Source organism: Bubalus bubalis, chromosome 15 (assembly GCF_019923935.1).
Source record: "Bubalus bubalis isolate 160015118507 breed Murrah chromosome 15, NDDB_SH_1, whole genome shotgun sequence".
NCBI lineage: Eukaryota > Metazoa > Chordata > Mammalia > Artiodactyla > Bovidae > Bubalus > Bubalus bubalis.
Genome location: NC_059171.1, coordinates 72,841,660 through 73,366,697, shown reverse-complemented (window position 1 = coordinate 73,366,697; position 525,038 = coordinate 72,841,660). Strand labels below are relative to the sequence as shown.

General features: G+C 45.1%; 4 protein-coding genes, 3 long non-coding RNA genes and 1 other non-coding gene across 14 annotated transcripts; 6 read left to right on the top strand and 2 right to left on the bottom strand.

The window, feature by feature from the left end:
* Window positions 1-26,194: 26,194 nt before the first annotated feature.
* LOC123329402 lies at window positions 26,195-37,378 on the top strand. Of its 2 annotated transcripts, XR_006544790.2 has the most exons (4): window positions 26,195-26,297; window positions 32,163-32,233; window positions 32,455-32,739; window positions 37,323-37,378. It is a non-coding gene; the product is annotated as an uncharacterized LOC123329402 (long non-coding RNA). The 2 variants fall into 2 exon arrangements; XR_006544789.2 differs by having other exon boundaries at window positions 32,163-32,739.
* Window positions 37,379-37,654: 276 nt separating this feature from the next.
* On the top strand, window positions 37,655-41,984 carry LOC123329401. The gene is made up of 2 exons (XR_006544788.2): window positions 37,655-37,704; window positions 41,649-41,984. It is a non-coding gene; the product is annotated as an uncharacterized LOC123329401 (long non-coding RNA).
* Window positions 41,985-63,400: 21,416 nt separating this feature from the next.
* KCNQ3 (potassium voltage-gated channel subfamily Q member 3) lies at window positions 63,401-361,801 on the top strand. 2 transcript variants are annotated; one of them, XM_025265519.3, is made up of 15 exons: window positions 63,401-64,112; window positions 310,987-311,077; window positions 312,692-312,818; window positions 317,729-317,901; window positions 323,443-323,598; window positions 324,848-324,958; window positions 326,791-326,886; window positions 328,304-328,398; window positions 334,585-334,611; window positions 343,388-343,590; window positions 344,404-344,506; window positions 347,116-347,247; window positions 348,886-348,984; window positions 350,764-350,848; window positions 352,923-361,801. In XM_025265519.3, exons 1-15 carry the CDS (start codon window positions 63,727-63,729, stop codon window positions 353,637-353,639), a joined length of 2,601 nt encoding a protein of 866 aa, XP_025121304.1. In that variant the 5' UTR covers window positions 63,401-63,726; the 3' UTR covers window positions 353,640-361,801. The 2 variants fall into 2 exon arrangements, with proteins under 2 accessions (XP_025121304.1, XP_044784780.1); XM_044928845.2 differs by lacking the exons at window positions 350,764-350,848; window positions 352,923-361,801 and adding an exon at window positions 349,461-349,963.
* On the bottom strand, window positions 83,451-83,522 carry TRNAE-CUC. The gene has a single exon. It is a non-coding gene; the product is annotated as a tRNA-Glu (tRNA).
* On the top strand, window positions 162,706-164,957 carry LOC123464951. The gene is made up of 2 exons (XR_006640054.1): window positions 162,706-162,781; window positions 164,664-164,957. It is a non-coding gene; the product is annotated as an uncharacterized LOC123464951 (long non-coding RNA).
* Window positions 361,802-379,308: 17,507 nt separating the features above from the next.
* Window positions 379,309-399,196, top strand: HHLA1 (HERV-H LTR-associating 1). Its single transcript, XM_044928844.2, has 12 exons — window positions 379,309-379,923; window positions 380,308-380,391; window positions 383,651-383,734; window positions 383,943-383,999; window positions 384,108-384,194; window positions 387,126-387,389; window positions 389,273-389,518; window positions 390,651-390,719; window positions 391,045-391,119; window positions 394,204-394,360; window positions 396,554-396,636; window positions 397,827-399,196. Exons 1-12 carry the CDS (start codon window positions 379,713-379,715, stop codon window positions 397,868-397,870), a joined length of 1,461 nt encoding a protein of 486 aa, XP_044784779.1. The 5' UTR covers window positions 379,309-379,712; the 3' UTR covers window positions 397,871-399,196.
* Window positions 399,197-410,790: 11,594 nt separating this feature from the next.
* On the top strand, window positions 410,791-434,570 carry OC90 (otoconin 90). Its single transcript, XM_006079359.4, has 14 exons — window positions 410,791-410,836; window positions 412,816-412,881; window positions 414,393-414,449; window positions 416,851-417,025; window positions 419,103-419,215; window positions 421,336-421,464; window positions 421,616-421,657; window positions 423,004-423,054; window positions 425,187-425,234; window positions 425,977-426,030; window positions 428,741-428,857; window positions 429,548-429,719; window positions 431,402-431,508; window positions 434,199-434,570. Exons 1-14 carry the CDS (start codon window positions 410,791-410,793, stop codon window positions 434,489-434,491), a joined length of 1,470 nt encoding a protein of 489 aa, XP_006079421.2. The 3' UTR covers window positions 434,492-434,570.
* Window positions 434,571-436,788: 2,218 nt separating this feature from the next.
* Window positions 436,789-524,578, bottom strand: EFR3A (EFR3 homolog A). Of its 5 annotated transcripts, XR_006545085.2 has the most exons (24): window positions 524,374-524,577; window positions 492,354-492,430; window positions 489,882-490,009; window positions 488,477-488,627; window positions 485,765-485,886; window positions 482,090-482,239; window positions 480,305-480,442; window positions 475,465-475,543; window positions 473,054-473,189; window positions 471,245-471,412; window positions 469,056-469,170; window positions 468,259-468,310; window positions 466,759-466,931; window positions 466,154-466,229; window positions 464,768-464,929; window positions 463,985-464,116; window positions 462,794-462,861; window positions 461,715-461,842; window positions 453,614-453,705; window positions 448,688-448,736; window positions 444,602-444,705; window positions 444,036-444,085; window positions 442,109-442,163; window positions 436,789-439,562 (listed from the first exon to the last, which is right to left on the bottom strand). XR_006545085.2 is itself a non-coding variant. In XM_006079360.4 (23 exons), exons 1-23 carry the CDS (start codon window positions 524,381-524,383, stop codon window positions 439,457-439,459), a joined length of 2,466 nt encoding a protein of 821 aa, XP_006079422.1. In that variant the 5' UTR covers window positions 524,384-524,575; the 3' UTR covers window positions 436,789-439,456. The 5 variants fall into 5 exon arrangements, 4 of the variants coding, with proteins under 4 accessions (XP_006079422.1, XP_044784778.1, XP_006079424.1 ...); XM_006079360.4 differs by lacking the exon at window positions 442,109-442,163 and having other exon boundaries at window positions 524,374-524,575; XM_044928843.2 differs by lacking the exons at window positions 442,109-442,163; window positions 463,985-464,116.
* Between the last annotated feature and the right edge of the window lie 460 nt (window positions 524,579-525,038).

The window sequence follows — 525,038 nt, the reverse complement described above, 5'->3', positions numbered from 1 at the left end:
TGCAGGGAAGCCAGGGAGAGGGAGGTGGCCAGAGCTGGAGAGCTGGAGTAGGTCCTGAAGGTGCTGCAGCTGGAGGCTGCGGGCTCTTTGCCCTCCACGTGGCTGATTCTCTCTAGGAAGAGCTGAGCAGCACCCCTCTGTGGCCGATGACAGAAACTCACTTCCAGGTGGCTGTCAGTGGAAAGAGGAAAATGCTCTTTGGTGCTCGAACAAAGGAGACCTTCCTTCTGTAGAGAAAGTTTAGCAAAACTGTTGCCTGGGGGTAACATGGAAAAATGTCCCTGATGACTTACTGGGGTTAGTGACAGAGATTTCCAAGTAGAATGCCAAAAGTATCATCAGCTCGTGCCTTTTAGCTGCAAAATCTAAAGGCACACAAAGTCCATTTTCAAGCAGAATTTAGAGGAAATACGAAGGAACTGAATGGGCTTCGTTCAAAAATAACGAAACCTCGTGCAAACCAAAGTGGTGTAAGGCGAAGAAGCAATGGCCTGACGTCGAGATAAAGCACAGATGCTCACAGACACGGTTCACAGCCCTGGCGGCTGGATGCAGAGATGCTGAGTGTGGTTCCTGGGGAAGAAGCTTGGCGGCAGGGCTTCTCTCACTGCCACTCTACATGGCAGATCACTGGAAGAGAGACGCTGAACACAGTGGTTGCTCTTCACCTTTTCTCGTGAAAGCCAAAATCATCCTGATTTCTTTCATTTAGAGAAAACATACTACCATAGGTCTTTCATAAAAGAAACTGGCATAAAAACGAGGGACATCTGTGTATTAGGAGACTGAATGAACACCTTGGCACTCACTCTCATGTTTTACAGGGTTGTTTTTTTTTTTAATTTATTTATTTTGGTTGCGCTGGGTCTTTGTTGCTGTGTGCAGGCTTCCTCTAGTTGCAGAGTGGGAGCTACTGCTCGTTGTGGTGTGTGGGCTTCTAGGGGTGGCTTCTCATGGGTGGCTTCTCTTGTTGTGGAGCCCAGGCTCTCGGGCGCGTGGACTACATAGTCATGGCTCACAGAGCTCGGATGTAGTAGTTACGGTGTACGAGCTTAGTTGCTTCCCAGCATGTGGAATCTTCCCAGACCAGGGGTCGAACCTGTGTGCTCTGCATTGGCAGGCAGACTCTCATCCACTGCGCCACCAGGAAGTCCCCATTTTACAGTATTACCAACTGAGACTCCCAAAGGTCAAGGAACTGGCCCTAAAATAGTGTAGCAAGTTGTTAAAATAGGATTCTTTTAAAATCATTTTTGACAAAATTTCCAATTTGAGTTTTTTTTTTCTACCAAAGTGAATGAAACAATTCACATGACAATATTTTCCAAGGAAATAGTCACAAACCTACTTTCTCCAGTCTTAAAACTGCTCCCTTCCTTTGGGAATGTGAAAAGGGGATCTCAGAGTAGAGGGGCTTTGTGGAGGGTTATATCTTTGGGGATAAAGCTGGAAGATTCTTGGGGTGGTGTTGTGTTCTCGCTTCATCCTACTGGATGAGGGGCTTTCAAGGGACTTTGAAGGTGAGGGTAGATGAACACATGTCTTTGGAGAGCACCGTTGCCTTTTACGTCCGCTTTAGGGTCCTTCCTTGTAGTCCAGGCTTAGTGAGAAGTTCTCCAGGGAACCTCACTGGAGAGCTTCGAGAAGGGTTTCCCGAAGCTGGGGGCACACAGCTGGTACCTGACTCGTGCCTGAGAAACCCGAGGCTGGGGGAGGCGCTGTACACGCCTTTCCTAAGGACCGGAAGTGGGAAATGACGGCAGCTCGCACTGCTGTCCATCGGGGCTCCCTAGGGGGTGAGAAGCCCCCGGCAGAGGCTCAGGGTGTGCTGTTGCGTGCAGGGGGTTGAGGAGGAGGACCCCGAGGCCAGGGCTGGGGCATGCAGGGGATGGACGAACTGAGAACCTCTCCGGAGTTGATGAAAAGGCCTCCAGGGGAAGAAAAGTCAGTTTCAACCCTCCTCCCGGCCGACAGAGCAGGAAGCCTGACCGAGCTGTAAGGACTTATCTGCAGCCGTCAAGGTCCTGGCCACTTGGAGTTTGGGGCTCGAGTGGGAAGAGGAGGGAATGGTCACCAGGACCAGAGAGGGTAGCAGACAAGTGACAGGAGCCCCACCTTCTTCCCAGGGAGGGAGCAGGGAATAAACATCTGGACCTTCCTTACTCCCTGGCTACAACTCCCCAATGGCCAAACTCAACTGAAGGCCAGGGCCTGGGGAGCCTGCTGGTGGGGACCCCAGGGTCAAGCTCCAGGACACTCAGCGTGGTGGTGGGGCCACACTCCCCTCCGCCTGGCTTCCCTCACCCTGTCCCCCCAACCCGTCCAGGATGGGGCTAGAGATCCTGGTGTCTGGGAGGGGGGTGGCGGGAGCAGGGGAGCAGGATGAGAGAACAGCCCTCCGCCAGTTGCTGGTTTCCATCCTGATCAGCCTGAGAAGGCGGCAGGGGAGGGAGAGGAGTTGATGTCATACGAGGGTTTGGACCTTGATGGGGACAATCTCATTACTGAGTGGAGACTGAGGATAGGATTCAAATGGCTGAAGGGTCACCTAGAAATACAAGGAAGTATCACTGGATCTGCTTAAATTTTCATCCAGGGGCAGGGAAAGACCACCCACATTGAAGAAAGGGCAACCTAGAGCATGTGTTGGTCACAGCTGCAAGGTGAGCACTCAGTGTTAAGTGTACACTAATCAGGGACTTCCCTGGTGGTCCAGTGGTCAAGAATCTGCCTTCCAATGCAGGGGAACAAAGATCCCACATGTCCCAGGGTAGCTAAACCCAAGTGCCACAACCAAGACTCAGTACAGTAAAAAAAAAAAAAAGTGTATAATAACAGTAACCCATGATACCAGAATCGCTGCCCTGGCTGTTTTTCCAAATTCTCTTTTCATCACCCTCCTCTCCCTCTGCCTGTGCTCATCTCTCTCTTCGAGAAGGCTCACTACTTCAGCCTTACATCAGCTCCCCCCGGGGACAGCGGAGGGCGTTTTTCCTCCTCAGTCCCCAGGAGAAAGGACACTGCATGGCGTGTGATGTCATCCTCTGTCCCCAGGACCCAAACACGCCAGTCCCTGCATTTTTTTTCTCCCGCTTTTTTTTTTTTTTCCTCTTGAGCAGCACAAACCAGTCCTTCTGTATCACTGGCCGTCCCACCGGCACCAGCACAGCGGTCATGTCTCTGCATCCGCGCCCAGCTACCGTGACAAGCACTGCGGCAGGAGCCCCTTGCATGTGAATAGCCTGCCAATGTCAAGAGGAGGCCAGCAACCGTGACTCTGATGGGAGGTGTGTGAGCCATGAGAGACCCAGGTGTGGTGCCCTGGTGCTCGCCCCTTCCCAGAAGGCTGCCCTCTGCCTGGCAGCTGGGGCTCCACGCACAGCGCGCACCAGCCACCTTTCACGGTCTGTCGCAGCTTGCCTGACACATCGGAGGGAAAGTGTCACCCCGTCTACAGCTGATGCATGTCAGGCTGATGCATCTGCACTCTCACAGCAGACCTCAGCTCAGCGACATGCCTGTTGCCTGTTGTTGCTCCTTCCCTTGGGTCTGGTGTCTTCTTTGAGCCTCAGTTGGATATGCTCATGGGTCTCTTTAATGTACACATGTTTCCTGAGCACCTACTAAGTGCAAGGAACACATCAGGTGCCAGAGAAGGTTCTCCCCTGAGAAACTTGTCTCCCGGTTCTCATTCCCCTCCTGCTAGTGACCCATGGCTCCTCCTCCTTCATCACATCAGGCCGGTACCCACGTGACCCCTTTGGCACGTCATCTCCACGAGCACACCCTGCCTCTCTGGGACATGTGGGCACATCCCTGTGGCTTGTGCTGGCTTGCCAGTGCTCTGCCCCTGGAATCCCCATCTCAGGCCTCAGGTACGCTCCTCTAATTCAACCGACTCATCTGGGCTATCCAGAATCTTCTCTGGCATTGTCTTCTCTTGTCTTTCCTGCCACTTTATTTATTCTGCTTCTTGTGTTCTGGCTTTTGTTTCATGGATTTACTTTCCAATCATCCAGTTGAGAAAACACCATCACTGCTTCCTATGTTCAACCTTCTTGAGAGTCCCTTGGACTGAAAAGAAATCAAACCAGTCCATCCTCAAGGAAATCAGTCCTGATTCTTCACTGGAAGGACTGATGCTGAAGCTGAAGCTGAAACTCCAATTCTTTGGCCACCTCATGTGAAGAAATGATTCATTGGAAAAGACCCTTATGCTGGCAAAGATTTAAGGCAGGAGGAAAAGGGGATGACAGAGAATGAAATGGTTGGATGGCATCACCAACTCAATGGACATGAGTTTGAGCAAGCTCTGGGAGTTGGTGATGGACAGGGAAGCCTGGCATGCTGCAGTCCATGGGGTCACAAAGAGTCTGACACAACTGAGTGACTGAAGTGAACTGATGTTCAGCCTTCAGTTGGTAACTCAATCCCGTCAATTCTTCTGCAAAAAGAGCTCCTCTAGTCTTCTCCAAAACCACTCTCAGCATCTGTATGCCATCTCTCATCATCTGCTGTGTTGGTGTGACCATCCCCCCACAGCCCATGACTGTTGCCTAGAGAACAAGTCTGAGCCCATCAGATGCAGGCCCCTACCTGCTATGAGGCCACATCTCACACCATGTCCCCCCAGGCATCCAATCTGCCCTCCACACTGAAGTGGTCACCATTCCTGAGAGTTACATGCATGCTAAATCCCTTCAGTCATGTCTAGCTCTTTGCAACCCCAGAACTGTAGCCCACCAGGCTCTTCTGTCCATGGGATTTTCCAGGCAAGAATACTGGAGTGGGTTGCCATGACCTCGTCCAGGGAATCTTTCCAACCCAGGGATTGAACCTGTATCTCTGGGGTCTCCTGCATTGGCAGGCAGGTTCTCTACCACTAGCGCCACCTGGGAAGCCTCCTGAGAGTCACATGAGGCTTATATGCACACTGACCCTCTGTCTGTGTCATCACTGACCTGAGGTGGGTGATGTGCTGGGTCCCAGGGTCCAGGTGAGCCCTCTCAGGGTTGGATGGGAGCAGGGTGATGTAACCAAGGCCCAGAGACAGAGTGGAGGCCCTTCTGGTGAAGGGGAAAGCAGGACCAAGTGCACAAAGCCCCTATTCCTGGCTAAGACCATCAATTGTTGGGATCATTGTAAGCACACAGAGACTCTTCAGAGGGAAATTAAATCCAACATGAAGGGCCGTTGTTTTGCATTGTCTGCGCTGGGAAAGTGGATCTGTCCATGGTCCTGCAGGGACCACTGACCGTGGTGAGCCACAGGCTCTGCCTCAGCACTCTGGGTGGTGGAACACTGTTACTGAGTCTGCTGACTTCTGCCATCAAAGGAGAAAAGAACGCCTGCCCTAGTTATTACACAACATTACCAACCATGCTTAGAGCCATAAGACAACCACTTTAGCGCGCTCACAGTTTCTGCAGGCCAGAAACACACACCAACACACTGGGGACAACACGTTTTTTCTCCTTTGTGTCTGGAGCCTCAACTTAAGACCCAAAGCTGTGGATAGCTTGAGATCTGGAGGCTGGATGACCCCGGAGATGACTTCACTCACACCTTTGGCAGCTGAGGCTGGCTCTTGGCCAGGACCTGAGCTGGCTGAAAGCCAGGACACCCACATGTGTCTATGAGGTCTGGGCTTCCTTAGCAGTGGCCGTGAGGGTCCAAGACTGAGCTTCCAAGGAGAAGGGTGACCAAGTGCCTGGTATTTCCATGGCCTAGTTTCAGAAGTGACTCAGCTCTCTTCTGCCACATGCTACTGATCAGGGCCACCCCAGAGGCCTGTCCAGGTCCAGGAAGAGAGGATTTGGTCTCCCCATCTCACTGGAGGAGTGGCTGGCTTCTACAAGAGTGTGTGAGATGACAGATATTGTTAGGACCTTGGGAAAATATGCTCTACCACCTGCCCTTCCTCCTCAGTGAAACTCAAGTTCTTTTAGGCAACATTTCCTGCCCCTGAAGGAAAGAGGAGGTGGTTCTTCCCCATTTGTTGTATGAATAAAAGATGTGGGCAACGGTGGCAGGGGGTGGGGAGGCATACTTAATTTTACCGCAGGATCATTTTTATAACATATATCACTGCCTGCCTTGCCTCCTCTCCTTTTCTTGGAGGTTTCTATAAATGAAAATATTTACAAATCGATACAAGGCCAAATAAAGATCGTTGGAGGTGATCTACGAGGCCTGTTCAGAGTTATGAATTGAAGTCCACTTAATGTTCCTTAGGTTATGCAGATAAAAATAGAAGAGAATTTTTTTTTAATTTCCTTTGGCCATATTTCTTTGAGACCAGCACTGACACTATTTGCCTATCTATGAGTTAATGTTTTTTTCTGGTATTATCTCTGCATTCTATCCTTGGGTCTCAGTAGGTGGGTTCACAGGCTGAAATCGCTGGCTCCTGCTCCACCTACTGAGGACAGAGCTGCAGCTTTTGTTCCAGGTGTTTCTGGGGATCATTCACGGTGCCAGGGCTCCTTTTCCCAGTGAGACAGAACCTTCTGGGGACCTCCTCTCTGCCGAGCTCCCATCTCTGTTGCTTTCCTGGGGTCACCGCCCATGCCCCAGGGCCCTGACCCCACCAGCACCCCTAATAGCTGCCTGTGACCCTTTATTAGAAGGGGACCCAGAGCTGTTCCTACTGGACTCCAGGACTGTACAGTCTTTTATTTTTCATTGGAGGATAATTACTTTAATGTTGTGTTAGTTTCTGCCATACATCAATATGAATCAACCGTAAGTATACATAGAACCCCTCCTTCTTAAAACTCCCTCCCATCTCCCCCTCCATCCCACCCCTCTAGGTTGTCACAGAGCACTGCCTTTGGCTGAACCCCAAGACTTTAAATAATAAACTCTAGGCACTTTCTGTCTTATTGTATTGTATTTTATTGTACTTCACAGATACTGCCTTTCTTTCTTTTTAATGTTTTTTTACAAATTCAGGTTGATGACAACTCTGTGTCAACGTTTATCAGCAGCATCTTCCAACCATCGTTGTTCATTTAGTGTCCCTCAGTCACATTTTAATGCTTCTTGCACTATTTCAAGTGTTCTCATTACCGTTCATTACGGTGATCTGTGATCAGTGATCTTTGATGTTGCTGTTGTAACTGTTGTGGGGCACCAGTGTGCCCATATAAACAAACTTAATCGGTAAACAGTGCATGTTCTAATTGCGCCCTTTCCCTCTCTTCAGGCCTCCCCATTCCCTAAGACGCAACAATATTGAAATTAGGCCAGTTAATAACCCTACAACGGCCTCTAAGTATTTAAGTGAAAGGGAGCATCTTACCTCTCTTTCTTTAAATCAAAAGCTAAAAGTGATTAAGTTTACTGAGGAAGGCATGTTGAAAGTCAGGGTGGGTTGAAGACCAGGTGTCTTGAGCCAGTCAACCAAGTGTGAATGCAAAAGTACAGTTCATGAAGGTCATTCAAAGAGCTGCTCCAGTGAACCCAGGAACGACAAGAAAGCAAAACCACCTTATTGCTGGTCCGTGTGTGCTAAGTCACTTCAGTCATGTCCAACTCTGTGCGACCCTATGGACTGTAGCCCACCAGGCTCCTCTGTCCATGGGGATTCTCCAGGCAAGAATACTGAAGTGGGTTGCCATGCCTTCTTCCAGGGGATCTTCCCCACTCAGGGATCGGACCCAAGTCTCTTAAATCTCCTTAATTGGTGGGCAGGTTCTTGACCACTCGTGCCACCTTGGAAGCCTGTATTGCTGATAAGAAGATTTGAGTGTCTAGATAAAACACCAAAGCAGCCACAACATTCCCTTAAGCCAAAGTTTAAGCCCTTCACTCTCTTCAGTTCTCTGAGAGAGGTGAGGAGGTGGCTGAAGAAATGTTTGAAATCAGAAGAGACTCGTTCCTGAGGTTGAAGAAAGAAGCCATTTCCGTAAGATAAAAGTGCAAGGTGAAGCAGGCAGTGCTTTCACAGAAGCTGCATAAAATTACCCAGGAAATCTGGTATAAGGTAAATAATGAATGAAGGTGGTTATGCCAAACAACAGAGTTTTCAATGTAGACAAAAGGGACTTCTATTGGAAGAAACTGACATCTAGGACTTCCATAGCTAGAGAGGAGAAGTCAATGCCTGACTTCAAAGCTTCAAAGGACAAGCTGGCTTTCTTGTTATGGGCTAATGCAGCTGGTGACTTTAAGTTGCAGCAAACGCTCACTTACCACTCTGAAATCCTAGGGTCCTTCAGAGTTATGCTGAAGCTACTCTGCTTGTGCTTATAAATGGAACAACACAGCTGGATGGCAGCACATGTTTACACCATGATTCAATGAATGTTTTATGTTGAGACTCACTGCTCAAACAAAGGGCTTTCCAGGCGACGCTAGTGGTAAAGAACCCACCTGCTACTGCAGGAGACACAAGAGACTCAGTTTCGATCCCAGGGTCAGGAAGATCCCCTGGAGGAGGGCACAACAACCCACTCCAGTATCCTTGCCTGGGAAATCCCATGTAATAGGGCCCACATGGGGTCTCATTGATAAGATGGCTCGATATGTCAACCTCACAAACAATAAATCACAGTGATCTGTGAGACTGACCAAATTGCCCAAATGGCGTCCTGTTATCTCACTGGCGCCTATCTTCTCAAAGCTGCAAGACCACCAGATTCCAGACCTCCGGCTACATGACCATCCCTTCAGAGAATTTTTCATTGGTGGGGCATAAGAAGGACTCCATCAGAAAGGGAGAATGCTGGTTCTTAAGAGCCAGTCACCCTCTCTTTTCCATCTAATAAATTTCCTTTTTCTTGCCTGACTGCCTGGCTTGCTCTCTTTCTCTCTGCACTCACTTACACCATGTACAGAGGAGTCTGGCAGGCTCTAGTCTGTAGGGTCACAAAGAGTCAGACACAACTGAAGCGACTTAGCACAGCACAGTAAGTCAAATGTTTCTCTGAGTTCTGTAAGCTGCTCTAGCAAATTAATCAAACCTAGGGAGAAGGCAGTGGCAACCCACTCCAGTACTTTTGCCTGGAAAATCCCATGGATGGAGGAGCCTGGTGGGCTGCAGTCCATGGGGTCGCTAGAGTTGGACATGACTGAGCGACTTCACTTTCACTTTTCACTTTCCTGCATTGGAGAAGGAAATGGCAACCCACTCCAGTGTTCTTGCCTGGAGAATCCCAGGGACGGCAGAGCCTGGTAGGCTGCCATCTATGGGGTCGTACAGAGTCGGACATGACTGAAGTGACTTAGCAGCAGCAGCAACAGAAGGAGGGGACCACTGGAAATTCCAGTTTATAGCCAGTTGGAAGTGGATTGGCGGAGTTGAGAAGGTAGGCATTGTTGCAAGACTGGCTTGGTGGAGGGGTGGGCTGTGAATGGGAAGTCATCCTTTGAGGACTAGACATGGTTTGTACATCGATGTCCAGATGGGAAGCATCATTTTTTGCAACCCTAAAGTAATCATGTCTTGGCCTTTCCCAGATGGCTGCCAGCGGTCCCAAAGCCTTGGGTGGGAGAAGCCAAGTGGACTAGCCCGTCTCCCATCTTAGCATGTCCACCTTGGGCTCCCAAGGGTGCACAGCGCTTGGACCTCTCTGAACCCAGCTGTGGCCCACCTGCCCCACCGAGCTCCCCGTTAGCTGGGCGCACAGCAACTCAGTCCTGTTCCCTGGGGTGGCTCCAGTGTTTCCTCACTGGCTTAACTTATGGAATACGACGCTGTCTCCAGGTAGACAGTATCAGAATCGGGTTGATATGAAGGACAGCTGGTGCCAGAGAACTGTTTGGTCATGTGGGGACAAACCTCTCCACACGTTGTCACTGTTGGCCAGAACCATTTTATCCAGCGCGGCCTCAACTGCCCATTTCCTTGGAAGTACCAGACCTCTCTATTGAAATGATCAAATTCCAAACCTCTTCTATCTTAATTGTGTCACCTCCACTGACCAGGGAGCCTTGGAGGAAAGGGTAAGCTCCATATCACTGTAAAATGATTCTGTGAGGCTTGATTGGCTCCCTAAGAGGAAGCTCCACCTCTTAGGCCAAGGCAGGGGGTAGTCTTCCACTTCCACTCTTCCACTCTTCCACTCAGACATGCAAAATGAAATCCACCATGAGAAGTCTTCCCCCAAACCCTCATTTGGACTCCTTGCGATGATCATACTCTTTCTGGTAACATAACTCTGGCCTCATTTCTTGTAAACAACCCTGGTCTTCTTTTGTTTAAAGATTGTTGACTGAAAAGAAAATGCACAACCTAAAGGTTGAGAATCATGTTTTGTTTTATTTAGCTGACTTTCTGAGGACTTCAAGCCTGGAAGACAATTTCTCATTTAGCTCTGAGGGACTGCTTATAGATAAGGTGTTTTGCAACAAAAACCAGGTAGTCAGAACATCAAAAGATTACCATTAAAGAAGCAATCTCAAGTTAATGGGAATATGTAAGAGTCTGGGCTCATTGAAATCATTCCTTTGATGTGTGTCTTAGCTATCTGGGGCCAGTGCCCTGTTCTTTTCCATCCTGAGTCCCCTCAGGGTGCACTGTTGGCATGGCTGCAGTGGCTGAGGGTTTTAGCAGTCTCAGGGCTGGCTGTAGTGACTTGATAGCTGTAGCATCCTTGTTTACAGATATGGCAGCAACATTTTTCATTCACAAGACTGTTCACATAATCTCGCCTCTGGTAACCAACAGAGCTGCCCTCCTTCATCAGGCAAAGCTCTGCCCAAACCTCTTCTCCTGAATTCCGCTGCTGCTGCTAAGTCGTTTCAGTCATGTCCAACTCTGTGTGACCCCATAGACGGCAGCCCACCAGGCTCCTCTGTCCCTGGGATTCTCAAGGCAAGAATACTGGAGTGGGTTGCCATTTCCTTCTCCCCTGAATTCCTAGGCTTTTTATTTAAGTAGGCTGCATTGTGCAAAGCCCTTTCTCTCCTTAGAACTAATCTGGTTTCCCAAGGCTCTGCTAAAGACAGAATTGGCAACAGTCACCATGTTATACTCTATACCCACCCTCCCTCCTCGAAAGGTTAGTCTATTTCTGGGACAGCCCATCAAGCAAATCCCTCCTACTCTCAGGACAAATTCCCTCCCAAGAGGCTCCTTGTGAGAAAAGAGTTAACACAGAAGACCTGAGACTGTTATCCTTAGATTATAAGATTGGCTGTTGCCTGGCGTCTAGGTCCTTGGATTTTGAGAGGGTTCCACCATCCCCTAACTGATAAGAGAGCTCCCAGAGGTTAAATGGTTCCTGCAGACAGTGTGGTGGGTACTGAACACTGCTTTCCTTCAGGGAGTCTGGAATTTTGGTACATGCCAGGCAGAGGCAGACAAGAAGACCTTGAGTCCTAAGTCTCTAATGAGCATCCCTGGTGGACAACGTTGCACAACCTGTCACAACTTGCTGCTGGAGGAATTAAGTGCATCCTGTGTGGTTCCACTGGGAGAGGTTCTGGAAGCTGCAGCTGAGCTCCAGGCTCCGCCCCGTGTGCCTCTTCCCTTTCCTGACTTTGTTTTGTATCCTTTGGCTGTAATAAATCACAGCCATGACTGTGACCATATGCCAAGTCTTGTGAGACTTCCAAAGTGTGTTAGTCGCCCAGTCATGTCCAACTCTTTGCAACCCCACAAACTGTAGGTCCCAGGCTCCTCTGTCCATGTGATTCTCCAGGCAAGAATACTGAAGACGGTTGCCAGGCCCTTCTCCAGGGGATCTTCCCCAACTCAGGGATCAAACCCGGGTCCCCTGCATTGCAGGCAGTTTCTTTATCGTCTGAGCCACAAGCCACAAGCAAGTTGCCAAACTTAGTGGCTTACAGGGATGGCCACCACACTGCTCCATCCTATTTTCTTCCCCACCCCATGATAAGACCTTTTAAAACCACTAACCACTTTCCTAAACATGCCCAGATATGTTGGGATACCCAGAACACTGGAGTGGGTTGCCATTTCCTTCTCCAATGCAGGAAAGTGAAAAGTGAAAGTGAAGTCGCTCAGTCGAGTCCGACTCCTAGCGACCCCATGGACTGCAGCCTACCAGGCTCCTCCTTCCATGGGATTTTCCAGGCAAGAGTACTGGAGTGGGGTGCCATTGCCTTCTCCTAATACAAACCTAAATACACACTAAGATCTGCTTTATAATGTGCTTTCCCATGATTAATGCTTTCCCATTTACATATTTATATTGTATTACACTTCATATGCCTTTATACTGTTTAATTTTATATAAATATAATAAGATTACATATATACAATAAAATTCTCTCAAATTCAGCAATGGTGAATTCAACTAATGTTGACTGAGCCCCTGTGAAACTAAACTAGGTCTTTTTATACTGAGCATCTTCTTATTCCTCATAACAGCATTTAATGAGGTAAAAATAACATACAATCTCCGTTCCACAGATGAATGAACTGAGGCTCAGAGTGGGTGGGAGGCTTGCACAAAGCCACACAGCTAATGTGAGCTTGGTCAGCCGCTGGATTTAGGCTTGACTCCAAGCCCAGACGGGGCTTCCCCAGTGGCTCAGTGAGTAAAGAATCTTCCTACAGTGCCATAGACACAGGAGACGTGGGCTCAATCTCTGGGTCAGGAAGGTCCCCTGGAGAAGGAAATAACAACCCACTCCAGGGTTCTTGCCTGAAAAATCCCATGGACAGTGGATCCTGGTGGGCTACAATCCATGGCGTCGCAGAGTCAGACAAGATTGAGCAAATAAGCGCACATACATAGTGCCTGATAAGGATTCTGGAGGTCCAACCATCACATCCATGGTCTAGCTGGACAAAGGAAAAAAATACGTTTTCACAATTAGCTGTCTTTAAGAAACTTTCCTGGAGTTCCTACCTGCATCAACTTCTCACTGGCCAAGACTTAGTTAATGGTGACTCTGAGATCCAAGGCAAACCAGAAATGGAGTCTTTGTTCTGCGTGACAATCTTCCAGCTAAAATCAGAGTTCTTCTATAAAATAAAGACTAGAAGTCTCCACCAAATCTGGCAGATGGCACCAATCCCTAGGGGACCAAGCTGAACCACAGCTGGCTAACTTTCTCCACGGCTGTAGTCCAACAGCTTGAACTCAGTCAGTTATTAGGGACTCTGAACCCTGGTTTCCTTCTTTAAAAAATGAAGATAACTCCATCTTTTTCATTCAGAAGTCCTGAGGGTAAAATGAGTTAATAGCTGCAAAGGGTCATCTTTGTTCAGCCACATTCTTGGGCAGGCTGCCCGATCTTGCTGTACAGACATGGTCTGCCCAGGTCCAGGGGGCAAGTCACGTATGGAATTTTCTTCTGCCAGGTTAGCTGTCTTTAAGAAGCCTTGTAGGTTTGTAGGAGTTCCTACACACTTCTACGTACTTCATGGCCCCATTTTACAGAGAAGAAAATTGAGTCTGGGTTGGTTAAGGAATGCACTCAAGAACGTGACAGTAAGCAGCATAGCTCAGGTTTGAATCACTGCATTCTGTCCCCCTCCTCATTCCTCAAAGGATTGAATGTGCTCATAGGTTTTCATTCTTTCAGATTCCATGAGGTTTCAAACACTCTCTCTTCCAGTCAGATCATTTGTCCAAACTTGTGTCTCCACCTTTGTTTTGAAAATGGTCACTGCCTCTGAGTCCGGTTTGAAACTCAGATCTAATGTTTCAAATCCATGCACTTGCCACTATACACATTCCTTTTGTACTATGCTGCACTGATTTATAATGAAAACAGACGAAACTCTGTATGTGTGTAGTGACAAGCTCATAGCTTTACCTCCATTGACATAAAAACAATCCCAAATCCTCTCCTTGTATCCAAACATTTGCAGTGAGCACTGTTTCATTACCATGTCTCTTTAAATCAGCCCCTTATGCTTTTTTCCCCTGTTAATTAGCCAGGTTGCTAAGCTGGCACAATGAAGTGGTGTGAAAGTGTCCCCAGACTAATAGTGCCTCATCAGTGCCCAGGCCAGGCGTGAAATTACCTTCGGAAATGTTACCTGAATGCAGTTAGCACCCCCTCGGCTCCTGACTTCAGACAAGAATGGGAACTCAGCAGAAATATCAGCAGGGCTGCATTAGGCATCAGCAGAATCCTGGGGTCAGGGAAGGTGAAGTCCTCCTGGTCCCCAGTGCCCTTCCATCACTCTGCTCCCCTCAGCTGTACTATCCTTCAGGCCCTACTGCCTCTCAACTCTCATGGCTCCAGGCTTCTGGAGCCAGTTGTTCCTAACTGGCATTGCTCTGTCTCCAGGTCACCCCTTGCACAGAGCCTGTGGCATCTCCAGGAACTGAATAGATCAACTGTGAGTTCTGCTAATGGGATAGGATCAAGGCAACTCCCTGGCACCATGGAAACACTGCCCTGTGTAAAATGCTGGGTCTAACCTGCCATGAACCCACCCCACCCACCATGCTGGATGGGAGAGGAACTGGGGGTGAGGCAGAAAACGGGGAAGCTCAGTGAGAACCTCTATATAGAGCTTCTATATAGGTCTTCTGGAGTAGGCAATGGCACCCCACTCCAGTACTCTTGCCTGGAAAATCCCATGGATGGAGGAGCCTGGTAGGCTGTAGTCCATGGGGTCATTGCTAAGAGTCAGACACGACTGAGCGAGTTCACTTTCACTCTTCACTTTCATGCATTGGAGAAGGAAATGGCAACCCACTCCAGTGTTCTTGCCTGGAGAATCCCAGGGACGGGGGAGCCTGGTGGGCTTCCGTCTATGGGGTCGCACAGAGTCGGACATGACTGATGCGACTTAGCATAGCATAGCATATAGGTCTTCAAGCAGCTCAATCATTGGTTATCCTCACCTGGATTGTGAACTCCTCCCCAGGCCAATCTGTCTTTGGAAAGCTATGACAAACCTAGACAGTGTATTAAAAATCAAAGACATCACTTGGCTGACAAAGGTCCGAAGAGTCAAAGGTATGGTTTTTCCAGTAGTCATGTACAGACGTAAGAGCTGGACCATAAAGAAGGCTGAGCACGGAAAAACAGATGCTTTTGAATTGTGGTGTTGGAGAAGACTCTTGAGAGTTCCTAGGACTGCAAGGAGATCCAACCAGTCCATCCTAAAGGAAATAAACCCTCAATATTCATTGGAAGACCTGATGCTGAAGCTCCAATACTTCAGCCATCTAATGCAAAGAGCCGACTCATTGGAAAAAACCCTGATGCTGGGAAAAATGGAAGGCAAAAGGAGAAGGGGACAACAGATGATGAGATGGTTGGATAGTGTCACCAACTCAATGGACATGAATTTGAGCCAGCTCCAGGAGATAATGAAGGACAGAGGAGTCTGGCATTCTGCAGTCCATGGGGTTGCTAAGAGTCGGACATGACTTAGTGACCAAACAACAAAAATTCTATAAGAGTTTAAAATCCCATTTGAGATGAAATTGACTTATTCAGCTGTTAATCAACTGGAGCAAACTCAGGTCAGTTCCATCTGTCCCATGACCTGAAACAGCCATCTCTAGGATACAGAGGAGGCTTATAATTGATAGGAAAATTGTATTGATAGCTGAGGGAAGCACTCTGGGGAAATAGAGAGCCCTGGTAGACTAGGGTTCCCATGAAGATGGGACCAATTCCTGCTCAGCCACTTACTAGATGTGAAATGTTGGGAATGGTACCCACCCACTTCAAACCTCCATTTCTTCATCTGTAAAATAAGGTTTATAATCATGCAGATCACATAGAGCTGCTGTGAGGATTAAATGCATGTGAAGCTACGGCACGTAGTAAGCACTCCAGTAACAGTGATCAAGATGATGAAAATGATGATGATGGCGATGGTAATTGTGTTGATGATGTTAATGATGATGGTGATGGTGGTGGTGGGATAATGGAGGTGGTGATTATTTTGATGATAGAGAAGAGCAATGTATGTGAAATATTTAATAATTAAAACAGTGCAGTATTGGAACTGAATAGAGTCCAGGGACAGGGCTACCGCATATGGACACTTGATCTCCAACAAAAGAAGAGACAGAGCAATAGGAAAAGGATGGCTTCTTCAATAAATGGCACTGGATCAAGCACACATCTGTATGGAAAAAAGTGAAACTGACTCCCACTTCACACAAAACTCAACAGCTAAGGTTATTTTTATATTGAAATGTGAGAAGTAATATAAAAAGTCTTCTAAAACCGTGTCACCTTGCTTGGAACTTCCTGACTGATTAATCAGTCAGGCTGAGCAGGCCATTCACTGAGACACATTTTAATAGTAAATGAGCTAGTTCTTCCTCTTTCATTTCCCTCAATCATGCAGCAGAAACCTGCTTTTCTGTTGTCACAGCAGGGAACTGGCCTGAGAAAAGTTTGGGGTGAGTCTGGACAGGAAAACCTTTCTGCTTGTCCCATCTGTGGCCAGGTCTGTGCGGCAGGCCTGTGATCTGAGTCCTTGCCTCCAGGTGGGTGAAGAGTTTCTTAATCTGTCCTTCAGGACCATTCACATCCCTCCAGACACCACCAACATCCCGGTCTCAGAGTCTAGATTCCCAGGACAGTCCTTTTCGAGATGGTCCTGCTTTGAGAGATGAGAAATTTGCAGAGAGAGAGATGGAGCCGATTCTTATCTCCTATATGGTGCCATCCACCCCTCGTAGCACAGGGGATAAATGAGGGACTCTGCTGGTCCAAAAGTCTGTTTGAATTGTTGTTTAATTCCTAAGTCATGTCCAACTCTTTGTGACTCCCATGGACTGTGGCGCACCAGGCTCCTCTGTCCATGGAATTTCCCAGGCCAGAATACAGGAGTGGGTTGCTATTTCCTTCTCCAGGGAATCTTCCCACATCAGGGATGGAACCCACATCTCCTGCTTCACAGGTGAATTCTTTACCACTGAGCCACTTGGGAAGCCCCCCAAAAGATTGTGGCTAACAATCTCCCGAGGGCCAGCTACCCGCTAAGCATTGGCAAGGAGTTTTCAAACCTCGCCTTTAACCTGTGGATCTATTCTACAAGGTCCTATTCTACAGATAAACAGACTGGGCAGAGAGTCATGTTACATAACTGGGAACCCACAGCTAATGGGCAGAAGAGCCAGGATTCAGACTGGGCATGGATACCTCCTCAGTACACGGGCTCCGCCATGAACACAATTGGAGAGGAGGCCGACCATCACAGCACAAACAGGAACACTGCCAGCTCCTGCCTGTATCAAAAGGCAGAAGTGAGACTTTTCAGAAGGCCAGTGAGCAGTGCTCTTTCATTTTCTTCCTCATTATTCTGTCTTTCCATAAAATTTTGCTGGAACTCCAGAGAGGAGAGAGGCAGAGTTATGCTTGCAGACAAAGGTTGCCACTGTTTGCTCATCAGAACTGATGAAGGCCATCCATCAGCTATGAGTGGTTGTTTTTTTTTTAATTTTTAAAAAACTTTTATATTTTGTATTGGGGTATAGCTGATTAACAGACCAGTGTTGTGATAGTTTCAGGTGAACAGCAAAGGGACTCAACCTTACATATACATGTACCCATAATATTTTTATTTTGTATTATAATATGGTTGATTAACAATGTTGTGGTAGTTTCAGGCATATGGCAGTGATTCGGTTATACATATCCATGTATTTATTCTTTTTCAAATTCTTTTCCCATGTAGGTCATTACAGAATATGGAGAAAAGTTCCCTGTGCTGTACAATAGGTTTTGGTTGGTTACCTGTTTTATATGTAGTAGTATGTGTATGACCCACTCCAGTGTTCTTGCCTGGAGAATCCCAGGGGCAGGGGAGCCTGGTGGGCTGCCGTCTATGGGGTCGCACAGAGTCGGACACGACTGAAGTGACTTAGCAGCAGTATGTGTATGTTAATCCCCAGCCTCCTAATTTATCCCTTCCCTCCACCGCCCCAGCCCCCCAGTTTTTCCCCTTTGGTAATGATAAATGTGTTGTTTCTGTCTGTGAGTCTGTTTCTGTTTTGGGAATAATTTCATCTGTATCACTTTTTTTTAGATTCCACATATAAGTGATATCATATATTTGTCTTTGTCTAACTTCATTTAGTCAGACAAATTAGGATGGACCTAATCTCTAGGTCCATCCATGTTGCTGCAGATAGCATTATTTCATTCTTTTCTATGGCTGAGTAAAGCTTTGAGTGTTAAGTAAGCAAGTAAGAACCATTTTAATCAATCCTTACTTTTAGGAAAAGATTATTCTTAAAAATGCAATGTAAAATGTACTGTTTCATCAAAAATGACTTAATTCACAATAAACCAGAAAATTAAGCTCACCAGCATATCCTTTTCAAGACATATTTGGTTAAGTAAGGCTAACATGATACTGTAAAGATGAAAATAATAATAAATAACCTTAGTGAAGCATCTTGTATGCCTTTCATTTTATTGTAGCAAATATCAGTTGAGCATGTGCTACGTTCTGGGTTGAGGATACAGTAATAAACAAAAGGGACAGAAATCTCCATCCTTATAGAGTTTACATTCTACTGAAGGGAGATAGAAAAAAATTAACAGACAAATAAATGAGGAGGCCAAAAATATGGTGTAAGAGGCATGGAGAGAAACCAACAGGAGAGAAGGACAGAGTTCCGCACAGACTGAGATGTTAAATGGTGAGGTCATTTAAGCATATAGCTCGCTGAGTTGTCAGACTCAGAATGGACTTCTTAGTGGAAGAGGGTACCAAGTCGATTTAGCAAAAAACATGAAGGCTCCGTGGTGGGAAAGAGCTGAACTCCTTGGAAGGGTGACCTGGAGGTCACGTGTCTGGAGAGAGTGATGGACGTGCAGGCAGGGGTCAGTGGACCCGGGTGATACAGCAGCTCCAGGGCTCTGTCCACTGTGTTTTCATCCCCAGTGAGACCGGGGTGGATGGGCAAGAACACGGAACGGTGGGTGCTCTGTGTCAGATTTTCCAGAGCCCCACTCTGGCTGCTTGTGGGGGCAACAGGTGAAGCCAGGGACCTGCTAGAAGTGGTGGTGACAAGGCAGAGAGAGATGGTGCTGGCTGGGATTAGGGGCTGGTGGTGAAAGTGGGGAGAAGTAAACGGGGTTCAGCATATATGTTGAGGGCTTGCAGAAGGAGTGTGTGCTTTTTGAAAGAGAGAGGCATCAAGGGTGGTTCTGAAGTGTTTGTCTGAGAAATTGCAAGGACAAGTGGACTTGTACAGAGGTCTGGCAGACTGGGAGGAAGTTGTCCTCATCTGGGGGCGGTGGAGGACTGGGGAGTCAGCCTTGAACATGCTAAGCTGCAAAAGCCTATTGGTTACCCAAGGTGGGGGGTGTTGCATAGGCAGATGGGGTCTGGAACTCAGGGCGGGTGGGGAAGAATTGGGTGGAAGATATTGTTACTAAAGCTTTGGCAACACCTAGAGGTGGGCGATATTTACCTCACTGTACAAGAAAGGAAGGGGCTTCCCAGGTGGCCCAATGGTAAAAATTTGCCTGCTAACGCAGGAGACACAAGACATTCGGGTTCGATCCCTGGGTTGGGAAGATCCCCAGAGGAGAGCATGGCAACCCCCTCCAGTATTCTTGCCTGGAAAACTCTATAGACAAAGGAGCCTGGTGGGCTACAGTCCATGGGATTGCAAAGGGTCAGACATGACCGAGCGACTAACACACACACACACACACACACACACACGGAAGGAAACAATCACAGAAGTGAAATAACATTCTGGATCATCCAGCTAACAAGTCAGGATATGAATCCAGTTCAGAAACCACCCTTAGTGCTATTAATAAATGCATTCCTGGTTTGATTGAAGATTTTAGATGTAAAGAGAAAACCCTCATGTGTCTTTCTCGTGTTTTTTTTTTTTTTTTAATTTTTCAAAAAAAGAAATAAAACCTTTGTAGCTCAGCGCAAGCCTTCCTCCATCTAAGCTCAGATCCAGAGCCAGCTGGCCTCCCACTCACTTGAAAAAAATGTAAAATCCCACTTTCGGAGAGCTTTTTGTTGGCTTGGAAAGCAGTCACGATTCACAGTCCATCCAACAGTGGCTTGTTTTTGGCAGAGACCCGGAGGAATGATGTCATTCTCCCAGGACAGGGAAAGCCCGGCACGCCTTTGATTTCCCCTTCAAAACCCATCACCCTGCCGCTTCCCTGCTGCCAGTAGCCGTGTAAACATGTTTGGAGGGGACATTTTCAAGATGTGGCAAGAATATAAATGTGTTTCTGCCCTATGACCTCAAGGTTCTAATTCTGACCATTTAATCACCCTAGGAAATAATCAGAAGCACATAAAGACGTCTCAGACAACACATAAAGATGTCCATCACAGCCCTATTTATAACACTGGCATTTTTTTTAAGGCATCTCATATCCAACAGAGAAATGACAATAAATGATAGATGTCAAACTTAGTTTTAGAAAGAATTTGAAAAGTCATGGAAAATGGTTCTTTTTAAATGTTAGGGTTTAAAGGCAGGATGCAACACTGTCCAGTCTTCATCTATATTAATGTGATTTTTAAAAAGCAATGGATGGGGGTCTTCCCTGGTGGTCCAGTGGCTATGATTCCATGCTCCCAATGCAGGGGGTCCAAGTTCAATCCCTGGTTGGGGAAGTAAATCCCATAGTGCTCAAGTGCTCAGTCGTGTCAGGCTCTTGACGGCCCCGTGGACTGTAGTTCAGCAGGCTCCTCTGACTATTGGATTTTCCAAGAAAGAATACTGGAGAGGATTGTGATTTCCTGCTCCAGAAGATCCTTCCAACCCAGGGCTTGAACCGACATCTCTTGTGTCTTGTATATTGGCAGGTGGATTCTTCACCCCTAGCGCCACCTGGGAAGCCTGATGAAAGACATTAAGCTGGAGATTTAAGAATCCTTATAAACCTCAAGCAGCATAAATAAAAGGAAAATTACACCTAAGCACATCACAGTAAAACTACCAAAAACCAAAGAGAAAAAAACAACCCTCTTAAAAACAACTAGAGGAGGGATTCTGTGGCTTCCCAGCTGTTAAGATTTTGCCTTCCAGCATAGGCATGTAAGTTCGATCCTGTTCAGGAAGCTAAGATCCTACGTACCTGGTGGCCAAAAAATCAAAACATAAAAACAGAAGCGATATTTTTAAAAATTGATAAAGATTTAAAAATGATCCGTATAAAAAAAATCTTTAAAAAAAAAAGTAGAAGAAACAACAGATAGGAAGGGGAGTTACTCTAAGAAGGGCAGCAAGTCAGGGAAGAATTTGATTTCACCTAGGTGATGACACTTAAGTGGAACCCCGAAAAATGGTATGATTTTAGGGACAGTGTCTTCAAGGTAGTGGGAATGATCAACAAGGCTCAGGCACTTGAAAGTTTAGGACGTACTGTTTTGTGGGCTGCCGTCTATGGGGTCGCACAGAGTTGGACACGACTGAAGTGACTTAGCAGCAGCAGCAGCAGCAGTGCATTCAATCCTGGGAAAGTAGCTCGGGAACAGATCAGAAATCACCTTGAATTCCTCTTCAGAGTTTGAACTTCCTCCTGAAGAAGGTGGGGGCCATTGACAGTTGAAAATCAGGATACTGACTACAGAAGCCACATCTTTTCTAAAGTAAGAGGTAGACATTGGGGAAAAGAGAGCCAGGTCGCCTTACACAACACGCATATAGAGAATATAAATATATTCCTCATCTTTGACCTCGAAAAATAACACAGAGTTGCACATGTGAAGAGAGACATGGGAACAATTATTTGTGTGTGCTTGCTTTGTGCCATCAATAATAAAAATAAGTACTTATAATAAGACACCACAGGGCTATCTTTCACCCTCATCTCTTGGGGAGGCCATTTGTTTACTCCATCTCTTTTTCTTTTTAAGCTTTTATCCTGCTTCCTAACCTTTCGCACACTCCTCCAAACAGTCTACTCCTACTTTTTAGCCTGGATTATATTTATCCTTCCAGTGTTAGTTTAAATATAACTTTCCCCATGAACTTTTCAGACAAAGGTAGGGTCTTAGTCCCACCTCCTTACGTTAGTTTTACAATATTTTCATGATGGAGATGATTTCATTTTTGTCATAGTAACCTATATCCTAGCCCTACTAATGCACTAACACCAGCACTAGCCACTTTGCACTAGGCCATTAGTATTGCAGTATTTTCGGAGGGCTTCCCAGCTGGCATTAGTGATAAAGAGCCCACCTGCCAATTCAGGAGACAAGAGATGCGGATTTGATCCCTGGGTCGGGAAGATTCCCCTGGAGGACAGCATGGCAACCCACTCCAATTTTCTTGTCTGGAGAATCCCATGGACAGAGGAGCCTGGTGGGCTACAGTCCACGGAGTCGCAAAGAGTCGGACACGGCTGAAGCGACTTAACGCACATTAGTATCGGGAAGGCTGAACCAACTCTTACCAGTCTTGAAGCATCAACACCTAGCAGGAAATCCAGGCTTTATGGGACTTCCCTGGTGGTCCAGTGGTTAAGACTCTGTGCTCTGCAGTGGGTAGGAGTTCATTACATCCTGCATGCCACTCAATGTGGCCAAATAAATAAATAAGTCCCAGGCTGTTAGAATAGCTACAACTTCAAATATCACCATTTGATACGCTAAAGAGAAAAAGAGAGTGGCAAGCTGAATCTTGGTTTTTCAAGCTTTAGCTCAGAAATCACCTCCCAGTTTTGCTTTCTTGGCCAAAGCAAGTCACATGGTTGCACTGAACGCCACAAGGGCAGGGAAGTCCAGCGATATTATGGCCAAGAGAAGAAGTGGGAGTTTTGAATGGATAATGCTCGTGACTGCCACTGTAAGTAAGTCTTGCAACAACTAATAAAATAATGTCATAAGTTGTAAGGATTAAACAATGTGTGTATAAAGTGCTTAGAAAGCTGTGAAATGCTACACAAATATTATTTCTTAGTTACTATAGATGCCTAATGTTATGGATGTCATTTAAAGGAACTGCTTAACCAGGACATGGGAGATGGGTGGAAGACTTCATGGGGATAATAACAATCGTAATTAGAGCTAGACCTAGGGCTTCCCAGGCGGCACAATGGTAAAGAATCCACCTGACAATGCAGGAGACTCGAGAGACCTGGTTTCTATCTCTATGTTGGGAAGACCCCCTGGAGAAGGAAATAGCAACCGACTCGAGTATTCTTGATTGGGAAATCCCAGGGACAGAGGAACCTGGTGGGCTATAGTCCGTGGGGCCGCAAAGAGTTGGACACGACTGAGCGCACACAGAATTTGCATATGTAGAAACAGGCATTCCAGGTGAAGGGAAGAGTTAAAAGTCTAAGAGACAGTTGAGTGAAGGGCACATTTGAAGGATGACAAATCAGTGGAGCTTAAGACGAAGGCATCTACTCAAATAGCTTACCACAGGGAGGAGCTTCCAATGGCCAGCTGGAAAATAAATGCCAGCTGTGCCATTTTCAGAAGCAAAGGTGTCCATATGCAAGAACCCAGATGCCATGGGGACACAGAAGGCAGCCCAAGCCCGAGACCCCAGTCATGCTAGCAATCTGATGAGCTCATCGTCCTCTTGAGAGCTCATTACACATCCTGGCATGGGCAACATCTCTGCCACTCATACCCACCCAGACAGAACCACCACGATGAGATCATCATCTTTTTTTTTTTTTTTTAATCACCATTTCAACAGCAGACATGCTTGGCCTCATGCTGTCAGGAAAGCTGTCACCATGGCAAAGAAAAAGAGAAAGTCCCCAAATTAGTGTTGAATCTCTTCCAAGAACTGTCAATATTTTTGGAAGCCCCCGGAGAACAAATGCTTTCTGGAGGCTGGCAGAATCTGCAGTGTTGAAAAGAGGGTGACTCCAGGCTGACTGATGAGGGCCGGTCAGTGCCACGTTCAGTGGATAACATCTAAGACAGGCAGTCAGCAGCTTGGAGTGAGAACGAAACACCCCATCTATGGGCTGATGAAGACATGCAAAAACCTCCCAGAAAACTCCAAGCAGGATCCATATTACGCGTCTGTTTCTGTTTGTAATCTGAGTATTACTGGTTTTATGCTGACTTGTTAAATAGGGCAGAACCTTCAAATGTGCCTGCTGCTCCCAAATCATTTATTTAGGGGTGTCTCCAGGGGTATGGGCTTCCCAGGTGGTGCACTGGTAAAGAATCTGTCTGCCAATGCAAGAGAGGCAAGAGACGCAGATTTGATCCCTATGTCGGGAAGATCCCTTGGAGTAAGAATGGCAACCCGCTCCAGTATTTTTGCCTGGGAGATCCCATGGACAGAGGAGCCTGGTGGGCTACAGTCCATGGGTTCGCAAAGAGTCAGACACAACTGAGCATGCACGCATGCCATGGATGTTCCCGTGTTGCTGATCATTGGACAAGTAGAGTCAAGTCTCAAGATAGTACAATGAGGTTTTCTTAAGGGGACTATGAAGGTGTGGGGAAGCTTTAGAGGAATCACAAGGACTGGTAATAATGGGATTGTTTCCTTCAAACTTGCACCAGGAAAGGCACAGGTGAGACATCGCAGTCAAATACTGTGTGCTAAATCACTTCAGTCATGTCCAACTCTTTGCTACCCTATGGACTGTAGCCCGCCAGGCTCCTCTGTCCATGGGATTTTCCAGGCAAGAATACTGGAGTAGGCTGCCATGCCCTCCCCCAGGGGAATCTTCCTGACCCAGGTCTCTTACGTCTCCTGCATTGGCAGGTGGGTTCTTTACCACTAGTGCCACCTGGGAATACTACAGGAGCCAAATACTGGGGTTGTATGCTAACCACACTCCCTGTAACTGACAGCAAGTTCTTATTGGGAAAAGCACCTGGATGCTGCGTCTGCATGTCTACTACAGCCCCCTCCTTGCCCTGTTCAGATCCACTTCTCCATATGTGTTTGGGGAAATCGATCCTCCAGGATCCTGATGGGCTTCTCATCCTTAGGGGCAACCAGGAGGAGGAAGTCAGTAGGACAAACTACTCATCCTCGGGCAGCATGATGGTGGTCACTCATCCTTGATTTCTCCTGCTGGTACCAGCTGAGTATTACCCTCATCCCCTACTCATCTGCTTTGCCTGTAAGGATGCTGTGTTGAATTAAGCATCTCCATAGTTCTTGTGTGTCAGCCCGACAGTCACAGTACTTGCACCCCCCTGGTTTCTGGCAGTTAAGTTCTTCCCCCAGCTTCCATTGGTGTAGGGTCCTACCACCCCTGTTGCTATACCTGCAAGCCAAGCTCTTTCACTGCCTCTTCTGCATGAACCCTGGCCCACAGGGGAGATCCAACACTTTACATGATGCTGGTGCTGACTCAACAGAGCACCCCTTATGTCTGCAGTAAATGGTTTGGCCTCTGAGCCTTCCTGAGAAGCATTTGATGGCTCTGCTCCTGTGTAGAAATGGTGAATCAGTTGCAGCCTGCCCACTTCCCTGAACCTTTCTATCCCTCCTTTTACTACCTGTCAAGGCAAGTGTAGTATTTCAACTCCACTCACATTGTGTGCATGCGTGCTAAGTCACTTCGGTCATGTTCTACTCTGTGTGACCCTATGGACTGCAGCTTGCTAGGCTCCTCTATCCATGGGATTCTCCAGGCCAGAATACTGGAGTGGGTTGCCATGCCCTCCTCCGGGGGATCTTCCTGACCCAGAAATGGAACCCATGTCTCTTCTGTCTCCTGCATTGGTAGGTGGGTTCTTTCCCACTAGTGCCACCTGGGAAGGCCCCTGCTCAGCTTAAGACACTGCTTTTCCTACGCTTCCAGGATCACAAATTCACACCATCTCCTTGAATCCTTGGTGGAATGTTAACTTCTGTAGCTCAGGGGAGTGAATCGGAGTCATCCAACCCTATCCAGTTTTATGTATTGTCCCCCTTGAAACACCCTTACGTTCAAGCACCCTTAGAATCTGCTTTCGTGTGTACACCTGAGCTTCAGGAGGGAAGTAATGGCTCCGTGTACCCCACGTCTTCAAATCGTAAGGCAACCCATCAGGGTCTCTAGTCATATTTTGTTATACTGACTGTGCTACAAAACGATTAATATTATTGCTACTAATAAAACAAATGATCCTAGGATAAGGCAGGATTTTGTATGATCTTAGAGCTTTCTCTTTCCTGAGAAGCAAGGAAGGTCCAAGGGACCCTTACCTGTAGGCATTATCAAGGGAGGGTAATTTGGGGAGAACCTATAGGACAGAGAGTAGGGTGGGGCTGGAGTCAGGAAACACTGAAGAAAGACCAGCTTCCTGCGGGCGGGGGCGGAGGCGGAGGCGGGGGCGGGGGCGGGGGCATCACGTGACGGTGACCACGAAGATGAGAATCAGGAAAGGCTCTGGGGCGGGGCAAGGAGGAGGTTGGTGGTAGCCTGAACAAGAGCTGATGGAACAAGCAGGACGGTCGGGGCGGCTTGAGGCCTTCCTATGGGTAAACCTGTGTTTTTCTCCTCCTTGTGCCATTGGGACTGAGCACAGGTGGGGTTAATGCTGGTCACAGACGATTAGGACCACTGGGTGACGACATGGAAGCAATCTCTCCCTTTCTCTGAACACCATGTGAGCACCACCATTTTTCTATCTCTCTGGATCACTTTCAATATTAGATTTGGTGGATGTTTGCCTGCAGGTTTTAATTTCCCTCCTTTCCTAAACTGTAAGCTTCATGAAAATACAATCTTTTATTTACCCTAAGGGCCCAGTGCAGTCTTGTCCCTGTGTTCAATAGCATCTGTTTAATGAATGAATGACATAGAGTAAATGAATGAATGAAAGGTCAATGATATTTCTTTATCTGATAGGCTTTTGTTTTAAGTATTTTTCTTTATGTGGACCATTTTTAAAATCTTTATTGAGTTTGTCACAATGTTGCTTTGGTTTTATGTTTTTGGTTTTCTGGCTGTCGAGGCATGTGGGATATTAATTGTCTAACCTGGGATCGGACCCATACTCCCTGCCGTAGAAGGTGAAGTCTTAACCGGGGACCACCAGGAAAGTCCCTGATAGGCTTTTGTTTTTACTAAATATACTGTATTGAATGTATTTTTAAATCAACATGAATGTATGTAGGGAGTTAAAAGGACATTCTGCATATTGAATATCAAGAACAAGCTCTGCAAATGGATTTCTTAAGAAATGGACTTTTTATGGTGGTAGCCTGAGAAAGGTTGGAAAAGGAAGCCCAGAAAAGGAAAACTTTTTTTCCACCTCTAGTTCTCATTTATTCATTAATTACCCCAAATTTCTGTTTAAATGCTATTAATGTGTCTCCTAAAATTATCTAGTGATTGACATAATAAGGTAACATATCAGACCTCATGCTGCCAAACCAGCAAACGAGCTTCTTTCACACTTCACAGCTAATTTCAGAGGTGAGACTAAGTACCCAGGCCTGTGAATGTGTGAGATTTTAAAATTACCCCCATTCTCAAACAGCATTCACCCAGTAGTTCACACAGAATCCACGTGGATATGGGCTTAGATGGCATATCTTGTATCCATGTGGCATGGTCTTCCCAAGACCTGATGAGCTACTCTTTCTGTTTGTTCTTGGACATCCAAGCCCTTACTATTTCACCTTGGAAAGTAAGGAATAATCCTTCCATTTGAGAAATTCCGGAGCCACTAAATCAACTAACACAACTTCTGTCCTGTGACAATAATAGAAGGAAAATGGTGCTCACTTGCAGAGTGGTTGTGAATATGGGAAGTACTCAAAAAATATTAGTTATCCTTTTTCTTTAAAACTGGAAAATTTTCTCTAGTGGTATTTTTGGTGCTGCCCTCACATACCCTGGGAAGCCCCAGCCTGTTACTAGGAGCCCCTCCCCTTGATTCCTGCATCCATCGTGCTTTTGCTTCTATTGGCCTGCACCCACAGCTCGCAGCCCTGGGGCTGCTGGAGCTCACTGCCTGCAGATATAGACCTGAGAATTGCATCTCCCTTCGGTGGGTTTTAGCCCAAGACTGACTGATGTAAGACATCGAAGCCAGCTCCTTTAGTTGAGTTGGGACAAGCTCTGGAGCATCCCTCATACTCCAGTTTCCTGCAAGATCAGGTTGAAGACTTGACCTGACTTGCACCCCTCTTGTCTTCTTTCCTCTTGCTCTTCTGTTTTCCTGGTTCTTTTACCAGTTTCTCCTGGGAACATGTTCTTGCAAGTTATCTGCATGGGAATCCTCCTGTCAGTGTCTGCTTCTGGGGAAACCAATCTAAGTTGATTTCATCAGATGGAAGATGCATTTAACAAAACAAAAGGGTTGGTCATTAAATAGCCTCTCCCTGGATGCGATGAGGCCAGGGATGCTGCTGCCAAGGGCTGAGTGGTAGCCATGTGGACCTGAGCAAGAAGAGTGCCAGAGGAATAGAGGCGAGGGGATGGGCGCAGAAAGGAACACATTGTACAATCCACAGAATCAGAGGACTGCAGGCGAAGGCAGAAGGGAAAGGGCAGGTAGGATCCAAGGATCGCTGCACAGCCAGGGCTCGAGAGACTGGATGGATGGTGAGCTTTGGGAAGCAAGTAGCAGGAGATGGAGAGGAAGGCGAGCTCAGGTGTGAGTCTGTCACGCTTGTGGGACATCCAGGTGGAAATCCTTGTCACGGACACAGAGCAGGGAAGTTCCAGGCAGAGGCAGTGTGTGAAGCTCAGGGTGCTAAGTATATGTATCTGGGCTACGGAACTGTTAAAGCAGCAAATATAAAAATCCAAGGGAAAGGAAACACAAGAACAGCAACATAAGACAAAAACTAGTCCTAACCAAAATAGAACTCTGAATCCCACGAACTAAATGTCCTTCCCAGTAATTTCTGATCCCCTCTGCTCCACTCATTAATTCAAAGTATCTTTCCCTAGTTCATCTGATGGTCTCTTTAACCTTAACATTATTTTCATTGTTTGTATCTGCCTGGTGTTGTTGTTGTTCAGTCTATACATCGTGGTGGACTCTTTGTGACCCCATGGGCTGCAGCACGCCAGGCTTCCCTGTCCTTCACGATCTCCCAGAGTTTGCTCAGACTCATGTCCACTGAGTCCGTGATGCCATCCAACCATCTCATCCTCTCATCCCCTTCTTCTCCTGCTCCTCAGACTTTCCCAGCATCAGGGTCTTTTCCAATGAGTCAGCTCTTTGCAACAGATGGCCAAAGTATTTAAGCTTCGGTTTCAGCATCAGTTCTTCCAATGAATATTCAGGGTTGATCTCCTTGCAGTCCAAGGGACTCTCAAGAGTCTTTTCTAACACCACAGTTCAAAACCATCAATTCTGGTACATACATTTTCCTTATTGCCATTTCACCTCTATGAACCTCATTTCTCACATCTCCAAAATTAGGGGGCTATGTTATAGGGCCATTATGAGGATCCGTGGAATCCATTTTTTGAGTTGACTAACATATCCACATGATACAAGCCCAGAAAATGTCACTGGCTCATCTTCCCATCCACTGGTGCACTTGCTGTCACATGCTCACACACATACGACGCTTTGCAATGAAAAAATATATACAGGACTTTTAGGGAAAAAACAAACAAACAAACAAACAAAAATGAGGGTTATAACCATGATTCAAGTCTGAAAATTTAATTTAATCAAGCTGGTTTTCACCCCAAATGACTTTGCTGATGAAATATGGGATTGGCAAAGGATCAGGTGGCTGGAGGAAGTAAAAGGGATTTCAGAAGATAGATCACCCCTCAGAAAGGGACACTGAAATACAATTAGACTGTGAGGTTTTGTAAAAGATGCTGAAAAGAAGGAGGAGGGCCAGGAAGAAGCCACATATCACTTTTTTTATAATTTTTAAATAGAAGGTCAAGACATTTTTTCCACTTTCTGTGCATATGAGACCATTTGTGTGGTCATTCTTTTAGGACAAGTTGACAATTACAACATTTTTTTTTAGTTCCACTCTCTCCCTCTCTCTTTCCCTCCCATGTTTGTTGAAAGGAATAGTTCCCTGGCCTACATGTGGAAATCACATGGTGGGGTTGGGGCACCCTATTTATCTTTGCATCCTTGGTGCTTAGAAAGTGCCTGGTAAATAGACATTTTGAGTCAATAAATGTCTGTTGAATGGTTGGATGATTGATTGAATGAATGAATGAATAGACAATAGCATTCATTATCCTCCAGAAGATTACAATACGTTGCATAGAAAAAAGCGTATCCTTGGAGAGAAAGTTAGACAGCCCAGGCAGATCGAGGACACAGGTTTTAGAAGAGCAGTCTGTACTTCATGTGGGAATGATGATGAGGTGGGTCGTTAGTCTGCCAGGGCTTCAAATACTGTGCTAAATACGACATCTGCATTTTATATTTATTCCGGGGTGTGTTTTGCTTCCTAGACAATGCTGGCAATATCTGGAAAATTCTTAATATTAAATTTGAACTCCAGCATGTTTGAGCTGGAAAGCCCTGCATTTCTTGGAGATGTTGCGAATAGTCTCAGAAAGCACTTTCATCAAAGTGAATAACTTTGCAATTGAAGGGAATTTAGAGAGCTATTCACTGATCCTCTGTATGAAAGGTGAGGAAACTGAATCCCAGAAAGAGGAAATGATTTGTTCAAGACCTGAGTATATAGTCCTATACATGCGATCTTGACTTAGTTTTGAAGCCTCAGCTAGAGGCTGGTTAATTCTGTGTCCTGAGCAATGAGTGGGTTAAGTCCATACCCGCAGCCATCTTTCTTACAGGCATCCCACACTCTCCATCACAATATCCACCCTAATCGCCCCAAGGTCTGGTCCAACAATCAGGGACAGCCCCGATGCCCAAGAGCCCACTGAAATTATTCAAATGAGCCAGTCCTAACCACGTTCCCCCTGCCTCACCTGTACTTTCCCGAGGAACTTACAGTCAGGGTTCTTGCCTTCAGATCCCTCCGTCTCTCTTTCTGGTGACTGACTCCACCCTACAAGGATAATGCATTTATTATTATTGCAATAACGGAGGTGTTGCATCTAGATGGGGAACTCATAGGAAGCAGAGGGGAGCAGCAGGGAAAGCTACATAAAGGAGGGTGCATGTCATCCGGGACAAAGGACTGACAAGAAAGAGAAAACGAGACAGGAAAGAAACCCTCCGTGTGGGGGTAGGTTATGTGCTCCACATTACAAATTCAAGTCAAGCCCCAGCAACTTTGCAACTGCAGACGTTTTCTTCCCTTTCTTTCCAGGAAGAAAAATAGCCCTTCTATTTTCATCTTTGGAATCGCCATTTGTCATTCTCAAGGTGCCTCGGTGCCTTTGTCTCTGGCGTCAGCTGGCAGCAGTGTTGCTAAAAATAGCTGGCAGAGGGAACCGCTCTACACACTGAACATTAAAAATAGAAAGGGAAGCACTGGTGTGAATAATGCATGAGAGAGAATCCCGCTTGCGCTGGCCTCCAGGGTCTCCAGGGGACTGGTTGCTGGGCAGGGCACCACCGGGCAGGGGGGATCAAGGCATTTGTTTTGCTCCTGCTTCAGAGAACAGGCTGCCTGCAAATTACAGGTCGCCCCTCGGGCTGCCTGGGGGCAGGGAGGGATGAAAAGAGATGAAGGCTCAGACCAGCATTCTGGAATGCAAATCTGGTGTCTGATTGGTAAGCACAAATTTAAATGCCATCCACAGCCAGGACAAAGGAGGACAGGGATCTGTGAGTGGCAGAGAGGGCATGCCCTATCTAAAGCCATGGAGTTCCTTTTAAAAATACACTGCTAGGGACTTCCCTGGTGGTCCAGTTGTTAAGACTCTGCGCTCCCAGTGAAGGGGGCCTGGGTTTGATCCCTGGTGAGGAAACTAGATTTCACATGCCACAATTAAGATCCAGTGCAGACAAATACATTGGGGGGAAAAAAAAAATATATATATATATATATATATATATATATACTGCCAGCCAACCAGAATTGGTCTGCAAGGGGAGTTTGTTTCTGAAATCCCCAGATTAGAATTTCTGCAAAAATCTAACAGCTGCTCAAAGTCAAGACCCTATTGCATCAGCCAGAGGGGAGCTCTCCCCACCTCCAAGAACATGGTAAATTCCTCATCAATATTGATGAATAACCAAATACTCTTAGAACCATACACAAAACCTCCCTTTCCTCCCTTTACACTGACTCATTTGCCACCACCAGACACTGGTTTTATTTCTGGCAGTCCCAGGCTGTCGGCACGGAAATAACTCAGCGATTGGTCAGTCCAGGGCAGGGTGCTGAAGTCCAGAGACGGGAAGAGGGTATCTCAGGTCAGGGTAGGCTGACTTGCCCCCTCACTGCTTCTGATCTGCCTTCCCCACCATCTTCTTGCAGGGTCTTCGGGGTCTTCAGATCCTTCTGCAATAAGAATTTTGTTCCCAAATGCCAAACAAGCCTTGGTGCAGGTAGAATTCTTCGTGTCTGACCCAGCATATACCTCGGAATGGGGAGCAGGCCCTTTGTGGCCCTGAGCTGTGGGACAAGAGCAATCTGTGGGCACCCGGGGCAAAGGGTCTCTGTTGCATTGGTCCAGGAAGCTGGGTTTTGATTTGATCCAATGGAGTCTCCCTAGCTTTCCTAAAGAAAGGTCCCTCTGCTATTAGAGAGATTGCCTCTCCTTTCTCAGGGCAGGACCCTCATTCTCAAATCAGCATCCTCACCAAATGGCGAAGATCACAACGTTGGAACCAGCTTGGGCTCAGATCCGGTCTGCTCTTGATTGTCTGGTGTATCTAATATCTCTGGGCTCCTGTTTCCTGCTCCTAAAGTGGAACCAACAACACTGCTTGACCAGGGCTGTTAGAAGGCCAAGACCACGAATGAGAAATGTTGACCACACTGACCACACACAACTGGCGCTGTGCAGCCGGGAGTGCCTCCCTTCTCAGAGCTCTGCCTTCCCCTCTGCAAGGTAAGCCTCCCTGACTCTCAACCCAAGTCTGTGACATACTGTCTCAGTGGCCCTGGGTACTGGGCATCCATTCACTTGTAAATGAAGACGGTCAAACCTCCCTTGGGAGTTGTGGAGGTCAGTGAGATAGCCAGATCAAGGACAGTTGTGGTTTCACTGATCCTTCAAGCCTCCAGGATGGGAAAACTTCTCCTTGTAGGGGATAGAGGACCAGCATGGAATATGCTAAAGTTGGTGGCAAGTCATCTTTTATTGTCCTGTCCTTTCCCCATTGTTCACTTATTCAGGTATTCTTTTACTCACTCACTCATTCTTGGATTTATTTATTAATTCATTTGTCAAAGCCCGAAACTGATAGTCTAGGCTGGTCCTCTGTAGCTCAGTGTATCACCAGAGCAGAATGGGACACGCTCCTGACTTTGATGGGGACCCCTAGGAAGTAAGGCCACACTGACAAGTGTCCATCAAGAACCCTGAAGATTCCATGGGCTTCCCCTGTCCTTTTCCTGTTTAGATTCCGCCGCCACCCCCACCATCCAGTAAAGTGACTGCGATAGACGTACTACTGCTTGCAAAGACATGTGTACATGCTTGCTCAGTCGTGTCCGGCTCTTTGGAACTCTATGGGCTGTAACCCACCAGGCTCCTCTGTCCATGGGATTCTCCAGGCAAGAATACTGGAGTGGGATGCCATGCCCTCCTCCAGGGTATCTTCCTGACCCAGGGATAGAACCCTGGTCTCCTGCATTGCAGGCAGAGTTTTTTTTTTTGTTTGTTTGTTTTTTACTGCTGAGCCACCAGGGGAAATCCGCTTGCAAAGATGACCGTGACCTGATCCTTGGAATATGTGGATGTCACCTTCTATAGCAAGAGGGGCTCTGTGGGTGAGATTAAGTTAAGCATCTCGATAGGGAGACAACCCTGAATAACTGGGGTGGGCCTTCAGTGTAAGGACAAGAATGCTTATCAGAAGTCAGAGAAGGACAAGGCGACATTGGAAGGCAGAGGTTGGAACCGATTGGAGCCATATGGCCAGGGAACGCTGGTAGCCTGAGAAACATGGAAACATGTTTGTGTTGACTGAAAAATATAGTCACAACCTGAAAGCAGAGAGTTATTTTATTTGGTGGGAATATTTAGGACTTCGAGCCGGGGAGACAGCATCTCAGTAGCTCCGAGAAAATTGCTCCAAGGAGACAGGGAGGGAAGTCAGGCTGTATACAAGTTTGCAACAAAAGGAGCAGGCAGTCTGAACATCAAAGAGCAGGTAACAGGTTAAGGAATTTAGCATTCTGTGTATGGGAAGCTGCAAGCCTCTGGGCTCACTGCACTCATCCCCTTCACATGCACTTCAGCTCTCTGGGGCCAATCCTCTTTCCTTGTCCACCTTAAGGAGTGGCAGGTGGCTGCTTCCTGCATGCTTCCTGCTTCTCAGTGATCACCATGGGGTTGGTGGGTGGTAACATCCACTGGATCTCAGTTTGGGGAGTCTTCACATTTGGAGGCCAGAAATTGCAGATGGCTGTGATTTCTTGTTTATTGGTGTGGCAGGAGATATTTTCATTTCACATTTGAAAACAGAGAGAGAACCAAACACCCCTTCCTTATTCATACTGCACCTTAGAAGACAAATTAACTGGATTCAGATACAGTGAGAAGAGACTCAATGAATCAGCCCCATAGGATTGGAGCAAATAGAACTGCCTGGAGCTACCTAGGCAGGGACCCGATGGAAATAAATGACACAGCTGATCTCGGATGGACTTGGCCTGCAACAGCTTGGAGAGGGGCTTTGGTTCCCAGCCACAGTCTGGGGCTGAGTCGAGGCTGTGAGAGCACAAGGTCCTAGCCACTAGACCAGCCGTCAGTGACAAGGGCCCTGACCCTTCGGCTTTGCAGAAAAGAATTTCCACAAAGACAGAGAGTAATAAAGCAAGCAGAGTATTTATTAAGAGGAAAAAGAGTACAGTGGAAATACACACAGGTGGACTGGGGAGAGAGAGAGTCACTGAGTCTTGCCCTCATGGCAGTTTGAATTACTTCTATGGGACATTTCTTCCCGGTTCCCTTTGGTCAATCCTTTCGAATTGCCTGGTTCACAGTCCATGTTTGGTATATCTCAGGATCCTCCAACGTGTGCGCACGCATGCATCTCTTAGCCGAGATGGATTCTACCGCAAAGGCCTGTGGGTAGCCTGGCGTCAGTTAGCGTCACTCCCCTTTGACCTCCAGGGAGCTTTTCTGTGCATGTGGGGTCGGGGAGGTCTCCTGAGTTCAGGAATGAGAAGTCTGTGGTCTGCGCAGGGCCCAGCCCCCTTCCTTAATCGTCCTGCTAGTCTCATCTTGGAGTTTTGCTTCACAGCGAATGAATCTCCAATCATTTTACCCTGATGGGCCCCATCTACCGCCTGCCTCACAATGACTGCTGCTGCTGCTAAGTCGCTTCAGTCGTGTCCGACTCTGTGCAACCCCATAGACGGCAGCCCACCAGGCTCCCCCGTCCCTGGGATTCTCCAGGCAAGAACACTGGAGTGGGTTGCCATTTCCTTCTCCAATGCATGAAAGTGAAAGTGAAGTCGCTCAGTCGTGTCCGACTCTTAGCGACCCCATGGACTGCAGCCCACCAGGCTCTTCCGTCCATGGGATTTTCCAGGCAAGAGTACTGGAGTGGGGTGCCATTGCCTTCTCTGTCACAATGACTAAACAAAAACAATACAGAAGAAAAAAATACACTCACGAAACAAACACAGCATGCAGAATCAAAGATCTCGATCTATGAGAAAACATAACGCAGAAAAAGGAAGGGAATGTGTCATCAGGGTTTCATGCTATAGAATGACTTGATAAGAATATGAATTTAAAATGTAAAAGTTCAAACAAAAAATAATAAAACAACAGCAGGAGATGAACAAAGAAAATTTGGACATAGGGTCCCAGTAGGAAACAGAAGCTCACTGATGGGATTTTGAAGATAATTTAATCTGGGGTCCAATTACAGGGAGAGGGATGGCACTCAAGCGCTGGTGACAGTAGGGAGCTGTGCCCAGCCCCAGGCCCGCAAGGGCAGGGGAAGAGCCGGTGTCATCAGGAGCGTGAAAGGAGGGCCCCACCCGCTGCAGAGGACGCTGAGAAAGATGGATTGTGAGCTGGGTGCTGGCTGCATTGAATGAAATTGAGGTTTTACAGCTGAGCGTGAAGAGGAGGATGTGAACTGGGTAAACACAATAATCTCTGCCACAAATAGACAACCTTTCTTCACTCTGCAAGTGCTGAGCACATTGTGAAGGATGAGAGGAAGGAGAAGAAAAGAAAGACGAAAGTGATGTAGATGCCAATATTCAAAGATTTACAGTCTGATATGGAGACAAATATGTAATCGATGGGTTTCTTAGGGTCTCTGCTGCCCTCATTAAAGTGTGTCTAAGAATTGATGTACACACAGTATTGTATTTACAACAGATAACCAACAAAGACCTGCTGTAGAGCACAGGGAACTCTGCTCAGTATTCTGTAATAACCTAAAGGGGGAAAGAATTTGAAAAAGAATAGATATATGTATATATAGATATAGATGTATGTATATCTATATATAGATATATGTAGATGTAGATATATATGTATATATAGATATATGTGTGTGTATATATACATATATATAGAAAAGACTGAATCATTTTACTGTACACCTGAAACTAACACAGCATTGTAAATCAACTATGCTCCAATATAAAATAAAAGTTTAGGAGGAAAATTATTTTGAGGTTAGTAAGCTCCAAAATCACTGCAGATGGTGATTGCAGCCATGAAATTAAAAGACACTTACTCCTTGGAAGGAAAGTTATGACCAACCTAGATAGCGTATTCAAAAGAAGAGACATTATTTTGCCAACAAAGGTCCGTCTAGTCAAGGCTATGGTTTTTCCTGTGGTCATGTATGGATGTGAGAGTTGGACTGTGAAGAAAGCTGAGCACCGAGGAATTGATGCTTTTGAACTGTGGTGTTGGAGAAGACTCTTGAGAGTCCCTTGGACTGCAAGGAGATCCAACCAGTCCATTCTGAAGGAGATCAGTCCCGGGTGTTCTTTGGAAAGATTGATACTAAAGCTGAAACTCTAGTACTTTGGCCACCTCATGCGAAGAGTTGACTCATTGGAAAAGACTCTGATGCTGGGACGGATTGGGGGCAGGAGGAAAAGGGGATGACAGAGGATGAGATGGCTGGATAGCATCACCGACTCGATGGACATGAGTTTGAGTGAACTCCGGGAGTTGGTGATGGACAGGGAGGCCTGGCATGCTGTGATTCATGGGGTTGCAAAGAGTCGGACACAACAGAGTGACTGAACTGAACTGAACTGAAGCATAAAGAAAATGAATGATTGATAACTGGATATATATCATGTTGTCTTGAAACCAAATGTTGAATCCTTTTTTAAATCAGGATAGGATGCAATTTAGCAGGTATTTTTCAAATGTTTTTATAGCTGTTCTAGTCAATCATGTTATATGTTTTTGCCTTTTCATACTGTTCATGGGGTTCTCAAAGCAAGAATACTGAAGTGGTTTGCCCTTCCCTTTTCCAGGGATTTTGATGCTTTTGAACTGTGGTGTTGGAGAAGACTCTTGAAAGTCCCTTGGACTGCAAGGAGATCAAACTAGTCAATGCTAAAAGAAATCAATCCTGAATAGTCATTGGAAGGACTGATGCTGAAACTCCAATACTTTGGCCACATGATGCGAAGAACTGACTCATTGGAAAAGACCCTGATGCTGGGAAAGATTGAAGGCAGGAGAAGGGGACAACAGAGGATGAGATGGTTGGATGGCACCACCGACTCGATGGACATGAGTTTGAGCAAGCTCTGGGAGTTGGTGATGGACAAGGAAGCCTGGCATGCTGCAGTCCGTGGAGTTGCAAAGAGTCAAACACAGCTGAGTGACTGAACTGAACTGAGTCAATCACGTGTAAGTACATCCTATTAAACCCAAACTGATTTAAGTTTTTTTTTTTTTTTTTAAAAGCATGTCTAAGAACACAGGGCTTGACAAAGAGGGCCGTTGTCTGCTGAGCCTGGGGTTTGGTGGACACACATGTCTTGAGGGGAGCGGCCTTGTAAACATGGAGATTTTCTCCAGGAAGCCTGGAGTGGTAGAGGGAATAATAAAGAAGGGGAGAGAAGGTGGGTCATGTCTGGGCAGCAGCAGGTCTAGAGTTTGGCAGGAATAGAGGAGGGGAGATAGGATAGCAGAGATGGGCCTGAGATGCCCATGAAGGGCTTGTAGGCTGCACTTCCGTTAAAGTCTCTAATAGACGGAAGGGGCCAGCGGAGCCGAGGCACCGCGGGCAGCCACTGTCACCTCCTGACCAGCAGGCAGCCTCCTCTCCAGAAATAGCACCAGGATTCCCTTTTAGGAAACACCTCTCGTTCCACTCAAGTGGGTTAGGAGCCATGGCCCCCTACCTATCCCGTGGCTCACTGGGAGTCGCAAGGTCCAGGCCTGTTCGGCCAATATAGTCGTCTTTACCCTGGTCACAGGGATGTGAGCTAAGTCAGTCCAACAGAATTCATTCTTCCAGCTTTACTGGGACTCAGTGTGTTGAGGCGGTGGGGGATGATCTCTGCGGGGGTCGCCAGGCTGGGGGGAATAGAAGCCTAGCCAAGCTCAAGTGAAAGTCATCTCGGAAAAAAGCTGAGGCGAGAGGAAGGAGGAGCCAGTGCTTGTTAACTCCTTGTGAGCCCTGGGCGCGGCTGGACCGGGATCCCTGAACTTGGCAGCCTTATGAACCCAGGACCCCTGAACTTGGCAGCCTTATGAACCCAGGACCCCTGAACTTGACAGCCTCATGAACCCAGGACTCCTGAACTTGGCAGCCTTATGAACCCAGGACTCCTGAACTTGGCAGCCTCATGAATCCATAAAGCATTCTCTGCTTAAGACAGTTGAGGTGCAGTCTCTGAGCTTGCCATAAGAGTTTTGATCGATACGGTTGTTGTGTAGAACAAACCTTGTAGAGAAAAAAAAAAAAGAACAAAAGCAATCTATGCATCAGAGAGCAGTATTAGGGACTTGCTGGTGGTCCAGTGGTTGAGAACCCACCCTGCTATGCAGGGGATGCAGGTTCAATCCCTGGTTGAGGAACTAAGATCCTACAACGACTGAGCTCGTGCACTTTGGATCATGCACACCACATCTAGAGAGCCTGCACGCCGCAAGGAAAGATTCTCTATGTGATGTGATGAAGACCCTGCATGCCGCAAGACACAACGCAGTCAAATAAAGAAAGAAATTAAAAAAAAAAAAAGAGAGAGAGAGAAAGCACTATTAGCAAGCACTGGGAAGTAGGGTGTTCACACCAGTGTACTTGCTTTGCCTTGTTTTAGCATCAAGATTCCTGCCTCCCAGGATCCCCTCTGTCCCTGACAAATCCAGGTGGTTAGTTCCCATCAGGTGGTACACTATCCATATTCACTGTGAAAAAGGGACCTACTTTCAAATATCTGAAGGATTCTCACATGGAAGAGAAGAATAAATAGTTCCGTGTGGCTTCAAAGAGTGGAGACAGAATAACTTGGTAGAGGTGAGAAGAGTAAAAGGCAGATTGCAGATTCTTTACCATCTGAATTACCAGGGAAGCCCATTATAAAGACCACTTTTTTAAAATATTCAGATGGTCCTAGGGTGGAATGAGCTTGCCTTGGAAGGGGAATCCAGTGGAGTGGTCATGTCTGGCCCTCCATAGGTCAAGCTGAGTGTGAACCTTGGCTCTGACCCTCAACCACTGCGTGGTTTGGGGCAAGTTGGTTAATCTCTAAATCTGCTTCTGCAAATTGGTGGTAACAATAGTATCTTTCCAGGTGGCTCCTCAGGTGGTGCAGTGGTAAAGAATCTGCCTGCCAATGCAGGAGACTCAAGAGATGAGGGTTCAATCCCTGGATCAGGCAGATCCCCTGAAGGAGGAAATGGCAACCTATTCCAGTATTCTTGCCTGGAAAATTGCATAGACAGAGGAGCCCGGTGGGCTACAGTCCATGTGGCAAAGGGTCAGACCCCACTGAGCACGGCACAGATTCTACTAGCATCCACTTCACTGGGCTGTTGCAAGGAGTCAGTGGATTGAAGCCAAATGAGTCCCAGCAAGTTCTAGTTTTAAATACTGAGAGGTTAGGAGGTCTCTAATCATTAACAAAGTCTGGACCACCCCCCTTAGTGGAGTGACCCAGGGCGAGTCAAGGACAACAGATGCCTGCAAATGAGAGGGTCTTTTAAGACTTTCTTGAAATTTTCTTTCTAGGCAGAAATTTTGTTTTGATTTGATTTTTGTAAAAGATGTTGCTGATATGGCCACTTCAGAGATGGATGCTTGTGATAATTTTTGACAGACTTTCCTTGAAAAGCTCTTGAGGGCTTCCTTAAAATACATTTTGCTGAGATTGAAAATGAGTAGCATCTATCTGCTCCCAGCTGTCTGGACCTGGGGTTGTTTCTGCCTCAGACACTCTATGAAATGACTGTTGCGGGGACAAAGTGTGTCACTTACTGGCCGTGGCTCTGGAGGAGGAGGCTCGGGTCAGGGAGCTGCTCCTCAGCAGGCAATGGGGGCGTCCAGCTCCCTCACCTCCCACAGGAAGCAGCTCCTGGGTGGGGGTTGGAGGCAGTTCAGTTATCATAGTGTTTCAGGCCAACACCATGGCTGAGAAGATAAAGAACCACCCTTAATTTCTTTTCAAAGTTTGGTATTTTAAAAAATTAGGTGTCACTTTCATACAGAAATGTGAGCACACCATTAATGTCCATCCCTGTGTGACCACTGCTAAGGTCAAGATGTAGACATTTTCATCACCTCGGAGGTCCCCTCATCCTCTTCCCCAGACCTTACATCCATCCACCAGTTGTTGTTTTTAGTTGCTAAGTTGTGTTCTAGTCTTTGTGACCCCATGGACTGTAGCCCGCCAGGCTCCTCTGTCCATGGGATTTTCCCAGGCAAGAATACAGGAGTCAGTTGACATTTGCTTCTCCAGGGGATCTTCCCGACCCAGGGATTGAACCCACATCTCCTGCATTGGCAGGTGGATTCTTTGCCCAGGGAAGCCCACCCACCAGAGGTAAACACTATTCTGACCTCTGAAACCATCCATTAATTTTGCCCATCAGTGTTCCCTGTATCAGTGGATTTGTACCATGTATGGTCTTTTGCATTTGATTCTTCTAATGCACCCAAACATGTGGGATTCTCCTGTGTTTAATGCATATCTGATGTTTGCTCTTTTACATCACTGTGTAATGGCCAACTCTACATCTGGATGATCAATTTCCAAGATTAAAATCTTAACTCTTACACAAATGTAAATTTTCCATTTATTCATTCAACTCATGAATTAATGAGTGAATCAGTACAACATTAAAAACAGGTTCCAATGAGGATTTGATTTTTTGACATTTATATTCAATACCAGATAGAATTTGTTGGTATTGCTGTAAACAGGAATCATTTTAATTCCTATGAACAGGAAGCACTTGTATTGTCATCAGTTTTCCATAATCACTACCCTTTCAGAGTTGTAAAGTCACAGAGTTAATAGAAAAAAGTTATTAATATATTCCCTATACACTCAGAAAGCCTCTGGACCACAAGCAGCACTGAGCTAGAAGGTTACCCAGGGCTCTCTTTGGCTCTTTTCCAAGTCTAGGAAAATATTTCCTGACAGTAAGAACAGACTTTAATTTATTTATCCATTTGCTCGTTGATGAGCATTTGAGTTATTCGCAGTTTGGCGGTGTTATGAATAAAGCCACCAGGAGCAATTTTTGAATGTTCTTTTTTTGTGGCCATATGCATCACTTCTCTTGAGTGCACCTAGGGGAGGAATTGCTAGTTCATAGAAAAACTGCACATTTATCTTTTTCAGATACTCCCAGTTTTCTGAAGTCATTGTGCTGTTTTAAACTCTCGCCTGCCTCCCAGATGTGTCTGATAGTTCCTGTTGCTCTGCTTCCTTGACAGCCTTTGGTGATGTCAGTATTCTTCATTTGAGCCATTCATGGGTTGTACAGACACCATCAGTTTTTATCCCTTAAGTCAGGAGTTTTTCTACTTCCATGTGTATGAGAATTTTGTGGTTGAGGGGAGAATGGATCCATGTATATGCATGGCTAAGTCCCTTCACTGTTCACCTGAAATTATCGCATCATTGTTAGTTGGCTATACCCCAATTCAAAATAAAAAGTTTTTTTTTTTTTAAGAATTACCTGGGCTGTTCATTTAAAATGTAGATGCAGAGGTCCCAGCCCCTGTCCACAAGTTTCGATCTAGTAGTTCTGGGTGGAGCTTAGAAATGTGCATTATGAACAAGTACTTTATTACTACGGATGTATTATGAGAAATACTGACTGTAGTGAAGCTTTCCTGTGTAATTTATGAGTTGCTGTTATTGTTTAGCATTTTTCAGAGTTCATCCTGCTGGGAGAGAGGCTGAGAGCACAGGTTAGTTCACAGATTTTTGAACATGAAATAACAATAGCCACTACCATTTATCTCACTTTTCAAAACAATCCTCCGAAATGAAGCTCAGTTTTTCCATCTTGCAAATGGGAACACTGAGGTTTGAGGATGGGTAAGAGAGAGGTAAGGAAATTTGCCCAAGAATTCAACATAGAGAATCAAGGATTAAATCCAAGGATTGCCCTATCCCTGATCAGTAAATTTTCTAATATTAATGATTTTGGCAACTTTTTGTTTATTTTTGCTAGCAGAGGATCTTTTTCTACAAGATAAAGTCTCTTTTTAAAATTTTTAACTTTTAAAAATTTATTTAAAATTTTTATTTACCTCTTGCATTAAAAAATTGTAGTTGATTATAGTATAGTGTTTCAGGTGTACAGAAAAGTGATTTAGTTATACACATACACATATTCTTTTTCAGAGTCTTTTCCATTATAAGCTATTATAAGATGTTGGATATAGTTTCATGTTATACAGTAGGTTCTTGTTTATCTAGCTTACGTATAGTACTGTATGTCTGTTAATCTCAAATTCTTAATTTATCCCTCCCTCCCTGCTCTTTCCCCTTTGATAGCCATAAGTTTGTTTTCTATGCCTATGAGTCTATTTCTGTTTTGCAAATGTGTTCATTCATATCATTTTTCTATATTCCACATATAGGTGATACAGTATGAGTCAAGATAAAGTCTCAAGCAAAATCCCAAGGTTTGAAACAGATCATAATCAAGCTCCAAGGGTAGAAGCGAGGGCTAGGAGCACAGCACCCTGCCTGTGTGACCTCTCTGAACCCTGGTTTCTTATTTCTACCTGCTGTTGGCCTTCAACCTCCCCCAGGTCCCAGGAGAAGGGCTTGTGAACCACAGGCCCCCAGCCCTGTCCCTAAGAGGCCCTGAGCACAGACACGTCATTTATGCAAGATTCCATTTTTATTTATTTAAGAAAATATCCACCCCTGAAATCAGGATTCTCTTTTCTTTAAACATAAGTATAACCTGAGAGTAAAATGTAACTTGGGGTGGGGTGAGGGAGGGCAAGTAGATGACGCAGGAGGTAGGAACTGGGAGTCACGGTGATAGTGAACCGAAGGCAGAAAAAGCAGGTGGCAAAGTGCAAAAATATCCAGCAGGGTGTTGCCTCCAAAGCCCAAATAAACCATTCTCTCCTCCTCAGATGGCAAGCTGAGTAAAGTTAGAGAACACCTTTAGCATCCTTCACCAGGCTCATGGCCTTTCACTGTCCAGCTGTGTGACCATAGGCCCATCATGTCATCTCTCTCATCCTTGGTTTTAACATCTGTGCCATTGTATCAAGAGCGCCGATCCCAGCTGGAAGAACGAGGATCAGGGGAGGTGCACGGCGCCCGCGAGTATTCTTGACCATGGGGGATGCTCAGTCCAAAATGTCTCCTCCCCTGGACTACCCCCTCTACCCGCTGGATCAAGTGAACGCCCTGCAGACCCACCAGCCCTTTCAAAGCTGTTCTGGTGACTGTGGTGTGACCTTCCTCTCTGCTCTCCCGCTGGGAGCGGGATGAGCCATCCCAGGCTCTGCACAGGCAAAGGAGGGGGGGGGGGCAGGATGACATCAGTAGGAGGGCCTGGAGAGAAACACATGAGTGCGTGCAGCAAATTCTATAAACACGGGAGGATGAGATCATCGTAGCATCTATTTCAGGAGCAGAAGCAGCACTCCAGCCAGACACAGGGCAGGTACGTGGAAGGCCGCAGTTTCAGCCGACTTGTAATAACGCCGATCACTCAAATGCATTGATCTCTTAGTGAGTGTGTGCCAAGCACTGGGATAATCAGTGTGCACACATGGTCTCATTTATCCCCATGACAACCCCATGGTGTAGGTGTGTGCCCTGGTGTGTGCCTGGCTTCCAGATGAGGGAATTGAGACACTGGGGGCTTATGGACCTTCTCCAAGGTCACTCAGTTACAAACAATGTGGTCGTGCTCACCTGGCTTCACACGGCAATACCAGGTGGGCTGTAGGCTTGGTGGCTGTCACAGAGGTTCACAGGCAGTGGCCTAAACCAGCCAGAAGTGAATTTTTCTTATGCGTCAGTCTTAATGGAAGCTGTGACGGACCAGGCCTCTTTGACCTCATCTCAGCCCTCTCTAGAGGTGTGGCCCCATGTGTGTGGTCCCTGAAAACTCACTATCATTCTTCCTCCCAGATGACAGGTAAGGAGCAATGGGGAGAGGCACCTTGCCTCCATCTTCTCTGCTCTCACATCACTGGCCTGTACCAGCTTAGCAGGTCTTATTGAGTACCGAGAGGGCTGTGTGAATGTTTGTCTTAAGTTGAAACTGACTATTGCTATTATTCATCTAACAGTAAAGGAGGCAGCATTAGCCCATGGCCAGTCTGCTCCTCTCATATTCAGAGGTACTGGGCAGAATATGACCAGGACTTTCACATCTGAGACAAAACATAAGCTGCAGCATAAACATTTTTCAGGCACCTACTATGTACAAGAAAACATGTCAAGCCCTGAATACAAGACTTAACAGCTGTAACCCTGCAGACAAAGAGGACAGCGTTAATGGAGTACCTTAGTACCTGGAACTGGTCTGGCCCAGGATGTCATGTCCTACACTTGTTTCAGTGCAGCTGTTGACAAGTGAGAGTATTGAGGCTCAAACAGAGAAAATGACTTGCTGAAGTTCATGTGTCTAGCAAGCAGTCAAGGTTCAAAATTCCCTTGTTACCCTGGGCAGGTTATTTAACTTCTTTGTGCCTATAACTTCCTCATCTCTAAAATGGTAAAAATGGCACCCACCCCACAGAATTGCTGAAGATGCTGAATACTCTAATGTACTTAAGATGCTGGGTAGAAGGTTTGGCTGGTAGCAAACTGCAGGCAAACAGTTAGATGTTATTGTTGTTATTAACATTATGGTTAATATCGTTGTACCTGCTGAATCGCTTCAGTCGTGTCTGACCCTTTGCGACCGTATGGACAGCAGTCAGCCAGGCTCCTCTGTCCATGGGATTCTCCAGGCAAGAATACTGGAGTGGGTTGCCATGTCCTCTTCCAGGGGGATCTTCCTGACCCAGGGATCAAACCGATGTCTCTTTTGTCTCCTGCATTGGCAGGCAGGCTCTTTACCACGAGTGCCACCTGGGAAGCCCATTGTTAATATTAGTACTAGTGTTAACTTTCCATTCTGCCCAGCCTGCATCCAGTCCTAAACGAGTATGATAAATGCTATACTAGGCTGAGTATGTCCATGATGACAGTAGAATTCTTTTGACTCTAAAACATGAAAAAGATTTATAAAGGAAAAAGAATTTGCGGAACTTTGAAAGAAGGGTAGGATTTTAACAAGCAGAGATGAACAAGGCATTCCATAGAAAGAGGTGAGCTTGGCAAAGGCATTTAGAACAGCATTGGCAAGGATGTGCTGGGATAGTGAAGCGGGACAGGTGAGACAGCTGGGTGGGAGACTAGGTAGGATGGGGAGTGGTGCTGGGGAATCACGGAGCTAATTTAAGGAGGTTGGCCTTTTACCTGAAGGCAATGGGGAGCCCCAGAGGGTTTTGATCAGCTCCGGGCCAGAAGAAGATTGTCATGGCAACAGCTCTGGGGAAAGACGAGCGGGTGGAGAGGCCAGCTCAGCAACTAGTGCCATGGTTTAGGTAAGAGGTAATGAGGATCCAAATTAGATCTACGGCTTTGGGAAAGGCTAGGAGGGAAACATGAGTACAGTGCGTGGAGGGGGAATTAAAGGATCACAGTGGCTTTGCGTGTAGATGGTAAGGCCAGCAGAGCAGTGAAGCTGGAACACCTAAGCCCACTATCTAAAGCACAGGGTCCTAAGCTTCAGAGCATACAATGGGATCTGCCTACTGTGACAAATGATAAAATGACTTTTTTTTTTTCTAGCTGCTTCTGGTTAGACCTGAAACTATTCATTCACTTGTTCACTTGTTCGTTGGTTAAGTCATGTGCTCAGGGTTTCTGTTAAGCAAGTCCAATCAGTAAAGAGATCAAATGTGCTTTAGACAACCATTTCTATGAGCAAGGTACAGGGTAGGCTCCTGTAACAAAGAAGTCCTGTTGGAAACCGGACATTGATATTCCCCCCAAAGTCATATATTGAAGTCTATTCCCCCAGTGGGATGGCATTAGGGGTGGGGCCATGATGTGATTTAGGTCATGAGGGTGGAGCCCTCATGAATGAGATTTGCTATTCAGTCGTTCAGTCATGTCCAACTCTTTGCGCTCCATGGCAGCATGCCAGGCTTTGCTGTCCTTCACTGTCTCCCAGAGTTTGCTCAAACCCATGTCCACTGAGTCAGTGATGCCATCCAACCACCTCAGCCTCTGTCACCCTCTTCTCCTCCTGTCTTCAATCTTTTCCAGCATCAGGGTCTCTCTCAATGAGTCGGCTCTTCGCATCAGGTGGCCAAAGTGTTGGAGCTTCAGCTTCAGCATCAGTCCTTCCAGTGAATAGGGTTGATTTTCTTTAGGGTTGACTGGTTTGATCTCCTTGCTGTCCAAGGGACTCTCAGGAGTCTCCTCCAGCACCACAGTTGGAGAGCATCAATTCTTCAGCACTCAGCCTTCTTTATGGCGCAACTCTCATATCCATACATGACTACTAAAGAAACCGTAGCTTTGACTATATGGACCTTTGTTGGCAAAGTGATATCTCTGCATTTTAAAACACCGTCTAGGTTTCTCATAGCTTTTCTTCCAAGGAGCAAATGTCTTTTAATTTCATGTCTGCAGTCACCATCTGCAGTGATTCTGGAGGCCAAGATTATTAGAGTAAAAGAGACCTCAGGGAATTCCCCTGCCCCTTCTTCCATGTGAAGACGCAGCCAGGAGATGGCTGTCTATGAACCAGGGAGACGGCTCCCACCACACATCGAATCTGCTGGTGCCTTGTCTTGAATTCCCCAGTCTCCAGAACTGTTAGAAATAGATGTCTGCTGTTTATAAGTCACCCAGTCGATGGTATGCTTTTACTGCAGCCCCAGTGAACTAAGTGAAAGTGAAAGTCGCTCAGTCATGTCCGACTCTGTGACCCCGTGGACTATGCAGTCCATGGAATTCTCCAGGCCAGAATACTGGAGTGGGTAGCCTTTCCCTTCTCCAGGGGATCTTCCCAACCCACAGGCCCCCAAATACATTGGTTTGAACAAGCCACAGTTAATTTATCTTCCTCAAAAAAGTTTAGAGTCATTTCAGGGAGAGTGTGAGGGCCTGATGGTGAAGGGAGACGAGCCTGCCTCTAACTCATTCTGCTATCCTCAACAGGTAGCTTCTATCTCAGGATCCAAAATCGATGCTCCAGCAGCCACTGTTGTGTCTACACTCAAACCAGCGAGAAAAGGGGAGAGAAAAGGGAGGGCTCCTTTTCCCTTAAAGATCACGAGGCAGAAGGTGAATGCATCGCTTACATTCACATCCTGTAGTTGGAACTTGTTCCCATGACCGCATAACTGCAAGGGAGGCCGACAAATGTACTCTTGAGTTGGGTGTCCATGTACAGGGATACAAAACCTACCAGCATGGAAGAAGGGGAAGCTGACCAACAGATACAGTCTCTGCTACTCTCCTACATCCTAAACGCAGGGAACTTAGAAGGGGCTTAATCCACTGGTATTGTAAGTTAATGAAAAGATTCTGGGACTATCAAGATGAAATAATATACTTCCTGTTTTGAAGGAGCTCTTAGTCTATAGAGGGGGCCAGACAAGTAAAGAAATAAAAGACATTGAATTGTTGTATTGAGGGGGATTGCCACCTACATGGGGCCTGGTTTAAAGAGTCACAAAGGAGAAAGACACATTCATCTGGGACAAGAGAGGTCAGAAGAGACTCCACAGAGAAGGTGATGCTCAGCTGAGTCTGGAAAAATGAGTCGATGTTTGTCTGGGGAGCCAGGTGAGGAGAGCTGTTCAAGGACACAAAAGTAGAACCTCAGCAAAGACAAAAGGATTTAGAAACATCCTGGTGTGTTCAGAGATGAGCAAGAAGGATGTGAGGGAAATGGCAAGAGAAGAGGATGGAGGAGGCAGGTAGAGGCCAGCTCTGGGAACCCTAGTCTTTATTCCATAGGGAAAAGTGACCCGTTGGAGTTTTATGCAGAGATGTTTAAGGTATCAGGGTTGTGTGTGCACAATTATATTTACAGTTTTGGAAAATTGCTTTGGGTACTCTTTGTGGGAGACGGACAAACAGTGAGGATAAGACTGGTAGAAGGGAGGAAAATTATTGCAGAAGCTTTGCTTTTCTTGCTAAGCCTTAAAGCCTGATGCAAATCCAACTTAGTCTAATATACCTCATAATTCGTACATAAAGCTAGAAATATATTATTTGAAATCAATTAAGGTTGCAATTGGCTATTTTAAGACCAAGTCTAATTGATATATATATATTTTTTTTCTGTCATCAGTTTTATTTCCAGGGCTCAAATTTTCACTTCCTTTGTTTGTGTCTTCACCTCCTTGCTGAAGATTGTAAAGACGATGAAGATATTTAGAGAGGAGATGTATACGCTTGGGGAGGTCTCTTGCCTTCCACATATTAGCTGAACTAGGAGTGGGCTGGAAAGGATGAACCCCAAGGCTCCTTCTGTGCTCTAGGAAGAGTCTGTAGCATTCCAATCATGGAAACCCTGAGAAGTAAGGAATCCAAGGGATTATCCCCCATCTCATTTAACTGTGAAGAAACCGGGCTCAGAGAGGTTCGGTGATATGTCCAAAGTCACCCAGTTAATTGGCAGTGACAGAACCAGGGGCCAGGGTGTGGGTCCTTCTCAAGTCTTTGCCCATGAGTAAGGATCAAAACGCACAGCCTAGACAAGGGCCTCCCTGGCACCAGCTGAAATGACGCCACCACCACCTGCAAGGCTTCTTCCCCTCCTAAATTTCCATGATTTATGGAGTTTACCGTAAGAGCATTTTGCAGATATCCTTCTACGAGTGCTTATCACACCATGCAGTAAATGCTCACCCAGTTATTCATGTGTTTATTTAATGAGAATTTTCTGGCCTCATTATAATCTTCACAAGGAGCACTTTCAAGGATAACACTAGACACTCTGGTGCTCTCCAGTTTTTGACTTAAAATAACACAGTGAAAAACTTCACTGAATCTAGGTAGCATCTCTGGTCATTTCCTTAGAAGAGATTCTAGATGGAAATTCTCTACCTGGATGTCTGATCTATGTTTCACAATTAACAAGGTCAAGCTGTAATCTTGACTTACTGCCCTTGCTCTGATACCACATACACACACACGTGTGTACACACACACATTCCTTCTGCTTCTTCCATAATCTTACTCATCAGTAAATGGCACCACATTGCACCCAATTACTTAAACCAAAAACCAGCTAGTTATCTTCAGTATCTTTCCTCCATTTAGCCTCTTGTTCAGCCCATCGCCACATCCTGTCAGTTCTGCCTGCCATCTACATCCTAAATCTATCTCACATCATCCCCCCGTCACCACCTTGGTACAAGACCCCAGCATCACTCATGACATCTGACATAGCCCCTAACCCATCTCCTTCCATCTAACCCAGACTTCTTATATTCCATCTTCCATATGGCAGCCAGACTAATATAAAAATGTAAAGCAGTTCATGTCATACATCCACACAAAATTCTACAATGGTTCGCATAGAGATTTAAGGGAAAAAATACAAACTCTTAACTGCAGCTCACAAAGCCCCCTGCCCACACTGCTGATCCCATCTCCTTCTATGCCCTCTCCCAAAACATTCATTTATTCCATTACATGAAAGTTATCCATGCAAGAAAGGCAAAAAACAATACATGGAGACATTACAGACAGTGTGAGAGGTGGTAAGTGCTATGGGGGAAAGAAAGGCAGGACAGAATAAGAGGGGAAAGACAGGGGTTTCAGGAAGATTGTAGAACACAAGTTTAAGTAGGATACAACATCTCAGCAGCTCTTCTAACAGGTGGAGTTAGCCACCCAGATATGAGGGGGAGAACTTTCTAAGCAGAGAGTATCCATTTCCTATACAGTAGCCATAATAAAAAAGTGCATCTTACATTCCAGACAGTAAGTAAGAAAACACACAAGAAACCTGGGGAAAGTTCAGAGAATGAGCCATGGTTTTTACAGACTTAAAATAGGATCATATGGAAAGGCTGTCTGAGGACTACTTTGGGCTCCTTACTGCATCTAATGCTTCTATCACCCTGATGAGTTAGGTCCTGGCAGCCTCATTGTACAAAGGAAGAAACTAAGAGCAGAAGGATTTTAAATAGCATGACCACACAGACCCAGCTAGTCTTTCCTTCTGTGTATCTCCCTGGTGCTCTGTAGCTCTCATCACGGCACTTGGTCAAATGGTCAAATGGTCTTATGGTCCCTTGGTCAAACGGTCTTAACGATGGCTCGTTTAGTCACCTGACTTTCCTGCAAGGCTGTGAGCCCTCTGAGGGGAAAGCTCAATCTTTCTCATTTAGCCCAGAGCTGGAAGCACCTAGCACGGTGGTTCACACCCCTCAGAATCCAATAACACGTGCTAAATGAATGCATACATGCCTGACCCCAAGTTCAGACCCTGCTCTGATTGGCCCTAAGTCTGAAGTCCTGCACCATAAATTATAGTATTGGCCCCATCGGAGTGTGTTGATTTGAAAAACAGTCACAAATTCTTTGACACTCTTTCCATTGAGTTGTTGTCCAAATCTGAGGGGCTTTTAACTCCTCCAGCCAATGGAGTATGTCGTGACGCTGTGTGACCCTGAGGCTGGGTCACAAAAGGTTCATAAAGCTTCCACCTCACTCTGGAACCCTTGCTGCCTGTTGTCCCAAGGGGACCACGTGAAGGCAGTCTGGCCAACAGTCCTACTGGGGTCCCCAGTGAAGAGGCTGTCCTGGAGGTGGATCCTCTCACCCCAGATGACCCAAACCCACTCATTGAGTCTTCCCAGCCGAGGCTCAAACATGGCACAGTAACAGGCCAGCCATGCCATGTTGGTTCCATAGCCAGAAACACCTGGAACATGAAAGAAAATCTTACGCTCATGTTGACTTAAGTGCTATGTTGACAGTTTATCTGCCTTACCTGAATGTAAGCTTTCTGAGTGCAGGAAGTTTTGCTTCCTTCGTTCAAAGCTGTATTTCTGGCACCTAGGAGAGGACATGGCATATAGTAGCTGCTCAATGGCTGTTTATGAAATGAATCAAGTTTTAAACATAGAAATAGAGGAGCAGGGAAAAAAAAAACAAACCCACAGCTCTTAGCTTCTGGCCAAAGCTAGGAGGGAAGCATGAAGCTTGTAAGATCCCCAACGATGGCATGATAAAACCATATGGATGCTTCAGGAAAGCCTGGATCTTTCTGAAACAATTGACTGCAATCATTTTTACTCTTGTCTTACCCTTCTCCGTCATCTTCCTAGAGAGTGAGAGATTTTTCCATGATTTAGTTTATGTCTTACCTCATTCCTTGCCAAGCCTGGAAGATCCTAGAAACTCTTTGTTGCTCCAGAAATATTTAGTGAATGAGATCTCATGCATCCCAAACCACAGAGCCAAGTTTTATATCCGTGAGTGTAATACAAAACTGAGCTCTTAATTTGGAAAGGAAAGAATCAGCTACTTAATATGCAACGTCAGCAGCCTTGTAGATTTTATGGTTCCAAACAGAACTGTGCGTCCCAAAGCCCAGTCGATTTCCTGTTTGTTATCACATTAGACCTATTTCAAGGCAGATGGAAAATTTGAAGGACATCTCCAGCTATTAAGACTGGCATAAATCTTTCAGGACTGCATATAAATACATAATGCTTCCTATTAGCATTTTTTTTGAAATTAGGGTCCCTGTAATTTCTTGATTAAGCAGGAGCTCTTTTCTTATGTAATTCTGCCCCTTTCAGTTGATAATTGGGCTCCCCAAATCTATAGGGCTTGGCAGGAACCCCTGTTGATGTCAATCCTGCTTTTAAGACAGGCTTTGTTTAAAATTCCATACAAAGATCTTTGTTGGTCCCCTTTTTGACCTTCACTCTGCCTGCATGCCTTTTTTTTTTTTTTTTAACATTCTTCTTCTATTTTTTAAGTTTATTTTTTCTTCTGGTTGAGCTTGCAGCATGCAGGATCTTAGTTCCTTGACTACAGCTCGAACTCATGCCTCCTGCATCGAAAGTGGGGAGTCCTCACCCCTGGACTCCCAGGGAGGTCCCTGCCTGAATTTTTTTTAACGTTTTATTTTTTATTAGGGTATAGCTGATGTGACTTAGCAGCAGCAGCATACTTTCAGGTGAACAGAGAAGGGACTGTCATATCTATACATGTATCCATTCTCCCCTAAACTCCCCTCCCATCCTGGCTGCCACATAACATTGAGCAGAGTTTCCTGTGCTCTACAGTAGGTCTTTGTTGGTTATCCATTTTAAATATAGCAACGGGTACCTGTCCATCCCAAACTCCCTGACCGTCCCTTTCTCCCACTTCCCACCCCTCCACTGGCAACCATAAGTTTGGAGAACTATTTTGAATTAAAAGAAGATAACAGCTATCACATAAGTATACAACATACCAACAACGAAAGGTATATGACATTTGATGGATTGTTTCCATGTATTTTTTAAGAAGGAGAGTTTCCAGTCTGACAACCACTCCGGGTGACACTCACAGAGAAAGCTTGAGACCAGGGAGGGAAGTACAGACCCGGAGAACAGAGATCCTCCCACTAGAGTAGGGCTGTGTCCAAGCGTGGCCTGTATGAGGTCTAGGAGATGGGAAACAGATTGGACAGCACTGATCCCCCAGAAGTGGGAGCCCGAGAGTCTCTTCCCCATTCTCTTAGTGCTTTTTGTCCTTCCTCTCCTTTTATCCATCACCATTATCGCAATCCGACTTGCCGCTACCATTATGAACTGCGCCCTCTTGCGATAGGTGCCACGCACTACACTTCGCATAAGCGCCACAGCTTTCTGTGACCCGCCTGGTCCCCGACACAGGGAATTTATGCAAACCGGGCCAGGACTTCCACTGACAAAGCCTGTTTGGTGTGGTCTCAGAAATTGTACAAATTAGCACCCATTTAAAAGGGAGTCTGAAGTCAAGATTTTTAAAACAGTGGCTGTTCTTCTGTTGAGGAACAAAGATATTCTTTTCATATTTTTTCCCAAATTGACTTTTCTAAAGAAAAATCAAGACACCACTGAGTTCTCTTAATAAATAATGCAATGTCTTACTTGTGCTAGATTATCTAGTCTTTCAGTAGTCTTCTTAGGGAGCTTTTAGTACAGATATAATGTTTCATATAAAATATGGGAATGATAATAATAATAAAATTAGGCTCAAAGAAATTAATAATGAGTCAAATGGCAATAAGAATGTGGCCCAACAATCATCTTCAAGGGAACAAGTATTTCTTTGGCTCCCTGTAGACAACCTTGGACTTCATCACAACCACACGAGATAGACGTTATTAACAACTCCACTCTCCTGAAGAGGAAAGTGAACACGAGGGAGCGTTTATAGCCTCCCCAAGTCCACTTAGCCAGAAAGCGCCAAGGCTGGGACTGAAGCCCACGTCTTCAAACACTGAAACTGGTGCTATCACTGCCCTCCTGGGAAACAGCTGAATTTTAGCACCCATGTTATAGTCACATCACCCGGGGAATACCTTCTCTCATCATGAAGAAGAAATTTCTGGTTATGGAAACTCCATCTTCTGAGATTTGGAGAAAAATCTGAATCTTGGCTCAGCCATTGTTCTCTGCCTTTGGGCAACCCATATCCATCCGTGTAAAGCTGACCTCAGTGGGCAGTGGTGACAATCAAATGAGGTAAAGAAGGAAAGGTGCCTAATAGCAGAGGGCTTCCCAAAGAACATGCACGAAGTGATTATTCAGCATTGAGATTCCTTAGAAGGCTACGTGCTGGAGATATTCAAGTAGAGACCAAAGGATTTGGCTATAGATTGAACTGGATTCACAATTTATTAGCCAGGTTCATGACCTTTCAGTGGAAGGTAGAATATCTGTAGTGGGCTCATGTTATGAGCTGAATTGTATGCCCCCCAACAAGAATTCGAATGTTGGCACCCTAACCTGCAGGACCTCGGATGTGACAGTATCGGGAGACGGGGCCTTTAAAGAGGTGATTAAGTTAAACGAAGCTCTTAGGATGGGCCCTAATCCGCTATGACCGGTGTCCTCATAAAAAGAGGAAATTTGGACACATAAAGAGACACCAGGAGTCGGCACACACAGGCAAGAGAACATGTGAAGCCGCAGAGAGTGGCACCAGAAGAAATCAACCCTGCCAACAAGTTGGTCTTGGACTTCTGCTCCAGGACTATGAAACAACAAATTTCTGTCCTTTAAGCCAGCCAATCTGTGGCGTTTTGTTTCGGCACTGCTGGCAGACAAGTACAGCTTGCAATCAGCATATTTATAAGCTATAGAATAGCAGATATCAGAAGGTACATTCAGTCAGACTAGCACTGTTTCAAGAACTGTCCATTTCAGTGGATTACGTGTATATTACATTACCTAGTTGTAATGTAATGTTAGTCACTAGGTCGTGTCCAGGGAGAAGGCAATGGCACCCCACTCCAGTACTCTTGCCTGGAAAATCCCATGGACGGAGGAGCCTGGTAGGCTGCAGTCCATGGGATTGCTAAGAGTCGGACACAACTGAGCGTCTTCACTTTCACTTTCACTTTCATGCATTGGAGAAGGAAATGGCAACCCACTCCAGTGTTCTCTCCTGGAGAATCCCAGGGACGGCGGGGCCTGGTGGGCTGTCGTCTATGGGGTTGCACAGAGTCGGACACGACTGAAGCGACTTAGCAGCAGCAGCAGCAGGTCGTGTCCGACTCTTTGCAACCCTATAGACTGTAGCCTGCCAGGCTCTCCTCTGACCATGGGATTCTCCAAGCAAGAATGCTGGTGTGGGTTGCCATTTCCTTTTTCCAGGGGATCTTCCTGACCCAGGGATCAAACTTGGATCTCCTGCATTGCAGGCAGATTCTTTACTGTCTGAGCCACCAGGGAAGTAGTATATTACGTGGACTGGGTTGTAATATAAACGTGGATCACTATCACCAAAGACTGAGTAAGACTGAACTTAACACCAGAAGTTCTCTTCTAATTCAGATATCATAATAATTGCTACTATCATAATTAATATGGTAATATTCATAGTGTATCAGTTAATATGGATTAATTGCCTCTAAGTACCAAAGGTTTGCAAATGTTAACTCCCTTACTCCTGAAACATCCCTTTAAGGTAATCATTATTCCTATTTTACAGATGAAGTTGAGACATTGATTATTTAACCGGTGCAGGGTCAAACACTTAGCATTTTTCAGAGAAAGGATTCCTGCCCAGAGAAGTCTGTTTCAAAAGCCTGCATTCACCGTAGGCAGCATCACTGGGCAGCTACCCATAATCCTCTGTCCAGTTACTTAGCACCCAAGCATCAGCTTCCCCTCTGCAAAGTGTTCAGGGATGGAAATTCAGAAGACCTTGGACTTAATAGGCTCCGCGCACGTGACTGACTGAGGGTACAATGGACCTTTTATGACGGCAGTAAGGACCGGGAGCGCTCCTCCAGTTGGCATGGAGCTTTTCTGTCAACTAGTAAACGGAGTATCGTGATGTCTGTGGGGGTGGATAATGAAGCACAATGGTCTATTCCATCAGGAGTAGAAGGAGGTGAGAAAATGGCCCCAGAACTCCTTGTCTGAAGACCCTGTGAATAGTGCTCTGCCCTCCTGCGCAAACGGGCTCCAGGCCAGACACTCTTGAACGCAGGTACATGGGCTCATTAGCAGGGAAATGGCAGCGGGTAATTGGAATATGTAAATGGCATGGGCAAACAGGGTGCTTTAACAATCAAGACCCGAAGAGAAAGAGCTTAATTTGATGGAGAGGAAGGAACAGACTGCCCAGGGAGCCAATTACTGGAGCCAGAGGATGGATGCTCAGCTTAGCAGGGGACCCACAGTCAGGAGGGAGGGCAGCTGGGACATTGGGTGGATCTGCTTCTGCCTCTAAAATGCCAAGTGACCCAGTGACGCAGCCCTGCCTTTTTCCAGACGCCAATTCTTGAGAACTCTTTACACCAATTCTTGAGAACTCTTTTTGCTAAATACCTCTTGCCGTCACCCCCCCTCCTCTCCAGGGCCTGCCACTTCTTTTCTTCTGGACCTCAGCATCTATCCGATGGGCTCCACCAACAGTCTTCTTACTGCTCCTGGAGAATTAATTCCTCCCACTCCCAACCTTTCTTCCACAGAGTCGTCACAAAGCCGTTTGTGCAATCACCTGGGGTCACGTGAGCCTATGCTTAAAGCACCTCTTGGTCCGCAGGTTTATAAGCCTGGTGCACAGGCGAGAGAACCTGCTCCATTTATGCTCGCTTCCAGCCCTCTGAACCTCTTGCCCTAGAAACTCCCCACCATGTCTTGATGGAGCCTTTACATATGCTGGGCCTTTCACTTGGCACAGAATTCTCAGCAAGTAATACAACTTAGGGGTTGAAAGTATAAACTCTAGATAACCTGAACTTGAATTTTGGGACCGACATTTTTTGCTGTGTAACTTTGAACAGAGTACTTAACTTCTCTGTCATTTCATCGTGGTTATCTCTCATAACTTTGTTGCTGGGATTAAATAAGATAAACCCAATGCCAGGCATACAGCAAGCAGTCAATAAATGTAAATAATGATGATGATGGCAACGACTGTCTATCGTGAACCAGGTTATTGAAATGCCATGATAATACAGAGATGAGTGAATTGTTTTGCATAGCTTGTCTCATCTTTTCATCTAAACATGGAATTCATTACTCAACTTTCGTTTCTTTTTTCCTCCTGTTTCCCACAGGTAGAGAGCAATACATGAAACAGTCAATCAATAAATGCTCACTGGAAAGATGAATGAATGAATTCATTAGATGGATGAATTGACTATTTTACCCAATATAATTCAGTTCAGTTCAGTCGCTCAGTTGTGTCCAACTTTTTGCGACCCTGTGGACTGCAGCACGCCAGGCTTCCCTGTCCATCACCAACTTCTGGAGCTTACTCAAACTCGCGTCCATTGAGTCAGTGATGCCATCCAACCATCTCATCCTTTGTCATCCCCTTTTCCTTCTGCCTTCAATCTTTCCCAGCATCAGGATCTTTTCCAATGAGTCAGTTCTTCGCATCAGGTGGCCAAAGTATGGGAGTTTCAGCTTCAGCATCAGTCCTTTCAATGAATATTCAGGACTGGTCTCCTCTAGGATGGTCTGGTTGGATTTCCTTATAGTCCAACGGCTCACAAGAGTCTTCTCCAACACCACAGTTCAAAAGCATCAATTCTTCGGCACTCAGCTTTCTTTATAGTCCAACTCTCACATCCATACATGACTAAGGGAAAATTATATACAATTATTTAAAAGAAAAAGTCAAAATGACATGAAGAAACATGCAAAGTAAGTTTAAAGGTTAATGTAAGAATGGCAAAGGCCAGGCAGGAAAAAGAAATATGCTTTCTCCCTGAGAACAACCAAAACTAAACCCTTTGGTTCTTGCCATCTGGGTTGAAGCTGAGTACCTTTTGGCTCAAAGCTCATTCATTCCTCATCCCTCCTGATTTGAGTTGCCTTCTACAGACATGTGTCCAAATACCTTTGAGTAATGTGAACAGTTACTCAAACTGGCTTCCCTGATAGCTCAGTTGGTAAAGAATCCACATGCAATGTAGGAGACCCTGGTTTGATTCCTGACTCAGGATGATCCACTGGAGAAGAGATAGACTACCCACTCCATATTCTTGGGCTTCCCTTATTGCTTAGCTGGTAAAGATTCCACCTGCAATGCGGAAGACCTGGGTTCAATCCCTGGGATGGGAAGATCCCCTGGAGAAAGGAAAGGCTACCTATTCCAATATTATGGCCTGGAGAATACCATGGACCACAGTCCATGGGATTGCAAAGAGTTGGACACAGCTGAGTGACTTACACTTTCAACGTGAGCAGTACATCACAGGCTACAAAGTTCTGCCTTATCACGGGTCCCTGAATGGTGTTCAGACCATTTTGCGGATGAGGAAAATGAGACCTGATGAGTTCAGCAACCAGCCCAAGGTCACTAAGCTCAGAGTCAGAGTCGGGACTGGAATTTGAGTCCAGGTCTAAGATCCGTACTTTAAGCTGCCCTCGGCCTCTGGGTGAAGGTGCAATGGTGTCCTTTCGCCACTCCCATCTTATTCATTCCCAGGAAGTCTTCTCACTTGCAAGGAAGCCCTCATGTAGAGTGGTCTGAAGTTTAGGGGAAGGAAAACAAACACATGGAAGAAGGGAAGAGGGCAGCACATTTGAAGATTTGCTGTAGCTGGGTTTTCAAGAACAAAAATACATATAGGGAAGGCATGGGATCTTTCCTTTTCAAACACATTTCCTCTTGGCCTGAGGTTGTTAAAAGACCTAAAATTGGAGCTTGTCCTGTCTCTTCCAAAAAAAGCAGCGTCTCCTTAGCTGCCAAGACCTGTCTCACTGGCTCCTCCCAGAGGTAGAGTTGTAACAAGCAAGGGGCCGGGGGCGGAGGGGGTGGGGCATGCAGGATCTGATCAGAAGTAGCTTTATGAGGGATTCTGTGAGAGTGAAGAATGTGTGCTCAGTCCATGGAAGGTGATGTCAACAGAAACATAATGGGCATGGGAGGCAATTCCATATCCAGGAGATGTGTCTGTTCCATTGAGGTTACATCGTCCCACCCACAATTAGAAGGTCCAGTGCAATCGACCCGCCATCAGGTGGCTGGATGGGGGAGGGGGGAAAGGGGAGGAGGGAAAGGGGAGAGGGGAAAGGGGAGGGGGAAGGTGCCCTATTGGGGGCTGTTGGGGGCTGAGCTTTGGTCTTCGATGCAGTAGTGCTAGTCACCGCCAGAATATTAACAAAGGGTACTTCTGGGTACAAGACAACAAACTATTATCATTGCCTTTTTGTTGATCTATATTTAATAATTTATCTACAACTATATGTACTTCTTGTGCAATAAGGAAAAGTAATAATATAAATAAAAGTAATAAAAAATAAAGTAAATTTTAACGTGGTCTAAAACACAAGGTGTTTTGGGAGCTGTGTGAGAAGGGAGGCAGAGGCTCCCATTTGCCCATTCCTGTGAACCTGAGATCCTGCCCTGCTCATTGGATCAGTCATGGACTTCCTTGGTGGCTCAGTGGGTAAAAAAATCTGCCTGCAATGCAGAAGATTGCCTATAATGCAGGAGATCAGGGTTTGATCCCTGATCAGCAAGATTCCCTGGAGAAGGAACTGGCAACCCACTCTAGTACCCTTGCCTGGGAAATCCCATGTACAGAGGAGCCTGGCAGGTTACAGTCCATGCAGTTGCAAGAGTTAGACACTAAGAGCGATAAACCACCACCACCACGATGGTAACCATCACTGGAAGTGTTGTCATCTCCTACAAGCACATTTCTGTTCATTTTGTTACCACATGCTTAACCCTGGGAAGTAGGATTTACAGAGGCAGAAACTGAGGTTCAGAGAAGGTCTCTTAATCTCTCTCCCTCTTTCTCCTTATTTATTCTCAGCAAGGCTACCTGTCTGCAAAGGGGAAAGAGTTCACTGGCCATATAGAACAGTGACAGGAAGACCAGGAGAGGTGAAAACAAAAGCAAAGGAATGGAGTGGGGATACAGAGAGGAAAATGTAAGAACTAGCAAGTGACTGGGTTTTCAAGGTGACAAATCACGCAAAACCAGGAGGGGGCGCCCTGTCGTCAACACCTCGGCCAGTCCAACCCTTGAGGACGGACGCTCTATCACCGAACTACCAGCATCCAGCTGATACCTGAGGCTCTTGGGACTTCAGGGTTCAAAAACAATTCCGTCCAGTGGGATGTAGGATGCTTGCTTTCCATTAGCGGGAATCTGTGCTATTGAGGGTTGAGATTACACAGTTTCCCAAATAGCACTCAGAGCGCACCCAGATTTTTTGTGATATTTCCAAACTCCCTATCTTCATTGAATTAGAAAACCATTGAAGCAAATCAGTTTCCAAACTCCCTTGCAGTTTCCCTATAGTTAGATTTAATTGGATCAAAATTATGCATTTAATATTGACTTTACTTCACCCTTTTGGGGCAGCATGAACGTAGTCCTTGCACTTGATCTTAAAACATTAATATTTGACAGTCTGCAGCTCTTATCAAAACAGGAGTCTTTCAAGTGCCTGAGGTTCGAACTATCATTTTGGAAATCTAAACTTTTGATTAATTGCACAGTAATGAATTCTGACATCTTTTTCCTATGTGGTTCTTGACTACTCTATTATGCTTATCTAGGGAGGCTTTTTAAGTGTTGACAAAATTTTTTTTGTTACTATGTTACTAAAGTTGCAAGAGAACTAACATTTCCTAAGATTAAAGACTCCCATAATGGTAAAAGACAAAAACAAAAATCTCAGACCCAGACATACAGTGAATGCTTCATTAGGTGCCAGCCATTGTTCTGGGGTCTTTGCATTCTGCATTCATTTATTCATTGTTATCTCACGCTGGCAATAAGTATTGAGAGGTTACTATTATAAATAACAGGCGTTCTTCTAGGATGCTGAGCCCTTGCATTTGTTTAGAGACAGAATAGTAAACAAAATGCAAATATGACCATTTCAGACAGTGATAAATGTAATGAGTAAATAAAACAGAAAGGGATTGGGGGAGAAGGGTAACTTTATACAAGGTGTTCAAATACAGAGGGCAGAATTTTTCTAGGTAGTTGGGATTGGGCTGGGGCAGAAAGTACAGGCATGTGTTGGTATTTGGGGGGTGGAGGGTAACAGATGTCAGGGAGCCCACTTCAGGTGTTCCCCCTTCTGTTTGGGACTTTTCTCACTGGAGGCGATTCCCTTTCTGCATACTGTTCCTCCTTCCCAGGGTTTGCACTGACTGGTTACTTACATGTTCCAACTCATTGTTGACCATTCATCTATTCGTGAACTTTTATGGGGGTTTTGCCATCCATAGAGTCCCGTTTCCATCTACCAGTTCATGTAATCTTCACAAAACTCACCCCACAGCCCACTGACCAAGGAACAATTTTTGTTCACTGGGTTTTCATGACTTCTTTTATATAAAGTTCTCATATTAGAGACACTTTCTGGACAAACTATTCTGTTGCACCAAGCAGTATATTTTTGTGCCTGTACAACACCATTTTAAGGGCTTCAGCCTTGCAGTACAGTTTAACTCCCCTTTTTCTAAACTCCCTTCTTGAAACTTCAGCCTTCTTGGTTCTGAGAATTCTGAGGCTGTTCCCTATGACAGTCATTCATACAGGTCCCCCCCTCCCCTTCCTCACCCCATACATCCACTCCGTTTTCTTGCTGCCCCTCCCCCATCCCTTCTCCCTTCCCTCATCCTTTCTCCTTTTCCCCATGCTCTCTCTCCTCCAGGCCCCTGCCCTCCTCTCCCTTTCACTCTCCTTTCCTCCAAGCGAATCCTGAGCCCCAGTTCACATGCAGGCCTTCCGGTCACTCCATTCTATACCCTAGGGGTAGATCCTAGGCTTGGCCTTGCTACACAGCCCCTCCCCTCCACCCAAGCCAGCTTATATGAGGGAAAGAGGGAAAAACAAAGGAGGCGCCAGGTACTTCCCAGGGGGCGCTAGTGGTAAGGAACTCGCCTGCCAAGGCAGGAGACTCAACAGACACTGGTTGGATCCCTGGGTCAGGAAGATCCCCTGGAAGAGGGCATGGCAACCCACTCCAGGATTCTTGCCTGGAGAATCCCATGGACAGAGGAGCCTGATGGGCTACAGTCCATCGGGTCACAAAGAGTCGGACACGACTGAACTCACTTAGCACGCAGCACAAGGTACCAGGGCAGCTGGAATGAAGGGTTTCCTCTAATGGTGGTGGGCACGGTGGGAGGGAGGGAGGGAGTCAGGTTCAAAGAGCAAGACCCTAGTGAATTAACAAGATATAGTCCACCCCCACCCTCCCTCCCCCTCCTCCTCCTCAACTGAGGCCTCACCTTCCTCTTGTCTCCCTGAAGCTCAAGAAGCTCAAGCCGTCCTTCACCTTTGCACTTACTGTTCTGCTGCCTGGAAGGCGCTTCTGGACATTTAACGTAGTTGCTCCAGCTTGCCATTTCATCTCGCCTCCAAAATATCACCTCCACGGTGAGGCCTCCCAGGGACAGACAATTTAAAGAAATTCCCCGCTTCTAGCCCTGCACGCCTATTTTCTTTCCTCCTTGAATTACCCACGGAGGAAATTATGCCGTTCCCGTGTGTTTCGCCGTTATTGTTTTCTACCTTTCGAGAAGGCAAGCTCTCTGAGCACAAGGACCTCACGTGGGTTTAGTCACTGAATGAATGAGCAGAAACTCAGAGAGGGAAGGACCTGCCAAGAGCACAAGTTAGGAGCGAAACCGATTCCCCGTGTCCTATTTCTTCGCCCTCTGCTCACGCTAGCTGGTGGAGGTGCCATTCAAGGGCCAGGGGCGTGAGGTCGGAACGAACCACGAATGGGAGCCATGAGCATCGCTGCCCCCGAGCGGGTGGGTCCCCGGTGCGCTCCGCCTTGGCCACCCCAGCAACTTGGATTTTACTTCCCAAGCCAAGAAGCAGGGTTGGGGGGTGACTAGAAAAATCTGAAGATGCAAGAACGGGAAAAAGAGACCATGACCCCCCTCCCACCCACCCCGTCCCTCCTGCTCTTTTCGTCTTTTCCCTCTACTCCCAGCCCGGGGAAAGCCCCAACGCCCACGGGAGCGCGGGGAGTCCCGCACCGCGGCCGCAGCCGCGCGCACGGGCGATCCCGGGCCGTGGGGCGCGCGGGGTAGGGGCGCGGAGAGGGGCGGGGCGCCGCCGTGGGCCTCCGGCCGCGACGGGGCGGGACAATGGGGCCCCACCCCGGCGAGGGCGGGAGGGAGGCGGCGTGCGCTCGGCCCTCGGCGCGCTCGCTCGCCGCTGCTGCCGCCGCCGGAGCGAGGCTGAGGCTGGAGCGGGCGGGGAGGGGCGCGGGGGGGAGCGCGGAGGCGGGAGGAGGCGGTGGCGGCGGCGGCGCGTGTGGCGGGCGGGAGGGAGGGAGGGCGGCTGGCCCCGGGCTTGTAAATAAACTGAGATGCTGTCTCGGGCTCGCCGGCCCGGGTGCCGCCGCCGCCGCCGCCGCCCGGGAGCGCCGGTGCCGGGCCCCAGCCGCCGCGCGCCCTAGCGCCTCCGCGCCAGCCTCGCGCGCCCTCGCCCGCTTCCCGCAGCCTCCGGCCCGCGCCCCTCGGGGTCCCGCGGCGGAACCGCGCGGGATGTGACCCTTTCCCCCTGCCCCCCGGGGCCCCGCCTTAGCCTGCTTTTGGGAGGGGGGGCTGGTGGGGAGGGGCGCGCGGATCATGGCATTGGAGTTCCCGGGCTTGCAGCCGCCGCCGCCGCCTCTTCCACGCAGCCCGAGCGCCCCTTCTTCCCCGAGCAGCAGCGGAGAAGGCGAAGCGGCCGGCGGGGGCGAGGCAGATGGGGCTCAAGGCGCGCAGGCCGGCGGGGGCGGCTGGCGGCGGCGGCGACGGGGGCGGCGGAGGCGGCGGGGCCGCTAACCCGGCCGGAGGGGACGCGGCGGCGGTCGGCGACGAAGAGCGGAAAGTGGGGCTAGCGCCGGGCGACGTGGAGCAAGTCACCTTGGCGCTGGGAGCCGGAGCTGACAAAGACGGGACCCTGCTGCTGGAGGGCGGCGGCCGCGACGAGGGGCAGCGGAGGACCCCGCAGGGCATCGGGCTCCTGGCCAAGACGCCCCTGAGCCGCCCAGTCAAGAGGAACAACGCCAAGTACAGACGCATCCAAACTTTGATCTACGACGCCCTCGAGAGACCGCGGGGCTGGGCGCTGCTCTACCACGCGCTCGTGTGAGTACCGGGCCTCTCCGGGCGCCCCTCGGAGGCGGTGCGTGAGGTGGAGGGGTTCGGGGTGCGGGTAGGAGCCGAGGACGGCTCTGGGGCTTCCAAGTCCAGGGGCGCCCGTCCACCGAATTGGAGAGCAGCCTGCCCTCTGCTGTGTATGCCTGTGTGTCTATGGACCACTCTCAGGGTGTTGGACACCTGGGAGTTGAACCCCAAGGCTTAAAAAAAAAATCCACGCGTGGCTCCTCTGCAGATTTGGAGATCGAATTGGTACCTCTGTGTGCGCGCGCGGGTGCGCGTTTGTGGCACCATCTCCGGATGTTGGTAGCCAAGCTTAAAAGAATTCTGTGGTTTTTCTTAATTAACGAGGAGGTTGAACGGGATAAAGCGGATCCTCCCATGCGCTCTGTGTTTCTGCTTGGGGTGGGTCCCTTCTACTTGGGATCGCTGTTGAGTTTAGATGATACATCCTGCAGTTGGGGATGGGAGTGGTACACTGCCCACAGTGGGGTGTGTGTGTGAGTGTGAGCGCGGCTATCGATTGCTTGCTTGTGCTGCCCTTTTTCGGGCTCCATTCTGGTGTGGAAAGGAACGTGGTTTGCTCCATTTGGGGACTGGGGCTGGCCAACATGCATCTTTGGGGGTTCTTTTTAGGGAAGTTAATGAGAGAGAGGGATGAAGGGGGAACTGTGATTCTCCGGCTCTAAGCCTGGAATGAGGGGTGGGGGCTTCACCTTGCCAGTCGATGAGGGCCAGGGATAATTTTGGCTGAAACATCTCCATAATTTGGTCTTATCATCCCCTCCACCTCAACTCCTTCCCGTCTCTTGCTGTGGCCGGGCCAGGGCAGAGGGCGTGTGAAGGGGCCTGGGCTGAAGCTTTGCCCCCAAGCACCCTTCCCCTGGAAAGAGTCTGTTTCAAGCCAGAATGTAAATGCGTGATGGGCAGGAAGATGGAACTTCTTTTGCGCCCAATGCTCTGGATAAAATATCCTGCTGTGTTTGGGGAGGGTAGGATGACAGTGGTGGCTACTTTCCCAGGAGGGGAAGTCAGGGTTGTTAACATGCACCCCCCGCCCGACTCCACCCCCCACCCTCGCCCCACCCTCGCCGGGCTGGCAGGGCACTTCCAGGTACCCCTTGCTTCCTGTCTGTGGCTTAGTCATTCTGATGGCTGCTCCTTAGGAAGCTGTACCATTACTAGGGTTTTGACGGGGAAGTGACCAAGACCTTGACCCTTCTGCTTGTGCTTTTAGCAGTGAATATTCCTCCCTGTCCTTCTCCAATTGACCGACGACTAATGGGTGGAAAGGAGTTCAGGGAGCCTTGGAGTTAAACACTACCTGCCAATCTTCCTTGGTTGGAAAGGCAGTTCCAGATTTGACCACCAGGTGGGGGCCTCCGCACAGAACCTCAGGCTTGGCAACAGGTTTCATCCGAGAGGTTCCTGAAGCCTGCCTGAAACTGAGGCACGAAAGGCATCCAACCAGGAATATGGGTTGTTTTTTTTTTTTTTTTTTTTTGAGGGTGGGGGCTGGGGGGACGGAATCTAGCCTTTGGCATCCAGGTCTGCGTGTATTTGCAGGTGTTAGTGGCTGGAGAGAAGGGTTAGCAATTGCTCTTCTGTTGGCTTTCATCAGTTGATAAAAAGGGATTAAAATATATTCATCTCTGTCTCTAGTGCTGTATTTAGTCAAATTGAACTGATGATAATACTGGAATATGCGATAATAAGGCATACAAATTACTTGAGTGCACACAAGCATGCACGGCCTTACACGTCCTTTTGACATAAATGGCGTTCTGTGCATACTGGCTGCCTTCTGAACCTGGGGTCCCACTGGAGTTTGTGGGCTCCCTCTTCCTTCACCTTTCCCAGCCAGCACTCTTGCCCCATCTTGGACATTCTGGGGAGAGGATAGCTAAGGCCCGATTTTATCCTTCTCTAGAATTATTCCATCACTTGGAAGCAGGTTTGGGAATACCTGTATGTAACCTCAGTTTCCCAGAGAGGATCCAGGAAAATTTTACATTGTGGAAGAAAGAAGAATTGCATACCTAGCGAGGTACTTTTGTACATGCAAATTATTTATTTCATTTAGTTCTTGCTGCAGTTTCATGATGTGGGAATTGTTACCTGTATTTGATGGATGAGAATATGGAAACCAAAACAGGTAGAACCATTTGTCCAGGGTCACATGGTTGAGATTCTGGAGCTCACATTTGAATGCTGGGGGTCATCTCTTGTTTCTAAGCTGGGATCCCAGTTATGACCCTCTGCCAACAATTTCAGGACTCTGGGTATTTCACGAGGCATCCCTGGTGCCCCTTGCCCCCTCGGTAACAGATGACTCTGTCATGTCTCTGCCTCCCCTTCCTAGCTCATGGTTGGCAAATGGCTGGAAATGGATCTGGAATCGAAGGAGGGGCTGCTCAAAGCCCAGGGAATTGCAGTGTTGGGGAGACAGAACGTGGCCTGCGTGGTGCCAGGGTTGGAATTCTGATTAATCGGGCATTCCACAGGAAAACCCTGTTGGGTCGGGTTTGGGCCCCTGACACTTGAATTTCAACTCATTAGCGGAAGCACTGTACACTTTCCCTCCCGCTGAGGAGCAAGCCTAGTCAAGTGAACAAAACCTAACCTTTCATTGATGATTCAGGATTTTGCAAGGCCCTGAAATTTGTGCTTTAAAGCAACCATTATCTTATTCTGGGCTGTGGTTAATGGCACAAGAGAGCCAGGATATTGGGCTGATCGTGGTCTCACAGACTAGTGCATGCTTAAAAAAAGCAAACAAACTAAAAAATGAACCAGACCCATGAGATGTTATTTCTTGCTTCTATCCTAAAGGCAGAGAATATAGAAAATGTGAACATCGAAGACCCTCCACCCCCATCCCACCGCCCCTGCTCCCCTTGTCTTAAATGCCCATCCCTTGCTTTCTCCTGGCTACTCGCTTTCACCCTGGCTGAGTTCTTGGGTCACCTCCTCCAGGGAAGTTTCTCCCTGACCTGCCAGCTGGTTAGAATGGCCCATCCTTGGCAGCATCCTAACTGTAAGATTCTGCACTGGACTGATCTGCTTGCTCATCTCCCCCACACGGACTGAGAGCTCCTTTGAGGAGGAACCGCGTTGTTCCTTAGCAACCTCAGTCCCCTGCAGGCTTGCTGGGCTCCTGGTGGATACCCAGTAAGCATTTGCTGAGTGGACGAGTGAGAGAATCCTATCAGGTTCACCGAGACTTTATTCTGCATGGTGTGTGTTACTGTCTTCACAACAATAATAAGTGGTCAGCATTGTGGAAGGTCAATGATGAGAACTGTGCTCAGAAGTTCTAAGGTGGACAAGGGGTAAAGGAAAAGGTCAGAGACCACACTCTGAGCTCAGCAAGGCTGATCTCTTTTCTGTATCTTAAGCTGCATGGCTGAAAAGGATTCCAATATTGTAGAAAATGGGCTGGACTTGAAGTTCATCTCTGGACTCTGCCTTCAGTCTCTGAGCGAAGAGACCCGCATGAGCATGCGCCTGCAGGAGCAGGTTGTGCAAGACCCGTAAATTGGGGATGATCACACTGCCCCATCACCAGGTTGGTTTTTAGGCTAAAGAAAGTAGGGTCTATGAATGAAATGAGCCTACTAGTAGGCATGAAGCATTTATTAGTTGATTCTGAACTAGAATCTCCTTATAAGTCATACCCTTCTGCCACTGTGGCTGTCTGGGGACTCCCGCTTCTGGGCCTGTTAGTGGGAAGTTGCTGGTTTCATCTTGGCATATTGCTGGATTGGCACCATACAGTCATCCTGTCCTGACTGCCTCTCCTGGACCAGTAGGGGTGATCAGTCGCCTACCTGTTGATAGACCGAGGGGAAGTGCTCATAAGAGAGGCACACTGATTGCATTCTGAGGTGGATTGGCCCCAAGGCTGAGAGGTGGGGCTCTCGGACCCGGCAGCTGCTCTGAAAGGTAAAAAAGGGCCTGGCGGTGGACTTAGTGTATTGACTAAAGGGTCTGCAGTCCTCAAGGCGGAGGAGAGATGCTGGCCTCTCACCGAGACCCCTCATTAGTAAGGCAGAGTCTTCGCAAGTCTTTGAAGTAAGAGAAACTTAATTTCCCAAACTGGCTTTGCCTCTTACAGCTGGTATGGTCTTGGGAAAGTTGCTGGATCTCCAAGTTTCAATTTCTTCATCTAAAAAATGTGATCAGTATAGACTTTATGGAGCTAAGAGCACCTTACATAGAAGAAATGCTCAATAATAGATAGTCATTTGTGTTATTAATGTTACTCATTCAATATAAATGCCTTCTCTGTGTCTGGTATTCTTCTAGATTATAGCAGTAAACAAAATCCAGCAAAACAAAACAGTCTAATCTCTGCCCCTATAGAACATACAGTCTAATAATATGTTAGTGATATTTTAATATAATTTAATAATAATGTTAGTATTAGCAGCCATCTCAGAGCTTGGCCATCTGGTCAACCTTCCATCCCAGGCAGAAGGAGTCCCTTCAACAGCAATTCCCCCAATGCTACAGCTTACTAATTGATTACTGATGGGACATTGTTTTTCTTTTCTAGACAATGCTGGATTCAGTTCTCTCAACTATTGTGTTTCTCTGGCTCTGTTCATCCCATTCTCCTCTTTTTCTGCCTCATGTAGCTCATTCTTTCTCTTTTCCTACAAGGTGTTGGTCTTCTTAACCACCTCAGTTCATCCTCACTTTTTTCCTTACCCTACTAATTTCCCCTTTGCATTTTCTTCTTCAGTTTTGTCAGTTTCCTTCTCATTATTGAGAACCAAGGATTTTGAGTTCTCATTCTTTCTTAAAATTTTTATTTTACTGTGATAAGAACACTTAACACGAAATCTACCCTCTTAACAAATATTTAAGTGTACAGCATGCTGTTGTTGACTGTAGGTACAGGGTTGTACAGCTGATCGCTCCCCTTGCTTAACTGACACTTAATGCCTGTTGGCTGCTGCTGCTGCTGCTAAGTCACTTCAGTTGTGTCTGACTCTGTGTGACTCCATACACGGCAGCCCACCAAGCTCCCCGGTCCCTGGGATTCTCCAGGCAAGAATACTGGAGTGGGTTGCCTGTTGGCTGGTCACCCTCTATTCCTCCCTCCCTCCAGCTCCTAGCAACCACCGTATCACCCTTTCACTCCAGGAATTTGTTTTAGATCCTCATATAAGTAGACTCATGCGGCGTTTGTCATTCTGTGAATGTCTTATTTCACTTAGCATAATGCCCTCAAAGTCCATCTGTGTTGTCACATACTGCAGAATTCCCTTAAGACTGAGTGCTATCCATTCTCTTTATTCATTCATCTGTGGATGGACATTTAGCATGTTTCCACATCTTGGCTAATGTGAATAGTATTTCAATAAGCGTAGAAGTGCTAATATCTCTTTGAGATCCTGATAATAATATTTTGAGTAAATTCTCAGAAGTGGGGCTACTGAATCACATGGTAGTTCTACTTTTTAATTTTTGAGACACTTCCATGCTGCTTTCCAGCCGCACCATTTGCTTTTCCACCAGCACTGTTTGTCGTTGTTCCATCACTAAGTCATATTTGACTCTTTGTGAACCCATGGACCCCATGGACTGCAGCAATCAAGGCTTGCCTGTGCTTCACTATCTCCAGGGGTTTGCTCAAACTCACAACCCTGAGTTTGCTCAAACTCATGCTTTCCAGGTGGCTCAGATGGTAAAGAATCTGCCTGCAATGCAGGAGACCCAGGTTTGATCCCTGGGTCAGGAAATCCTCAGAGAAGGGAATGGCTACCCATTCCAGTATTCTTTCCTGGAGAATCCCATGGACAGAGGAGCCCGTCACAGAGTCAGACCCGACTGAGTGACTAACACTTTCACTTTCCAACAATATGTAAGGCTTGCTGTTTCTCCACATCTTCACTAATACTTTCTGTGTCATGTTTTTTGTGATAATAGTCATCCTGACAGGTTTGAGGTGTTCTATATTGTATCATTCTTTCTCATTGGTAAGAGCATGGTCTTTGGAGTCAGACATGCGTTTGCTATTTCCTTGCTTTGTGACCTAGAGCAATGTGCTCAACTTTCTTGGGTTTCAGTTTCTTTATTTCTGATATGTAGATAATAATGCCTGCCCCTCAGGGTTGCTGTGAAATTTAATCAAGGTGATGATGTTAAACCCCTAAACATTGCGTTGTGTTGATTTGCAACCTCAGGTGAAATCTGAAATTGGTCGAGTACATGGATGGCAAGGAGAGACCCAAGAAAGAAGCAAGCCACTCTGGATGAGTAGGTGTTGGGCTTAAGAATCAGAGAACTTGTATATGGGGCTTGTCATGGGCAGCAAGAGAGGTAGATATTTACACTGCCTTCCAGCATCTTAAAGGTTTATATAGAGGCCTTTGTGGGATACAGTAACATACACCATCCAGATGGTTTCAACAACACATGCTCACTCAAGACTGCACCCTTCAACGTGGCTCCCACTGTGGCAACAGTGGGCAGAGGATAGAGGCCCAGCACTAGAGGGATAAGGAGCCAGCTCATGGGTCACATCCTCTCCATGACCCCCACCAGCACCATGGTTCAGTTCAGTTCAGTTCAGTTGCTCAGTCGTGTCCGACTCCTTGCGACCCCATGAATCACAGCATGCCAGGCCTCCCTGTCCATCACCAACTCCCGGAGTTCACCCAGACTCACGTCCATCAAGTCAGTGATGCCATCCAGCCATCTCATCCTCTGTCGTCCCCTTCTCCTCCTGCCCCCAATCCCTCCCAGTGTCAGAGTCTTTTCTAATGAGTCAACTCACCATGGTAGACTTCAGTAAATGTTTCTTTCTTGCTTTTCCTCTCAACTGTATTTAATCGGCCTTCTTCTTGTCCCCCCGCCCCCCACCAAAATCCACAGCCCCCTTCCCTTTCTAATAATCTCATTTGATTTTTTATTTTATGAACTCCTTGATTTCTTCCTTTCTCTTTTTTATGACACTGTCAAACTGTTCAAGCAGAATGAAGAAGCCGAGGGGTGGACACAGCAACCCACAGCATCAGGTCTCTGGGAAGCCATGAGACTGTATGCTGGGAACAACAAGGACCACAGGTACACCAGGTTCACTTTCTAGGAAATAGGCTAACATCAAGTGGCCGTTCTTGCTTGAAGAGAAGGTGCCCAGTATCTCCCTTTCATAAATGCATGACAGATGATAAGAAGTTATGTGACTGAAACTAAGGTGGTGGAGTTGGGATCACACAGGAGTCCTCCACCCACTAGGTGGCGCTCTCTTTGCCACGTTACCATTCTCCTCTGTGGAAGGAAGGCGGTGCACCAGAAGAGTAATGGAAAGGTATCCACACTCTCGCTTTCAGAGTGAGGCACTTTAGAGCTGCATTTCTGGAAAGTTCCCACGGGAAACCAGTGCAGCTGGTCTATAGCCCACACTTTGAGTAACAAGGCTTCTCAGACTTTGATATAAGTGTGCATCAATGAGGCATGAAGGTGGGTGGTGGTGGTTTAGTCCTGAAGTCGTGTCCGATTCTTGGGACCGCACGGACTGTAGCCCACCAGGCTCCTCTGTCCGTGGAATTTCCCAGGCAAGAATACTGGAGTAGGTTGCCATTTCCTTCTACAGGGGACCTTAAGAGAAATCTGGCAGATTCCACCTGAACCAAAACCATTCAACTTGTATGTAATGAGGGCAACTGACCCTACCCTTCTCCTGAATAATTCAGTGGAAATTTACAACATACCTGCAATCATGCCTAAACTGACTTGAAACTAATCATGAAGAAATAACAGACAAAGTCAAATGGTGGGACACCCTGCAAGATATCTGGCATGGTCTCTTCCAAAGGGTCTGTGTGATGAGAACAAACAAAAATGAGGAAAACTTTCTGTTTAAGGAGGCTGAACGCACATGACAGCCAGGTGCAATGCTTGAAAATCAACAAGTGGACTACATCAGACTTCACCGCAAAAGAAGGGATCAAATGAAAAGGCAACTATGATAAGGGAGAAAATATTTGCAACCATGTATTTGATAAGAGGATAAAATCCAAAATATATAAAGAATTTGTACAACTCTGTAGCAAGAAAGCAAATACTCTGATTTTAAAAATGGGCAGAGAATCTGAATAAATATTTTTCCAAGAAGATACACAGATGGCACATGAAAAGGTGCTCAGCATCATTGAGCATCAGGGGAATGCAAATTAAAAATGCAGTGAGATACCACCTCGCACCTGTCAGAATGGTTATCATCAAAAAGACAAGAAATAGCAAGTGTTGGTGAGGATGTGGAGAAAAGGGATCCCTTATGCACTGTTGGTGGGAATGTAAACTGGTGCAGCCACTATGGAGAACAGCATGGAGATTCCTCAAAAACTTAAAAATAGAGCTACCATATGCTCCAGCAATCCCACTTCTGGATATATATATCCAAAGGAGATGAAATCAGTATCTTGAAGAGCTATTTGCAGCCCCATGTGCACTGCAGTATTATTTACAATAGGCAAGATACGGAAACAGCTTGAGTGTCCATTGATGGATGAATGGATAAAGAAAATGTGATATATACATGAGATGGAATATTTTCCAGCCGTAAAAAGAAGGAAATCTTGCTATTTGCAGCAACATGGATGAATCATTAGGGCATTATGCTAAGAGACATACGTCAGAGAAAAGTACTGTATTAGCTCACTTATAAATGCAATCTAAAAAAATTGAACTGAGCACTGGAGATCAGATTGGTGGTTGTTGGGGGCAACCAATTGGTGGTGGTACAGGAAATAGATTAAGATGGTTAAGGGGTAAAGACTTTTACTTATAAGATGATAGGTTCTGGGTTCTAATGAACAGTGTGGTGACTGTATTTAAAAATAACTCTGTTGTATAGTTGAAAGTTGCTAAAGAGAACAGATCCTAACACTTCTCACCAAAATAATGAGTAAATAAACTGTGTAAGGTGTTGGTTGTGTTTATGTGTTTGTTGTAGTTATCATTTCATAAGATACATGTGTATTTAATCATCATATTGTGTACCTTAAATGTACACCATCGTGTTACATGTCCATTGTATGTGAATAAAGCTGGAAAAAACATAAGCCAATGCAATTCATGACTCTTGATTGGACCGTGAATTAAAAAAATGAATAACAATAAAATATTATAGGGACAATTAAGCAAACTTGAACATGGAGTCCATATTCGATGATATTTTATCAGTTCAGTTCAGTCACTCAGTCATGTCTGACTCTTTGCGACCCCATGGACTGCATCACGCCAGGCTTCCTTCTGCATCACCAACTCCCGGAGCTTGATCAAACTCATGTCTATTGAGTTGGTGATGCCATCCAACCATCTCATCCTCTGTCATCCCCTTCTCTCCCTGCCTTCAATCTTTCCCAGCATCAGGGTCTTTTCCAGTGAGTCAGTTCTTCCCATCAGGTGGCCAAAGTATTGGAGCTTCAGCTTCAGCATCAGTCCTTCCAATGAAGAATCAGAGTTGATTTCCTTGAGGATTGACTGGTTGGATCTCCTTGCAGTCTAAGGGACTCTCAAGAGTCTTCTCCAGCACCACAGTTCAAAAGCATCAATTCTTCGGTGCTCAGTTTTCTTTATAGTCCAACTCTCACATCCATACATGACTACTGGAAAAACCATAGCTTTGACTAGACAGACTTTTGTTGGCAAAGTAATATCTCTGCTTTTTAATATGCTGTCTAGGTTGGTCTTAGCTTTCCTTCCAAGGAGCAAGCATCTTTTAATTTCATGGCTGCTGTCAGCATCTGTAGTGATTTTGGAGCCCCCCAAAATAAAGTCTCTCACTGTTTCTATTGTTTCCCCATCTGTTTGCCATGAAGTGATGGACCGGATGCCATGATCTTAGTTTTCTGAATGTTGAGTTTTAAGCCAACTTTTTCACTCTCCTTTTTCACTTTCGTCAAGAGACTCTTTAGTTCTTCTTCACTTTCTGCCATAAGGGTGGTGTTGTCTGCATATCTGAGGTTATTTATATTTCTCTCAGCAATCTTGATTCCAGCTTGTGCTTCATCCAGGTCGGCATTTCACATGATGTACTCTCCATACAAGTTAAATAAGCAGGGTGACAAAATACAGCCTTGATGTACTCTTTTCCCAATTTGGAACCAGTCTGTTGTTCCATGTCTGTTTCTAATTGTTGTTTCTTGACCTACACACAGATTTCTCAGGAGGCAGGTCAGGTGATCTGGTATTCCTATCTCTTTAAGAATTTTCCAGTTTGTTGTGATCCACATAGTCAAAGGCTTTGATGTAGTCAATAAAGCAGACTTAAATGTATTTCTGGAGCTCTCTTGCTTTTTCGATGATCCAATAGATGTTTGCAGTTTGATCTCTGGTTCTTTGCCTTTTCTAAATCCAGTTTGGGAGCTCTTGGTTCGTGTATTGTTGAAGTCTCAATTGGAGACATTTGAGAAGACTGTTGGAGACTGTTGGAGAATTTTGAGCATTACTTTGCTAGCATGTGAGATGACTGCAATTGTGTGGTGGTTTGAACATTCTTTGGCATTGCCTTTCTTTGGGATTGGAATGAAAACTGACCTTTTCCAGTCTTTGACCACTGCTGATTTTTCCAAATTTTCTGGCATATTGAGTGCAGAACATTCACAGCATCATATTTTAGGATTTGAAATAGCTCAAGTGGAATTCCATCACCTCCACTGGGTTTGTTCATAGTGATGCTTCCTAAGGCCCACTTGATTTTGAATTTCAGGATGTCTGGCTCTAGGTGAGTGATCACACCATCATGGTTATCTGGGTTATGAAGATCTTTTTGATCTAGTTCTTCTGTGTATTCTTGGCACCTGTTCTTAATATCTTCTGCTTCTGTTAGGTCCATACCATTTCCGTCCTTTATTGTGCCCATCTTTGCATGAAATGTTCCCTTGGTATCTCTAATTTTCTTGAAGTGATCTCTAGTCTTTCCCATTCTATTGTTTTCCTCTATTTCTTTGCACTGATCACTGAGGAAGGCTTTCTTGTCTCTCCTTGCTATTTTTTGGCACTCTGCATTCAAATGTGTATATCTTTCCTTTTCTCCTGTGCCTTTAGCATCTCTTTTTTTCTCAGCTATTTGTAAGGCATCCTCAGAAAACTGTTTTGCCTTTCTGCAGTTCTTTTTCTTGGGAATGGTCTTGATCCCTGCCTCCTGTACAATGTCATTAACCTCTGCCCATAGTTCTTCAGGTACTCTATCAGATCTAATCCCTTGAATCTATTTCTCACTTCCACTGTATAATTGTAAGTGATTTGATTTAGGTCATACCTGAATGGTCTAGTGGTTTTCCCTACCTTCTTTAATTTTAGTCTGAATTTGGCAATCAGGAGTTCATAATCTGAGTCACAGTCAGCCCCAGTCTTGTTTTTGCTGAATGTGTACAGCTGCTCCATTTTTGGCTGCAAAGAATATAATCAGTCTGATTTTGGTATTGATCATCTGGTGATGTCCATGTGTGGAGTCTTCTCTTGTGTTGTTGGAAGAGGGTGTATGCTATGACCAGTGCGTTCTCTTGGCAAAACTCTGTTAGCCTTTGCCCTGCTTCATTTTGTATGCCAAGGCCAAATTTGCCTGTTACTCCAGGTATCTCTTGACATCCTACTTTTGCATTCCAGTCCCCTATAATGAAAAGGACATCTTTTGAGGGTGTTAGTTCTAGAAGGTCTTGTAGGTCTTCATAGAACTGTTCCACTTCAGCTTCTTCAGCATTACTGGACAGGGCATAGACTTGAATTACCATGATATTGAATGGTTTGCCTTGGAAATGAACAGAGATCATTCTGTCATTTTTGAGACTGCACCCAAGTACTGCCTTTCAGACTTTTTTGTTGACTAGGAAGGCTACTCCATTTCTTCTAAGGGATTCTTGCCCACAGTAGTAGATATAATGGTCATCTGAATTAAATTTGCTGATTCTAGTCTATTTTAGTTCACTGATTCCTAAAATGTTGATGTTCACTCTTGCCATCTCCAGTTTGGCCACTTCCAGTTCACCTTGCTTCATGGACATAACATTCCAGGACATCAAATTTGGACATTATATATCCAAATTTAATTTCGTGAGTGTGATAATTTCTTTGTGGTTATGCAGATGAATTTTTTTTTAAGAGGTGCCTGCTGTAATATTTAGTGGTGAAGTGTCTTGGTATCTGCAACTTGCTTTCAGGTGGTTCAGCACACATGTAGACTATGTAAATGTGTGTGTGTGTGCACAGTTCATGTGCACACACGGGAAGAGAGAGAAGGAGACCAACAGGATGAAGATAATTAACATTGGAAAATCTAGGAAATATATACATATATATATATATACACATATATATGGGTTGTATTTCCTTCCTAATTAAAAATTTTTGATAAAAAGTGAAAAATACTTCTATTTTTAAAACAAAAGACCAAACACCCACAGATGGCACAAAGCATGTACACAAATCCAGATGAAGGTTCCACCCCAGAAAGTGATACCATTGTTCTGAAGGCATCAGACATCATTGTTAAGTGATTCTATTATGGAGTCAGGCCTGAAAACCTTTAACTGAGCTGAACAGGCTTTCCCAGATTCATAGATTCTGTATAGACAGTTCCTCAAATTTCCTCTCCACTTTGGGCTTTTTAAAAAAAATAATATTTTTTTTAATTAAGAAATGTTTATTGAATATAGTTGATTTATAGTATTGTGTTAGCTTCAGATGTGCAGCAAAGTGGTTTGATTATATATGTGTTGTGCTGTGCTTAGTCACTCAGTCGTGTCCAACTCTTTGCAACCCCGCCAAGTGCCTCTGTCCATGGGGATTCTCCAGGCAAGAATACTGGAGTGGGTTGCCATACCCTCCTCCAGGGGATCTTCCCTACACAGGGATAGAACCTAGGTCTCCTGCATTGCAGATAGATTCTTTACCCTCTGAGCCACTAGGGAAGCCCAGGAATATTGGAGTGGGTAGCCTATCCCTTCTCCAGTGGATCTTCCTGACCCAGGAATTGAACTGGGATCTCCTGCATTGCAGGCAGATTCTTTACCAACTGAGCTACCAGGGAAGCCCTTATTACATACATACTCAGATTCTTCTCCCTTATAGGTTATTACAAAATATTGAGTATAGTTCCATGTCTTTGTCTAGGTGATGGGAAGCATCCAGTAGAAAGGAGCAGATTAGCGTGCTATGGCCATTCATTTCAAGGCCACACGTACCTACTAAAGTGCCAAGCTTTGTAAAAGCCGAAACACTGAGGGAGATGAGCCATGTATAATTCTTTCCCACCGGAGATAGAGACTGGAAACAACTCACTGTAAATAGTCCAGCAAATGCAGTAATGGAATGCAGATGAGGAATCCAGGCGTGCAGAATGGGGAAAGGACTGTGGTCTCTTGTGTTCAGGGAGACTTCTCCAAAGGAGGTATAAACAGCAGGGAGAAGACGAAAGAACCTATTCATAGTCCTGTTGACTAATCTCCCCCTTCTGCTTGGAGGACAGAAGGTTACCTTCAGTTAAATCGAATACTGAATTACTATTCTTGCATTATTTGGAGGCTCCCTCTTTCATCTGTAGTCATTAAAAATATTCCATTGATGTTTAAAATGTTCATAAATCAAGTGTGACTCTATGGTATTTTGTCGAGAATCAAAGTACTGCTCTCTTTCTCTTTTTAGCTTGGGTTTTGAAGTTTTGACAGAATGAAAGTAAAATTTGTCACATCTTGAACCACAGAGCAGTGTGAAGAAAAGCAAGGAAAATATCTTCAAAGGTGGATTGAATAAAAACCTATTTTAGACACTGTGACATGCAGTTTTGGTGTGGGGTGGCCAGAGATGACTGAGTTTGTTAGAAGTGTGTTGGACAAGTTGTTTGAAGAGCTGCATTAACTGTGTGATTCAGATGCCTCCCTTATCTCATACTCTGAAGATACTTTCTGTATAGGATTGATGCAGACCCCCATGAGGCAGTGTATGAGGAAGCACTTTGGAAAGTACAGGGGGTGTGGCATTCTGAGGTAGCATCTTCCTAAAGCTGCAGGAGGAGCAGACAGGTCCTGCAGTTGGGTTTGGAGCCTTTGCCCCGGGACAGATTTCCCATGTTTCTGTCTGTGTTGCATCACCTGAACATTGCTGCGTATGTTAATCAGGAACCCATCAATGGTATGACTTAGCATGTGTACTGTGGGGATGTTGGCTTCCCTAGGATGACCACCTTTTAGGAGAATGAAGAGGATGCGGTTTGGAGATGATAAGACTGAAGTCGAAAATGACAAGACAGCAGTCAGTACCAATTTGGCAGGTGTCATAGGACCTAAAACAGACCCAATCCAATTGTACCCTGTTGGGTGGGACTTTTCATTCAAACCATAGAGACGTTTGTCTGAGATGTTTTCTTGAGAGAATAAAATGGGTTGTAACTTGGGAACAAGGTTGCTTCTTGAATACAGTTCATGAAAAATGAGAGTCAGTACCGATGGAGTTGGCTCATGGGACTTCCTGTACATAAGCCCTGCTTGGCTTCCTCCTGACGTGGGCTTCTGTCCAGGCTGATGTCCTCAGGTGGGGATCTCCTCTTCCTCCTCTCCATCCTCCTCTCCTTCAAAAGACATAACATCATCTGGACCCTGTAAGAGTATAACAGTCTAGTTTGTTATTGTTGTTCAGCCACTCTGTGTGTGTGTATGTGTGAAAGTCACTCAGTCATGTCCAACTCTTTGAAACCCCATGGACTATACACTTCTCAGAATTCTCCAGGCCAGAATACTGGAGTGGGTAGCCTCTCCCTTCTCCAGGGGATCTTCCCAACCCAGGGATCGAACCCAGTTCTCCCACATTGCAGGCAGAATCTTTACCAGCTGCACCACACTAAGTCATGTCTAACTCCTCACGATCCCATGGACCGCAGCACTCCAGGCTCCCCTGTCCTTCACTGTCTCCCAGAGTTTGCTCAGGTTCATGTCCACTGAGTTGGTGATGCTGTCTAACCATTTCATCCTCTGCCGCCCTCTTCTTTTGCCTTCATTCTTTCCCAGCATCAGAGTCTTTTCCACTGAGCTCTTTGCAACAGTTGGCTGAAGTACTGGAGCTTCAGCAATATTCCTTACAATGAACACTTGCGGTTGATTTCCTTGGGGCATATTAAACTAATATATTGATAATAAGCATCTACGTCATGTAGTTTATTGTATTCCCTCTTGGACAATCCTACCAGGACACTTGCTTTAGAAGTGGCTATTAGCAGGGCCCTTCTTACAAATTTGCCAAATCTGCTTTTCCTAAGCCAGTGTTATATCTGGAGTTTCTTTCTTTTTTTTTTTTAAGTTTTTATGTGGACCATTTTTAAAGTTTTTTTTTTTTTTAATTTGTTACAATATTGTTTCTGTTTTGGCTTTTCGGCATGAGGCATGTGGGATCTTAGCTTCCCAACTAGGACTCGAACCCACATCCTCTGCACTGGAAGGTGAACTCTTAACCACTGGAGCACCATGGAAGGCCCCCTGGAGTTTCTTTGCCATTAGATTCTTTGTGAACCTGCCATAGCAGTTCAAGCCCAGTTCTGTCTTTATGGATGTCTTTTGTGGGGGATGGGGTGAAATATTATCTAACATGACTTGAAAATATTGAGCCATTCCAGGCCTTCTGTACTAATGGGAAATCACTCAGCACTATCACTCTATATATCTCCCCACTCCTTCCCGTTCCTAAAACCCCAGCTTCCACTTTATCTCACCCCATGCGTATCAGTTTCAGATGCTTCTCCACCTATGGTGAGGTCAGTCCAGGAAATGAAACCTTAGAAGTCAGCAAGTCTAATCAAATTAATCAGTAGGTAGTTACTTAAGGGAAGTTTGTGAGATGTTTGGACCTGGAGACAGGCACTTGGCAGATGACACAAATCAGAGGCGATCAGAATTGTAGAGAGGTGCAGGGCAGCGAGAAACGTGCCTAAGGCCACTTTGATGGCAAAGGGAGAACTTGAACTCAGATCTTCTTCTTTCAAGGCTGGCTTCCACTCAGCCACATCAGCTTCCCTCGTGGTCCTCCGGTGGCTGTGTAGTGACAGAGAGGTGTTACCCACAGTGTGATTTCTTTTGGTTGCATTGTCTTGTGATCTGGATCAAATACAGTAAGTCCCCTACATACCGGTTCCGTTCTGAGGGTGTTTGTAAGTCCAGTTTGTTTATAAGCCCAACTAAGTTAGTCTAGCTACCTATATAGTTACCTAATTACCTAATTAGCCTATATGACCAACTACCACAATTGGGTATATAGTACTGTATTATAATAGGTGTATAATACTTTTCACACAAGTAATACATAAAAAAATCAACATTTTTAATCTTACAGTGCAGTATCTTGAAAAGTACAGTAGTACAACACAACAGCTGGCATACAGGGGCATGTTTGCATCTTTGGAAGATCGCAACTTGAAGGTTTATATGTAGGGGTCTTACTGTAAGCAGGAGAAAGAATAAAGCCAAGTGCAGACTAATGAGGCGTTCATTCACAGGCCTCTTGCCAAGGAAGGCTTCTCTTCCCATTGAAATTCCCAATGCCTCCTTCCCCTTTATTCCACCCCCACCCACCCCGCCAAATCCAGCCCTTTCCCAAGAGTCATAGAAAATACTCTCTGATCTCCCTTGAGCCCAGCATTGAACTGGGGCATTCAAAACCCATCATATTAATCATAACTAATGTTTTTATCCACCTGGGTTGTTATACTGTCACCTGTTGGGGCCATTCATGGAAACCTGATCTATTGTCATTAATAATAGTCACTGACGTTTATAGGCTTATTTCCCTGTGCTGTGTTGGGTTAAGCGCTCTTGATGGCTTTTCTGAGGTGTGCCTGAGAGCCCAGTCCCCAGGACACCAAAGCTCTCACCCTGAGCCCTGGGTTAATTTGCTCTGTGGTCTCCAACAAGTCCTTGTATTTCTAATAGCCTCAGTGATTCATCTGATGAATGGCCCTCAAATTCCCAGCCCTACACGTGATTGAAAGGATTAAATGAATGAGTTCATGGATGTACTCAGCAAAGGCTAACACTGCATCTTACTCTGTGTCCTTCCAGAAACTCCCTGAGGCAAGGTGCTCAGCAGTCTTGTTTTTATTATCTCCCCTTTGAAGAGTCTTCTTGGACATTTTTCCCCCCCAATTGTCCCACCCATGATGTTTTAATTACAGGTACACTGTGTATCTCTTTATGTACTTTATGAATTTCTGGGCTCCATATATAAAAAGAGTATGATTTTTATCCCCAACCCCACTTTCTAGGAATCAATTTTTCCCCCTTAGAGGCACTACCACCTCTATTGAGAATGCATGATTTAGGAGATATTCCAAGAAAAATTGGAAAAATTTTGGGCTGGCCAAGAAGTTTGTTTGGATTTTTCTGTAAGATGTTACAGAATAAACTTAGAATGAACTTTTTGGGCAACCCAGTAAGTAAAATTGGAGCACGTTGGGGAAATAAGACAGGAAAGAGAAAGGAGACTGTAAAGATGCATTTATCATCAAGCAGGTTACCATGGGGGTTAATTAAAGCTGGTCCTCCTGGGGAACCCTGGAATGCAGCATAGAACAGTGGAGAATTATCAGCAGACTCCATCCATCATTGGCTCAGGGCTTATCCCAGGGGTATTACCTCTCAGAAAAAGCCCTGAGACAAAAATGGGAGTGTTTGCCAAAGGTATTTGTTTGCAGAAGGTCACCTTTGGCAGGTGCTGGGAACCGGTGCTGAGGAGGGGGTGGGAGGGGCCTCGACAGTAATTACTGTACACTGTCTAGTTCTTAAGTGAAGAAAATATTGGAACTTGAGGCTCACAAATGTTTCTGTGTTTTTTGCATTGGTTCTTAAGTAAAGGAAGTCTTGTGGCCTAAGGGTCATGGTAATTCTGTAGTGTTTTTCCCCCTCATTAATTTTTCATTTAAGAAAGTCAGGAAAAAAGAATGGGAATAAAAGTATTTGTAGATGTGTTGATTCGTCTGTGCTCAGTCGTGTCTGACTCTTTGCGACCCCAGGGACTGTAGCCCGCCAGGCTCCTCTGTCCATGGACGTTTCCAGGCAAGAATACTGGAGTGGCTTACCATTTCCTTCTTCAGGGGATCTTCCCAATTCAGGGACAGAACCTGTGTCTCCTGCATAAAGCAGATTCTTTATCGCCGAATCACCTGGGAAACCCACATTGATTCAGTGCTTGGTATCTGATGATAGCTAAGCTTTTTGACCTCCTGCTGTGTGTAGGATTGTAGAGTTCTCACCATGAAACCCGATTTCCCAGGTGGTGCAGTGGTGAAGAATCCACCTGCCCATGCAGCAGACACAGGTTCTACCCTTGGGTTGGGAAGATCCCCTAGAGAATGAAATGGCAACCCACTCCAGTATTCTTGCCTGGAGAATTCCATGGACAGAGGAGCCTGGCAGGCTAATGGGGTTGCGAAGAGTCAGACACAACTGCGTGACCAAACACACACCATGAAACTAGGCACTTATCCTTTGGGGGATGGGACTGCATCCTTGTTGAAATTCTAGTGTGTTCACGTTTTAGTAATTCTCCCCAAATAAAATGGAGCGTTATTTTAAATAAGCACAGAGAACTTTAGTCCTGCTGACACTATCATTTGGAGTGACTTTTTAATACTTTCAAAGAATGAAGAGTCTTACTAATATATAACGTGAGAAACATTAGCACTTTCAAAACAAGATTAAAATAGGTATTCTGGTTGCTCTTGCATACACATCTTTTGTTGAGAAGATGGCAGGGTCTTGGTTGTGAAGGGCGGTGCTGTGACTTCCACCGTTTGCTTCAGTTCTGGTTTCCTGGGAAAGTAATTAGCATCCACCTTCAGGATTCCAGAATGTTAATAGGAATGTTGAGATTTCGTCTTGAATTCCTGTAGGAGTTAGGTGCCTTGGTTTCAATACCTTATTTGGTTGGGAAGAAATCTCATTGGAAAATCTTCATCCTTTTTGTTTAACATGCTGTTCCTCAGTTTTGTCTGACTCTTTTGTGACCCCATGGACTGCAGCCCACCAGGCTGCTCTGTCCATGGGATTTCCCAGGCAAGCATATTGGAGTGGGTTGCCATTTCCTTCTCCAGGAGATCTTCCTGACCCAGGGATTGAACCTGAGTCTCCTGCATTGCAGGTGGATTTTTTACCATGAGCCACCAGGGAAGCCCTTTGTTGAACATATTTGCCTCCAAATATCCATCTGCTCAGCAAATTCAATGTATTCTTTTTCATTTAATATGTATTTGGCTTCACCAGGTCTTGGTTGCAGCAGGCAGGATCTTCAGTGGTGGCCTGTGAACTCTTACTTGCAATATATAGGATCCAGTTCCCTGACCAGGTATCAAACCCAGGCCCCTGCATTGAGAGTGCAGAGTCTTAGCCACTGGACCACCAGGGAAGTTCCTAAATCAAGGTATTCTGACTCATCATTCAGCTGACATTGACTTCAGACCTGGAAGATGCCAGACCTTGGACTAAGAATAGGGGATACAGGGGTGAATAAATTAGTTTCTGTCCTTTCTGTCCATGGTCAAGTAGGTAAATAAATAAGCGCAGAGTGGTGTTAACACTTTAATATATGCGTATGCTGAGTCTATGTGAAGCTCAAGTAAAATTGTCAGCCTTGTTTAAATGAGTCAGGGCAAATTTCCATCAAGAAGTAGATTTCATTATACATACAGGGTTGAAGATGGTGTTTTCCTCTGATGTGCAACCCTGATCATAACTGTGTCACATGTTTAGAAATCAGAGGTCTAATTTATTCTCATACTAAAAGAAAGATAGCCTTCTGGGTAGCTCAGTGGTAAAGAATCTGCCTGCCAGTACAGCGGGTTTGATTCCTAGGTTGGAAAGATCCCCTGCAGGAGGAAATGGCAACCCACTCCAGTATTCTTACGTGGGAAATCCCATGGACAGAGGAGCCTGCTGAGCTACAGTCCATGGGGTTGCAAGAATCGGACACGACTGAGCGACTGAGCACATGCTGCAGCATGTGCTAAAGGAAAGGTGTTGAAATTGATCAAGAGAGAGTGGGATGGTAGGGCCTAGCACTGAACGAACCTGGAGTTGAGCCATTTAAAGAGGCTGAAGACTTGTTTTCTAGCTGTACTTTTCCTATGTGCAGATAGTCATTCTTTGCAGCCCAGGGCCTCACACAATGCCTGGCCCACCAGATATTCAGTTTTGGGTAAATGCACACAGTGCTAATCCTGAGAGGTATACAGGTGAAATAAGTGTACAGGTGAAGTAAGAAGCGGAAGTGGATACAAGGAAGACCTGACTTTGAATCCCAGCCATGATGTGTTTTAGCTGAGTGACCTTAAGTGAACCACTTAACCAACCTAAACCTGTTTCCTCACCTGTAATAATAGAACTTGCTTATTCACATGGTTGTTTTAAAGATTCAGTAAAACATCTGTAATAGAGTCCAGAGCCTCGGTTTGGGCTTATGGTTGGCATCAGATAAATGGCTGTTCCCTCTTCATTCTTTCAAAATCCTGTTAAGATTAAAATAATGTCAGCCAATGAAAGTGATGTCGAAGTTAATATCATAATTTCTACCTTAAAGTTAGGCTCTGGACATGGTGAAGTTCTGTTACCATTTGTGAGTTCTGCCTATGATCATGGTGAAAGAAGGAATTTACATGAAAAGAGAAAAAGAAGTGTATGAAGACAAGAGTAACTCTGCCTGACTCAAGCTTGCTAAGGAAGCAGAGATGTTGAAAAAACACCTGCCTAGCTACAAAACGCCTGACCAGTATGCCTCCAAACCTGTCAAGGTCATCTAAAACAAGGAAAGCTTGAGAAACTATCACAGCCAAGAGGAGCTTCTGGCAATGTGACAACTGAATGAGATAAGATGTCTTGGATGGTATCCTGGAACAGAAAAAGGGCAGTCAGGTAAAAACTAAGGAAATCTAAATACATTATGTGTGTTAGTGTTAGTCACTCAGTCATGTCCAACTCTTTGTGACCCCATGGACTGCAGCTCATCAGGCTCCTCTGTCCATGGGGATTCCCCAGGCAAGAATACTGGAGTGAGTTGCCATGCCCTTCTCCAGGGGATCTTCCCTACCCAGGGATCAAACCTGCGTCTCCTGCATTGCAGACAGATTCTTTACTGTCCGAACCACCAGGGAAGCCCCCAAATACATTATCAGTTCAGGTCAGTTGCTCAGTTGTGTCCGACTCTTTGCAACCCCATGAACTGCAGAACGCCAGGCTTCCCTGTCCATCACCAACTCCTGGAGCTTACTCAAATTCATGTCCATTTGAGTCGGTGATGCCATCCAACTATCTCATCCTCTGTCGTCCCCTTCTCCTCCTGCCTTCAATTTTTCCCAGCATCAGGGTCTTTTCTAGCGAGTCAGTTCTTCGCATCAATCCTCTTGGATTGACTGGTTTGATCTCCTTGCAGTCCAGGGGACTCTCAAAAGCCTTCTCCAACACCACAGTTCAAAAGCATCAGTTCTTCAGTGCTCAGCTTTCTTTATGGTCCAACTCTCAATTTATGGTCCAGTCCATAAATACATTATGGGTTTTAGTTAATATTAGTGTATCAGTATCGGTTCATTAATTATAATAAATGCATCATAATTTCCAAGAGGAAATTAGTCCTGAATACTCTTTGGAAGGACTGATACTGAAGCTGAAACTCCAATACTTTGGCCACCTGATGCGGAGAACTGACTCTGGGAAAAATTGAAGGCAGGAGGAGAAGGGGACGACAGAGGATGAGATAGTTGGATGGCATCACTGACTCGAAGGTGTTAGGTGACACTGAGTGCAGATTATATGGAAATTCCCTGTACTGTTCTCTCAATTTTTCTGTAAATTAAAACTGTTCTAAAAAGTAAAGTCTATTTTTAAAATATTGGTTGCTGGGACTCTGTGAACTGAGGCACTGCCTTTACAGAAGTCCTCCAACCTGTTATATAGACATGGAAACTCAGCCTCAGGCAGATGAAGCCATGTCCACCGTGTCCACAGTTAAGAGCTGAGACTTAGACTCAGTTTCAAGTTTAGCCTGGCTTCTCTGTTACTCTTTCATCTGCCTTTATTGTATTAAGTGATGCCCATGAAATTATGATTTCCTCAACAGATGATGTTCAGATTACATCAGATGTTCAGTGCCATCATCTGCATGGGACAACTGAACCAAGCCTCTTCTGACCACTTCCTGGGTCACAATTCAAGGGGCAGTACATTTTTACCTAAGTATCATTGACCAAGGTAGGGCCACCTGCTCCCTCTACTTTGGACCAATGAAGTGAAGGCCAGGGGACTACCGTGAGTGACTTAGACCCATCCTGATCCACTTACTGGAATCTGGTACCTTTGCTGCCAGACAGAATGAGATTCTGTTAGGAGGAGAAAGTTGAAGAATTGGCTTCTGGGTAGACACCCAACCTGCCTGCCATGCTGTGGTCACCAGGAGCCTGTAGCAGAAGCTGGACTGATGGCTGACATCATCATCATGGTCTTCTCTCCCCATCATGTCAGCCCCCAAGTCCTGCTGGACTATCTGCCAGCCTGGCCTTCTGCAGAGGGGGCTTTTGGGTTGTCCACTTGTTCTTTTCCCACCCTGAGTTGTTGAGGGTGTGAAAGGCGGTTCTAGAGACTCTGGACACCCTGCCCATTGCAGTATCTCAGGTAGCCTACTGAGCCAGAAAAAAGGACTGGAAGTTTTTTATTGTGTCTGATCGAAGCTACTGTGGTTACTGTAGTTGGTTGTTGGGGGCGGGGTGGAAGGCAGGAAATCCCAGGAGCCTTCTCACTCTGTGGTCTTGCTCCTAACTCACCATGTACTTGGAGTGAGGTTTTGTCGGGTCAGAGGAGGCCTGAGGGAATGAGAGGGTCCGGGACCAGGAGATGGGATGTGGGGCTCTTGTCCTGGGCTCTTTGACATCATTTTGGAGGCTGGACCATAGGGTAAGAGTGGATGGATTGATATGGCTCCCACCTTCAAAGATGTTATGGTCCAGACAGGATGCGGACTTTCTCATGACCACACAAGAAGGCTGGGTGACCTCGTAGCCACAACATGGGCTCTGTGGTATGCCAGCAGATCCTCTTTGCCAACTGTGTGACTTCCAGCAAGTTGCTTAATCTTCCTGAGCTTCAAATTCTTCATCAGTAAAAATGGGATAACTGGACCTGCCCTGCTAGACCACTGTCACCCATAGGGTGGCATAATGGTTGTGAAACAGCTGGTTCCAGCCTGTTGATGGTAATAAAAGTGTGAAAGTGAAAGTCACTCAGTCGTGTCCGACTCTTTGCAACCCCATGGACTATGCAGTCCTTGGAATTCTTCAGGCCTGAATACTGCAGTGAGTAGCCTTTCCCTTCTCCAGGGGATCTTCCCAACCCAGGGCTCAAACCCAGGTCTCCTGCATTGCAGGCGGATTCTTTACCAGCTGAGCCACCAGGGAAGTCCAAGAATACTAGAGTGGGTAACCTATCCCTTCTGCAGTGGGTCTTCCTGACCCAGAAATGGATGTGGGGTCTCCTGCATTGCAGGCAGATTCTTTACCAGCTGAGCTATCAGGGCAGCAACAATTCTTGTATGAAGATTTGTGGGCACACAGGCTAAAAGTCAGAATACAGATTGCTGTGGGTTGGTTCTGAGATAGGACTCTGGCAGGCTTCCTGGAGGAGGCAGCCTTTGATCCAGGCATAGGAGGATGCAGTGGTATCAGGGTCAAGGTTAGGGCTGAAGATAGAAGGAACAACTTAGGCAAAGTCCTGGAAATGAAAAATGCTGCTGAGTAAGGTGTGAGTATTTCCTAGTGGCTGTTCCTGGGGGCGCTTTTGTGGGGGAAGGGTTGCATAGCTCAGTGGTGAGAGGATGAAGTAGGAAATGTAATAGGAGGGGTCAGATTATGTCTAGTCTGTGAAATTGCTGTGCAGCCTGGGATAAGAAACTCCCATGTCAATGCTTTTCTTCTTCCCTACAAAATTAGGTAGTTGGATACATTTTAGGATTTTTTGATGGAGAAGCTGTTAACCTTATGGGTGACACTGTGTCTCTTTGGGCAGCGAAGAGACATAATTTTGCAGAATTTTCAGCATTCTGGAGCCTGCCCACAGACACTAGTAGAGCTCCCAGAGGTGGACTAACCCAGACACTCCCAGGCTTTTCAGACGTGCCGGTGGAGGTGCTGCACCCTTGGTTGAGCACCAATAGCCTCTAAAGGCCATGCCTCTGGCTAATGCTTTGGTCTCAGACCCCCTGCCTTTTACACCATTAGTGATGAGTCAAAGCAGAAACACAGATGTAGGAGGTGGGACTGCTGCTGCCAGCGCCCCTGTCCTCTCAGCAGGCCGCTGCTCACCCATGCCTCCACAGAAGACCCTCAAACACTCACAGGCAGGTCTGGCTCAGTCTCTTGTGGGGGTCACTGCACCTTTCCCAGGGTCCTGGTGCCCACAAGGTTTTGTTTGTGCCCTCCAAGAGTCTCTGGTGGGTATGAGGTTTGATTTTAAATGTGAGTGCACCTCTTGTTTCGGCTTCTCCTTCGTCCTTGGATGTGGGGTATCTTTTTTTGGTGAATTCCAACTTCCTTCTGTTGATGGTTGTTCAGCAGCTAGTTGCGCTTTTGGTGTTCTTGCAGAAGGTGAGCACACGTGCTTTTACTCCACCATCCTACACGTATGGGGTTAGTGCAGGGTTTTTTATGACTTCAAGAAAGCTTAAATGGCTTTGGGGGCTGAAACAGTTTGGCTCAGGTAAAATACCCACGTACATCATTTCAAAAGTTGGGGAAAATGAAAGTTACATAAAGTATACACACACATACTCACACCCCTCAGTCCCCATGTCCCAGAGTTTGGAACATTAATTAGTGTCACTGCATGGAATAAATTAAGCTGGGGACCTTGTGGCTTCCATCTGGGAAAAAATAGTGCTAAGAAATGCTGACTTCAGAAACGGCAGAGCAGTGTGCTTGTTACAGGGATCTCACCAGACACAGACCCTCTCCAGGCAGGGAGCTTGCCCTTTCAGGAGCCTGGGTGCTCTGGCTGAATGGGGAGGTAGGCTGTGGATGACAGTGTGCCTTGTTTCAGATGCAGAAGGTGTTTTGGAGCAGGGCATCTCAGCCAGGACCCTGGGGTGTGAACCCCAGCTGTGTGACCTCAGGCAGATTACACTTGACTTCTTTGGATCTCAGTTTTCTCATCTGTAAAGTGGGCATATTAATAGTACCTACCTCAGAGCATGGTTGGGAGGATTTCATGAGTTAATAAAGGTAAAACACGAAAAGTACTGGGCACGAAACACAAGTGGCATGTGTCTGGTGTGATGATGATCTGTCAAGGCCTCTAGAACTCTTACTATAAACTCAGTAGGTGCTCACAGACTCAAACAGAACAAATGAATCAATCGAGGTAAGAGTACAGGGAGTCAGAATGGGCCACTTAAGTGGGAAAAGTGCAGCCTCTTTGTTACATATTATTTTTTTTAAATGTAGTTAAAATATAAAACTTAAAATGTACCATTTTGGCCATAAGGCTATAGATTGATGGTTTAATGTGCAACCATCCCCATCATCCATCCACAGAACTTTTTGTCTTACACAACTGAAACTTTACACCCATTTGTCCAAATCCATTATGGCTGTGGGAGAAGGAAATGGCAACCCCCTCTAGTATTCTCGCCTAGAGAATCCTGTGGACAGAGGAGCCTGGTGGGCTGTTGTCCATAGGGTCACACAGAGTTGGACATGACTGAAGCAACTTAGCGTGCATGCATGCATTATGGCTGCTGTAGCAGAAACACCATAAATTGGATGATTTAAGCAGAAAGAATCTACTTCTCACAGTGGTGGAGGCTGGGAAGTCCAAGATCAAGGCACTGGCAGGCTTGGTGTCTGGTGATGGTTCATGACAGCTGGCTTACTGCTGTGTGTTCAGCAAGAGGCAAGGGAGCTCTCTGCAGCTTCCTTTATAAGGGCACTAATTCCTTTCATGAGGGCTGCACCCTTATGACCTAACCACTCCCAAAGGCCCTGCCTCGTGTTAGGGTTAGGATTTCAGCATAGGAATTTGGAGGGAGCACATTCAATCTGTAGCCCCATTAAACACTAACCCCCCATCCGTCCCTCCCCACAACCCAGTCCCCAGCAGTTACCATTTTACTTTCTGTCTATGAATTTAATTACTCTAGTACCTCGTATAGGTGGAACATGTACTATCTGTTCTTTGGCTTATTTTACTTAGTATGATGTCCTCAAGGTTCATCCATGTAGCATATGTGAAAATTTCTATTTATTTTTTAAACGTAAACACATACTGTGCATGTTTTTAGTATCTATATTTATTTTTACATTTTATTTATGTATTTGTTTTGAGCTGCCCTGGGTCTTGATTGCTATGCGCGGGCTTTAGTTGTGGCGAGCAGGGGCTGCTCTTCCCTGTGGACTGCAGGCTCAGTGGTTGTGGTGCACGGGCTTAGTTGCCTTGCAGCGAGTGGAATCTTCCCAGACCAGGAATCACACCCATGTGCCCTGCTTACTGGCAGGTGGACTCCTAACCACTGGGACCACCTGGGAAGTCCTGTTTGTTTCTGTTTATTTGGCTTTGCTGAGTCTTTGGTGTGCACACAGAATCTTTAGTTGCGGCATGTGAACTCTTGGTTGTAGCATTCTCTGATCAGGGATCTAACCCATGCCCCCTGCTTTGGGAGCGCAGAGTCTTAGCCACTGGACCACAAAAGGGAAGAACTTCCTTTTTAAAGGCTGACTGACATTCCATTGCATGTATATTCCACATTCTGTTTGTTCAGCTATCAGTGGGCCCTTGGGTTGTTTCCGTCTCCTAGCTCTTGTGAATGATGCTGCTGTGAACATGCGTGTCCAAAGCCACATTAACGCTCTTAACCATAACCCAGCTAGGTCTGAGTGTCTCTGGCACCTCGGGCCAATTTCATCCATTGCTCCTTGGAGTGGAGAGGAAGGACCATGTGAATACTGGGTACTAAGATGACCACTGGCTAGCTGAATTGCACTGGGCAATTGCCTCATCCCTTTGTGCCTCCATTTCTTCATCTGCAAAATGGGGATACTCACATTTCTTTCCTTACAGTGTTGAGAGACTAAATGAGTTAACATCTATAAAGCACCTGGAACAGCACTGACACTTAGTAAGCTTCGTAAAATGGAAATTCCTGTTATTTATATAACATTCCAGCCACATCTCACGATTTTAATTTCAGTGTGACGTGGTGTTAGTCGCTCAGTCGTGCCCGATGCTTTGTGGCCCCATGGACTATAGCCTGCCAGCCTCCTCTGTCCATGGGACTCTCCAGGCAAGAATACTGGAGTGGGTAGCCATTCCCTTTTCCAGGGGATCTTTCCAACCTAGGGCTCGAACCTGGGTCTCCTGCATTGCAGAACAGATTCTTACCATCTGAGCCACCAGCGAAACCCTTAGGGCTCAGTGGGTAAAGAACCCATTTGCAATGAAGGAGACGCAGGAGCTGCTGCTAAGTCGCTTCAGTCGTGTCTGACTCTGTGCGACCCCATAGACGGCAGCCCACCAGGCTCGGCCGTCCCTGGGATTCTCCAGGCAAGAACACTGGAGTGGGTTGCCATTTCCTTCTCCAATGCATGAAAGTGAAAAGTGTAAGTGAAGTTGCTCAGTCCTGTCTGACTCCTCATGACCCCATGGACTGCAGCCTACCAGGCTCCCCTGTCCATGAGATTTTCCAGGCCAAGAGTACTGGAGTGGGTTGCCAGATGCAGGAGATTCTGGTTCAATTCCTGGGTCAGGAAGATCCTCTGGAGGAGGACTTGGCAACCCACTCCAGTATTCTTGCATAGAGAATCCCATGAACTGAGGAGCCTGGTGGCCTACAGTCCCATGGGGACTGAGTGACATGGACATGACTGAGTGACTAAGCATGCATGCATGACCTGGTTTGGATGTTAGGAAGCAGAGGCTCAGAGAGGTTAGGTCACTTGCCCAGTGGCACACAGCTAGTAGACCCTAAAGCTGCATGGGAACCTGCATGGGCCTGAGTATAAGCCATATTTTCCTTACCAGTTTTTCTTTGAGCCTTTCTTCTTGAGCTGTAGGGGACCTGGCACCCGCTCGTCCTGCCTTAAGCTCTGCCTTGAAAGGGTTTGCCATGAGTACCCCAACCAAACTGAGCTGCATTGCAGGCAGGAGCCAGGCGTGATATGGTCTCTTTCAATAGGCAGTGCCAGGTTTGCTGCTGGCCGCGAGGTCCGTGTTTAACAAACACTGTTGACTAATCCCCTTGGCCTTGCAGCGTCCAAGCTGAGTTCCAAACAAAACCCAGATCTAAACATGGGCATGGAATGTGGCTGTTGGAAAGCTGAGCACTGCTGACTTCTGTGGGGAATCCACACACACGCCTGTGGTGAGGGTTCTGTGGGCTTCCCAAGTGGCTCAGTGGGTAAAGAATCTACCTGCAGTTCAGGAGATGCAGGAGACCTGGGTTCAATCCCCGGGTCGGAAAGATCCCCTGGAGAAGGGCATGGCAACCAGCTCCAGTATGCATACCTGGAGAATCCCATAGACAGAGGAGCCTGGAGGGCTACAGTCCATGGGGTTGCAAAGAGTTGGACACGACTGAAGCAGTGCATGCATGAGATTCTGTGCTCTAGTTCAGTTCAGTTTAGTCACTCTGTCGTGTCCCGACTCTTCGCGACCCCATGCACCACAGCATGCCAGGACTCCCTGTCCATCACCAACTCCCAGAGTCTGCTCAGACTCATCTCCATTGAGTCAGTGATGCCATCCAACCATCTCATCCTCTGTTGTCCCCTTCTCCTCCTGCCTTCAATCTTTCCCAGCATCAGGGTCTTTTCAAATGAGTCAGCTCTTTGCATCAGGTGGCCAAAGTATTGGAGTACTCTAGTTGGGCCAGGTCAACTCGACTGCCATTTATTTACAACCTTCGCAGCCTATTAGCAGAATTTAGCCAGAATCTGTTGTGTGTGGATGCTAGTCCAGGTTTTAAGTCAGTGGTTGTCTCTGCTCAGAGATGGCAATAAACAGATCAATAAGAATTGACTTGTTATGGTCCAGTCTTGAGGAGGGGTTGAATTCCATCCCTTTTGGAGAGAATCTCCATCCTCTGTACCCTCCTGAAACTCTGCTTTTCTGCTTCCATCCCCTTCCCTGTTCTCATTGCCCGTGGAGGGGCAGAAACAAGAGGAAGGTGATTAGGTATGGAGTGAAAGTTGGGTTGTGAGACAAGTCCTTTATCTTGGAGGAGAAAGACCATGCAAGGTTCTTCTGCATCTTCAGCTTCCAGCCTGTCACCCGTTCTGCACCTGCCTTGTGGGCCTTTGCCTGGGAATATGGAGTGAAGTGCACACCTCTGAGCCTAGGGTCCTCAGACTTCATATTCACAAACCATTCCTTGCATCTTGTTATGAAGTATGTGGCTGGCACTGCTGAGCGTCATGTGGATTGAATAGCGCCCCCCATTTTCCAGGGGGCCAGGGGAGCACTGGTACAATTCAGTGGGCAGAGCATTGGGGTGGGATCTGGACACTTGGCAATAGCCCTGGTGTGAACTTGGACGAGTCTTGGGCCCATGTGGGACCTTCATTTTCCTATCTGTAAAACTTTAGGGCCTTTACAGGCTCTGTCCTTCCATGATGCTAGCTCTGTCTCTCACTTGAATTGGGAATTGGTGTTATCATTTGCCTCTCATGTGTAGCACTGTTTCTCCCACCAGTCCCTGATTTCACTTTGGGAACTTTATTCCACCCTGTTCTTAGCCATGTTGTTTGGTTAAGAGTAACCTCATGCCCCACTCCAGAATCATCCAGTCAATCTGCTTTCTCTGACCCCTGAGGATACAGGAAAATGCTTGCCACCTGGTCAGAGCCAGTGGGAAGAGAAGGTGGATCTGAGGACTTGGGGAAATTCCCAGAAGAGGTGTCTTCTCCTGTGGCATGAAGGTGTGAACATTGGAGCATCTGCAGTCATTTTGCTAACATGAGTAAGGGGTCTGGAGAAGTTGGGGAGGGGAAGGAAGTGGCCACTTTGCAAAGCCCAAGATTGAAGGCTAAGCCATATGAGATGGAGTGGGAATCCCTGCTTGCAGGCTGAAAGACAGCTGGTTGGAAAGGCTGGTGTGGTGGGGGTGGGGAATTGGAGGTGGCTATAGAGCCCACAGGAAACAGTTGAGATTGTCCTCAAGGTCGCTGGGTTTCCCAGCAGGGTGTGGGGTGATCAGATGTGTGTTTTGTAAGGATGACTTTGTTGCTGGCTGCAGAAGGGTCAGCGTTTAGGGATGCAAGTGGCCCTTAGCTGTCCCAATATGGCAGCTACAATTCAGAATGGGGCCACTGACCTTGGCCTTGGAGGTAGGTGCACATGGCATTCTGACCCATTGGATCTCTGCAGCATCTGTGCTAGACTGAATCGCATTGTCTCCCTCCTGTAGTTTAAAAAGACACTTTCAGATAAGTCCAGTGTCTTGCCCAGTGTCACACAGCCAGGTGCCAGCTGCAAAGCCAACACTCTCCCCACTGTCAGTCTCTCACCGCTGGGCCTTTCTTTCTCTCACCCTGTCTCTGAAACCTTCAGCATCCTTCAGGACCAAGGCTGACATTTGTGTTCAACATGATTTCCTTCCTGCTCACAATAAATGTCAGACTGAATGATGGAAATGATTCAGCAAGAAATAGAATTTGAGGGGGAAAAAAAGGAGCTGTGTAAAAACATTTGCAAACGGATTAAAAATTGGAGTCCACCAGCTCATGCCAACCGTACTTGGAAGTTGGGGAGATATTTTTAGACCATGAAATCCAAATGGCACAGATCGTGGGTTGGAAGGATGGAAATGCGAAGTATAGTTTGCCTCTAGCTGTGACCAGAGTTTGCTGCTGACTTTCTTCTTAGCTATAAAATAGCAGCATCCCAAATGCAGAATCCCCTGAATATACAGTATTTCTATTTATTTATTCTTTTCCCCTAAATGTACTGTCTTCCTCTTTTTATTGCCTCTTTCTCCTTTCACATCAGGAGTCCTGGGGCTCAGCCACCTGTTGTCGGAGGTCTCTGGAGAGACCTACATGTTGTTGGCTTTTGAATTGTCTTCACATTTTTGGAGGCTAGTGAAAGCAACCCCTTTTGAGCCAGCTGAGGAGTCCCAGGGAGCTTGTTGGCTCCTGGATCCCAAAGGAGTTCAGGAGCAGGACCAACAGGAGATGGGCTTTACCTGGGGCCAAGAACACCTGGATCGGTGGCTGGGGGACTGCCCTGGCACCAGCGGTCTCTGTGCAGTCTCTGTGCAGACTCCCCACGTGCTGGGACCGTGGTCACCCCCAGCATCTGAGCTTTATGTCTCAGTCCCTAGAGAGGGACTGCCCTTGCTTCTTTAGTTCTCAAGTTAGGGACGCAGGCAGCCACTGCTGGATCCCCCTTCTCAACCTGTGTCCTTGGGGGTTGGATCACAGGAGAGCAATGACAGCTCCTGTAAAACAGGGACCAGAGACGTTCCCAAGAAAAGGGAGGCGGCTTGTCAAAAGTCTGACGGTAGATTTCACCAGATGTCATTTACGGCTCACCAGGCACTTTTCCAGATGCTTTACCTGTGTTAATCTCTTTCAATCCTCACAACCACCCCATGATATGGGTGCTGCTGCTAAGTCGCTTCAGTCGTGTCTGACTCTGTGCGACCCCATAGACGGCAGCCTACCAGGCTCCTCTGCCCATGAGATTCTCCAGGCAAGAGTACTGGAGTGGGGTGCCATTGCAGTTACATGGAAAATAAGAGGAGGGTTTGATTGCCCTGCAGGGTTCCTGGGATGCCAAACGAGATAGCATTTTTCAGTTGCCGAGGACAGTGTCCAGCATGTGCTTCCTTTCCCTTCCTTTAGAAAGGTCTTCAGTTATTTTTATTTTGATCAGAGGAGTGCATACATGTAATCCCAGCCCCGAATGGCATTCATAGGTTTAAAATGCAGAGCCACAGTCCAGTCTTGCCCTGTGCCATTCCTGCCCCACTTCCGGAGGCAAAGCCCTCTCCTTCTGCCTCTTCTCAGACCTCCTGGGGGTTCTCGCCACATCTCTCAGTCATGAGCTTGTGCTGCTGTCTTTTGATGAATCAGCTTTAGGCATTTTTACTGATTTCCTGTTCTATCTCAGATCCCCCCCTGGTTTAGGCTTTCTTTTCTTCTCTTTTCTCCCCCATCCATGTCCTCTGTTCCTCTGGTCCGTTACCTCTCTCTCCTCCTCTGTTGCCTTCTCTCCTGCCCTCCAGTCATGTGGTCCTCCCCCCTCCCCCACCTTCTTTCTCCTCTCTTCTTTTCCTGTTTTCCGAGAATGTCTTCTCCGTCTCTCTCTCCCAGAAATCTTTCTTAAAAAGTAGCTTTATTATTATCCTTTCTTTCTCATCCTGCTCTGTATTAGGGTTATTAATTATAGTCACATTATCACTGATTTTAAAAAGGGTTCTCTTGGGCTTCCCTGGTGGCTCAGTGGTAAAGAATCCATCTGCCACTGCAGGGGACACAGGTTTGATCCCTGGTCTGGGAAGATTCCACATGCCATGGGGCAGCTAAGCCTGTGTGCTACAGTTATTGAACCAGTGCTCTAGAGCCTGTGAGATGCAACTGCTGAAACCCATATGCCCTAGAGCCTGTGCTCTGCAACAAGAGAAGCCACCTCAGTGAGAAGCTCATGCACTGCACCCAGAGAATAGACCCTGCTCACTGCGACTAGAGAAAAGCCCATGCAGCAACAAAGACCCAGCACAGCCAAAAAAAATAATAATAAATAAAAAATAAAAGCCCTTGGCTTTAACCTCCACTGTGCTGTAGCCTCTTCTTCTTTTTTTTTTTTTTTTTAATTTTAGCTCTTTTTATTTATTTGTTTTTGGCTGTGCTGGGTCTTCACTGCTACTTGAGAGCTTTCTCTAGTTTCAGTGAGTAGGGGCTACTCTTCATTGCGGTGCAGAGGCTTCTCCTTGTGGTGGCTTTTCTTGTTGCAGGGCACAGTCTCTAGGCACACAGGCTTGAGTAGTTGTGGACTCAGTAGTTGTGGTGTGCGGGCTTAGTTGCTCCGTGTCATGTGGAATCTTCCCAGACTTCCAGGGATGGAACCCGTGTCCCCTGCATTGATTGGCAGGTGGATTCTTACCCACTGTGTCCCCAGAGAAGCCCTGCTGTAGCTTCTTACCTATAAAAAGAAATAAATCCTTTTCTTCCGTACATTACCTTCTGGAGCCTTCAGGCCGCCCCAAAGCGTAGTTTTCGCTTTTCGTTTTGTGAAGGAGCGCACTGAGGGTCCTTGGTGTCCAGGATGGACTCACTGTCACAAAGAAACGTGAGAGCCACGTGCGGAAGTTTGTTCAGGACCGGGTCCCATCAGACTGCCTCCCATTTCCCTCCAGCAGGGCGCCTGATCCTAGGAAGGGGTCAGAAAATGTGTGCTGAATGGCACTGGACAAAAAGTCGCATCCCTGGTGATCAGATACATGGATATTCCTCTCCAACTTTTCTGCTCTGATTCCTTGTGGCCACATACATACACACATCATCCCACGTGTACCACTCTCATGCTCTGGCTTTAAATTCATCTCCTATGTGTTTTTTATAGCTTTCTATAAATCCCAAATTCCGTTTGGGAGGCAGCCCACTTGTAACGAGCCCTTGGAGGTTTTTGTCCCCCTGACGCCCTGCGTGATTCATGGGCTTGGAGGTAGAGAACCTGCCTCTTGTACTGTCGGTATTGGATATATGTGTGTGCGAGCATGCTCAGCCGTGTCCGACCCCCAGACTGCAACCTCCCAGGCTCCTCTCCATGGGATTTCCCAGCAAGAATACTGCAGTGGGTTGCCATTTCCTCCTTCCTGGAATCTTCCCGACCCAGAGATCGAACCCACGTCTCTTGTGTCTCCTGCGTTGGCAGGTGGGTTCTTTACCACTGGTGCCACCTGCAAAGCCCAAAATAGCTTCTTTGGAAAATAGCTTTCAGGGTAGCAGTAAATCCTCTGGAAATTACCTGGAGTTAACTGTAGGCTGGTTAAGTGTCAGTAATTTCATGTTCCCTGGGCATTTCTGCTGACACATGAACACATGGCTCTAATGGTGTCCCATAACTCTGGTGGCTCAGATGGTAAAGAATCCGCCTGTAATGCAGGAGACCCAGGTTTGATCTCTGGGTCGGGAAGATCCCCTGGAGAAGGGAATGACAGCCCATTCCAGTATTCTTGCCTGGAGAATTCCATGGACAGAGCAGCCTGGCCAGCTACCATCCATGGAGTTGCAAAGAGTCGGACACAACTATGAAACTAACACACACAGATGTATAGAATTTTGGAGCTGGAAGAAGCCTTTGGGATGAAGAATCTGAGCCCAGAGAGGGGAGAGGGTGTGCCTAAGGACACACAGCTGACTAGTGGCAAAGGAACCCTGGGTCTCTTGAGCTGTATTTTCAGCCCCTTTGCTCTGCCTGTTTCCAGGCAGGTCCCTTAGGTCAAGGTAATATATGTGCTGATACAGTTGCCAAGCTGTTTTGTAGCACCATTCCTGATTTAGTTATTGATTGGACACTAGTCTCATTCAGTTCAGTTCAGTCACTCAGTCGTGTCTGACTCTTTGCGACCCCATGGACTGCAGCATGCCAGGCCTCTCTGTCCATCACCAACTCCCAGAGTTTACTCAAACTCATGTCCATTGAGTCGGTGATGCCATCTAACCATCTCATCCTCTGTCGTCCCTTTCTCCCGCCTTCAGTTTTTCCCAGCATCAAGGTCTTTTCAAATGAGTCGGTTCTTTGCATCAGGTGGCCAAAGTATTGGAGTTTCAGCATCAGTCCTTCCAATGAATATTCAGGACTGATGTCCTTTAGGATGGACTGGTTGGTTCTCCTTGAAGTCCAAGGGACTTTCAAGAGTCTTCTCATAGTTCAAAAGCATCAATTCTTTGGCACTCAGCCTTCTTTATAGGCCAACTCTCATATTCATACATGACTACTGGAAAAACCATAGCTTTGACTAGACGGACCTTTGTTGGCAAAGTAATGTCTCTGCTTTTTAATATGCTGTCTAGGTTGGTCATAACTTTCCTTCCAAGGAGGAAGTGACTTTTAATTTCATGGCTGCAGTCACCATCTGCAGTGATTTTGGAGTCTAAAAAAATAAAGTCTGTCACTGTTTCCCCATCTATTTGCCATGAAGTGATGGAACCAGATGCCATGATCTTAGTTTTCTGAATGTTGAGTTTTAAGCCAACTTTTTCACTCTCCTGTTTCACTTTCATCAAAAGGCCCTTTAGTTCTTCACTTTCTGCCATAAGCGTGGTGTCATCTGCATATCTGCGGTTATTGATATTTCTCCCAGCAATCTTGATTCCATTGTGCTTCATCCAGCCCAGCATTTCTCATGATATACTCTGCATATAAGTTAAATAAGCAGGATGACAATATACAGCCTTGACGTACTCTTTTCTCAATTTGGAACCAGTCTGTTGTTCCATGTCCTGTTCTAACTGTTGCTTCCTGACCTGCATACAGATTTGTCAAGAGGCAGGTCAGGTGGTCTGTTATTCACATCTCTTTAAGAATTTTCCAGAATTTGTTGTGATCCACACAAAGGCTTTGGTATAGTCAATAAAGCAGAAGTAGATGTTTTTCTGGAACTCTCTTGCTTTTTTGATGACCCAGAGGATGTTGGCAATTTGATCTCTGGTTCCTCTGCCTTTTCTAAATCCAGCTTGAACATCTGGAAGTTCACGATTCACATATTGCTGAAGCCTGGCTTGGAGAATTTTGAGCATGACTTTACTAGCGTGTGAGATGAGTGCAATTGTACAGTAGTTTGAGCATTCTTTGGCATTGCCTTTCTTTGGGATTGGAATGAAGACTGACCTTTTCCAGTCCTGTGGCCACTGCTGGATTTTCAAATTTGCTGGCATATTGAGTGCCACACTTTCACAGCATCATCTTTTAGGATTTGAAATAGCTCAACTGGAATTCTATCACCTCCACTAGCTTTGTTCATAGTGATGCTTCCTAAGACTCACTTGACTTTGCGTTCCAGGATGTCTGGCTCTAGGTGAGTGATCACACCATCATGATTATCTGAGTCGTGAAGATCTTTTTGTATAGTTCTTCTGTGTATTCTTGCCACTTTGTCTTAATATCTTCTGCTTCTGTTAGGTCCATACCTTTTCTGTCCTTTATTGTGCCCATCTTTGCATGAAATGTTCCCTTGGTATCTGTAATTTTCTTGAAGAGATCTCTAGACTTTCCCATTCTATTGTTTTCCTCTATTTCTTTGCATTGGTCGCTGAGGAAGGCTTTCTTATCTCCTTGTCTCATTGGCCACCATTAAAGCATTGCCTTGATCGGCACTTAAGATTGGTAGATTGATGCCGAGACTGGGACTGGGGAAACTGTTCCAGAGCCTTTAGGAATAAACATGTACCGGAAGGTCACCTGATGCTTTCTTTTCTTGCTTTGAGAGTAAAACAGTAACCTGCTTGTCCCTTCCATGCCCTCAGCCTGTAAGGAGCTCAGCATTGGCACAGATGGCTGATTAGGTCCAGTTCAACTCTGTAAATGCCTGTGAAGTGCACTGATGTGCCCACAACATCATGCAGAGTACCCGGACGACAGACTTCTTCCCTGGAAAATTGTGGAATGTTTTCCAGGCAAATGGAGAGGGCATGGAGAAAAACAGCCAAGTTCTGGCCTGTTAAACAGAACCCTGGGATTAAACCAAGCTTTCTGAATGACTCTCGACCAGTTAGGTAACTCCTCTGAGTCTCTGTTTTCTCATCTGTGAAATGGGGTCATTGCAAGGTTTAAATAGGACTCTGTCTGTGAAATGCCAGACACATGGTCATTAATTCATTTGGTTCGGAGGACTAGGGAAGATGTATTCACGGTTTTACTGCTTATTGGGGAATTTTTCTTATTTCTTTTGATCATGGTCACCATGCTCCAGCTAACTCATTCAGTTATTTTCACTCAAGAATATTTATCGTGGGCACTGTGCTTAGTGTGTGGGGTGGGCCTGGAAGGTATTATGTCTCTGCCCACAATGGACTCGGCGTTATGGGGAAGCCAGGTAGGGCAGGCAGTGGAGTGCAGAGAGGAGGATACCTCCAGGCCAGGGGTCACCCCTGCCAGTTCTCATGGTGTCCCCTCCTCCGGGTCTTGGTTCCATGCTCGATCCTTTCTCTCATGCTCTCGACTACGGCCTGACTCTTCCTTTCTGAAAAGCCAGTTCTTCAGTTCTCCATGAAGTGACAGTGACGTGAATGTGATGCTGTAACGCCCTGGTTCACAACCTTTGGGCCTGGGGTCTACTTCCCGTGATACCAGTCCATCCTTTCACCTTTCCGAGCCTTGGTTTGTTAGTCTGTACAATGGGCCTGGAGTCATGAGAGTTCCAAGAGGCCGTTAACTGAACACTGAGCCTGTTATCCGAGACCTTCCCAAGGTTTTAGCCCAAGGCCCCTTCTCAGCAATTAAGTTGTTCTGAGAGTAAAACTCACTAAACCTAAACTCACTAAACCTACAGAAAAGGTTACCTGGTCATCTCCAAACTACTGTCACTCGCAGTGTTCCACTGGATCCTCACGGACGGATGAAAGGGGCAGGAATTGTTATTTTCTCCATTTACATAAAAGAAACGAGCTTGGAGATGCTGAGTGATGTGAACGACGTGCCGTGTCTGATTGGATGTGAGTTGGGTGTTACCAGTTGCCACGGTCTTCATCATCTGCCGTCCTAAAGCCTGTGTTTCCCCAACAGTATTGCGCTCACAATACCTGGCATTTGTCTGATGCTCACCATGGTGGCCTTGGCATTCTATAGAACCTTGTTTCTTTTAGCTCTCAGTTTGCACAACCCCACAAAGTGGGTTTTATTCTCTGATTTCTTTATTTTTACTATTTGGACATGACTTGCCCAAGTTCAAACCCAAGCTGTTGGCCTGCATGCAGTGCTGTCTTTTTATGATGAATCTATGCCTAACTGTTTTCAGTAACATTAATGATGCTGTTATATCTGGCGTGGAGGCTCTCCACCAGGGACAGGGCATGTGACCTAGATTGTAGCGTGAAATCATGTATTGGAAGTCCCAGAGTTGGTGTACAGAGTCTGAAAACAGAGCTTAATGTAGGAATGAGTCGTGGTGGCTGGATAAGAGTGGGAGGGAGAACACAGGGGACAGATGAGAAAATTCTAGAAAAAGCCTGGGTTAAACTAAGAAGGGAAACACTGAATCATCTCCATGTTATCATCAGAGCGTGAGCTCTGGAGCCAGACTGCCTGGGTGCAAAGCCCAGACTGCCTGGATGCAAAGCCCAGCTCTGAAACTGTTACCGGCTATGTCACTTTGGACAAGTTACTAAGCTTCTCTGTGCCTGTCAGTTTTCTAATCTGAAGAAAGGGGTCACAAACGGAGCTTGTCTCCCAGGCTTGCTATGAGCATTAAATGACTTGGTATTTACAAATATCCAACTGAGAATATTGTCTGGCACTGAGCTATGAATGTCGTGGTTAAGTAAACAAGAACACATAGGTGGGGAGAAGAGTCTTAGGCACAGGGTGACCTCAATAGGGTCCTAACAGGTACAGGAGGAGAACCTGACCCCAGAATTCCTTGGACCTTCCCAGCTAAGTCCATACTGCTTCCCTTACAGGGCATTGCAAGGGCATTGATGGAAAATTGAGGAAAGAAAACAATATAAGACAACCATCTTCCTCTTGGTTCTCTCCTTTGAGACAAGCATCCCAGTGAGGGATGTGTGTCTGTGTCTGGGGTGAGGGGTTTGGGGTGCTCGGTGGGGTAGTGGAGGCAGTGAAGGGAGATGGTGGTAGATTTTAGACCAAGCCCCTTTCCTCCATGCCTTCCGAGAACCCAGGCTCTCAGTCATCTCCGACCAGTGGGCATCTGAGTCCCGGCCCCTTTTCAGGTCCCTTTGATTCTCACTAATGCTGTTTTTCAATTAAATTATTCTTAGCTCCGGAATCTACCCAATTAAAGAAGCAATTTTCTGTACTTTCGCTGGAAGCGATGGCTTACCTGGTTTGGTGGTGCCTTTAGCAGTGAACAAAGCAGAATGAATACTCCTGGGCCACCTGCTCTAATTGGTAGTGCTGCGGGGAGGTGGAGGGGGGGGTGTGATTTCTGTCGTGGGGTGGATTTCTACAAAAGCTGACAGTGAAACAGACTAGTCAAATGCCAGGTCTCCCCCCACCTCCTTCCCACCTTTATTTCCAAAGTTTATGCCCAAGCAGGGCTCAGCGATAGCTTTGCGATTTGTAATTCTAATTTCCTTGGAAATAGGGCTAAATAGAGCATTTGTCATTCCTCTCCATGTGGATTATCAGCCACAGATGAGGATTTATGGCTTGAGCCTCTCCTGCCTCCAAAGACCCGTCTCCGGGGCAGAGATGTGATGTCTGAGCAGATGAGGCAGAGGGTGTTGGGGGTGGGGGTGGGGACTGGGTGTTCTTGGTTAAAAATACCTCAAATATATTTTTCTTCTAAATCCTGAGAAGAGAGAAACGTACGCTGCTAGAGCTTCAGGTTGCCTGGTTATGAATAAAATTCAAAGCAGGATGTTGAAAGGAGCGAAATGCTCTCCGCACCAGGGGAGGGGTCTTCTGCCCTGGATATTTATTTGGGGAAGGAAAATGAGAAAGCTTTGCCTTCACGGGGGTCAGTTGAAGACTAGCACGTGGGGCTCTCCAGGCTGAGAGATAGAGCAAGTTTCCTAGGTAGCTTGTGGGAATGGAGAGAGGACCTGACCCATTGTGGTTGAAGCCAGCATTTGAGAAGTTTAGTGTTGGACATTAGAGCCTGGTCCTCCAGCCTTTTATTCATTCTACAAATAGTTTTAGCTCCTACTGCATGCCAGGCTTTGTGCTGGCACCCGGGGAGAAGACACGAAGTACCACCTGCAGTTACAATCAATCGTATGTTCCCTGTGGCTCAGATGGTAAAGAAATCCACCTGCAGTGTGGGAGACCCAGGTTTAATCTCTGGGTCGGGAAGATCCCCTGGAGAAGGGAATGGCAACCCATTCCCATGGGAGAATCCCATGGACAGAGGAGCCTCATCCATGGGGTCGCAAAGAGTCGGACATGACTGAGCAACTAACACTTTTCACTTTTTCACCTCCTTATGGGCTTCCCAGGTAGCGATCGTGGTAAAGAACACACCTGCCAGCAAAAGAGACACTTATGTATAGAACAGTCTTATGGACTCTGTGGGAGAGGGAGAGGGTGGGAAGATTTGGGAGAATGGCATTGAAACATGTATAATATCATGTATGAAACAAGTCGCCAGTCCAGGTTCGATGCACGATACTGGATGCTTGGGGCTGGTGCACTGGGACAACCCAGAGGGATGGTATGGGGAGGGAGGAGGGAGGAGGGTTCAGGATGGGGAACACATGTATACCTGTGGCGGATTCATTTCGATATTTGGCAAAACCGATACAATATTGTAAAGTTTAAAAATAAAATAAAATTAAAAAAAAATAAAAAAGAAGAAAAAAAAAAGAACACACCTGCCAATGCAGGAGATGTAAGAGACACGAGTTATATCCCTGGGTCGGGAAGATCTCCTGGGGGAGGACACGGCAACCCACTCAGTTTTCTCGCCTGGAGAATCCCATGGACAGAGGAGCCTGGTGGGCTACAGTCCATAGACTCCCAAAGTCAGGCACGACCAAAGCAATTTAGCACACGCACCCACATACACACGCCCTTATAGTGTTTGAATGTGGTGATGTGAAAGTCAGGACTCATTTCCACATCTAAGTATTATGTTAAGAATTTTGTTGATAATTCCACTTGTTATTGCCTCAGCAGGGCGAAGCTTCTCCAAATTAAAGTTAATTAAAAGCTATCTAAGAACTACATGGACTCAAGAAAGTTTGTCTTACTTGGCATTTTGTCAATAGAGTGCATATTATTTGAAAATCTAAATTATAGAATATAATGCATTTGCTGGAATGAAGGCAAAGAAATTCTATGGCATAAATACATAATTATTATGAATTGTTTTTTAAAAAGCCATTTGATAAATTGACTCTGCTCTTCTTTCAGGGGCCAACTCTTTCAGAGCTGGGGCAGGGGTGTGGAAGCTGGTGGAGATGGTAGAGACTTGACTCATGCAGAGTGATGAGGAAAAGCTGGAAGGGTAGACCAGTTTCAAGGAGCCATCTTTCTGCATCTGGGTTCTTGAAAAAATGATCTATGCTTATTTGCCTTGGGCTTCTGTTTGTTACTCAATCTGGGTTTGGATCCAGGTTGATTTTGGGCAGATTGCTCTGTTTCTTTATGTGTAAAGCAGGGATGACAAAGATATGCTTCCAAGATGCTGGGAGATGAAATGGAGGTGGCCTGCCCTGGCTTAGTTCGGGTTGACGTGGGCTGACATCCTGGTTTCTGTACTTGCTCATGGGTTCCTGTGTTCTCTGAGCTCTAGTTCCCCACCTGTAAGGAGAGTCATCGCTGCCTCTGCCTTTTTTGTGAGGATCACAGTCAACTGACATGGGAACACTGAGCTTCTTTTGTTCCCTCGACTGAATACCCCCACACCTGTCCATGCACTCATTTGTTCATTCACTGTTTTATCCCACAGAATTGTCTTCTTGACTGAACGGCCTGCGGGATTTTAGCTCCCTGTCCAGGGATCAAACCCATGTGCCCTGCAGTGGAAGTGCGGAGTCTTCACCACTGAACCATCAGTCCAAACCTTTGCCTTTGTGGAATGAGCATTCTAGTTGGGGAGGCTAATGATTTGGGGAGGCTAACATACCAAATGTGAAAATTTTGCAGTCTGTTACACAGTGATAACTGTAGAGGAAAATAGAACAGGATAAGGGTGATGGAAAGATTTGGCGACTTTAAAATACCATGGAAAATAGTATATTTTTCTTCCCCTGTAGCTCAGCTGGTTAAACAATCTGCCTGTAATGCGGGAGACTGGGGTTTGATCCCTGGGTTGGGAAGATCCCCTAGAAAAGGAAATGGCAACCCACTCCAGTATTCTTGCCTGGAGAATTCCATGGATCGTATATCATATAGTTCATGGGGTGGCAAAGAGTTGGACATGACTGAGCAACTTTCACTTTCAAGTATATATGTTAAAAAATAAGACAATCAATTCAACGTAGTCTCATCACCACCTTCTTTCAACTTTCAGAAAGCAGTGCCCAGCCTTTTCACATGCATTGGTTGAGTTTCCCAGGTGATTTTTGGAAAATTAGAATGCTGTGTTGGGGAGCAGAAATGAAACCATCCTTGCTGACTTGAAAAGAAAGCTGACCCAAAAGGTAATGTCGAAGCCATAGACTGTACACATCCCTTCTCTCTTGAGTCAGAACTAGCTCACACATCAATGGGGGTGGTTTTCCACAAGCAGATGGCTTGTGGGAGCACTTCATGGAATTGGAGATGGGTAGGGGCTAAGGATCCAGAGGAATGGCAGCCCTGACTTTTACAACATCCTGGTCCCGACTCTTAAGTGATAGGATGAGATGAACACCTAGAGAGTTCGGGAAGCCTGCTTAAATTCTCCTCCTACAGCATAAGACTCTTTGACCACTTGGCCTTTGGGCATTGAAACAGCCAGTAATTCTAGTACCCCACATGGGGATTCTTCATCCACTGTGGAGAAACGATGATACTGTTCTGTTTCACCTAGAATCTGGGGTCTGGTATTGCTATACCTGCTGGTGTGTTCTTTCTGTTCAAGTGCTGACAGTTTATCTGCAGCATCAACTGGACCATTAGTTCAACAAATACTCTGTAAGCAGCTTATCTGTACCTGGCACCATGACAGCCACTGGAGATGCAAGCAAAAGAGACAAAAATTCTTACCCACATGGAGGTTTCAGTCTAGCGGAGAAAATAGATGTTTAAATGAGAGAGAGTCACCCTGGCTACACTGTTCTTTGTGGAACAGAGGGGCAAGTCTCTGAAGGAAGGAGACCCAACCAGGAGGTTGGTGAGGACGTTGTTGGAATAACATTACAGTGTAAGAATTCAACATGCCATTTAACCTAGTTGAAGTGTTCAACTTTAATGTATTTAAATAAATTCTTGATTGATTTAAACCCTGGACTTGAAAACAACCTCCAATATTTTGACAGATTGCACTTGGGTTTGGTCTTGGGTTTTCGCCGTGTTCATTTATTTTCTGCCTTAGGCCCTTGATGTCTCAGCTGGTCACATCTCTACCACCAGGAAGCTGGGTTGCCATGGATTCTTACCCTAACCCTGATTAATTCAGTTCTGATTCACTCTCCGAACATGCGCTGAGGGCCTGCCATGTGCACCATCCCATGCCAGGTGCTGCAATAAACAGAATGTGGTCCCTTGGGAACATGAATTTCCATGTTGAGTCAATAGAGAATCAGCGGGCAAATTTGGGGTGTGAATAGAGTTAAGTTAAATGAAATCAGTAAGAGCTTTTACCTATGGTTCTCAGTGAGCAACTCCATGAAGTAGATTTTATTAAAATCACTTTAGAGAAAGTGAGACTGATGCCTAGAGAAGTAAAGTTACTGGTTCAAGGTTGTAAAGTTTGTTGTTGTTCGGTCTCTAAGTCGTGTCTGAACTCTCTGTGACCCCATGGACTGCAGCACGCCAGGCTCTCCCGTCCTCTGCTGTCTCCCAGAGTTAGCTCACATTCGTGTCCATTGAGTCGGTGATTCTATCTAACCATCTCATCCTCTGCCACCTCCTTCTTCTTTTGCCTTCAGTCTTTTCCAACATCAGGGTCTTTCCCAATGAGTCAGCTCTCCGCATGGGGTGGCCAAAGTGTTGGAGCTTCAGCATCAGTCCTTCCAATGACTTTTCAGAGTTGATTTCCTTCAGGATTGACTAGTTTGCTTTTGCAGTCCAAGGGACTCTCAAAAGTTCTCCAGCACTATTGTGGGGAAAATAAATGCGATGTGACTCCAGGGTCCCTAGACCTGCTTAAAGATCATAGTGAAAGGGCTCACCATGTGCCTGGTTGGAGCTCTCTGCGAGGTGGGAGGCTGCCCCAGCTGTTGCCTGTCTGGGCACCGGCAGGAAGGATGTCTTCAGTAGAGCCATAGAAATGACGCATCCCCAGATGTGCTCTCAGAACGACACTTACTCTTCTTTCCTTCCAGTCTGGGGATCATGGGTCCCCCTGCTAAGGAGGACAACCAGCATGCCTCAATCCATATGTCCAGTTACATGAGGATACCCAGGAGCCTGTATGATGGAAGGGGTCAGATCCTGGGGAGAACTTCTGGCTTTGTTGGACACGCCCACAGTGAGCTCTGGGGGCAGTGGGGCCAAGAGACGCAGGAATGACTGAGGACACCCTGGATATCACATCTGGACAGCCAGGTCATTGTGCCCCCTGATGGAGAAGGCGGGACCTGGAGGGGTGCTCGGCCAGAACGCGGTGGCAAGAGCACAAGCCTGCAAGTAGTTGCCGGACTCCTCCCATCTCCAGTCTCACTGGGCTCTGGGAGAATATGATTCTGGTGTGAGTACCAGCAGGTGCTGGAGCCTCTCCTGGTCTAGTGATGCCTAAAAGTGGTCCATGAATGTGATGAGGACACGCTCTCTTAGGGGACATAGGAGGGAAGAACCCCAGGGTGGGGGGTTTCAGGGAATACAAGAGGCCCCTGAAGGGAGGCTGGGCTGAATTGGATCTGGCGCTACCTGGGGACAGTGTGAGGAAGGAAGATTCTAGGACCTAATCCCATCAGGTGGAGCATGAGGAGTTATCGTCAGGCACACAGGCAGGGCCTTGGCCAGGAGTATGCACTGTGTTCATGCAGTGAAGGGAGAGTGGGTGGGGCGAGGAAGCCCCAAAGTATGCAGCCAGGAGAGTATATGACTTGTGAGGAGTAGACGGTCCAAGCCACCCCCACTGAGCCGCCATATTGATGCTTGGAGGAGAGTGGCATCGGGCACTTTGGGATGGAAAGGGGCTGCAGAGAGGAGGGTAATTGAGCTATTTTGAGATGTATTCTTTTATCAGCTTTTGAGAGTGTAAAGGGGAAAATCTTCCCATTGATGCCATGTGGGGAGAGGCTGACTGCAATGAGCAAATACTTCCTCTTGTCAAAGCCAGTTGTTCTGAACGCATGGGGAGGAGCTTGTGGCAATGGTTGATTTCTCTACCAATTGCCTGGCTTCTGTAGGTGTCTGTCTTCTGGAATGGGGTGGTTCTCAGTGGCTCAGGACTTCTGTAGACACCGACCGTGACAACTGGAAAGGCTTGGGCAGATCCCCTTGTTCATTCAGCTCCTTGACTGCAGACAGGATAAAACCAATCAAACCCAGGGAAGGGAAGTGACTTGCCTGAAGTCACACAGTTGAAGACCCAAGACTCGCGCTTGAGGCCTTTGGCTCAATTCAGTGACCTTTGATTTATTTAGTCTGGAATAGATACTGAGATTATGTTTGTTTTTGAATCTTTTGGGGGTGATTCTGATGTGTAGCCAGGGCTGAGAACCCTTGACTCAGACTAGTTCCAAATGATGCTTTTAAGGGAAGGTCTGGATGGGGATCTAACCAAAGCACACACCGAAGATGACCTCTAAGTAGAAATAGCTCATGAAAGAAACAGGAAGTCTCTCTGGTTGAAGTAGCCTCTGAATGACAGTCAACTACTTAGGCCAAGGTAAGTCCCTTACATTTTATGCCCAGTTCTTGGCTCAGGGCATGGCAGGGAGTAGGTGTTTGAGTATTCAGAACTGCTTATTGAATGAGGGAAAGAATGAATGAACAGGAGCACTTGATTCTGGAAGCAATCTAAGGCAGTGAGTGAGTAGAGTGATTGGAAAACTCCCATTCTTTCGATACTTTCTCCTTCGATTTGATGACACAACACTGGGATGAAGTTTGAGAGTGGGTCTAGACATATTCTTTGGAATAAGAAAAAAATCAGTGTTTAAGAGGATAGGGCATGTATTGAGTGGTTGGAATCTTAAAGTCAAGATTACTCTTCTGTTTTCAGTAGTTCTAGTTAGCTGGATGACCGTGGCCATGGGATTACGTTTTCTGTGTTAGTTTCATCATGTATCAAATAAGGATATGGTGCCTCTATTTCCTGCCTCACTCAGCTATTCATTCAGTACGCATGGATGCAGCGTCTGCTGGGAGCCACCCGTGGGCTAGGTGCTGAGGCTGCAAAGAGAGTGAGGCAAGATGCCCGCTTGCCCAGAGCCCTTCATGCCATCCACTCCTTCATTCCTCACTGACGAGCACACGTTGAGTGCCCATGGTGTACTTGGCACTGTGCTTGCGGGGATCAAAACTGATGGATCCAGGGCAAGTGCTTTCAAATAGTGTTTTAAAAAATACAAAGCATTGATCCAAATGCCAGGGTCACCCCCTGTTGAATGGCATGGAATGGCTAACCCATCCTTCAAGAACTAAGCTTGAAAATCCCATGGAGGTCTTCCTGACCTCCCTCGGAGGTCCCTTCTCTCACTGCTTTTATCATATCATAGACTGACATTCTGTTTGGATGTCTGCTCCTTCCATCATTTGAATATACTAGTTTTGTGCCGGTGGTGTTCTAAAATACATTTAGGTAGTATTCCTGGTGAGGCATGTAGTTTTACAAAAGGTAATTTACACATACAATTCAAGCAGGTTGTACCTTGCTGTGTCTTCCACTTTCAAGATGTGATAAAGGAAATCACGAACTTGGTAGCTTTTTAAGGGTTAATCATTTTTTAGTGAGCTTTAGAAAGCTTGTGTGTGTGTGTGTGTGTGTGTGTGTGTTTTCTCTAGGATGGTGGATGAGAAGGGAATGCTGACTAATTTCTGTGTGCTGGTTTCCAGGGACCAGAGGCTGTGGTTGCTATTTCAAAGTGTTTGCGTTAATTATGGTAATAATGTTTTGTAAATAAGTTGCCTTCTGCAAAAGTGGCTTAGGTGTGCTTCCAAGGAATTTTGGACTAGCTGTGGCAGCCATTCCCAGTTGGAAGAGACTTCTCTGGAGGCAGGAAAGAATGAAGAGTGAGCACAGCTAGCAGAAGGACTCTGCTTTACAGAAAGGATCAGAGAAAGGAGTGGGAGGTGGAAGGGGAAATGCTACAAGGAGAGAGACACAGAGCGAGGCAGATGGAGCGAGGGAGGTGGGAAGCGCCGGGGCGGAGGGGGACCTTGAGAGCCGAGATGCACAGACAGATGGAGGGGGAGACCACGCAGCAGAGGGACAGACAGAGGGGGACACACACATGTTGGGATTGGGGGCACAGATGCAGACACCCTGGGAGAAACTGGGGAGAGAGAGAAGGAAAGAGAGACACAGAGAGAGAACCCAGGAAGCATCCTCAGGCTGAGGCATGATTGCTAGCTAGATCGTGGCCAGGAAGCCTTGCCTATAATTAGTCCATGGGGGATTTTTAATAAAATCTTTAAAGTGATTAAAAGCCATTTTATTGAAAAGAGATCTTGGCCTGTTTGGTATACAGACAGCTTGGGCCACTTTCTCCCTTGTGCTGAACTGCTATTTCGGTTGATCGTGTGTGTGTGTGTGTGTGTGTGTGTGAGAGAGAGAGAGAGAGAGAGAGAGAGAGAGAGTGAGAGAGAGAGGGAGGGTGGGGTCAGGGAGTGTTGTGGATTCCTTCTCTCCTTTGCTCCTGCCTGTGACTGGGCCGGGGAGCGTTCCCCTCCCCATATAATTTGGGAGAGAGCGTGCACAGAGCCCAGCAACAGCCTTTGGTTTCTTTGGCTTAGCTGCTCAGACCCCAAGTCTTGCTGGCACCAGGGAGTTATTTTTATGTTTTAAATTGCTGTTGCTGAGAACAGAGGCAGCTTGAGGCCATTTGTTTGCTCCTGGGACTTCTTTGAGAATCAGATCTGGTTGGAGTTTAAGAGTTAATCAGGAGATCGTACAGTTATCCAAGAAGGTGGTCAGAATGGTGTCTTGCTGTCTTGTCCTGGAGTCAGTGACCCTCACCTGGCCCCTCACCATGATGTCATTGGTTAAATTAAAGGAGACAGAGCAAGGAAGACGAGGTGGGGCCTCCAAGGCCACTAGTTCAGTCCTTTCATTTTGCAGATGAAGAGACCAAGGCACTGGAGGGGGACAGACTAGAAGCTCAAGGTTCTGTGTGTGAGGCTGGTGTTCTTTTTCCAGTTGAGGGAAGAAGGACTTGTTGTTGTTCAGTCGATAAGTCATGTCTCTTTGCAACACCATGGACTGTAGCACCCCAGGCTCTTCTGTCCTCCACTGTTTCCTGGAGTTTGTTCAGATTCATGTCCACTGAGTCAGCGATGCCATTCAACCATCTCATCCTCTGCCACCCCCTTCTCTTCTTGCCTTCAGTCTTTCCCGGCATCAGGATCTTTTCCAGTGAGTGGGCTCTTTGCCCTCAGATGCCCAAGGTACTGGAGCTTCAGCATCAGTCCTTTCAATGATTTTTCAGGGTCGATTTCCTTTCAGATTGACTGATTTGATCTCCTTGCTGTCCAAGGGAGGGAAGGCACTTAAGCCATGAACCTGCTGAATGATCCACCGCCTTTCCTGTGGCAGGCATCACTAGTCAATCTCAGGCATTGCTAGTCAGTCTCAGGTGTCACTAATCAATCCTGATCTGCTCCTGCCAGAGCCTTCTCAAGCAGTGTTTGGGGGGACACCAATCATCATTTAGATTCTGCATGCAGGACGAGTCCTCTTTCCCCTCCTTATACCATAGACTGTTCCCCTGCTGACCTGTGTTTGTCTTTCTTTTGTGGATAGCTTTATAGTAATAATCTGTGGTCCACTATCCATTGACTAATAATAACACATCTAATGTTGTTACAGGGAATCTAATCCAACCATTCTTGGAGTCCAAGTGCTGTTTGTGTGTGAGTGTGAGGAAGCAGGAAAGGATTAGAGTCCTGTCTCAGTGGTTTTTGATGTCTTTGCTTTTCTATTTCTTTCCTTGAGGGCAAGAGACCTTAGGACAGGCAGAGCTAGAATTCGAACCCAGAGCCAAGGACTCCAAAGCCTGCGATCTTTCCTAGCCCGGGATGTGAGCTCCTGCCAAAAGCTTGCTGCAGAATCTAATTTTGAATAAACGGCTCTTCTCATGTGGTCATCTTGTCAGTCACTCTTGGTGCCGCTTCGGTGTTTGTGTTCCGTCACACCTGGGCATTGTTTAATGAGAGAACTCATTTCCTTCTCAATTTCTCTTTGTGTGTGTCCCATTGTGGTGGCTGAGAGATCCAAAGCCATCTAAATGAATGCAGGGATTGTCTGAGAATCAGCGAACAAGGGAAGCAGGCAGTGAGATGAATACGGCCGAGGATGGAAAACACAGCTTCATCGAGCTGGCAGGAGTTTGTGGCCCCCTTCAATCACAGGAACATGACCACGCATGCAAATGTGTGGGACAGACACCTTCGCAGGTTCATGGTCATGCCATGGAAGGTGTTCAGCCATGACAGAGGAGTCCCCCAGAGCTTTCTCTAGAGAACACACTTCTTGGTGCATTAAAATAACTCCCAAGGTACACAACTACCATCTACACATGGGAGGTTTTGGGGTCATGGCTGTTAGGAAGGGATATGTAACACTGGTTATAAAAAAAGTATATGTAGATATTGAAGAAAGAGATGGGTAATGAACAGATACCATAGTAACATCTGCTAGTGGGTATGCCTCTGTGCTGTGCATTTCCCTTACAGTTTCTCCTTTACCTTCCTAAAGACCTCTCAAAGCAGCTATTATTATCATTAAATCTTTTTTTCATTTATTTATTCAGTTTTGATCGTACTGGCTCTTCATTGCTGTGCCTGGGCTTTCTCTAGGTGCAGCGAGCAGGGGCTGTTCCTCATTGTGGTGCACGGGCATCGGTCATTGTGGTGCATGGGTCTAGCTGCTCTGTAGCTTGTGGGATCTTTCTGGATCAGGGATCAAACCCATGTTTGATCCCTGCATTGGCAGGCAGATTCTTAAACACTGGAGCACCAGGGAAGTCCCATTATCATTTTTAAGGTGAGGAAGTTAAGGCCCAGTGCATTTGATTGTTTCAAGTCACCCAGCTAGCAAGTGATGGAGTTTACATCTTACTTCTCCTATCGGGTGGTTACAGGAGAAAAGAAAATGTGTATGATGATTTGGAATGGAGCCTGGTGTGCAGTAAGCCTTCTGTTCAATAAGCTGATCTATTTATCCTAGGATGGTATATTACATGTCTGTCTATGAGTGCATGGCATGTGGCTGATATCTAGTGAAGGGCAGGTCTCTGCTGCAGACCCACGTGCTGCTCTGCTTTGTGGGCAGATGTAACATGGATCAGAGGATCTTTCTTCACCCACAGCTGTGCTCACAATTTCTAATCTCCAAAGGTGTCTGGAATCCCTAAAGTAGTAGGATCTTGAGACGAGATCATCCTAAATTACCTGCATCATGCATGCATGCTCAGTCGCATCTGACTCTGCAGCCCCATGAACTATAACCTGCTAGGCTCCTCTGACCATGGGATTCTGTCCTGGGATTCTCCAGGCAAGAATACTGGAGTGGGTTGCCATTTCCTCCTCCAGGGGATCTTTCCAACCCAGGAATCAAACCTATGTCTCCCGCATTGGCAGGTGGATTCTTTACCACTGAGCCACTTGGGAAGCACAGGGTGGGCTCTAAATCCAATGACAAGTGTCCTTATAAGACATACTCAAAGGAGAGACACATGGAGCGTAGAGGAGAAAGCCTTGTGAGAGTCAAAGCAGAGACTGGAGTGATGTGGCCACAAGCTGAGGAACACCTGGAGTCACCAGAAGCTAGAAGAAGCAAAGATTCTCCCCTGGCGCCTTCAAGAGAGGCTGTCCTATCCACACCTTGATTTTGGACTTATGGCCTCCAGAACTGAGAGAGAATACGTTTCTGTTGTGTTAACCCTCCATGTTCATGATCCATCATTATGGCAGCCCTAGGAAGCTAACTGTTGGAAGGACTGATGTTGAAGCTGAAATTCCAATACTTTGGCCAACTGATGCAAAGAGCTGACTCATTTGAATAGACCCTGCTGCTGGGAAAGATTAAAGGTGGGGGAAGAAGGGGACGACAGAGGATGAGATGGTTGGATGGCATCGCCAACTCAATGGACATGAGTTTGGGTAAACTCCGGGAGTTGGTAATGGACAGGGAGGCCCGGCGTGCTGCGATTCATGGGGTCACAGAGTCGGATACAACTGAGTGACTGAACTGAACTGAACTGAGAAAGCTAAAACACTTGTGGTGTCTCTATAGCCTTTCTACCAGTGGGGCATAATTGACAAGTGCAAGTGCCAGGAGCCCTGGGCTTTGCCCTGGCCTGCCACCAACTGGCTGTGGCCTTGGAGCAATCTGATTTTCTTTCTGGACCTCAGTCTTCTTGTCTCCAAAATGAGGAGTGAGGCTGCAATCCTGGGAGATGCTGGGACTGAGTGTCAGCCTTCGGAAGGGAATGGAGGCTGAGGGGCAAGGGGGCACGGGAGGAAGGAGGCAGGGTCCAGGACATGCCACATGGGCCAGGGAGTCTGCACCCACCTGCGTCAGCCATGAATCCTGCCCTCTCCCTCTTAGCTGGGCCTGACGCTGGGGTAAGGATGGGGGCTGCTGGTGGAAACTGGTTGATTCCAGGCTGAAACGGGATTGTGATATGACAGAAAGGAAAAAGACGAATAACAAGCCCTCCGTTTGAGATCATTTGGCTGCAAATGATGGGAGACACATTTAGGATATTCCTGCTGTGGGTTTTTTTTTTTGATATCCCAGAAATAATTCTTTTGACCTAGTTTTGGTCATGCTCAGGATGTGGTTATAGTTAACAGAGCTGAAGTATAATGCGCACTTTCAACGTCCCTGAGTCTCCTTCAGGGCTCCGTGTCAGTCAGATAGGAGCAGGGTGGGGTCAGGGTGGGCAGGGGGTGTCAGGGGTACCGGACCCCCTGAAACCTGAGAGATCAGCGCGGCTCAGGGGTCAGGGATATGGACTCTGGAGTGAATCTGCAGCTCTGCCACTTGTGGCTGTGTGACTTTAGGTGAGTTACCCACCTCTCTGAACCCCAGTTTACTCACCTGCAGAATGGGGTGACTTTACCCTCCTGAAAGGATTCCCTTGTTTCATCATCACAACAGCTCTGTGAGGCCAAAGCCGCTAGTGACCTCATGTTACGGATGAGGTCTCAGGTCCCTGGGACTGCAGAGAGGTTGGATGACTGCCTTATGGTCACATCTCACGGTCATGAGAATTTCCAAGCCAGGACCCTGGCCAGAGTCCACACTCTCTATCTGCTTCTTCCTGCCTTTCCTGAGGGGTGTTCGGTAGTGACTGTTGCCTTTGGTGGAAGAAGCTAAATCTTGCATGGCCTGGGACCCAGGTTTCTGGAAAGTGGCCCCGATTCAGTGGAATGTGGACAAAGTCCCGGAATGCTGATGTGTGCCAAGTGGTCAGCTTTGCCATTCATTCCCGGGAATGCTTCCTTTCGGTCCCTGCCGGCAGTGGTGGTCTAGCCTGGCAGGCCCCGAGTTGTCCAGAGGTCGCGTCCACTATGTCCGCCCCTTCCACACAGCAGCAGAGGTAGGGGTGCGTGGTAATACCTCCATTTAATCAGATGACATTGAACAAAGAGTATGGCCTCTCCCTGCCCTTGGAGAAGGACCTGGCGTCTTCACCGTGGGGTGACTGGGATGTTAGGGCCCTGGAAAGGGGCTCCCAGCTTGACCAGGCGAGGTCTCCTGGCCCCCTGCCTACGTATCTGGTCTCACCTCCCTCCCACCCTCCTCCAGGGCCTGTTCCTCTCACTGTGGGTTGTTTCATGACTCTGTGCTTTCGCTCATGCTGTTGCTTCTAGCGGAAATGCTTTTCCCTCTCGTTCTCCACCATCTACCCCTAAAGGTTCCTTTGATTCCTCACACCTTGGCTTAAAGATCTACCCCTTCTTCTCCCAGGCAGCTGAGATTCTGGTTGCAGAGACAGACAGACAGATGAGTAAATGGACACAAAATTGTGCGTTGTGACTTGGAAACAAAGACGTTGGTGAAATGGAGGGCTGTGGGAGGAGGCATCTCCAAGGTGCAGCTGTCGGGTGAGGGGCTGGTTATGCCCGGGGATGCTGTGTGGGCAGAGTGGCTGGTGGAAGAGAACCGTGTTCCGAGGTGGGAAAGCGTCTGTGTTCCGAGAACTAAAGGCCAGTGGAGCGGAAGTGCCCTACAGGACGGGGAGAGCAGGACGCGATGAGTTTGCAGAGATCCACCTGCAGGATTGGGAGTTAGATTTAATGCAAACACACAATGTGTGCTGCGGGGCGAGCCCTCTGGCTGGTGCGTCTGTTCTGGAAGAGGATGTGAAGATGAAGGAAAAGGGAAGGGCCCGAGGTGCCTGGTGGGTCTCTGGTTGGAGCAGCTGGGTCAGATGGTGGTGCCATTTCCTGAGAAGAGCCCAGTTTGGAGGTGAAATCTGGCGGTGTGCTTGGGACTCTTAAGGCGTTCATGGTGGGTGACAGCTGGCGGAGGCCCGGAAGAGGCAGTTGGGTGGAGGGCAGAAGCCCTGAGTGGAGGTTCCCGACCTTTCTCTCTTCCTAGTATTGGTGGTGCAGCCCCAGGGCTCCGGGGCTCATGATGCTGTAGGCAGACAGATGGGGGAGGCAGAGATGGCCAGGGCCACTAGCCTGGTGGTTTGAACCTGGGGCACTCCGGCTCCCCTTAAGGAACCAGGGTCACGTTTTCCCATCTTCAGGATCCAGGTGTCTCCCTCATTCCCTGTTTGAAAAAGCACATTTCACCTGTGATTCTGCTGTCAGATCTAGGGCCCATGACTCATATCATGGTATTATCTTTCCCGTGTTTCCATTTGTTCCTGCTTTATTTAGGCTTATTCCTCATCTTCCGGTTTTGGAAAACATTTTTTTTTTTTTTTTTTTGCTGAAGACAGAATCACCCATCAGGATGGAAAAGACCACCCTGCCTTTCATCTGTTGCTCACCTACCATCTGTCCCAAACCATCCCTGTCTTGTTTTCCTTCCTCCTCCACGAGATTGTGCAGCACAAGTTTGGTCATTCCTGGTGTTTTTCTTCTGCTCCTTCTGGGTTTGCATCTTCCTCATGCTCTTCTACAGATTTGAAACACTTTAAAAATAATACTTTTATTTACTTTTGGCTGTGCTGGGTCTCCATGGCCACGTGAGCTTTTCTCTAGTTGCCATGTGAGGGCTTCTCCTTGCAGTGGCGTCTCTTCTCATGGAGCGTGGACTTTAGGCCGGGAAGGCTTCAGTAGCTGTGGCTCGTGGGCTCCAGGGCACAGGTTCAGTAGTTGTGGCGTGCAGGTTTTGTTGCCCCAAGGCATGTGGGATCTTCCCGCACCAGGAATCAAACCCGTGTCTCAGGCTTTGCCAGGCGGATGGTTTACTGTTGAGTCACCAGGGAAGCCCAGATTTGGAACACTTTTCAAAATGTCTCCTGCGTCTCTTAGCTCCTGCTCCTTCTACTCCTCTGCCCTTTTGTAACTGGGGCTTATGGGAGAGCCTTCCCAGTTCCCAACACTGGTCTCTTGAGACTTCTGATCCAATAATTTGTGATGAAATTGTTAGAATTTCATTTTCTTAGAGCTTTTCTTGGGCCAGGGTGAGTTCCATTTTACTGAGACCGTCTGTGTGCCAGTTGCATGCCTGGATAGATTTAGTCATCAAATATCTTAAAATATATGACTGTTCATATCCACAGATACTGTATATTCTATCCATGCATATACACATATCTCAGCAGGAAACTTTGAAAATGTAGCAAAGCATTTCTCAATATGCACATTGACTGCATAAACCTTTGAAACACTCACCTTTATCACTTTCTCTCATGTGTCCCATTTGAGCAGTCCTGCATTCTAACTTAACATCATATTTATCGTTGGAATTAAAATGCAAATGTATTTCATGTTAGGGCTTCCCTGATGGCTCAGTGGTAAAAAATCGGCCTGCCAATGCAGGAGACACAGATTTGATCCCCCGAAGAAGGAAATGGCAACCCACTCCAGTATTCTTGCCTGGAAAATCCCATGAACAAAGGAGCCCGGCGGGCTATAGTCCATGGGGTCGCGAGAGTTGGACACGGCTTAGCAATTAAGCAACAACAATTCCATGTTAACCCAGGAAACATTTTTTTTGAGGACCTGCTATGTGCTGAGTTGGGGGCTAGAGTTCCAGGGGGAAATGAGGCCTCTTCTTGAGAAATGAGGGGCCTTCTTGCTGTGTTTGCAAGTGTCTGAACCTCCATCGGGGAAGCAGGAGTTCTCTTTGTAGCCTCGAGGAATGCAAATACACAGACAGCCCAGAAACATGAGGCTTCTGCAGCCTCATTTATCAACACGCCTCGAGTACACTGTGGTTTGGTACAAATTAGTTATTCATCAAGGCAGAAAGCAGTTAAATAAACACAAGTGTGCTTGCCCAGAGAGTCTTTCCCTCCCTGAGTCTGTTCTGACCATGATGACCTCTTTGATGTGCTGTCTGGGTTCTGCTTAATCTCTGTCTTCTTTTGAGTGAAAAACACAGCCCACGCTCTTCCGGATGTCAGCCTGGGAGACATCCATCCTGGTGCTGGATGCTTGCTTCTGGCTTGCAGGAAAGGGACAAGCTGCAGATGAGACCACGTTGGTCTCCTACTGTGACGGCCCAGACAGACCACCATCATCGGTGCCCATGACACTGCAGTGACAAGAAGGGTGCTTTCTGAGGCGCTTCAGAATTTACCCAGCCAAGCATTCGTCCCCTTGGGTGGGTGCCCACGTACTTCAGCAGGCAGCTCTGTTTGCGTTTTTTCTTTGAAGAGAGAATTGAATGTTTGGAAGAATAGAAACTCTGTAGTCAGATAGTCCAAGGATCAAATGCAGCCTTGTCAGTTGTTGTTGCTAGTGCTACGTTGCCCTGGGCAAACCAGTTAAGGGGGTTTTTGAGCCTCAGTTTGTGTCATCTGTGTAATGGTCTAATAATACTGACCATCGTATCATAGGCTTGTTTGGAGGATTAGAAATAAAGCTGGTGTGTGTGTGTGTTACTCAGTTGTGTTTGAGTCTTGGCAGCCGTATGGACTGTCACCCACCAGGCTTCTCTGTCCATGTAATTCTCCAGGCAAGAATACCATAATGGGTTGCCATTTCTTTCTCCAAGGGATCTTCCAGACTCAGAGATCAAACCCATGTCTCCTGCATTGCAGGTGGATTCTTTACTGTCTGAGTCACCAAGGAAGCCCATCTAATGCTGTTGCAACTCCTGGAGGAATCCCCTGTGTGTACTAGCCACTTGGAAGACAGGTCCCCTCCTTCTTACCAGCAGGGGTCACACGGCTGGCTTCACTAGTGGAGGTGGCCGTGGTTGTGACTGCCCTTTTTCCGGTCTCCTTGATGGTTTTCTTGGCAACTACTTTAAGAAGGATCTTCTGTCTGGTCTCAAAAGTCAGAATCTCAAGATGCTTTTTAAATTTTACTAAGGTAGCTCTCGGAGAAGGCAATGGCACCCCACTCCAGTACTTTTGCTTGGAAAATCCCATGGATGGAGGAGCCTGGTGGGCTGCAGTCCATGGGGTCGCTAGAGTCGGACACGACTGAGCGACTTCACTTTCACTTTTCACTTTCATGCATTGGAGAAGGAAATGGCAACCCACTCCAGTGTTCTTGCCTGGAGAATCCCAGGGACGGGGGAGCCTGGTGGGCTGCCGTCTGTGGGGTTGCACAGAGTCGGACACGACTGAAGCGACTTAGCAGCAGCAGCAGCAAGGTAGCTCTAGCTTCCACTACATCTGTGACCAGCCAATTCAGAAATCAAGACAAAAATTCTAATAAAAGTTTTAGGGTGTCTTAAGAGCTGAAAATGGAGGTTTGAAAAATGCATTGTGAAGGCTTGGATGAAAGAGCTGAGTTACTTGGCAGGGAGTTTGGTAGGAGGGGGGGAAAGAAACGTCATCCTTATGCAAAGAGTGCCCCCATGCCATAGCTCCCAAAGCATTTGGCTTGGGGTCCAGGCGGCATCTTTTCCAGACCTTTCTAGACTAGTCCCTTCTCAGTTATCCTGACTCCCCTTCTCATGTTTCTGCTGTGGTGCTGAGCTTGATTCATCTTTCTTAACCCTCACATAGATGCTGTAAGGCCAGGGACTGCCACATGCATTTTACACATGAGAAAACCGCACCTTCCGGTCTGACTTGCTTTATGCCCCCTGGCTTTTAAAGGTCGAATTTGGACTTGAGCTGAGTCTGACTCCAGACGCTGCCCTTAGCCGTGGCGCTGCTGCTTCCCTAGCCTTCCCTGCTTACAGCTCTTTTCTTTTTATATTTAGAAATGAGGAGGCTAAAGCTCAGGGTAGGGAGTAAATTACTTCTTTTAAGTTCACAGCCAGTTAAGACACAGAACCAGGTTAGGACCAGAACTCCTGACTCCTGCACCTGCTTTTTTTTTCCTGCTCCCGATGGTGCCTCCCCCGAGTGCACCTCATTAAACCCACACAGGAGCCTGAGACGTCTCCTCAGCTCTATCACAGATCCCTTCTCTCTGGTTGCCAGGGAATACTGGTCTCCTTCAGCAAGCCTGTGATCTGAGCTTTTATGTGTCTTGTCCTCGGGCATCAAAGAAATTGTTTCCTCCTCCTCTTCCTGTGGGACATTCAGTGTGTGTGAATCATGCTGTTACTCAGAGAAAACCCCACATCAGCTTTGTGATTCCACACCACCAGCTGCCAGAGATGCTCAGTGTCTCTGTGTCCAGGGCAGTCCTTAAGATCAGGATTCCTGTCCTGCATCCCGGGTGATTGTGGGTCGTCTTCCCTGGGAGACAAGGCAGGATGGCTTAGTGGGGAAATAGTCCCTTAGCCCATGACCCAGCAGTGTTTTGACATCACGGACCTTGGGTGGGTCAGGGCCCTTCCCTGGGCCTCCAGTCCTCACTCTGCTTCCCTCCCAGGTGGCTGATGGCTCTCCAGACCTCCTTCCATCTCAAGTCCAAGGATACAGAAAGGGAATGTCTCTTTCTCACTGTGGTCCAGAGTTTCCAGAACTGAGTTTCCGAACGACCTGGCTTGGCCTGCATGCTCTGCGTGCTTTCTGCTAAGTCGCTTCAGTTGTGTCTGACTCTTTGTGATGCTATGGGCCATAGTCCACCAGGCTCCTCTGTCCATGGGATTCTCCAGGCAAGAATACTAGAGTCGGTTGCCATGTCCTCCTCCAGGGGATCTTCCCTACCCAGGGGTTGAACCTGTGTCTCTAACATCTACCTGCATTGGCAGGTGGGTTCTTTACCACTGGTGCTGCCCGGGAAGCCCAGCCTACATGCTAGGAGGATTCCTATTGCTTGGATCCCACTAGGAAGCAAGGTGGTTTTGTTCAGATGTATCCTTCTTACTCAGCACTGAATGAATGAATGAGTGGGTGCCTGGAATGGATGGATGAATAAATGGTTGAATGAATGGACTTTGCCCAGGCTTGAGTCATGTGACCACTGCTAAGGGACGAATTCACCCCCTGCCCAACCACATGGAGCTGTGTGTTTGTCATCAGAACAGGGGGCATATGTAGCCTGGTCCAGAAAGTGCAGATGCTGTCTATGTGCTGAGTATTTTGTTTGTCTCTCCAAATCTATTCTGCACCTGCTTGGAACCCACAGGAGACTGACCTTGTGAATTTCATCAGAGGCTCCCTTGCCTGGACTTCTGCTTGGGTGCAGACAGTGGAGGCCACAGTGGGAGATCAGAGGGTGAGAGCTGGGGCGAGAAGACTTGGTTCCCTCCCGCAGGGTTGTTGTGGGCCACAGCTCCTGGTGGGAGCCCTCTCCCAGTTACAGCTTCTCTCATTGCTTTCCTTTGCCTTTGAGGCCCAGGGTAATACCAGCTCTCTGTTAATTCCAGGTCAATTCCAGGGAGCTTTACCCTCCCATGTAGATCTCCCTAAGCCCTGCCCCTGTTGTAAATAGTCCCTTATTGGTCCGCAGAGAGCACCCAGGGTCCCTGTGCCCTGTCTCTACTGGGACAGGAGGCTCGGAGGCTGCTGCTGTTAACTTAGCAGCTAGGAACCAGGTCCCACGAATGTGGGAGGCTAAGACTCAGGCCCTGCAGGAAGGGAGATCTCACATTCATGGGGGAGGCCGAGGGACCAGCGGCAGACCTCATCTCACTGCGCTGGGCCAGGCTGCAGTGGAGGCTGAGAAATCCCACCAGACTCAGGCCAGCAAAGAGATCAGGCTGGGGAGTGGGGCTGGAGGGAGCCCCAGGTTCGAAGATGGAAATGAAGGTCCAGGGGCAGCCACCTGGGGTTGAGGTCCAGGCAGCATGGGGCTCTGGAGGAGGCTGAGAGTCCATCCAAGAGGCCCCCACCCATGACATGCAGCTGCTCTAGCTTTGGGGGCCTTGAGTGAAGTTCATCTGCCCTGATGAGGTGATGTGATCCATCCGGAGCACCCCGCAGACCCTGGGGTTCTACCTAGTGACTCCTCCTACAGAAGTGGCTGCAGCCTCTCTCAGGTGGTGGTTTGGGGCCTGAAGCCGCAGCGTTGTCCACAGCATGGTGGTGCATCCCTGCCTCCCCCAGACTTCCTGTTCTTCCTTCCGGATTCTTCATACCTCTCATTTCTCATTTGCCTGTTTTGGCTTAACCATTATGAACGGAATCTTGCAAGTTATTCCAAATCCTTTGTGAAACAAGGAGGATCATAAATTCCCGACAAGCAAAATGTCTGTCTGTTCCCTCCATGTATTCTTTTGCTTCACACCCGCTTTGGTTTTATTTCCCTCCTGAAAGGATGCTGCCCGTTGCCCCTCCTCCTTTCCCAGGAGTGGTCCGAAGGGTAGGACATGAATAACTGCATCGGGGCGGGGGCTGAGCTCCTAAGGAGTCGCTTTCTCTCCTTCCTTAGCTCTGCTGCACCTGACTGTACGTCCTCCGGCATCATCGATTCAGCCATATCAAATGCGACAGGGCTTCTCTGGTAGAGAAGCTGCTGGAAATAGCTGCATTTGACACGCTGGGGCTGGTGAGGGCTGTCATCCTGCCCGCCTGCCTGTGCTGCTCTGAATGTTAAATCTGTGGGGGAAGGGAGGCCTGGCATTTCCCAACTCAGCCCGAGGGTTCCCTCCCCTCCCTGGGCTTTCCGGGGCTTCCCTGCTTTCTCCCTGATGCTCCTCCCTCTTGCAGTGGAAGGCTTGCCTTCTGGGGAACTGGTGGACTGCAGCATACTGGGAGACTGGTGGATCTGGGCTGGTTACCTTATCCCCCTGCAGTGCAGATTCCCCATCTGTAAATGGGGATGATGCTAGCTCATGCCCCCCGAGGCCATGGTGAAAATTAAATAATGGGGGTTAAGCTCTCAACAGGGCGTGTTGTAGGAACTTGATCCAAGGTAGATGCTGCTGTTGTTACTAAGAATTATTATTTTATGTCTTGGGACCTGAGCCTGGTAGTTGCAGGGGGTGCCTTTGCAGGCTGTACCCAAGAGGCTGGGACAGGCATCTCCTCGGGATGAATAATTCATCACCAGTCTCCTTTGCTCCCAAAGCAGCAGCTCCTGGCACATGCTGCAGACGGATTCATTTGTCACGGGTGGGCGTGCGCTGGAGAACAGATGGGATTCCCCAGTCACGTGGCCCTGCAGACGGTGTGACACCCCATCGTGCTGAGGAAGCCCTGCTTCTTGGAGGAGGAACTTCTCCAGCTTCTGAAAATGGATGCGGCGAATCCACTGCCCATGCCGAATGTGGGAAAAGCTTTGTTCTGTTTTGGAAGAAACTGGGTATTTTCCATCCTGCTGCATCCTTGATGAAGTCTAACAGTGTTTGTTAACCATTGGGATACACTTGTCTCCTGGGAATTATAAGATCAATTTATATAATTATTCACCTTATTCACCCTGGGTTCCAGGCCCTGTGTTAGGCATGGGAGCACAGGTAAATGGAGATCCACATGGAATGTTACAGAAACCCAAAGAAGGGGGTTGCTGACATAGTCTACTGAATAAATGACAGCTGACTGTAAGGTACTTTAACTCTGCCTGTGGCAGTCAGGGAAGGCTTCCTGGAGGAGGTGATGATTCAACTGAACTTGGAGGATAACCTGGAGTTTCTAAATGTAGGAGGATTTTGAGGCACACATGAGATAGCATGTTTTTTTTTCAGAAAACTCTAAACACATGAATGTCTGAAGGATAGGTGTGAACTCAGTAGAGGTCCTGGCATGCCTCTCTAGGTCTGCACATCATCCATCCAGTAGGAGCCAATAATGGATGTTGGGTAGGAGGGGAACTTGATTTTATTTGTATTGTGGCAAGAGTACTCTGACTTCATGGGGCAGAATGGACTGAGGAAAGATCAGTTGGTGCATTCATTTATTCACTCATGGTTCATCCACTCATCCTTTTTTTTTGTACAGCGAATATTTCTCAAGTGCACAATGTGTGTGACACCGAGAGGTGTCAGTGGGAGAGGAGCCCAGCTGACAAGCTGAGAGGTGAGGGGTGGGGACGCCAGCACCACCCATCAGGTCAGATCAGTATCACTTTACTTTAAATACACAGAGTCAACAGGACGGAGCTCTTGGTCCAGTCAGAACCTGCAGGAGGGCTTTGTTGAGCACTTGGAGTCCATCCGTAGGTGCTCTGTGCAGCCCCGGGGGTGCTGCTGGACAGCGACAGGTGGTCCTCTCCGTGGTGTCCTGAGGCTGGGGAGGTGGCCACGTGTCCTCTGTTTGCCCCCAGAACCCCCTTGGGGCATCTAGTGCTTGTTCTGTGCATTTGCCAGGTTTCTTTCATGGTGCCACTGTCAAGATGCAGAAATGCACGCATGCACACACCTCTTTTACTTTGGAGAGCTTGAGTGGTCAGTGACACTTGCAAGAACAGTTTCTACTCCATGAACCCAGTGGAACCCTGCTGGAGACGCCTCAGTAGTCCAGTGAGGCACAAATGTCCAGTCCACTCCCCCCCTGCCCAGCATCTTTGCCACAAAAAGGTGTGCCTTGTGGATCATCTGAATCAGGATCGCCAGGGATGAGGGATAAAAGGCAGGTTCCTGAGACCCAGGCAGACTAAACTGAATTAGAATTTCCTGGGGGTGGGGAGCGAGGGAGCTTGCATTTTTAAGCACCACCTCTGGTGATTCTGAAGCTCTTTCTGGTCTGAGAAGCACCATTTTAAAGCACAAAATGTTTTTTTGGAATCAGGGAAGGACTATTCCTGAGTGCCTGCCATGCGCCAGGCATGGTGCTCCCTCTCATGCAGTGGGCTGATTTCCTTCTCAGTCCTTCCCCTGAGGGTAGTGGACGGGGTCCTCTATAGTATGCAGTGAAACTGGGCTTCAGATCTCAGTGGCCTGAGGCCAGTAGATGACTTCATCTGAAGCAGTCACGGAATCACTCCTGAAAAGCACGTGGTGATGTGGTTGACTGAACAGGACGGAAGCTTGGGGCATAAGCAAGAGCGCCATTCATCTTCCACTTGTCCATTTCAGCCCACTCCTGGGAGCTGCGGCTCCATCCCTCATGGAACCTTGGCAGGCCCGTGGCTTATCTGTGCACTTTGTTGTTGTTGTTTAGTTACTAAATTGTGTCTGGCACTCTAGAGACCCCGTGGACTATAGCCCACCAGGCTCCTCTGCCCATGGGATTTCCCAGGCAAGGATACTGGAGTGGGTTGCCATTTTGTTCTCCAGGGCATCTTCCTAACCCAGGGATCAAACCCATATCTCCTGTGTCTCCTGCATCAGCTGGTGGGTTCTTTACCACTGAGCCACCAGGGGAGCCCGTCTGTACATTTAGAGGCCTAAAAGCCCTGCAGTCCCTTAACATCTCAGGAATGATGTCACTTCAGGAAGCTGTGTGCCTGGTCCTGGGGCTGCCACTGTGAGTGTGAACATGGAGAGGAAGGGAGGTGGGGAGCAGAAGGCCTCTTCTCTGTGGCCCTGGTGTTTTTGTTTCTTTTTCTCCACCGGTGGCAGAGTTGCTTGGAAACAACAGGAATTACTGCTCATGTCTTTCATTCCTTGGTATCTGTGAGCTTCTTGGGGGAAGGGCTTCTCTGAAGTTTTTTGTGAAATATTATCACAAATTTTGGAGAAGGAAATGACAACCCACTCCAGTATTCTTGCCTGGGAAATCCCATGGACAGAGGAGGCTGGCGGGATACACTCCATGGGGTCTCAGAATTGAACACGACTTAGTGACTAAACAACAATATTACAAATTTAGTAGCTTAAAACATTTATGACCTTTCAGACACTATACGTCCGAGTCCTGGCATCTGTGGTTGTGTTCTCTGCTCAGTATCTCAAGGCAGAGTCGAGGTGTCACCCAGTGGTTCATTCTCATCTGAGATTCTGTTCTCTTCCAAGCTCACTCACTGTTGGCAGAATTCAGTTCCTTGAGGTTATAGGACTGAGATTCTGCTCTCTTCCTGGTGGTCAACCAAGGTCATTTGTCATCTCCTAGAGCCATCTGCTTCCCTCCCCTGAGCCTGCTCCATCACATCACACCTGGCTCCTCTCTCACCTCTTTTACAGGCTCAACAGGTCAGGTCAGGCCCACCCAGGATAATCTCCCTTTTGAGTAACTTAAAGTCAACTGGGACCTTCTGCTGTGAAAGGTGAACTAACCATAGGAGTGCCATTCCCTCCTATTCACAGGCTGCTGACACTCCAGAGAAGGGGATTCTAAAGGAGGTATACCTGGAGCCATCTTGGAAGTCTTCCTACTGCAGGGCCCATGCTTAATTTCATCCCTGAATCCCCAGTGCTGGGCTCGGGTCCAGGGCCAGATACCTGCTTTACTGAAGGTAAGGGAGCTGCCTGGAGGACCAGAGCAGCACACAGAGAGAATTCCATGCACCCAGAAACATACCCCAGCCTGCAGAAGCAGAAAACTCAGACTCCCTGCACCAGGATCTGACAAGCAGCCTTGAGACACTGTTGGATTCTTGCAGATATCTCCATAGAGTGTTACGCTGACACTTTTCTAGGGAGAATTTTATGAAAACCAGTCCACATTTAGCATTTGAGAAGCTGGTTGCTGAATTTAGTCCATAATGATTTAAAAAGTAAAAAAAGATTCTAACCTGCCATTTGTTGGTGTTCTTCAGTCACTAGTGGTGTCTGACTCTTTGCAGCTCCGTGGACTGCAGCACGCCAGCCTTCCCTGTCCTTCAAACTCATGTCAGTTGAGTCAATGATGCCATCCAACTATCTCATCCTCTGTCTCCTCCTTCTCCTCCTGCCCTCAGTCTTTCCCAGCATCAGGGTCTTTTCCAGTGAGTCAGCTCTTGTCATCAGGTGGCCAAAGTACTGAAGTTTCAGCTCCTGCATCAGTCCTTCCAATGGATATTCAGGGTTGATTCCTTTAGGATTGAGTGGGTTGACCCTCTTGCTGTCCAAAGACTCTCAAGGGTCTTCTCTAGCACCATAGTTCAAAAACCTCAGTTCTATGGCACTCAGCATTCTTTATAGTCCAACTCTCACATCCTTACACGATTACTGGGAAAACCATAGCTTTGGCTATATGGAACTGGTTTAATCTGTATAATATTTTTTTCTAGCCATTTAGTCTAGAGCTTCATTAAGTGGACGGGTGGGTGAGCAAGTAGATGAATAAGTTCATTATCACCAATTTAATTTATTTACTCACTCATTTCTTCCCCTGTGCACAAAGTAACTTCCCATAGCCAACAACCAACATCTCTTTTGAAAGCCCACTCCCCCTGCTGCAATGCGTACTGGTGCTAAGAAGCCAGACAGTCCCTGGCTGTACTTGAGCTCACAGTTCCATTGGGTGTGCTTGGCGGAGGAGTGCTTGAACTTGAGTTGCCTGGGGAACATGTGAAAAGTACAGTTTCTTCACTCTGCTGCAGCCTCACTGAACTAGACCTCCTGGAGGTGACCCTAGGAATATGCAATTTTTGCAAGCTTCTTGGATAGTTAAGGGCAGTGGAAGTTTGAGACTCACCAGCCCGGTGGTGCTGGGGAGACAGAGCGGCAAGCAGACACTTCCATGCTGTGTGTCAGTTGCTGTGATGGAGGAAGGCGGTGGGGCAGGATCCAGGACGTTATTCCCAGGAGAAGGATTAGCGTCAGAGGGGGCCGCCAGAGAGAAAGAGAAAATGAAAATAGCCAGGAACTGAAGTACTGTGTTGCCTGGGTTCTCGAATTGAAGTGAAGCTGGTCCAAGGCACCACCCAGCTCTTTTTTTTTTTTTCCCTTTTCTTGTTTTCCAGTTTTTATTCATTATATATATATATATATATATATGTTTTTTGACTGCGTTGCATGGCATATGGGACCCTAATTCCCTGACCAGGGATGGAACCCAGGCCCCCCTGCATTGGCAATGTGGAGTCTTTTGTTTCTTTTTTTTAATTGAAAGATAATTGTTTTACAGTATTAGGTTAGTTTCTGCCATAGGTCACATGCATCAGCCATGAGTATACATATGTCCCCTCCCTCTTGAACCTCCTTCCCACCTCCCCCCATCACACCCATCTAAGTTGTCATGGAGCCCTGTTTCAGTGCCGAGTCATACAGCAGATTCCCACTGGCTACCCTCTGTTTTACGTGTGGTCGTGTGTGTATGTTTCCATGCTGCTCTCTCCGTTTGTCTCACCCTTCCCTCCGCCCCACCCCACCCCGTGTGCCCAAGTCTGCTCTCTATGTCTGCATCTCCACTGGGCAGCGTGGAGTCGTAACCACTGGACCCCGGGCGGGTCCCACACCTCTCAGCTCTTTAGTAGAAGAAGTGCTGCACACATTGATTTGTTCTGAATTCATTTTAACCTGCCTGACTCTGGATGAATCTAGCTGTAAACCTCTGCTTTCCAAGGTGGAGAGGAAAATCAATCCCTGATTTCATTTGGAGAGTCGTTCTCTTTCTCCATCTGGGAGAGTACAGGGCCCCTTGTGTTCAGGAAGGGACTCCCTCTGCCCCTGAGAGGCCAAGAGAATGGGGACCACTTTGAGAGGGCAAGTCCATTTGCTCACTAGCAGGGCTTGTTGCCTTGGATCTGAGGAGTCCCTGCCTCCCCTGGAACCAGCCCTGACCTCGTCCACCCCTTCCTCCCACAGTCGGCGCCTCCTCTGAGAAAAAGGGTGAGGATACAGCCCGGGTGGAGACATTGACGCCTGGCCTACACCTGGGCTGCAGAGCAGAGGGGCCCAGCCTGGCTTGGTTTATAAAAAAGGGAGGAAAAAGAGCCCCTCATTTTCTTCCTCCTTCATAAGTTATTAAATTCTCTTCCCACGCACAAGATTGTCTCTTCCCCTTTCTCTCATCACACACACACACACGGTTTTTTCACTTGAAGCCCACGGAAATGGAGAAGTGTTGCCCTGATTCCTGAATCCAAGTTGACTCCTGAGATCAGTTTGTGTATTTAATGGTTATTATCTCTTGCCCCACCCTCCCGAATTCTGACCCATTGTTTAAAGCACGGTGTTTCTTATTCTTCTGGAGTCATGAACAGAAGAAATATACTAGTTTAGTATTGGTGTGTGTGTGCGTGTGCGTGCATGTGTTTCTATGTGTGTGTTTTTGTGTGTGTGTGTGTGTGTGTCTCTCTCTTGGTGTGTGTTTGTGTTGTGCACTGAGCAAATGGGGCTCAGGAACAGAGTTGTGAGGGAGATGATGCCTGCAAAGTAGGCAGGGCCAGATTTTAAAATTAATGTTTGTTTTCTTTTTCCTTACAGCAAGGGAAAGCCTTTGGAACAGAGCTGGTAATGAGTGAGTGAACTCGCTCAGTCGTGTCCGACTCTTTGTGACCCCAGGGACTGTAGCCCGCCAGGCTCCTCTGTCCGTGGGATTCTCTAGGCAAGAATTCTGGAGTGGGTTGCCATTTCCTTCTCCAGGGGATCTTCTCAACCCAGGGGTTGAACCCGAGTCTCCCGCATGGCAGGCAGATGCTTTATCCTCTGAGCCACCAGGAAAAACAAAGAAAGTAACCAGCCTTCCCTGACGGGGAAACGAACCCGGGCTGTGGTGGTGAAAGCACTGAATCCTAGCCACTAGACCACCAGGAGTGGGCGACCCCAAATACTGAAGTTCTTCTGTGCGGGTTTGGGCAGCAGCTGCCATCCCAGGCTCTCGAGTCCCTAACCCCCTCTCTCAGCCCTACTCCTCTGTCCCAAACTCCACATCAGTCCAGAAAGCAAAGTGTTAATTACTGGCCCCCGAGATGCTCCCCACCATGGCTGCCATCTGTTCCCATTAGTCAGTATCCAGACAAGACCCGGGGTTAAATATTCGGCAACAGCACCCTTTCTTTAATTAGAAGGTTTTAATCCCTACCATAACTGTGAAATTGGAAAATTTGGCGTTATTACTCCCAATTCACAAGAGATGAAACTGTTGCACAGAGAATTGAAATCACGCACGCCTGGCCAGCCATCCGGGACAGCTCTGCCTGGTGTCTTGTTCTCGGAGGGTGAGTGGTGCCTCCGGTGTTGCTTCTCCTGACCTGGAGCCTGTTTGGGAGTGAAGTTTTCAGAGGAAGTGGCTTTATTTTCGGGAGGGGCTGTCCCCTGAGGACCCCCTCCCCCAGTGGTGCCTTTCCGGAGTCCCCTCCGCCGTCCTTGTTGCCACATCCTATTCCTGCCACGTGATGGAGTCTTTCCAAACCTCAATCCATATGTTTGCTGCATAAACAAGTGTTGGTTGAAGAAATGATTGAACCCGGTTGCAGCCTTGATCTTGCCTTGAAACAACCAGGGTTGTTTTTGAACTTAGTCTCCACCCTAAATGACCCTGGAAGGCAAGACCTCTGTCTGCTCATCGTCACACCCCACCTGTTGTCCCCTGGCCCTGCAGTGAGTTGGTGCTTAGTCAGACTTCTCTGATGGGAAGTTAATCTCCAGTCAACCACGTCTTAAAGTTCATCTTCCAGATAGTAGGAAAAGGAGACTTAATAGGTCTCTTAATAGTTTCCTGAAGCTAAATGTAAGTAGGGCTCTTTCAGAAGCAACCTGTATTTTTGGGGCAGGATGGGGAGGCTAGACAGGGCTTCCCTGGTGGCTCGGAGGTACAGAACCTGCCTTCCAATGCAGAAGACGTGGATTTGATCCCTAGGTCAGGATGATCCCCTGAAGGAGAAAATGGCAGCCCACTCCAGTATTCTGGCCTGGGAAATCCCATGTATAGAGGAGCCTGGCGTGCTATAATCCGTGGAATCACCAAAGAGTCAGACACACCTGAGGATGCACACATGGAGGCTGGGTGATAGAAGGAAGGTTGAGTCGGGACTGCAGGACTTGGGGACTCTCAGGGCTGTGTTTTGTGGGAATGGTGGTTTCAGGCACCTGGACAAGCTTACCCTGCACTTGGTGAACTGATGTCTGTGGGTGGGTCCTCTGTGTTCAGAAGTAGCGAATGTCTTGTCTCTGGCCACCTCCTGAACTTTTTGCCCAGTGACAGCTCCATGGCAGACTTTTGAAGAATAGGAAATTGACCAAGGACACATGTCATCTTACAGAGTGTGGAAGAGCCCTTTCACACTCCCTGTGAAAGGAGTGTGACCTTTCTACTTCATGCTCCCTGCTCACTCTGCGCAGTCTCCCCTGACCCCACCCTGCCCTTGATGTGGCAGAAGAATACAGGCTGTGCCGTCATAGAGATGCACATTCAAATCCTTGTCTGTCTGTAACTGAGTCATGTAGGAGTCTCATATCCTCATCTGGAGAATCAGGACAGCGGGCTTATGGTGAAAACTAAGATAAATAATTGTCACGTACAAAGTACTTGGCCTTTATATAAACTGGTGAATATGAAGTCTCTTCCTTGCCTCATCCACCAAGAGTGTCCCATACAGTGACTACACAAGGGTTTCAGTTCTCATCTCAGGAGGATTGAACCAGAGAAGCAGAACCAGTAGGAGATATCTATTGAGAGATTTATTGCACGGAGTTTATTAAGTGAGTGTGGGGGCTGGCAGGGTGACTCTGGAATCCCAGAGGAGTTGTCAGGATGGGCAGGCTGGAACTCGCTGCACTGGTGGGATTTCCTCTTTATTAGGGACGTCTTGCCTCTGCCTGTAAGGCATTCTAGCTGGCAGGATCAGACCCCCAGGTCACCTATAGAATGCGTGCATTTGTGCTCAGCTGTTTCTGACTCTTTGTGGCCCCATGGACTATAACCTGCCAGGCTCCTCTGTCCATGGGATGTTCCAGGCAAGAATACTGGAGTGGGTTTCCATTTTCTATTCCGAATTATCTAGAATAAGCTCCTCTATTTATAATCAACTGATTAGGGATGTTAATCACATCTATAAAATACCATCAAGGAAGCACTTTGTGTTTGATTGAATAACTGGAGACTATACCTGGCCAAGCTGACATTCACAAAACCACCCCAGTTCCTAGCCTGGGGGCAGGAGAGTCAGGGCATGGGGGAACTTTCTCAAATGACAGAGCTTTCGTGTTTCGAGCTTCTGATACATGACCTTTCTACCCATCCACGGCCACTGGTCTGCAGAGCACCCCCTTGTCCTGCTTTCCTCCTCCCTAAACGAAACTCCCCTGTCCAAGTCTTTCTATTTGCTGTGAATTTTGTGGAAGAGAAGGGGAAGTGGGGTGAGTCTGAGCCTTGCTGGCCAACTTGCAGGTGGACTGAGGGGTTCCTGGTGGTATTTGGCTGCAGGTTCTGGAAGGGAAGTGATTTCGCAGGTTTTGGAGAGAAGTGATTCAGGAACCAGGCCAGGAGGAGACGACAGTGTCCTGCTCACCCTCCCGCCCCAACCCCTCACGGCCAGACCCTATGGTGAGGCCTTTGTAGCTGAAAACTAAGCTTCTGACATCCAGCTGAGGGATGTTCCCCAAGGTGTCCAAAAGTAAAAACGAGGCTCTGTCGTCTGCGGGAGGAGACAGACACGGGAATGGCTACCCCAGAGTGGTAAAGATGGGGTGCTTATGACCCCCAAGGTTTGGGTCTAGAAGCTTCCAGGAGAAAAGACAGCCCAAACTGAGTCCTGAAGGATTTATAGATATTGGCCAGTAGAAAAGCAATTATGATCATTTTTTTTCCCTTGAGGCTCTTAAAGGATGACATATGCACAGTTTGGGGTGCATCATTGGGGTTCTGCATAAAGTAGTGTTTCTGAGGCTTTGGAGGCAGGCAGGATTCACGCTTGCAGCTCCTGCCTGTGTGCTGTTTAAACACCCAACTGCTAATTAATGAACCCAAGCCGTGGCTGCTTCAATGTGCCAGACGTGGCATTTGGAGCAAGCTACTCCCCAGAGAGCAGGGATGGACTGCGGGTCTGTATGGAGAAGGTTCCGGCTGGAGTGGGCCTCGGTCCCACTATGGGCCTGGAGCACTCAGAGCAGCCAGCACCCTGGTCAGGACCCAGGAGCTCCCAGGACCCACGTGAGAGCCCCAGGTCATGGCTCTCTCTGAGATAGATCCTCTGGACATTTTATTGCTTTATTTTTTTCCTTTTTTTTTTACATTGGTTTGTATTGGACTTTCAATGTCGTGTTAGTTCAGGTGTGATTTAGTTATACAGATACATGTATCTGGGCTTCCCAGGTGGTAAAGAACCCGCCTGCCAATGCAGGAGACTCAAGAGACGTGGGTTTGATCCCTGGGTCAAGAAGATCCCTTGGAGGAGGGCATGGCAACCCACTCCAGTATTCCTGGCTGGAGAATCCCATGGATAGAAGAGCCCAGTGGGCTCTTCTGTAGGGTCGCACACGACTGAAGTGACTTAGCACACACACATATGTGTATTAGTACCTACTCTTTTTCAGATTCTTTTCCCATGTAGGTTTATTTCAGAGAATAGAGTAGAGCTTCCTGGGCTGCACAGAGGTGCTTGTTTATCTGTTTTTTGTATAGTAGTGTGTACATGTCAATCTCAATCTCCTAATTTATCAGTCTTATTCCCCCCACCCCACCCCCAACCTTTCCCCTTTGGTAACCATGTTTCTTTTCTGAGCTTGAGTCAGTTTCTGTTTTGTAAATAAGTTCATTTGTATCACTTTTTTAGATTGCACGTGTAAGTGATGACATATGCTATTTGTCTTTCTCTGTCAGATTCACCTCACTGAGTATAATATTCTCTAGATCCATCCATGTTACTGCAAATGGCATTATTTCATGCTCTTTTTATAGCCGTGTAATATTCCATCGTATATTGGACTACTTATTTTATTTAAATTTTTTTTTTTTCGTTAACAGTCTTTGTTTCTAATGCAGGTTTCAATTCAGTTCAGTTCAGTTGCTCAGTCCTGTCCGACTCTTTGCGACCCCATGAATCACAGCACGCCAGGCCTCCCTGTCCATCACCGACTCCCAGAGTTCACCCAGACTCACGTCCATCGAGTCAGTGATGCCATCCAGCCATCTCACCTTCTGTCGTCCCCTTCTCCTGCCCCCAATCCCTCCCAGCATCAGAGTCTTTTCCAATGAGTCAACTCTTCGCATGAGGTGGCCAAAGTACTGGAGTTTCAGCTTTAGCACCATTTAATGCAGGTTTAGGTTTACTGAAAAATTGAGCAGAGAATGCAGAGAGTTCCCACAGGTCCCAGGCCGCACACATTTTCTCCTATTTTTAACATCTTGCATTAGTTGATACATTTATTACAATTGATGAACTAGTAGTGATACATTGTCATTCACTAAAGAGTGAAAGTGAAAGTCACTCAGTCATATCTGACTCTTGGCGACCCCATGGACTATACAGTCCATGGAATTCTCCAGGCCAGAATACTGGAGTGGGTAGCCTTTCCCTTCTCCAGGGGATATTCCCAACTCAGGGATTGAACCCGGGTCTCCCACATTGCAGGTGGATTCTTTACCAACTGAGCCACAAGGGAAGCCCAAGAATACTAGAGTGGGTAGCCTATCCCTTCTCCAGTGGATCTTCGTGACCCAGGAATGGAACCAGGGTCTCCTGCGTTACAAGCAGATTCTTTACCAACTGAGCTATGAGGGAAGCACTAAAGCCTGTGGTTTACGTCATGGTTCACGTGTGCTGTTGTATAGTCCTGTGGATTTTGCCAAATGCACTGTGATGTCCTGTATCCATCGTGACAGTGTCATACACAGTCGGTTCACTGTCCCCATCCGCCCCAGTCCCCTGTCCCCACCTGCCAGAAGTCAGATGGCGCTTGCATGAAAGAGGATGCCAGGCTTCTCCCTGAGCCCAGGACACCATTCATTAACAACCTCTCAGGTCATTGTGGGCTCTGCCTGGAGACCTGTAAAAGACCAGACCACACAATAACAGCCTTTGTTGTTTTTGTGAATTAAAATGTTCTGGTCATTGGTGTTCAGCTGTGGTTAATCTTGTTTAAGGAAGAATTACTAATAAGAGGATGCTGTCTAAGTGCTCACCAAGCAGAGCCGTTGTTTGCCCCCAGGCCGGATGCTGAGAGGGATGGTCCCCAGTCCTGCTGCCCTCCTCTGTCCTGGCCCCGGCCCTGACCTTCCTGTGCTAATTTTATGAAGCTGAGTTTAGGGTATCCAGTTCCCCTGTCCTCTGTATTGGTGTCAGAGGCCTGGGCATGCTCCACTCGGAGCCTCAGCCCTGCTGATGTGAAACTAACACATCATGACCTGCCTCTCCAGGTCGTGCTGAAAGATCACGGGAGACTGTGTAGGGAAGAGGGAGGGAAAGGGGCTAGAATTTACTGCTATCACGTCCAGGCACAGTGAGGCCCTGGATGTGAACACAGCAGCCAGAGCCCTGGAGAGCCTCGCTGGCCTGTTTCTCCAAGCCCTGCTGCTCGTGGACTGTCTCTCCCCACGTGCGTGACTGTGATTGATTTCCTGACGATCATGCTGCAGGAGGGCAGATCCTAGCAGGAGAGCACATCTGCTGCCTCCCTGAGTCCTCAGGCTTCCTCGGCAGCCAGAGTCAGGACTGGCGTGGCGCCGCCGCACAGGGACCCTCTGTGGCGTCACCAGGATGGTGCGGGGAGGGGGTGGCTCCTCGCCCGTGCAGCCTCTGCCACGTGCAGCCATCCTGGGAGAGCCTGTTGTTCCTAGTTGATCAGGTGTCTCTTTTATCTGGGTTATGACACAGGCTGTGTCCTTGAACACAAGGCCGTGTGAAAAGCCAGACTCTGTACCTGGAAATCAGACCCGGATTACACACGAGCCATGAACCTGGCCCTGAGCCGTGAAGCAAACGGGTAACATTGGAGGTGGAAGGGAGTGGAGCTGATTCTTAAATTCAACACCCTCATTTCACCGAGAAGGAGGCAGATTCCACAGAAGAGGCGCACAGTTGGCTGCCAAGTGCTAATAAAGGGCTGCTGTATTAATAAATGCATGGTTGAGTAGCGTTAATATGTTTGCCTCTTGCCCTGCACACAAATCCCCTTCACCTGACCGATTCCAACTCACTGTTTAGCTCTAAGTGCAGCTGCTTCTGGGAAGCCCTCCCTGACTGCCAGGTCTGGTTCTCCTGCTCTTCTTTAGCATGTATCTTCCCATGTTGTCTTAGCCTGTTTGCACGGTTGTCTCCTCCGCTAGATATGAGTGCCTGGAGGGCAGGGCCATGTCTTGTTCTGTCTCCAGCAGTGCCTGACTCGTAGCGTAGACAATAGACTGCTTGCCAAGGGAATGAATAAATGAATGGACAAATGAATGATTGGGTGCTGTTGTTCAGTCGCCTGGGCGTGTCCGATTCTTTGTGACCCCGTGGACTGCAGCACGCCAGGCCTCCCTGTCCCTCACCGTCTCCTGGAGTTTGCGCAAGTTCACGTTCATTGTATCGGTGATGCCGTCCAGCCATCACATGATGATTGGGTAGTTGAAGCCAAATTTCAACTTGATGTTGGGCCTGAACAACAGAACCTCTTGAGGCTAGTATAATTTTTTTCAATGAACCCAAGAGAGATGGAAGACGTGATTTGGTTGTGGATCCAGGATGACTTACTGAGGAGAAGTAGTAGGAACAATACAAAGAATGGGATCAAGTGCTAAATTGTACCGTAAAGTCCAGAGAAGGCGTGCTGCCTTCTGCTCTCTTCCTTGATGCTGCTGCTGAAATTGGGATATTCATTCATTTGTTCTTTAGCAAATATTTATGGAGTTCGTATCAGATACTAGGCTGGAAATTCAACACCAGGCAAGAGAGAATGTTCTGCCCTAATGGAGCTGGAATCCAGGGTGGGGCAATTGCTGGTTGAGTTAATATAATAAGTATTGAAAGGAAACAAGTAGAGTATTTAAGCCCTAGTCCCTAAGCTGGGCAGCTTTGTAGATATGACAGTCAGGAAGGGTTTTCTGAGGAGTTGATCTTGAGATCTTATACCAGGGAGTTAGTTATCCTTGTGTGTAGAAAGAGCAATAAATGCAAAGGTCCTGAGGCAGGAAGGACTTGGCCTATTAGAGAAACTTGTTAAAAGGCACTGGGTCTAGGGATTTCCCTGGTGGCCCCCTGCAATGCAGGGGACCCGAGTTCGATCCTTGGTCAGTGAACTAAGATCTCACATGCTGCAGAGCAACTAAGCCCGTGTGGCAGAACTACTGAAGTCATATGCCACAACTAGAGAGCCTGAGCACTGCATAGAAAAGATGCTGCTTGAGACAGCAAAGGTCCTGCATGCCACAATTAAGACCTGATGCAGTCAAATAAATACATAATTTTTTTTAAAGGCACTGGTTCTACAACCAGATGGGTAAGGGGAAGGGTGCCAGGGGATGAGGTTGGACAACCTGCAGACTATGCAGGAAGAGCCTTGGATTTTATTCTGAGTGGATCAGGAAGACATGCGGGGAGTTGGCCCGTTTTTCATTTCCTTTGGATTTCTCAACACTAAGGACTGTGGGAAGACAGGCGAAGAATGGGTTGCAGAGGGACAAAGATTGAAGCTGAGGTACCACTTCACAGTTCCAGATGAGATGTGATGGGCTTGGACGGGGCGTCATGTTCGTGGTCATATTTGATATTTATCGAGCAGATATTCTTTAGTGACTCGTGTCACGCTGCCAGGAACTTTATTCCATTGGTTCCATTACTGTTCCCAAGTCATGTTGAGACCTTGGGAACAGTAGGCTTAGAGAAATCACTTGCTCAAGGACACAGAGCTGGAAAATGCAGGAGCCAGGACTCTCTTCTCGGAAGCTGAGTTGCCAAGCCTGTGCTCTTTCTCGCCGCCCATATGGGATCCGGATGGGATGTGTTTGGAAGTGGGTTTGATGAAGCTTACTGCTGGGCTGGATGCGGGGAGGGGTGGGAGCATCTCCTTCAGCATCTGGGAGACAGGGAAGTCTAAAGGAAGACCAGGATTCCTCTCTGGATTTTTTGTTTTGTCATCTCAGCTCAGACCCTTGTTCCTTCTCCCTGGGCCTTTGAACTTGTCTCCTGCCCCATCTGCTGCCTCTGCAGCCCCTCGCACTTGCTCATCCCACTGTCCAGACACTGATGTTGCCTGTCTCCCTTCTGCCTAAGGCCTGTGTCGTGCCTTTCCTTAGTGCTTCCATCAGCTACTCCATCACCCAACGTGAGTACCATGCCAGCAGGGTCCTAAAATGGTATTTCTTACTCTTCCTCTTTGCAGCCACAAACCATGTGATGCTCTTTTTTGTTACATAAGCAAATCCTTGTTGCTTATCGATTTTATTTTTTGGCCTTGCCACAAGGCATGTGGGATCCCAGTTCCTTGAGTAGGAAATTCCCCCTGAATTGGAAGCACAGAGTCTTAAGCACCGGACCACCAGGGAATGCCCATCATGTGATGCTCTTAACCAAAGTCTGTTTCCAGAGTCCATCCAGCTCGAGCACAGGACAGATGGTCAACGCAGGAGCTTGAACAGGTCAACCAAGACACTCCGCTCTCCTGCATCACCACCTTTGTACCTGTTGCTCGGAGCCAGAATACCCTTCCCTTGACCTCTCTGTTCATTGCTGACCCGCACAGCCTCTAAAGCCCGTCCTGCATTCCCGCTGCTCTGGGAGGCTTTCTCAGATGACCAGGACTAGGTGTTTATATCCTCCTCATTACAAGGTTACCAAGTGTAGAGACTGTTCCAGCATCAGTGGTTGTCTCCACTAGGAGACAGACTGATTGTCGTGTGGGAGAGAAGGAGTCTGCAACACCCCTTTCATCAGCCATCCTGAGCACGTGCAAAATCAAGAAGGAAGCAGAAAGGGCATCCTGAGAAGTCAGGGCTTGTCCCCTGCTCTCTGCTGACACACATTGATGGATTGTGCTCACACTCCATGTAGGGCTTGCTGACTGTCATTGGAAATAAACTTGCCTTCAGCACAGTGATTACGTACCTGGTATGTGCCAGGTACTGTCCTAGGGACCGGGGATACAGCCATGAGCAAAGCTGATTAAAACCACCAGCCTCACAGAGCTCAGGTTTCAGTTAGGGTCGGGGGAGAAAAGCAAATAGTAAGTAAAGGAAACAGACGGGCTGGGTGGTCCTGTCACTAGGGAGGGAAACAAGCCGGGGCCAGGTGCAGGGATGGGATGTTGCTCTTGAGCTCTGGGTGACAATGAGGCCTTATCTGAAGGGCCTTGAAAGCAGAGCTTCTGGAAAGAAGGAGGGGCAGCAAGGAGAAGGACACGGAGCCCGTCGTGCTGATGGAGGAAAGGGCCTCTCATGTTCCCGGAGTGGCCAGGAGACCAGCATGGTCCAGGTGGTGATAGCACGAAGCAGGACATGCGGTCAGAGAGATAAGAGGATGCTGAGGTTGCCAGGACCTTGGAGGCCTGGACCTTCACTCTTGGGAATTCATGATGCTACTGGAGGGTTCTGAGGAGTGATACGAGCTGACTTTAGGTTTTAGTAGCATCTCTGGCTCCTAGGCTGAAAGGAGACTGTCCAAAGGAATGTTTCCATTTTACAGAAGAGAAAACTGAGACTCAGAGAGACAGTTTATCTAAAGTCCAGTAGTTGGTGAAGGGAGAGGCCCTGGGGACCTAGAGATGGATAGGGTCACCCTGTCTTGTCATGTCTTAGCATCTCTTGTGCACACAGATAGAGATGTCATAATGGCCCTGCAGGAGGTGCCCCTGAGGTTGTTCCATCTTTATGGATGCTTGCTATTTTGGGCAGTCTAAGGGGTTATGAAATCTTAGGATTGTTTTGGTCCCCTTTCTCTCCCTTTTGCTAGCTCTGTGGGCCTCAGATGTAAAATGGATCCTGAAAGCCAGGACAGCAAGAATGGTGTAAGAGAAAGTAGACACCAGGTATATTAGGAGAGTCATCTTCAAAGGGCCAGCAGCTTATTGCTTTTCTGCTAATAGAATAGCTTCCTGTGAGAGCTGCAAAATGTTCAAATGTACTGGGAAAAAATGACCAAAAAAAAAGTCTGAGGCTTAGGATGCTCTGCGGCACCCAGAGGTGAGAGCTATTTCTGTAACTCATTACAAGAGTTTTTACTGCAGCGTTGTTAATAAAACTTGCGAAGCAGGTTGATTCTACTGTGCATATAGAGACAAAGCCTATGAATAAACGAGTAAGTCTTCTATGCATGGTACACGATTGGTACTTGCTCCAGCACCTTTGTTAACCTCCCATTATTTGGACAGAGGTCTGGAGAAGCCTTCTGTCTTTTTCTTTGGAGGCCTTCTTGTTTTGTTGCTGATTTCTAAGATGGCTTGGCTCAAAGGGAACTTGAAGGTTTACGGCAGCACTGAACACATCTTCAGGTGTGTGCAGGCAGGTGTGTGCAGGTGGTTTCACTCTGTGGTCAGAGGAGGTGTGAGCCAGAGTTCACTGTTGCAGCCCGTCACTCACCATCTGGGGGATGTGGTCTGAGGTTCAGCTCCTTCCTTTTGGGGCTGATGCCAGCATCAGCTGGGGTTCTGAGAAAGCCCATTCAGCCCATCGGACACACTCTGTGGTTTGTTTGCTTCCTTCTTTCACTCCTGGCTCATCCTCCCAGCCTCTCTTTGTCCCTTTCTCCATTCTCTGTCCTGTCTCTCCCACCTCTGCATTTTTAGCATCATTCAGTCTCTTCCTGTATCCAACCGCTTAACCTGTACTATTTATACTGTTTGTATAAATAGAAAAATTAAAATAGCATTTTAATAGAGAAAAGGCTTATGCAAGTAACCTTTAGTAAAATGTTGAATTCTTGGGGGCACCCCAAATAAGATGCTGACATTTGAGATTTTTTTTTTGTAGCAGAGGAAAGTATATATAGAACATTGAGGAAATGGAAATAATGGGCACATTATTTTAAAGAATGCTATTTTAAAAAATAAAAACCACTATAACTTGATTTCTTCCATTCTATTCAATTCTAATACATTTTCCAAAAATGCATAAAAATTCAAACATCAAGAAGCTACAAAATTGAGAGAGGCCATATTGGACCCAAAAAATGAAAATAAAAATGAACTGAAGAGACAAATAAAGGCAGAGACCTGAAGCTATTTGTTCTCATGTTTTGGTTCAGCAGAAACTGTCTGCAGAGAATAAAGACTGGATTCTGGACTTGTGTTCGATTTGAAGACAGAATGATTTCTCTCAAAACAGTGATTTTTCAAAACTGATGTGGAATCGATGTCACTCTAGAGTTTGATCCCCAGTGTTTGCCCCTGATTCCATCTGTTGCCCCCTGCTACTCCTGAGCACCCATTGATTGAATATTTACCATAAGGCAGGCATTATGTCCTGGGCTTTTTAAGTGTTATCTAATTTACTTACTATACCGATCTATTTTACAAAGAGGAAACAGGAATTTTACTGTCTTGTTGGATATCTTATCCCAAAACTTGGGCTGGGCATGAGATCATAGTAGCTTAGACGGAGGATAGATAGAAGCAAATGCCTGGGAAGGTACATAAGTGATAGCGTCCAAGGACTTTGAACCCAAGTTAGTTGTGACAGCAAATACAGGCAGGAATGAAGCATGATGGCCATTGGTTCCAACCGTAACAGCAATGACAGAGCTGCTGCTTCTTCCCAGGATCGGAGACTGGGGATCAGAAGCTTCGGGAGGAAAATTGGGAGTTTTGATTTGAACTTCTCAGAGATGCCATTGAAACAATCCAGGTGATGTCAGGTAGGTGCTGTGAGCCCTGCCCTCAGAGGAGGGAGCGAGCTGAGGACATGAACTTGGGAGCCATCTGCAAGTGGGAGCTCTGGATGTGGATGAGCTCACCCAGGTGAAACCACAGAGAAAGAGAAAGGCCTCAGACCTGAGGGAGTAACACAATCGTTTAAAGGTTGAGTAGAGGAAAATAAGGGCTTCCCAGATGGCTCAGTGGTGCAGAATCTGCCTGCAATGCAGGAGACGCAAGAAACATGGGTTTGATCCCTGGGTCGGAAAGATCCGCAGGAGAGGGAAATGGCAACCCGATCCAGTATTCTTGCCTGGAAAATCCTCTGAACAGAAGAGCCTGGCAGGCTACAGTCTGTGGGCTCACAAGAGTCAGATATGACTTAGTGGCTAAACAACAACAACAAAGAGGAAAATAAGCCCACAGATTTAGGATCTCAGAAAGATGTAGGGAGAAAATTAGGATAGCTAAATGTCGTAAAAACTGGGAAGAAGAAAATGTTTTTGGAGACAGAGTGGTCAGTCTGTCAAATGCTACTGAGAAAGTCTGATGTGAAGGAAGAGATGTGTCTCTTGGACTAGGAGACATGGAAGAGACTTGTGACTTGAGTAGCTGGTTGAAGACTGAATGGTAATTACTATCCTCCACGAGACAGTCTCACCAAAGAGTCTTAACCTGGCTCTGATTGGAAGGAAGCCACCAGTCAAATCGAGAAGGTTCTGTGTGACAACTGGCCTGGCTCTTTAAGAATGTCAGTAACATGAAAAACACTCCCCGAACCCAAGAAACTATTCTTGTTTAAAAGAGAATAAAGGAGCATATCCAAATTCAATCATGCACCTTGATTAGATCCTAGAGTTTAAAAAAAAATGACTTGAAATAGTTTTGAGACAATTAGAGAAATATTAATGTGGGTTTCATGTTAGATGATATTATGGAATTTTTGTTAATTTTCTTGGATGTGATAATGACATTGTGGTTATATATGAAAATCTCCTTGTTATTAAGAAATGCTGAAGAATTTAGAGGAGCAGTTATTATATTAGTGTCCTATTGCTCCTGTTAACAAATTACCACACATTTCATGACTTAAAGTAATACAAACTTATTAGCTTATCATTCTGAAAATTAGAAATCTGCAATGGGTCTCATGGAGCTAGAATCTAGATCCTATCAAGGATACCAGGCTAATCTCTCCATCTTATGGTCAAGTGATTAGCAATCTAATTCCATCTGCAATCGTAATTCCCCTTTGCCGTGTAACCTAAAATGTTCACAGGCTCTTAGAAGTAGATGAGGACCTCTTGGGGAGGCTGTTATTCTGCCCCCCACAGTCATGATGTTGCCAACATTTTCCAATGGATCATAATTTTAAAATTGTACAGAGAGCAAAAGTGACCAAAATGTTAACATTGGATAAATGTTCTAGGGAAGGGCACGTACATGTTTGATGTTTTCTTTCAACTTTTTTATAAGTTTGAAAATTTTCAAGATAAAAAGTTAGAGGAAAAAAAAAATGAATGGGCAGTGAAGATGGAAGGGATCCTGTGTAGACCAGTTGGTCAAGAATTTGGGCTGAAGTGAGGCTGCAAGTCCGGAGAGGTGGAGGAAGTGAAGGGATTGCTTTTGTTATGTGATTTGTTTATTTAGGGCTGCCCTGGGTCTTCATTGCCATGTGTGAGCTTTCTTTAGTTAAGAGGAGTGGGAGCTACTCCCTGGTTGTGGTGCGTGGGGCTCCTCATTCCAGTGGCTTCTCTTGTTGTGGAGCCGGGCTCTGGGGTTCATGGGCTCGGCAGTGTGGCCCCTGGGCTCTGGAGCGCAGCCTCAATAGTTCTGGTGCACGAGCTTAGTTGCTCCATGGCATGTGGGATCTTCCTGGATCAGGGATCAAACCCATGTCTCCCGCACTGGCCGGCAGATCCTTTACTGCTGAGCCACCACAGAAGCCCCATATTCTAGAGACATTGTCTCAAAGTTTAAAAAATCACTACAACCACCCTATGGGAAAATTTAAGACTTCCTTCTCTAAAATGTAGACTTGGACTCCAAGACTCCTCTTTAAGCACCTTGCAAAGGATGAACATGCTAACATGAGAGACGCACCACGACTGCAAGAGGTTTGCAAAAAAGTTTTCCAAGCTCTCAGAATGACGTTGGGTCTTTGTTGTTGTTGCTGTTCTGGCAAGATTGCTTCTGACAGCTTTGCACTCCCTCAGCCGGCTGAAGCCTCCAGGTCCCAGTGCTGCTGTGTGTGACCCCCAGGAGCCAGGAACCGTGTGCGCCGCCAGGATTCTGACTCCTACAGCGAGCCTCGTCTCTTTGGAATTTTCCCAAGGTTTTTGGTGCCCAGGCTTTTGCAGGAAGTAGGGCTGGACAGATCTGAGAGCAAACTTGAAAAGCCACAGGGAGAAATTTCTCCCTCTTGACAGTATGATACATGGAGTTACTGCCTTGCCAGGTTTCCATTTGACCATCTCTGTGGCTCTGAGCAGATCAGGTTTTTTTTTTTTCTTTCGGGTATAAGTGGCGTGCTTTTCTTCCCTGTAAATTCAACTTCTGTAAAGGTCGGTTCTGGGTTGCAGAGTCTCACTGCTCAGTGTAGGTAGCGGCTAGAGAATTGATTGCCATGGAAACTGAACCTGGAGACTGAAGGGTTTGTTATTGTCATCTGTAAAATGGGGCCAATCGTGAAGATGAAATGTGACAACATGCGTTGCACAGGGAGCAGAGGACCTGGGTTAGAGACGGAGGTCACGACCACAGCCTGTGTCAAGGGTCTCTCACGCTATTTCATTTAATCCTCCCTACAATCCCAGGAATAGATACTAGAATTAGCTCCATTTAGCAGATAGAGAATGTGAAATTGCCCAGATTAGGTCATGTGCTGAAGTCCAAACAGATCATATTGGCAAACCTGGGGCTGACCTCAGGTCTCTGACCGTGGCCTGGGGCTGGCATCTGTGAAACCAGCCTGCTACCTTAGGGCATCGCTGAATGTCAGTCCTTGTCTCACATGTCCCATGAGTATTCCTGGGCTCTGGTGAGATGTGTCCTTCCCCTAGGAGAGGCCACTGATGCCTTTGTTGGCTTTGAAGACTCTGAGTGTCAACCTCTGTAGGGATGGACCCAGTGCTGACCTGAAGGTTATTGGGCGGAAGCACTTGAGAGAACATGTGAGAGCCCCTGATGCATCACAGAAGTTCCAGAATCCTCGATGAGTTGGCAGTTTCCTCAGGATGAGATGCTGGATAAACCTGTTGTTGTTGTTGTTTAGTCACTAAGTCTTGTCCAACTCTTTGCAACCCCATGGACTGTAGACTGCCAGGCTCCTCTGTCCAGGGGATTTCCTAGGCAAGAATCCTGGAGTGGCTTGCTATTTCCTTTTCCAGGGCATCTTCCCTAACCAGGGATCACCCTAGGTTATTACTATGTGATGAAAAGCCTCTCCACTTTCTTGGGTTTGTTTTTACGTTTCTAAATTGTCTTGAATTAAGATGCTTGTGTGTCTGTATGTGTATGTGTATGTGTGTGTATTAGTCGCTCGGTTGTGTCCGACTTTTTGCAACCCCACGGACTGTAGCCCAGCAGGCTCCTCATTCCATGGAATTCTCCAGACAAGAATACTGTAGTGGATTGCCATTCCCTTCTCCAGGGGATCTTCTGGGTCCAGGGATTGAACCCAGGTCTCCTGCATTGCAGGCAGATTTTTTACCACCTGAGCTCCCACCAGGAAGACCCTGAGCTAAGGTGCTTGGGCAAGTTAAAAAAGATCTATCATCAGATACAAAAGATACATTGAATGGAGTAGGGGACCACCTTGATTTGAGCTGCATTATTTGAAACCAGATTTGAAGCTACATCCTTGCTACTGAGTTAGACCCCCCTCCCCCTGCCCTGGGCGTCTCTCAGGCCTGGTGTGGGTGGGGAGTTACAGGAAAGTCAGTGGAGACCAGGAGGGGATGTTAACGGGGCCCCAGTCAGTGCCTCACGCCCGTCCGTGTGCTCTGAATGGGCGATGCTCGGGCTGACTGACTGAGTTCGGATTGGTTGCCGGGAAGCAGGCCCCGGTACCAGCAGCAGGAGATCAGTTCCCACATCCTGTGACTCTGGAGCTGGTCCTTGGTTGTGCTCTGCGCTGCGTCTCTGGGCAGAAGCACAGTTTGTCTTCCCAGAGCATCCAGGCAGCCTGGGCCAAGGTGCACTCCACCACATCTTAGCAACAGATGGAATCCCTCCGTGGTGCTTGATGCTAGTTAAACAAGCAGATGATCCGATTTGGGGCCCTTTCTGACTTCGGGTTGTTTAATTAACAGGGGCCTCTCGGGCTGCACCAGTCCCTGGGTTGCTTCTGCCACCCCACGGTCATCACGCTTTCAAGGACCCCATCAAATCACGACGAGGAGGCTGGATGGTTGTGGCCATGTTTTAAGTATTTAATGCATACTCTGGATCAGGCCATCAATTTACCTATATTAGCTCTTCTAATTTTGTAAAACGAGGATTCTTTGGTGATGGGGACTTGTACTATTTTTATCACTGTTTTCTGGGACAGGGAGAAACTGAGTCATATGCCCAAGGACTCCAGGGCTATACGTGGCTGTAAGTGGCAGGAATGGAAATTGGTTCCAGATCTGGCTCCCCCAAACCCATGACTCAACAGCGACCTTCCGCTGAAGCCTTTCCTGAGCCCCAGGGTCAAAGTCCACACTCTCTTCTTGGGGCTCCCCTGATTGGTGCCTGAATCTTCCCATGGTACCTGCCACCTTCTTCCAGGCCTGGCAGGGAAGGATGCTGTGCAGTGGCTGGCACAGGTAAGGCCCTCAGAGCACGCACACTTGTTTTCTTTCCTTTGGCAGGCAGTTCCTGAGTCAGGGTCAGGGTTTTTAACGCCCACAGCCTGGTGCCTGCCACGTGGTCCATATTTGCTGCATGCTTGTGGCTCCTTTAGGGTTTCCCAGGTGGCTCAGTGGTAAAGAATCCGCCTGCAAATGCAGGAGCTGCCAGAGACATGGGTTTGATCCTTGGGTCGGGAAGATTTCCTTAGAGAGAGTGATGGCAACCCACTCCAGTATTCTCGCCTGGGAAATCCCATGGAAAGAGGAGCCTGGTGGGCTGCAGTCCATGAGGTTGCAGAGTCGAGACACAACTGAACACTGAGGCTCCTTTGCCTGAACACGGACCTAAGTCTGTCTGGAGCTTGTATCACACTGGGCAGATCAAGGGGCACGGTGGGTACTTGGCACACCCTGGCAGGACAGATGAGTCAAAGAATATATACACCATGAGTGAGGAAGAGTTGCAGCCAGCATCCTCATCAGGACAGCATTTTTACAGAACGTCTAACAAGAATGAAGGCCTCAGTGGTGGAATGATCAAGAGCCTGGAAGACCTGGATTGCAGTCCCCACATTGGCACTTAAGCATGATGGCCTGGGAAAGTATCCCAGGGCCTCCTTTAACTTCTGTCCTTTGACCTCTAAATCGAGGATTACTGTCCTGACTTTAATAGGTGTTTCTGTGGCTAAGATGAAATGTTTGAAAGGAAGCCCAAGCGTGGTGCCTGACACAGGGTAGGCATTTGGTAAATTATTCAGGTCATTCCTGTTTTCAGCACGTGTTTACCGGACATCTGCTATGGGCCAGACATTGTTCTAGATCAGAGGTCAGCAAACCGTGGGCTGTAGGCCAGATCTGGCCCACAACATTCTGTTTTGGGTTTTTTACTGCCAGATTCTTTAATATCAGATGGTCTCAGTAAAGCTAAGTTCTTCCAGTTTATCCATATTCTTTCCAAACTAAACATGATCCTAAAGCATCCAGTATCGAGGCTCTTTAAACATACTCGTTCTCAGCAAATGCCATGGTGTGAAACTGACCAGTTCCTGCACACAGGTCAGGTACGCCATGCCTCTCTCGTTCTCTCAGTTTTACATTCTGTGGCAATTTGGCTCCCACATCATGAGCACGCTGTCAGATTTAGGGACCTCATCTTTCATCCACGACAGCCTTAATGACACTCAAATCAATCACCACAAACCCTGCTTTTGTAAATAAAGTTTTACTGGAACACAGTCATGCTCGTTTGCTTACATACCGTCTGTGGCAGCTTTTCAAGGCAGAGTTGAGTAATTGAAACAGAGACATCACGGCTTGTAAAACCTAAGATATTTCCTCACTGGTGGTGGTGGTGGTTTAGTCACTAAGTTGTGTCCAACTCTTTTGCGACCCCATGGATTGTAGCCCACCAGGCTCCTCTGTCCTTGGGATTTCCCAGACAAGAATACTGGGAGTGGGTTGCCGTTCCCTTCTCCGGGGGATCTTTCTGACCCAGGGATCACATCCTCATCTCCTGCATTGCAGGTGGATTCTTTACCACTGAGCCGCCAGGGAAGCCCATTTACTCTCTAGCCTTTTCCTATAAAGAAAAATTTGCTGACCTCTCTTCTGGATGTTTGGGATACAGTCACAAAGGATGACAAAGACGACACTCTGTGCTTCTTACATTTGCTAATGTCAGGGGTGAAAAGTTCAGGAAGAGAATAAAGTGATGATGGAAGATGGGGAATCAGAGAGGACAGTTATTTGTTTGTTCATGTATTTATTTCTTTTTACTTTCTGGCCATGCCATGAGGTCTGTGGGATCTTAGTTCTCCCACCAGGGATGGCACCTGTGCTCCCTGCAGGGGAAGCTGGAGTCTTAACTGCTGGACTGCCAGGGAGGTCCCAAGAGAAAAATTATTTAGGTAGAGTGTCCTCTCTCTTGAGCTAACACTTACAAAGCCCTTCACTTCTTCACAGATAGAAAACTTCAGCAGAGAAATGAGATAGCAATAAAAACTCCAGAAGTATTTATTAAGTACCTCCTATGTGCTTCACGTTGTGGACCTAGAATTGAACAAGACTGGAAAATTCCGAATGTCATGAAATTTACATTCTAGAGTATGTGGGACACAAAGACAATAGAGAACTACCAAGAATTTTGTAAAAGATGATTAAATTAGAAGATGAAAAGTGCTGTGGGATAAAACAGACTTGAGTATCTGGGTGGTAAAAATGGGGCTGGGACATTGTCATAGTTTTAAAGGGAGGAATCAGTGTACGTGTCATTGGGAAGGTGACATCTGAACAAACCATTGAGGGAGATGAAGGAGAGAGCATGCAAGGTATGTGCAGTAAGAACAAACTTTAGGGCAAAGGAACAGCTGGTGCAAAGGCCCTGGGGTAGAAATGTGCCTGGCATCTCTGTGGAACAGTGAGGAGGCAGATATGGCTGGATCAGAGCTGGGAAGATGTGAAAGGCTAGCAGGTGAGATCAGACAGATAATGGGCCTTGAGCAGGGCTTGGCAGGGGCAGCATCATGCCTCTGTTTTAAAGGTCAGAGCAAAAATGGTGAATCTTTCTCTAGAAAATTTTAACCCAACACAGGAACAGAAGATGAGTTCCAGAGAGTTCCTATTGGAGACAAGTCAATAAAATTGACCCAAGAGCTAAAGAGCCACTGTTCTTGCAAAGAAGTGACTCAATGGAGGTCTGAGAAATTATACTGTAACTAGATCTGTTTCTCTGGGGAAGGTTGGGGGGAAGCTGGATGCTAAAGGCATGAAAAGGACCTGGCTTGGAACTGCTGGGTGATCCAGGCCCACAGTGGTCTCTGACAGGCGGCAGACTGCACACACAAAAGCACACCCCCACCCGTGTGGCCTGCGGACACACACACCTTGCTGCTCACGTGTCAGTGTCGGACTGTGTGTTTGGTGGGAGCTTTAAAGTGGATTTTTCTTTTTCTGGCTCAAGAAAACACACCTCTCCTAGCATGGGAGGCAGTTGCCAAGACAGCAGCTCTCCAGGCACCATGAGCATCTGTTTCAGAAGCAGTGAACGTCCCTTGCAAGACGGGTGACTCCAGAGCACTGCTCCCCACGTAGAATCTGCTGCAGGAGGCTGGTTGGCCCTGGGCTGAGAATAAGTCCCCAGGAGCTTGGAAAGAAGAGACATGGGTAGCTGTTTTTGAGTCTCCTGCCGTGGGCGCAGGGAAGATGTTTTCTCTCTTCTGGTTGCTGTAGACGGTCAGGGAAGGATGCTTCTGACTGTTTGCCTGTGGTTGCGCTGTGTACCCACCCAACATCAGCCTCAAAAAGCAGCTGGGTGGTGCTTTAGCACCATGGGCTCCTGAAATCCGAATCAGCCTACGGAATCGATTTTATCAGCGTCTTTCCCCAGCACCTGCTGGATGCGGGGGCGTGAAGTGCTTTTGAGCTGAGCACACAGGGCCAGTCTGGGGCTTTGGTATCCCTCAGCCCAGCACAGCCTCACCATAATGTCTAGGACAAGGAGAGAGCTGCCTTTGTCCTCCTCTCCGTCTTTTAGGCTTGTGGAGGTTATGTGCCTGCCCCAGCGTCACCTAGCTGGTGAAAGGTGGAGGGAATGTTCCAGATCTTGCCTCTCGATAGTGTCATCTTCAGGGCTGGTGTCTGAGCCGTGGAACAAATGCACCTCTGTCCAGACAAGCATCTGGGCCATTGCCACTCCCAGGGTGTGCTGTGTCCACTGTCAGCCGAATCCAGAAAAGGAGGATCTGGGCTTTGCCTCTGGGGAATTACGGCCTGTAATAGAAAAGAATCTGAAAAAGAAGGTATTATGGCCGTCAAAACATTCGTTCAGGTTTTTCCATGACAAAATATGTATGTACACACACACACACACACACACACACACACACACACACATATATCACTGATTCAGTTTGCTGTACGCCTGAAGCTAACAGCAATATTGTAAATAAACTACATTTCTATAAAAATATTATCAAAACCTAAAAAAGATAAGATAAACTTACAAAATCAGAGGTTGTGCCCCAAGTGGAAATACACACTTAATGACTTTATCACCCTGCATTCTTAATGACATCGCTCTTTTCTGAAATTGTATCCACCCACTCAGTCCCAAAGGATCAAGGTATTCCACCCTGGAGGATGATGCTAGTGTGTCCTGAGATTGTGGAAACCAAATATTTAATAGTAATGACATTTTAGGAGCCTACTAAATGTTTGGAATTATGTTGACCCCTTAACTCATATTATCTCATTAAAATAATATATATTCATATTTTATTATTGTAAAGATACCAGCCTAATGTTTTTTAGTGTTAGTCACTCAGTCGTGTCCAACTCTGTGACTCCATGGACCTACCAGTTTCCTCTGTCCATAGGATTTTCCAGGCAAGAACACTGGAGTGGGTTGCTATTTCCTTCCCCATGTTTATTGAGCACTTAAAGTGTGCCAGGCAACACTCTAAACCCTTCAGGGGTGTTGGCCCTTATAATCCTCAGCGTCTATTTAGAAGTACAATTATTGTACCCATTTTACAGAAGAGGAAACTGTGGTAGAGAGAAGTGCTCAGAGTCACAGAGATAAGGTGAAATGGAAGTGGCCTTCAAATTTTGGCTTGTAGACTTGAGAGCTTGGGCTGCCTTTTCCCGTTGTACCAGCGCTTCTCAGAGCTCACGTGAGTGTTTGAAAACACCTGGGGAGTGTTTTAAAACCTCACATGCCACTCTCTCCTCTCAGAGATTCTGTTTCATTGGTCTGGGGAGGGGAGGGCCCAGGCATCAGTAACTTTGTTGTTCTAGCTTTAATAGCTTTTCTGTTGTGATTACAACAGGCATGAAAAAAAGGCATAAGACAAATTTACAGCTTACGAAGTTAATATAAAGGCAGCAACCGTGCTGCCACCCAGATAAGGGCATTGCCAACCTCAAAGCCCCTGCACTGCCCCTTTCCACTGGCACCCAGACTGTCCCCCAAAAGTAGCCATTACCGTGACTCTGGCAGGAATCAGTTTGTTTTTCTTTAGTCTTTTAATACTTAAGCATTCTTCCCTAAACACTATGGTTCCTCTTTACCTGCTTTGACTTTATGTCACTGAACCGTGCTGCTGCTAAGTCGCTTCAGTCGTGTCCAATTCTGTGCGACCCCATAGACGGCAGCCCACCAGGCTCCCCCGTCCCCGGGATTCTCCAGGCAAGAACACTGGAGTGGGTTGCCATTTCCTTCTCCAATGCAGGAAAGTGAAAAGTGAAAGTGAAGTCACTCAGTCGTGTCCGACTCTTAAAGACCCCATGGACTGCAGCCCACCAGGCTCCTCCGTCCATGGGATTTTCCAGGCAAGAGTACTGGAGTGGGGTGCCATTGCCTTCTCCACACTGAACCGTAGAGAAGGTGTTATTCTGTATCTAGGCTCTTTCCTTCAGCTGGATGTTTGTGAGGTTTCTCCGTGCCCTTAGGTGTCGCTTGAGCTCATTCATTTTCATCATTGTGTGGTGTTCTACTGTGTGACTTTAGCATCAGTCACCGCTGGTAGACTTTTGCGTTGGTTTCTAGACTGGATTATTACAAGCAAGGAATATACAAGAAAAGTTAGGAATTTTCTTGTATGTGCTTTTTGGTGCATATATGTACCTGTGTTCGCACGGTCTGTAGCAAGGAGTACAATTATGGGCTCCAGGGTCTTTGTCTTCAAGTGTAACCCCTAATGTCTTCTTCCCAATGCAGTTGTACCAGTTTGTACTCCTGGCAACAGTTCCTATTATCACCCATTTTTAATTGTAGCCGTTCTGATGGGGCTGTGGCTCCAGCTTGTATTTCTCTGATGGCATATGGGGTTGCTCCCTTTTCACTTGGCTAATTGCTGCTTGGACGTCTTCTTTGAGGCATGGGCACTCCAATTTCTACATCACTTTCCCATTAAGATGCCTACTTTAAAAAATATTCTGGATAAAAGCCTTGTATTAATTATATGTGTAGCAAATATTTCTCTCTTAATGGTTTTGTTGCTATTGTGTTCTTTTGTGAGCAAAGGTTCTTTATTTTAATGCAGTGAAATTGATAAATTATTTCCTTCATGAAAACACCATGAAGATTTCTCCATTATTTTCTTCCCTAAGTTTTATTGGTTTACCTTTCATTCCAAGGTCTAGGATCAACATGGAATTAATTTTTGTGTATAGTGTAAAGTAGAGATCAAGTTTCATTTTCTTTTTAATTGACACCAGATTTTTTAAGGAATATAGCTCAAAAAATCTGTTTTTATCAGCTTATGTATTAGTATTTATTTGAATTCCCCAGCAGAGTCCAAATTATAGCCTAGAATGAGAACTACTGCTCTGTGCTTAAAATCATGTTTCTTGTGGGACATTTGGGAAAAAGTATAACATCTCAAAGAAGAACATAAAAATCTCTACCTAATCCCAGAAGAAACCAAATGCATTAATTTCATGAAGACAGCTCTCCTGTCTATTTTATTTAACAATACCTGAAACCAAGCCAGATACTTAATAGATACTTCATCAATATTTTTTGAAAGAAATAAAGAGTAAATGAATGAGTGAAAGCTTTTTTTAAAATCTCCTTCCATCTTTTTTGGTCTTTGCATATTTGTACAGATTTGGGTCATGCTGTACATGCTATGGGCAACATGATTTATCCACCGAACAGTAGGTCTTGCTTATTTTCTAATATTAATTTGTTTTCTAATCAATGATTTTTAATGGCTATCTGGTATTTCATTATGTGTGGAATGTTTTAAATCAGTGTCCTGTTGTTGAACTTGTGCATTACTTCCAGTTTTTAATTAGTACAAATAACTTCCTTCATCCTGAAGTCCTCATGTGCTTTCCAGTTATTATCTTCAGAATGCAACCCTAGGAGTAGATCACAGTGTGAATATTTATAAGTGTTTTTAAACTTATTATCAAATTGCTTTAACATTTTTTTAATCAATTTAAATTACTCCAAGCAAATGATGGCAATGACTCTTTCTCAGAATCTTCAAAAATACTGTTTCCCAGAATCTTCAAATAGACTTGTACCATTATTTTTTTTTTTTTTCGATCTGGGCTAATTTGATGGATAAAACATCGTATCCCATATTTACTTTAATTTTCAATTTATTTTGAGTGAATTTGAAAAGGCTATCTGTATAATTCTTTATGGTTTCTTTTTTTAGCTTATTAATAAGAGGTTTTTTTTATTATTAAGGGCAGTATATCTTTTGGTTATCAGATATATTGCGAATATATTTATCAAATGGTAACTTTTCTTTAACATTTATTGTTTTTTCTTCTTGTAAAGTTTCACATTGTTAAGTACAGAATCTGTCTTATCAAGCTTTTATGTTATGTGTGTGTGTGACTTGATCTTTAAATTTCTGCCTCCTAAAGCCTTACCTATGTTGTCTTAGTGGGACTGTCTTTAGGTTTGCAATATTAAGTAAGATGTTCCCTATTAATTTCAAATTCATTTACTGCCTTGACAAATTCTTTCAATGCTACTATTTAAAGAAAACAATAGGAACAGATATAAAGCTTGGTCAGTTGCCATTGGTCATCTGTGAAGATGATTATATGGATTTTTCCCTTTGACTTATTAATGATGACTCCCATTAATAACTTTTCTAATGGCAGACTGTCTCTCATGTTCTTGGCACAAAGGCTGTACTATTTTGGGGTGTACTGAACATAATGTCCAATTAGGACATAATAAGTTTTGTTCTTTTAATGTGCCGCTTGAGTCTCCTGCTAAGATTTTATTTAGGATTTTTGCTTATGTACGTATTTGCAAGAATGCTCTTTATTTTATTTTTGTTCATTTTCAACATGATGCTGTGCTTTCTGAAATGGATTGGGAGAACTTTCATTCTCTCCTGAGAGCTGAGGAATAAATCACGAGGCATTCCTTAATGGTTTAAAAGAACTTGTAACTTTTTATTGTAATCTCTGCTGTGATGAGTTTTTAAATATCTTGAACTAATTTTGGTAATTCATATTTTTCCCTTAAAATCACCATCTATTTCATCAACTTTTAAAATGTTAATAGCACAGAACTATATATAAAATGTATTTCTGTGATTTAAACATGTTTTCTGTGCTCATAAATGCTTTCTATTAAAAGTTTTGTCTATGTTTAACCAGCTTTTCAATTTTTGGTTTTCACTTTTACTCTTAATTTATGCATTTATATTTTTAATTCCATTAAGCTGTTCCATATAGTTTAAAAAATTTTAGTTGCAAGCTCATTCCATTTATTTTAATCTAGCCTCCTCCAGTATTAACAACATTTAAGGCTATACATTTTCCTCTGAGGGCAGCTTTGGCTACTACCCTTATATTCTGATATGAGGTGTGCTCATTATCATTTTATTTTCAATCAGACAATATGCTTCCCTGAGAAGATATCTATTAAAATCACCTAATGGATATTTTTAGATAATATAAGCAAGCCAATAGCTTCCCCTCCCACCCCCAGCCCCATCCCAGAGTTCTGTATTTTTCCTTTCACTTTGTCACTTTTTTAAAGGTATACTTCTGATAGATAGCAAATGGTTAGATTTGGTATTTTTCTTTTACCCTCAGAGTATTTTAAAGATATTTAAATCTGTTTGCATTTACCAGTATTGTACATTGGGTTGTCTGTCATCGTTCCCATCTTGTTTTATTCTTGCCTTTGTACATTATATTTCCTTGCTGTTTCCCTGGTATTCCAATTTTTGTTGTTGGCCTAGCTCTGCACTCCTTTTACTCTAAGGTGGGTCCCTTGGTCTGACATGATGTTATGTGGGATCGGATGCTGGTCAATCAGACATGCTGTAAGTTCTTTAATAATGAGGCTGAGGCCCTGAGGGCAGGATAGATATACCCATACTCAGAGTATGTATCTATTCCTGCTAAATGGAATGGCTGTCCATTCTGAGTAAATGGCTACCATGTATCCCCCTTGCCTCCCAGTGGCTGGTGGATCTTCTCAAATGCTGGTGGTGTATGGGGGTCTCTGTGTTGGTTTCTCCCTTGGCAGGTTGCATCCCTGGGAAGCATACTTTGAGAAGGATATTAGCCTGCAGAATGTCTATAAGGGAATGCTCTTGAAATTACCATCTGTGGAAAGAAAAAGAAAGAAGTGTCCTTGAGCAGGTGGAGAAGTAGGGGCCTCGGTTCTTTTAATCTTTCACCGAACACGGCCTCTGTGCTTGTGTGCTTATTAAGTTGTCTCCAACCTGGAATCACAAAAATGCCATCACATGACTGCCAACTGTTTATTTTCCTTCTGCCTGCTCTCTGATTGGAGTCACTCATTCATTCTTTTGTTCCTTCTTCTTTTGAAACATGCTGTGTTGAGTCTCCACTGGCCACAGTGCTGGGTGATGCACGCACAGAGGTAAGCCCGCCATGGCAGCCCACGTGGATGAGGAGACAGACGTGGAAGTAGTAGCCTGTGGTGGGCATGCGCCGGGGAGATAGGTCCCTGAGTGGGGAGCAGGCCTTAGGGAAGAAAAGCCTTTAGAAGGTGAGCTCTGATTAGGGATTTGAAGGATGCATGGGAGTTTGTCGGGTGACACATCCAAGCTCTTGAACCGATTTCAAGTCTCCCTGGTTGGGCTTTTTCTCTCATCAGGGAAGCTCAACAAAGTCCGTCACAGGGACCATAGTTAATGCCTAATGCAGAAACACTGTAAATATTTTTCCTCTGCTCACTCATTTAATCCTTATCTTTCAGAGGAGAAATGAGGCCCAGGGAGGTTGCAGGGTTGGCCCAAAGTCACACAGCCCGGAAGCGGCTGAAGCACTGTTTGGTTCCCTGTCTGGTGAGACTGAGACGGAAAGCTGGAGCGGAGGCTCAGAGACCGATCTGGGTCATATTGGAAAACAGACAAGAGCCGTCTCTGGGTTCTTCTTCCTCCAGGAGCGGCTCTTCCTTCCCCAGCCCACCCGCTGATCCCACCCACCAGGGCCTCTCTTTGTATCCCTGCACGTGCTGTCTGTCAGCACCAGCGTAGACGCCGTGGGCAAGAGAGATGGACAAGGTGTTGGTTCCTGCCAACGCCTGTTGAAACAGTAAGGAAAACTTTATTCGAAGGGATTTCAGTAGGAAAGAGAGATGGTGCTAAGCTCCGAATGAATATAAGTAGAGGGAATTCCTGGCAGGCCAGTGGTTAGGACTCCACACTGGGGTGTACTGCCAAGTACACAAGTTTGATTCCTGGTCAGAGAACTAAGATTCCACAAGCTGTGCAGTGCAGCCGAAAAAAAAGAGAAGTGGGGCTTTATAGCCAGAGGAGGGGCTGGGATGGAAAATTACTAGAAGAAGAAGGCATCAGAGATAGGGAGATTCTTGCTAAACCCACCCAACAAGATTCTTACCAAAGGCAGACAGAAAACTTAGACATCAAAAGTAGGGGATGAGAACCTTGATCAGGTATCACGAGTCGGGGGGCCCTTGTTAAACACAGGTTTAAAGAAACTCAGCAGGTTTCTTTACTAAGACCAGGCTGGGCAGGCCGAAGGCTGGACAGAGGTCAAGGTCCAGGGGCTAGCCAGACTCAAGTCTGGTCAAGGGGGGTCTTTGTCACTAGTGGGTGTCATTTGACAAGCAGCTCAGTAGGTTCATTGAATGCGTGAATGCAAGGATGCTGTGCTGTCTCAGTCCTGAGTGAGTGGATGTGAGTGTGGCCTCCACCCTCCTTCTCCTCGCCTCATCGCCCCTCCTGAGCCTCAGGCCCTCGCTGACCTCTACTGTCCACTCCGTCCCCCTCCAGCTTCCTGCAGGCTGTCAGTGTCCACATCTCCCTCCCCACCCTGGCCCTATCACCATGACAATCCCTCACGCTGCAAATACAACACGCTGTGCGAGTCATTTTGTTTTTGCTACAAAATGTATGTGGCTCCTCAGCCCCCACGTGCCGTGTTGCCTCTGCAGCAGTTGGAGTCGTTACCCTATAACGTCACTTCCCTTCTGCCTCCACCCCCACCTGCCTTGTATCCTCATAGACCAGGTCAGCACCTGGTCTCCAAAGAAAACTTGCTGGATATCTGGGCAAAGAGGTCAAGGATGGTTTGGGGATGGGGTGTTTTTAGCTGTGCACTCTCAGAAGACAAGGGGTTAGATTTTGTCTGTTTGGAAGGAGGGAGATATAGGAAGAACTCAGTGCTTCTCATGAGGATGCTCTGGGCATGGAACCAGACTTGGTGCTTTAGAGACCCTGAGTTGTTTAATCTTCCCAGCAGCCCTCCAAGGCAGGTACTTGGTGTAGTCCAGTTCATAGACAGGAACACCAAGGCTCAGAGAGGGTAAGCAACCTACCCCAGGGAGCCAAGCTGAGAAGTGGCAGAGGCAGGATCTGGGTGCAGCCCATGAGAGCCCCTGGGCCTAGCTCTTCTGCAGGATCAGGGTACCAAGGATGCATGATGGCCTGTCCCCTGCCACCCCCCTCCTAGCCTTGCCCCCAGCGCCTCATGTAGTAGCATGTCTTTCCTCTGAAGCCTGGCCCGCTGTCTATCTCGTTTCAAAAAGCCTGATGCTCACAGTGAGGTGGTTCGAAACCCTGTAAGATGTTCTGGTATGTGAATTAGATCTCAGCTCTAAAGCTGTAATTTTTAAATCCTGTAGTTTTGAAACGATGCATTCCGGCACCCCCCCACCCCTCCACATGGCGTTGGTCGTTATTGAATGTGACTGGGATGAGCTCCCTGCTGGCCGCCACAGCAGAGGCCCTATGGGGGCGGGGGAATGATGTGCTGATGCATTAGGACTTGGCTGCCCAGCTCTGTAGGTGTCCACTCACGTGCCTGGATGTTCTCGCTCCGGGTCTGGCATTTGGCTTAGCCCTACCACAGTCAGGGCGCACCTAGACCTCTCCTGTCCTCCACTGTGAGTGAGGGATGGTGTCTGGCTCCTGGGCCCCAGGCCTGGGTTGAGGCTCACAGATGCTGGTTTTATCTGTGCCCCCTACATCCACCACTAGGATGTCAGCACTGTGAAGCCAGCGTCTGCCTCTTTGCCCACTGATAGAGCCCACAAACCTGGATGCCCTGCACATAGTAGATGCTCCATAAACACTCGGTGGATGAGGGAATTTCAGCTATAGGCTGACTGGGACATAAGCAGGAGGGAGCCCAACAAAGCATCTCCATCTATAGAAGAGGTCTCTCTTCTGCCAGCATAACAGCCCTGGCTCTCGGAACATCTTGGAGTCCTGTGGCCTGGGAGCCCTAGCACCCTCTGTAAGACATGATTGCACATGTGATCAACACCTCTTTGGGAAGGCCTGTCACTTCCTGGTGGAAATCTGTGCCCCCGATGAATCGAGAATTGTGAGGCTCAGTGAGTGTGTGGATGTGTCTGGTGTGGTTCATTGGTGAGGACTCAGATGGGGAGTTTCTATGCCCACTGGTCCAGGCCCGTGTGGGTGGCTGTCTGGCACAGGAGAGGAGTTCTAGTGTCAGATCAGTCTAGGCTCCTGGCAGCTGTGGGACCTTCAGCAAATGACCTAGCCTGTCTGAGACCCAGTTTCCACGTCTGTAAAGTTAGCAGTCGTAGACCGAGCATGTGAGGGTATTGGGTGGATTAAACGTAAGTAGGTGACTCGTGGGACTTCACTGCTGGGCTAATAGCTACGATTCCGCATTCCCAATGCAGGGAGTCTGGGTTTGATCCCCGGTCTGGGAACTAGAGCCCACATACCACAACTAAGAGGCCCCAGATGCCGCAACAAAGATGCTTCCATCAAAGATCCTCCAACAGAGATCCCTCGGGCTGCAGCTAAGACCTGGTGCAGCTAAATAAATACAAATAAATAAAATATTTAAAAAAATAAGTAGGTAACTTGCTCAGCACACAGAGACTTGATAATTATTAATGCTTTCTGGTGAATATGCTTCTTGACAGCTCTGAATATCCGTCTTTCCTTTGCTTCATTCTCCCTGCTTTACATCTCAATCCTCAATGCAGGTGTGCAGGCACCTTCCCCCTTTGCCAAGTCTTTCTGCTTGCCTTCTTTTTCCATAGCAAGAGGGCATTACTTTTCTGCTCATTTTCCCCTATAAAGCCAAGCTTTGGCTATATGTCGTGATAAGCCGGGAAGCTCCCTCCGAGCGCTGGGAGATCCAGGGCTGGTGGATGTGTGTGCCCCAACTCTGTGTGCACAGGGCCTGCCCGGGGGCAGCATGGGCGTTCAGGGATAGTTCCTCTCTGAACATGTGTCTCAGTCAGCTGTAGGACTGCAGTCCCTGGGGAGAAAAGCCAGAAGTCTTAAGTCTGGTGAATGTGGCTGTAATTCCTGCAGCCATGGGTGTGTATGAGTGTGTGTGTGTGTGTGTTGGAGGGGAGATCCAGGGTGTGTGTGTGTGCAGAGGTCCCTTTGACGTGGGGAAGTGGGCCAGACAGGGGCAGGCTCTTAATCCCCGAGGATGTCTTGTGTGGGCACTGGCCCCTTCTTCATAAGGCCTCTGATGCTGAATTGGATCCACCAAGTCAGGAAGATCACTTCCTGCCTGAGAAGGTGATCACATGTGTAAAGTGGAGTTGAGATGCTTGTCTCATTCTCATGGAGTGAGTTGCGGGTCTAGAAGGGACCCCTTCTCTGTGGTAGCTGGACACGCTGCCCTGGCCTTGAAATCCCTCCTGATACCTGGCTGTGTGTGATGCAGACAATCCTTTTCATTTCTCTGCTCTTCAATTCTCAACAGTAACAGTGGAGACCCTAGAATTTCTTAAGTAGTTCTTGAATGAAGGAGATAAAGGAGGCAATTTTTTTCTTATGCCCAGCTCAGTGCGTGGCACATAGGAGGTATTCAGTAATCACCGTCTGTATTCTTTTTCATCAAACAAAACATATAGCCATACATCTTTACATTGTCTTAATTACTATTATCAGTGCTGGTAATAATACAACTCCATGATTTGTTTGGCCTTTATGTAATCATAGGTGGGATAAGCCAAAAAGAACATTTCAAAAAAAAAAAATGCCAAGATTTCTTTAGGAGCTCCTCAAAAGGATGCCAGGGGAATGTAACGGAGCCCCAGTAGTAATAGCAACTAGCAAATACTTAATTTGGTGTGATATGCTCCTTGTCTTTGTCTCTGGAACAATTAGCTGGATGAAAAAATAGCTGTCTGCCCTCAGAAAGGGAACATAATATGCAATTAAAATTAAGGACTTTCTATCTGAGGGGACCTGTTACATGAAATTATAGGAGGAAGCAATCGAGGAATATTATTGTTTCGCATATTTAGGAATCGGGGTAATTAGAAGATGCCAAACATTGAGGACCAGCTGGAAAAGGGCCCAGGGAAGGGAGAAGTCAGGAAGCCCCCCACCCCGCCTCATCAGGCATGGGACATCCCTGGGGGGTATTTGTGCTACATACAGGAAATAGGATGCCTTGCTGCCATCGTCCATGAGGGCTTGCATCTCGGGGGCTGTGGTTGTGGAGAAGAGACTTAGACTCTCCACAGAATGACCTGGTCTCACATTCTCATACTTCTGTTGAATTGCTATGTTATTTTTCCCTTCCAAGCTTTGGTTTCCTTCTCATCCAAAAAACAAGAAACAGGCTACTCTCTTTGACAACATAGGCTTGTTGTGAGGTCACAAATGAGATGATACTCATAATTATTGTTCTTATTCAGCCACTAAGTCATGTCTGACTCTTTTTGACCTCATGGACTGCAGCACGCCAGGCTCCTCTGTCCTCCAGTAACTCTAGAGTTTGCTCAAATTCATGTCCATTGAGTAGGTGATGCTATCTAACCATCTCATCATCTGCTGCCCCCTTCTCCTTCTCATACTTATAATAGGTTCCCTAAAGTGCTTGCAAGGAATAAATCTTTAATAGATATTTTTATTATTCTGTTCATAGATGTGATGAGCTGCCCACGCATGACAGAGAAGGTGCAAAGCAAACACTGAAACCAGGCCTCAAGTAGTACCTGTGTCGGTAGGATGCTTCTGGCTATAAGTAAAAGATAGTTCAGCCAAGGGGGCTTACGCACTAGGGTATTTAATCTCTCACAGAACACGAAGTCCTGGCTTAGTTAAGTCATCTGTTCAATGGCTTTATGGTTCCCGTTGTCAGGGGATAAAGAGGAGTTACTGATCAGTAGGCACAGAGTTTCAGTGGAGCAAGGACTAAGCTCTGGAGAGCTGCTTACAACGTGGCACCAGGGGTCAGCCATAATGTATGTTGTGCTACACTCAGTCTCTCAGGCGTGTCTGACTCTGCGATTCCATGGACTGTATGCGCCAGGCTCCTCTGTCCATGGGATTTCCCAGACAAGAATACTGGAGTGGGCTGCCATTTCCTACTTCAGTCAATCTTCCCAACCCAGGGATTGAACCTGCATCTCCTGCATCTCCTGCGTTGGCAGGTGGATTCTTTATCAAAGCACCATCTGGGAAGCCCCACTATATGTGTTCTAAACCTAAAATTTTGTTAAGAAGATAGATCTCAGGGTAAGTGTTCTTACCACAGTAAAATATGATTAAAATTAAACTTATCTCATGTCCCACAAAACCCCCAAACAAAATAATATCAGCCACAAAACTTGATGGGGTTGGAACCAACCTCTTTGGTGTCTGAAAAATCACAGTTACAAAAACAATACGTTTTTCTAGATCAAGTAACTTAAAGAGAGATGGTCCCTTCTCTCTCTCCCTCAGTTCTCAGCATCTAAGCTTCATTGTCTGAAATTCTTCCATTCCTTTCTTCTTGTCCCTCAAATCCCCGAGTTAATGAGACCACACTTGGTGTACCCAGGCCTGGGTGGATTATTGGGAGAACAACTGTGAATTACCAGCATTGTATTTGGAATAGGGCTTCCCTTGGTAAAGAGTCCACCTGTGACGTGGGAGACCTGGGTTGGGAAGGTCTCCTGGAGAAGGAAATGGCAACCCACTCCAGTATTCTTACCTGGAGAATCCCATAGACAGAGGAGCCTGGCAGGCAGTCACAAAGAGTCAGACATGACTGAGCAACTAAGCACAGCACAGCACAACTATATTCAGTGTAAAGTAAAAGGCTGCTGATTGTAAGATAGACCACCAATTAGCCACAACCTTCAAGAAAAGAAATTAGAAATGTTAAATGTACACATCAACGTAAGACATTCTGATTTCGGAAATCCAGTAATGTGAGGAGAAAGGAGTGTGTCTCTCAGAAGGGAGGAATTAGACCTCTGGCTGTCGGAATAGGAATTTGGATGAATGAATTGGAGAGAAAGTTAATTTGGCATGCTGAGCAAGGTCAATTAGATTCAAATGCACTGATTGACAGGGATGTTCCATGCGGGTCTCATGCGAGGTGGGCCGTGGGCTCCATGCTGCATCACACCCCTGCCCTCAACGAGCTCACAGTCAGTCCCTAAGGCTGATGTCTAACCTGGACACCCTTCTCCAGTGTGGGGAGCACCAGGATGAGGTGTGCAGGGAGTGCTAGGTGAGCCCAGGTGAGCACTTACCTGGCCCGGGAGTGGAGGGGTCAGCAGAGAATTCCTAAGGGAAGTAGTACCTGTGGTCAGTCTCCAGATAGAAGGAGTGGGCCAGGAGGAGAGACTGCACAGGTATTGTGGGGAGAGTGGAGAGGTGTGGCCAGGAGGGCCCGGGAGAGGGAGAGGGCAGTCCAGGAGAGGGCACAGGATGCCTGGTGGGGAGGCTCAGGTCTTACCCAGGACAGAACAGATCAGCAGGGAACTGAATCTTCCTGGAAGCCTCTGTGCAAAAAACGGGTTTCAAGCAGCAGTTCTCAAAGTGTGGCCTAGGAACCCCGGGGGTCCCATTCCAGAGAATCCAGGAGACCAAACTATTTTCATGATCATCCTCAGGATGCATGCGCCTTCTTCAGTCCTGTTCTTCCGCGAGCGTACAGTGGAGTTTCTCAGTGGCTACCTGGCTGGTTTGATCGAGACGGAGTGGATGCGAAAGCAGAGATGAGAGTCCAGCTGTCTACTCTCGAGTCAAACATCAAAAAGAAATTTAGCAAAAAGGCCAAAACAGTGCTGTTCTTCTGTGTAGTATAGTGACTATCTTGTAAAATACAACTATTTTTCATACAAGATATTTATGCTAACATGTAATAGGTTTATTATTATTTTAAATAAATTAAACATGTGTTAAAATATCTCAGTTTTAATTTCAAATAGAGTGAAATGTTGATGGATTTGATCCACATGAACAGAAGCTCTTTGGGCTCCTCTCTAATATTGTTGTTGTTCAGTTGCTCAGTCACGTCCAACTCTTTATGACCCACTGGACTGCAGCACGCCAGGCTGCCCTGCCCTCCACTCTCTCCCAGAGCTTTCTCAAACTCATGTCCGTTGAGTCCGTGATGCCATCCAACCATCTCATCCTCTGTCATCCCCTTTTCCCACCTTCAATCTTTCCCAGCTTCAGGGTCTTTTCGAATGAGTCGGCTCTTTGCAGCAGGTGGCCGAAGTACTGGAGCTTCAGCTTCATCGTCAGTCCTTCCAGTACTGAAGAGTGGCAAACTGAATTGATAAGTTAGTTCGCTTTCTGGGAGGGTCTGTGCCAGGAAATGCCAGCAGGGGCAGTACTGGGTCAAGGCTCCTCTGGCCCCAGAGTAGGAGATAATGGGGGCCAGAGGCGGTGGAAGATGGAGATAACTGGCAGCCCAAGGGGAATCTTCCTTTAACAAAGGTTCTCCGTGGTCAGTTCCAAATGTCAGCTGGTGCCACTTGCTGAAACCCCTGCCCCGGCATCTGACACTTGTGTCTTTGATCTCATCTTTGCACTCTAACTGTGAGACAGGTGCTGGCAGGCAGAAAGCGGCTTCCCCAAAAACACACAGCAAGCTGGGCAGAGCCAGGATTCAAACCCAGGACTTTGTGACTCTCCAGGGAGGTGCAGCCCTCATCCATAACAGGTCACGTTCATTGATGAGAGGTGTTTGAGGCCCCAGCCCCCGATGGCCTCTCAGAGCTATGGGCCCCGCTGCCCGTGGCTGCCCTGCAGGGTGGTCCCCGATGGCGTCTGGAGAGCAGGCTGACCATGGTTGGTAGCACGCTGTGGACACTGGATCTGGCCAAGAGAGCTCAGCTGGGGAGGTCACTGCAGCCTGGAGGGGCTTCTGGGAGGAATAGTACAGCCAGTGATGCACTCATCCTTGGGGTCATCCTTGGGCATAACCAGTCCAGGGAGCAGGGGAGGGGAGGATTCATCCTCACGGCAGACTGTCTTCTCTCCATCATTCAGCAGAGCTCACTGGGTACCGCTTATGTGTCAGGAGCCAAGCTTGGTCCATCAGAAGAGCCCAGAGAGGAGAGAGAGGAGAAGGAATATTTTTAAATTTCTTACCATGCAATCAGCAAGCAAAGGTTAGATCTGTATGGAGTCCCTGGGGGATCTCAGCCAGGAAGGCTCATCCTGCCACTTGCTGGCTGTGTTACCTGAGCTTGTGACTGAACTTCTCTGTACCTCCCAGTTTCCTGGGAGTAAAATGGAGATGGTACTGAAGTACTCGCCTCATAGGTTGGCGTGAGAATCAGATGAGTCAGTATATAAAAGCACTTAGGTCTGGCCTGGCAGCTAGAAAGCACTTGACATATGTCATTCCTGACATTTTACTGTATTGCTCTAAACACATTAAGATGACCCGCCCTATTAACTTGTGTTAGCCACATAGCACATCTTATCACGTCATTCTCACTGCGACCCTGCATGTTAGGTATTTTGTAATTGTCCTGATAATCTTGATAAATACACAGAGGCTCAGAGAGCCTGACTTGCCCCAGGTGTAGGTCTCCAGGACCACCTCTCTCCTATTTATTCATACAGAGCTGCTGCTGCTGCTAAGTCACTTCAGTCGTGTCCGACTCTGTGCGACCCCATAGACGGCAGCCCACCAGGCTCTCCCAGTGGCTGACTTTTCAGTGTCACTCCTGATGCTGGAGGCCTGGATGTCCATATGCCTTTGAACTCAGCCTCCTATTTGCATTATGAGGAGCCTCTCTTCTTAACGGGAGAGGCCTGCACCGGAGCTGGGAGACAGGAAAGTAGGCGTTTGCTGAGCTCATCTTTGGGAATGAGAAAGGAAAGCATGCGGGTCCTTCCTCCACCTGGAAGAAAGATTCAGGACCCCAGCCTGAGGCTGTGGCCATGGCAACATTGGGAGAGTCTACATCTTTGCTCATTTTCCTGTGCTTTCTTTCATTTTCTCTCTCTCTTCTTGTCTTCCTGGTCCATTAAAGAAACTGACCTTCATGGAGCACTTTCACCAGAAGCAGGACCTCTCAGTTTGCATGCCTTTCCCCTTGCTTCCTGGGGCTTCCCAGGTGGCTCAGTGGTAAAGAATCCACCTGCCAACGCAGGAGATAGAGGAGGCAGGGTTCAATCCCTGGGTCAGGATGATCCCCTGGCAGAGGAAATGGCAACCCACTCCAGTGTTCTTGCCTGAAAAATTCCATGGACAGAGGAGCCTGCAGGCTACAGTCCATGGGGCCACAAAGAGTCAGACACAACTGAGCGACTCTGCACACACACACACACACACACACGCATTCCTTGCTTCACAAGGAGCCCAGGACTTGTACCAAGGAGAGGAATCCATGCTCCCCTGAGTGCTCCCTGCCAGGCTCTGCCCCGAATGCTTTTATGTCTTTACCCGCTCCAACCTCAGAACAGCCTTGTGGGAGCAGGCACTGTCAGGGTGCCCATTTTACAGATGAGCTGCTCAGGGCTTGGAGAAGTTCAGGAGGGTGCCCAGGAGCACTTGCTAGTGAGTGTCAGCTGTAAGACAGCGTCAGAGGCAGCAGTCTGATTCTGGAGTCCAGTGCTAAGCTACAGTCTTGGACAGAAAAGACCTTACTACAAGGGAAGCAATAAGGGGCTTCCCAGATGTCCCTAGTAGTAAAGAACCCGACTGTCAATGCAGGGGACATAAGTGACATGGGTTCTATCCTTCTGTCAGGAAGGTCCCCTGGAGGAGGGCATGGCAACCCACTCCAGTATTCTTGCCTGGAGAACCCCGTGGACAGAGGAGCCTGGTGGGCTACAGTCCATGGGGTCACAAAGAGTCAGACATGACTGGAATGACTTAGCACTCACATACTGGGAAATAATACAGGGCACTCTGCATTTGGGACGGAACCTCTAAGACACGGATGGGATGGGGATGATGGCAGCTCAAACCAAGCCTCTCCAAGGCTAGAGATGTACCTGCTGTTTGATTCCAGGCTGCATGGTGAAGTGAGGAGACTCCGTGCTGGGACCCAGAGGGCTGGGCAGGAGCCCTAGCAGTGGGCAGGCCTGGGGATCTCTTTCCTGCAGCCTTGGCCTTGGCTTTGTGTCTACCCTGTGCAGAACGATGACCTCGTCAATGGCTGCAGGTGCCCCTGGAATAGCTGTCAAGTCTGGATATCAGGCTAGGGCTGAAGGCGGGTGCTGACCACAGTGCAGGGCGTGATGTGATGGCCATGTGCAGGGCGAGACTGAAGAACCAGGGGACCTCTTCTGCTGAAATTTACTCTGAACTTCCTGACTCTGCACCTTAGAGCCACTGCTTGGGAGGATCCAGCCTGTGCTTCTTGAGCCTTAAAGGAACAGGGCTTTATCTTTATCATGGGTCATGGTTGCTTTTTGCCTGGTTTTTCTGATTTGGCAGACTTTCCCAGAGGAATGCCACCTTCCATGCCTCTAGAAATGCTTCTTCCTGCTTTAAGCAGTGCGCGCTGTTAGAGCCACATCTAGTCTTTAACAACTCCTGTTCTTCTCTGGGGACCAGTGTGCTGAAGGTGGCCATAAAGACACTTACATCCACATCAGCCATTTCCACCTCATCCCTTATGACTTGGCTCAGGCCTCTCCTCCTCCAGGAAATCTTCTCTGATTGCCTGGGCTAGTTTTAGTTTGGTGTCTCCTTCCTGCATTTTGTTGCACCCTAAGTGCCCGGATTCTCGCCATCACCGTACTTTACTGAAGCCTCTGGCTTGCATGCCTGCCTCCTACTCGAGGCTGCAGGCTCCTCACACCATGGCCTTAGCGCTCAGGAAGTATTTGTGGTATCAATTGGACAACCCTAGCAGATAGGCTGTTAGTCCCATTGAGAGCCTTGATAAGGTTTCCGAGAGAATAAGCCACTTATCCAAATTATTACATGCGGGCTTTGGGATTGAGTATCGTTTCCAGTAGGTCAGATGACAGTTCCACACAGCAGCCAAAGATGCCAAGAGGAACACAGCAGCCTGGGGATGACAAAGCCCAGTGAAGCAGCCAGTCTGTTAATGGGCATTAGATGCCTACTGAGTGCCCTCCTCACACAGAGGGAGAAAGAAACCTCAGGTCCCCCCTTCAAGGAGAGTTGGCTTGAAGATGGAGGAGCTAATAAGTAAGGCATGGATATGAGAAGATTGTGCTTCCCATGTGGCTCAGTGGTAAAGAACCTGCCTACCAATGCAGGAGATGTTAAGAGACATGGGTTTGATCCCTGGGTTGGGAAGATCCCTTGGAGGAGGGCATGGCAACCCACTCCAGTATTCTTGCCTGGAGAATCCCATGCACAGAGGAGCCTGGTGGACTGCAGCCCATGTGGTTGCAAAAAATGGGACACGACTGAAACGACTTAGCACACACACGTGCGCACACACACGAGAAGATTACCATCGGCACAAATGTTTCTGTGGCCGAAAGTCAGTGACACGCAGCTGGACACTGCTGGACACTTTCCCAGGACAGCCTCTGGGAAACGAGGGGTCTCAGCAAGGGTCTACGAAGTGGGAAAAGCAGAGAAACCTACAGGAGTGGTTGAAGAGCTTGAACTCCGGAGCTTATTTCTGTGCTTAGCCAGCCATGGGCTTTGTCATCTTGGAGAATTTCCTTGACTTCTCTGTGTCTCAGTTTCCTGGTCTGGTGACCCTGACCTCCTTGTTGGGCAATGACGAGGAGTTAGTGGGACCAGGCTTGAAGAGCACTTTTCACGGCATCTGACATGTTGTAGAATGGTTCAGAAAAGCCGCCTCTTGTTAATAGAAGTTAGTTACCCCATTAAGGTCTACACATCTCACATGCAATGGTACAGGCACATCTCAAAATCAGCAAGTAAAAAGCGCAAGCTCAAGGGCATGAGGATTCCGGGATTTGATCATCTGAGGCTGTTTGTGTGTGCGTGCATGCCCACTCAGTCCGATGCTTTGCAACTCTTTGTGACCCCATGGACTGTATAGCCCACCAGGATCCTCTGTCCATGGAATTTCCCAGGCAAGAATACTGGAGTGAGTTGCCATTTTCTTCTCCAGGGGATCTTCCCAACCCAGGGATCGAACGTGTATCTCCTGTATCTCCTGCATAGGCAGGCAGGTTCTTTACCAGCTGAGCCATTGGGGGAAGTCATCTTGTTAATAACACAGTTTTTGTTTTCAGCAGTACTAGTAAGAAGGCCATTCCTGGCAATGGGTTCAGCTCCTTGGCATTGTGTCTTGGATTGGGTCTTCCCAACCTTGCCACCAACTGTGTAACCGAATCCCCTGATGCTCCGCAGCTGAATTCGGCCAAGCACCCTGCTCCCCTTTTCCTATTGATCGGGGCTGTTTAAGGCCACAAAACAGGCCACTCTAATGGCACAGACAGCTTGCCAGAGGGAGCAGGCTAGTGGGCTTATAAATGCCCCCTCCCAGCCACTGACCCACCAGGGGACTCAATTTCCAAGTAGGCATCAGGAGAGCATCACAGGACACAGTTAATGTTGTCTGTTTCTTCCATGGGGTCAAGTTTCTGCAAGAAGATTCATTTATTCATTCATCCATCCACCCACCCATCCCCCTTCTATCCATCCATCCATCCATCCATCCTTCTATCCATTCATTTGGCAGACATGCATTAAGTGCTTGCTGTTGCTCAAACACTGTTCTGAGCACGCATGAAACAGATATTTTTAAAGTACTTAATTGTGTGTGGCTCATTGTTCCTGCCCTCTTGCAGCTCGGTGCACTGTGAGGTCTGAGCCCCTGGAGACCATGAGTAGGTGGAGGGGGCACCCAGGTGGGTGCTAACAGAGTCATGATGACACAGTCAGCCTGGCCGGGTGTCAGAAGAGGCTTCAGCCTGGCCTTAAAACACAAGTGGGATTCAAGCAAGAGAAATCGGAGAGAATAGCCATGCTTGCAGAGGGAGCAGGCAGCATGGGGAAGGCCTGGAGTTGGGAAATCATAGTAATTGTGGTAATTACAAACGCAGACATCTATTGAGAGCCTAGCCATACCTCCTGCCTTCCTAAGCCCTGTGCACACTGTATCTCAAGGAGTGTTGAACGCTGTTTCTGGCACACACTTTTAAGAATGTGTTTCTGGAACCAGAGTGTCTGGGTTTAAGTCCTGGTGCCACCTCCATTTGCTGTGTGATCATGGACAAGTTACAAACTTTGCCTTCATCTTTAAAAACTGGTAATATAATCATTTTTTTGTGTCAGTATGGACTTGTGGATGTTTATTTGTTACTTTGGGTTATAGTTTAATTCTACATTATTTTGTTACTCAAATTGTTTCAGCTTCAGCCATTGAGAACTCTCTCAACTGGCTCCTATGTCCTTCTGACATATGTCTGTTGGTGTGGTGTGGACGTGTATGTGTGTGTGTGTGTTTGTATTTGAGCACTATTTAATACTCCAGACTCATCTTGTATAGTCCATGCCCCAGCCCTAGAATCAGCCCTTTCTCTGAAATTCCCAGTTCCTTTTATTGAACAGTGGTACAGTGGTATTAGAAATCAAGATCTGGATGGTGGGTGAGCTCACCGCTATTGGGGTATCATTGCTTCCAGACGAATTTCCAGTACAGAAAATTCCAGATGATTTATGTAGAGAATCCCCTCAAGGAGCTGGAGCATAATTCCCCATCCTCTAATTGTGGGCTCTGCATAATGATTTCTTTCCCAAAAGAGGAGCCTTTTTTCAGTGGACAAACCTGATGAACATGAGCCCAGCCAGCTGATCAAGGTCAGGACCAACGTTGCTGTAATGTCGATAGTTGCCCCCTTGATGTGCTGTGATGAGAATGGCACTTTATCTCCCCAAACCCCAGTCTATACACGACGGCACCACTCAAGCCCCCGTTGAGAGTCACTCAACAAAATGCCCGACTAGTTCCCATCAAAACTGTTAAAAGATGGGCAAGCATGAGCGAAGTCTGAGAAGCGTTCACAGGCTAGAGAAGCCGAAGAAACATTAACAAATGTGCTACGGTATTCTGAATGGCATCCTGTAAGAGAACCAAGGACAAAGTAAAGGGAAAGATGACGAACTCCAAATAAAGTATTATTTCAGTTAATAATGATGTATCAATATTAATTCATTCCTGGGGATAAATGTGCCATAGGTGTCAACAGTAAGGAAACTCAGTTTTAGGTAGATATATGAGAGTGGTGATGGACAGGGAGGCCTGGCGTGCTGCGGTTCATGCGGTCGCAAAGAGTCATACACGACTAAGCGACTGAACTGAACTGAACTGATGAGAGCACTCTGTATCTGTACGTTCTCTGTAAGTCTGTAACTATTGTAAACTAAAAGGTTTATTGTAAAATGTAGGCAATACTATTATTACCAAATGAGATTCTTGTAAAAAAGAAATAAGATGTTATGTACCAAACACCGCATGTGCGTGGAGCAAGTCCTCAATTCACGTTGATTCTTACTGTCATTATTGTTCGTTTCCCCAAATCCCTATGAAGGGGGGCTGTTGCTCCAGGGTGTCCCTTTGAAGGAGGCCCTGCAGTATATACCTTGTACAAACTCAAGGTTCATGTAGCTGAATGTCAAACTCTGAGCCTGTGAGTAATCTCTTACTGTGCACCTACTGTGTACCCACTGTGTGTGTGTGCACACGTGCACGCGTGTGTGTGTGCACACGTACACGCATGTGTGTGTGTTGCTTAGTCGTGTCCGACTCTTTGCAACCCCATAGACCGCAGCCTCACCAGGTGCCTCTGTCCCAGTAGTATGTTCTGTTTCCCTGGGAACTGCACGTTTTGATCCTCAGATATGCTGTTCTAATGGAGCACAGTGACATGTGAGTATATTTCATTCTGACAAGTAACTCGTGGAAAGGCATTAGCACAAGGTACAAGATGACCCCACAGCATAGGTCTGCCAGAAGTAGTTGTGAAACTCCGAGATCGCTACTGCCTCCAACTAATCTCAGTAATGCTTCATTTTGTTTGATATGATCTTTGAGTTTGAGCTGGCCAGCACTCAAAGTTTAAGAAAAATCTGTGGGGAAAATTATTAGTTGGAGAAAATCTATCCAGTAACTTAGTTTGTCATGCATGCTAGGACTGTGTGCATGTGTGCTCAGCCATTCAGTCATGTCTGACTCTTTGTGATTATGGACTGTAGCCTGCCAGGCTCCTCTGTCCATGGAATTTTCCAGGCAAGAGTACCGGAGTGTGTTGCCTTTTCCTCCTTCAGGTGGTCTTCCTGACCCAAGGATCGAACCCACATTTCCTGCATCTCCTGCATTGGCAGGCGGATTCTATACCCCCAAGCCATCTGGGAAGCCAGACCACTGTTATTCCTTTATTTTAGACTCTGAGATCTTGAGCAGGGTGATATCTTGTTTTTCCAGATCTTGCCAACAGGCTTAGTAAATGTTGGGTAAATGAGTGACTGAATAAGTATGTGAGTGACTTTATTACTGATATACGTTAGTCCAGTTCTTTAGATAGCAGTGTGTTGCAGGAATTTCATTTAAGAACTTTTTTTCTGCTTCTCTGCAGTGAACAAAGGGTCTCATAATCTGGCTGAAGAAGGAAAAAAACACTAGTATAGGAAATATCATGATCAATGTGAAAGGAGAAAACCATTGCATTCAGTGATCTCTGAGAAGACATTGGGGATTGACTGGGAGGAGAAGGTGGCAGGCACTCAGTAAATCTCACATACCAGTGTTTGCTTCTTATATTTGTGCCTTTGCTATAATGCGTCTTTCTTTTATCCCCACAATGTCCTCCTGATGGGTAATTCCTACACATCTTTTAAGATATGCAACTCAGAAAGAAAAAGAAGGAAAACTTCCAAATTCTTTTTATAAAGCAATCATAACAGTGATGCCAAAACTCAATGAAGACTGTACAGAAATAGAAAACTATAGTCCAATTTCACTTATGAACATCAAAGCCAACATCCTAAATAAAACATTAGCAGAATTCAGCAGTGTATTAAAAAAATATTCCATGATCAAATGGAATTTGTTCTGGAACTACAGCATTAGGAGATCTGTAACATTTTTCATCTTAGTAAATTGACCTAAGGAGAACAAGCACATGACCATCTTGATAGATGCTGAAAAGGCATTTGACAAAATTCAGCATTTAGGTCTTGAAATCTTTCTTAGTAAAATTGGAAGGCTCACAGAAGTTGGGTAATACAGTCAAGTCACACACAGTTGCAAAATGGCAGAGGCAGCCTGGAAACCCAGGGACTTAATCTCCAGAGCCCTTCCTCCCTTCAACCATGGTGTTTCATTTTGAGGTGATAGGAAGTAGATATTGTGATAGGAAAGACACGAATAGCATCCAACTCTTAGATTTCTTTGTGGGTAAAACTTTAGAAAAAAAATGGATGCCTCAGATTATTGTAGGAATGAAATGATTTCACACACATAATGCCTTGAGTATAGTGCCTATTGCAGAGTCGTTGCCCAATAAACGTTTGCCCCTTTTTGCCCAGGGGGGAACCCGACAGGAAATGGTTTTAGCTTTCACCTATTAATGTACTCAACATGGATTATCATCCGCTTAGTGTGTGCAGTCTTTACTCCACTGTGGTGGGCTGCAGTTCAGGGAGTTGCAGAGTTGGACACGACTGAGCAACTATAGCTGGGTATAAAAAGGAATGCCTGCTTCCCTGGAGGCTCAGCTGGTAAAGAATCCACCCGCAATGTGGGATCCATCTTCTGCTCCTGACAACCCTTCAGCTCTACCATCTCCCACCTCCTCTGCCTCCCTCCAGTCAGTAACTCTTCGTGCCTGTTCACTGGATGCCAGCCCTTGTGCGCCAGCTGTTGGACTATACTACTGTACTTTTCACGGTCCTCTTCTTTAAGATTTAAAAAGGTTTTCTTTATCTTTTGTGTTTGTTTTTTATGGATTATTTGTATGAAAAGTATTATAAGCCTATTACCATACAGTACTATATAGCCAACTGTGTTAGTTGGATACCTCGGCTAACTTTGTTGGATTTATGAATACACTGTCAGAATGGAACTTGTTTGCATGTAGTAGACGTAATCACTGTATTAAGTATCTAGTATGGACCAGGCCTGTGCTAGGTCCTAGACATACAGTGATAAGCCATGTACACCTGTATCTTCCCTTCTGGAATTGACAGTCAAGCTGTCACTCTTCCAGCTGTCACAGTGACACTCCTTCCAGCCCAGGCTCTCATCACTTTACTTCCCTGAGCCCTCCTTGGATAATAAACAAGACTGTCTCCCCCTGGGATGATAGGGAACTTTTTCCTAGTGAAAAGGCAGCTTCAATGGAGAAGCCTTAGGGAATTCACTGTGGCTACATAGTGTGAAGTCATCAGCCCAGAACAAAAAGCTATCTGCTGTATAGGTGTGTTGCCAACACTTAGAGAGACCTACGTTGGGCTGTTTCTTCTTTTCCTCCTAAAGTAATTTCCTCTTTAAGTGTTTTCAAATTATATCTTCTTGAGTATCACCTTTCACAATGTTAACCACATCCTGTGTCATAATCTGTATTCCTCCTGCTCTGAAATGTTTTAATTCAATTTTTGCATTATGTCCGATGTGATGAATTAGAGCCAGAGAAGCATCGACCAAGTGTCAGGAAAGACAGATTGAGGAGTTGAAACTAATGGCATTTGGGGACAATATTTTTCCACAAATATCAGAGTCACAAATGAAGAGGTGAATTATGTTGCAACCAAGAGCACTACACAAACTTCAATGATACATGTGACTTAAAAAAAAAAAAAAAAGAGAGAGCATTGCACCTGAGTTTAGATTCTTTGCGAGATTCTGGCTTTAAATATAGGGTCAACTGAGGACAAAGTAGAACAGTCCAGCATGAAATCCACCAGTCCCTGGCACTCAGAAAGTGCAGATGGGGTTGGGGGGAGAAAGGAAGGCAAACAGAAGAAGCACAAGCAAGTGGAATGTGGCAGTTGGGATGGGTCAGGCATGGAGCATGGTTTGGAAGAAGCAAGAATGAATGATCTAAGCACACAGGAGCCATTCTCTGTGGGGTCACTGTTCAGCCCTGGACTAAGACTCCCAGATAAAAGAAGCCATCCAGATAGATGGTGGTGGAGTGCCATTGAAACAGAACGTCACCTTGGGGCAGCACATTTTGAGAGATGGCTCAAAGGAACACAGGGGCTTCCAGCACTGATGAATCCTCCTTGAGGGTTGCTGCTGCTGCTAAGTCGCTTCAGTCGTGTCCGACTCTGTGCGACCCCATAGACGGCAGCCCATCAGGCTCCAATGTCCCAGGGATTCTCCAGGCAAGAACACTGGAATGGGTTGCCATTTCCTTCTTCAATGCATGAAAGTGAAAAGGGTTACATCATTACAAATGCTCATGAGCCTTTTATGGGAATATTTATCTGTATCAGAACTGTATCCTATAAGGACTTCCCTGGTGGCCCATTGGCTGACTCTGCACTCACAAGGCAGGGGGCTGGTCAGGGAACTAGATCCCACATGCCACAACTAAAGATCCCATATTTCACAACTGAGACCTGGCACAACCAAAGAAATAAATATTAAAAAAAGAAAAGAAGGATAGGTAGAATTTAAAAAAAAAGAGAGAACTGCATCCTATGTGCTATACACACACACTCACACATATACATACATACACCATGGTCTGGTAGCCTCTTCCAAAGTGTGTTCCCAAGGACACTAATCCTTTAGGGAAAGAAGGGTTCATTGGCACAATAATTTGGGAAGCAGCCATCATTTGGAGAGTCATAGTGCTCATTAGCTTATTAATGGCTCTGAGAAGTCCAGCAAGTCCAATTTCATCTAATGTTTCCCAAACTTGATTGCCATATGGAACTCTTTTGCATTTGGGGCTTTTACCTACAAATATCCTCCAGAATTAGTGGTCTACTTGGCATCCTTCGAAAGATTTGGATCAGAGATGCTTGGCATATCTTGTTAGCTCTCCTGCAAGTGGCCAGGTTTTGCTGAATGAAAGGCTTGCTTCTGAATGTGACATCTCACCTTGTACACTGCTTTTGCCTGATATATTCCTAGTACTTCGTGAGGGTTGGCTAGAGGTCATGTATCCCCTTGTGAAGTTCATGTTTCCTGTGTTTGCAGCTTCCCCTCCATGCTTCAGTCTGTGCCTGGTGGGCTTCCCTGCCTCTCGCCCCCTCTTCATTCTAGCCTCTAAAACCCAAAGCTGCAGAGTCTGCCATGCTTGCACACTCATTTCAAGTCTCATTAGCATGATCATAAGCCCCCGGCCTTCACTTTATATTGCCCAGCTCAGTACATTTGCCCTCCTGCCAGCTGTGGAGCTGAAGACCACATGCCCTTCAAACCTGCTTGTCTTTACACTTCCTTAGTATCTTCTTTGTCAGGCACACTCCTGTTTGCCTGGCTCACCTGGCATCTCCTGCTTTCTGGCATCAGGGTACCTTGGTGACTGTTCCCATTTGGCAGTGGTTCCCAGGGCTTTCTCAGAAATAAACTCCAAGTACAGACCCCAGGTAGAGCATTTGCCCCTGCAAGTTCTCTTCTCTTGTTTGTTTAAGCACTGACATCCCCCAAGGGAGCTGGACTTCTCAAGGGCACAGTTTTTGTTTACTTCTTTCTGTTTCCACAGGAGCCAATAGGTGCTCAGTAAATGTTTGCAAATGACTTGGTAAAGAGGAATTTTGGCGGGTCCTTCAAGCATGATTTGAATTTGAATCAGATCAGATCAGATCAGTCGCTCAGTCGTGTCCGACTCTTTGTGACCCCATGAATCGCAGCACTCCAGGCCTCCCTGTCCATCACCAACTCCCGGAGTTCACTGAGACTCATGTCCATCGAGTCAATGATGCCATCCAGCCATCTCATCCTCTGTCGTCCCCTTCTCCTCCTGCCCCCAATCCCTCCCAGTATCAGAGTCTTTTCCAATGAGTCAACTCTTCGCATGAGGTGGCCAAAGTACTGGAGTTTCAGCTTTAGCATCATTCCTTCCAAAGAAACCCCAGGGCTGATCTCCTTCAGAATGGACTTGTTGGATCTCCTTGCAGTCCAAGGGACTCTCAAGTGTCTTCTCCAACATCACAGTTCAAAAGCATCAATTCTACAGTGCTCAGCCTTCTTCACAGTCCAACTCTCACATCCATACATGACCACAGGAAAAACCAAAGCCTTGACTAGACGGACCTTTGTTGGCAAAGTAATGTCTCTGCTTTTGAATATGCTATCTATGTTGGTCATAACTTTCCTTCCAAGGAGTAAGCGTCTTTTAATTTCATGGCTGCAGTCACCATCTGCAGTGATTTTGGAGCCCAGAAAAATAGTCTGACACTGTTTCCACTGTTTCCCCATCTATTTCCTATGAAGTGATGGGACCGGATGCCATGATCTTCGTTTTCTGAATGTTGAGCTTTAAGCCAACTTTTTCACTCTCCACTTTCACTTTCATCAAGAGGCTTTTGAGTTCCTCTTCACTTTCTGCCATAAGGGTGGTGTCATCTGCATATCTGAGGTGATTGATATTTCTTTTTTTTTTTTTTTAATTTTATTTTATTTTTAAACTTTACATAACTGTATTAGATTTGCCAAATATCAAAATGAATCCGCCACAGGTATACATGTGTTCCCCATCCTGAACCCTCCTCCCTCCTCCCTTATGAGGCCACCATCACCCTAATACCAAAACCTGACAAAGATCCCACAAAAAAAGAAAACTACAGGCCAATATCACTGATGAACATAGATGCAAAAATCCTTAACAAAATTCTAGCAATCAGAATCCAACAACACATTAAAAAGATCATACACCATGACCAAGTGGGCTTTATCCCAGGGATGCAAGGATTCTTCAATATCCGCAAATCAATCAATGTAATACACCACATCAACAAATTGAAAAATAAAAACCATATGATTATCTCAATAGATGCAGAGAAAGCCTTTGACAAAATTCAACATCCATTTATGATCAAAACTCTCCAGAAAGCAGGAATAGAAGGAACATACCTCAACATAATCAAAGCTATATATGACAAACCCACAGCAAACATTATCCTCAATGGTGAAAAATTGAAAGCATTTCCTCTAAAGTCAGGAACAAGACAAGGGTGCCCACTTTCACCATTACTATTCAACATAGTTCTGGAAGTTTTGGCCACAGCAATCAGAGCAGAAAAAGAAATAAAAGGAATCCAAATTGGAAAAGAAGAAGTAAAGCTCTCACTGTTTGCAGATGACATGATCCTCTACATAGAAAACCCTAAAGACTCCACCAGAAAATTACTAGAACTAATCAATGACTATAGTAAAGTTGCAGGATATAAAATCAACACACAGAAATCCCTTGCATTCCTATACACTAATAATGAGAAAACAGAAAGAGAAATTAAGGAAACAATTCCATTCACCATTGCAACGGAAAGAATAAAATACTTAGGAATATATCTACCTAAAGAATCTAAAGACCTATATATAGAAAACTATAAAACACTGGTGAAAGAAATCAAAGAGGACACTAACAGATGGAGAAATATACCATGTTCATGGATTGGAAGAATCAATATAGTGAAAATGAGTATACTACCCAAAGCAATCTATAGATTCAATGCAATCCCTATCAAGCTACCAACAGCATTCTTCACAGAGCTAGAACAAATAATTTCACAATTTGTATGGAAAAACAAAAAACCTCGAATAGCCAAAGCGATCTTGAGAAAGAAGAATGGAACTGGAGGAATCAACCTACCTGACTTCAGGCTCTACTACAAAGCCACAGTTATCAAGACAGTATGGTACTGGCACAAAGACAGAAATATAGATCAATGAGGTGATTGATATTTCTCCCGGCAATCTTGATTCCAGCTTGTGTTTTTTCCAGTCCAGCGTTTCTCATGATGTACTCATGATGCATATAAGTTAAATAAGCAGGGTGACAATATACAGCCTTGACGTACTCCTTTTCCTATTTGGAACCAGTCTGTTGTTCCATGTCTAGTTCTAACTGTTGCTTACTGACCTCATACAAATTTCTCAAGAGGCAGATCAGGTGGTCTGGTATTCCCATCTCTTTCAGAATTTTCCACCGTTGATTGTGATCCACACAGTCAAAGGCTTTGGCATAGTCAATAAAGCAGAAATAGATGTTTTTCTGGAACTCTCTTGCTTTTTCCATGATCCAGCGGATGTTGGCAATTTGATCTCTGGTTCCTCTTCCTTTTCTAAAACCAGCTTGAACATCAGGAAGTTCACGGTTCACATATTGCTGAAGCCTGGCTTGGAGAATTTTGAGCATGAATTTACCAGCGTGTGAGATGAGTACAATTGTGCAGTAGTTTGAGCATTCTTTGGCATTGCCTTTCTTTGGGATTGGAATGAAAACTGACCTTTTCCAGTCCTGTGGCCACTGCTGAGTTTTCCAAATTTGCTGGCGTATTGAGTGCAGCACTTTCACAGCATCATCTTTCAGGATTTGGAATAGCTCAACTGGAATTCTATCACCTCCACTAGCTTTGTTTGTAGTGATGCTTTCTAAGGCCCACTTGACTTCACATTCCAGGATGTCTGGCTCTAGGTCAGTGATCACATCATTGTGATTATCTGGGTCGTGAAGATCTTTTTTGTACAGTTCTTCTGTGTATTCTTGCCATCTTTTCTTAATATCTTCTGCTTCTGTTAGGTCCATACCATTTCTGTCCTTTATCGAGCCCATCTTTGCATGAAATGTTCCTTTGGTATCTCTGATTTTCTTGAAGAGATCTCTAGTCTTTCCCATTCAGGAATTAGGGACTTCCCTGGTGGTCCAATGGTTAAGAATCCACCTTCTAATGCAGGGGACACAGCTTCCATCCCTGATCTGGAAGCTAAGATCCCACATGCCCAGAGGCAACTAAGCCTGCATACCACAACTGAGACCCTATATATATATATATATATTTTTAGGTAGTAGAAGAGTTTCCCTGGGTAAAAATGTGACATTCTTAAAAAACAGCAGATCCTGTTTTTGAGAATCATTTGGTAGACCTGAACCAGGATGTAGAAGTATCTTATTGTATGGTTTGCAAACACATTTTGAAGGTTCTTAAAATTATAGTTGTTTTCAATATGAAATTAATAGTGCTCTCCTTTGAAATATTGGAAAATACATAATAGAAAACAGATTGATAAAGAAAAATCACCTAAGTCACACATGAAAGAAAAGGCGCTCTTAATATTTTAGAGTCTCTTGAGGATATTTTCCTTGTTCAAGCTTTCATCACATAATTCAAAATCCTGCTCTTTTCATTTACATAAATGTTACATATAACATTAGTATTTTACAATGTTATTATTTTAATATTTGCTAATGTAATGTTGTTAATGTAATAACAGCTGCATAATATTCTTCCTACTGTATTTAGTATAGAGATTAGTGTGTTCTACTATTATATTATTATAAATAATGCTGATGGACTTTACTGGGCTTATATCTCTGACTTAGTTTTAGACATATAAATAAACAACTTAAAGGTATAAATTTGCCTAAATTAATTTATAAAATAATATCACCAGTGTACTCTTCTGCCAGAGTCCAGCTCCAGCAGCCAGGGAATCAGCCTGAAGGGATGAGTGGTGTGGGCGGGAAATGATGTAGCCTCTGACTCGAGGTACAGAACTACATGTTTATTTCAAGCATCAGGTCTTCTTTTATACTTTTTCAAAAGCATTAGGTCAGAGGTTTTACATTTTTAGCTCCCCCTCACCCAGATTTATTATCTCCTTGTTGCCCTTCAAACAGAATTCCTGCTTCAGCGATTCTCCCAGAATCGTGTTTACTTGTGATTACAGTGTAACTCATGCTTATGTCTGGGCTGCACACCACATTCCTCAGTTTATTTCTTATCTTTCTAAATCCTGCTTGCCCCTAGTACCTTAAGCTCACTATCTCCTAAAAAGGTTTCTAGCTATTCTTAATTATTCCTAAACCCTAAGCTCAGCAAACTTCTTTTGCCATAAACATTTCCCTCACAAACAGGTCTCAGATAACAATCCTTCCCATGGCCTCAAGCTGCGGCCTATGTGCTCATCCTGGGACATTCTTTGTAAAAATCCTTGAACAAATGTCAATGGTTACTTTATAGATTATTTTCTGGGCACATCTGCAGAAGGCTTTGTGCTTTCTCATGTTTCTCTCAATAACAATAAGCACCTTAACATTCTTTCCAGCCAACTCAACCGAAAAAAGGAAAGAACAAGTCAGAATCACAAAACTTAACTCCTTCATCCCGGGACCGTGCCTGTGGGATGAGGAGAGGGGGTTGGGGCTGTGCCTCCATTTTTCAGTATTGCCTAACGTGGCTCCTGACACTCTTCCTTGGAATGCAAGGAGATCAAACCAGTCAATCCTAAAGGAAATCAACCCTGAGTATTCATTGATAGGACTGATGCTGAAGCTCCAAGATTATGGCCACCAGATGCAAAGAGCTGATTCATTAGAAAAGACCCTGATGCTGAGAAAGACTGAAGGCAGGAGGAGAAGGGGACAACAGAAGATGAGATGGTTGGATGGCATCACTGACTCGATGGACATGAGTTTGAGCAAACTCCAGGGGATAGTGTTGGGCTGCCATCTATGGGGTCGCACAGAGTTGGACACGACTGAAGCGACTTAGCAGCAGCAGCAGGGGATTGTGGAGAACTGACGTGCTGCAGTCCATGGAGTGGCGGAGTCAGACATGACCTAGCGACTGAACAGCAATAACACTTCTCCTTAATCAATAACTAAGTGTATTGTTTTACTGCCCTCTTGACTTTTCTACTTTTATAGGTGAAAAATAAAGTTTAACATTTCGATTTTTTTGATTACTATTAATATTGACTATTTTAGACATTTTGTAGTCTGTTCAGGTCTTTTTACATATATACGTTTTAGTGAGATTTTCCACAGGCAAATTTCACAGTCTGAGAAACTGTGTTGATATTGTAAGACACTCTTAAGACATTAAAATAATGATCAATGTTTGTTACATCAGTGACATCATTACTTGTTTCTCTAAGGACCCCTGATATGATTAGGAATCACTGTATACTCTTGCACCTTGTTAAACAAGGCATGACTGGATTTGTCTCAAGGACTCTGAGGTGTGTGATCGGTTCCAGTTGGTAGCCTTGCCACCACCCCTTGACCTCCAACCCACTAACCTGTCCAAAGACCCCAGTGTCCAAGGGCCATCGTAAACCCACCACAGTGAAGGTATCATTGATGGCTTGACCCAAGCAAAGTGGGCTGAGGGGACAGCAGACCCCTTTACCCAGAGCAAACGCACCCTGAAAAAGCAAGAGTAACAAGTCCATCCAAGAAAGGGCAATGAGCAATACATCAAGCTGAAAGCAATTCTGAAGACTAGAAAGTAGCATATGTAAAGTAGATGACTAGTGCAAGTTTGATGCATGAAGCAGGACAACACAGAGGGATAGGGTGGAGAGAGAGTTGGGAGGGGGATTCAGGATGGCGGGGACACATGTATACCTGTGACTTATTCAGGTAAATGTATGGCAAAAAAACCCCAACCCATCACAATATTGTAAAGTAATTATTCTCCAATTAAAATTAATTAATTTTTTAAAAAGACTAGTAAGTGTTGTGCGTGTGTGCTGAGTCATATCCAACTCTTTGTGACCCCATTGACTTTTGCCCGCCAGTCTCCTCTGTCTGTGGAATTTACCAGAAAAGAATACTGGAGTGGGTGGCCACTTCCTCCTCCATGAGACAAAGTGTTTAGTTGTCAAATATTAGGTGTGAATTGCCTAGCAAGATCTGAATCAGAGATGAAACATTTCTTCCTCTTAACTTTCAACCAAGAAGCAAAGATTTTTCTGTTTTTTTGTTTTTGTTTTTTAAATATTGATTTATTTGCTGGGTCTTCGTTGCTGCACGGGCTTTCTCTAGTTGCAGCAAGCGAGGAATACTCTCTAGTTCCAGTTTGCGGGCTTCTTGTTGTGGTGGCTTGTGGGCTCCAGAGTGCAGGCTCAGTGGTTTTGGTTCACGGGCTTAGTAGCTCCTCAGCAGGTAAGGTCTTCCCGGATCACTGATCAAATCCATGACCCCCCATTGGCAGGTGGAAAACCAGGGAAGTCTTGCCTGCTTTTGAAAGGGTGGGTAACTTGATTGAATGCACCACTGCTATTAAACTGGCCTGTTTGTGATGCTTCATCTTCTTCTTTGACCCTTACAATGATACCGTGCTGTTCCCCACTGACAGATAAACCAGGGCACAGAGAGGTCAAGTATGGAGCCAAAATCAGAGAGACAACAAACGTGATGGGAGTTAGTGCAGAGAGTCCGTTACCTAGTATACTGGAGGCCGAATTCCAGCAAGGAACAGGGATGGTCCAGACCTCCTGTCCTCACCCTAGGGCTGGCGGCATCTGGCTGCACGTGTCCCGTGGAGGGTGAGGACTGCCTGTCTGTGCCATCGTGGAGTCGGGGTGGGGGAGGGGGCCTTAGACTTTGGGAACTCACCGACCCCTTTATGAGTCTCTTGAAAGCGCTGAGTCCTTATCCAGGAGAAATATGCATTCACACGAATTAGTATAGAGTATCAAGGGTTCACATTGACCACACAAGCACAAATGTGGATCCCGAGTGAAGACAGTCTGATGTTGACCGATTCCCATATTTGAATTCCATGTCAGTATTACCTACACTGTTGATGAGTTGGCTTTTCCCCCATGGCTCAGAGGGTAAAGAATCCATCTGCAATGCAGGAGACACAGGGTTCGATCCCTGGGTCAGGAAGGTCCCCTGGAGAAGGAGAAATGGTAATCTACTCCAGTATTCTTGCCTGAAAAATCCCATGGACAGAGAAGCTACAGTTCATGGGGTCACAAACAGTCAGACGCAACTGAGCACATACACAAGCAAAAAAGAAAGCATAAATGAGCTAGGCTCATCCATTCTCTCGGAACACCTCCAGTCATGGTTGCAGGCTCCTCGCCTCCTCACCTTTGGAAGCACTGGGATTGCATTTTTTCCTGAATCAAGTAAGTCTGTCATGCTCAGTTTAGTCAGAAGTTCACAATGATTATAGAATTCTTGAGCTGAAAGGAACCAGAGGCTTCTCTTGGCAAATGTTACCCGACATGCCTTCTTGGGTATTCCACTTCCTCTCGACAATGCTGGGTTTTATAACAGAAGCTTTCTGTGGCCGAATGGCTGACTGAAAGCATGCTGACCGGGATTCTCAGTGGAACCACAGTGATGCCCAAAGACGGATCTTAGGATGGAGCATTTCTTCAGTCGGTGCGACCTCAGAATGCGTTCTCTCTAAAAGCATCCTGCCAGTGTGATGCTTCTCAGGGAACTCTGATTCAGCTCAGCTCCCTTCCTCATTCTGTAGTGGAAGAAACTTAGAGGCACTGAGGACAGGTGTTCACCAGAATCCTCATTTCTTCCTGCAAGAATCACTGTCTCCTTACCAGACCCCCCACAGGGAATGAGACCTTGTCTCTAACCTCATGAGGTTCTTTTCTCATGGGGGCACTGTTATTGTTGTTGTTCAGTCACTCAGTTGTGTCGGACTCTTTGCTACCCCCCGGACTGCAGCACGTCAGGCTTCCCTGTCCTTCACCATCTCCCAGAGTTTGCTCAAATTCATGACCATTGAGTCAGTGATGCCATCCAATCATCTCATCCTCTGTTGCCCGCTTCTCCTTCTGCCCTCAATCTTTCCCAGAATCAAGGTCTTTTCCACTGAGTCGGCTCTTTTCGCATCAGGTGGCCAAAGCACTGGAGCTTCAGCTTCAGCCTCAAGCCTTCCAATGAATATTCAGGGTTGATTTCCTTTAGGATTGACTGGTTTGATTTCCTTGCAGTCCAAGAGACCTCAAGAGTCTTCTCTAGCTCCACAGTGACATGTATACAAATTATGATTGGACTCAGCCAGTATGCAGGGCTAAGGTTTGGAGCACTGGAGACTAGTGAGAGGCTGGACACAGCTCAGTGAGTTGGGGCCTGCTGCTGCTTCTGGTGCCCCAGGACCTGTCCCCTTGCCTCACATTTCATTTCAGTTGCAGCTGCCAGGGCAGCCCAATGTGAGCTCAGAGTTGCAGACAGACCTGGCATGGTCACAGTGCAAAGCAATGAATGACCCTGGTGCCAGCCCAGGAGACGTGGGTATGGGCTCCTGCTTCCTGCTCATCATGCAGAGAATTCTGGGAAATTCTGTAGGCATCTCAGGTGGTCTCAGAGACCCGAGCCTCTGATGCTCACAGCACATGCTCGTGGTGGTTGTGCTTCCTACCTCCCCTCTTTGCTCCCTCACTCTTACTTCCTGGGGTTGCCTCCAGATGAACCACCCATCTCACAGCCTTTTCTCAGGCTCTTCTTTTGGGGAAACCCAAACTGAGAGAGGACATAAAAGCAAGTGGGTGATGTTTTTGTTTTAAGTTGAGTGACTCTTAAAGCCAGATGGTCTGGCTGGGTGAGTAACACAGTATTCTCTGGCTTATTTAAAAAGGGATGGTTTTCAAGATGTTCTTGGTGTTCCCTTGGATAAGTGACTCAACTCCCAGAATTTCAAGGCCTCTTATTACTATTATTATTTAGTTATTTTGGATTTACTTCATTTTCTCCCAAGCTACAGTACTGTAGAACCACAAACCTGGCACTTATTTTTAAAGATACTTAATCCAATTTGAAACTCATATTTAAGCTTGCCTCTGGATCATTTCTCTTGTGTGGCCATCACTCTCTGTTTTCCCTCTTGTAATGGGGAAACCACTACCTCACAGGCCATCCCGTTCCTGGGCTATCCCTCTACAAGTCAAGTCAACGAATGTTTTTGTAGCATCTGCCAAGTGCTAGATTCTGGGGGTTTTGAAAGGAGCCTTAGTCACCACCCTGGTTCCTCTAGATTGTAAAGCATTTGAGAAATTACACAGAAATCAGATGGGAGTGTGGCTTAGCTTTGGTTTCATTGCTAAGTCATGTCCAACTCTTGTGACCTCATTGGCTGTAGCCCACCAGACTCCTCTGTCCATGGGATTCTCCAGGCAAGAATACTGGAGTGGGTTGCCATGTCCTCCACGGGATCTTCCCAACCCAGGAATCAAATCCGGGTCTCCTGCGTTGCAGGCAGATTCTTTACCGACTGAGCTATGAGGGAAGCCCTGTGGCTCAGCTTGGTTGATAATAAAAATTCATTTGGAAATGGGGTATTGTCCTGAGCCAAAGAGCTTCCTAATATTTCTCTTTCCAGATACAGGCTATGGGACATTCCTAAGGGGAGAAACACATCTACAGACTGAGCATGCATCTGGCCAAGTCTGTGAAGAATTGGGGTCTACCTGGCTGCTCTCATGTACAAGGACCCAGATCCCCTAAGTGGGGGGATGCTCTTGTGTGTGGTGTTTAAAGCATCATCGCTGCTTTGTCGAGAACCTTTACGGTGCCCAGCATCTGGAGGGATAGGAGGCAGGCACAGGATAGTGTGAGAAGTTGAAGAGAGGAGACCGTAACGGTGCTGCTGAGCCCGAAACGGTAGTTCCTTGGACATAATTTCATCTGGTGGTACTCAGCCTGAGGCAGTTTTGCCCCCAGCACACATTTGACCATATGTGTGTGTGTGTGTGTGTGTGTGTGTGTGTGTGTGTAGACAGTTGTGATGTAACTGGGAGAGGGTGCTACTGGCGTCTTGTGAGCAGAGGCTGCTCAGCATTCTCCAGTGCCAAGGACAGCACCCGCAGCAAGGGAATCTGTTCTTGTTTCAGTCGCTAAGTCCTATCCAACTCTTTGCGATCCCACAGACTGTACCCCGCCAGGCTCCTCTGTTCACTGGAGTGGGTTGCCATCTCCATATCCAGGGGATCTTCCCAGTGCAGGGATCAAACCCATGTCTCCTGAGTCTTCAGCATCGGCAGGCAGATGCTTTACCACCTGGGAAGCCTACAGTAAGGAATTACTAGGCCCCGAATGTCAGGAATGCTGAGGGAGGTTCATGAAACCGTGCTTGAACCCAGCCTCCTGCCTTCATTTCACACATGTGGAAACAGACCCTGGAGTGTGACGTGATAGGCCGAAGCTACAGAGGAGCCAGAATCTAAGTGCCCGGCCTCCCGAGCCCATGCTCTCCCCTGAGCCCCATGCCCCCTTCCGAGGACAGTCCCCCAGAGACGTCTGCTTGGGGAGCAGACAAAGGAAAAAAAATCCAGGAAAACCACACTAGACCATCTGGTGCCACCCCCGCGTGGCCAGAGAACAGGCCTGCCTTGCATGCAGGGCTCCTCCGTCCCCAGGCTGATGGGACCAGGCAGGAGGGGCTGTGATGGAAGGTGGGCTCAGGTAGGAGCCTCGACCTGGCAGCCCAGGTGGGGCAGGAGGGCACAGGAGGGGGCTGGGGAGGTTGCCCAGAACCCTAGTGCCGCTGCTCAGGACAACCTCGGGTGAGCAGCAGGGGGGCTGCTTGGGCGTCAGCACATGGTGCCTGCACGTGTCGTCGCTCAGTCGTGTCCGACTCTTTGCGACCCCATGGACTGTAGCCCGCCAGGCTCCTCTGTTCACAGAATTTCCCAGGCAAGAATACTGGAGTGAGTTGTCATTTCCTCCTCCAAGGGATCTTCCTCATGCAGGGATCGAACTCGCGTCTCTTGCATCTCCTGCATTGGCAGGCAGTTTTTTTACCACTTGGCCGTACAGAGGGAGAAAGTGTGTGTGTGTGTGTATTATCATTGCAGTGGTTAAACTGAAGGTTCTGGGGTCAGACTGGCAATGAATCTTGTCTCAAACGCTTTCTTCCTGCTCAAACTTAAAGGAGCCACTTAACCTGTCTTTGCCTCGGTTTGCCTGTCTGTGAAGTGGGGAGAAACAAGTCCCTTCCTCCTGTGGCTGTGGTGAGGATTAAAGAGTGCTTAGTTCTTTACAGACTTTTAGTATGTGTTAGCAGTTATTATGTCTCTTGCCCTGAGAACCACAGCATTTGGGGGCCAAAGGGGCTTCAAAGATATTCCACAACTTCCATGAATACACAGAAAGTGAGGTTGGATTTCACAGCACAGGACTCACTCTCAGCTCAGGAGCAGACCTTCTTCCTTAACCCAGCATTCCTCCTCGTATGTTTTTCTTGTAGAAATGTGGCTTTCAAAGGACACTTAAATTTTTTTCCATGATGCCTATCTGATGACTGAGGGTGAGCAGCCTCAAAGCAGGTGTCTCTTCTGCTGCTTTTTGAACAGCCAGGAACTAGCATTGGGGAAACCTCCTCTCAGTGCCTGGTGCTGTGCTGAGGGTCGTGAAACACACCAGCAACCCTGCGGTGTACCCATGTTGCAGATGAGGGAGTGTGATTGCCTGAGTTATCACCCTCATAAAGGGATGCACTCCCATTCTGAGTCAGCCTGCCCTCAAAGCCCTGCTAACCTGGCTTCCTGGGCCCAGATGATCACTGCCTTTTGCTGTTCCACTCTGCTCCACTCCCCACCCCTGCCGCCCCCGCACCAGGAGCCAAGAGGACCATCGGAGAATTCATGAAGTCTTTGGTTCCTGAAGGCAAATTGAGGACCAGCGTGGTTAAGGAACTTGGCTTAAACATTTCTGGCAGTGAATGTGCCTCAGAAGTCAATGAGCCCAGACTCCTCGGCTGCAAGAGACAGTATCGTCACTGACACCAACTTATAAGCACCGAAAGAATTATGTTAACTCATGTCAACAGACCATGTGACAGGCAGACACAGTTGAAAGCACTCAGAATTCATCAATATTCCCTCTCACTTTCCCACTTTTTTCTGCTTGCCAGCTTCACTCTTGCAGCACAGCTTTCCCACAAGAGTGGAAACATGCTTGCTACCAGCTCAGAAATTCTTCTTCTAATTGCTTTGGTCTCTTCCTCTTCAACTCTCATTGAAAATTCCCAGGGAAGAGTTCTCATTGGCAGGCTTGTGGTCACATGCCAGTCTTTGGACAGATTGTTGTGGTAGAGAGGTAGGGCCTTATGATTGGCCCTCCCTGAGTATCAGGGGCATCTCCCTGATGTCTGGAGGGGCGTGGCCAGCTCCATCAGGCTGGTAGTTCTCCAAACAAATCTATGATGGTGTGGGGTGCTGGGGGGTGGGCATTGAGGGTCCAGCTGACATCCCAGCCCCTACTAGAAATAAGGAGAGAGAGCTCTTACTGGATGTGTGATCCGTGCTCACCACAAGTAGCAAATAGCCTTGAGGTCTTTTAATAGCATCATTTATGCTCACCATGCCCACAGCTCTGCATTTAGGTAAAAGGAAGCATTCTAAATCCTGACCTCTGTCTGGTTTCTAGAGGCACTTTGTGACATTTCCACAAATAGATCAGTTCTTAATTAAGTAGTGTAAAGAACTGGGTACAGTGTATCTTCACCGCGAGCTTTTTGTCACCCTGAGGACCGTTTTAGAACTGGCACTGTCTCTGGTTTCCCTCCCGGCTTGTATCCTGGGGACGGTAGTGGAGATGATGTCAGGGTGACACTCCATGCAGGCTGTATGGGTGCTGAACCCCGGCACCGAACCCATCCCCGCATCAGCAGGCTGTCAGCTGAGAAATGTCAAGAGTAGAGGCTACCAGAAATTACTGGGGGTGCCCCACCCACTCCATAAGTCCAGTGATAAAGGAAACAGTAAGGAATTAGCTAGAAATTCAGCCTACAGTTGGGAACATCCAGGGTCTGCAAGGCAGGATGGCTCTTGGTCCAGAGAAAGACCAGGCTGCCATCTCATAGAAGCTAGGAACATCTTTGAAGGCAGAATTTTCTAATTACAGTGGGGTTGGCTCACCACGGAAGTGTGAATATGGAGAGTCTGGGGAGCCTTGTCTAGGGAAGAGAGTGTGCTGACCCAAGAGCGTGATCTGGTTTTAGCCACTGTGTATCCTTGTCAGAGAGATGGAAATGTCAGGCTTGGCAGAAGCTCAGTGCCAGGAAACACTCAAACAGTGTAACCAGCGCCTTCTGTTTTGATTCCTGTCTCACCAAGGCAATGTCTGGTTTACAGCTGGTCCTGACCTAAGGAATATTTGTCTGATATCTTTGCCAATTGTTTTCCCTGCACAGTAATCATTTGATATGCTGGTTTGTACATCAGTCTTTTTGAGTCTGGTTAATGTGAGTCTGTGCAAGGGGTGGGGGAGGCTTAGAACATGGCAAGTACACTAATGCTAAATTTCGTCCTGTGAGGTAGCATGGCAGCCAGTTACCTCTCCTATAGAAATCCTTCCTAGCTTTTCTTCAGACATGGACAGTGGAAGTTCATAGTGCTCAGCACAAGTTGGGCACTAAAAGGAAAAGCAGATAAGCTTTTGTATCTCACAGAACATACACATTTCAGGCCCTCTCCTGTTCAAAGCCCTGAGCTCAGTGCTTTAGGGAATACAAGACAAGGAGAACACGGTCACAGCCCCCGGGAGCTAGTAGACAGATGGGGGATGTACACTCACAGGCACAAGGCAGTGATAACCTCCACTTGTTGCCCTTTTAGAGCTTACTGTGTTATCTCTTGCCTGTGATCTCACCTTCTTGCTATAAAAATCCAAGGTTTGTCAAGACAGGTATTGTGAAATCAAGCTACACATGAAGAAATGAGACTAAAAGAGATGACCAGGTCTGCCCAAGGTCCCTCATCAGTGAACGAGCCAAGATTTGAACAGTTTTGTGTCCACCTTCCCAGTCTTAACCCTTTCGAAGTGCCAGTAGCTGTTCCTTGTTGTCTATCATTTTTTTTTCTGACAGTTCTTCTGCATGAAAAACCTTCCATTCCCTTATTTCCGCCCTCCGCATTCTCCCAGATCTGCCAGACAGAATGCTGCTTTCTGTACTCAGCTCTCATGCTGTCCCCCGTGAATTCAGACTAGCATTTATTGGACATCATGTTAAGTGCGAAACGGGTCAGGACAGTGGGAAGTGAGCACAGATCCCCAAACTCCCCAAGGAGAAAATCATCCTTAACTCTAGGAACTGTGATAGAGCTGTCGAAAGCTCACAAAATCCGCTATGCAAATCTTGACACATGAGTCACTGAGTATTTTTACCCTAACAGGTTAAAATAGCATAATCTGCATTGAAATGAAAAAATGACATCAAAGAAATCAAGATGTAACCATCACCACTCACTAGCGCCATCTTGTGGTAGATCATCACTCCCAAAGCTGAAGTTTCAACCCAATCCCGGCCTTTCTCTTGTTCAGTTGCTAAATTGTGTCCCACTGTTTGTGACCCCATGGACTGTAGCCTGCCAGGCTCCTCTGTCCATGTTTCCCTCTAAACACTATGCTGCCCGTGTGCCCATGGGCAGTACCTGCCTTAATCATAGTAGCTCTGGGCAGTGACTTTCCTATGTGAGTCTTGCTTTGTGTTTCTTAAATGACTAGCGTTTCTCAACATCAGCACTATTGATAATTTGAGCTTGATGGTTCCTCGAAGGGGACTGTCCTGTGCAATTATAGGATCTTTAGCAGCATCTCTGGACTCTGCTCACTTGTTGCTGGCAACACCCCTGCCCACTTGTGCCAACCAAAAACGCTTCCAGACATTGCTAAATGTCCCTTTCAGGGAGAGAATTAGCCCTTCGTCCCCTGGCCCACTCCCATTGCTGCCACCCCTGGTGAGAACAACTGCCTTTCAGCTCGGCTTAGGAGTGAATCTCAGATCAGGTGCTTCCTTGCTCTGTGACTTTAGGCAAAAGCCACTTTGTTTAAAACTGAGTTAACAGTGGTGCCACCCTTGTAGTGGATTTTTATTAGGATTCAATGACTTAATTCATACAGTGAACCTAGACCATTAAACGGCCGGGGCTCGCAATACCCATGCACATGTGGACATGTCCTGCCCCACCTCTGTCATGGCCCCAAAAGAACATGCTCTGATTTAATGGGTTATCCTGTTTGGAATGCCTCTGATTAGATGCCAGTTTGTCTTCACAATCTCTCCCATTAAAGTGAAATGAGAACCAGACAGTCTCACCTCACGTGCCACCCAAGTCACCAACTTGCTGACCCTGAGTAGGGTCACCTCTCGGGGCATCAGCTTACAGATAAAGGAGTCTAGCTGAGTCTTTTCTGGCTTCCCAGGTGGGAGGATGTGAGAGCTCCATGGGACCAGCTAGTTCAACCTGCTGCTTGTACAGGTGAGATAGCCAGCCCGGTCAGGCGCTTCTGTAAGTGTCGGGTTCCTTGGATGAACGCAAATAGCTTCTTGTGGGTAGCGATAGGAGGGGAGGGTGCTACATGTCCCCTCCCTTCAGCCTCACGGACACACGGTTTGCTACAGTGAAAGCAAGTCTGGGACTAAATTCCACCAGCATGGGGACACTGCCTGCCACACATATAAAAAGCAAATAAATTAAAACCCTTGCAAGCTGTTTGGTAGCCTGGAAAGTCAAGACACGGTCACTTTGAGGTGGCCATGAGGGTATACTGAAATAATACCTGCCAGCCTTGTGGTCTAATCAGATGGCCAGGCCTTTCATGAGAGGCAGGGAGATGGATAAGACAGGCTCTGGACTTGTGATGTCCAGAAGGGAGGCCCCATTCTTGGCACCAAGTCAGGGTTAGAATCCATACCTATTAATTTGTAGGTGCTTGTTTCTGAGAACCATAGACTCTAGAGAGAGAAGGGATCCTTAAGATCACCCAGCCCAGTGGCTACCTACCAACGCAGATGTCTCCAGAGGCCTGGCAAACAGCTGGCATGTGTGAACCAGCCAGCTTAGGGCAATAGAGAGTGATGGCAAAACTGCCAGCATCTCTGCCCAGAGGGGCTTCAATTCATCTCTGTAAAACCAGACTGGGCGCTTGACCTGGGCGGGTGCCCTCCTCTTTGGCCCATCCTATCCTGTACAGAATTCCCCCTCCTCAGCATCTCCATAAGCGTTGCCAGCTTCCCTTCTCCAAGAAGCAGCTGTTTTGCAGAAAGAGACTCACTGACTCAGAGGACAAACTTGTGATTGCGAGGGGAAGGATGGAGGAAATGGGGAGTTAGGGAGTTCGGGATGGACATGTCCACGCTGCTGTATTTAAAATGGATAGCCAACAAGGACCTACTGTACAGCACAGGGAAATCTGTTCAGTGTCGTGTGGCAGCCTGGTTGAGGAGTTTGGGGGAGAGTGGATACATGTATATGTATGGCTGAATGCCTTTGCTGTCCACCTGAAACCATCACAACATTGTCTGTCAATCAGCTTTGTTGTTGTTTAATCACTACGTCTTGTCCCACTCTTTGCGACCCCATGGGCTGCAAGCCACCAGGCTCCTCTGTCTATGGGATTTCCCAGGTGAGAATCCTGGAGTGGGGTGCCATTTCCTCCCCCAGGGTATCTTATCACATCTCCAGGGATCAAACCTATGTCTTCTGCATTGGCAGGTGGATTCTTTACCACTGAGCCGCTGATACCCCAATACAAAATAAAAAGTTTAGAAAAAAAAAGAAGCCGCTGTTTTATCCTTGAGGCAGCTTGACCCTCAGCTCATCCCCCTACAAAGCACAGGCTGGAAGGAGTAGCTTCCTTTTCCTATCTCCTAGGTTCTGGCCTGCAGGTTGAGCAAGAGTGGTTTATGGGAGCCTTGCAGCCCTCTTGAGCACTGGTTTGCATTCCAGCCTGGGCCCCTGGGAGATTCTTCCCAGCAAACATGGAGGAATTCGCTCCGTGGTTTTGGAGTTGTACCATCAGGGGCATCTCAACTCCCTACATGTCCTAGGTTCCCCTCATTAGACTTGCAGAAGAGGCGAAAGCAATGGTGAGTCAGGCTTCTTCACCGTGATGGAGAGCTTGGTGGAGAGGGCCCTAGCCTTTCCTGACAGCACCGCCCTCCCCTGTCGCTGGAGGCTTCTCAGAAGACGGCTGAGTCATCCTGACCTTTGGAGATGCTCCCGCCCTCGCCTCCCTAGGCTCCAGCTCACCTCGAAGAGGCTGGCATTTTCTCAGAGTGAGGTGATGCTTGCATGAGCAGAGGCCAGAAGCGGAAATGGAGCTGGAGAAAACCAGTGTGGAAATGCCCGTCTGCTCTTTTTGGAACCTGACGGCCACAGCAGAGTCCCCACATGGCTTCACATTCCAGACTGACTTGTAGAGTAGCCCTATGGGGTCCTCAGTGGTGGGGAGAGTGGGAACAGCTAAGGTCATGCCATGCGATAAGCATCACCACCATGCTCACTATTACTGTCACCAGCATTGTGACATCATCGTGATTATCACACCAACATCACTGTCACCACCATTATCAACACCATCATCTTCACCTCTGTTTTCACATCGTCATCACCATTACCACCACTGTCCCTGTCAGCATCCTCAGTTATCACCAACATCCTTGTCACTGTCGTATTTTCACTGTCACATCACCATCACTTTCAATGTTGTTATAGCCTTTAGTGATAATAAATAATAATTTATTGAGCTCTTATTCTTGTCATGCATGCATGCAAAGTCACTTCAGTCATGTCCGACTCTCTGTGACCGCATGGACTATAGCCCTCCAGGCTCCTCTGTCCATGGGATTCTCCAGGCAAGAATACTGGAGTGAGTTGCCATTTCCTTCTCCATATTATTGTCAAGTTCTGGGCAGATGGTGACTGCAGCCATGAAATTAAAAGACGCTTGCTCCTTGGAAGAAAAGCTATGACCAACCTAGACAGCATGTTAAAAAGCAGAGACGTTACTTTGCCAACAAAAGTCTGTCTAGTCAAAGCTATGATTTTTCCAGTAGTCATGTATGGATGTGAGAGTTAGACTATAAAAAAGGCTGAGCGCCGATGAATTGATGCTTTTGAACTGTGGTGTTGAGGACTCTTGAGAGTCTTAGAGTCCCTTGGACTGCAAGGAGACCCAACCAGTCCATCCTAAAGGAAATCAGTCCAGAATATTCATTGGAAGGACCGATGCTGAAACTGAAACTCCAATATTTTGGCCACCTGATGCAAAGAACTGACTCATTGGAAAAGACCCTATTGCTGGGAAAGATTGAAGGCAGGAGGAGAAGGGGATGGCAGAGGATGAGATGGTTGGATGGCATCACTGACTTGATGGACATGAGTTTGAGTAAGCTCCAGTAGTTGGTGATGGATGGGGAAGCCTGGCATGCTGAGTCCACGGGGTCGCAAAGAGTCGGACATGACTGAGTGACTAAACTGAGGCTGAGACTCCCTGTACTCTAACCAACACCCTAAATGTGTACCCCAAAAGTCCTCAATAAAGTTGAAAAGACAATTACAGAAGATTAGGATCCATCAATATGACCTGGTTTTAATTTAATTTCCTCTGTGAAGACCTTATCTCCTAATAAGGTCACATTCTGAGGACTATGGGTTAAGACTTGATACGAAATTGTGGCGGACACCATTTAGCTCATAACACCAGCCACCATCTGCTTTGCAGGATGTGAAACTGAGGCCAAAAGTAAGGAAGGGTCTTGACCAAAGTTCCAGCTCTGTATTTGACCTTAGAAGGGACCATTTTTCCACCCTCAGCACACTGTTCCCCGCCTCCATCCCAAATAACAACATTTTCTGAAACCCATCTGCTGCTCACCCTTGGCCGATTTCTCTCTTTACTGGGCGAGTCCTCATCTTCGCCCATCCATCCCTCCAGGGCCTCAGGAAAAGGCTGGAGCAAGCAGGCCTGTCCCTGTGTGGGTGTTGCCTCTGCCCACTCCTTGCTCCTCTCGAGCTGTGGCGTGTGGTGATCCTAGAAACAGTGGATGGAGGCCAGGGAACACGCTGCCCTGATTTATTAGTTTTTTTAAATTAACTAGGACACACACTATTATTCTCCATTTATTCTGTCTGGGAGGCCTCTAACTTTGCTTCTCAAATCAGTGAAATAACGGGGGAGCACAATCACGGGATAACTCAGTGGGGGCGGTTGGGGGGGTTACCATGACAACAGCTGGAGAGCTGGGCCCCACCCCCTGTGCCTTCACTCTCCAGCTGGGAGACCCTGGGAAGATGGCTATGTAGCCTCAGTTTCCTCATTCTGTAAAAGAGGAGCTGATACATCATCCTTCACCTAATTATTTAAGATAATATAGGTGTAGAGAACTTGGTGCCATATTTGGCACCTGCTGCTAAGTCACTTCAGTCGTGTCCGACTCTGTGCGACCCCATAGACGGCAGCCCACCAGGCTCCCCCGTCCCTGGGATTCTCCAGGCAAGAACACTGGAGTGGGTTGCCATTTCCTTCTCCAATGCATGAATGTGAAAAGTGAAAGTGAAGTCGCTCAGTCCTGACTCTTCGTGACCCCATGGACTGCAGCCTACCAGGCTCCTCCGTCCATGGGATTTTCCAGGCAAGAGTACTGGAGCGGGGTGCCATTGCCTTCTCCGTATTTGGCACCTAGTAGATGTTCAAAAATGGTTCCTTAATAAAAAGGGAAATACTGTTTGGTAATTATCCTTGGTTCTCACATTAAACTGTGTTCACTTGCCTTTTCCTCAAGGGTGGTCCTTTCTTAGAGATACAGTTAACAGGGTCAGGAGAAGATGAAAGAAGAGTGATCTTACAGGGATAGCTGAGGGCCAGAGGCTGTCTGCCTGCTTGCATGCTAAGTTGCTTTAGTCACGTGCGACTCTGCGACCCATGGACTGTATCCCGCCAGGCTCCTCTGTCTATGGGATTGTCCAGGCAAGAATACTAGAGTGGGTGGCCATGTCCTTCTCCAGGAGATCTTCCAACCTAGAGATCCAAACTTCATCTCTTATGTCTCCTGCACTGGCAGGCAGGTTCTTTACCACTAATGCCACCTGGGAAGCCCAGAGTCTGTCTACGCTCAGCCATTCTTTCTTTCTCCTTTTATTCATTTCACCCATTTAACAAATATCTACTGATTTTGAGATGTTATGTCTAGAGATTAGGGGTTCAAAGATGAAAAAAGGTCACCTCTCTCAAAAAAAATTTTTTTTCTCAGTTTTGCCAAGAAGAACACAAGGAAAGACATTATCATGAGATAAAGATATAAAAACTGAAGTGTATGTAAACTATAGAGATGGAGAGTATGTCCATTGGTCATGAACATTTGGAAATATAAGGCATCAGAGAGAGCTTCCGGAGAGTGGGTCGACATCTGACCGTATTGAAAGGTGTGTAGGATATTTCCGATGGAAAAATCCAGAGAAGTGTTACAGACTGAGGGAACAGGGTGAAGAGCCAAGATGTGGAGGCATGAAGCTGTGTGAGATTTCAGAGAGACCGCAAGCAGAGTGTGGTTGCTGTTGCATAAACTCAGATGCGGAAGTAGCCACGGGCCAGCAGGCTGGAGAGGTTGTCAGGGATCAGGTCGTGGGAGCCATAGGTGCTGAGACCAGGAATGTGTGCTTTCCTGTGTAAGGGACGCAGGCATATTGCGTCAAGTGGGACGTGACACAGCCGTGTTTACAAAGGCTGTTCCTGCAGCTGAGTGGTAGTGGAGGTGGGCAAGGCGCAGAGTGTTAGTTGTCTCGATGTTTCATCTGGTTACAGCGTTCAACTCAGCTAGTGCAGGGACATGACAAAAGGGGGAAATACTAGAAAAAGGGAGGTGAAATCAGTGATTTGGTGGAAATGGATTAATTGAGGAATAAGTCCAAGTTTTGAGTCAATGACAAGTTCAATGATGTTTCCATTTCCCAAAATAAGCTAGGAGCAGGTGTGGGGGGAAGACAGTAAAGTTTGGGACATGTCAAGTTTGGGGCTGTTTATGAGACATTCAAGGTAGATAGAACCAGGTGTTAGAACCTTCCCCAGGATCATTGATGGTTTCCAATTGTAGTGCTGGAAAAGACTCTTGAGAGTTCCTTGGACTGCAAGGAGGTCCAACCAGTCAATCCTAAAGGAAGTCAATCCTGAATATTCAGTGGAAGGACTGATGGTGAAGCTGAAGCTCCAAAACTTTGGCCACCTGATGCAAAGAGCTGACTCATTGGAAAAGACCCTGATGCTGGGAAAGATTGATGGCAGGAGAAAAAGGGGGTGACAGAGGATGAGATGGTTGGATAGCATCACTGACTCAATGAACATGAATTTGAACACACTCCGGGAGATGGTAAAGAGCAGGTCCATGGGGTTGCAAAGAGTTGGACATGATTTTGCGACTGAATGGCAACAAGACGGAGAACCCAGGAGAAAGATAAAACTGTGGATCAGATTTGGTGAGTTCAGGCATATACATGATCAGATGTGGTGATAGTGGAATATTTAAATGAGAGAGTCCAGTAGACAGGTGGTTAAATGAATCTGGAGCTCAGCACAGTGATCAAAGCTAACAAGAGAGACTGGAAGTCATCAGTACCAGGATTGCAGTTGAAGATATGGGGGGAGAAAAAGATGGAGATTATGGAGACTGAGTATTCCAGAAACCCACTGCTTATAAAGCATTGAAAGCAAGACAGTTTTGGTCTTGGGGGTGTTGATGTCCCAGGAAGTCCATTCTGAGGGTGGGAGATGCTACAGGGCCCGGGTCAGGGTGGTACATACTGGGCACCATAGTTGCAGGCGGCCAGCTCCTCAAGTGGGAATTCTGCTTTGGAGGGATATATGCTCACCCTGTGGAGAGCCTGGTTCAAGGCATTGTGTCAAATCTGTCACGTGGGGTCATAGCAGAGAGGTTGATACTGAAGAGGGTTAAGTCAATCCTTGATGTAGTAGCCCCACCGTAGAGTCAGAAACTTCACTGCTAATGGGACAGGCCAAAGCTCATCTCAGTCTTTTTCTATAAAGGGCTAAATAATAAAGTAAGTACTTTAGACTTTGAGGACCATGATCACTGTCACAGCTACTCAACCCTGCCATTGTAGTGTGAAAGTAGCTATAGACAACCCATAAATGAATGGGCATGGCTGTCTCCAGTGCAGTTTTTATTTACAAAAGCATGTTACAGGCTGGATTTGCTGGGTTTGACCCATAGGCCTGACTTGGATCAGTCAACTTCATGTCTCCTCTTTCCTAGGGCCATGAGATTTCTTCTCTATCTTCCTTCTATCCATAAGTTTGGGTGGGTTTGGTTGGGGAGAAAGAAGGCAGGTGTCTGAGTAGTCAACCATGAGTGTGTACCTCTGTATGGAGTACAGTTTTGCTGTTGTTGTTTAGCTGCTACATTGTGTCCAACACTTTTGCCACCCCATGGACTGCAGCCCACCAGGCTCCTTTGTCCATGGGATTTCCCAGGCAAGAATACTGAAGTGGGTTGCCGTGTCCTTCTCCAGGGGATCTTCCCAATCCAGGGATCAAACCTGCATCTCCTGCAGTTCAGGTAGATCCTTTTACCACTGAGTCAGGGAAGACCCCTGGAGCATAGGGGCTGATACAAGTGGAAACTGCCCTCCTGGGGGCAGGTGAAGCCTCACCAGCCTGTGATGGGCGGGGAAGGTACATGCAGGAGAGGAATACGGGGAGCTCTGAGTCCTGCAAACACACTCACTGCTCTCTGAAACAAAGGGCCTGGGGTGCTCCATTCGGTGCCAATCTAATCACCTTGCAAGTGGCCCCGTCTGCACTTATCTGTGGGCTGCATGGAGAAATGTAATTATTTGGGGAATTTCCATTCCCAGAGATGGGTCATCACTGACTGTGGCCAAAAGCCTTCACAGCAGGCCTGTTTTTAATTGGTTACATGGAGGTGGCCTGCACAGTTCAGAACCAGCATCTACGGATAAAGATGACATCTTCTGCTCCAAGATTGCTATGCAGATGCATCTGAGCTGAGCAAGTGACCAGAGAAACACATTTGGTCTGTCTGTCCGGTCTCCGCCATCTGAAGGCCTGGCCTGTGTGGCCTGTGTGCTTTGGCACATCACGATGTGGGTTTGATCCCTGGGTCAGGAAGATCCCCCGGAGGAGGAAATGGCAACCCATCCCAGTATTCTTGCTTGGAGAATCTCATGGACGGAGGAGCCTGGAAGGCTACAGTCCGTGGGATCACAAAGAGTCAGACACGACTGAGCAACTGAGCATGCACCCCAGTATCTTTGAGATTTAAATAAAGGATAGTGCCTACTTATCTTTATTTCACTTATACTGGGAAACCCAGTGAGTTCTTTTCTGTTCTCCCAACACCTCTGCTGTTGGTCAGGGGAGGGGGTGGCAACAGGCAGATGTCTGTGTCCGTCACCTGGCTCTGAGTTACCTGCTCCAGTGGACTGTCCATCTCAGTCCTGCCTTCTCTCAGTGCCTGCTCCCCTCTCTGCTCTGAGCCAACAGAGATGTCCCACTAAGCCTCTTGCCTTGATTTCTTTCTAAATCCCTCCCTGGGAGCATGGATGAGGAGAGTTGAATGTATGGAGAATAAGGATATTATCAGAGATGCGAGAAGTGAACCATGAACTAAGCAGCAGACCATTAAACTGTTGTCAGACATCCCTGCTGTTTGATGGGGCTTCCCAGGTGGCTCAGTGGTAAAGAATGCGCTTGCCAATGCAGGAGACACAAGAGATGCGAGTTCTATCCCTGGGTTGGGAAGATCCCCTGGAGAAAGAAATGTAACCCACTCCAGTATTCTTGCCGGGGAAATTCCATGGACGGAGAAGCCTGGTGGGCTACAGTCCATAGAGTCATAAAGAATAGGACATGACTGAGCGACTCAGCATACATGTTGTTTGATGAATGCATCCCCAAGAACTGCTCACTGGCCAGACATCTATGTGAGTTCTTCCCTCCTCAGGCCCATTTCTGCTTCTCTCTCTCCTCCTTCTGCTCTGACTCCCTTCTCTGCTCACTCACTGCTACCAAACAATGCCCTGAAACTATATCCAAGCCATTATCCAGAAAATGTGCTAGAGGAGCCCTTTTTGTGCCTGTCTTTTCACCTGTAAGGTAGACATAACAATAATACATTGGGACTTCCCTGCGGTCCAATGGCTAAGACTCCACACTCCCAATGCAGGTGGCCTGGGTTCGATCCCTGGTCAGGAAACTAGATCCCACATGCCACAACTGGAAGATCCTGCATGCTGCAACTAAAGACCCACAGCAGCAAATAAGTAAAGTAACTGAATATTAAAAAGTGATAGTGACACTTTTCCCATAGGACTGTAGAGGGGATTTTAAGCAGTGATGTTGGGGATGCAGGTCCTGCTGGGAACCACCTGCCTAGGACACTGCCTGTGATGCTAGGTTCTTTGACCATGTATAATAGCCCTTAAAGAGCAAGTAGGATTGCACCTGGTACACTGGTGTGCTGGTGTTCTTGGCAAAAAGAACAGCCTGGATGAAAGCACAGAGGTACGCTGGTGGACAGAGTGTTCTAGAAATGAATATAGATAAGTTTGGCTTGGGTGGAAATAATCAGATTAGATCAGTCGCTCAGTTGTGTCCAACTCTTTGCAACCCCATGAATCGCAGCACGCCAGGCCAACCTGTCCATCACCAACTCCCAGAGTTCACTCAGACTCACGTCCATTGAGTCAGTGATGCCATCCAGCCATCTGGTCCTCTGTCATCCCCTTCTCCTCCTGCCCCCAATCCCTCCCAGCATCAGAGTCTTTTCCAGTGAGTCAACTCTTCGCATGAGGTGGCCAAAGTACTGGAGTTTCAGCTTTAGCATCATTCCTTCCAAAGAAACCCCAGGGCTGATCTCCTTCAGAATGGACTGGTTGGATCTCCTTGCAGTCCAAGGGACTCTCAAGAGTCTTCTCCAACACCATAGTTCAAAAGCATCAATTCTTCGGCGCTCAGCCTTCTTCACAGTCCAACTCTCACATCCATACATGACCACTGGAAAAACCATAGCCTTGACTAGACGAACCTTCGTTGGCAAAGTAATGTCTCTGCTTTTGAATATGCTATGCGAAGTCGCAAAAAAGGAGGGGAAACTGTGAAGGCCTTGCTGAGGTTGTGGGCGTGTGAGAAGCTTGCATTTTATCCTGTTGGAGTCAGTGTTCGGCCTGAAAGTGACATCAGACTGTCTGCTTAGATGCCCCTTTCTCTGTCTGTGGAAGGAGAGCGGATGGAAACAGGGAGACCCACAGTAGCCCAGGGAAGGGGTGGCCAGGGCCTCAAGGAGAGGAGGGGGTAGCAGAGGGAGAAGACAGTATCCATGGCAAACCCGAGGCTCCTACAAGACAGCTGTACCGGCCCAGATCTTAGCGGAGTGAGATGGTGGTGCCAGGGGCCAAGTTTTAACTGGGCAAGATGGTGGTGCCAGGGCTAGGTTTTTGCAGGACAAGGTGGCGGGGGTCCATGGTTAGGGTTTCAGCAGGGTGAGAAGGTGATGCCTAGGCAGTTTTAACAGAGTGAGATAGTGATGCCAAAGCCAGGTTCTAGCAGGGCAAAGAGGAGCCCTCTTCCAGATTTTGGTGAGGTAGTAAGAACCTGGAAGGACCTGGGAGGGCAAAGAGGAGCCCTCTTCCAGATTTTGGTGAGGTAGTAAGAACCTGGAAGGACCTGGGAGGGCAAAGAGGAGCCCTCTTCTAGATTTTGGTGAGGTAGTAAGAACCTGGAAGGACCTGGGAGGCGTGGGGTCCAGCTGGGGAGATAATGCACTGTATATCAGGTAACATGAGTTTCTGTGACTCCTGAGCACCTCTGTGCTCTACACAATGGGACGGCTTTATGTCTCCATCCAACCAGCCATTCAATAACCACTACCTACCCCAGCAGCTCTCAACTCTGCCTGCACATTTAAGTCACCTAGAGCTTTTTGAAAGCAAAGACAAAGTCCCACCTTAGACCTTTTGAATCTGGCCTCTCTGTGGGTAGATCTCACATACTTCTGCTCATTTATTTGTTTTTCAAATGGTGCCCAGGTGCTTCTCATGTGCAGCCTCTGTTGAGAACCACTTGTGAAAGGGAATGTGGGTGAAGAGGAACTTCCTACAGTTGCGAATGGGTAAAGGGTCTTCAGCAGGTGTGGATGGAGGTACCCGGAGGCTGTGAGCAGTTTGAAGCTTCTTCAGATACCAGCATCAACTGGTTTTCTCATTTGCTGTAAATAACAGCAGCTCATAGATTCATTAAGATTTCCATCTTCCGCTTGGTGCTGAATGTAATTTCAGAGGCTCTGGCTCTGAGCAGGCGGGGCTGTCAGGATGTATTAGCTTTCCTTCTGGAAGATCAAGTCCCAGCTACTGCTTTGAATGTGAGCTGCTTCGCGCCCTCAGAATTAGGCGGGGTGAAAGGGTCAGGCAGAACCACCTGGATTGTGAACAATCTGGGTAAATTTCAGACTGGAAAGTGACTCTGGCTCGTGGGCAGTGGGGAGCTGGATGTCCTGGGTTTTGATGACACTGTGACCTTGAGCAAATCAGGTCATCTTCCTGAGCCTCAGTTGCTTTATCTGTAAAACAGGCAGGTAATGCCATTCTCATAAGACAAGGCCTGCGTTCACATGAGACAGTTATGCTCTTGACCTGTGTTTAACCCAGTTGTTCCTTGCATCAGGCCTATGCCAGTAAGCGTTATCATCTTCATTTAAGCAGATGAATAAACTGAGGTCTAAGAGTTTGGTGACTTGTCTGAGGTCATAGCTGATAAGTGATAGAACCAGGAATATAACCTTGGTATTCGGACTCCAGAGCCTACCATCTTCATCACCAGATAAAGTGATGTGTGAGTGTGCTGGAAACCTGGAAACTGTACAAATTCAACTATATATTAAAAATTCTAAGAATATTATACTTTCAAAATTGACAGCTTTATTTTTTGTTGGAAAGAAGATCTTGTGTGTTCATTGGGAATCATAGCAGGCATCTATTCGCTTTATTCTGTTTATTCATTCAACATGTAGTTCAAGAAGGGAGCTAAGTTTGTCCAAGTCTGGCCACCATCAGGGCTGTGGGGGGACTTCCCTAGCAGTCCAGTGGTTGAGAATCTGCACTTCCATTGCAAGGGGCGCAGGTTTGATCCCTAGTTGGGGAACTAAGGTCCCACATTGCTGTGCAACCAAGAAAAGGGAGGGGCTGTGGGGATGGCAGGGGGTGGGAGGGATTGTTTCCAATGAGCTGAGAGGGTAAGACTGATGTTGGCCTAAGTAAATGCTTCATTTTGATTCAAGTCTTCCATTGCAGAGTCCTAGGCAGCCTTCACACCCCCGTGTCCCTGTGTATGTTGTGATAAATCCACACTGACGGGCCAGACCGTTAGAGCAATGGAAAATCCATTACATCATGCTGCGTCAGTGATCCAAGGATTATACATGGGCATGAGAGGAGGATGTGGGGTCCAGAGGGACTGTAGCCGTCATCCATCACCCCCGGGCAGTACAGCTGCTTCACGCTCAGCAGCTCCTGAATTCACGGACCATCAGACCAGGGTCAGGCCAACTACAGAGACCTGCAGAGTCCTGGGCAGCCTGTCTCAGATCAGCGCGGAATCTGCCTCTGTTCTCTCTTCTCATCTCAGGCATGTTTTTCCAGGCGCCTGTGTGTTGATTTATTCTTTCAACTCACTCACCAAATAAGTCCTGAGCCTGCTGGGTGCTAGGAGACGAGATGAGTGAGACCCTGCTCTCAGGGCAGAGTGCGGGATGCGGGATGAAAAACGAGCCCACAGATAGATGGTCGTCACTGTGCCCGCTGTGGCTTTGCAGTTAGGGCAATGCGAAAGGGGAGTCTCCCCACTCAGCTCAAGCTCTGGGATGTTGGAGAGTCACCCCAGTGAGGGGACCCAAACTGTGGATTCATATTTTAGTTGCCCAGGACTGAGAAGAAGGTTTCTAATAGAAAGTGATGGCAGACCATCGCATCAGCTGTGTGATCTCAGGCTTGAATGTGGTACCCAAACTCTCGGAGCCTGCGTTTCCCCAGTAATCTGTAATCTCTTCATTTTATGAGCAGAAGTGACTCTGGCTTTTGTGGCATTTCCTGACACTGGGTTAAATGGAGAAATACTGTTGTTCAGTCACTAGATGGTGGTCTTCCCTGGTGGCTCAGACGGTAAAGAATCTGCCTGCAGTGTGTGAGACTCAGGTTCGATCCCTGAGTTGGGAAGATCCTTTGGAAGAGGGCATGGCAACCCACTCCAGTATTCTTGCCTGGAGAATCCCCATGGACAGAGGAGCCTGGCGGGCTACAGTCCATGGGGTTGCAAAGAGTCAGACACGACTGAGTAATGCACTAAATGGTGTCCGACTCTTTGCAACCCCATGGACTGCAGCACGCTAGGCTTTGCTATCCTTCACCCTCTCCTGGAGTTTGCTCAAACTCATATTGAAATATTATCATCTCCTAAACATGTCTTCACCTCCCAGTCTGCCTGTTCACTTAATTTCCCTGGTACTGATTGTCTTGGTTCACCCCATCCTTTGACTTCTCAGAGGCATTTGGGGAACATAGTTCTATCTTGTTAAAATTCAGTCTCCCTGAAACCTTCCTCTTTGATCTTTAGCATTCATCTCTTATTGCATCTCCAACCCTTAGCTGATTCCTGCACTCATGCCCTAATGTTTTTCCTGCCAATCCGAAGCACTTCCCCAAGGACATGGGATCCTTAAAGAGCAGGATCCAGGGTTTCTAGGGGCTGTGGATTCAGGGTCAAATGATGCTTCTGTGTCTCACATAGAACAGGCACTCAGCAGAATGGTTCCCTGACTGCGTGAGTCACATCCCTTTCCCTCATTTTGTTGTGATGGCGGCTGAGATTCAGAGAGGGTGGGTGACTTGGCCAAGGCCACACAGCTAGATGGCAGTGGTACTTGGTCCCAGGCTGCGTGATATGTGGTGAGTATGTGTGTGGGATGAATACTTCCTCTGCTGTACTAGTGCTCCTCTGGGGTCATGCACTGAATCTCACAGTGGCCTGAATGACCTGTCTAGGAGGAACCTCTTTTTCCACACTTTGCAAATGAGGAATCAGAGTCTTGGGACATCAGGAGCTTGCCCACAAGTCACAGAGCTGAGGAACTGGCAGAAGCAAGATTCTAACCAAGTCTGTCTGACCTTAGAGACTTCATTCTTAACCATTATTTCTCATCTCCTTGCTAGCACGCAACTCTATGAGGTGGTGAGTAGTCTGTGCCAGTCAGAGTGATTGCAAAGAAGGTTCAAGGCAGACAAGGTGAGCTGACTATTTAAGTACAGGATTTCAGAACAGGATGGGGCCAGAATGAGCTGCTTAAATTGGAGAGTTTGGATAAAATGGGCCTATTTCATCACCCCACCTCACCTGGGGATCCATGTGGTCTTCTAAAATACCACTGTATTCAGGAAAAGAAAATAAACAAAGAAACAGTAACTCACATGTATAAAGCCTGAAACAGGTTCCCTGTTCCAGCGTCATTGTTAATAAGAATATTTGAATAACAATTTCCAAAATTACAGACTTCCTGAAAGTATTCATTGAACTACAATTCAGGCTCCTTTAAGACAGTTCCTCTACTGCCTCCCAAAGATGGGGAACCATTCAGAAGCATGAATCATAGGCCAATAACGTGGGATACATGAGAGGAACTATTGCTAGTTTATAATTCAGTTTCAGCCTGAAATGAAGTTTAATAATACATAGAGTGGCCTCATTTTCCTCTTATTAAAGTGAAGGATATGACTTCAGGGAGAAATTAGCTAATTGAATAGAAATATTTCAGATATAAGAAAAATAAAGGGTATGGCTTGTCCTTGTAAAAGGAAAAACAACAGGAACTGAGCTGTTAAGGAGAAATGTCATCTTCCAGCTCAAAGAAAGTACTTACAGAAGAGAAAGGAAGCTGTGTTACAACCCCGAAGACCCCAAAGAAAAAGGAGCCAGGGAGAAGCAACTTTTATTTTAAGGTGAATACTGGATAAGTCAAACCCTAGGAGTATGAACTTTTACCTTTTTAACCCCCTAGAGTCACAGCCCAAGTCCTTTTGGCCACGTGTCATGTAAAGCTTCTCTAACCTTTATCCCTTCTGCCTCCTGAATTCCATCAGTGTTCTGGAGTCACCAACCAGGAACCACGACCTCACCTTCCTCGCCCAGGTAACCGTTTGTCTAGTTGATTCTACTACATAAGCATCTCTCGATTTTGTACCAAACCACTGTTCTCTCTGCATCCTCCCTGCCCTATTCCATACCTTTGTCGTATTTCACCTGGGCTCTTGTGATAGCCTCCTAATTATATTCAATTTTCTATGTCTCTGGTTTCGCTTTCATATAGCCAACTAAGCGAATTTCCTAAAATCCTAACCTGACTCTGTCTTTTATCTTCTTAAAATTAGATTCTGTAGTGGGTTCTTCATCACTTTTAGGATAGCCTAAACTCCCTAAGAAATCCAATTTACCTTCATGTCTTCTTCCCTATTCTGGAACTCTGTCTCCAACCTAAACAATTTCCTGCGAATGTCTGGACACATTTTGCTCTGTCACACCTGCATTGAACACTTATCTTCTTGCCTGCTAGGATGGTCATTACCTTACTTGTTCATCTGACTGCTCTTGTTTAAAGACTTTTTCTCACATCACACCCGCTTAGGACTCCCAGCATTCTTTTGTTGTTTGAATTAGAGTAGAGGAAATATGTAATTTTGCTAATTGTTTTGAAAAACATTTATTGAGTTATTCTTTCTCTCACTTGTTCCTGAAGCTACCTTCCCATAAATGAAGTGCCATGTCACTGGGGCCTCTTTTCATTTCTTTTGCCCAACGACTCTTGTAATGCAAGTCATAATTCTTATACCTTATTTTTATTATTAAGATACTTAACTATTTTTCAAGTTTTATTGACATGTAGTTGACATTTATCACTGTGTAAGCTTTATGTGTACAGCACAATGGTTTGATTTACATATATTATAAAATGATGACCACCGTAAGTTTATGACCATCCATCATCTTACTTAGATACCAACGAAAGAGAGGACGAAAAAAGAAAAAAAAGTTTTTCTTATGAGAACTCATAGTTTTTCTCTCTTAACAATTTTCACTATCATTTTCTTTTAGGGAAAGGCCTGTCTCATTACTCTATTTTTCCAAACATTCTGGGATATTCTCCCAGGTTTACTTTAGAATCCATCAGTTTAATCAGATCTCTCCACCACAGTCTTTGGGTTTTCGTAAGAACTATAATGCACTTAAAATTAATCAGGAAATGACCAAGATCTTCATAGTTAGTCTTTTCTTCCAGAAACATGTTTTTCCTTTGTTTGCCTTCCTACAGGTCTGAATAATTCATGTTCGAATTTTCTGTCCCTCGTTGTTTGGTTGCCAGAGTTATTGTTGGTTTTGCTAATTTCCCTGAAATTATTTTTTCCATTTTTATCTTTCCTGTATATGTACTGTTTGGGGCACATGTATTTATTTTTATATTCAGCCATTTTACAGCCTGGGCTCTTATTTGTTTATTCATTGTAATGCTTGGTTTGATTGGTTTGGTTGCTGTTTGTTTTTAGCTGATTTGCTTGGGAGTTCTCATCCAGACATGGATTTCAGAGCCAGTGTGTCTAGCTCTCAACTTACCATTATCTGGAGCAAACCGACCTCTTGGTTTTTCATTTTCCTTATTTGTTTATTGAGTATAATGATTGCACCTGCCTCATTAAGGTTATTGTGAAGATTCAACTAGCAACTTTATGTAAAGTGTTCACCAACGTTTAGTCCTTTTGAGGCTTCATTGGATATTCCTCTTGCCATTACTGGAGGTAGACGGTCGTGTTAGTAATGGGACATGCAAAAGCACGAACTATTTCTGGTTTCAAATTCCCCTGACTACTCCTTTTAAAGGGATAATATTAAATTACTTTGATGATACTGTGGGTCCTTGTGCATGCCTTTAGTTGAATCCCCATGTCATAGCTCACCACTCAGACTGTTTCTCAGGTCAACAAAATACTCTTTCATTTTTGGTTTACTAGATTTTTTTATTTCAAGAATGGACAGTAAATTTGATCAAATGATTTACCGATTCAAATTATGAAAAGTCCTTGTAGGTTATTCCTTTGACATCTTCTTCTGCAATCCACGTGCTACCATTTTTCTGAAGGATTTTTTCAGCCGTCTTCTTCATGGAGTTATTTACCTTTGGACATACTCAGTTCTTCTCTCATTGCAAATGATCTTGTAATTCCCTGTTCCTGTGTTCATAGAAGCTAGGTTCTCTGACGTCCTTTTGCAAAAGCCCTTTCTACTTTTCTAAAATACCATTCAGTCTCCCTTTTGCCAGAGGTGTCCTCTTTGTAGAGACTTCCGGATAACATTCTCTTCCACTCTGGTCATGCTGTTCTTTTTGTGGGCTTTGTTTTTGCTATTTCCTCCTCTTTATTCATGTCCAGATAAGGGGTGTCTCTCCAGGCCGGTGTTTGGCAACAGGCAGACTTGCATGGCCTGCCTTTGGCCTTGCCCGCTGCCACGTGAGTGATGGCAGGGGTGCACCCAGGAGTCTGGTGTGCACAGCCCTCTCTGGCCCCAGTGCTGGTCTTACAGGCATTCACTGTGTAGTGTTGATGAACTGGGAGCTTCCATTCCCAGGCAGCCTAAGCTTTCTGTCCATCTGCAGTGGTGCAGCCCACGAAGAGTCCCAAGACCCAGGAACGAAGCCCCCAAACTGTTCCTGTCTCCATCCCCAGTGGCGTGTTTCTCCTGCAGTAACCGCATCCCCCAGGATGCTCTCTGCTTTGTCTTTTCCCTGGAGATGAAAAGATTGGGAGAAGAAAGTGACAGAATGCAACGTTGGCCAAGTCATAAAGCAGCACATACAAGCAGACAGGGGGCTGCCCACTTATCTGGGAGATGCAGAGCCTGCTTCTATGCCAGCAGAGAGGAGGGTTCAGTGTCTCCTGTGCAGTTTCCTAGAGTGCAGTAGGAAAGTGCTGCAACCTGGGTGGCTTAAAGCAACAAACATTTATTATCTCACTGTTTTGGAGGCTGGAGGTCTGAAATCAAGGTGTGGGCAGGGCCATGCTCCCTCTGAAGGCTCCAGGGAAGAATCCTGCCTTGCCTCTTGCTGCTTCTGGTAGCTGCCAGCATTTCTCAGTGTTCCTTGGCTGGTAGATACATCACCCCCAGTCTCTGCCTCGATCTTCACATGGCCTCTTGCCTGTGTGTTTTGTCTCTCCTCACTTTATAAGGACACCAGTCATTGAATTTTTTGTCTATGGGCTCAGTTGTTTCCAACTGTTTGCAACCCCATGGACTGTAGCCCTCTAGGCTTCTCTGTCCATGGAATTTCCAGGCAAGAATACTGGAGTAGGGTGCCATTTCCTACTCCAGGGCATCTCCCCGACCCAGGGATCAAACCTGCAACTCTTGCATCTCCTGCATTGGCAGCCAGATTCTTTACCACTAGCGCCACCTGGGAAGCCAGTCATTGAATTTAGGGCCCAGCCTAATCCAGTGTGAACTTATCTTTTTTAAAATCCATCCTGTGTTTTGTAGTTCAGACAGCCATTCTTTGTATAGATTTTTATTTATTTATTTGGCTGAGTCGGGTCTCAGTGGCGGCACGCAGGATCTTTCCTTGCAGTGCATGGATGCTGTAGTTGTGCTGTGTAGGCTCTGGAGAGCATGGGCTCAGTAGTTGTGACTCTTGGGTTTAGTTGCTCTGTGGCATGTGGGTTCTTAGTTCCTTGACCATGGATCAAACCCACATCCCCTGCATTGCAAGGCAGATTCTTGACCACTGGACCACCAGGGGAGTGCCATGCTCATCTTAACCAGCCACATCTTTGGATTCTGAAGTCCTGGGTGCACATGAATTGTGAGGGACACTGTCCAACCCACTGCTCCTCTTTGCACCTTTCAGCCTGTTCGGGCCTCTCTCTTTCCTAAGACAGTGTCTGCCAAGGTCACCAGTACGGTTTCTCAGTCCAGCTCCTTCGACTTTAAATGAATAACAGTGAACAATTAGTGTTTCTATGTGCCAAGCACTTTACATGTTTGAATTCACTGAACATTGTTAATGAAGAGTCTCTACTAATTCTGGCAAAGTCAACTTACCCTTTTTGGTTTTTAGTGTGGTTATGAGGTAGGAAATTTTGCCTGTTTTCTGGGTCCTTATTTGTGTTTTGATGAGGAGTGAAGTGAAGTGAAAGTCTTTCAGTCATAGAAGAAGACTATAGATGTTCCATAAAGCTTTGTTGACTAAATAGATAACTTTAAACTGCTAGGTTAGATGTCTTATTAAATATAGACATAAGTGACTCTGATGCAGTTTGTTCATAGTGAATCTTTGCTACTTCCCATGATCAAAAGTGATCACCATTTGTCCTCCGTTAAAAACCCATTACTTTAATAAACCCTGAAGAATTTTTCAAAAAATCAATTCCAAGATTTATTCAGATGAAGTTTTCCAAATTCACTTTTAACCCTTAAAAAAAAAAAATAGAGACTATTCAGCTCATATTCCGCTTTTGTGACTGCAAGCCATCCAGTGGTTGGAGCGATGAGTCACTTACACATGTTTAGATGTGTTTCAGGCACCCGGGAGTCCAGCTAATCTCAGCCTTTGTTTTCTGTCATCAGGCTTTCTGTAGGCCCTGGGATCAGAAACCTCATCCCTGCATCTTACCTTTAGATGGGCTTTCGGAACTCAATTTCCATAGCCCCCTGCCTGAGTCACCCCAAGCCCATAATACAAAAATGGGGGAATGGCCCCCAGCCTAATCAGCATGCATAGCTGTGTGTCTATGACGCAGTCCTGCCTCAAGAGGTGCCTGTGCAGTCTGACCCCTCACTTAATAGGGATGGGAGCTGAGGGACATGCCCAGCTTCGTGTCTCTGTTAGTTACATGAGCAGACAGCCAACACAGGCAGTGGAGTTCACCTCCTGGCACCCCATCACGCCTGCTCCTCCTATAGATAGATGATTCTTGTCTGGACCCTCACCATGGTGACCCCGGTGGAGTATGATGTCCCTCACTTCCATGGAGAACAGAGTGAAAGAGACATGGACAAAAGATCCATGCTGAGACACAAAGAAGCCCACAGTGGAAATGGCTGCTGGGGGATTTTAGGGTGGAGGAGACGAGCCTGGGGTGCCCAGCTATTCAGACAGGCTTGCAGCTAGTAAATGAGAAAAGGCAGTCATCAAACAACAGGATGGCCATGGAAGGATTCCCGGGTGAGGACATAGAAGTGTCGTGGCCAGTCCCAGATGGGCAGCGGCCACTCAGGGGGACCGGGCAGGGTACCTCCCCATCCTGCTGCTCGTTGCCTTTCCCACTGAACGTGGGTGACACATAGACTTATTACCTTTGTTTTCTGATTGCTTTGAACTTAATGACATCCTGGGGCCAGCACATTTATTCTAATAGTAACTCATTTACATGAGGGAATCTGACTTTCCTATTAGAGGTTATGATATAAAGTTTCCTTTTCTAATGTTGTAATTGGATTTAAGTGGAAAGGAAAGCTGACTTTAAAATTATAAAGAAATTATGGTGTGAGTTGTACCTGCTGGGTGAGGTAGAGATGGTGATCAGCTGTCTGACCCACCAGCATTTGGAAAGGTCTAGAAGGTTCTGAGGTCCTTCCAAGTTTACAGTTTCACAGCCCCAAGTTCTCTATGATACAGCTGGGATTCAGATGCCACAGAAGAACCTGTTTTCCAGGACTTGATGATCAAAAGGATATGAATTTGTCCTGCCTGCTTGTACTCCTTCAGTTCACTTTTTTGTTTGCAAAATCCTTATGCGACTGCCAGTTCATTCCTTTAACTGGAATGCAGTAAGGTCGCCAGGTCTCTGACTTGTGATCCTTGCTATTGGGGGTTGCAGTTTGCTTGGCAATGATGCTGGAAGCTGGCTTCGTCCTCTGAGGCACACCTGTCAACGCAGGCCAGTCTTTTTGGGGTGCCAGAGAGGAGATGAATTGTTCCTTAGCTTACGGGCCTCTTCCAGTGTATGCATGGCTCCACAAGGTCACTGTGCCCCTGGAAATTTGCCTCTAAATCAAATACCAGGAATCAACATAAGAAAATATAAAATAGTGCCTGGCATACAGTAGGGCTTAATAAATATTTGTGGAATGAATGAATGAACAGTGGGAGATGATAATAGTTAGCAGTTCAGAATCTGGAGTCAGACAGATCTGGTCTAGAATCCTGTTTCTGCCACTTAACTAGCTGTGGAATCTTGAGCAATTCACTTAACCTCCCTGAGCCTCAATTTCTCTGTCTGCAAAATGGGAGTGATACCGTTGCTATGTCACAGGGTTATTGTGAGACATACAACTTATATGAACAAGCAAACTATGTTGATTACTGTACCTGTCCGATTGCAAGGCTTCAGTAAATGTTACCTGTTGCAGTTATTATTGCTTTCATTGATGATAATAATGATTATAAAAATAAACACAGGCAGTTCTTGAATTACATGAATTACATTTTGCACACTTGCCCCCATATGAATCCTTAACAGTAGATTTCCCATTTCTCCTTGTTAGTTATCAATATATTCTTTCCGGAAATGCCTCCCCAGCTTGTCCATGTCTGTTTTCCCTCCACTGCCAGGCCCCTCATCCCTGCCCTTTCCCAGCAGGCTGAGTCCACCGTCCCATCCTTTCCCAGTAGGGTGAGTCCATCGTCCCATCTCTGTGCTCTGGCAGCCTCTCTCCAATCGCAGTATCATCATGGATGCTGAGACGTCTTTTCATCTGCTCTCCTCCTCACTGGACCAGGAAGGACTATCATTGGAGTTACTGGTAAAAAAGAAAGCCCAGGGACTCCGGAGACCATGGAGAAAGAAAGGGACCCAGACTCAAAGCCAAGTGGAGCCACAGAGTCCAGCTCTCTGTTTTTTCAACCAAGATCCCAGGACTGCTCTGAGTTCCCTGGAAATGTCCTGCCTTTCTTTATTCACTTGTCTTCCTGCCTGGGGCTTCTTGCAGGCCTGGCACTGAAAGATCTCAAGAAGCCCCAGGAAGCCTTAGAGTTTGTTTCTGGGACAGGAGGCAAGTGTTGATATCCTCAGGGAGCCAAAGGAGGAAACAGGCACTCATGGGAGGAACCAGCTGGCCTGGGGAGAAAAGAAGCTGATGGAGACATTTTTGTCACCAGGAAGCATAAAGACAACCCTACGGGAAGCTTGGGGACATGTGTGATTCTGCAAGAGTCACGTAACTTCTCTGATCTTCTATTTCCTCAGCTGTGAAACTTAAGGCTTGAATTAGAAGAGCAGTTTTCCAGCTGTGTTCAGTAGAATTCAAAGCACTCTCCAAGCAGGTTCGGCCCCCGGGATGGAGAGAAGGGAGCGGACCCATGGCCAAAGCGCTTGCTCTTCTTAGCCTGCCAGTCATGGATGTCCCACCCCTTCTGACCCTGCCGGTGATGGAAGCCCCACCCCTTCTGATCCTGCCAATCACAGAGGCTTCTGCTTTCTTACACAGCCGATTAGAATAGCTTTGACTAAAAGTGTTTTACATATTGTACTTTCCTCTAGGCTTTTCCTTTTTACAAGATAGGACTATTTGGCCTTTAAAAAAATTTAAATGCCTCTGAATAAGATCATTTATATCTCTCCATGCTCAGTAATGTAATGTATGACAGTAAAAATTACATTAACAGTTGCGAAGACAGGAAGCGGAAGGGGCAGATAAAGAGATGGACATTTATCAGTGTCTTCCATGTATTCAGCACCACTATAAATCTGTAAGTGACCCATATCTTGGTCCAAAGCTGATTTTTCTTTTACATTTGCCTCAAGGCTAACCTCACTGAGGGACAGATCATACTGAGGTCATTAACTTTGTTGTTAAATGAGCGCTTATGAGGGAGTGCATTGTGTCGTGCATTGGACTCTGGGAATTCTGTGATGAGCAAAACATTGGCCCTGTTGTTACGGAGCTTGCAGTCTTCTGATGAGCCTTGGATCTGGAAAAGATGTTTAGAACATGAGATGACTAAGCCCAGAGAAACGAGGTGATTTGGTCCAAGTTACAGGCAGCAGGTGACACCCCTAGAATTAAGCTTTGAGTTTCCCAAAGTGATTGTTACAACCTACTTCACTTCTACCTTCCCAGTTTATTATTTATTACCAAGAAGACCAGTAAGTCTATCTTGAATTAGTCATAATCTCAAAGGGCTTATATAGCTCAAAAAGGAGCCAGTGGAGCGCTTAATGTTGCCTGTGGGGGAAGAAATTGAAACAGCTTCTCAGTCCATACTTGCTGTAACTCCTCACTGCCACATGGTGTCACTGTTGAACACAAGTCCTGTGCTGTCCAGTGGCTGCTTGTTTACACTGGGTAGGAGCTATTGCTGGCCCAAATCCTAGGCTTGCTTTCAAGATGTTGTAAATTTGGCTTCCAGGGTTGCACCTCTTTAATTCCATGCTTATGTTCTCACTCATTGATTGATGAAGAATAAGTCTATGACTGGATTAAGTTTTTGTTATTTTGTTGTTGTTTAATCACTAAGTCGTGTCTGACTCTGCAGCCCCATAGACTGTAACCCACCAAGCTCCTCTCTCCATGGGATTTCCCAGGCAAGGATACTGGAATGAGTTGCCATTTCCTTCTCCAGAGGATCTTCCTGACCCAGAGACCAAACCTGCATCTCCTGCTTTGGCAGGCAGATTCTTTACCACTGAGCCACCAACAAGCTGCATGTAATATGGTACCAACCTTCCCCCACAAATTCTGTGGTTCACATATTAGATGAGTGTCACTGACCAAGACTCCCCCCAGCCTCTGAGCCACTTTGTATCTTGTCTTGGATTATTCTCATCTAGAATCCCAGGGACTCTTTGTGCAGATTATTTCATCACTTCCCAGTTCAAGATATAAAGGATTGCTGTCAAGGGCCTACCTTTGCTAAGTCAGGTAATATTCCATTATCTTCTTCCCCAAGAGCAATGTGTATGTCAGCAAGACCTAAGGGGTCTCATTTACGAGACTCTCCCCCTGAATATCAGTCTTTCTGAGGTTACCAGTTCCATCTCTCCAGGAAGATTCTGTTACCCTTTACATTAATCTGTGCGTGTGCTTGATCCCTTCAGTTGTGTCTGATTCTTTGTCACCCTGTGGACTGTAGCCTCCCAGGCTTCTCTGTCCTTGGAATTCTCCAGGCAAGAACACTGGAGTGGGTTCCCCTGCCCTCCTCCAGGGGATCTTCCTATCCAGGGAGTGAACCCATCTCTTATGTCTCTTGCATTGGCAAGCAGGTCTTTACCACTACTGCCGCCTGGGAAGCCCAACACTAACTTCTGCTTCACACTAACTCTTCCTAGTTTGTCTGATGCCTATAGTAATTCCTCCCTGGTTTGAATTCAGAATGTGCGTATATTGGTGTTATTTGCCTCTGTCACACCTTTGCATATGCAATTGGAAACAGATTTGTGTATTGGAGAGAAAGACCTCTCTGAGGCTCTGGGGTGGCACCCTGCCCTCCTTGAAAGTCATCAGATGGCCTCTGTGTCTCTGGGCTCCTGGCCTCTGCCAGCGCTGAAGCCAATTTGAGATGGACAGTCAGAACTGCCAGGAAAGTGAATGATTTCTTTGGCCAGCTGCTTCTTAGAGGAAGTAAAAGAAATATGTCAGTTTCTGAAGGGAAGCTGTGAAAGCTTAATGGAAAGTATTGCCAGGACTGGGAGAGAGCACAAAAAAACAAAAACACAGACAGGCTGGGAACAACCTCCAGAAGCCAACAGAACATTCATTTGAGGGGAAGAAAGAACCATTTTTTTCAAATACCCACACTTGGGTTCCGTGCAGAATGGCAGAAAGAACACAGATGTCAGAATTGGAATGGTGTGTGTTCCCGCGCTGTGCTTTGATTGATGTGGTCTTGGTTGAGTCACTCAGCCTCATGACTCAGTTTTCTCATCTATAAAATGAGAGCCTATTTTGCAGGTGTAAAGAGACAACCCAGGGAGGTCAGCTTAGCACATTACTTAGCAATAAATTAGAGATTTAGGTTTCCCTGGTGGCTCAGTGGTAAAGAATCTGCCTGCCAATGCAGGAGGCAGGGGTTCAATCCGTGGGTGGGGAGGATCCCTTGAAGAAGGAAATGGCAACCCACTCCAGTATTCTTGCCTGGAAAATCCCATGGATGAAGGAGCCTGGTGGGCCACAGTCCAGGAGATCGCAAAAGAGTTGGAGTTGGACATAATTCAATGACTGAACAACAATAGCACCAACAGCAAATAGTAATTTGCACTGTCCAATGTCAAGAAACTCCATTAGCCCACAAATAAAGACCACTGAATGAAGGGTTATTATGTTGACCACAGGCAGAGGTAAGGGAACAAAGGAGGAATAGTGAGGGACCCAGAGGTTGGCAACTGCAGAAACTGTAACCACCCCCAGGATGAGGGGACACAAGGAGGAAAGCGTGTTGCTGGACTTGATTAAAAATAGCCCTGAAACAGAATGTCAAGACCATCAAAGGACAGGCATTAGGGAAGGTCCTTGTCTGGTTGTGGATGTGGAGTGAGCCATAGGAGACTGTCAGAACAGATGGCAGTCAGCATGCTCTGGACAGAGACTGCCAGAATTTAGGAACTTGGTGGGTTCCTGGGACAGTCAGTGTGGTCTTATCTCTAGAACTGAGTTCAGTGTTGTATCAGTTTGTGGTCATATCTTAGAATGTATGGGACTGAATGAGTTGATTCTAAAATGCTTTGAGGTTAATTTGTGTTGCATGTCAGGTCTGGTTCAGTTTATCCTTTCTTAGGGTCATCATTCATTTTGCTAATTGGTTTCTGTTTTATTTCTCACTCCCATTAGCCAAACAGTACCAGAAGGCAGCAGCAAGGGAGCCCTGGCGCAGTGGTCTGCAGAGATCAGCCTCCCAGGCACTGGGCAGGACGGGGAAGAGAGGAATGGTTCTGGGGGCAAATATGGGGAACAAGCGTCCTTACCTGCTTGCCTGCCCCCTTCCTTTCTTCGTCCCCTCCCTTGTTTCTCCATTTCCCAACTGACATTAATTCCTCTTCATCTGTGTCCCCAGAATCTACCACTCTTTCCTCAAATCATTTCACACTTTGGGATTAACTGCTCTAGGCCTTTGGAAGTTATAATTGTATGAAGTGTGAAAGTGTTAGTCACTAAGTCATGTCTGAGTCTTTGTGACCCATGGACTGTAGCCCACCAGGCTCCTCTGTCCATGGAATTCTCCAGGCAAGAATACTGGAGTGGGTTACCATTCCCTTCTCCAGGGGATCTTCCTGACCCAGGGATCAAACCTAGGTCTCCTTCTCTGCAGGCAGACTCTTTACCATCTGAGCCACCAGAGAAGCCCATAATTGTATATGTATTGTATAAATATAATATATATTATATAAATAAAAAGTTTATAACATATAAATAATACATTATTATGTATTATGTAATTGAGCATTTGTATATCTTAGAAAACTTTTTTTATTGAAGTATAGTTGATTTACAGTGTTGAGTTAGTTTCAGGTGTACAGCAAAGTGAGTCAAACACACACACACACATATCTTTTTCAGATCCTTTTCCATTATAGGTTATTACAAGATATGGAATAGTTCCCTGTGCTATACAGTCAGTCTTTGTTGTTTCCCACCCCTGTTGTTTTTTTTTGTTTGTTTGTTTGTTTGGTTTAAACCTTTTTATTTTGTAGTGGAGTATAACTGATTAACAATGGTGTGATGGTTTCAGGTGGACAGCAAAGGGACTCAGCCATACGTATACATGTATCCATTCTCCTCCAAATTCCCCTCCCATCCAGGCATAATACTGAGCAGAGTTCCCTGTGATATACATTAGGAACTTATGTCTTTTATACCCAGAAGTTTCAGCCTCTAAATCACCACCATCCCACAGAACTTTCTTCTGCATGGTCCAGGATGGTAGCCGTTACCACATCAAGCTTGGCTATCAAGCGGTGACTATTGTGAATAAGGGGTTGGATTTTTAATCTTTGTTAATTTTAATTAATTTGCACTTGAATTAGAGGCTAACGTTAGTCTATTAGATAAATAGCCCTAAAAGAAGTTCTTTCTATTATCTGCATTTTAGAAATGAGAAAACTGAGCCCTTTGATTTGGCTGGTAAATGATGGAGTCTGGTCAGGAACCCCGTTCTCACTGGCCCCAAAGACACTCAGCTCTATACCACAACTGCTCCCTCTGCCCAGATACCCTTCTTCTCAGCCTCTCAGCCCGCCACTCCTAGTCATCCTTCAAAATCCAGTTCAACTTGCCTCCTCCAAGTTGAGTCTAAATAATCAAGTCTGAATAATCCCCAAGCAAAGTTTTGAAGGCGTGTCACCATTATACTTAGTCAATCTCTCAGCCAGCGTACCTTTCGCATCATATAGCAGTTATCTGTTTAGTTGCTTACATTTCTTTTTTATGTATTTAGAGTTATTTATTTATTTGGCTCCACTGGATATTAGTTGTGGCATGGGAGATCTTCGCTGTGGTGCACAGACTCTCTAGTCGTGCTGCAGGGGCGGCGTGTGGGAATCTTAGTTCCCTGACTAAGGGATTGAATGCTCATCCACCGCATTGCAAGGCAGATTCTTAGCCACTGGACCTCCAGGGAAGTCACTGCATTTCTTAGTAGAGGGTGAGGTCTTTGAGGATGAGCTCATAGTAGGTGTGATGCATAGTAGGTATAAAGAATAAATTCAGCCCATGAGTGCTTTGCGGTCAGTGCTGCCTCCGTGAGTTTCATAAGCCCTGAAATGGTAAGGCTGTAGCCTGGGCTTATTGATGCTCATCTCATTGGTTTCCTTCATAGGTTTAAATGCTATGGATCAACAGGATCTCTGCTGAGAGAAAATTCAGGCCTGCCCGCCTCCCTCGGGGGCGATTGATAGCTCTGGCTGGGAGTGTTTTAAGCCTGCTGTCCTCTTGACTTAAGTCTTTCTTTTCCGAGCCATCACATGCTGCCCGGCATGTCTGCCCAGCAGGGTGGTGGGTCAGCGGTGCCTGAAGACATGATATGATTCAGTAGGTTCTCCCGAGCAGCATGTGGAAATGGCCAGCTGCCTTCGGGACAGACACAGACATCCCTGGTTGGCCAGGGAAACCGAGAGTCAAAGGACCGCCAAGCTGAGGGGTTCTGGGGTGGAAGAATCCCTTGGTAAAATTGGATAGAGGCATTTCAACTCACTTCCCAGGACAACATTGTTACAGATGGGTTTGAGAACTGAGAGGGCAGGAGGGAAGGGAAAGCTGAGTTCTAGGAAATTGACTCCAAAGACCAGAGAACATTTTGATGGTGTCTGTTCATAACTAGTTTGTTGTCAGCTCTCTCAGGAGAGGGGACTCAAAGGAAATGACCTGGGTCTTCATGACTGTGTCCCCTGTGGCCAGCCAGGTCTGCTTTGCCCCCAGAAATAGGGCCAAACTCCTTAGCACTGTTTTCCAGGGGCAGCAGAAGGTCAAGCGTCCGATGCCAGTGAGAGCCAGGTGGATGATACCAGGGGTAAAGTCGCAGTTTGGAGAATCTGGCCAATTTGAAAGTCCATGGCTGTTCAAAGGGAACAGCCACTGCTCCACCTGACTGTTGTCATATGAGAGAATAAGAGTCCTGGCTTTCCCTTTACTGTTAATAGCGAAGGGGAATCATGGATTTTGGTGTAAAATCTAGTTTCTTAGTTTGTGGACCAAGTAAAGGTTACCTCTAGGTCAGATTTGGCTCAAGGGCTGTAATTTCATGACCCCATCACCTGCTCCATGGCCCTGGATTCCTTCACATACTCAACTCTTTTGCTGCTTTGACCAGGGTGTGACTTCTGCAATACTCCATCCTCATTCGCGCCTCGGTGCCTTTGCACATGCTGTTCTTCCCTCCCCAGATTCCTTTTCCCTCCATTCAGACATTAAGCCTGAACTGGTCCTTCGAGGACCAGCTCAAGTGTCACCTTGTTTAGAAGTCTCCCAACACCCCAGGCATAGGTTTCTTTCTCTGGCTCCCTTAGCTCTGGTTCCACTTTATCTACTTTTTTTTTTTTTCTAATTGTACTGATTTATTTTGGGCCATGCTGGGTCTTCGTCACTACACAGGCTTTCTCTAGCTACAGTGAGCAGAGGCTACTCTCTAGCTGGGGTGCATGGGGTTCTTATTGCGGTGGCTTCTCTTAAGAGAAGGCATTATTATTATTTTTATTATTATTATTATTATTATAAGGCATTATTATTATTATTGCGGCATTAGAGCTTGCGTGCTTTAGTAATTGGTGTTCCTGGACTCTAGGGCTTAGCTGCTCCACAGCATGTGGGATCTTCCCAGACCAGGGATTGAGCCCATGTCTCCTACACTGGCAGGCGATTTCTTTACCACTGAGCCACTAGGGAAGATCCCCATTTTATCTATTACATTTGCTTCTCTATATTCTAATTTGTGGGTTGCCTTTTGAGCTCTGGGGCTAGACATTCCACATAGCCTGCTATCTGCTGGACCCCTTTCCCCAAGTACTTCACAACAGGCAAGACACCAGGTGTCCTGATTGGAACTGATTTGTAGCCTCCCTTGAGCTTCATCCCATTGATATGTCTCCATCTCAGTGAAGGGCAGCACCCTGATTCAATTACCAGGCTAGAAATTAGAGGGTCATCTTAGATTCCTAATAGATTCATTTCCCTCACTTTCCTAGTCCTGTCAGTCACCAACAAAGACCTCCTTTCAATATTTCCATTTATTCGCCATCCCTGTGACTTCCCTGGTGGTCCAGTGGCTAAGACTCTGTACTCCCAATGCAGGGGGGGCTGGGTTTGATCCCTGGTCAAGGAACTAATGTCCCACATGCCACAGGGCTACTAAGCCCCTGTGAAACAATGAAGATCCAGCGAAGCCAAAGGAAAAAGAAAAAAAAATGAGAGACAAGCAAGGGATGATGATGGGAAAGGCTCACCACATGAGCTGTGGGTTTGGAGTCCATTGGAAGCTGGGGCAGCCACAAGGCATGTGAATTCCAGGGTATATCTGGGCAGAGACAGTGTTTGGAGGGAGAATTTGGGTATCAGAGGGGCATGCCATGTGTAGAAGGAAAGAGACCAAGGGAGCCCGTCACCTTTTAGTCTGACTTGCTCAGCACGAGCTGACAACAAGCCTTCTTATGAGCAAAGTGGAAAGGAAAAAAAAATGGCTCAGCTAGCAACATTCTCATTCTTCTTTGTCTGGCTTAGTCCTTTGTTATAACAGCAAATGGGTAGAAATAATTAGCAGCTTCCTGAGGCTGGCGTGCCCTTGCTCATGCTTCCAGATGATAAAGTCCTTGTTCACCGTCTTCTTTGATCTCCAGAGATCAGATGCCTGCCTGGGCATCAGTGGCACCATTCCTGAGCCCCTCCAGATGAGGCCACTAGGGTCCTGGAGGAGAATTAATACACCCGAGGCTAGGCAGGGGGAACCATTACCTGAGATTCAGTTTAAAACCTAGTTTCTCGGGTGGAGTTCCCCCAAGCTACTGTTTCAGTGTGTGATGGGTAGGGCCGTCATCCCCTGGTAGTCTTGGAAACCAACTCTTCACCACCTGGGTGGTGAGCCTGAGACCCAGCCTGGCTCTGAGGTCACCGTCATGGGGTCCCGGGGTCACGGTGCCAGGTGCGGATAGGTCCAGATCTGGACTTGGCTCTGCCATCTCAGGTCCCTGAAAGGTCTCCGGGGCACCTCTCAGCAGGTATTCGGCTTTCAAACCTGCCACTTACTCACAGCCTCTGAGCGCAGCAGTGTGCCTGCCTTCCGCAGCCCTGCAAAGACAAGACAGAAATAGCCCTTCCTACTGGGAACGAAAACAGAAATGGTGAAGCAAATCCATGTATTCTTATCTCTGTGCGGGCCACTCCTGTCATATGGACAGAAGTTGCTTCCAACATTCTGCCACGTGAAATGGCAACAAAGGACTTTCCCAGTCCGGAAGGAAAAAATGCAAAACAAAAAGCTCACTTCCCATGATGGATGATCTGTGGTCTATTCTTGTCTTTTATTTTCTCTCCCTTTTGTTTTCTTTCTGTCTGTTAATAGATGCATTTTTCAATTCATCCCCATGGCGATAGGACCCAGGATTTTGTGTGTGTTAGTATGTCACTGGCATGTTAGAGGAAACAGGATTTCCTGCCCACAGATGACTTCCTGTTAATTGGAGAGACAGACGTATAAACAGTTATTGACAAGCAGGGCTCATAGGTGCTGGGACAGAAGAATGCCCAGAGAGTCCTGAAAGGGCAGAGAGAAAGGGTACGTGGTATCTTTATAAGCTGGTATCCCCTCTGCCAACAGGCAAAGCGATTCCATCATTGCCTAGGTTTGGGCTCAATTCTTTGACCTTATAAACAGAATTTAAATTGCTTCATTTTTCAGACAGGTAGGAAAGGACTGCTTGATTGACACTTTTTAAAAAGTTGTGCACCCGATTCTGAAAGAGGCAATGGGACCTACAGGCCGAAAGCCAGGGGCACCTCCCTAATTATATTCCATTTTCCAAAACGAGGACAAGCCGTTCCTCAGATCTCGGAGCAAGATGCCTCCAAGGGATTAAATATTAATAGGATCCTTCCTTCCTTTTTTCCATCCTTATCTCATTTAAAAATGCATTTTCCCTTCTCCCACTTCATTTATTTATTCATTTGTTCTCTTGATCCATCCAATCAGAATTTGCCTTGAACGCTACTGAAAGAGGGGGTTCACAGATGAAATAGCAAATTTCCCCAGGGGTCTTAACCCTGGATGTTCATGAGAATCTCTCAATGATCTAGCTTCCCGACAAATACAAATACTCTGGAACCGCCTCCAGGTTAGATTTTTAAGTGATGCAAGCAACATGTAGAGAAGTGTGTAGTCTGGTAATGTTTGTGTGGGAAACAATTTGGGGAGGAAAACAATTTGCATATTTTTTTGTGTGTCTGCACAGAATGTGTCTGGAAGAATATATAAGAAGCTAGGAGCCTTGGTTGCCTGTGGAAATGGGAACAGTTGTCTAAATAGCAGGGTAGGAGGCAGACTTTCTTCTATATGTTGTTCAGTTCTGTGCCATATGAAAGTATTTCCATTTCAAAATAATTTTAATCAAATTAAAGATTAAAAATAAATAGGTGAGTGAAATAATTGGCAGACCTTTCTTCCAGTATGTTAAGATACCCCCTGACCTCAGCTTCGGTGCACTAGCCGCCCTCGACTATTTGCAGTTCTCTATAAATGAGATGTGTTCTCTGTGGCCTCTGTGCATTTTCTGGAGCAGATTCCTTCGCCTGGTACAGAAACCTTCCGTGCCCACATCCAGATTTCGGTACCCACCATCACCACCTTTCTCAGTTAGGTCCAGCCCCACCTCTTTGTTTCCAAAACCTCCCACGCTCTCCCCATCATCGTCCTCTCATACAGGGCTACAGTGTCTGTTGACCTGTCGAGGGCGCCCATCAAACCTCATACTCCAGTGAAAAGATACCACTCCTAAAGTGTTACCTGTTCAGTTCAGTCACTCAATAGTGTCCAACTCTTTGCAACCCCATAGACTGCAGCCAGGCTTCCCAGTCCATCACCAACTCCCGGAGCTTATTCAAACTCATATCCACCAAGTCGGTGATGCCATCCAACAACTCATCCTCTGTCATCCCCTTCTCCTCCTGCCTTCAATCTTTCCCAGCTTCAGGGTCTTTTCCAATGAGTCAGTTCTTCCCATCAGGTGGCCAAAGTATTGGAGCTTGAGCTTCAGCATCAGTCCTTCCAATGAATATTCAGAACTGATTTCCTTTAGGATGGACTGGTTGGATCTCCTTGCAGTCCAAGGGATATCTCTTGCAGTCCAAGAGTCTTCTCCAACACCACAGTTTAAAAGCATCAATTCTTTGGCACTCAGCCTTCTTTATAGTCCAGCTCTCACATTCATAGGTGACTCCTGAAAAAAACATAGCTTTGACTAGACAGACTTTTGTTGGCAAGGTAATGTCTCTGATTTTTAATATGCTTTCTAGGTTGGTCATAGCTTTTCTTCCAAGGAGTAAGCGTCTTTTCATTTCATGGCTGCAGTCACCATCTGCAGTGATTTTTGGAGACCCCCAAAATAAAAGTCTCTCACTGTTTCCATTATTTCCCCATCTATTTACCATGAAGTGATGGGACTGGATGCCATGATCTTAGTTTTCTGAATGTTGAGTTTTAAGCCAAGTGTTTTTTTCTCCTCTTTGATCAATAGGCTTTTTAGTTCTTCTTTGCTTTCTGCCATAAGGGTGGTGCCATCTGCATATCTGAGGTTATTGTATTTCTCCCGGCAATCTTGATTCCAGCTTGTGCTTTCCAGCCCGGCATTTCACATGATGTACTCTGCATATAAGTTAAATAAGCAGGGTGACAGTATACAGCCTTGTACTCCTTTCCCTGTTTGGCACCAGTTACCTGTAGTGTCCCTAAGACCTGGCACCTTCAGTGAGATCAGTTCTTAGTAGATGAAGACTGGATAGTGACAGACTGATGAGCACTAGAAAGTGGGTATCTGCTGATCGCAATCACCAATTACTGAATCACACCTTATCTTTAAGACTCTAAGGCAGAGGTCCTCAAACCATAGCCGAGGGCCATCCCCTGTGGTTGTAAGCCAAGTTTTACTGCCACACAGCCACACTCATTTGTTTACATGTTGTCTGTGTCAGCTTTCATGTTACATGAGGGATCCGAGTAACGGCAACAGAGACTGTGAACTTCTCAGATGGCTCCGTGGTGAAGAACCCACCTGCCAAGGCAGGAGGCACAGGCTCAGTCCCTGGGTTCGGAAGATCCTTTGGAGTAGGAAGTAGCAACCCACTCCAGTATTCTTGCCTGGAAAATCCCATGGACAGAGGAGCCTGGCAGGCTATAATCTGTGGGGTCACAAAGAGTCGGACACGACTGAGCAACTGAGCACGCATGCACGCAGGCCAGAGACTACAGCCCACATGGCCTGAGATATTTAATCCCTGGACCTTTGCAGGAAAAGTTCCACTCGCTGGTCCAAGGCCTCGTTGACTCCTGCTACAACATTCCAGTCCCACCCAGCTTTGCCCTCGGATTGCTCTCCCCCTAGGTTGGCTGATCATCATAGTTTGCATAAGGCTGTCCTGCTTTTAACACTTGGAGTCTCATGTCTTGGGAAACTCCTTCATCCTGGATCGACTGTGATGGTTGGTCTCCCTACACATCCCCTACTAGCCAGAGGCTCCCCTAAAATGATCCTCCCTTAACACAGAGCCAAATACAGGCTCCAATATAATCTCTTGAGAGCAAAGCATAAACACTCGTGATGTCAGAATCAGAGCTCACTAACTGAAGATACACTTTTAGGATAAGACCTAGGATAAGACCAAATACCAAGACAGTAAGTTGCTTATAGAAGTCATGGGTAATTTCACTGCTTCTCCCACCCATACCCTTCGAGGGGATCTGTACCTCCTCATCAGTCCTGGATGGTGGCTTTAGAGCTGGGGTGTCAGGGTGGCTGCCAAAGGTCAGAAGACATTGTAACCTTTCTCACCATAGCCTCTGCCCAGACCCACACAGGACTTGGAATATGACAGAAACTTTCATCACATGGAGCTACAGAAATGTGGAGACTATGTGTTATAGTAGCATAAATTATCCTATGTGACTGATCCACTGATATATAATTTGGAATATATTTATGACATAGTTTATTACTGTTGTTTAGTTGCAACCAAACAAGTTGTGTCCAACTCTTTTACAACCCCATGGACTGTAGCCCGCCAGGCTCCTCTGTCCATGGGGATTCTCCAGGCAAGAATACTGGAGTGGGTTGCCATTCGCTTCTCCAGGGGATCTTCCCAACACAGGGACTAAACCCTCATCTCCTGCGTTGGCAGGTGGATTTGTGACCACTGAGCCACCAGGGAAGCTGATATCTAGTTAGCTATTGTTATTACTTGCCCACCGCAGATCTGGAGGAAACCAAAATACACAAGGTCCAGCCTTCAACCAGGAGCTCTTCATCTTCACCCCAGTGAGACTCAGATTATTTCAACATTTTATCATTTCAAGTAGCAACAGATCAGTCAAGTGTATCATTTAGGAATTTAAATATGTGAAAACTCTAGAACTCTTCACTGTGAAAGCAATGAACAGTTTCAGATGCTTGGGCAGGACTTGGGTGTGGTGGGGCTGTTTGGGGACATGAGGTCTTAAAATCTCCTTGTGGAGCGGCCCCTCCTCTGTCTGTGTCAGTCGGGCCCAGACTGTCTGCACAGGATATTTTCATCGTTATCTCCCTTCTGTTGTCTGCAGCCCATGGAGACCAAGTCATCTTTTTAAATTTTATCTTCCAGGACAGGCTTAATATTGTTGGATTTTTTAAAATTAATTTTGCCCTTACAGTCCTTGTCTAACCTCTGCTACTCAGTTACACGTGGCACAAATGAATGGATCATCCCAACAATTGGGAGATCCTAGTTCCGGGGTCCTCTCTTTAGGGTCTCAATAGTTTTTCTGCAGCCAGTTATGTATAGATGGCATTTTTCACATCTTTTGTTCAAGTAGTGAATGCCTTTGTTTTCCCCAAGTGAAGTCTCAAAGTCTCATGTGAATTTTCTTTCTTCTTTTTACATGATTTCTTTTTTTTGTTGGGGGAAGGGCTATGCAGCATGTGGAATCTTAGTTCCCCAACCAGAGATTAAGCCTGTGTCTACTGCACTGGGGCAGTGGAGTCTTAACCACTGGACCACCAGGGAAATCCCTCAGGTGGCTCATTTTAATTTTGTGTTGGGGTATAGCCAATTAACAGGGAGAAGGCAATGGCACCCCACTCCAGTACTGTTGCCCGGAAAATCCAATGGATGGAGGAGCCTGGTAGGCTGCAGTCCACGGGGTCTCACAGAGTCGGACACGACTGAAGCGACTTAGCAGCAGCAGCAGCATAGCCAATTAACAAACAATGTCATGATGCTGCTGCTGCTAAGTTGCTTCCGTCATGTCCGACTCTGTGCGACCCCATAGACGGCAGCCCACCAGGCTCCACCACCTCTGGGATTCTCCAGGCAAGAATTCTGGAGTGGGTTGCCATTTCCTTCTCCAATGCATGCAAGTGAAAAGGGAAAGTGAAGTCGCTCAGTCCTATCTGACTCTTAGCAACCCCATGGACTGTAGCCTACCAGGCTCCTCCGTCCATGGGATTTCCCAGGCAAGAGTACTGGAGTGGGCCGCCATTGCCTTCTCTGAATGTCATGATAGTTTTAGATAAACAGCAAAGAGACTCAGCCATTCATATACATGTATCCATTCCCGCCAAACTCCCCTCCATCCAGACTGTCACATAACATTGAGCAGAGTTCCAGGTCTTTATTGGTTACCCATTTTAAATGTAGCAGTGTGTACATGTCCATCTCAAACTCCCTAACTAACTTTTCCCCCTCATGTGGATTTTTAATAAATAAAATAGACACACAGTCCATGGAATCCTCCAGCCCAGAATACTGGAATGGGTAGCTTTTCCCTTCTCCAGGGGAGCTTCCCAACTCAGGGATCAAACCCAGGTCTCCTGCATTGCAGGCAGATTCTTTACCAGGTGAGCCACAAGAGAAGCCTTTAATAAGTAAAATAGATAGCGTGAGTCTTACATATAATAATAGATAAATACATTGGGGACAATATTATCTGAACTAAGTGTTGGTTAGATGTGATTGAGAAACAAGTCTGAAAACTGTAGCAGAGGTGTAAAAATGAATTCAGCTTAGTTAACAAATGACCTTTCTTATGATGTAGATTTAGGTGACCTGACTTAGGGATTATACTGGAAAATAGCAACAGCAACAATAATAAATGGTCCTCTGTGGATATTTCACATCCACAAGCTAAGTTTTGGTGATGGAGAATGGTTTTTGTTCGTCCTTTCCCAAGCTGTGCTCATCTCTCTTAGTATCCAAAAGGCTATTTGTGTTCAAGATGAGGAAGGCCAAGAAATTAACATTTATTGTGCACTTCCTAGGTGCTTCCACTGTACTGAGGGCCTTGTGAACATTACCAGCTTCCATGAATCTTCAACATTTTCATCTGAATTTGCTGTCTGCGTTTCCTCCCCTTTCACCCACTTCAGTCTGGCTTCTTTTTACCACCATCCTCCGAAACAGTTCCTGCCAAGGTCTCATGACACTAAATCCAGTGGACGTTTTCCAGTCTTCATCCTACTTGACACCTCGGCAGCATTCAGCACTTACGGAAATTTTCTCTTCCTTTGTCTCCCTGACACTAGGTGTCCTGGTTTTCCTCCCCCTTCTCTCTCTGACTATTGGTTTTATCTTGGAGGGTACCCGTCTTTCCCAGGAAGAACTTGGTCCCTGAGAAATCGGGACTTCAGCTCTTTTCCGTGCACATATCACTCACCATTGTGTATCTGTGTGTCTGCTCTCACTCTGAAGGTCCACTTGCCTTCTTGCTATTGCTATTTAGATAAATTCATCTTTTCTCTAAAACTTGGTTCTTTTCCAGTATTTTCTAACCCAGTGGGTGGCAATTCCAACCGTTCTCCACCAGCAACTTACAAAACATCCTTAACTTGTCCCTCTTTCTCATCCTCTGTATCCAGTTGCCCATTGAGCCCTCTTGCCTCTAAATCCAAACATCTCTTAAAGTCTTTATCTTCTCCATCTCTAAGGACATCCTGGGTTCAAACCATAACCTCGAGTCTGGATGATTTCAGAATGGCCCCCCCAGACAACCTTTCTTCCTCCATCTATTTGAATCTCCACCCAGTAGGCAGAAGGATCCATGTCAAAATGCAGCTTGGGTTGTGTCTCACCCCACCTCCATCCCACCTCCAAATGAAACACATCAGTGCCTTTCATCATTCTTGGGACAAAGCGCAGCATCCTTACCAAGACCTGCAAGGAGTTTCTGCCTGGAATGGCCTCCTCCTTCCTCTGGTGCCTCATCCCTCATCACCCTCCCCACCAGGTATCAGTCCTTGGCTGAGGATACCAAGATGAGTAACTTGCTTTACTCATCTTTAATTTTTTAGCTTAATGACTAATCAGAGTCGTGGGCAGGTTTTCTGTATCAGGGGTATGGATTGAGATTTTCTCCCTCTTACTAGGATTTGACATCCCTTATATGCAGAATCTAAAAAGAAATGACACAAATGAACTTATTTACAAAATAGAAATAGACTCACAGACTTAGAGAAGGAATTTGTGGTTGCCAGTTGGGAAGAATAGAGGGGGAAGAAGAGATAGGGAGTTTGGGATGGACATGTACACACTGCTATATTTAGAATGGATAACCAACCAGTTCCTACTATATCACACAGAACTCTGCTCAATGTTACTTGACAGCCTGGATGGAAGGGAAGTTCGGGTGAGAATGGATACATGTATGTGTATGGCTGAGTCTCTTTGCTCTTCACCTGAAACTATCACAATATTGTTAATCAGCTATACTCCAATACAAAATAAAACTTCCAGAAACACTGAAAAATAGTCCTGTAGCTCTGGTATGAAACAGTGTGGACTAATTTTCTTTTTTTTTTTTAATCATTATTTATTTATTTCTGGCTGCTCTGGGTCTTCATTGCTTTGGGGGGACTTTCTTTAGTTGTGGTGAGTAGGGGGCTACTCTTGGTCACCATGCACAGGCTTCTCATTGCGGAGGCTTCCCTTGTTCCAGAGCACAGGCTCCAGGCACGGGCCTTCAGTAGTCCCAACACCCAGGCTCAGTTGGTTGTTCTGACTTAGTTGTTCTGAGGCGTGTGGAATCTTCCGGGACCAGGGATCAAACCCTTGTCCCCTGCATTGGCAGGCAGACTCTTATCCATTGCACCACCAGGGAAGGCCTGGACTTTAATAGATGACTTTGAGACAGGCTTCGACATTTTCTGAGTGTATTAAAGTCTACTTTAATGTCCTAAAGTCATTTTGCACAGATGTGGAAACTGAGGCTGCTTCTAAACAAGCAAGGAAGAATCTGTACAAGAGACCGAGAACAGAGCCCTGTCACTGGGACCTAGCTCTACTGGAAGATGTTGGGATTTTTCCGCTTGCTCCCAAGGATGTAATCACAGATTGAATAAGAAACTTGAGAAGTCGAATATCTGTTTTGGAGAAGTCTGCAATTTAACAAGGAGGCAAAAGACAGAGATATTAATAGTATAAAAGAATTTAAAAAAAAAAAACCACTTTGCAGATGTGATTAAGCTAGAGTCTTTTTGGGTTTTCTGGCTGCATCAGGGTTTAAATGCCCCACAGCATGTGGGATCCTAGTTCCCCAACCAGGGATCAAACCCACGTCCCCTGCATTGGAAGGCAGATTCTTAACTGCTGGACCATCAGGGAAGTCCCTAAATTAGGGTCTTCAGATACAGAGATTGTCTCAGACTATCCTGATGGGCCCTAAATGCAGTCACAGGGACGTTATAATAAGAAGGAGGTGCAGTGAGGTGTGACCTCAGAAGAGAAGAAAGCCATGGGACAAGGCAGGGAGCCAAGTGATGTGGCCAGGAGCTGAGACACGCCGGCAGCCACCAGAATCTGAAAGATGCAGGTGACGCATTCTCTCCTGGAGCCTCCAGAGGGAGCGGAAGGCTGACACCTCTATTTCAGGTCAGTGATGCTGATTTTGGACAGCTGGCCTCCAAAACTCGGAGAGAATTCATTTCTGTTGTTTTCAGCTGCCAAGTTGGTGATGCTTCATGACAGCAGCTGCAGGAAACTCCATGCCCAAATGCCAGTAGTATAAATCATGATGTGTGAGAAGGGCTCACCCTTAGAATCTTTGCATTTTTAATTAGCACCCCTCCCCCCACCGCATCATGATGCTCCCAGCTCTTGTCTCTCTCTCCAGCCTTCTTGATGCATATTCTTGCTAAACGAGGACTTAGTCAGATATCCTTCCTATAACCTTGAATGAGAACATAGCTGAGTGATTTGTTTTCCAACCTACTTCTTTATAGCCAGCGTCTCTGTAGCTCAGTCAACATCTTCACTTTTCAGAATCCTATTGAATCCACTTCTGTTGCTTGAAAATCAAATATTGTTCTGCCACATTGAACCTCTGCCTTTTGCATTGTGTTGTGAGTCCTGTAATCATGTCCCACGCACAAGGCCTTCCCACCCAGTGTTGTGAAGGATACCACTCCATTGTGAACAGCTCTTAAGTGTTCCAACTGTGTCGCCATGCTCTTGAGGTGGGTCCATCCACAGATTGATAAATTGTGTGGAAGAGTGGGTCAGGGACTGGGCTAGCTAGTTCAACTCAGAGATCTGTGAGTATTAGTCCCAAATAGAAGGATCTCAAAATCCAGAGAGCAAAGTTGATGCATCAGACCAGAACTCTCATACAATATGCTGCCTTGAGAAACAGGTAGAAACAAAGTACTTTGCAAATAGAGATGCGCAAACAACTGATACAGAGAGCTGTAGAGGAGCAAGGGCAATCTAGGAATTTGTCGATATCAGGCAATAGAACCAGCACGGACAGAGGCAATGAGAGTCTCTTACAGAGTGAGGGAAAAACAGATGGTCCAGAAACTGGAAAGTGGTTCATATTTAATGGGAGAACTACCTACAAGAAGTTGATGGAGGAGAAGTGATTTTTACAAAACAGAAAGCCTCATCCCCTGTATCATGTGTGTTCTAAGTTGCTTTAGTCATGTTTGACGTTTTGCGACCCTATGGACCATAGCCTGCCAGATTCCTCTGTCCATGAGATTCTCCAGGCAAGAATACTGGAGTGGGTCACCATGCCCTCCTCGAGGGGATCTTCCTGACCCAGGGATCGAATCTTATGTCTCCTGCATTGGCAGGTGGATTCTTTACCGCTAGCACCACCTGGGAAGTCCAACCTGTATCATACAAGCAATTTTTTTAAAATGGTAAGTAACAGGGGAATGTCAACGAGGATGAGGTGATAAGATGTCTCACATACTGTTTGCAGGATGCTGAGTCAGTCCAGTTTTATTAGAGAACAACTTTACAAATATGTTGTTAAAACCATAAAAATATCCACATATTTTACGCCAAGGATGCTGCCTCCAAGAGTCTATTCTAAAGGGTTAAGATGAAATATGGAAACATGCCATGCATAGAGATGTTTATTACAGCAGCATTTATAATGTGAAAATCACCAAATAACTTATCGTCCAAGAAGAAGGGAAAGCAAAATAAATTGTTGTTTCCAGAACTTACAAGGTGGCAGCCAGGGAAATTCTTATAAGATTAACTGTTCTGAAGTGTATCATTCAGTGGTATTTAGTACATGTAGAATGTTGTTTGACTATCACCTTTGTCTAGTTCCAAAACATTTTTATTACCATAAACAGAAATCCCTTCCCACTGCCTTCTCCCCCCAGTCCCTGAAAGCTACTGCTCAGCTTTCTGTCTTTATGGATTTACCTATTCTGGCTGTTTCATATAAATGGAAATATACAACCTATGACCTTTTATACCTGGCATCTTTCACTTAGCATACGGTCTTCAAGGTTCACTGTGTTGTAGTTTGTATCAGTGCTTCTTTCCTTTTCATGGCTGAATAACACAGATACACCATTTTTGTTTGTCAGTTCATCCATTGATGGACGTTTGACTTGTTTCCACCTTTTGGCTGTTGTGAATATTGCTGCTATGAACACTTGTATGCAGATTTTTATTTGAATACTTATTTTCGACTCTTTGGGGACATACCTAGAAGTAGAATTGCTTAGTGTCCTTTTTTTTTTTTTTGAACTTGTATGTCTTTGGTCAGGTCTGTATGCCTCAACTTGGCTTCAGTTCCAACTATTAACTTTGGTTTTACACTCAACCCCTTTAATGCCCACATTAAGCTCTTCCTGTCCCTCAAAGGCATTCCTTATGGGTGTGTGATCACTCTTGCCCAGTCTATGGACTGTTTCAGTGGCCATGGGAGATGACTCTACAGAAATTTTAATACCATGGGGAAATATTTCTGTCATAAAGTTAGAGAGAGAAAGATCAGGTTATCATATATATAACACTTTTTCATCAAAACAAAGTGTCTAATTCTAAGCCTAATCAATACAGCTTGAACTATTTTTCCATGGGAAGATATTCTTAAAAACACTGTAGAAAATTCTCCATACACAGGCTGACACTTGCTCATGTCCATGGAGTACTCAACAGAGAACACAAGGAAATCCATAGAGCCTCAGCAGAAGACCCAAGCTCAAACACCAGATTGGCCACTCCCTAGCTGTGTGGCCTTGGACGGGGACACCGAGTAGGTGTTAATAAATGGTCATTATTATTGAGTTGTGGCAGATGTGGCCTTTTCTTGATTTTATTGGATTGGCCAAGATATTCCATTTGAGTTTTTCTGTACGCTATTATGGAAAAACCCAAACAGACTTTTTGGCCAACCCAACATTATTTTTGAGGCATAACTCACATCCAAGGTTACCTCCTCATCACTGGTTGAGGAATGCCTTCCTAACCCCCAGAGTCACTTCCCTCAAGAGAGACTCCCTGCCCTCAGCATCAGCAGAACAGATTCCTTACCGTGTCTCACCTCTTTGCTTTATTTATTTTCTAAGATCTATTGGTGCCTCAGGCAGTAAAGAATCCACCTGCAGTGTGAGAGATCTGGGTTTGATCCCTGCATTGGGAAGATCCTCTGGAGGAGGGCATGGCAACCCACTCCAGTATTCTTGCCTGGAGAATGTCCATGGACAGAGGAGCCTGGCGGGCCACAGTCCATGGAGCTGCAAAGAGTCAGACATGACTGAGCCACTAAGCGCACAAGATCTGTTATATCAACAGATTTTCTTTCAGCCGTGGTGGGTCTTCGTTGCTGCGTGCGGGCTTTCTCTAGTTTTGGCGAGCGGGGGGCTACCCTCGAGCTGTGGTGCACGGGCTTCTCACTGTGGTGGCTTCCCCTGTTACAGAGCACAGGCTCTGGGGCGAGTGGGCTTCAGTAGTCATGGTGCCCAGGCTTAGTTGCCCCACAGCATGTGGGATCTTCACACACCAGGGATCAAACCCGTACTCCCTGCTCTGGCAGGCAAATTCTCAACCACTTGGACACACCAGGGAAGCCCTCGCCTCTTTTCTTCATGGCACATGGTCCAATTTGTAACTCTTCCCCGTCCTCTTATCTAATGTGAGTCTCCTCTGACTCTGGGCTCTGTGAACGTAGGGGCCACTTCTGCATTCTTAGTGTTGGGCACAAAAGAGGATGCCGGGCAGATACTTATTTGAATAATGAGTAAGAATCAAGAGATTGGGGTTCCAGCCCTGCGCTTACTCGTCTTGTGATTCTGTACTCATCGTAACGATTTAAGGGCCCGCTTTGTGAAGGATGACGTCAGGGATGCACCAGCCCCCGTCTTGTAGAATGAAGTGCGTCACCTTCCACATGTGCGTATGTCTCTGTTTCCAGAGCACTTTCAAACCCAGGATGATGTCTCCCTGATGACTTACCCCATCCCGACCTGGCACAGGGCACAGATGGCAAGGAGGTGGCAGGGACCTCTGGAGGAGTCTTGGGGGTCAGCAGCCCACCAACCACACTGCTTGACAACTCAAGTGAGACCAGGATGGTCTCCCACCCAGCACTGGGGTCCGTACCAGCAAAATGCTGAAGAACATACGGAAAACAGCAAATCACTTTATTTGCTTGATTACGCTGTTCTTCCCTCCATGTGTGTGTTACTTGTTGGGAGACATGCAGGAAAATATCATAGTAAAGGACAGGATTTGAAGTCAGAAACACTGAATCCATTCATGACTTCATTTTTTCCATACAGTAAACATTTTGCTAGCTAGAACCTGCTTTGTACCCTGACACTGGACTGTATCCTGGCAAGTCAAAGATAAATATTGGTCTTTTTACCTCTCCAAGCCTCCATTTCCTCCTCTGAGCTAGAGAAAGGCCCCGGGCAAATAATTAAAAGCAATGGAGCAGATGTTCAATAGGAATTTCTATAGTATCTTCCACCAAGAAAATCACAATTTCAGAGAGCTCTCGTGTGTCCTTTCTCCTGATTTCTTCCTTCTGTTTTATTTCCCATCTGGGACTCCTTCCCAATTGTTGCCTTCCTCTCTCCTTTCTCTCCATGGGTTGCTTTGCACATCCCCCTTCTCTCTCTCCCAGCCCGACTCCCTCCTGCCAATGTCGCTTCCACCCACACTCTGCTGGGACCCTGAGGCCTTTGCACAACCTTGTGGTCATCGGGCCAGGCTGATGGCATGTACCAGGCCGGCTCTGCCCATCAGTAGGGCAACCTGCTAAGTGGAGGTCACGGGCACAGTTCTATTTTGGAAGTGTCAGGCCCACAGAGCCCTCGTCATCCTGTGTTGAGGGGAGGGAGGGCTGGTAGCAGCCGCCTCGGTGCCTGTGGTGGCCTGGCAGGCATCTCAGGGGGAAGGCAGCCCAGTGCCAAGCAGCCCTGGCAGAGCATGAATCTTAGAAATGGAATTCTTCTCGTGGATGGGAACAGGGGGAATGCAAACAGCACAGGATGGTTGGCGAGGGAGTTGAGCGCTGTGGGAAAGGAAAGGAGAGAAATACCCTAGAGCTGTACTACTGGGGAGGAGGGGGCAGGAGATGGTGCAAGTGTGCCGGGGGCAAAATTGCACTCAGTCTCAGGTGGCACTAGTGGGTAAAAAAAAACCCACCTGCCAATGCCAGTGACATAAGAGACGCAGGTTCGACCCCTGGATCAGGAAGATTCTGCTGGAGGAGGGCATGGCAACTCACTCCAGTACCTTTGCCTGGAGAATCCCATGGACAGAGGAGCCTAGCAGGCTATAGTCCACAGGGTCCCAAAGAGTTGGACACGACTGAAGCGACCTAGAGTGCATGCACCCTCAAAACTAGGCAGGGGACAGACGGGGCTGGGCACAGGAGGGTGGTGGCCTGGTCTCTCCTGAGTGCAGACTGAAGGCTCTCATCCTGTTACAATTCAGAAGCAGGATATGGCCCTGCTTAACTTGCCTGAGGATGGAATAAAGCAGGGGTCCCCGAGCTCCGGGACCTAATGCCTTAGGATCTGAGGTAGAGCTGATGTGATAATAATAATAAAGTGCACAATAAATGAAATGCACTTGAATCATCCTGAAATCATCTCCACCCACCTCTTAGTGGGAAAAGTGTTTTCCATGAAACTGGTCCCTGGTGCCAAAAAGATTGGGGACCAATGGAAAGGACCAGAAGACAAACCTTCAGGGGGTGCCTGCTATTTAGGAAAATCACAGATAAATTAATTCACTTGCTCTGTATATGTGCTCAGTTCCTCAGTCGTGTCAACTCTTTGTGACCCCAGTCACCCCTGGTGACTGTATCCCACCAGGCTCTTCTGTCCATGGAATTTTCCAAGCAAGAATACTGGAGTGCATTGCCACTTCCTTCTCCAGGGGATCTTCTCGACCCAGGGATTGAACTTGCATTTCCTGCCTTTCCTGAATTGGCAGGCAAGTTCTTTAGCACTGAGCCACCAGGGAAGCCCATGTCTGTCATTTCCTTTATCATAATTGTTAATTGCTTATGGCTTCCCTGATAGCTCAGTTGGTAAAGAATCTGCCTGAAATGCAGGAGTCCCTGGTTCGATTCCTGGGTTGGGAAGATCCGCTGGGGAAGGGATAGGCTACCCACTCCAGTATTCTGGCCTGGAGAATTCCATGGACTATATAGTCCATGGGGTCACAAAGAGTCAGACATGACTGAGTGACTTTCACTTTCTTTATGGAATTTGTTAAGCTTGTCTGATCCATGATCTCCATTGACAATCATATATGTGTATACATGTACAGATGTGTATATTATATATATTCACACACTCATGTATACATACATGTACACGTACAATCATATGCATGTGTATATAGGTATATGCTGACTCACATACATGCATATATACATCTACACTCACATGCGTGTGTTTGTGTGTGTTTATTTATGTGTCCTATCATCAACACATCAGGTAATATTATATACACTTTGCAGATGTGATAACTAGGCTTGGATAGGAGGCTCCCTTACCTGGTCTGGAGTTGAATGGGAATCAGATCACAATCATTCTTATGCCCAGACTTGGGTGTGTTTCTTGTCCTCTGAGTTATCAAAAAGAAATAGAGAAAGAAGATCAGCAGACAGACCTGCTGGCTCTTACAGTAAAATCCAAACCTGAAGACCGGCCTCTATGCTGCTGCAGCCAGGGGCTCTGTTGACCAGACACGACCAAGGGCTGGGAATAGCCCAGGCGACCCCTGTCCTCATCTGCAACATCACATCCCTGCCGATGTGATGCTGAGAGGGACTGTGAGGGCATGGTTGTGATGTTGATCGCATGAGAACAATGCTTGCCTCCCGTCCAAATGGAAATTGGTAGTGCTGGGTCCTATTTTGGATTCTGCACCTCTCTTATCTGTCTCCCCAGGGCTTGGGAAAGTGAAGAAGTACTCAAGGAAATCACAGATTCCCAAGTGCGATCTTAGGAAGCCAGTGTCTGTGGCTCAGCATTCTTTGCTGTCTGTGCGACAGACCCTTTTGGCAGTCAGCCTGTGGTATCCTCAGCAAAATGTGTTTTAAATGCATAACATAAAATTAATAGGATTACAAAAGAAGCCAATTAGACTGAAATGCAGTTATCAAAATTCAAAACAAACCATTTTTGAAACAGTAAGATATGTGCATCTTTAGTAATACATTAATTAACGAGATCCGGCAAGAAGCCTAATAGGTACCATAAATGCAAAGTAGTGAAAAGAGCGAATGTTATTTTGAGCTCTCTGCTACACTTACGGTGTGATATCAGAACATCTGGGATTTCTATTAATGACAAAGTCATGGGCACTATTAATACTCCTGTGGTCTGCCTGCTTTTATAATTGAAGGACATCTCATGGTCTTGGAGGACAGATGGGTTTTGGTGTGATTCAATTCTTTTGATTCATTTGAATCCCTGCTCATTGCATCCCAGTCTTGAGTAAGCCCCGCCCTGTTTCAGAGGGATGTCTCCCCTCACCCACTGTCAGAGATGAAGCATCCAGTGGAAAATGGAGAGAGGAGCACTGGTAGGAGCTGAAGGCAGGGGGAGGAGTCTCATTTTCAGAAACCAGAAGATCTTTGTCCGCCCTGGTTCCCAGAGAACAGGATCATGGGGCTCCCAGGATGGTGTTTAACCCAGCCGGGCTCACAGCGGGGGTGGGTTGGCGGGGGTTTCTGGGCTTGTCCTTTGGAGGCTGTCAGCAGGGACTTTTCCAACTTCAGCGTCTGTGAGTCTGTGAACTCAACCCATCTGCTCGTTTGGGCTCCTTCTCAGCGGGGCGTTCTCGCATGTGTTGACAAAAAAATCTTTTGACATGTAGAAGGTTAGTAATTTTTAGATTTCGTGAAAAGACGCTCAAAAATCTGTCTCCCCAGCCGGTCTTCCCCTTCCCTCCTTCTCTATTGAGTCCTCCTTAATTTGGCAGCCTTGCAGTTTCTTCTCTTAATTCTTTTTAGGATTTACTTTGCAAACTTGGGTGTATGGCTCCCCATGTATCTGCAGTGCTTAGTATGACCCGTGTCTATTCAGGGTTGAGCAAACACGGACAATAACGATGGCTTGGACAGATGTTCGAGTGGAAGGAGGGCTGGATTGAGATCAAGAGGCCCGAGTTTGAATCTGTTCCTCAAAAGCTGTGGGACTGTGGGCAAGTTGCTCAACATCTCTGAGTCCTAGTCTTTTTCACCTGTGGAAAGAGTCAGTAACATCTGCCTTAGAGGTCATACACTTAGAAAACACAGAAGTGATGAGCATACTGCCTAGCATATGGTAAATTTCAGTAAAGTCTCTTCCTTTTAAAAAAATAGTGTTTATTCCTTTTTTGCCATCTTTAAGCCAGTTCTCTTATATTTTCCTTCAGTCATAATTGTTGTCTCTCATTGATATGGCATGTTCATTCTGTGCTAAGAAGATGAGGAAACTGAGGATCATTAATTAGGTACCCACCCTGTCCCAAGCACTGTGTACATTATGGCATCTTGGTCTCATAGCACTGCTGAGCCAGGCATTATCATCCACTGTATTTTCCTTGTCCAGACTTGACAGAGTTGAGTGATTTCACAGTCATGTGGCTCTGCGTGGCAGAATGGGATCCATCCTGGTTCTGTCTGGTTTTCTTTAACATTTTTCTTTTCTGTTTTTTTGGTGGAGGGCTGTGTGATGTTTCAAAAGAAGGCAGGTGTGACCTCAACACCGAGTAGGCTAAAAATGCCTGGTAGAAGTGAGATAAGACACTCATTTTGAATCAACATGAGGAAATAGTTTTAAATGTCCATTGTGCCTTTAACCAGAACAAACTGCCTTGCTGGGGGTGCTAAAGCGGGCAGCCTGCAGGGGACTGGGCAAGGTGCTGGCTTAAAAAAAAAAACTGAAAATGTGCAACATGAAAGTTAAGTTTTATTTGGGGCCAAATGAGGTCTATAGCCCAGGAGACAGCGTTTCAGTTAGCTCTGAGAAAGTGCTCCAAAGAGGTAGGGGGAAGGTCTGTATAAATGTGATTTTGGTGAAGGGGGAAGTACATGCAATCAAGCACATATTTTTGCAGAAGGTTTCTGCTTGTCATGAGGAGCACACACCACCATGAAGGAATGTAGTGCTCGTAAAATCAGCTCCTGAGAATACCTGACTATATGAAGAGCTACCTGTTCTCCAGGTTTTCCAGAGCACAGTCCCAGGTTTCTGCTCTCCAACCTGAACTCCCCTCAGGGGATGCTGGAGGTCAGTAGCTACAGCAGCCCATAATTTAATCCTTGTAGAGGTAGATGGCAAGTGCCCATGGCCAGCGCCAGTTTGTGGTTGACAGGGGCACCCAGATGCCCACTTGGCTCCCGGGTAAGGAGCGTCCGTGACTGGGCACTCCGGAGCTTCTGTCCGTGGCTCGGCCCTCCCCAAGTGACCTTTGCTGAGCCCCTTCCAGCTCAGGGCCTCAGCTTCCTCTTCTGTAAAATGGGTAAAGGGAGCCTGCCTGGTGCAGTGGCCGTAAGAGTCCCATGAGCTAGACCAGGGCAGGTGCCCAGAACAATTTCTGACCGTGGGGAGACCCAGTCAGTATAGCTTCGAACGTTATTTTCCCTCTTGTGCATAAATTAGGAAAAAAAGAAATGGGTTCTCTTACAGTTTGTCTGAAGAGCAGCGTGAAATGCCAGGCCTTCTGTGGGGCGCCATCCCTCGGGCTGTTGTGCAGATGAGATGGGGTCTGTGGGATGGCCGCACCTGGTCAGCGCACCCTAAGTCACAGGTGCTGGTGCTAAGATTTTCGCTTTATTATCTGGGTTCCGTAGGTGGAGCCAAAGGGGGTTCCAGTTGTCACCAGTGAGAGCAGGTGCACACAGGGAATGTCCCATCCATCCTCTCAGCGACCCCGGACCCTGTGGGGCAAGTGCTGGGCCTGTAGGGTGGAGTCAGTGACCTTCCTGGTCTCTTCTAGGTTCCCAAGGCTGCTCAGCAAAAACCAAGGTGCCTGGAGCTCCTCGGTGTCCTCTCCTGGCTTTTCCTTCCTGCCCCTCCTCCTCTGCCCCACCCCCTCTTCCCCCTCCCCCTCCCCATCTTACCCCACCGCCCCACCCAAGGGATAATGCAGTGAATTCATTGTCTGCTTTTATTTGAATTGAAAGGGCATGAAAGGGCATGTCAATAGTAGCAATCACCCATTCACATTTGTCAGGCTTTGTAGTTGAGGAAGCATTTTCCCATAAGCCCTTTTGTCTTTTCACTGCGTCACTCAATCTGCAGATATTTATTCAGTGACTACTACGTGTTAGGAATTGTGCAGGCCCTGGGGAGGCAAAGATAAATTGGATCCTGCCCCTGCCCTCAACCAATGCCATTTCAAAGTGGGCCTATTAAAATGAAATGACTCAGACTTCCCTGGTGGTCCAGTGGTTAAGAGTCTGCCTGCCAATGCAGGAGACACAGGTTTGATTCCTGGTCTGGGAAGATTCCACGTGCTGCAGGGCTACTAAGCCCATGTGCCAACAACTACTGAGCCTGTGCTCTGGGGCTGGAGCCCAGGAGCCACAACTACTGAAGCCCGCATGCCCTAGAGCCCACGCTCTGCAACAAGAGAAGCCACTGCAATGAGAAACCCTCACACCGCAAATAAGTAAGTCTTGTAATGTAATTAATTTAAAAAATAAAATGAAGTGACACATGTCCTGACTGTACTTAAACGCCTCCAGCGATGACCCCCATTCTGCTCCAATTAAAGCTACACCTCTTTGGGACTTCCATAACAGTCAGCTTTGCCTTTGGTTCATTCAACAAACCAAATCTTTTCTGTAGAGAAATAGCCAGTAAAAATAGGCCGTGAAAAAACGCTCTGGGAAATATTTCTATAAAGATATAAATAAGTTTTTCAGACGAGAAGGCAACTACTCAACTCTGCCATTGCATCATGAAAACAGCTGTATGCAATTCTTAAAGGAATGGGTGTGGTTGTGTTCCAATAAAACTTTATTTGTAAAAGCAGACAATAAGTGGATTTGACCCACAGGCTGCAGTTGCCAGCCTGAGTCCTGACCTCCTTGTTTTACAGGAGGAGACTGAGGCCCAGAGAGGCTCAATGTCTCGCCTGTGGTCAGAGTTAAAAGGGAAGTGGTGCAAACTTTGTCTTTGGTTCCCCACAGCTCTTAGAAGGGTGGTCCTAGATGGGTGTGTTTGGAAAACAAAATGTCCCCGTTTCTGTGATGAAATGCCTGCGACCAGGACTCCCTGCATATGGAGATTCTCTTTCAAGCAGTTGGAAACTGGAAAATTCTTAACTTGGTATTTTTAGAAAAATGGCCTTTTCCCAACCATACGTTTTCAATCTGGCAGTGTCAATATCCATTGCCAGAGTTTTAATTGAAATATCGAGTTAAAGTTCTCTCTGATAACTTTGGCAAAGCTGCATAATAAAGTCTGCTTAATTTTTTTCCCTGAAAAATCACAGAGCTCAGAAATCTTGAACTGAAAATTGAACTGCAGGTGTTCAATCAGAAGTTGGGAAGTTTAGAGAAAGTGGTTCCTTAGATAATGGGTCACTTGGAGACAACTTGACAAAATTACCCACTTCAGAGAAGGTGATGAGTTGTAAATTCTTGGGATAGATGTCAGTTATAGAGGGAGCCCATTCTTTTGCTTTGCCTACCCCCACCCAACCTTGCCTTGACCGAATGTGCAAAATCAGAGATCCCATTTTGACAAATACTTACTGAGTTCCAGCTCTGTGTCAGGATTTGCATTAGGTGGGGCTGTGATGGAGAGAGGGCAGGGGTCATGAAGAGGAGAGAAATATGCAAAGGGCACCCCACTCCAGTATTCTTGCCTGCGAAAACTCATGAACAGAGGAGCCTGGTGGGCTGCAGTCCATGTGTTTGCAGAGAGTTGGACACGACTTAGCAACTAAGCAACAGTAAACTCAAGAGTCTTAGAGTCTAATGGGGAAGACAAAATTTGTGCATTACTTGAGATAATTCTAGCTGCTGTAACAGGGCTTTAGACTAAGAGGTAATTTCTCTCTGATATGAAGTGCAGCATGCCAGGTTTCCCTGTCTGTTACAACTCCCGGAGTTTACTCAAACTCATGTCCATCAAGTCGATGATGCCATCCAACCGTCTCATCCTCTGTCATCCCCTTCTTCTCCTGCCTTCACTCTTTCCCAGCATCAGGATCTTTTCAAATGAGTCGGTTCTTCACATCAGGTGGCCAAAGGATTGGAGTTTCAGCTTCAGCATCAGTCCTTCCAATAAATACTCAGGATTGATCTCCTTTAGGATGGACTCATTGGATCTCCTTGCAATCCAAGTTACTCTCAAGAGTCTTCTCCAACACCACAGTTCAAAAGCATCAATTCTTTGGTGCTCAGCTTTCTTTTCATTAAAGAGGGCCAATAATCTTCCCAAGAATTCTGACATAAACTAACATTTAGAAGTTACTGATGCAGACTGTTAAAAGGGTTTAGGATTGACAAGCAGCTATGCTTGAGATTTTGGAGAGGATTTAAGGTTATGATGAGGAATTTAGACTTTGCTCTGTAGGGAAGCCCTGAAGATTTTGATCAGGGGAGTGACATGTTCAGTGCATTGCTTTGAGAAGGTTAACCTGCCAGCTGTAAGTGAGAAAGCCTTACACACATCCAGGAAAGGCACGCTAGGATTCAGTGTGATAACACATGTGAAGAACTTACATGGTGTCTGGCACAGAGGAAGGGCACAGCACATTTCACTCATGCCGTTTACTCCTGAGCTGAGATGATGCCAGTAGGAAGCAAAGGGAAGGAGTGTGGCTGAACTCCAGTAACAAAGACTGAACATAGTCTGAGACCCTGAGTGAGTGGCTGGTTTTGTTTCTTTATATGTATCCCTGATTGTGGATTACAATCACTTCTTCACATTCAGTGGAATTTGAAGGTGTTCCTTAGTATCAGGACCACAGTCCAGTCTGCAGAAAGTGCCTTGGAGTTTTCTGATGGATCTGAAGTCCTGGTATGAAACCTGGGTTCCTTATTTCCCATCCAGTAGCTTTTGTTTGATCCCCTTGCAGTCCAAGGAACTCTCCAGAGTCTTCTCCAGCACCACAATTCAAAAGCATCAATTTTTCAGTGCTCAGCCTTCTTTATGGTCCAACCTTCACATCTGTATATGACTACTAGAAAAACTATTGCTTTGAGTATACGGATCTTTGTTGGCAAAGTGATGTCTCTGCTTTTTTAATATGCTCTCTAGGTTTGTCATAGCTTTCCTTCCAAGAAGCAAGTGTATTTTAATTTTATTTCACCTCTGATGCTGGGAAAAATTGAAGTCAAAAGGAGAAGGAGGCAACAGAGGATGAGATGGTTAGATAGCATCAGTGGGCATGAATCTGAGCAAACTCTGGGAGATAGTGAAGGACAGAGGAAGTCCATGCTGAAGTCCATGGGGTCCCAAAGAGTCGGACTATAACTTAATTACTGAACAACAGTAACAAGCTTTTGTTTTCTTCAAATCATCCATTTCCACATGGAGAAAACATTTTCCTTAGCCTTCCTTTCTAGTGTCCTTCTAACAGTGTTAATAAGTAAACCCTCACATTTCAGCCACAGAACACAAGATTTCAATTCAAATATTAACTCCAGAAGATGCTTTCCTCCAAATGATGATCCAGGGACCCTGGCAGTTTGCATCTTGTAGCCCTGCCTGTCATCCTCCAGAACACAGGTTCCCAGAATGTGTTCCTGGACCAGTAGCATCACCTGGGAGCTTATTAGAAAGGCAGATTCTCAGGCTTCTTGCCAGAGTCACAATTGTGCTGAGTCACAATCTTAGATGGGGCCTAGAAATCTGGACTTTCACACACTCTGAGGGATTCCAAAGCAACTCAAGTTTGAGAACCACCCCTGCTCAAGGCCTCTGGAGCCCTCTGTTTCTCACCTGAAGTGGGAGGCTGGGAGATGTGGGTTGTTGTTGTTGTTGTTTAGCCACTCAGTCCTGTCCGACTCTATGAAACCTTATGGACTGTAACCCGACAGTCTCCTCTGTCCATGGGATTCTCCAGGCAAGAATACTGGAGTAGGTTGCCATTTCCTCCTCCAGGGGATCTTCCCAACCCAAGGATCGAACCCGGGTCTCCTCGGCAGGCCCATTCTTTACCACTGAACCACCTGGGAAGCCTGGAGGTGTGGGGAGCGGGTTTTTGCACCAGGTTCTGATGGATACAAGTCATGTTCTCTCCTGGTCCTACTGGAGAACACCTCCTGCAAAGTGGACCTGGGTTTGTAGTCTGAACATCCCAGAAGAATAAAAAACAGATTGTGATGAAGATCTTGCAACATGCTGCCTGTCTTCCCATCAGTAAAACAGACACAACAATGCTGTGTCACTGAGTGACTATGAGAATTCTTTAATCAAATGTAATCTCGATTCCTGGCTCAGGAAATTTTTGTCCCATACCCATCCCAACCCTGAGTCCCCAAGAGGATCAGGAGACATTAATCTTTCATCATTTATGCTGCTTGGGAACGTGTTTGTTCTTTAAAGAACACTTCCAGAGAGATCCATCTGCCAATCAGCTTGATCAACAAAGGCTTTGACCCTGTACGTAATGATTTGAAGGTAGCACTGAGTCCTTATTATCTGGAAGCCACTTTAGATAAATGGTGTCATTCATTGCTAACTCCGCTTTGAGACGGATGACATCTAACTCCCTTTTTGACAAAGGCGAAACCCAGGGCTCTGAGACGTAAATTGCTGGTGAAGGTGCCCAGCTGGTATGTGACAGCTGAAATGGGCCGCCTGACTTCTTCTGCTCGACCTGCTTGCCGCCTTCGGGCTGTAGGAGAGACAGGAAATTAAAAGGTGATACTTCAAACCCCAAAGAGCTCCCAGTCTAGATGATGACATCAGACAGAGACAGAAAAAGACACTGACATTAAATGTGCCAGTGTTTCATTCCTCACCTTGTTCTAGGGAGGGGAAAAAAAATACACAGAGATTTAAGGCAGACTGACTCATAGAACTCGATTAAAAAGCCAGATGAGCTAAGCAGATGAGCGGTAGACACAGAGACCGTGGTGTGCTCTGACGTCAGTTCACACCATTTGTGTGTGTCACAGCTGAAATCTGCCGTACTGATGCGCAGGTGTGACACACACGCCTCCGTGGGAAACGCCCCTGTCTCCATGGTGACTGACTGTGTGTCTCAGACATTGTCTAGTGGTTAGGAAGACATTGGAGACCGCAAACCCTGTTGGAACAGTGGGATCTGTTAGGAATGCTGTGCTTTCTTGCTCTTGCCTTGAAATTCAGTCTCCCGGGAGAGGCAGAAATAACGGATGGACTCATCGCCAAGGAATTAAAGTCGTGCCATTAACACTCCTCTCCTGAGGTCCTAAGCATGCTGGTTGACAGAGGGTGGCCTTGTTATTAGGAACAAATACAAATTTCCTGTCTGGAAATGCAGAGCATCTATTTCATCCAGAGAAAGAGGATAAAAAATAAGAGAATATGGCCACCCATATCTTAAAACCACCAAATTCAGTAGAAATTAGCCAAGCTCTCTAATTCCAGAATAGCTTAACAACATCAATAGGTGTGACTTGTTGAGCATCTACTTTGTGCTGGGCACTATGACAGGCCCCTGTGCCTTTATTATTACCAATCCTTTCTACAGCCTTGCATGGTGGCTATTCCCACTTTAAAAATGAGACCATTATGGCTCAGAGAGGTTAAGTGTTTTAACCAAGGTCACACAACTCACAGCTCTGTGTAAACCCAAGCCTGAGTTCTTTCCACAAGAAGAAAGAACCTTTTTTTCCCTTTTGCCACGGTTCTCAACTCTAACCTTAGGAACTTTTTAATTTTCTAGCTAATACAGTATTATAACAACTCATCCTTACTGCATTCTTACTGAAGAATTGATGCTTTCAAACTGTGGTGCTGGAGAAGACTCTTGAGAGTCCCTTGGACAGCAGAGAGATGAAATCAGTCAATCCTAAAGGAAATCATCCCTGAATATTGGAAGGAGTGATGCTAAAGTGGAAGCTCCAATACTTTGGCCACCTGGTGTGAAGAGCTGACTCATTGGAAAAGACCCTGGTGCTGGGAAAGATTGAGGGCAGGAGGAGAAGGAGGCAACAGAGGATGAGATGGTTGGATGGCATCATCAACGCAGTGGACATGAGTTTGAGCAAACTCCAGGAGATAGTGAAGGACAAGAAAGCCTGGTATGCTGCAATCCATAGGGTCTCAAAGAATTAGACACGACTAGGCGACTGAACAGCAACTGAAGTTCAGGCTATACTCTAAAGTGACCCCAAATGTTCAGGATCTCCCATCTGGAGGGAACACACACTGTCCGAGGGATGAGGTTGGCTCTTGGCACGGGCACTGGGAGCAGTCGGCAGTGGGAGCCCATGGTGAAGTCATGGATGTGTCTAGAGGCCAGCTGAGCACTGGGACGGCTGCTCTAACCCGGGCCATTAAAGGAGACAGAGGCCATCACAGCCTCAGCCTCCAATAAACAGAAGATCCCCACCCTGCCGCTTACAAAAGTCCTAAGACCTCTTCCTGATTTCATTTCTCTCTCTATTCTTGGCCTCTGTAGTCACTCGTCTCCTCCAGTCTCATCAAGATTTTCTTTGGGCCTGATGATGACTTTAACATTTACAGTGTGCGTAGGGGGACTTTGGGCTCCATCTGCCTCTGGCCACTTGAAGTAATCAGTCAGCAAACCAGCCTCAGCCCCAGGACACCTCCTTAGCAGCAACCTGCTGGGCCATCCCCTTGAGCACAGAACTGGACAGTGTGGTGAGTCAAGGTAAAGCAGTCAAGTCAGTCTCCCTATGGGAATCCAGGGCCTTGGTCCACAGGTAGGGTTCCAACCCCAGGAAGCCAGCCCTATTCGAGAGCTGAAACAGCCAGAGTGAGTGGTCTTCTGTCACCATATAAACTAGCTGGGAGGTTAACACCAGACCAGCAGGATGAGGGCTTGATGCCAGCTCAGTTCTGACTCAGTGGGAGACCAGAGCAATGCTAGGAGCATCAGCTAGGGGCCAGAGAGATTAATGCCAGCTCCTCTTTGTAGTAAGTATGGGATCTTTGGCAAGTTCCTCAGCATCTCAGGACCCTTGATTAAAATGGGGACAATGATTATTGTTGTTTAGTCTAAGTCATGTCCAGGTCTTTACAACCCATGGGCTGTAGCCCACCAGGCTCCTCTGTCCATGGGATTCTCCAGGCAAGAATACTGGAGTGGGTTGCCATTTCCTCCTCCAGGGGATCTTCCCAACCCAGGGATCAAACCCAAGTCTCCTGCATTGGCAGGTGGGTTCCTTGCCACTGAGCTACCAGGGAAGCCTGGGGACAATGATTGCACCCATTCAAAGATTTGATGGCCAGATTAAATATGTCAGTGCCCCAAAAAGACTTAGGTCTTCCGTCGTAAGAACTGGATGAATGGTGTTGGTGTTTCAGTTTGGGTTAGGCTCTGATGTGTAAAACCTAAGCAGTGGAATGGTGAGATGTTTCTTTTTCCCCCGTTTTAATGAAGTCTGGGTACAGCCTCTCCAAGGCTGGTGTGGCAGCTCCAAGGAATTAAAGGGAACCCGAGGCGCCGTCTGTCTCGGCCGTCCTTAGCATGTGCCTCCAGCCTCAACAGCACATAGTGATACAGGATGGCTGGTAGACGACCCATCCCCTGATCACAGCCTGATGGTTTCTGCCTCTTTAACTCTGTAGGCATCATCCTCCCTGCCTGCAAGGCCCTTTCCCCACCTAGTCATCCTGGACCTTTCAGCTCAGAGGTGACCTCCCCACAGAAGCCTTTGTTGATACCACTAAGGACTTAGACCTATCGTAACAGCCTATATCGATCTGTCCCCTGTCCATCCCTCCCCTGGCATAGCCTGACAATGAGATCCTTGAATCCTGGAGCCTTGCCAACTCCTTCCTGAGTCTGCAGTCCCTAGCACAAGGCCTGGAATAGCGAAGCTGCTCCATCAATATGGATGAGTGGAAGTTTGAATGAAGGAGGTGGGTCTTGACCACCCTGTACCTTTCTCCAGCATAAGCACTCTTGAGAAGCATATCTGTGGGAGACACTGAATTATCCTTGCGTTCCTGATGCCCCAGAGGAGAATTTAAAGGGTTGGCGATTGCTTTGTTTTGTTGATTATTTATGCTTATTTTTTTTAATGGCCATGCAAAGTTTGTTTCCTTTAAATAAATATCATTGAGGATAAATCTTTTAAATTTTTAATGAATTCACAGTTGTCCCTAATATTCAAAGAAAGTGCAAAGAGTAATTCAACAAACACTTATGGATCCACTGTCCAACTTGAGAAATAAATTAATATGAATGTGGAAGTAGAAGCCCCTTGAGTACCCCCTCCCCCTAATCCCTCTGCAGAAGTAACTACTGTTCTAAATATAGGGTTTATCACACTATGCATTTGCTGGGACAAACAGGAGGTGAGTCAGGATGGTCAAACGGAGTTGATCCTGTCATTTAAAAGAATAAAGATTCTTTATTCATCATGGATTTTTTTTGCATTAATTTTGATTTTTAAAATATTGCATTAGATATCTTGATTGCTGAGATCTTTGACATCCCCTAACATTTTCATTGATAACAACTTTACTGAGACGTTTATATAACCGTATAGTTTACCTGCATAAAGTGTGTAATTCAAAGTATTTTTAAAATGGTCATAGAGTTATGGAACCATCACCAAAATCAAATTTAGGGCATTTTAATCACCTCAAAGGAAATCTTATAACCATTAGCAGTCTTTCCTCTCTCCAAGCCCTGGTAACTGTGAATCTATTTGCTTTTTGTATGGATTTGCTCATTTTGGACATTTCATATAAATGGATATTTCATGTATCCTGGGCATAGAAATGTGTCCAGCTTCTTTCATTTATCATGGTAATTTCAGTATTCATCCATAGCATAGCACGTGTCAGTACTTCATTCCTTTTCATTGCTGAATAAGATTTCGTTGCATTCATCCACCCCATTTTATTCATCCATTCAGCAGTTGGGTTGTGCCCACTTTTTGGCTGTTATGAATAATGCTGCTATGAGCATCTGTTTCACAAGCACTCCCTTAATTCTGTGTACAGGTAACTGTCATAATACCCGCGCAGCGCCCCCCACCCAACCCAGTCCCAGCCCTGTTACTCTGTATGAAGTTTTGTTCTGTGGCTGAAGTGAAAACCAGAGGACCAGCCTAATCCCCCAGACAGGGTGTCGATATCGGCGTCCAGGGCTGTGCAAGTGAAGGCTGGAAACAGGAACCTGGGGGGCAGCAAAATCAGCTTTGATCCCCACTCCCCATACCCCGCCCTGGCAAGACCCAACTGCAGTCTTTCCTGTGCTCCCAGTCACATCTGCTGCTGCCAGCTGGGTCCCCACTCGGCTTGCCACCCACACATCCTGCCACTTGCCTCTTTTCTGCAGAAAGCAGAGGGAAGACTGCACGCTGCCTCTCTTCCGAGCTTCAAAACATCCTCCACCATTTGGGAAGCCTGCTGCAGAGCAGGGGGGATGAGGAGGCTGGCCAGTCAGAGAACAAAGGATGCCTGCAGGGCTGGGGGTGCACAGCCACAGCAAGAATGGGACAGCGGGTCATTTGGCTCAGGGCCATTGAGCAGAGAGGAGCCCTGCTGGGCAAGGGAGAGCAGACGGGATGAGGCAGAGTCAGCATGGGTGAAAGTGGCTACACTAGGTAGCTGGAGATTAAAAGGAGACTGCTCCGCCTTCAGGGAGAAAACTCAGACATCAACAAGGATCCATGGCTTCAGGCCATCACACCCCACTCCGAATGCAGAGCTGAATTGCTGACCTCCTTAGGAGAGATTTAAATTTTAAGATTGTTGGGAATGGTGACTGTATGGGATTTCTTTTTGGAATGACAAAGTATTCTGGAAATAGATAGTGCTGATGGTTGCCCAACTTTGCAAATATGCTTAAGATCAACAAATTTTACACTTTAAAAACATGACTTCTGTGTTATGGGAATTATGTTTCAATATTAAAAGAATGAAAGAAAGGATAAATGAGAGGATGAATATGGGATTAGACGCATATATGGATGGACGGTTGGAAGGGTCAAAGGAGAAATGGGTAAGCAAAGAACTATGGAAGCTTCAAGCAGATAACATTTTTATTTTAGCTGCTGGTTTTCCAATGGTGGGAGTAGGTTGGGGAGCATTCCATGGTGAAAAGCAAGAAAATATCATGGATTAAAATAATTTAATTTCCTTCTATTATTGACTATTAATGTATTATTTATTTTTATTCCATTATAGTCAAATATATTTTGTACGATTTCAACCCTTTTGAATTTTGAAACTTATTTTATGGCCTAGCAAATAGTGATCCTGGAGAATGGTCCATGTGCACATGAGAAGAATTTGCATTCTGCTTTTGTTGGAAAAAATGTTCTATAGGTGTGTGTTGGGTCTGGTTGGTTTATGCTGTTGTTGACCTCCTGTATAGTTGTTCCATGAGTTCTTTGTACGTAATTAACATAGCAGACTTAACATCTTTGTCTAGTAAGTCTTGCACCTAGGCTTCCTCAGGGACAGTTTCTACTGACTTGTTTTTCTGTTCATCAGCAATACTTTTCTTGTTTCTTTGCATGGCTTATTTTTTATTGGAAACTAGACACTTTAAATAATAAAATTTGGCAACTCTAGAAATCAGATACCCTCTCAATTTCTTGTTGCAGCTGTTTATTTTTGTTGGTATTTGTTTAGTGAGCTTCCTGAATTAATTCTGTAAAATTTATGTTCTTTTTCATGTGTGGTCATTTAAGTCTTCAGTGAGCTTGCTGCTGCTGCTGCTAAGTCGCTTCAGTCGTGTCCCCACTCCAGTACTCTTGCCTGGGAAACCCCATGGACGGAGGAGCCTGGTGGGCTGCAGTCCATGGGGTCACTAAGAGTTGGACACGAGTGAGCAACTTCACTTTCCCTTTTCACTTTCATGCATTGGAGAAGGAAATGGCAACCCACTCCAATGTTCTTGCCTGGAGAATCCCAGGGACGGGGGAGCCTGGTGGGCTACCGTCTCTGGGTCAGTGAGCTTAGTGATCAGCTAATGATTAGGCAAGGATTTTCTCAAGTTCTTGGAACCAGTAAGCTTCCCTGCATCTGCTGAGGGACTCTGATGTGTATTAGGGAGTGGCTTCATCATTCAGGCAGGCAGATTATAACTCCATCTTGGTTTCACTTTCTGCTTGTGTAGTCTCAAAATCAGCCAGAAGTGAGGACTTAGAGCTGTCTCAGACCTTCCCGGGGTGTGAGCTAGCCCGGGGCATATGTGCATCCCTGTGCATGTGCTGGGTTCCCGGAAGTATTCAGGAGACCTTGTGACCCAGATTTCCCCGCTAAGGGTTGTTGGTTGCGCGCATGCTCAGTCACTCAGTCATGTGCAACTGTTTGCGACCCCATGGACTGTAGCCTGCCAGGCTCATCTGTCCATGGAATGTTCCTCACGAGAATACTAGAGTGGGTTGCCATTTCCTTCTCCGCGGGATCTTCCCGAATCCAGGGATCACATCTGCATCTTCTGTGTCTCCTGCATTGCAGGTGAATTCTTTACCACTGAGCCACTGGGGAAGCCCCAAGGTTTTCAGTTAGCTTGCTTCCCCCAACTCCTGTTACCATCTAGGTTAGCTGCAGTGTTGAACAATTTCCACTGATTGTTTTTAACAAAGCACTCTCAGAAAAAGGAAAAAAAAAGCTCTTGCTGGGCGAGTTCTGAGTTAGATCCAATAAACACAGCCTTGCAATGGGATTTTTCAGGGAACTGCCAGACAGCTCATGTAAAGACCGTTGTCTGGGAACCAGGCTTTGAAGGCCCTGCAGACCCATTCTGTCCTCTCCAGAGGCTACCAGACTGATGGTTTTCACTGTGATTTGAGGCTTATTGGTTTTCAAGGCTATCATGGGGCTGGAGAGGAAGAAATGGGACTAAGGCACATTAAAATGCAACGAAGCTTGCTCTTCGTACTGAGATTCAGCCGTTTTTCTTGAATAAATACTTTGATTGCTCTAAGCCTGTGGTTAATTTCCAGAGGTCTAAAAGTACATTTTTGGAGAAGGCAATGGCACCCCACTCCAGTACTCTTGCCTGGAAAATCCCATGGATGGAGGAGCCTGGTGGGCTGCAGTCCATGGGGTCGCTGAGGGTCGGACACAACTGAGCGACTTCACTTTCCCTTTTCACTTTCATGCATTGGAGAAGGAAATGGCAACCCACTCCAGTGTTCTTGCCTGGGGAATCCCAGGGACGGGGGAGCCTGGTGGGCTGCTGTCTATGGGGTCACACAGAGTCAGACACGACTGAAGCAATTTAGCAGCAAAAGTACATTTTGGTTTTCATTGGTTGCATGGAGGAAAGGACTTGAAGTGGTCCTCATTTTGCCATTACCTGAACAGTATTTTCCATTCATTTGTGCTTAAAGCCTTTATTATCAGTCTTTTGGGAATGCAAAGAGAAATAATATGCACGTCTTGCCCTCAAGCTGGTACACCTCATTGTCTGTATTCCTAGTTTGTGCAAGTGGTTTTTTTTTAAATTGTTTATTTGTTCCTTAAAGACCCCTGTAAATTCTTTATTACTTGCTCACCCATCACTCATTTGCTTAAAGTAGAATGCGTCTATGCTCCATCACCAGGCAGTGGAGAGGACATCCCTTCTCTGGTTTATTCCATGCATCCCTCTCTCCTCTCTCTAAAACTGTATCCTCAGTTGTCAATGGGTACTTGAATCTGATTCAAATGCAGATTCTAATTTAGATCTGGACTGAGTTCCGAGATTGTGTTTTTACAAGTTCCCTGGTGATAGTAGTCCCTGGACCACACTTTGAGGAGCAAGGTCCTAAATGCTTAGCCACACTGACCACCAGAGCCCACCCCCTATATCTCCTTGATAGAATATAGCGCTCATCTGCTTTCTTCACCTGGCCTATTTATGCACTTGAACTTTCATGTGTGAGTCGCAGTGAAATCCTGTGGGGTTTCCTTTAGGGCTTTCGGAGTGGAGGAGACACTCATCTTCTACAGCAAATACTTGTGAGGTTGTGCCCAAAGGCCAGGAATAGATGGAGGGAATTTCCAGGTCACTTTAAAAATCAATCATGGTTGAATTCTCTGAGTGATGTACATTGTTAGCGTGGGTGATGCGGAAGCCAGGAGAAATCTGAATGATTCCAAGTATGCCCAGTGTCTCCTATACACCTTTTCTGAGAGAAGAAGGAGGAGGAGACATGAGTGCACAGCAGAAGAAAGGAAGGCAGAGGAAAAGGGCAAACCCATGCACTGGAGACTGTGTGTTTCAGGAGAGCATCTTGCTTCCAATTTCTGGCCTGTTTCCTCTGTGCTTCAGTGTCTTCTTTTGTAGAATGGAGATGACATCAGCACCTGCATACAACCACCTGTCCCGCTGTGGGTGCTGAGCTATGTTAGTTCTTGGGTTTTTTTTTTTTTGCTTTTTTTTGTTTTTGTTTTTGGCCACACTCCATGGCATGCAGGATCTTAGTTCCCCAACCAGGGATTGAACCCACACCTCCTGCAGTGGAAGCATGAAATCTTAACCACTGGACCACCAAGGAGATCCCTGTTAGCTCTTGTTTTTATCACTAAGCTCTTTGCTAGGTCCTTGCCAGTCTTGACACCATTTAATTCTCGTAACTCTCCAAGGGAGGCATTGTGACCGCAGTTTATAGACTTGGTCACCAAAACCCAGAGATGATGACCCATCCAAAGTCAACAGCTGGGATTGGAGCCAGGAATGGGGCCCACGTCTAACTTCCAAGTCTTTCTGTTTTTGCTGCTTGGGAGTGAACCCCACATTTTGCTAGGATGCAAACCTTTGGGGAGACCTTATCACACAACACAGTGTCTGGCACACAGGCGCTGTTTCTGCTTAAACAGATGAGCAAGTTAGTCCTGGAAAGGGAAGTGTAAGAGCCTTTGTGAAATCTTTCTTTGAAGAATGAAAAGGTACTTTTCCAGAGATGATTTGTTCTACTGGTGAGGATGGCAGAATGGAGTGGCAGACCTCTTAGAAGCCAGTGACAAAGGCAAAGGGGAGACGGCAGTGTTATACCCGGAGCAGTGTCACTCCTTAAGCTGTGATTAAAAGAGGGCCATTGGGATCCATCATATCAGAGCACACTAAGGCATGCTCCCAGGGACCTCGAGACAGAGACGAGAGACGAAGCCAACTGGGATCCCATGGAGCCTCCATGGTCCTCCCCATCAGAGAAAAACCACGTGTGCTTCTTGCCTCCTCACCATTCAGTGAAAGCAGGTTTGGGGAAAGCGGTACAAATTCACATCTTTCTGCTGATCTTATCTGGCCCGGAGGTTGATTTTGAAATATCTGGGGCAGTTGCTGAATAACAGTTCACAAGATCTCCCCTGATAAAGCTTTCCTCTGCCAAAATTTTGGGAGATAGTGAGTGGCAATGAGTTTGAGATCACTCTCCCTGAATATCCTAAGGGCAGCTATTGCATTTTTCCAGGTAGGAGTGACCTGTGGGCAGAACTCACTGATCTTGGGGAGAACTTGGTGCCCTTTTGTGAAATAACAGGCATCTCAAAGAGCCTGAGCCCAATTCCTAGTCTACCCACTCCTTTTGAAGGCGGTGAAATGGCCCACGGATGGGCCAGATGTCTTGATCAGAGATTGTCTTTATAATCTGTTCACATTCATGTATGATTCAGCTGTTCATGCCCTCAAACCTCTACTCCATATTTTAGGTAGGTCTAACCCTATTTCAGGGCTTCCCATCTGGCTCAGTGGTAAAGAATCCACCTGCCAGTGCAGTAGGTTCAGGAGACTTGGGTTCAATCCCTGGGTCGGGAAGAACCCCAGGAGGAGGAAATGGCACCCACTCGAGTATTCTCCCCTGGAAAATCCCATGGACAGAGGAGCCTGGTGGGCTACAGTTCATGGGGTTGCAGAGAGTCAGACACAACTGAGCAGACATGCACAACCCTATTTAAGCCCACTTGAGAAACTTAACTCTATGAAATATTTTAAATATATATGATGTCCCCACCATATGAAATGATAACCACTGACTGCTACATAGTTAACTTAAGCCTAAACACATCACATTCATAGAAGATATTCCATGGGGTCATCCTTTCTGTTTCTCTTTATTAAAGAATTGCTGAAGATCCAGCCAGACTGGGTCTACAGGCTCAGATTGTGCTGCCAGGAATCCCTTTGTTTCCCTATCTCTCAGCTCTGCTTTTCTCCCTTGGAGATTCCATTCTCTGCTGGACTCTTCCTACGATGATGTCCTAGCAATGAACCATCCTAGTGAAGAAAGATACCAATGGTTTCAGCAAACATCCATCCCTCCATTGCCTCTAATTGAACTAACTTGCCATCACAGTGACAAGATGGGGAAGGAATCAGTTAATTGCCTGGATCTGGGGTCTGTGCCCACGTCTTTTGGGGGTGAGGAGAGTCCATCCCACCTGAATCACAGGGACTGATTGTATAGAAATGGAAGGATAAGTAAAGAATACTGGGGTACCACCATCAGAAGAAAGGTCCCCACAGATCTTGTTAGAATCTGAGCTGTCTCTTCTCTTTGCCCTTGGTGATGAATGGAGTTCAGAGAGGGGCAGAGGTGGTATAGAGGGCTTCCTAGAGGCCAGTTCAAAGGAGTCTTTTCTCTACTGAGTTTGTTTTTAATTGGGGTGGTGGTGTTGGTGAACTAACACAGATAGGATTGATAGTCTCTCTTTCTCCAAGTAAACACATAAATAAGCATATGAGAATCTACATGGCTTATATATACACCAATATATAAGCATGTTCATATTCTTATTTAAGTGCTTACTTGGAAATAGATTACACTGTCAATCCTGTGCTATGTCTGTATCTAATATGGAAATGTACAGACTGGAAGAGGTCTGTGGATCCGTCTTGGGAGCGACTATCAGAAGAGTAGGAAAACTCTGCTGTGTAGCCCTCCATAAATGGTTTAACGTCTCAGTTCCATCACTGTAGTGTAAGGATACTAACAATACCTGCTCCTGCAGGTTGCGATGCAGTGAGTTAATATTTGTGAAGCACCTAGTAAGCGGCCTATGTATTTACTACTGTTATTTTCATCTCCCTCTCCTTGTTCCAAACCATCATGTTGCTTAGAGCACTCTCGGCCTTTTGTAACCATTTCTCTTACCCTATTAGCAAGCGAAAGTGAGGGTGGCAGTGTGAATTAGCAAATAATGACAAGGGTGTGCTGCGCACTTGGCCTTTACCTTACCTGGGGGACCTGGTGACAGCTCTCAGCCGCCTTTGAACCTCACGTTCTCTCCTGTCCAAAGAAAACATAAAATGTACCCAGGTTAATGTCTAGGTTTATTGTCAGGCGAGACTGGATAAAGGAGAGAAAATGCGTGTACTCTGGCAAAAACAAGAATTTTACTGGAGTTTCATGCAGAATTTGAGGTCTCCAGGAGATCACAGCTAGATAAAAAGGCAAGTGAATATATAACTATACAACAGCATAGCAAGAGCTACACCAGGTGATCAGAGTCTAAGGACAGTTAGCATTACAGTGACTCTGATTTCTTAGGCAATGGCCATTGGCACATAATTTATGGACTTTATGAAGTAGGTGCCAATATTCTTCTTTCATAAATGACAAAGGTGAGACTCAGAGTTTAAAGCAGGTGCACAAAGTTGCACGCATCCATAGGCTGGTGCTTATCACCTCCATCATGTCCTTCTCCAAGGTGCTGAATACCCCCTTGGAGGCGGGGATATTGGGCGGAGACCTGAGGGGGTCTGCTTAGTTGGCTAGGAAAGACAGAGGTGAAGGGAAGCATGCCAGGTACAAGGGGCAGTGTGAATAAAGGCAGGCAAGGGAAGGAGAACTTGCTGTCTCAACCCTGAAACGGAACACTCCATTAAATAATCTGATGTAATGCCTGTCATGGCAAATGCACAGACTGGAACAATCGCTCCCATATCTCCAGCCTCTTGGAGGGAGGGAACAAATGAACAACGGGCATTATCAGGGCTGTGATCAGCCTTGCCTCAGCAAAGAAATTGCTCCCCTCTTGCTAACTAATGATTTAAAGTGTTGTTTATATCTCCAGCTTCATGATGGCCTCATAAAAGAAGCCAACACCCCAGCAGTACCCAGAAACTGGGACGTGAAAACCGCACACTTTTCTGCAGACCTCCAATTTCTCTTAACTTTATAGCTTCTTCATCAATTTGCTACTTTGGACATAATTCCCCTCCACACTCCTTCTCTCCTAGAAAGGAATGGTTTATTGGAAATATCCCATTTGGCTATTTTGAAACAATGATTTATTTATTTCCTGGCTTTGTTTAAACCCCCGTTTGCCTATGCCCAAAGGACTCTGAGCATTTGTGCAAAAATTGGAAAATGGGACAGGCAGCCTGTTACTGTAAGCAGCTGGGCTCCTCTGAAATAACCAAGGGCCCCTGGCCATGTCTCATGTGGAAAACTGCCCAGGGCCTGAATGCTCAAGGTCAGCAGATAGGGAAAGATACAGAGATCTTCTTGTTTCTCCGCCTACATTCTGGAGGGATCCTGAGTTTCTATTCATTCATTCATTCATTCATTTCTTCCTTCCTTCCTTCATTCACCAACTGCTCACTGAGCGTTTTGTGTATAACAGACACTCTGCTAAGTTAAGTGACTACTGAGATGAATAAAATGTAGACCCTATTCTCTCACAGGTGACCAGCTTCTCTTACAAGAAACTCACAGGCTGCCAGCAAGCAAACAGTGTTAACTGCCCAGAAAAGGTAGTTCACGGTTGCAACACCATGTATGTTGGGGAACGGCTAAATAAATTGCAACAGGCTTATCCCATGGAATCTAGGCAGTAGTTATAAAGAATCAGGTCATCTGCCCTAATATGCTTGAGTATTTGAGACACGCTGAGGAGGAAAATAATACATCGAGTATAATACGGGCCTGTGAAAGACATATAAACCCATGTCACTTTGATGGTTAATTTGGGAGACCAGTAGTAGAAGCAACTCAGTTATTTTCTTGGTGGGCATGAGAGGGGTGGTTAAAAACTCCAGAAGGTTTTGAAGTTATCTGCAACCTTTTTAATCAGTCAGTGTTCATATATTTAGAGTCCATTTGCTAAACACAGCATTAAATGCAGGTATAGGCTACAGACATATTCTCACAATTCCCTCCTTTTAGGAGAGAATTTCAGGGACGTTTTCCCATAGGCGAGCACAGAACAGGGCTTTGACGAATGAATAGGAGCTTTCCAGAATGATGAATGAAATGACATGCTGACAGCCAGGAGCAAACTGCAGGAGATGGCGTGAGAAAGGTGGGCGTGAATAGGCCCCTGCAGGACCGGGGTGCTGCAGGAAGATTAAGGGCTGAAGTGCTTTGAGGAAGAACCGAATTCGTCTCAACCTTCAAACATCAGCCCTAGGTCCTTGCAGACAACTCCTGACGCCTGGCCAGTTCCAGCTTTGGCCCAGGTAATGTAAACTCGGTACGAATAATATGGGAGAAACTTATGTATAGCTCCTTTTACAAGTAAGTCCCTGTTCTAAATGTTTTACGTATGTCATCTCATTGAATTCTCACGACTGCTGTATGAGTAAAATATACTAGAATTACCCCCACTTTGCAAGTGAAGAAACTGAAGGATAGAGGACTTGAAATTAATCACAGAGGAAACACATCTTTCCCAAGGCATTTTACGGACACCACACCAATTATATAGCTTGAAATGACGGTTTACATCCTTCAGGAGAAAAAAACATTCAAGGCCAGTTGGGGGGAGTATGCATATTGTGATTGCAATTATGTAAATAAATGCATATAAGAAATACTGACAGAAGAAATAGCAACGTGGTACGGTAGCAGTGAGGAACTTTTTCCTCTTTTCATTGGTTACGTTCAGTGCTGTGGTTATGTTTCTTTTACAATAAAAGTCATGCTTCTATAAATAATGAAAAGACTTTTACCTCCAGGCTCCAGAGTTGCCAATAAATGATTATGGGGTGACACAGGCAGAAATGAGAGAAGTGCCATATCCAGGCTTCAGGGCAGGCTGGAGAAGCGAGCAGAGAGGATGCTGGGCTCACGTCTGTGCAGGGACTCAAGTTGAGGGTGCTCAGACCAGACCTCAGTCTCTCACGTGCATGGTGAGGGGCTGGATCTGCATTTCCCCCAATACAGATCTTGTCTATAAGATGTTTTATAAAGTGAATGGAGAAATAGGACCCTAGAGAACATCGAATCACAGAGTTAAGTTTTTCCCTTTTTATTTTTTTTCTGTCTTTCTGGTTAAAAGGAGAGAGTCTCATTTTGATGAAAGTATATTTTCAACACCACTCTATCCTTTAACTAGTTACCTTTATTTCCTTCCTTCAATTCTTCCTCTCTTCCTCCCTTCCTCCCTGCCTTCTTTTTTTCTTTCCTTCCTCTTTCTTTTTTTTCTTAAACAAATAAACAAAAAAAGAGCAAGCCCTGGGCTCAGCATGTTATCTAGGCAACAGTGTCTGGTTCTGATTTAGTCACAGTCTTTTTGTTTATTTCATTGTACTTCTTTTTATGCATTCCTTCTGATTATTGCAGGTAGTAATATACTTTCTTTTTAAAAATACATATGAAAATATCTTGTATGTGAAAAATTCAAGCTCAAGAAAAAGAAGTGATTGATGGTACAGGTGGTGAGTAAACATGGAGAAATCACGACTGAAGCTTCAGAACCTTGCAGTATCTGCTGTCTCTGCTCGTGTTCCGTTCTGAGACTCTCAGTGTTAGAGGAAGACCAAGAACCTCTGTCCTTCATCAGTCGCTCATCCATGTTTGAATCTGCACAGTGAAATTCAGGACAATCATCTTCTCCCTTAAGCTACTGCTTTCTTTCCAGCAGCTGGCATCTGACGATTCAGCTGATGCTTTTGATGAGCAGCATCTGATGAGTTGATGTCACTCATCTTCCTCAGATTTTCAGTGAAGGGTGAGCACACGGACCCAGTGCAGCAGGGGTGATACCTCGATTGTAAAGGGCTTCCCTGGTGGCTCAGCGGTAAAGAATGCTCCTGCCAATGCAGGAGACTTGAGTTCAATCTCTGGGTCAGGAATATCCCCTGGAGAAGGAAATGGTAACCCACTCTTGTATTCTTGCCTGGAGAATCTCATGGACAGAGGAGCCTGGTGGGCTATGAGGTCACAAAGAGTCCATGAGGTCACAAAGAGTCAGACATGACTGAGCGACTAAACAACCACAACAGATTGTGAAATCCACTTATTTCCTAAGAGCTTAGAATCTGGATACAAGGGGAAATACTAGATGTTTCTACCCTTACAGGTTCAGTAGTGAAGGAGAGGAATAAATAGAAATGAACCATTATTGAGCACTTGCTGTGTACATTGAAACACTGGTAACTTCATCTTGCTGTGATCCTGAGGCTCATGGAGGTTAAGTAATTTACCCAGGGACACACAGCTATGAAGTGGGGAATCAGGTTCTGACACCAAATCTCGGACTCCAAAGCTATTGCCTTTTCCATGAAGCAGCTATTGGTCTTATTTGATGACGCTTCTGATGCAATTTTTATATATTAAAAAAAGGATTTACTTTCTATTTACTACTTTTTATCCTGCTTCCTTCTGAAACCCCTCAGAGCCCTATATGTGTTTGCTTTGGGTCCTTAAACCTTTCCCTGGAATTCCTTCCCTACTTCACTTTCCAAACCAAAGTCAACTGCCACCTCCTCCAGGAAGCCATTGGGAACAATTCCAGATCACGTTGTTCTTTCCCCTTTGGAGACTGCCCATGTGAGACTAGAGACTTACCAGACTCATGAGGTTGTTTCTTGTGCAGGATGTGGGAATTCAGATCCCGGCTTTGTAAGTTTGAGCAAGTCACTCACCCTTCCTGAGCCTTAGGCTGTTAATCCATAGAATGGACTCCATAATCTAAAGGTAAACCTCATGGCCCATTCTCAGAATGCAACTGACATTTATCGGATAGATTCTTCTCTTTCTCCCGCCTGGTATCTTCCCATCCCATCCTGATACCTTTTATCCACTACTACCAGGGTTCCTTCTAAGAATTCGATTGTTCTATTCCTCTTCAAAAATATTCAAAGACTGCCACTGTTTCCTAATGTAAAACATCACGATAGAAAGGAGGTGATATTTCAGACTCACTTTCAAAAAGCTGTTTGTCCCAGGGACTTCCCTGGTGATCCAATGGCTAAGACTCCACACTCCCAATGCAGGGGCGCAGTTTCCATCCCTGGTCAGGGAACTAGATCCTGTACACTGCAACTAGGACGAGATAAGTAAATACTGCAGCCAAATAAATAAATATTTAAGTTGTTTGTCCCAAGGCAAGTGCCTTTTCTCTCTGAGATTTATGATCTCATCTATAAAACGAGGAAAGTGAAGACTACCCCACAGGAGTTGAGTAAACAGACTGCCTATAAATGAATGCAAGCATTGTTTTTGTTCCCCATAAAATACAATGTCAGGTGTTATGATAAGCCCTGGGGATTCTAACATAAAAACATTTGCTCAATTATTCTTTCATTCTAAATGTTCATTCTGTACATGTACCTTTGCATGGCACTGTCCTATGTGCTGGAGATCTGGCAGTGAATGAAAAATGTACAGAATTTACATTTTTAGTGTGTCTATCTATTTGAATTTTCTGTGGTAACCCACTCCAGGATTCTTGCCTGGGAATTCCCATGGGCAGAGGAGCCTGGGGGCTATAATCCATGGGATTGCAAACGAGTTGAGCATAACTGAGCGACTAAACAACAATCATTTATTTAGTCAAGAAAACAAAGAAACAGATCCTTATAAAACCATTCACTGTACTGTTGGAAGTGGTGTAGTACAGAGGTTAAACTTCTACTCTGAAATCAGAGTGATCTAGTTTCAAATTCCAGTTCTTCCATTTACAAACTGTGTGGCCTTAGTTAAGTCTCTTGACATCTCTAAGCAGAAACAGGGCCTGTATCATGAGGCTGTTCTGATCAGATGAGACAGGGTATGCAAGTCGCCAACACATCCTAGATGGTCCATGGATGTCTGTGTCCCTCCGAATTCCTACACAGAGTGGGACTGCTTTCCATCCATCTCCCCCCATAATTCCCTCCAGTGTCTTACACACAATAAGGGTTGGGTAAATGCCTGTTGATTGACTACTAAAAAGTTATTATATAGGAAGGCAGGTGCGTTAACCACCACTCAGGTCAGCATCTCGATGTACTCACATATGGGGAATTTGCCATTCTTCATGACTCAAGTATAGATATTTATTTCCCAGTAATGCATGGAAAAAGTGAGATGAGTTTACTTCCTGTCTCGGAAGAAATTTGGTGCTTTTGTAAGTGGTTGTGCAAAGAGGAATAAGTTCTAAGCAAATTAAAATATCCTTGATCTGTTTAGATGCCCTTGACTGTATAATGCTTGCTATCCTGCTGCTGCTAAGTCACTTCAGTCATGTCCGACTCTGTGCGACCCCATAGATGGCAGCCCACCAGGCTCCCCCGCCCTGGGATTCTCCAGGCAAGAACACTGGAGTGGGTTGCCATTTCCTTCTCCAATGCATGAAAGTGAAAAGTGAAAGTGAAGTCGCTCAGTCATGTCTGACTCTTAGTGACCCCATGGACTGCAACCTACCAGGCTCCTCCGTCCATGGATTTTCCAGGCAAGAGTACTGGAGTGGGGTGCCATTGCATTCTCCAAATGCTTGCTATAGTCCTGAGTAAAGTTAGTTCAATTCCCTCTTCAGTTTCCACTTCTGTGAAACATGGAAATAATCCTTTTTCCTTCTACCACTCAGGGTTTTTCTAAAGACAGAGGGAGGTGATGGATAACAATAACTAAAATAACACAATGAAATTTAAGATAATATCATTGGATAGCCTCTTGGTAAAGCAATAAGAATTTTACGTTGTACTTAGAAACAGATGATGTGAGTTCTGGCAGCTTTCCAGCTGTGACCTTGGGCGACTTATTTAATACCACTAAGTCTATTTTCTCATCTCTGAAATGGTTAGAATTATTCTAGCAATTTTGTAGGGTTATTGTGAGAGCTAAAGAAGTTAATAGATGGAAAATCCCTGATACAGTGCCTGGCACATAGTAGAGTCTTGTTCACTGATTCATTTGTTCTTTCATTTGATCAACAAATATTTATGGAGAGCTTTCTGTGTGTCAGTGTGGTGTGCCAGGCTCAAGGCTCAATGCTTGGGGTATGTCAGAGGAGAAAACCAACAGATGTCTCTGTCCTCTTGTGGTGGGCTGGGGGGCACCAGGGCAGTGTTGCTTGTCAAGGGCTGTGGCCTCCTGTGATGCCCTGGCAAGCAGGTAGGTATTTGATGCCTCTTTGGAGGAAAGTATGCCTTACTTTCTGGGATCAATACACAGGGGATGTGAGCCTGGTGAAAGAAGGAGCTACGTGTGCATGCCTGCTCAGTCATGTCCAACTCTTTGTGACCCCATGGACTGTAGCCCACCAGGCTTCTCTGCCTGTGGAATTTTCCAGGCAAGAATACTGGAGTGAGTTGCCATTTCCTCCTCCAGGGGATCTTCCTGACCCAGGGCTCGAACCTGAGTCTCCTGCATTTCCTGCATTGGCAAGCCAATTCCTTACCACTGGTGCCGCCCAGGAAGCCCCCAGAAAAGGAAGAAGATGATAGGAATTAAAAATGATGGGCCACTGGTTTCCTTCTCTCAGTCTGTCTGTCCACATTAAGACAGCATTCCTGCAGTGTTTCCCAACCCACCTGGATTTGGTGCCTTAGACTCAAGCTGCAAAATTTCCTTTAGACTTGTCATTTCCAGGGTGATAAAACAAGTAAGAGAGTCAGGATTTAAATGCCGGTCTGAGAGACTCGAAGGTCATGATTTGAAAGGAAATGGGAGGAGAGAAAGCTGGCATCTATTTGATGACCTACTTCATGTCAAAGATTCTTTGTGTTATGATATCGGACCTTTAAATATTCACGAGACCTCAGGTGTTATCTTCTCAACCTAGAAAGCGAAGCTCAGAATGTTTACATGACTTGGCTCAGACCGCTCATCGATTACAGTGTGGAGCTAAGATTCAAATTCAGGAACTGCCATGTTATCTTTAACAGAGAGTTTTTTATAATCAACTTTAGCTGGTATAACTAGCCACCTATAGGGTCCAGGCAGTCATTTGAGCCTGCCTTAAATGTCACATTTCACCGGAAGCCAGTGTAAGGCTCACCCGTGGTTCTGGCACATCGCAGCCCTGGGCATGATCCTCCTAGTTTCCCAATCTGTCAGTTTCATGCTAATATCCAAGGCTTCCTGGAGAACTAACAATCTCCCTCCAGCCTCCTCCTTTCTGAAATGACATTTGAGTCCCATTTCATCATCCATGACAACAGCAGCTTCCTAAATCAGTGGTTTTCATGAAATGTGCTTTAATACTCCAAGCAATAACCTTAGAGGTACTTACAGAGGTGTTAAATTGCCTCAGTCTCTCACAAGCCTTTTATTTATTCATGGGTTAGAGTGTCGTTGATTATATCTTCCTGGATTTAGCAACTCACCAAGAGAGGGTGTCTTTGTGGGAGTTACCAGTCCATGGAATCAAAGGGAGTGTCAGGGAGGGTTGGACCAGGTCATGACCAGGTCACAGGGCAGCCTTCTCCTGTGTTCACGCTGCGAGGTGGCTGGACCATCCTGCTCCTGAACCGAGCCCCTCGCTACTCAGTGAAGCCCTTGCCTGTTGCCCAGTCCAGGCTCTGGAAGATGACGCTGTGTTCTATGTACATGCCCAGGGCTGGGACCACGCAGACCCTGAGTCTGAATCCTGCTCTAAGGATAGAATCTGGGGCCATGTTTCAAGTAAATATTCCTAACTTTCCTCAGCTGCAAATAGAGTTGAAAATCTGAATTCCTGTTTTCTAAAGGTTGGTGTGAAGGTCCACTGAGATCATGTGTGCTTGGCGCTAAGCACATAGTGAGTCCTCAGTAGATGTTAGTTATGCCATCATCATCATCATCATCACTAGCATCTGCTCCCCGTTGCATCATCTGACTGAATGTAATTTGTAGTTACTGTCAGTGTATTATTATATGCACTCTGTTATATTATATATATACTTTGCCATTGTTGGGGTCCTACCACAAGCTTAGTGGCATAAATGAGACACATTTATTAGCTCACAGGTCTCTGCTTAGAGCATCACAGGGCTGAAATCCAGGTGCTGATCAGGTGCATCCTCACCTGGGTCTTGGGCTCCTCTTCTGAGGCCATTTCAGTTTGCTGGCAGATTTCAGCTCCCATGCTTATAGGGCTGAGGTCCCTGTTGCCTTGCTGGCTGGCAGCCGGGGACCATTCTCAGCTTTCAGGGACCACCCACGTTCCTTGCATGTGGCCCTCCTCATCTTCAAAGCCAACAAGGGAGAATGTCACTTGTGCCAAATCCTTCACAGGCTTCAGATCTCCCACTTCCTCTGACCTCTGTTCCCAGATTTAAAGGGAATCATGAAGTCAGGTCCACACAGATAATCTGCCTTTCTTAAAGTCAAGTGTGCCATGTAAGATAACCCAAGCCATCATATTCTCAGTCCCTAGGACTAAGCAGACCCAGGGAATCTTGGGGGTCACCTTAGATTCTATGTGCCATCATAGGCTTATACAGGGGTGTTGTGAATAGACCTCCTCCATGCTACTTAGTACTTACTGAACAGGTGCTTATTTTCTTGTTTTCATTTTCAGTGTTAATCTTGTTCTCAATCAGGCTTCTGTTTTCTCAGTATCAACTCTGCTTTCTCACTCTTTTAAGTTACAAGAAAAGGCAGTTGAATCTCTGCAAACATCAAAGATTTATCGGTTCTTTTGTACGTTTGGATTGAATAACCTGATGGAGGTCGTGGCTAAGCTGGAACCATTTGGGAAACCATGGTTCCATTGGAAAGATTTTCAACATGTTCGCCTCAGGCAGAATCAAATATTTTTCCAGATGAAAATAGTTTGCCCTTTGCAATTGTGATTCTGAAACTGGGCTCAGAAAACTCTTCCCAGTAGGAATGGAGGTAAAGAAGAGCTGGAGATAAATCTACCTTCTTTCTAGTTTGGCCATGTTAGTGTTGGTGCAGGGTGCATGGAGAAGAATTGGGCTTTTCTGATGGATTCATCCAGAGAAGAGTCTCATTCATCCACTGCTTCCCACCAGACCTTGTGCTGGACCACAGGGATACAGCTGTGAGGAGCGCAGAGTGGACCTCACTCTGAAAGCAGCTGTCAAGAGGAGAGGCTGCCGATGGCACGTAGACCCGCATATCAGATGATTTCAGACAGGGGTAAATGCCATCAGGAAATGAACAGGGTGGGAACTTGAATAGAATTTGTATCCTACTGTTGTGTGAAACGGAGAAGGCAATGGCATCCCACTCCAGTACTCTTGCCTGGAAAATCTCATGGGCGGAGGAGCCTGGTGGGCTGCAGTCCATGGGGTCGCTAAAAGTCGGACAGGACTGAGCGGCTTCACTTTCACTTTTCACTTTCATGCATTGGAGAAGGAAATGGCAACCCACTCCAGTGTTGTTGCCTGGAGAATCCCAGGGACGGGGGAGTCTGATGGGCTGCGGTCTATGGGGTCGCACAGAGTCGGATACAACTGAAGTGACTTAGCAGTAGCAGTTGTGTGAAAATTGAATAAATCTTAATTATGTTGAATTGGCTCATGGTGCTTTTCAGGTCTACTATATCCTTCTACTTTTCTGTATTCATTCTACTAAGTTTTCAGAATTTGACATTGAAACTCCAACTAAAGATCTTAATTTATCTACTTAAAAAATAATTGTAATATATCATGGAACTGTATGTAACTTTGTTCTGTATTTTCCAAGTCTCCTGTCAATGTGTTATCATGCCTTCATAATTTATTTTTTAATATAAATTTATTTATTTTAATTGGAGGCTAATTACTTTATTGTAGTGTTTTTTGCCATACATTGACATGAATCAGCCACGGGTGTACATGTGTTCCCCATCCTGAACCCCCTCCCACCTCCCTCCCCATCCCATCCCTCTGGGTCATCCCAGTGTACCAGCCCTGAGCACCCAGTCTCATTCATTGAACCTGGACTGGCGATCCTTTTCACATATGATAATATACATGTTTCAATGCCATTCTCCCAAATCATCCCACCCCCGCCCTCTCCCACAGAGTCCAAAAGACTGTTCTATACATCTGTTTCTCTTTTGCTGTCTCATATACAGGGTCATTGTTACCATCTTTCTAAATTCCATATATATGCGTTACTATACTGTATTGGTGTTTTTCTTTCTGGCTTACCTCACTCTGTATAATAGGCTCCAGTTTCATCCACCTCATTAGAACTGATTCAAATGCATTCTTTTTAATGGCTGAGTAATACTCCATTGTGTATATGTACCACAGCTTTCTTATCCATTCGTCTGTTGATGAACATCTAGGTTGCTTCCATGTCCTGGCTATTATAAACAGTGCTACAATGAACATTGGGGTACACGTGTCTTTCAATTCTGGTTTCCTCGGTATGTATGCCCAGCAGTGGGATTGCTGGATTGTATGGCAGTTCTATTACCAGTTTTTTAAGGAATCTCTACACTGTTCTCCATAGTGGCTGTACTAGTTTGCATTCCCACCAACAGTGTAAGAGGGTTCCCTTTTCTCCCTCTCCAGCATTTATTGCTTGTAGACTTTTGGATAGCAGCCATTCTGACTGGTATGAAATGGTACCTCATTGTGGTTTTGATTTGCATTTCTCTGATAATGAGTGATGTTGAGCATCTTTTCATGTGTTTGTTAGCCATCTGTATGTCTTCTTTGGAGAAATGTCTGTTGAGTTCTTTGCATGCCTTCATAATTTAAGCAACAAAAAAAAAAAGAAAGAAAGAAAAAGAAATGGACAGGGTGGTGCCTTTGGAAGTGGCTTAGCAAGATGCTAACTATTTGAGTTGGGACTCAAGGAGGCAAATGTAAAGAAAGGCATTTTGGCTGAGATCCGAGTGAGGCAAAGGAACCAGTGCCACAGAGCCCAGCAGAGCATTCCAGGCAGGTGTTGAGTACATGCAAACATCCTGAACCTGGATGTAGACAGTGTTCAGGGAATGACTAGTACAGAGTGAGTGAAGGGGAGCAGGCTGGTCAAGGTGATGGATGACTGGGCTGAGCACCTTCACTTAGGGCTTCACAGGACATCCAGGCGCTGCCTGTTTCTCCAGGGCAGTGTGATGGGCAGACGCTGGAGGGTTAAGGAGAAGAGTGGAGTCTGACTTACTTTTTTTTCTTTTTTAGCACATTGTTTTGTTGGCTGTCCAGCATCTTTTACTTGTTTTGTTTTGTTGGCTGTCCAGCATCTTTTACTTATTTGTTTTTTAGATACAGTTTGCATACCACAACTTTTTTGTACTTCCCAGGCGGCACTAGTGGTAAAGAACTCTCTGCCAATGCAGGAGACACAAGAGATGCAGGTTCGATCCTGGGTCAGGAAGATCCCCTGGAGAAGGGCATGGCAACCCACTCCAGTATCCTTGCCTGGAGAAACCCATGGACAGAGGAGCCTGGCGGGCTACAGTCCATGGGGTCGCAGAGAGTCAGACATGACTGAAGCAGCTGAGCACACATGCACCCCAATATTTACCTTTTTAAAGTGTACAATTGAATGATCTTTAATATTTTCACAAGAGTGTGTGACCATCACTGCTTGGTCTGATTTACTTTCTTAAATGATAGTTCTGGCCGTTGTGTGGATGGTATGGAATGAGGCGAGGAAGCTCCTTCGGGGAAACCGAATGGTAGCTGGACCAGGGCAGCAGTGGTGATGGGGGAGCACAGATGTTTCTGAGGCTTCCAGTTTTCCAAATTGGACACATGCATAAGCTATGAGGCTGGACAACCTGACTTTGGATCTGCCCCTTTCTACTTACCCTAACCATGGACAAATCACTTAATTGAGCTGAGCCTCAGCTTCCCAATCTGAAAAATGGGAACATGAATAACCACCTTGTGTGTTTACTCTGAAAACCAAAGAAGATAAAATACACACACGTCCAAGCACAGCGCCCAGGAAATGGTGTGTTCTGTGTCAGTTTTCTTTTGTTTGAGATCACTCTGTCCCACCCTCAGAAGGCAGCCCCACTTGAAGGGCGGGTCTCAAGAACCCTGTTCAGGCATTCCCTGTCATTCAGTTCAGTTCAGTTCAGTTCAGTCACTCAGTCGTGTCCGACTCTTTGCAACCCCATAAATCGCTGCACGCCAGGCCTGCCTGTCCATCACCAACTCCCGGAGTTCACTCAGACTCACGTCCATCGAGTCAGTGATGCCATCCAGCCATCTCATCCTCTGTCGTCCCCTTCTCCTCTTGCCCCCAATCCCTCCCAGCATCAGAGTCTTTTCCAATGAGTCAACTCTTCGCATGAGGTGGCCAAAGTACTGGAGTTTCAGCTTTAGCATCATTCCTTCCAGAGAAATCCCAGGGCTGATCTCCTTCAGCATGGACTGGTTGGATCTCCTTGCAGTCCAAGGGACTCTCAAGAGTCTTTTCCAACACCACAGTTCAAAAGCATCAGTTCTTCGATGCTCAGCCTTCTTCACAGTCCAACTCTCACATCCATACATGACCACTGGAAAAACCATAGCCTTGACTAGACGGACCTTTGTTGGCAAAGTAATGTCTCTGCTTTTCAATATGCTATCTAGGTTGGTCATAACTTTCCTTCCAAGGAGTAAGCGTCTTTTAATTTCATGGCTGCAGTCACCATCTGTAGTGATTTTGGAGCCCAAAAAATTAAAGTCTGACACTGTTTCCACTGTTTCCCCATCTATTTCCCATGAAGTGATGGGACCGGATGCCATGATCTTTGTTTTCTGAATGTTGAGCTTTAAGCCAACTTTTCCACTCCTCTTTCACTTTCATCAAGAGGCTTTTTAGTTCCTATTCATTTTCTGCCATAAGGGTGCTGTCATCTGCATATCTGACAGAGTTAATTTCCTAAGCCTGGAGTGGAAGAACTTCTGGGGTTTCATCCACCAAGGGAAAACCATTTTTCATGGAGATGGGAGAATTGTCACAATTCTGACTCCCTCGCCACCAAGCTGTGTGGTCTTGGGTGGGCAAGTCACAGCTCTTCTGAGACTCCGTTTTCCCATTTACAAAAGGAAGTCTCTATCAGCATTCAGCTGTGTATGCCTGGGGGATAAACTAGAGGTGACAGTCCTTACTTATAAGGTGACCTTATGTCCTGGTTTGTCCAGGTCTGTTCCAGTTTTCTCTTGCTGTCCCAGCATAATTATTAATAGCTCTGTCTTTCATGATCAGAAGTGGGCTGGTTTGGACAATAAACTATTTGGTCAATCAGTTTATCCACGTCATCACTTTTCCCGCAGGTCAAGTTAGACCTTTTCCTTTATTGCTTCAACTGAAATATTGAAAATGCCAGGTTCTGACAATTTAAGAGCAATTTTGGAGATCTTCCGGGTGTTTTTCAATTATTAAAAGAATATTTGCTTCTCTGCCTTTAAAATCTAGTCAGCATAAGATGTGATTCCATTGTTTATGTATAACTATCTAACTTATGTTATATATCTGTATTAAATTTCTATACATTATTAATAATAGCAAACTTTTCTCTGTGTCCTCAGGCTGAAGCTTAAAAGAAATGGGTTTAGGGGGTGGGGAGCAGGGTGAATTGGTATCTCTCTTAAGCAGTGAGTAAGGGTGATGTCTTCATGTATGAGATGAATGGAAGGAAACATGATGGAGGTCTCGGCTTTTTTTCTCCTATCAGAAGTCTAAATGGGGAGGGACTTCCCTGGCCATCCAGTAGGTTAAGACTGTGTTTCCACTGCACTGGGTGTGGACTTGATCCCTGGCCAGGAAACTAAGATCCCACATCCCTCATGGTGTGGCCAAAATATGAAAATAATTAACTTTAAAAACATCTCCAGTTGACTTTTTTTAAAAAGTCTAAGGGCGGAAACCAAAATTCCACTGATACTTTTAGAGTAGGGTGTCCAGGTGATTTATTAGTTCAGGTTTGACACTTATAGGGCTTCCCTGGTGGCTCAGATGGTAATGAATCTGCCTGCAATGCAGGAGAACTGGTTTTGATCCCTGAGTTGGGAAGATCCCCTGGAGAAGGGAATGGCTACCCACTCCAGTATTCTTGCCTGAAGAATTCCATGGACAGAGCAGCCTGCCTGGCTACAGTCCATAGGGTCGCAAAGAGTGGGACAAGACTGAACCACTAACACTTTCACTTTTTTGATGCTGATGCTCAGAGATAACCCAGAATGTATCCTAGATAGATGCTCTGGGCTAGCTCACATGCCCTAGCAGAATATTGAGGTTGACCTGGCAACTCTCACGTAAACTTAAGATTTAATGTTTTCCATGCCAGCATCTGAGTAGAAATAAATTTATGAAATGGACTCATGGAATCCGGATTAAATAGCAAGGGAAAATGAAAATAGGGAAGAAGATTTGCTTCTGAGAACATTCAAATCCAGTCATGGAATATGCTTCTGGTTGCTATTTGGCAGAAACTGATTTTGAAAACATGAGTTTTTTTGTTTATATCTGATGTAGTTTTGCTTCTCATTTAAAAAAAATTTTTGGAATAATTTTATTTATTTGTATTTGGCTGTGCTGGGTCTGCCTTGCTGCTTGGGCTTTGGTCTAATTGCGATGAGCAGAGGCTACTCTCTAGTTGCAGTATGCGGGCTTCTCATTGCCGTGGCTTTTCTTGTTGCAGAACATGGGCTTTAGGGTGCAGCCGTGGCTCCTGGGTGGGCTCTAGAGCACAGGATCAGAACTTGTAGTGCAGGGGGTTAGTTCTTCCCCAACAGGGATCGAACCCAGGTCTCCTGCATTGGCAGGTGGATTCCTTACCACTGAGCCACCTGGGAAGTCCCTGCTTCTCACTTTTGGACAGACTCCTGTTATCTCAGCTGGTGCTGTGACTGTGTTCCTGCCTGGGTATGGGTAGTATTAATTGGGAACACTTCGGGTCACCAGTAAAATTGGCTTAGAGGAGAAGATTTTATTTTTCTCACATAACGAGATATATGAGGCAAGCAGCTGCTGACATTTGTTCAACAGCTTAGCAATGGCAGAGCCAGTGTCTGAATGATTGTCTTGGCTTTTACCTCTTGTTGGTTACGTAATCATCATAAAACACAGCACATACAAGTATTAAACCCTTGTTACAGGACAGAGGGAAGATACAGAAAGCCTTTTATAAGGAAAAGCCAAAAGCCTTCCTGCCTCATCTCATTGGCCAGAACTATGTCACATGACCACCCAATCTACAGGGATGCTGTAGAATTAATGGAGTTAATGTTTGAGGCTGTTCTTAATGGAATAGGGTGTCCGTTAGTAATGAAGAGAAGAGAATAAAGGCTATTAGTTGACTCAGAACATCTGCTACAAGGGTACATGTCAGTGATGATATTGTTACTTGTTCAGTTGCTGAGTTGTGTCTGACTCTTCGTAACCCCATGGAGTGCAGCATGCCAGGCTTCCTTGTCCTTGTCCTTCACCATCTCCCAGAGTTTGCTCAAACTCACATCCATCACATTGGTGATGCCATCCAATCATCTCATCCCCTGTCGCCACGTTCTCCTCCTGCCCTCAATCCTCCCAAGCATCAGTCTTTTCCAATGAGTCGGCTCTTCACATCTGGTGGCCAAAGTATTGTTACTTAAGGACCGTATTTTAGCAGCTGGGGATATAAACATGTTCTGACCAAGTGCTTGCTTTGTGCCCATGGTTTTGATTGCTCAAGTCAAAATAGTAGTCAATGCTCTTAAAGAGTTTAAAGTTAAGTTCTTAGTTCTTATTGTGTCCATATGACCTAGCCCAGTTCTAGAAGCATAGTAGACCCTGAAGAGGCGTGATGCAGAGTTTATTTGTGGAACAATTAGCGTGAAACTATCGACTGTTGAGTCTGTGATGCGTAGGCCAGCATCCCCTGGGAGCTTGTCAGAAATGCAGTCTCTCAGGCCCCACAGAATCAGAGTGTGCCACTTAACAAAATCCCAAGGGATTCCTGTGCACATCAACTACTGAGATGCTCTGGGACTACAGTAATGCTCCAAGTATTGATAGCCTGATCACATTTGCAGAAACAGGAATACAGACGGACAGCTGCACAGGTGGGTTTTCCTGTGGTTCAGGGAGGCAGGAGTCACCAACTTTTTTGGCATCGGGGACCAGTTTCTCGGAAGATAATTTTTCCATGGACCAAGGTGGGACAGGGTTTCTGGATGATTCAAATGCATTACATTTATTGTGCACTTTATTGCTAATCTAATGCCTCCACTGATCTGACAGGAGGTACTGGTCCAAGGCCCGCAGTTTGGGAACCCCTGCAGGGAGGAATAAGCATATGCTAAGGAGTCGTTTGTCTATGCTTTAGACCCACACCTTTCCACGTCCTGGTTGGAAAACCTTCACTGACTTCCTGGTGTCTGAAACTCCGTCTCACCTGCTGGAAATTACTGGAATGGTTATTATTTCCCACAAGGAAGTTGTAAGGGATGGGACATCCCAAGTGTTGAGCACCGTGTTTTATATGTTATGGGAGCCCAGTCAATGCAAATTTCCTTTTGAAAAACGTTCAAAGTTAGAACTGTCATGCAACCTTCAGGATTATTGCCACTGAGGACTGAGGGAAGGAGCTGAGGACCACTGTGGCTTCAAACCATAAAGGCAGAGTGTGATGGAACAATGGAAGGTGCCCTGGAATATGGGAAAGAGTTGGAGAGGACATCACACGTCAAAGGAAAGGTTTAAACGCATCTGCAGAGGGACCCAGCTGTCTAAGTGCATGAGTTTCCCAGGGCTGCCGTAGCCAAGCACCATGCACTGCGTGGAGAACACCACATATCCATTCCCGCACAGGTCTGGAGACCAAAGGTCCAAAGTCCAGTTGTCGGCCGCGCCATGCTTTCTTGGAAGGCTCGAAGGAGGAACCTGCCTTGCTGCTTCTTGCTCCTGGGGTTTCCTGGCCGTTCCTGGAGTTCCTTCTGTGGCTTGTAGATTCATCACCCTGGTGCCCTGGCCATCTGCTCCCTGAATGTCTTCACCTCTTCTTCCCTCTAGGCGTGTCTGTCTCTGTGTCCAGATTCTCCTTTTTTATAGTGAAACCAGTCCTATTGGGTTAGGGCCCACCCTAATGACTTCATTTTAACTTTATCTCCAGGAAGACCCAATTTCCAAATAAGGTCACATATTGGGGTAGTGGGGATTGGGACCCAACATATCTTTTATTGTTGTTTGGTCGCTAAGTCACGTCCGACTCTCCACAACCACGTGGACTGCAGCACGCCAGGCTCCCATCCTTCACTGTCCCTGGGGTTTGCTCAAATTCACGTTCATCTTTTAATGGGGGACAAAGTTCCACCCAGACTACTAAACAAGGATTCTGGGTGAGAAGTGGATGCAATTCTAGAGGGGATAGGGGTGGTTGAGGCTATACAACCTAGTATTGCCTATAGGACCACAGCATAATGTTAAAAAAGAAAATGAAGGGGATTTCACTGACAATTTGGTGGTTAAGACTCCATGCTTCCAGTGCAGGGGGTGAGATTGATCCCCGGTGGGGGAACTAAGATCCCATATGCCACATGGCACACCCTCCTTAAAAATGTATAAGAGTATCAATAAATAATAAAAGAAAACCAGATTTGAAAACCACCAGTAAAATGTAGTGCTTTTTTTTTAAACCAAAGACTAGCGTGGCCATGATTTTTAGGAATCATGTCTTTCCATTGTTCTGGTGCCTGGTGTGCCTATGTGTGTGCTCAGTCATATCCGACTCTTTGTGACCCCCTGGACTGTAGCCCGCCAGGCTCCTCTGTCCGTGGGATTTCCCAGGCAAGAATACTGAAGTGGGTGGCCATTTCCTCCTCCAGGGGATCTTCCCCACCCAGGGATGGAACCTGTGTCTCTTGCATCTCCTACATTGGCAGGCAGATTCTTTACCACTGCGCCACCTGGGGAGCCCCTGGTGCCTGAGGCTTGAGATGAATTGTCATCTCTCTGCTTTCAAAATAATGTCACAGGGACCTCCCTGAGTGAGTGGCAGGAAGACACACTGTAAGAAAATCTCCTGTGACTTAATATGGAGAGAGATTGGAGGGTTGTTGTGTTTTGTGTGTGTGTGTGTGTGTGTGTGTGTGTGTGTTTCTTTTCTGTCTGTGGCGGCAGCAGCAGCTGTATCTTTCTCAGCGGTGACAGGCTGAGAAATTGGAAGATGAATTTCGGCTGGGCGCGTGGGTGTGATTTCTCTTTTCTCGGGGGCGGGGAGGGAGGGCGCTTCATCCTGGAAGGTACAGAGCTGTTTTTATCCTGGCCTGGGAAATTGAAGAAGCAACTGCCAGTGTGCAAATGAGAGCTTTGCAGCAGCCTCCAGGGGTCCTTCCTGCTGGGAGCCCTGGGGAGGTGCCAATTTGAGTACTGATTGGATCCCCTGCCCCCGAGGGGGGCAGCCTTGGGGGAAAGTGGGGAGGGGCCTTTGGTCCTGTCACCCGTAAACAGGTGAGACAGATCCATCATGGCCCTGAGGCAGAGAAGCAAACAAGTTTGTTATTGACAAACTTGGCTTCCCAGATGGAAAGTGAGTGATCAGACCCCATCCTGCCCTTCCCAGAGCCTGCAGCTCTTCTGCATTGGAGTGTTCTGTGAAAGATGCCAATTATGTGCATTAGTATACTTGCCAGCTCCCTCCCTGCAAGTCTCCTTGTAGGAGATGGTGGAATATCCTTAGTCTTAATGCAGTCAGCCTAAGGCTTCTGTCTACCCTGCCATGTTTCGTCCTGTGGCAATGCCGTATTTCCTTCCTTATGCAATATATTTAGTGACAAGAACATGCCTCTTGGAAGATCTAGGTGTGTCCCTCCCCGCCCCCTCCACCCACCCACCACCACCCTCTGCTCTTCCTGAATGCTCCTTTCAGTCCTGTTCATTCCCATGGCTTAACTGACCTCCTGCTAGCTCTCGACTTTCACATTTCTAGCTCCAAACCAGATTCCCTTAGAAATTCCAGCATGTGTTTGCTGACTAGCCAACACCCTCTGGAAGCTGCCCCACAGGCACCTCAGACACAGTCTTCAAAATTAGTCTCATTACCTTTCTTCCAAAGTTTCTTCTGTACCAAAACCCTGCAGTAAAAAGCAATACCATCTTAACCATGCTCTCCTCCACACCCTGCGGCCTCTGTCGCTCCATGCTTTTTACTGAAGCTGTGAAGTCATGTTAGCTTTAAGTCTTCCATGTATTTTGCGTTGGCCTCCTCTTCCTGCCATTGCCGCTGGCTTGGTTGAGTCCTTCATCAGTATTCTCCTGGGAAAATCTGTACCAGCAGCACCTTTCATGCTGTTCTTCACCCCACTTGGAGAAAGATCTTTATGAAACAGGAATGTGATCATAATTGCATGTAAAATGCTTTGTCAGGGAGGAAAAACTTTTCCTATATCCTCTCAGTTTCTGTACTTAGGACCTGCAAATTAAATTGACAGGTGACAGAGTAGCAGGAAAAAAGGCAGACTTCATTAACATAAGATCACAGGAGCTTGCAGAAAATGTGGCTCAAAGAAGTGATTAAAATGGAGGGCTTATACACCAAGTTAATAGGAAAAGGATAAGGGGAGAAAATGGGTTTCCCTAGTAGCTGAGATGGTAAAGAATCCGCCTGCAATGCACGAGACCCAGGTTCGATCCCTGGGTCAGGAAGATCCTCTGGAGAAGGTAATGGCTACCCACTCCTGTATTCTTGCCTAGAGAATTCCATGGACAGACCATGGGGTTGCAAAGAGTCAGACATGACTGAGTGACTAACACATTACACAAAGGGGAGAAAGGATACTTACTTTAAAAAGTATGACTTTGGAGAAAGAAAAATGGGTCTCAGGAGAATAGATGGGAGTTGTGACAGTTTTGTGACAATGTTTGTTTATGCAGTTTCTCATCCCAATACTGATTTCTAGTCTCTGGTGCTAGGAATCAGTCTTCCCCTGGTATAGGAAACCTCTTTTGAAAAGGGGAACTTAGGGCAGCTGTATTCTCTTGGAAGGCTCTGCTTTTAGGTAGATGAGGGTGGGGAGTTCAGACAAAGCCCTTATTGCATCTTTTGATTCTCAAATGTCTTCAGCCTAAAATAATTTTAAATGCCTCCGTGTACATTCTGGCACCTTCATTGTCAATGGCTCTCTATTATCTGCAAGATAAATGCTCAGCTCCCTAACAGGATGTATCAAGCTGGCTAGGATTTGACCTCCATTCCTGTGGTTCCTTTTCACAGAAGTCCTTTCCTGTCTCCTCTGCCTGCCTCTCTTTCTTTCCTTTTAAGAGTCTGCTGAGGGCTATCTGTGGAAAGACCCTTCCAGGCCTTCTCAGGCTGGGGAATGTGCCTCTCCTCAGCTGTACCCTAAGGCTCTCTCATCCTCAGCTTTGACCACAGTGAACCGAAAATATGTCTGTTTATCAGATAACAGTAAAAATGAGCGCTACCCTTTCTGCATGTTCACTATGTCTATACACTTTTTTGAGTGTTCCCATGAAGTAATTAATTTACAATTCACAACAGCTCTCTGACACAAATACTAGGTTGTGAGCTTCTCGAAAGAAAGGGCTGTTGCTTTCGAGATTGTGTGTCCTCTGTGACCAGTTCTACACCAGGCACATAATAGGTGCTCAGTAAACATTTTCTTTCATAAATGAGTGAACAGATGGGTGGATAAGTGAATTATTCTGTGTTACATGGTGTCTGTTTGTCCATATTCTTTAATAAAATTCATCATTTGTCCCTCTGAGGCCTGAGTAGTTTGAGCTCTTGAGGAAAAAAAGCCCACTAGGTTAGAAATCATGTGAACTTCATTTGTGTAAATCAAATCAGTTTCCCCAGAGGCAAAACTGCCTGGGTTTTAACTAAATGTATGACAACTTAACGGAAGCTCCCTCTGACTAATTGCCATAGCTTTGGTTTTTTCAACACTATTTTACACCAGAGGAGTTTTCATCAAAATTAGCTTACTCACTGTTGGGGGAACTAAACACAGTCTTCTTGGATTTAGTATTTTTGTTGTTGTTTTTGTTAACTTCTGTGTGAACTCAGTCCTGCTTCTTAATTTCTCACCTTCTCCAAGTCTGAGCAATATCTACAGTTTATGAAACACGGAAGGCTCTGCTAGACAGAGGGTGATGGGTTTGTAGTCTTCTTATGGGCAAATGGATAAACTGGAATGCCCATGTAATCTGCTATCCATAATATAAAGTCTCCCATAAAATCATGGATGATGGGGGTCGGGAAAAGAGGAATTCCCTTCTAATATCATGGAAGGCCAAAGTTTCAAAACCCTTTTGTAAATAAAGGTTTGTATAAAGTCAGTGATTTTGATCACTCTGAGAGTGTTTCCAAAAGGTGGACCCAGAATTGTATCCTCCTCATGGAGTTCACTTTTGCCTAGTGTGTAAAATTGGAGCATTCTGCCTCTGTGCTTCTTGGAAGTTACTCTAATCTGGGCCTTGACCACTTGTCAATTTATTACTTTAATATTGATTGATTTATTCTTGGCTGCACTGGGTCTTCCTTGCTGCACGCAAGCTACTCTCTAGCTGTGGTGTGCAGGCGTCTCCTTGTGATGTTTCTCTTGTCGGGGAGCATGGGCTGTAGAGTCCGCAGGCTCACTGGTCGTTGCACACAGGCTTACTGCTCTGTGGCATGTGCGATCTTCTCAGACCAGGGGTGGAACCCGTGTTCCCTGCTTTGGCAGGTGGATTCTGAACCACTGGACCACCAGGGAAGTTCCTATTACCACTAAGCCATGACTTCCTAACCTGCCTCTGCACTTGTAGACACACACATACACATTCTTGTCTGCCAGCAATGGATGAAAACACCCCATAATATGCTATTCCAACTCACCATTGCATCCTTAAGAATACCTCTCTGACTGCTTCTAGCATAGGAAAGCAGATTCCCAGGGTAGGGAGAAGCCTCAACATCACTTGTTCTAGGCCCCCACGTGCCAGTTGAATCTCCTTGCTGATGTCCATGGAGGGGAATACCTTACTTCCAAGGTGGTCAGTGCTCCCAGGGGTCAGCTCTAGCTCTAAATTCCTCGTTTCATGCAAATCCCTTCGACCTGGACTTAGGCTCATAACCAGTGGCCTACTGGTAAATATTTCAAAATTTCTCTTAAAGAAAAACACTGATTTGTAGCATTTGCCACTTTTGATGGTGTTGATACTCCCACTGTGGCCAGGTTCAGGCAACCAATGTAAAGTATCAAATCAGAGTTGAGAAGTGAAGTGAAAGTTGTTCAGTCATGTCCAACTCTTTGCGACCCCATGGAGTATAGCCTGCTAGGTTCCTCTGTCCATGGGATTCTCCAGGCAAAAATACTGCAGGCAAGAATGGGTAGTCATTCTCTTCTCCAGAGGATCTTCCAATCCAAGGATAAAATGCAAATCTCCTGCATTTCTTTACCACTAAGCCACCAGGGGAGTTGGGAAGGAGTGCACATAATTGGCTCTTGCAAAACAGTGTGAAGAGGCCCCAGGACACCATTGCTACCCAGTTGGCATCACATGTAAGCAGAGTAAATATCTGCTGTAGCATCCCAGGTCTCCGATGTGAAGCCCAGACATTCACCCTCTCTGTCTTCTCTGTATCCTAAATTGCACCCAATCCTACTTGCTCCTGATGAGTCTTTAGCAGCACCTAAGGCTCTGCATTGTCTTCCCAGCCACCGGTTCCCTTTTGCTCCCAGAATATGAGTCCAGTGATCTTTCTAGACTGACCACCTGACTTCCTCTGGCATGTTTCCATTCTGGCTCCAGTTCACAGAGGGACACAGCACTAGTTACTTCTATCTTTATCTCATTCCATCCCTATTAGAGATGTGAAGATATTTTAAAAGTTCTTTTCATTTGGACACAATATTCCTGGCTGTGACTTCTACCAACAGAGCGTATTTATTTTTCCCTCCTAGGTGCTCACACAGAACAAGCCCTGCTGTGGCTCATCACTTCCTGATTTGCAGACGGGACAAACAGGGGGATCTATTCTGTCTTAACTTTAGCATGAATACTTTATTAATGCAGCCTCCTCTTTTCAATTGTAAGCCCAGAGAGGACCCATGTCCACTCTGTTTATCATCATATTAGTGCCTGGCATAATGCTGGAAATATTGTAGATAGTCAATAATGAGAACTGCCCATTCCTTCAGGCCTTCATTCATTCATTCATTCTGCCAGTTGATGGCAATAGCACCCCACTCTAGTACTCTTGCCTGGAAAATCCCATGGATGGAGGAGCCTGGTAGGCTGCAGTCCATGGGGTTGCTAAGAGTCGGACACAACTGAGCGATTTCACTTTCATGCATTGGAGAAGGAAATGGCAACCCACTCCAGTATTTTTGCCTGGAGAATCCCAGGGATGGGGGAGCCTGTTGGGCTGCTGTCTATGGGGTCTCACAGAGCTGGACATGACTGAAGTGACTTAGCAGCAGCAGCAGTAGCCAGTTGATGGAATTACCATTATGCACAGTAGGTGACTATAAGCAGAATGGAAAGTTAAGACAGAGCAGTGTTGAAAACTCAAAAAATATCTGCATCCACTTGTTATTGACATGTACACACTGCTATATTTAAAATGGATAACCAACAAGGACCTCTTGTATAGTGCATGGAACTCTGCTCAGTGTTATGTGACAACCTGGATGGGAGGGGGATTTGGGGGAGACTGAATACATGAGAAATGCTGGACTGGAAGAAACACAAGCTGGAATCAAGATTGCCGGGAGAAATATCAATAACCTCAGATATGCAGATGACACCACCCTTATGGCAGAAAGTGAAGAGGAACTCAAAAGCCTCTTAATGAAAGTGAAAGAGGAGAGTGAAAAAGTTGGCTTAAAGCTCAACATTCAGAAAACGAAGATCATGGCATCTGGTCCCATCACTTCATGGGAAATAGATGGGGAAACAGTGGAAACAGTGTCAGACTTAATTTTTGGGGGCTCCAAAATCACTGCAGATGATGACTGCAGCCATGAAATGAAAAGACGCTTACTCCCTGGAAGGAAAGTTATGACCAACCTAGATAGCATATTCAAAAGCAGAGACATTACTTTGCCAACAAAGGTCCATGTAGTCAAGGCTATGGTTTTTCCTGTGGTCATGTATGGATGTGAGAGTTGGACTATGAAGAAGGCTGAGCACCAAAGAACTGATGCTTTTGAACTGTGGTGTTGGAGAAGACTCTTGAGAGTCCCTTGGACTGCAAGGAGATCCAACCAGTCCATCCTGAAGGAGATCAGCCCTGGGATTTCTTTGGAGGAAATTATGCTGAAGCTGACACACCAGTACTTTGGCCACCTCATGCAAAGAGTTGACTCATTGGAAAAGACTCTGATGCTGGGAGGGATTGGGGGCAGGAGGAGAAGGGGACGACGGAGGATGAGATGGCTGGATGGCATCACTGACTCGATGGACGTGGGTCTGAATGAACTCCAGGAGTTCATGATGGACAGGGAGGCCTGGCATGCTGCGATTCATGGGGTCACGAAGAGTCAGACACGACTGAGCGACTGAACTGAACTGAACTGAATACATGTATATGTATGGTGTCAGTCCCACCTGAAACTATCACAACATTGTTAATCAGCTATACCCCAATACAAGATTAAAAGTTGTTTTTTTGTTTTTTTTTTTTTAGAAAAAAGTATCCAAGTCAAGGTATTTGAGTGGCGCATGGACTGGGGACTGGCTCATTTTTCAGCTACTTAGGGAAAGGATTGTTCTGTTCCCTTTGGATCAATTAGCCATAATGAATCTAATTTTAACACTTTTCAGAGCTAGAGAAAATGGCAAAATGAGAAGTTTTGCCTTGAGTTTGGTTCTTGAGGGTACGGCATGTTCCTGCTGATTGACAAACTGGTGCATCGGACTCCATTAATTGAGACCGATTAGTTGGTGGACGGGGTGCAGGTGAGAATTAGAGAGAAGCAAGGAAGAATGCTCTTCAGAAGGATGTCTCCTCATGTTCAAGGGCATCCAGACTCTCAGAGTCTCCACCACATGAAGGGAGGCCCAACAGCCACCAGCCTGAGCCTGGGCTAATCAATCCATCGAATTAAATTTTAAAAAGCAGTTAATCCTGTTTATATTTGTGTGTCTGAATTTTAATTATAGGCCATCTCCATGACTTTCTGGAAGGGTACAAGTGTAAATTTTGAGTCTATAAGTTAAATCTTTTAGAAAATGAAATATTATTCTGGAGCTCAGAATTGTTATTAGATTTTAATAATTTATTTTGTATGTGCGTGTTTACCAAACATGTATTCAAGGCTTGCTGTATGCCAGGCATTGTGCTCAATACTAAGGTGTCAAAGTAAATAAGTTTCCTGCCTTCTGTAATTAGCCTCTCAAAGCATATACTGACTACATCCACATCTCCCAGGCTTTATTAAAATTTCAGATTAACCCAGTCACATTCCACACATACTAATATCAGAGCCTATCTGGGGAGTCCCAAAATGTGCATTTTAAAATACGTTCTGCAGGTCATTCTCATGCATTCTAAAGTTTGATGTCATTCATTAGAGTAAATGGGGGCTGGTGGTTCAGAAGGTAAAGAATCTGCCTGAAATGCAGGAGACCGGGGTTTGATCCCTGGGTCGGGAAGATCCGCTGGAGAAGGGAATGGCTACCACTCCAGTATTCTTGCCTGGGAAATCCCATGGACAGAGGAGCCTGGCGGGCTATGGTCCATGGGGTCACAAAGAGTTGAACATGACTGAGACCGAGCCATGACTGTAAACACAATGGTAATAGTTTGCATTTATGCTTTTTTTTTTTTTTAATGATTGCAGTATCTTGGGATTCCTACACTAAAATTCCTCCAACACCTTAATTGTAAGTAACAGAAGAGATAGCACATCTGGCCGAGGTGCTGAACTCCTCTCCCACCAGCTCTTCCTGCTGCCCCTGCTCTAAGGGCTCCCACACATTCTTCTACTTTGTACACGTCTCCATGAAAGTACTTCTCATGTGAGATTACAGTTCATGTCCGTAGTCACCTGCCTCCCTGCTGGACAGTAGGCTCCTTGAAAATGAATAGTGTCTTGTTTCTGAAATCTGAATCCCCAGGCCTCCCACATTGTTTGGTTCTTCAGTTCAGTTCAGTTGCTCAGTCATGTCCAACTCTTTGCAACCCCACGGACTGCAGCATGCCAGGCCTCCCTGTCCATCACCAACTCCCAGAGTGTACTTGTTAGGTAGTTAGAACAGGAAAAAGGAGTCCAGAATGGCGGTGGCTAAGAGACAAGGGAAAAGCCCAGGGCATCATAGATGTCAGGGGAGTGTGATCTCCTCGGTTCTGTCTCGTCACAACAAAGATTTGAAGCGACAGACATTAAAGCCCTCGGCATGTCACAGCTCTCGGACAGTCATGTTATAGTTCTTGGAAAGATCAGTTTTATTTAGAAAATAAAGGAAAATACATCCTCCAGGCATGAGGGCATGCCAACCCAAAAGATGCGAAGAGAGAGAGAGAGACAGAGCATGCGGGGGAGAGAGAGAGAGACCCCTGGCCCTTTGGCTCCTCTGTTTATATGGTTTTCTCCTCCCCTGGGCCTGCCCTGTGTAAATTGGGCCAGTCAGGAGTGCTGTTTGTTCTACCTGAGGTCCTCACTCAGGTCTTCGGACCTTCCTTTGTTCTATTTTTGAGGGCTTTTCCCTTGTCTCTTAGCTATCGCCATTCTGGACTCCTTTTTCCTGTTCTAACTACTTAACATTCTCAAACTCATGTCCATTGAGTCAGTGATGCCAGCAGGTCCTTAAAAGTACTATCTCCTTCCCTTCCTTCCTGAGAAGTGAGTCTGTCACCATTGTCTGTAGTATCTCATGTAATGCGTTTTGTTGAATGTGTGGATTTTCACGTTTGTGAATGAACAACCGAGATCGACAAAGCCCCATCACACACAGTATGCCCTTTGATGAGGTAGCCAACAATGATCACTGATATCAATATGCGGCTTTCACCAAGTGTTTGTCAATTACCAAGCACTCCTGTTCACGTTCATGATTTTTATCACATCCAAGCTGGTATTCATTTGATATTTTCCTCTTGAGGTAAACTCATTGGTTCTTGCTCCCATATTTTTTTGGGCTCCAAAATCACTGCAAATGGTGATTGCAGCCATGAAATTAAAAGACGCTTACTTCTTGGAAGGAAAGTTATGACCAACCTAGACAGCATATTCAAAAGCAGAGACATTACTTTGCCAACAAAGGTCCATGTAGTCAAGGCTATGGTTTTTCCTGTGGTCATGTATGGGTGTGAGAGTTGGACTGTGAAGAAGGCTGAGCACCGAAGAATTGATGCTTTTGAACTGTGGTGTTGGAAAAGACTCTTGAGAGTCCCTTGGACTGCAAGGAGATCCAACCAGTCCATGCTGAAGGAGATCAGACCTGGGATTTCTTTGGAAGGAATGATGCTAAAGCTGAAACTCCAGTACTTTGGCCACCTCATGTGAAGAGTTGACTCATTGGAAAAGACTCTGATGCTGGGAGGGATTGGGGGCAGGAGGAGAAGGGGACGACGGAGGATGAGATGGCTGGATGGCATCACTGACTCGATGGATGTGGGTCTGAGTGAACTCCGGGAGTTGGTGATGGACAGGGAGGCCTGGCATGCTGCGATTTATGGGGTCGCAAAGAGTCGGACACGACTGAGCGACTGAACTGAACTGAAGCAGTAGTGTCTGTGAAGTTATGCACCTGATGTGTGCAGTGATTTTCTTTTCAGATCCACATTAAGTACATAACTCAACTGACATTGCAGAAAGGTCCCTCGTATGCCACCCACAGGTACATTCCACACAGTAGAGGAGGCTTCCTGTGGCTGACTGCACCAGAGTTCCTGGTTCAGATGTTAAGCCATTCTACATGTGACTCTGATCTCTGGTGGCCTTGGCTTGAATGGCTTGGAGTGGGGCTTGGGTTCTCAGCCAGAGCCTGGGCTGGGTCACAGCTGTGAGAGCACCAGATCTTAGCCAGTAGACCAGTGGTCAGTGACAAGCGCCCTGGCCTTCGACTTTGCAGAAAAGAATTTCCACAAAGACAGAGAGTAGTGAAGCAAGTAAACTATTTAAGAGGAAAAAAGAATAGTGTATGTGTGGATAGACACACAGGCAGACCCAGGGGGAGACACAGAGTTGCTGAGTCTTGCCTTTGTGGCAGTTTGGATTACTTTTATGGGACATTTCTTCCGGGTTTCCTTTGGCCGATCATGCTGATTTGCCTGCTTCACAGTCCATACTTGGTATATCTCAGGATCCTCCCATGGGTGAGCACGCATCTCTTAGCCAAGATGGATCTTACTGAAAAGGCTTATAGGTATGGAACATCCCTTGACATGACTCCAAGGAGCCTTTTGTGTGCATGTGTGGTCGGGGAGGTCTCCTGACTTCAAGAAAAGAAATATGTGGTGTGGGCAGGGCCCAGCTTCCTCCCTTAATTGTTCTGCTATTCTCGTGTTGGAGTTTCGATCCACGAGGAATGAATCCCTGATTGTTTTACCCTGGGTGGAGGCAGGTTGGGGGGGTAGGGTAAGGGTTGGGGGTATATGGGGGGGTGGGGGTGGGGGGTGGGTTGGGGGCTGCACAGGGGGTGGAATCTGCCTCCTACCTCAGCACTTGGCTTTCTCCTCTACTATATCCAGGAAACAAGACACATCTCCCCGCCTCCAGACTTTGCTTCTCTCGGAGTGCTCCTGAATGCTCTCTCCCCCTCCAGCCCAAAGCCCACTCAGAGTATCTTCCCTTGCTCTTAGCCCACCCTGACCTCTCCCATCTTTGAGTCTAACAAGACCTTTCAACTCACAAGCAGTGATATACCAAGTATTTATTTCCCCTGCAAACAGTAGGCTTCATCACATGCTTATTCACCCAAGGAATATTTGGGGTTTTTTATATTTATTTTTTGTTTATTTATTTGGCTGTGCAGGGTCTTAGTTGTGGCACATGGGCTCTTTGTGATCCTTTTAGTTGCGTGCGGCTTGTGGGATCTAGTTCCCCGCTCAGGGATCGAACCAGGCCCCCTGCTTTGGGAGCACAGAGTCTTAGCCACTGGACCACCAGGGAAGTTCCCACGAGGAATATTTATTAACTTGCTATGAATATGCTATCCTGTAGAAATTAACTAATTTTAGGGAGCATTGTTTGCTTGTATGGATTTGGTCATCAAGGGCTTTTTGGGGTGGACTTTTTGACCAAAGGAGGAATTTCCTTCATCATAAAATATCCTTGATGTTTTTTAAAAGAGTAATACTTGAGGAAAGAAAAGTCCATCAGCTCAGGTCCCAGAGTACTTATTTCAGTCTGCTTCTGCATTCACTTTGTCGTGTCCTGAGAGTCAGCTTACCTTAGCCATGGTATTTTATGAATGCCTTGAAGATTCCTTCCTTCAGTTTTGGGAAGGAGGTGGTGGCTCTGGTCATTGTTGCTTATTTATCCCTAACTGTCCCCAGACCTTGGATCTCATGACCAAGCAGTCAGTCTAGGCTGCACAGGGCTGCTTACGAAAATAAATTCAGGGTCTGCCCATCTTTCTGCTTTTCCTTAGGCCTTGAATGGCAGGGGGCAGGTTTGGAGAAGGCATTGCAGACCTGAGTGTTTTGCTCTCAGTCAATAAACGAGCTCATCAAGTGGATCTTAGAAAAGCAGTATCTGGTGAAAAACAGAAATGTATTTGTGAGGGGGAGTGTGGTACAATGGAAAGAACCAGAAAACCAAAGAAAACACCAACAGGGTCTTGATTCTTGGGCCAGAACCCCAGGTATCCTCCTGGGCGACTTCAGGCAAAGGGTTGGACCTCTCTGGGACTGGTTCTCTTCATCTGTAAAATGCAAGAAATACATTGGATCAGTCAGGGAGATTCTTGCTTTTCTTTAGCAGCAAAATCCTTCATTCTGTTTTTAATTACATTTTGTGTTGAGCCACAGTATCCATAAGCAGATAAAAAGTAAAATGCTCTGGTTAAAGAGAATTTAGGCCAGGGCAGGGAGTTGGTGTCTTTCCCTTTCTCAAAGGAATCCAAGAACCAGAATGATGTCATCAGATTTCCATTTACGTAGCTCACAATGATTATTTTATGGAAAACAGTTTCAGGGCGCCAAGACTGCAGGCTCAGGGACCATTTATATGAGGTAGTTGTCGTGTGTAGGCAAAGAGGGAAGAGATGGGAAGTTATGTGGCTCCAGTGTAAACAGTGCTATTGCCCAGAGATGGAATGGATGTAAGCAGAGGAAGCCACCCAGGCTCCCGGGGAACAGACTGCTGCCCATCCCCCAGCCCTGTCAGGTCCCCAGTGTGGCTGATGAACCAAAACGTCACCAAGATGAAAGGAAGGACTGAGAAGCAACCCAGAACAACAGGATAGGGCTTCCCTTGTGGCTCAGCTGGTAAAGAATCCACCTGCAATGCAGGAGACCTGGGTTCAGTCCCTGGGTTGGGAAGATCCCCTGGAGAAGGGAAAGATTACCCTCTCCAGTATTCTGGCCTGGAGAATTCCATGGACTGTATAGTCCATGGGGTCACAGAGAGTCAGACTTGACTGAGCGACTTGAATTGTAAAAAAAAACCAAAAAGAAAAACAACCCAACAGGATAAGTTGGTAATTGAACAGTTGCCCTGTGAACCTTCTCATCAGATGCGGCCTGAGATTTTGGCATCACCTGGGAGCTTGTCAGGCCCCACCCTAGACCTGCGGGATCAAAATAGTTAGTAAGGTCCTCGCAATGGCACACCACTCCAGTACTCTTGCCTGGAAAATCCCATGGATGGAGGAGCCTGGTAGGCTACGGTCCATGGGGTCACTAGAGTCGGACACGACTGAGCGACTTCACTTTCACTTTTCACTTTCATGCATTGGAGAAGGAAATGGCAGCCCACTCCAGTGTTCTTGCCTGGAGAATCCCAGGGACGGGGGAGCCTGGTGGGCTACCGTCTATGGGGTCACACAGAGTCGGACACGACTGAAGTGACTTAGCAGCAGCAGCAAGTAATTCCTACGCACACAAGAGTCTGAGAAAGCCGTTAGTGGAAAACCATTTCTGGGATAGATGAGCCTGCGCTAGCTTCCCGGATGTTCCATTTGCTGGTATTGACTTCAGGCAAATCGGCCGTTTCTGAATTGTCTCACCCACATCATGGAGGCAATGATATTCCCTTCACAGAGAGTTTTGTAGGAAAGACATGCTGTAAAGTAGAGTTTAGCCCCCAGCTTACTACTGGAGCAAAAGTTGATGGTCACGAAAATAAAGGAAAACGATAATCACACACACACACACCCATTCCTCTATGGTCCAGGACTGAAGAAAGGAGTTGAGAAAGAGGTGCTGGGCCACTCTTGTGTCTCGGGTGTGAGTTTTCTGTTTTCTCTCTTCTCCAGTGAGGGAAATTCATCATACTTTCTGAGGACAAGAGAAATATTTTTAAAAAATTATTTCCAGGAAAATTGTCTCCATTTCATAATACATAGAACAAGCATGGATTTTGAATGGAAACATTTTGATTTTGACCTCCCTCTGTGCTTCCTGCCTGTGAGAAAGGAAGGGCATGCACTGATTCACCTTAGTTTTTCTCATCTGTAAAATGGGAGAATAAAGCCTTACAAGGAGTAAATGAGATAGGATGTGAAAGGAGTCTAACTCTTTTTATAAGTAGCCCTTTCTCCCTCGTTTTCTTCCACAATTGTCTTCTGCCTACCATTATTAGAGGACCCGTTTTATAAAAACTCTGGTTGCAGTTGTGGCTTGGGAGATGCACTCATTTAACAAACATTTACTGGGTGTTCGCCATGTGCCAGGTGCTATTATAGATGCTACAAATGCAACGCAACTAGGTCTGTTCATCCTTCTAGTGTATGCCTCACCTGGAGTTTACACCTGTGCTAGACACTGTCCTGGGCGCTAGGCAGGCAGCGTGCCTGGAGTTTATTCATTTGTCTGTTTCCTTCCCCATCCTGTAGATTACACCAGGGCTCTCTGAATGGGACAGAGATTTATTCTCTCCAGGAAGTAGGCAAAAGTCTGTGGCCATTTTGATGGCATTCACAAAACCTCCCTCACGTAGGTTTCAGGGATAAGATTCATTTAGCAAGGTCTTTGCATCCTCTATTGAAAATGCACCCACAACCACACACTTGGCTAGGCAAATTAATAACACAAACTAGACTGAAAATATTTAACCTCCTTAGAAGAACAAGCTGTTTTTCAAGGAGACTGGCAGGTCCATTTGCATGCAAACATTTAATGGGATGCTTTTAAATGATCCTTATCTATTTATTGAAGCAGGTCTGGCCAGACCTCTCCTTGGCATCTCCTTGTTAGCTGTGAGTTGGAGCCTCCACTGCACATGATCTGGAAATCATCAAAATGCACTTAAATGGAAGATGCTCAATACTTGGAACTTTCAGTGTTTTTACTTGGACCTTTGCCCCCAAATCACTCAGTCAGTCAGCTTTGACTGAGCTCACCGTTACAGCCAACCATGAAGAAATTGTCATTACGTGTATGTTGCACATAGTAGGCGATCAATAAGCAGCGTTGGATGAATGAACGAAGTCATTAGGTTTATTTCTTCTTCACCCTGTCTGAATACTCTCAGGATTCCTCTCCAGTGGTATGCTGCTGAATGTTAACAAGCAACCCCAAGCAGGGGCCCCATTTTGCAGCGTTTGCTGGTTTCTGTGGTGGAAATAATCCTGCTCTAATACATTTCAGACTACCAGCATGACATCACTGAACACAGAGAAGGGATGGGCACCCTTATGGAATAGTTCTACCAGACAGAAAAAAAAGATGTAAATAACCTCAAGTGCATAGATAGTGAGTGAAATATAAAATAATTTGCTAGTGATGAGTTTTGAGCATTTATTACCTTTTTAGTACAGTTTATGGGAGAAGGCAATGGCACCCCACTCCAGCACTCTTGCCTGGAAAATCCCATGGATAGAGGAGCCTGGTGGGCCACAGTCCGTGGGGTCGCTAAGAGTCAGACAGGACTGAGCAACTTCACTTTCACTTTTCACTTTCGTGCATTGGAGAAGGAAATGGCAACCCACTCCAGTGTTCTTGCCTGGAGAATCCCAGGGACGGGGGAGCCTGGTGGGCTGCCGTCTATGGGGTCGCACAGAGTCGGACACGACTGAAGCGACTTAGCAGCAGCAGCAGCAGTACAGTTTATTTCACTGTAAGCTTATATAGTTTTTAATAACAGCGGAGTTAACCATGGCTTGAAAAATTACTGAGAATTTGACCATCAGCTCTCAGGAATCTCTTGAAGTGGGCCAAATGCTCCCCTGTTTCTTACACGTTCCACATGTGCAAGCTCTGGAGTGACAGCTCATCTTCCCTCTCCATGCTGTCTGGGAGGACCGGGAACTACTAAGTGGTTCGTAAGATGCAAATAACCAGGTGATGGGTGTGCCCTCTCTCTGCTGAAGCTCCAAAAGCACTCTGCTTGCACCCTGTTGGAGGTGTTTTTCACCTGCTTCTGTTTATGTTAGGAGCTATTTGTGTACTTATCCCTTTCACTGAGGTCTATGAAATCAACAGTGTGTGAAACCTGGACATCAACTGAAGTTCCCTGTCCTTTGGGATCCAAGTGGAACTGATTCTAACACTCTCGCACCCAGGTGGGAGCCTGCTTCCCTTCACTCAGTCTTATTAAGTGCTGAGCTGTGTGCATGTTGGCCTGTGGTCCTCTGGCTTAGAAATCTGCATGTGTGCATGTATGCTAAGTTGCTGCACTCGTGTCCAACTCCGTATAACCCTATGGACTGCAGCCTGCCAGGCGCCTCTGTCCATGGGATTCTCCAGGCAAGAATACTGGAATGGGTTGCCATGGCCTCCTCCAGGGGATCTTCCTGACCCAGAGATAGAAGCCACATCTCCCGCATTGGTAGGCAGGTTCTTTTACCACTAGCGCCACCTGGGAAGCCCTAAAAATGTGCACAGATAGCATTCCGTGAAGGGGCTCAGTGCTTCCTCATTGACACGTGTAGCGTCTCAACGACCTGGAACACAGCCCCTTTCCCTTGATGTCCTTCCGAATACTATGCACATGAGGCAGTTGTACACATGGCAGACCCTCTCCAACTTCTGGGCTATATCCGAGCTGTGTTTTGTCATTGCCGATGTTGTTGTTGTCATTGTTTTACATTTTCATGTGGTTCGGCCCTCTGGCCCTCTTCCCCTTAAAGCTTCCCATCTCTCCCTTCTCTATATGACAACTCTTTCTTGAAATGCTACCTCTCTCCACGGATCATGTAAGAAGTTTATTATGTGGAGAAATGTGGCTATGCATACATTTTTGCATATCTTCGGACTCACGTTTACTGAGAATCATGGACCCCCTTTTACAAGCCTCCCCTTTGTCCCACACTGGGTTCTCTAGAACCTGACTAAGCTGTAGAATACAAATGAAGAGGTGATTTCAGCAAAGTCCCAAGGAGGGCAGCCTCCACCTGATTCCACAGTGAGCCCAGGGATGCGAGTTACAGCTCAACATTGTCCTGACCCAAGACCCATCAGTCATTGGCTAAACCCCACTCCACCCACCTGGCCAGTATATTCTACCTTCTGCTCCTGGCCACAGGTAAAGCATTTCCAGCAGCCCATGGGCAACTTCCTCAAAGACAAATAGCAGATAAGACTTGTTGGATGCAGAAAACTGAGAAAGAGTAGGAGGTCTGTGGTTAGAAGATCTGGGTATGGACAATGTCTGCTACAATCTTTTAGGGCAAAACAGAACTGCCAAAGCTTTAGGATTCCTGTCTTGGTTTCTCTTCCCTATAGAGAGGAGAAGGCAGACTAGAGATTTATTTCCCTCAGCTATGAATCATGGACAATCTTTGGATATTATGTGCTGTTGTTCGGGAAGTGTGGGGGAGATAAGCATGTCCAAACAAAAATTTTAATTCACAGGGTGATGTTTGCAACTGATCATATGTTTCCAAGAAAGGAACCTCGGTGCCTGTGAACCAAAAGAGGTCAAAAGGGCTTGGAACCCTGATTTTGGCAGGGATTCATTGATGAGGGTCAGCAAATGGTACTCCCATTCATTCAACAACTTTTCCCAGAGGGAATTCCCTGGTGACCCATTGATTAAAAACTCACGTGCCAGGCTTCCTTGCTGGCTCAGTGGTAAAAGAAATTTGCCCACCAATGCAGGACACACCAGTTCGAGATTCAATCACTGATGGGGGAAGATTCCTCATTCCACAGAGCAACTAAGCCCATGTGCCACAAGGACAGAGCCTTTGCACTAGAGCCTGGGAATGGCAACTACTGAGCCCTGGAGCCACAGCTGCTGAAGCCTGCACACCGAGAGCCAGCGTTCTGGAACAAGAGAAGCCTGCACACTGCAACCCGCTCCCACAACTAGAGAAAGCTCGTGAAGCAGTGAAGACCCAGCACAGCCAAAAGTAAATAATGAATAAAATAAATTATTAAAAAAAGAGAACTGTTCCCAGAAGACCAGCTGTGCCCCAGGTACCACCCCCAGGTGTTTGGGGTACAGTTCAGTTCCGTTCCCTCAGTCGTGTCTCTTGCGTCCCCATGGACTGCAACACACCAGGCCTCCCTGTCCATCACCAACTCCCAGAGTTTACCCAAACTCATGTCCATTGAGTCAGTGATGCCATCCAACCATCTCATCCTCTGTCGTCCCCTTCTCCTCCTGCCCTCAATCTTTCCCAGCATCAGGGTCTTTTCAAATAAGTCAGCTCTTTGCATCAGGGTATAGGGAGATGACCAAGAATGACACGTTCCACCTCTCGTCCATCTCAGCTCAGTCTTCTCTCCTGTGGCATGGGGTAAATCACCCAGCCTGGCAGATTTGTAGGGAAGAAGGATGAGGTAATGACAGGAAAGTGCTTTGGTAGCCCACATGTGGCTGAGTCATTTTTGCTTTCCCAGGTATAGCATTCACCAAAACAAGGACTCTTTCCAGTAAGGTGATAGTTTAATTCCGTGCATCACAAATGGTGCCAGTCACATGTGTACGGGGGAGGGGAGGGGATACTGCCAAGGCTGGGCAGGCATCCCTCCCCATAAAGCCACTCTTGTTTTTGCAGTTAGTTATTTGAGTTCTGCATGAGATTTTTTTTTTTTTTTAACTTAAGTATAGCCTAGGGTTTCCCAGGTAGCTCAGATGATAAAGAATATGCCCGCAGTGCAGGAGACCCGGGTTCGATCCCTAGGTTGGGAAGATCCCCTGGAGAAGGGAATGGTAACCCTGCAGGCAAGTTCTTGCCTGGAGAATTCCATGGACAGAAGAACCTGATGGCCTAGAGTCCATGCGGTCCCAACGGGTTGGACATGACTGAGTGACTCACACACACACACACACACACACACACATAAAGTTGATTTACTATATTGTGTTAGTTTCATTTGTGTAGCAAGATGATTCAGTTCTGTATATTTATGTATATATATAGTACATATGTAATATATATATATATATACACATATATTTTCAGATTCTTTTCCATTATAGGCTATTACAAAATACTGAATATAGTTCCCTTGCTTATAGTAAAATCTTGCTGCTTACCTATTTTATATACAGCAGTGTGTATCTGTTAATCCCAAATTCTGAATTTATCCCTCCTCACCTTTCTCGTTTGGTAACCACATGCTTGCTTCTATGTCTGTGAGTCTGTTTCTCTTTTGTCAATAAATTAATTTGCATTATTTTCTAGATTCTACCTGTAAATGGCGCCACATATGATATCTGTCTTTCTTTGACGTACTTCCCTTAGTCTGATAATCTCTAGGAACGTTCACGTTGCTGCAAGTGCCATTACTTCATTCTTTTTATGGCTGAGTCATATTCCATTTTATGCATATACCACGCCTTCTTTGTCCATCATTTATTCATGGACACTTCGGTTGCTTCCATGTCTTGGCTATTGTAAATAGTGCTGCTGTGAACATTGGGTTGCACGTGTCTTTTTGAATTAGCGTTTTCGTCTTTTCTGGATATGTGTCCAGGAGTGGGATCATGTGGCAGCTCCATTTTTCATTCTTTAAGGAACAACCACACTGTTCTCCATAGTGACTGCACCAATTTGCATGCCCGCCAATAGTGTAGGAAGGTTCTGTTTTCTCCACACCCTCTCCAGCACTTCTTCTTTGTAGACGTTTTGAGGGCAGCCATTCTGACCAATGTGAAATGATACCTCATTGTAATTTTGAAGATTTGTTTTTAAAGAATTCCACTCCTAAAGGAAGAAAAGATGAGAAGGAGGGAGGGAGTGAAGGAGGAGAGAGAAAAATAGAGATATTGGCCTGGCTTATTTAAAGTCTGCTTCAATTGAGGGGCACAAAAGTCTACCACATATTTTTAGGAGCACATGCGTGATAAGTTGCTTCAGTCATGTCCAACTCTTTGCAAACCTATGGACTGTAACCCACCAGGCTCCTCTGTCCATGAGATTCTCCAGGCAAGAATACTGGAGTAGGTTGCCATGCCTTCCTCCAGGGACTCTTCCTGACCCAGGGATCGAACCCAGGTCTCTTACGTCTCCTGTATTGGCAGATTCTTTACCACCGAGCCACTTGGAAAGCCCTTCAGGGGCACATCTATTGCTTAAATGATGGTCTGTGTCTTAGTATTAGAATAGGAAAGGATCCGCAGAAATTCTTTAGTTTCTAGGACCATGTTGTCACCCAGGAAATGTGACTTGCCCCAGGTCACCCAAGTGGTTGGGATAGAGCCAGGACTGGAACCCAAGCTCCTGACTCCAGAGTGAGGTCTTTTCACCACCGCTTCCCTCCATACCTTGCTTTATCTTTAGTGAGGACAACTCCACAATCTTCCAATGCATTAGCAAGGTACCTTGGTTCTGAATCATTCTGCATATCTTTCCTTCTCTCTGTGCGTTTTTTTTTTTTCCTTGTCCTCGTTTCAAGGAGAAAACTTGGTATCCTCATCTCTAAAGAGAGAGAGAAAAAAGAATCCCATTTGAAGTGTCACACATGACACATTTCCCATGTCATCCCATAGCTCGGACTCCAGCAGCATTGATCGCTCAGTCCCCATTAGAGCCCTGTGAGGTCACGGGGACCTTGATAAATGCATCTGGGGTCCTCATTACTGTGGCCAGGATGGTTTTGGAAACCAGAACTCTCAATGGCCTACCAAGGAGGCCAGCCCATGAAGGACACCATCTCTCTCTCCACATCCTCTGAGTCAGTGGCCTGTGCATAAGAGAGGGACACACCAGGGATGAGCTTTGCCAGCATCTCAGGGTTGGAAGGGATGACATATGCCTGGCAGGAGCTGAGTGTACCAGGTGTGGGTTTGGGTCTTTGAGTCCTGATGTTGGCATGATAGCAGCAGCTGTTCTCAGATACAGAAAGATGAAAAGGCCAAATTGGCATGCTCTCCCCAGAATATGGGCTCCCGGGGACGGGGGAGTGGGAACCCTAAGCCAGAATTCCTTACTGTCCCCCAGAAAGGGGTGGAGTGGTGGGGGAGGAAGTTGTGGAAGGAAGACTGGCTCCTCCATCAGTGAGGTCCATGTGCCACGGGTAGGACTATCAGGCATTCAGATGGCAAAGCTGGAAGGGATAGTTAATGCTCCAGCAGTGGAACTCAGTTTCCAAGATGATCACAGCAGCTTGAGATACAGGCTGAGTCTCAGAAGATGACATTGAACAAAGACAAATGTAAAGCCTGTACTTATGTCTGAGGTCAATTACACAAGCATGGATAAATGATCTGCTGTTGTTCAGTCGCTCAGTCATGTCCAATTCTTTGCAACCCCACAGACTGCAGCACACCAGGCTTCCCTGTCCATCACAATCTCCAACGTTTGCTCAAACTCATGTCCATTGAGTCGGTGATGCCATCCAACCACCTCATCCTCTGTCACCCCCTTCTCCTCCAGCCCTCAATCTTTCCCAGCATCAGGGTCATTTCCAGTGAGTCAGTTCTTCACATCAGGTGGCCAAAGTATTGGAGCTTCAGCTTCAGCATCAGTCCTGCCGATGAATATTCAGGGTTGATTTCCTTTAGGATTGACTGGTTGGATCTCCTTGCAGTCCAAGGGACTCTCAAGAGTCTTCTTCAGCACCACAGTACAAAAGTATCAATTCTTCAATGCTCAGTCTTCTTTATGGTCCAACTCTCACATCCATACTTGACCACAGGAAAAACCATAGCTTTGACTATGCGGACTTTTGTCAGCAAAGTGTTGTCTCTGTCTTTTAATTCTCCATCTAGGTTTGTCATATGATCTATGATTTTATAATAAGTGTGCACAAGTTCTTAAAATGAGATTTCCTACCTTAGTTTTTCTTCTCCTACACATCCAAATACATGCAATGTGTATCTCCCTTTCTCAGCCTTCCCACCCCAGATAAATGTTATGCCTTAACTTGCAAAGCTTGATGCTGGCTGTAGAAGTTGGGAACAGTAGAGACAGTGAGCCCAAGCTTGAGGTTACTCCTAACACTCATGGCTAGTGAATGGTCTTGCATCTTTCCCTTCAATGACTGACCTTAGAAATAGGTGAGAGGAAGGTGGTCTCAAAGCCCCAGGATGCTGTTGAGTGTAGAATTTGCAGCTAATAAGCTGAAGCCCCTGAACACTTATTATGGTGCCCTTGACTGCCCTCAGTCGCTGCAGAGTGGTGCATGCACTTGGCCACCTCAGTGCCCAGCACGGTCCATTAGAATAATTAGTTTCCTGATGATGCTTTAAGCATCTAGGGGGCAGACCTGATTCTTGGGCCACCTCTGTACCTTGACACGAGACTCAGTACAGAGTAATTGCTCAGTAAACATGTATTGGATGAAGGACCGAGTGAGTGAATATAAAATCCAGGAGCGTTTAAGGATGAACATGAAGCCCAGGGAAGGAAGGAAATTGTTCAAACAATCAGCCGTGATGGCTGTTGTTTCTACAAGTACAGCTGGGCAAACAGATGCGTCTCCCCATGCTAACGCCTGCATGGGCACTCTCTCTGTCTTTCTTTTTTAATCTCTCCCCTTTTGGAAACTTGAAGCCACTAAATGTTTCCATTCTAATGAGATTTTCAAAAAGAGAGAGGAAAAAAATGTCTAGAATAATCAGGGCTTGTGGCATGCTGGGGGGAAAACAGCAGGGGGCCCGGGTCTTGCTTTGTGTCTAAGTGTTTGGCTCTCAAAAGAAACACTGGAGCCATTTGTAGGAAGGTGCTAATCGAATAAGAAAATATAAGTTGTTTACACCTTTTGGGTTGGGTTTGAGAGAACCAATTTTTATCTCTAAATTAGAAAGGTTTCCAGGGCATGGTTAGAAAAGTAAGTAATATGCCAGGGACACTCTGGCATCTTCCCACTGTCTTTAGCCTGAAGGCGGTTGAAAGGTTAGCTTGGCCACCATCCAGGTAAGGAAGGTGAAAGGGAACGTGTTAGTCACACAACTTTTTTGCACCCCATAGACTGTAGCCCTCCAGGCTCCTCTGTCCACGGGATTTCCCAGATAAGAACACTTGAGCGGGTTGCCATTCTCTTCTCCGGGGGATCTTCCCGACCCAGGGATTGAACCCAGGTCTCCTGCATCGCAGGCAGATTCTTTACCAGCTGAGCCACCAGGAAAGCCCTTGTAGGTGGGGAAAGTGAATGCCTCCTTGGGATGATTTCACAGCTGCTGGGAAGACTTGCTCCCTTTTCTCCTAGAACCTCCAGCTGGAGGTCTCACAAGAAGTAACTTAATCCTCAGGTGCTGCATGCTAAGTCTCTTCAGTCGTGCCCAACTCTGTGACACTGGACCATAGCCCACTGCTCCTTGGTCCTTGGGATTCTCCAGGCAAGAATAGTGGAGTGGGTTGCCATTTCCTTCTCTAGGGGATCTTCCCGAGCCAGGGATCAAACCTGAGTCCCTGAAGTCTCGGGTTTGGTAGCTGAGTTCTTGACCACTAGTCCACCTGTACAAGCCTTTATCCCCTTTTCAAATGCAAATTTCAGGTGCGGTTTTATACCTATTAAATTAGCAAGTCAACCAACAAACTGTAATTAATAGCCAATGCTGGCAAAATTGGGTAACAGTGGATGCTGTGTGTTCCTGGAGACAAAGTGCGCAACCCTTCAGAAAAGTAGTCCGGCAGAATATATCAAGAATCAATTCAGATATTTGAAGCCCAGATAGTCTAGAGATTATTATGAGGAATTGATTCTAAAGAAGGAAAAGCTTTATGCATAAAAACATATACCATCATATAACTTATAATAACACAGAATTGGTAGCACCCTAAATCTGAATATCCAGCAATAAGAGAATGGTTGTATATATTTCAGTGCACTGATGTCATAGAAAGTGCCTCTTCCATTAAACATGATTGTTTGAATATTTTATAGCCAAGTGGAAGAATATTTATACTCTAATAAGCTAAAAATGCAGACTATACTGTTGAGACAAAGCAAATATTGAAAATTGTGTATGCCTATGTCCTTGGGCTGCAAAAGGGACAGGAGGAAATGAAAACAGCTGATTTATTAGGCTTAGAATTGAATACGGTGATTCTTTTATTTTGGTTTCCATTGTGTGCTTTAGAACGTCTTCTATGAAATGGGTCTTTTAAGCCAGGAAGACTAGAGCTGCACAGGTGAAGGTGTCTGATGGCAGGCACACACGGTGACCAAGAATCAGTGAGGAGATGGAATGTGTTGGACCTGCAGGGAGAAATGCAGATGGAAGGGTTGACAGGGCAGCAGTGGAGGCTGGAAGACCACGGGAACAGGGGTGACTTGGAGGAGAAGGAAAGGAATGCCCCAGAGCACGGGCTTAGATGCTAGGCTCTGGATTCAAGCCCCAGCCAAGTCCTTACCAGGATTCCTTATGGCCAGACGAAAGAGGGTGAGGAGGGTCTGGACAGAAAATGCTGCCATCCACTGTGAGCCTGTGAATCATGCCCCTCTCCTCCTGGAAGGAGGGAGGGGTGAAGGGAAACTGTGGAGCCTGTTTGCCACTTGTCCCATCACCTTCTAACCTTCCACCCTCATGCACCATGGGGCCCCTCCACGCAGGCATAGGGAGGGACAGCTGAGGAGCCTTTGCTGGCCCTTCCCATCCCTCTGGATGAGAGAGAGCTCACCCTCCACCTCATGACATCTATGAACACGGCGATTCTAGATAGCTCCTGCTCTGGCCTTCCTGGAAGCAGATGCTGTGTCTGATCCCAGCAGTCTCGGCAACATTACCATGGGCCACGCGGACTTTCTGCTATAGCCTCGCAAGGTGGACTTTGGTGTTACTGATGCACAAGAACAGAAGTTAAGATTAATTAAACAGCTCTGCCTGGGCCATGAAGAGGGCATGGCAATCCACTCCAGTATTCTTGCCTGGAAACTCCCATGGAGAGAGGAGCCTGGCGGTCTGTAGTCCATGGGGTCGCAAAGAGTCAGACAAGACTGAGCGACTAAGCACAGCACAGCCTGAGCCATAAACACATGAAGAGGAGCGGCTGGGGATGAAGTACCGTGTTTGATTCTGAAATGCATGCTCTTTGCCCTGCTGCACACAACCTGTAGATCAGTGCTTTGTACACAGTTGTCATTTAGTCAATAAGTCATCTCCAACTCTTTGCAACCCCATGGACTGTAGCCCGCCAGGCTCCTCCATCCATGGGATTTCCCAGACAAGAATTCCCCAGGCAGGTTGCCATTTCCTTCTCCAGGGCATCTTCCTGATCAAGGGATCGAACCTGAGTCTCTTGCATTGGCAGTGGATTCTTTGCCATTGAACTATCTGGGAAGCTCGTTGTAGACAGTAGGTGCTTCCAAAATGGTCATGTAAGAGTTCTGCACTCCCCAAGTCCGACTTGTTCTCTGATGGGGGACAGTTTCCCCACACCAAATAATTCTCTGACATCAACTGAATGTCCTATAATTTAACTCAGTTCTGACACTGTCTACCTGGAGAGAAATCAGATTTCACAAGTTAAGGGCTCATCCTGACAAGACTGTCCCCCACCCCTCAGCCCCACTTCAGATGCCAGTGGCAAGTTAGGTGGCCACCTGTGCTTCTGGCCGACGGGTTATAAACTGGAGATTCCCACGACCTGCTCCTTGGGTTTGATTCACTGACTAGAGTGACTCACAGAACTCAGAGAAACATGTGACTTATTTTAAGATCATCTGTTTATTATAAAAGGATTTAAGTCAGGCACAGACCATGGAAGAGATGCATAGGGCAATGCGTGGAGTAAGGGCTTCCCTGGTGGCTCCGATGATAAAGAACATGCCTGCCATGTGAGAGACCCAGGTTGGATCCCTGGGTAGGGAAGATCTCCTGAAGGAGGGAATGGCAACCCATTCCAGTATTCTTGCCTGGAGAATTCCATGGACAGAGGAGCCTGGTGGGCTACTGACCATGGGATCGCAAAGAGGCAGACTCAACTGAGTGAATAACACATATATACATACATGTACAGGGTAAGGCAGTGGAGCTTCCATGGGCCTCCAGGAACCACTCTTTCCACATTTCCATTTGTTCCAACCCTGAAGCTCTTTCAACCCAGTGCTCTTGCATTTTTATGGAGTCTTCACTACATAGACATGAGTGATTAAGTCAGTGGCCGTTGGTGATGGAGCTGAAGCTCCAGGCCCTCTGCCCTCCCCAGAAGTCTGGGAATTGGGACCAGTAGTTCCCACCCTCTAATCACTTGATTTCTTCTCCTGGCAACAGCTCCCATCCGGAGGCGCTTCCCAACAGTCACCTTGCTGACTTCACAAAAGACACCCTGATTGTGCTCCCCGCTAAGGAAGTTCCAAGGGTTTTATGAACTCCATACCAGAAACTGGGAAATGACCACATACATATTTCTCATTATAAATCACAATCTCACAGCATAGTCGGTGCTCTGCAAGGGTTTGATAAAATAAAGCATCCTCTTAAGGTTTAGCATCATTTCAGTGCCCAAGCAGGGGTCTATGGAAGGATGGATTTAGACCTTAAAAATACCACCCCGGGTGTGAAACAAGGAAGATTTTGTTCACAAAGCTGACTGGACTTTTAGTTGAGGTTTATGAATTTTTAATTATGCCTTTGTTTTCCTTAACCCTGTAATGTCATGCCAAGGGCTTCCCAGTGGCTCAGTGGTAAAGAATCCACCTGCCAGTACAGGAGACATGGGTTCAGTTTCTAGTCAGGGAAGATCCCACATCCCACAGAGCAACTAAGCCCGTGAGCCGCAGCTACTGAAGCCGGTGCACCCTAGACCCCGTGCTCTGCCGCAAGGGAAGCCGCCGCAGTGGGAAGCCGCTCACCACAGCCAGAGAAGAGCCTCCGCTCACCCCAACCAGAGAACAGCCCGCAAAGCAAAGAGGACCCGGCACAGCCAAACATAAATAAATTAAAAAAATTATATTTAAAAAAGCCATTAGTGGGCAGACAAGACACGGAAGAAGAAATGCCTGGTAACATACCAAGAAACTTCAATAGATGTTTCCAGAGACAGATTCACCATGAAACTAATGAAATTTAAGCTGTAACTCCAGTTCTTATTTTTTTAATCATATTTGTCTTCTATTCCCTAAACTTTTACTTCTTTCCTTCCACAAATGACCCTATTAATTAATCTTTTATTAAATACTGTGATATCTACCTCAACAACAATGATATGGAGTCCCTTACTTTTAAGTTTTAAATATTTTTTTCTGCACTGCATTAGACAAGTCAGACATCTTCAGGTGGTACCAACTGAGTTCCATTGCCCTGGGCTCTTAGTTTAAATCAAAAGTTGGGAAACTTTTTCTTTAAAAGTCAAATAGTAAATATTTTAGGCCTTTGGGCCAGATAGGCTCAGCTGCAGTTACTCAGCTCTCCTATTGCCTCGCAAAAGCAGCCATGGACCATATATAAACAAAGGAGTGTGGCTATGGTATAAAAATTTATTTATAAAAATAGCAGCTGCCTGGATTTGCCCTGAGGGACACAGTTTGCTAACCCCTGGTTTGAATGATCAAAAGCTGCATCTACATCACACATCTGTGGATCCAGAGGTTGATCAGTTCAGTTCAGTTGCTCAGTCGTGTCCGACTCTTTGCGACCCTATGGACTGCAGCACACCAGGCCTCCCTGTCCATCATCAACTCCCGGAGCTTACTCAAACTCATGTCCATTGAGTTGGTGATGCCATCCTCTGTCGTCCCTTCTCCCACCTTCAATCTTTCCCAGCATCAAGGTCTTTTCCAATGAGTTGGAAACTTATCCAGAGTTTGATAGGGACAGAATATAGATAGATCAAGATATAGATAGATCAAGATATAGATATCGATTTCTGTGATTTTTTGTGATTATGATATTCTTGCTTAATTTCCAGGACAAGGAAGGTTTTTAAACACAAAATTATTTTTTATATATTCCAGTAAAGCCACTTTTTTGACCCTATGAACATAATACTATAGGGAAAGAGGTGAAAAGCTTGCATCTGAATGCCTGCTATTTGCCCGGATTCATAGCAGTTTATGTACATGGTTCTCTTTTTATTTACATGACCATCCCATGAGGTAGGTTTAGAGGGTCCCTAATTCCACAATTAATAGTAATCAGTGAATACCTACTTAAAGGGTATCTGCTGAAAATGGGTACTAAACTTCATACTAAACAGTGAAGAAAATTTCTCATTAGCATGTGATCACAAAAATATAATTAAAATACAAAAATGTGTTTATTGTATCTCAGGTCACAAAATTTAAATTATAATTGCAACTATGCTCTAATTTTTACAATGCACAAAGACTCAGTTGAGTGTTAATTTGAGGTTATATTTTCTTTGCCAAAACTTGATGATAATACAACATGACTTCACATTTTATTCTCTCAACATTTGGGGGGAAGGATTGTATGGTGTTTTTCACCCTTTGAAATATCATTTGATCTGTCTTTAATTATTCCAGTAAGATTGTCGCTTGTTAATGGTTTTGCTGTATTTAGAACAGCTCTTCATCATCATATCCATCAACTTCACAAAATCCTGCCTCCTTTGTAAGCTTTGCCTTTTCTTTTTGCAAATGGTCCATACTGTACCGTTGGATGATGTCCCTGTTGGAGAGACAGAGGCTGAACTGCAAGGCCATGATGTGCAGGATACAGGCTGCTGTTAGACCGTCAAGGATGTTTGCACGGAGACTTCCTTAGAGAGGTGGTTTTTAGTTATGAGAGTTTTTGCTGCCCTGTGCAATCTCTGAGCTACAAAGACTGGGATAAGGAATAAGATAAAGAAAATCCCTTGATTTGTCACTTGCGTGTTCTAAATGAGAAACTGAGGTTCAAAAAAGTAAACCTGCCCTGGGTCATCTGATTTCTAGGTGGTGAGCCAAGATTCAGATCCTTTGGAGCCTGACTACAAGCATGCCCGTTTAATGGCAGACAGATGGGGACTGAAAGGAGAAGAGTCCATGCTTTCTTCCCTCAATCTAGGACCTTGGCGAGCTACCTGGCTCTTGAAATATGCCTACGGGGAGCAGGGGCCATCAGGGGTCTCGGGAAACTGCCTAGAGATGGAACCAAGCTTTTCTCCCCAAAACTGGAGACCAGAGGAGAGGGAAGCTGAACTCTCAGTGCACCCCCCAGCCCCACCCCACCCCCAGCTCTCCAGCTGGCCCTGCCCTGGCCCCGTTCCCTGCAGAACCTCACTCCAAGCCCCACGGTCATTCTCAGAACAGCGTCCGGTCCCAGCATCTCTGCCCCCTCCTCCTGTGGTGACCCCACTGCCTGAGCCTGAAGGCTGTGGTCCTCATCTGTAAAACAGGGCAGGGATAAAGCAGTGACAGTGTCCCCTCCTGGCACTGCTGCTCTCCAGAGTACAGGAGAAAATGACACTCCAAAAAAAATTGCCAGGTAAATCCTAGAGTTTTCACTCTCTTGGGTTCCCCTTGAATGAAGTCCTTGAGGGGATATTTGTCGCGATTTCCGGTGGGTCGGGCTTTGTTCCTACGAAGGGAGGCCAGGCTTGGGTGGGAAGAGGCAGGTAGGAGATGGTGTCTGGTTTGAGGGCATGTCAAGACCCTTGACCTCAACTAGTTTTATTTGGAAAGATGGTTGGGACCCTGCAGACAGAAGGGCAGCTGTTGACTCTCCCCAAGCCTCCAGCAAGAGAGAAGAGAGAAAAGTGGCATGAAGGATGATGTTATTGTTCAGTCGCTCAGTCGTGTCCAGCTCTTTGCAACCCCATGGACTGCAGCACGTCAGGCCTCCCTGTCCTTCTCTATCTCTCAGAGTTTGCTCAAACTCATGTCCATTGAGTTGGTGATGCCATCCAGCCATCTCATCCTCTGTTGTCCCCTTCTCCTCCTGCCTTCAATCTCTCCCAGCATCAGAGTCTTTTCCAATGAGTTAGTTCTTCGCATCAGGTAGCCAAAGTATTGGAGTTTCAGCTTCAACATCAGTCCTTCTAATGAATATTCAGGACTGATTTCCTTTAGGATTGATTGATTTGACTGGTTTGATTGCTGTCCCATGGACTCTCAAGAATCTTCAGCACCACGGTTTGAAAGCATCAATTCTTCAGCGGTCAGCCTTCTTTTTGGTCCAACTCTCACACCTGTACATGACTACTGGAAAAATCATAGCTTTGACTATGTGGACCTTTGTCAGCAAACTGATGTCTTTGATACAGAGAAGAAACTCACATGACAGAGGAAGTAAAAGAATAATTGGTCTCCTGAGATGGCTGAAAGGGAGGTTGGTGTGCTGGGCCACTGGCATTGGAATAAACAGATAAAATGATCCTAGGATATTTTCTTCAGATGATCCGTAACTGCAGCCCCTCCCCCAACTGCACGCACAACCACTACATATATTTATATGATGGTTCTGACTGTTTTACACTGTGTTATGATTTGTCTATTAGTCACAGGTACATAGGGATATGTGCCCTGTGTGGAGTATATGTTAAGAATACTTGTTGAATGAATACATTAATTTTGAAATACTTAAAAATCGGTGAGGCATGGAGAGAGAGAGAGAGAAAACTGGAAGAGAAGGGAAGAACCCTTCTAGCCACTCCTCTCTCTCTTCCATCCGTGAGACTGATAATTCCACCCATGAGTCTGGAATCGAGTTCGTATCTTCAGCGTAAAGTGCAATGTGCAGGAGACCAAACGTGCGTCCCCTTCTCAGGTAAAGGAGGGCTTCCCTGATGCTTTCCGCTTTATAAATTAATGATTGTTTTCAAATCTCAGCAAGTAAATTCCCCAGGCTGCCGGTACTTTTCAATCCCTGGAGATGCAAGAAAATACCAAGTTCCGACGAGTGTTTGCTGCCCCCTGCTGGCTAAAGCCTGGTTCTGCACGCCCTCCCTGCGAATGGGAACCAGGCTGAAACTGCGTTATTGGTGACCGGTTAAGGTTGAGCTGTCCTCTCACCTGGCTCTGAAATCACAATTAGAGCTTAAAGGGACTTAAGTACCTAGCTCCGACCTCTCTTCAAAGCTTTAGACTTGAATTTCGATCAGCTTGCTGGATATTCCCACTTGGACCTCAAACAGTAGGTCCACAGCTTGATTTATCTTTGCTGGCTTGTTGGCTTCTGTATAGATACTCCTGAAGCTTTTGAAAACCACGTTGTCCACCCTCTCATCTCCCCCCATTGAGTCTCCTCTAGCTTGGCCTCCCTGTCCCATTGGTGGAGATGCAAGGCCACAAACTTCATTTTAGCCAGGCTTGTTCTTAACAACCCCTCAGCATGTGGCCGTATCTCCTCCTCTTTGTCATTCTCAGCCCTCGAGACCCACCCCATCTCCAACTTCTGGCTGCTTTCTATTGCTGGAAAGTTTAGTAGTCTCATGCCTTGAGGGTTGCAACTTCCACCTCAACTGGATTTGTAAGATATTTCACTAGACAGTGCCTGCCTTGGGACGAGTTCTCATGCTGGGTGTTAAGATGGTGCGCTGTATTTATGACACGGGGCAAGCAGTGATTACAATATGATAACGGGCTGTGATCAGTGCTGGAATAGAAATGCCTCGGGGTGTTCTGTGATCCCAAGGGAGGGATCACAGGAGGAATTGTGCAGGCAGTAGCTGGGAGGCTCTAGACGCAAGGTGTGCCCGGTACTGTCAAGGTGTTGAAAGTTAAATCGCTCAGTTGTGTCCAACTCTTTACGACCCCATGGACTGTAGCCCAGCAGGCTCCTCCGTCCATGGGATTCTCCAGGCAAGAATACTGGAGTGGGTTGCCATTTCCTTCTCCAGGGGATCTTCCTGACCCAGGGATTGAACCCAGGTCTCCCGCATTAGATGCAGACGCTTTAACCTCTGAGCCACCAGGGAAGCCCTGGTGTTAGCAGGGAAGTCAAGGTGCTAGCAGGAGGTAAAGGGGCACGTGGGGGGAGTGGGCAGGGAAGAGGAGCATTGAGAAGAGGGCTTGAGGAAGCACAGTGATTCTGGGGGTGGGGAAGCAAGAGGGGTTGGGGAAGGTCGGATCATAAAAGGCTCGCACCCCTTACTGAAGTAGAAAATTGAGTGGGGTTTAGTGTCCTTGAACTCTCTGCACATGTACATGTTGTTCACATTGCCTAGGGGTCCATGCTGCAGGTCAACACACATAAAATGGGGAATGTCCTGGATAAACTGGGACATATGGTCCACGCTAGCTAAGACTCAGAGAGCCTTCCAACCCAATGACCACAGCCTCTGGGGTGCTTCCTGTGTTGTTTTCCCAAAGGCTGTGGACACTCAGATGATAACCTCAGCCAGACTCTCATGTGGCCATTTGTCCTGTTTCCCCCACTGGGCTAGGTAGTCCTTGAAAATGAGGGCTAGGTTTTTTATTCATGTTTGTATAAAATGCTCCTGCAGTGCAGAAGTTGCAGAAGACGCAGGTTCAATCCCTGGGTCGGGAAGATCTCTGTAGTCTTTTTACTGACGACACAGTTATCCTGCTAGTGATGATTCCTTCTGATGAATTTCTTTATCGGTATAACGGGAATGATCATATCTACCTTGGGAGAAGGTTGCGAGGATAAATGAGCTGATAGGTGTAAGGTGGCAGATGGTAAGTGCTCACTAAAGAGTGGTGTTGGGTGTTGAGATTGTTACCATCATCGTCGTCATCATCATCGCCAGAGACTTGAATGAAGAGGAAGCAGGTTCCACACATGTCATGAATTTAAAATAAAATGGCCAAACAGGAGGGAGTTGAAAATCTCATTTGGGTTCCTAGACAGGGTTGGAGACAGAGTCAGATCTGCAGGTCAGCAGGACTGTTGATCAGAAAATGCAATCAAGATCATCAAGGGGTGGGATCAGCACTCCGGGCCAAGCCAGCTCCAGGAGCAGACACCTCCAAACCTCCTTATGTCGTGGTCCTCACCATCACACCGTGAGTTGGTTTTCTCTTTGTCAGGACCGTCAGCTCAGGAGGACAGATCCAGCTTGTTCATCATTGAATTCCAGCTCTGCCTCCCCCAGTGCCTACCATATAAATATTCAACAGATGGATGGATAAATGAGTGCACGAGTTGGGTACCCACTTACATAAACAAACCGAAAAGGCATGGATGGGGGCCTAGCAGGACAGAGCGCTGGATTACACAGAGCAGGAGAACTTGGAGTATGTGGCACCAAGACTCCCGCAGGCACACTGTCTTTTAATTTCCCTCTTAGACACCAGGGTTTCCCCCGTGGTTCAGATGGCGAAGAATCTGCCTGCAGTACTGGAGACCTATGTTCAATCCCTAGGTCAGAAAGATCCCCTGGAGAAGGGAATCTTACCCACTCCGGTATTCGTGCCTAGAGAATTCCATGGACAGAGGAAACTGGCGGTTCCTCTATAGTCCGTGGGGGTCACAAAAAGCAGGGTCTCGATGGAGCAGCTAACACTTAAACTTAGGTACCCAGAGAACCTGATGCTGACCATTGAACCAGACTCCCCACCAAGAGGGAGGAAGAACCTCTTTTCTTTGTTGAAAAGATGAAGCGCGCGCGCGCGCGCGCGCGCGCGCGCACACACACACACACACACACACACACACACACACACACACACTGTCTCTCCACCACCCTCACTCTCTCACACACAGGGAGTTTATAAATACAATCATCTCAGAGGATTGTTTGCAGTTAGCTTCTGCCTGAGGCAGGGGCATGAACCAGATGAGCTCTCGTGACTTTTCAATGAGCAGCTCTGCATCACGGTGGCTTGGATTCTTTCTAGCATGAAACACACTTGATAATTTCAGAAACGATTCTGAAGATCCTCCAATTGAAAGAGATTATTTACTTTAGTAACTACTGACTGTTAAAAAAAAATAATAATAATAATACGAAGATAATGGTAACAGAGACTTTCATTGAATTTATCAATCTTTGGATGAATTTGTTTTTATTCTAAGAATATTTTCATATGCTTGAAGGTCATAGTCCTGTGTGTGCAGGACCCATTATTAACATAGTCACATTCCAGTTGATTAACCAAAGCTTGCGGTAACTGGTTTGTCAGGCAATCTGCAGTCCTCTAGGGCTGGGACCAGATGCTGTAACTCAAATTCTCACTGTTTCCACTAACTAGCTGGTAAAGTTATGCATGTTGCTCTCTCAAACCTGGTTTCCATAACTGTAGCATCAATTCCTAACTACCTCACAGCTGTGTCACGAGGTTAAATGGGATAACGTAACAAGTCCACTCCTATGTCCGATGGATGCTGTAGCTTCATCCTGGCTATTACTCTTCTGCCTAGCCTCGGCACAATCCAGAACAAGGCACTTCCTTAGTTTCTTTCTTCCTTCCCTTCTAGGTTCCTGATTGTCCTAGGGTGCTTGATTCTGGCTGTCCTGACCACCTTCAGGGAGTACGAGACTGTTTCGGGAGACTGGCTTCTGCTGCTGGTGAGATGTGCGCCTAGCATGGTGCTGTGCTTCTGGGGCAGACGCTCTGGTGGGCCCTCCAGCGGTGAGGACAAGGAGGCCCTTGGGTGCAGTTTCCCCACAACTGCCTTTGGTTTCCTGGAGTCTCTGGCCAAGTCCAGAAGTAAGAAAAAGCAATGACAAATCGGTTGATGAGGACTTCCCGGTGCACAGGTGGAGCAGGGAGCGAATGGCCTTGTGTTATTCCAGATTAGAGAACAGGCGGCACAAACAAAGTCAAAGCAGAAACCAAGACCCAATGGCTAAACGATAACACCTTCTGATAGGTAACGCAAAGGTGTGTTCGGTTCCAAACCCTGCCTCTGCTTCTCCTCCCTAAACCCTGAGGACCTCTTCCTTCAAGGCCAAGTACCAAATCCCATTTCTACATGAAAACTCCAAGGCCTTCCTCCTGGGCCCCTGCCCGTTTTCACCGTCCAGTCTGTATCCTGCGTGTGGTGGACAGCATGCAGGCAGCAGTCTTGGGCAGATTGCCTAACACCCCTGACTCAATTTCCTCCCATCCTCACCCACGGTATGTAAAAATGTAAGGCGAGGAGCACAGACCAATGGGCTGAGTGCAGCATCCATGCCCAGCCGGGAGGTGGCTTCCAGGAAGAGCTGGTTCCTGCTACGACCCCGGGCAGCACTGGCCAGCTGGCCCTTTGAATGACCATGCCTTGGTTAGGATCAGCCCACCTGTTTAGGGTGAGGCCCTGCCCTCTGCACAAGGGAAGGATGCCAACCACCCCCCCCCCCCCAATTAGGGGGATCTTGCTATTTCATAAACACTAATCTGGTGAGCTAAGCATGATGCCCGTGGTATCCGAAACATCAGGTTCCTTTTCAGGGCAGGTCTGGAGCTGAGACCCGAGCAGGTGACTCCTGGGAAGCCACCCAGTTCCAGGAACTAAGTTTCAAGGATTGTTGCAACTCCCCAAGAGCCCCAGGGAAGTCACCAAACAGAAAGAGCAAAGTGTCTCTGTCTGATCAGCAAGGGAGGCCTGAGAGGGAGGTCGCGGTCTCTGTGCCCCAGGGAAGGAGAGTAGCACAGTAACACCCTGATGGGCGTGAGCTCTGAGCCTGATTATCTGCCTGGAATTCCTTCTTGGCCACTTTTGGCCTTGAAACATTTATTCAGCCACTCCTTCCCTGGCCTTGGTTTCTCAAAATATAAGCTGAGGGTAATATTATAAAATACCTCTGTGATTCCTGACGCCGGAGCTGCGCTCAATAACCACTGGCCACACTTAGCAATACCAGGGGCCAGACAACTCGTGGACAATTGCATCAATTCCTCTCCTTTCAACTCAACTGAACTTCTTAGGGGCTTTTTAGTATATTAAGGGAATTTGTAAGAAATGATCCATTAGGGGAAAAAAAGCATAGAAAAAAAAGGCTTAATGTTCGGGACAGCCAGCTAGTGAAGACAGGAGCTGCCCCCACTGAAGGGGGTGATCAGCCTGTCCTAACCCCTCTGTCCACCAAACCAGCAACCACAGAAATCCAACTCTTCAGACTTCAGAACAGAAATCGCTGGTTCCGGACAACTGGGTCCCAGCTAATCAGCGTCTCTCCATATGTTCTTCCACGCAGGAAACATTTGCTATTTTCATCTTTGGAGCCGAGTTTGCTTTGAGGATCTGGGCTGCCGGCTGTTGCTGCCGATACAAAGGCTGGCGGGGACGACTGAAGTTTGCCAGGAAGCCCTTGTGCATGTTGGGTGAGCCCTGACCCCGGGCCCAGGGGCTCCTCGGCCCCCTCTTTGGGTGCATTGTTTCTCGGAGGCAATTTTAAGCAGACACAATTCGTCTGGGAAACCCTACACATGGTGGGGGCCGGCCTTGCCTCTCCCGCTCCCTTCAACCCTCCAGCAGGTACTGAGTACCTGCCCCTGTGGCTTCTTTTTAGAATGAGTCTGCAGGGCAGGGATTCTTCATGGGAGTTGGGGTTGGGGGGTACTCTCGGCGTTTGGAATGCAAAGGTGCAGCCATTGTAGGGCTCTGAACATCCCCAGTCCCTGTGAAGCCACAGTTGCCAATTGCCTTCCAGTTGGCTGCAGTGGAGTTAGAAGGTGTGGCACGTCCATTGCTGGTTGAGAGTTACTTCTGTAGGATCACATGATGTCCATTTTACAGAGGTGGAAACTGAGGCTCACGGTTCTGAGTCATTCTCCAGTCACATAGGGAGTAAGCAGCGGATTCCATCCTAACACCCAGGTCTGCAAGAATCTACCACTTTGCCCTCCCAAGGGAGGGCAACACCACATTGCTGTGTCCTGACCCAAAAGTTGCTCTGGGATGTGTCACGGATACCCCTCCATCCGGATATAGGCATTTTCATAGCAGAGATGGTGGAAGCTCTCACACACCCCTATTGGTGCAGGATAGAACCCACCTCCACCCCTAGCCCACCTAGGGGGAACCCCTAGGTTCCCATCTGAAGATCCTACCAAAATCATAGAGAGACAGGATGAAATCTGCCTGCAGTGATGCTTAGGAATCTTGGAGCTTTGAATTCCTAGAAGTAGTTAAAGTTAGAGGATCATAGAATATCAGGGCTGGAAGGAACCTTCAGGAGCATTTGGCTGAACATGCCTTCCTGTCTGCTGCTCCAGCTCCTTTCACAGCAGCCTTTATGTGGTTCCCCCAGATTTTACTTGCATACCTCCAGTTGCAGGGCACTCATCACCTCTCAAGGTTATTCATTCCATCTTAACTCCTCGGACTCTCTTCAGATGTTTGAGCTCAGCCATTCTGTCCCTGCTCTCCACTCCAGCAATCTCCTGTCCTCAGGAAAAATGTGCTTCATGGCTTCAACTCCATCTTACATCCCATCTTGTTAGCATCACAGACCCTCCCCTCTGAGCTGCTGCTTCTTCCTCCCTGCCCTTTTGAAAACTGACCCCCAGGACAGAATACAGCCCTGTTTGGTATGAATGGCCAGCCCAGGGAGGAAGAGCTGGACCCTTGCTCTGTCCTAGCTGCCAGTTTCCCTCCGTATCACCTGGGACTAAGTTGCCAGGTTTGCAGGTTGCCTCACACCGAGGACAGTACCACCCTCACCATCAGCTGAAGCCCTTTTTCTTCTTCCCATCTGCTGCTGAGACTGGAAAGCTGAGGTTTTTGTCTAGTGCTCAGAATTTTGAATGCAGGTAGTGGGTGTGTGTGTGTGTATGCATGCATGCACACGTGCAGTTTTGGAGAACTTTTCAGTTACTTAATTTTTTCCACATTTTTTTCTCTCTTCCTCTGTCCTCCTTCCCTGTCTACTGTGTCTTAGTCTGTTCAAGCTGCTTTAACAGAATACCACACAGAGTAGCTTATAAATAACGGAAATTTATTCCTCACAGTTCTGGAGGCTGAAAGTCTGAGACTGGGGTGCCAGCGGGGTCAGTTTCTGGTGAGAGTTCTCTTCCTGGTTCATAGATGCTGTCTTGCTGTACCCTTACAAGGAGGAAGGGGCTCTCCAGAGTCTCTTTCTTCCTTAAGGGCACTTATCCCATTCATGAGGGCTCCACCCCCATGACCTAATCACCTCCCAGAGGCCCCACCCCCAGCACCATCACACCAAGAGACAGGACTCAATATATGAATTTGAAAGGAAACAAACATTCCGTCTTTCAAAACCCCCAACTTTCCTTTGCCTTCCTCTTTCCTTCTCTATCCTTCACATCTTAACTCATTATTGACCAGGGGATTTTTGCAGAAACTAAGGGTGATTTTTATTCTGGCCAGCCAAAATTAATTGTTATTTCACCAACACTTTGTGCGTCATTATACTCAACAGTTACACTTGACACACCTGTGAAGTCTTCCAATGTTTGTGAAATGTTGTCTTCAGTCTACTCTTGAGTAGAAGCAAAGGCACATTCTCCAGCACTGTGAGTTTCATTTTCACTTTCTGTCTCAGAATCAATCACTGAGGTTTTCTTGTCTTTTTATTGGTCTGCTATTCACGTCATCTGAATCAGAGCTACATTCTGAAGAACTATCATCTTCTGAGACACTGGTATATATGTCACTCAGATAGTCAGAGAAAGTATCTGCATAAAATTCACCAAAAAATTCTTCTTCACCCAAAATTTCACGATGCATCATTTTTAAAATTTTTATGGTAATAAATTTGCATATGTAATATACACAGGGTTGGAACAAAAACCTAATAGAGCAAAATGTGAATAATGACAATATAAGTTGTATAATGAAACCTTGATCAATTTTAAGCTCTAACAACTTCACACAGTGATGTTAATTGTTTCACTCTTTAAAAACATATTGATAACATCTCCAATCAATAATGTTCAGATAACAAAAGATGTGTTAATACGTCTCTGGTCAATAATGTGTTAAGCTGACTTCTTTTTCGTCTTTGGGGTGACCTCTCCAGTGCTGACCAGAAGTCTTTGTGTGTGTGTGTGTGTGTGTGTGTGTGTGAATGTGTGTGTTGGCAGGGCATGGAGGGGGTGACTTTGAGATTGACGGTGCCCAAATTCTGAGGTCCCTGCCAACTTAGAGCAGTCCTAGTATATGGAGCCCCACTGGAACAGGAGGGTTTCCAGCAGAACAGTCTCACGACTCTAGGATCGTAACAGAGCTCCAGCTTTCGCTGCCCTCCTGTCCCTTCTGGAGAGACAAGACTGGCCCTCAGCCTCCACCATCCTGGCTGGCTTCTTTCCTGATGTTGCTGCATTTTCTTTTCTGCTCATCTAACTTCTCCCGTAACGTGGCCCTCATAGGAAGAGTTGTTTTGCTCTGTTTGACCAGAGGGTGGCTATCCGGTGCACGTGCATCATGCCCTCCTCATTTGAAACAGCCTCAGACCCTGCCCTGTCACTGTGGCTGAGTCTCTCTGGGCTGAGATTTGCTGCCCTAGTGTCAGAGTGTCATAGACTCACGTCACATTTACCCTGCGTCTAGGTTTTGTTTTATTTTCTGCAAAACTGAAAAGTGGATATCTTTACACAGACAGAGAAGCCCAACCAAGGATATAGACATACTGGTATCCAGATGTCTGATCCCTAGTTTTCCCCAGGGTTTAGGCATATATGGGAGACACTTTCACATGGTCGAAAGGATACCAGCTTTTTTGGGCAGACATACTTGGTGTGGATTTAGGAACCTAATCCAAGCAGGGTAGCCGGCACAAACAAAGGTATGGAGATGTGAGAGACCACCATGAACCCAGAAAACCACATGTGCTTCTAGAAGGTTCCCTAGGACCGGGTCACAGAGGGTTTTCAGAAGCTTGGACGTGGCCCATTGGATAAACATTCCAAGTGTCTTCCTTGTACCCTGATGCCCTTGCAAAAACAAACCAGCTAAACAGCTCTGTGGTTGCCATCTTTTGAGAAAGGCTAGACTTCATTGGTAAAAGTGACAGCCCCAGGGCATAATAGTACATTAAAGGCCCTGAGAGTCCTGCAGTAGTAAACCTGTTTAATTGATTCTTTTTCTAATTTACTGGATCACGGGATGCTTTGTGCTTGCTAGTCCCCTGCAGTGCAGTGGGGACATAATAGATCCTGGAGCTGTGGGGAGGAACACTGAAGGACCAGGGCCCTCTTCCTTCCATCTTTGACCATTTACTTTCAGGAGCCAGCCTGGCCCTTTGAGAACTGCCTCACCCCCTTGGCCTCTGCTTGCAGCTCTGGTGGACGTTTCTGGGTCTCCTCCTGACAGCAGCCCCCCATGTCTGGGGCGGTTCCCATGCTTTCCTGCACCCTACCCCAGGGCCTTCTCTGAAACTGAGGGAGGTCACTGGGCAGAGAAGCTCAGAAGTGTGGGCATGTTGATGACGCCCTCGGCCAGCAGGGGGCGGGAGCCTGTGGACAGAGACCCCAGCTCCCATCTTTCAGAGGGGATGGTGGGAGGTGTTCTGCCTACAGCTCTGAGGTTCCAGCAGCAGCAGCAGCCCCCACAAGACCTCTGCCCTGGCCTTTCCCCGCCTCCCTCTCCCCTCCCTTCCGCTTCCCGAGTTCACCTTCCTTTCAGTCACCCGCAGCCAGGACCCTCTCAAAGCTTGCTTGCAGGGGAAAGTGAAAGTGAAGTCTCTCAGTTGTGTCGGACTCTTTGTGACCCCATGGACTATAGTCCACCAGTGTCCTCTGTCCCTGGGCTTTTTCCAGGCAAGAATACTGGAGTGGGTTGCCATGCCCTCCTCCAGGAGATCTTCCCGACCCAGGGATCGAACCCCAGTCTCCCGCATTGCAGGCAGATGCCTTACCGTCTGAGCCACCAGGGAAAGGGGAAACCCACAGTTAAACAGCATCTGAGCTTCAGACCTCCCCTCCACCACCTGGGCAGCCCCGAGCCCCTCTCGGCCAGAGAGGGACCCCCCCCCCCCCCACAAGGACTACCGCTGGAGGGTCTTAGAGCATCACTTCCCTGGGATTGGAGTGAGCGCTGGCGTCCTGCATCCAATCCCAACTCGGCCACATCCGGCTTCACGGCCCTGGAAAGGGGCTCACGCTCAGAGCTCCTGTTTCCTCACCTGTCTCAGAAGAACACGTATCCCACGGGTGTCAGGATTTAACACAGCAACTGCCCGTCTGTGGCCAACAGTGCCGTGACGGCTCCTGCGCCGTGGCCTGACCTCCTTCCCCCTCTTCCCCACCCTCCACCCTCTTTCCAGACATCTTCGTGCTGATCGCATCTGTGCCGGTGGTTGCCGTGGGAAACCAGGGCAACGTCCTGGCCACGTCCCTGCGGAGCCTGCGCTTCCTGCAGATCCTTCGGATGCTGCGAATGGACCGGAGGGGCGGCACCTGGAAGCTCCTGGGCTCGGCCATCTGCGCCCACAGCAAAGTAAGTGCCGCCGAGAAGCCGCTGGACCACCGGGCTTGCTTCCTTCCTACCCGCATCCGGTCCACGGCATCCCCTCCCAGACGGTGTCCCCGGGGGGTCCTGCCACCACTGATGGTGATGGGAAGGAAGAACGTACACACAGGTAGACCAGATGCAAACAACACTGGCCACGTCACCCAACCCTCTTTGACCGCAGTTATCCTCTTTCCAAACACAGGGATGATAATGCCGGGGCCCCTAATGCAAAGCAGTGTGGGGTGGAAGGAAGTCACCCGGGCGGGTTGGAATCCAGACTCTACTGGTGTGACTCTGGAGACTTCGTGTAACCCCTCTAGGCTTCCCTGGTGGCTCAGATGGTAAAGAATCTGCCTGCACTGCAGGAGATCCTGGTTCGATTCCTGGGTCAGGAAGATCCCCTGGAGAAGGAAAATGGCAACCCACTCCAGTATTCGTGGCTGGAGAATCCCCCGGACAGAGGAGCCTGGCGGGCTGCAGTCCATGGGGTCGCAGAGAGTCGGACATGAGTGAGCCACTGACACACACTGTAACCACTCTGGGTCTTCTCTCCTGTGTTTATAAAACAGAAACAATATGCACTCAGCTCGTAGGGTGAGAAGACTTAGAATGCACTCAGTTCATAGATATGGTGGCTCAGCTGCTGTTGTTGTTATTATGTAGTCAGAAGCACAGGGCCTGAACTTGGTATTTGATACAGATTAGCTCACCCCAGGATCAGCACTGTTCTTACCTCAGTTCAGGGATAAGGAAGCAGATACGGAAAGAGGAAGTGAGCTGCCCAGGCTGTCTGGCTTCAGAGCCCCTGTTCAGTGGCTTACTAGTGGTAGCTCTTGCCTCTACAAGGCAGATGAGAAGCTAAGACCAAGAGGCCAATGTATCTGGAGCTGCCATGCTCTGCGTTTCTCTCCTATGGTTAGCCCAAACCTTTTGTACCGCTTTCTTTTAACATCCCTGCCTTGGCTGGACCCTGGAGAAATGAAGGAAAACCTTTGAGTGGCAGGAAAAAAATAACACACTCAGAAGCCAGTTCGGGAGAGATCAGAGCAAAGGGCTCCTGAGATGTGTGTTCCTTAGAGCAGCAATCTCCAGCTTTTTTGGCACCAGGGACCAGTTTTGTGGAAGACCATTTTTCTATGGACCAGGAGTGGGGGTGGTTTGGGGAGGATTCAAGTGCATTACCATTTAGCCTGTGCTTTATTTCTATTATTATTAAATCATCAGCTCCACCTCAGATCATCAGGCATTAGATCCTGGAGCTTGGGGACCCCTGCTTTAGGGGATAAAGTGAAAGCTTCCTTCACTGAGAAGAGAGCATCTTCTTGTGCCAATCTTGGTGGGTACAGTGTACACGGTTGGCACCTGGAGCAGGCCCCCGTTCCTGGGAGGATGTGCTCAGCCCTTTAACTGCTCTGAGAGTTGGCTGCTAATGTTCCCAGCTGTCCCTTCCCTGGAAAAGCACAGGAGAGCTGCCCGGCCCAGGAGCTTATATTGTTCTCAGCTTCCGCCTCCCCCCTCAGCACGGAGCACACCCTTGCTGAGCTCTTTCTTCTGCCCTGTCCGGCTCCTCTCATTCCCTCTGTTCCAAGACCCTCCCTCAATCATCATGCTTGTTGTTTAGTCACTCACTCATGTCTGACACTTTTGTGACCTCTTGGACTTTAGCCTGCCAGACTCCTCTGTCCATAGGATTCTCCAGACAAGAACACTGGAGTGGGTTGCCATTTCCTTCTCCAAGGAATCTTCCTAACCCAGGGATCGAACCTGCATCTCCTGGCAGGTGGATTCTTTACCATCTGAGCCACCAGGGCAGCCCTCACATGCTCCTAAATCTCCATCTCAAACTTTGCTTCTGGGGAACTACACCGAAAGCAGGGAGCCCGGGCCGAGTTGCCATTGAGAGCTCAGAGTTTTCCTTATAAGTCTTAACATCATCTGCTACCCAACCTGGGCAAGCCCAGAATGCCCCTGCCAAGCTCCTGGACTCCTCCCGTTCAGGTACACACCCAGATATGTCAGCATCTCATAGTAGAATGAATAGAAGCTTAAGAGTCAGACAGCAGCTCAGTGCAAATTGCAGCTCCGCCGCCTGCGAGCCGTAAGACTTGAAGATGCTGCTCTCTTTTCATGAGAGCTTCCTCAGTGCTTAAAATGTGAATACTTCCGGCTGCTCACATGAGCCAAGGTACGTGTCAGTACCTGGCAAATAATTAGTGCTCATTAGTAGTAGCATGTATTATTCCAAACAGTACAAACAAATAACAGAAAGAAAATGAAATACTAACTTAAAACACTTAGAGTCTCACATCTGAAAACGCAGTTTCTTCCCATACATGTTTTATTCCCTGTCTGCTCCACTTCTGGCCACAGGCTCAGGGAGACAGGGCTTTTTTTTTGAGAGAGAGTTCTTTCTTTCTTTCTTCACCTGAACTATTTTATTATTTTATTGTTATTATTACTATTTGGCCATGCCACGTGGTGTATGGGACCCTAGTTCCCCAACCAGGGATCCAACACATGCCCCCGGCATTGGAAGCATGGAGTCTCAATCACTAGACCACCAGGGAAGTCCCTATTTTATCTGTTATCAGAGGACATGTTAGCAACACCTAAGCTGGTGTCCATGCAGCTGAACTGATTCACGGCTCTGGTGGAAATCAGGACTGAAAATGGCTGGGTAAGGCCCTCGTCCTGTTCCCTCAGATTAGAATATACGACAGTTGTATGTTTGCCATGAATACCTGGGAAAAGATGGTCCACTCCACCGCCGGACCCCACACCTGCAGCTTAGCTGGTGGAATCAGGACAGAATCACAGGTCTACAGCTCGAGACCAAAGGCAGACAGAGCAACTGCTTGGCCAGCTCTGTGCCCCATCTTTCCCCCAGCAGTCCCGGCTGGACAAGCCCTCAGCCTTTCACTGTCCCTGAGCTCCAGCGTGGCTGTAGGCCTGGCCTTCACTTCCAGAGCAGGCAGTGTGTTCAGAAAGTATAAGCACTTACCTGGATTTGAGTCCAGCATTTACTAACTGCAGGAGCTTAGACCTGTTCCTTCTCTGAACCTGGTGAACAAATACCACTTCATTTCTTCATTCATTCATTCAAAAAAACGTGTTCTCTGGGCCAAGTTCCATGCTGGACACTCCTGGAAACCCAGAGATGAAGAGTGAGGGGCCCACACAGGGTAGGACTTTAATGCTCTTACTAAAGTTGGGATCGGCCAAGTCTGCTTCCAGAACAAATAAGCCCTGGAATCTCTGTTCAGTTCAGTTCAGTTCAGCAGCTCAGTCATGTCCGACTCTGCAACCCCATGAATCGCAGCACGCCAGGCCTCCCTGTCCATTACCAACTCCCGGAGTTCACTCAAACTCATGTCCATCGAGTCGGTGATGCCATCCAGCCATCTCATCCTCTGTCGTCCCCTTCTCCTCCTGTCTCCAATCCCTCCCAGCATCAGGGTCTTTTCCAATGGGTCAACTCTTCACATGAGGTGGCCAAAGTATTGGAGTTTCAGCTTTAGCATCAGTCCTTCCAATGAACACCCAGGACTGATCTCCTTTAGAATGGACTGGTTGGATCTCCTTGCAGTCCAAGGGACTCTCAAGAGTCTTCATGCCTTAGCACAAAAATGTGGGCATCTTCTCGTGCACACGGTGTCTGATGTGGGTCGAGTGGTCCTTGTTTGTCTTGGAAATGAGCCTTGAGTCACCGAGGCAAGGGAAGCGGGCCTGCGAGCATCCTCTAGAATGGACCTAACACAGGAAGTAGCTCCCATCACTCCCACGGGCTGGACCCCAGACCCTAGGCTGCCACTTGACTGCTGGGGGGCTCAGGCGTGTGCAGGAGCCTGTGGACGTCGGGGGGCAGCCACTGCCACGGAGTGGCTGGCGAACATTGCATCAAGTCAGAATTACCTTGAATGGCCTTTGAGTGACTGCAAGGCACAGTAGGGACTCATTTCCCTCCCCAGTGACCACTGTGCCAGCTCTTCATCCCACACAGCCGGGACTTCCATACGCACATGGACAGCTGTTTCTCTGGTTCAGCATTTGGAGGCGGAGAGTATGAAAGAACGTAGTCACGCTGGAATCACACTCAACAGGGTGAAAGGTTCGTGACTGGGGAAGGACCATCCACTTCGTCCTTTCCTTCTCAAACCCTGGTGGAGTGGACACTCATGAAGGGGAAGGGCTGCTGGATTGCCTGCAGCATCTCAACCAACCTCTGTCTGCTGTGAACTCACACGAGTGCACCGGGCACATGATGCTGTGGCAAAGGTCAGACCCATAAGCAAATGAGCGTAATAGAGACTTAACATCTGTTTAGAAAATGGTGAAGACGTAGAAGGGAAAAAAAAGCTGGAAATGAAAGGTCGCTCTAGTTGGGGGAGCAAACATCCAGAAAGCTCTCATAATGGAGATGACATGGGTCTTAGGTGCCCCAGTGCTCTCGGGTTGGGCCCCCGGAGAGAGGCCGGGAGGACAGAGGACCAATGTGAGCAAAGGCTCAGCGAGATGTGATGGACCCTGGAGGCCTGCTGATTGGCCGAGGATGGTCGGATATGAGAACTCTGTCGATGTGAACGGCTTCATTCTCCGTGATGACTTGGCAGGAATGTCAGGCCTAATCTCCAGACTGTGTTTGCCCATGACCTTGACTTTCTTCTGCCCAACCTACCAGGGTAACCCTTGGAGGTGGAATAGAATGAGAGACATAGGCAGTGCCTCAGGGATCGTCATGGTCAGGGTGTGTGAAACTTCAGTGGTTTGCCCATCTTTGCCATGTCTCTGCACCCCCCTTACCGTTACCACCCTTAACATTTTTCCTTTACATCAGCTCTCTCTTGTTTTCAAGGATATCCCAGTCTATCATGCGCTCATATCCATGAAATAATAGTTTTATGTTTAATTTATACTAACATGGTTTAAATCAGTATGTGATTACTTTGTATAAAAAATGCCTATCTGCATTTGAAGTATCTATGGCACTTTTTGAAACTCTGTGGTTCAGTCCCTTCATTTTAAAAATGAAAAAACTGAGGCTGGGGAGGAGAGGTCATCTGCCCAGAGTCACAAAGTCAATTAGTGGCCGGGCTGGGTCCCCATCCACACCTCTGTCCCCTTTGCCAGGATAATTCCCCCTCACTGTCTGTCACTTTCCAAGTGGAAAGAGCTTTATCACTGTTCTGCCCAATCCTGCATAGAATAGGGTCTCCTGAGTCCCAGGCCTTGTCTCCGAGGGAGCGGCCCGTCCCTGCTGCCTTCTTGCCTCCCCATGAAGCCTCTTGAGCTGTGATTAAGTGACCACAGAGCTCTCCCTCTCCTTCTAGAGCCATCCCCTCATTCTGTTAATGATGAAAACAATGACCCCCATTTTCCAGTGATGGGAGGTGAGGATTAGAGAAGGTGAGTAACTGGCCCGTGTCCCAGAGCTCGTAAACCTGCACTCCAGCTCCAGTGTGTCTGCCTGCAACCTCCTCCCAGCCTCCACGCAGTGACCGCTTCCCTGTCCACTGCTTGCTGTCCCAGGAGCTCATCACTGCCTGGTACATCGGGTTCCTGACGCTCATCCTGTCTTCATTTCTCGTCTACCTGGTTGAGAAAGATGTGCCGGAGGTGGATGCCCAAGGAGAAGAGATGAAAGAGGAATTTGAGACCTACGCAGATGCCCTGTGGTGGGGCCTGGTGAGTCACCACCTTGAAGGCTGCCCTGTGGGGGTTGGCTGGAGGCTGGGAAGGACGTGGAGGGCATGATGTGGGCATGCAGGGCTGGGCAGCTGCATTCTTCAGCACAGGGGAGAGGAGGGCACCTCCATTTAGGAACTCCCCCGGGAGACGTACCCAGCAGGGTGGGCCCTTGGAAGGAGGGCTTTTCCCTAGAAGTCAGGGCTCTGATCAGTCTCGTCCCATGGTCACTCAGGGACCTTACCTGTCATTAGCCAGGCTTGGCTGTGCAGACCCAGTGGCAGATGCAGACGTGTATACCCAGACCCTCAAGCACACCTAGAGACACACGGCCCCACCCTCATCGGGCATGTGGTACTAAAGCATTGTTTAAGCACTTTACATTTATAAACACATTTTAAGTGCAAATAACTCCTATTATTAGCTCTCTGGTGGTTCAAACACTAAAGAATCTGTCTGCAGTGCAGGAGACCTGGGTTCAATCCCTGGGTTGGGAAGATCCCCTGGAGAAGGGAATGGCTACCCACTCCAGTATTCTTGCCTGGAGAATTCCTTGGACAGAGGAGCCTGGCAGGCTATAGTCTATCAGATGGCAAAGAGTCGGACACGGCTAAGCTACTATAACATTTTCACTTTTTCAAATTGGAAAACCTGAGGCTTGAAGGGGTTGAGTCACTAATTCAAAGCTCTCTGAGCCAAGTTAGTGCTTAACCTGGGATTTGAACTCAAGCATTTGAGTTCCAGAGGCCACACTCTTAACTACTCCCATAGCCTGCCTTCCCTGTTCATAAGTAGACGTTTGCTGATAACCTACAAGTGTAAATGCACAGAGGAATATTCAACATACACCTGGACAGACACGGGCCCAGACCTTAGACACACACACCTATATACACAGTACATATAAATACATCCATGAGAGCACATACATTCAGAATCATGGCTATATACAAAGTCATGCATTTGCAAACATACACATGAATATATATGCACATACACATGTTTGCAATTCTTGAAGTACCTGTTGACTGATTGACTATAGGGAAGAAATCCTTAGCTTAGAAACAGATGTGGTCTCAAGGCTCCTATATAAGATTGCTGGTCGTTGGCACCTTCTCTCCCACGGGAGTGCTATTCTAAATGGGACAGTGCCCCTGTCAGTACAAAGGCTTATGGGTAAAGCTCGGCTGATACATCACTGACCTCCTCCCCCCTGGGAAGCCCCGTGTCTGAATGCTTCTCTTTTCAGATCACACTGGCCACCATTGGCTATGGAGACAAGACGCCCAAAACATGGGAAGGCCGTCTGATCGCAGCCACCTTTTCCTTAATTGGCGTCTCCTTTTTTGCCCTGCCAGCCGTGAGTGCTCTTACTGTTCTCCCTCGATGATGGGCAGGATCCATCACTGCCTGGCCCCAGCTCAGCCATCCAGCCTCATCTTCCACCTTCTCGTATCCTGATTTCCAGCCCCATCAACTCAATAGCTGTCCTGTCTCTGCCATAGGCTGTGTGGCTCTCTTTGCCAGGAATGATCCCCCCAAACACCTACTCCTCTTTCAAGACTCAGTTTCCTTTTTTTAAAAAAAAATTTATTGAACTATAGTTGATTTACAGTGTTGTGAACATCTGCTGTATAGCGAAGTGACATATCTATATATAGGCATTCTTTATTTAAAAGTTGGGGTATAATTGCTTTATAATGCTGCGTTACTTTCTGCTATACAGCTAAGTGAATCGGCCATATGTTTACATATATCCCCTCCTTCTTGGACCTCCCTCCCATCCCACCCTTCTAGGTCATCACAGACCACCAAGCTGAGCTCATATTCTTTTTTAAAGTATTCTTTTCTATTATGGCTTATCACAGGATATTGGATATAGTTCCTTGTGTTATACAGGGACATGTTGTTTATCCTCCAGACCCAGTTCAATGCTGCCTTCTTTAGGCTGAGTTCAGCACTCCCTCCTCTGGGTATCGCTCTGTAAAAGCATGTCTGAATCCACCTGGGATTTCAGATTCCAAATCTGCTTCCCCGGGAGAATGTGAGCCCCGTGGGGGTTTGATTATGTCTTTCACCCCATATTCCGTGCACATAGCGAGCCCTTTATATTTGTGAGTTCCCTTCTCTGCCCTGTCATCTTCTAGTTTGTGTAAAAAAAATGCATTTCCCTGAAACTCTTGATCCCTGGTAGGATAGCTTCCCCAGAGCCCAGCGCCCACCGGCGTCATAACGACAGTAATAATATGCAGCAGTGTTGAACTTGCTGTGAACTAGATTCACGCCACGTGCTTCCCCTACGCTGTCTCATTTAATCTTTGTAAAAACATTTGGAGTTTAGTGTGCATTTCTCCCCATTTTCCAGATGAGGAGACAGGCTTCACTGGGTCAGTTAAGTTTCCATAGTCACAGGGCTATTGGGTTGTAGATCCAGGCCTGCTCCTTCAAGCGTGGCTCTTAATCACAAAGCTTGCAAAGAACCTTCTGGTGTAACAACCCCTCTTCCTTGCCCTTCATCTCCCATCCTTTTGATACTGAGGCTCTTTGTCCATGGCAGCCCTCCCTTCGTCCATCGCAGCCATCCAGTGTTTTTTCCTAAGCTGTTTGACCTTGGGAAGATGACCTTTCTGACTCTCAGTTTCTTTATCTATAAAAGATAAGGGGCTGTGGGCATGGGACATGGTCTCTCAACTTGAAAGGGGTGTGCCCCCCCACCCCACCCCTCACGTGAGAGTTTGACCTAGAAATCAAAACAGATCACAATTCGGAGAAATGCCAGCCAGAGTAAAAGTGTCACGTGACAATGCAAGCGACTGAAATATTTTTTAAACTCCATTAATATTAACTGGGAATCTGTTGCACCTCCTACTCCTTACTAGGCAGTCCCTGTTACGTCATCTCATTTTTTCCTCACATAACTGTGAGGTGAGTGCTGCTATCTGACTTCCCTGTGGAAGAACCTGAGATGCAGCAGAGAAGAGGCTGGCCAGGGCCTCCCTGCTGGGAGTGGCAGAGTCGGGGATTTAACCCTGATTTCAAGGCCCCACTTAACCCGGCCTCACTGCCTGGAAGACAAAGAAGGGATCTTTTCTTCTCCCCTTCACTCGGTGTCATCACTGGGGCCTGGAGTTGGGGTGAGGCTCCAGGAGAGGCTTGGGGGAGCTGACCTCAGGGCCTGACCTCTCCCTTCAGGGCATCCTGGGGTCCGGGCTAGCGCTCAAGGTACAGGAACAGCACCGCCAGAAGCACTTTGAGAAAAGGAGGAAGCCCGCTGCTGAGCTCATCCAGGTCTGTCTGCCTGGGGCTGAACTGGACGGGGCCACGCATCTGTGCATGTGTGTGTGTGTGTCTACGTCTGTGTGTGTGTGTCTATGTGTATGTGTGTGTGTCTGTGTCTGTCTATGTCTGTGTGTATGTGTGTGCATGTATCTGTGTGTGTGTGTGTGCATGCGTGCACACATGCACATCTGTATGATTCTAAAGGAGTGGGCATACCATGATCTGGGATAGACCCAGGACCAAGCCTGCTTGCCACAACTCTGGGTGTTGCTATGGTTTACTTCTATGACTAGTCACTCTGTGTGTCCTGAAAGTGACCATCCCATCACTCTTCCATCCAAGTTCTAAGCTAGTCAAAGACTAGACACAGGACTCAGACAGGAGCCCGCCCACCAGCTGCTTCACCCTTGATGGGTGGAGAACTTGGCCTGGACTTGGGTCCACACTAGCTTTTCTCCCCTTCTATTCTCACCAGTCTTGAATGGGGAACCCACAAGGAAGAGTCAGCCTAGAGCACAGGTGTGTGGCCAACTAGCTGCAAGGAGATGTGGGCCCTTACATCTGCTCGTGATAGAGAGCTGATAAGTCCAGAGAGGGAGAGATGCCTGCGTGTGCACAGTGCCGACCAGTTCACTGTTTACCCCACCCAGCAGACGGCCGTGCAGCTGCGGGTGCGGTGTCCTGGGCTGGGAGCCGGGGCAATAGTGAGAGATGGCGGGAGGGGCAGAGTGCTCCCTCTTCTCTTTCAGAGAGAGTTCTTGCTTCGTGGTTTTACGGGCTGCTGGGAGCGGAGAGAATAGGAAGGGAGAGTGTTCTGGCTCTGGCTGCCTGCCTGGGACACACCGTCTGCATGGCCTCCCATGACACTGCCTCCAGTTGTAGTGAGTGTCCCTGCGGGGCTGACGCAGGATGGTGCACGGTGTTATCTTGCAGCTTGTAGTTTCTAAGGCAGTTCTGGTCTCCAAGAGTCTGCCCTGTTATCCTCCCCAGCCCTCAAACCATCACAGTATACAGAAGATCTAGTGTGTTAGAATCAAAACCTCACCTGCCAGACTGTCTTTTGCACCCAGAAGTGGCACAAAAGACTGTTTGTCTTCCCACCTCCTTGAGAAATCTCAAGGAATCGTGCAGCAACAGGAATCCCTGCTCCTTTCAGGGCTCTTAAACCCAGATTCCCCTCTCCATGGTAATTCACTTCTCTACCCTGCCCACTACTATGTCCATTTTCTCCATCTGAGATGATAAGGTCAAGGAGGTTTTTCTTCCCATAGGAGCTACAAAAGGCCAAGAGTCTGGCTTCCCTGGGTATGACCTCAGTGCGCACTGAACCCTGCGGTGTCCAGGGCTGACTGTTTCAAAGTTGGGGATTCTGAGTAACCTTCTGGGTGACACCAGCTCATTCCCACCCCTCATCTCTCCTCCCCAGGCTGCCTGGAGGTACTATGCTACCAACCCCAACAGGATTGATCTCGTGGCAACATGGAGGTTCTATGAATCAGTCGTCTCTTTTCCATTCTTCAGGCAAGTGGCTGCTCAGCTGAATGCTCAGGGCATGACTCACCACCCCCTCCGTGGGTCTGTATGTGTGCCCGTGGCCTTCACGATTCCTGGAAGACATCCTGGAGGGCGGTGGTTCTCAGTTAGACTCATTAGAGCTTAGAATATCCCAATGCCCAGACTATCCCCAGGCTGATTAAATCATAATCCCAAGGGGAGGAGGCAGGTACGGGGGTGCAGCCCAGTATTTTTTGAGGCTCCCCAGATGACCTCAGGATGTCACCCAAGGTTTCCAGCTAGACAGTGTGGAGTGGCTGAAAGAGAAGGTCCGGTCAATGTTGGAGCAGGGTTAGTGGCTGAGGAAGTGAGGAGTGGGTGCAGTGGGCTACCCTGGCCATCCTGGAGGCCAGGATAGTTGTGCCTTTCACCCTCAGACCAGAAAAGGGCGGGGGAAGAAGCAACTGGGGGAGTCCTTTGGGGGCCCAGAGATGTTCTGTATTCTCAGAAGTGAGAAATTAAATGAGAGTCTTCAGGGAAAAAAATTACATTCCATTTCCAATGGCCAGCGCCTATGAAAAGGGAAGGGAAATGAATATTTATGGACATCCAGTATGCTCCTGGAATACAAGTTGACGTTGATTTAATATTCACAGGCACCCTGTGAAATAAGTCAGAGGTTCTCAGACGTTAAGATGGGTTACAGTCAGTGGGGGATGTGGACATATGGATCCTGCATCCTTCAGCAGTGTTGTGCTGTGTGCTTAGTCGCATCAGTCGTGTCTGACTCTTTGCGATCCCATGGACTGTAGCCCACCAGGCTCCTCTGTCCAAAGGATTTTCCTGGCAAGAATACTAGAGTGGGTTGCCACTTCCTCCTCCAGGGGGTCTTCCCGACCCAGGGATCGAGCCCACGTCTCCTGTGTCTCCCACATTGCAAGCAGATTTTTTACCACTGAGCCACCAGGGAAGCCCTCAATAATTTTAATGGCGTTGGAATAGTTGAAGCATCTCAAACAGGCATCCCTGGTGATTTTAACACAGGAGCCCTTGGAGACAGGCTGGGTAGTTGGTGTCACCAGGCTCCTTTTGCAAATAAGCCAACTGGGGCTTAGAAACTTTGGTCATTTTGGCCAATGTCAGCCACATCTAGGGTCCTCCAAGCCTGTGGTCACTACTTGGGTTTCTGAAACAGATTGCACCTTGCCAGGTTTTTGATCCTGGGCTCAGAGTTTTAAGTGTGTGAATGGAAGGCTGGACTGCTAGGACCCTTGAGCTGGTAGGAGAAGTAGAGGGACGCTCATACTCATACCTGGAGTGGGAACCCACCCGCTCTGCAGCATGTTTCTGCCATATGTCTGGGTTCACAGACCATGACATGATCCAGTGCTGGACTAGTGACTCCCTCCCAGCTCCCTTTACTCTCATTATGGGATTTGTGACCAGTCTCTGAACTCGGCCTCAATATTCCCTCCACCTCCATCACCAGATTGCAGTTAAGATTTAAGGACACTGAGGACATCGAGGTCTACTGACTCATTTCCCCAGCATAAAACCTTCCAGTGGGTAACCATGACAAAGAGAAGAGGATCCAAAACCTGACCGTGACCCACAGGGCTCCAGAACCTCAGGGCCATGCTTCCCTCTCCCGGCTCAGGAGCTATGGTGCTGTCCCAAGAGAGTCTAGTGGCACACGTACCTTCTAGTCCAGGCATTCAGTCCAGCAGTATTTTTGAGCTCCTTGTATATGCTAAGGTTGGGCCAGACCATGAAGGTCACACATGACTCATGAAGGACTCTCACCTTGATCCGGAAAGGGAAGAGAAGCCACTGAAGGCAGAGAATGACATGATCAGATATGTGTTTCAGGAAAAAGACAAGAAGGGATGTGGAGGACGGATTGGACAGGCCCAGGATCAGGAAATCAGCTAACAAATGATTGCAGGATTCAAGGGAAGAGGAAATGAGGGCTTACAGGAAGGTAACAGCAGGAAGAAGAGAGAATGGAGGGAGGACCTGAAAGGGAATAAGCAGAGGCAAAGAAATTCAAGAAGTGATGAATTGTAGAGCTAAGGAGATGAGAGAAAACAAGATTCCATACTGGAATGATAGAGTTGGGTTTACTTTATCTTCTTACTTGTAATTAGATTTACTTACCCTGAAGATGGGCTTCCCAGGTGGCGCTAGTGGTACAGGACCTGCCTGCCAATGCAGGGGACATAAAAGACAGATTTGATCCCTGGGCCAGGAAGGTCCCTTAAAGAAGGGCATGGCAACCTGCTCCAGTATTCTTGCCAGGAGAATCCCATGGACAGAGGAGCTTGGCAGGGCACAGTCCACGGGGCCGCAAAGAGTCGGACACAACTTAACATGCAGGTATGCGCCCTGAAGATGCTTTCTATGATTCCTTCTGATTCTAGAATTCTATTCTGTGTGTGTATGAATTGGTCAGTCATGTCCAGCTCTTTGCGACTCCATGGACTGTAGCCCACCAGGCTCCTCTGTCCAGGGAATTCTCCAGGCAAGAATACTGGAGTATTCTTGGGTAGTATTTTGGGTTGGGTAGCCATTCCCTTCTCCAGGGGATCTTCCTGACCCAGGGATTGAATTTGAGTCTCCGGCATTGCAGGCAGATTCCTATTGTAGCTATAATCATTTCGAGTTTGGGGTAGTATCAAAATTCCTTAGGAGAGCAAGAGTCTTAGAATGGGCCAGTCGCTTCTCCTGAAGAGAACAGATTGACCTTGAACTCCAAAACCAGAGCTTGTGAACCACACTGAACACTGAATCAAGATGATTTCTGTTTGCTTTGCATCCGAGGTCTTGGCAATAGGCCCATTCTTTTGGGTTGATTTATTATAAATAAGGCATTGTCCTAGCTGTCAGAGACTCGGAGGAATACTTTGTGCTGCAGACAGCTGCTGTGATATGGGAATGGCTTTTAGACTAGGAGGGAACATTTCTTTCTTTTTTTCAAGGACAAAAGTATAAAGCCACTAGAGAATTCACTTGGCAACCATTCTGAAACAAGGCAGTCCCTTGAGAAAAGAATGTTCCCCATATTCCAACCCATTCCATAGGTTTCACAGCAAAATAAAAAGTAGCTGATGGTACACTGGTATGTCTTCACCTGCTTCCTAAAGGTTTTTTATTTGATTTATTTTTAAAAAGACTTTATTGAAATAGACTTCATATACTACAAAAGGATTTCACATACCATAAAAGATACCCATTTAAAGTAACAGCTCGGTGGGTTTCAAAACATATTCACAAAGTTGGGTATTGGTCGCCACTGTCTAATTCCTGGACATTTTTATTATCCGCAAAAGAAGCCCAGTGCCCGTTAGCAGTCACCCCTGGTTCCCTCTTTTACTGCAGCCCCTGCAGCCACTCATTTATTTTCTCACTCTATTCTGCCTATTCTGGATATTTCATATAAAAAATAAAATTTTGGGACTTCTCTGGTGGTCCAGTGGCTAGATTCTGTGCTCCTAATACAGCGGGCCTGAGTTCGATCCCTGGTCAGGGAACTAGAACCCACATGCCATGGCCAAATAAATAAATATAATAAATAAATAAAATGTTATGATTTCTTTTACCTAGCATAATATTTTCAAGTTTCGTCTATGTTGTCTTGTGTATCAGAACTTTATTGCTTTTATGGCAGAATAATATTTCACAATATTGACCCCATTTTATTTATCCATTCATCAGCTGATACACACTTGTGCTGTTTCTACTTTTGCGCTATTATACCCCCATGAACATTCAAGTACCTGTTTGTGGATATGTGTTTTCAGTTCTGTTGGATGTATACCTAGGAGTGGAATAGGTAACTCTATATTGACTTTTTGAGAAGCCGTCAGACTGTTTTCCATGGTGGCTGCGTGATTTTGTGATCCTCCAAAAGATCTTGAAGGATGCAGTTATGTAGCCCATTTCTAAAAGTAGTGTCATATCCATTTCCAGCAAGTGTGGTTCTTTGTTACTTTGCAAGAATATGTGTGTATGTATACACACGTGTACATATTGATATGTGTATGTATACATTTGTATGTTTGGGGCTACCAGTGATGAGCTGAAAGAGTCAGGGCGCATTTGCTAGAGAACTTGCAGCTGTTTTGTGTCTCAGAGGCAGAGCAGGAAGATACCTCAGTGATCCTCTTCTAGATACTTTTTCAAGAGGACAGGCTCACCCCAAGTTCCAAAACTCATGGCCTTTTTTGTTTTGTTTTTATGATTACTTAGAATTATATACTCATTACTTTTGAATTTCAAAGAACCTTAGAGACTTTGAAGTCCAACCCCAATTTTAGATAAGAAGAAACAGAAGCCTCCAGCTCAGGAACTTGCTCAAGGTCACACATGATGCTGGGCACAGGAGAGACCAAACCCAGGTCTTCTGATTTGCTGGCCTATGGAGACTGAGGCTTCCCAGGTGGCGCTAGGGGTAAAGACCCCACCTGCCAGTGCAGGAGACTCTGGGTTCAATCTCTGGGTCAGGAAGATCCCCTGGAGGAGGGCATGGCAACCCACTCCAGTATTTTTGCCTGGAGTATCCCATGGACAGAGGAGCCTGGAGGGCTACAGTCCCTAGGGTCGCAAAGAGTCAGACACAACTGAAGCAACTTAGCACAGATAATGTGTAGACCTAGTAGAAATGAAGTGAAGTGAAGTCGCTCAGTCATGTCTGACTCGTAGCAACCCCGTGGACTGCAGCCTACCAAGCTCCTCCGTCCATGGGATTTTCCAGGCAAAAGTACTGGAGTGGGTTGCCATTTCCTTCTCCAGGGGATCTTCCCCATCCAGGGATCAAACCCGGGTCTCCTGCATTGTAGACAGACGCTTTAACGTCTGAGCCACCAGGGAAGTTCCAGTAGGAGTAGGTGGTGGGAGACTAAGGTACAGGAAGAATCTGGGGAGTAGGAGGGGGGCAGATAGTAAGTTACACATTCTCATGCACAAGCAGAGAAGTGGGCAGATGTTAAAAATCGGATGTTGTTTACCGTCAACAATAACAAAAAAATCCATGCACACTTATCAGTTCCCTAAAAGTGATATCAATAGCAGAATTGTCTATAGCTGCACTGCCCTACATGGTAACTACTTATCACAGGTGGCTGTCTAGTATCTATGGCTAATGCAACCGAGAAACAGAATTTTTAATTTTCTTTCATTTTAATTTCAATGACCATCTATGATTAGTGTCTGTCATTGCAGCTCTGGAATCATTAGATAGACAAAAGTGGAGATGAGACTAAGGCCCAAGAAACAGAAGTTACCTGACCAAAAAGACTCAGTTAATTTACTGTATAAGCAGAACTTGTTTTTTTATGAGCAGGGTCAAGATTATTGGAGTTCTTAGAAATGGAGAAGAAGGACAATATGCAGTACTCTTTCTCTAGGGCTGAATAACGTTAGATCTGTTTTCATAAGTGCTGTGTGCACATGCTAAGTCGCTTCAGTCGTGTCCAATTCTTTGAGACCCCATGGACCGTAGCCCGCCAGGCTCCTCTGTCCATGGAATTCTCCAGGCAAGAGTACTGGAGTGTGTTGCCATGCCCTCCTCCAGGGGATCTTCCCAACCCAGGAATCGGTCTCTTAGGTCTCCTTCATTGGCAGGCAGGTTCTTTACCACTAGCACCACCTGGGAAGCCCTTTATATGTACTATCTCATTTAATCCCTGATTCCCTGATCTGTCCCCACCACCTAACAGGTCACCTAAACCCAGCACAAGGTGTGGGACAGAGTAGGTGCTCAGGAACCATTTTTTGGATGAATAAATCAGTAGTTCCCATCCTTTTGGGCACCAGGGACAGGCTACGTGGAAGATAGTTTTTCCCCAGACTGGGTGGTGGGATGGGGGTGGTTTCAGAATGATTTAAGCACATTACATTTTTCGCGCACTTTATTTTTAATCTAATGCCACCACTCATCTGACAGGAGGTACCAGTCCGTGGCCCTGAGGTTGGGGAACTCTGGAATAAATGAATGAATGGCTGAGAGGGATCTTGGAATTCAGAACCAGGCCTGTTAGGTTGCAGGAGGGGTCTAAGGGTCTGCCTGGGGAACCCCAACTCATTCATGGGTCCCCCTCTAATGTGCCATTTTGCCTTGCTCCTGCATCTTCAGCAAAGGAAGCTTGCAAACAGATTTTGGGGAGAGGAGAAGCAGTTGCATGTAATTTATGCTTTATTTTTTTCTCCTCGTAGGAAAGAACAGCTGGATCCAGCAGCCAGGTACGTTTGTGATCATGAATCCTCTTCTTCCCATCACTGTGTCGGGACAGAGGGTCCAGTTGTGTATGGCCTGGGGCCCCTGGGCAGTCGTGCTGGTCATGAGATAGAGTTTTGGGGCTCGCTGAAGTTGCTGGACACCATTTTCCTCTGCCAATTTCATGTAAATTTGCTCAAGAACAACTTAATTGTGATCATAGCGGTAGCCACCTTTTGGGTGTTTCTCCTCTGGGCAGTACCTGGAGTCCTACATGTGTGGTCTCACATGGTCCTCATGTCACCAGTGAAAACTTGACTCTCCTGCTTTCATTTATGGGTTGAGGAGGTTGGGTCTTAGAGAGGTTGGGTTACTCACCTCCTGAGTCACACAGCTACTGAGTAGTAAGACCAAAATTCGAACTCAGGTCTGAATATTCAGACCATGTTATTTCCACTATAACTTGCTTCATTTGCATCTTGGGCTCAAAAAGTGTGAAAGTGTTAGTCTTTCAGTCATGTCTGATTCTTTGTGACCCCATGGATTGTAGCCCTCGAGGCTCCTCTGTCCTGGAACTCTCCAGGAATGGAGTGGGTAGCCATTCCCTTCTCCAGGGGATCTTCCTGACCCAGGAATCGAACCTGAGTCCCTTCATTGCATGCAGATTCTTTACTATCTGAGTCACCAGGGAAGCCCTCAGAAAGTAAATCACGACTGTAATTCACAATCCCCAGTAAACCACGCTCACCACAGGCTGCTGCAGAGGCAGAGGGAGCTCAGCCGTCTTCTTTCTGGTTCCTTTTCAAAAACATGTCACAATATCAGAGAAGCTATGGCTCCTACTCGGAGTTATAAAGAAAGACCACCTCTTGGAAACAGTTGAACTGTTTGTATACATGTCATCCCTTGGTATCTGCAAGGGATTTATTCCAGGACCCCTCTGTGGATACCAAAATCCATGGATGCCCAAGTGCCTTGTATCAGATGCCACAATATTTGCATATAACCTTTACGTGCAACCCACTCTAGTATTCTTGCCTAGAGAATCCCATGGACAGAGGAGCTTGGCGGGCTACAGTCCATGGGGTTGCAAAGAGTCGGACACAACTGAGCGACTAACATTTTACATGCATCCTCCTGTGTACTTAAATCATCTCTAGATTAGTTAGTGCAAGCACTCTGTCAATAGTTGTAAAAACAATGTAAATGCTATGTAAAGAGTTGCCCAAGTGTGGCAAATTCAACTTTTCCACTTTGAAACTTTCTGGAATTTTTTTCCCAAATGTTCTTGAGCCACACTTGGTTGAATCTGTGAATGCAGAACCTGAAGCTATGGAAAGCTGTATGGAATACAGCTATTCTGTATTTATAAAACAGAAATAATGATAAATGTAAATATGCATAGTATATTTATAAAATATGTATTGAAACTGTTATTGTGGCAAACTACTTGTAAGGCCTCTCAGTCCATCTCCTGGACACCAGCTCAACCTCTAGAGCTGACAGAATTTGGGCAGAAGCGGTGGTAGCACCCCAGACCACCTTGTATGGGAGCCACTTGAGGACAGTGACCCTTGGGAGTCTGGGTCAAGTGGTCTTGAATGGGGCCCACGATGCCTCATCACACATATAATCCCACATGAAAGAAATGATTATAGACAGTGCCAGCTCGCTCACAGACACAGACACGGCTTGGACTCTCTGCCTCCTTCATGCAGGTTTTCAAATGGAAGGAGTATTTCTTGCCTGGAACCAGTCTGGACTGTAGTGGGTATTTGGGTGTAGAGGAGGGGGCTGGACAGCTGACAGAGTCAGGGCGCATTTGCTAGAGAACTTGCAGCCGTTTTATGTCTCAGAGGCAGAGCAGGAAGATAGCTCAGCGATCCTCTTCTAGATACTTTTTCAAGAGGACAGGCTCACCCTAAGTTCCAAAACTCATGAGCAACCAGGAGTTATACAACCTTAAGACTCTTTAACAGGGCTCCCTGCTCCCTCCCCTCTTGTGATCAACAGGGTTTCAGATCATGCAGGTGAATTATTCACAACAAGTGAATTATTCAATCTACCATTACTGCCTTTCCTATGCAGACACGAATAGAATTCAGCCAGACTGGAACATACGTGCAGAATATTGTTGCACCCTAGACTAGGCACTTCGGTTTATTTGGGGCTCAGATAGATGCTTTTTGCCACATTGCTGGGCATGCTTCTCCCATGATTGAAAATCTGAAATCATAATGCCATCTGTAGAAGGCCCGTCAAGTTCCAGGCCACTCCACTTTCATTATCATCTAATTCCCAATTACGACTTCTTGTTTTTATGAAAAAAGAGCACAGGCGAGATAAACTTTTATTCACAGCTTTTCCCCCCGCTCGGAGAGAAAACAAGGTACCAAAGCCGCAAAGATTTGGCACATGAATGATGACAGTTATTTATAGAACTGACGGTTGCCTTCTCTGCCTTTCTCAGGATAGACCGTAGTGCCAGAGGCGCCTTCTAAAGGGGGGCCACTGCCCTTGTGTAGGGCCCCCTTCTCCCATGTCTTAAGATGGAAGGCAGAAATAATAAAAAAATAAGAGACAAAATAAAGACTTTAAGTCCTTGTGGGTGGAATTGACTTGCTGTATGCAGGTTACAAGTCTGTGTTCATTGAGCTCACAACAAACAGAACAAAACAGATTGACCACTTCTTCAAAAGACTTTTCTCTTGCCTGCAATGAAACTGTACTCTTGGTTTATCCATCACTCATCTGTCCATCTCCATCCATTCATCATCTGTCCATCTGTCCATTCCACCCATCTATCACTCATAATCCATCATGCATCTATCCATCATCTATCATCCATCAACCATCCATCATCCATCCATCCATCCATCCATCATCCATCCATCTGTTCACCCATCCATCTGCTTATTCAATGAATATTTATTAAGACCTCCTGTGTACCAGAAACCCTTTTAGGGAATATGGCTATAAACAAGAAAGACAAGGTCCCCAATTATTTACTTGACAGGGTGCCTCTCCGTTTTCCTGAAAGTGACATGTCCCAAACTCAACTTCTGTTCTTTTGTTTTTTTTTAATTTTTGTTAGTTTATCCAGGACACACATGCCCAACAAAGATGGCATGAGGAAGCTAGAGAATGTAGTCAAGTTGGTCCCAAGCAAAGCTGTTTACTAAGTACTGTTTGCCTTTGGTATTCTTTAACCTCACTATTAGGTTGTCTATCTTCAAGTTCTCTGTGGTATCACAGCTTCCATGACACCACATCCCCACGACCTCATCTTATTTTTGTACCCTTGATGGGAGGGGCAGGATTTACATTTAAAAGTACCACTCCTAGGATTCTGTTTGTCTTTTGTTCATATGAACACTTTTGTGAGTTTTAATGTGCAAAAAAATGGATCCAGAGCTAAGCTTGAAAGTAGAGACAAAAGAGATTTTAATTGAATTGAAAATGAGAAAAATCTAGACTGGAGCAGAAAAGGACTCAACTCTGGAAGGAGTATATAAGGAGGAGAAATGAGAAGAGAGAGGATTCAGAACCTGGCTGGATGGTATAACCACTGAGAATTTTTCCCGATGGAGAGAGTCTAAATGACCACTGGACTACCAGAACTGTCCCCTGCAGTGGCTGGTCTTGATGGCAGGCATCCTGTTTCTATCCTAAGTTCCCTCAGGGCTCACCATCTGGGGTGGCTATAAAGTAATGGTTTGATGGCTGCAGCATCCTTTGTTAACTGATGGAGCAGGTAGAATTTTTTTTTTTCATTGATGCTGGTCAGGTTTCTAGCAATATATGTATCTGTTTGCCTGTCACATGGCTTCTTGGCCTTACTGTAAGCTAACTGGAGGCTGAAAATCATGCCTACTTTGGTCACTACTGTAACCTCAGCAAATTACCAAGAGTCTAGCATTTTCAAGATGCAGAACACATTTTTGTTGGGTAAATAAGTGACATTAGCTCTGTTTTACAGGTGAAGATAAAAACTGAATCAAAGTTAATGCCTTACCCAAGTTGAAATATTAACCACAGAGCAGCTATCTGAACTCAGTTCTCTTCCTCCAGAGGCAGCACTCTTTCCACTCTACAGCAGTTCCTTTATCCGCTGAGGTTGGATGCATCTTGTTAATCAGGAGCTCGAGTGTTGTTATTTCTTCCTTCCTTCACTCAACATCATAATGATGCTGTAAGGGCTTACTATGTGCCAGGCACTGTGTTAGGTGCTGGATAACTAGACAAAGGGCAGTTTCTGAGCCAATAGCTTACCCTTTTCATGTCTTATTGGCAGCTCTATTGACTTTTGGGTGGGATAAGCCTTTGTTGTGGGGGCTGCTCTGGGTGCCCTATAGGAAGTTTAACAACATCCCTGGCCTTGACCCATTAGAAACCAGGAGCACCACCCCCCAAAGTTATGTCAATCAAATATGATTCCAGCCGTCACCACGAGTCCCCTGGGGGCAAAATCACCACTGGTTGAGAATCACTGCTACAGTGATAGAGTCCCTCGTAAGGTGAAGATTTCATTATGATGGCCAAGTGCTGTGGTTGAGAAAAGCCTCAAAACAATGCACAGTGAATGGTTATCTCATTGGCCCAGAAATGGAAGTGTGCCTGGGGACTGCTGCTTAGACCAGGTTTCCAGCAAAATCAGTTATTTGGATAAAAGATAAGATGAAAGTTTTCCCAGGCACAGGTCACAGCTTGTGCTGAGGCTGGGAAGCATGAATAGGGGAATGCACAGAGTTTAATACAACTTAAATTCCGTGTAGTCAAAGCTATGGTTTCTCCAGTAGTCATGTGCGGATGTGCCAGTTGGACCATAAAGAGTGCTAGGCGCTGAAGAATTGATGCTTTTGAACTGTGCTGCTGGAGAAGACTCTTGAAAGTCCCTTGGACAGAAAGGAGATCAAACCAGTCAATCCTAAAGGAAATCAACCCTGAATACTCACTGGAAGAACTGATGCTGAAGCTGAAGCTCCAATGGTTTGGCCAACTGATGCAAAGAGGCTGGGTGCTGGGAAAGACCCTGATGCTAGGAAATATTGAAGGCAGGAGCAGAAGAGGATGACAGAGAATGAGATGGTTGGATGGCATCATCAAACTCAACGGACATGAGTTTGAGCAAGCTCTGGGAGATGGTGAAGGACAGGGAAGCCTGGTGTGCTGCAGTCCATGGGGTTGAAAACAGTGAGACACGACTTAGCAACTTAACAAAGAGTTCCCGGAGCAATAGCCCAGGGCAAGGACTGTATAATCTTGCCAGGAAAGAAAAACCTCCGTCTCTAGTCTGTATTTCCCGTTTTCCCAAATCACATTTGGAAATTGTTTGTCGGCCCTTAACAAATCAGAGACCTTAGCTTTCCAAGGAAATCTAATGTCAGCTTCATGGAGAGCTTTTCTTGCAAGATCTGCAAGCCTTCAAATACAAGGCCTGAAATATGCACTAGAAATCCATACAGAGAAGGGCCGAGATGGGTTTTGAGTTTCAGGGATGAACTTGGCCTTGCATTTGATTATTCTTTAGGGTCTTGGGTTTCAGGCAACACAATCAAGAAGAAAGCTGATCACCCACTTTGCTGGAGGAAGAATTCCATAAGCCTCTTAAGTGTTATGGCTGTGAGTAACTCAGAGCCTAGATTTCTGACCTGTGGCCAATGCATCTGGATTCGTAATGCTGTCAGAATTTGTCTCATAAACTGACCTCTGTGACCAATGGGGTATTAAGTGAACATGGCCAAAGCAACTCAGACTGTTAGAGATAGAAGTGAAGCATTTAAATGCCAGATAAGGGAATTCTCAGTCCTCACAGAGACAGAACCAAGCAATCTCTTTCATTATCTAATAGTCAGCACCTATGCTGAGATTCAAATCAGGACAGAGTGATGGCCATTACTTTTGTCTCGCTTAGTTTTTCTGGAATTAAGCTCCTCATATATTGATACTCATCTCCTGCTGTGGTCAAACTCAGTGACGGTGGTGAATGTTTCAGACTACCATTAAGTACAGTAAAATTATATATATATACATATATCCTGAGAACTCACCTCAGTTCATTAAAAAAAAAAACAACACTTTTTTTTGTGGCTTAGGAAATATTATCCATCCTTTATACACATGTCATTAGCCCTCTGCTGTTTCTGTGGGAAGAGGATTATTTACCGAGATAATGATGACAGCCAGCATTTATTGAAAGCATCTCGCCACCGTCCGCCTCCCAGACAGTTGGCTAAGCACTTTACATGCATTCCCTCATTTAACCCTTACACAGTGTGTAATGCAGGCTGATCCCCATTCTTGTGCACATGAGGAAGCTGGGACCCAGACAGCATGAGTTCTGTGTCCTAGGTCACCTGTTTTTTCAAGACGTTTCTCCCCAGGTCAGTTTTGCCCCAAAGCCCTGAACATCAGGATGTACTGAGCAGGGGTGTGGGGTGGGTTCAGAGATAAGCAGGCAGAATCCTTGCTTTTCCAGGACTGCACAAGCCAATGGGGCAGGCGGGCATGGGTGTGTAGAGCCTTGACACTGTATTAAACCCAGAGACAAACACAGCCTGTCTCGGAAGCATATGGGGAGTAGTTTCCAAGAAAGGACACTTGGGCAGTTTTAAAGGGCTGATGGGAATGAGGTCAGCTGAGAAGGGAAGAAAGGGCATGGCTGAGTGCACCAAGGCATGCAGGAGGGGACTTGGGAATGGGCAAGTGGTCTGATGTGGACGGAACAATGGATCTGCTTGGTATAGCAAAGACAGGTAGGCAGGGGCCAGGAAGCAGGGGGCCTGAGCAGTGACTGTCCTAACCTCCCTCTTCTTAGTTCATGGCTGGGAAAGCCTTCTGTGTGTCTTCAGCGATTTCCTGCCTTGTTCTGTATTTTCAGCCTCCGGATGCTGATTTCGTCTCCATTAGTCATAAACTAGTGCTGGTCAGGAAAGCAGCTCTGAAAAATCTGGACCAGCTCAGGAAAGATGGAGCCATCTGAATTTATCTTGATGGGTGGGTTATTAATGTAACAGTGTTGTGGGACAGAGAACAGTCAGAAGGAGTCAGGAGTAACAATGACTCATCCATATATTCATTCATTCTTTCATGAATCAAGTATTTCTTAGTGCCTTCTCTGTGCCAAGCTGAAGGCAAGAAGCATCTTTGGACAGTATCACATGCAGTGGTCCCCGGATCTCTCCTAAGCAGGGTGTGGTTAGGCTCACTTAACCATGAGAACCAGGTGTTCAGAGAGCATAGGGCACCCGCTCAACAAGAGATGTTCCCACCTCTGCAGTCCCAAGGCCAGGACCACCTCACTACACCAAGCCGCAAAGACGGCAGCAGCTTCTGGTATGATGCACGTGACTGTCATAACCAGACATCGACATTAGAAATACTCGGTTATCTCAGGCTGATGAAAAGCTGATTTGACAACCCACATTCATATTCATTCGTTCACTCACTTCTCCCACAAGTACACGCACACTTGCTGGGTGCCAAGTCCCATGTGGGTGATGAGGAGAAAGAAGCTGAGCTGAGTGTATCGATGTGTGACAAACACTAGGGCTCTTTCTGGTCTGTGCCGCACCAAAGGACATCATTCCTGTGTCCACTCGGGTGAGAGGCAGAGGTTAAGAAACGGAAGGAGAAATTGCTGTTTATAGAGCACCTGTGTGCTGGGCTCTATGCCAAATCCTTGACAAACAGCATCCCATAGCAACCAAGTCAAGTGGGACATGCTTATCCCTATTTTAAAGATGAGATAATTGAGGTTTGAGAAGGTCACAGATTTGCCCAAGGACACAGAGATGGTTTTTGCACCAGGGCAACTTCCTGTTGGATTTATTGGCTTTTTTCTTGTGCCTAGAAGACTTTCAGCTGTATGCTGAAGTTCCCTGACCCTTTCTCAGAATAACAACTTTGAATTTACAACTAAAATGCAGACAGTTACAAAAGAAGCTGATTATGTTGAAATGTAATTATCAAAATATTTAAACTTTTGAGATGCAGTCAATACGTGTGCTTCTTTGTGATGAATCTAATGATGTGATATCGTGGCACGTAGAATAATTCTGTAATTTTGATGCAGTGATGAGCATAGCAGTACGTGAAGGTAATAGGATATAAGATGATCTGTGATTTCTTATAGAAAGTCACAGGATACGGCTGGGGCATTGCGGGTATTACTGGGGTTCATTCATACATTCATAATTGAAAGACATGCTAAACTTCGGTTTGAGATTCGTGAATGAAAATCTAATTAGTAAATTTAAAATGCAGTGCTTTTCCCATCCAAGCTCATGGACCCCACCCCCCAAAAAGCTCTGTCCATGGTCATGGGGAGGTGTCTGTGGACACCAGGTTAGGGTACCTGCTTTGTGTCATTTATGTCATTCAGTTCTGTTTAAGGAACACTGGATAAGGCTTAGCCTCTGTGGGTCACCATCTGGGCACCATGGAGTGGTACCGAGGAAGTTGCTGATGCAGAGGAGGTGGGACTGGAGGAGGACCAAAGTTTTGCTGCCTGCTACCAGGAGCTGGAGTTTTATATCCTGGATCTCATTTAAGCTGCACTTAAGCATATGAGGAAACTGAAATTCAGAGAAACACACCGGAGATATACTAGCTAGTCAGTTGCTGAGCTATCATCTGAAGCAAGCCGTGTCCCTTTCCAAGCAGCTCAGTCAGATTGAGCATCAGAGGCGCAGGTCCTATTCCCGCGCGGAGGAGGATGTATACGTCTTGATGGAGAGGGACGGGAGATTACGAAAGCCTGCACTCAAGGAGGAAAATTGTTCACTTTTGCTTATTTTGTAGCCAAAAGCTGGGTCTCTTGGATCGGGTTCGCCTTTCTAATCCTCGTGGTAGCAATACTAAAGGAAAGCTATTTACCCCTCTGAATGTAGATGCCATAGAAGAAAGTCCTTCTAAAGAACCAAAGCCTGTTGGCTCAAACAATAAAGAGCGTTTCCGCACCGCCTTCCGCATGAAAGCATACGCTTTCTGGCAGAGCTCTGAAGGTAACCCCTTCCTCTTCCTAACCCTGTCTCCTCCACGTCTCCCCCCTCCGTACCCTGCGGAAGAATCCTGCAGTCTACATAATAGCCGGCTCCTGCTGCCCTGAACCAGCTTCTGGCTTGTTTTATTCTCGGCCCCTGGGCTGTGATAGGTTCCTGCGCTCACCCTGGGCACAGAGGGCCCACGTTAGCTGCCCCCCGGGCCGGGGTCACCACCTGTGCCTGCCCAACCCCTGCAGGGAGCCTTGAGACACACCGCATGGTTCCTAAGGGTGGCCTGTGATGAGCACATTGCTAAGAAGGTCACGTTGAAGGATGGAGGGGGCCAGGGGCAGAGTGGTCTGGACCCCTGGGGACCTCCACATCCCAAGGGGGTGGGGAGAGATATGGGAAAAGCGTCTTGTGGGGGCTGTTGGAGCGAGTGCCCTTTCACTTACCAAAAGGGAGGATGAGCAGGGCTCAGAAAGTGACCTCCCAGCCCATGGTCACAAGGATAAAGTCTGACAGAGCCAGGGTCTGAACTCAGGTGTGTGACAAACACCTACGTGCATGCCCTTGGCTGCCTCCAAAGGGGCCACTTGGGAACCCTGGAACACACACCACCCTCCCTGCCTTCTCCCCCAGGCAACCGTCCAACAGTGCGGGCACTTACCAGGCCTCTGGATTATGGGAGGGAGATGCTGAGAAAGTCTGAGTGACGTCATCCCTGGAGAGCATGTCAGGGGTTCTGAAATGGAAATGGAGACTTGGGAGGCTGAGTTTGAAGGGCTCTGATGAAGTGGTGGCCTGCCACTGATATGGGTGTCTCCCTCTCAGATGCGGGGACAGGGGACCCCACGGTGGAAGACAGGGGCTACGGGAATGACTTCCTCATCGAAGACATGATCCCCACCCTGAAGGCCGCCATCCGAGCCGTCAGGTAAGCACCTCCTCCCACTTTAGGCCTCCGGGGCCCCAGCTCTGCTCCTCCAGGTCATGGCTTTGTAAAGTGGTCTTGGGCTTTGGGAAGGTAGGCAGGAAATTTCTCAACCCCTGGGTCAAGTTCAGAGAGTACCGTCAATTCTCTAAGTGGGGGGTGCTGCCGAAAGAAAAGTGATGAGGACATTAGCAGGTCATTAGCAGGTTGGAGACACTGGTGATCCTCTTGTTTGCCTTTGCCATTATTCATTTTATTTTTAAACATTCCTATGGGAGCATGGTTACTTTGGGCTTCTGTGGTGGCTCAGTGGTAAAGAACCCACCTGCCAGTGCAGGAGCCACAGGAGACAGGGTTTTGATCCCTGGGTCGGGAAGATCCCCTGGAGGAGGGCATGACAACCCACTCCAGTGTTCTTGCCTGGAGAGTCCCATGGACAGAGGAGTCTGGCGGGCTGCAGTCCATGGGGTCACAAGGAGTCGGACATGACTGAAAACAGCACACACGTGCTTGCTTTACAGTGTTGGGTTAATTTATTTTAAATGCTGTTGGTGAGGGAGGGTGTGTTGACATGAAGTTTTCTTCTTTATAGGCTTCTGACTCAAAATAGCTTTTCTCCCATCTGTCTTCATTCATTTAGTTCTTTTTAATTAGCATTTTCAACATGATAATCAATTATAGGATTTTTTGGTCTGTTTCAGACGAGACTTATAATTCACCCTGGCTATTTCTATGTTGCTTGAAATGCCATAAGAAAATTAAGAAAATATGTTACGACTTCAAGAAAACTTTAGAATGTGAATTTATAAGCACTCCACCATGATGGTAGTGAATTCTAGAAACTAAGTCAGAGTCACTAAAAACTAGTTATGGTATTTTCAGATTTTCAGTCCAATAGAGCAGGAAGGACAAAAGTTTATAATATGTGGCCCTCAGCAAAGCTGTTGACATGGTTCTTCATGACATCACTCTGTACAATGTGCCAGAAGTATGGCTGGATAAGAAACACAACTTCCTGGATTCTTAACTGGTTGAATGATCTTATTCAAAGAAAACCAATGAATGAGTCTGTCGGGCTCAAAGGAGGTCTCTGCTGAGATGCTTCCTGGTCTGGCTTTGGAGTACTCTCATTGATGCCCTAGTTCAGAGGTTGGCAGACATTTTTTTGTGAAGAGTCAGATATGTAGTAAATATGTCAGCCTTTATGATCCCTAGGTCTCTGTCGTGTTTAACTTTGATCTTGAAGTGCAAAGGAAGCCATAGACAGTATATAAACGAATCACTGAGGCTGTATTCCAACACAACTCTATTTTCAAACACAGGCAGTGGGCCAGACTTGGCTGCAAGCCATAGTTCCTGACACCCACCTTAGGTAGAGCTGTGTAATGGGCAGGCTTAGAAAGTGACATAGAATTGGAAAGGATAGTGACTTGAATGGTACAACTGATAGATCAAAATAGTGTTTAGAGGCTGAAGTCATGGACTGTGACAAACAAAATGAGTCTTGAATGCACCATTAAAAAAAGCTTATACAAGTATGAGATGGGAGGACCTGGGTAGCTGTGTTTCTTATCACTGGGTTGTGATTTGGTGTTTTAAATTGACACTATGTTCAGCAAGAGTTGACCTCGTGAGGGAGATTTCAAGAAGATTAATCACCTAAGGCGACTTTATTGATTCCCAGGAAGATGGAGGTGAGGATTCCAAGTTCTGGGTGCCCCACTTTATTAACAGCCTGAAAAAACTTGAGGAACCAAAGCTAGCTTTTCTCTTCCAGGAGCTCATAAGCCAGAGGATTAAGGAGGCTATTGAGGAAGAGATATGTCAGCTTTCCTCAAATAGGAAGCAGTGTGATGCAGCTGTTAGGACCATGAGCCTTGTCCCCATACAACCCTGGGTTTCAGGGAAACTCTGACATTATCAGCAAGATGGCCCTGGGAAGAGGCTGAAGCTCCCTCGGCCACAGTTCCATCATCTGTTAATTGATTTATTAGCAAATTATTAAAAATGAATTTAGCCCAGTGTCTGGCATGTAGTGAAAGGTGAAAGTGTTAGTTGCTCAGTCATGTCAGACTCTTTGAGACTCTGTAGACTGTAGCCCATCAGGCTCCTCTATCCATGGGATTCTCCAGGCAAAAATATTGGAGTGGGTTGCCATTCCTTTCTCCAGGGGATCTTCCGGACCCAAGAATCAAATCCAGGTCCCATGTACTGCAGGCAGATTCTTTATCATCTGAGCCACCAGGGAAGCCCAATGTGTAATAAATATTAGCTTTTATTGTCACTGTGAATTTCTTTTTTTTTTTTTTTATTTTATTTTTAAATTTTACATAATTGTATTAGTTTTGCCAAATATCAAAATACATCCGAATTTCTTATTCATATGAGTGAAAGGGATAGTCATGAAGAAGAGACACCAGCCAGCCTAACTCAGTGTGGTTCCAAGAGGTGGAACCAGGACCAGGAGCTGGGACTTCTCATCAAGTCTTGTCTTTTTGGTTCTTTTATTCCCACCACCACCCCCCACCCCACCCCAGAATTTGTTCATCTTGTATCATAAGTTCCTTCACTCTCCACTCCTGATGCACAAATGTCTCTACTTTGCCTGGCAGAATTCTACAATTTCGTCTCTATAAAAAAAAGTTCAAGGAGACTTTGAGGCCTTATGACGTGAAGGACGTGATTGAACAGTATTCTGCAGGGCATCTTGACATGCTTTCCCGAATCAAGTACCTTCAGACAAGGTAAGACAAGGAAGGGTGGTGCCCTCCTGGCTGCTGAGGAATCGGCCAGGGAGACCGCAGAGCTGAGGGCGAAAGGCATCCATGAATCCGCAATGCAGGGGAGAAATGTTAAGAACAAAAACACTCATCAAATAGAGACATCAAGGCCAACCAACACGAGATCAAATGAGCTGGGAAGAATTTCTGTGAAATTGACATAGCTAAGATTAACAGTCTGATCAGGCCTCAGGGAGAGAAAAAGCATGTGTCTTACTGGTCCCTAACTCTGATCCTTTGTATATGCCAACAAAATTCAGATTATCTAAAATGAGTCTAATTGGCTAGTTCCAAATATAAATTTTTACTCAATTAAAAGTTCATCAAGAGTTAGTTGTAACAGTGAACAGTGAAACAGCATTGATTCCTAGCTAATAATTATCACTGTTTTTGTTGATCACCTGGGCATTTCACATATATGTCTCCAATCCCTTATAACCCCCTAAGGTTTTGCATTAGAGCTGCCATATACCAATGAGAAGACCAAGGTTTACAGGACAATGATCTTGCCCAAAACTACCCAGCTAGTAGGTGGCAAAGCTGGAAGTGAAACCAGATTCATCTGGGTACAAAACTCCTGTCCTCTGTAACACACCTCCATTATATAAATAGTGATTAAGAAAAGAATGGTACCTGGTCTCATTAAAAAGTTAGGCCACCATCAAATGATATTTTTACAGTCTATATAGTAAGATAAAAAGTTATGTGATCTATAGTGGATATATATGCATAATATGATTACTAATAGCACACTCAGAAACATATACATACTTGTACATATATATATACTTATAGGTACATATATCCTGGAGAAGGGCATGGCAACCCACTCCAGTATTCTTGCCTGGAGAATCCCATGGATAAAGGACCCAGGCCAGCTACAGTCTATAGGGTTGCAAAGAGTCGGACACAACTCAAGTGACTTAGCACGCACGCATGCACAGGGTCAGTGGAGGACCAGTTGGGTTTGCAGAAGGACGTAGAGAGGCATGGCTCCTTCTGAGTGCCGCAGTCCTGGGCTTGTGATAAGCCTCCCAGGCTGTTTCCATTGAGCACTGAGCACCGCAGCTCAGTGCCGGGTGGGGGGATGGCATTTGTCTTCTGTTGTGCTCAGGGTGACATTGATGGGGGGGCTATAGGAGCTACTATTGAATTCATCCCTCTAGTAGCTGGAGGAGCCTGCCAAGCTGCAGGGAAAAGAGGGCACAGCTGAAAACACAGCCTAGGGCTTAGCAGGAAGACCTCCCTAACTAGAGGTTTTGGGTGGAATGAAAGAGCTGGAAGACCAGACCTGCTGCAGCACACCTGACATTTCCTGTAAGAAGGAGCAGCACGCAGCTGTCACCCGGTCTCTGTGGTTCGGTTGTCTCTCTCCTCTGGGATGGGGAGATGCTCTCGGTACACTGGGCCAAAAGAAAAAAAAATGATGATGCATTAAATTAGAAAGTCTTTCTCCTTTCCTCTGTCTTTCTCTTTATGCTCTTCTCTTTTATTTTCCAAACTCGCAGCTGATAACAGAAGAAAGAGAATACATTGCTTTCCTCTCTTTTCATACAAAGCTCTCTGTCATTTAATCCCCCTTCTTTGTGTGCTCTCTTTCAGAATAGATATGATTTTCACCCCTGGACCTCCATCTACTCCAAAACATAAGAAGTCTCAGAGAGGAGCTGCCTTCACCTACCCATCCCAGCAGTCTCCCAGGTGGGGCCCGGGGGCATTGACTGATGGGCTGTGTGGTTCTGGAGCCCGCACCGCATCCCCATGCCCAAATCCCCATGCCCAAGTCTCAGCTGGGTTCCTTTACCGTGGGGGTGAGGTTGCCATTCCCCCAAATAAGATGCAGAGAAAGAGCCTGCAGCCTACTCCAGCCTGTGGCCGTTTGAGAGGTTTCTGAATGAAAGCCTTGCAGCCACACTCCTTTGTATGGCTGCTGAAAATGCAACTGACGGTTTCCTAGTTAGAAAATAAAAGGAGACTTGTGAGGGGTTTTTTTTTTTTTTTTTTGGAACCTGAAAGAATACTTCATGTTAGCAGAGCCCAAGGCATTCCTCCTGGCCAGCTGTTTTGGCTTTTTTTTAACTTTCATCAGCCCCAGAGACTGAGAAGGAAGTCTGCTGTCCGGCCCCAGAGCAGCTCTGCTCTCTCTGAAAAACTGTCTGAAAATTGTCCTTTTATAGGTGATGAGCCAGGATCCTTTAGAAAGCCCGCTGCCTGCATTTACACTTCCTTATTCCCCAGTATCTTCAAGGCAAGTATCAATAACATAAATGAGTGAAGGGAGGCAGGCGTAAGAAATACCATGCAGTGTATAATAATAAGGCTCTTTATCATTAAGGAAGGAAGAGTGTAAGGAGGGCGAACAGAGCATCTAATCTTGGCTTCAGTTCTGGGGCTAGACTGGCAAGGGGTGAACCACAGGGCCCTGAAGAACCTCAGTTCTGCTCTTGCTAATTTTAAGAAAGAAGATCCTCTGTTTCCAGATACTCTAGTTTCTCAAGAAAAGCTGAATATTCAGATCTGATGTGCAATTCTCCACTTTTGAATGGCTCCAATGTTTAAAACCCTGTGCAAGCCAAGGAAAGCACTGGCAGGCTGGATTCAGCACAGAGGCCACTGGTTTTTGACATCTGATTTAATTCAAGACTGCTCCAGGACCTCCCTGGCTGTCCAGTGGTTAACACGTCACACTTCCAATGCAGAGGGTGCAGGTTCGATCCCTGGTCAGGGAACTAAGATCCCACATGCCGTGCAACACAGCCAAAGATTGAAAAAAAAAAAAAAAAAGAAAGAAACACTGTTTTACCCAAACCTGGCCAGGGACCTAGAAGGAGTAAGTAGCCTAGAGAAAAAACAATTGCCTAGAAAGTACCAAGCATGAATGGTTTCAAGCAGTAGCTAGACTCCCTGAAAGTTCTCTTCCACATAGGACAATATTGAAACAAACTGGAGTTTAGGCAGATGTGAACTGTGGTTGGCCAAGGAGCAAACGCAGCATGTCTCAATCCTGTTCCCTACGAATATCATCTTTGGCATCATTTTCCAGATTTTGCATCTGTTTTCCAGTCTTAGCTAAATGGAACAGATGAAATATTGGTTCCTGAGATGAGACAACCATGCTCCATCGTCAACCAGTGTCTGAGACGGAAGGGCCAAGGAACGTAATTTAAAGCAATCAAGCACTCTGGGCACAGTTAAGTGGTGTATTAAGTTAAGCTTGACACAGAGCTTCCTAAGAACAGCGTAATAGTCAGCTTCACATTTTCCTACAGTCAACATGGTAAGTATGAGACATCCCTGGTGAAGGTAGGAAACGCTGGCCTTTCCCAATGCCCCTGGGCTGCAGAGTTCCATGCGCTCTTCCAGACTCTAAGCCTGAGCACAAGCAGGATAGTCCCAGGGACCACGGCCCACCTAGCTGAAGTGACCTTGCAGAGCAAAAATAGGTATCATGATCTTACAGCATTATGGGCTCTTTCCTAGGAATGAACCCTATGTAGCCAGACCATCCACATCAGAAACTGAAGACCAAAGCATGATGGGGAAGTTTGTGAAAGTCGAAAGGCAGGTAGGTCCTTCCTTTCTCCCACCAAGAACAAGTATGTGGAATTTATTTTCAAATGTCATTTTTTTTCATAGGGAGATAACAGACTTGAGTATCTACCATTCATCAAGGGATCTGGAAATGAAATCATTGATTTAGCACTTTACTGGCTGGGTGATCACTTGCAAGTGAATGAATTGTTCTGAGCCTCAGTTTCTTCATCTGTATAATGGGGATGTTAACACCTCATGAGGTTGCTTTGAAGATTAAATCAATTGATACCTGTAAATTACCTAGAATAGTAGCTGGCACATAGTAAATGCTCAACAAATGGTAGCTACTATGATCATGAACTTCATGGTGTTTAAGGAACGTTAGTGCCCTTCTCCACATTTTCGGTATTTTTCTGCATTTGTTATCCTCCTTCCATGAAAACCTGGGTCAGTGTGTGGCCTGTGTGAAGGGGCCCTGAGGAGGGCAGGCTATGGATGGGGTTCATTCAGGGCAGAAAGAAACCCATTCAGTCACAGCACCCCAGGAAGTCCACCTCTCTTTTCTTCAGTAAAGTGGCTTGTATTTTAGCATTGTTTGGCCAACTTTACCTGGGAAGCCCACCTTCCTGGTAAAAAAAATCTGCCTGCAATGCCTGAGGCCTAGGTTTGATCCCTGGGTCAGGAAGGTCCCCTGGAGAAGAAAATGGCAACCCAGTCCAGTATCCTTGCCTGGGAAATCCCATGGCAAGGCAGGCTACAGTTCATGGGGTCACAAAGAGTTGGACATGACTTAGCGACTAAACACACAATACACCCAACTGCACTAGATAAATAGCACCGTCAATTTCCTTTAGGATTCCTATCAATCCTTTTATTTTATTCATAACCCAAAATTGGATCTGTGCAGAAGAGGTAAGAGAAAATTTGAATAATTACCCTTTTTTAGTATGTCAAGAATATCCTTTTCTGCTGTTAAATTTTAATTTGTCATCTCAGCTCTTCCATTTACCTACTCTGATGTTTGATGAGTTACTTCATCTCTCTGTGCCTCTATTTTCTCAACTGAAAAACAGAATAATAGTATCCACCTCATAGGGCTGTTATGAAAATTAAATAAGTTAAATAAGAAAATTAATATGAAAAATTAAATAACTTTAAAGTGCATAGTAACTGCTAGAGAAGGATTAGTTATTATTAAGACTTGGGTACCAACTCAGCCATGACCTTGCTCTATGCTTTGTGTCGTCAACTATAAGAGGGAATGGTAGACCTGCCTTCAGTCCTTCCTGGTGAGTTGTGAACTGTCAGAGAAGGACATCCCATGCACACGTGCATGTACGCTTGTGTTTGTACACGCATGATGATTTCAATATGTTCTCAATTTTGTAGGTAGGAGCAGGTAGATGCAGCTGATCTCAGCATACCTTCTACTGGCCTCCAAGGCCCCTAGGGAGCATCTCTAGTTCTGAGAAGCAGAATTCTTGCTAACCACTGCCCTTGTACCCATGGGGCTTACGTCCCCAGGTAGGAGGAATGTGCGCGGACAATATAGATGCTTCTTTAAGGGAATGTTTACAAATCAAGAACTCCTCCTCCTGGATCCAAACAGGAACAGCAAGGCCACCTTCTCCTTGGGTAAAACTTATCCTCACACCATGTCTCTGCTCCCAGGTTTCTGGAAAGCCCTTACCCTGTTTTTTTAGATTAGCAGAAATCCGTGCAGGCTTCACAGGTGGCACATTGGTGAAGAATCTGCCTGCCGATGCAAGAGACACAGAAGACATGGGTTCAGTCCCTGGGCGAGGAAGATCCCCTGGAGAAGGAAATGGCAACCCACTCCAGTGTCCTTGCCTGGAGAATCCCTTGGACAGAAGAGCCTGGCACAGATTTGAACATGACTGAACAACTGAGCACACATGCACGCATCCATGCACAAAGCTCAAAATCGAGAGATACAAAACAGTTAACTGTTATGATGATTATGATTTATGGCAGGAACCATCTTCCTTTCTGGAAAGTAAATGCTATGATTTTTCCTCACCACCAATAACAAGTGCCCGCCGGCCCGGAGAAAGCAGTAATTCCCAATTCCTTGTGTTTTCCAGGTTCACGACATGGGGAAGAAACTGGATTTCCTGGTGGACATGCATCTGCAGCACATGGAGCGGCTCCAGGTGCACGTCGCCGGCTTCTCCCCGAGCAAGGGGGCCTCCTCGCCCGCCGAGGCCGAGCAGAAAGAGGACCGCAGGGATGCAGATTTGAAAACCATCATCTGTAACTATTCTGAAACTGGCGCCCCCGATGCCCCCTACAGCTTCCACCAGGTGCCCGTCGACAAAGTCGGCCCCTATGGGTTTTTTGCCCACGACCCCGTGAACCTGCCCCTAGGGGGACCCAGTTCTGGAAAGGGTCACGCGACCGCCTATGCGGAAAGGCCCACTGTCCTGCCTATCTTGACACTTCTCGACTCCCGAGCAAGCTACCGCTCCCAGGCGGAACTGCACGGCCCCTGTTCGGACCGAGTCTCCCCCCGGCAAAGGCGCAGCATCACCCGGGACAGCGACACGCCCCTGTCCCTGATGTCGGTCAACCACGAGGAGCTGGAACGCTCGCCCAGTGGCTTCAGCATCTCCCAGGACAGAGACGATTATGCGTTTGGCCCGAGCGGGGGATCGAGCTGGATGAGGGAGAAACGGTACCTGGCCGAGGGTGAGACGGACACGGACACTGAGCCCTTCACACCGAGTGGCTCCCTGCCTCTGTCATCCACGGGGGACGGCATTTCTGATTCGATATGGACCCCTTCCGGCAAGCCCACTTAAAAAAGGGGTCGTGGGCTGACTCCTCCTTGTAATGTAGACAGACTTTGTATAGCTCACTTGCTCTCACACCCGCCACATCCCCGTGAGATCACCAGGGGCTGCATCACACGCATGCATGTGCGTGGTGGCCCCACCTGGGCGGGGGCTTGTCGTGGCCTTTTACGTCCCCCGGTCACCACAGTGAAGCCGCTTCCTTTCAAGCATGGTTTGCATGACTTTACACTATATAAAATGGTACCGCTAACCTCTTTAGGATACACATTTATCCGCTGTTCTTACTTTGAATCATGACTGGACCAGTACAGGGAGAAATTATGGATGAGCCGTGCCGTGTGTCTGTGTGGTTGGCTGCTTTGGGTTTTGGTTTGGTAAGCAGAGAAAGTCGTTTCCGTTGCTTCTCACATCACCGCCCCTTTGTGTAAAACACTCCAATGATTAGTTGTTTTCTTCAGCAAGCCAATAGTTCCCTCAACAAAAAAGCATCATGTACCAAGGAGGTTGCCTCTTGAGCTAAAATGTGAGGGCAGGGATGAGATAGCATCATATCTGCCAAACTAAGAATTACGAAATTATTTTATTAAGGAAAAGCTGGGAAAACCTTCCGAAGGCTCTCAGAGCGACCTCACTTGGTCTGTCGTTGTCAACTCTCATGCCCCAGTTTCCTCATCTATCAAAGGTGGTGGCAAGTGTAACCTTTCGGATGAGTTGTGAATAGGCAGGGAGAAAGCAGGCACACACAGGCACGTTAAATAGTTCCCAACTTACGTAGCCAAAGATAACAAAATGCATCAGCAGTGGGGCGCCCCTTGGGGCGGGAGTTAAGTTCAGGGCCGTCAAGACGAGGTTCCAATTCACATTCCTCCCTGTGACATTCGTACAAGATGTCCGAGTCACATAGGAACTGGAGTGAAGAGGGCACACAAATTATCTGGTCCAGGACTTTCCTTGTAAAAATGAGAAATCGCAGGCCAGGTAAAGAGAGATGACTGGGATGCCCCCATCGTCCCCCAGGAGAGCTGGCTCAGTCAGCTGGCTCTCTCCAGGCCCTGGTCCCCTCCTGCCGACACTGCCCTGCAGTTTACACAGTGGGACCAAGATGCTGGTACCCTGTGTTGTGTAGAAAGCACTCATGAGACTGTTTATCCAAGTGGGAGGGGGATGTCTGCTTTTATTGCAAAACGTGTTTGATGCTTTGCATTCTGGATCCAGAAAAAAAAAATCAGTACCAGGAAACTACAACATTTTTGACATGCAAAGAGGCAAAATTTCCAGAACCATCCAGTTTGACCCCTCTAGATATTTGAAACCACATGTAGCCATAAGACTAGCTAAAGTGTAAGCAGACAAGCTGAAGTGCACTGACCTCCTGTATAAGTATCAATATGAAGCAGAAGCCATCCTGTTAGGAGATGTCGCTGCTCTCTGAAACACGTTGATGGGAAAGAGTTCCGTTAGGCTTGGGCTAATTAGCTAAATGACTCCACCGCAGTGTTACTGTCTCACTCTCTTCTAACGTCTAAAGGCCATTGTAGATGGTTGCCATGGTGACCATCAAACCAATTGACGTGGAATGTCTGCATCCCACCAGTATTCTCCCTCGCATTGTTGTCGAGAGCCAGAGTGGCTGTGGCAAGTTGACGTCAACGAGGTTGACGGCTTCATCATTACCTAATGCAAGGATTTTGCACTATATTGGAGAGAGGAGCTTCTTCCTCAGAGGTGGGTTTCTTTCAACCACATGTCAACAGGTATCTCGTAAAAAGCTCAGAGTACAGTGATAATGAAGGGTCAGCCCCTGACTTTAGGACTTACAACCAAAGCCTGAAGTCCTTGGCATTGTGAATGGTAGAAAGGAAGTTGTACGTGAAGAGTCCCATGAATAGATGGGTGTTGACCTTGAAGTCCCAGGTAGGAAATACAGAACAATGAGCACATACATCAGACATGAAGCCCCCTCCCCTAAGGTTTGCTATTGGACTTTCTGGCCATTTGAAGGGCAAAGGGCGTGGGTCATTCGATCCTTCTTCTGGCCCCTGTAATATGGCTGCAAGTGCCACTGGAGTGCATGACCCAATAAGCCTTATGTTCCTTCCTGAGGGCTTGGTTCTTGATTCTGATATTCCTGGAATCTCTCATCAAAAATGACTGAGCCATCTAACATGCCAATTATTTTTCTAACTTATTAATACCCCTTCAGAACATACTGGTCTCAGTATCGTACAAGTAGAGGCATTTTCCAAGAACTCAATGGAGTTCCCAACTGGAAAAGTGAGACTTTCTCATCCTCATGTTAAAAATAGTCATCATGGATCCAAAGTTAGATGATTTCCTTAGGTTCTTTTAGTAACTGACAAAGGACTGGAATTTGTATTTTGTTCCAAACCATAAGAAGGCATTTAGCTTTCCTGCTGAGTCATAAGGCCAGGATGGAAGAGATTGGATTTGTGTTGATTAAATAGCCCCAATGCAGTATCAGGGTAGACGAAGGCAAATTAATCTTCATGAATGAATAAATGATAAGAATCTTAAGAGCTATTCTTTCCCATCTAAGAAAACAAAAAAAGAAAAAATTATTTTCTGGATCATTCTGCTTTGCTATTCCCTTAAAAAAAAAAAATTCCAGAAATGCAAACCAAACCCTATTCAAGTTGCCTGCCCACAGACAACATCATCAACATGGCTGTCATTGATGAAGTAGAAATTCAGGGTCTAGGATTAAACATAGGTTATAGGGAGAAACATTATGTGCTTCCACAAACATCTTTTTGTCAAACCAAGAAGCGGAATGTTGGAATAATCCAACAGAATTGGTAAATAACCATTACCAAGATTACTGGTAAATTGAGATTATTCTACCAAGATTATTCTACTTCACATATACCAGTGGTTTATCTGAGATTATTCTACCTCAGATATACCAGTGGTTCTGAAGTTTACCCAAGAAACTACAATGGTTCAGCCAAACTTCATGAAATAATGACAAATTAATTCCATTGTAAGAACTAAGTATGACTTTCTCAAGGGAAACTGCGCAGCATGTGCATTCAATCTCTGTATGTTACAACATGATATATGCAAATTTTAAGAGGTCCTCTTTTAGTAGTATCAAAATCAATTAGATAAATCCACTTTCCAAATGTTAGGTTAAAGGTGATCCTATTGGCTGAGAAGAAAATACTTGAGATCACTTTTGAGTTTGGAGTATCAAAGACTAGCACACAAGCAAATTCTGGATGTATTTTTATTTTTAATTGTGAGAGGAAAAGGGGGGAAAAACATCAAATTGAGAAAGTTCTATTTACTAACTGTGTTTGTTCTGGAAGCTGAGAGATCAGATTTATTAGATATAGCGTTGATGTTATAAAGCTCTAATTGTCATGAAAACAGAGCCAGACGATCCCAAGGTATACTATAAGTCAAGGAGTTCATTAATCAACAATATGCATCGAATGCTTATTTTGTGCAAGGCAGTTAGTTCCTAATACACTGTGAGTTGAAAGAATAATTACCTATAGACATTATTAATTGTTAATGCTAATATAACAGGAGCTGCTCATAACTGGCCAAGATCATTGTCATAATTCTATGCCACTCAAATAAGCGTGATAAAAACACTCATTTGTTTGTTCATTGCCAAGATTTATTAAGCACCACTGTCTTCTAGGCACTGCACAATGCACCAGAAATTAAGAGATAAGAAAAATATCAAAATCTAGGACTCTAGTGGCCTTGAATTATTAAAGGTCCCTTCAGACTGTGTCTACCAAAAGTGGAAAGAACCTCATTTCATCCCTGCAGACAATTGTATATAGACAGGAATGCTTCCAAGGTTGGAATCAGTGAGAGCTTGAACATGGAAGAACGTGAAAGTCAAAACTGCATCGAAGTGGTCATGACCCCATCAGCTCAGGAAAGGCCATATGGGTCCTACGGGGACTTTAAGTTCCATGCTTTGGACTTTATGGCTCCAGATAAGCTGTGGAAGGAGAGTGTTTAGAGCATCTGAGAAGGTTCTTGGAGAAACCTTCCTCACCAGATTGCTGCCATAATGGACCCCAGGCAAGGAACTGAGGCAGTTCCATTTCATTGTGTTGACTGAGAGATTCTTACAGTAAGGACCAATATACAGCATCTATTTCAAGAGAAAAGCTTCTAGAAACCTACAGACCAGGTTCTTCTGGGCCAAGAGAAGAACCGTGTCCAGTGTCCTAAGATGTCAACTGAATTTTGAACAGTCTGCCATTCTCAGCCCAGGCCTCCTCCAGAAGATGCCAAGTAACTGCTCTTGGCTTTCCTAGAATCCACACACAAGGCACCTAGAACCACAAGGACTGTCTTTGCTTTCTGAACCCCAGGCACTCTGAGGAATCTGCCCCATTGCCCTCACTTGTCTTTGAAGGCTTGTTTGTTTCAGGATGAACTTTTAAACAGACTGTAAGTCCTTTCTTTGTATTGAAATCAACCCAAAGTTCTTGTGTTACAGATACTACACTATTTAAACCTGAGCCTAAATCAGGTAGCAGGTAGCACAGTGCCCAGGTCAGAGGCAGTTACTGTCTGCATAGATTTAGTGCTTTAGGAAACAGGAGTGGAAAATGCCAAGAGCTTGGGAGGATGTAGAGATGCCCTGGATGAAAATTTGAGTTATATTCAAACATGTTTGGCTTTTCTGGCAAATTTTTATTTTCAAAAGAGCTAATTCATATAGATAAAACCCTTAGTACAGAGACTACCATATCCAGGTGACAACCATTCATGTTCATTTTTTTACAGTATATGTGGACTCCATTGCCTGAGTCTTTGGTGTAACTCATGAACTCTAAATTTACGCTAGAAGATCTTTTTCCAAAAAACAGTGGTGAAGATACAATACCAATTTGTACACGACAAGATCAAGCGCTTTCACAATTGCCATTTAAATGAGGACATCTCTAGAAATAAAAATGCTTCCTTTTTCCATCAAAATAAGGAAGAGCAGGAATGTCAGAAGGAGGAGACCAGGACTGTTGGATCCCAGTGTTCAGGTCGTGGAATTTCCCTGGAACACACTGTTTGTAGGCCGTAAAGTCAAATAGGAATAATTAAATATAAAGAGACGAGTGGTTTCAACAAGGAAAGTCAATTGTGCCATGATATTTGTGAGACAAATGCTAGAAATGAGTGGACAGCGTCCAAGAAAGAGTTTAAGTTTGCTGAAACCCTCCCCAGGGGGCTTTGTTCTCAGCTTTGAACAGTCTCAGCTCCAGCATGCCTGCAGGGAAACTGTGACTAGTATTTTCCTCTATTATCATAGATGCAGGAAAGTAGAATTTCATAGACTTCTAGATGCTCAGAATGAGAAGAGACCTCAATTACCCAGAAAAACCACTTCTCTTTTTGTATCAGGAAGCAGAGGCTCAGAGCCAAGGAAATCACATTTACTTGATCAGTGACTAAATGAGTGATTGTGTCACAGAATCTGGAACTCAGATCTCCTAACTCCTAGACCAGATGTCAGAGACCAAAAACTAAGAGTAAAATACCCAGTGAGAAGAGAGCATTGCTCTTGAGCCCAGGAGATGAGAGAAAACTTCCCGGTCCACTGGAGCAACTGCAAAAGCAGACACATGTTCGAGACATCTTCCCGTCTTGAATATGACTGAGGATCCCATGCCTTGAAAGATGACATCATTCCTTCTTCCAAAACCCTGCTGTCATCAAAGGCATAGAAATACCACTGCTGCTGTGAGCAGTTGAGAAAAGGAAAGAAGAGCCCTCCTCCCTTCCCCTCCCCTGACCGCTCCCACTTTATCCCCTCTGTGTCCTGCCACGCATAGACCAGTTCATCTCTTTGGTGCATCGCTTAGACCCATTCAGCTTCAGAGTCATGTCTCAGACTGCATCCTTATCTATAAACCCATTTACCAGGATTTCTCCTCGGGAAAAAAAAAAAATTATCGAGTTTAAGAAATGGGATGTGATTTCTTTGGGCAACTATTTGACCCCAAGTCACCAGTTCTGCTAAAGTTGTCCCTTTGCATGGGGCTCTCTGGGTCTCTCCTGGGCACAGCCTGTTTGCTCTTGCTTTGCCCAGAATGTCTGTCTTGTTCATATCACAACCTAGTATTCTGGTGTCTTCACCTAAACTACAAAGAAGCAAACAGGATTTAACTGCAAATGTCTTATGTTCCTGTAACTAGAAAATTGTTTTAGGAAATGAACAAGCCTCTGTTGGCTCAAAGGAGGATTTCCATAGTGATTTCCACTCAAGCTGTGCTTGGGATAGATTTTCCAGAATTCAGCAGGGCTGCCCCACAGCCCTTATTAAACCCAGTAGCAGGATATTCATTTCTCCTGAATCAGGCAGAACCAGGAGCTCCTAAGAGATAGAAAGAAAGATGGTCAAGCTCTTGGATGGCAATAGGTGACGCAGTGTTTTTAAAGACTGTCTGGGGTTGAAATAAATTTCAGAGAGAAATAAATCAAAAATGGGCTCTTTGTAAGAATAACCTGACTTATAATTGAGCAATCAAAAGCCTTTCCCACAGATTAGGAATATATCTGTAATTCCTCTTAGACTTGTCAAATGGACTATACAATTTGACATCCCAGAGTAAGACAAAATGACAGCATGTTTTCTTTCAACATTCTATTCTCTTCCTCTGCCCACAAGACTGTGGTCAGGGAAGGGGGAGAGGGGAACGTGCCCTGATCTCTCACTTGGGGTGGCATGGGACATCACAGTTCTCTCTCTTGAGTTCCTGCAATCCTCATCACAATCCCGCTGGAGAAGTGTTACCATTTCCAATGGTAGAAGTGTTACCATCTATGATGGTAGATGAGCAAGCTGAAGCTGAGAATGAGAAGCCCTCAACAAAATCCATGTACCTGCAAAGCCCGTTGTTTCTCCCCATCCCAAGTCTCCCAGGTCAATGGAAATGCTCTCAGACAGGCCCTGGGATCTTCCACAAATCCTTGCCCTCCTCTACTCTGTCACCTTTCCAGTTGAATGATTGCAGTCCCGTTGGGTCTCTAGAGAGAGGAGTGATTCTTGCCTTGACTGTTCTCCTTGCTTTTTGGTGGTCCCCCCTGTTCTTTTGAGTGGTTTTATAGTCCAGCTGTTGGCGGGAGAAAAGAATGCCACATAAATTGTCTGTCTGGTTCATGTTGGAATCCACTAGCTCCTGGAGTTTGGTATGGCTACAGATAATCCCACAAGTTCCCCTTGTTCTTTATCCCCAAGGATCTCCTTTCATTGTTTTAACCAAACAAGTTCAAATGTCCCTCCCTCCCGACTCTGGTCTTTTGTCTCTAGACTGCCCCTTTATTCCAGGGCTTTGAAATCCTGCAGAAACAGTTGGGTCTTCAGAAACACTCTCTGGGAGGCCAAACGCTCAGAACAGTTTTTCTTTCTCTGTATGAAAAGATCAAGGTTCCCGGGGGAAGCCAACCTGATCTGATAATTGGGCTCTTATTTTCCCTCTGAATCCTGTTCTAAGGGAGGGGAGGATAGCTTCACCCTCCAGAGTTCCTCTGAGGGTTCAGAGTCCGGGTGGGAGGCCAAGTTCCCAGACTGGGGGCCACTATCTTGTCGGGTGTCAGGGGCTTTGCTGTTAGAGATGTGAGGTAGGCTCTGACGCATCTTGAACATCACCTTAGAAAGATGGGCCGGCTTCATCAGACCTGTCAATCCTTCCCCATTTCAAAGGCAAATGCTTTCCGCATTGCTTCCAGTGCGATATGGCTCTTCTTGTACTTTTTCCTCTTCGTAATGTAGGAGTGATGGAAAATGTCAGTCTTTGAGGAGCACATGGAGGTTTCCAGCGACATGAATCCACTGGATCTGATTTTGGATTGTACTTTCTTTAACCCCCTTTTACGGCATAGAATTCTGGTGCCTTGCTCCCTGAATTTGTCTCCATGCTAACAAGTAGGCTTTCTTCACATCCTGGCTTACACGGGAACACAACTCTTCCACAAGTGGCCTTTAGTGCTCTTTATAATATGATTTCCTGTAATTTTTAAACTGTATGTGTAATTTATATTCTGGCTGTGTCCAATCTTTGAACAACTTTACTAGGTTGATTTCCATATATATTATGCAAACAATTCTTACCTGATTTTTTATGTTCTATCTTAAATAAATACTGCACCACTTATTAATAAATAGACATTTCAATGACCATGTGGCATAATGTTCTTTGCTTCATTAATGACACAGAGTGACACGTGAGGACAGTTCTTTGTTTGGTTTTTTTTTTTTAGTATTTATTTATTTGGCTGTGCCAGGTCTTAATTGCGGCACACAGGATCTTCGATCTTCCTTGCAGTATTCAGGTAATTTAGTTGCGGCATGAGAACTCTTAATTGCAGCTTGTAGGATCTAGTTCCTTGACCAGGGATCAAACCTGGGCGCCTTACATGGAGAGTGGAGAGTCTTAGCCACTGGACCACCAGGGAAGTCTCAAGACAGTTCTCCTTTGGAGAAGTTTCACCTCCTAGACCATGTGGAAGGAAGACCATGCAGGTGACTCAGAGAGACTGTAAGTCGACGGAGGGGAAATGAGTGAAGCTCATGTCAGATTGTCTCCCTCTATCGTCAGTACAGCTGAAAGGGATGATTTCTCTTGAAAGACAGGGTGTTGGAGCAGGGAACTCTGGGGGCATTACTTACCCTTTTTCTGTCTTGGTTTATCATCTGTAAAGTGAGGAGGAAAATGTGTGCCTTGAGGGGTCATTATCCTCCTGAAGGATCAAGCACTCAGCAAGTCGTCTGTGAGTGAAAGGTTTTGACCCTATCTTATACTTGCCTCCCTGGCTGCCTTAATTGGGTTTCCATAAGAATAGAGACAGGATATTGGGTGCAAGGAGTTTATTTGGGAAAAGCGGAGAGACTGGAACAACAACAACAAAAAAAGAATGAACTGCCCTGTGGGTAACTGGGCTCATTTCCTCCAGGAACTCCCTGCGAACCCACGTGGCGTCATAAAGAATTGTTCCACCTGAAGACAGGCGTATGGGCATTCATCCACTGAGCCCTGTTCTTCCCTGGTGGAGGGTTGCCCCGGGGCATTAAATGCCCTCCTCTGTTAGTTTCCTGGGCTACAGCTGAGCAAGCGCCCCAGGGCAAAATCTCAAAGGCAAAGGAGCAGAGATGCAACCAGCAGAGGTGATGAGCTGTCTGAGTGCTGTGACCACAGGGCAGAAAATAGGCAGGGCAATCTCAGCATGTGGCACCTAAGTCTGCCTGAAAACCCTCCATACACACAGGGAAGCAAAAACCCAGCCAGGTTGCCACAAACCACTCTAAGTCAGAGGACAATGTTGGTGAACACTGGGCAAGCTGGTCATGGTGGCCACGAACTTATTCATTATTAAAATAATGCCTGTAACGTCTAGGAAGCAGGGTATAACTTCTGCTAGAAGGTCATCCTTCAGTTCCAAGGTCCACATTTGTTATCGTGAAGGCCTGAGACTGACCTTGCAGTTGAGAAGAACATCCAGTCTGCAAACATGTGTCCCTCCTGCAGTGAAACATACCCACCTCCGGTCTCAGGTGACTGTATGACAGTCAGAGAAAGAGCCTAAAAATTATATCCCTGAGAAAATCCCTTTCCATCTGCACAAATGGAGCAAAAGCCCATTCACAGCCTTGCATCCCAGGTCCGCCTGGGAGCCAGTTATTGTTCCTAACAATGTGGGCTTCCAACAATGAGCTCAGGCAACCAGCTGACCTGGGACCCAGTGGCCTCCCCACACTGAAGATGTGTAAGAGGTCTCCCATGAGAAAAGTCCAATTGTCCTCGTATCCTGCCTCCACATCAAGTATGAAAACATCCCCAGCAATTTATCTTCTGGTTCCGGGCGGTCAGCCCCAGGTCAATGGAGGGAAAGGGGGGTTAGCAGAGGGAAATAGAAAATAATAGAGATCAAATCATGGACAGCCTCCTGGACCATTATAAGGACACTTGCTTTTACTCTGAAAGTAAAAGACAGTAAGTAAGTTAGTGCAGGACTTTGAGTAGAGGGATGACAAGATTTGACGGATGCTAAGTAGGGCTTCTCTAGCTGCTGTATTGAGAATACACTGAATGAGGCAGGGGCAGAGGCAAGGAGCTTAATCAAGAGCAATCCTAGCTTAGCAATAATCCAGGCGAGAGCCAAGCGTGGCTTGGACCAGAGTGATGGAGGTGGTAAGAATGCATTTTAAGTGTAGAAATGACAGGATTTGCTGATAGATTGAATGTAAGGCATAGAAGAAGGAGAAGAAGCCAGGGAGATTATATAGATTTTATCTGAGTGCCTAGAAGAATGAAGATATCATTAATTGAGGTGGGAGTAGATTAGAGAAGAAGCTAGTTTTTGCAAATGGCCTTTTGTGTATTAAATATGAGCTACATACAAGGCATCTAGTGATATGTTCAGTAGATAGTTGAGCATGTAGTTAAGGGGTCTATGTAGGGTTGAAGGTTATCAATCTATCTATCTATCGACTTGACAATTTACATATACCATTTGAAGCCATGAAACAAGGTGCTAGTTCCTTGTGAACAAGTATAGAGATGAGCAGACACCTAAGGACTGTACCTACAACATCCAGAGGTCAGGGAGACGAGGAGAAATGAGCAGAAGAGGCTGAGAGAAGCAGATGACGAAACAGAAGACAGGAGACTGTGGTGCTGGGATGCCAAGGGCAGACTCATCTCACGGAGACAGTGAGCTACTGCTGCCACCAAGCGCCACTGAGAGGCAGTGAGCGGAGGGCTTAGCTGTGCGGGAGTCACGGAGACCTCGGCAAAGGCAGTTTGGGTGGGGTGCTGGTGTGATGTCTGATGGTCACGGCGTTGAGAGAGGAAAGGAGAGGTGATGGGGGTGTTGAATAGGGTCAGCTCATAGTGACCACCGTAAGCATACACTCCCGTGGTATTAAATAAATTCATAACGGCATGCAACTATCACCTCCTTCCATCTCCATAATTCTTTCCATCTTATAAAACTGAACCTCTACACCCATTCAAGAGTAACTCCCTTTTCTCCCTCTCTCCAGTCCCTGGCAACCACCAGTCTACTCTCTATCTCTCTGATTTTGACTGTTAGTACCTCATACAAGTGGAAGCCGACAGCATTTGTCTATTTGTGCCTGCATTTTTAAGTCTGGGGAAAATGAGAGTCAGAGACTTCAAGCAGTTTGCCCAAGGCCACACAGCTAGTTAATCACTGAAGCAGAATCAAGGTTGTAGTGTTTGTTCCTGTTGCTTCAGCCAGAAATGTTATTGTTAGCAACGTAGGTGTGTTTAACAGGAATCAACAGAAACTTCAGAAATGCAAGCTTTCTAGGCAGATAATGGGTAACAATTCTCAAAGGTCTACCATGAACCAGAGGCTGTGAGCACCTTCTCAATGACCATTCAGTCGTTCTGACTGCTGTCTGCAGTGGCTACTGTTGTAATCCTCATTTCGTAGATGAGAAACCTAACTTTGAGTTAACTGATCTCCCTAAACTGAAATGTGCAGTCCAGGAGGGCAGAGATCCCAACCAGCTTTTTTGGAGCGCTCACCCCAACACCCTGAAAAGGCCTGACACATAAATGATGCTCTCGCACTATTCTGTAGATATCGTTCGTCCCCCAGCCGGCCCGAACAATTGTGGGTGCTGGGTTGCAGGATGCTCTAGGTACACAGTACCTGCTCTGCAAATACAAAAGACTAATACAAAAACTCTCTTTCCTTAGGGGAAAGAGAGGATATCAGAGTAGGCTTTCTGGTGATGGGTGTGTTTGAAGTCAGATTAAAAGGATCAAGTAGGGACTTGCCCAGTCAAGAGATACCTGGAGTAACAGGCAAGGACTGATGCTAAAGCTGAAGCTCCAATACTTTGGCCACCTGATGCAAAGAGCTGACTCATTGGAAAAGACCCCGATGCCAGGAAAGATTGAGGGCAGAGGAGAAGAGGGTGACAGGGGATGAAATGGTTGGATGGCATATTAACTCAGTGGACATGCTGCTGCTGCTGCTGCTAAGTCGCTTCAGTTGTGTCCGACTCTGTGTGACCCCATAGACAGCAGCCCGCTAGGCTCCACCGTCCCTGGGATTCTCCAGGCAAGAACACTGGAGTGGGTTGCCATTTCCTTCTCCAATGCGTGAAAGTAAAAAGTTAAAGTGAAGTCGCTCAGTTGTGTCCGACTCTTCACGATCCCATGGACTGCAGCCTACCAGGCTCCTCGATCCATGGGATTTTCCAGGCAAGAGTACCGGAGTGGTGTGCCATTGCCTTCTCCACAATGGACATGAGTCTGAGCAAACTCTGGGAGATGGTAAAGGACAGGGAGGCCTGGCATGCTGCAGTCCATGGGATCACAAAGAGTTGGATGTGACTGAGCAACAACAAGGGCCTTCCCTGGTGGTCCAGTGGCTAAGACTCCATGCTCCCAATGCAGGGGCCCTGGGTTCCATCCCTGCTCAGGGAACTAGATCCCACATGCCCCAGCTAAAAGATCCTGCAGTCCTCAATGAAGATTGAGTGTGACTAATATGTGGTGCAGCCAAATAAATATTTTTTTTAAAAGATCAGGTAAAGTTTGGGGTGTGGGTAGGTGAAAAGAGCTTATAACAATCAAAGAGCTCTTCACATGTGGAAGCTGAAATCCGAATTTACATCATTTTTACATATGAGTATGCTCCTTATTTTGCTTGTTTTCAACCATTTTAAAAATGTAAAATCATTTTTTGTTGTTGTTCAAGTCACTCAGTTGCATCCGACTCTTTGTGACCCCGTGAACTGCAGCATGCCAAGCTTCCCTATTCAAGCTGGTTTTAGATGTTCAAGCTCATTTTAAAAAAGGCAGAGAAACCAGAGATTAAGTTGCAAACATCCATTGGATCATTGAAAAAAGCAAGAGAGTTCCAGAAAAACATCTATTTCTGCTTTATTGACTATGCCAAAGCCTTTGACTGTGTGAATCACAATAAACTGTGGAAAATTCTGAAAGAGATGGGAATACCAGACCACCTGACCTGCCTCTTGAGAAATCTGTATACAGGTCAGGAAGCAATAGTTAGAACTGGATATGGAACAACAGACTGGTTCCAAATAGGAAAAGGAGTACATCAAGGCTGTATATTGTCACCCTGCTTATTTAAATTATATGCAAAGTACATCATGAGAAATGCTGGGCTGGATGAAGCACAAGCTGGAATCAAGATTGCCAGGAGAAATATCAATCACCTCAGATATGCAGATGACACCACCCTTATGGCAGAAAGTGAAGAGGAACTAAAAAGCCACTTGATGAAAGTGAAAGAGGAGAGTAAAAAAGTTGGCTTTAAATTCAACATTCAGAAAACTGAGATCATGGCATCCTGTCCCATCACTTCATGGCAAATAGATGGGGAAACAATGGAAACAGTGGCAGACTTTATTTTGGGGGGCTCCAAAATCACTGCAGATGGTGACTGCAACCATGAAATTAAAAGATGCTTACTCCTTAGAAGGAAAGTTATGATCAACCTAGACAGCATATTCAAAAGCAGAGACATTACTTTGCCAACAAAGGTCCATTTAGTCAAGGCTATGGTTTTTCCAGTAGTCATGTATGGATGTGAGAGTTGGACTATAAAGAAGCACTGAAGAACTGATGCTTTTGAACTGTGGTATTGAAGAAGACTCTTGAGAGTCCCCTGGACTGCAAGGAGATCCAACCAGTCCATCTTAAAGGAAATCAGTCTTGAATATTCATTGGAAGGACTGATGTTGAAGCTGAAAATCCAATACTTTGGACATGATGCAAAGAACTGACCCATTTGAAAAGACCCTGATGCTGGGAAAGATTGAGGGAGGCCCCGGGTGCTGCAGTCCATGGGGTCGCAAAGAGTTGGACACGACTGAGTGACTGAACTAAACTGAAGCTTCCCTGTCTTTCACTATCTCCCGGAGTTTGATCAAACTCATGTCCAAAACCATTTTAGTCTTTATAAAAATGAGCAGCAGGAGAAGGCAATGGCACCCCACTCCAGTACTATTGCCTGGAAAATCCCATGGACAGAGGAGCCTGGTAGGCTGCAGTCCATGGGGTAGCTAAGAGTCGGACACGACTGAGCGACTTCACTTTCACTTTTCACTTTTATGCATTGGAGAAGGAAATGGCAACCCACTCCAATGTTCTTGCCTGGAGAATCCCAGGGACGGGGAAGCCTGGTGGGCTGCCGTCTATGGGGTCGCACAGAGTCGGACACGACTGAAGCGACTTAGCAGCAGTAGCAGCAGGCTTGCACTACAAAATTCACAAGCAACATCTAGCTGTTTCCTTAGAAGACTTCCGCTGGCCCACAGGACAGGTGATGCTTGGCTTGCAGATCTTAATGGCAGGAAGGGGGAGTCTACTGTTCTGCTCCTTCAATGCACGTAATTACTGTCAGAAGAGGTTTCCTATCAGACCCTGAATCAGTGCTTTGTCATTCCCCTCACGGGGTCTATTCAGCCCATAGCAAGGGTATTTTTCTCCAATGGAGCCGATCCTGTTTCACCATCCTGACTTTTTTGGTAGGATTTTTATTCTTTTTTTTTCTTCCCCCCTAGAGAATTCAAAGCAAAGTTATCAAGTCTTTCCCCACCCCGAGCCTCTGTATCTTTCACTAAGAATTCATATAAATCCCACTGCTCTGACTTAGCTGTTAATCTTGCAGGCTACTTAATGTCTCTGAAGTCATTTATCCTGTTTGGGAGACAGGTAAGTCATCTACTGTAGAGATTTGAAAACCTTTCACTTCCCTCTGCTCCCCAAAGCACTAAGCCAGATAAGAAATGCATCTGCTCTAATTCCTTGGCTTCGGGATCCTGGTGCCTGAATGATAGGCGAGTAGCGTCTATGACCCAGCCCCTATGCTGCACTTAAGCTAAGGCTCACCGCTGATCACAGTCAGTTTCTTTCTATTTTTTTCCTTAAGCTAGTGATTAGCATCTTAATGCAGTCACCAGCCTGGAGGATGGCTTGTCCTCACATCCATGATAAAGAAAAGGTGATCTTTAATCCAAAAAATTGGAAGAAGAAGAAAAGAATGCCCTGGAAAATGGCTGGTGGCAGCGAGGCCGCAGCTCAGAAACTATTTTCTTATGTGTGTTAGTCGCTCAGTCGTGTCTAACTCTTTGCAATCCCGTGGACTGTAGCCCACAGGGCTCCTCTGTCGAAAGGATTTCCCAGGCAAGAATAGTGCAGTGGGTTGCCATGTCCTCCTCCAGAAGATCTTCCCGACTGAGGGATCAAACCTGGGTATCTTTTGTGTCCTGCAGTGGCAGGCGGGTTCTTTACCACTAGTACCACCTGGGAAGCCCCAGGAATTGTACATGGAAAAGATTATCCCTTCCACTAGACTCCCAAGCAAGCAAAACTTTTTATTAAAAGAGAGAGCAAGCTGCTTTCATAACTGTACAGAGGGCAGGTCTCATGGTCACTGGTAATTTCCAGAAATCGCCAAACTTCTTTGATCATCAGTAGGTGGTTCCATTGTAGCTGTCAGGAATAGAGAGTGTTTGGGTGAGGGAAAAAGAATGTAGGAGAATTTTCTGCAAGAAAGCCCCAGAATAGATGAAGTTAAAATTGGTATTTGAGCTTCGTGTGTTGTGGCAACTTTTTGTGAGTGTTAGCGGAGATTAAGTTAATACTTTATTCCTGTGAGCCTGGTTTTGGTCTCTCAAGCCTTGGATCTTTAGCTTTCAAGGCCTGTTTCCTCAAGGGTGTTCTTGGCCCTTTTCCAAAATGGCTGTACTCCTGTCTTGCTGTATCAAATGGACTGTCCTAATGTACTGAGAACATGCTGCTCCCCGTGTGGCTGGTCCAAATGAGATGGACCGTGAGTTTTCACCTTGACACTGACATTGTCATCATTCCCTATCTGACTGGGCGTCTTTTGCCTGTCAAGTCCAGTGAGAAAGGTCGGTTTCCTTGGCAGGCTGAACTAACCTTGGTTGATTGGCGATCCTTGCTAATCGGAAGTAACACAGTATTTAATTAAGATTCCAGCAGCTTCATTCTTGGCCCTCTTGTTTCCAGTTCCAGGGCTATAGCCAATAAAACAAATAACTTGAATTCATTTCACAGCTGTTTTGGGCAGATTCACGGATCATGGATCCCAAAAACTCTTCTCAGTGCTTCTCCCAGGAGTGTGACTGGACTTACTATGCTTCTGCCCGCCAAAATGCTTTGACATAATCAGCAGTTCTGTTTGTTTCCAACCTCAGCCCCTTTTCTGGCACTCTGGGCTGGTATTCTGAAGGGCGGGGGAAGAGAGCAGAATGTGGTGGAAAATGACACAAACGTAGACCCGAGTTCTCTCGCTTTGAGCCGTGGGACCATGAGTAGGGAGCTCCCCCTCTGATCTCTGGGCCTTCTCTTGTTTAACTGGAGTATCAGTGTCTCCCTCATGGGACGTTTGAGAAGGCAAAATAGCAGAGATGAGAGTCAAAAGTGGAGGCTCAATAAATTCTGCTGTTGGAAAGGAAAAGAAAGGAAAACTGTCTTCTTTACCCTTTTAGGTTCCTAATCTGGGGCTCTGCAAATTAAAATGACAAAAAAATTAACAAGAGGAAAGGTCTATTTCATACACACATTGCAGGCGGGGGACGGGAGTGGGCTCATAGAAATCAATGAAAACCTCTAAGAGGTGGTCAGACCCTGAGGCTTCTATATCATTTTAACAGAAGGAAGTTAAGTTACTGGGGAAGTGGCAAGAAAAGGAAAAATGTTTTGAGTTTCTAGGGTGCTAAACTGTAGGAAGGTAAGTACATACAGAAACTAGGTAAGTGTTATTTTAGTAAGATTTTTGCAGATCCATCTTTTAAAAAAATATTTATTTATGTATTTGGCTGCACTGGGTCTTAGCTGCTGCATGTGGGACCTTTGATGTTCACTGGGTCATGTGGGATCTTAGTTGTGGCATGTGGGATCTCGTTCCCTGACCAGGGATCGAACCCAGGCCCCCTGTATTGGAAGCATATAATCTTAGCCACTGCACGACTAGGGAAGTCCCTGTGCAGGCCTGTCTTGATGGTAACTTTCCATTCTCTTCATGGCCATCCAACTCCCCCAGGAGAGGGAATTTATGGCAGACTTTCTGCCTTTAGTCATAGAGGGGAGACTCAAAAAGGCTTCTTTCTGCACCTGTTGATTCTCCATGGCCTTTAGCTCAAAATAATCCATATGCCCACGTGGCTTATTTTGAGGTCACGTGTTCTGACCCTCTTCAGGACATTACTATTGTCATCATATCATTACACGACTCGCTTTCAGGCCAATGCCACCGAGGAAACATTGATTGATTATGCAAAACTAGCCATGGGAAACAACAAAGTCCTACTGCACAGTACGAGAAACTGCACTCAATATCCTCTGATAAAACACGATGGAAAGGAATATGAAAAAGAATGTACATATGTATAATTAAATCACTTTACTGTACATCAGAAATTAACACAATACTGCAATCAAGTATACTTCAAAAAAAAAAAAAAGGAGAAAAATTTCAGAAAAAAGCAATAGGGAATGCAGCAAAATAATGATGACCCAGTTTTACGGTAAATTTCTGGATATCTGAGCCAGTCTTTGTAAAATATGACTTTGAGGAGTGTAATTCTATTCGCTTGGGGGATACTGTCTTTCTTACTATTAGAGTACCACCATCTTTTTTTTAAGTTTTATCTTTATTTATTTGCTGCTGCTGCTGTTGTTGTTTTTGACCCTATCTCTACGAGACATGTGGGATCTTAGTTCCACGACCAAGGATCAAACCCATGCCCTTACATTGGAAGTGCAGCATCTTAACCACTGGACCACCAGGGACGTCCCCCATCATCTTTTGAAGTAACCGATACTTTTATTTATTTGTTAAGCATTTACATAGCCCTTGCTCTGCACCATACATCATTCTTTGTATGTTACAAATACAACATGTTTGAGCCCTCATGGCAGCCGAAGGGTGAGGAAACAGAAGCAGACAGAGGTTTAATAACTTGCATGGTGGGATTGACAGAGCCAGGAAGCCAAGTCAGGCAGCTGGGCTCCAGGGTCTGTGCTTGCAACACCCATGCCATGAGCTCCATGAGGTTTTTTGAGTGAGTGAAGGTGAAGTATCTTGACCCAGATGACACTTGCCAACTCAAGATGCAAGTCAAGTCTGTGTGACCTTAACCCTTGCGCCTCCCTCTGCTCCAGTATCCCCTGGTGGCGCAGGCTGTCAAGGTGGGAGGCAGGCTGGGGGGTTGGCCTCCTGAGTGTGACTGAGAGGCGAAATCCAGCCAGTTCGGCTGTTGTGAGCTGAAAAGTGGGCAGAACCTCCCCAGCCCCCACCAACCACTCATGCTGCCCCCCCGTTTCCCTCCAATTTCTCAGTTTTCGAAGTTTCCACTATGTGTCAGAGGTTGCACTTGATCCCATATTTCATTATCTGATTTAACCTCCACAAAGTATCTCCAAAGTTGCTGTGACTGTTTTACACATGAGGCTCAGAGAGGTGAAGGACTACTTTCGAAGCAGCTGAAGCACCAGAGAAAACACTCTCCATCTAGTTTGCCATATTGTCCACCCACCCCTATCTCCTTTAATGGAGAAAATTATATGTCCTGGACTCACCGGTCTCTCTCGTCCCCTTTGTCAATTTGTCTATGCAGAATGTACCACAGTTGACCTTGAGTGTGAATTAGCGTGAATTAGTTACTCGTGTGCCCGTCTCCTCCAAGTTACTGAACAGCTTTAGGCAAGTGGCATGTCTGATCTGTTCCTGTGTCACCAGCCTGCCCAAGATGACTGGCATATGTATAGAGAGGCTCTATGTGCCAGACACTGGGTTAAATACTTGAGATTCATATCTTAAATCGTCACAAAGACCTTCTGAGCTAAATTGTCACAAAGACTTTCTCTCTTATCCCCATTTTGAAGATGAGGAAAACTGAGCTTCAAAGAATAGACAGATTTAATTGACTAAAAGGACTCTAAGAAAGTCCCAGAGTCTTGCTCCTTTTAAGGCCTGTCTCTGTCCAAGCTGACATCCAAAGGAAATACCACTTAAGTATCTACCAATAATTAGAAGGCAATTTAGAGGACTTCCCTTTAAATTGGTGGTCCAGTGGTTAAGAGGCTGTACTTCCACCTCAGGGGGTGTGAGTTCCATCCCTCTGCAGGGAACTAAGATCCCACACTCTGTGTGGTCAAAATGTAATATAAATTAATTAATTTAATTAAATAAAAAACAAGGTCCCCAGGTGTTGTTCTCTCTTAAAAAAAAAAAAGGCAATTTAAATGTTTACAAGGATCTTTCAAGAAAATTCCAAAGGAGGTGTTTCCATCAATAGACAACTAAACTTCTTAAAACAGAATTTGCCGTGAAGATTAATTCCTGAGGCAATTTCCCCAAACCTGGTGCACTTTCTCTTGACTTTTCTCCCCTTCCCCAATTCACCTACCAGCTCTATTCTATTCTTCGCCCCTGGCAAATGGCTTCTCTTTTCAAATCAAGTCTGTACAGCCCATATGAAAGGGTAATACATTCGTACCTACACATGCAGATTGTGTAGTCGTGAAGTGATAAGATGCGTCAAGCAGCATTCTGTGTGGTGTCTGGCACAAAGAAAGCACTCAATAAATTTTCACCATCCTTTCTATTAGTCTCAGCTTTGCAGGTTTAACTGTCATATGATTCTGCATAGCAAATTCCCTGATGAATGGCTGGCACACAGTGCTACAGAAAAAGAAAGAGAGTGTGAACACTCATATGGACATGTGTATTAATACAATTTTCCTATTTATAAGCTGCAGTGATGTTGTATTTGAAGGGTATTTCCCATCTATGTGCTACGTGCTGAGTCACTTCAGTCATGTCCGACTCTTTGCGACCCTATGAACTGTAGCCCTCCAGGCTGCTCCATCTGTGGGGATTCTCCAGGCAAGAATACTGAAGTGGGTTGCCATGCCCTCCTCCAGGGGATCTTCCTGATCCAGGGACTGAACCCGCATCTCTTATGTGTCCTGCTTTGGTGGGCAGGTTCTTGACCACTAACACCACCTGGCAAGCTCATTTCGCATCTAAACAGTCAGAGAACCCAAGGAAGAGACACTGATTCTCCCTAAATATGCATACACCCCCGCTCCATGTTCCCAGACTTACTGCAGTTATGCAGGACCACACGAGCAATTCTGGTGGAAAGCTGTCAATAAAAGCAAGCATGTCACTTCCTGCCAGAGCATTTAGGAGTCGGGGTATAATCCTCCAACTCTCTCTTCCACTGCCACCATGAGTCAATGACTAAGGAGGCCACAGGGATGGAGAATGTCCAGAAGGTGAAGCCTCCACTCTCCGGGGCACCTGAGTGACCCTGAAGAACCAACTTCCCCACCGATGTGCAGCAAGTACAGACTGTAAACAAGAAATCAACTTTTGTGGTTGATGTCAGCCAGTGAGGTTATGGAGTCAATTTGTTACCTCTGCATAACCTCACCCATCAGAGCACAAGTGCCTTTTATAGATTGCTATTTCTAGTGATGCCCCATGTGGTGTTCTCAATATTACTTCCCTGGTGGATATTCTGCACCAAGGTGGTTAGTAATTCAGCTGGTTTCCTCCACGTGTTTGTGTTGCTTGCTTCTAGGTGGGCCAGAGTATCACCAACATGCCAGGCTTCCTGCTACGTGGTCCTCTGGTGAGGCTGTGCCTGGATCTCACTTGTGTCCTGTCCCTTTTCAACACAGGTGGGTCTAGTCAAAGGTCAAGCGTCTTGGTCTATAAACTCTGTTTGAATATTCATTGTTCTTTAGAGAATTGTAGCATCCAGTGTTTCAGCCCAGAATCTTAAATGATCAAATTTACTACTGCCATTAATCAAAATGACAATAGCGAATCCCCTATTTCTGATTTTGTCCTTCGTCCCATTTATTCTGTTGCATTCAAGTCCCATTTATGCAACAGAATGCTCTTCCCCTCCACAGTGACCACCCTTGTCCAAGGCATCATCTTCCCTTTGCTGGAGCTTCCAAAACCAGCTCCCTGCTTCTCCTCTTCCTCTCGTCTCTCCATATTCCATTCTCTACTCACCAGCCTAAGGCATTCTCTCAGACATTTCATTAAGCCACTTCCCCAGTTCATCCTTCATTTTTTCCTCCTCCTCCCAAAAAGTATTCAATGACTTTCTACTTCTTCTCTTTGGGTAGCTTCCTCAGTCCTTACATGCTCTACATGATCCAGACTACTTCCCCCGCTCCAGTTCCTACAATCCCTTGTCTCCATCCTTTCTGCTCCATCATGTTGGCCTTCTTCCAGTCTGTAAAATAATACTCTTGCCCATCTCAGACCCTGGGCTCAGACTGTCATCTATACACTGACTAACCCTTGAGCCAGCTTTGTCTCTGCTCTAATATGCTCACCTTTCAGATCTCAGTGGAGCATCGTCTCCCAGGGATGGCTTTCAGATCACTGAGATTAGATCAGGCTCCCTGTTCCATGAGCTCCGAATGCCCTTCAGCATAACTAGCGTTGTCTGAAATGACATCCCTGGGTCTTCCTTTACTTCATGTCTGCCCTCCCTACTAGACCATAAATTCCGTAAGGATGGACTCTGTGTCTATCTGTTCCATCGTACTCTCCCGGTATCTAATACACACAATGTCTATTAAAATCTAGATGCTTAATGGCATGATGAACTATTAGCATTGCTATAGTTAATCCATAAATATTTAATAACTAAATTAGTGAATGAATGAGCCAAGTACATGTTGGATTTTAAGCAAGTCCACAATGCAATTTTCTCATCTTTAAAAGGCTTATTTTGGATTAAATTTTCTCTGATATTATGTCTGTGTTATAATTTCTCTGATGAAATCTTTTTGTTTGACTTTAGTGTCTTCCTTTAGAGGAGAAGCTGAGAAGGAAAATGTCATGACTTTCCTACCTACAAGAGGTAAATGAACAGGTGTTCCTTCCTAGGACAAATACAGCATGATGCTGCTCCTACAAGGAATCTAAAATCGTCAGACTTAAAAGAGCAGAGATAAGAAAGGTGGTTGCCAGAATCTGGGGTGAGGAGGGGAGATGGGAATAGGATGACTGGCCAGAGGTGGGATTTAGGCACATCACTTAACATTTCTGGACTTCAATTCCTCATCCTTCAAAGGGAGTGATGGATAAGATGACTTTTAAGAATGTTAGAAATTTCTGGGGCTGTGCTTCCACGATACCATTTTACTCATGAAAACTTTTATTCCAGCATCTGGAAATAAACAAGTTAAGAAGGAAAAAGATGGGACTTGGCTTGGTGCAACAGGTAACTAGACCAGTCCTAAAGCCTGACTCATGCTGTAACACAATGACCCATTTTCCAGTTTCTCTGTGCCTTGGTTTTTCCATCTATAAAATGGGCACAAAACACCTGTCCATTGGAATGTGACATGAAAAGTAATCATTGCAACAATAGTAGTAAATGATGCAGTATGATTAAGTGGCATCTAGTCCAAAACAGCTGACCTCTCAGGTCTCGGCTTTGCAGGGATGTCTCCTCCATCCCAGAGAACAGGTTGGGTTCTCTGATAGAGGTGTTCTAGCATCTTGATATTCCCTGTTTGACTCTTCTCACATGGGATGACATGTGAGTGTCTCTCCTCCCTCTAAACCACAGACAATAGGCTCTGCAGACATGGAGACAGGGTCCTTTCCCATTGACTTATTTATACCAAACACCTAGCATTCTGCTTGGTCCTAGATGAATGTTTATTGAAAGAATAAAGAATGAATGAATGCCTTTGGTATTTCAAGATTTCCTTTGACATTCTCTTCTTTGGCAGCATGAAATTTGCTGAGTGGGCAAGTGACTCCCTCTTCTGGAAGTAGGTTCTGACTCTTTATTACCAGGGCTTGGTTGAGCAAATTTAAGTGAGTTCTTCTGCTCTCTGAGCCTCAGTTTCCCATCCCAGTGAAGAGAAGGGGTGGACTAGATGCCCTGCATGGGAATCAGCTTGTCTATTGATTAAAATGTGCATTTCTAGAGCACGTCCTGGAGAAGGCAATGGCACCCCACTCCAGTACTCTTGCTTGGAAAATCCCATGGATGGAGGAGCCTGGAAGGCTGCAGTCCATGGGGTCGCTGAGGGTCGGACACGACTGAGTGACTTCACTTTCACTTTTCACTCTCATGCATTGGAGAAGGATATGGCAACCCACTCCAGTGTTCTTGCCTGGAGAATCCCAGGGATGGGGCATCCTGGTGGGCTGCCGTCTATGGGATCGCACAGAGTTGGACACGACTGAAGTGACTCAGCAGAGCTTGTCCAGTTCAAGGAGACTAGAAGCCCAGGGGTGGGGGAGGGATTGCAGTGCATTCAGCAGTGCTGACCTTCACGACGTCAGAGGGCAGTTATAGTACAGACCTCTGAGGCCTCTCCAGCAGCGTGGGGTTGGGGTTGAAGGCTCCATTTTTCTCCTGAAGGTTTTTCTCTTCCCAGTGTCCAGCCTCAGAGAAGAAGAGAGGAGAGAAAAGGGGATCATTTTTCTTGACACTACAGGTGAGTACTCCCCCCTCACACACACCCCAGTGCTCCATGAGAGGCCTGGACCACTGAGATCACTTCTCCCACCATTGGACGGCCCCCCCATCCCCAACCCCCAATACCAGGGATTCCCTGGTGGCTCAGATGGTAAAGAATCTGCTTGCAATGCAGGAGACCCAGGTTAGATCCCTGGGTTGGGAAGATCCACTGGAGAAGGAAATGGCATCGTGCTTTAGTATGCTGGCCTGGAGAATTCCGTGGACAGAGGAGCCAGGTGGGCTACAATCCATGGGGTTGCAAAGAGTCAGACACGACTCTTAAGTGAACGACTAACACTTTCACTTTCACTTCTCAACCCCCACAGCAGGGCTGCAGTGTCTCTCCAATCCTCAGATCGCTTTAGCCACAATTATTTGAACATTAAGTAAGAGTTGAAAAAGACATTGTTTGCAAAAACATAAAAAGCAGCATTGACCACTGTTTCTACCTTGTCACATCTCTCCACTTGGATGCACGCTATCAATATGTGGGCAATTGGTGGATGGATGAATGGATGGATTTAGGTGCTGATGTCCGTGCTGTGTGTGCAGTACAAAGTCGCTTCAGTCATGTCCAACTTTTTGCGACCCTATGGACAGTAGCCCGCCAGGCTCCTCTGTCAGTGGGACTCTCCAAACAAGAATACTGGAGTGGGTTGCCTTTGCTTTCTCCAGGGGATCTTCCCATCCCAGGGATTGAACCTGGGTTTCTTAGTTTCCTGCATTGGCAGGTGAGGAGCAACCCCATGTCCAAGGGAGAAATATCAATAACCTCAGATATGCAGATGACACCACCCTTATGGCAGAAAGTGAAGAAGAACTAAAAAGCCTCTTGTTGAAAGTGAAAGGGGAGAGTGAAAAAGTTGGCTTAAAGCTCAACATTCAGAAAACTAAGATCATGGCATCTGGTCCCATCGCTTCATGGCAAATAGATGAGGAAACAGTGGGAACAGTGGCTGACTTTATTTTTTGGGGTCCAAAATCACTGCAGATGCTGATTGTAGCCATGAAATTAAAAGATGCTTACTCCTTGGAAGGAAAGTTATGACCAACCTAGATAGCATATTCAAAAGCAGAGACATTACTTTGCCAACAAAGGTCTGTCTAGTCAAGGCTATGGTTTTTCCAGTGGTCACGTATGGATGTGAGAGTTGGACTGTGAAGAAAACTGAGTGCTGAAGAATTGATGCTTTTGAACTGTTGGAGAAGACTCTTGAGAGTCCCTTGGACTGCAAGGAGATCCAACCAGTCCATTCTAAAGGAGATCAGTCCTGGGTGTTCATTGGAAGGACTGATGCTAAAACTAAAACTCAAATACTTTGGCCACCTGATGTGAAAGGCTGACTCATTGGAAAAGACCCTGATGCTGGGAGGGATTGGGGGCAAGAGGAGAAGGGGACGACAGAGGATGAGATGGCTGGATGGCATCTCCGACTCAATGGACATGAGTTTGAGCAAACTCTGGGAGTTGGTGATGGACAGGGAGGCCTGGCGTGCTGCAATTCATGGGGTCGCAAAGAGTTGGACACGACTGAGTGACTGAACTGACTGACTGCATTGGCAGGCAGATTCTTTACTAGTAGCGCCAGCTGAGAAGCCACTGATGTCTGGGAACTATTAAGTCTGAATCTCTGAGGATGTAATCCAAGCATCAGAATTCTAGAATTGAAAACAAAGTCTTTCTGGTGAGGCCAAATGTCAGCCAGGATCCAAGCCTCTCTGTAGGACAATGTCATTATTTGTATTATATAGGACATTGAGAACTCCTGCAATTTCCTGGAGCTGATATATTATACACGAGCATCCACTGCCAATCTCTACTCTCTCCACATGCAGAGACGAACTATTCCCTAAAATAAGTGTTCCTTGTGTTTCACCCAAACTTCTCCTTTCTACTCTTGCTTGTCACGGGGTATGTCATTAGCTGTCACAGGAACTGCCTTTTATCTTCCAAATCCTTGTGCCCAACACAGAGTGTGAGTTCATGTCCAAACAGGAGGCGCATCTGCCTGAATGCTGGAAATGAGGAACTTTTTCTGTTGCCAAGAAAGGCCTGCTGGTGACATTATCTTTGAATCTCTTTCAGAACTGCCTGCAAGGTCAGTCGATCTGTCTGCACTTAACCTCACAGAGCTGGTGAATGGGATGCTGAATACAGCTTTAAAAGGTAACCATTTTTTTTCTTTTTAAAGCACAATCCAGGTTCATTTTTGTTTTCTTCCTGCCTCACTTCTGGACTCTCCATGACCTGGGCAAGACCCATGCTGTTTCTGCGTATCTCAACTCCCTTGTGTTCTGAGTGGAGGATGTGCGTCCTACTTAACTCATGATGAGATTGAAAACATCCAAATGAAGTAGGAGGCCTGCCAGCATTTTGAGAGCAAGATGAGTTCCAAACACAGCACCTGTGTAGTCATCTCTAATCATAGCTATATTGTGAGAGAATTGCCAGTTTAAAGATAGATCAAGAAATGTAGTCAAGGAACATGTAGTTTTGCATTTTGGGGTTTGCTTTGATTTGATTTTCATTATGTTCAATGTTCATTATTTTATTTTTATTTGTTCATTGTGCTGTTAACCTCTATGATCAATTTAGTAATTTCTATTACTGTTCAATATTGTTGGTGGGCATTTGCTCTTTCTTTATCTGGGTATCTTTGGCAGATAGCAAGAACTTCTTCTCTTTGTTGAGTGTCACTTCCTACAGTTCATTCGCCTTCCACAAGTTTTCTGTGGCCATTTATAACAGTAAGTGCTGACGGCTCTTCTTTTATTTTTAATTTATTTTATTGAAGTATAGTTGATTTACTGTGTTGTGTTAATTTCTGCTACATAGCAAAATGATTCAGATATATATATATATATATATATATGTATATATACATTCTTTTTCACATTCTTTTCCATTATGGTTTATCACACGATATTGAATATAGTTCCCTGTGCTCTACAGTAAGACCTTGTTGTTTATCCATTCCATATTAATAGTTTACTTCTGCCAATCCCAAAGTCCCAATCCATCCTTCCCTTCTCCCCTCGCCAAGCTCTTCTTGGTGTTAACAATGGTAAGTGATGGACAGGCAGGGCCAGGCTATTTGTCAGGGTTGCTGTGGACTTCGTTTCTCTTCACAGTTTCCAACCTGAAGACTGTGGATCCAGACAACTTCCCCACACGGTACTGCTACTGCTTAAACAACCGAACCAACGATTTGTCAGGTTGGTACAACTCATCATGAGGCTTGCAACTGATTTTGCTTGTTCCCTTTTATATAAGTAGAATTTCTTTTTCTCCTTTGACTAAAATAAGAAAATGCCATGATATCTATTATGCTTAAATACGTGCACGTTCATTGTCCCAGAGATTTCCTTTCTTGGTTTCCTACCAAGAAACAGTTTTGTTTGTGCAGAAGGGCAAGAACAAAATGTATCATTGTTTAAGAGCAAAATCTGAGAATGATCTAAACACCCATCATCAGGAAAATGGTTGAATAGTCTGCTGTATAATTAAATCTTGGAAAGCAGCCATAGACAGTACATAAATATGTGCATGTGACCAGATTTGGTCTGTGTGTGGAAATATTTCCATGACATTTCCAATTAGAGAAAGGAACTTGCAAAATAAATAAATTGAGTAAAATAGCACTGATGAAAAAATATATGCCTATCTGAACACCGGGTGGGTGATTACCTCCAAAAAGAAGATTAGAGTCTGGGTTTGAAATAGAAGAGTGTTGATTAAGGGAACCTGGTATTGTCTGATTTTTTTTTTCAAAGGCAGTATATTCATGTATTTACAATGTTTTCTATGATGTTTTATAAACTTATTTAAACTAATCAGCAGGTCTTAAAAAACATTTTATTCCAATGAATATAAATATGAATTTCCTTTCATACAAATTCATAATATTCATTGAAAAAAAGTACCATAATTTATTTATCTTCTCCTGATGCAAACTTTTTTACAGTTCTCAACAATGTGTGATGAGTACCTGTGTACAATCACTTGGAGTATTTGTCCAATTATCCCTATACAATAAAGTCTTCAAAATAGAATTGTTGTCTGACAGAAAGGGGGTCTTGTGATGATTCACATCACTAAACAGTCCTCTAGAAATCTTGCATAAGTTTACAGTCTTATCAGTAATGTTTGAAAGTGTGTGCTTTTCCTCACCCTTGTCGACACTGAGTACTGAGACATTCATAGGTCATCACCAATTAGATAGACAAAAAGAAATTTCCCCCTACTTCCTATTATATATGAAAGTAGTCGATATCATTCATCTACATGTTGTTACTCAGATAATTCAAATTTTCACCGAAACAAAGAATGTCTTCGAGGCAGTGATAACTGATTCTCTTCCAAGCCTAGGACCCGACTGTAGGAGCAGCTCTAAAAGGAGAGTTGACAAATGTATTGAGTAAGAGATGTGTATGAGCAGTGGTAGAAATTTTCAGAAGAGCTGGCGCTTTAGCACAAGGCAGGCCTCAGCTCGAATTCAAGCCCTGCCACATACTCTAAGACCTTGGGAAATTTCCTCATCTCTCTGAAGCTTGCACAGAATTTGAACTCCATCCTTGGTGTCTGGGCTCCAAAGCCATGCTCATAGCTTCCATGTGATATTAATGTTGTTGTTGTTCAGTTGCCAAGTGTTGTCTGACTCTTCGTGACCCGATGGACTGCAGCATGCCAGGCTTCCCTGTCCCTCACCATCTCCCGGAATTTGCCCAAGTTCATGTCCATCGGTGATGCCATCCAACCATCTCATCCTCTATCACCCTCTTCTTCTTCTGCCTTCAGTCTTTGCCAGCATCAGGGTCTTTTCCAATGAGTCAGCTGTTTGCATCAGGTGGCCTAAGTATTGGAGCTTCAGCTTCAGCATCAGTCCTTCCAAAGAGTACTCAGGTCAATTTCCTTTAAGATTAACTGGTTTGAGCTCTTTGCTTTCCAAGGAACTCTCATTATATGATGTATGTCCTATTAATAGTGGACTGAAATTGTGGATTGCAGTTTCTTGGTCTGTTTATGAGTCTCTCTCCCCCACTAATTTCAGCTCTTGATGGGCAGAGATGGGGTTTTACACAGTCCTCCAGTGCCTCAGTGATGTCTGGCACATGGTAGACACTCAATGAATGTTAGATGAATGAATTAATAGCAATGGAGACTTTTGAGAAATAGAAAATAGATGGCATGAGAAATGAAGTACTTCCCCTCTTCGGTTTTTACGTTTACCAATGTGACTAGGGACAGACTGGTCTAAACAGACATCACGAAGGGTGCCTACCTTCTTCATGGTCACGTGTCCACACTGTAGGTGCACCACCGCAGCACCCTCCAGGAGACCAACCGTGAACCCATGCGGCGTGGTGATGACATGGCACCAAGACCCCAGCTCGGAGGGTAGCACCCGCCTCCCACTGGCCTCACATGATACATACATTTCACCATCGTCACATTTCCTTTTCATACCTCTCTGAGTTCCATATTTTCAATGCTCTGGGTTCTATATTTTCAAAGCTCGCCCCCAACCCCAGCTCATAGCCCTATTACTGAAAACAATCATTTATGCAAGGCATGATGGGAAACTATCCACGGAAGTGTCTTTCAAAATTCACTGTTTGGGGCTCCTAGAATAAATACTCCTTGTTGTAGAAGCCAAAACCTAGCTGAGTCCTGGAAAACGATAAATGGACAGCAGAAGAGGAAGCAGCTGTATGCGTAGGAAGTGTAATAGGAACTTTGATCGGTCAGTGGCTCCCGCCACGTTAAGACTTGTTCAGAATGCACTCAGAGAGAGATTTTATAGCTTGAAATGTGGTAAGATTGTCTCAGTCTCCTCCCATCAGACTTCTTAACATGGAGGGCAGCAGAAAATCTTCCTTGGTCTATTTTGTGTACAGTTCTTGTCTCCTTTGGTAGTCTACCATTTATAATCCACCACTAGATTTGATACCATTTTGAAAATCTGAGGTTACTTATATTTACATCCCATGTCTGCAGAACTGCTTCCTATCCAGTGAATTTGGTGTTCTAAATCAATGAGATGAAATCGTGAGGTATAAGGGAAACAAATCAGAAAAATTACTGATCTTTTCATTACTCAATACTCTGGTCTTGCACAGCTCTTTGGTACTGGCAGAGAAGGGTTTGGATGGTGGAGGAAGGGGGGTGCGGTGCAGGCAGGGAGGGAAATGGGAGAAGAAAGGAGATTATAGTGGTAGATCCAGAAGTTTTCTGCCTGACTAAAATTAAGACTTAAAAAGAAACTGGTAAGTTTCTTTTTTTTTGGCAAAAAAAAAAAAAAAAGAAAGAAACTGGTAATATTAAAAATGGTTGTTAGTATTCCTCAATACACTGAACTAAATCAAACTTGTTAAATTTACTTTGAAAAATCCACATACAATGTACTTTTCCTCTCATGTCTCTGAAACTTAAACTGAGCTTCAGAAATGCAACCTTGCTCAATCTGTCTTGCAGACTTCACCGCCCTCCTGGTGGACATCGTTGGAAATTCCAGCAGCCACCTCACAGAGATGTTTAAGTCAGCTTCCATCCTCTCAGGTCTGCTCGTCTTGAAAATGCTCGGCAAATATTGAGATGTGGCACTCAGCACGGAATACGAAGAAGCAGGGCTCCCAAATCAGGAGTTAGCCTTGTCTTCCTGTAACAACTGGAGCTAGAAATTTCCAACTTAACTTTCATTTCAACCAAAGACTTAACAGCTTCAGGCCCATTGCTAAGTCCTGCTGTGTCCTGGTCTGTTTTGCAGTGAGTCAAACGAATGAATCCGACTGCATCTTCATCTGCGTGATGACAGGAAAGTCAGGTGAACCACCAGCAGCCATTCTTTGACCAGCTCTCTGAGCTGAGAATTACACGCAAACTCTTTAACAGGTAAGCCCAAGATTTGACCCTGTTGCTGTGGTTTCTGCAGGACGGAATCTTTCTGACTTCTGGGAGCTGGTGGAAAAGTCCCCTGTTATCAATTACACATTTACCAGCAACATATCTGGTGTTCTGGGTGAGTGTAACCCTCCCAAACTCCTACAATAGTCTCCAGACCAAGGTCCCAGCTAGCAAGCTGAAGATTGAACGCTGCCCTCAGGTATTTTATTTAGCTGTGTTGTGTTAAAATCAGAGGATTTTGTCACTGAAATTTTTTTGGATTTCTAGATTTATTTTTGTCAAAAGACCTGGCAGCCCTGGGTCCTCCCTCTCACCCCTGGCAGCCAGCAAATGGAGTTGAACTGCCATCCTCCCTGTTAGGAGAGACCCTTTTCTCCTCTTTTCCATAGCCCTCACCTCTTCCTGTTGCCTCGCACTTCTTTTCTCATATAAACTACCTGACTTTTGTACGTATTTGAATTTGTGACCCTATTGTAAACACTGCCACTCCATAATACCCAGATGCCATCCAGATACCAGATACCATCCAATCCCAGATACCATCTTCTGCCCCTCCATACTCATACCTCCCCATCTTTCTGCATTTTCTCTGGCACCAGGTGGCCTTTTGGGTCACCTTAAAGCTTTCTCTTCTACACTTAGCTGTCATTTCTAGCCGAATAACGTTTCTGCAATGTGGCTGATCTTCCAAGACTATTTTATACTGCTGTGATGATCTTAGTTCAAGTTCTCATCATCTACCTTTACTATAGCAGCCTCTGAACCAATCTCCTTTGACTCAGTCTCTTATTTCTCTGAAATATCCATCCATTCCCAAAATAGTTATAATATAATTGGGTTATATCTTTCTACTGCTCAGAACTCCTAATTCAGCAGCAGAGGGTCCGAAATCCTTAGCAAGGAATATACATTTCTCTATCATCAAGCCCACACTCATCTACTCTCTTTACATAAATCTTTTGCTAAAACTCTATTGAAACCCCTGCCTCTTCTTGCAGATGGCATACATCTCCACACCTTTGGAATTTTGCTGTCATCCCAGAATGGAACTTCCCTACTTTTCCGTATTTCAGAATCCAATTTGTCTGTCAATGACTAACTCAGCTACTGACTCTTCTTTCCAACAAAATCACCTAACCAAAATTAGTCTTCTGTCCTCTGTAATCTTACAACACTCATTTGGACTCTCTGTTACTCCAGGTTGAATCACAGATGACTTTATCTGTGTGTCTCCTCAAGGAATCACACTTGAAGGCAGAGGCTGAGCCTCCTTCAGCTCCACGGTCTGCCTTCATCTTGATGCCTCACAGTGTTCTTTGTGCACAGTAGGTTCTTCATCAGTGTTCCTTGGAGTGAAATGAAGTTTGCAGTCAATCTCCAATTCCACTTCACAAGGCTGCCTTGATTGGTATTTATTGTAGGTAGGGTGTGAGGGTGTGCTAAGTCACTGCAGCCGTGTCCAACTCTTTTATGACCCCATGTCCTGTAGCCCACCGGACTCCTCTGTCCCTGGGATTCTCCAGGCAAGAATACTTGAGTGGATTGCCATGCCCTCCTCCAGGGGCTCTTCCTGAGCCAGGGATCAAACCCACATCTCATGTCTCCTGCATTGGCAGGTGGGTTCTTTACCATTAGTGCAACCTGGGAACCCCTTATTAAAGGGCATCTCTTAGTTATGGAAGTTATCAACTTGTGCTTGATAAAGAGATGCAATGGGCCATTGGCGGGTTCCTTTCAATTCTGAGGACAGATCTGAGGGTTAAGCCAATCTCAGTTCTTCAGAGAGTCCTTCCATGACTTTCCACTCCCTGTCTCAATTAGGTCTCTCCTTTTGTGCTCTTTCTGAAAATTTTCCAAGCAACAACTGCTTGGGAAGAGAGACTGTGTTGACCCAAGGTTGATGTGCTTGACGGCAGTCACCTGTCTGAGTGATGGTTTGATTGGCAGGTACTCAGCCCCATGTCCATTCATCTGGGAGCAAGGACCAGGCTTCTGGTGCATGTGGAGTGATGCTGAGCCCGGAAAGTAAGGCAAGAGAGAGGAAATAAGGTTGCAGGGCCACCTTCTGCAATTTCACTGGTTGTGCCCAACACATAGCTGCCTGCCAGACAGGCAACTAGGGGCTGAAACCCCACCTGTCTGCAGGCCAGCCTTCGTCTACCCAGAGGATGGGACCTTATGGGCTACTGGGAGCCTGTCCTGTTCTGACATGGGCCCCCATTCCCTAAGCCACTCTTCCACCGAGGTAGGCTTAGTGAACACTTGAGTCTCTTTCTCCTTCTCTTCATGGAGCATCCAAGGACACTGGGGGGGTTCTTCCTCTGAATGAAGCCTTCCTTCTGTCTTTGTAGGGGGCTTCTTGAGTGGCTCAGTGAGTAAAGAATCCACCTGCCAATGCAGGAGATGTGGGTTCGATCCCTGGGTTGGGAAGATCCCCTGGAGGAGGGCATGACAATCTACTCCAGTATTCTTGCCTGGAAAATTCCATGGACAAAGGAGCCTGGGGAACTACAGTCCATGGGGTCACAAAGAGTTGGACATGACTGAACTGGCATGCACACACATGCTGTCTTTGTGGGAGCCTATCTTTCAAGTGGTTTCTGCTTGAGAACCCCTAATTCCCAGATTTCACCCCTGGCCCCTAGTCATACCCCCAGGGCACCTGAGCAAACCTAAGCACTTTTCCAGGGACCAGCTTCAGAGCCACAGAGGAGCAAAGGGCTGCCAGGTGGGCAAGGACTCTGACGGGAGTCAGGTTCTGTTCAGGAAACACGTCAAGTGTCTGATGCTTTTGGGTCTGACAGCTTTGCATTTTGTGCACAGGGCTTTTTCCTGCAGTGTTTTCAGAGCTTGATATTTCAGCTTAGTTTCAGCTCACTGAAGGAGAAACCCTCTTCTTGGTGATGTCAGGTACAGTTCCGAGTGATTTTGAACCTCTGTATTGTGTATATTTGCCGTCCAATGATCTTCCAGTGGTTCAACAGTTCTTTGTGTCCAAAATATCAGCATAGTAAAGCTGCTCTTGACTGTCTCCTTAAATGTGCAGCTACCACGGCGTCGGCCCTGACTTCACAGCTCACACTCACAAGCCAGCAAACACTACCGAGGACGAGCCCCCCACGTGGAGCCCAGAGGGCTGGAGTGTCTGCTCTGAGGACCTCTTCTGGGACAGACACAATGCATCCTTCAGAGGCAGAGCAGACCTTGAAGACAAACGTGCTTCCTGAGCGTCACAGCAGAGCCACAACCAAGGCCACGGCCAGAGCCACAGCCACCCAGGACATGGCCTCTCCCACCCTCCCAGCCTCCGGTAAGATTTCTCACCCTTTCCTCTCCTGTCTTGTTTGCCCGCCCACCCCAGTTCCCTCTGGGCTCAGATAAATAAGTGAAATCCTTCCTTTATCTCTTCTCCACTAACCCCCTTTCTTTAGCATCCCTTAAATAAGAGATGTGAACCAGTCTGGGTCTAATACTTATAAGCAAAGGTGACAAATATCACTGGCATAATGTCTTTCTAATGTTTATTTTTATAACTTTTAAAATTTTGAAGTAGTTCAACATTCACAGTTGCAAAAATAATACAGAAGTTTCCTGGTGCACTTCATGCAAGCATCCTCCAATAGTAATATCTTACATAATTGTATTATATTGTAACATCAGGTATTTTTATTTCAGCAAAGCGGTTGGGAATATCTCCTGAAATTCACACACTAATGATATGAAATTAACTCAATATTTTCTGGCAGGTAGGGTTAGGCTGGATAATGATGCCAAGAATACGTTAATGACTTAATGTCAGTGTAGAAAGCTGCTGCCAATGACCTGCTGAGAAGTTCTTCCTTTCCCATCATGTTTGTGGACACTGATCAATGGTATTACCACTAGAAATGTAAAAGGCACTCTAATCTTATTTGGAATAAGATACGACTGAGATAACTCTTTCATTAAAAGACAGTTATGTCTCAATGAGCTCCAGCACTGGACCAGAGTCACCAGAATTCATTCATTCATTTACTTGTCAATGCATGTGTTTAATATCAGACCCCAGGCTAGCTGTTAAAAAAAAACCCATGGCTCTATCAATGTTCTCTTTCCTTCCTGAGCTCTCAGACCTGGGAGAAAGGCATAGGCTAGCAGACTGATTAGTTGTTATTCAGCCTACAAAGAGCTATTATTCTAGAGAACCCAGAGAGAGGCTCCCCTGAGAAGGATGAGAATTGATAAAAGTCAGGCAGGCAGGGAAACAAAAATGAGGAAAAGGAATCAGCTTCACTAACTAGAAAAGTTTGTAGTAATACATCTGCACCTAGACAGTTATACAAAATAAGAAAACTTTCTGGTATAACATGAAAAAAGATGTGATTTCTGGTATAACATGAAAAAGACATGATTGCAGGTGGCCAGGGAAATCATAAAATACTTAGCTATCACCCTAACAGGGAAAGTGTTAGTTTTATGTAAGAAAAACTACCTAAAACTTTAACAAGAGTAATATAAGCATGTTTAAATAAAGTGATATATCATGTTCTGGATGAGAAATCTGAATATTTTTAAAATGCCAATTGTTTCCAACTTAACTTATAGAGTTAAGATACTCCCAGGAGTTTAGTTTTGTAAAAACTTGAAAAAAAAACTTTTTTGATTCCTACCATGGGAATAAGCAAGTGAAAACCATCTGACGAGTTTTGTTTAAAAGATCAACAAGAGAAGGCTTGTCTTAATAACCATCCTGTGATATTGTCAGGCTGGCATCATCATCACCGTCACCTCCATTTTAATGGTAAAGCTAAAAAGAGTTTGGTAACTTGCCCCAAAGTTCCCAGCACAGAGGAGTTGGGGCCAGAATGTACATCTCCAGGTCTCCTCACCTTAAACCTTGTAACCTTTCCACTATGCCACCTGATTAGAAATGTATTGATTGATTAAATTTCACAGAGTCCACCATCCCCCAAACACACACTCTAGCTGATTGTTTAGTGACCTAGGAATTTGGAGAATTTTTTTCTTGATTGGTAGTTAGGAAAACAAAGTTTAGTTTGGTCCCCTTATTCCAGTTCAGGACAGAGCTGGAGTCCCTGGATAATCTATATTATGCGTGCACATTGCATATACCCTTTGATTATATGTCAATGTCTTGTCAATTTTACATCTGAATCAAGGCAGTCAACATGTACATGCCCTGTTACCGTGCAGCTACTAGGAAGGTGGCCAGAACTCCACGGGTGACGGGCCACGGACAGGCACAGGCTTCCACTCTACCTGCTCCCTGGGCTCAGGTCACCAGCGAGAAAGCTCCTGCAGGGCCTCCCTGGGAGACCCTTGCCTCCTTGCCTACGTCTCCTAAGCCCGAGGAGACTATGAACACAAGGAGCCTTTCCCAGCCTCCTGCCGGGACAGCAGCCGCAGTTGGCAGCCCGATGCAGACCAGCCCGACCTCAGGTAAGAGAGATTGCTCACTCCTGCCTCCGCTGTTGTTGTTGTTTAGTTGCTGAGTCATGTCCGACTCTTTTGTGACCCCGTAGACCGTAGCCCGCTAGTCTCTGTCAGACTCCTCTGTCCACCTGTCCATAGGATTTCCCAGGCAAGAATACTGGAGTGGGTTGCCATTTCTTTCTCCAGGGGATCTTCTCTACCCAGGGATCAAACCTGTGTCTCCTTCACTGGCAGGTAGGTTATTTACCACTGAGCCACCAGGGAAGCCCCCTACCTCTATTAATTACATATAAATATAATGATATGCACATTAAAATATAATCACAATATGAGGATGGCCTGAAACTTTGTTGTCTGATTCCAATTATGTGTTTGTTTATGTATTTACGTGTGTATGCATGTGTGTGTAATAAATACACACAGAAAATTAAAAATAGACCAAAATAAGACTGAAAAGAAATTCACAACACGTTAACCATGACTGTATCTGGGAAGCAGAGAGGATTTTGATTTTTCATCACTGCAGTGTCATGAATTTTCCATATTTTCTACTCCTGTAACCAGACAAAAGTGGTTTCTGTGCTTTCTAAAATTCTGTTTATTTGTTTTTGGCTGTACTGGATACTTGTTGCGGCTCGGGCTTCTTTCCAGTTGCATGCGGTACTTAGGCTCACTGCAGTGGCTTCTCTTGTGGAGCAAGGGCACGCGTGTGCTCGGGCCTCAGTAGCTGCAGCTCCTGGGCTCCAGAGCTCGGGCTCAGTAGTTTTGGCTCACGGGCTTGGTTGCTCTTGGCATGTGGGATCTTCCAGGATCAGGGATTGAATTCATATCTCCTGCATTTGCAGGCAGGTTCTTTACCCCTGAGACACCGGCGAAGCCTGGTTTGTGAGTTTTTAAAATGACTTCTTCTGATCCCTGTAGCCAGATGCCCTTGTTATAGGCAACTGTGTTCAGTGGATTGTAGCATTCTTCACTGCTGTGCTATTTCTAACTGACTTTTGCATCCTCAGCATCCTACCAGACACCTGGCTTGACAGGCAGCAGGGGATGAACAGGGCAGGACTGGTGTCAGGGCACCATTTCTGCTCAGGCATCCTTAGAAGACAGCCAAGCTCACCTCTCTCTCTTCTCATCCCAGGTCCATCCACCCCTGGCACACAGACTCCAAATCCTACCAAGGCTCCAGCCCCCAAATATCCACAGGCAGGTAAGAATGTGGCCTTGCAAAGGGCAATGCTATACCCCAGGTGGGAAGCGTAGTTTAAGGGCAGTGGCATGAGGCGATGGGGGTGTCTGCAGGCAGACCAGGCTTGCTATTGTACTTTACTGGTTCTAGAAGGAAAACAGGCAGGAGAACTAAGTCTTGCTGTGCTGTTAAATGACCCTGTAATCTTCATAAATCACTTCCTCTTTCTTGACTACAATTTCTCTATAGATTTGAGAGTTCCTTAAGATGCCGTGATTCTCTGGTTGTATGTATAACCCAAGACCATTTCATTTTGACCTTTGTGAGGCCATTGTCACCTATGCAGGTGACCTCCCTGCCGTGTGGACCTTTATACCTGGTGAAGAGTCAGCCTTGATCCCAGGAACCCACCAGTTTTCAAGTATGTACCAGCGCCCTGTCACTCCTATAGTTTTTGTTTGTTTTGGGTGAAGTTGTGTACTATAATAAAATGAGGTTTGTTTGATAAATTTAGATTCAGACTGCTGGGATTAAATCCTAGCTCTGCTATTTACTGGTGAGGTACCCTCCTGCACTCAATTTCCAGAATTCAGTTTTCTCTGCTGTAAAGCGAGAATGATAATAATTATTGTGGGCACTAAAAATGTCTTTCCTCTGCAGGGTTTTGTATTGAGTAAGATAATGTGTGTGGAAGTGATTTGGAACCGGACAGCACCATATAACTTAATTCAAACAACTTTTATTGAATGAACGCCCATTGAGAAAGTGCTGTACGCTTTGCAAATGGAAGCCATTCTTACAATGAGCATGACGTTAGCAGAAAGAGAGGAAGGAGGAAAGGATGACTCCAAAATTCAACCCCTGGGGCTTCCCTGACAGTCCACTGGTTAAGACTATGCTTTTCCAAAGCAGGGGTGCAGAGGGCATGGGTTCGATCCCTGGTCGGAGAACTAAGATCCCACGTGCTGCATGGTGCTGCCCCCTGCCCAAATAAGTTATATTACTAGGATCATACAAGATGTAACCTTTAATGCAATTATACTTCACTTAAAAAGAAAGAAAGAACTGGGATAACTTTAACAATAAAAAGAAAAAAGAGGGAATTCCCTGGTGGTCCAGTGGCTAAGATTCCTTGCTCCCAACACAGGGAGTTTGAGTTTGATCCTTGATCAGGGAACTAGATTCCACATGCTGAGACTAAGACCTGGTGCAGCCAAATAAATAAACAATTTGTTTTAAAAGACTGTTACAGTTACTTAAAGAAATTGACAATCATTGTTATCAAATAAAATAACCCAAGGATTTTCATCTGAAAAAAATTAAATAAAATGACCCTTAGAAGCTCTTTTACAGCCCATGCAAACTAGAAAAACTTATATTGGTGTCATCAAGCCCTATTATCATTTTTTATTTTTAATGTTTTAATCTTATTTTTATATCTTTTGAAACATGTTTTTTTTAATGTAGGCAATACATGCAGATAGAATAAAATTTTTTAAATTTTTAATTGAAGTATAGTTGGCTTGCAATGTCACATTAATCAGTGCTCTAAGGCCAAGTGGTTCAGTTACATACAAATATGCAATATATATATTTTGTAATATTCCTTTCCATTATGGTTATCATAAGATATTAAATATAGTTGTCTGTGCTATAAAGTAGGTCCTTATTGTTTATCCATTTTATATATAAAAACTTATATCTGTCAAGCCCTAAAAAAAAGAAATATTCGACTCCCAGCTGTTGAGTGTCATTAATTTCTGTTCTGTTTGAAAGGCCATCCCTGTATGCACACTTCTTTTGTTTTTTTTTTTTAACTTTTTATTTTGTATTGGAGTGTAGCAGATTAACAATATTGTCACAGTTTCAGGTGAACCGTGAAGGGACTCAGCCATAAGTATGCATGTATCCATCGTCCCCCAAACTCCCCTCCCACCCAGGCTGCCACGCAACACTGAGCAGAGTCTTCTGTGCTCTACAGTAGGCCCTTGTTGGTGTGTACTTCATTCTTACAGAATTCAAGAGAAAACCCTGTTCTGGGATTGCATGTGGGTTTTCATGACTCCTGACAGAGGTTCAGAACTTGGGGTTTCTGTGGTCTGCGCTGCATTTTCCGAACTTTTGAAGGTCCAGCGCTCTCCTTTGTTTCTGTGGAGCCAGTTGGCAGAAGACAGAACTGGATACAAAGCGAGTCTTTCAAAGGCTGAGTTCTCAGGTCCCTCCTGCTCCTGGATGCCTTTCAAGACTAGTTTCCTGAATGTTCCCGGACCATCCAGTCATATGTCAACATGGCATTATTAAATTGCTGGACCCTGCGCGTCTCCTTTTTCATATCACCTAAGATCTGCCTTGGCCCTGCTCTAAACCTGCAGTGAATGGTGAATGGGCCTTTCAGACAAAGATTTGATTATGCTACCATAGGAACTTACAAGCCTTTTTTCTCCAGGTTCTAAAGAAAGGCATGAGAGGTGTGGATGGGGGCAGTGGTCGGACTGAATTTTAGAAAATGTGTTGGCTGTATCTCTCTGGATCTATACCTGGAGAAGGAAATGGCACCCCACCCCAGTATCCTTGCCTGGAGAATTCCATGGACAGAGGAACTTGGCAGACTACAGTCCATGGGGTCACAAAGAGTTGGACCTGTCTTAGTGACTGAACAATAACAGTCTGGATCTATATCTGTATCTGTTGTTCTTTAGTCACTAAGTCGTGTCCGACTCTTTTGTGACCCCATGGACTGTAGCCCACCAGTCTCCTCTGTCCATGGGATTTTCAGGCAAGGATACTGGAGTGGGTTGCCATTTCCTTCTCTAAGGGATCTTTCCAAACCAGGGATTGAGCCCTCGTCTCCTGAACTGGCAGGTGGCGTCTTTACCACTGAGCCACCTGGAAAGCCCATCTCTACCCATATTATCTATCTCTATATAGCTCTAGCTATCCATCATCCCACCCATCTAATGAGGAATGTAAAGTTTCTCTAGGAATTTTCAGGAAGAGCATCTCTGATTTCCTCCAGGAATCGGTCCCTCACCTTTCTTCCTCTCTAGGATCTCTCACAGCAGCTTTGATAGTCACGGTGAAGCAAGGCCACATTTACCTGTTGGTCCAGAGCTACCTGAGACCAGGGGCGAGACAATATTCACCCAGCACAGACCCTAACAAAGGGAAGAGAAGTGAAGTGAAAGTCGCTCAGTCGTGTCCAACTCTTTGCGACCCCATGGACTGTAGTCCATGGAATTCTCCAGGCCAGAATACTGGAGTGGGTAGCCTTTCTCTTCTCCAGGGGATCTTCCCAATCCAGGGATCAAACCCAGGTCTCCCGCATTGCAGGCAGATTCTTTACCAGCTGAGCCACAATGGAAGCCCAAGAATACTGGAGTGGGTAGCCTATCCCTTCTCCAGGGGATCTTCCCAACTCAGGAATCCAACCGGGATCTCCTGAATTGCAGGGAAGATGCATGCTAAATGCTTGTTGATGTGACTGGTCTGGGATTGCATCTTCCAGGGTGTCCTGAGCCACTCTCTAAGGAGGGGGCTATGACCGCTGCTCCCCTCGCGCTGACAGTGCAGAAGCTCAACCCTTGTCTGATGGAGCTGTGCCGCTTCTTTCAGCAATGCCTCTGCACGAGCCAGAAGAGAGAGCCCAGGATGGAGGCCGGGAGGTATTCTTTGCATCCAGTACTTACAGGCTTCTAACTCTGCTCGGCTCCTCTGCAGGCTACTAGGCGGCCAGGCGTTAAATAACTAACACACAGGGGACAGCGGTACCTTGAGGAATGCACTCCCCAGTAGGTCTTCTGCTGTAATGTCACCTCCTTGAGAGCCAGAATGGAACCCCATTCATTTCTGGGTCCCCAGAGCCAAGGCGGGTGGCCATGCCACAGTGCAGTCAAGTGCTGTCAAGTTGACTTGCTGCACCTGCTGTTACAAATCTGCTGGAATTGTGTTACATTGTGTTACATCTGCTGGAATAATTACAGAGGACTTTGAGTGGCCCTGAGCCCCAGTGCCCTCAGTTCAGTTCTGTTCAGTTGCTCACTCGTGTCTGACTCTTTACAGCCCCATGAACACAGCACACCAGGCCTCCCTGTCCATCACTAACTCCTGGAGTTTACCCAAACTCATGTCCATCCAGTTGGTGATGCCATACAACCATTTCATCCTCTGTTGTCCCCTTCTCCTCCTGCCCTCAACCTTTCCCAGCATCAGGGTCTTTTCAAATGAGCCAGCCCTTCACATCAGGTGGCCAAAGTATTGGAGTTTCAGCTTCAACATCAGTCTTTTCAATGAATATTTGGAAATGATTTCCTTTAGGATGGACTAGTTGGATCTCCTTGCAGTCCAAGGGGCTCTCAAGAGTCTTCTCCAACACCACAGTTCAAAAGCATCAATTCTTCGGCGCTCAGCTTTCTTTGTAGTCCAACTCTCACATCCATACATGACCACTGGAAAAACCATAGCCTTGCCTAGATGGACCTTTGTTGACAAAGTAATGTCTCTGCTTTTTAATATGCTATCTAGATTGGTCATAGCTTTTCTCCCAAGGAGTAAACGTCTTTTAATTTCAGGGCTGCAATCACCATCTGTAGTGATTTTGGAGCCCAAGAAAATACAGTCAGCCACTGTTTCCACTGTTTCCCCATCTATTTGCCATGAAGTGATGGGACCAGATGCCATGGTCTTAGTTTTCTGAATGTTGAGCTTTAAGCCAATGCCTTCAGCCTGGTATGATTTATTAGAAGAGAATAATCAGAGCATTTTGTCTACTGTTTAGTCACTAAGTCATGTCTGGCTCTTTTGTCCTGGCTTTTCTGTCCATGGAATTTCCCAGGGATTTTCCTTTTCCAGGTAAATTGAAGGTGATAGAACCTGGGAAATCTTTATTGCCAAGCTCTACATGAGCAATTGCTGCTCCCCAGAAGCTTCCCAGATGGCACTAGTGGTAAAGACGTCCCTGTCCCAGTTCAGGAGACATAAGAGATGCAAGTTCAATCCCTGGATCGGGAAGATCCCCTGGAGGAGGGCATGACAACCCACTCCAGTATTCTTGCCTGGAGAATCCCATGGACAGAGAAGCCTGGTGGGCTACAGTCCACGGGGATGCAAAGAGTCAGACACAACTGAGGCGACTTAGCACAGCACAGAAAATACTAGAATCACAGAATGATAGAAATCGAAGCAACTGGAGAATGTTTAGCCCAGCCTCCTTGTATATCAGGTGAAGGATTGACAGGGAAGTAGATTCCCAGAGTCCAACATCGAGCCAGTGATACAATTTGCACAGAAAACTCTTCTTCCTAATGATATGTGTGACCTTTTCACTGAAGCCCTTTGAAACAATTTCTGTAGTCACCAGCCAAGAGCAGGATGTTGTCTTGCTAGGTATTGGCTGCATGGTTAACTCTAACAGCCCTGTACTCTGACCACCTCACACAAAAATAGATGATATTCATCACTGATGGTACCATTACCATCACTAATGGTAATTCTGGCACTGTTGGGGATCTTTGCAAACAGTGTCTCCTGTCTTCCGCAAGATACCCTAAGAGTTTAGATTCTATTATTGTCTTTTGTTTATGTATGAAAAAACTAAGGCTCAAAGAATTAAGTAATCAGCCTGAAGTCACATGTCCTGGCAAGTCCTGATGGTAGAAGAATAAGTCTTTCTGACTCTAAAGTCTGAACTTTTTCCTGTGAAGACTCATTCTCTACCTTTCCTCCCACAGCCTATAAAGATGGAGAGAGAGAATTTTTTGTTGTGAATAATTAGCCATTATGACTTTCTTTTTTAGATGGTTCTCTTCTAATAGCCACAAAGGGTAATAATTACTCTCGACTGTGATTTCGATCTTTAGGTATTGTCTTGACTACTATTCCTGGTTTCTGAAGAATGCAACATACATCTGTCAGAGGGTGAAAAGGGTGTTCCATTCACACAGTAAGTACACAGCCAGACTATTTTACGAAAAAGGTCTAGAACTCTGCCTTAGCACAGGATCAGTAGGAGGAGGTGTAACTCATTTAGCGATCATGAATCCTAGAAAAAAGGCTAGGGTATTTCTGAGTTCCCTTCGCCTAACAGTTTGAGAAAAAAAAAAAAGCAGGAGTCAGCCCAGCAAAGCATTGTGTCTTTCTGTGTGCTCTTGGGCAAGCTTCTTCCCCTCTCTGAGTCTCCCTGTAAGCTCTAAAGACAAAGACAAATGAAACAGGAGAGAATCGCCATGTAAGCTCTCAAATGCCTGACCAGAGCCAAGTGTGTACACATGATTCAAGAAAAAGACGCAGCCTGACCTGCTACAAGCGGGGTGTAGGGCACCTCCATCCTTGTCCTCAGGTATCCTCAGAGGCCAGACGTCTTCATTTTAATTTTCACTCCTGCTGACAAAAGTGGCTGATGTAGTTTGCTCCCCAAAGCAACAGTGTGGCCATTTTATTGTTCCATCTTTCTGAACTGTCTGGTCAAGGGAATCTGGCTTCTTAAAAATCACGGAACCAAGTTGAACTCTGAAAACCCCCTGCTAAATGTAATTCAAATATAAGCCGAGTGGCCATATGGCCGTACATTATATTACAACAGTCAAGCAAAATACAATGCAGTCCTCCTGTCCTCCCTTGTGGCTTTTATTTAACTAATTAATTAATTATATTTGGCTGTGCTGGGTCCTCATTGCTGTGCAGGCTTTTCCCTAGCTGCAGGGAGCAGAGCTACTCTCTAGCTGCAGTGCGCAGGCTTCTCATTGCAGTGGCTTCTCTTGTGGGTCTCAGGCTTTAGGGCACCTGGGCTTCCATAGTTGCAGTTCCCCGGCTCTAGGAACACAGGCTCAATAGTTGTTGCACACGGGCTTAGTTGCTCCGTGGCACGTGGAATCCTCCCGGACTAGGGATCGAACCCATGTCTCCTGCTTTGCCGGGCAGATTCTTTATCACTGAGCCAGCAGGGAAGCCTGGAAAGTGGAGTCTTGATCACTGGACTGCCAGTCCTTGCGTGAGCTCCTTCATTCTCTGACATTGACTCTGAGTGACACCCTGTCCAGTGCACTGCCACATACTGGCCCTCTAGAAATGGTCTGAGCCAGAATTTATTTCTCTATAGCATTCCCTTCTCCCTCTCTCTTTTTTTTCTTCCAGCCTTAAAACAAAAATGCCTTGAGAACATCTGCAAGTCTGTTTGAGGTTTTGAAAAAACAACAGGGTCTCACAATACCCTGGGTGACCTCTGTTCACCCTGGGCCCTGGCCCAGGCTGGCAGCATTTGCAGAATTCACCCAGGCTCCAGCTCCAGATCATCAATTAATTGAACACGGGTCTTTTTGGAAGCAGCATCTCTCTCCTGTGTAAGGTATTGAACGTAGAAGAGCACGTGTTAGAGCTCTCATAGTCAGGGAAGTGATGCCAGCCTCCTTGCCTGCCCTAGTAGCAGCGCTCAAGGAGCTCGTGGAAGTCATGGAAGCCTAGTAGCTGTGCTCAAGGAGCTCCCATGATGACTGAGACTGAAGAGATGGTGTGCAGAGTGTGAGGCTAGCGTGAGCTAACCAGCCCAGGCACTGAGGCTCTCAGTACCCAAAGGGACTTAAACCTGGGACTTCAGGAAGACAACACAAGCATAGATGAAGAAGAATGAACCCATCCTCTGGAGAGAGTCACATATGATTTCTCTGTGCAGTTTATCCAAACAGCTAATCTACAACTAATCGGACTTGCTGTACTATGAATCCAGTTAATCCTCCAAGCCCCCTAAGTAGGAGGTGATGAGAACCTTCCCTCAGGAGGAGATGAAAGAGTTGTTTTGTGGATGTCTTGTCTTGATTTATCTTCTGTGCATCCCCAAGGCTACTCTCAGACTGGATGATGCACTAATGGGACTCATAGAAGTCAGAAAAGCTGGTATAGTCACCTTTCTCATTGATGACAGCAAAAAGAGATTAAGGTCAGCTAAGGGAAAAGGCACAGAGGGCAAAGCCCAGACACAAGCTTCCAGCTGTCCTCTCCAGGTGGAGTCACATAAACCGCACAGAACTCTTTCAGCAATGATATATGGGATCATTCATGGAATCTTGTCAACCAGAAAACTCATCCCAGCCATGGAGTCCAGGGTTTTTACTGGGGTAACTGTCATGTGGGAACATGAAGAGCCCATGTTACTCAGGCTCCAGCTCCTCCATGCATCAGGCTAACACTGTCTGACCCAAGGCCCCTGCTATAAATCACCCTGTTAGCTTAGACTACCTGGCATGATCTAAAGTCCCAGGTATAAAAAACATACTCTTTTTAAAATCTTTTTAGTTTTGTATTTGGGATATAGCCAATTGACAACGTTGAGATAGTTTCAGGTGGACAGCAAAGGGACTCAGCCATGCATACACATGTATCCACTCTCCCCCAAACTTCCCTTCCATCCACGCTGCCACATAACATAGAGCAGAGTTCCCTGTGCTACACAATGGGTCCTTGTTGGTCATCCATTTTATATATAGCAGTGTGTACATGTTGATTCCAAACTCCCTAAGTATCCATTCCCCCCATCTCCCTCCCCTGGTAACCATGAATTTTTTTCTCTAAGTCTGTGAGTCCATTTGGAATATTACTCAGCCATTAAAAAGAAAGAGATAATGTTATTTGCAGCAACATGGATGGACCTAGAGATTCATATGGAGTGAAGTAAGTCAGACAGAGAAGGAGAAATATTGTATGACATCCTTTATATGCAGAACGTAAAAAGAAATGATACAAATATACAAAGATACTCTTGCTGCTGCTGCTGCTGCTAAGTCGCTTCAGTAGTGTCCGACTCTGTGTGACCCCATAGACGGCAGCCCGCTAGGCTCTGCCGTCCCTGGGATTCTCCAGGCAAGAACACTGGAGTGGGTTGCCATTTCCTTCTCCAATGCATGAAAGTGAAAAGTGAAAGCAAAGTTGCTCAGTCGTGTCCGACTCTTAGCGACCGCATGGACTGCAGCCTACCAGCCTCCTCCGTCCATGGGATTTTCCAGGTGAGAGTACACCAGGTGTTATATTTCAAGGGTTAGAGGTTGTCTTTTCAAGGACCAGACCTTTCTTTGGAAGATGCTTGGTTTGAATGCCCTCTTGCATCAACCCTTTACTGAAACTCACACAATGAATTGTCTCTCTCTTTGGATCAGGTCCCTGTATGCAATTTCCACGTCCATTATCCCAGTAAATGTCAAGTGTTTCTGCAGAACATTACTAAGCTCTCTCCAGTGGCCTTGCCTGGACCCCTTCATTCCTCACTGTGGAGACAGCTTCCCTCCACCCACTCACCCTGGATGCTGCTGATCATCAATTCTCCCTTCTTTATGATCTGGATATGCCCTGGATATCCAGCTCATATGCCTTTATGAGCTGGATATGCCCGCCCTTCAGGGAGAAGTCACTTTTCATGTAGCATCCAAGTGGAGACAGTTCTCCCCCATCTGAAGACCCTCCAGTACCCTTGCACGACCAGTGAACAGTAGGTTCTTTAGGGATAAAAGCAGACAGATGCTTTCCTGTCTGGACAAACACAAAAAGTTTTACTTTTAATTATCAGGACACTTGAGGGATCCTCAAAGTCATTCAGATGTCAAACTCAGAAATGGCTGTGGTCAAGACTCCTGGAGCCTACAAAGGTCCCTTTGTTTGCAAAGCTGATGAAGATGCAATAAATGTGCTAAAACAAAGGTGCACATGCCTGGATAGGAATTTAAAAAACAACAAAACACAGCACCACTCATTCTGTGTGGGTGAATCTGACCTGATCCTCTGATGGATCAAGTTGATATTAATTAGGGACCTTTAACAAGAAAGGATCCCTGAGGTTCCCCAAAGAGTTATTTATCATAAGGGAAAGGACCTGGACCAGAGGGCCAGGAGGGGCCAGGATGTCAGACCATCTCGCCTCTGCCTCCCCCACAACCCCCAGGAGAGGAGGGTGAGGATGACTGGGAATCCTAGTGGCTCAGTTCCTCCTCCCGTCAAACCCCCGACTGTATCGTGCCCACAAACAGCACTGCGGGACAGGCTCCTCTGGGGGAGGGGGATTGCGGAGGACTGTCCAGCTCTGTTTCCCGGACCTTCCTCCAGGAGCTGGGAGGATGCCTGCTAAGGGGGACACGGGAGGGTCCTCTGCCTCTGCTCCCCCCAACCCCCTTCACCAGCATGCGCTCCTCTTCCCTAAGGAGACTTCGCTGTGAAACAGTGCATAAGTCAATGAAGTATGATGTAAGAAGCGAAAGAAAAAATAAGAGGATGGAGCAATGAATGACTTCATCCCCACACCTGGGCTATCTGCTTGTGGGGAAACTCCGTGTGGAATCCATTACCCCAACCTCTAGGGATGGTGACTACGGTTGACCACAACCCTTAAAAGTCCAAGCGTGGGGGATCTCTGAGGCCCATGCAGGGGGGACAAAGCTCAGAGGGCTAGTTTGCTAGGGTCACACCTTCTCACAACAGCAGCCGCTGCAGGAAGTAAAGGGGGCCCAAGGGACACTGACCAGAGCCTAGAGTCCGCGGTCTCCTTGAGGTTAAGGGGAGGTTCAACCCTCCCTGGCTGAATAAGCCCAGATGTGGGGGGTGCTTAGGGCAATGGGGGAGCCGGGGGGGGGTGCACCTCCATACTGACTGACTTGTGCGTGTGTGGCTACCAGAGGTTTGAAAGTGAGTCACTCAGTTGTGTACCACTCTTTGCCACCGCATGGACTATACAGTCCATGGCTCTCCAGACCAGAATACTGGAGTGGGTAGCCTTTCCCTTCTCCAGGGGATCTTCCCAATTCAAGGATCGAACCTAGGTCTCCCGCATTGCTGGTGGATTCTTTACCAGCTGAGCCACAAGAGAAGCCTGAGCATACTGGCACGGGTAGCATATCCCATCTCCAGTGGATCTTCCCAAACCAGGAATCCAACCAGGGGCTCCTGCATCACAGGCAGATTCTTTACCAACTGAGCTCTCAGGGAAACCAGAGGTTTTCTGATGAGATAAAAGAATGGGACAGTTACTGTGCCCTAGCCAATGAAGGAGACGGTGAAGCTACACAAGGAATATTGCTAACCAGGATTCTTTTTTTTCAGTACATTAAATTTACTCAGAAACACATTCTAAAAATGTACAATTTTTCCTTTTTTAACAAAGTATAATAAATTATTTAAAAATCCCAAAACAGAATACCTGACATATAAAATTCAAAATCAAATTAGCAGAATATTAAAAATTTACAAAAGGATATCTTTAAAAAATATTTATAGTTATATGCAATTATGTAGAATTCACATATAAAACATGGCTCAAAATGGAAGAATTTTCCTTCATTCCTGAAAAGAAAATACATCCAAGAGAAGCTGTGAAAAGGCAAAGCACAAGTACATTTCCATGTATTCCACCCATGCCTGAAAGACTAGCAACAGAAAAAAAGAAAGGCGGAGGAAGGGGGAATGAGCTTCCCTGGAGGATCAGTGGGAAAGAACCCGCCTGCCAAAGCAAGAGACACGAGGCTTGGTCCCTGGGTTGGGAAGATGCCCTGGAGAAGGAAAAGGCAACCCACTCCAATATTCTTGCCTGGAGAATCCCGTGGACAGAGGAGCCTGGTGGGCTACATTCCATGATGTTGCAGAGCTGGACAGGACCAAGCAACTAAACAACAGAAACAACAAGGAGAGGGGGACAGGGGTGTGTGTGCACGTGGCTTAGTCCACCAATTTCAGAACAGGTGCCCTCTGCAGGGGGCTCATGTGAGTGAGGAAATTGGGTGCTATATTAATCTTTAAGCTCCCATTCAGTTCAGTTCAATCGCTTAGTCGTGTCCGACTCTTTGCAATCCCAGCACGTCAGGGACTGTAGCACATCAGGTTTCCCTGTCCTTCACCAACTTCCGGAGCTTGCTCAAACTCATGTCCTTTGAGTCGATGATGCCATCCAACCATCTCATCCTCTGTTGTCCCCTTCTCCTCTTGCCTTCAATCTTTCCCAGCATCAGGGTCTTTTCCCATTAGTCAGCTTTTCACATCAGGTGGCCAAAGTATTGGAGTTTCAGCTTCAACAACAGTGCTTCCAATGAATATTCAAAACTGATTTCCTTTAGTATGGACTCGTTGGATCTCCTTGCAGTCCAAGGGACTCTCAAGAGTCTTCTCCAATACCACAGTTCAAAAGCATCAATTCTTTGGCACTCAGCTTTTTTTATAGTCCAACTCTCACATCCATACATGACCACTGGAAAAACCATAGCTTTGACTAGACAGACCTTTGTTGGCAAAGTAATGTGTCTGCTTTTTAATATGCTGTCTAGGTTGTTCATAGCTTTTCTTCCAAGGAGCAAGCATCTTTTAATTTCAGGGCTGCAGTCACCATCTGCAGTGATTTTGGAGCCCCAAAATATAAAATCTGTCTCTGTTTCCACATCTATTTGCCATGAAGTAATGGGACCAGATGCCATGATCTTAGTTTTCTGAATGTTGAGTCTTAAGCCAACTTTTTCACTTTCCTCTTTCACTTTCATCAAGAGGCTCTTTAGTTCTTCTTCACTTTCTGCCATAAGGATGGTGTCATCTGAGGTTATTGATACTTCTCCCATCAATCTTATTTCCAGCTTGTGCTTCATCCAGCCTGGCATTTAGCATGATGTACTCTGCATGTTATATAAGCAGAATGGCAATATACAGCCTTGACATACTCTTTTCCCGATTTGGAACCAGTCTGTTGTTCTATGTCCAGCTCTAACTGTTGCTTCTTGACCTGCATACAGATTTCTCAGGAGGCAGGTCAGGTGGTCTGGTAGTCCCATCTCTTTCAGAATTTTCCACAATTTGTTGTGATCCACACAGTCAAAGGCTTCAGCATAGTCAATAAAGCAGAAGTATATGTTTTTCTGGAACTCTCTTGCTTTTTTGATGATCCAGCAATTTGATCTCTGCTTCCTCTGTCTTTTCTAAATCCAGCTTGAACATCTGGAAGTTCATAGTTCACATACTGCTGAAGCCTGTCTTGGAGAATTTTGAGCATTACTTTACTAGCACGTGAGGTGAGTGCAGTTGTGCGGTAGTTTGAACATTCTTTGGCATTGCCTTTCTTTCTGTTGTAAGCTCCCATCCAATAGCCTTTTCCCTCTTATGCCTGAGTTCTGGAGAAAACTTTGCTTTTCACCCTTTTCCACCAACAGAGAAGGGAAAGGCCAAGCATCCAGGGAAATTGTAGGCCAGTGAACCTTAATCAGGGGTGATTTGGACCCACAGGGAGGTTTGTTTGGCAATGTCTAGAGACATTTTTGTCTGTCACAACTTGGGGAGGGGAACTGCTACTGGTTTCTCATAGGTAGAGGCCCAGGGATGCAAGCAAGACACCCTATGACACCCGCACAACAGAAAATCATTTGATCCAAAATATCCATAGTGCTAAATTGAGATACCCTGCTATTGGCTATGGGAAGAAAATGAGCCTCTCAAATCCCAGGAAAAGTCCAGAACAACACCTGCGGTGACTGTCATTCTGCCTTGGCCCTAAGCAGTGGTTATGCTCTGGAGATGCTGAAAAGGTGAATTTTTGCCACACTGATGCATCGACTCCCATCGTTTTATTAGAGATGGAGTGTCTTCTGTGCTAGTAAGAAAGGATGGGCACCACATAGCTTCATTCCTCTGTGCACATGAGACACTGAGCAATAATTAACAATCTATAAAGAAAAGCTTCAGTGCACAAGGACAACTGCTTATGTGAAGAAACCCTTCAGTGGGTTTTGTAAAGGCTCAGTTCTTCCCAGATTAGACTGTTGGACGGGCCCTGGTTCTCCAGGAGGTAGTGATGGAGGGAACAGCTCACGGGGTTCGCAGCCAGGCTCACCTGGATGCCAAGAATAATCCCATCGTACTTGAACTCGGACTAATGCATTCACTGTTCATCTCATCTGTAAAACAGAGCTAGTGCTGCATCCCACTGCTATTGGGATGAAAAAGACAAAATCTTGTAAAAAATACTTGCAGTACGTAATAGGCACTCAGTAAATGTTATTGTTCCTTGCTAAATCTGGAAAGGAAACAATTCCCAACAGGGCTATGAAGGAAAGAGAAGGAACTAGGATGTAATGGGCTCTGTTACCATCCACTCACTGTACCTGGCTCACCTCATCCTCACGGTCCTGGTAGGATTATTCCCTCATGGATGCAGAGCCAAGGCTGAGCAGTAACAAGCTCCACGCCCTACTCTGAATGAGTAAGCAGAGCAGGCAGGGAACCTAGGATGTCTGATTATGAAGCCTCATCTTGCCCTACCCCACCGCTTGCGCAGAAAACCCCTAAAGGTATCATATTCCCAGGCCCGAGGCCAGAAACACAGAAGAAGAATCACCCCAGAGATCCTCTCACTGGGAAATTAACTAGAGCAGACAAAGCAGGCCCTTCTCCTGAAGGAGGGCCCGTGTGAGTTTCATCAGAGCTCTCCTGATGACCCCAAGACATAATCTCTGGGCCTCCAAGCCTTTGAGGTGAGCTGGGGGGCGTGGAACAGGGGAGTCATTGTTCTTTAATTAGAGCCTGGGTCTCTTCTGAGGCTTGGGGTGGGCCCCTTAATATGGAGCCTTCACCTGGTCCAAGCCAGGGCATTATAATTCCTCCTCCCCAACAGAAGCAGCCCACCTGCCAGGTTCATGAAAGGCTGTCCTCTTGATGTGAGGAGGGGGAGGAGGGTTGCATGACGAAGGGTCTTTCCCTGGGGTATAAAGGACTCAGTCCCCATTCTGTTCAAAGCCAGGCGTCATTCGTTCAGCGGCTTTCCAGTGGGACCTTCACGGTAGGCAGCCCCTTCTCCTGATGGTGTAGTGGAGGGGGAGAGGGAGGCAGGGAGGGAGTGGGGAAGAGGGTTAGGGATGGAAGAAGAGAGGGAAGGATGTAGGAAGGGGGGGAGGGTGAGGATGGAGGAAGAGAGGGAGGAGGGAGATGCTTTCAAGGGATGTCTGAGACCTGAGACCTGGATGCTACTCCAAGATGTAGGTAGCATCTCCAAGGCACCCTGAACCCTTGTACAAAGAGATGCAATGCCAGAGAACAACATCTGGTGAATTCACCTTGGGGAAAAAAATCCAGCACAACATCGGTGAGAGTCCAACAAATCTGTGTGGACCGTTGTCCCTCCCTAGGGCAGCTGATGTGGAAATAAAATAAGCATTAATCCCAGGCCAGCCTTACTGAGCACCCAGTTCGTGGCCAGGTATGTCCCTACTTGACAAGGATGACTTCATTCAATCCTAACAACGCCCTGAGGAAGATGTATGACCATCTTACTGCCCAGAAAGATAAGCACAGGCAGCTTCTGTGTCCAGCTCAAGGCACTGATGAAGGGAGAGGCAGAGCTGGAGCCCCCACCTGCCAGCTCCATCCCAGGTCTGTCTGGCTAGAAAGGCTTGCTCTTAGACACATTCTAGAGGGGGTGGCATCAGTCTGCAGGGGACATTTTGGTGAGTCGGGCCTCCAGTGCATGCAGACCAATAGTCCCACAAGATGGTACGGCCCTGGGGTCACTGACAGCCCAGAGGCTTTCTTGGGCAAACTAAGAAAAGGCAGTTCTCCTCCAGGTGAACTCCGTGGGGTGAACTCAGTCTGCCCCCAAGGGCACCTGCCTCTGCCAGCTGAAGGAAGCTGGATTCCAGTAGGAAGATACTGGATTTCTGCAGTGGCCCTGAGCCGTCCCACCCCCAGATCCTAATGTGCGTGTCCCTCCGCCCCCACATTTCAAGCCCCCTCCCCGTTGCTCAGGGCCATCACCCCAGGCACACCACGGTTTCCCTTTTTTTGGCCCCCACTTGGGGGCCGTCAGCTGCAGTGTTACACCACACTCTGGCTAGTAGCTGCCACTTTGGGGGCCTCCCAAGCTAGTATTGCCAAAAGCTTCGACAGTTATACAGTGAACAAAATGACAAGGCTGCTTATTTGGGATTTAATGACCAGGATCACAGTTTAGGGGAAAACACCTGGACCAAAGACAAGTTGGACTGGCTGGCCTCAGTTTGATTCTTGCCTCTGGTGCTGCCCTGGTGCCCCTGCAGGGTGCCTTTTGGCAAAGGCGGCCTTGGCAAGTTCCTGGGCCTCTCTGAGCCTTGGTTCCCCACCTAGAAAGTTCTAGCATTGGAATTGTTTTAGCTCTCTGGGAATCTGACTTCCAAAGGAATGTGAGATGGATGATTGACTTACGCATATTCTGCATGTCATGTTTTTAGGACTAAGTTTGAATGATAATGCAGAGTGGTCATGCTACCCCAGTGGCACACACAGGGCGGCCAGATACTGCTGTATGCATTGTGCACTGTGCAAAGGTGGTGCATGTGCCGATGGGGCAAGTAGAGGCTGACACGCAGCCAGGGCTCAACGCCAAGCTTGCCCTCTGCAGCTTAGTGTTGATGGAGACCCAGCACAAAGAATGACCCAGCCGATGAAACGTGGCTTTTAAAGGAATGAGGCACTGGGGTCTATAACTTTGTTTTTAATTGTAGTAAAATATACATAACATATAATTTACCCTTTTAACCATTTTTAAGTGCATTCACATTGTTGTGCTAACATTAACTCCATCATCTCCAGAATTTTCATCTTCCCCAACAGAAACTCTGTCCCATTAAACACCAACACCCTGTCGCCCCAACCATAACCTACTTTAAAAAATCTTAGAGCTGAGTCATGGTTATGTCTGTAATAAGGTCATTTCTGCTCATTTGTAGTCTAATAAAATATATGCTTGAAAATCCAATAAATATAGCTGCAGTTCCAATAAAAATCACCCTCGGCCTGTTCTCTGAGTGTCAGGACTACTCAGGAGGCTATCTCCCTGAAATGGGTGTCACAAGAGAAGAAAACAACATCCACGGTGCTAAGTGGACCCCCTCCTGCATTTCACCAAACAGGGGTTTCTACTCCAACGGGGAATTGGAACTTTCATTGCAATAGCTATTTCTTGAGCCTTTCTGGTGCTGGACGCCATCGTTGTGATTTCTAATGATTTGGGGCCATCTCTCTCCATCAGGCACGTATAAGTGTCGTGCATGGTCATGGATTAACTCATTCAGTCCTTACAACACCTCCTGAGTGATATTGTTAATATAATGAGCCCTGGATCTGGGAAGTGGAACGTTTTTTACCATAAACGGCCAGTTTTGAAGTCTCACTGATCTCATCTATAAAAAGAAAGTTCGGACCAGATGATTCCACCTCCTCTTCTGAGCTCAAATCTTTGGCATCCTCTCGCTGGGTGATGGTAACAATCACAAATCAGACTCAGTAAGTGCCTGGTAGTGTGACATCAACACCATCAGCCTCGGTCATGTGGGTATGACTTTATGGGTCCCAGAAATGCTTTTAGCTGCCACCCACAGAGTTCCCAGGGCATACCACTTTCTAGCAGAAGAGCCAGTACGATCAGAGGGTCTGTCCAATCTTGAAAGTTAACCTGCCATAAGAACTTAACTGGTTAAAAAAGATTATAAGCAGAGAATTGTATCTGACAGATAAGATGCAGAATATTAGAGAATGCTTCAGTTGAGTGTGAATCTCAAAGAACTCTCACCCTCTCCTTCTACATTCATTCAGCAAACATTTATCTTACAGCCAGCAGAGGCTGTGCTGGGGGTCCTGGAGCAAGTTCACAGAGTAGAGATCCTCTGGCCTACCAATGTCTTCTCCTCTAGGACACCTTCCCCAATACCAAGGCCTGCCCACAAGTAGGGGGGCCCACCACGGCCCTAGGTACCTATGCCAGGCCACCAGGACACGGGGCAGCCTTTGCCTCTGGGAGAATAAATTGCAGAAAGTGTCCCTTCCTCCAGGCTGACGCAGCTCTGCAGAAGGCAAGCTTGGGAGTTAAGCCCTAGCTACATTTCAACCCCTCCTTATCCTATCGGCACACACAACTCCTTGGCACAGTGCGCAACACGTACAACCGTATTTAGCAGCCCTGTGTGTGCCACTGGGGTAGCGTGATCATTCTGTATTACCGTTCAAACTTTGTCCTAAAAACATGTTCTACAGACTTTTGGACTCTGTGGGAGAGGGCGAGGGTGGGATGATGTGAGAGAATAGCATTGAAACATGTATATCACCATATGTGAAACAGACGACCAGTCCAAGTTCGATGCATGAAACAGGACACTCAAAGCCAGAGCACTGGGACAACCCGGAGGGGTGGGATGGGGAGGGAGGTGGGGAGGGGGTTCAGGATGGGGGACACATGTTCACCCATGGCTGATTCATGTCAATGTATGGCAAAATCCACCACGATATTGTAAAGTGATTAGCCTCCAATTAAAATAAATAAATAAATAACATGTTCTAAAGCAGAATATGTATAAGTCACAATCCTTTGGGAGTTAGATTCCCAGGGAGCTAAAATCATCCTAAATTCCCCTGGCCTTTAAATTGTTCCTTCCCTATTAAACAATAGTTGACCCAGTTGAGTCAATAGGCAGTCAGTGACTACTGAAGTACATTTCCTGCTCAGATCACAGGGCAGCTAGAGCTGAAATATGGCAGCTTCCTGAACCCACCCATACTTTTTTCCAAGAAGTATTCAAATGACTCAGAAGCCAAAGGGAAGAAAGATGGAGCCGCTGCAGGAAAAGCACTGTTTGCTAAAGGGCAGTGCCACCGTGGCCGGATTTATCCTGTGATGTTGGTACGAAGGTTCAGAGTCATCCTGCTGAAAAATATCCCATGATATCACTTATATGTGGAATCTTAAAAGATTATATAAATGACCTTATTTACAAAGCCAAAACAGACCCATAGACATAGAGAACAAACTTGTGGTTACCAAAGGAGATTGGTGGGAGGAGATAAATTAGGAATTTGGGATTAACAGATACACACTACTATATATAACATAGATAAACAAAAACTTACTGTATAGCACAGGGAACCATATGCAATATCTTATAACAGCCTATAAATGGAAAAGAATCTGAAAATATACGTATATTATAAATCACTGAGTCATTTTGCTGTGCAACCAAAACTAAAATAATACCTATAATAATATAATAATAACTACCTATACTTCAACTTAAAAATGGATTAAAAAGTTAAAAAAAAAAAAGAATACTGGTGAGAATGCTGCTGGACACACACATGGGTTCCTCAAAACTCAGTTTACAAAAGTCAAACTATAGCGCTTGTTAAATTGCTGCCTTTCCCCAAAGTCCATGAGCCACTCGCAGGTAAGGTGTGTTTTCTTCACTTTGCTTCCCTGCATCCTTGCTACGTGCCTGGCACACAGCAAATGACCATCGATTTAGTGAATAAATAAATGAGAGCAGAACTATGTCCTCAAGGAGTGCACGGTGACATTCCCATTTTACAGATGGATAAACTGAGTTTCAAAGAGGGAATGTGATCTCTTTACTGTCATACTGTTACGGACTATGGTTCTTCGCCTTCCCCAGTCAATAGAAATTGAATAGAGGCTAAACAAGAAATTCAGGCAAGGCTTTGTTGGGGGCTCTGTGGTAGCAGGCGAGAGCAAAACCAAACAACAGCTTCCCTTGCTTGCTGGCTCTGGAGGCGTGAGTGAGTTTGTTCCTTATGTGGGGTGAGGGTAGAGGTCTGTCCGGGGGTCAGGCCAAAGGGGTGGCGTGTGTGTGTGTGTGTGTGTGTGTGTGTAGTGGGCATGCCCAGTATCCTGTTTTGCTCCCGACACACAGTTTTTATACTCCAGGCTCTTCAAAACTGGCAGCTGGGGTTTGTGGTCTCTTTCTGTTTTTTGGGTCCAGCATTTGCTCCAACTGAGCATGCACACAGTTATTTTTAGTTTCTTACGGTTTCTTTGTATTAATATTTTGTTGTTCGAGGAGAGCTGTGTCCAGGTGCGAGCACTGCAGCATTGCAGCATTGCATGAAAGAGTCCATGGTCCCAACCTGTCTCATTACTATTAGTTAAGCCGCTTGCAAGGCTGGGACAGGATCACTTTTGGGCCTTTATCCTTTTCCTGCACTGCATTTTAGGACAAACAGGTCCTGTGGGGTCTCGTGTCCTGGTTTCTGAAAGCATACTAACCATGCTTCGCTGACTTCTCTCCCAGGACGCTGTGCCAGTTGACGCCAAGGTCCCTCCCTTTGCTCTGCTGCCATGATTGTGCTTCTCCTCCTGGGAATGCTGATGGCCCCACATGGCGGTAAGTAATGGTATTTGACTGTATTTCTGGCTTTGTATATATTTACTATGAACACTGGGGTTTCCCAGGTGGCACTAGTGGTAAAGAATCCACCTGTTGGCGCTCAGGGCTGGTGCACAGGGATGACCCTGGGGGATGCGACGGGGAGGAAGGTTGGAGGGGGTTCTGGATGGGGAACACATGTGCGCCCGTGTCTGATTCATGTCGATGTTTGGCAAAAACCACTACAATATTGTAAAGTAATTAGCCTCCAATTAAAATAAATAAATTAATTAAAAAAAAAAAGAATCCACCTGTCATGCAAGAGACGCAAAAGACTCTTGTTTCATCCTTGGGTTGGAAATATCCCCTGGAGAAGGAAATGGCAGCTCATTCCGGTATTCTGGTCTGGAAAATCCCATGGGCAGAGGAGCCAGTTGGCCTACAGTCCATGGGGGTCACAAAGAGTGGGACACGACTGAACGAGCACACACACAGACACGCATGAACCCTGGGCCGTCTTGCCAAATTCCATTTGATTTACTTATTAGTATTTTTATCCTCTTGCCAAGTGAGTGATGGAAAGCAAACATTAGTGATAAGCTTGAGGGTTAATCCACATTTCGAGCATGGGTGTGGGGAATGGGGGTTGAGGTGGGCACCAAGGAGACCAAAGGGCAAGGGGACCAGTGAGCGAGGTCCTCGCCACCCAACAGTGCATCTCCTCCCCCACGGTTCACAGCCGCTGTCCTTTGCTTTGCTGACTCCCTTGGAGTGTGATGGCCTCTTTGACCCGCAGTTGCTCCCTTGCCCCTTCAAACTAGATTGACTGGTTTTATCTCCTAGCAGCTCAAGGGACTCTCAAGAGTACGTTCAAACCCTAAAGCCATCAAGTAAGCTCCTTGCTATGAAGAACCTAGACAGCGTATTAAAAAGCAGAAATATCACTTTGCCAACAAAGGTCCATGTAGTCAAAACTATGGTTTTCCCAGTAGTCAAGTACAGATGTGAGAGTTGGACCATAAAGAAGGTTGAGCACCGAATAATTGGTGCTTTTGAACTGTGGTGCTAGAGAAGACTCTTAAGAGTCCCTTGGACAGCAAGGAGATCAAACCTGTCAATTCTAAAGGAAATCAACCCTGAATATTCATTGGAAGGACTGATGCTGTTGCTGAAGCTCTAGTACTTTGGCCACCTGATGTGAAGAGTGGACTCATTAGAAAATACCCTGATGCTGGGAAAGACTGAGGGCAGGAGGAGAAGGGAACGACAGAGGATGAGATGGCTGGAGAGCATCATCAACTCAATAGACATAAATCTGAGCAAACTCGGGAGCTAGTGAAGGACAGAGGGGTTTGCAGTCCTGAGGTCACAAGGAATCGGACACAACTTAGTGACTGAACAACAACAGAGGTCTTCCACCCTATTGTCGTCTTCCCAAGCAACATTTATCAAAGTGCAGTTTCTAGACCAGCAACTTTCAAACCAGCTGGGGAGCTTATTAAAAATGTCTATTTCTGATATTTACTCTGGAGTAAACCTGCGGGATCAGACCTGAGCGAGGGCACAAGGACCATAACTTGTACTGAGCTTGCATCCCAGGTGAGATTGACGCTAACAGTCTGGGGAAAACCCCTGTCCTCAACTGTAAACTACTTGGGGTTTGGGGTCTTTTCTGTATCTGTTTTTATTTCCACCAATCCTTCATCTCAAGAAACTCCAAACAAACATGCCATGTAAGTTAAAATTGTATGCTTCGTATGCCACAACAGCTTCAAGATAAGTCTCAAAATCTCCATCCCAAACCAGAAGACTACTCCCTTAAGACCAACCAATATAAAACACTGGGCCACCCTGGTCACTCCAGGCCCTAGAAAAATAGGTGTAGAATCCAGCTGATCTTCATCCTCATCGCTCTCCCGGCTGCCACCTCCCAGCCCTCCCCAGCACGTGGGCAGTGCCTGTCTTTGTACTAACCTTGTTCTTCTCCTCGTTTATAGGGGGCCACCCTCTTGACACCCCACACCTTCCACATGAGCTGCCTCTGGGACTCTCAGAAAATATCAGTAAGGATACTTTGCTCTTTTCTTAGGAGACCTAGCTGGATAGCAAGCTGTCTAGGATATTGGCAGAGAGACTGATCCCTTCAGAATATACCCTAGAGTCGCTTACTGCTATGGCATTTGATGGTACAGTGATCTAAGTAAGACTCCAAAGCGTCTCCCTCACAGTTAATTCTGGTGTCTGACCCACCATTGGGCTCTCCTTTGAGACAAAGCACTAAAAACTCTTATCGAAAGACACGGGTCAGCTGGAAGGGGCAACCAGGTGAAGGAAGGAAATGGGCTAATCAATCAGGGTTACACAGTAATTGTATTGAAAGGACAAAAAGAAAAAGGTGACGCATTGCAGGGCTCAGGTTATCAGAAAAGGGGATCTGTAGTTGTTCCTTGGAGAAGGGAAGGTTTTCCCGGTACTGGATTGTAAAGAGTTCTCAGGTGGGTTTTTATACAGGCATTGTTGGAGAATAGAGTACATAGTGAACTAGCTGGTGAGGTTTACCCTGAACTAAGGGTTCGTTTCTGACCTTTCAGAGAGATAAGTGGAGTCAACCAAATTATTTGTGCATGAACCCATGCATCTAACTGACCAGTCCCATCCAGACACATGTTCATGGCCTCTCTCCAATGGCACAACCCCCATGGGAAGTGCGATGCCCAGGAGACGGTCTTCTTCAGGTAGACGTTTAGACTCACAAGCCACACTTGGCTTTTAGAAGGATTGAGGCCAGGAAGCACAGTGTGCCAACAGGCCATGCCCGCCACTCTTCTTTACCAGGAGAAGCCCTGGCATCGATCTACACGGCAGTCCAGGAGCTCCTAAGTAACAGCTCAGATACAAGGGCTCACCTGGAGCAGCCCCAGACTTGCCTTAACCTCGAAGCTGCATTCTCCATAGAAGTCAGTATACCTAGTAACCAGCTCATAGGTGTAATTTCTAAAATGCCCAGAAGGGACGATGCCCACTTCCAAAAGTCGTCATGTTGATGGAGACCCAAAATGATGACCTCCTGCTGGGTGCTTGTAGTTTAGCCGTAATTTCTATCAGTCCAGACAGACCTCACCATCCAGGGGTCTTTTTCACCACTGAGCATTGTTGTGAAGGGCCGACTTGGAATTGGAAGTCTTTTCCATCATTGGAAAGGACCCTGATGCTGGGAAAGATTGGAGGCAGGAGGAGAAGGGGACAACAGAGGATGAGGTGGTTGGATGGCATCACCGACTCAATAGAGATGAATTTGAGAAAACTCCAGGAAATGGTGAAGGACAGGGAAGCCTGGCATGCTGCAGTCCATGGGGTCACAAAGAGTCAGACACTACTGAGTGACTGAACAACAACAACACAGCTCAATTTTTATCTTATTAGTTTTCCATGGCAACCTGCGTTACTAGAAATTTAGCCCAAGGTCAAATCTATTCTTAGAGAAGGAATTTTACTCACTCTTCCTGAAGGGGGCGGACAGGGAAAGGAAAGGGGAGAACCCAACTCTAATGTATTATCTCTTCCTTCCACTTAGGTATGACTTTCTTCAATGGGATGTTTAAAAATGTGGAAGGTGTGGCCGAAATTTTTGGTGAGTTAAATCTGAACTTGCTTTTATCCCCTGGGTGTTAGGGCATGGGGTGTGTGTGTGGGGGGGGAATCTAAGGAAATTAACAGGACTTGGGGGTCTGCCCTCTGAGCATGGCCTCCCCTGCAAGCTCCGAACATTGTGATCAGATTCTGATGTGAATGGTAATGTCTTTTATAGTAGGGTGAGTCACTGAGGGACTAGGTGGTTTTGTTATCCTTCCTTCATTCTTACTGACCACAGCCTGGTCAGGAGGGGAATGGCATCCCTCTTTTCCAGGCAAAGGAGTTAAGGGAATTGCCCAGCCACACAACCAGAAGGGACAAGGTCTTTTCTGAGTCCAGAGCTTGGTCTTCTTACACCGAAGTAGTTTTATGTTTCCTTCTCAAATAGTAAATATACATAAAGTTTGAGAAACATTCCGTGGATCAGTTCTGTATTTATTACATGACTACAAATTGCACGATGCTGTGGATGCTGTGATGATTCCTAGCCTTGATAACTAAAAGTACCCAAAACAAGATTATAATATGATGGACACAAGCAAGGTGGCTCTGCATTGCCTATTAGATTAGACTACGCTAGGTTTAAAAGTGCACTTAAAATGTATAAATGACTGAGTGCAGGTCTTGAATGAAAGTGCATGTTTCCATAAACACACACACACACACACACACACACTCACACACATAAACCCTAGATGGACTTTTCCCATCAACATAAAACCTTTTATCATGTTTCTGATTAGACTGTGTGGAAACAAAACATGGGTAGGGAAGTTTGAATGAGGTAGGAAGAAACTAGCAGAGCAGTGAACAGTCAAGGTGGATGTGATCCTCACGACTTTGGATCTCCCCCAAAAGAGAGCTGAGCACCGAAGAATTTAGGCTTTTGAACTGTGGTGTTGGAAAAGACTCTTGCGAGTCCCTTGGACTGGAAGGACATCCAGCCAGTCCATCCTAAAGGAAATCAGTCCTGAATATTCAGTGGAAGGACTGATGCTGGAGCTGAAACTCCAATACTTTGGCCACCTGATGGGAAGAACTGACTCATTGGAAAAGACCCTGATGCTGGGAAAGATTGAAGGTGGGAGAAAAAGGGGACGACAGAGGATGAGATGGTTGGATGGCATCACTGACTCAATGGGCATGAGTTTGAATAGGCTCCGGGAGTTAGTGATGGACAGGGAAGCCTGGTGTGCTGCAGTCCATGGGGTCATAAAGAGTCGGACACGACTGAGTGACTGAACTGAACTGAAGCTCTTTTTGATCACCCTGTGCATTTAAATTGGTGCTGTGGGATCATCTCATTAAGTATGTAACGATCCTCCAGGCAGAGAGAGTGAGCATGAGGTGTAGAGTTATAAAGTTGGATGCTGTTTGCTTGCCAGTTACGTTTGCAAGAGCATTTTGTTTAGGACAAGTCATCATCGCTGGTGGATACCTCAGGCATGTCTCTGACCTTTGGTTTTTTTACCTGTGAAAGGGAGGTGACAGAATAGAATCTGTCTTTCAGAATGAACAAGACATTTATGGGATCGTTGACCATGAAAGCCTTTCATAGCATTACTCACTCTATCAATTTTAACTATTGCGCTATTTAAAGCATCTAACTGTTTTTGGCACATAACAGGTAACCCCAGATTATTAGTGTCTATACTCCTTTTTTTCCTCAGGCTGATTTATAGTTCTTTATTGCCAAGACTGTATCATTTGGGATCCATTCAAGAAACTAATAGGAACTTAAATAATAAAGACATTTAATGATCTCACATAAGCCTTCTGAAGGCACAAGGACTGATGCAGTAGCTCAACACTGGCATCTGAGACCCAGCAGGCTCATTTTATCTTGCCCTACTGCTCCCTTGGACATAATAGTTTTTCAGCTTTAGATATGGGGCCTCATGGTTGCAAAGTGGTTGCTGCAGTTCTATCCCAGTATATCCTCACCACCTTCAAGGAAGGAGAAAAGTGTAGGTCAGAAAGGCCCTCTTCTATGTCTTTATGCTTTATTAGGAAAGGAATATTTCTCCAAAGCTTCTAACAGACTACCCCTGAAGTTTTTTGGGTCATACATGGTTTTCATGGCCAGCCCTAGACTAACCTTATCACAGAAGTGTGAGATTACCATGATGAGCTGAGAATAATTATTAAACATCCCTAGGGAGTTCGGAAGGAGGCTTACCTTCCTTGAGTACTTTTCAGTTTTGTTGGTAAGGCAGAAGGATGAAAGGCCGTCGGGGGGCAACCAACGGGGACCACAGCTTGTAAACCCGCCTCCCTTCAATGGTCAAGAAGTCCTGAGTATGCAGTGGGTGCTTAGTAGGTGAGGAGGTTCTATCCCCCTGAAAAGGGGGCTCCCTCCTCAACTCTGGCTCCCGGTGTGCCCTGCTCCCCTCCCCCAGACTGCCTGGGCTCCCACTTCACCTGGCTGCAGGCAGTCTTCACCAACTTCCCCGCGCTGCTCCAGTTCGTGAATGGTATGAGGTGCGTGGCTGGGCTCTGCCCCCGGGACTTCGAGGACTACGGCTGTGCCTGCAGGTTTGAGATGGAAGGGCTTCCTGTGGACCAGTCTGACAGGTGAGCAAGACCAAAGGTGAACTCGTGGAGGCCCGGCTGAGCTTTGGGCAGAGCACAGGTGCAGAAGGTTCCCTGGTCCCTGCTTCTGTGTGCAGGTGTATATGGGCATGTGCAACACAATTTAAAATCTTAGAAGCATTCAGCATCAGCAAGGATACGGCAAGTAGCTACTGGTAGCAGGAGGGTCAGTTAGGACAATGTGTTGGTATGTGTTAGAGTTTGGGGGCTTCCCTGATGGCTCAGAGGTGAAGAATCTGCCTGCAATGCAGGAGACTCAGGAAGCTTGAGTTGGATCTTTGGGTTGGGAGGATGCCCTAGAGCAGGAAATGGCAGCGCATTCCAGTATTCTTGCCTGAAAACCCCAAGGACAGAGGAGGCTGGTGGGCTAGTTAATGTGATGGAATTCTGCCTGACTTATTGTTTTCAAGGGTTATTAGTGATTGATAACAACAGCAACAAGACTAGTAGCGCTGCATTGGTGGCGATGATAGCAGTGGTGATGTAACGACGTTCGTAGGAACAGCTGTCACAGGAGCTACAGTATTAACAGTGACGGCAGTGATCGCAGCGGGAGCAGTGCTAGTGAACCTGCGATGCTGTTGGTGTTAGTAGCAGTAACAACAGTCGTAGAACACTTGCTGTGCAGCTGTATTAATAATAACAGTAGTAGCAAGAGCTGCAGTCCCAATACAACTGCTATTAGGGTTTAGGGGTTGGACTAGTAATAGTAGGAGGAACAGTAGTGGTACTAGAGGTAGCAGTAGCAGTATCTAAAGTAGTAAGAGAAGCAGAAGTAGTGGAAGTACTGCTACCAGTAGAAGTAGTTATAGCAGTAATTGGAGCCATAGTAACGGCAGCAGTGTGGAAGTCTCACCTTTACTCTGGGACCGTGTCCACACCTCACTGGTATCATGCATGCATGCTAAGTCACTTCAGTCGTGTCCGACTCTTTGTGACCCTTTGGACCGTAGCCTGCCAGGCGCCTCTGTCTATGGGATTCTCCAGGCAAAAATACTAGAGTGGGTTGCCACATCCTCCCCTAAGGGATCTTCCCAACCCAGGATTTGAACCTGCGTCTCTTATGTCTCCTGCACTAGCAGGTGGGTTCTTTCCCACTGGTGCCACCTGGGAAGCCCCACTGGTACTATATTTGTGCCCAAATCCAGTGTGATGGAGTGTGCGCCTTCATCTACACAGACTCCCAGAAGGTAGGGAAGGATTCCCATTGGTGTAAGTTGCTTCTGGACCAGAGGGCTGTCTTCCATCCCTGGGACCACAAGCCAGCTCATTGACATTCAGAAAGGGAGAAACTGATTCCATTTGGGGCATGGTGCCAGGACCATTTCTGGGAACGTGTTTCTCTTTCAGGTCCTCTCTTGCCACTTCTTTTAGTTATTAAAATACTGAGCAGACCTAGAAGTCAAAAAAAATAAAGCAGCAATTCATCACTGTGTGAATGATCAAAGCGTTGATGGCCGAAACTGACAGAATGCTGCGTCACACCCAATTTCAGTGACTTTACACAGTGCAATTGATGGAGGTGGGAGTTTCCAGACTTCTGGGAGACAGATTATTTCCACCTTGAACTTGCTCGCCAGATCCCATAAATAATTGCTGTAGTTTTATTGAGTGTTTACCGCATGGTAGGGTCTATATTGACATTCTATTGACCTTAACAGATTTCTATAAGTTAGGTAGTGTCAGAAACGGCAGCCTGCCCAAGGCCATCAGCTGCCTGTGTGTTTTTTCTTCTTTGCGTCGGGCTCCACTGTCCTCCTGCTTGCACTGCAAGAGCCACCTGACTTAGCTGTTTGGTGTCAGCCTCTCTCTGTGATCAACCTTGACCTTGGCAAGTTACAGAGCTCCATGTGTCTCAGTTTTCACACATGTAAATGCTGATAGCCATAATAGCCTGCTGCATAGGCAACACAATTCAAACTCAAACGTGATGTGTGTGTGTGCGCACACTGAGGACTGAAACAGGTCACTGCCAGGAACCATCCGGGGACACTGAATGATGGCGTGCTGCCTGCCCGTGCTCTAACCCACGCTCTCATTCCGACCCTTCCTGCCGCAGCTGCTGCTTCCAGCATCGCAGGTGTTACGAGGAGGCCGCTGAGATGGACTGTCTGCAAGACCCTGCCAAGCTTAGCACAGATGTCAACTGCGTCAGCAGGACTATCTCGTGTGGTGAGCGTCTCCAGGTGTCCCAGGAGACTGGGCTGAGAAATGACAGTTCAGAGACTCCAGGCCTGGGCTCCCAGGGTCCACCCTCCTCATCGTCGCCATTGCCTGCATTGCTGTGGGTACTTACAGCCCCGCCAGATCTGGGGCAACTGCACCTTGCAGGCAGTAGAGGCCCACTGCGTGCTTTCTGAATTGAAACAACGGTTGCTCAGCAGATTATTTGATTTACAATGCTATGCTTGTACCAACCCTGGAAGCTTGGGGAGGGCAAATAGTTTGCTACTTAGGCATTGTGTGATTTCGGGGAGGGAGTACCCTGACCTTCTACTTAACAACTCGGATCCTCAAAAGGGGGAGAACAGAACCTGCTTCAGAGATTTGTTATAAAAATTAAGTAATGCTTAAAATGTTACATTTACAATTTTTAAACAGTGTTAAATGTCAAACAATATGGAGACTGGCATCTGTTGAGAACGCAATGATGGTGGAAGTGGAGGCAGACGCCATGATGGATGAATAAGGCTGGGGTGCTTGTTTATAAGAATCAGACACTTGTATGTTCAAGTTTCAGCTCTCCACCTTACCTGCTGTGTGACTCTAGGAATTTTACTTCATGTCTCTGAACAATCCTGGCAGAAGTAGAGTAGGCCGAAGCAGAGAGGGAAGAGGACCATGGCAAGATGGGGTACTGTATTAGAGCCAGCCTTTTTGAGTGACTGTTACAAGTCGTAGATAGTATACACAGCAACTCTGGTCGTCCTAACAACTCTGTTAGACAGGGGTCGTCATCCTCAGTGTTCAGATAAGGACAGAAATGCTCAGAGAAATTAAATAATCACTCTCCGAAAGTCACATAGCTGCCAAGTGGCAAAACCAGAGTTTGAACCCAGGTTTGACTGGCCCCTCAGTCCAAGTAATGTCAACTGGCAGGAGTCTGGAGCATCGGGAAGAGTGTAAATCACTAGGTGAGGAACACAGTCAACCAGGGAACCATGGCTCATTTGCTCATTCACCCAACACTTACACGCTGAGCACCCCACCAAGTGCTAGGTAATCACCTACATATCCGCGGTGCCCTGACCTGGGGTTTCCTCTTGCTGTCAGACACTGGAAATGTCAGAAAGGAACCGTACGGTACGTTAGGAAGGGCTAAGATCTGGGGAAGAAAATTCATCAGAGGAGAGGCACAGAGAGGCCTGGGGAGGGGGTTTAATAAGAAAGTCGGCTGAACCCTCCCTGTGAAGACGGCAGTTGCGTGAAGACTGAGAGGAGGCGGAAGCCGCCTGTGGCTTCTCAGAACAGCAGATGGAGGAAGTGGCCCGCGGCGGACCCGGGCTCCAGGGGCCTGGTGTGTCAGGAATGAGGGGGACAGCAGGTCAGAAGTGAGGTGACAAGGGAGGAGTGAAAGGAGGTGAGGTCTGAGAAGGAACAGGAGGTAGTGGTTTTTACTTTGCGTGAAGACGTTGATGGAGGATTCTGAACACACACACAGAAAGGCATGGTTTGACCTGAGCCCTAAAGACTGCTCTGGCCCCTCAGTGGTAAGAAGAGGCTGGGCAACAGGGGAGGAGGCAGGGGGCCTAGTGAGGCCTCTGCTGTAAGCCAGGCAGGATGGTGGGGGTGGAGAGCAGGTGGGGGTGCATTGTTGCTGTTGTTTAGTTGCTCAGTTGCATCTGACTCTTTGCAATCATGGACTGTAGCCCACCAGGCTCCTCTGTCCATGGGATTCCCCAGGAAAGAACACTGGAGTGGGTTGCCATTCCCTTCTCCAGGGGATCTTCCCCACTCAGGAATCGAACCTGCATCCCCTGCATTGGCAGGCAGATTCTTTACTACTGAGCCACCAGGAAAGCCCAGGGCTACTTGATCAGATTCATATAGGTTGAAAGCAGAGCCGGTAGGGTGGCCTGGTGGATGGGGTGTGAGTGTGGGAGAAAAGTACCTTTGACTCCCAGGCTGGACCACACAGCGGAAGGGATGGAGCCGTCGTGGATGAGCTGAAGAAAACTGCAAGAGAAGCAGGGCGGTGGAGGGCAAGTCAGGAGTCAGTTTGAGCATTTGCATCACCTCTTGGGATTCCCAGTGAGCTCTTTCCATCTGCTCTGTCCTTGCTCTGCGTACAGAATCCAGGAACACCTGTGAGCACCTGCTGTGTACCTGCGATAAGGCTGCCATAGAGTGCTTGGCTCGGTCCAGTATCAACTCTTCCCTGAACCTTCTGGACACGTCCTTCTGTCTGGTTCAGCCTCCAGGTAGGAAGACCCAGGCCTGGCGTAATTGCTGGGGCTGGTGATCTGGGGTGGGAGCTGGTCAGAGACCATCATCGCTGCGTTTCTTCAGATGCCCAAGTCCAGCGCCTTCTAACATCCCCAAACCCACTTCTCCAACGTGCTTTCTTTTCAGAGACAGCCAGCAAGGAGGAGCTGCTGACCGTCCTGCCCAGAGGTAAGGCCTCTTCGGGAAGCCACTCTTGCTTGACCACAGGGCCTTGGTTGCAGATGGGACTGGATGGATCAGGGTTAGGTTGGGGAACTGGAATGACTGGTGGCACTGAAGGCGTGTCCACCTCCCCCAGCTAGAGACACCATTGAAGTGTGAAGTGAAGTTGTTCAGTTGGGTCTGACTCTTTGCAACTCCATGGACTGTAGCCTACCAGGCTCCTCCATCCATGGAATTTTCCAGGCAAGAGTACTGAAGTGGGTTGCCGTTTCCTTCTCTAAGAGACACCATTACTTCTGATAAATTCAGTCCATAGCCAACATCAAATGGCCCTTGCTAGGTAGACAGGTGTGAATTTAATCTGGTTAGGATGAAGACCCCAGGTTCTTCCTCTCTGTCTATAGCTGTGAGCAGGACACAGTTCAGTGCTCAGACAGGGCAAGGCCCTTCCGGCCGGGTGACCTCCTGGTGGCTGAGGCCTCCTGGGGATAGACTGGCTGCCTCCCTCGTCTGTCCCCCAGAGCATGCAGCCCAAGGAGCCACCTGGGCCCAGGTGGGGACTTCCTGAAGAGGAGGTTGTTTTCTTTATGTCATTTTTCAGGACCAGGTGGGCTCTTCATAACTGTCTACTGATCAAAGCAAGGGATGGTTCTAAGTCTAAAACATGCGTATTATGAAAAAAAGTGAGAGTTAAGTTTATGCACATCATTCCTTGTCTGCCAAATTCCCCACGATCTCTCAGTCCCAACCTCGTGGGTACCAAGGATGGGAAACTCAAGGTGCACCTTGGCCGAGCATCCTTCCTTTCCTGGGGCTGCAGTCTCTTTCTCAGAACTAGTCCTGCCGTGTTTGCTAAAGAGGGAGTTGGTGTGACTGTGTGTGCTGTGGATGTGGGTGTGTCTGTGCCTATATGTGTGTGGATTTGTGTATGAGCATGTGTAGGCGTGCATGTGTGGACTTGTGTGTGGGGTTGTGTATGCATGTGGTATCTCTATGGACCTTCTGAGTCCAGCACCCTCTGTCTCTGCCATCCCGTGTGAAGAGCACTCTTCTCGGGTGGGGACCACAGTCCACAGCCACAAGCCTTCGGGGTTTGCAGCCCTTTGGTTGCAACAGCCTGTGACTGATGGTGTCACTTTCCCCACAAGAACCAGCACTGACTGGAGCCCCTTCTGAGCAGGGTCCCTGCTGGGCACCCCTATGTCCTGAGGTGAGGTGCGAGAGGCAGGATGAGCAGCCCCTCTGGGAACATCTTTGCCAGCCCCCTCCCCCCTCCCTTGCCCAGCCTGTCCTTGGAGACGCTTGGCACTTGCTTTCATCACCCATTGCTCCCGGGGTCTCTCTTTCCCCAGTGGTTCCTGTGGAGCCCACGGACTCCAGCCTGATGGCCATCTCAGGAGAAGGTGAGCACAGGGGACCGGTGGGGACCCCAAATACCTGTGTTTTGATGGTGCCATCTGTCTACTTGCTGAGATTGGCTACCTAAAATTCCCCGTGCCTGGGCTTGCAGTGGAACCACCTCAGGAACATTCCAGAGTCCCCCCTACTTCCTTTTGACCCACAGATCTCTTTTCTACTTGCTCAGCTTTCTCCCACAACTCCTAGTCCCATCTCAGGAGAATTACCAATTAAAACACAGGACCTATACCCTTGACCATCTGACCTTGAACTTCAGATGAACAATGAATGCTGTGTTCATATAAGCGTGTCCCAGAATTTGCATGAGCCCTACTTCTACTAAAAAGATATTTATTGTTCATGGGAAATCCAAATGTAACTGGGCTTCCTGGCTTTTTATTTGCTAAATCTGGCAACTCATCACTGCAGGGAGAGCCCACTGCATACCTGCAGCCTACAGGTTTGCATCTAGTTCTCTTTTGCTGCTGCTGCTGCTGCTTCTGCAAGGTTAGAAGCAGAGGCTCATGGGCTCATCCCGTGGCCATCCTCCATGTCCAAGGCCATGTCATCCCCAACGGCTCCCAGATAGCTTGTGCCTTGGAGTCCTGGTCCTGAGAAAAGAGGAGAGGGCACCAACACCAAACCAAAGCTCCACCATACGCCCTGCCCCTAAGCAGCCGCCACACCCAGTGTGACTGGCAGCGGCCACGTCCCTTCGAAACTGAGGATAATGGGACTTTCTTGGCTGCCCAGTGTTTAAGACTCCAAGGTCCCAACGCACGTGTTCAATCCTCAGTTGAGGAACTAAGGTCTTGCTTTACTGCACAGCCTGGCCAAGAGCAAACAAAAAAAGAATAAATAAAAAAATTGAGCATAACCTACGGGTTTCCTGGCCCCACCAGACAATCACAGAATCACCCCCAATTCATACATTTTCCACTTTCTTCAACCAGAATCCTTACTCCCCTTGTGGCATGACCCTGGGAAAGACTCAAAGTAAATAAGGTTCCTCAAGGAGTCTGGAGTCTAAGTAGAGGAAGAGGGTGGATGCACTCACATCTTTGCCCCCAACACACACTCAATACCTTCACACCCACGGCCTCAGCAGTGTTCACAAATGCCCTCTGAGGAGGAAGGCTTAATGTGGGCTCAAAAATCAATCACATGAGTGCCGATGGGACAGTTTGTAAGGGTTTACAGCTGTTCTCACCATTATGGGGTGAAATTATGTTTTAGAGTTAGGCAGATTTGGGATGGATTCCTGACTCTCCTATTTTTCAGCTATGTGACTTGGGGAGCATGGTTTAACCTCTCTAAATTTCACTTTGCATAGGAATCAGTTTTTGTTTTTTTTTTTCAGGTTAAGAGCTAGATAGTAAATATTTTAGACTTGGGGGCAACAAGATCTTTTTCACAACTACTCAATTCTACCATTGCCGCAGGAAAGCAGCCATAGACAGTCTATAACTGGATGGGTGTGGTTGTGGTGCCAATAAAACTTTATTGACAAAAATGAGCCGAGGGCCAGGTCATAGTTTACCAATCCCTGGAAAAGGCTGACTGTTCCTATTCTTTGGGGAGACAGAAGAATTCAATGAGACAGAGCACAGGAAGATTCTGGGCCAGCATCTTGTTCCAAAAATTCTAATGTGGCTACAAAAAAAGCACACACAATGTCAAACCACAAGCAGGATACTGGGAGACTGAAACTATGTAACCTCATTTAATGCTTGTACAATTCTATGAAATAATTACTATAATCTCCATATTCAGATGGCATATTGAGATGGAGAGAAGTTGTCGAAACCCAGAGTTGGTGGGAGGGTTGAGATTTGAAGATGCCGCTTCCTCCATCCTTGCTTTTAGACCTACGTTTCCTCTTAAGCTGCCTTCCCAGACAAAGCCATTCCAACCAGGGAAAATAATGGCTGTTTCTCCCAGAGTGGTCATTTGCTGGTCTTTCTGTCTAAACACAAGACGGGCCCTTATCTGGCCTTTTGTCCACTGAGTTGAGAAGTAATGGAGCCACAACACCCAGACAGAGTCCCGGATCAGATTGCCATGGGTCTTCTCTCCTCTGCCCGGCTAAGGTGCTGAGCTGGGTTGGTAATCGAGATTTGATGATTTCTTTTCACAGTGGCATCTGAGACCAGAGCTGACCAACTGATCACGCTCTCCAGGACAAGTAAGCAGAAGGGACTTCAGAGGAGGGCACCTAGTAGAAAATGCCATCTCGGTATTTGTGCTGAGTTCTGGTGACTGACTTCCCAGGTGGCTCAGTGGTAAAGAATCCCTGCCAGTGCAGGAGACATGGGTTTGATCCCTGCGTCAGGAAGATCCCCTGGAGTAGGAACTGGCAACCCACTCTAGTATTCTTGCCTGGAAAATCCTATGGACAGAGGAGAGATGGGTGGGCGACAGTCCATGGGGTCACAAAGAGTCAGACACAACCGAGCGCACGCGCACACACACACGCTGGTGACCACTATTTGACAGGGTCTGGAGTAAGTATTATTATGCCTATTCTGCAGATTATATAGGAAACCAAGACTCTGGGATATTAAAAACTCTAAGTCATTCTAGCCTTGACTTCTGGACTGCTTTCTAACCCCAGACTTCAGAATGTAAGATTTGTCTTCTTCCTGTTATACAGTTGTGATTTCACGGAGAACAAAGTCTTATCTAAAAATAGATGGGCAAGACGTCATCAAGAGAATTAACCTATTTACTTTGTTCATGGTGATTAACAACCATGGCTCTATTTTTTAAAATATTTACTTATCTATTTATTTGTCCCTTGGGAAGTGACCGGGGGCAGAGTAAGGAGCACATGGCCTCCTGCGCCCAGGGGATGGGAGCCACCTCTGGATACTAAGATGGGACAGACTGGAGTTAATGCCCACTCCCTGTCTCTCCCTTGGGGACAGAACCAGGTGGAGACCAGGAAGGCATGGAGGACTCTGGGACCACACCTTCTCCAGGTAGGCATGCTCAGCTTCTCCCAGCTTTGCATACGTTGTTGTCCCCTGTACATTTATCGTGTGCTCCCCAAAATGAGAGAACTCACTGAAACAAATTTACTTTCAAATCCCCTCCTCTACAAAAATTACCCCCTTTACCAAAAAATAGACAGAATGAAATCAAAAGATCCATTAATAGGAAGATACAGAAACCTACTTGCTAAAGAGATGCATTTAGGAAAAAATACAGAAAACTATACTTGGTTGTCTATTTAAATTCACAGAATACAAATAGCTACTTTTAATATTTGAAGATGTTTTCTTCCAGTCTCTACCCAACCCAGAGTAAGCACAAGCGTAACATAAACAAAATGAATTTGAGATCACTTGGCAGCTACGGTTTCACAGTCTGAGTTGTATCACTTCATACAATGAGGTGATATTCACCTGACATGAAGTATTTTTCTGTAACATGGTTTTTACAGGCTGTGCAGCAATTCCTTATGTGGAATCCTATAATTTACTTAACCAATTATTTCTAACACGTGTTATTATAAATAATAGATACGCATTTTCTTTATGCCTATGCACTTCTGAGTAATTTGTCAGGATAAATACCTAGAAGTTGAATTGCTGTATAAAAGATGTAATCATTTCAGGCTTTCAACATGTTGCCATATTGCCCTGGAGAAAAACTGAATCAATTTACACTCACAGATGCATTCCAGTGGCTGATAGTGGGTACTATTTAAAAACAAGAGAACGAAAAACCTCTAGTTTTTAATAGAAAAAAATGGTAGCTCATTATTTTCCATTGTTCCTTCTGATTAAAATTAAACGTGATTTTTTTTTTTTATACCTGAGCTGGGCTGGCCTCTCTCACCCTACGACCGCTTGTCCAGGTGTGGACTTCAGGATAAACTGAGCTCCACTTCGATTTGTGCAGAAGCGATGGGGCATTTTAAAGGCCGATGAGGGAGGAGGAAGGGGAAACTATTAGGAGCTTCCGCAGAGCCAGAAAAGTGGAAAATTCCAAAGAGAGGGTAGGGACTGTTTTCTGAGACCTGTTCGGCAAGGTGGGTATGGATGGAAAGCAGTGAATTCTCTTGACTGCCTTGAGCTTTCTTGGACCTTAAGGACCTTAAGGAAGACCAGAGCTGGGTCATCCCAGGGTCAAGGCTTTCCTTGAGTGTTAGAAACCAGGCTAGGGTTTGTTTGGGCTTCCCTGGTGGCTCAGATGGTAAAGAATCTGCCTGCAATGCAGGAGAGTGGGGTTCAATCCCTGGGTCGGGAAGATTCCCCAGAGAAGGGAATGGCTACCCACTCCAGTATTCTTGTCTGGAGAGTCCCCGTGGACAGAGGAGCCTGGTGGGCTACAGTCTATGGGGCCACAAAGAGTCGGATATGACTGAGTGACTAACATTAGAATTTGGTTAAGTCTCTTAGTGTGGGGAGTGCGGAGAGCTTGCAGTGCTCACGGGCTAAGGTCGAGGGAGGGTTCGACCTGACTGAAGTTTGGTCAAGGAGAGTCTTCGTCTGTTTCCAGCTCTCTGGAGTGTGGTAGAAAGTCACCATTTAATGGGTTTCCACTTGTAGGGCTGGAAAACTGAACAGCATGCTAACCTTAGGAGGCTGAGGTTATGACAGGGTTCCTGAAGGGCTGCTTCTAACCCATCAGGACCAGAGTGTTGAGCAAGCAGAGACAGAAGCCTGGATGTATGAAGAAAACCAATATGGTGCGTCTGGAGAAGGACTGCAAGTTAGAGGTCCAGGCCTTAGCCTGAGCTCTGGGGACTGAGCCTGGGTCAGTGGACAAGTGGGGCAGAGCCTCCTGACGCTCCCTTGGTCTGGACCAGACTGGGCTGGAGATCTGGCCTGGGGCTGGAGACCTTCCTGCCTGCAGCCAAGGGGGCAGGTGGGACTGATATATGAGAGCGAAGGGAGGTCCAGGAAGCAGGACCACATCGCTGGCAGTCTTGCCCGCGGTGGAAGGGACTGCGCACTTAATTCTGAGCATGAAGAGAGGCTAACACGGTTTTGAAGAGTTTGAGGAAGAGTTTCGCTTGCCTGCGTGATTTTGTACTGAGAACTGGCTTAATGTCTCCATCATTCTGTTTTCTCTTCACTTGTGAGCATCTTGGTGGCCTTTACTTGGCAGGCGCACAATAGTAAACATAACACGCATATAGGCTTGAGAGCTTGTGACGCTTCTTGCCCCCAAGATGTCATCCACATGTTCTATCTTGGGCCCCAACAGTTTTAACATCATCATGGAAAATTTGGAAATTCTCACGTAGCAGCCGAGGATCCCTGAGGCTCTGCCCTGGCTGTCTGCAGACCCAGTCTGAGAAGACTCTCTCTCCTGATGCTTTGTCTGAATTTGGCCTTGAGCATGTGACCATCTGCAAATCTCTTCTCGAACCACTTTTTTTTTAATTTAATTTTTTATTCTTTTTAACATCAAAAAACATTTTGTACTGGGGTGTAGCCAATTAACAATGTTGTAATAGTTTCAGGTGAACAGGGAAGGGATATACATATACACGTGTTCATTCTCCACCCAACCCTCCTCCTGTCCAGGCTGCCACATAACATTGAGCGGAGTTCCAGGTGCTATGTAATAGGTTTTTGTTGGTTATTCATTTTAAATATGTGCACATGACCTTCCCAAAGTCCTTAACTTCCCTCTAATCACTTGTTGAATATGGACCATAAAGACATGTGTTTTCAGGGTCTGCAGAAATTGTTGTCACAGCAAAAGGTGTAACCGTCGTCCCCGCTGGCATTAAATCTTTGGGGTTGGCTGTATCGTCCATCAAAAGCGGTCCCGAGGAGACATCTAGAAAAGGTAAGCAGAAGCAGAGCGGTGTCTGTCCTCTCCCGGTCTTAAGATCCTCTTATGAGTGGGGTGGTTCTTCAAGGCCCTTGCTGCTGCTAAGTCGCTTCAGTCGTGTCCGACTCTGTGCGACCCCATAGATGGCAGCCCACCAGGCTCCGCCGTCCCTGGGATTCTCCAGGCAAGAATTCAAGGCCCTTAGGTCACCGTAAGGCACTGTGACCATCCCACCTGGTGCCACTAGAGGGCGCCATCTCTCCTGCATGAGCACCTTTAATCATCAGCTGCTGGAGGCTGAACCGGGAAAGGAACCGCTGACGGAGGGCTCTTGTCGCTCTTATTGGCTCAGAAAGAAAGAGCTCGGCATCATCTGCACCGTGGTTTGCTGGAAAGAATGAAACACTTGGGTTTTGATGGTCCTCCTCCTTGGCTCTCCTTTCTCAGGCGCCTTAGCAAAGGCCCCGCACCTGCAAGGAGCCACAGCTGGTGGGACACACACGGGGAACTGGGCTCATTCCTGGGCAAGACACTGGCAAGGCGCTGCTCAGGCCTCTGGGCTTTGTGGTCCTTCCCCCTCTGAACTTGTGACGATGGGGTTTGCAAGGTGGACTTTTGCTTGGCTTAGCCCAAGTTGCAGGGCTAGGAGGAGGGGAGGGGAGAAGGAGGGCAGAGAGAGACAGAAATGAGAGTCCTGTTTCTCAGCCTGTGACAGGCTCACCGTCCTGCATCCGGGAAGCGGGGACCACACACGGGTGAGGTCACAGCTTGGAGAGATGCTATTCTGTCTGACATCCCGGTGCCCTGAGGACTTTGAAGCCTACGGCTGTTACTGTGGGCAGGAAGGACAAGGCGAGCCGAGGGATGCCCTGGACAGGTACGTGGGTCATCGCTTCAGGCTCACAGTGTTGCATTACCGCGCTCAGCTGGGCTTGTTGCCATGACAACCCCTTTTTCCAGATTGAGCAGCAGAGGCTCCAAGACTGACTTGTTTGAGGTCATTCAGCCATGAAGGGACAGAGCCAGACAGATTCAGATCTTTTGATATGGGAGTCTAGAGTTCCAACACAAGTACTACCCAGCTGCTCTAAAAGGGTTGATCTGCAAAGACACCTCAGAAAAACCCCCAATACGCCTATTTAAACAATGAGTAACGTGTAGAATTGGGTTTCCTAGGTGGCTCAGTGGTAAAGAATCCACCTACCAATGCAGGAGATGTGGGTTTGATTCCTGGATCAGGAAGATCCCCTGGAGGAGGAAACGGCAACCCACTCCAGTATTCTTGCCTGGAAAATTCCATGGACAGAGGAGCCTGGTGGGCTACACAGTCCATGGGGTCACAGAACGAGACACCACTTAGGGACTAAACAGCAACAACAGCAACATGTAGAATTGGGGCCTTCAGTTGATTTGCTCTGCAACAGGACACGTTGAAGTGAGCTTCTCGACAACTTTTAAGTTTAATTGTCAAATTTTGTACCTACTGCTCTTGGAAGAACTTCCACTGACCTCATGCATTGATTAATTTATTTGTTCATTAATATAGGCATTCAGCCTGCGTTTGTTGTGCTTCTGCTCTGTCTGGCACTGTGCTAGGTGGTAGAGACACATAAAGGGCTAAACTTAAACAAAGCAGATCACAACAAATTGCCTCTGGAGCTTGCAGGAGAGATACGGACAATTCAACAAAACACCACCCACTATAACATTGCGGTTAGGACACGGGGGAAACAATGGGGGACTCACCCTGGAGATGAGTTAGAGAAAGATTCTGAGAGCGGAACTGGTCGAGTTTAAAGGTTGATTGCACCTGAAGACTCACCCAGTTCACAGCCAGTTAGAGCTCTAGTGAAATGGCATACACTGCCCACACCCTCCAATGGTGAAGTTGCCTAGGGAGGATTGGAAACTATATCACAAGTTTCCTTGGACTTGGGGGGACACTGAGGGAGATTGTGAGGCTTTATGGGGCCAGATGGGTGAGTCTAAAAAGCAAGATCATGATTCATCCCCATCTGTTTCCTGAGATCTTGCTCTTTGCTAGCCACTTCCTTAGAGGCAGTTCTTTACTCTCAGGATAGTTACTCTGTTCTCTTTTAAGGCTGGGGACATGGGGGATACCCTAGGGATGCAGGATTAACTGTTCTGTTGTATAAAAGTTTGGAGGGAGTGTCACTGCTAGCCATGTGGTACTTTTGTATATACTTAAAGTGGGACCCTTTCCTCAAGACTCTTTCTGTTACAAGATTATTGTAACAAATATGCAAGTCACCTATCTTTTCAGTCAACAGAGTCATGATAAAAATACAAAAAACTTTTTTTACAATTACAAGATGCTTCCAGTGTGAGGGACCCTGCCTTCGATGTGGCATCCTGGTACAGTCTGCAACCTGAGCAACCGTACACGGTGGCCTTTGGTGTGTGCATCAGTCAGCCCTGTGTGCACTGGAAAGGAGTTGCTGGCTACTGTCGCCACTACGGGGAGTGTGGGGGAACTAAGCCTGGAGGGAGTTCTGGGGGCGGCGGGGGCCTGGCAGTAAACGATCTCCTTGCTGTTAGGTGCTGTCTGTCCCATCACTGCTGCCTGGAGCAGGTGAGAAGACTGGGCTGTCTGCTCGAGAGGCTTCCTCAGTCGCCGGTGCTGTGCGTGGACGGTACCCCCAAGTGTAAGTGCTGCGGGCCAGCACAGTGGGTTGTTCTTTCATTCAGCTCAGCATGGGGACCACAGCTCATCTGACAGATGCTTCCACAATCACTTGTTCACCTCTAATGTGACTTATTACGTACTCTGAGGCACACATTAGTACCCTTATTCCACTGAGGAGGAGACTCAAGTTCAAGAGGCCAAGTCAGCTGACCAGTCACCGAGCCTGTGAGAGCAGGTGGAGACTAACGTCACAACCCACACTTACTCAGTGCTTTCCACGTGCTTTTCTGAGTTCTGGAGTTCATCCTCACTCCAGTCCTGTGAGGTAGCCCCACGAGCCTGCCCATTTTACAGATGAGGCAACTGAGGTCCAGGGTCACACAGGTAGGAAGAGGTGATAGAACTGGGGTTGGGACTGTGAAACCATAATTCTTCAGACCCAGAACCGAGTCTCCACTGTGCGAGTGGGTCTCTCTTCCTAAAAACAGAACCCTTTCCCCATGCAGTCTCCTGAAGAACCCCACAGAAAAGGGGAAGTGACTCCGGCTGCAGGGAGGGGTGGGCCTGCGTCTCCACTCCTCCCAGTGGTGGAAGCCGGAGGTGCCTTTGTGGCCACTCAGGGTCTGGGGGGTGGCGGTGGAGCCGTCTGGAAAGAGCCCGGCCGCCGGGAGCCTCACTGTGCCGGGCTTGCTGTAGGACTGACTTCGTCTACATCTGACTGCTGCATCACTGGGTGCAGCTCCCTTAGGCTTCACAGCTTAAAAGGAAACAGTCCCCCTTTCTCTCGAGAGCTGCGTCGGGGGGTGTTGCCCTCACTTTTTATCTGGGGAAGCCCCGGGCTGAGTGCCCCTCCCCCTCCCCCCCACCCCGGGCACCCAGCCTTGGAGGGCCACGTGCGCCTCTTGCCTCCCGGGAGCTCTGGGCTTTACACGTCACGCATTCAGTCATCCATTCATTCACTCACTAACCATGTGCTTCTCCATAAAACCGCCACCGGGAATGAGGAACACCATGAACAGACAGGGTCCTTACCTTGAATCACTCACAGGTGGGAAGAGAGATAAGCAAAGGACTCGAGTCTTACTGGTACCACTCATAGGTAGTAAGTACAAGGGCCCAGGAGCACCGGAAAGGGGCTTTGAACCCGCGGAGTGCGGCAGCCAGGATGGGAGAACTTGGCAGAAGTAAGAAGGGGCAGTGAGGTGAGGTTTTCCAGAGGTTAACGGGTTCCCTGATGCCCATGCCCATGTGTGTTTTTAAAAAAGAAGTAGGGAGGGGAGGAGAGAGACAAGTTGTGGCATTCGGGGAACCCCTGAGTCTGGGAATGACACGTGGTTCCGTATTACGGGAACAGAAAGTGGAGGCGGTGAGACTATGGTGGTGCAACGTGAGGTAGAGGAGACAGGTAGCAGATCAGACACCCAAGGCTGAAAGCTGTATGCTTCGTCCTGTAGGCGGTGAGGGGCAGGGCTGAGGTTAGAGCCGTGAGTGACGGGATGAGATGATCACTGTTCTCGGGGATGCCGGCATGCCTCGGGGTCCCACCTGCTCAGCTTAAGGTGCCTGCATCGCTCTGGTCTCAGTGAACCCGGGAACGCTGTGGTGTCACTTGAACTCCTTGGGGGCTTCAGAGCCGGTTCTAACCCTCTGTGAGGGGTGAGCGTGGTGTCCTGGAGCGGACGCAAGGGCCGGGGTGTAAGAGCCGAACACCTTGGAGCGGTTCCCGGCGGTCCTCTGCGAGGGGCAGGGGCCGAAGCGTGGAGCGGCGCTGGGGAATGGCCGCCGCCTCGGTCCCCTTTGCCCGTCTGTTTCTCGTCTTTCTGCTCCCTGCTGTGGAGATGCCATAGCTGTGTCTGGGCTGACCGGAAGGCCCGTGTCGGAGATTTGGAGGGTCGGTGTGATGGAAAAAGTCTGGTTGATCTGGTTGATGAGTACTTCGTGGTAGTATCAGACAAAAAAGAAAATTAAACAGACCCAATACAGACCCAACAGACCCAGGAAGTCTTTGGGAGTCCCTGGTGGCTCGGACGGTAAAGAATCCACCTACAGTACAGGAGATCTGGGTTCCACCCCTGGGTTGGGAAGATCCCCTGAAGTGAATGGCAACCCACTCCAGTATTCTTGCCTGGAGAATCCCATGGACAGAGGAGCCTGGTGGGCTACAGTCCCTGGGATCGCAGAGTCGGACAAGACCAAGCGTCTAACACTAATACGTCTTTGAAAACCACAGACAAAGGTACCATTTGTAGAATGCTTGTCTGTCTGAGCAACGTCAAACACATTCATTCTTTAGGATCACACAGATCTCTGTTCTCCACCCCTACTGCAGGCAACTGAAACAGTCAAGAAATAAAGTAGGGTCATCAGACTGAGCAAATAAAAATACAAATTGTAAAATATATACATATACACACACACACACACATATATATATATATTTCTGCTGTGATAGAAAGAAGCATAGGGTGGGATTTGATGGGAGCCTACAGGAAAGACACCCCCTTTAAGCCCGGTGAGGAGCGGAGGGGTTGCCAAGTGGTTTCGTGATGGGCAAGTATGAGTCAACCAGAAGGAGAAAGTTAAGAGTATTCCCAGTAGAGGAAGCAGTGCATGCAGGGCCAAGAGGTTCAAGACGGAGGGAGGAGGCCAGGCCGGAGGGGGCGAGCGTCCCACGGCGGCTCAGGCTGCTCCTCTGTCCTCGCCCCTCAGGTGTGGGGCGGAACCTGTGTGCGAAGCTGCTCTGCGCCTGTGACCTGTCAGCGGCTGAGTGCATGGCCTCTGCCTTCTACAACCAAAGCCTCCAGTCGGCAGGCAGACGCGAGTGCCGGGGCGACCGGCCGACCTGCGAGGGCGGCGGGCCTGCGGCTTCCGCCCCAGCTTCCAGCTCCGAGGAGGACAGCGAGGAGTCCCCGCCCCTCACGGAGGGCCTGAGAAGAACCAGAAGATTCCTGGGGAAGCCGCTGGGTCTCGTGGGGACCAGGCCACCGTACGGCCCGAGATAGACGCCCAGAGGACGTGAGCAGCACACCTCCGTGGATCAGCCCCTCCTGCTCCCGTAACCCCTCTGGGCCCGTCTCATCCTACCCGTCCTCAGCGGGGGCTCACAGTGCACCCTGTAGATCAGTCCCTCCTGCTCCCGTGACCTCTGGGCCAGTCTCATCCTACCCGTCCTCAGCGGGGGCTCAGTGCAGGGAGACCCTTGCACACATGCACTGGGACCTGTTTGTCAGTTCACGTGCGAGTGTGCCTTTGGAGGAGGCAGACAAGGGGTGGTTCGATGCTTCCTGGAGTGCACTGTGGATGCTCAATAAACATTCCAACCAACGTTTCTTTGTTTTAATCTTTTTGGCTGTGCCATGTGTCATGCAGGGTCTTAGTCTGCCGATCGGGGGTTGAACCTGCAGTCCCTGCAATGGAAGTGCATATTCTTAACCACTGGACTGCCAGGGAAGTTCCCTGTTTTTTGTTTTGAAGCAATGTTGTGGATACTGACAAATGAATAGATTGCAAGAGTGAGATGAGAGAGGAATGGAGGGTGAAAGAGTATCTCCAACTCCCTAATCACTGAAAGGTACTTTCCCTTCTATTAAAAAAAGATATATATATATATATATATATATATATATATATATATATGGAGTGTAATCAATCTTATGACATGGGTCACCAGTAGCCCACCAAAGATGTATGCCAGGCTGGCATGACAGCCTTTCTGGTATGTTGAGTGGCCACGGCTGCCACCATGAACAAACACTGATAACCCTGTCTTGGGTCTAGCAATATTGATTAAAAAAAATAGGGGATAATCCCAATGGCTCTAAGTTTAGGGGATACAAATGCCCTTTTGGACACAGATGAATGTAATAGGAATTACAAAAAATTGAAACTGTATCATCTATTCTCCCATCTGCCCCATAGTTACTGAGATCTTACTATGTTTCAGGCAATAGGCAATGCCTCCAGAATCCCCCTCAGTATTTGATAAGGACACAGACTCTAAGTTCACATTGCACCCTTGGTTCTTGATTCCTATAAATCATGTGGCCTGTGGTGACATGGTGCAGGGTCCCTGCCTGCTCCTCAGGTGGCAAAGCAGAGCCTTTGGAGTTAGTTCATGCTCGTGAGCCTCTCTCTCATGGTGTGGACTATCCTGGAGTCAACAGGGTTGAAAACCTTAGGAAATCAAAAGGTCGCGGTGCCAAGCTGACGGTTGATATCCTTTCCTGCCTTCCAGGGAGATCACCGGATGGGTGCCTGCCATCTCTGTGTTCCAAGTCTGTATGCTGTATACAACCGTAGACAGGTAGTCCAGAATAAAGGTGGTTAGTGTCTTGGCTCACAAGACATGCAGGAACGCAAGGCATATGGCCAGTTGTCTTAACAAGGGCCTCACCTAATACTGTTGAGAAAATTTAAGTTTTCCAGTGGGAATGCCCTGATCTTCCTGCCACCAAAGCTACAGAATTATTGGTCGTCTTTGTCTTCTTTCCTATTACGATGAAAAACAGGGTTCCTTATCCGTATCAAAAGTTAATCCCTCCATGTCTCCTCTGCTCTGGGTTCAGTTACCCTATTGCCTTTTCCAGGACTTGATTCCTACAAATAGTTCCTTTTTATTTCAGATCAGTTTATCCCTGAATAGCAAATAAGACCCTCTGCATAGCAAATGCAAGGATCATTCATGATAAACAGACTGAGTGCCTACTCTGTGCCATGTAGGCATGACAGGATGAACCTCTTCTAAGTGATTCACTTACCCCTCAACAGATAACCTCTGAGGGGCAGAACCTAAGAGCTGCATTTTACAGACTTCAGAGCTCAAAGCTGAGCCACTTCCTGAAGGCCACTTGGCTAGGAAGTGGCAGTGTGGGATCTGAACCCAGAGCCTGGGCTCCCTGCTGCTGCACCGCACCCCTCAGGAAGACCCTGAAGCCCATGGGCTGTGGTGCACAGCTCCACGGGTGGCAGGAGAGCAGGCCAGGTGGCGGATGGTACTAGACCTATGCTTTTTGAGAGGAAGGCTTTGTGGGGTTAGACAGCAGAGGGGTGGGGCTGGAAATACAAACACGAAGACTGATGCAGACACGGCAACAGTGCTCTCCGGGCACACGCTGAGAGCTTCATCTCAGCCACATCTGACCACATCCGCAGCTACGGAGCTGATTTGTCCCACATACGTGAGGATGACTCCATCTGGCAACTTGATTTTTACTAAAGCACTTCATTCTTAATAGAATCCAAACAGTGGATTAGTTTAATAAATATGATAGCTATTATAAGAATGGCTATTATACAGAAGTTATTAGATTTTGTTTTATTGCTTACATATGAATTACAGTGAATTTTTACATTACAAAAAACTCAATTCATTACATTTAGTACATATATTGGCACAAATAAAACAAATTAGTCCCCCCCTTTTCAGACAGGCAGAAGAAAAATATTGTGAGGAAGTCAACTGCTGGTAAAGTACAGAATTAAGATTCTTAAAGAAAATGTATTCAGAAGTATTAAGGAAGAGAGTGTGTGTGTGTGTATTGTGTGTGTGTGTGTATTCAGGTTAATTCCAATGACTCTATATTAAGCAGACAATACAAGTATAGAAGGAACATTTAGATGTTAACTATTCAATGTCAAGGAAAAAAATGAATGATATAAGCAACAGTATACAGCAGAGAGAGAACGATGAACAGTTTTTATTGAGTTTTAAATATCTACAAAAATATAGCAGTACAGTGAACTTCAATACATCCTAAACGTTCAGTACCCAAACCGGCTATACTCAAATAGCACGCATACCTATGACCTGCACCATCTCCTGTCATCTCCTGGAAGGGATAGCAAGCCAAGGACAGGAATCCACATTTCTTACGAATTGTTAATGAGACCAGTTCGGTAATCTAGCATATACAGAAGTCTACTGTGATTTAAAAACAACTACAACAAGAAAATCCCCCCCCAAACCCAAATCAACTGTTTACAAACAGACCACAAGAAAAGTGTGATAAACATCAACTGAGATGGTTTTCCTCCACATGCTATACATGCATTTTTAAATCACAGAGAAACGTGAAATTGTGTCCAGCAAAGTTTGTTTTGCATGAGTGCAAATGAATATATATTTCCTTTTCTTATACTATTAAATTATATATATTTTTCATACAAAAGCACACAGTGTTAATCTATAAAATGACATCCAAGTGGATGATGATTGTTTTTGTATGTCCCCCTGCTTAGATTTTTGCACAATCAAAAGTTAATAGCTTTCTTTAAAAATACAGAAGAAAAAAAGGAAAAATAAAGAAAAACATAAAAACTGGCCTATTAAATGCTGAAGCGTTTTCGCCTGGTCAAGCCCTCAAGTTATAGTGGCAGCTGCAATGGAGCCATTCAAGCCCAGCGGCGGCCGCACTATTATTTGGAAAACAAAGTCTTGTTTCTCTACACTGAAGAAACCACCATGGATGCTTGACAGGTTTCAAAGACTAGAATCTTTTGCAAGATGTTTCAAGATGCTGTACTTTGGTTTAAATATTCAAAAAAATTTAGAGTATACTTGTTCTATCTTGTTTCTACTGAAAGCGCCCAAATAATCCTAAACAAAGTAATAACATGTCATTCTTCACTACGATTTTTTAAACAAATGCTAAAGCTAAAACTCAATTGTTTTTAGGGTCATAATCTGTGATATGTATACTGTTTGATGTAAAAAGGAATCAAAACCCTGAAAAGGTAGAATTATAAACAGACTATTTTATAAAAATGTCCTAAAATAACTTTATAAGAGCTGCAAAGAAAGTTGCTCATTTTTGCCGTGTGATGGAATTCACTAAAATGTACATAATTTTAAGAAAACACTATGTGTTTGTCAGCACATGTAATCCTGGTAGCTTATTAAATCAACACAAGCTTAAACCGACGATCTTTTAGCACACTTAACGGCTAAACCCATAGGCACTGTTTTCAAATGTAATATCATGAATCCTAAACAGAGATGCATACAAGCTACAGTTCAAATCTTACAAACTAAAACTCCATTTGGGGCATTTTTTTGACTATGAGGATTTAAAACAATGCACCATATAAAAATGTAAATTAATGTGCTCTCAAGAGAAATTAAAATGTACACACTCTTCACAGGTGAACTAGTAGCTGTTTTAAATGTCTTTTTTTCCTATACTAAATATATAGCTCATTTAATTAATGGAGCCACAGCAAAAATACTACTATAATTTCAAAGTATAGTCTGTAAACTAAATACATCTTATGATGTAAAAAATATTGCACAGTTTGGTACTCCAAGGGTAAGTTCTAAGACTCTAAGGAGAATGGTCAAACTTTTGGCAGAAAACACAGTATTACAAGAACTAGACACTTAGACATATGGGGATTTTGGGGTCATGTTCTAGGACTATTACTCAGTAGATGTCATGACCACAGACAAGTTGAGGAATGACAGTCACATATTGTTGAGGTGTATGACCAGAAGGATGCCGATCACAACATCCAAAACATGGGGACAAAAAGCCACAGGACAGTTCTGCAGCCCCACGATTAATATATTTGTATGTTTTTGCTTTTGCAGACAAAGAAAAACAAAAGCAGTTCTAATTTTAAGCAGTTGCGTAGATGTCTAAGAAATACACTAGACACTTCATACATCTTCAACTCTGGAAGGCTGAACTTTTTAATTATATGTTTGTGAAAGGTTTTAAATATACTATTTAACAATGAATTAATGTGAGACCAATATATGTTCAATTTTAAAAGCCAATAGGAACCTAAAAATAAAAAATTAACATGGCATAAACCCATCTTCAGAAGTACTCTATAAATCATACAGCTACAAAATTTCTAACCTGGTATGCCAAGCATTTGGTTAAAGATAAATTCCATCATAAAGTAAACCCTGAAAAGTCAGCTTGGCCCTAGTTTTTATGCTTTCTGCTGAGGTCTTCATGAGCCACTCAGTACACACACAGATCTGGAAACTTCATCTCGTAGACTGGGACAGACTGGTATTGGGCGTGCCCAGAAGTAATGGTCAGTGTTCCCGATGGGCTGGGAGGAGGACTGTAAGAGAAGAACCAGGCACTGTCAGCAGGCGTGTGGAAAAGCTGTTCACTTCACGCAGCATCCCCATCACCACCTGCCAACAGCAGGGTCACGTCTGCCGTCACAGGGGTCAGCGTGATGGAGTTGCGGGCCAGATGCAAGGTGGCATGGCGTAGAGATCACAGTGGAACTAAGCTGTTTTTAAGTTCTAAACTAGACATTCTCTGAATACGGTATATATAATTTTAACAATGGGATTACATCATATCCATTCATATAAGCTTGCTTTGTTTTTTGATGACTACAGCATGGTATTTCAATATATAGATATATTATGATTAATTTTGGAGAAGGCAATGGCAACCCACTCCAGTACTCTTGCCTGGAGAACCCCATGGACGGAGGAGCCTGGTAGGCTACAGTCCATGGGGTCGCTAAGAGTCGGACAAGACTGAGTGACTTCATGGGAAGACTGTACATTCATTTCCATTCTTCATTATTATAAATAATGCTGACAGGTCTATTCTTACATATACATAATTTTATCCTGTCTTCTTGGTTTATAGTCTTACACATAGAGTTTCTTGATCAAAGTAGATTCACAATTTTGAGATGGGTACACACTGTCAGAATCCCCACAATTCATTCTTTCAACATCTGGCTGCACCATCCTCTTTCACCACTACAAATACTGGGCATAATTGTTCTCTCTTGTTCTCATCTTTGGCACTCTGGTAGGCAAAAGGGAATTCATTCTTATTTTTATTTTCACATTTTGGGTTACTACTAATGGTACATACTTAGTATTCATTTTGTGTTTCTTTTAAAATGAATTCCCTATTTGAGTCTACTGCCTGTATTTCTACTCACATATTTTTCTCTTATCAATTTGGGAAACTGATCTTTTGTCATATGATACAAATGCTTTTCCTCAATTAGTTACTTAATTCTTATTTCTATCATAAAGATGACACTTTTCATCATTCAAAAAAGTTCCTTGGTGTCGTCAATCAATTTCTCCTTACTCCACGTGCTCACACATCTCTAACACTGACTGTGTTCTGATTCTCTGTCAATGAAGATTGGTGTCCCTTATTCCTGAATTTCATACGAAGGGTCCATATAGCCACAGAAAGGGTCAATACAAGATACACTCTTATGTCTGATTTGTTTTGCTTGATGCAGTTTTTAAGTTTACCCCCTAAATGTGTTCCTTTTCACTGCTGAGTAATATTTCACTGCATCAAGAGCACCACTATTTGTCTACTGTCTCTCCATTCTCCTGCTCATGGATATCTCGTAACTATGAAAAAAGCTGCTAAAACATTCTAACATTTTAATTTCTCTGGGTAAATACTGAGAAATGGGATTATAGGATCAAGCAGGTATATATTTAACTTCATAGGACACTGAAACTTCTTCAAAAGTTTTGCAGAGTACTTGTACCATTTTATACTCCTATGAGCAATATATGCAGGCTCTTCTATAATGTTCAATATACTATTAAGTTCATCCAATGACATTTTTTCTTTTTTTCAGATACTGTATCACCCAGTTCTTGAACTACAATTTGGTTCTTTTTCAGAGTTTCCAGTTCTCTCCTAAAATATACATTATGTTTTTCCTTTAAATTCTTTGATATGTGTGTGTTCTTTTAAGATCATTATCTACTAATTCCAATAACTGATCTGTGGGGCTGCTTATTCTTACTGTATTTTCCTGCTCCTTTGCATTTCTTGTAATTTTTTTTCCTTATTGTACTAAGGTCAAAATGAATGAAGGAACAATGGAAACTGAGGTATAATATTGCTTATTTTGTTTCTTTTCTCAAGAATATAAACTCGTTTCTCTATCTGGTAGTTGACTGCTGTTGTTTAGTTGCTAAGTCGTGTCTGACTCTTTGTGAGCCCATGGCCTGCAGCCCGTCAGGCTCCTCTGGGATTTCCCAGGCAAGAATACTGGAGTGGGTTGTCATTTCCTTCTCCAGGGGATCTTCCCGAACCAGGGATCGATTGCGTGTCTCCTGCATCAGCAGGTGGATTCTTTACCACTGAGCCACCAGGGAAGCCTATCTGGCAGTTACAATGTGGAAAATTAACAAGAGGAAATATATCAGATAGAAACTGAAAACCCTGAAGATACACTAAGAAGTCTGTTTCATTTCTTTGTATCATGTAAACTACCCAGAACTACTACTTCCTAACCAGGTGACCTTGGATAATTACCGAGCATCTATGTGAATCTGTTTCAACATTTGTAAAGTAAAAATAATCACTACATATTTTTAAAATGCGATGTAAATACTAAATAAAAGAATGCACTCAGAAGAGTGCATAGAATACCACAAGTTTTCAATAAATAACTAGTAGCAATAAGGTTTAATAAATGCAAATTATTATTAGTAGTTGCAGTACCAATGAAAAAGAGTTAGTCATAATACTTATTCTAAAATACTACACCCACATAGTTATGATAGTGGGATTAAATGTAACATAGAGGTTGCTAGCAATATTTCTTGTCAAGAACATGCGTTATAAATTTGAATTTCGATTATTTCCACTCACTAGCTGGATAAACTTCTGCAAGTTACTTTACTTCTCTAAGCCTCAGTGTCTTTACCTGGAAAATAAAAAAACACAGCATCTACCTAACTTTTCAGGACTGTGGTGAGGATTAGCAAAAACAATAGATACAAAGCAGGTAGATATTTACTATTAGAACTAACAGGCAACAAAGATGCTGTACACAGGGAATGTTGCCTGCCATTCGCATCCTACAAGGTCAAGCCATCAGCCACTGCCGGTTCCCACAATGGTGCACCGTTAAGGGGGATTCAGGATGGGGAGAAATGGGAAGCATTCTATTCATTAGACACCAGCCCCACAGCCAAGGTGTATATTCAGCAACAATTTCAATGAGCCCAGATCCTTGCACCTTCCTATACACAGAAAAGCACTAAACTTACAGGCTGTGTATAAGTGCCCACACCTAGCAATTTTCACTGAATCTAAGGAATACAGCATACTGCAGTTTAGTCTGATTCTCTGTTCTGAACTTTTATAAATGAGTGATTCGCAGCTTAGTAGGGGGTGGCATGGTGGTTAATGCCTGGAATGAGATGTTACACTGATGAAAAGGTACCTTGCACAGGAAGGCAGTAAAAAGGCTGGGGGAAAAAAGCAAGTCAACTGAGCATCTACCTGTTTATTCTATTTATAGGATACAAGGTTTGATGCAAAACTGATTCCATCGAGCTGAAAATATAAAAGAGGTAGGAAAAAAAAATCTCAGAAGCATAGCTTCTATCCATGGCTCATTTACTGTGCCACCTTGTACACAGAGCAGTCTCCACACTGGAGTCAACCTAAGAATATGCACAAATTCATTCTTCAGATGGTACCTGGAGTTTTTCCCTCCCTCTCTGATTGTGCTTCATTACTTAACAACAGACACAGAATAACCAATGTTGGAGATGGTTTATGTTTGCAGAGCATAAAATACAATTGCTCAATGGTGTACACAGGGGTTTGGTTTCAGGATCACCCACAGATAGCAAAATCCTTGGGTGCTCAAGTCCCTTATATAAAATGGAGCAGTACTGGCATGGGACCTATACAACATATCTTCCTTTATAGTTTACATCATATCTAGATTATTTATAACATCTAATACAATGTAAATGTTACGGAAGCAGTTGTCAGCATGCAGCAAATTCAAGCTTTGGTTTTTTGGAACTTTCTGGGATTTTTTTTCCCCCTAAATATTTCTGACCACTATTGGCTGAATTTGAACATGCAGAACCCGTGGATATGGAGGGCCAACTATAACTAATAACAGGACTCAAATAGACATAACCTAGGAAAATTCAATTTATGTTTGATAATTCAAGTGAGCCATCTGCAGAGGCAGAATTGTTATGGCCCTAGAAGAATGATGAGGTAGAACTATACAAAATAGTAGTTTCTGTAGGTCAAAATGATTAAATCTGAGCAACTACCTTGTTAAACTTATCACTAGAATAAGAGTCTTCCAATTACTCAAATGTCCATAAGGTGGTTAATTGCTAAGTCGTGTTCAACTCTTTGTGACCCATGGACTGTAGCCTGCCAAGCTCCTCTGTCCATGTGATTTTCCAGGCAAGAATACTGGAGTGGGTTGCCATTTCCTTCTCCAGGGGATCTTTCCGACCTAGGGATTGAACTGAGGTCTCCTGCATTGCAGGCAGAGTCTTGACTGACTGAACCATCAGGGAAGCCTGTCTTTATAGAACCATTTTAAAGGAATTAAGTCATCTAAAAAGGAAAGCTAGAAAAACTTTAAGAAACGGTATCAGACTATCCAGTAAACAGAAAAACTACTAAGACAAAGATATCTATATGATCTTGGGTTTACTCTAAATGAAAAGCAGAATTACTTAAAAGCTAGAAATTTATAGGGGTCTAATAGTTTTTATTTGTTGTTTTATTCATCTTGTAGTACCAAAACCCTTACCGTATGGTGAGTTCCAATATTTGAGCAAGTCTATCATGAAGCAAATTTGCCTACAAAGGAGAAAAAACAATGTTAACAATGGATCTATTACTTTCACAATATCCATATGTAAGAACACAAGTGATTTAAAGGGCAAAGCATAACTGTAACTGTTACGCTGACGGTACAGAATGTTTACTGTTTTGATTTTATCTGTCTCATACACTGAAATTTAATGTAAAGTTTCTCTTCATTCCTTTCCTAGTCTCACTAGTAAAAACAAATTGATATACACACAGAACAAAAAACCTACAGCAAAATCACTGAAAACCACTGCAAAAAAAATTTCAAAGCAACAAAAATCATTAACATTTAATTTGGGATCTGCTATTTCAATCAGCTCATACTGCACAAAGACATTATTTAAGGCTTCATAGCTACATCTTCAGTTTTCGGTCTCTATCCCATCTACTCCCTTGTGGATTCTATTGACCTGCCTAAAGCTTAGAATCTACCCATCAGTTACCACGAAAAGCTCCGACAAAAATCAAACTCCACCCCACCGCCTCCACTATGTGCTCACTTACTTTGGATTCACACTGTGCTGCTATTTCTTCAAAAGGTGCTTTCTGGAATTTCTCTATCACTAGACGCCTCTTTTCCTTTTCCTGTTCTTCCATTCCACTGGTATCTATATAAATGTTAAAAAAAAAAAACCCATTAAAAGGAATACAGAATTTCATAGAACGTTGCCAATGACCCTAAGAGCAAATGATCTATGCATAAAAAGTAAGGGTAATTTACAGGACTACTTGTTTAGGGAAAAAAGCAAAACGTGTAACATCCCTGAAATGTCTTAGCTGAGGCCAAAAAGCGCACACAAAAAACTTCAAAATTATACTGCACAAAACCCTTTTCATAGACTATCTTTGTCCCTCTTACCAAAATAAGCAGAAGCACAACTTCCTACAAGTCAAGCAACCTCAAGGCCCTTCCTGAAGAATGATTATTTTATTTATAATCACGCCCTTGCACATATGAGGTACTAAATGAAAAGTTTGCTAAATCTGATAATGAATGGCATGACTGAAATCTAGATATGGTCAAGTGGAACCATATTGGTTTAGTCTTTTCCATTTATCTTCCATAATTTGAAAAGGGATTGTTTTTACCTTAAAATGATGTGTGGTCTGGTCAAAGATTATAAAACAATAATATAAAAATAATTGATACTACTGATATACTGTGTCTATTTGCTTAACAATTTGAAAGAAGGCTAATTAATGGTTTAGTTATTGATGGTCTACTTTAACAACCCAGTGAGTCAACAATTTCATAAGGCAAAACACACTCTGTTCAAGGTTCTTAAAACAAAGCTGCTCTTCAGGTACAAAATTAGCTAGTTTAAAAAAGGGGAAGTAGCATGTAGAAAGGAAATAGGTCTTTTTTTCTTCCCTCTGAAATTGTGTCAGACTAACAAAGTTGTAGACTTTATGTACTTCTTCTGAATGAATGTAATACAGAATTACAATCACATCTCTAGCATTCACTGGCCCAGGGTCACAAGCTTAAATGTGCCAGAGGCCAGGCAGGAGACAAAAATGTTTTAAATTAGGTCAGTAAAAGAGGTAAGAAAAACAGACTTGGGCAAGCTGAACATCTATCTCAGGTCTTTATTCAAATTCAATTTCTGAAAATAACGCTTCCACCCAAATTTGGCCTGCAGGCGGCAAATCTGTCCAGCAGTTCTCAAACTTTCTGGTTTCAAGACTCCTTTATGTGTTATATCACTTCATAATTTCTGTATTGTAATATAAAAATGAGACTTTAAAAATATTCATTAAATTCATCAAAAACTCAAACCACTGTACATTAACATAAACATTTGTTTAATGAAAAAATAACCATATTTTCTAAAGTGAAAATTTAGTGAAGAGAATGGCACTGTTTTATATTTTTGCAAATCCCTTTAATGTCTGACTTAATAGAAGGCAGCTGGATTCTATCTGCAAACATTCAATGCGTTGCAATATGTTATTTTGGTTGAAAATAAAGAAAAACTAAACTCACACAAGCATGTACTGATATGTTGGGAAAGAGTAATTCAATAGCCTTTTCACAGAATTGTAGCTATTTCTTCTACAATAAAATATGACAAGTGGTAAAGTTAGTTGCAATATGGAATCTGAAACTTTATTAATGAACTTTTTACAATTGGTTATATTAACATCTATTGGTCTGTTTTACACTTTGAATAGAGTTCTACTCATGCATGATTCTGTAACATCGTGCAATGGTCATCGGGAATACTGCTCCACTGATTTCTGCAGATCCTCCAAATAACTGGGAGTATGTGGCATCAAAGAGTGTGATGACCACCAGAAGAGTTTGAGGCCACTGCCTTCATTCCTGTTAGTACATGCAGTAGAGAAGCAAACTATGTCCTAGTGTTATGCAGAAAATACTTCTGGACTTGAGGATCTCTTGAAAGAGTTTCCCCTGGGACTCCAGGGGACCAAAGATACTCTGACAACACTGTCAAAGTGTAAATTCCTCAACATGCCTTATCAACGTTTAAATGTCTCAAAGTATCTTATATATAATAGGTGTTTAAAAATTGCTTAGTAAATTCAAAGCCTTTGACTGTGTGGATCACAATAAACTGTGGAAAATTCTGAAAGAGATGGGAATACAAGACCACCTGACCTGCCTCTTGAGAAACCTATATGCAAGTCAGGAAGCAACAGTTAGAACTGGACATGGGACAACAGACTGGTTCCAAATAGGAAAAGGAATACCTCAAGGCTGTATATTGTCATCCTGCTTATTTAACTTCTATGCAGAGTACATCATGAGAAACGCTGGGCTGGAGGAAGCACAAGCTGGAATCAAGATTGCTGGGAGAAATATCAATAACCTCAGATATGCAGATGACACCACCCTTATGGCAGAAAGTGAAGAGGAACTCAAAAGCCTCTTGATGAAAAGTGGAGAGTGAAAAAGTTGGCTTAAAGCTCAACATTCAGAAAATGAAGATCATGGCATCTGGTCCCATCTCTTCATGGCAAATAGATGGGGAAACAGTGGAAATAGTGTCAGACTTTATTTTTTTGGGCTCCAAAATCACTGCAGATGGTGACTGCAGCCATGAAATTAAAAGACGCTTACTCCTTGGAAGGAAAGTTATGACCAACCTAGATAGCATATTCAAAAGCAGAGACATTACTTTGCCAACAAAGGTCCATCTAGTCAAGGTTATGGTTTTTCCAGTGGTCATGTATGGATGTGAGAGTTGGACTGTGAAGAAGGCTGAGTGCCAAAGAATTGATGCCTTTGAACTGTGGTGTTGGAGAAGACTCTTGAGAGTCCCTTGGACTGCAAGGAGATCCAACCAATCCATTCTAAAGGAGATCAGCCCTGGCATTTCTTTGGAAGGAATGATGCTAAAACTGAAACTCCAGTACTTTGGCCACCTCATGCAAAGAGTTGACTCAATGGAAAAGACTCTGATGCTGGGAGGGATTGGGGGCAGGAGGAGAAGGGGATGACAGAGGATGAGATGGCTGGATGGCATCACTGACTTGATGGATGTGAGTCTGAGTGAACTCCGGGAGTTGGTGATGGACAGGGAGGCCGGGAGTGCTGCGATTCATGGGGTTGCAAAGAGTTGGATACGACTGAGTGACTGAACTGAACTGAAATTCAATTTTATTTTGACAAATCTGATGTCATATTACAGTAAGAAAAAAAATCCTCTAAAAGATTAAGCTGAAAAAGGTCAGATTTTATTTCATGTATGATGGGCACCAGAGTGTTTCATGTCCCTTGATAATGATGCTCTTATTCTAATATTTCTTAAAATCAAGAGCCAATTTCCACTCTCTATAGTGAGTCAATTTCCACGCTCCATTGCTTTACCAATTAGAAATAAATTCAGAGCATCATTAGCCACCAGGAATTTATATTAATACTTAATTGAAGGAATCATTCAAAAAAATTTAAAAAGAGGCAAATTATATGAGGTAAAATTTATTTCCAGAAAGGCCAAAGGAGAAAAATCAAGAGTATTATTTTATGCAAAGATAAGTGGAAAGATTAGAGTCAGTCAGACATGGGTATGAGATTTGGCTCTGGTATTTACTAGCTATGTGCTCTCAGGAAATTTGTTAATTTCTCTGCTTCAGTGTTCTCACTGATGAAATAGCAAGAATTAATGTGATAATGCCTACTGACAATTTCTGCCAGCTCCCTTCTCCTACCCCATTAGAAACACACCTCTAATTATGCTGCTGTTTGCCCACTAAAAATGACTCTACATAATTTTCAGAATTTTCATCTGCCCACCTCCAATAAAAGGAAATATACTGACTGCCTCTCACAAATTATTGCAGCCCGCATGCTTCCACCATGTAAGGGCGACACTCAGATACACAGTGATGCTGTCTCAGCTCCAGGAAATGCAGTCTGGACAGAGAAGGACACTCATCCAGGACAAGACAGCACAGCCACAAAGACCCGAAGAGTGCAAGCTAATAAACGGATACTGTATCTATAGAGAAATCAACAGTGTATACATTTGCCATGTTGCCTCTGGTAATTCCGGCATCTAAACAAGTACTGAGATAGAGAGAAGCTAGTAAAATACTAGGGAAGCTAACAAGCAAAAATCTTACCAATTGCTTTCTTCAGTGCTTCAAAGGTGATTTCTTCCGTGTTACTAACCTAGAGAAAAATGATTGTAAGTAAAATAGAGGGTTAAGAAAGGTCAATATAAATGACACCCTCACCTAGTTACAAGTCATCTAGGACCTTTTACAAATATTTTCTCTTCTTTGTGTTGGCTGGATTCATGATTATACTCCACAGTATCAAATAATCATCACGTTTTCACTGGTTTTAACAATAACCTAGCAGTGGTTCCCCAAACAAGGTTACAGAGTGATGCTGGGCTGGCGGAAATAGCACCCTTTAAGGCAACCCAACTAATAGTCAAGGTAGAGATTATGTATAAATGCAGCTTCAGCTGTGTAATAAATGAGAACTAAGTATTCTATACTCTAATTTTGGTACCACATATGTTTACAAATCAAAAATGAAATAATCAGAAACTCTGAATAGTTTAAAAGCAAGAATCACTACTTTGGGAAGTGTTCAATGAGTACAGTTAACCAACACCTTAAAATAATCATATTCTGGATCTTTTAAGGTCAACCAAGTCTGATTATCCAGAAAACACCCTTTAACTTGAAGTTTTCCAATCTCTCCTGTTTTGAGACATGTTTGTGCTATATAAACAAAGTCAGGAATACTACATAAAGTCAGTCAGTGCCACTTTTTGTGGCACTAACACATTTTCAGGAGGAATAATATATCCACTTACTATAGTATCTCAATAAAAGTTAAGAAATGATATATGAATACTTGCCTTGGACTCTGGTCATCCCTAATTTTAGCTCATGAGCTTCCTTTTGCTAAGTCTAAGGCAGAAAGACTAATGAAAGCAAAGGACTTCATGCTTTGCACCTTAGCCTCTCTGTAATACAAAGGCTTTAGTTGGATATCAAGCAGCAAGAGTTTCACTACCTCAGTTTTTCTACTGAAGGTTCATATTTCTAGTTGAAGTCAGATTAAACTCGGAAATCTTCAGTTGCTTTGTTCTAGATATTTGGAGCAGATATACAAGATTAGGCTCTGGCTGGTCAATTATTTGTACCTAGAAACAATCTAGCACTTCAAAGTTGTTCTTACAACTGGTTAAGACTTTTAGACTTTTGATAAATGATTAGAGCACAGAAGAAAGAACACAGGAGAAGCCAGAAGGCCAGGATCCTTGTTACACAGAACTTTTACCTATTCCCTGTTCAATTCTGGGTGGGTGAAAAGCTAAAGGACTTTATCTAATAACTCTTCTGTTTGTTTTCCTCAGAGAATGATGATGCGTTCCTCAGCATGGAAACCTCTCAAGTCACTCAGTCTCCCTCCTGTTTTTGCCTCCTTCCTCCGAGTTCCTTTGTGGGCCTTGCTGGTCCTCTCCCCCGTCTCCAGCCTGGCTACGCCAGACCCGCTTCACCCTCAGTGCAAACTACCACAGGGGTCTCTATTTGGCCTCTCTACAGCCAGTCTCTTCTTTCCAATGTAGCTTAGTCACACTTTTGAGATTCTTTTTACGAAAGCCCAGCTCTGACAATGACACTGCCCAACTTTCAAAGTGTTGCCATTTCCTACCGGAGCACACATGAAGCCCTCGGCCTGGGGATGAAATGTTCTATAACTTGGCTTCAATCCTGTCTCCCACTCCTGCCTTTTGTGAATTTTCTTTTTTTTAAAAAAAGAGGAATTTCTTTCTACTAATGATTAATGATTCATATTTTTCATACAAAGTATGGAGAAGGCAATGGCACCCCACTCCAGTACTCCTGCCTGGAAAATCCCATGGACGGAGGAGCCTGGTAGGCTGCAGTCCATGGGGTCGCCAGGAGTCGGACACGACTGAGCGACTTCACTTTCACTTTTCACTTTCATGCACTGGAGAAGGAAATGGCAACCCACTCCAGTGTTCTTGCCTGGAGAATCCCAGGGACGGGGGAGCCTGGTGGGCTGCCGTCTATGGGGACAGAGTCGGACATGACTGAAGCGACTTAGCAGTAGCAGCTGCTAAATACAAGCCACCTACTTCATTTGGTGTTTAAGCAAACCACAGTCTGTTCCAAGTCTATAGAAAACAATGGTTGTGTTGCAGTTATTGGGAAATGGTGCAAAGGTAGGCTTCTGGAGGGGTTTCAACATTCCTTTACTCTTTATGACTTTGGCCTTACGTATGACCCGTAACTCTCGCTTACACTGTACAATGCCCTTGAGCCTGTGTAAAATCTGCTATTCACCTTTTTCCAACCAGACTGTCATGTCACTTTCACTGATGAGTGCCTTCTTGTTTTGTTAGCACACATATAGGTTCCTTCAGTTGTACTTGGGGAAAAGGCAGGAGTATATATGTATGTATAAAAAGATCTCTGCGATTTGTCCTAGAAAAAGTGACAATCCTTCTCAGCCGACCAGTGACTTAATTTTGTATAAAAAATTTAATTTGTACTCCAAATTTAACACGTATAACTTCCCATCCATTCCCCCAAATAATTAAGCACTGACTATTATCTTTTTGAGAGAAGAACTAAGTCACGATTTCAGGTTTTAGTTATATTCATTATGCATATCAGTCATGCTGATGGGGCTCAGTAAGCACCAGAGATCAGAGAGTCATGCCTGTGGTGCTTTATGCTATTAGTCAAGCTGATTGTTTAATTTCAGGAAGCAGATATATCTCTATTCTATTTTAGTCATTTATCTTCCTGAATAATTTAATTTGGTATCTTTATACATATACAGGGCAATTTTTAGGAGAAGTTCACTAAGGATTCACAGTGGGCTAAAACTTGAATTGCAAATGTTAGAACTGACATACTACAAATGGACCAGGTATTTTAATAGATTAGTAAAAAGCTGAGCTGTATCTAGGGGAAAACGAAAGTTTTGCTATGATCTCCATCTAACCAACATTAAAAAAAAAAGTTACAAGCTCTAAAGTGAAAGTGAAGTCGCTCAGTTGTGTCCGACCCTCAGCGACTCCATGGACTGCAGCCTACCAGGCTCCTCCGTCCATGGGATTTTCCAGGCAGGAGTACTGGAGTGGGGTGCCATATATCTGAGGACTATATGGGATTATGTATATATAATTTCACATAATTTTGATGAAATAATGATTTTTCAAATGAGCAGTTTTTAATTTGATTAACTGTTAACAAATATACACATTCTCAGTTTGATATTTTGTTATACCATTAACTGGTGAATACCTAACTGATGAAAATCTCTCCTGTCCACACAATGAAACTACCTGGTTTTAGCCTAGAAGGTACCGTCATTCTGTCTTCTGGTATCTGAACAACCATTCCTAATACACAAAATTAGGTACCACAATGGTAAATGAGTTTGAAACTCCAATGCACTCAACTAAAAACTGTACTTAATTTTTCAAATACTCAGGGTGAGGTGTATTTGACTTAGGATTTACAGTTATAGCAAAGATAAAACAAAAGGATCTTTAATAATTTAACAAATGTATTAGTGAACTTTTAATGTAAAATTCATGCTCAAGAATCTTCCTCCTATACTAAGTCTTCATGCAAATGTCATTTCAGTTCATTTTATTAAAATAAACTGACTCTCTGCAACAGTTTGAAGTGCTATATATGTATTTTTAGGAGAAATAAAAATGGTCAACAAAAGGCAAAGGGAAAAATTCCAGTCAATAAAACAGACTGCACTCTTGACACATATAAACTAAGGCTTTGGATGAATTTCTTCCCTCCAAAGGTATTATCAGCAAGTTCATAATCATTAAAGATAGAGTTAGCAAGGCATCCTCCTTGCTAATAATGAGTGTAAAAATTAAAATAGCTCTGAAGAGGTGAAATTTAGGGAAGATGATTTTTCTTGAGTCTTAAATTGGTAAGAAAACTTTAAATCAACCTTAAGGCCCCAAGTTCCAAAATGAACACTAACAGCTTATTCAAACTACTCCAATGCTCTGAAGGCAATTTCTTTATGAAACTGATTATTCTACGTAAGAGGGAGTTAAAAACCTTGAAAGATATAAACTAATTGGCTGTACCCTGGCCACCAAATACTTTTAATTCCTGCACACAAATTAACTGACAGGGTTTGGAAGCAGGAGGGATAGAGGAGGCTGAGAAAGCATAAATTCAGACAATTTCCTTCCCCTTTTCTTATATGGATATTCTTTTAATCATTTATACTGTACCAAGAGAAATAATGAAGTACCTAGGAAGCAAACAATGGATAAACCCCAAGGAGGAGGCTGACTTGACATGCTGGCACACCGGCACTTTTACTTGACTATCAAAAAATTCTCTGCTGATTTGTGTGGATAAGTCCTAGAGAATACTGGCTGCTTTCTCTTCCTATAACTCAGGAGGGTACACTCTTGTGCTCTATTGAAACAGGAGGAGAACATTAATCTATGATATTTCAAATAACTCCTTCAAGAGTACACAGGTCACTGATACAGCTTAACCTATATTAAATGTTATATTTACTTTCCAAAATGATTTAAAAAATTCTCTCATAGGTGAAATTTTGAAACTTTCTAAAAGTAGTAGGTATTTGGCTTCACTTGAGAGTGTATAATCCCATTTATTCTCACAACTTATGTTTCATAAATCTTTTAAAATAAATAGGATTAGAGGGCCTATTTATTTAATAACAGGCCTTATATAAGCTCTTACTTATTAAAAAAGCTTAGTTCTATGGTTTCTTTTACTACAATGTGAAAAGCAGTGATACCATAACACTTAATATTAAATTTATGTATCTTTGTAAGTATCTGAAATGAATTCAGTAAAATAAATTGTAAATTACAAGTTCAAGGCTAAATCAATTTAACATCTACTAACAATTTTATTTATTTAGGAATAATTTAGAGTTGTATTTGCTTCTAAAAGTGCAGAGGGGCAAAAAGCTCTTTCAAATTGACTGATGTCTATCTCAAGATAGTACTTGGTCATAAACTTTCAGCAACTTACCACATCATCAGAAGGAATGCTGTTGGGTAAAATATCCACCTGAATGGATACGGTGTCCACAATACTCTTCCTTCTAGAAAGTCGATCTTCATCTATAGTTAAAAAAAAAATTCCCTCATTATTTGCTAGTTAGAAATGGTGTATCACGTATAAATTCAAGTTATTTCAGATTTCAAAAAATTTCAGGAAATTAAAAGAGTTTGTCTTTTTTTGCTTTTACTAAATATACAAAGCAGTGTGCTCTCAGACTTTAACAGATTTAAAAAATAAAATTGATAGGTGGACTCGGTTTCATACAGTTGACCCCTGAATGACATGGAGGTAGGGGCGCTGACACCTGAGGAGCCAAAAATCAGTACAGAACTTCAAAGTTGGCCCTCCATACCCCCAGTTCCATTTCCAATGCAAATTTCCAACTTTGTATTAATCAATTCTATTCAGCATGTTCTATCATGTTGAGGTTTGACAGAAAACAACAAAATTCTGTAAAGCAATTATCCTTCAATAAAAAAATAAATTAATAAAAAAAATGTTCTAAACTCAATTTTAACGTCTTTACGAAAACCTTCTTTATCTCCACACTGTCATATTTATTTTTCAAGAGAGCTATCCTTCAGAATTTTTTATCTTCTCTTATGTAGATTTGAGGATGGCTTCCGAAGTGGTCCAATACAGCACTCTCTCTTATACTGCCGGTAGAGCTGCTTCTAAAATGAATCTTTTTTCAGACTAACTTGTAATTTTAAAACAAATCCAGCCTACTGATTAATGCTGAGCTTCCCAAGATTTTGCACATCGAAGCATACACAAAATTATAGTACATATAAGGCACAGGGAGCTTAATGGAAAAGGCTGCCTGCACTGTAAGCTGACTGCCCAAGACCAGACCCAGCTACCTAAAGAGCTAAGGAGACCAGTATTCAGACACACCTGTAAGGTTCCCCAATAACAGGGAGCTCAGGCCTAAAATTAGCCTAACAGCACAGTCAGTCACACCATAATCTGGCAACACTCTATCTTTCTAATTTCGTTTTGTATTTGCAGTGGACCAAAGGAAATGGCAACCCACTCCAGTATTCCTACCTAGAAAATGCTATGGACGGAGGAGTCTGGTAGGCTACAGTCCATGGGGTCGCCAAGAGTCAGACACGACTGAGCAACTTCACCTCATGAACAACCTAGGAGTTTGGGGCAGACTCTTCTGCAGTCAAAGGTCTGCATTACAACTTTAATTGGCCCTCCAGATCCATGGTTCTGCATCTGCAGATTCAACCAACTGGAGACTACATTAATACCATGGTACATATTTATTGAAAAATATCTGGATTTAAGTGGAACTATGCCATTCAAACCAGTGTTGTTCAAGTGTCAACTCTACTGTCATTTTATTCTTCTCAAGGGGTCAAGAATGAACTAAAAGAGGGCAAACATAAAGAAATTGGTTTCTTGGGACTTTCCTGGTGGTCCAGTGGTTAAGACTCTGTGCTCTGGGTGTGGGCTTGCTCCCTGGTTGGGGAACTAAGATCCCAAAAGCTGTGTGGCATGGCCTAAGAAAACCATTGGTTTCTTTCTTACTGACTACTCCTCTACTCCAAGGCAGCCTTCCATGGCAGTAAATTAGTGCTGTTAATCAAATATGGCAATTTACTCTCTTTCTGGGACATAGAAGGATTGCAGTTCCTGGCCTCTCTGTGGTTAGGAGGGACTCTGTAACTAGTTCTGGCCAATGAAGAGTGAGCAACGTTTTAGACTGTGGCTATTCCATCAGCTTGGACTCCAGAACAAGGACAATATGAGGTTATGCACGGTTAATTGGAGCAATGAGTAAGTCTTTACAGTTTTAAATCACTAAGAACGTGTGTCTGTTTATTCTCACAGCACAGCTTAGCCAGGGTTCTTCACCTTGGCACTACTGGCGTTTTGCGCCAGGTAATTCTTGCCATGGGAGCTATTCTGTGTACTGCAGAACATTCAGCAGCATCTCTAATTTCTACCTGCTAGATACCAGTAGGCCTGCCCCACTGGCGATAACTGAGAATGTTTCTAGGGTTGACAAATGGTTCCTAGAGTGGGAAAAATCACTCACAGTTGAGAACCACTGACCCATCCCATCCTGATAACAGACCTTTCGAGAATGTTCCCTGTATGCCACCATCTTATTTTAAGTTTCTTAAACACTAACCACATCACTCCTCTAAGCAATTCTACCCATTGCCTGAGGAAGTAAAAAGGCAATCTGCATTCTCCAGTCAGAGCCTACAAACAGGAACATCGGCTGTTCCCTGATATATTAAGGCAAATGCGCCTATTCTCCAGTCTCTGAGCGCCTGCCTCACATGCTTTTCTACAAACAGGAACTCCTACTGGAAACACCTGTTACCTGCCCTTTCTTATGTCCCGCCCACCATAAAGACTCTTATCTTTCAAGCTCTACTTACACACTACATCGCATCCTTTAAATCTTAAATATTACTTAATTGTTTTTACTTGTCTTTCTTCTAGCTACAGAAATTTCCTATCGGTTACGATTGATCTTTCCTTATCACTATTCAATCATTATCACCCATAAGTCACTGACTGGGCCTTGAACTACCAACACGTAAATCAATGTCTTGTCTCCCCAACTGTACAAGAATTCAGTGGCAGACTGTGTTTTGCATCTATCATCTAGCAGTTACTATGGTTCTGCTATATAAAGGCTGGAGGTACAGAATGAATACACACCCATCTGTGACAAATTACTACATATTGCTTCACTACAGTTTTCAGGTTGAAAGTATCTTATCTCCTGCATATGACTATTACTGAGGTAACCGAGACACTGTACTTTTTCTAAATTTTCCTCATGATCATATGTGCTAATATAAATCACCAAACATAAAATCAACATCAATGGAACTGCTACAAAACAGTATGGTCATCACTGCTGACTTGCTTTTCAACTTACAAGGCTTTACTAGAACTCAAAATGAGGAATAAATAATAGTCTGCTTCTCCAAAAAAACCCATTCAAGAATTTCTAGGTTAATATATGAAACCTAATGGGTTGCAGAGAAGAGAGAAATTGAAGCTTAAGATAAAAAAAAAAAAGGAAAGGAGAAGTACAGAGGCAGGAGAGGGATCACTGAGAGGCAAAAATGAGTTAGAATGGGAGGGACGTATGGGCAGAGATTTGAGAAAGACAAGGAATTTTTCAAAGAAAGAAAACGAAACTCAATGGGAAACTCTAAGACTCTATTCTCAGAAAGTTCTTTCTTTTCATCAATAGAGCAATCTGCTTGAAGGTGATAGAAAAAGCCCAGTCACAACTAAGTATCGTGCACATCTACACATGAGTAAGCTCTCCACAACACAGCTTACAGAAGATAACGCCCGTGTCCATGGGCCGTCCACGTCTGCTCCTGACCTGTCCTTCAAGCGCGGCTGAGACGCAACACCACTGCAGCCGCTGTGGACGGCCCTGTCCCGCCGGCTCGAGAACTGCCTCTCGGCGTCTCAGTGCCTCGTGTGTGCACTCCCGGGGTAGACCCTTGCTTCTCTTCCTCAGGCTGGCCTGGGGCAATCTCAGACGCTACTTTCTATGCCCCTTCCGTTTTCCCATCCCACCTCCCTCTCCACTTCCTATACTCTGCTGTTTGGTATGGTAATCACTGTTACTTCTTTCTGTTTTTAACTGCAACCTGGGTTTTAGAGCAATACTTGGAGACAGTGAGGCCTAACTTCCTTCAGCGATATTCTGCTGCCACCTGGAGTGTCTGAGTATAATGTATGGAACTGCATTCAGACGGCTAAAGAACAGAGAAACACAAGTAGACACAACAGTCTGAACACAAGTATAATACAGAACTACATTAAATTACTCAATATAATTGTCTATGGTTGTATAAAAAAAGGTAGAAGAATTTACTTAACTGTATATTAATAAATCATAGAATGTAATTAGGGCTACAATGCTGCTCCGATTCAATTAAAAAGCTAACCGGCAAAATGTAATTTCAGAAGTAACTTATCTATACAAAATTTCATTTTAACACTGATACTACTTATACAGATAAGACTTTTTTGGTTCTATAGAAAAACACAAAATTCCATCTAGAGCTAATGCGTATTTATTTATAGTGAAACTGGTTTTTTAGGTTCTATGCAATTCTTATCAAGCCATTCCGTGTTTAAAATCATTTAATGACTCCCCATTGCTTTCAGAACAAACTATTTAACCCGGTTTTACAATTCCCAATCCTACTCTTCCAAGTCACTCCAAAGTAGACTAACTTTACAGTAATTCCTTGAAAACTCATCTTCTTGCTTGCCTCCATTCTTCCACACATGCTGCTACGTTGGCATCAAACAGTTCACTTGCCTAACACTTGCTTCAGGCTCAGCTTAGGGGTTTTTTCCTTCTGGAAAACACCCCTGTTTCACAAAACCTGGACAGAAGACTCTCCCAGGTGCTGCCTGAGGACCCCAAACCTTTCTGATGATAGCCGTTAAGGCATACTGCAATCATCTAGTTAATTGTCTTGTTAGACAAACTGTATAATGTATTAACTTCTTTCCTATGCATCTAGAATAAAAGTGCTGATGTGCCATCTTGGGAGAACTGAGAAAAATGTCATTCAAAATCATCTTCTGTGTTTCTTGGTCCAGATGAGGAATCCTGTTAGGAAAGACTGTATGCTTTGTTAAACCGAGAACCTCTACCTGTCCTGCTCATGCTTGCTTCTGCTTGCACAGCAGCTGCCGCACCGTAAATACTCATCAAATACTGCGCCCCTTCACAGATCAAATACTGTGCCCCTTCACAGATTAAATACTGCGCCCCTTCACAGATTAAATACTGCGCCCCTTCACAGATTAAATACTGTGCCCCTTCACAGATTCAACACTGTACCCCTTCACAGATTAAATACTGTGCCCCTTCACAGATTAAATACTGTGCCCCTTCACAGATTCAACACTGTACCCCTTCACAGATTAAATACTGTGCCCCTTCACAGATTAAACACCGTACCCCTTCACAGATTCAACACTGTACCCCTTCACAGATTAAATACCATACCCCTTCACAGATTCAACACTGTACCCCTTCACAGATTAAATACTGTACCCCTTCACAGATTAAACACTGTACCCCTTCACAGATTAAATACTGTACCCCTTCACAGATCAAACACTGTACCCCTTCACAGATTAAATACTGTACCCCTTCACAGATTCAACACTGTACCCCTTCACAGATTAAATACTGTACCCCTTCACAGATTAAACACTGTACCCCTTCACAGATTAAATACTGTACCCCTTCACAGATTAAACACTGTACCCCTTCACAGATTAAATACTGTACCCCTTCACAGATTAAACACTGTACCCCTTCACAGATTAAATACTGTACCCCTTCACAGATTAAACACTGTACCCCTTCACAGATTAAATACTGTACCCCTTCACAAATCAAATACTGTACCTTCACAGATCAAATACTGTACCCCTTCACAGATCAAATACTGTACCCCTTCACAGATTAAACACTGTACCCCTTCACAGATTAAATACCGTACCCCTTCACAGATCAAACACTGTACCCCTTCACAGATCAAACACTGTACCCCTTCACAGATTAAATACCATACCCCTTCACAGATCAAACACTGTACCCCTTCACAGATCAAATACCGTACCCCTTCACAGATCAAATACCGTACCCCTTCACAGATCAAATACCGTACCCCTTCACAGATTAAACACCGTACCCCTTCACAGATTAAATACCGTACCCCTTCACAGATTAAATACCGTACCCCTTCACAGATCAAATACCGTACCCCTTCACAGATTAAATACTGTACCCCTTCACAGAGGAGCATGTAACACACACCTAGACATACACTATTAACTCAAATTCTAGGCTGATTTGCAATAATTAGCGAACATTTATTGATCACTTACTTTATGCCAGTCACTAACTGTTCAGTAAGCTTTAGGCAGACCATTCTTCTTTCTTTAGAACCAGTTACCATTATATTTCAACTGTTTGTCTGTCTTTTTCAACTGTTTGTCTGTCTTCTCCACCAAACTTTAATCCTTGAGGACAGGGAGTGAATCTTAACATCTTTCTACCCCAAAAGTCAGAAGAGTGCTTGATATAGTAGACACTCAGTAAAAGTTTGTAATATAATAAAAAATAAATCTGGATCAATAAGGAACAATCTTTGAGCACACAGCCGGCAAAATCAATTTATTAAGCACCTAACTGAACAGGCAAGGCAGTTAATTCTAGTGGTCTTACCTAATCAAATTATTTAATTTCAGCCTCACTATCCTCATTTGTAAACAAAACTAATGCTACTTTCCTCACCAAACTACATTCCGAGATTACCTGAGAACATGAATAGAGTATCACTGTGACTGGCAAACACACAGTACATAATAAATGGCAGCTACTCTTTTGATGATGAAGGGTACACATGCATGATACACAACAACCTAAATATTTAAACTTTTTTCTTTTAACAAGAAAGATACCTTAAATCTTAAATCCCTTATTTTTTTTTTAAATGAGTATCTGATGGTTATATAGCAAAAGGAAAATTTAATAATTGATTAGGCCACAAAGTGTTACTATGTCTTCTGACTCTCTCTGCAGCAAGGCAGGACACACATGCCACAGACTGGTTCTAAACTGCCAAAATTTTTATAAATCAGAAGACCCTTATTCACACTGAGGGATTTCAATGCAGTTATGTAGCTAAGAATATGCTGAAATGCTCAGAATTCTTCTAGTCAGTGATAGACAGGCATTAAAAAAGAGAATACATCCTTTTCAGGGGTGGGAAGAAACGGGAAATACAAACCATTTGTTAAAATAAAAAAAATGTACCGTAATTTTCGTTCAGAATTGTTCGGAGTTAAAGGAACAGGGTAGAAGGAAATAACAAGGGATGGAAAGTAAACTACAGCTATGGGGAAGGTAGAGCAAAACAATAACTGAATTTACAACGACATAAAACACACAGGCCACTGTCTTCATTTTCTAGAAGGCAGTTGTACTAAGCTATTTTCCTAAAGGATGGGGGAGGGAAAGGGCAGGCCAACTGCCACTGGATTTACCTTTGCACTTGTGCCTGGGTTTATGAGGTTTTTTGCCTGAAGGAAAGAGAGCTAAATCCAAATTATAAGAATGCAATATTTTTAAAAACCTATTTAAAAAATTCTTTAAAATTATAAAGCTCTACTAGTGTTTTATTCTTAGCACTTTTTACTTTCCCAAGGAATTCCTGAGGCACAGAATTTTCTATACTATGGAATTTAAAAGAAAATGCAAAAGCTTTCATTAACATCTCAGACTATTATGAACAACTATCTGTAATAAATATACATATTTTGGATCCAAATTATAAAAAAGTTATTTCCAAATATCATGCTATTTCTAGCAATTAATTCGGAAAACTACCTAAATGAAATCAAACAGCTCTCTTGTAGAACTGATATAGCCCCATCAAAAGAAAATGAAGGTGTCCTAAGATAAAAATCTTTGATTTTAGCTTTCAAAGTAAAAAGTGAATGCAAGATATGATGCAGTTTTGCTTTGAAACAAAACAATTATCTCAAGCAATGAAAAGAACAGAAGGAGATACATTATACACAGAGGAAAACATATTCTTAACTTAAAAAGTTTGCAGGTTTCTTTACAAAGAAAATAGTCTGTACTCTTTCAAATGACAAAAATTACCTAATTTATTAAGCTCAATAGTCACAAATTACTAACTAAATGATTTTTACCAATTTCCTGAAGTTAAACACAATACTGTTTAAAGAGCAAAGATCTTACTTTGCTTCTCTGTTTAAAGAAAAATATTATTCAGTATAATAATACATGAACTATAATAACACTTGAGGATTCAATTTGCTCATGATAAAATCATGTATATGTCTTTTACTAAAGGTTTTCAAGAACAAAATTTTAAAATAGAAGTAAACTTTCTTAAGCATCTGAAACAGTTGATATAGTAAGTACACAAACAGAATTAGTTTTCATTGCTAACTGAACTCGCAGAAAAATTGCTGATACGTATTCGATCGCGTTTAATCACCCCCTTACCTGTCACTTGTGGTACGTACGGGACTGACAACCTCTCAACACTATGCCCACTGCCACCTAGTGACTCTGCAATCTTGTTGGTCAAAAAGTACAAATTTTTGTCATGCTTCTCTAAAGATTTTGGAAGCCTGTCAAGTTGATCAAAACAAAAGCCATTTAGTATTATTTAAAATAAGTTAACATATAAACATTCTAGATCAAGGTCTAAATATAAATGCAACTTGAACTGTAATTAGTCATAGGAAAATCAGTATATTTTAGGTGACTAATTTGAGCTCTTTAAAAACATATGGAGTGTGGACCCAGCTAGGAAGCGTTCTGCTGTTCTTCCCCAGTAACATCCCAAGGGTGAGGTCAGCCTTATTTTATCCTGCTGGTATTCACACATTAAATGATGAAGACTAAATTCAGCTTTAACTATCACGGTAATTAAAAATCTACTACAAGAAGAAAATAAAAATGAAGCTCACTGACTACTAATCAAGAATACACTAGCTAACTAAGTGACAGGAAACTCTCGTCCAAGACATACAGCTTCATTTTCCTTTCAAACTGCTTGGTATTATATTATGCTGATGCTTTCAATATTAAACTGCTTTTAGAGTCCAAAAGTTGAATAAAGTATTTTTCATATATGTATTTTTTTGTTTGGATAGCAAGAAAAAAAGTTCAGAGTATAACCATCACTTTTCGGAAAACATTCTTTCTCCCATAGTTTTATTAATATTGTTATCGATTATTCAAAGTTTTGAACAAGATATTATAGTCTCTTAAAGGAATGTTCACCTATATATCAGAACAAGCTTTATTTAAGAGTTGCATCCTCATGTTTAAAAAAAGGTAAGCTAAAATTTTTTTCCTCAAAGACTGAGTCCATGTGTGTATGAGTCTATATTTATAATGTACGAGAACTTTTATAACAAGAGAAACAAGTTAGATGAGTTAAGTGACAGAAACATAAAACAATGAGGATTATAAAAATCAGAAAATTATTCTAACAATAGTTCGCTCCTTTCAATCATCATTTACTGGTTTCTCAAGTCAATGCCCCTTCCCTGAAATGTAAAGCATTAACATACATGCACTTATCTCTGAAAATATGCTCTGGGAGAAAATAAGGGGCTTCCATAGTTCGAATTTCAATAACCTGAAAAATATCCAAAAACAAAATAAAGTAAAAATCAAAAGCCTCACTCTTCAGGACGGTGTCACAAAAATTTGGAAAACTAAAAACACAGAAACAAAAACTAAACATTTATAAGAAATACCATCACTTTATTTTGGAATTTAAGCTACAGTTGAGAACCCAAATAAAGAGTTCGTTTTGTTCTCAGTTTATGAACTCAGCAGGTAACAAAATCAAAGTGATAAAATAATACAAGCTGTGAAAAAAGATGATACATCACATCTGATCAAACCTCCCACAGAGGCAATTAGAACCTGTGCCTTCTCAAGCACCCTGTGTGGGAGACGCCTCCACAAGACACAGGCCCTCGCTGTACCCCTCCTCCACGGGACCTGCTGCCGTGCATGTCCCTGGTCTCAGCGCTCTTCTGAGGTCTAGCTCCCCAACTCACTTGGGAGCCACCTAAAGGGGAACCCTGCTTTCATAGAATTTGGATCTTTAACGGCAGATGTCAAATAGTCACTCAAACATTTGTTTAATGAATGAATGAGTTTTATTTCTTAGAATGCACTAAAACCCCCTACATTTTAGGAAAGACTGAGAGAGATGCTTCCAATTTCATAAAAACGAGGTTCTCCCTGAAAGATGTCTTTAAAGAATAAAAATTACAGTGGACTTTTTCTGCAGGTAAGTCAGCGGCTCTGAAATGTATGCTAAACCATGTAGTAACTATTTAATGAGTTACTGCTGAAAAAGATAAATACAGTTAAATGACACAGGACAAATCTCTGAGAGGTGTATTATTTACTTAACTTTTGAGATCTAACTCAAGGAGACTGGTTTAAAACATAATGACAATAAAAACAGTATAATTAAAGAAATATGAGATACTAAGATCCATAATGTTTTAAAAGGAAAATAACTGTATAAGAAATTGTATGAAGTACTATAGAAGAAAGCCGTATTTCCTGCTCAACCATTATACAAAAAAATTCTAATACAACAACAGCCATCAAAGAAAATATAAACATAGCATTATCTTAATAATTTATACATAATCATCAACATTAAAAATAATTATCACTGGTAGAAAATCTGCCATTCTCGTGCAGTTCAAATGCAAGGACTTATCTAAATATATTACCTTGCTAACATGCTGGCAAAACGCAGGAACAGCTATCATCTGACTTACAAAGTTGAGGTATGCAGCAACCAGCGCCATGATTCCACAACGATGGAACATTGGCAAATTATCTTCATTGATAATTGCACTATCCTTTAATTAAACAAACACACACACACGGACTGATCAAGGTCTCAGGCTCCATTAGCATTTTCTTTATGATTATACTAAAAAAACTGCAGGTAGGTTGGAATGCTAACAAAATTGTCACCTTAGACGCAGCTTTCTTTAAAAAAAAAGTTCCAAAAGGAGAATAAATACCCCTTTATAAAAGACTTAAAACTCTCAATTCAAACAGGTCTTCTTCAGGAAAGCCTTTCCTAAAGATGGGGGGATTCGGGGGCTGGTGAAATGTATATCAGATATATAAAAATAAATGCATGTATTCTCATTGCACACAGTTCTATTATTATGTAATATTTAAACTCTAATTAAACAACTCCATCTATGTAATTCTTATTATTTAATGACTATCTTCTCCACTGAAAGGATGGGCACAGGGACCATGCTGTCTTTTTCATCATGGTAATCCTATGGCTTTGAACAATATTTAGCACATGGTCAATACTTACTCAACATTTGTAAAAAGAATAAATGAATGTGATCAGAGTTTGAGTATTTTAGATTTAAAACTAGACAACTCACTTAAAAAATTCATGTCCCTGAGTAAAGATGATAATACTTTAAAGATGGTGTCTAATTTGTAAAAAATGCTTTTGTCAATGAAAGGCTATGAAAGCATACCTGTAAAGCAATGGCTAATCGAATGAGATCAATAACTACTTCTTCATTGGCCAATTCAATAGTTATAAGAGCAAGAGAAGTATAAAGTAGCTCATAGTTCTTGTGAACATTGTCTTCTTCTTTACAGCCCAAATATATGTGCCGATATAGCTGCTGCCCATTCTGAAAAGGGAAACGATACAGAAAAAAAGACAGTCTTGCTTAAAATGTAGTAGGGCAGATTTCAGAGGTGTATATAACCTCTTAGAAAGTAGCTATCTTATCACATAACATGGGAGAGATTTAAACTGATAATTGGAGGGTCAAATTGTATTCCAATTATTAACATCAATAAATGTATCGATATATAACTACACACTAACATTGGAGTTGAAGACAAAATTCAACAAAAACAGCAAGTCAGAAATAGTTCCAGTGCAAACAATGAAAATGTCTTTAGTAGTAATTTGAAAAGACAAGCAAATGATAGATAGATTTGAGAAAAACTGAAACGAATGGCAGAATTATGGGAGCTTTGGCAATAGTAAGAAACAACTGGCTGAGCAGAAATGAACTCAGGTTTTCTTGCCTGAGGGAACACCCTCCTGGGAGGTGGGTTAGGAGCTGTGCAGGGAAGAGCACCTCCAGGCTCTGCCACACTTTGGTCTGAAGTGACACGGGCAGGTCTAAAGTCCACCCACGAGGAGAGGTCACAGACACACCCCCAGGACTGTAAGAGGTTTCCCTCTAAACCAGACTGATCTAACATGTTAGTCAAAAACAGAAAAGCCTGTCGTCTAAAGCATTCCAGAGTACAGGTCCAATTGTCAAGTGACAACAAACAGAAATAAAAGCGTTTTTCCCATTTCAAAGTACCATGTGGTAATTAACTCAACATGTTACACTGGTTTGCAACACAAACTGTAAGTTACAATAGGGAAACTGAACGACTGCCACGCTTCCTCTCCACTAGGCCCCCACTGCCCACCCCGGATATGATTTAACATATCAGTGAGGAAACGCGAGCATCAATGTTTGTAAAAGCACAAAGCTCCCCCGGTGATTGTAAAGTGTGGCCAGGGTCACAGGCCACAACAGTAGTCTTCTAAAGCCAGTCCATCTGTAGGGTTATGCATTTTGCTCTGTAATCTATTTAATATGCACATGGACCCATATAGGTAAGAGGGGCCTCTCTAGCTGTGCCAATGCCTGACTGGTTAACCCTGTTTAGGTCTGTGGTTCAGTATTAGTAAGTGGGAGTTTTCTGGCTATAGATACAAACTATGTATGCTCTTCTAATAGATTCCCCTTCATTTCATTTTAAGGTTACAGATCAATGCAAACCTACCTGAGAATTCAAATGGCTACAACTTAAGTCATGCATTATTTTTCAGAAGATAATCTTACCTTTTTCATGAAACTTGTGTCTTGTCTACAAATTTTTTCTCTTTTTATTTTTAGGTCAGCCACATCTGGTATTATTCTAGAGAGAACCAATGCATCATTTTTAAAGGAATGACTGTTATATCATCTTATATGACAAATCATAGCTATGCTTAGAAGTCTGAACTATTTACCACTCATTTCAATGAGCATTTTAAATAAGCTGATATATAATGATTCTATTGAATAACTGAGTTTAAGTAAAATTGCACAAAGTAATCCTTGAGGCCAAACCAAAATAAAATTTATGGAACTAATGATTACTAGTAGATGAGATCTCTGAAAGTACATTAAAAGACCTTTAACATTTACTATCTTAAAATATATTAGTAATTGTTATACAAATTAAATTCTGGATTAATAAAACCTAAAAACCCTAGATGAAAAAAAGTACAATACTGCATAATGGTATTGGTGATGGTTCTAACTGTGAATGTACTGAAAACCACTGAATTAATAAACACTTTAAAAGGGTAAAAAAACCCCAAAACAATCAATACTGTACTTAAATGCATTAATGTAGAAATCTGAAACTTTCATCATTAAGCCTATTTTCAAACAGCACATACCTGATCCCTCGAAGCTTTGCCCTGTTGTCATGGCGATCCATGAGATTATGCATTACTTCCAAGACTAACTGTCTCAGTTCATAGTCTTCCATGAGGGACGGTGATAACAAAGGGTCCAGAAAAGACCCTGGCAGTGCAGTAACTATTGTCTTCGCTTTGTACCCAGAAGTTACCTGATTATAGGAGGAAAAACAAGCAAAAGACCTTTGTCATGAATCCTCCTTTGGTAAAACTCTCAAGTTGTTTTCTAAGAATCATAAGCTTAGGGAAAACAGGAAGTATAAACATAAGTCTGAAGGAAAAACTAAAAGAAAATTTGTGAGATGATGAGGATTTTACAAAAACATCATTCATAAAGTTAATAAAATCAGTATCAGCACACATTTACCTTATGTCAGGCATGACTCTAAGCACTGTATGTGTACTAACTTCATCATTACCATGTTCCTGTGAGGCTAGGAATTATTACTGCTTCCCCATTTTGTAAAAGAAAACCGAGGCTCAGACAGGTTAAGAATATATGGGGCAGGAAGTCAGTACTAAATGGATATAAGGAAATTAGATAACAAATAACACAGGTAAGATTTGAAAATTTTAAACTGGCAAATAATTATTTTAAATTAAGCAGTTCAGTTCAATAGGAATGCATTTTCATTTTGGAAAGCTGTTTTCATTATTTGATGTAACATTTCTGAGTGTATTCCTATCTCTAAAGTTGGAGCTTTTAATCAGCCTATACTTAAATGCCATTAAACAGTTTAACCATAACACACAGACATTCATTCAGTTGACTGTATAGTACAATTAGGATTAGAGGCAAGGCTATTTGCTCAGGGAATTTATTTCATTAAAAAAAGCTTAGGGCCAAATGAAATTTCAGGTGGGTAATCTCTTTATATTAAGGATTACAAGCATATATGGAACATCTACCATTTATATTTGGGCATTCATTATAGGATAAAGGTGATTTTATAAGTGAGTAGAAATTGGTGGGACATTTACTACTTACCTAAAAAAACTAAAAACATATCTATATTTTATATCACATACAAAAATAGATAAACTTCAGATCAAAGTTCTAGATGTGGAAAGCCAAACTGTAAACCTTTTGTAAAATGATATAAACAAATGTGTTTATATCATCAGAGCAGGCAAAGAGCTCTTAAACAAGATACAAATAAAAAAGAAAAAAACATATAGGAAGGAACTGAGAAATCTGGCTATAGCTGGGCCCAGGCATCATCTCCTATAAAATAGTAATGCTTTCTGCCTTCTGTATCTTTCATCATTATGAAAACCAAATATGATGATGGGAAAGTGAGGAATAAACAGTAAAAGCAAAATTCAAGTACATTCAAGTATAGTATACAAACCACAGAAAGAAAACTTACCATAAATGGTATCTTAAAAGAAAAAGAAGCTGATAATGTGAAGCTATTCTTTTAACCTCTTTAATAATTTAAGGTTAAGGGTGTTCTTTACCAGTCTTAAATTCCTTACCATAAGCAAAGATCGCAGCAACATTATTTGAATCCGCCTGGTTCCCAAATCCCTAAAATACACAAAACAGTGGCATTATCTTATTAAAAGTAATTAACCTTATTTACTTAAATTATTATTTTTGATTTTAAAACTCTATTCATATTAGCGAAACAGACTTTGCTTTTATACTAAGTCATGGCTCATTTTATATTTTAAAAGTAAACTTCATATGAATTACAGGGTTATATGCACAAAAATCAAATTCAAACAAAAAACATTAAAAAGCTATTGGTTCGCAAAGGAAACAGACCTATGCATGTAATGACATGAAAAGTCAACTGTATGAAATCACAACAAAAGATCCAGAATAATTAAAAGATACTATAAACTGGAGAATATATCTAATGCAAATATAATTGACAGACACAATATCTATGTAATATATATTAATAAGAAGGTAAGGATGTGCCTAAATAATTGTTATACAAATAATTCTTTCAAAAAAGAATTAACAAATGAAAAAAGGGTTATTAATGGTCAAACAAATAAATATCTTAAATAAGACTATCATTTCCTTATTAAATTATTTACAAACTAAAGCATTAGCATGTTGTAAAATCAAATTAGGGCTTCCCTGGTGGCACAGCTGGTAAAAAATCTGCCTGCAATGTGGGAGACCTGGGTTTGATCCTTGAGTTGGGAAGATCCCCTGGAGAAGGGAACAGCTACCTACTTCAGTATTCTGGCCTGGAGTATTCAACTTTACAGTTTGAGAAATTTCAGTTTGAGTACACAGGACAACCAGAAAAACATACCCTAATTGACTGATATCCAAAGTATGTGTAGATGTTCCAAAAACAGGTACTTTCCCCATAATGAACATCATGATTTCTGACCTCTGATAATCTGGCAGGTTACTTCCAAAAAATCCTATAAAAATATCAAGATAAATTTAAGATGTATTTTTCAAATTGAAAACTTAATTTTTCCATAAAATAAAAAAATCGTAGTATTAGGTTGGTCAAAGGTTCATTTGGTTTTTTTTCAATAAGATGGCTCTATTAGCGCTTAGCTGTCTTTACCTTCATTTGAAACAATTTTGATAGACTGTATTGTGACAGCTGTCATGTCAGCAGTGCATTAAGAAAAAACACTTACCAAAGTTGAATTTTTGTATAGCCATTTTAGTACTGAAGATGGAAAAAAAGAAACATTTACAGCATGTCATGCTTTATTATTTCAAGAAAGGTAAAAATGCAACTGAAATGCAAAAAAAGGATTTGTACGGTGTATCGAGAAGGTGCTGTGACTGAATGAATGCATCAAAAGTGTTTTGTGAAGTTTTATGCTGCAGATTTCTCACTGGATGATACTCCAGGGTCAGACTGACCACTTGAAGTTGACAGTGACCAAATCGAGACATTAATTGAAAACAATCAACATTACACCATGCTCTGTATCCTTGTACCACCCTTTGTGCACGTGTGTGTGTGTGTGTGTGGAGTGGAGTAGCGGGGAAGCATGTGATTTTAAACCCTAAGTATCAGTATCCAGATCCTGGTCTATAATGTCTTGCTAGATGTAGGGAGAGCAGAGGATCTGCAAGGTCCTAAAGTATCTTCTCAGACACTGCTTATTGTTTACGAGGGGGAATGGAAACTGTGCAGCAGAGAAGTAGAGCAACACGTTGAGTGACCACAACTACCACCACCAGCAAAAAGCGGACACACACTGTGTGCCTCTGTATGTGAGAATCTGAGAAGAACAGTATCCCTTAAATAGCATCCTCCCAGACATGCACGAGCTGAATCTAATCATGAAGAAACATTAGACAAGCCCATGTAAAGGACAGTTTTTTTAAAGTGAGGGGTAAGGGGGACCTATTCTGGAGGGGGGAATGGCAACCCAATCCAGTATTCTTACCTGGAGAATCCCATGGACAAAGGCGCCTGGCAGGCTATAATCACAAAGAGTTGGACATGACTGAAGTGACTTGCCAGCAGCAGCAAGGGGGACCTATACTCTTACAAAATGTCCGGATCATAAGAGAATGTTTCAAACTGAAGGAACCAAAGAAACATCACAACTAAACACAATATATGATCCTAGACTGGATCCTGGACCTAAGGGAAAACGTGCTATAAAGGACATTATCAGGTCAAATGACAAAACTGAAACATGCAAGTTTGATTAAAGTACTGCTGCTGCTGCTAAGTCGCGTCCGACTCTGTGCGACCCCATAGACGGCAGCCCACCAGGCTCCCCCATCCCTGGGATTCTCTAGGCAAGAACACTGGAGTGGGTTGCCATTTCCCTCTCCAATGCATGAAAGTGAAAAGTGAAAGTGAAGTCGCTTCAGTCGTGTCCGACTCTGTGCGACCCCATAGACGGCAGTCCACCAGGCTCCTCCGTCCACGGGATTTTCCAACAAGAGTACTGGAGTGGGGTGCCATTGCCTTCTCCAGATTAAAGTACTATATGAAGTTAAATTTACTGATGTTGATAACTGTATTCTGGGTATGTAAGAAAATATCTTTATTCTTTGGAAAAAATACTCTGTAGTAAAGAGCCATGATATATATGTACTTAATATGCAGTGGTTAGGAAAGAAAGGTAGATGGACACATGCATGCATCTCTCTATATGTATAGATTTATATATGCACATATATGTAGATATACACATATATATATACAGGCATGCGTATGCACACAGAGAAACGCAGAAAGGGAGGGAGAGGGGGAGACAGGCAGAGAGAGAAAGGAAACGATATAATAAAGGCCTAAAATATTAAGAGATGAATCTAGGTGAAGGGTACATACGGTGTTCTTGGTTGTAATTTGCTGTATTCTCATATTTGTTTAGTTTCTAAACACAAAGTTTTTTTTTAAAGTCTAACCTGTCATTCACCTTTAACTAATGCAGCATAACAGTCAAGTACTTTCAATGAGGGCTTTCCGAATCACTGTTTTCCATAATAAGCTGAAAAGGGAAATGCACTCACCTATTGTTTGGATGATAGCGTTCTGCACAATCTTCTCATCACTGTCTTTGGAACTTGTGTTTAAGTTGGCATTGCCTGTAGAGCCTCCCTGTAAATCATTTGCTTCCAATTCAACACTGAAACGCAGATGCTTCAACAGGGTGTTGAAGACTTCCAGCACTGTGGGTCCTGCAGATGAACCCTGGTGTGAGCGAGTACATTCTTCCAGCATCACAGACTCAAAGCCAATACTCATGTTTCTCAACAGAGACTTCCAGATATTTTCTAAGTAGCTGGCAATACTTCATAATTTATGAACTAACCATTCATTAAAAAAGTAAATGAGAAATCCCTAAGTAAGAAAGTCTCTTAGCTATTGCAGCAAACATCTACTGGGCATCTCGGAACAACTGGCTGTTGGAATCTTTGGTACAAACACACAAAACATGCATATTCTTATAAAAGTTACCAAAAACTTTCCATCTATCTAATCTTGTCTACTCAAAAGAATGCATATTGTGATAACCTGCTGGGTCAGAATCCATAGAATTATGATAATACAGCCCGCTGTAGCATAAGAAATTTATTTTGCATCTTTTAAGGCTGAAGAAGAAAGAATTTTGTCTCAATTATTAGAATGAAGCTAGCCAATTTACCCAATTTGGATAAACTACATTTATTCTCTGCTTTTAATTCTGTGAACACTCTGTGTGTTTCCGTCAATGCACCCATCACAAGACAGTCTAATCAGTGCTTTTTACTTCTGCCTTCTAGATTATAACCTTCTCCAGGACAGGCAGCCTCATGTAATTCCTTCTCTGAATGTATTGAACCTAACACACAGTTCCTCACACATAAGAAACATCAGTAGTGACATGACTCAATCAATGCATCATCTGTGATTCAATTCGTATTAATATGTCAAATGAAGTAGCTCTCCAAAAAATAACCTGTTTCCATCTTGTTGAGGTAAGTTATGAGTAATGATGAGTCCATATACAAAATGTGTACTCTCATTTGACACTGAGTGAGCATTACAATATTTCAGTAGGTAATACATAGTTCCACTTTGATTCTGAAGCAAAGAAAACATAACTAGATTTTCCTAACTTCAGAAATTTTATGAGGGACCCTTTCATCCTTCTAATCACACAAGTGAAAAATCATGATGTCTGACCTGTCCCTTCTCCGTGTTACCCCCACAGTCACTCAGTTAATCAAATCCTGCTGACTTCACATTCCCACTTTTACTGCTGCCATCGAGGTCAGCATCATATAACATTATCTCTGATGAAGATTATAGTAAATCTTTACAGCAGGTTAGTCAACTGAAGAGTTATACCCATGATCTGGCCACAACTTGAATCTGAAGCCATGTCCCTGGCTTCCTCCACACACCACCACATGTTCCAGTCAAATGGGCTACATAATGCTTTGCTCCTACTAATCCATTTTCCCCCTTCTCTGGACCTTGGCTTTCTTATGATACTTGATCAAAATGTGCCTTATATTATGTCATCAGGGAGAGGTGTCTAACTCAGTAAACTTGTAAGTTTCTTGTTATATCTGTACCCCTCCCAAATGTTTAGCATATAACTGCTTTCAGAATCTTTACTGGAGAAGAGGAAGGGAAGGAGAGACTGATGTGGAGAAAATGTTTAACTGTACATTAAAGAGGCCTGACAATAGTCATGGAAACCCAAAATTTCAAGAGAAATTATAGCACATTCAAAAACGTTAGAAATATTTTCAGCGTCCCACACAGTGCTATACCTGCTAGAAAAAACATTCTGTAAAAGATTAATGTTTTTTTGGGGGGCTGGCACTTACCTATGGAACCTTTAGCAGCAATGGCAACAGCCTCTAATAGAACCTGAATAATACCTGCTCGAACTCGTGGAGAATCTTTTTTACAAGCATCAAGGTGTCCGAGAATCTCCTGGATTACGTGGTGAGAATACTGAGCCTAAGAGAAACAAAGTAGTGTAAAAATATATGAACAATTATATACATCCTGGAATTCATAAAAATGATAAATCATGTGACATTAAAACATCCAATTTAGGAGACTGGTACTTAAGTCATGGAACAATATATACAGCCATTAAAAACCATTCTTTTTAAGAATAATAAGGATAATGGGAAATACTCATGATATCCTGAGTGAAAAAAAGCAAGTTGTAAAATGTGTGCTGTGCTAAGTTGCTCAGTCATGTCTGACTCTTTGCAATCCCATGGACTGTCTGTGGGGATTCTCCAGGCAAGAATACTGGAATGGGTTGTCATGCCCTACTCCAGGGGATCTTCCCAACCCAGAGATCGAACCCAGGTCTCCCGCATTGGAGGCAGATTCTTTACCATCTGAGCCACCAGGGAAGCCCAGTTGTAAAATACTGTGTTAAATAAAATTCAATGTTTTTTTTTTAAAAAGTATATAAGACTAGAATTATATATGTCTAAATGTTAACAGCAGTCATCTCTGAGAAGGAGATTTATAAGAAAATTTTTATTCTCATAATAAATATTATCCTGAATGTATCAGGATAGCCTTAAAAAATAGAAATTCCCATCCTGGTGGGTACTAACATGCAATTTTCGAAGAATGGACTTCTTATAGTGAACGTAAAGCTTCTTCTAAAGCAATGCTATGGACCAGAATAACTTCTTAAACACTTAATCAACAAATATTTATTGATTCCTTCAGTTTCTTCAACTTTAGCATTTACTCCTTGCAAAAAATAGTTTCATCTAGTAACTAAATCTGAATGAGGAGGGCAAATGAAGAAATACAAGGCTATGAAGACTAGGGGAAGAGCCTTAATTATGTCTACAGATTGCCAGATCAACTGCTCACCTACTAAACTAAAATTAAAAGATCTTAAAAGTTCTTATCAGAAGAAAAAAAACGTGTAGCTATGTGAAGTGATGGATCTTGAGAAAACTTACTATGAGAATCATTTTGCAACATATACATATACCAATCATGTTGTACACCTTCAACTTATATAACATATGTCAATTATTTTCAATAAACTGTGAAAATTAAAAAAAAAATTATCCTTCCACATATAAACCAGCTTTGTACTAGCTACCAAGTATTGAAAACTTATATTATGCTAGTCTATAATTAGTATTTTATTCAGACACAAAGTTTTAGAATAGGATGAACAGAATTCGGATCCTGACTTTCTTACCTGTGTGCCCCTGAGTGAGGTACCTGATCTCTCTAAAGGTCAGTTTTCTGATCTATAACATGGGGATAACAACATCTACTTCATGGAAAAGGAAATGGCAACCCAATCCAGTATTCTTGCCTGGAAAATTCCACGGACAGAAGAGGCTGGTGGGATACAGTCCATGTGGTCGCAAAGAACCGGACACAACTGAATGACTAACACTTTCACACTTCACGTTCACTTCATAAAATGAGGAGGATTAAATGAAATAAAGCACGTAAGGTTATTAGCACAGTCAGAGGCACAGCCAGCACTTGATAAATGTCAGCTTCTATTTTAGTATAAAAATGAAGCATTCAGTGCATGCGCTAAAATTTTCTTTTCAGAAATGAGGAAACTAAAGCTCAGAGAGGCTAAATAATCTGCCTAAGTTCTATGCAACCAGGAAACAGCCCATCTAGGCTGCAAATCCTGTTATGACCGGTACTAAAAGCTGTGCTGCTTCTTACAACCTTATCTCCTTTAAATTAATGATGACTTTTTAGGGTATTAAAAATGCAGATGTTTAAAAAAAGACCTAAAATTCCAACTGAATTAAGAGCTAGCTGGGTCTGTCCAAGTTCTTCTGTAGTAGATGACAGTGCCTCATCAAGGCTCTATGAAACCAGAGGAGTTAACACATTAATACACGCACCACCACACAGCAAACACCCTATAAACGTATCAGTCACATGCTGCTGTAATAATCAATTCTAATACTAGTTTATCAGTAAAACACAAGTACACAATAATGTATTTAATAAATGCACAATAATGGTTATCATCATAAAATCACTGTTATTTTTATTAGATATCTTTTCATCTTGGCAAGTAAGAATATAAGTATAAATAAAAATAAATGAGACAAAGAACTAAATTAAGAATATGTCTTATCTCCTATAGTGTTTTCTATCTCTGAAGACATCCTTACTGACAGAGAACCAAAATTACTTATATAATATATAATCCTTATATATATACTTACATAATCCTTATATATACTTATATAATATATTCAACCCTTACCTGAATGGAATACATTATAATTTTAAAGCAGTGAACTGCAAACTCATTGGGATCCCATAGTTTGTGATGATCCAAATGCCTGTAATTAATAGTAAGAAAACTACTTTAAGATTTCCTTATTTTTATTATACTTTCTCCTCTAGAATCCTCAATAATATGCAAAGCTTAACAATCAAAAGAATATTATCTAAAAGAGAAGCTAAGTTTCCCTTTCAAGAACTATATTTATTTCCCTTTACTGGCAGATCCTTTCATAAAACAACAATAAAAGCTACTATATATGTGTGATTTTTAATACCTACATGAGCTGGTAAGAAAGAAAAGTCCCTCAGTCTAGACTGCACAAGAAGGTGGAATCTGAAGAAGTCAGTATACCCTGAAGCCAGCAGCTATCTTAGGTACATCTTCAGATCTCCAGTAGTTGACAGCTAGTGGTTTAATGGGATACACAGAAAACTGGAGACAAAGCTTAGGGTCCACCTGGGAAAGATGGCTATCGGATCAGAAATACATGCATCAATCCAAGACCATTAAATCAATCCAAGACACCTTCAGTGAATGTGTGGAAATGTTTCATGTAGAAGCTGTCTGTGTTGGCCTTGACTCGGAGAGGAACCACAAAAAGTCAAAGTCTCTCTGGAAAGTCCTTCCCAGCACACAGAGAGTAGTTTGACAGAATTCATAAGTATCTGTGTGGTTGAAAAAAACTGAACCTAAGGTTGTAGTTCAAAGTGGTTCCTGGATAACACTGCACCCATGTCTTTAGCAGAAGCAAAATAAAGCCTTTTATGGACTATACATCATTAATCCAAGCCTCATATCCACAAGGAAAGTGACAATGAATATGGGCTCAAAATTCAAATTCCCAGAACACACAAGGTAAAAAGCCACTATAAATGTCAATGATCTCTCAAGTTTTTAAGGGACTAGAACAAGTTTTTTAGGACTTTTATTCATGACTATATTCTCCCTAAATGCCTAGTATCTTATTTGCAGAGGGCATTTAACATTTAAATAACTAATTAACTAGCCAATATGTAATTAACTATTTAACATTTAATTAGATTAATTAACTAACACATGATCAGGATGTAAGTCCATTAAGTTATACATAGAGAAAAATATAGCCCATTTTCAAGTTACTCAAGCAATCCATTATAGTTAACATGGTAACGTCTTCTACAACAGCTCTTTAGATTTTTAAGGCGATATAAACTACCTCTTAGTTAATAACAGGATTAAGATAAAAACTTGGAGAAGGGCATGGCAACCCACTTCAGGATTCTTGCCTGGAGAATCCCCATAGACAGAGGAGCCTGGTGAGCTACAGTCCATGGGGTAGGAAAGAGTCAGACACAACTGAACAACTAAGCACAAGCACAAGATAAAAACTAGAATTCTGATATTAAATCAGCAGGTCTAGACATTAATAAATCTGCCCTCAGTTATATCTGACATAATTTGATTAGTGTTTAGCAGCATTTTCATAAGCCCAGAGAATCTTTAAACAGTAAACATCATTTTTTGGTGGTGGTAGCAGTAAGGGCGAATCTCTTTGAAAATATAAAAACTCTCTGATTCTTAATTTGTGGTTTATAGATTCTTGTAACTTAAGATCAACTTTGCACCAAAATATTTTCCCTAAAACAAACAAACAAAAAAAGACTTCTGGATATTACATTTAGACTACTTTATACATGTTATAAAGATGGAATCGGGAAGGGGAAAGAACAAGGCAAATGATTAAAAAAAAGACTAGCAAAAATATTCAGAAATAACACAGAATATTATATAGGTCTATATGTGACAATTGAGTTAGAGGCTTGACAAGAGCCTCCATGTCTATGTGGAGAAACTCAAAGCTTATAAACGTATTTTGCTTGGAGGGCAGCATATAAGTACCAACAAGATATTTAATATTCCTGTGATTGGTCACTTGGTATACAATAAAATTTACTCAGAGAAGAGAATGTAATCTAAGGCAGCCCAGTCACACAAAAAAGAAAGCAAAGAAAGAGAAGCCAAATATGAGGAAGTAACCAGAAATTAAACTTGGATTACTGTGATACTGAATGGTTTGCCTTGGAAACGAACAGAGATCATTCTGTTGTTTTTGAGATTGCATCCAAGTACTGCATTTCGGACTCTTTTTTAGCCCCAACCAGTAACGCTGAAGAAGCTGAAGTTGAACGGTTCTATGAAGACCTACAAGACCTTTTAGAACTAACATCCAAAAAAGATGTCCTTTTCATTATAGGGGACTGGAATGCAAAAGTAGGAAGTCAAGAAACACCTGGAGTAACAGGCAAATTTGGCCTTGGAATACGGAATGAAGCAGGGCAAAGACTAATAGAGTTTTCCCAAGAGAATGCACTCTAGCAAACACCCTCTTCCAACAACACAAGAGAAGACTCTACACATGGACATCACCAGATGGTCAACACCGAAATCAGACTGATTATATTCTTTGCAGCCAAATGGAGAAGCTCTGTACAGTCAGCAAAAACCAGACCAGGAGCTGACTGTGGCTCAGATCATGAACTCCTTATTGCCAAATTTAGACTTAAATTGAAGAAAGTAGGGAAAACCACTAGACCATTCAGGTATGACCTAAATCAAATCCCTTATGATTATACAGTGGAAGTGAGAAATAGATTTAAGGGCCTAGATCTGATGGATAGAGTGTCTGATGAACTATGGAATGAGGTTCGTGACATTTGGAAAAGAAATGCAAAAAAGCAAAATGGCTGTCTGGGGAGGCCTTACAAATAGCTGTGAAAAGAAGAGAAGCAAAAAGCAAAGGAGAAAAGGAAAGACATAAGCATCTGAATGCAGAGTTCCAAAGAATAGCGAGAAGAGATAAGAAAGCCTTCCTCAGCGATCAATGCAAAGAAATAGAGGAAAACAACAGAATGGGAAAGACTAGAGATCTCTTCAAGAAAATCAGAGAAACCAAGGGAACATTTCATGCAAAGATGGGCTTGATGAAGGACAGAAAAGGTATGGACCTAACAGAAGCAGAAGATATCAAGAAGAGGTGGCAAGAATACACAGAAGAACTGTACAAAAAAGATCTTCACAACCCAGATAATCACAATGATGTGATCACTGACCTAGAGCCAGACATCCTGGAATGTGAAGTCAAGTGAGCCTTAGAAAGCATCACTACGAACAAAGCTAGTGGAGGTGATGGAATTCCAGTTGAGCTATTTCAAATCCTGAAAGATGATGCTGTGAAAGTGCTGCACTCAATATGCCAGCAAATTTGGAAAACTCAGCAGTGGCCACGGGACTGGAAAAGGTCAATTTTCATTCCAATCCCAAAGAAAGGCAATGCCAAAGAATGCTCAGACTACTGCACAATTGCACTCATCTCACATTCTAGTAAAGTAATGCTCAAAATTCTCCAAGCCAGGCTTCAGCAATATGCGAACCGTGAACTTCCTGATGTTCAAGCTGGTTTTAGAAAAGGCAGAGGAACCAGAGATCAAATTGCCAACATCCGCTGGATCATGGAAAAAGCAAGAGAGTTCCAGAAGAACATCTATTTCTGCTTTATTGACTATGCCAAAGCCTTTGACTGTGTGGATCACAATAAACTGTGGGAAATTCTGAAAGAGATGGGAATACCAGACCACCTGACCTGCCTCTTGAGAAATCTGTATGCAGGTCAGGAAGCAACAGTTAGAACTGGACATGGAACAACAGACTGGTCCAAATAGGAAAAGGAGTATGTCAAGGCTATGTATTGTCACCCTGCTTATTTAACTTCTATGCAGTGTACATCATGAGAAACGCTGGACTGGAAGAAACACAAGCTGGAATCAAGATTGCCGGGAGAAATACCAATAACCTCAGATATGCAGATGACACCACCCTTATGGCAGATAGTGAAGAGGAACTCAAAAGCCTCTTGATGAAAGTGAAAGTGGAGAGTGAAAAAGTTGGCTTAAAGCTCAACATTCAGAAAACGAAGATCATGGCATATGGTCCCATCACTTCATGGGAAATAGATGGGGAAACAGTGGAAACAGTGTCAGACTTTATTTTGGGGGGCTCCAAAATCACTGCAGATGGTGACTGCAGCCATGAAATTAAAAGATGCTTACTCCTTGGAAGGAAAGTTATGTCCAACCTAGATAGCATATTCAAAAGCAGAGACATTACTTTGCCAACAAAGGTCCATCTAGTCAAGGCTATGGTTTTTCTAATGGTCATGTATGGATGTGAGAGTTGGACTGTGAAGAAGGCTGAGCGCCGAAGAATTGATGCTTTTGAACTGTGGTGTTGGAGCTGACTCATTGGAACAGACTCTGATGCTGGGAGGGATTGGGGGCAGGAGGAGAAGGGGACGACGGAGGATGAGATGGCTGGATGGCATCACCGACTCGATGGACGTGAGTCTTAGTGAACTCCGGGAGTCTGTGATGGACAGGGAGGCCTGGCGTGCTGCGATTCATGGGGTTGCAAAGAGTCGGACACGACTGAGCGACTAAACTGAACTGAATCAGAAATTAATAAAACAAGATACATCATACTTGGACGCTCTACTTTAATATTTTAGTGGGCATATGCATTCCAAGTTGTGAGCAGAAATCCCAGTGAAACAATGCACATGATACCAAGAGCATGACTGCATTTCCTACTTAAGAGGGAAAAGTAGGGAAGTGGCTGAACCAGTGCTCAAAGGGACATTGTCTGACTCAATCCCGTACTTTTCCCATACCACTGTACTGGCTCCATGAATAACTCTCTCATACAGGTAAGAGGATTTCAAAAAAACTCAAACAGAATGCATACAGCACAGTTAGATGCAACCAGGAAAACACCAAGGACTTACGCAAAAACTGGTCTCACAGCGTTATTCATATTCCCAAAGCTCGCCCGGCCCAGCAGTTCTCTGAAGCAGTTTTCAGCCAGCACAGCGGGATTCTCTTCTTTGTCTGCTGCTGAAGGAGAAGGAGGAGGGCCTATGCGACTGGGAAAAAAAGAGAAATGAAGACAAACAAACCAATGCAGGACTTTTGACACCAGTTCTAACAGTTAAACAGGAGAGATTTGACTTCTCAGAATTTCCAGCATGACATTTTCTTTTTACCTCAAAATAACTTTAGAGCTTAATTTTACTTCATGAAGTCAATACCTTGAGGCTGATCATATAATCTTTCAAAACGGGAGAACTAAATTCAGTTGTACTAACTTGTTTCTAACTAATAGAATATATTTTCCAAAGGCAAAATACTCAACAGTTGCTATTTTGTAAAGTTCCTACAACCTCTCTACATTTAGAGCACAGTCTCAGCAAGAAAAAGGTACCCAAAGATCACCCAGTTTAACTGTAAGAGAGCAAAAATAAAATCAAGTAGAAAATTATGACACAGTGTAAATGAAAGCTAACTAGAACACCTGTAAATCTCCTCAGTAGACACTATTTGTTCATATTTTAACACGTTATTTCATGTACAATAACAACAAAGAAAAGCGTATCTGTGGCACTGGGACAAAACCATGAGAAAATACAATTTCTTACAATTTGTCAACCAATTTAATTTAATCCTGTACCTCAAGAGCCATAATCATGGGGAATCAGTTCTCAACCAGCTAGGTACCTGCAGAAAAACTAACCTCAGCCACAATATCAAAACTAGGAAAGATACAGAAGGTACTAAAATATATCAAGTTTCACACTTTATGTTTCCAAAGCTGCAGACAATCATATTTAAGAAATCTAGTGTAAATATTTTCTGTAATTGCTATAAATTTCAATCAACATATTAAGTGCCTACAGAGCTACCAATTTCATCTTTTCACTTCTAGACCATGTTTACTTTGGCATTGTACACATAATCATCAAAACTACAAATAAAGTTAAACTTTTAGGACTACAGAATTAAATATCTTTTAAATTTGATTCAGATTTTCCCTCTTTAAACTACAAGAAAAGGGAGATCAGGAAATAAGCCAAACTGGAAAACACTGCTTCTAAAACTTGGTTGTATAGTACCTCTGTGTAAGGCAACAGAAATCTGCCAGGAAAGCATGCTTATGGCATCTGAAAAAGGAGAATAAGTACAGAATCCTAAGTGCAACAGGCTACTGGTGTGTGGGGAGCGGAGGGGTCAGCATATGCCCCAAAACAATATTCCATGCCAAAATATCTTAGAATAAATATTTAAGAAATAGTCTAGTATTTATGTTGAAAAAGCATAGAGAGTGAATAGTAGCTGCTATTATTAGTAGTAGTAGTATTAACTCCCTATGAAAAAGCACCTTGGATCTCTAAATAATAGAAGTTCAGTTTATAATCTCTATTTCTTACACCTGCAGCTTAAATGGTACTAATTCCAATAGCAATCTAGACTGCCCATTAATAAGCAGCAAGTGATAAATTTATTCTAAAAGAAATAAAGCCTTAAGTGTCTGAGTAAGAATCTGTGGTCTACTCAGCCTAATGTGGTGACTAAAGATGGTAATTTTTTCAGAAAGGATATATATTTAAACTCACTCAAGTTTAGGAGACTACTATATACATAATACTAAAGATAAAACATTCTTATCCAAACAAGCAAGCACACATACACCATACAGAATAACACAGCCCCACCCTTCCGTCTTTATTCAATACCTGTCAGCCTCTTCTGTCTTTTGCATATTGAACAGCAGGGATGGAACAATTTTATCCATATGCTGAGGCTCCCAAATGGTAGCCCGAAGTTCATCATTTACTGTTTTACGAACCACACCTTGAATACCTCTGATTCCAGCGATTCGGATTCTATAAAAAAAGAAGAAAAAAAAATTCAGTCATGAAAAAAGTTATTTAAATAAGTTTGTTAGCTTAGTTAAGGGAATGGATGTTAAACAAATACTATTATCTCAAGTCAATAAAACAAAAATAACACTTAGTAAGTCTAAGAAATTAAAATCTCAAAAATCTAAGATGGACAGAGATACGGTAGTTCCAAAAGAAACTGACTTTTAATCTTTTTGTAATCAGCATTTAAAGTTAAAAAGGACTGTAAAATATAGGGTTAGTCTATGTGTCAGTTTTCAATAAAATAATCTAATCAAAAGAAATAGATTCTCCTATATTCTCTCACATAAAGCATACCAAAGTTTTCTCAGGTCAGTCTTCCAAGGCAATAGAAATAAAAACAAAGATAAACAAATGGGACCTAATCAAACTTGTAAGCTTTTGCACAGCAAAGAAAACCATAAATAAAACAAAAAGACAACCTACAGACTGGGAGGAAATATTTCCAAATGATTTAACTGACAAGGGCTTAATTCCCAAAATATACTAACAGCTTATACAACTCAATAATGAAAAAACAAACAACTCAATCAAAAGATGAGCAGACCTAAACTTTTTCTCCAAAGAACACATACAGATGGTCGACAAGCACATGTCAAAGTGCTCATCATCGCTAATTACTAGAGAAACGCAAATCAAAACTACGAAATCTCACCTCACACCAGCCAGAATGGCCATCGTTAAAAAGTACACAAATAACAAATGCTGGAGAGGGTGTGAAGGAAAGAGAAGCCTCCTAAAACTGTTGGTGAGAATGTAAATTGGTGTGGCAGCTATGAAAAACTCTATGGAGGCTCCTCAAAAAACTAAAAACAGGGTTGCCATATGATCCAGCAATCCTACTTCTAGAGAAAAATATAATTTGAAAAGATATGTGCACCCTGATGTTCACTGCAGCAGTATGTGCAATAGCCAAGCCATGGAAACAACCTGAATGCTGTTTAGGTGCTCACTGACAGATGAACAGACAAAAGAAGATGCGAGATAGATATATATATAAACATATAAAACACACACACATACACACAATGAAATGTTACTCAGCCATAAAGAAGAATGAAATAACAGTATTTGCAGCAACGTGGCTGGACCTAGAGATTATCATACTAAGTCAGTCAGAAAGAGAAAGACAAATACCATACATCACTTACAAGAGGAATCTAAAGTATGACATAAATCAGCTCATCTATGACACAGAAACAAACCCACAGATATGAAGAGCAGAACTGGTGACTGCCGAGAGGGGTTGGGCAGAATGGACTGTGAATCTGGGACTAGCAGATGCAAACTATTATCCACAGAGTGAATAAACAAGGTCCTACTATATAGCACAGGGAACTATACTCAATATCCTGTAATAAAACCATCACAGAAAAGAATATGAAACATTATATATGCGTAACTGGATCACTGTGCTATATTGCAGAAATTAACACAACACTGTAAATCAACTATACTTCAATAACATTTAAAAAAGAATTAGATTTTTCTGAGAGGATGATAATAATTCAAACTAACAAGGATCAGATTCTCTCCCAGTTCTTGCCCAGAAGTCTCAGCAGCTGAGTGAGAACAGGATTTTACCATCCTTAACACCCTTAATGTGTCCTCAGCCTGTCCCTCCATGGCTTCTCCCTGAGAACCTCCCCACTCCGAGTCCACCTAGATGGAAGACTAGGCTGGTTCCTACAGAGGGATGACAAATGTGAACTAACAAAATGGAATGCGGATGACCCATGCCATGTACACACTACACACCTGTGTGTCCTGACACACACACATTACAGTATGTAGACAGGTAACATTTTGAGAGGAAGCTGCCCTCTCTTCCCTTCTCAATTCAAAGGCCTCAAGTTCCTTCAGCTCTTCCTCATTCTTCTTTAAAAATAAAATCTAATCTATCGGTTCAAGGATGGGAAGAAAAGTAACCAGAAAACAGCATATAAAATCTGGGGAAAGAACAAGCTTGCAAGCAGAGCTAAGCTGGTAGCCCATCTTCCCTGAAACACCTCACTCTGACCAAATGTGAGTGTTATTTACCCTCCTTTTTAGCTACTAGACTTTTCTGGTGGCTCAGATGGTAAAAGCGTCTGCCTACAATGCAGGAGACCCGGGTTTGATCCCTGGGTTGGGAAGATCCCCTGGAGAAGGAAATGGGAACCCACTCCAATATCCTTGCCTGGAAAACCCCATGGACAGATGAGCCTGGTAGGCTACAGTCCATGGGGTCGCAAAGAGTCGGATATGACTGAGCGACTTCACTTTCACTTAGCTACTACCTGAAATATTCACCATTAGAAGTTTACTCAGCTTATCCAGGACTGTTTCCAAAAGCTATAAAATAGGTTTAGAGACTGGATGATGAGGGCAAGTGGGTGACATTGCTTCACAAGCCCACGGGGAAATAACGCACGCCTACAGGAGTAGCGGGTGGAGAATGGGATGTGGCAGTAACATGACACTGAACAGGTGAGGAAATGAAAATGGAGACAAGATAAATTCTGTCTCGTACGAAGCTGGATCTGTTCATGCTGTTCTCTTAAAACAAAGTCTTGAGAGATTCTTCTGCAATCACAAAGGGATAAGCCTAACTTTACTACAAAGTCAAATATTTTATGAAAATCTTAAAGTCGCAGTCCCATTTCTTACTGGCCATGACCTCTAATTTTATTTGATAGTGTATTGCTAAAAATAAAGGGATTTCTAATAATAAAGCCATGAACATATTCCATGAAAAGTGAAAGAGAAAGTGTTAGTTGCTCAATTGTGTCCAATTCTTTGCGACCCCATGGACTATAGCCTGCCAGGCTCCTCTGACCATGGAATTCTCCAGGAAAGAATACTGGAGTGGGTACCCATTTCCTTTTCCAGAGGATTTTCTTGGCCCAGGGATTGAACCCAGGTCTCCTGCATTGCAGGAGTCTTCTTTACCATCTGAGCCACCAGGGAATGAGATACGAGAAGAAAATAAAGTTTGACTGGGGGTGGAACGGAGGTGTTGATATTTAATAAATAAAAGGTGGCCAGGGGAGGATTCTCATGATAAGATGACACCTGAGCAGAAATCTGAACAAAGTGAGGTAAGAAGCCATAAGGTAAGTATCTGGGCAGTTGTTCTAGGCCAGGGGCCACTCAGTCCAAAGGCCCTGGGGAGAAGTGTCCCTGATGTTCTCAGGCAAGCAAGGAGACCTACACAACGGATCAGTGTGGAAGGGGGAAGAAATGACAGGACGCCAGGATCTAACCTCAACGCGGGGAGCGTTACAGGGGCATCCTGGGCTACAGTGGAGACTGCATTTTATTCTGATCCCATTAGGAAACCACTCTCAATTTTGCTGCTTCAGTCAGTTCTAACAGCAATGAAAAGCTGCACTTTAGGAATAAAGCATACATTTCCCGTCTTCTTTGGCAATCATTACGTAAGATATAAACACAATATTCATCAATAAATTACTCCATGACTATAAATTATAAAACAATACATACTCTGTTCGTATTTCTGGATCACTATGATAGGAGTGACACATGGCACTGAAGCGAGATACAAAAAAGTCGTAACGTCTGTGATATGACGGTGTGTCTTCTTCAATATTTGCAAATTTGACAAACTAAAAAGAATAACAATAAAGTGTATTATCACCTTTTTCAAAGTGTAGAAAAAATACATTTATTTTCATTCATTATTTGTTACATCGACAAGAAATATCCAAATAAAAAGCAAATGAAATATGAAATATCATAAATGTCACATATATACGAAAGGAATTTTTTAATAACAAACTTCACAAAACCAAGAATACAGCATTGTGAGTGTTAACTATAACTTTCTGACGCAGTTTCTTTGGAGCGAGTGAGTGCTTGCTTTGAAGCTCTTCTGCATTTCCCGGATGCTGGCAACATTTTCATGATAACCGCAGTCAGGCCCAAAGCTTCAGGAGTTCTATTTCTTAAATCATAGGCAGGACATCTTGACAGCTGTTGTATAACACATGAATGAATATTTATACAAACAAGATGGGACAAGAAAAAGGGCCCTAAAGCTGAAGAAAACATCACCAACACAGTAGAGAAAAAAAAGACTCAGACGGTAAAATTTATTCTACCTCTTTTTAAAAGATTAAAAAAAAAGAGAGAGAGAGATGCATATGTTTAGGAAATTTTAAATATCCTACATGAGTCACAAACCCAACCATATGATCCTTTAATATGCATCCTTTTTTTTTTATTTGCTTTCTCATTTATTTGGTGACTTATTGCTTCTAAAATAGCCTAAAGATGTCCTGGGAACAAAATGAAAGTAAGCATAAACTTGAAAAAATAAAATTATGACACTAAAAGTATTTTAAATTAATTCAGCCAGAGACAAGTCATCTGTTTTAAATAATTTCATATGACTCATATGATCTACAAAAAGGCCACAAATACCACACCTGGGGGTTCCATCCCTGGTCTGGGAAGATTCCACATGTGGCAGGGCAACTGAGTCTATGCACCCAACTACTGAGCCTGCGCACTCCAGAGCCTGTGCCCCGCAATGAGAAGCCCGCACAGCAAGTCCCCACTTAAGGCAAGCAGAAAAAGCCCACATGCAACAACAAAAACCCAGCACAGCCAAAAAAAAAAAAAAAAAAAAAGAGTACAAAGACTACTAATAAACACAAAAGTACTGAATCGGTCATGTTTGACTATTTTTTTAACATTCAATTTTCAATCTTTGACAACTTAGCACCCCAAAGAAATTAAAATCACACTTTCAGGAAATACTGTATAAATAATGTTGGTCAAGATAATATAGCATTTCACTTAATACAATTCACTCAAATCAAAAGTAGGTAACTGGAGATGTTTGTCTTTTTCTCAAATGACTCATTAAAGGAATTCTAATGGCATTGCTGACTTCAAGTAAAGAAACTTCTGGAGATTTACACTAAAAGTCCTTTGCCCCACAGCCATTAAAACATTTCCCCTAAATATACAGGATGGATGAATGACAAGGTCCTCCCGTACAGCAGTATAGGGAACTATATTCCGTATCCTGTGATAAACTGTAATGGAGAAGAAAGTGAGAAAAGCATACATTATGTACATATAACTGAGTCACTTTGCTATACAGTAGAAATTAACACAATGTTGTAAATCAATTATACTCCAATAAATTAAAAAACTATTTCTCCTAGACTTTCTTCAGCCAACTGTAAAGGAAGCAGGAGAAGCATAAGTGGCCACACTGACTGAAATGGAGCCTGTCACACCACCTAACTGTATTTGGAAATATCCAATATTTCCCTCTGAAACTAACGGACAAAATCATATTAAGCGTTTTCACATGGGGATTTTATTTACATAATCTTGGCTAAAAAAAGGAAAATATTATATTACTACCAACAATAATAACCAACAGTGCCATACACCGTTGTAAGAACTTTATATTAACTCACATCACACGACAATCCTGTAAGACTGGTACTGTAATTATCCTCGCTTCACAGATGAAAAACTAAGGCAAGGAGTGGTTAAATAACTTGCCCAAGATACACAGCTAGAAAGTGCTGTAGGCATGATTCAGAGTAAGGCCGTCGAACCCTAGAAGCCACGTTGCCAGTCAGCACCCACAGTCCCTAACCATGAAACAGCTGTCTGCAAGCAACAGCAGGTAACAGATGACTCTGCTGTTGATAAGCATCTGGATGGGAACGTGTAGACTGGTTGAACGCCTGAAAGCTCCCTCAGAGATGAAGCTGGAACTGAGAGACTGAGGCTGAAGGTGATTACAATGAAACTAAAGACGAGGAGAAAGGCTATCACTGTATTGTATCTTCTTTATTAGATATGCCTTCCCCACCCCACACATGTTTAATAAACTACAGTTCTGGATTAAAGAAAATGAATGTTGTTAGCAGAAACAGTTCAGAAGCAGTGTTAGAAGGCTGGGGGTGGGCGGGGGGAGGTTGAGAGGGGACATGGACCCCTTCCACTTAATGGCCAACTGAGTTTCTACCACTTCTTGTGATTCGCTAATGTCCCAGATTTCACACAGAGCAACAATAAAACCTTGAGACAAACTGTTCTAATCATCTACAACTGTACTGGTTGCCCAAATACCCTGACAGAGCGTGTGCCTTTACCAGATAAGGACACTCGAAGAAGACTTAATCCAAGTTACGGTAATTACTCTTAAAATTAGAACCATTTACTTACAGAATTTGTTCCAAGAACTTGAAGCTTTGGTTCCCCTGATTCCAGCAGTTTTGCTACCATATGCAGAAAGCTTTCTACAAACGGCTTGATGCTTTGAGAATGGCAGGCCATAAGAAGCTGGTCCAGTGCCTCCATAGCAATTAAAACATACCTAAACACAAGAGAAAAATAACATCAAAGCACCTCTAGCTCTCCAGATTCTCCTCAGTGCCCTCACAGGAATACTTAGAATAAATTTATTTAAATGCACAGAACAGAGAAAGGCAAATTTAGCAGCATCTGAGTGACTGCCTAATCCTCTCACGACACTAAGGATGTTGGGGTCATAAAATGACCCTCAGGTGGGAGGACGCAGAGACTAGACTGCACTCCTCCACTCTCTTCCCCTCAGCAAAACCTCTCCCAGAGCTGCTTCCATGTTAACTTCTGTGAATGTTTTTGTAAACACAAATATTCTCCATTTTCCAGATTTTTAACCCTATTTCTCTGCATCTGACCCAAGATAGTTATTATAAGAAATGAGCTTACATTTCTAACACAATCTATTTGTATTTGTAAATATGAGTATATAAAACAGTATCAGCAATATTGTAAGGAAAGGTATAAATTTTACCTTCCAATTCATCAGATTTTAAAGCTTGTACTAAAAGTTAAAATTCAGAATTTAGATAACTTTGCTTAACAAGTGACCATAAGAACTATTTGTATCAAGACTCCCATTTGTAGCAAATGCTCTAAATGGTAACAGTGTGAAAGCAGAGAAAGCCAGCGTATCATCTGGGAAATGGAATACACTAAGAAACTAGGATCACAAAATGATAATATGGAAAAGTATTTATATACCAAATTGCAAAGTAATTACTGTTCAAGCACACAGAATGGATTAAGATGGTAGTCCTTTATTTACAGGTCGATGTATAGCTAGCACAGTTCACATCAGCACGCCTGCTCAGAATTTACACATTCTGAACCTATTATAATATCTAAGCCTAAACATAGCCCTCTTTTATTGCTCCTCTGACAGGCAAAACTGGAGCTGTGCTAAAAATTAATTTGCTAACAGAATTTCTGATAGGTTTCAATTTTGAGGCTGATTTTTAAAGTAGAGTACTGCACTGATAGACCTTTAAGGGAATCAATTTCTACTATTCCCATTAGGGAAGTTTAAAAATCAGAGGATGCTTAAACAAACAACTCTTTTAACTAACATGAGTTTATTCTGAAACCTGACTACGAGGAAAGTAATAAAAGCTACAGCATCTATTCGGTATAATACATATCCTCGTATGATATTGCAATGCTTTATTCTCCATCTATTATCTTTGACTGCCTAGATGGCAAAATAGCTTCTAGGATGATTTAGCCTAAGAAGAATTTTCCAAAGATACTACAGTAGTTTCCTTACCCAGTACGATGTCTGACAACATCCCTGCTCAACCTTTCTGCCAGGTAAGAACCAATTCGATCCAGTTTCTCAGGAGCAGATACAGCATAAAATGTCAATTTCTCCATATCAGCTTTAACAAGGCCATCCTAAAAATAAAAACAACAACGAGTGAAATAGGTTCTACTTATGCCTGTATTTCCATGCTTAGTGTTTGTATTTCTAAGTGCTGCTTGCTTCTCACCCCCCCTTTATGGATTGGAAATTAATCCCTATTTACCCTCAGCCTGCCTGGATACAGTCTCTTTAGTGCTAATCACCATTCTGGATATGTAGAGCTTTCAAAAAGTTAAAGCACTGCCCTATTTCGGAAAGCATACACTTTCACGAGCACTGGATTATTCTAACACCTTCCTTTATATATTAAAAACAAAAAACAATTATACAACATATTGTAGTAAGTATCAGCAAAAGTTCAGTTATCTGCTCTCCTCATTAGAGCACTCTTTGAAGGCAGGGACTATGACAGGTAGACATGTGCACTCTGGGCACCTGATACTGGGTCCATTTTGGACACAGGAGTTTTTTTGTTTAATAAGTTAAAGATAAGAAATGTTGTCAGCTGGGTTTATGGTTGCCATACGTATATAAGGTTCATGTAAATCTTTTCTTTTTCTTACATCTTATTTTACAGATTGCTCAAATAGATTTTTTCTAAATATTTGGCACAAATAAAAATTCTTTGCGTAACCATTCTCCAACTGACCTGTCACCACTCTCATATCAAAAGTGTTCAAAGCTCCCTCACTGCCAGTAAGATAAGTAGATTTCTTATCTGTTATTCACATTCCTCCATAATCTTGCCCCTACCTTATCTTCATTAGCCTCATGTTTCAGATTCCTTAAAGAAATGATCTGAATATGCAATCTATTAAATGATACTTTTGAAATTTCCAATCAGGAATTCAGGAATTGTGCACTAGTACCACTCATTATACTACAACTAGGTTACAAGAACTTCCACTTGAAGGTCCTGGTCCCAAATGTCATCTCTTACTTTATCACACCTTTTCTCTTACTTTATCACACCTTTTCTCTTAGGTACAAAGAAACTAATCTCTGTTTCTCCAGATGGTGTATATCCTTCCAAGTTCATTTCTTCTGTGAATCTTCACAGAGATTGCCAACTCAGAGTGAGTGGTACCTTCCTGATTTAAAGGCAGAAACTTTACCCCTGTTTTACTTAACATTTTACTTTCTAATTTATGCACTGTGATTTAATATTTAGTATGCTTTCACTTTGTATCAATGGATGGAAAGCTTAAGGCAGGTACCGTATCTTAGAGTTACTTATATGCTATGAATTATCCAGGATATCTGGCAGCCAATATATTTAACTGATTAGCCTCAGTGAAACAGATTAGCCTTTATACAGTTCCTTAAATCAGATTTGATTAAAAACAAGATATAGCTCATAAATTGTTAAGATAACCAAAAAGTTTCTACAGTTGGCTACCTTTTAAAATAAAGCAACCTCCGAAATTCAAACCCATGTAACATTTTTTTATTCCTATCTATTTAACACTAGACTAAAGGAGTCTTAGAAAAGTTAGTGAAGTCCCTCAGTCGTGTCCGACTCTTTGTGACCCTATGGACTGTAGCCTACGAGGCTCCTCTGTCTACGTGATTTTCCAGGCAAGAATACTGGAGTGGGTTGCCATTTCCTTCTCCAGATCTTCCCAACCCAGGGATTGAACCCGGGTCTCCCACATTGTAGGCAGATGCTTTACTGTCTGAGCCACCAAGGAAGTTCTCTAGAAAAGTTAAGACAGTGTCAAATAAAATCAATCGAACACAGCTGCTTTGAAGCCTGTAGTCTTCCATAAAAAAGTGATTTTTATAAAAAATTAAAAAGCACTTAAGTAAAAAGAGAACAAACTCTGCCTGGAATATTCTCCCTTTACTTCTCAATTCTCTTCTGAAAACTGTGTGGCCAACCCTATTTCTTCTTTGGATTTTAGCCTGGATTTCACTCCTTCAGGCATTCCTTCTTCCAAGTCCAGATCAGGTATCATTCCCACCTACTCCAGCAGTACCCCTGTACCTCACTTCTCTATCACAGCATTCTTTCACATACTGCAGTTGCCAATTTACTTGGTGAGAGCAGAAGGCCATGTCTGTATTCACAGCTGTGTTCTTGGCATTTTGTAGATAACCTGGGACTAGGTCATAAATTTAGGAACTATACACACTAAGAACATCACCTGTCCATCATTCTGAATATATGCCTAATCTAAGAAAAGAATCTGAAAACCAGTCAAGCAAGCACGGATCGTTTAAAGGTTAAAAAAAGGAGAAGTATAAACATAGCAGTGTACATGATGAGATTTGGGAGTAAAAGTAGAGAAATGAAATTAGGGAAACCTTAGGGAGATCAGCAGGGGGAAGGATGGGTCAGCAAAGAGAAGGATCAGGAGATGTAGATCAAATTACTTTTGGATCTTCCGGGAATATGTTGTCCACCAGGCGTTTGTAGCGAGGACGCAGAGCAGAACAGCAGCAACACACTCCTGTTCAAAACAGAATAAAATCACAAAGTACAGCAATTAATCATATTGTAAAGTGATCTAAAATTTCAAGTTCTGAGTATTTATGGGTTATTGCAAATACAGGGGAAAAGTTCAAACAGCCAGAAACAGAAATGGGTATGCAAATTCAATTATTAAGTAAGAAATGAAAAAGTCAAATTTCTCCCCCCCTTTCCAAAGACACCAGGTCAAAATGAACATTGCAATGAATTATTCCAGAGTTTTGAACTGAACTGTTCTGGAGTGTGTGTGTGTACATGCATACATGACTACCAAATTCACCCTATAAAGTATATACGTAATTGGTACCCCCACCTCACTTCCTTTCTGATCTCATCTTCTGCTACTCTCTGCATCATCCCCTACCTACCTCCTCCCAAACCCCACTTTTCTTGCCAGGCCCAATCCACTCAGTTCCAGCCACAATGGTCTCAAAATGGGAGTTCGCTACTAGTAGCTGCTGGTGAAAACAGTTAACACCTCTATCTACATGATGAATTATACAAAGAAGCCACAACAGAGAGAGAATCAACCTCAAGGGAAAGTCCAGGAATTTCAAAAACTGCTCAAAGACTGCTCTGTACATTTTCCGTTGCTGGCATCTAGGAAAAAGTCATGCATTTGGATGAGAAGACCTGAGTTCACGCCAATTCTTTCATTTAAGGGGCCGCGTGACCTTGAGGGAAAGCACATCATCTCACTGGAAAGAACTCTGTGAGGAGGAGGAGGGGTCCGTTTTCTTGTCCTACAAACTAATAATGTAACGGGAATGTTGGTCTGGAGCCACTAGACAACCATCCCCATGATTTATGAAACTGGGCTATGTGTGTCTGTGGCCAAGTGTGCATGTGTATGCATTTAGAAACCAAATCACGGCATGAGAGAACCCAAGCTAGAAGTTAAGGGAACTCAGACCTAAGCAGACTTCTACCATCTCATTGAGCAATGTTATTCAACAGACAACTTCTCCGGATCTCACTTCGTTCATGAAGCATGCATAACTCACGCAAGCAGCAGTATCATGTCAAGTGAGTGCCCAACACGACAAAACATGTAAGACTGAGTCCAGATTTGCAGTAGAGTGGAGTCATTATGCTGATAAAACAAGACAGAATTAAGACATGTACAGCAATTTTGGTGATTATAAAGTAATGCACATACATTACTTAACATTTCCAGCAAATTAGTGAGGTATTGTTATCACTACCCCTTTACAAGAAACTGTAGAAGAAGTGACCAAGTAATCTACTCAGCAGCAATGGCTAGGCGAGAATCCAACGCCTAACTCTGAAACGTCATGCTCTTTCCACGAAACCACTGATACCAGTGGTCAAATGAATCAGCACGCAGATGTTTCATTTGCACATACTACTTCCCGAACACCACATCAGATGCCACACACACAGGAGAGTATAAGAGTCAAGATCTCTGCCCTTGAGTTTATAAACTGTCATAAAAAATAGTGAATAATTCAACAGCATATATTTAGGCACCACATGCAGATAATATTTTATGCTGTCTACTGTTCAAGATGTTTTCTACTTTAAAAGGAGAAAAAAAATTCCAGAGTCCATTAGGGGATTTTTTTTTTTTCACACTAACTCCAAAATATCTGAACTATTTTTAAAGTCTAAAAGCAAAACACAGGCCTGATTATTATAAAGAAAAGCAAGGGTAAAAGCAAAGTAAGCGAAAGTCATATTCCTGTGTCAATTATACCTAATATAAAAATACTTCAGATGAATATTAATACACAGAAATAAATTAAAATCAAACATATATCAAGTGATTAACTTACACAAGGCACTGAGCTGGGTATTGCAATGATGAAAGAAGCTTATAACTTGATAAGAAGATTAGTAGGAATACTTTGCTACACTAATGCAAGGCCAAATATAGAAAATTCAAATGCTATCACAGCAGAGAGACTGGCAATGGAACTGAAAAACAACTCCCCAAGCCTCAAGTTTCCTGTTAGAATGATAAATTATGCAATTTTCAATAGGCTAAGAATTCTTAATAAGGTATTACGTCTCATTTACATTGACACTTTCTGATATTATACACTGTTTTTAGTTTTAAAAAAGCTTACAAAAAATGGGGACTTCCGAATACACGTTAATATCCAATTCTCACTTTGAAGAAGCATAGGGTCTATTAGAGGAGACAGATGAGAAAAATGACAAAATGCTCAATAGGGGGTTAAAGGGCAGAGGCTCTGGAGTCAGACAGGTCTGAAGTGAACCAACATCTTTTACTGTCCAGTTAGGCAGGCACATTATTTTCTCTTATTTTACCTATGTTTCCTCTTCAGTGTAGTAACACCTTCTTCATATTTATTGGGAAAATGAAATAAAATTATATGTAAAGTTCTTATTAAGGGTGTAACATTTGGTAAGCATCCAACAGATCGGTAGTTATTATTACTAATGCTATATATAAGTGGAGGACAGAGGAACTTGCCAAGTTATAGCCCACGGGGTTGCAAAAGAGTCGGACAAGACTGAGTGACTAAACAAAAACAAATAAAAGAACTATGATCAGGGTAACCGAGGTGTGTGAGGGCCCTTGAGACAGTATCCCCAACAGTGTGAAAACCTTTGCTGAGAATTAGTCATCTAAACATCCAACAAATTCTCTATGTGGTTCACAACAAGCGTTCAATAACAAGACCCAAGTCCAAGGGGATAACTGCTTTTTTCTGAACATGATGCGTGCCGCACTACACTAAGTACTTGACAGCATTACTCATGCACTCCTACAGCAACTCCGAGAGGGTGAGCAGCAACTTTGTTTGACAAAGGAGCAAAGGAGCTAAGGGAGTCTCATTTGTCCCATATCCCATATCGTACAGCTGGTACATACAGACGAGCAGAGATTCCAATCAGACATGATGACTTTAAAGGCTAACTGCCATACTAAACTGCAGTCCATAGGGTCACAAAGAGTCAGACACGACTGAGAGACTAAACAACAACAAAACTCAAGGACTGGACACTTTCTAAACTCCTTTAAACATTTTAGCTCTCCACAAACCATGCCCAACAGACACGACTGCAGGAACGAGTCTGAGAGACGAGGAGTGCCCTGCCATGGAGGGAAATACAAGGTCACAGTGCATTTCTCAAGGAAGTCCAAACAAAAACAACTTCCTGACCTCTTACCATACATGAAAACCAACCAATCAAGAGAGATAGCTGAAACGAGGTTTAAAAGCTTCAATTTACTCCGGTTTCTATAAAATGATAACACTGAAGGTAATATGAGGTGAAAGTGAGTGGTAATTGTAATCACAAAAGAGAGAACTCTATCGGCTATTTTAAATAAGAGAATACTGTGTTTATCAACATCACAAGAACAAGTAAAATGAAAGCACTGAACCTACTCAGGCACAGAAGTGTGGGGGACGCCCCTGTCGAAGTCAGTTCATAAGGCTTTTCGAGTTCAGCTGCAGGTACCTGAACATAGTCCTTCATGTTGTAAGAGACGAGTTTCTAGTCGCTCTTTCAGCTCTTTTACCTCCTGTTCAGGAAGTGCCTAGTTCACTTTACTTGTAATTAAATTAGCAGAGGGTACTAGTATACTGTAACACATCTACTTGTTGACATCAAACATAAAGCTATCAAGAACTTGATAATATCTGTATCGAATTCTGCTAGCAAGGCCAAATAGCTTAAACAGATTTTTGATAAAACTACTGCATCGCTAGTTTACTAAAGATAGATTTTTATACAGTTTGAATAAGAAAATAAACCTATTTTCTATTTTTTTCCTTAAAGCTTTTAATTCTTCCTCATCCTAGCTTCCCATCCCTTCCAACAAACTCCTCACTTCTCGACCTCTTCCCAACTTTCTCTTTTCCAAAGGAAAAAGGGGGCTAAGTGTAGCATAGAGAGGTTCCCGCAACTGGCAAGTCTAAGCAATAACTTCCTTTAAATTTACTTCTAACACATAAAGGAGGTAATTCACTATTCTCCTCCTGTAGCATATGGAATTCAGAACTCGACTTACGATATAGTAGAAGAAATAGGAAATCTCAAGTGGGTAACTGAACTATGGAAAAATTGAACTGGGGCATAGCTGGAAGGAAAAATTATGACCAAGAAGGGCGCCAAGCTGTGTATTACAGTAGTGTGCAGACAGGCTCTTGGGGCGATCTGTTCAACAATGCTCTCTGAGCCTGAGTCAGGAAAGAGAAAAATCCTTCTGCCAATCTCTCAGGGTTAGGAGTACTTAAAAAAAAAAAAAACTGCCTGGAGTATAGAAGCCATTTTAAAAACATTACACACACACATTTATTTTAGTAAATTTTGCATACTCCTAAGTTAACCATTTCTTCTTCTTTTTTTTTTTTTAATTTTATTTTATTTTTAAACTTTACATAATTGTATTAGTTTTGCCAAATATCAAAATGAATCCGCCACAGGTATACATGTGTTCCCCATCCTGAACCCTCCTCCCTCCTCCCTCCCCATTCCATCCCTCTGGGTCGTCCCAGTGCACCAGCCCCAAGCATCCAGTATCGTGCATCGAACCTGGACTGGCAACTCGTTTCATACATGATATTTTACATGTTTCAATGCCATTCTCCCAAATCTTCCCACCCTCTCCCTCTCCAACAGAGTCCATAAGACTGTTCTATACATCAGTGTCTCTTTTGCTGTCTCGTACACAGGGTTATTGTTACCATCTTTCTAAATTCCATATATATGCGTTAGTATACTGTATTGGTGTTTTTCTTTCTGGCTTACTTCACTCTGTATAATAGGCTCCAGTTTCATCCACCTCATTAGAACTGATTCAAATGTATTCTTTTTAATGGCTGACTAATACTCCATTGTGTATATGTACCACAGCTTTCTTATCCATTCACCTGCTGATGGACATCTAGGTTGCTTCCATGTCCTGGCTATTATAAACAGTGCTGCGATTAACATTGGGGTACTCGTGTCTCTTTCCCTTCTGGTTTCCTCAGTGTGTATGCCCAGCAGTGGGATTGCTGGATCATAAGGCAGGTCTATTTCCAGTTTTTTTAAGGAATCTCCACACTGTTCTCCATAGTGGCTGTACTAGTTTGCATTCCCACCAACAGTGTAAGAAGGTTCCCTTTTCTCCACACCCTCTCCAGCATTTATTACTTATAGACTTTTGAATCGCAGCCATTCTGACTGGTGTGAAATGGTACCTCATAGTGGTTTTGATTTGCATTTCTCTGATAATGAGTGATGTGGAGCATCTTTTCATGTGTTTGTTAGCCATCTGTATGTCTTCTTTGGAGAAATGTCTATTTAGTTCTTTGGCCCATTTTTTGATTGGGTCATTTATTTTTCTGGAGTTGAGCTGTAGGAGTTGCTTGTATCATTTCTTCTTTAGAGACACCCAAGACATGCGACTTCACCAGTGTTGTCTAGTTCTCCCCGCAGACGGGTGTGAGATATACAGGCCTCTAGAATCCTCTTTCTCAGATGGTGAGGTGTTATGAATAACTTCTAACCCGAGCCAACAGGCAGGCAGCAACTGCACAGAAAGCCTCACAGCTGAGCTGGCAGAAGCGTGGGCCAGGTGCATGAGCACTCTGAGGTACTGGGAGAATTCGGCTTCGTGGGTTGTCCACCACTGAATACTGCTGTTTGTAATGACATTCGCTTTCCTAATGCAGCTCTGTAAGTCTGGGGGTTTGGATAATTAAGACCCCTTTTAAAATAAGCTATACTTTCAACTAACTATATTACCCAATGATAATTTAGATCTAACTGGAAATATTAATGTCTCTATTACTAAATTACTAATAACTGAACAATTAGTGTTTATTGTTAAACATGACCATAGCACTGGCTATCTGGGATAAAGCTATCCTCTAAAACAAAATAGTAAGTTACTATCACTGTCACTGAAGTTGAAGACTGCTTAGATCCTCTGATGGAAACCAACTGTATTAGGTTTGTCTCTAGATCTGTTAAAGGAAAAAAATCATACTATCTATACCTTCTACACAGCAATTATATTATCTTGGTTTATAATTCTTATGCATAATACATTAGGAATTTGCTGGTATATTTAGGGCTTACTAAATCTCATATTTTTAAATGGGAATAGCTATGATTACTGGATTCTGGTCCTTATGGTATTTCTATCATTGCACCTAAAACAAATTATTTTACTTATTTATACACACATTTGTCTTTCCTACCTGAATGAGTCATATCAATAAAGTCCATGTATTTTGTTCTTTGTTCCATGTCTGGAATATAACAGACATTCACAAAAAAATGCTCCTTCACTTAACGAATGTGGATCCAAGGTTCACTGATAAAATATTTAATATCTGCTGATATGTACTACATAAATCAAAATGATAAGAAAACTGTCCACCACAAAATATTAAATAAATGCCAGAACCATATAATTTCTCCAATGAATAGCTGACAATGTCAAGTGAATCACTTTAAACAATTCATGTTTTATTTTTAGACCTGGCAGAAGCTATCAGTAATCAAGCTGAAAAGAGAGAGCATGTTTTTCTATTAGAAGATTTAAAAAATTCATTACTTCAAGACGTCTAGTTCTGTGGTATCCAAAACCCTTGAAAAGACTCGGCATCACATATATTCTCTTCAAGGTTGAAATTAAAAGCTACTCATTCAGTTAGTGTCAGAACAAGACACTTACTTTACACCATTAAAAGACAGTAATATTACAGTCATACTCACACATCCCTCCCAAGTAACTAACACTTAACATGTAAATTTGCATGTACCACTCACATACACATACACTACTTATAAAGCCTGTAATACGGGTGTTACTCCTGCACTTCAACTTGGGTACAAGGCACTGTGGTAAGAATTACAGAGTCAAAAAGGTAACTAACTACTTGAAAAGACAAAGGTTTAAAAATTGAAATTTAGAGAGAGGCTCAAGATGGAGGGGTCCCGTATATAATTATGACTGATTCATGTTGCTGTACGGCAGAAACCAGCACAATATTGTAAAGCGATTTTCCTCCAGTTAGAAAATAAATAAAAATTGAAAACAAGATTTGGACAGCACTGGAGGACAAGAGCTATCTAATGGCAAATTGACCACATGGCTACAGGGCCACAGCAGTTGAGAGAAGAGAAAGCACTCCTAGCGCACATGAAAGAAGGTTTTATGAAGGGCATGGGAGTTGAGCTGAGGGCTCCCCCTGAAGAACGAGTAGGACTATGAGGAAAACTGGAGACAGCGGAGGACAATTACAGGCAGATGGAACTGTGCAAGCTTCACTGTGGGGGATGGCACACGGAAAACCCCAAATGTGTTCTAATGACCCAGAGCTTAGAAAGGAAGGAACCTAGGAGATGGCCCAAAGGGAGCATCGAAAAGGGCTGCTGAATAATTAGACAGCAGTCAAAGAAAAATGGGAACAAAATAGTCTTATCTTCAGGACAGTGTTCTTTTTAAAAGGATTCTAATCCATTAGAGGAGTATTTTATTACATGACTCTTTCCATAAGTAATTCTATACCATCTTTCTTCTCATTCTCAATTTCGCTACTTGTTTTTTATTCCCAGGCACATAAACTTCATGGAAAAGAGGACAACAAAGGCATTAAATGAAATTAAAGCTCCAATTCTTTTTTAAAAGATGGTTTTTCCACTGAATTGCAATATTTGCCTCTGGAAAAGGCATATAACGTAGACAAAAGTCTGTATACATTACAAAACTATTCTGAAATAGTGTCTGTAGGAAAAAAAACAGCTTTTCTTCTTCTGAGTCAACTTGTGATCGATCAGTCTATACTTAACACATTTTTCCCCACTATCACAATTTTAAAGAAAAACAAAAGGTATTGTTTACTTAAAAATAGTCAATTTATAGATTTATACCTAGATTTTACTGTATTCTACCATACTTAACTAAAAAAAAATTACTCAGCAGAGTTAACCTCAGCAATAAAATATACAATAGGCATGGTTTTTAGAAAATGTAATTCTGTTAAGACCACATTTGAAAACCTTTTGGAATCATCATACGGGGGAAAAAAACCTCCACAAAAATTAAAATACGGAAATACAATGCTCTATTCATTTCACCTGACATTGGCTTAGGTGGCAAAGCAAATAAGAAAGGATCCACTGGATGACACAGAAACCAGAGCTGCAAACAGGAAAGCAAAGTACTGACACCTCTGTCTCCACCACCATTGGGACACAACACACAAGTTCACGTCCACTTCTAAGACCAGACTGCATGGCTGGACTCTGCACCACAGACCCTCCTTCAATGCGCCTGGGGTGGTCCTGGACGGGAGCACACAGCACTCCAGTGTCCTGGTCTCTGGAGGTAAGAAATTAGAAGAGGCAGAACTGAAACTGAAATAGCAGGTGATTTTCCTTTTAACAGACAAAATACTGACTAAATGTCCTCTGCGATAATGTCAGTAGTACTGTTAAGAATTACAAAAGGAATCACATTTTCTCCATGTGTAATTAAAAAAAAAAAGAAAAGGCATGTGAGAACTTTCCTCTTGAATCCACACCATGTTCTTGACCAATTATGTTGGCAATTACTCTGCACAATTAATATGTTTTCGGGGAAGAATTATGTAATGGTCAAAGATAAATTCTCTCTCCCTGGCTTTCAGTAGCTCACAGTCTGACAGGACAAGATAATCATATACAAAGAGAATTGTAACTCGATGGGGTAACAGCCATGACAGAATAGACTGCTATCGGAGAACAGCAGAGTGACCCTAACCTTCCTGCAAAAAGTAATGACTAAACTAAGTCTTAAAAAGCAGCAGCAGGAATTCAGCAAAAAAGGGAGGATCATTCCAGATGTGGAGAGCCAGATGTCAAGAATAAGAGTTTTAATTTCCAAACAAATCATAAAGTTCTGCAGCATGACAGAAATGGCTAGACAAACTTGTAGGAAGCTGACGTGGAAATCAACTTAAAGTAGAAGGTACAAAGAGAGAGGAGTCAAAGGTAACCAACAGGATAGTCTGAACAAGTGACTGGATGGTGGTGTCTAATAAGGGACAGAGGAAGATAAGTTTGGGGGTGGGAGGAGGCTATCAGAAAGAGAATAAATTTTATTCTGCTCATGTTAAATTTGAGGTTACAAACCTAAAAGTGGGACATCTTGTAGCAGGCAAAAGATTTAGATTAGAAATAAAAATTTAAGAACCAAAAGCATATAAACGATAGCAAAAGCAACTAGTTTAACTAGCTGAAATCAACAAAGAAACACAGGATGGAATTAAGAGAATTCTGGGGAAAGCAAGCATTTAAGGAATGACTAGCAGCGAAGGAAGTGAAAGGGAAGACATTTAAAGAGATAGGAAGAAAACTATAAAAAGAATAGTGACAGAGAAAACAAAGGAGAGTTTTCCAAATTGCATGCCTTCTATAAAAGTACCAATTTACATAGAAAAAAGAAATAAGAACTCCAAAAAACAGGAAAAAAAAAGAAATACTCTCAGAACAAGGAAAGAGCAGAAAAAGAAATTAAGAGCATTTTTAAAAAACACATGAAAGTGAAAAATTTCATATTTTACAGTAATATAAATTAAAATTTCAAGATGCATTAACTATTTTAACCAAAAATAAAACAGTGGCAGTTTCAGAATATCCAGAAAGAAAAATACTATTCTACAGACTCTACATTTGATGTGGGAAAAAATAAAGAGACTAATCACATAGTTTACAATGATTATAGGTTCTTATTAAAAATATAATGATGGTTAATATGAAATATCCCTTAAAAGGACCTAGTAATACATTTCATTACCATCTTAATTAGTTTTTAGTAAGATACGAGTCTTCTATCTGAAATACATAATTAGACAATATTCTACAATATTTAGTAAATAATGAAGGATAAAAATAATTGATTAGAGTAAAATAATTGCAAAATCAAAGTTCTACTAAAGATTGGAAGGAAAAAAACTACTCCTGAAGAAAACCCCACGCTTTGTTTGGCATGTGGTGTTGAAAATAGGATAAAAACAAGATTTCTTCTAAAAAATCAGTAATTGAGCACTGGTTTTATTCTACTAATAGATACAATTTAACACAAGTTTCACATCTAAGGAAGTCTTTCAAGACATTCAAAAAACACTGTAACTGTTTCATGTCTAGTCAACCAATCAAAAGACGTTTATAAAGCCTCTACTCCATGTTAAGTGCCAGAAATATAAGATGTGTTTTCCAAAGAAAGATACAATTCAAAAATTCTAGTTGTCACACTGTATTTGTATAAATTTGTATCATTTTTATTTGCTGCTTTCATATTTAATATCCTCTGAAAGCAAATCCTTTCTATATAATTCTCTGGATGCTCTTCATCACATATCAGTGGTCAGAAGTGGAGTGTAGTATATCATCGGTCTGTAAGAGCTAAGTAAGTATCTTACTGTTAACCAAAAGGAATTTTGCCCTATTTCATGGATTCTGCGAAAAAAGAATTGCTGTTGGATTTGACTTAACTGTAGACAGATTGTAGTATAGTATGTTTGAAGGCTACTAAATGCAACTCATAATGCTTAACAAAATCTTCATTCTTTTAGTTTAAAAAAATGTTTAGCACAGAATGTATCCGGTAATAAATGTCAAAATATCAGGAATTACCCAAATACTTAAAGGACATCATGTAAAAAAGGACTGGTCTGTGATCCCCTCAGAGGACAGAAGCTGGACAGAAGTAGTCAAAATATTATAGAACTCCCTGAGCGCTTTCAGATAGGATTATCTGTCAGCTGCTGTCCAGATTCAAACTAGAGGTTAGATTAAGTAACCAAAGATTCCTTCTAATTCTAAAAGCACGTGACATTCCAACTCTACTGCAAAACAAATATTTATGAATACCAATTATGTGGAAAGTACTACACAAGGTATTGTGGAAGGTACAGAAAAGACCAGCAATGTAAACTATTATTTAACAAGGACACATAGGCTTTGACACTTCCCTTCTAAATTAACGTGCCATGCAGGTAACAAGAAAGTTGGTTCTTGGTAAACAAAATACCATGAACCAAAACCAGATGAATGTTTAAAGTTCGAACCTTGACTCACAGTAAAAGCCTTTTATTTCTCCTCAGAAGCTGTCTGAATGTGACATTTCCAATTTGTGAAAGTTTAAAAAAAAAAACAAAAAACTGACATTTCCAGATGCCTTTGAAAGGCTGTGCAGCTCATATAAAGCAAAGTTAACACAGAAAGAATATGAGTACAAGACATTTCATTGTATGTCAGAAACATTGAGAATATAATGGAAATAAACTTTTCCACATTAGGCAAATTTTGATAGTTCATTCAGAGCATACCTACAAAAACCCAAATCACTTATTTAACAAAATATATATGATAAATTTAATAGTTTATTTTAGCTACACACACACATTTATTTAAAGATTTAAAAAGTGAAGTCAGTCATTTTACCAAAATCAAGTGAAGTTGCTCAGTCGTGTCTGACTCTTTGCGACCCCATGGACACCAGGCTCCTCCGTCCGTGGGATTCTCTAGGCAAGAGTACTGGAGTGGGTTGCCATTTCCTTCTCCAGGGATTCTTCCCGACCCAGGGATCGGACCCAGGTCTCCCGCATTGTAGACAGATGCTTTACCGTCTGAGCCACCAGGAAGTCCAAAATAAAGATCTCCCCAATTTACTTATACTTCATTGACAGGCTGGTCTTGGAGGTGAACCTGGATACAATCTCTACCTTTTCAGCCTTGTTTCCCAAAAAAAAAACTGTGACTATTCACAGTTCTTAAAATCAATCCCCAAACTTCTTCATTTCCACGCATTTGCTCATACCATTCTATCTATATAGAATATCCTATCTTCACAAAAAGTAGTACAGATCAGATGCATTCAGTAGTAAGATAATAGACATTCCAATTACAAAAGGCTCCTGGACTTGAAATCCATTGTAAATTCTAAAATAGTAGGTCCAACAATTTCAAACATAACTCCTAACACTGAGATGGTCAAGAGAGTATGAGACCAAAGGCACCTTAAAAAGAAAGGAAGAAAGGCATCTTTGCAACAAACTGCTGAAGCAGGACAGAGTTGAAAGGGAAGCAGAATTCTATACCTGCAAAACCAAGGTAGCGGCCTGACAAGACAGTGGGAGGGCTCAGAATAATGAGGCTCAAGAACATTAATTTATGATAACAAAGTTGTCCCTTTTCTAGTCAGGAATACTTGGAAGATTAGAGAAATAAAACGAAGCTAATTTTTTAAAGCAACGGACAAATGCTGCAGGTTGAACTGTGTCCCCAAAAAAGATGTGCTGAAGTCCTAGCCTCAGTACCTGTGACAGTGGCCTTACTTGGAAACAGAGCTTTTGCACAGGGCATCAAATGAAAAGGAGCTCATCCTCGATCAGCGTGGCTCCTTGATCCAAAGACTGGTCCCTCACAAAGAGAAAGATATGGGAGACACAAGGAAAAAGGCCGCGTGAAGATAGGAAAGAAACGTTCTGCTGCTACAAACCAAGGCACTCTAAGGCTTGCAGCAGCCGCGAGTGCCGGAAGAGGCAAGCAAGGATCCTTCCCTACAACTCTGTGGGCAGCGTGGCCCTGGCCACACCTTGACTTCAGACTTCTAGCTGCCTGAACTGTGACAATACTTTGCTGTCTTAAGCCATTCAGCTTATGGTATCTTGTTATTGCAGCTTAGAGAAACTAAAACAAGTAAGATTTCATAGAATGTGTAGATCAGTACATTTTGTATTTGCTTAAATATTAGGTATGTACCACTCCTGAAATCAGTTCAAATGCTAAAATGACTTTACGTCAGGCTCCAGAGAATTTAGTGGCAGTGGTGGTTTAGGCACTAAATTGTGTCCAACCCTTGCGACCCCACGGACTGCAGCCTGCCAGGTTCTTCTGTCCGTGGGATTTCCCACACAAGAGTACAGGAGTGGGTTGCCATTTTCCTTCTCCAAGAGAATTCAGTAGCATACCAAATAACTGAAGCATGAAAAGAATTTTTGTTCATTTCTACCAATTTTCTTCTTGTGCTAGATATACTTCTCTTTAAGTAAATGAATATTTGGTTTCAGTACAAGAAAAAGTGACTATGCCATCAGTTTACATCAAAGTTTAAAAAATAAGCATGCTTTAAAACTCAGAAATACTGTAAGTAAAAGAAATCATTTCACTTTCATGTCTCATATAGCTATTACGGATTGCACTGTATCCCCTGCAAAACTCATATGCTGAAGTCCTCTCAGGGCCTCAGAATGAGGCCTTATTTAGAATAAGAGGTAATTCAGTTAGGATGAAGTCATTAGTGGGGGCCCTAATCCAACGTACCTGGTATCCTTATAAAAGGGGAAATTTTAGACAGATGTGCATGCAGGCAGAGCTCCACATGCACACGCAATTGGCCATCTATGAACACAAGCCAGGTGGAGAGGCCCAGAACACACCTTCCCTCACAGCCCTCAGAAGGAACCAACCCTGATTTCAGACTTCTGACCTCCAGAACCGTGCACCCATACATTCTCTGTTCAAAGTCACTCAGTTTGTGGTATTTTATTACAGCAGTCCTGGTCAACAATAGAACATCAAACACTAAATGCAAGGTCCCTAGGGCACAGATTCCGTTTGCAGGGATACAGAGCAAAGCACAGCAGAAAACCAGAAGACCTAACCCAATCTATCGCAGGAACATCCTGTTCTCGTTACTCCCTGTCAGTGTGATTCTCTCAGAACACATTCAACAAATATTTATCTACTACATTCTAAATTTTATCTTCCTTAATGCTTATAACTGTATGAGGTAGATATCAACATCTATAGGTTATAAATAGGAAAATCAAAAAGATGAAAGTAATTTGTCCAAGGTCACACAACTTGAAGTGGTGGACCCCCTTAAGAGTCTGTGCTCTTAACAGTTTCTATACTATACTGTCTTCCTGAGATGGTTTTTTCTTTAATCTTTAAAATAAAATGCACTGTTTAATACTGACTAGAGAAGCGCCGGCAAACTATCACGCAGCCCAAAGACGACTCGAGTGTCACCACAGCTCTCCACGGGGACCAAGTCAGAGAGCAGAGGACGGAGAAGGGACACCCTGCCTGAGAGCCTGTCACACTATAAAAGGTCATATTCCAACACATGGGCGTTCCTTGCGGCTCAGCTGGGACAGAATGTGCCTGCAATGCGGGAGACCTGGGTTCGAAAGATCACCTGGAGAAAGGAACAGCTACCCACTCCAGTATTCTGGCCTGGAGAATTCCATGAACTGTTCAGTCCACGGGGTTACAAAGAGTCGGACATGACTGAGCGACTTTCACTTTCACTTTTCCCACTTCCAAAAATTATCTTCTTTTCCTATTATAGGTTACTCTGAGCTCTAAAATGTCCCTAAGGGTACAAGAACATCATGAAAGGAAGAATGAGAAACTTTTATTAGGCTAGATTGCCCCCATGAGAAGTTACTGGTGAATTCCAGTATACCAGAGAGTGAACAAGAGCTATATGGAGCTCAGCCACTGGAAAAAGGGAGACAGAATCTCATCACTTTACAAAATCACAGCCAAGAGACGACTGCTGTCTTAAAAGTTTTCTTACCTACCGTGATAACAAAATACTCCCAAAATTACCAAAGAAAATAACAAAAACATTTAAATATAAACTTTCACAAAATTCCAGCAGCAAATCTATATGTAAAGCAAGTCCCAGTTTTGAAGCTACGGCCCATTTTTATTTTATAAAAATAAGGTGGGAATCCTTTGCCTTATTACAGTGTGGGCATAAGAGGGAAAAGTCCAGTTAGTTCTCCCCTCGACAGATTAAAGCACTCGTTTTGGGATTATGGCAATCTGATACTGGATGATTTCAGACTTTTAAACTTAAAATATGGAAAAGGCAATGGCACCCCACTCCAGTACTCTTGCCTGGAAAATCCCATGGATGGAGGAGCCTGGTTGGCTGCAGTCCATGGAGTCACAAAGAGTCAGACACGACTGAACGACTTCACTTTCACTTTTCACTTTCATGCATTGGAGAAGGAAATGGCAACCCACTCCAGTGTTCTTGCCTGGAGAATCCCAAGGACGGGGGAGCCTGGTGGGCTGCCATCTATGGGGTCACACAGAGTCGGACACGACTGAAGTGACTTCAGTTCAGTTCAGTCGCTCAGTCGTGTCCGACTGTTTGCAACTCCATGAATCGCAGCACGCCAGGCCTCCCTGTCCATCACCAACTCCCGGAATTCACTCAGACTCACGTCCATCGAGTCAGTGATGCCATCCAGCCATCTCATCCTCTGTCGTCCCCTTCTCCTCCTGCCCCCAATCCCTCCCAGCATCACAGTCTTTTCCAATGAGTCAACTCTTCGCATGAGGTGGCCAAAGTACTGGAGTTTCAGCTTCAGCATCATTCCCTCCAAAGAAATCCCAGGGCTGATCTCCTTCAGAATGGACTGGTTGGATCTCCCTGCAGTCCAAGGGACTCTCAAGAGTCTTCTCCAACACCCAACACAACACCACAGTTCAAAAGCATCAATTCTTCGGCACTCAGCCTTCTTCACAGTCCAACTCTCACATCCATACATGACCACTGGATTCCTTAGCAGCAGCAAACTTAAAATATACATGTAAGCTTTAATTTCTGACCTATAATAAAGGGGTTAAAAAGAACTAGAATATCAGAATCTTCCCACTCAGTATTTTTAATTTTAGCATGTCTCCTAACACAGTGCAATTTATCAAATTATGAATCCTACTGAATCAAAACCTGGGAGAAAGGCAAGTTTGGGCATCCAGGAGTTGACATTTATAATCACTGCTTGGGTAATCTGTACCATTTTTGTTTCACATAAAAATCAAGTCTTACCATATACTAAATATAGGCAAATTTAATGGTATGACTTTTAAAAAGTCAAATATTTCCATCAGTATATTTACTGTGACCTTAATAAGTATTTGTTATACTATTGTCCACAACGAAAACCTGGATATTAAAAAAAAAAAGATAAAGGTAGGGCTTTCTGCAGATTTTTAGCTAAGTTCTTAATACACAAACAAACACACACCACCAAATCCAATTTCCACCTAAATGAGTTAAGGCACTGTAGTCCTGGAAAATAAACCTAAATCCTAAATCAAAAAGGTATGCACTTGTCACCATTACAAATACAAAGAATCCACCAAAGGCAATGACTAGGATCTTTCTCAGTGAACCACATTCATTTGAGTTATTTTTAATTAAAAATCCTCTGAATATTTCAAAAGTAGGATATGAGTTATTTCAGGCAAAATCCCAAACAGCATTAAAATTCCTCAACTGCTTAAATATTAACATATTTTTATTTCCTCATTAGTCAGAGAGTAACAGAAGTGTTAAATCTGGCTGTGTGCAGCGGGAGGGCGGGGTGCTGTTTGTAACTTCCAAAATTATTTTTAGAACAAATACATTCAATATACCAACAGCCTTGATTCTTCTTACAGAGTTCACAACACCCACAGTGTCTATGCCATATGCTGAAGATTTTCAGTCCAATTGAGATGATTAATTTTTTTGATTAAACAGTAAAGGAAAAAACTGGGAGCACTCTAGTTATATACCTAAACAGAATATGTCTGAAGTTTGAAGACAGCAAAATGTAACAGGACTTGCTGACAGGGCCAAGCCAAGCACAAAGTTTATTTTCACAAAACTAAGCTACTAAGTTAAACCTTCAAAGTTCAGCGCTTGACCCAGTCTCCCAAAACTGCCAAAGAAACCACAGAGACTCTAAACATTTTGTATTTACTCCAGATGAGACTTTGGTAACACAACAGCAAAAGCTTAGACTTCTTTAACTTAGGTATTCTTTTACTTTATTATACATGCAAGGGTTACATGTTTTATGTTAATCAAAACTCTAAGAAGACCATCTAATCTTTTTCTAATAATTTTTTTAATGACTCATAAACCAAAATTTGATGCTACCCAAGATTTTACTCTATTACCATATTTTCCTCAACTTCAAAGGTAAGACTTATAACGAGTGCATGGAAGAAATAAAGAACACAGCAACTTTTTGTGGGCATTAGACACAAAGGGGGAATCTGGACATCTGTACACACTTGGAGTATTCATTTTATTACTGCAACTACAAACAGAAACTATTCACTCTTGAAAATTAAAAGTGAAAGCCACTACAGTCCATGGAATTCTCCAGGCCAGAATACTGGAGTGGGTAGACTTTCCCTTCTCCAGGGGATCTTCCCAACCCAGGGATCGAACCCAGGTCTCCCACACTGCAGGCGGATTCTTTACCAGCTGAGCCACCCAGGAAGCCCTTGAAAATTAAATGGGGAACAACAGAAAATCATCCCACTTTTATGGAAATACTCAAATTCTTTATCAAGGTTGAATCCAGTGCAATTTTAGATGGAAAAACATGAAGAATTAGTGGAATCAACTACGGTTCCAGCAAAAGTGCAGCAGCCAAACCACATTTAATTACAGTCGGCCTTCCCTTATGCTCTTGAAACCACTGGATACAAAGCTTTTACAACTGTTCAGCCCTTAACCAGTGTGTTGCTGTATTCCCTATCAGGGTAGGCAACAAAAAGATCAGCGGTATTTCTGTTGCTGAAAAGAGGACAGAGCCTGTTTACTCCAGGACACTGAATAAACATGCAGAGAGCAGTGGGTAGGGAAGGGAACAAAGAGCAGCGCCATTTGTGAGGAGGAGAAGGTGGTGATCCACACTCAAGGAGCTCTCTGAGACTCCCTGCTCCAGTCTCCAAACGCCCCCTCACTTCTTTTTTTTCTTTGAAATAAAGCAGTTCCTCAGCAAGTTTACACGAGCATTGTATCTGCCGCAAGCAAATTCAGTTCTTCCACAAATTCACATGACGGCAAGACTCGAAAAAGACAGAATGGGATGAGAAGCTACTAATATTAGAGATCTAGATGAAATTTTTATGTTACGCATGTGGGGCTTCCCTAATTTCTACTCTTAAGTTGCACAATTTAGCTTGTCTGCCCAGGAATTACAGAACAGTTTACAAACTCTCAGCCTAGTATAATTTGACAATTTCTTCCCCTAGCTAGGAAGCAGTGACAAGACAAGTGATTGGCGTACATACAGGATAGATAGTACATACCACAGTTAAGATGTATGATCATCTTTAAGGCCCAAAGCTTTAAAGTAAGATCTTTTTCCTAACATTCCATAAATTATCACTGTCAAAGCATCAGATCAAACAATAAGAGACTGTCCTAGCTTCTTTTTCTTGCTACACTGAAATGTTTCCAATGCTTCTACAACCAGATGGACTCTCCTGAGTTTTACCCAGTTCTTGCATGCAAGCATTTGTTCAATGGCATTTTGTTTTTACTCTTTACAACCTGTCCTTTAGTAATTTCATCCAGTTATTGCTACAAATGTACCCTGAAAGTCCTGTACGGCACCACACACCTATCATACCCTAAAACGGACTCACCTTCCATCTCGATCCTCCCAAGCCGCTCGTCCTCCAGGAAGTCCCTGTATCACACTGGAGCACTTCACCCAAATGACCAAGCCTGAAATCTGGGCATCAATCCTGACTCCTCCCTCCGCTCCTCACCCAACTAATCCTATGAATTGTACTTTCTCAACAATATTCAAATTTTACACTGCAATTCATCCTGCTGCGTGTGTGCTCAGTTGCGTCCTCCTCTCTGCGATGCCACGGACTACAGCCTGCTAGGCTCCTCTGTCCCTGGGATTCTCCAGGCAAGAACACTGGAGTGGGTGGCCATTTCCTCCTCCAGGGGATCTTCCTGACCCAGGGATAGAAACCTTGTCTCCTGCGTCTCCTGCATTGGTAGGCAGGCTCTTTACCACTGCACTGCTGGGCAAGCCTATGACCCAAGTTCAAAACCCGCCACTCAGTCCGCTGTACTTTAATAACCTCTAACTGCTCTCCCTCTTACCTCACTCATGTGTTCCCATAGCAACCTCTGTTTCTCTTTTAGTAATTTGAGTCACTCTACAAATATACACTGAAGGTGTACCAATGAGCCACTGACTATACCAAAAACCATATGTACAGTAGCAAAGAAAACCAGGATTCAGTGCCTGTAAAGCTCTCTGCTCAGCATTGTCTTCCTCACCAGACTGAGCTTCATGAGGGCAGAGATGGTGTCCAGGAAGATGCCCTTGTGTCCAGTGTGAGGCACTGCCATGCCCTTGTTGCCTACAGTAACCGACACACATCAGGTGTTGATAAGCAGGTGTTACTTAAAAGAAAATTACCAGTTATATAGATGGCCTCAAAGCTGTCACGTCCCCAGCCCCAATGACTTACTCCAACTGGCTGCTGGTTATTTCCAACTGTGTGACTCAACCCAAATGTCTTCCCCAACCCGCACTCCTCTGAAACGACTCAGGCCAAGGACACCATCTGCCACTCACCTTCTTGCGGGCTCTCAACGCCACAGCACTGTTCTCAGGGGGCTTGCCATTTCCTTCTTTGTGTCAGAGCCATTTACACAAGGTTCTATAAACTGGATCAACTTTTTACAGCTAGGGACTGCTTTATTCACCTCTATATTCCCCAGGCCTTGCACATGTAGGCACTACAATAATCTGCTGAATGAATCAATCCCTAAGAGAAATCCAACAGGAAAATAAGAAAGGCTGAAAGAGAGTATTTGTGACTCTAAGAGTATCCTGACAGTGCCTATGACTGAAGTGACTACAAGGCGAGATGAGACAGCTCCACTCCTGGAGTGCAAGAGAGCAAAACCAGGTCAGACATCATCACCAAATGCCTCTGGTTTTGCTTCTAGGTTCCTAAGCTTTTGATTCTAAAATATCTCATGCTCTTGTCAGAGGGCATATTCTAATATCTAAGACCATAAATTCCAAACTTTTAAAAAAGTAAGCAATATTATTTACCTCCTGAAACAGAATGCAGAATTTCACCAACAAGACAAAAACAGAGCTGGTCCAGCTGAGGCAGGGTCAGGTAGAGAGGCCACCTGCTGAGTCCCCTCCATACCCTCTCCACCCAACAGGCCCTCTTATGCTTCCATGGAAGACACTGTGGAAGCTTGAGCTCTTAAGGTAGCTCAAACTTTCCCTGCGCCAGCCTCCAACACGGATCAAGAGCAACACGTTAATGCTCAGGAGCTAACACGGGAACCCTGTGCCGGGGATGGCGCTGTAGTAAAGGTAATACAGACAGAACCCACCTGGCGCATACGTCCATGTTTCTTCCCCCAGACTCCTGGACCTGAGCTCTTCCATTTCAAAAAGACGGTGCTCTAAGACAAACCTGTGGCAGCTTGCCAAAGGCACTCCCATCCTTGAAAGACCACGCAAAGAAGCAGGATGGAACCAAGGGAAAAGGCAGCAGGGAACAGATTATTTAAGTCTGTTTCTGTTCCAGGCTGTGAACTGAAAAGGAAACTGGGCCCCTGAAGTTCAGAAAAACCCACAGGGACTCAGACCCCAAATTTCAGTTATTACACATGTGCCCGGAGCACCCTCCACTGCAGATACCCTTTTGGAATCAGGTGCAATAAAGGCAACAATCCAAGTAGCGATTCTGATTCCGATCACATGGTCGTAAGTCATTTCTACCTCTAAAGCACAATGACATAAAGTCACCTGCATCTAAGTCTCCCTGAGAGCTATTATCCTGTCCCATTTAATGGATCAAATAGTTAATAAAAATACTTTTAACTAAGTTCATAAATCAACGTATGTCAGATGTCATAAACAGACCACTCCTTTTGACTTCCATGCCGGCAACTGCTGCAAAGTTTATAAGGCCCCACGGAGGAGCCTGGTGGGCTGCAGTCCATGGGGTCGCGAAGAGTCGGACACAACTGAGCGACTTCACTTTCACTTTTCACTTTCACGCCTTGGAGAAGGAAATGGCAACCCACTCCAGTGTTCTGGCCTGGAGAATCCCAGGGAAGGGGGAGCCTGGTGGGCTGCCGTCTATGGGGTTGCATAGAGTCAGACACGACTGAAGTGACTTAGCAGCAGCAGCAGCAGTAGCAGGAAATGACTATGGCAAACTTGAACATCTTACATTTCATTTTCTCTGCCTGGCAGGAGTGAGATCCATTTAAAGTTCACTGCAACCATAGCACAGAGAATTTTGTAGCGAATAGCCAAGACAGCTGTTCAAAAAGCCAATTAAACAGCAGGGGTGTGAAGAACACTTAGAATTAGCCAGCAAACTACTGCAGCAAAAATACCCTGGATCTCAGGTAATGAAAACAAAAAGATACAGGGGAATAACTCACCAAGAATAAAACCCAAAATAATAGCATTGGGGAGAAAGAAAGTCCTCCTGAAGACTACAGAGCAAAAGGCTTAATACCTATTTTTAGAACAGAGCAAACTCTTCATGCAGAGGTACAATGAAAAAAACCTGAGTAGTGATTCCTTCTTAATAAAAATTAGAATCATGCTGTCTAATAATATGCAGAAGGGAGAATATGACAGTCTACATGGGAAGAGGAGTATCAGTATTGATAGCAGCTCCTGCTGAATTTCAAGAATATGTGAAAACAGGCTCATTTCAAGAGTGGAGCGAACCCGGCAGGCAGAAATGACGAAAGAATTTTGACAGGTCTGACATATTAATCATAGCAGTGATTGCCAACATTCATTCTGTGATGATACTTGCGTAGAACTGTGTTCATTCTACAACACACAATCATTCAGGGCGGGGGGCGGGGGAACCCTACAAATTTCTGATAAACTGAAGTCACACAAAGTGGTTCATCTCAACCTTTCAGGTTTTCACAACTGAAAACACCACCTAATAGATCAGAAATTAGTTTTTCTTCAAAATAAAACAGCATGATAAACATGGCCACAGGACTGGAAAAGGTCAGTTTTCATTCCAATCCCAAAGAAAGGCAATGCCAAAGAACGCTCAAACTAGTGCACAATTGCACTCATCTCACATGCTAGTAAAGTAATGCTCAAAATTCTCCAAGCCAGGTTTCAGCAATATGTGAACCGTGAACTTCCTGATGTTCAAGCTGGTTTTAGAAAAGGCAGAGGAACCAGAGATCAAATTGCCAACATCCACTGGATCATGGAAAAAGCAAGGGAGTTCCAGAAAAACATCTATTTCTGCTTTATTGACTATGCCAAAGCCTTTGACTGTGTGGATCAGCCTTTGAGTGTGTGGATCACAATCAACTGTGGAAAATTCTGAAAGAGATGGGAATACCAGATCACCTGACCTGCCTCTTGAGAAATCTCTATGCAGGTCAGGAAGCAACAGTTAGAACTGGACATGGAACACCAGACTGGTTCCAAATAGGAAAAGGAGTACGTCAAGGCTGTATATTGTCACCCTGTTTATTTAACTTATATGCAGAGTACATCATGAGAAACACTGGGCTGGAGGAAGCACAAGCTGGAATCAAGATTGCCAGGAGAAATATCAGTAACCTCAGATATGCAGATGATACCACCCTTATGGCACAAAGTGAAGAGGAACTAAAAAGCCTCTTGATGAAAGTGAAAGAGGAGAGTGAAAAAGCTGGCTTTACATTCAGAAAACAAAGATCATGGCATCTGGTCCCTTCACTTCATGGGAAATAGATGGGGAAACAGTGTCAGACTTAATTTTTGGGGGCTCCAAAATCACTGCAGATGGTGACTGCAGCCATGAAATGAAAAGACGCTTACTCCTTGGAAGGAAAGTTATGACCAACCTGGATAGCATATTCAAAAGCAGACATATTACTTTGCCAACAAAGGTCCATCTAGTCAAGGCTATGGTTTTTCCTGTGGTCATGTATGGATGTGAGAGTTGGACTGTGAAGAAGGCTGAGCGCTGAAAAATTGATGCTTTTGAACTGTGGTGTTGGAAAAGACTCTTGAGAGTCCCTTGGACTGCAAGGAGATCCAACCAGTCCATTCTGAAGGAGATCAGCCCTGGGATTTCTTTGGAAGGAATGATGCTAAAGCTGAAACTCCAGTACTTCGGCCACCTTATGTGAAGAGTTGACTCATTGGAAAAGACTCTGATGATGGGAGGGATTGGAGGCAGGAGGAGAAGGGGACGACAGAGGATGAGATGGCTGGATGGCATCACTGACTTGATGGACCTGAGTCTGAGTGAACTCCGGGAATTGGTGATGGAGAGGGAGGCCTGGCGTGCTGCGATTCACGGGGTCGCAAAGAGTCGGACACGACTGAGCGACTCGACTGAACTGAACTGAACAGCAAGAGCCTGCCTGGTAGGCTATAGTCCATGGGGTCGCTAAGAGTCGGACACGACTGAGCGACTTCACTTTCACTTTTCACTTTTACGCACTGGAGAAGAAATGGCAACCCACTCCAATGTTCTTGCCTGGAGAATCCCAGGGACAGGGGAGCCTGTTGGGCTGCCGTCTATGGGGTTGCACAGAGTCGGACATGACTGCCGCGACTCAGCAGCAACAGCAGGAGCAGAGAAGGCGAAGGCACCCCACTCCAGTACTCTTGCCTGGAAAATCCCATGGGCGGAGGAGCCTGGTGGGCTGCAGTCCATGGGGTCGCGAAGAGTTGGACACGACTGAGCGACTTAGCAGCAACAGGAAGAGCAATCAGACAGTAAATACGCTATTTTCCTAAGCCATAAATGTACACACACATACAATGGACACTATCTCATCAGTTACCCAAATTCTTTTCTATGTGATAAAGGAAGAACCAGTTCATGGCAATATTTTGTTTCATTTAGGTTTTGTAAAAAATTATGAAAAATTTGAAAAAATTATGCTCAAGTTATAAAAATTGTAAGCATTTTTTTTTCTGGTTGTGGACTATATGCCAACTGTGGTTAACCTGGTAAACATAAATTACACAAAATAAACATTTATAAACCCAGTGCTTCTACAAGTATCATTTTTAATGGCTGTATGGCATTTTTTTTGCAAGGATGTTCTATATTCAATGTGCACCACTTCCCCATGATTGAATATTAAAGTTTCTGGCTTTTTACTATTTTACCAATATTACTGTGATAGACATCTCAGTGCAGAAATCCTGGCACAGTTTATGTTTTTCATCATTTCTTATAGATTCCCAACAGTGAAATTACTGGGTCAATGAATAAATGCATTATCAGAGAACTTGATAAAATACTGACAAATTACTTTTCAAGAGTCATACCAATTTAAAGTTTTGCCTTTTCTATTGTACCTCACCACCACCTTTGCCTATTATCGCTAAAGAAGTGATTAAAATTGTATCTTTGGTAATGCGACAAACTCCGAATGATTTCAGTTTTTAATTAGCATTTATTCATTAGTGAAAATGAATCATCTTTCCCCAAGCCTTGATCAATCATTTCTACTCAGATGCTGACAAACATAGATGTGTGGTTTAACCATGGAAGGCTGATGGCATTTTGCTCTCTGATTTTGTAAATACTGCAAATACGGATCTTTTATGATTGATATTAACTTTGAATCCTTCTTCAAATCTTTAGCCAGATTTTTGTAATACTTCTATCCTATACCTCTCCATCCCCCGTAAAGACAGTATGAACTTATGCAGTTGTCAACACCCACCCAGGATTCAGATCATTCCATACCAAAGTTGGGCTATACAATAGGTAAAAGGTGCTTTCTCCTAAGAATTAGTGCCTTCATTTGACTCAGGGACAAAGGACCTCTGCTTCCCAAAAGACAGAGTATTCTTTTCTTTCAGAGAAGCATGTGTGGGCAGCAGAGGGGACAGAGACTATACTGAAAATCACATCCTAAAACACCAGAGAGATGGCGGCAGCTGTTTTTCTGTAAATTTGTCCCCTCCAAATCACCCCAAGTGGGAGTCTAGGCAGATCGAGTCTCCCCAAGAAGCTGGGCTTCTTCCTCCTACCTGCCCCCTACTCTGGTGGGAAAGCTTTGGGAGGGGATCAGAAGTGCACCAAACTCCTGAGATGGAACCGTGAGGGATGGGGCAGAGGGAATCTGCTCACTCTGGCTCCCCAGAGAAGTGTGACACGCCAATCTCACTTCAGGGTCAGGAAAGAGCCTGCCCTGACCCAAGAGGTCACAGCTGCCTGGATCGGGCCTGTAGGCCGCCTGGGCCTGCAGCCTGAGGTCATCTCTAGGGAGCAAACTGCAGGGCCCTGAATGGGAAAGCAGGCCGGGCTGTGGACACAGCGTGGTCAGTAACGTTCAGTATTTAGACCGGTCCGGGGACAGTACCCCCCTAGGCGACACGTGGCAGTGTGTGAGGACATTTCTGGCTGTCACACTTTAGGACAGCGAGGACTACAACTAGCTTCTAGTGGGGAGAGGCCAGAGACGCTGCTACACAAACCACAATGCACCGGACAGACCGAGACCACCCAACAAAATACGATCCAGCCCAAGGCATCAACAGAGCAAAAACTGAGAAACCCCGACTTAGAGTCTGTCTGCAGGCCTCCACTGGTATTCTTTGTCACAGGCCTGGCAAGTATTTCAGACAGGTCTGCTAAGAATCTAATCATAAACTATAAAACCTTTCAGAACAGTTTTTATGGGGGAAAAGTTATTTCAAGTTATCGTATCTAAGAAGCACTGCTCTAACTCCAGTTCGAATTCCCTCTTTTAGTCAATACTGACCAAGCACCTGTGACGTGATCAGTCAGAATGCTAAGCAGAAGAGACCGTGCTGAAAGAAACCGATAGGCTCTGGCGGCAGGTTCCAGTCCCGCTGCGCCCGGAGCAGAGCGCCACAGCCACAGGCATCCGGCTCCAAGCCCGGCTCCACGCTTAGCTGTCATCAGGCTGTGCTTCACTTCCCTCAACCCATCTCTTCGTTTCTGTAACTGGTCAAATAGGACCTTCCTCAATGTGGGAGACAATTAAATAAGATCATTCCTGTAAAGCACAAAGTATATTACCTGGTATACAATCAACACTCCATAAATAATTTCTATTACTAAGAGCAAATTTTAAGTTTTTGTAAAGTAACCAGTAAGTTGGAAACTGCTAACATGCCTACAAAACAGCCACTTCCTGTGAATATGACAGCTGGAAGACAATTTTAGTCACGTTAGTTGCACAGCGTATTAAATCTTGCAAATTCTGGCTCGTTCCTCCTTCTCCAGTCTCATCTCCCACCACATATATTATCTTCAATGCAGCCCCACGTCCCCATGAGTGGGGACAGATGACTTCTGTAGTAACCCAAACAGTGTTGGGACAAAGGTCGCTGTGAGAAAGAGAACTCTTCAGTTGTAACTCTGACAATATATATAGGTGCTGGGTGGGAGAGAGAGAGAAGGGGGTGGGGGCAGGCAAGGGAGAGAGAAGGAACAAACAGAATGCTCACACGCCAGGTGCAGGTCAAGTCTGCTTATGTTTCTAAACAAAAACACTTCAAACAGCATTCATCCCTCACATCACAGTTCATCTATATTCTGCAGTTATTTCATAAGAATGGATTGAAAAATAAGTCAAATATAATTAACCTCATCAATGGGAAAAAACCAAACATGGATGGACCACATTACCACAGCCTAACGTATGCGGCCAAATATCAATGCCAATCTAAACGAGAAAAGAACACATCAACCACAAATAATCACTGAAAGTACAGCAAAGAATGATTAAGACTGCAGTTTCCCTTAGGCAATATACAACAGGTTTTCATATATAAAACAAGAGCACATTCAATCGGACATTTTACTCAACTGTTTCAAGACAAGTTATCTGTCAGCTAAGGGGTCCCTTTCATATAAGTAGTTTACTAAAAACCTTATGTCTACACTTTTACAACCAAGAGCTACCTAGCATACCCCTGGGATCCCCAGTATTCTTCCCTCAGATTCCGGTGACAAGACAGAAGCAAAGACAAAACTGTCAAGTATTTTTATAAGTTCACATATCTGATGTAAATTTTGGCCAAGACCATTTTTGCCTTAGTGTAACTCCAGGGACTGTTTTTTGAAAAGATAAACTATTATCAGCTTAGCTATGGAAAAATAAACATTATCTATGCTCACTGTGATTATGGATAGGAACCCTAACCCCAACCCAACCCCCAGATCTGTGTTCAAGTTCTGGTTCTACTCCACCTGACTCTAAGCAAGTTACTGAAACTCACTGAGTCTCAGTCTCCTGATACACAAAATAAAATAAATAAAATGACTGGAATTAAGAAGCTTTAACATGCAGTCCATGGGGTTGCTAGGAGTCGGACACGACTGAGCGACTTCACTTTCACTTTTCACTTTCATGCATTGGAGAAGGAAATGGCAACCCACCCGTGTTCTTGCCTGGAGAGTCCCAGGGATGGGGGAGCCTGGTGGGCTACCGTGTATGGGGTCGCACAGAGTCGGACACGACTGAAGCGACTTAGCAGCAGCAGCAGCAGCAGCAGCATGTCTTCCACTCAAACTCTGATTCAGAATTTGGAAAATCTTCACAATCAAAATGTTTCTTAATGGTCCTTGGAGTGGAGGAGGATGAAATAAAGGCCTTTAGAAAAACGACGTGACAAATTACAGGGTTGTAGGTTTGAAGAGATCGCTTAGGGAGACGGTCTTGAAATCTGTGCTTAGTGACCGCTGCAAACGACCGCCTGAATAGAGTGACATGACCACAGAATTATTCCTGTGCTGTAGTCACTTCCTGTCAGACACCCTTCCAGGTAGCTGCTTTCTGAAAAAGACCTTTTTGGATCTTCTAAATAACTCCAGTGACATGACTGCTAACATTCATGAGACACGCTGTCACTCTGCCTTCATGGGTGTGCCATGCTCCACTAGATTCTACTCACCGATTCCAGTTTCAACGACTGAGAGAATCAACATTCCAAGTAAGCAACAAAATAGCAGGAATAGAAAAATTCTATGACTTAGAATTATAGAGTCTGAAAAAACCCTGGTGATCATCTCCAACACTTTCATTTTACAGAAAACCATTACATTTATTTCACTAAACCCTAAGGATTAACTAGCTAAGCATATACACGAGCCTCTTAACTTGCCTGACACCAAAAAGAAAAACACTTTCGTTTACTGGGGTGGGTGTGTGTTCCTAAAAAAAAAATCCCTAAACAAAATAATGATTTTGCAGAAATTAGTTATTCTACATGCAGAATTTCTGAAAGGTACTAATGTTCACTGCACTATCCCAGCGATTTTGGTGGTTCTGGTCACAAAGAGAGAAAAAGGCAATTACAAACACAACTGACTTCACATGGGTACCACCAACCAGTATCCTTTGAAGCAATCACAGAAACCGTATCATAATAAACATTAACAATGACAGACAACTCAAGTAGTTCACTTTCCTCCCATCAGGTCATGAATACTGCATTCTTAACTATGGAAGCACACCATGGCGCACACTTGTGTCATCTGCATTGTGACTCACACAGCTAAGAAAACAGTCAGGGCTGGAAAAGGGCAGTCTTCATTCCAATCCCAAAGAAAGGCAGTGTCAAAGAATGCTCAAACTACCGCACAATTGCACTCATCTCACACGCTAGTAAAGTAATGCTCAAAATTCTCCAAGCCAGGCTTCAGCAATATGTGAACCGTGAACTTCCTGATGTTCAAGCTGGTTTTAGAAAAGGCAGAGGAACCAGAGATCAAATTGCCAACATCCGCTGGATCATGGAAAAAGCAAGAGAGTTCCAGAAAAACATCTATTTCTGCTTTATTGACTATGCCAAAGCCTTTGACTGGGTGGATCACAATCAACTGTGGAAAATTCTGAAAGAGATGGGAATACCAGACCACCTGACCTGCCTCTTGAGAAATCTGTATGCAGGTCAGGAAGCAACAGTTAGAATTGGACATGGAACACCAGACTGGTTCCAAATAGGAAAAGGAGTCCGTCAAGGCTGTATATTGTCACCCTGTTTATTTACCTTATATGCAGAGTACATCATGAGAAATGCTGGGCTGGAAGAAACACAAGCTGGAATCAAGATTGCCAGGAGAAATATCAGTAACCTCAGATATGCAGATGACACCACTCTTATGGCAGAAAGTGAAGAGGAACTAAAAAAAGCCTCTTGATGAAAGTGAAAGAGGAGAGTGAAAAAGCTGGCTTAAAGCTCAAACATTCAGAAAACGAGTATCATGGCATCCGGTCCCATCACTTCATGGGAAATAGATGGGGAAACAGTGGAAACAGTGACAGACTTTATTTTTTTGGGGTCCAAAATCACTGCAGATGGTGCCTGCAGCCATGAAATTAAAAGACGCTTACTCCTTGGAAATCAAGTTATGACCAACCTAGACAGCATACTGAAAAGCAGAGACATTACTTTGACAACAAAGGTCCATCTAGTCAAGGCTATGGTTTTTCCAATGGTCATGTATGGATGTGAGAGTTTGACTGTGAAGAAGGCTGAGCGCCGAAGAGATGCTTTGGAACTGTGGTGTTGGAGAAGACTCTTGAGAGTCCCTTGGACTGCAAGGAGATCCAACCAGGCCATTCTGAAGGAGATCAGCCCTGGGATTTCTTTGGAGGGAATGATGCTGAAGCTGAAACTCCAGTACTTTGGCCACCTCATGCAAAGAGTTGACTCACTGGAAAAGACTCTGATGTTGGGAGGGATTGGGGGCAGGAGGAGAAGGGGATGACAGAAGATGAGATGGCTGGATGGCATCACTGACTCCATGGACGTGAGTCTGAGTGAACTCCGGGAGATGGTGATGGACAGGGAGGCCTGGCGTGCTGCGATTCATGAGGTCGCAAAGAGACGGACACGACTGAACTGAACTGAAGAAAACAAACAAACGTTTCCTATGTCCATTCTATGAAGCTGCTGCTCCTGCTAAGCTGCTTCAGTCCAGTCTGACTCTGTGGGACCCCAGAGACGGCAACCCACCAGGCTCCCCCATCCCTGGGATTCTCCAGGCAAGAACACTGGAGTGGGTTGCCATTTCCTTCTCCAATGCATGAAAGGGAAAAGTGAAAGTGAAGTCGCTCAGTCATGTCCGACTCTTTGCGACTGCATGGACTGCAGCCCACCAGGCTCCTCCGTCCATGGGATTTTCCAGGCAAGAGTACTGGAGTGGGGTGCCATTGCCTTCTCCATCTATGAAGCTAGATAACTCTAAAACATAATTAAAAAAAAATAATAATTGCCACTTTACTGATAAATTCCACTTGAAGTCCTAACTTTCAAGAAAGGTGTCCCCTCCCCCACACTTTGCTTTCTAAGAAAGTAGATTCATGGTGGTGGTTTACTTGTTAAGTCATGACCCACTCTTTCCACCCCATGGACTTATAGCCCACCAGGCTCCTCTGTCCATGGGATTTTCCAGGCAAGAATACTGGAGTGTAGATTAGCACAGTGCTAATTCACTGAATAACACGACATGAATTTAGGAACAATAAATTGACAGTAACAGTGATGAGGATATTCCTCCAGTCCAGATGAATAAAATTAAAATATAAACTGCTGACATATGAACGTGTGTGTGCTTAGCCGCGTCCAACTCTTTTCGAGCCTCCATAGAGTGCAGCCTGCCAGGCTCCTCTGTCCACAGGATTATCCTAACAAGAATACTGGAGTGGGTTGCCATTTCCTTCCACAATGCATGCATGCATCCTAAGTCGCTTCAGTTGTGTCCGACTCTGTGTGACCCTATGGACAGCAGCCCACCAGGCTCCTCTGTCGACAGGATTATCCTAGCAAGAATATCGGAGTGGGTTGCCATTTCCTCCTCCAGGGGATCTTCCCCATCCAGGGATGGCATCCACCTCTCCTGCACTGGCAGGCAAATTCTTTATCACTGAGCCACCAGGGAAGCCTGCTGACATGCATACTGGATACAAAACCCAAGAAGATCAAGGTTAGGAAATCTGTGTTAAGAGAACAAAACCCACCTTACCCAAACATACAGGAGAAGTTGTTAGTCATCTTTACAATCAAGACTGTTTAAACATATGCAACAGCATTATATAAACCTTTCTAGTATCAGGAGATAATGCCTCTTTACCCACCACTGGACAAAAGAAGCATTTGAGGCTGACCTGGAAATCCAGTGTCCCCTATGTCTACAAAAATAAGGACAATTAGGAAACGTTATGAATTCTAAGAAATAGGAGCTAACTGGAAACGTGCTGCCAAGTGTTTCAGGATTCCACCAACACCGTGCTCACAAGAGCCCTACCTGAAAAAGATTCTCAAATCAATCATCATCAATGCTTTTCCTCTGCGTCCAAAACCTGGAACTACCCTAGTCGGCACATACCTAAGCCAGGCCCCCGGGTTTAAAGAATCACTACTTGGTGATGCTCTGGGCTCGTTGAAAAATTGGTCGTTGGCAATGTTGTAGTATATACACCCTGTGTGCCCAAAATGCCTCCAACTGTCCAGCGATTTTCAAACTTCAGGGTCCTTCCGTTTAACACGGAGGACACAGATTCCGGGGCCCAAGCTCCGGGAGTCTTATTCAACGTGTCTAGGGAGGGAGACCTTAAACCCCCCTTTTCCAACCGGCTGCCCGGTGGATCGGAAGCCCGGTGGTCCAACACCACGGGGCACCCGAGCCTGACAAAGTTCTCCAAGGAGCGCGCCTACTTCAACCAGCAGGACGTGTCTCAGAGGAAAAATCCAGGCTTGCCGGGGCTCGGGCGTCGTAGGGAAGCGCTCCGGGAGAGGCCGGGGCGTCCCCACCGGCGACGCCCGTCCTCGAGGAAGTGAAGAGGCCATGGCGATGGGGGGTGAGTTCTCCGCCTTTGCAGGAAGTCCCTGCGCTTTGCTGGAGGAACAGCTGGACTCTGAAGTCCTGCGGGGCTGGCTTCTGGCAGTTCTGCCGCTTCCGAAGCCGGGCGCCCTCCGCGCTCGGGCCTCGGTCTCCTGCTCCGTGCAACGGGCTCCCGCGCCGCAACCACCTCCGCCCGCCCACTCCTGGGGAAGCCTAAGCCCAAACGAAACGAACTCGGCCGGTCGCGGCGACACCCGGAATGCGCGCCCAACGCTCCCCGCCCGGCCCGGCCCTAGGGCGGCCACTCACGGGTAGGCATGATGACCCCGAGCCGCGCTCGTCGCTGCGCCGAGCCTCAGCGGGGCCGCGCCGGGCGCGCCGACCGCATCACGACGGGCCAGCCGCCCGGGCCGCGGAGGCCGGGACGAGGCTAAGGGCGAAAGGCCGAAGGAGACGACGCGGAGCTCCGAGACCACGCAGGCGGAGCGGGCAGCAGCGGGCCCCCGCCGGCGCAGCACCGCGCCGGACGACGCCGGGGCGTCCCCACGCCCTGACGTCAGCACGTCGTCGACGTCCAGGCCCCACCCCCACGCAGGGCGGTGGCACTCGAAGGTGGGAGGGGCGGCATGGGGGAACTTGGGGACGTGCGGGAGGACTGCGCAGCGCTTTGGGCATCCTCGGACTTCGCTTTATTGCCAAAAAGGAGTGGTTTGAGTCACATTCGTTTTCACGAACCCTTATTCGAGGTGCATTAGCAACAGTTTTTTTCTTAGCAGTTGCACCTGTTTATGAGGTTGTGAGCTAAGCAGGATGGGTTTGCATGAATGCGTCTAGTACCCGTAGGGTTTTTCTCTTCTAAGCCATTGAACTTGCAGTGCGTCTTTTATTCTCTGGAAGCGTGATTTATTTGAGACGTCCGGAGGTCCTCCGGGGCGATGGCTACGTCTGTTTTGAGAGGACAGAAAATGTAATTT

Bases quoted from the DNA above. Each gene is read 5' to 3' on its own strand.
- HHLA1 (XM_044928844.2), top strand. From the start codon at position 379,713: ATGTTCATTATTTTATTTTTATTTGTTCATTGTGCTGTTAACCTCTAT. The intron at 379,924-380,307 runs GTAAGTGCTGAC...TTCTCTTCACAG, and splicing joins TTCTGTGGCCATTTATAACA to TTTCCAACCTGAAGACTGTG. The intron at 383,735-383,942 runs GTCTGCTCGTCT...TCTGTTTTGCAG, and splicing joins GTCAGCTTCCATCCTCTCAG to TGAGTCAAACGAATGAATCC.
- OC90 (XM_006079359.4), top strand. From the start codon at position 410,791: ATGATTGTGCTTCTCCTCCTGGGAATGCTGATGGCCCCACATGGCG. The intron at 419,216-421,335 runs GTGAGCGTCTCC...CTCTGCGTACAG, and splicing joins CAGCAGGACTATCTCGTGTG to AATCCAGGAACACCTGTGAG. The intron at 421,465-421,615 runs GTAGGAAGACCC...CTTTCTTTTCAG, and splicing joins CTGTCTGGTTCAGCCTCCAG to AGACAGCCAGCAAGGAGGAG.
- KCNQ3 (XM_025265519.3), top strand. From the start codon at position 63,727: ATGGGGCTCAAGGCGCGCAGGCCGGCGGGGGCGGCTGGCGGCGGCGGC. The intron at 312,819-317,728 runs GTGAGCCCTGAC...CCCTCTTTCCAG, and splicing joins GAAGCCCTTGTGCATGTTGG to ACATCTTCGTGCTGATCGCA. The intron at 328,399-334,584 runs GCAAGTGGCTGC...TTCTCCTCGTAG, and splicing joins GTCTCTTTTCCATTCTTCAG to GAAAGAACAGCTGGATCCAG.
- EFR3A (XM_006079360.4), bottom strand. The intron at 466,932-468,258 runs GTAAGGAATTTA...TCCTATAATCAG, and splicing joins TGCTGCGATCTTTGCTTATG to GTAACTTCTGGGTACAAAGC. The intron at 462,862-463,984 runs GTAATATATTTA...GATATTTTTCAG, and splicing joins TTTGCCAGCATGTTAGCAAG to GTTATTGAAATTCGAACTAT.